Genomic DNA, 576,716 nt, shown 5'->3' with positions numbered 1-576,716 from the left:
ATCTGCTTTACAGTGTGATTCACCTTACCTTGTTTTCCATGCAGATAAGGTGGTTTTGCGTACCAAACCTGGGTTTCTTCCTAAGGTTGTTTCTAATAGGAATATCAATCAGGAGATTGTTGTTCCTTCACTGTGTCCTAATCCTTCATCAAAGAAGAAACGTCTGTTACACAATCTTGATGTGATTCATGCTTTAAAGTTCTACTTACAAGCAACTAAAGATTTCCGTCAAACATCTTCATTGTTTGTTGTTTATTCTGGTAAAAGGAGAGGTTATAAGGCTACGGCTACCTCTCTTTCCTTTTGGCTGAAAAGCATCATCCGTTTGGCCTATGAAACTGCTGGACAGCAGCCTCCTGAGAGAATTACTGCTCATTCTACTAGAGCTGGGGCTTCCACATGGGCTTTTAAAAATGAGGCTTCTGTCGAACAGATTTGTAAGGCGGCGACTTGGTCTTCGCTTCATACTCTTTCCAAATTTTCCAAATTCTATACTTTTGCTTCTTCGGAGGCTATTTTTGGGAGAAAGGTTCTACAAGCAGTGGTGCTTTCCGTTTAGGGTACCTGTCTTGTCCCTCCCTTCATTCGTGTCCTAAAGCTTTGGTATTGGTATCCCACAAGTATGGATGAATCCGTGGACTCGATACATCTTACAAGAGAAAACATAATTTATGCTTACCTGATAAATTTATTTCTCTTGTGATGTATCGAGTCCACGGCCCGCCCTGTTTATTAAGACAGGCAATATATTTTTATTTAAAAACTTTCATTCACCACTGCACCCTATGGTTTCTCCTTTTTCTTCCTAGCCTTCAGTCGAATGACTGGGGGATGGAGCTAGGGGGGGAGCTCTATGGACAGCTCTGCTGTGGGTGCTCTCTTTGCCACTTCCTGTAGGGAAGGAGAATATCCCATAAGTATGGATGAATCCGTGGACTCGATACATCACAAGAGAAATAAATTTATCAGGTAAGCATAAATTATGTTTTTTTATGCATTCCAATCTGGACTGATTTATAGACAGGAAGATCTTGTTCCTATGAAAGCTGCTCGATAGCTCAGGTCTAGTTATATGGATTAATTTTAGCTTGCTTGGCTTGCATATCTTTGCTGCAACACAAGCGGACAGCTCCACTTACTAGCTATTTTAATCAATGCAATGTTTCTCAATGCATTTCAATAGCAGTCACATGACTGAAAAAAAAGGTTGTTATTCTAAAACGGTGCAAATTGAACCGTTGTAAACCGAGGGCCACCTGTACTCTCATATTCCATTACCTCTACTGATACCAGTTTCAGTACTGGTTTGGCTATCTGCTATATGTGGATGGGTGTCTTATTTTTTGGTAAGTATGTTTTCATTACTTAAGACACTCCCATCTATGGTTTGACACTTTATGTATTTATATAAAGTTCTAAATATATGTATTGTACTTATATTTGCCATGATTCAGGTTTTCAGTATGTTTCCTTTTGCAGACTGTCAGTTTCATATCTGGGAAATGCTTTTTTATGGGGGGGGGATTTCTTAACTGGGGTATAGTCTCTTTCTCCAATTGACTGTCTTTTAAATTCGCGGGCAGAATTAGGCTTGTGAGGGCGCAAAATGCCAGAGTTTATTGCGTCATTCTTGGCGCAAGATTTTTTTGGCGCAAAGTTACGTTCATTGACGCAAATTCGTCATTTCTGGCATCTTAGTTGACGCCGAGTCCTTTGCGTCATCTATGGCGCAAGTGTGTCGTTTTTGGCGGCAAAAAAATATTTTCTGTTTGTTGTGCATCATACTTGGCACCAAATATTTTCTTTATTTAAGACCCCATTTCTATTTGCCTCATGCCTTTTTTCTATGTCAGAGGGCTATGCTGTTTGTATTTTTTCCCATTCCTGAAACTGCCATATAAGGAAATTGATCATTTTGCTTTTATGTTGTTTTTTCTCTTACATTTGCAAGATGTCTCAATCTGATCCTGTCTCAGAAATCACTGATGGAACCCTGCGGCCTGATAACAGTTCTACCAAAGCTAAGTGCATTTGTTGTAAACTTGTGGGGGGTTATACCTCCAGCTGTGGTTTGTAATAGTTGTCCTGATAAAACTTTTACATGCAGAGAATGTATCTATCAGTAGTTGTTCATTACCTGTTGCTGTTCCCTCAACATCTAATGCACAAGATATACCTGTGAATTTAAAATAATTTATTGCTGAGTCTATTCAGAAGGCTTTGTCTGCCATTCCGCCTTCTAATAAACGTAAAAGGTCTTTTAAAACTTCTCATAAGGTTGATGAAATTTCAAATGACCAGCAACATACTGAATTATCCTTCTCTAGTCCTCTTGATATTGAATCTAGTCCTCTTGATATTAAAACTAGTAAACATTTAAATTCTGTTTATATAACTCCTGTGGTTATTCCAGAGGTTTTTCCAGTTCCTGATGCTATTTCTGATATGATTTCTAAAGAATGGAATAGGCCTGGTACTTCTTTTATTCCTTCTTCAAGGTTTAAAAAATTGTATCCTTTGCCAGCCAAAGTTGATGGGGCTATCTCTACTCTTGCTAAACTTACTACTATTCCTACAGAAGATAGTACTTCTTTTAAAGATCCTTTAGATAGGAAAAGTTGAATCTTATCTAAGGAAGGCTTATTTATATTCAGGTCATCTTCTTAGGCCTGCAATTTCTTTGGCTGATGTTGCAGCTGCTTCAACTTTTTGGTTGGAAACTTTAGTACAAGTATAGGATCATGATTTGTCTAGCATTGTTAAGTTGATTCAACATGCTAATAATTTCATTTGTGATGCCATTTTTGATATTATCAAAATTGATGTTAAATCTACAGTATGTCTTTAGCTATTTTAGCTAGAAGAGCTTTGTGGCTCAAATCTTGGAATGCTGATATGGCTTCTAAGTCCAGATTGATATCTCTTTCTTTCCAAGGTAATACATTTATTTGGTTCTCAGTTGGATTCAATAATTTCAACTTTCACTGGGGGGAAGGGAGTTTTTTGCCTCAGCATAAAAGACCTAAGGGTAAATCTAAAGCTTCTAACCGTTTTCCTTTCGACAAAATAAGGAACAGAAACCTAATCCTTTTCCTAAGGAATCTGCTTCCAATTGGAAGCCTTCTTCAAATTGGAATAAATCCAAGCCATTTAGGAGATCAAAACCAGCCCCCAAGTCCGCATGAAGGTGCGGCCCTCATTTCAGCTCAGCTGGTAGGGGGCAGATTAAAATTTTTCAAAGATGTTTAGATCAATTCGGTCCAAATCATTGGATTCAGAGTATTGTCTCTCAGGGGTACAGAATAAGATTCAGAGTAAGACCGCCTGTGAGAAGATTTTTTTCTCTCGCGCATTCCAGCAAACCCAGTAAAGGCTCAGGCTTTCCTGAAGTGTGTTTCAGACCTGGAGTTATCAGGGGTAATCATGCCAGTTCCGTTTCAGGAACAGGGTCTGGGGTTTTATTCAAATCTATTCATTGTCCCAAAGAAAGAAAATTCATTCAGACCAGTTTTGGATCTAAAGATTTTGAATCGATATGTAAGAGTACCAATTTTCAAAATGGAGACTATAAGGACTATTCTGCCTTTTGTTCAGCAAGGGCATTATATGTCCACAATAGACTTACAGGATGCATATCTTCATATTCCGATTCATCCAGATCACTATCGGTTCCTGAGATTCTCTTTTCTAGACGAGCATTACCAATTTGTTGCTCTTCCTTTTGGCCTAGCAACAGCTCCAATGATCTTTTCAAAGGTTCTAGGTGCCCTACTCTCTGTAATTAGAGAGCGGGGTATTGTGGTATTTCCTTATTTGGACGATATCTTGGTACTTGCTCAGTCTTTATGTTCTGCAGAATCTCAAATGAATCAACTAGTGTTGTTTCTTCGAAGACATGGTTGGAGGATCAATTTACCAAAAAGTTATTTGATTCCTCAGGTTTCCAGATAGATTCAGTGTCCATGACTTTGTCTCTAACAGACAAGAGACGTTTGAAATTCGTTGCAACCTGTCGGAACCTTCAGTCTCAGTCATTCCCTTCAGTAGCTATGTGCATGGAAGTTTTAGGTCTCATGACTGCAGCATCAGATGCGACCCCCTTTGCTTGTTTTCATATGAGACCTCTACAGCTTTGTATGCTGAACCAATGGTGCAGGGATTATACAAGGATATCACAATTAATATCCTTAAATCCCAATGTTCGACTTTCTCTGACTTGGTGGTTAGATCACCATCGTATAATTTTAGGGGCCTCTTTCGTTCGTCCAACCTGGACTGTGATCACAACAGATGCACGTCTTTCAGGTTGGGGAGCTGTTTGGGGATCTCTGACAGCACAAGGGGTTTGGAAATCTCAAGAGGCGAAATTACCAATCAATATTTTGGATTTTTGGATTTTCAGAGCCGTTCAGTCTTGGCCTCTTTTGAAGAGAGAACCGTTCATTTGTTTTCAGACAGACAATATCACAACTGTGGCATATGTCAATCATCAGGGTGGGACTCACAGTCCTCAAGCTATGAAAGAAGTATCTTGGATACTTGTTTGGGCGGAATCCAGCTCCTGTCTAATTTCTGCAGTTCATATCCCAGGTATAGAGAATTGGGAAGTGGATTACCTCAGTCATCAGACTTTACATCCGGGAGAATGGTCTCTCCACCCAGATGTGTTTTCTCAAATTGTTCAGATGTGGGAGCTTCCAGAAATAGATCTGATGGCATCTCATCTAAACAAAAAACTTCCCAGGTACTTGTCCAGGTCCAGGGATCCTCAGGCGGAAGCAGTGGATGCATTGACACTTCCTTGCTGTTATCAACCTGCTTATATTTTCCCGCCTCTAGTTCTTCTTCCAAGAGTGATCACCAAAATCATCATGGAGCAATCATTTGTGCTGCTGGTGGCCCCAGCATGGCCTCACAGGTTTTGGAATGCAGATCTTGTTCGGATGTCCAGTTGCCAACCTTGGCCACTTCCTTTATGGCCAGCTAATCGTCTCACTCGCCAATGACCTCACCACCGCCAAGAGAAACGTCCACGAAGGGCTGACAGCAGTCGCCACCTGGATGAGCTACAACTGCCTAAAGCTGAACGCAGACAAGACCGAAGTCCTCCTCCTCTGTCCCACCACATCCGCTTGGAATAACTCCTGGTGGCCCACAGCCCTCAGACACCCGCCAACCCCCACCGACCATGCACAAAATCTAGGCATCATCCTGGCCGTCTCTTCTGCATGCTTCCACACACTTCACCTGCTGCGAAAGATCTTCAAATGAATCCCAACCGAGACCAGGAAGACTGTCACTCACGCCCTCGTCAGCAGCCGACTGGACTATGGTAACGCACTCTACGCTGGCACCACCATCAAGCTCCAAAAGAGACTACAGCACATCCAGAACGCCTCAGCCAGACTAATCCTCGACATCCCTCGTCAATGCCACATCACCAAACACCTGCGGGACCTGCACTGGCTCCCAATCAACAAAAGAATAACCTTCAAGCTTCTCACCCACGCATTCAAGGCCCTCCACAACATCGGTCCATAATAATTGAACCACCGCATTACCTTCTACACCCCTTCGATCGGCCGACCAAGCCCTCGCAGTCATCCCCCGCATCAGGAAAACCACAGCGGGAGGCAGATCCTTCTCTCACCTGGCAGCCAAGACTTGGAACACCCTCCCGCTGCACCTCAGACAAGCTACCACTCTAAGTTCAGAAAGGACCTCAAGACCTGGCTCTTCGGTTGAACTGCAACCCTCAGCCGCGCTTTACAAGAACCTAGATAGATAGACCTTCTATCTCAAGGTCTGTTTTTCCATCAGGATCTCAAATAATTAAATTTGAAGGTATGGAAATTGAACGCTTAGTGCTTAGTCATAGAGGTTTCTCTGACTCAGTGATTAATACTATGTTACATGCTCGTAAATCTGTTTCTAGAAAGATTTATTATCGAGTTTGGAAGACTCACATTTCATGGTGTTCTCATAAATTCTCTTGGCATTCTTTTAGAATTCCTAGAATTTTACAGTTTCTTCAGGATGGTTTAGATAAAGGTTTGTCTGCAAGTTCCTTGAAAGGACAAATCTCTGCTCTTTCTGTTTTATTTCATAGAAAGATTGCTAAACTTCCTGATATTTATTGTTTTGTGCAGGCTTTGGTTTGTATCAAGCCTGTCATTAAATCAATCTCTCCTCTTCAGAGTCTTAATTTGGTTTTGAAGGCTTTACTGGCTCCTCCGTTTGAGCCTATGCATTTCTTTGGAATATGTTGTTTCTTTTGGCCATCTCTTCTGCTAGAAGAGTTTCTGAATTATCCGCTCTCTCTTGTGAATCACTTTTTCTGATTTTTCATCAGGATTAGGCAGTGTTGCGGACTTCATTTAAATTTCTACCTAAGGTTGTAAATTCTATCAACATTAGTAGAGAAATTGTTGTCCCTTCTTTGTGTCCTAATCCTAAGAATTCTTTGGAGAGATCCTTACATTCTTTGGATGTGGTGAGAGCTTTGAAATATTATGTTGAAGCTACTAAAGATTTCAGGAAGACTTCTAGTCTGCTTGTTATCTTTTCTGGTTCCAGGAAGGGTCAGAAGGCTTCTACTGTTTCCTTGGCTTCGTGTTTAAAACTTTTGATTCAGCCAGCCTATTTGGAGTTGGGTAAAGCCCCGCCTCAGAGAATTACAGCTCATTCTACTAGATCAGTTTCCATTTCCTGAGCTTTTAAGAATGATGTTTCAGTTGATTAGATCTGCAAAGCTGCTACTTTGTCTTCTTTGCATACATTTACTAAATTCTACCATTTTTATGTATTTGCTTCTTCGGAAGCAGTTTTTGGTAGAAAAGTTCTTCAGGCAGCGGTTTCAATTTGATTTTTCTGCTGTTGATTTAAGTTTTTTTTCCTCACATTTATGAGAATTAATTTATATTTTGGATTGTGGATTATTTTTTTCAGCGAAAAATGGCTGGTTTTATTTTTATCCCTCCCTCTCTAGTGACTTTTGTGTGGAGTTCCACATCTTGGGTATTGCTATCCCATACGTCACTAGCTCATGGACTCTTGCCAATTACATGAAAGAAAACCTAATTTATGTAAGAACTTACCTGATAAATTAATTTATTTCATATTGGCAAGAGTCCATGAGGCCCACCCCCTTTTTTATGGTGGTTGATTTTTTTTTGTATAAAGCACAATTATTTCCAAATTCCTTTGTTGATGCTTTTTACTCCTTTCTTTATCACCCCACTTCTTGGCTATTCGTTAAACTGAATTGTGGGTGTGGTGAGGGGTGTATTTATAGGCATTTGGAGGTTTGGGAAACTTTGCCCCTCCTGGTAGGATTGTATATCCCATACGTCAATAGCTCATGGACTCTTGCCAATATGAAAGAAATTAATTTATCAAGTAAGTTCTTACATAAATTATGTTTTTAAGGGCAATGCCCATCCAAATGCAATTTTCGGGGGAAGGGGTAGTTTAGGATATTGTTAGGTAGGTTTTTTTTATTTTGAGGTGGTGGGGGGGTTGTAATGTTAGGCGGTTATTGTATTTTTTTTTAAGCAAAAGAGCTGTTTGCTTTAGGGCAGTGCCCTACAAAAGGCCCTTTTAAGGGCTATTGGTGGTTTATTTTTAGAATAGGACTTTGTGGGGGGGTTTAAGGGGTATTAGAATAGGAATAACTTTTTTTTTATTTTTTGGTAATTTCGTTCGTTATTTTTTTGTAAGGGTAGATTTTTTTTTTTGCAATATTTTTTATTTTTTGTAATGTAGGTTTTTATTTTTTGTTATGTAATTTTTAATTTAAGTAATGGTATTTTTTTGTTTTTAAGGGTAAGCTTAGGTTTTAATTTAATTTTACATGTAAGTTTTTTTTTTATTATTCTTTTAAAGGTAGAGTATTTTAAAGTTAGTTTATGGGTATTTTAATTGGGGTTAAGCTAGAGGGTGTTAGATTAGGGGATTTAGATGTTAATTACTTTGCGATGTGGGGGGATGGCGGTTTAGGGGTTAATAGATTTATTTAGGGTTGGCGATGTGGGGGGATGGCAGAATACGGGTTATAAGGCTAGGACCTTATGGTAGGGTGTTATTTTTTTTTTTTTTTCAATATTTGCATGCGCACAGAAAAACCCTGCTAGGGCAAAATAATGATTTTTTTCAACTTGTAATACGAGTGGATCCCGAAAAGCACAAAAAAGCTAGGGAAAAAATTTACATTTACTGCTGCACATGTAATCTAGCTCATAGTGAATTTCCTTTCAACCTTTACACAATGCACCATTTAGTTTTTGAGCACAATAGGTTGACCACTTTTTGTATTTTTTTTTTTTTTTACACAATGCATTTTATGCTTCACTGATGATCATTTTGAGCTTTTCTATTTTCCATGTTTGCAACACATATTCAGTGATCCACTGGTATCCTGTGACATTGTAGTGCTAAAATAATATAGTGCATGTGATTTTGGTACTAGTCACTGTGGAGGTCTATGTGTTTAGCAAAGGGTTTGAAATGCACAGGAACTACAAACACTGCTAGTGATTTTCAATGTTGACAGCTATTCATTTTTGAATATACTTAGCCTTTTCCCACCTAGTTTATCTTAAAATACTATACAGGGCTCTGAAAAATAAGAAACAGTTTTGTTTTTTAAACATGTTTATTATTATTTTGGTTTTAACCAAAGCTATAAAATGAAACTAAAGTTAACAGTACTAAACAGAAGTATATGGTTAACATTGTTAACCATTTAAATGCCTTTAAGACTAATATACATTGAGTGACTTATCTGCACCCAAGTTGAGCGGACAAAAATCACACTGCCTTTGTGTATTACAAAAATATGAATACATTAAAAATCCTGACCTATTGCAGAGTTGATCTTCATAAAGGTGGTAAATGCCATAGTGATTCTTCAAGATTGCACCTTTATATACAGCAGGACAGAAATGAGCTGTGAGCACCAAAATTCATTTTTATTGCACTATGACACAATCAAAGTATTGTTTTTATTTCCTTAGAATGTGTTTCTGTATTTCACAAATTTACTTCTCTCATAACCATGAGATTATTAATCGTAGTTGGGCTGCATGAGCCATAGACTGTTAAGTGCTGCTGTTTTTTAAATTAAAGATATAAAAATTAACTCAAATGTTTATATTTTTGTTGATCGCATATATGTGTGTATGTATGTATAAGAAGTAACTAATCTCCAATTAAATCATAATTAGGCAATTATGTTTCTTTATAAAGCTCAGAAACACATTACAAGTGTATAAACGCGCTATTATTTACTCATTGTATTTGTGAGCAGTCTTATACTACTAATGTATGTGTCCCTTTACGATTTTTAAATTATGAAAAGTTTCAGTTCTCAATACTTCCCCTTCTAATTATTAGCAAGAAGCGGTTATGTGACCTCCAGCTTACCATGGAATCCAAAGATTACAGAAATATCACACAAAAAAATAACTGCCAGTGTATATTTGGTTAAATTCAAATTAACCATTCATTCATTCCATACCAAACAAATATTTGTTTGTTTTTTTTGTTTTGTTTTTTTAAAATTGTACTTTCACCATTATTATTACTCCTTATCGCTGATAGTCATTGGTCAAAAACACTCAAGAACGCAGATAAATCAAAAACAAAACAGCGACTGTTTTCTCCTCTGTATCAATCCTTAAGTGCTACTTCAGAGTTCTGGAATGCACAACAGGAGGTTTGTTGTCCAGATTCATATCCTCACTTGTTCTTCATTGTCTGACTCGTATGATATGCTGGGTGTGGGTAACTCATCTATGATATTGTGAGCACCTTCCCGCGTCTGACCAAGGGAGAAAGCAATGACGTCTACGGCTAAGCTGGCGGTTGCTTTCACTTCTTCAGTGTTTGTTGCAAGAACTGGATTGACTTCTACAAGATCCATGGCAGACAGAAGTCCTGTTGAGGCAGTTAACAAATTGTGCATTAGCTGGATATTGAATTGTGACTCCTGCTTATATCACAGCAGGGGAATAGCATGTTGTATTAGAAACGTTACTACATAATAATCTTAGCTGACAACTATATTGCAACAGAATGATGACAAATACCTAATTATGGGATTTACTAAATGAACCATAGCAATCTATTTGTCACTGTGTTTAATTGGTTTATTAATGGCCCAGTATGCCTAAGGTTTTGCCATTTTTTTAAATTATATTCATTATCTGGTCTATGCGCATAAGTAATATTTAGTCTAGGACTTGAATACAACCAGTCTTTAACTCTGTATTGATTATCATTATGTTCTTTTAAAAATTATTTACAGGGAACAATATAAATTCTGTATTAAATATATTAAAATTAACTTAGGTTTCTTTTTCTGCTAAGGCCAATTAGGGACAGGTATAAATGGTTTTACTAGAGTAAGAGTGTGCAATAACAGAAGTGTCTGCACTTCCACTTTTAACAGGAATTTTGGAACCCCACAATATTTAGAATTACATTACAGGAAAAGGGAACAGAATAAAGTATTTTGCAAGGTTGTTTTACTACATACAGTTAAACATTTTATATTGATATATCGAAGTGTTTATTGTCTCTTTAAAGAAAGGCTCTTTTCATTGGTAATCAGGTATCAGACAAATAAAAGCAGGGGAGCTGGAAACATCGCTATTGATATCCATGCTATAATACATTAGGAACAGGAACTGTAATTCATGCAATAGTAATGCGTTAAAGGGATATTATACACTCATTTTTTTCTTTGCATAAATGTTTTGTAGATGATCTATTTATATAGCCCATAACATTGTTTTTTTGTTCTTTAAATGTATAGTTTTGCTTATTTTTAACCTTTTAACGCTGTTATGCCGTTCTATTCTGTCATAATTACACTGGACTTTAGTGCCGTTAGGACGAAATAGAATGTCATAACCGTTGGCTGTCCTAAAGCCAACGGCGCTTCTATGATGTGATCGCGGTCTGGAGGGCGTGCCTAGAGTCACAGGGACGCCCCCCTGACCCAATCCCATCATTGAAATTTCGCGATCGCATGCACGATTTCAATTTGTTTACATTGGAAAGTTGTTCCGATGTAGATAAATTAACCCTGTCATCAAAGGGTTAAATAACATTGCTCTGATTTTCAGACTCCTAACCAAGCCCCAAAGTTTTATGAGAATACCATCAGATACCTACTCCAGCTTGCTCCTGTTTGTGTAAAGGGTCTTTTCATATGCAAAAGAAGGGGGAGGGGGGAGTGTCTTATTTCCCACATGTAGTGGGCTTTCCAGCTACCTTTTCAACAGAGCTAAACTGAGACTTCTAAGTAAGTTTTTAAAGAGTTTTATACTGGATTTTTATATCGGTATCTGTGCATCTTATTCTTTATAGTAGTGTCTATTACATGCAGTTATACGAAAATGGGTGTATACTGTCCCTTTAAGCCAACTACCATCATTTTAATTACCTTACTTGTTGTTTTTTTTATTTTATTTACAATGATACTTTTATGAAATATATGATTGGTTTGTAATAAAAATGTTGCCTATAAAATGTAGCTACTTTGCTAGTGACTAAGGAGAATGTTTTGTTTTATGTCCTTTTGTAAAGGTATTATAACTGCCTTTGTTATAATGAAAACAGACCACTGTACAAAGCTAAGTCATATAGATAGTTTTGTAGCAATATTTTGCAGGTAGCCATATATTTGTAGACTGCGGGACAATATGAGAAGAGGAAGTGAATGTAAATTTTTATGCTAAAGTGCACGGTTTTTAAAACTTTGATTAAAAACAAGGGCACTTTAATTCATCAAAATTTTCATTTCACTCCTGTTGTGAAAAAAAAAACTTACCTTTTAATCTTCACAGCAGCTCCATCTTCCTCCACCCGTTTCAAAGCCTCTTCCTGGGTCTAAAATGAGGCATCCGGATTCCTCCAATCACAGCAGTGAATCAGACACTGAATCCCCCGGGGGGGAAGCTGTGATAGGAGGATGACCTATCAATCATTTCTGACACCAGAAATGGCTTGTGAGACTGAAGGAAGCTGGAGCTGCTGTGAAGATTAAAAGGTAAGTTTTTTTTTTACACAACAGGAGTGAAATGTAAATTTTGATGAATTAAAGTGCCCCTGTTTTTAATCAAAGTTTTAAAAACTGGGCACTTTAGCATCAAAATTTACATTCACTTTAAGCAGTAGTATTGTCAATGGCTTTGAAGTGAATAATCTGTGCACCCCATGATCATTATTACTACTACTAATTGAGTACCAGTTTGTTCCTTTAAAGTCAATGTAAACTTTCATGAAAGTTTACATTGCAGTGTTTTTTTTTTTTTTGTTTTTTTTTAATGCTTACCTTTTTCTGCAGCGAAGCCGGACCAGCGATCCCCCATCCGCTTTTTATGCTGTACTTAGCACAGCAATGACGAAACCGGCTTCCTCCAATCACGGCGTGGCCTCAGGAAATGTCTGCTCTGGGGTGCACACCATGTTTGGAGGAAGCCGTATTTGTCATTGCTGACATAAGTACAGAGGAGCTGCGGGCGGGGGATCACTGGTCCGGCTTGGCTGCAGAAAAAGGTAACGATTTTTAAAAAACAAAAACGCTGCAATGTAAACTTTCATGAATGAAAGTGCCCCTGTTTTTAATAGTATTTTTTTTAAAAACAGGCACTGATTCATGAAAGTTTACATTCACTTTAAACACTTTGATATTGTTTAATTTTAATAAGACACATTTAAATTCCCTTCTCTTTTCAAATGTATTTTGTTCTCTTGGTATCTGTTGTTGAAATAGTATATGTACATATCCTACACTAATGGGATCTAGCTGGAGACACATTTGTCTCTTGTCACCATGTGTTCAGCTAGCTCCCAGTAGTGCATTGGTGCTCCTTCAGCAAAGTATAATAAGAGAATGAAGCAAATTTGATAATAGAATTAAACCTGAAAGTTTAAAATTGTATGTTCTATCTGAATCATAAAAGAAAATTTGGGGTTTCATGTCCTTTTAATTCTGAAAATGATGGTCTTTTCAACTCCTCTAAAGTGGAACTGCAGATTCCATACACTCTAGTGATCCATTTCTAACTGCCCCTAATTGACCTCAGCAGAGAAAGAAACTTAAGTTACAACATGGCGGCACCCACTGCTTTTCATTGAGTTTCCCCAGGCCCATCTATATATAAATAATGTAAAGCCCCAGACATGGCCATATGGAAACCTCCACTCACCTGTGTTATGAATTTCTTCTGTAATGTATACACCTTCTCTGTACGTTAACCCTCCTATGACAGGAGTACCAGTTGCTGGTGCCAATGTAGGGTCAAAAGCATCAATATCAAAGCTGAGATGAATTGGCCTCTGTCTCCTAAAAACAAAGGAGAAATGCCGCTATTGTGTAGCTCTTTATCCAGATATGCAGATTCACCTCTTTTATAGAAAGAAAGTGCACTTATAAAAATAGGAGCATATTAAACTGTCATTATTTTATCTCATATTCATAAAATGCCCTTTTCTTATATATCATTCTGCCATTGTCTTCTGCTTTCACTTAAAGGGACAGTCAACCATAGAATTGTTATTGTTTTAAAAGATAGATAATCCCTTTATTACTCATAACCCAGTTTTGCATAACCAACACAGTTATATGAATGTACTTTTTACCTTTGTGATTACCTTGTATCTAGGAACCTTCTTCCAGCCCCCTGATCACATGACTGTGATTGTTTATTATCTATTGTCTTAAATTTAGCACTGTATTGTGCTAGATCTTAAATAACTTTCTGTGCCTGAACACAGTGTTATCTATATAGCCCACGTGTACTTTCTGTCTTTGTGTTGAAAAGAGATTTAAAAAGCATGTGATAAGAGGCAGCCCTCAAAGGCTTAGAAATTAGCATATGAGCCTACCTATGTTTAGTTTAAACTAAGAATACCAAGAGAAAAAAGCAAATTTGATGATAAAAGTAAATTGGAAAGTCGATTAAAATCAAAAGTCCTATCTGAATAATGAAAGTTTAATTTATACTTGACTGTCCCTTTAAACCTGAAATCTTTGCTGTATTTTTGCATAAATTAAAGGAACATTATATTTCAAAACTGTGTTCCATCTAAAAAAAAAAATTTATTTTCTATTCAATGGTTTTTTTTTTTTTTTTGGTTTTTTTTTTTAAATGTTCCTGTGCTAAATAAACATAACTCTCTGTGGGAGTGAGCAGTAGATAACTGGATGTCAGTTGTACGGAGATATGCACTTCCTGTTAGATAAATAACTGGATGTCAGTTGTACAGAGACATGCACTTCCTGCTAGATAGATAACTGGAAGTCAGTTGTACAGAGACATGCACTTCCTGCTAGATAGACAACTGGATGTCAGTTGTATAGAGACATGCACTTCCTGTTAGATAAATAACTGGATGTCAGTTGTACAGAGACATGCACTTCCTGCTAGATAGATAACTGGAAGTCAGTTGTACAGAGACATGCACTTCCTGTTGGATAACTGAATGTGAGTTGTACAGAGACATGCACTTCCTGTTAGATAACTGGATGTCAGTTGTACAGAGACATGCATTTCCTGCTAGATAGATAACTGGAAGTCAGGTGTACAGAGACATGCACTTCCTGTTAGATAACTGGATGTCAGTTGTACAGAGACACGCACTCCCTGCTAGATAGATAACTGGATGTCAGTTGTACAGAGACATGCACTTCCTGTTAGATAGATAACTTAATGTCAGTTGTACAGAGACATGCACTTCCTGCTAGATAGATAACTGGAAGTCAGTTGTACAGAGACATGCACTTCCTGTTGGATAACTGAATGTGAGTTGTACAGAGACATGCACTTCCTGTTAGATAACTGGATGTCAGTTGTACAGAGACATGCATTTACTGCTAGATAGATAACTGGAAGTCAGTTGTACAGAGACATGCACTTCCTGTTAGATAACTGGATGTCAGTTGTACAGAGATATGCACTTCCTGCTAGATAGATAACTGGAAATCAGTTGTACAGAGACATGCACTTCCTGCTAGATAGATAACTGGAAGTCAGTTGTATAGAGACATACACTTCCTGCTAGATAGATAACTGGATGACAGTTGTACAGAGACATGCACTTCCTGCTAGATAGATAACTGGAAGTCAGTTGTACAGAGACATACACTTCCTGCTAGATAGATAACTGGATGACAGTTGTACAGAGACATGCACTTCCTGCTAGATAGATAACTGGAAGTCAGTTGTATAGAGACATACACTTCCTGCTAGATAGATAACTGGATGACAGTTGTACAGAGACATGCACTTCCTGCTAGATAGATAACTGGAAGTCAGTTGTACAGAGACATACACTTCCTGCTAGATAGATAACTGGATGACAGTTGTACAGAGACATGCACTTCCTGCTAGATAGATAACTGGATGACAGTTGTACAGAGACATGCACTTCCTGCTAGATAGATAACTGGATGACAGTTGTACAGAGACATGCACTTCCTGCTAGATAGATAACTGGATGACAGTTGAACAGAGACATGCACTTCCTGTTAGTTTAATTTTATACTTGTTTTAGCTTTTTTTTGTTAAAATATTTTTAACATGCTGATCTTTCATTTACTTAGAACATTTTGAATACTATGTTCCTTTAATATTTGTAGTTTACATATTTTTGATCTCGGTTTATTTTAATGATAATGCACCCAATTAAAGGGACTTGAATCTCCGGAGCCTGCACATGTCTGGAGTGCAATGCAACAGCAGCTTTGCAACAATGCTTCTAATCTGCTGCCATCTAGCTCTAAAAAGTGTATAACTGCATTATCGTTATCTCGCATCGCAGAGTGCAGGGCAAAGTTTGTAGGGGGTGCTTGTCAAACAGGAATGCACTCTGAAGTATATGTACAGTTAGACGTTGACATGACCAATTTATGACATAAAATAATTCTGCTTATATGACCTTTAACTGACATTGAAGTATAGACTTTTTTTCTTGCATCTAAAAGACAGCATTTCAAAATGTATTTATTTGTTTTTGTTGCCATACTAACATTGTTTTATCCTTGTGATCTCACTATCCATCAATAAAGTAGTAGGTCTGTTTTTCAGCCTATAAGGAATCAGTCCTTAAGGACCAGCTATACACCCCCTGTTTGCTTCAGAATCAATAAAAACAGTGTTAACAAACTTTTTCAATGAAAACTGGTTAGTATTTAAATATTGCTCTTTCATGTGTCACAACATTCTAGAATTTAATATCCCTTTTATAGACGGCATTTAATATTACAAGTAAGTTTCTATCTGTAAAACCAATAAGAGGCTCAGACTGTTTGCTAAACCTATAGATGGCTGCATGTAGCTTCTGTCTAACTCACCTTCCAACCAGCTGGTCAAGTGCCCTCTCCATAACTTTCTGAATCCCCATACAGTCAATATGTCTCATGGAAAAGTAGGAGATGCCGTAATTTTTCAGAATAAAACTGAAACAGTAAAATTGACTTTGTTAGATCTGTGACGGCTATAGTATTGTACAAAAAGACATTTAGATACTACATTTGTGTTAATAGATATGTTTTAACTATTCAAGAGCAAAGTGTGTTTTTAGTTGTGTAGTAGCTGTTGCATCACTTACACTATATTTATAGGATTGGAAGTGCTGTATTTTCCTACATGCAGTACAGCTTTGCACACAATAATTTTAAACATTCTTGCTTGTTTATTTTTAAATGGCACTGTTCTTAAAGGCACACCAAAAAATAGACTTAAGTGACCAGCGCCAAAAAATATAAATTACTACAAACTCCAACTAGAAAAAATAGGTTACCCTCAAAGACCTACAGGACTAATCAATACAAAATACAAAGCACTAGGGAGCACTGAAACCAGCTTAAGAGTAAGGATATATAGAATATATATAATAATAATAAAAAACACCTAACCTGATACTAATATGATACTACTATAATAGGCAATATGTATAATACAAGTAAATTGTGAATTATGAATTATGTGTGAAAAAAAATCTTTTCAAAATTGGAAAAAATTATATATGAAAAAATTCAATTCTATAGAAGATGCCAGCAACAAATACTAGAATTGCATATCTATATATAAAAAACTTTATTACAATATAGGTCAACCTATTCAAGACATACAATAATAAATCACAAAATTAAGAAAAATATATAGAAAAAAATAAAATTAGTATAAAAAACTCCTTAAACCAAAAACCAGAAGTTCATGCATAAGAAACAGTTCCCAGGAGTGGACGATTTTTCGGCTTGTTACTATGTGGACCCACGCTCATACAAGGATGCTGTTCTGTGTATAGTTGTAAGAAGAGCGTTCCCAGGACAAAAGAGGCAGTCGCAGCCAATGATGGTATTTCCCCTACGGACAAGGACAGAGGGTTATTCAGCCACAAGATATCTGCACAAATAAAATTTAGATTTTATTTGTGTAGATATCTTGTGGCTGAATAACCCTTTGTTAGGTGCTTTTTGTGCAGTATTGGCCATTACAAACAGGCCTTGGGAGCTAGAATGCATATCCTGTAAAAGAAAGCTGCAAAAAATTCACTGGGTTTCTAGCCTAGTATATCTTATTGCTTTTCCCTGTTAAAGCTTTTCTGTTTTCAGTGGCCATGGGTTACTATTGGAAGGTGTGTCCACAGATCGTTGGTCCAAGTTTGGAGGCCGGTTGCTGCTTATTATTATGTAAGTACGGATGTAACTTCCCCTGCTATTTGCTGTGTGACATTTACTAAGAGGATTCCTTGTCCGTAGGGGAAATACCATCATTGGCTGCGACTGCCTCTTTTGTCCTGGGAACGCTCCTCTTACAACTATACACAGAACAGCATCCTTGTATGAGCGTGGGTCCACATAGTAACAAGCCGAAAAATCGTCCACTCCTGGGAACTGTTTCTTATGCATGAACTTCTGGTTTTTGGTTTAAGGAGTTTTTTTATACTAATTTTATTTTTTTCTATATTTTTTTCTTAATTTTGTGATTTATTATTGTATGTCTTGAATAGGTCGACCTATATTGTAATAAAGTTTTTTATATATAGATATGCAATTCTAGTATTTGTTGCTGGCATCTTCTATAGAATTGAATTTTTTCATATATAATTTTTTCCAATTTTGAAAAGATTTTTTTCACACATAATTCATAATTCACAATTTACATGTATTATACATATTGCCTATTATAGTAGTATCATATTAGTATCAGGTTAGGTGTTTTTTATTATTATATATATTCTATATACCGGTATCCTTACTCTTAAGCTGGTTTCAGCGCTCCCTAGTGCTTTGTATTTTGTACTGTTCTTAAAGGGACATGAAACCCACATTTTTCTTTCATGATTCAGATAGAGAATACAATTTTAAACAACTTTCCAATTTACTTCTATTATTTAATTTGCTTCCTGCTCTTGTTATCCTTTGCTTAAAGGTTTATCTTGGCAAGCTCAGGAGCAGCAAATAACCTAGGTTCTAGCTGCTAATTGGTCACTGCATATATATACACCGATTGTCATTGGCTCACCCATGTTTTCAGTTGGAAACCAGTAGTGCATTGCTGCTCCTTTAACAAATGATTCTGAGAGAATGAAACAAATTACTGAAGTAGATTAGAAAGTTGTTTAAAATTGTATTCTCTATCTGAATCATGAAAGAAAAATGTGGGGTTTCATGTCCCTTTAAGGGATGAGGTGCAGTACTACCTACCATGAATTTCTAAATGTAAACTTTCATGACGGAGCATACACTTAAGAAACTTTTCAATGTACTTTTTATTATGAAATTTACTTTATTTTAGTATCTTTTATTGAAAAGCATACATAGGTTGGCTTATGACCAGCAATGCACTGCAGGGGTTAAACATAGTTAAATGCAATAATAAAATGTGTTCCTTTTAAGGTAAGTTTAATTATTTTATGCAGATTGGCTGCATTTGGGAAAAAAAATTACCTCTTTGTACCTCCACTAGGTTTTTCATTAGACAATACAGACAACTACCTATGGTCACTTGCTTTCAGAAAGCTGCTTACCTGGGGGGGTCACATGATAAAACGTTTTTTTTAATAGATGTATTCCAGCGTACAAACAATTGTAAGTGCATATTAGGCTGGATGCTACAGTGTAAATACAACCTTGTCTGTCTTTTATTAAAGGGATGTGAAACACAATTTTGAAAGAGTAGCAATGTACTACTAGGAGCTAGCTGAACACATCGGTAAGCCAATGAAATGATGTATATATGTGCAGCCACCAATCAGCAACTAGCTCCAAGCTCCTGAGCCTACCTAGGTATATTTTTCAACAAAGGATGCCAAGAGAACTAAGCAAATAAGATGATAGAAGTAATTTGGAAAGTTGCTTAAAGTTGTTTGTTGTATCTGAATCGTGCCGAGAAAATTTGTGGTTTTGTGTCCTTTTAAACATGCAAAACAGCAGCTTATATGTGTAGAATTATATGTATAGATTGATGTAGCTATAGATCTTTTCATAGCATCAACATAATGTAAAAGGCTATCTTTATACTATATAAGGAAAATGCTTTTGATATAAGTTGTGTATAATATATTACTAATATTGTTTTATATTATTCTAATTTATTAGAGTAGGATAGGGGACATTTTATGTAACTTACTGTTCAGCTGGATCAATATCTCTCAAACCGATGTAAACAATATCAGACCTGGAGAGGCAGGGTTTGGTCCAGGAAAATCCAGGAATTGGTGGTACCTAAATGAAGGTAAGGACACATACATTTTTTTTTTACATTTATAAAACATTTATAGTTACCTTTTTTTTTTTTTTTTAAATATTGTTTGGGGATATACTGGGAAATGGGAACATTACTGGAGGATTACATTTTCCTTTAAAATACAGCTAATAATTGTATGAAAAAAATAGTTGTTCACAAAGATTTCCAGTCACATCCGCTTGTATTAGATAGAAAATAATGTAATATAGTAACCTAACATTCTTTTTTTTATTATTACTTCTGATTTGTTTCACTGAGGTTAAAATGTACATTGTTACATAATCTGTGTTTAGACCCTAGCTCAATCACCAAGTAAGCAATTCAGCTTTTTATTTCTGTAAATTAATAGTCAGTATGGATGTCTTCTTGATGGTCATAATATTTCAGATTTTGCAATATTAATCTTGCTAAAAGAAAAGGTGCTGTATAGTGCTAGATATATAGAGCAAGTTATTATTGTGATACCCCAAATGTGTGGTGTAATTATGATGCTAAAGATTCCAAATTTAGAGGAGAGTGGACAACCCTAACATGTACCTCCGTCTCCAATATAAAGAAAGGGATTTTTAAAAAAAATGTTTCTTTCATGTAATTAGCAAGAGTCCATGAGCTAGTGACGTATGGGATATACATTCCTACCAGGAGGGGCAAAGTTTCCCAAACCTTAAAATGCCTATAAATACACCCCTCACCACACCCACAATTCAGTTTTACAAACTTTGCCTCCGATGGAGGTGGTGAAGTAAGTTTGTGCTAGATTCTACGTTGATATGCGCTCCGCAGCAAGTTGGAGCCCGGTTTTCCTCTCAGCGTGCAGTGAATGTCAGAGGGATGTGAGGAGAGTATTGCCTATTTGAATGCAGTGATCTCCTTCTACGGGGTCTATTTCATAGGTTCTCTGTTATCGGTCGTAGAGATTCATCTCTTACCTCCCTTTTCAGATCGACGATATACTCTTATATATACCATTACCTCTGCTGATTCTCGTTTCAGTACTGGTTTGGCTATCTGCTATATGTAGATGAGTGTCCTGGGGTAAGTAAGTCTTATTTTCTGTGACACTCCTAGCTATGGTTGGGCACTTTGTTTATAAAGTTCTAAATATATGTATTCAAACATTTATTTGCCTTGACTCAGAATGTTCAACTTTCCTTATTTTTCAGACAGTCAGTTTCATATTTGGGATAATGCATTTGATTTAATCATTTTTTCTTACCTTCAAAAATTTGACTTTTTTCCCTGTGGGCTGTTAGGCTCGCGGGGGCTGAAAATGCTTCATTTTATTGCGTCATTCTTGGCGCGGACTTTTTTGGCGCAAAAATTCTATTTCCGTTTCCGGCGTCATACGTGTCGCCGGAAGTTGCGTCATTCTTTGACGTTATTTTGCGCCAAAAATGTCGGCGTTCCGGATGTGGCGTCATTTTTGGCGCCAAAAAGCATTTAGGCGCCAAATAATGTGGGCGTCTTATTTGGCGCGAAAAAATATGGGCGTCACTTTTGTCTCCACATTATTTAAGTCTCATTTTTTATTGCTTCTGGTTGCTAGAAGCTTGTTCTTTGGCTTTTTTTCCCATTCCTGAAACTGTCATTTAAGGAATTTGATCAATTTTGCTTTATATGTTGTTTTTTTCTTTTACATATTGCAAGATGTTCCACGTTGCAACTGAGTCAGAAGATACTTCAGGAAAATCACTGCACAATGCTGGAGCTACCAAGCTAAGTGTATCTGCTATAAACTTTTGGTATCTGTTTCTCCAGCTGTTATTTGTATTGCATGTCATGTCAAACTTATTAATGCAGATAAAATTTCCTTTAGTACTGTTACATTACCTGTTGCTGTTCCGTCAACATCTAATTTTCAGAGTGTTCCTGATAACATAAGAGATTTTATTTTTTAAATCCATTAAGAAGGCTATGTCTGTTATTTTTCCTTCTAGTATACATAAAAGTCTTTTAAAACTTCTCTTTTTTTCAGATGAATTTTTAAATGAACATCATCATTCTGATAATGGTTCTTCTGGTTCTGAGGTTTCTGTCTCAGAGGTTGATGCTGATAAATCTTTGTATTTGTTCAAGATGGAATTTATTCGTTCTTTACTTAAAGAAGTGTTATTTGCATTAGAAATAGAGGATTCTGGTCCTCTTGAAACTAAATGTAAACGTTTAAATAAGGTTTTTAAATCTCCTGTAGTTATTCCAGAAGTGTTTTATCTCCCTGATGCTATTTCTGAAGTAATTTCCAGGGAATGGAATAATTTGGGTAATTTATTTACTCCTTCTAGACGTTTAAGCAAATTATATCCTGTGCCATCTGACAGATTAGAGTTTTTTGGGACAAAAATCCCTAAGGTTATGGGGCTGTCTCTACTCCTGCTAATGTACTACTATTCCTACGGCAGATAGTACTTCATTTAAGGATCCTTTAAATAGGAAAATTGATTCCTTTCTAAGAAAAGCTTACTTATGTTCAGGTAATCTTCTTAGACCTGCTATATTTTTAGCGGATGTTGCTGCAGCTTCAACTTTTTGGTTAGAAGCTTTAGCGCAACAAGTAACAGATCATAATTTTATAGCATTATTTTTATTCTATAACATGCTAATAATTTTATTGGTGATACCATCTTTTGATATCATTAGAGTTGATGTCAGGTATATGTCTCTAGCTATTTTAGCTAGAATAGCTTTATGGATTAAACTTGGAATGCTGACATGTCTTCTAAGTCAACTTTGCTTTCCCTTTCTTTCCAGGGTAAATAATCATTTTCGTTCCTTTCCTCACAAGGAACAAAAGCCTGATCCTTCATCCTCAGGAGCGGTATCAGTTTGGAAACTATTTCCAGTTTGGAATATATCCAAGCCTTATAGAAACCTATAGCCAGCTCCTAAGTACCTATGAAGGTGCGGCCCTTATTCCAGCTCAGCTGGTATGGGGCAGATTACGTTTTCTTCAAAGAAATTTGGATCAATTCCGTTCTTAATCTCTGGTTTCAGAAACATTGTTTCAGAAAGGTACAGAATTGGCTTCAAGTTAAGGCCTCCTGCTAAGAGATTCTTTTCTTTCCCGTGTCCCAGTTAACACAGCAAAGGCTCAGCATTTCTGAAATGTGTTTCAGATCTAGAGTTGGCTGGAGTATTTATGCCAGTTCCAGTTCTGGAACAGGGGCTGGGATCTTATTTTATCTCTTCATTGTACCAAAGAAGGTCAATTCCTTCAGACCAGTTCCGGATCTATCATTATTGAATCATTATGTTAGGATACCAACATTCAAGATGGTTACTGTAGGACTATCCTGCCTTTTGTTTAGCAAGGGCATTATATGTCTACAATAGATTTACAGGATGTGTATCTGCATATTCCGATTAATCCAGATCACTTTTAGTGTCTGAGATTCTCTTTTTAGACAAGCATTACCAGTTTTGTGGCTTCACCGTTTGGCTTAGCCTCAGTTCCAAGAATTTTTTTCAAAGGTTCTCGGTGCCCTTCTTTCTGTAATCAGAGAATAGGGTTTTGGTATTTCCTTATTTGGACGATATCTTGGTATTTGCTCATTTTCGAAGAATCTTATACGAATCGACTTGTGTTGTTTCTTCAAGTTCATGGTTGGAGGATCAATTTACCAATCAGTTCATTGATTCCTCAGACAAGGGTAACCTTTTTAGGTTTCTAGATAAATTCAGTGTCTATGACTCTGTCCTTGTCAGACAAGAGAAGTTTAACATTGATATCAGCTTGTCAAAACCTTCAGTCACAATCATTCCCTTTGGTAGCCTTATGCATGGAAATGTTGGGTCTTAGGACTGCCGCATCAGATGCGATCTCCTTTGCTCGTTTTCACATGCGACCTCTTCAGCTCTGTATGCTGAACCAATGGTGCAGGGATTACTCAAAGATATCTCAATTAATATCTTTAAACCGATTTTACAACACTCTCTGACATGGTGGACAGATCACCATCGTTTAGTTCAGGGGGCTTCTTTGTTCTTCCGACCTGGACTATAATCTCAACAGATGCAAGTCTTACAGGTTGGGGAGCTGTGTGGGGGTATCTGACGGCACAAGGGGTTTGGGAATCTCAGGAGGTGAGATTTCCGATCAATATTTTGGAACTCCGTGCAATTTTCAGAGCTCTTCAGTCTTGGCCTCTTCTGAAGAGAGAGTTGTTCATTTGTTTTCAGATAGACAATGTCACAACTGTGGCATACATCTATCATCAAGGAGGGACTCACAGTCCTCTGGCTATGAAAGAAGTATCTCGAATTTTGGTTTGGGCGGAATCCAGCTCCTGTCTAATCTCTGCGGTTCATATCCCAGGTATGGACAATTGGAAAGCGGATTATCTCAGTCGTCAAACGTTGCATCCGGGCGAATGGTCTCTTCACCCAGAGGTATTTCTTCAGATTGTTCAAATGTAGGAACTTCCAGAAATAGATCTGATGGCTTCTCATCTAAACAAGAAACTTCCCAGGTATCTGTCCAGATCCCGGGATCCTCAGGCGGAGGCAGTGGATGCATTATCACTTCCTTGGAAGTATCATCCTCCCTATATCTTTCCGCCTCTAGTTCTTCTTCCAAGAGTAACCTCCAAGATTCTGAAGGAATGCTCGTTTGTTCTGCTGGTAGCTCCGGCATGGCCTTACAGGTTTTGGTATGCGGATCTTGTCCGGATGGCCTCTTGCCAACCGTGGACTCTTCCGTTAAGACCAGACCTTTTGTCTCAAGGTCCTTTTTTTCCATCAGGATCTGAAATCCTTAAATTTAAAGGTATGGCGATTGAACGCTTGATTCTTGGTCAAAGAGGTTTCTCTGACTCTGTGATTAATACTATGTTACAGGCTCGTACATCTGTATCCAGAGAGATATATTATAGAGTCTGGAAGACTTATATTTCTTGGTGTCTTTCTCATCATTTTTCTTGGCATTCTTTTAGAATACCGAGAATATTACAGTATTCTTCAGGATGGTTTAGATAAGGGTTTGTCCGCAAGTTCCTTGAAAGGTCAAATCTCTGCTCTTTCTGTTCTTTTTCACAGAAAGATTGCTATTCTTCCTGATATTCATTGTTTTGTACAAGCTTTGGTTCGTATAAAGCCTGTCATTAAGTCAATTTCTCCTCCTTGGAGTTTGAATTTGGTTCTGGGGGCTCTTCAAGCTCCTCCATTTGAACCTATGCATTCATTGGATATTAAATTACTTTCTTGGAAAAATTTTTGTTCCTTTTGGCCATCTCTTCTGCCAGAAGAGTTTCTGAATTATCTGCTCTTTCTTGTGAGTCTCCTTTTCTGATTTTTCATCAGGATAAGGCGGTGTTGCGAACTTCTTTTGAATTTTTACCTAAAGTTGTGAATTCCAACAACATTAGTAGAGAAATTGTGGTTCCTTCATTATGTCCTAATCCTAAGAATTCTAAGGAGAAATCGTTGCATTCTTTGGATGTTGTTAGAGCTTTGAAATATTATGTTGAAGCTACGAAATCTTTTCATAAGACTTCTAGTCTATTTGTTATTTTTTCCGGTTCTAGAAAAGGCCAGAAAGCTTCTGCCATTTCTTTGGCATCTTGGTTGAAATCTTTAATTCATCTTGCCTATGTTGAGTCGGGTAAAACTCCGCCTCAGAGAATTACAGCTCATTCTACTAGGTCAGTTTCTACTTCCTGGGCGTTTAGGAATGAAGCTTCGGTTGACCAGATCTGCAAAGCAGCGACTTGGTCCTCTTTGCATACTTTTACTAAATTCTACCATTTTGATGTATTTTCTTCTTCTGAAGCAGTTTTTGGTAGAAAAGTACTTCAGGCAGCGGTTTCAGTTTGAATCTTCTGCTTATGTTTTTCATTAAACTTTATTTTGGGTGTGGATTATTTTCAGCAGGAATTGGCTGTCTTTATTTTATCCCTCCCTCTCTAGTGACTCTTGTGTGGAAAGATCCACTTCTTGGGTAGTCATTATCCCATACGTCACTAGCTCATGGACTCTTGCTAATTACATGAAAGAAAACATAATTTATGTAAGAACTTACCTGATAAATTCATTTCTTTCATATTAGCAAGAGTCCATGAGGCCCGCCCTTTTTTTTGTGGTGGTTATGATTTTGTATAAAGCACAATTATTCCAATTCCTTATTTTATATGCTTTCGCACTTTTTTCTTATCACCCCACTTCTTGGCTATTCGTTAAACTGAATTGTGGGTGTGGTGAGGGGTGTATTTATAGGCATTTTAAGGTTTGGGAAACTTTGCCCCTCCTGGTAGGAATGTATATCCCATACGTCACTAGCTCATGGACTCTTGCTAATATGAAAGAAATGAATTTATCAGGTAAGTTCTTACATAAATTATGTTTTTTAGTTATTATGTAAGCTGTGCACAGAATATATATTTTAAATAAAGTTTAAAAGTGGACACTTCTAATTAAGTGATTAGTAGGGATATGAATTTGGAGTTTTCATTATAAAAAGAATGCTGAAAATAGATCTGGATTTGCACAGATCTTAGTGTGTTGAATTTTCACAAAAAGAAATCCAGCTCTTAAAACAGCCGAATGCTGCTGGTAGTGGCCATATTTGGCATCGTTTCATAACAAAATGCACATCCCTAGGGCATTTTGTTATACAAGGTGTTCTAGAGGAAATCCTGGTAAATTAACTGTTTAAAGTGAAAGTAAATCCTAGCATTTTACAAACGCTAGGATTTACTATTGAAACAAATAAAGGGCACTTTCATTCATGAAGTATAAGATACTTCATGTAGAAAGATCCTTTATTTGTTTCACTTGATTGCTGTTCTTAGCCGCTACAGCAGCCCATGGGTTAAAAAAAAGAAATTTTACTAAGAGGTGACGTTTTCACCTCTTAACCAATAGCCGTGCGGTAAATCCAGCTTGGCGCCCATGGGAGCCGGATTTACCACACAGCTATTGGCTAAGAGGTGAAAACGTCACCGCTTAGCAAAAAAAAAAATTTAGACGTGGGCTGCTGTAGCAGCTAAAAACGGCGATCGATTGAATCAAATAAAGGAGCTTTCTACATGAAGTATCTTATACTTCATGAATGAAAGTGCCCTTTGTTTCAATAGTAAATCCTAGCGTTTGTAAAACGCTAGGATTTAGTTTTACTTTAAGAACTTAAAAAAGCACACTGCAGACATATCTGGGCTAACCTTGATACATATATTTGCCTATTTAGTTTTAACAGATAAGAACTGCAAAACAATGTACTTTATACTATACTTTATACTACACATATAAGCTGCTGTTTTGCATATGGCGGTGACTAGCTGCAGACTCAAGCCTGGATTGTCTCACCAAATGAGGTGGGTGATTTTGGTTATTGAAAACAATTGCAGCAAACAAAATTGGCCAATATTCTATAGCAAGACAACTGAAATGTCTTGCAATTACAAAGTGTATGCTGTGTTTTGTAATTTAATTAGATAACATTTTACCTTACCTTTTTAATAGCAATTTTAGAACTGACCCTTACTTTTTAAAAGGGCATGAAACCCAACATTGTCTTTCCTGATTTAGACAGAGCAAACAATTTAAAAAAAAAAATATTTCATTTTACATCTATTATCAAATTGACATTGTTCTCATGGTATTCTTTGTTAAAGTGATATCTAGATAGGTAGCCTGCACCTATTGTTATCACAAACGTATAACATAGTTATAAAACTGCTGCCATATATTTCTCTAGTCACGTGCACACTCCTACACCTTCCTACCTGCTTTTTAAAAAAAGACAACAAGGAACAAAGTACATTTGATAACAGAAGTAAATTTCAAAGTTTTTTTTTTTGTTTTTTTTAATGTTACACTCCAACTGAATTTTATTGGGATTTATGTCCCTTTAAGTAAAATGGTGCTTGTTATTAAAGGAAAGAATCACTAAGAGGAAATGATCACTCTCCATCTTGGCAGATAAAATATACAGAGCCGTTTTTATTTTAGATAAGCTGTGGCTCTTGGACACAGTTCCTCTGAGGTTAAATACTTTCATAAGGAACACTGTGTAAAAAAGCTGATGAGCTTAGCTTGTATGATAGGCGTGTTTCTTCTGCAGTCAGTTAATCCATGTTAACAGAGTAAAACTCAATACTGTAACCAGATGCCACAGACATGAACAAACATGCTAATCATCTCTTCAAAATTACCAAGTGCATCCATAGGTGTTTGAATAAGACATGTCCCTTTAATGCATTGCAGGAATGGCTGGGCTGTGTGCCAAGAGGGGATAGCCAGGAGGCTTTACACTACAACAGCAGAGGACTGATCAACCAATCAGAGTGAGCTGAACTGTACCTGCCCCTGCCAAGCCTCTCAACTCTTTGAAAACAATCCATCAAATCGTGCAAGAGGAATTTCATGGCCTAGCAGCTGTACCTTATCCTGAAGCTCCCTCAGGAGGAAGGACACTGGCTGCCCATGGAGGTTTCCTGATGGAGTAGTCAGGGGAGTGTTTATATCGGCGTGTGCATCCACCCAAATTACACACAGGTCTGGGCATTGTTGTGCATGGCCACTGATGGACCCCAGGGCTAGGCTGTAATAAAAGAGCAAAGGTGTACTAGGTCAATGCTTAATTAGTCAATAAATCCAAGGCCAAAGTAAGTTGACAACAGAGAGATGTTTATTGGATCCGTCCTTCCTAGAAACACATGACATAAACAAGTCTTCATTCTTTACTAGGCCCAAAATAACTTTATGTAAATAATATTTGTATTAGAAAGTGTTTTTTTTATTATTGATGGCTGTAATATTTACTAAGAATATATTATAGATAAATATAAGCAACATGTTCAGTAGTGTTGTGTTTAAAGGGACAGAAACCCCAAAATGTTTATTTCATGATTCAGACAGAGCATGTGATTTTAAACCACTTTCCAATTTGCTTCTATTCTCTAAATTGCTTCATTTTCTTGGTATCCTTAGTTGAAAAGCATATCTAGGTAGGCTCAGGAGCAGCAATGCATTACTGGGATCTAACAGCTGATTGGTGGCTGCACAAAAATGTCTTTCTTTTCAGTGGTTCATCAGATATCTTCAGATAGCTCCAAGTAGTGCATAGCTGCTCCTTCAAAAAAGGATACCAAGCAAATTAAGTAAATAAAAAAAAAAAAGTAAATTGGAAAGTTTTTTAAAATCACATGTTCTATTTGAGTCATGAAAAATAAGAAAAGGAAAAATGTTGGGTTTCATGTCTCTTTATAGAGGAATTTATTTGTATCAATGTTTATTTTTTTTATTTAGCTTCACGGCTCTGTTTTGCCCTTGGAACTATGGGCTTGTGTCCTTAGCGGATCATTTTTTTATCTACTTTTAATCATGCTCACCTGTGATCTCCTCCCAGTGTTATACAGGTGTGTCCAGTTCCAACTGCTCTGCTAACTGCATCAGCCAACACTTGACAAGCAAGTCCAACCGTACGGGGATGTTTAACGTTGTTGTATACTTCATCATTAGGTACTTTGGCAAAGCTTAGATCCCCAAAGTCATATACATCACAACCTAAAAAACAAAATTAGGCAGTTGAGATGTTTTCTGTCTCTGGCCTTTTGTAACTCTAAGAACTGTGCTGGTTAAAGTAGACTGCTGTAAAGCAGACCCTAAGTAGACCACAATCACTGGACACATTTTTTATTTCATGATTCAGATAGAGCATGCAATTTTAAGCAACTTTCTAATTTACTCCTATTATCAATGTTTCTTCATTTTCTTGCAATCTTTTTTTGAACAGCAGGGATGTAAAGCTTAGGAGCCGGCCCAATTTAGATTCGGCACCCTGGATAGCGTTTGTTTATTGGATGCTAGATTTAGCCACCAAAGCGCTACACAGATGCTGAACCAAAAAGGGGGCAGCCTCTAAGCTTTGCATTCCTGCTTTTCAAATAAAGATAGCAAGAGAATGAAATAATTGATAATAGGAGTAAATTAGAAAGTTGCTTAAAATTACATGCTCTATCTGAATCATGAAAAGAAAAAATATTGGATGTAGTATCCCTTTAAAGGGACAGTCTACACCAGAATTTGTATTGTTTCAAAAGATAGATAATCCCTTTACTACCCATTCCCCAGTTTTGCATAACTAACACTGTTAAATATACTTTTTACCTCTGTGATTATCTTTTATCTAAGCCTCTGCAAACTGCCCCTTTATTTCAGTTCTTTTGACAGACTTGCAGTTTAGCCAACCAGTGCTGGCTCCCAGGTAACCACGTACGTGCCTGAGCACCGTGTTATCTATGTGAAACACATGAACTAACACCCTCTAGTGGTAAAAAACTGTTAAAATGCATTCTGAAAAGAGGGCCTTCAAGGTCTAAGAAATTAGCATATGAACCTCCTAGGTTAAGCTTTCAACTAAGAATACTAAGAGAACAAACCACAATTGTTGATAAAAGTAAATTGGAAAATTGTTTAAAATCACATGCCCTATCTGAATAATGAAATTTTATTTTGGACTAGTCTGTCCCTTTAAGCAAAGGCACAGTAGACTGGATTTGTCATATATAGCTTCCACGGCATGAACAAGTCCTATGCACTTCTAGGATTGCAGCGCAGTGTAAAAATATTCATTTACTGCTCCTTGAATTATGGTGACATTTTCCTGCCCCTGAAGCATTCTAGATAGTGATTAGATCAGAGCACACACTCGCTTACATCCGGACTTAAAGGGACACTGAACCCAAATTATTTCTTTCGTGATTCAGATATAGCATGACATTTTAAGCAACTTTCTAATTTACTCCTATTATCAAATTTTCTTCATTCTCTTGGTATCTTTATTTGAAATGCAAGAATGCAAGTTTAGATGCCGGCCCATTTTTGGTGAACAACCTGGGTTGTCCTTGCTGATTGGTGGATAAATTAATCCACCAATAAAAAAGTGCTGTCCAGAGTTCTGAATAAAAAAAAAGCTCAGATGCCTTCTTTTTCAAATAAAGATAGCAAGAGAACAAAGAAAATTTGATAATAGGAGTAAATTAGAAAGTTGCTTAAAATTACATGCTCTATCAGAATCACAAAAGAAAAACATTGGGTTCAGTGTCCCTTTAATTGGGCAGCTAAGAAAAGAGGAACTGAATTTCAACTATCAAAATCCCAGTGTTAAATGCTTTCAAAACATGTATTTTGTTTGCAATTATTTCGCAGTTCTGTACTAAATTGATGATATATAATATGCATAAAAAGTAGTATTGTAATGTCCCTTTAACACTTTGTCTTCATGAGCAAGTTCCTTTCAAATAAGAAACAAAGGCTGATAAGTTTATTTTGTCCGTGTCAAAGACAAAATACCCCAAAAATGTAATTTAATCATTCTATAATTAGCTATAATATACATGTTATAAACTGAAAAAGATTTTGGGTTTGTAAATTTTAAAGGAACAGTCTACTCCGAAATGTTTGTTTAGAAAGATAGATAATCCCTTTATTACCTATTCCACAGTTTTGCATAACCAACACAGTTATATTAATACACATTTTACCTCTGTGATTACCTTGTATCTAAGCCTCTTCTTACAGATCCCTGTTCACATGACTATTTATTATCTATTGACTTGCATTTTAGTCAATTAGTGCAGTGTCCTACACAACTCCACAACAGAGAGCACAATGATATCTATATGGCCCACATGAACTAGCAGTCTCTTGTTGTGAAAAGCTAAAAAAAAAGCATGTGATGAGAGGCTGTCTGTAGTGGCTTAGAAAAAGGCTGACATTTAGAGGTTTAAATGTTATAAAGTATATTAATATAACAATGTTGGTTGAGCAAAGCTGGGGAATGGGTAGTAAAGGTGTTGTCTATCTTTTTAAACAATAACTATTTTGGTGTCAAATGTCCCTTTAATTTTTGTGTGCTGGAAATATTCTTGTAGTGTTTCATCACACAGTTGTGCGCTCAGTATACAAGGGGAGATCTCAGCTTAGAGACAAAATCCTGCTGCGAACAGCTTTACTATTTTAGGAACACAGCAGGAAAAGCAAAGCACAAATGTGTTGCTCAGAATTCATAGCAAGTGGAAGAAGACGCTAGAAATACACTATAGCCACAAATCAACAAGTATTGAGTTTCATGCTGAAGTGATGCTCAGATTCTTATTGGCTTCTTGAAAACATGTTTATTTCAATAGACATTAGATAAAACAAGTGGTGACCTACTCACAGGCTGCAGGATAGTAGTTAGTGTCTCAATCCTGCTATATTCTTTATGAAACACAAAAAAGAACACAATGGTAAAAGCAGAGAGGATAGGTGTCAAGCAGGTAAATTAGATTCACTAAAGATGTAACGAGACAAGAGTGTTGTGTTTATGACTCTGATTCTTCAGATCATTATGGGCCATCTAGTGTACTAAAAATGTTCAAGGGACAGTCTAGGCCAAAATAAACTTTAATCATTCAGATAGGGCATGTCATTTTAAACAACTTTCCAATTTACTTTTATCACCAATTTTGCTTTGTTCTCTTGGCATTCTTAGTGGAAAGCTTAACCTAGGAGGTTCATATGATAATTTCTTAGACCTTGAAGGCCACCTCTTTTCAGAATGCATTTTAACAGTTTAACAGTTTTTCACCACTAGAGGGTGTTAGTTCATGTTTTTCATATAGATAACACTGTGCTCGTGCACGTGAAGTTATCTGGGAGCAGGCACTGATTGGCTAAACTGCAAGTCTGTCAAAAGAACTGAAATAAAGGGGCAGTTTGCAGAGACTTAGATACAAGATAATCACAGAGGTTAAATGTATATTAATATAACTGTGTTGGTTATGCAAAACTGGGAAATGGGTAATAAAGGGATTATCCATCTTTTAAAACAATAAAAATTCTGGTGTAGACTGTCCCTTTAATTGTATTAGTGTTGCCATAAACAGATTAGAAAATGACTCCCTTGTCCCTCTACATGAGCTTCTACATTCTCTTTATGTACAGGAACATAGTGAAAGGGTTGGACTTAAGCAAATCTTTTATTTTGATATATAAAAACATAAATACAAAAATACACAGGAATACACATGGATAAAGTTTAGTTCAAGAGACACAAGCATTGCTGCTCCTTAGCAGGAAACTGCTGGTGATCTAATCATCTGGCCAATGACTGTACATTATTTATTTTTTAAATACTCTTAGTATTTAAATATTGTAAGGAAAAAGATTATATTCTCAACCGAATAATACAATATCTTGTATATATATATACTGTATATATAACATTTTGAACAGACACATAACATATTTTTTTCAGTAACTAACTATAAAGCTTTTTAAAAATAACGTTACAAAAAGCATGGCTGATACAATGAAAGAGGCATTCTATTGTGCCTGGCTTATCCTATAAATAAGGGCTAACTGTGCAGAAAAAAAAATCAGGGGGCAGTTCAGTGGTCAGATTCATCCTCCTATCTATCGAGTAAACGTCATTTTTGTATCATTTTGTCCATTAAATGCATCAATTAAATGTTCCTTTAAAGAACTCCAGAGAGACACTGTCACACATATCTAGAATTCATTACATATTATGACGATTCCAGCACCACCCAACTAAAAAATACCAGTAGCCCTTAATTTGCCCGAAACGCCTCTTGTTCTTGCCCAGAGCAATGGGCAGCCAGCAGAGAAATGATTGTCAGCTATTTAAGTTGTTTACGCAAACTGAGGAGTGTCAGTGAAACATTCCTATTAGTGTACAAGGGAAAGGTCATTGTCTACAATTTGTACATCCTTAAAGTGTTTTATATAACAAACTGTTATGAGTTATTGAGGTTGCCCCACAATATCCCTGCCAAGTTAATGGTACCTCAGCATACAGGGCTGAATACATCATTAGGCAAAGTAAGTAAATGACTTTGAAAAAGACATTTCAGTCTGCTTGGTTGCTCGGAGACAGGGATTGTACTATGGGATTTGCAGACACTTTGTAATGAGCTAGAGGTGACATGCCCGGACACCAAGAAACAAACACAGGTGTGGGATTGTCTAGGGATGGCAGAGATGTAAATTCTACCCTCTATGCAGTAATAACTGGAAGATACCATCCACCTAATTCCAGAATGCTCATATAGAATGTTATGGTATTGCACACAGTCCAACTCCATTCCTACATGTAGTTTTAATTTTATTGTTTTTTTAACAATTTTTTTTTAAAATCTTTTATCATTAGTGCATAACTTTAGCAGCAAGGCTTCTGAGAGAAGGTGCCCATCGGAAGCTCTTTCTTTGCCTTTTGACAAATCTGAATTTCTATCTTAAAAGGACAGGAAACCCTAAAAAAATGTATTTTGTGTTTTAGATATACAATGTTAAAGGGACATGAAACCTAAATATTTTTTTTCATGATTTAGAAAGAGCATGCAGTTTTAATCAACTTTCTAATATACTTCTATTATCTAATTTGCTTCATTCTCTTGATATTCTTAGCTGAAAAACATATCTAGATAGGCTTAATAGCTGCGGATTGGTTGCTGCACATAGATGCCTCCTGTGATTGGCTCTCCCATGTGCATTGCTCTTTCTTCAACAAAGGATATCTAAAAAATGAAGCAAATCAGATAATAGAAGTAAATTGGAAAGTTGTTTAAAATTGTATTCTTTATCTGAATCATGAAAGAAAAAATGTGGGTTTAGTGTCCCTTTAACCAACTTTCCAATTTAGTTCTATTATAAAATTTGCTTCATTCTCTTGCTATACTTTGCTGGAAGAACAGCAAGATTATGTAAACATCTAGTTAGCCAATCACAAGAGACAAATATATACATGCACCAATCAGCAGCTAGCTCCCACTAGTGTAGGGTATGCGGCATTCTTTTTTTAACCAGGGATACCAAGAGTACAAAGCACATTTGAAAAAAGAAGTGAATTTAAAAGTGTTTTAAAATAACATGCTCTATCTGAATCATGCAAGTTTAATGTATTTCCTATCCTTTTGTTCCTCTTTTTAATGGGTGCAGAGTTTTGATCTCCAAATGCTGTTATATATCACAGTTTCTGGATATCCCACTGGAATGATCAGGGTTAAAACCAATCTAATAACGGGTTATCCTGAGCACTGATCCGCAGACAAGTTGTTTCTGAAGTAGCTTTGGATGACTTGCACATTTCCAGAGATGGGAAACTCGATCACTCTGCAGGCAGCAGAATGTGTGACATGTACCAGGCAAGTGTTCTGGGACAACATGTTAAATTCACCTTTACTCTATAATGATGGAAAACTACTCAGCTGCTAGAGTGTTGCAATAATGTGCAAGTGGGAGTAGATTCTACTAGACACTGTTATTACCAGCTGTTGTCATGAAATAAAAAATCCAATGATCTGGTAAAAACATATTTGTTCAATGCATATGACAGTAGTGGACAGCTGGGACCTTGGGGTCATATGTAACCTCTTAATTCATTTTGTTTGTTTTGCCTTACACTCAACACCTGCATTCCATCTACACTTTCCTTCCCTTATTTGTTTCTTTCTCTCCCCACAGACAGCTTTATCAATTCCCTTGTTATTTTCTACAGCTAATTCAGTAAAGCTTCTACAGCTAATTCAGTAAAGCTTCCTCAGCCTCTGCAGTGAATCAGCTGCTTAGAATAACTTAGAAGCTACAGTGTAACCAGCGAGACCCCTGGGTGAAATTTGTCCACTGTATTTAAACACTTTTGCTGTAATCCAAATGTAACAGGTAAATAATGTGGCATTTTTAAGTTTTGGGGGCACAGTGGTTTAGCAGAAACATATATTTGTAAAATAATATTAAATTATATTAGTTATAAGGCCTTTAAAATATGATTTACAGCATAGATAGGTTAATAGAAAAGGTTAATAATTACATTTGATTGACAGATGTAATGGATGGCTATAGAGACATACAGGAATTTGTTTATATATATATATATATATATATATATATATATATATATATACAGGGAGTGCAGAATTATTAGGCAAATGAGTATTTTGACCACATCATCCTCTTTATGCATGTTGTCTTACTCCAAGCTGTATAGGCTCGAAAGCCTACTACCAATTAAGCATATTAGGTGATGTGCATCTCTGTAATGAGAAGGGGTGTGGTCTAATGACATCAACACCCTATATCAGGTGTGCATAATTATTAGGCAACTTCCTTTCCTTTGGCAAAATGGGTCAAAAGAAGGACTTGACAGGCTCAGAAAAGTAAAAAATAGTGAGATATCTTGCAGAGGGATCCAGCACTCTTAAAATTGCAAAGCTTCTGAAGCGTGATCATCGAACAATCAAGCGTTTCATTCAAAATAGTCAACAGGGTCGCAAGAAGCGTGTGGAAAAACCAAGGCGCAAAATAACTGCCCATGAACTGAGAAAAGTCAAGCGTGCAGCTGCCAAGATGCCACTTGCCACCAGTTTGGCCATATTTCAGAGCTGCAACATCACTGGAGTGCCCAAAAGCACAAGGTGTGCAATACTCAGAGACATGGCCAAGGTAAGAAAGGCTGAAAGACGACCAACACTGAACAAGACACACAAGCTGAAACGTCAAGACTGGGCCAAGAAATATCTCAAGACTGATTTTTCTAAGGTTTTATGGACTGATGAAATGAGAGTGAGTCTTGATGGGCCAGATGGATGGATTGGTAAAGGGCAGAGAGCTCCAGTCCGACTCAGACGCCAGCAAGGTGGAGGTGGAGTACTGGTTTGGGCTGGTATCATCAAAGATGAGCTTGTGGGCCTTTTCGGGTTGAGGATGGAGTCAAGCTCAACTCCCAGTCCTACTGCCAGTTTCTGGAAGACACCTTCTTCAAGCAGTGGTACAGGAAGAAGTCTGCATCCTTCAAGAAAAACATGATTTTCATGCAGGACAATGCTCCATCACACGCGTCCAAGTACTCCACAGCGTGGCTGGCAAGAAAGGGTATAAAAGAAGAAAATCTAATCACATGGCCTCCTTGTTCACCTGATCTGAACCCCATTGAGAACCTGTGGTCCATCATCAAATGTGAGATTTACAAGGAGGGAAAACAGTACACCTCTCTGAACAGTGTCTGGGAGGCTGTGGTTGCTGCTGCACGCAATGTTGATGGTGAACAGATCAAAACACTGACAGAATCCATGGATGGCAGGCTTTTGAGTGTCCTTGCAAAGAAAGGTGGCTATATTGGTCACTGATTTGTTTTTGTTTTTGAATGTCAGAAATGTATATTTGTGAATGTTGAGATGTTATATTGGTTTCACTGGTAAAAATAAATAATTGAAATGGGTATATATTTGTTTTTTGTTAAGTTGCCTAATAATTATGCACAGTAATAGTCACCTGCACACACAGATATCCCCCTAAAATAGCTAAAACTAAAAACAAACTAAAAACTACTTCCAAAACTATTCAGCTTTGATATTAATGAGTTTTTTGGGTTCATTGAGAACATGGTTGTTGTTCAATAATAAAATTAATCCTCAAAAATACAACTTGCCTAATAATTCTGCACTCCCTGTATATATATATATATATATATATATATATATATATATATATATATATATATATATATATATATATATATATATATATATATATATATATATATATATATATTCATTCATCTCACTAGTATGTCCCATTGAATAATTGTTTAAGTATTTTAACTTGCTCACACACTGTATTATATACAAACCCTGACTAGTAATAATGATAATTCCCTTTAATCATTTTTTGTAACTGTTCAACATTGATATTTTATGAATGTTCCTTTACAAGAAGCACTAAACACAGTTTGCTCACTGCCATGTCACACTATATGATCTAATTTAGGGGCAACCTTACTTATAGCAGTGGAAGTATCTCATACCAGTTCATACCAGAGTCAGCCAGTACAAACCAAATCAATATATAAAAATAAGCAAGGCTGTCAAATAGTCAGTGAACCACCCACGGCTGTACTGAGCATGCCCAGTAACTCTGCCTTTACATATGGTATTGAGTCACTTCATAACAAGCCATTGGTAGAGACAAAGTATGCTCTATATCCTAAGCAATCTCATACAAGTATAAAGATTCTGCAATCACTATACAAAATAACAAACTTGCAATGAAGAAACAACAGTTCTCTTATTAGTCCTGTTCCTTAAAGGGATACTGAACCTAATTTTTTTTCTTTTGTGATTCACATAGAGCATGCAATTTTAAGCAACTTTCTAATTTACTCCTATTATCATTTTTTCTTCGTTCTCTTGCTATCTTTATTTGAAAAAGAAGGAATCTAAGCTTTTTTCTTGGTCAGAACTCTGAACAGCACTTTTTGATTGGTGGATGAATTTATCCACAATCAGCAAGGACAACCCAGGTTGTTCACCAAAAATGGGCCGGCATCTAAACTTACAGTCTTGCATTTCAAATAAAGATACCAAGAGAATAAAGAAAATTTGACAATAGGAGTAAGTCTGAAAGTTGCTTAAAATTTCATGTTCTATCTGAATCACAAAAGAAAAAATTGGGTTCAGTGTCCCTTTAAATACTATCAGGTTACTCTACTTGGCATTTAAATTATACATTGTCTGTGATGCACAGAGCTCTCTAGTTTCACCTTAGGTCCATGTACCACTCTTCATTCCACCTAGAGTGGTGCCTATTTTAAATTATAATTATTAATATTATTATTATATTACTGGTTTACTAGTGACAAATTAACCTTTTTGTTTTTAAATTTGTATAAGATTCTCCATATTCACCAATGAAATATGAGAATTGTCTAAGTCAATGAACATGAATGACACAGAAACATCACTGATAAACAAATATGTTTTTCCCGATAGTTTAAACATAAAATAAAATATATTTGCTCCTTGTGTCTCTTTCATAGGCATGCATGCTCGTGCGCGAGCACATGTATTGAGCACTAGAGAAGCAATGTTTTTTACAATGTGCTTGAGACGTGCACGCTCCTGAGTCTAGTAAGCTTCATGGAAATAGCAAAGTTTCATCAAAGGAAACCAAGAGAAAGAGGTCACTTTGGTCATTGTACAGATGGAATCATAAGGGGATCATTTTGAATTTCAGATCGCTTTATACACTGTATATCTACCTCTGGCTGTGAGTGGGGTTTAGTCTATAGAGCTGTAAGTCTGTGTTCTGCTCAGTGTAAGACTCTAGGTAGATAAGCATGTAACTGTGTGTTACTAAACAATTCCCTTTGTATTTGCCCTTCTGTATCACTTGTGGTTCTGTGTATGTGACACAATATGTGTTTATGGATCTGTATGTTGCTCTGTGCTTGGTATGACTGAATGTGTGGATTTTGTATGTGTACTATGTAACTTTCAGTATGTAACAGTATTACTGCTTTATGGGCTCTTTTTTTAAGCCTGTTGATTAGTTGTAATTGGCTACTTAGTGTCACTGAATCTTACAACAGTGTGTGTTACTGTGAGTGTCTGTGTTTTTGCATATATGTTACTGGGTGTGTGACTGTGTAGTTTGTCTGGAATCTCTCTAAAGTGTGTAATTATGTGCCTGTGCATTAGTGTGTTTTTGATCCTGTGAATGACTGTGTGATTAACTACATCTTAAATAAAATGTGTGTAAGTGATTGTATCTCTCCATACATGGGGACAGTTGTTATAAATAAGTGATGGTTGGTTATATATACATAGACCTATGTATAGGTTATACATGCATGAGAAGGTTCATTAGACCTAATACAAGCTGTTCAACTGGACAAATCTGGAACTATCAGGAGACATTGTTACACAACTCCTGGGTATGTTACATAAGGGGAACTCATACAAGTTACAACATATTAAGTTTTGTAGAAAGACTTGCTGCTATTTTTATGTTATGTTAAATCTGAGGTGAAAGATTATTTAGGAACATACAAATAAAATGTAAAATTTCTCAAATATGCATTCTCTAATCTTTGCGCTATACATTAGAAAAAAACAACACTATATATACCGACATTGGGTTATATTCAATAAAATCTTACAATAATTCTCCAGTGATATATATATATATATATATATATATATATATATATATATATATATATATATATATATATATATATATATATATATATATATATAGTTTAAATTTCTATATTATCCCAATGAAGTTAGTTCTTATGAGTCTCCCTCTTATCTTTGGTAGATATAAATTTACAGATAATAAATTAACAATGTAACAAATGTACCTACTGTGCAGACGTGTGTAATATATATATATATATATAAAATCAGTAGCAAAACATACTTGGAAACTAAGCTGTAAAACATTGCAAGTAAGGTTAATAATTGTACTGCAACCTGAAGTGTATGCAGGTTTCCTAGATGTTCAGTATTTAAGCAAACCTTATTTTAAAAGGAAAATATGCATACACATACAGGACCCATTACTATTTTGTTCTGTTCTGAGCCCCGGTGTAATATTAATTACAGGGGCTTTAGGGACATAGAAATGATCTGAGGTTTTATTTGGGCATATAGCTTACAGTAGTTCAAGGGCCTGATCTGATATGGATATACGACTTACAGGGAATAAGGGACATGGGTTTGAGATGATATATGTAAATGACTTCACAGGGACATTGGTCTGATTGAAGATATGATATGGGTTACAGGTATGTGTATTGGATCTATGGTCACATTACTGACCAGGGCTATGGGTCTGATCTGAGGCCTGCTATGGGCATATACTATAACAGACCAGGGTAATGGTGTCATGATGGGCATGATCACATCTCCACCTAACACTCCCATATATCGCCTTCTTGTTATCAATTAAAGTGATCATTTCTTTAAGACACAAGCACCTACTAGTAAGGTTACAACCTATGGTTCATATCCTGTGGCATTTCAAGAACACAATTACAGTATCTCTGCCATCTCTCCTTTTTAAAGTTTCCACTGCTTTTTTTCTTTTCTACCTTCTCTTTCAGAGATGTTGGTGGCTTTTTATCATGTGAAGCATTTGCTTTGTTCATTTATAAGTTAGATTTGAAACTCTGTTCATTGTATTCAGAATAAAACAGTGTTTGCTAAGAGAAAATGACAGAATCCAGATTTATTATTAAAGTGTTCATTAAACATATATTAAGCAATAAGCAGTTTCTAAACATATTTAACAGCTGTCAATGTTACTGTGCATTGAATTTGTGAAACACCTAATAAACAAAACACTAAATGAAACACTGTTTATCTACACACATTTATATTCAATTTCTATCCCCCCCCAAAAAAAAAAATAATAATAATAATAATAGCCCCCTCAATGTACTACTCTTCAATTTCCCTTCTTTTGGCAGTTTTCTCTCTCAGTTCTAACCGTCCATGACTCTATCCTGCACTTAGTTGTATCTATTTAATCACTGGTCCATCTCATTCTCTCACCATCTCCTGAGCATATGAGTATACGGTACACGTTTCTTGTAAATAAAATGTGTGTTACAAACATGTGCCATAAAAACAGGTTTTATATTCACATCAAATGACCTCAATGTCTCATCCTCTGCATTATCATCACACACTGTATTACAAATGCAGCATGAGTCATTCACACGGTGCCTGTAGCACTGAGACCTGAGCTAATACTGAGTGAGAGTCACTGATGAGTAGACAGCGGAAACTGAGGCAAATAAGGCATACCTCTGTATGCAGATCATTGTGCTGAGGATGAATCATGACTCCCATTGTCTAACATCTAAATGATGCCATAGGTTTTATAACAGCTTCCAAATACTTTAGCATATCCAGTACCTCTTTGTTTTATTTATATTGTTCTTGTGATCACCCACATGTATTATATAAATACAATATATGTATATATACTACACCAGATTAAAGAAATGCCCAGTAGGAAATACAGGAGCAACTCAGGCAATGTGATTAGAGCAGCAGAGAGTGATCTGGTACAGGGACACAACTAAATCCTGCTTCTTACCTAGGCTAGAAAGTCTGTCAATAAGCCCAGCGTTTCTTATGGCTGCTGGTCCGTGCTCCACACCTCTTCTTTTCTGTAATAGAAAACAGTCATTTTAGATGAATTAGCCTCATGTTCCTTAAAGGGACTGGAAACCCCAAACAAAATATTTCGTGATTCAGATAGAGCAGACAATTTAAAAAAACTTTCATATTTACTTATATTATCAAATTAGCTTCATACCCGTGATATTTTTTGTTTAAGAGATACCTAGGTTGGCATCTGTAGCACTACATGGCAGGCAATAGTGCTGCCATCTAGTGTTCTTGCAAATGGATAACATACTTGCAAAACTTCTGCAATATATTGCTCCAGAAATGTGCAGGCTCCTAAGCGTACCTCCCTGCTTTTTAACTAAAGATACCAACAGAACGAAAAAAAATATAATAGAAGTAAATTAGAAAGTTGTTTCAAATTGCATGATCTATCTGAATCACAAATCATTTGTTTGGCTTTATATCCATTTGATGAATATATCTAAAGAAATACTATGTTTCACTAAAAGTTTTAATTTTACCGCATTGTAGAATCACTTTTTAAGACATTAGGAAAATAGCTGTATATTATTTCTAAATGCACTGTTTTACCGTTTTACTTAATTTACAAAAGAAATATATATATTGTATAACGAAATGTATAAAACTAAACAAAAAACAGAGTATTTACCAATCTATCCTGCGTGTTCACTATAATACCTGTAGTTTGTATTTGAATCTATCTGGGCACATTTGGGGCATGTTCTAGTTTAGATATCATGTGTCACTGTAATATGGTGTTTTAACAGATATGGTGACTTTAAATCATCTAATTGCATGTGCAAATAAGTCTAGAATTAATCTTATCTTATAAGTGATCTGATCTCCACGTGATGGTCAAGGGCAAGGTGATGGACAGTACTAATGTATAATATTGCCATTTATTGCCAGTCATTGAAATTATTCTGAGCAGGTCTAATGATTATAAAATTATATTAAGGATCTAAAAATGCTATTAAGTATCCATCCTTAAATTATATTATATTAATGAGCTAAAAAGTATATCAATCCCCTGTCTGTCTGCCATCTGTCTACTATTTTGTTTCTTACCTGGCCTTTAGAGAATGGAGCTCCAATTACTGCCACTGAGTCAGTACATTTCTTCTGCAGGTTGATGCCACTGATCTGCTTTTTCAGTAGCCTGACAAAATTGCTCCTGATGGACATGTTAATGGTAAGGCTTATTAATGTGATGGTGCCTGGCTGTGCTGATGTCAGTACTGGCGGGCTGAGGATGCTGTAGGCGCAGGGATCGTTATCACCAGTCTAGATTAGCTGCTGCAACATCTCGCTTTTGTCTGGATGCAACTCAGGGAACTCCCTCATCCCTACGTCACGGCGGCTGTCCTCGACAGCCAATCAAGAGGCAGGTTTACGGAGGTGTGTGGGCCGCGCCTGGCTCTACCCCCCTCACACCTCCGTTGTGTGGTCACGTGGGGAAGGACAGGCAGTGCACGGGGTACAGAAGGGAACTCATTCCAGCTAGAGGAGGTGAGAGAAAAATCTGGTACATGCTTAAAGTGACTGAGGTCAGCAGCGTCACTTCCTTCAATGGAAATGTTAAAGGCATTATGCGTATTTCATTTTAGTAGCACTTAGTATCTAATTTGACATTGTTAGCTCGTAATGTAATATATAGAGACTCGAACTTATACAGACAGCCTTACCAGAAATATAGGGCTTATGTGCATGTTTAGCTGTATAGTGTGTACACTGGGAGTTAACTTTTCATAGCAAAATGTTATGGACTACAAAACCTTTTTCAGACTTTTGGATTTTAGAATTGACCAGAGAGCATCTATCTGTCTGACTGTCTGTCTGTCTATCTATCATGTAGATTTTCTGATGACACAATATAAAAGTGGTGCTTTTAAAGAAGAAATGAGAGAATGTGCCACAGACCTTACTTTGAGCAACTAGCAAGTGCAGCCTTGTTTACACCCTATATATGTATCGTAAAAAAAGAAAGTTAATGCTAAAGTTTATGTTTTCTATTCAAATTTGACCATTAAAGACATTCCATACGTAAACATTCACACTTCTTCCTTGGTATATTTGCATGTCATCGATGATGACATCGTTAATGACATTATTAGTGACATTATCCTACAGTCTGAGGAAAATATAAGCATTTTATATATCATGCATTCTTTTTTTTTTAATCTACATATTTCCAATACATTCAATGTATTAGTTCAGGAAGTTTACAAATGCCTCTCTAACATATGTGGTAGACACCAATCTCTCCTCCCTACCCAGGATAATGTAGAGTAAGCTTGTTTTTCACATTTAAACAATAACTAAATATTTGTATCCAGTGACTGGCTCGTTTGCGTTTTTTGTGTCAGTCCCCAACCTCTTTGTCACCTGCATTTCTTATTTCTGGCCATTCTTCCTTTTACTCCCCTGTACACCTGTTACTAGATTTGATCTCTTTCTCATCCCAAAGACTTTTAGGTAAGTTTAAATGGTCTCCAATAAGAGATTGACCAATAATACATTTTCATTGATAAGCATTTTCATGTATTAAACTTCCATAGTAATGTCACATTATAGGCCATGGCAGTGTGTGGGATGGTATAGGTAGGCTAGTTGGAAAAGTCCAAGCATATGTCAGTACATCTATAAATATTGCTATGGACTCTTTAGATTTTCTACAACTGGAATATGGATCGCTGAGAGTACTAGGGCATGGGACTCCTCCTTGTCCCAAGTGCTTTTATTTGTATATTCTACTATGTTTGGTCCAAGCAAAAAGGTTTCTGGCAATTATAAGGGTAATGCAATTATGCTTAGAAGCACAGAATCAGTGAGACCTACAACTCAAGCCAGTATTTATAGCATGAATGCTTTTGCATATAAATGTACTGTATCTTCTGAAGACATTACCTGACTGTAAAAGATTAATCTTGTTGTCATTGTTTAATGACTGCTGCAGGAGTAACTCTATGAGAGATTTCATCTTCTATGATTTATACAGATTATTCAGTTTTAAACAACCTTCCAATTAACGTCTATTACCAAATTTGCTTAATTCTTTTGGTATCCTTTGTTGAAGGAGCAACAATCCTATCCATCTCACCTTGTCTGTCTCTTCTTTAAAAGTATCAGAAAAAGAAAAATACTAGTATATATATTAGTATGTGCACTCTACAGAAATATCCTACCAGCATGCCCCCAAAAGGTATTTAAAGCCCCAGAACGCACAGAAGGAATGTGGGTCCTTTACTGAAATTCTAGAGCAGGAATCATCTAGTTTAGAGGGCTTGTCCTTAGGTTGATGGCGTTAAAAAGGATTTGGATTTAATATAAATGGCTTAGACCTAGGAAAACTGGGATAGAGGGAATGGGTGGCCAGTGGATTTGTCAAGGTTTTACATCCTGTATAATTAGGGGCAGTACCAAGAGAACCATTTAAAGGTCAGATATGTAGGTAGAGTTGTCAGAAACAAGTTGGTTGTAACTGGAGAGATCCCAAGGGCAGGAAAAAACACAATCTAATAATGTAGTGAGAGGAGGAATAAGGTACGTATCAAGGTCCTACAGGCACAAGGTCAGGGCAGGTGGGAGGTGAAATTCAAAGTACAGGTGTTACGGTTACCCTTAGTCTCGCTGAGAGATGGACCGCTTAGTAGCCTGGATCCCTATTGCTAAAGAGGGGAGAAGCTGCTTTCCATAGTATTCTATATGAGTCTCGCAAATATAGAATAATCTCCCTTAGCTGCAGTACAGCTAGGATACCCTTCTGCCCACAAAAACGAGTCAACGCTGCGATTGAGGGTCAAACAAGAACTCAGGACTGGGATGCCCAGCCTGCTTTTTATTAAGGTTAAATGCACACAGGGCACTCCCAGGAGGAGAGGGGGGGAAGCACAAAATCCCCCATCACACATTTAGATAGAGAGCACTGTCCTTTGACAGGCCACAATAGGATTACAGTACTTAAGATAACAAGTTTACAAGTTCATCTTATCAATTAGCAGTCTGGCTCCGGAGGTGATTAGACAATGGGATTTGTTATCACTAAACTTAGAGCTGAAGCCAGCAAATGTGTATTTAGGCAATAGTTTCTAAAGGCTGAAAAAAGTTAACTCTTTATGAAATGATACTTGTTACGGTTTTCTTGGAGCCCTTCTTAGGCGCTGGCTTGGCTGGTTCAGGCATTGCTGCTGGGAAATAAGCTCTTCACAACAAAATAACTAATGCTTCTGTAACAGTGCTCCCTTTCTGTGGAACACTCTGGCAGACACGGTCTGACCCCTTTTCGGGGCAGACTAAGGCTGTCCAGACCGCTGGTTATGCGGGGCTGAGGTCGGTTTGTCTGGACAACCCGTCGGCGTTGCCATTCTGTTTCCCAGGTCTGTAAGTAATGGTGAAATTGAAGGGTTGCAACGATAAGCTCCAACGTAATAGCCTGCCGTTATCTCCAGAGACCCGGTTCAGCCACACCAACGGGTTATGGTCGGTGACCAGAGTGAACTCCTGCCCATATAAATAGGGAGTCAATTTCTTTAATGCCCACACCAAAGCCAAACACTCCTTTTCGACTGCTGCATAGCTGACTTCGCGGGGCAGGAGCTTCCGGCTGATGTAGGCAACTGGATGCTCCCCTCCATCTTCGCCTACTTGGCTGAGGACGGCTCCCAGCCCAAACATGGAAGCATCTGTATGGACGATAAAACGTTTGTTAAGGGCTGGGGCCGCCAAGACAGGAGCGTTAATTAGAGCATTTTTGAGAGCCTGGAAAGCCGTTTCACAGTGGGGAGACCACAGGACCTGTCGAGGTAAGTTCTTCTTGGTCAAGTCAGTCAGGGGTTTGGCAAGTGTGCTGTAGTCTGGTACGAACCGTCTATAGTACCCTGCCGTGCCCAGGAAGGCTAGGACCTGAGTCTTAGTGATGGGGGTGGGCCAATTGGCGACCGCTTCTATCTTGGCCGGCTCTGGTCGCTGCTTTCCACACCCCACCCGGTGACCCAGGTACTGTACCTCGGCCATCCCAAAGTGACATTTTTCTGGCTTCAGAGTCAGGCCAGCAGCCCGGATCTGATCCAGAACCATTCCTACATGAGCTAAGTGGTCCTCCCAGGACTCACTGTGGATCGCTATGTCGTCCAGGTAGGCGCAAGCAAAACTCTGGAAGCCATCCAGGAGCCTATCCACCAAGCGCTGGAATGTAGCTGGGGCATTCTTCATCCCAAACGGCATTACCCTAAACTGATATAAGCCGAATGGGGTGACGAATGCCGACTTGGGGATAGCCTCCGGGGCCAGGGGAATCTACCAGTAACCTTTGCAGAGGTCAATAGTGGTCAGGTAATTTCCCCTGGCTATACGATCGAGTAGCTCGTCTACCCTGGGCATAGGGTAAGCGTCCGTCACGGTTTTTTCATTGAGCCTCCGATAGTCTACGCAGAACCGGGTGGTCCCATCTTTCTTGGGCACCAAGACAACTGGGGAGGCCCAGGGACTATCGGAGGGCTCAATTACCCTGAGCTGGAGCATCTCATCGATCTCCTTCTTCATTCCTGTCCTAACTGCTTCGGGGATTCGGTACGGAGCCTGGCGCAAGGGAGCTTGTCCCGGAGTATCTACCTGGTGGGTGGTTAAAGTAGTGTACCCTGGCTTCGGGGAGAAGGTGAGGTGTTTGGACTGGAGGAGTTGGCTGAGCTGCTCCCTTTCAGTGGGGCTAAGTCGGTCTCCTATCTGAACCTGAGCCACTATACCTGTGGGGAGACTCTTTTCTAATAGGTCTGGAATGGGTAGACTGTCTGGGTCTTCCTGAGGGGAACAACATACGGCCGTCACGTTCTCTGGTCGCTCAAAATATTCCTTGAGCATGTTTACATGGAATGTCTTTCTAAAATTGTTGTCATGGCAGCTAGCTATCACATAAGTGGTGTCTCCCCTTTTCTCTACGATCTGGTAGGGACCCTGCCAGGATGCCTGCAATTTGTCTGTCTTCACTGGCTTAAGTACTAACACCTTTTGTCCTATGGTGAAGATTCTCTTTCGGGCCCCCCGATCGTACCATACTTTCTGTCTTCTCTGGGCCAACTGGAGATTAGCCCGCACGGATTTGGCTAATTGCTCCATTCGGTCCCCGAGTTCCAGCACGTATGGCACAATGGGGACACCGTCAGCCTCCATCTCTCCCTCCCAGTGCTCCCGGATCAGGTTGAGGGGTCCCCGTACCTTTCTTCCGTAGAGCAACTCGAAGGGAGAGAACCCTGTCGTTTCCTGGGGCACCTCCCGATAAGCAAATAGGAGGTGCGGCAGGAAGCGTTCCCAGTCTCGGTATTCCTGAGTGAACGTCTTGAGCATTTGCTTGAGTGTCCCATTGAACCTCTCACATAGCCCGTTCGTCTGGGGGTGGTATGGGGAGCTCAGGAGGGACTTAATTTTGCAAACCTGCCAGAGTTGTTGGGTCAATTCAGCTGTAAATTGGGTGCCTCGGTCGGATAGGATTTCTTTTGGAAATCCTACCCGGGAGAACACCTGTACTAGTGCATTCGCTACCGTATCCGCTTGTATGTTGGATAGGGCGACAGCCTCTGGGTACCTGGTAGCGTAGTCCACTACGGTAAGAATGTAGCGCTTACCGGAGGGACTAGGGGTAGCCAGTGGTCCCACTAGGTCAATAGCAACCCGGCTGAAGGGTTCCTCTACAATGGGCATATTTACTAGATGGGCTTTAGGGTGATCGCCTCGCCTTCCTACTCGTTGACACACATCGCAGGTGTTACAGTAAGTTCTAACGTCAGCGTGCACCCCTGGCCAAAAGAACGTGTGAGTAATGCGGTGTAGGGTACGGGTTACGGCTAGGTGGCCTGCTAAGGGGATGTCGTGGCCTATTTTGAGGATTTCTTGACGGTATTTGTGGGGCACTACCAGCTGTCGCCTACGCTGTCCCCTTTTCTCTGTCCAGCGGTATAGTTTCCCTTTTTCCCATAAGAATGTTTCGTTATCTGCCCCGCCCCCTCCGGTCTCTGCTCGTTCCCGGTACTTTTGTAAGGTCGGGTCAGTCTTAGACTCTGCCTCGAAAGCATCTGGGGTGCCCCAGGGTATGGGGCCTAACCGGTCAGGCAAGGTCGGGGTAGGTCTTACCTGTGTCTCCCGCACTGGTGAGAGCTCTCGCTCCGTCCGGGCTTGGGCCCGTGTAGTCACTGGGTCCGCCTCGTTGTTGCATACTGGAGCATAGGCAGAAGTCATGGGGCCCAAATCGTTGCCCAGTAGTACTTCGGCAGGTAAATTATCCATTAGGCCCACGTTCACAGCCCCCTTTCCCGTTCCCCAATCAAGATGCACTTTAGCTGTTGGAATTTTGTACACATCCCCCCCCGCCACTCTAACGGCCACAGTCTGTCCGGATCGCTTGTGCTCTGGCACCAAATGACTCTGTACCAGCGTGATAGTAGCCCCTGTGTCTCGCAATCCCTCGGTAGATCGCCCCTCGAGCCATACCCTCTGCCGATGGTGCTGGCGGTTATCTGAGGCAGCATATACAGGGTCTGCCTCGTGAAGCGGCCCCACATATCCCTCCATAGGGGCCTCTTGGTTAACACAGAGGGCCCGGGCCGGACGATAGGACCCAGAGGGGTAATTGTAATTCCTGGGTGTCTGGTGCGTATTAAGGGGGCAGCTAGCCATGAAATGCCCTGGTTGCTTGCATCGGTGGCAAGTCGGTCTGGGACGCTCAGAGCTGTTATTGGGTGGTCCTGAGTGTCGGACGGGCCCTGTGGGCACTGGGGCTCGAAATTCAGCACGAGGGGGTGCACGGTAAACCTCTCTGGGTTCGACCCGTGCTGGAGCTCGGTAGTTCATGGGTTCGTGAAGACGGGAGTCATAATGTTCATCGGCCAATTTGGCTGCTTCTTCTAAGGTAGAAGGCCGCCTGTCTAGCAGCCATTCCTTCCCTTGCTGTTCCATGCCATTATAAAAATGTTCTAAGAGAAACAATTGTAAAATTTCCTCACCAGTCACCGCTTTACTTCCGCTCAGCCAGTGATTTGCCGCTCTCCGCATTCGGTGCGCCCATTCCATATGGGTATCGTTAGGCTTCTTTTTCATGCCCCGAAACTGTCGGCGATACGTGTCCGGAGTTACAGCGTACCGTCGCAACAGTGTCTCCTTAACTAGCTCATACTGTGTCACTTCCTCAGCACCCAGAGTACGAAAGGCTTCCAGGGCTCGCCCGGATAGTTTCCCAGACAATATCGTGGGCCACTCTCTGTTGGGAATCTGGTGCAGGGCACATTGCCTTTCGAAGTCCGACAAATATTCATCAATCCCTGTCTCGCTCTCTAGGAAGGGTCGAAATGCCGCATAGGGTATCTTGGGCCTCCCAGCATTTTCGACAGGGATGATTACCTGCGGGGCTTCAGCATTGCGGTGTGCGTTCGCTAGGTTGAGTTCGTGGGCTCGAGTCTCTCGTATATCCTCATCCGCCTCCGCCATCAACTGCTGTACCAATTCCATGGAGGGGTTCGGCCCGTATAATGAGAGCCTTTCCCGAACAATCCTGGTTTTTTCGTCACTAATCGTGGTCGGTGTTTCCGCCATTGTGAAGCTCTGATCCAGTTCGGTCAATTCTGCGATCAGCTCTCTCCTCGGCCGGTTGCTGGCGTACCCCCCTCTGCTTTCAAGTAAATCCTTTAGGGTTGTACGCTTCAATTTTTCATAAGCGCTCTCCATCCGTTCTGTACCTCTCCTAGGAAATCCAGGAAAATCCCACCGCTGCCGCCAAATGTTACGGTTACCCTTAGTCTCGCTGAGAGATGGACCGCTTAGTAGCCTGGATCCCTATTGCTAAAGAGGGGAGAAGCTGCTTTCCATAGTATTCTATATGAGTCTCGCAAATATAGAATAATCTCCCTTAGCTGCAGTACAGCTAGGATACCCTTCTGCCCACAAAAACGAGTCAACGCTGCGATTGAGGGTCAAACAAGAACTCAGGACTGGGATGCCCAGCCTGCTTTTTATTAAGGTTAAATGCACACAGGGCACTCCCAGGAGGAGAGGGGGGGAAGCACAAAATCCCCCATCACACATTTAGATAGAGAGCACTGTCCTTTGACAGGCCACAATAGGATTACAGTACTTAAGATAACAAGTTTACAAGTTCATCTTATCAATTAGCAGTCTGGCTCCGGAGGTGATTAGACAATGGGATTTGTTATCACTAAACTTAGAGCTGAAGCCAGCAAATGTGTATTTAGGCAATAGTTTCTAAAGGCTGAAAAAAGTTAACTCTTTATGAAATGATACTTGTTACGGTTTTCTTGGAGCCCTTCTTAGGCGCTGGCTTGGCTGGTTCAGGCATTGCTGCTGGGAAATAAGCTCTTCACAACAAAATAACTAATGCTTCTGTAACAACAGGGTCAAAGCCACAAGGTCAACATACCCTAATGAGTAATGCTTTGCACCTGGCTCATCAGGTGTTTAATGCAGGACCAAATGTAGTTTTTCATATGCGGTATCTTTAAGATCCTGTTATGCTGGGCCAGATCAAAAATAAAGTTTTTACCTTCCATGGCTTCCTATTTAAAGCTACAAAGATGGATAGGCTCTAAAAGAAGGAACAAAATATAAGTAGGCGATCTCAGTCAGGATATAGTGCTTGCCAAAATAATTTGCTTCTTCTGTGCTGTCTCTGTAATAGAGGAACACAGTGTATATCTGAAATATTCAGTGTATTACTGCAAAGGAAAATCAGAAGATTGTGAATTTTGCTGAAGATTGATGCTGCACATACAACCAAAATGTGTTGGAGGCTTAAACTACTGCAGTTGTTTTTTTTAATAAAGTTATTTTATAACTAATATTACTTTAAATATTCCTCCTGAAGACTCAGGAATGTAACCCAACGTCCAATCACCTTAATGTCTGGCTAGATCATTTATTTTTCAGACTTTCTTTTCCAGTCATGTAACAACAGGTCCTCTTTGTTTTGGCTTTATGCTGTGTTCAGTTAAAAGAAGTGGAATAAGACAATGCAGTGGACTATTGCAGGCAAAAAAGCCATGGTTCTAGATGTGAATCTCTGCTATCCATAACATCAGATACTAGCTCTGAGGCATTATAGAGCAAGGTTATTGAGTTAGGTTTCATGTGGTTTATTTAATAATGGGGTCCATGGTGAAGACAGAATTAGTTCCCCAATATCTCAGAAAGAGTGACAGAAAACCATTTCTAAGCTCTGATGACCTAAGGTCAAAACTACCACACCTCAAATTAAGTTTGTGATATGAAACCCCAAAAAATTCTTTTGTGATTCAGACTGAGCATACCATTTAAAAAAAAGTATCAAATTTACTTGTATTATCAAATTAGCTTCATTCCCATTATATTAGGCATTGAAGAGATACCTAGGTAGGCATTTGGAGCAGTACATGGCAGTAAATATGCTCTTGCAAATGGATAACATTCTTGGAAAACTGCTGCCATAGAGTGCTCCAGAAATGGGCCAGTTCCTAAGCATAAATCCCTGCTTTTCACTAAAAGATACCAAGAGAATGAAGAAAAATGATAATAGGAGTAAATTAGAAAGATGTATAAAATTGTGTGCTCTATCTGAATCATGAAATAAAAAAATGGGCTTCATATCACTTTAAGTGCCCCATTCGTCTCAGCATACATAACAAAGATCTGCTATCCCTTTATTCAAATCCAGCAATCTAGTCAAATATAAATAGCAATGTAAGGCTGTCTTAAGAAACTTTTCTTTGAGGCTCATGATAACTGAATCCCTCCCCCTTGTTTAAGAGCTGGTACCATTCCTTTCAGCAGTATAGGGTATTTGTTATTAGCCTCCATCCTATGCCAACCTCTTTTTAGGTTGGTGGGAGGCCGTGCACATCTTTGGAGATAGGAACCCTTTTAGGTCATACTTGATTTTTATATGTACAGGTAGTATAGAGGAGGCTTTATTATTCGTAGATTATCTGAATAATAATTCTGTGACTTTGAGATTCACTATGGAATTTGACCAAAGTAAGATTAACTACTTGGATGTATCCCTTATTGGAATAAATAACAACAAAATTGAGTCAACTATATAGAAAGCCAATTTCTAAGAATACTCTGCTGCATGCAACTAGCAATCAACCGTCACATGTTCCCTTTGTGATTGCGAAGGGGCAGTTCATAAGGGTAAAAAAAAAAATTGCAGTAACATTGATAAATATAGGAGTGCATGTGAACTGCTCACTCAGCAACTTAGAGAGAGAGGCTATTCAAATACAGTGATAAAAAGCGCGAGAATGCAAGCTGACTCGTATACAAGGCAAAACTTGTTAATGGATAAACAGAAAATAATTGATGTAGAGGAGAACAAAACTATGTTTGTGTGGAATAGTTAGGAAACATCTACCAATTCTATTGGCAGACAACAAACTCAAACAACATGTCAAACAGGGCTGTAGGTTTTCATATAGGAGAGGAGTAACGTTAGAGGACTTTCTTTCCCCTACACAACTTCCACAAAAGGTTGTAGGTTCAGGAAGCTCTTGGTTAATACACTATGGGACCTTCAGATGCGGGAATAATAGGTGTAAGGCCTGTGATTTTATTCAGGTAACAAATAAATTTGCTTTAGGACAAAAAAAGAAAGGGATCGGGGCTAGCGGAGTTATATAATACCAGGCAATATCTTGGTATGACTATGCTTGTATAATAAATTTGTCACTTTAGAGTACCTCTAGAATTATTACCTGTCGTGGAGACTAAACAAAACAGAACATGACATCTAGCTAAACTAATTGTAAAAAATTAGAGGGGGAGAGTGAGAGCAAAAGAGAGGGGGAGAGGGAGAGCAAAAGAGAGGGGGAGAGGGAGAGCAAAAGAGAGGGGGGAGAGAGCAAAAGAGAGGGGGAGAGAGAGCGCAAAAGAGAGGGGGAGAGCAAGAGCAAAATATAGGGTGAGAGAGAGAGCAAAAGAGAGGGGGAAAGAGAGAGCAAACAAGAGGGGGGAGAGAGAACAAAAGAGAGGGAAGAGAGAGAGCAAAAAAGAGGGAAGAGAGAGAGCAAAAGAGATGGGAGAGAGCAAAATAGAGGGGGGGGGAGAGCAAAAGAGAGGGTGGAGAGAGAAAAAGAGAGGGGGAAAGAGAGAGCAAACAAGAGGGGGAGAGAGAGCAAAAGAGAGGGGGGAGAGAGAGCAAAATAGAGGGTAGGAGAGAGAGCAAAATAGAGGGTAGGAGAGCAAAAGAGAGGGGGAGAGAGAGCAAAAGAGGGAGGGGAGAGCAAAAGGGGTGGTGAAAGAATCCACCTGGATGGATTCCAAAAATGGCAGGGTGGTGAAAGAATCTACCTGGATGCAGCGTTTAGAATGGAAGCATCTTCCTTTAAGCAGCGCGCCGGACCGGAGGAGTTAAGCTGCATCCAGGTGGATTCCGAAAATGTCAGGGTGGTTCCGTCACCACAATAGACTGCCTTCCAAAAATGGCAGGGTGGTTCCGTCACCACAATAGACTGCCCTTTCAAAAATGGCAGGGTGGTTCGGTGGTTCCGTCACCACATTAGACTGCCCTCTGGGCAGGCTTTCCCACTAATCTTTAATAATAAAAAAAAGAAGATGGAGGGGAAGAAGTCAAACAGTGATGTAAGTCCATCTGGAGGAATTAGGAAACCTAATGGAATTTTTGTTTTTAAGATTTTCTTTTTTTTTTATATACTTTAATTTTACTATATCAAGCCAAGACTATACCAACCTCTGCTGGCTTTAGAATGGAAGCATCTTCCTCTGAGCAGCGCGCCGGACGGAAGGAGTTAAAAATACAATCTAGCTACGCAAGTTGCGCAGTACTACGCAACGTGTGTAGGGAGATTGTAATTTAACTCCTCCTCCGTCGGTTTTTTACTAATGTCCAGCCAGACACTGTAGGGAGTTGTGGCACGACCAGGGGGACACCATCAGAGGAAATTAATTCCTGCTTGATGTTGTCAAGGACCACCAACATCTTCTCTTGTTTTTCAACCGCGGTCCTCAAGAACCCACAACAGGCCAGTTTTTCATTATAGCTGAACCAGTTCACAGGTAACATAATCAGCTGATGGGTGAAAGCAGATTAATAACCATGGTTACTTATCAGCTGATTACTTCACCTGTGCACTGGTTCAGCTATAAAGAAAGCCTGGCCTGTTGGGGGGTACTTGAGGACCGCGGTTGACAAACTCTGGTTTAGATTATATAATCACACATGCTCAAAAAATGATTTAATAATTTAATGATGCACTAATTGCTAATTAAATTAAAACACAAAACACACATATTTATTAGAGTTAACCACTGCTAAATTCAAATAATATATTAGTGCAGCTGTTTAAATTTTATTATTATTATTCTTTATTTATAAAGTGCCAACAGATTCCGCAGCGCTGCCCATGGGTACAAGGATAAAAGTACAACGGAGAAACAATACAATAAAAGACAATATTTTACAGACAGATACAGGGGGAATTGAGGACCCTATTCCCGGTGGTATTAAGCAATAATATAGCATTTGACAGGAAACACTGCACATACATTTATGAATGTAAAAATAACTTTTATTTATCAAATTATTTAAAGACATATGAGTGCATAGTATTTTTTGTTTACTGTCCTGATGCTTATGCAGTACTCTCCTCATTATTTCTTAAATCTGCGTACAATACAATGATGTAACATTTACATATCAAAAGGGTTAATAAGATACTATAAAAACACTAATTGCTTTGACAACTAATTAATTGATCATTTGACATTATTTTGGTGAATGTGAGGGCCCCAGGCTGTGAGAGGGGCAGGGCCAGAAGTGAGATTCCAGTGGGAGGGACACTTACTGCAAAAGGATAAATGAGTTGGGTCAAATAAGAGGAGAGAGTGGTGAAGGTTTTGGGGGTTTGACTGTGAAAGGGAACGAGTAAGGAAAAAACAGAGGCAAAGTCTGAGGTTGAAATAAGGTTTCCACCTCAGCAATGTTTTCCTGGATACTTATGAGTTACACATGCTGATAGGTGTGCAGAAGTAACGTATTGTGTTTCTGAACAGCCTTATTCCTATTACTCCCTGTACACCCTGCAGCATGTGTAACTCATAAGTGTCTAGGAAAACATGGCTGAGGTGGCGACCCTAGGTTGAAAAGGAAGGGACCAGTTAGTTTGAGAGACTGTGGATGCAGCTGTGAGAGATAACAGTGAATTTGCAAACCATATCAGTAGAATGTTAGGACAATATGTCATCCTTAGAGCAGCAATGTACTAATGGGAGCTAGCTGAGCACAGCTGGTGAGCCAATCACAAGAGACATATGTACATAGCCACCAATCACCAGTTAGCGCTCAGTAGTGGACTACAACTACTGAGACTTTTTAGGTTGCTTTGAACAAAGGATACCAAGAGAACAGATGTAAATTAAAAAGCATATTAAAATTACATGCTCTATCTAAAACATGAAAGTTTCATTGTAAATGTCATTATTCGTTAACTTTTTTTTATATAGGGTAAAGCAATGTATATATTTTTTGTGATCAAACAGTGTTTTCCCTTTGGCTAGTTAGAACTTTGTATAAAGATCTGACAATAGCCCACAAAACCACAATGAACGTCAATGTAAAGCAAGTGAAAATGCTCCTTAAACATATTTCTACTGTTACTGAAAGGGAAATAAATACTGATTGCATATGACTATGTGTTTAACCACTGCAGAGGGATTAAACACATAAAGTCAGCTCCAGAGCAGGAATGCACTATTAGTAGCTAACTGAACACATCTGGTGAGCCAATTACAAGAGATAAACGTGTGCAGCCACCGGTCACCCAACTATCTCCCAGTGGTATAGGATATGTACATATTATTTTCAACAAAGGATACCAAGAGAACAGAGTAAATGGGATGATATAATTAAATTGAAAAATATCTTAAAATGACATGGTGGGTCTAAATAACACAAGTATAATTTTGTCTTTCCTGTCCCTTAAAAATATGTTGGAGGTAACTTATGTGGCTTTCAATTTGATACAGTGCGACTGTGGCTGAAATGAGGACTATTGTTTGGCTACACAGAGGTTAAAATGGAACAAAAAGGCAGTGCCTAAATAGCTCCAATACGCTAGTTATTCACAGTTCTGGCTCTGGAAAACTCTGGGTTTCACAAAGTGCCTGCCTTGTCCAAGGAATGACTGAGAGATGGAACCATTGATCTACACCTTGATATCATTGCACTATTGTTTGCATCTAAAAGGGTGCAACGGGATTAAACACATAGTTAAAGTCAGCTCGAATAGCAATGCATTTATCTGAGCTAGGTGAGCATATCTGATGAGCCTATGACAAGAGACAAATGTGTGTAGCTACTAATTACCAGCTACCTCTCAGTAGTACATTACTGCAGATTATATCAAAAGAACCAAGTAAATTTTTAATAGAAATAGATTGAAAAGTATCTTAAAATTGCTACAAGGGGAAGGGGAGGAGGTACCGAGCTATTAAAGTTTAATTTGACTTCCATATCCATTTAATACACACAGTTCTGTCTTCTTAATATTACTTTGAACTCTCTGACCACAGTGCTTTACTCTTCTCTACTTCAGCTTTTGAAATAGGAGTCTAGAAGACAGATAATGTAACAGACTCACTGTGTTATAAATATAATCCTCCTGTGACTCAGCTGATCTATAAATATCTCAATACAACTAGCAGAGTAACTTATACATTGTGAGTATGCCTAGGAGGAAGATCATCATCAGTATAAGCAGTTTTACATGCATTACAGTGCTCCTGATCATCCCTCACTAACAAGCTTTACTCACAGGTTCTCTGGCTGCTCCCCATGTATGTAATGTTGGCTAACGGCTAGTAAGTATTTTCAAGGAAAATTCCAGTATATAAATAGAATGCACAATTTCTTTTCAAAGCAATTGATTTTTACACAAATGCCATTGTTTCAGTATTTGTTTAAAGAGATATGGAACCCAATTTTTTTCTTTCTTTCATGATTCAGATAGAGCATGCAAGTTTAAAGGACCAGTCAACAGTGTAGATTTGCATAATCAACAAATGCAAGATAACAAAACAATGCAATAGCACTTAGTCTGAACTTCAAATAAGTAGTAGATTTTTTTTTCAGACAATTTTAAAAGTTATGTCTTTTTCCACTCCCCATGTACCATGTGACAGCCATCAGCCAATAACAAATGCATACACGTACAATGTGACAGCAATAAGCCATTCACAAATGCATACACACTTATTCTTGCACATGCCCAGTAGGAGCTGGTGACTCTAAAAGTTTAAATATAAAAAAACTGTGCACATTTTGTTAATGGAAGTAAAGTAGAAAGTTGTTTAAAATTGCATGCTCTATCTGAATAAAGAACGTTTAATTTTGATTGAGTCTTCCTTTAAGCAACTTTCTAATTTACTCCTATTATCGTTTTTTCTTCGTTCTCTTGGTATCTTTATTTGAAAAGCAGGAATGTAAGCTTAGCAGCCAGCCCATTTTTGGTTCAGCAAATCAGCACCTGAGTAGCGCTAACTGATTGGTGGCTAAATGTAGACACCAATCAGCAAGCACTACCCAGGGTGCTCTTCTTAATTGGTTATATAGACATTGCCCTTTCATGCCATTCCTAAGCAGGACTTGGGAGGTGATTGTTGGATATGTACATATGCCACTCCTAATTGGTCCATACCCCTTTTAAGAAGTGTCATTGTATTGAAACTAGGTGTGCAACTTTTACTGTGTTTTAATCCTTAAATATGGATTTCAATAAAAGTTTACAAATTGTAATATCTGCCTGGGATGGGGGTGTCTGCTCTCTGTTTATGGCTATTTAGCAGAATCGTTACTGTATTAGTGCCTTGTACGTTTCAGGATGTTTGCTTCTTATAATATTAAATAACAAGCAATAGATAACTTGGAGATCCCTGAGCATCATCTCAATAGGTAAGCTCTTGGACCCATTGTCCCACACGGTTAGAACTTTCCAAGACCTAAAAAATAAATTTGAAATACCTAATGCACATTTATTTGCTCACCTTCAAGCTAGACACTATGTAAATACCCTAATATCTCAAAATACACATTTTTGGGAACTCTCTCTTTGCTAATGTAAATGTTGCATATAAAATGGGTAACTTCTACCTGTCTCCTATTTAATTACCACCAACTAATTAAACATACCTCTACTACTATAGAGGGGGTACTGACCCAGCTACACATGGAAGAACTGGAAGAACTTTCAGCTCGGGATATTCAAAATAGTTTAGAAAGATCTAAAGCAGCTAATTTAGCAATCTCCTGTATGTATGCATGTCCATATATAACATATTTTTTGGAGCCAACTACAACATTGGGTTAAAGTTACTTTTAAAATGAATCTCTCTTTTGACCCGAAAACAATTTCTTTCTTTTCTTGGGATAAATGCATTGAATGCTCACACTTTGCACTCTACTACTGGCCTGTAAATGTATTTTAGCTTTATGGATCTCTAAAAAAAAATTGCTCAAACAATTATTTATTGAACAATTTGATACTAAACTGGACGTAAAACACAGGTTGAGACATTATTATCCTCCCTCTTCCCATAAAGCGCCACATCCTAAAACCGTTTCCACAGCATGATTTTTTTCTTGAAACATCTCTTAGAGGTGAATGTATAATTGCTCTAGACATAGATCAATAATACGCTGCAAAAATTGGGAGAAATACTGATTGAAGCATAATCTTAACACCCTATATTACCTTTTTTCCTTGTTGAATGGCAAGGGGGGGGGTCTCCCCCCCCCCCTCCCCTTCCCCTTGTAGAGTTTTTTTCTTATTTTATATCCTTTGTCACTCAAATAGAGAACTAACCATTTTGGGAAGGAAAATTAAGATAAAACTAGTCCAAATACCATCTCATATACTACTGTTTGAGCTATATTTATATCTCTCGTTGTAAATTTTGGTTAAATATTGTTTTATTATTAGGTGGTAAAATAAAAAGGTTTATCTTGGGAAAAAAGAAAAGGAATCACACGGATTGAAACACTCATTGTTGATTCTCCACTGTTGGATTAGCATGATTGAATACTTAGACATTATATCTATCTACGGAATAAATTCCACACTGTTGGGACTAGAGTTTAACCTTGGTCCTATTTTCCTTTCGAGATCAATATAAGAATTGTATAATAATTAATGTACAACCTTTCGGCGAGATTATGAGTTTGGTGTTAACAGGGGTGCGTTGCTTACAAGGCTTTTTTTTCTAACGCTACCTTAAGCCAACGCTGGTATTACAGGTTTTTTTAAACCTGGCGTTAGCCGCAAAAAGGTGAGCATAGAGCAAAATTTAGCTCCACATCTCACCTCAATACCAGCGTTGCTTACGGTAGCGGTAAGCTGGCTAAACGTGCTCGTGCACGATTTCCCCATAGGAAACAATGTGGCTGAGCTGGCTGGAAAAAACCTAACACCTGCAAAAAAGCAGCGTCCAGCTCCTAACGCAGCCCCATTGTTTCCTATGGGGAAATAAAAAATATGTCTACACCTAACACCCTAACATGAACCCCGAGTCTAAACACCCCTAATCTTACACTTATTAACCCCTAATCTGCCGCCCCCGCTATCGCTGACACCTACATTATATTATTAACCCCTAATCTGCCGCTCCAGACACCGCCGCCACCTATATTATCCCTATGAACCCCTAATATATTGCGCCGAACATCGCCGCCACCTACATTATATTTATTAACCCCTAATCTGCCCCCCCGCCCCAACGTTGCTGACATCTACCTACATTTATTAACCCCTAATCTTCCGACCCCAACGTCGCCGCTACTATAATAAATTTAATAGCCCCTAAACCTAACCCTAAGTCTAACCCCCCTAACTTAAATATAATTTAAATTAAACTAAATTAATGTAACATAATTAAAAAAATTAATCCTATTTAAAACTAAATACTTACCTAGAAAATAAACCCTAAGCTAGCTACAATATAACTAATAGTTACATTGTAGCTAGCTTAGGATTTATATTTGTTTTACAGGCAACTTTGTATTTATTTTAACTAGGTACAATACAGTAGTTGTTATTAAATAGTTATTAACTACCTAGCTAAAATAAGTACAAAATTACCTGTAAAATAAACCCTAACCTAAGTTACAATTACACCTAACACTACACTATCATTAAATAAATTACCTAAACTACCTACAATTAATTACAATTAAATTCAATAAACTAAATTACGAAAACAAACAAACACTAAATTACAGAAAATAAAAAAGGAATTACAAGAATTTTAAACTACTTACACCTAATCTAATCCCCCTAATAAAATAAAAAAGCCCCCCAAAATAATAAAAATTTCCCTACCCTATACTAAATTACAAATAGCCCTTAAAAGGGCCTTTTGCGGGGCATTGCCCCAAAGTAATCAGCTCTTTTACCTGTAAAAGAAAAAAACCCCACCCAATCCCCCCTTAAAAAAACCTAACTCTAACCCCCTGAAGATCTCCCTACCTTGAGCCGTCTTCACCCAGCCGGGCAGAAGTGGTCCTCCAGAGGGTCCGAAGTCTTCATCCGATTGGGGGCAGAAGAGGTCCTCCAGACGGTAGAAATCTTCATCCAAGCGGCATCTACTATCTTCATCCATCCGGAGTGGAGCCATCTTCTATCCAGTCGACGCGGAGCCATCCTCTTCAAACGACGTCCTAACGAAGAATGAAGGTTCCTTTAAATGACGTCATACCAAGATGGTGTCCCTTGAATTCTGATTGGCTGATAGGATTCTATCTTCATTCTTCTTTAGGACGTCGTTTGAAGAGGATGGCTCCACATCGGCTGGATAGAAGATGGCTCCGCTCTGGAAGGATGAAGATAGAAGATGCAGCTTGGATGAAGATTTCTACCGTCTGGAGTACCTCTTCTGCCCCGATCGGATGAAGACTTCGGACCCTCTGGAGGACCACTTCTGCCCGGCTGGGTGAAGACGGCTTAAGGTAGGGAGATCTTCAGGGGATTAGAGTTAGGTTTTTTTAAAGGGGGATTGGGTGGGTTTTAGAGTAGGGTTGGGTGTGTGGATGGTGGGTTTTAATGTTGGAGGGGTATTTTATTTTTATTTTACAGGTAAAAGAGTTGATTACTTTGGGGCAATGCCCCGCAAAAGGCCCTTTTAACGGCTATTTGTAATTTAGTATAGGGTAGGGAAATTTTATTATTTTGGGGGGCTTTTTTATTTTATTAGGGGGATTAGATTAGGTGTAATTAGTTTAAAATTCTTGTAATTCTTTTTTTATTTTCTGTAATTTAGTGTTTGTTTGTTTTCGTAATTTAGTTTATTGAATTTAATTGTAATTAATTGTAGGTAGTTTAGGTAATTTATTTAATGATAGTGTAGTGTTAGGTGTAATTGTAACTTAGGTTAGGATTTATTTTACAGATAATTTTGTACTTATTTTAGCTAGGTAGTAATTAAATAGTTAATAACTATTTAATAACTATTGTACCTAGTTAAAATAAATACAAAGTTGCCTGTAAAATAAATATAAATCCTAAGATAGCTACAATGTAACTATTAGTTATATTGTAGCTAGCTTAGGGTTTATTTTGTAGGTAAGTATTTAGTTTTAAATAGGATTCATTTTTTTAATTATGCTACATTAATTTCGTTTAATTTAAATTATATTTAAGTTAGGCGGGGGGTTCGACTTAGGGTTCGACTTAGGTTTAGGGGTTAATAAATTTATTATAGTAGCGGCGACGTTGGGGTCGGAAGATTAGGGGTTAATAAATGTAGGTAGGTGGCGGCGACATTGGGGGGGCAGATTAGGGGTTAATAAAATGTAACTAGTGTTTGCGAGGCGGGAGTGCGGTGGTTTAGGGGTTAATACATTTATTAAAGTGGCGGCGATGTCCGGTCGGCAGATTAGGGGGTTAATAATTGTAGGTAGGTGGCGGCGACGTTGGGGGGCGGCAGATTAGGGGTTAATCAATATAATGTAGGTGTCGGCAATGTTAGGGGCAGCAGATTAGGGGTTCATAGGGATAATGTAGGTGGCGGCGATGTCCGGTCGGCAGATTAGGGGTTCAAATTTTTTATTATAGTGTTTGCGATGTGGGGGGGCCTTGGTTTAGGGGTTAATAGGTAGTTTATGGGTGTTAGTGTACTTTTTAGCACTTTAGTTAAGAGTTTTATGTTCCGGCGTTAGCCCATAAAACTCCTAACTACTGACTTTTAAATGCGGTAGGAGTCTTGACAGGAGAGTGTCTACCGCTCACTTCTTCCAAGACTTGTAATACCAGCATTAGGCAAATCCCATTAAAAAGATAGGATACGCAAGTGATGTAAAGGGATTTGAGGTAGCTTCGAGTCGCGGAAGAAAAGTGAGCGGTGAGCCTCTACCTGTCAGACTCGTAATACCAGCGTTAGGTAAAAAGCAGCGTTGGAACCTCTCAACGCTGCTTTTTAAGGCTAACGCCAAACTCGTAATCTCTGTGTTTGTTTTTCTCTGTGTGACTCAAAATAAAGAAAATTTAAAAAACAAACAAACAATAGATAACTTGTAAATCACAATCCCAGGGGTCAAGTCGAGCAGGAACGAATGGGAACGGAGTTCCAGCAAAATTTTTGCAGGAGGAACTAAGTTCCATCAAGACAGAGAACAGAAAAACTTCAATAAACAGTGCTGCTGGTGGTGGAAGGAACTGAAGCATAGTCTAGTTAGAGGGATACTGAGATCCTCTAGTAATGGGCAGTAACACTTTCTACAATACACTAAATGCAAGCCTGTCAGCGAGCCTGATCACCCTACACTGTGTGTAACACATGGTGCTTACATTTCTGTGTGACTTGCTCTGGGATATTTAACCCCCCTCAGCAGAAATAGGATTATTGTACCTTAAGTGGGTGAGACTCTGTGACAGAGGAGGATTCTCAGGCCCAAAGGCAACAATTAAACCCTTTATTGGGTTTAATTTGCTTTTATTAACCAAAGTGTATAGATTATATACATATAAATACAGTGTGTGAATATAAATTGTAAATCCCAATGAACAAAATAAATTAACAAAGAATGTGATATAGTGCACTACCAAAGGACACATACTATTAGTATAAAAAGTTCCAAAGTGTGCAAATATCTTAAAAATAATATAACACCTAGGGGTTTAAGTTTAATTCTAAAAAATCCATCTTTTGAAGCTGATAAAATAGAATTTATAAGTAGATGGAACTATATTTTAGAGGACTGTATAATTAAATTTATGTTATTAATTATTCAAGAAAGAAACATCTAAGCAGTCTAGATGAAGAAATAACCATAAAAGCAAAACAAGTTTTTCCCTTTGCGGAAATGACAGAATGTAAAGACAGAAGTTAAAGTAGAAAGCATAACGTAGAATAAGTGAAAGATTACATTAAGTCCCAATTAAACTTTCATGACTCAGATAGGGCATGCAATTTTAAACAACTTTCCAATTTACTTTTATTATCAATTTGCTTTGTTCTCTTGGTATTCTTTGTTGAAAGCTAAACCTAAGTAGGCTCATATGCTGATTTATAAGCCCTTGAAGGCCTCCTCCTATCTCAGTGCATTTTGTCTTTTTTCACTGATAGACAGCACTAGTTCATGTGTGCCATATACAGTCCTGTAAAGCAACAAAATTAGGCAGGAGCACCATCTTGAAAATATAAAAAATAGTCCTTTATTCCATACAATACGTTAAAAAGTCCAAAACCATGGCACACAGTGGATAATATAACCATGGTACACAGTGATGATGATTATATACTGTAGATATTATTGTGCTCTCGTCCCGTGGAGTTACCTAGGAGTCAGCATTGATTGGCTAAAATGCAAGTCTGTCAAAAGAACTGAAATAAAGGGGCAGTCTGCAGAGGCTTAGATACAAGGTAATCACAGAGGTAAAAAGTATATTAATATAACCATTTTTGTTATACAAAACTAGGGAATGGGCAATAAAGGGATTATCTATCTTTTTAAACAATAGATTTTTTGGAGTAGACTGTCCCTTTTAAAACAAAAAAATATTAACGAGACCTTAATGATTATAAAGAAAGAAAAGAAAGACATTTTCTAAAAATATAATAGGAAACAGGATAATAAACATTTAAATAAAAAGAAAAACAATTACAACAAAAGGGATAGCATTAATGGATCCGTGAAGATGATGTCACACAGAGGGCGGGGACTTGTCTAACTGAACAAACAGACCGCTGAGACATTAGACATTGTGCAATATCACCGTCTATACAAGTGGGTGTTTTTTATGTTTTGAACAGTAAAATAACCCCAGTGGCTGTAAACATACCTTAATAAAAGCTGTTGTTTTGGTAAAATCAAGCCATATACACTTTTTTATTCCCAAGGAGGGAGATTGGTTTGAGCTGTTATACTCTGAGCTTAAGCTCAGTAATATGTGAGTATGGTGCTAATGTTTCAGTAATACTTCATTGAACAGACAGGACTTCACTATTATAATCTTTACTTTCTTTCATGTAATTAGCAAGAGTCCATGAGCTAGTGACGTATGGGATATACATTCCTACCAGGAGGGGCAAAGTTTCCCAAACCTCAAAATGCCTATAAATACACCCCTCACCACACCCACAAATCAGTTTTTACAAACTTTGCCTCCCATGGAGGTGGTGAAGTAAGTTTGTGCTAGATTCTACGTTGATATGCGCTTCGCAGCAGGCTGGAGCCTGGTTTTCCTCTCAGTGTGCAGTGAATGTCAGAGGGATGTGAAGAGAGTATTGCCTATTTGAATTCAATGATCTCCTTCTACGGGGTCTATTTCATAGGTTCTCTGTTATCGGTCGTGAAGATTCATCTCTTACCTCCCTTTTCAGATCGACGATATACTCTTATATATACCATTACCTCTACTGATTCTCGTTTCAGTACTGGTTTGGCTTTCTACTACATGTAGATGAGTGTCCTGGGGTAAGTAAGTCTTATTTTGTGACACTCTAAGCTATGGTTGGGCACTTTTTTATAAAGTTCTAAATATATGTGTTTAAACATTTATTTGCCTTGATTCAGGATGTTCAACGTTCCTTATTTCAGACAGTCAGTTTCATATTTGGGATAATGCATATGAATAAATCAATTTTTTCTTACCTTAAAATTTGACTTTTTTCCTGTGGGCTGTTAGGCTCGCGGGGGCTGAAAATGCTTAATTTTATTGCGTCATTCTTGGCGCAGAAAAAATTTTCTGTGTCATTTCCGGCGTCATACTTGTCGCCGGAAGTTGCGTAATTTTTTTGACGTTTTTGCGCCAAAAGTGTCGGCGTTACCGGATGTGGCGTCATTTTTGGCACCAAAAGCATTTAGGCGCCAAATAATGTGGGCGTCTTTTTTGGCGCTAAAAAATATGGGCGTCATTATTGTCTCCACATTATTTAAGTCCCATTGTTTATTTGCTTCTGGTTGCTAGAAGCTTGTTCATTGGCATTTTTTCCCATTCCTGAAACTGTTATTTAAGGAATTTGATAATTTTGCTTTATATGTTGTTTTTTCTATTACATATTGCAAGATGTCTCAGATTGAACCTGAGTCAGAAGCTACTTCTGGAAAATCGCTGCCTGATGCTGGATCTACCAAAGTTAAGTGTATTTGGTGTAAACTTGTGGTAACTGTTCCTCCGGCTGTTGTTTGTGATGAATGTCATGACAAACTTTCTAATGCATATAATATTTCCTTTAGTAATGTTCCATTACCTGTTGCTGTTCCATCAACATCTAATATTCAGGGTGTTCCTGTTAACATAAGAGATTTTGTTTCTAAATCTATTAAGAAGGCTATGTCTGTTATTCCTCCTTCCAGTAAACGTAAAAGGTCTTTTAAAACTTCTCATGTTTCAGATGACTTTTTAAACGAACATCATCATTCTGATTCTGTTTCTGATACTGATTTTTCTGGTTCAGAAGGTTCTGTTTCAGAGATTGATACTGATAAATCTTCTTATTTATTTAAAATGGAATTTATTTGTTCTTTACTTAAAGAAGTCTTAATTGCATTAGAAATAGAGGAGTCTGGTCCTCTTGATACTAAATCTAAACATTTGAATGTAGTTTTTAAACCCCCTGTAGTTATTCCGGAGGTTTTTCCTGTCCCTGATGCTATTTCTGAAGTAATTTCCAGGGAATGGAATAATCTGGGTAATTCATTTACTCCTTCTAAACGGTTTAAGCAATTATATCCTGTGCCATCTGACAGATTAGAGTTTTGGGACAAAATCCCTAAAGTTGATGGGGCTATCTCTACTCTTGCTAAACGTACTACTATTCCTACGGCAGATAGTACTTCCTTTAAGGATCCTTTAGATAGGAAAATTTAATCCTTTCTAAGAAAAGCTTACTTATGTTCAGGTAATCTTCTTAGACCTGCTATATCTTTGGCGGGTGTTGCTGCAGCTTCAACTTTCTGGTTAGAAGCTTTAGCTCAACACGTTACAGATCATAATACTCATAGCATTGTTAATCTTCTTCAACATGCTAATAACTTTATTTGGGATGCCATCTTTGATATCATTAGGGTTGATGTCAGGTATATGTCTTTAGCTATTTTAGCTAGAAGAGCTTTATGGCTTAAAACTTGGAATGCTGATATGTCTTCTAAGTCAACTTTGCTTTCCCTTTCTTTCCAGGGTAATAAATTGTTTGGTTCACAGTTGGATTCTATTATTTCAACCGTTACTGGGGGGAAAGGAACTTTTTTACCACAGGATAAAAAATCTAAAGGTAAATTTAGGTCTGCTAATCGTTTTTCGTTCCTTTTGTCATAATAAGGAACGAAAGATTGATCCTTCCCCTACAGGAACAGTATCAGTTTGGAAACCATCTCCAGTCTGGAATAAATCCAAGCCCTTTAGAAAGCCAAAGCCAGCTCCCAAGTCCACATGAAGGTGCGGCCCTCATTCCAGCCCAGCTGGTAGGGGGCAGATTACGTTTTTTCAAAGAAATTTGGATCAATTTGATTCACAATCTTTGGATTCAGAACATTGTTTCTCAAGGGTACAGAATAGGCTTCAAGATAAGGCCTCCTGCAAGAAGATTTTTTTTTTTCCCGTGTCCCAATAAATCCAGTGAAGGCTCAAGCATTTCTGAAATGTGTTTCAGATCTAGAGTTGGCTGGAGTAATTGTGCCAGTTCCAGTTCTGGAACAGGGGCTGGGGTTTTACTCAAATCTCTTCATTGTACCAAAGAAAGAGAATTCCTTCAGACCAGTTCTGGATTTAAAAATATTGAATCGTTATGTAAGGATACCAACATTCAAAATGGTAACTATAAGGACTATTCTGCCTTTTGTTCAGCAAGGGCATTATATGTCCACAATAGATTTACAAGATGCATATCTGCATATTCCGATTCATCCAGATCACTATCAGTTTCTGAGATTCTCTTTCCTAAACAAGCATTACCAGTTTGTGGCTCTGCCGTTTGGCCTAGCAACAGCTCCAAGGATTTTTTCAAAGGTTCTCGGTGCCCTTCTATCTGTAATCAGAGAACAGGGTATTGTGGTATTTCCTTATTTGGACGATATCTTGGTACTTGCTCAGTCTTCACTTTTAGCAGAATCTCATACGAATCAACTTGTATCGTCTCTTCGAGAACATGGTTGGAGGATCAATTTACCAAAGAGTTTGTTGATTCCTCAGACAAGGGTAACCTTTTTAGGTTTCCAGATAGATTCAGTGTCCATGACTCTGTCGCTGACGGACAAAAGACGTCTGAAATTGGTTTCAGCTTGCCGAAACCTTCAGTCTCAATCATTCCCTTCGGTAGCCTTATGCATGGAAATTCTAGGTCTTATGACTGCTGCATCGGACGCGATCCCCTTTGCTCGTTTTCACATGCAACCTCTTCAGCTCTGTATGCTGAACCAGTGGTGCAGGGATTATACAAAGATATCGCAATTAATATCTTTAAAACCGATTGTACGACACTCTCTGACGTGGTGGACAGACCACCATCGTTTAGTTCAGGGGGCTTCTTTTGTTCTTCCGATCTGGACTGTGATCTCAACAGATGCAAGTCTGACAGGTTGGGAGCTGTATGGGGATCTCTGACAGCACAAGGGGTTTGGGAATCTCAGGAGGCGAGATTACCAATCAACATTTTGGAACTCGATTTTCAGAGCTCTTCAGTCGTGGCCTCTTCTAAAGAGAGAGTCATTCATTTGTTTTCAGACGGACAATGTCACAACCGTGACATATGTCAATCATCAAGGAGGGACTCACAGTCCTCTGGCTATGAAAGAAGTATCTCAAATACTTGTTTGGGCGGAATCCAGCTCCTGTCTAATTTCCGCGGTTCATATCCCAGGTATAGACAATTGGGAAGCGGATTATCTCAGTCGCCAGACGTTACATCCGGGCGAGTGGTCTCTTCACCCAGAGGTATTTCTTCAGATTGTTCAAATGTGGGGACTTCCAGAAATAGATCTGATGGCTTCTCATATAAACAAGAAGCTTCCCAGGTATCTGTCCAGATCCAGGGATCCTCAGGCGGAAGCAGTGGATGCATTGTCACTTCCTTGGAAGTATCATCCTGCCTATATCTTTCCGCCTCTAGTTCTTCTTCCAAAAGTGATTTCCAAGATTCTAAAGGAGCGTTCGTCTGTTCTGCTGGTGGCTCCAGCATGGCCTCACAGGTTTTGGTATGCGGATCTTGTCCGGATGGCTACTTGCCAACCGTGGACTCTTCCGTTAAGACCAGACCTTCTATCGCAAGGTCCTTTTTTCCATCAGGATCTCAAATCCTTAAATTTGAAGGTATGGAGATTGAACGCTTGATTCTCAGTCATAGAGGTTTCTCTGACTCCGTAATTAATACTATGTTACAGGCTCGTAAATCTGTATCTAGGAAGATATATTATCGAGTCTGGAAGACTTACATTTCTTGGTGTTCTTCTCATCATTTTTCCTGGCATTCTTTTAGAATTCCTAGAATTTTACAGTTTCTTCAGGATGGTTTGGATAAAGGTTTGTCTGCAAGTTCCTTGAAAGGACAAATCTCTGCTCTTTCTGTTCTTTTTCACAGAAAGATTGCTAATCTTCCTGATATTCATTGTTTTGTACAGGCTTTGGTTCGTATAAAACCTGTCATTAAGTCAATTTCTCCTCCTTGGAGTTTGAATTTGGTTCTGGGGGCTCTTCAAGCTCCTCCGTTTGAACCTATGCATTCGCTGGATATTATATTACTTTCTTGGAAAGTTTTGTTTCTTTTGGCCATCTCTTCTGCTAGAAGAGTTTCTGAATTATCTGCTCTTTCTTGTGAGTCTCCTTTTCTGATTTTTCATCAGGATAAGGCGGTTTTGCGAACTTCATTTAAATTTTTAACTAAGGTTGTGAATTCTAACAACATTAGTAGAGAAATTGTAGTTCCTTCATTGTGTCCTAATCCTAAGAACTCTAAGGAAAGATCGTTGCATTCTTTGGATGTAGTTAGAGCTTTGAAATATTATGTTGAAGCTACTAAAGATTTCCAAAAGACTTCTAGTCTATTTGTTATCTTTTCTGGTTCTAGGAAAGGTCAGAAGGCTTCTGCCATTTCTTTGGCATCGTGGTTAAAGTCTTTGATTCATCATGCTTATGTTGAATCGGGTAGAACTCCGCCTCAAAGGATTACAGCTCATTCAACTAGGTCAGTCTCTACTTCCTGGGCATTTAGGAATGAAGCTTCGGTTGATCAGATTTGCAAAGCAGCAACTTGGTCTTCTTTGCATACTTTTACTAAATTCTACCATTTTGATGTGTTTTCTTCTTTAGAAGCAGTCTTTGGTAGAAAAGTACTTCAGGCAGCTGTTTCAGTTTGATTCTTCTGCTTATAATTTCAGTTTTTTTCATTATAAGATTAAGACTTTGTTTTGGGTGTGGATTATTTTTCAGCGGAATTGGCTGTCTTTATTTTTATCCCTCCCTCTCTAGTGACTCTTGCGTGGAAGATCCACATCTTGGGTATTCATTATCCCATACGTCACTAGCTCATGGACTCTTGCTAATTACATGAAAGTAAACATAATTTATGTAAGAACTTACCTGATAAATTCATTTCTTTCATATTAGCAAGAGTCAGGGCCGCCACTAGAAATTTTGGGGCCCCTGACTTAACCATTGATCAGGCCCCCCCCCCCCTCTTTGACATGTGCAATTTTTGACCAAGTGACTAAAACGTATATGCACTTTATTCTTAAGTGTCTATTTAAACTTGGAAATGTTGTAAAGGTAGTAACATACACTGAAACATACACACACACTCACACATAAGGATTCACGTATAGACACTCTAGCAAACACGCAAAGACGCTTAGCACTTGTTTACATTAACCTGACAAGTAATGAGGTAAACTACAGTTTTGTAAAAAAAAGGAAATTTAGAAAACAAAATATGGAGTTCTGATTATCTTTTTGTAAAGGAAGATGCCAACTAAATGATGACAACAGCATGCAGTGGCTGAAAGGAAGGGCCCTGAACTGCCTAATAATTTAAAGGTTAAATGGTAGATTGGTGACTTCCGGAAAGGTCTCATTAGTCTCAAAGTCTGTAGAAAGATGTGAATAATCAGTAGTAAGGTCAAAATGTCCTAAAAAGGAACAGACAATGGACACACACACACACAAATTCAAACTTGCACATACACCCAAGGAAACACCAACAGAGACAGCCTCAGAAAACACACAAAGACATACACACACACACACACACAGAGACACCCACAGAAAACACAGAAAGACATACAAACACCCTCACAGAGACACCCACAGAAAATACACACCCTCCCAGAGACCTACACAGAAAACACAGAAATACATACACACACACCCTCACAGAGACATCCACAAAAAACACAGACATACACACCCACCCTCACAGAGGCATCCAGAGAAAATACACAAAGACGAACACATGCCGACCCTCACAGAGACACCCATAGAAAAAGCTCAAAGACATATGCACACACCCTCACAGACATCCACAGAAAATGCACAAATACATACACACCCACACTCACAGAGATACCAACAGAAAAAAAATACATACACACACATAGAGACACAAACCAAAGCACAAAGACATAAACACAGACACCCACAGAAACACTCACAGGAGGAAACATTTATGCACCTTGCATCCCCTAAATCAACAGTGTGTGACATGCATGATAAAAAAAAATGCAGAAATTAAGAGATCACTTTTTAAAGAATCATATTTGTAAATGTGCAATCAAAAATAATTCTGTGAATTCAAAATTGTACAATAATGATCTGGGTAGATGGAGAAAATTACTTTTAAAAGGTTGACATATGTTTGTTTCATATTTTCCCCAACCAAGAGCACCACTTCAAATATAGCGTACAAATGTTCCCATATGTCAACTGTACTTGTGGATTTTGAAAATGCTGTACTCTATATGGTCTTGGTGGAACCATAAGCTGTGGTACTCATACCATTAGATCTGGTTAAATGCAGGTTTTAAGCTTGTTGGTATGCATTTCAAAATTAAGTCAGCTGTAGAGTAAACTGAACAGTTTTAAGTTAACCTGTCTCATTTCCAACACTGAGCAATCTGAGAGTATAACATGTTATGCAGATGTAAAAATCTTAGATAAAACGCCTCCTTGTATCTGGAAAGTCCTTGCATAAAGGGGCAGTAAACTGGAATGTAATATATATCATTTGTGTATTGAGGAGGAAACATTTCTGCATGGTTTTAAATATAGAATTTCTACAGCATTGTCAAATAATCATAAATACACTGCTGCTAAAAAAATGTGTTTTTATGGACCCCTGGCCCCACCATACAACTACTACCACACTAAAGTTACAATCTTAAATTGCACAAAGAAATAAAAAACATTTGCTAAGTAATTCCTACCTCCTCTGCAAATGAAAGTGATCAGCCGTTCTGACTCAGGCACACACTCTACAAACAAAGTGCCAAGTCTGTCTCACACTGTGATTAGCGGTTTAGTGCACACTCAGAAATCCTCTCAAATGCTAATACTTTACTCCTTGTAATAACATTTCCCATGCTCAATTAGTACTCTGCTGTAGTACCCACTGGTGGCTGCCAAAATTTGAATTATTTTTTTTTTTAAGTTCTTGCCTCATGGGGCCCCCCTAGCCCATTGGGCCCCTGACAGGAGTCACCCCTGTCACCCCCTGATGGCGGCCCTGGCAAGAGTCCATGAGGCCCACCCTTTTTTGTGGTGGTTATGATTTTTTTTTATAAAGCACAATTATTCCAATTCCTTATTTTTTATGCTTTCGCACTTTTTTCTTATCACCCCACTTCTTGGCTATTCGTTAAACTGATTTGTGGGTGTGGTGAGGGGTGTATTTATAGGCATTTTGAGGTTTGGGAAACTTTGCCCCTCCTGGTAGGAATGTATATCCCATACGTCACTAGCTCATGGACTCTTGCTAATATGAAAGAAATGAATTTATCAGGTAAGTTCTTACATAAATTATGTTTTCTTGGAGGTTGAAAGTCTACACTGAAAATTTATAAGTGATCATTTTGAAATATTTTTTTTTTATTTTTAACACAATTTGTCTTTTAATGTTTCCTTTTGTTTAAAATATTTTTTTTAAAAGCTGTAGGTATACGGTGAAATGTACGTTAGAGAAATAAATCACAACCACACCCCCTTGTTTATGTCGCCAGGAAAGGTATCGCAACGATTCTGGTTTTCAATAGGTGAAGCAACGAATAGGACTTGAACCTAATCCGCTTCCATCCGACTTTCCTCGCCCACTAAATACATATAGTGGAACTATATCATAGTGACTACAAGTTGGGAGCAATATTGTGGCTTTTTAAAAGTAAGTATCTTATATTGTTTTTAATAAATATCATTTTATATGCTCATCCTGCAGTTAGGCCGGATGTATACTGGTTGCCCAACAGTCTTAATTGGGTTTGCGTCATCTCCAGAGCCAGTTTAGGCTCTGCAACACGTGAGTAGCCCCTTGGCAGTGTTTGGGGATACATACATTGAAGATTTAACTGTACTTCACTATCTATACTATAATCGCGTTTGTAACGTGCCCATCGACGTTGTCAGTTGCGTGCGCATCCAAAAGAAGCATTAACAAAAAACACCTAACCGCCCGCACAAAATTTTAACAGAAACACCTAACCATCCGCATGAAATAATAACAAAAAATCTAACCGCACAAAGTATTAACAATAAAACACCTAACTGCCCGCACGAAATATTAACAAAAACACTGTAACTGCCCGCACAAAATAATAACAAAAAATCTAACCGCCGCACGAAGTATTAACAAAAAAACTCCTAAGCGCCCGCAAAAAGTATTAACAAAAATACACCCAACCACCCGTACGAAGTATTAAGAAAAAAAATAAACTAACCGCCCGCACAAAGTATTAAGAAAAAAAACTACCTAATACAATTATTAACCCCTAAATCTGCAAACCCCAACATCGCAAACTACCTGATACATTTATTAACCCCTAATCCGCCAACCCCCCATAATGCATTAAACCTAATTTACCTATTAACTCCTACACCGCCAACCCCCACAATGCAAAAAACTCATTTAATGAGTAAGCCCCCTAACCTAACACCCCATAAAATAATATTTTGGGGGTTTTTTTACTGTTAGGGGGGACTTTGTTTATTTTTTAAGTAAACAAGCTGTTAAACTTAGGGCAATGCCCTACAAAAAGCCCTTTAAAAGGCTATTGGTAGTTTAGTATTAGATTAGGGTTTTTTTTATTTTGGGGGGATTATATATTTATATAGGGGTATTAGTTTAGGTTTAATTTTATTATTTTTGATAGTTTGTTTATTTTTTTCTGTATTTCTATCTTTTATTTTTTTGTAGCTTGGGGGTTGTATTTTCAACACATATACTGCCCTATGGGCAGGCTTATCAACTAGTTTATTATAATAGACTTTTCAACGGTTGACTGTATAACATCTCTGTTTTTCTATGAGACTGCTATCATTTTTACAGTAACATTAGCTAATGCATTACAATATCATTGTAGTGTGGTATAAAAACAAAATTCAATAAAGAATTAAATCAGTGTGAGCAAAGTCTCTGGTTTTGTGTGTGTGTGTTTTTAATATGTAATAATAAATTAAATTAAATGTGGAAGTTTCTGGTCATAGACGGTTTTAAGCTGTGTGTGACAACACACCCAAACTAATACCTTGTTCCTAAATGTTCAACAAGTTTGTCAACAATAATTTATGGGATCACCTGTTGTTTATGATGAACTGAAACTGGTTGTGTAATGTATTGTGATTAGTTGTGGAGAGTTAAACAAAACAGGAGCCTCCCATCCTGTAATAAAATGCAATATCATGTATGTATACCAAATAATAACTTATTGTTTTATGCCACAGTATAAGTCAGGAGAATATATTAGGGATGCAGTATTTACCTTCTGTACAGCAGATATGTTTAGTGTTCAGGTGAAACTGTTATTGTCCCATATTATTTTTAGAATTATTTTGGTGTAAACACACATATATGCATACACATATATAATACACAGACATACTGTATATACATATACATACAGTATCTCACAAAAGTGAGTACACCCCTCACATTTTTGTAAATATTTTATTATGTACAGCCTGTATAATGGTGTAAATTTGCTGTCCCCTCAAAATAACTCAACACACAGTCATTAATGTTTAAACCGTTGGCAACAAAAGTAAGTACACCCCTAAGTGGAAATGTCCAAATTGGGCCCAATTAGCCATTTTCCCTCACCAGTGTCATGTGACTTGTTAGTGATACAAGGTCTCAGGTGTGAATGGGGAGCAGGTGTGTTAAATTTGGTATTATCGCTCTCACACTCTCTTACTGGTCACTGGAAGTTCAGCATGGCACCTCATGGCAAAGAACTCTCTGAGGATCTGAAAAAAAGAATTGATGCTCTACATAAAGATTGCCTAAGCTATAATAAGATTGCCTAGGCTATAAGAAGATTGCCAAGACCCTGAAACTGAGCTGTAGCATGGTGGGCAAGACCATACAGCGTTTTAACAGAACAGGTTCCACTCAGAACAGGCCTCGCCATGGTCGACCAAAGAAGTTGAGTGCCTGTGCTAAGCATCATATCCAGAGGTTGTCTTTGGGAAATAGATGTGTGAGTGCTGCCAGCATTGCCGCAGAGGTTGAAGGGGTGGGGGGTCAGCCTGTGAGTGCTCAGACCATACGCCGCAAACTGCATCAAATTGGTCTGCATGGCTGTTGTCCCAGAAGGAAGCCTCTTCTAAAGATGATGCACAAGAAAGCACGCAAACAGTTTGCTGAAGACAAGCAGACTAAGGACATGGAATACTGGGACCATATTCTATGGTCCGATGAGACCAAGATAAACTTATTTGGTACAGATGGTGTCAAGCGTGTGTGGCGGCAACCAGGTGAGGAGTACAAAGACAAGTGTGTCTTGCCTACAGTCAAGCATGGTGGTGGAAGTGTCATGGTCTGGGCTGCATGAGTGCTGCCGGCACTGTGGAGCTACAGTTCATTGAGGGAACCATGAATGCCAACATGAACTGTGACATACTGAAGCAGAGCATGATCCCCTCCCTTCGGAGACTGGGCTTCAGGGCAGTATTCCAACATGATAATGACCCCAAACACACCTCCAAGATGACCACTGCCTTGCTAAAGAAGCTGAGGTTAAAGGTGATGGACTGGCCAAGCATGTCTCCAGACCTAAACCCTATTGAGCATCTGTGGGGCATCCTCAAACAAAAGGTGGGGGAGCACAAAGTCTCTAACATCCACCAGCTCTGTGATGTTGTCATGGAGGAGTAGAAGAGGACTCCAGTGGCAACCTGTAAAGCTCTGGTGAACGCCATGCCCAAGAGGGTTAAGGCAGTACTGGAAAATAGTGGTGGCCACACAATATATTGACACTTTGGGCCCAATTTAGACATTTCCACTTAGGGGTGTACTCATTTTTGTTACCAACGGTTTATACATTAATGGCTGTGTGTTGAGTTTTTTTGAGGGGACAGCAAATTGACACTGTTATACAGGCTGTACACTCACTACTGTACATTGTAGCAAAGTGTCATTTTGTCAGTATTGTCACATGAAAAGATATAATAAAATATTTACAAAAATGTGAGGGGTGTACTCACTTTTGTGAGATACTGTGTATATATATATATATATATATATATATATATACTGTGTGTATGTATATATATATATATATATATATATATATATATACACACACAAATACATATACACACTCACACACACACACACACACACACACACACACACATACACAAACACACACACAGTAATAGAGCATAATAACAATTGAATCAGAATAGAAAATATAACCACAAAAACAACTTTTCAGTGAGATCAGTATACAGTTGTTTTGTCTACTGATTAAAACTTATACAAGGCCAAACGCTAAAAAAAAGTGTTATTATTTTGTTCCCACACCGTATCTTAATTCATGGCCTTGAATCAGTGGAGTGAACAAGTAAACTACATATATAAACACTTCTGCCATAGCCAAGGGAATACAGCAAGTTCAATTGTAAGATAATACAGAACTAAAAACAATCTTCAATTCTTATTGTTGCTTTTAAATTTGTTAAATGTATCTTCCAGGCCTCACTGAAAGGGAGAGTGCAGAGAACACTGATATACACATAAGACAATCCTAATAGTCAGTGGAGGTGCGTCAGTGATGATTTATATAGTACTATTAAAGGATATGAAAGTCAAAATTAAACTTCCATTAGCAAATTTACTGTATTCCATTGTTATCCTTTGTGGAAGAATATTGTAACATTGTTACAAACATTGCTGCTATATTGTGCTGAATACATGTGTACGCTTCTGGGCATATCTAGATATGTTCTTCGACAAAAGATACAGGAGAACTTAGAATTAAATGACCTCACAGCATTCTTGTACGTTGCATTGAAATATTATTCCATTACACCTGCAAATCAGATATTACTCACACTTGAGAATTATTAAGGTTTTATCTGGACACTCCATAATTCTGCAGAACTTGTAACTAAATCTGTAAAAATCACATCTTCACTACTTAAATATTTTCTCATAACAATGTCTAATCTTTGTAGACCAGGCACATCCAACCTAAAGTCTGGGGGCAGCAATGTGTCCCCACTTTCCTATCGCATAAAGCTTCCCTACCCCTCCCTGTTTGTAACACACAGTGATTACTCGTTTCTGTGATATATATGGTTTGTGTCCAATTCATATTTTTCTAGGTTTATCCTTGTATGTATTTTTATGGCACCTATTTTGTTAAATAACAGGGTAATAGACGTTTTATAGCTTCAACTTAAAAGGACATTCAGTTCAAAATCTAAAAAAAGTTTTTTTATTCTACTGTGCCAGAAAAGCTAGAGAGCATTCAGTGAAATGTAGAATTCTGACCCTCTTGCATGGTGTACAGTGCATACTTGTCTTGTGCAGGAGATCATGTATATATGATTCTAAATAGCTATAGCAAAGTAATAGCAGCATTAAAGAGTCTATTCACAGGGTGTGTCATTGGGCTGCAAAACTGAACAAATGTCTGAACTGGGAGAATCGAATTTGGCTCTTGCTCTGCAACAATGTGAATGGTGAAATGTAAAACTGCTCTGAAATGCTATATGTGCTAAGGAGGCCAGAAAACCTTGTGTTGTAGACTGGGACAAGAAGAGGCTCTTTACACACTTGTCACATAGCTGCTTAAAGGGACAGTCAACCATATAATTGTTATTGTTTTAAAAGATAGATAATCCCTTTATTACTCATTCCCCAGATTTGCATAACCAACACAGTTATATTAATGTACTTTTTACCTTTGTGATTACCTTGTATCTAGGAACCTTCTTCCAGCCCCCTTATCACATGACTGTGACTGTTTATTATCTATTGTCTTAAATTTAGCTTTGTATTGTGCTAGATCTTAAATAATCCCCTGTGCCTGAGCACAGTGTTATCTATATAGCCCATGTGTACTTTCTATCTCTTTGTGTTGAAAAGAGATTTAAAAAGCAAGTGATAAGAGGCAGCCAAAGGCTTAGAAATTAGCATATGAGCCTACCTATGTTTAGTTTAAACTAAGAATACCAAGAGAAAAAAGCAAATTTGATGCTAAAAGTAAATTGGAAAGTCAATTAAAATTAAAAGTCCTATCTGAATAATGAAAGTTTAATTTATACTTGACTGTCCCTTTAAGGACTCGTTTCCATTGAGCCGTTAAAAATGGAGACATAAGCTACCGAAGCGTCCGACAGCTAAAAGTAATTTACGGCTCCATTTTAGTACCAGGTTTTCATTGAAAAAGTTTCTGCTTTGCGTGTGGTCGCTCTTTTTGTGTAGGTGTAAGTTAGCGTTGTGTTAACGCTTCCACGGTTCACCCGATGCCGGATTTCTAAAACATTAATAGGCTAATATGGTAACCCGACCTTACACTACACTCAATCGCATATACGGCACTGTATACAAGTGCGGCGCATATATATATATATATTTTTAAATAATATTTTATTGAGAGTCTTGGTACATAATCATCATTGAGATGATATAACAAGTAATATACATGAACAATTAAGGTTGTCTCTTTACAGTAGTTACATAAATTACAATTAAATCTCCTATATCAACAAGCAATAGTTGTACATTACATAGTTATCAATAATTTGAGAATCTCATTTTATAATATATAGAAATAATAGCATTTGACAGTGGTTAATTCAATGGTTACATATGAACCAACTGATACAGGAAACACTATTACTCTGATAATGATAACCACATAAATTATACATCTGTAATGAAATAGGAATAGTTTAGTATGACCCAAAGTTGCGTGTAAAAGGTACCTTTCGTACAGATATAATGAGAAGGGAAATTCAGCGGGTAAACACCTGCTATAAAAATGTGAGAATGTGAAAAAGGGGGTGGGGGGGCAGGCTATCTCCCATGAACTCTGTATTTTCGAATGCAATATAAAGGGTGATCTCTAGTATTTTATGAGATATATTGCCAGTTAGGACGCAAACTACAGGTCGCAGGTTTAATAGAGAGTAACTTGAGTATGAAATGGGCTATGTGGGATACTGGGTTGTGAAGGTGTAACATTTCACCAACTGTAGCACATAACTATATTAAATATAAGGAACCAGAACAATAAACCAGTTATCAGATTGGGACACTGAACCCAATTTTTTTCTTTAGTGATTCAGATAGAGCATGCAATTTTAAGCAACTTTCTAATTTACTCCTATAATCAAATTATCTTCATTCTATTGCTATTTTTATTTGAAAATGAAGGCATTTATGCTTTTTTTTGGTTCAGACCTCTGGACACCACTTTTTATTGGTGGATGAATTTATCCACTAATCAGCAAGAACAACCCAGGTTGTTCACCAAAAATGGTCCGGCATCTAAATTTACATTCTTGCATTTCAAATAAAGATCCCAAGAGAATTAAGAAAATTTGATAATAGGAGTAAATTAGAAAGTTGCGTTAAGTAATGAATACCACTTTGGAGTATCGAATTACACACATTGAATAAGGTAGGATGTTGATGAAACTAGCAATAACTCTTTATCAGGGATATAGTATTGAATAGATTCAGAGTATGAACCTGGGTACTGTTGTTTGAAACTATTAATTAGAATCCCTCCCCCCCTCACCGGCTAAGGGAAGGGAAAGAACTTTGGACACTCTAAACGCTGATGAAGCGTCTATAAAATGAGTACATATATAAACAAAATCGCCATCAACTACAATGATTGTGGTAAGATTGTATATAAAATGAAATCAATAATATCAATGTGGTATAGATTTGAAATAGAATAATGACATTAGTAGTAAACTTTTAGTTTATAATAGAATCCAGAAGGATTTTTAGCGGGTAAGTGCCATTTTTGGTATGATAATACCCTTAGTTCAAACACTGTAAGAGTAGTCAGTTTCTAAATAAATTATTTAAATATATATTCAAAACATCAATAATAACGGTCTTTTTGCGAATACTATAATAACGTAAATTGAACACAGTAAAATGAATCCACAAATTCCTGCAGCGCATATATTTTTACCCGTCGCTCGCAGTTAAAATAAAATCAAACACCTAATGCATGCGCAATATCTACCTCTCAACCGCAACCCCCCACCGCAATAACTAATGTATTAATCCCTAATCCGCCAACCTCTATATTGCAAAGAATCTATTTGAACTATTAACCCTTAATCCGCCATGCCCCACAATGCAATCTAGCCATTTAAACTATTAACCCCTAATCTGCCATGCCCCACAACGCAATCTAGCCATTTAAACTATTAAAACCCTAATCTGCCATGCCCCAATAGCAATCTAGCCATTTAAACTATTAACCCCTTATCCGCCATGCCCCACAATGCAATCTAGCTATTTAAACTATTAACCCTTAAACCATCATGCCCCCATATCGCAAATAACTAATCGCAAAGCCACATAACCTAACACCCCCTAAATTAACCCCATTAAATAAATTAAAATAATCCTAAATTACAATTACAATAATTAATCCTAAATTTCAATTAAAATAAAAAAAACTAACATTACTTTAAAAATTGTCCCTAAAGGGGCATTTGTATGGGCATTGCCCTTAAAAGGGCAATCAGCTCTTTTACTGCCCTTAAAAGGGCAATCAGCTCTTTTACTGCCCTTAAAAGGGCATTCAGCTCTTTTACAATTGCCCAAAATTTCTAATAAAAAAAGTCTAACCCACAGATAGGTACTCTCGGTTCCTGAAGTCCGGCGGTGAAGTCTTCTTCCAAGCGACGACCTCTTCTATCTTCATCCAGGACCGTGGAACTGAAGACCGGCGACCGCAGAGCCAAGGGGTGTGGAGGATCCTCTTCGTACGATCACCGCCGTACACTGAATATTGAATGCAAGTTACGCCTTTAAAAATGGTTAACCTTACATTCCTATTGGCTGATTTGATTCTTCAAATTCAAATCAGCCAATAGGATGAGAGCTACTGAAAATCTATTGGCTATTCAAATCTATTCTATTGCACGCAAACCGAATTACGGCTCAATGGGAATGAGCCCTTAGTTATTTACCATTTGAAATACATAGATAGATCATTGAAATTAATGAAATTATTGGGAGGGGAACTATCTCCAGTTTAACAGGTTCATATTTGTTCAACTTTTCAGCTGTACTTTATTGGAAGGATAAAAATAATGATTACCTTAATAACCATATAAATAGCTTTATTTACCATATTTAAAACCATAACACAATATTTTATTTTTAATGCTTGGCCATTCTCTCCTCACATGTAGGTCCTTGTGCAGATCTATTCCACTCCATAAATCTTCTATTCATTGAGCTTCTTGAAATTTAGTAACAACTTAGTTGATTCTGTATGCATATATTTGCAGGGTAGCAATGGCATTACAGGGACAGTAAAGTTAAAAATAATATTTTTTTTATTCAGATAAAACATGCAATGTTAAAAAAACTTTCAAATGTACTCCTCATATCTAATTTGCTTTGTTCTCTTGGAATCCATTGTTGAAAAGCATACATGGGTAGGCTCAGGAGCAATGCACTACTATGAGCAAGCTTTTTGTCATTGGCTAACCTAATGTGTTAACCTAGCTTCTAGTAGAGCATTGCTTGCATTCAACAAAGGATACAAAGAGAATTAAGCAAATTTGATAAAATAAGTAAATCTGAAATCTGTATATTGTATAATCTATCTGAATCATAAAAAAAATGATTTATGTCCCCTTAAGGTTTTTTTTATCAACTCTGTATCTTTATTTTATAACATTTTTATTGTGAAGAATTGTCAAGTTATTTCTGCAGACACAAATTCACAGTTTTGAGAACTACAAAACCAAGAGCATGTGATATCTTATAGACAGAAAAAATGCCAAATAATCTTATTTATACAGATTATAATGGACATTAAACAGAAACTATATACAGAATATATTTTATTTTATTTTTAGGAAAAAAGCATTTATTTAAAAATTGTATTTTTTTTAAAATATTTTTAAAATCCAGTTTTATTGGAAATAGTATGTGATACAACAACAATATACATACAAACACAGTTACAATATATATGAACTGATTCATAATACTAAATAAATAACATTACAATAACAAGATTAGTCATCAAGAAGTAATTGGTATAAGAAAATTAAATAATGGAAAATAGAAAAAATCTCCACTCTGGTTAGTAATATTTGAACTCTGTTTGGGTTCTCTGTGTATTATACTTACATAGATATTTTGGTGATTGTATCTTACAATTTTTACTGTAATAAGGGGAATCTTAGGGGAATCTTCAAAAGCCAAATATCATGTTCTTGTTTGATCATTGAAGGAAATGGGATTATTTATATTATGTTCTTTAAATATTGTTCCCATATTTGTTGGAACTCAATATAGATTTCTATATTCCCAAGTCGTTGATAGTTGTATTCCTCTAACTCAACATATTCTGATACATTCAAAAACTGATTTTTTTTTTTAAATAATTGATTTTTATCCACCCGTTGCTAATTTAATGTTATCCTTACTTTTAAAATTATCCTAAGAAGGTCTTTCTTCATCTGAAGCATCTTAAAGGACCAGTACATACAGTAGTTTTGCATAATCAACAAATTTGTGTAGTCACTAACATTGCTTTCAGGGTGTGCACACCAAGCTAAATTGTGTTACTGGTCTAAATGCTATTCATGAGAGAAAATATCCATTCAGTAGCAGCATTGGTTTCAGGAAGGCAGAAAAAGAAATCTACTTAAGAACATTGTTCTTGTTGAAGTTGAGCTTTCAATGTTTATTAGCAGGCTATTTGAAAACTTCTTCCCCAGCTATACACTGCTTCATGTAGATATACTCATCATACATTTAATTTTCAGCCTACTGAGCAGATGGTACAGTTTTAATAACGGAGCATATCTTTCCATAAAGGTGTTTGGTTTAAGGTTACCAAGCTGTAGGATTCCATGTCCTGAAAGTTTTTTCCCGTCCATTTCTTCAAGTAACTGAGCGCAGTTTTATGCAATGAGAGTGCAGTGGCACAAAACCTTTTACCTCTTCTTGGGGTAGTTCTTCCTATCTTCCAATTTTTCAAGGATTGTCCTAACAGTTGAAGGAAGGAAATGGTCTTCAATTTTAAACATCAAGGTTGTTTTGAAACCATTGATGTTATCAATCACTTCAACTACAGTGGCTGTCTGTCTCTCTACTTTTTTTTAACTGCGTAATGGAATGATAAACCATGACTTTGAACAAAGTGCAGCCATACTTCATATAAAGGCTTGGTAAAGAAACTCAACAGAAACAATTTATAATTTATCCTGAGAATGGCAGTCAGCAGTCCTAGCCACCTCATTTGAACATAACCCAACATCACCTGAAACTCTGTTTCTACATATTTACAAAACTCATTTTGAGTTTCAAGTGTGTGTGTAAGATATGAAAAATATTTCTTTCATACAGGTGGTGAGAGTCACTGATCCATTACTCCTGGGAATTAGGCTTCCCTGCCGCTAGGAGATGGCAAAGATTCCCAAAATTCCAAGAGCTCTATAAAACCCCTCCAACCTCACTGGTAAATCAGTCTTGTATTTGCCTCCACTGTAGGAAGGTGAAGAATAAAGATGTGCATAGGATTCTTCAATGAGAGGGGTTCTCCGACTCAGATTTGAGAGCCTATTTCCCCTCAGAGTGCAGTGCCTTGTCAGAGGTATGTGTGTGGAGTATGGACTGTGTCTCATTTTTCACCTCATGGGAAATTAGTCACTAGCCTTCCATGGGTATTGCAGGGACATGTCTATTGCCTCCTCTTGCTGGGTCTTCAGTATACTTCTAATCCATATCCTCTGCTGATATGTTTCAGCACTGGTTTTGCTTTCTACTGGTTTTACCAGTAGATGAGTGTCTTGGTAAGTAACATTTTTATTTTATTGACACTCTATTAGCCTTTTTGGGAATTTAAATGATATATTCCTATATAAAGAGCTCTGGCAGAATCTTTATTTAAGTTTTACCCTTTAAATTTAAAATATATTTTGCACGTGCCAATTTTTTTCCTCCCGTGCATCGGCCTTTGGGTCTGCGCGCATTGGTATGCCGGGTTTCTTTTCCATCTGTACATTTAGCAGAATCTCAAACCTACAGACTGTTGTTGTTTCTTCAACAGCATGGTTGGAAAATTAATTTTCCAAAGAGTTCTTTGGTTCCTCAGACAAAAGGTTACTTTTCTGTGGGAACAAATAGATTCAGTTGACATAACAATATCTTTAAAAGTTCAAAGAAGGTTGAAAATGAGGTCAGCTTGTATAAACCTTCAGTCTGTGTTTTTTCCTTCAGTTGCTCTTTGCATGGACATTTTAGGTCTTATGATTGCTGCATTGGATGCTATTCCATTTGCTCATTTTCACATAAGACCTCTTCAGCTTTGTATGCTTCACCATTGGTGCTGGGATCATATTCACCTGTCTCAGGAGATCATTCTAGATCTCAGAGAAGTTCAGTTTCTGTCTTGGTGGCTGGTCATCACCTTATTAGGCAGGTGGCTTCTTTTGCTCATCCTACTTGGACTGTGATCACTACAGATGCAAGTCTTTCAGGTTGGGGATCTGTCTGGGTGTCCCTCAGTGCTCTTCAGAGTTGGCATCAGTTGAAGCTGGAGTCTCATCTCTGTTTTTAAATAAAGAATGTCACAGCAGTGGTTTATATCAAGTAATCAAGGGGGAACTCACAGTTCTCTAGCCATGGGAAGTGTCTTGAATTCTATTATGGGCAGAGGCCAATCTTTGTCTAATTTTTGCAGTTCATATTCCTGGAGTGAACATTGTACCCTGTGCCTGAAGGGAGGCAGTTTTTCTAAGTCGTCAGTCCCTGCTTCCACAGGTATGGTCTCTCCATCAAGAAGTTTTCAGTCAGATTGTGGATCTTTGGGGGCTCCCAGAGATAGATCTGATGGCCTCTTGGCTGAACAACTTCCTAGGTACTTTGCCAGGTCCAGGGATTCTCAGACAGCATTTGTGTATGCTCTAGTAGCTTCTTGGTCCTTTCATATTGCCTATGTGTTTCCTCCTATGGGTTTTCTTCCCAGAGTAATTTCTAATCAGACAGTAGGAATTATCAGTTATTCTGTTTGCTCCAGCTTGTTTCCGCGTGGTTTTGCATGCAGATCTGATTTAGAGGTCCAGTTGCTCACCTTGGCCTTTTCCACAAGGTCCATTTTTTCATCCAGATCTCAAATCTTAAAGTTTGATGGCTTGGAGATTGAACATTTAGTTCTTAGACATAGAGATTTTTCTGTTTCTGTTATTGAGACTCTGATACAGACTCATAAGCCTGTAATGAGGAAAATGTATCATACTGTTTGGAATACCTTTATTTCTTGGTGTAAGGATCATGGGTTTTCTTAGCATTCTTTTAGAATTTTGTAGTTTTTACAGTATGGTCTGGATGAGGGTCTGTCAGTCTTTTGAAGATGCCGATTTCTGCTATTTCAGTTTTGTTTCATAGGAAGATTGCTAATCTTCCTGACATTCATGGTTTTGGTTCGTATTAAGCATGTTATTAAGCCAATTTCTCCACCTTGGAATCTATATTTAGTGTTGAAGGTTTTGTAGGCTCCTCCACTTGAGCACATGCATTAAAGGGCCATAATACCCAAATGTTTAAACACTTGAAAGTGCTGCAGCATAGTTGTAAAATGCTGACTAGAAAATATCACCTGAACATCTCTATGTAAAAAAGGAAGATATTTTGCCTCAAAAATTCCTCAGTAGCCACATCCCATTGTAAAGGACTTCTAAGCAACAAATCAGTATGTCTGTCCCGGGACAGATGAAGGATTGAGCCTCGTGCACTCTCATCTTATTTCCCTATTCAGTTGAAGGAAGTTTACTATGAAATCTCATGAGAGTTAAGTGAAATCTCATGAGATCACAGTAAAAGAGTTCATGACCTCAGCACTGCTGATGCTAATTGGCTGCTGTCCATGTCTTCATTTTTTTTTTACCTGCAGCTGAGCAACAGCTGAGTATAATTTTTTACACAGAACTTACTCTGGTGAGCTGAGGAGATTGTGAGGTAAAATATCTTCCTTTTTTACATAGAGATGCTCAGGTGATATTGTCAGCTTTTTACAGTTATACTGCATCAGTTTCAAGTGATTTAGCATATGAGTATTATGTCCCTTTAAGTGGATTTTAAGCTTCTTGGAAGGTTTTATACCTTTCGGCTATTTCTTCTGCTAGAAGAGTTTCTGAATTATCTGTTCTTTCTTGTGATTCTCCTTATCTTATTTTTAATCAGGATAAGTTGGTTTTTCAGAACCAAATTTTTTTTTCCCCCCTAAGGTTGTGTCCTCAGACAATATTAAAGGAGGAATTGTTGTTCCTTCTTTGTCTCCTAATCCTAAGACTTCTTCAAGAAGGTTTCTTCACAGTTTCAATGTTGTTAGGGCCTTGAAGCAGGGACGGAACTATGGGGGGTGCAGAGGTGGCAACTGCGACCGGAAGCTTCAGAAAAAAGAAAAAAAAATTAACTTTTTTTTTTAAATAAAAAACGGCCTGCCGCTGCCTGCACTGATATCATGTGAGTGTGACGTGATGCTTCACTAGTGTCTCTGAACTTAGTTAACTTGGCGCACCACACGCACATTGGCTCCGCTCCTGATTGACTGCACGTGTAGTCTGCTCAATCGGCTCGTGACTGCACATGTAGTCAGTCAGTGTGAGAGACTGAGTGAGAGACGAGTGACGAGCAGAGGCAGCTGAGCGAGGAGGGTGGCTAGAGACGACTACTCGGCTAGTGGTGGTAAGTCAGTGTGAGGCTGAGTGGCATTGTGACAGGCTGCCAGGCTGATTAAATTGAACCAGTAACTGGAGTAGTAGACTGGACGGTGTCAGGTGGTCAGTAGCGTAATGGCCACAACCGAGAGGCTGAGCGTTTTAGGGGAGTATCAGGGCCAAAAAAGGAAAATGGTTCAAAGCAACAAAACCAAATAACTGCTTTCAAGTGATGTCCAGGCAAGCTTTAAGCTGTGAATTTCGTATTGTTTCTTTGGACAATTATGTTGCAGTAATAATAGTATAATTGTAATTATATGCCCCCCTCTCTCTCTCTTCAAATCAGACCAGCGCTGCCATTCTTAACTTCTGCTTTTATGCACTGCGCTGTTTAAACAGACCCTGTATAACATGTTCCTAAGTATCAATATATAGCCAATAGCCTTTGTATAGATAGTGCAAACATGGCAAAGTTCAGGCAGATTTTTTCGAAAGTCCCGGTCAGCAGACAAATATGTATTAATTATGTATAGCTTGTGTACCTCCGCTCCCTTTCATGTCCCGGTACCTCTGACTTTAGACCTCCTCGGTCTTGTTGTACGCTGTTCCGGACCCTTGTTACATTGGGTGTTCCCACATCTGTATGTGCCCCTATGCCTAAGCCAAGATGATTGTATAGCTGGAGCAGGTTTTTGAGTTGTGAGGGAGACAAAATGCTACCCATCGATACCCAGTGTGGGGTTTTTAAACCATAGTGTGTGTATGGTGTTTTAGGACTATGAGTACGGCGCAAGCCGAAACATGTTAGTCTATTTTTTTTTCTCCAGTAGGGCATGTACCCTCCATGTTTTAATTATATTTAAATAAAGAGACTTTTATTTTTAACCACAGCAACTATTTGTTTATTTTTTTAGCTTTATTTTTTGCCCAAGTCAGTTGCTGTTTTTTCACAGAAGCTGCACTGCAGTCCGGACTTGTCTTTAACCCTCTCTCTGGATGATCACCTTTTTACCTGTTCCCTGAGGATATAGCAAAAAGCATTCGAAAAGATTTTGGCAGTACCTGCATACGGCTTTATTGGTCTATACAGACAAGCAGGAGACAACAGGAGACAGCAGGAGTCCCATGGCAGAAAGCTTTGTGTTGGCCCGCTGATCGGCTTAAGCTTCATTAGGCTCCAAATGTCCAAGGCGTACCGCAAGCTGACAACGGAATCTAGAAAGTGACATCACGTCACACGTGGGGTAACACGGAAGAGTCGGAATCCGCTGAATCCGCATGGTGTGGACGGACGAGGGTCCGGAACAGCGTACAACAAGACCGAGGAGGTCTAAAGTCAGAGGTACCGGGGCATGAAAGGAAGCGGAGGTACACAAGCTATACATAATTAATACATATTTGTCTGCTGACCGGTACTTTCGAAAAAATCTGCCTGAACTTTGCCATGTTTGCACTATCTATACAAAGGCTATTGGCTATATATTGATACTTGGGAACATGTTATACAGGGTCTGTTTAAACAGCGCAGTGCATAAAAGCAGAAGTTAAGAATGGCAGCGCTGGTCTGATTTGAAGAGAGAGAGAGGGGGGCATATAATTACAATTATACTATTATTACTGCAACATAATTGCCCAAAGAAACAATAAGAAATTCACAGCTTAAAGCTTGTCTGGACATCACTTGAAAGCAGTTATTTGGTTTTGTTGCTTTGAACCATTTTCCTTTTTTGCTATTTGTATTTTTGGTGTTTGGGCAAAAACACCAGGTTTATATTGCAACACTATGCAGCAAGAGATGAATCAAGAGGGATCAGCTGTGATCACCTACTACTCATTAAAAGAAGTAAATGAGAGGGACATTGACAATGTTGAAGTAGAGCATATATTCTCACATGACCGTAAGAGTTTTGATCTCCCTATGCTTTTTGATGAGATGGAGCGCCTTTTGATTAAGGAAAAGAAAATTAAATGGGATATTTGGACTTTAGAAAAGTACTTAGCCCTAAATATGATACCTAGGGGCCTGCGAATTAGTAAATTTCCAACTTTTGAAACGGATGACCAGGAGTTTATTGATATGTGGAACCTCATCTTAAGTGACTGTTCTGGGCGACTAATGAAGTTACTGATAAGTTATAAAACAGAAATGTTGAATGCTATCAGGGTTGACATTTGTGATGTACAAACTCTTTTAAATAATTTTTGTGCCAGTATTGATTTTCCCAAATTTGATGCAGTATTACAAAAGACAATCAGAGAAGTTAAGGAGGAGATTGTTAGTATTAAGCATAACAAATTTTTAAGGGATAAATCAGACTATGATAATAATAAAGTTTACATTTGGAATAGAGGTCAAAGATTTCAATACAGGAGGAGCCAGAACAGGGGGTACAAGAGAGGAAGAGGTAGGAGACAGAGAAGTAGGGGCAATAAAACTGTGACTTTCTCAGACAGTGAGGCTGATTCTGGGGATGATAACACATATTCAGCTGAGGAAGAAACCCTTCAGGACACGGTTAACAGAAATACTAATTACAACAGGTTTTCTGGTAGGGGGAACATGCACACGAGAATGGATATGAGACAGGGCCCTAATAGGGTACATGCAGCTCAACACTCTGGTAGACCTAGGTTTCAACAACAAAACACACAGCAACAGAGAAGATATCAACCATCTGCAAATCCTGTTCCTTCTTTAGAACAACAACCTATGGATGAGATAACAAATAGAGATGAAGAGTTCTCACAGATGGAACAGGTTTTTCACATGGGTCAGCGCTCCAGGGGAGGTGGGACGGTCATTATGCAACCCGAACAAGGGAGGTATCCAGTAAGGCAAACCAGGATGCCATCAAAATACAAACCGTCATAAATCTATCTGATCATGTTTTGACAAAAGAAGAGTACAGAGTGTTAGGTTTGGGCTTGGGTTTTGTACCCACTGTAAACTTCAATTTGTTTAATACAATGTTAGATCTTAACAAATTTGTGCGCAATCTAACACTCTGTAAACACTTCAGAACCAATGATTCAGAAATCCCCTCAGAACAACCCCAGGGGCAAACTAATCCTAATATATATCAAGGGTTTCAATTCCAGGATGTATGTGACCTCATAGCTCTGAGGGGTTTGGAACAGGAGACAGGAACTGATATTGTGAATACTCAAACCACATTGCACAAGAAATATAAGAATCCCTCCACTTTCTACCCCATTCAGAGCAGGGGGAATACCATAGAGACCTTTTACAGAAGAGTTGAGGCTGACTTAAGAGCACTCAATCATGAGAAGAAATCAGTGAAAAATAATCTAAGTGTACATGAACAACAAGCTATGAAATCATTAAGTGACAATATGAATATTGTCATAAAGCAGGCAGACAAGGGGGGCTCTGTGGTTGTTATGAACAGGTCACACTATATAAATGAGGCCTTAAGGCAATTGGGAGATACCAATAGTTACACCAAACTTAAGGGAGACCCAACAAATGTGTTTCAGAGACAGCTTATGCACCTTTTGGATGGGGCAGTGGAAGATGGCTTCATTGACAATGACACTTGTCAATATTTATATGTCAATCACCCTATTATTCCAATTTTCCACCACCTACCAAAGGTGCATAAAACAACTGAGAACGTGCAAGGTAGACCGATAGTCAGCAGAATAGGGTCCATGTTAGAGCACCTTTCAGAGTGGCTAGATGATCTATTACAACCCTTGGTCCTAGCCCTTCCTAGCTACATTAAAGACACGAAACATGTTTTGAATCTGATTGATCAAATCACATGGACGCAAAATTCTGTATGGCTCACTGTGGATGTCACAGCATTGTATTCCTCAATCCCCCACCATCTAGGACTAAAGGCTATTGAATACTTCTTAATCAATGAGACGTCCTATGATGAACCGTTCAGAGCCTTTGTGTTGGAGGTTACAAAGTTTCTCCTCTCACACAATTATTTCCAATTCGAGGGTGATTACTATCTGCAGAAATGTGGGACCGCTATGGGCGCCAAATTCGCCCCCACTTATGCCAACCTATTCATGGGTTGGTGGGAGCGGTCCCACATTTATGCAGATAGTAACACCTTCCAACCTGCAATTAGGATGTATCATCGTTTCATAGACGATTTGCTGTTTGTTTGGGACAGTGAGAGATACTCGGTAGATGAATTTATGCAATATTTGGGTCAGAACGAATTCAATCTGCATTTTACATATGAAACAGACAAACAAAGAATCCATTATTTCGATGTGGAGCTCAGGGGGTGGCAATCAGGTGAAATTACATCTGAAGTGTACAGAAAACCTATTTCAGGAAATAGTATACTGCATGCCCAGAGTTGCCATCTCAAACAAGTACCATATTCTGTGGCTAAGGGACAGTTCATTCGTCTCAAAAGGAACTGTACCCGAGCAAAAGACTATAAATGTCATGCTGATGCATTGCAGGATAGATTGAAAGAAAGGGTATATAGTGTTAGAGTTCTCAAAAAAGCCAGGAATTAAGTAGAAAAAAATAAAAAGAGAATCCCTTTTGAGAGATTGCATAAAACCCAACGGTCAATCCGAGCGCAAATTGACATTTGTTACGGACTATTCAGAACAATATCACACCATCTGTAATATAATTCGGGGACACTTTAAATTGTTGGCAGCTGATGATGGTTTAGCTGATGCAGTCAGTAAGGGCTGCAGATTTTCGTATCGAAGAAATAAATCGATGGGTAGCATTTTGTCTCCCTCACAACTCAAAAAACCTGCTCCAGCTATACAATCATCTTGGCTTAGGCATAGGGGCACATACAGATGTGGGAACACCCAATGTAAGGCGTGTGAACATGTCCATATAGGCTCATCTTTCCAGTCCTGTACAACAGGGGAAAGATTTGAAGTGGCAGCCTGTGTGAACTGTAGATCTACGTATTGCATCTATCTTGTATGGTGCACAGTTTGTAACCTTCAATATATAGGTTTAACGACAAGGGAGGTACGTTCACGGATACGTGAACATTTATCAACCATCAGAGTTGGTAAAAGCAGTACCCCCATAGTAAATCATTTTGTTAATACACACAATAAAGCCTTAGCTGGATGATAATTAAGAAAGTCCAGGCCCGGGGGAGGGGTGGAGACAAGTTCCAGATTTTATCCAGGCAGGAGATGTACTGGATATTCAGACTTCAGACCAAGGTACCCTTTGGTCTGAACTCTGAATATGACTTTATCAACCATTGGAATTGATCTTGTCATCCGCCTATCCCCCGGGTCCCTTCATAAACTAAATAAACTAATTATTGTCACTTTCATAAACTAATTATTGTCACTCTTATGTATCCCAGCCCCATGTATCTTTGCTCTATATTAACTGATAGCACTGATGTGTGTATAGAATTGAAGAGTACCCTGAATTATACTTCATAATAAAAGCCCCATGTCTAAGATATATCAAGTTACACCTAAAAGCATATATTTCTTATATTCCCTTTGCTCCTTAGTTTCTCTTCTTATCTTATCTTTCCTTATCTAAGGCCCTGTAGGGTACAAATGTTACATCCCCAGTAATTAATAATATACAAAAAACTAATTAGGCAGTTTAGTTCCTTTAAATGGGATTCCAGTGAAACATTTTTGGAAGTACTTTTTCTCCAATTTTTATATCTATTTTTGTATCTATGTTTATATCCATTTACCCATCAGTATGGGCCATCTCAAATCGTTTATGAGGGTAGAAACTATGCAATGTATTAACAAGGTTGGAAAACAATGTTTGAACACATAGAATTTAAGATATTGTTGAAGTGCATATTTCACATTGTAAGAATTAAATTATACATTCTATTACATTGTTTAATGAAGGAAAAAAGTATATTATGTAATGTACCTTTAAAGCCCTAATTGATGTTTAAAATTTCCACCAATCAAATCCCAGTGTGGGGTTTTTAAACCATAGTGTGTGTATGGTGTTTTAGGACTATGAGTACGGCGCAAGCCGAAACATGTTAGTCTATTTTTTTTCTCCAGTAGGGCATGTACCCTCCATGTTTTAATTATATTTAAATAAAGAGACTTTTATTTTTAACCACAGCAACTGACTATTTGTTTATTTTTTGAGTATCAGGGCCAAACCATCTCACAGACTGTATCACTTCACAGTCTCACACACTACATATAGTACTGGCTGTGGGGGAGGTAGTAGGGACCTAGGGTCACCATCCTATATTATAAAAGACAAGAGTTTGTCTGAAGCCGTCATGCGCAGTTCAGACAAACTCTTGCCGCTGATCGCACGCGCACCCTTGGCCAGCTGTTGATCGCACGCGCAACCCACTTAGCATGTTTGTTAGCACTTTGACCCCCCTTGCTGCGCACGCACACTCACAAAACTGATTTGAGCCAACGCGCACGCGCACGCGAACCCTAGCAGCCTATCACACCCTCGCACTAGCCATTGACAACCCACTTAGCCTACTAGCCTATCACACAATGCGCACGCGCACGTGCACGCGAACCCACGCGCACGCAACTAGCCTAGCCGCCTATCACACCCTCGCACTAGCCGTTGACAACCCACTTAGCAAATAGCCGTTGAAAGCAGCTGATCAGAGACAGGGGAGAGGGAGAGAGGGAGACAGGGGAGAGGGAGACAGGGGAGAGGGAGACAGGGGAGAGGGAGAGAGAGACAGGGGAGAGGGAGACAGGGGAGAGGGTGAGAGAGACAGGGGAGAGGGAGACAGGGGAGAGGGAGACAGGGGAGAGGGAGAGAGGGGAGAGGGAGAGAGGGGAGAGGGGGAGAGGGAGACAGGGGAGAGGGAGACAGGGGAGAGGGAGACAAGGGAGAGGGAGACAGGGGAGAGGGAGAGAGGGAGACAGGGGAGAGGGAGACAGGGGAGAGGGAGACAGGGGAGAGGGAGACAGGGGAGAGGGTGAGAGGGGAGAGGGAGACAGGGGAGAGGGAGACAGGGGAGAGGGAGACAGGGGAGAGGGAGACAGGGGAGAGGGAGACAGGGGAGAGGGAGAGAGAGACAGGGGAGAGGGAGACAGGGGAGAGGGAGACAGGGGAGAGGGAGACAGGGGAGAGGGAGACAGGGGAGAGGGAAAGAGGGGAGAGGGAGACAGGGGAGAGGGAGACAGGGAGACAGGGGAGAGGGAGAGAGGGGAGAGGGAGAGAGGGGAGAGGGAGAGAGGGGAGAGGGAGAGAGGGGAGAGGGAGAGAGGGTAGAGGGAGAGAGGAGAGAGGGGAGAGAGGAGAGAGGGGAGAGGGAGAGAGGGGAGAGGGAGACAGGGGAGAGGGAGAGAGGGGAGAGGGAGAGAGGGGAGAGGGAGACAGGGGAGAGGGAGACAGGGGAGAGGGAGACAGGGGGACAAGGGAGAGGGAGAGAGAGACAGGGGAGAGGGAGAGAGAGACAGGGGAGAGGGAGACAGGGGAGAGGGAGACAGGGGAGAGGGAGACAGGGGAGAGGGAGACAGGGGAGAGGGTGAGAGAGACAGGGGAGAGGGAGACAGGGGAGAGGGAGAGAGAGACAGGGGAGAGGGAGACAGGGGAGAGGGTGAGAGAGACAGGGGAGAGGGAGACAGGGGAGAGGGTGAGAGAGACAGGGGAGAGGGAGACAGGGGAGAGGGTGAGAGAGACAGGGGGGGAGAGAGAGAGACAGGGGGGGAGAGAGAGAGACAGGGGGGGAGAGAGGAGAGAGGGGAGAGAGGAGAGAGGGGAGAGGGAGAGAGGGGAGAGGGAGACAGGGGAGAGGGAGAGAGGGGAGAGGGAGAGAGGGGAGAGGGAGACAGGGGAGAGGGAGACAGGGGAGAGGGAGACAGGGGGACAAGGGAGAGGGAGAGAGAGACAGGGGAGAGGGAGAGAGAGACAGGGGAGGGAGACAGGGGAGAGGGAGAGAGAGACAGGGGAGAGGGAGACAGGGGAGAGGGAGACAGGGGAGAGGGAGACAGGGGAGAGGGAGACAGGGGAGAGGGTGAGAGAGACAGGGGAGAGGGAGACAGGGGAGAGGGAGAGAGAGACAGGGGAGAGGGAGACAGGGGAGAGGGTGAGAGAGACAGGGGAGAGGGAGACAGGGGAGAGGGTGAGAGAGACAGGGGAGAGGGAGACAGGGGAGAGGGTGAGAGAGACAGGGGGGGAGAGAGAGAGACAGGGGGGGGAGAGAGAGAGACAGGGGGGGAGAGAGAGAGAGGGGAGAGAGAGAGACAGACAGGGGAGAGAGAGAGAGAGACAGGGGGGAGGAGAGAGAGGCAGGGGAGTGAGAGAGAGACAGGGGAGTGAGAGTGAGAGTGAGACAGGGGAGTGAGAGTGAGAGAGACAGGGGGGATAGAGTGAGAGAGACAGGGGGGAGAGAGTGAGAGAGACAGGGGGGAGAAAGAGGGGAGAGAGAGAGATAGGGCACAGAGAGAGAGAGAATATAAAAATAAAAATAAACCACACGGCCCGTGTGAACGGGCTTTAGGACTAGTATCACTATAAAAAGCATGGCTCAGTGCAAATGGGCAGCCAAGGAACCAAATCCCTGCTGCATAGGTGTAATGGACAAGTAATAACTGCATAATAACAACTCAATATACTACAAGATGCTTTTTTCCCCTGCTAACATTAGATTTTCATATTTAGTAGCAGTTCAACTCCATACTACATTTGTGACATTGCCTGTGAGTATCAGTACTATAAGTTTTAACCACAAGAAAATAGAAACAGACTTTCATTCTAGTATCTCTCCATTACAGATGTTTTGTATTTATTTATGTATTTACACTAAGGTGCCGGTGAGGGGGGAGGGGTTTTATAGAGCTCTTGGGGTTTGAGAATACTTGCCTCCTCCTAGTGGCAGGGAAAACAAATCACCAGGAGTAATGGATCATGGACTCTCACCACCATGAAAGAAATTAATTTATCAGGTAAGAATAAATTATGTTATTGGAGATGACCATCTCTACATCAACAGGCGAAATACAAGTTGCATAAACTGTGGCCGGCGCACCCAACTCCTATCAGATCATACCCAATGTTTTTTGGCAGTTTGGTGAAAACATTGCTTTGGTTTTTCCATTCTGCATCTCCAAAATTAGAATTTGTGTAAACCGCACAAAGTACAACAATTTTCCTACTAGACAATTTTTTTTTAGGTTCTCTCTAAAATAATCACTCACAATAACAGATATTTCAACAGACAACAATCTTCGTTCTATTTTAACTTTCTGTCCAGTTTTGTAATCAAAATACCTGACAAGCACAGGAAAAATCTTGATCTCTTTATGATTGGATGCGTCAGTCAAAACAGAAATAAATGTAGCCTTTTCTAAATCACAGTGCAACAGATCTGAAGCATGAGGTGCAGACACATTCAACATAATAGCTGTTTTTATTGGTTTGTGCGCATGCGAATGTGGGGTCTAATGTTACCTGGAGTAGCGTTGATGGACCTAAAATTATGAGTGTATGAAATTGTGAGATATGTGAAAGCATCCTAAGCTGCAGCTAACTGTTCTTCCTTAGCACTAATTTTCTCCTCCTTAAATTTCTTTTGTTAAAAATGAACTAAATGCAGAAGCAGAAATATCTCTTTTTTGTGTTTATCACTGCTTAAGTGAGTTTTAATATCACCATGTCCACCATGAACTAGATGTTTTGCACCTCATTTCAGAGTCTTAGACACATGTCTCTTCACAGAAAAATATAAAATGACTCTTTCTATATTTTTATTAAATGCTATGGTAAAAAGGCACACAAATCCATTTAAAACAGACAAATATGAATTAAACCTGTATATTCAAATTATTAACCCCTATGGTAGGTAGGAGCCAAAAAATATAAAATTCCCAAAGACACTTAGAAATATTTACAAATAAAGGACTAAATAAAATCTTAAATTAACCCCTATGGCAGAAGCCAGCAATATATTCCCAAAAGCACTTAGACAAATGATTCACTAGTTAACCCCTATCAGCACTTAAAATAGTTAAAAAATAAATAAGGTCTTAAATTAATCCCTATGGTAGGAACAGACATATATTACCAAAGGCACTTAGAAATGTTTTTAAAAAAATGATGAAGGCTTAAGTTAGAAGACAGAAATATATCCCCAAAGACACTTAGAAATAGGATTCACTAGGTAAAACTTTATGGTAGGAGCCACAGTGTATGGGACAATATATCATTATTTTGATGTTCACAAATTTAGCGAGAATAGAAATGAGTACAATTGGAAACCCTAGGCTGTAGAGAGTCTTCAGCCTGCTACCTTGATATCCTGGCCAATAGCATGTCTCCAGGCAGGGTGCAGGTTATGAGGACTCACTTGTGACTTGCAAAATGCAAGGCAAGCAGAGAGACAAGTTTGGCCCACAAAAGTGCCTTTTTATTTAAGTGTTACTAACTAGCTAGGCAGAGGCTGTCACTGATACTAACACAATGGAACTACTACTCTGCAGCCTCCTTCAATGATGTCACTGGCAGCTGAAACTGGAGAGATTTGCTGCTGGTGTTCTGACTATTTGTGCTGCCTTGTCTAAAAATGTTACTGTAGCTCGAACCGATACCCAAGTCTTTAGATCAGTGCTACCCTATCAAACATGCTTAAAGGGACACTAAACCCAAAATTTTTATTTCATGATTCAAGTAGAGAATAAAATTTTAAACAACATTCCAATGTACTTCTATTATCTAATTTGCTTCATTATTTAGCTATCTTTTGTTGAAGAAATAGCAACGCACATGGATGAGCCAATTATACAAGGCATCTATGTGCAGCAGCCAATCAGCAGCTACTGAGCCTATCTAGATATGCTTTTCAGCAAAGTATATCAAGAGAATGAAGCAAATTAGATAATAGAAGTAAATTAAAAAGTTGTTTAAAATGGTATGCTCTTTCTAAATCATGAAAGAAAAAATTTGGGTTTCATGTCCCTTTAAGGCTACTTTCACCTTGGCAATCACTTTATTAACTATAGATCATGTAAGAGTAACTTACACCAATTCGGTGTGGTAATCTTTATCTTTTCTTCTTCAATTTTTAAATTTCATTAAAAGTTAAAGCACAAATACATACTATAGGATGTTGGTAACTTCATTTTTGTTTAATCTATTTTTGTATAGTGTTTAAACCTTTTCAGTTCTTATTTAAAGAAAAGCTCAAATAGAAGTATTATTTGCCCAAACTAAAAAAACTTAGGCCTCGAAGGTTGCATGAATCAGTGGGCACAATGTAACTCAAATAGAAGTATTATTAGCCCAAACTAAATAACAAACTAAGGCCTCATAGGTTGCAAGAATTTTTGGAGGAGTTAAGATACTATTATGTAGAAAACAACAGAAATTAGCTACTTGGATATCACAATAAGGGTTTGTGAGGATGGTAAAGTTGAAACCATTAGTTACAGAAAGCCAATATCGGGCAACACCCTACTGCATGGTAAGAGTTGCAATCCACCTCATGTACCATATGTGATAGCCAAGGGTCAGCTCATCCGACTAAAAAGAAATTGCTCCAATGAATCATCCTATAGAGATCAATCAGAGGCACTGGTAGATCGCTTAAGAAAACGAGGTTATAAAAATTCAGATATCAGAAAGGCCCAAACTGAAGTGGATAAGATAGAGAGGAAATCACTCCTTACTAAAAAGAGTCATAGCTCGGTTCCACACAAAGGGGTTACGTTTGTGACTAACTACAGTGCCCAGTACAAACAGATCTGTGCCATTGTTCGCAAACATTTTGGTCTCCTACAGGCAGGTGACAATCTTGTCAACACCGTAGAAGGTGGCCTCAGATGCTCCTACAGAAGAGCATGTACTATAGGTAATACAGTATCTCCATCCCAGCTAAGAAGCAATCAAGGAGAAATGAGTTCATGGCTGACCCATAGAGGCATGTATAGATGTGGTCACAAGAAGTGCAAACCTTGTGACTATGTGGAAATTACTTCTACTTCTACATCTTCTGAAAATCATAATACATATGACATTAAACGGTGCCTAAATTGCTCCTCATCTAATGTGATCTATATGATCCAGTGTACCCAGTGTAGGGTACAGTACATTGGACTCACTACTAGAGACATCAGATCCCGCATTCTGGAACATTTCAGTTCTATTAATGTAGCCAAAGCCACCACTCCAATAGTGACACATTTTTCACTAATACATCATAAAGATCTGACCACCTTCAGATGGAAGGCTATAGAACAGGTTCTTACCCCAAAAAGAGGGGGTGATAAGGAGAAACTCCTCTATAAAAGAGAGATGTACTGGATTTTCCATTTGGAGACCAGGTACCCAGGGGGTTTGAATTCTCAATATGACCTCATTAACTATTGGGAGTAAAGGCTGCCCCACTATGTAGCTGCCCATTACATTAGGTTTTTCAGGTTTCAACAGTACCATATGTTTTGGATAGCCGCAGTTTAAACACTTATCAGTTATTTCACTTATTTTCTAGTTATAGTACATACTTGTATAGTACTAAAACACACCGTTATGATCAATTTTACTACATTTTTATTTTCATCCATACATATAGACCGCGAGGCACGTCTAAGCCCCCAAGATATAGTATTTTTCTAGGTTTTATCTTGCCCACCATGCCTAAGTATTAGCATGTTTGAGTTTGAGGGTTATGGATATGCTCCTTTAGGGAGTTCTATTCATGTGCTTATGTTGCAAAAGCAAATTATTAAGTTTACTCTTAGATAACCCCTTTTGTGTCTATTATCATTTATTTTTTCATGCAGTAATCAATTATTGTGCATTTATTATTCATTCATTATTATTATTTATAATTATCTACATCAAAATTGTATGTAATTCTTCTGTGACTTTAAGAATGATTTATTGTATTTATCTTAACTACTATGTGTATATATTCCAAATGAGTACTCAATTAAGTCACATAGTCTTTGTCTGAGATGGTCATCTAACTAGTATGCAGATTTGATTTGGTATAAGCACACAGGTGCTTTGTATTGCTGAATTAGTTTTCCAGCACCGCCTTTTGTTGTTTTTAGTCCAATCACAGCATTTTCAACTCTCTATTTATACACAGCTGTGAGTGCATTTTAACAAGCTATGAGTAAGGCTACGGCCGAAACGCGTAAGCTTGCTTTCTAGGCGTTTCAACCTTGATACCTTCATGTTGTTTTTTTGCTTTTAATCAACGGATAATAATGCATTGGATTTTATTCATTATATTTCAGCTCCAGATTCTTTAATCTCTTTATCCTCATAGGTTGCAGCCTTGAAGGTTGCATGAATTGATGGAAATGGTGATATATGAAAATGTATTCAGCGCATGAGCAGAACAGCTTGGTAGCACATTTCAATGGGTAGTATATTTATCAACAGAACGTCAGCTCCGAAAAAGAACATCACCGGCATGCTCATGCTGTGGGGGGCAAAATCAGAACAATTCGGGTCCAGAACTCAAACTTGGGTATGTCCCAGAAAAATGTCGTCACCTTATTAGGCATTGTTTCTCATATTAAAATTGCATGTTCTTTAGCAAATTATTAGAATTTTGGTGATATATGTTACTCTAATATGAACTTAGTTCTACATGAACAAATGCACTGCAACACATACTTCTTTCTGATACTTCTCATGAACCAGCTACTATATGGGACCAGAGGGTTGTGGGCAAAGTGAAGGAGGCTTGTTGCAGTATCTAAGATGGTGTGGCATGCGTGGGGTCAGGGAGGCCCACAGGTATGACTGGGCAAAGGTGAAACCGGCACATTTATAGGGAAGGTACAGGTACTAGTCTGGCAATCAGAAGGGTCAATGCTCCCAAATGGGACTTTCCCTGCAAACATTCATCAAGTTTGGGAGCTTTGTTGGTGAAAGTGTCAAAGAAAATAAATGTAAAATATCACTTCCAGTAAACATATGTTTTAAAATATTGCTCGGCATTTTTGGCAATAATATGAAGCAAGAGCATTTGGAACAGAAGGTGTTAGATATATTTTGCAGATTTCAGAGCCTGCGTGATCAAACAGAAATTTGCAAAGATTTGTTGATTTTACAGTGTGGTTTTATTGAACTATAAAGAACAGGTTCCAGATGGTGTGTCACTTGGCTGTTCTGCCCTATAAAGCTTGGAGGTACAATTGCTGTTCCCTTTAAAGTAGTATAGCTGGGCGTATACATGCACTAGAATGGTTAGATTATTAATGTGAAGGCAGGGATAGCTCCTGGTTGTCCTCTAACTATTGTGTTATCGTTGTGCTCTCAGGGCTAGGTTCTGATTGTCCTCAGCGCCAGCTTTGACAGTATGACCCTGTCGGTGTATTTGGTGGAATAGGTGTAACGCAGACCGGTCTCATTCTGGTGACGGTGAAGCTCTCACGTCTCTCAGCTCGGTTACGGGGGCAGTATGGAAGAGCGCGAGTTCTCTGATATTCACGGGCGTAGGGTGATGCTGCAGCAGGAGGCCTTCACCCCATCATGTCGGGAGTTCAGCCTCAGTTGCCCTAAGCTGTCGTTCCGCACTCTCACTACGTGCACCAGCGCCGTGTGGCTCAGCGCGTACGCTGTATTTACTGTGACTGAGGTGAGAGTGGTCAAACCACGGATGCTGCGGCGATTCTAACCATAACGGCCATGATCTGCAGCCTGAGAGCACCTGAGGGCAGAATTCAAGCTTACTCTATATATGACGAAATGATACTTTGTATGGGTTATACTGTTAAACGTTTATTATAACACAAAAACTATGTTTTCTATATAAAACTTTGGCTGCATTGTGCAGTAATATCCTATTTGCAGCAAAGTGGATAATGGCTATTCTCTGGTTCATTGGACAGTATTCAATGGATAGAAAGGTCAACATTGAAATGTACATGGATGCATTTCTTTTCAATTTAAAATAAAAGTATTTTTGCGATATACTTCCATTAGCAAAAATGTTTCTAGTAAAAATTATTAGTTTTTCTGCAGCATACGCGCATATCCTAGGGTTGCCACCCGTTCCTTAAAGGGACACTGAACCCAATCTTTTTCTTTTGTGATTCAGATAGAGCATGAAATTTTAAGCAACTTTCTAATTTACTCATATTATCAAATGTTCTTTATTCTCTTGGTATCTTTATTTGAAATGCAAGAATCTAAGTTTAGATGCCGGCCCATTTTTGGCGAACAACCTGGGTTGTCCTTGCTGATTGGTGGAAAAAATTCATCCACCAATCAAAAAGTGCTGTCCAGAGTTCTTTACCCCAAAAAGCTTAGATGGCTTTTATTTCAAATAAAGATAGCAAGAGAACGAAGAAAAATTAATAGGAGTAAATTATAAAGTTGCTTAAAATTGCATGCTCTATCTGAATCACAAAAGAAAAAAATTGTGTTCAGTGTCCCTTTAAATACAGAACACTTGAATAGGAATAGTGCTGTCCAGAAACACAATACATGTTCCTCCCTGCTGCATGTGTAACTCATAAGTGTCCAGGAAAACATGGCTGAGGTGGCAACCCTAGCATATCCTGTAAAGGCCTGTGAACCAAGATTCAAAAACAATTTCTCAGAGAGCTGGCAGTGGTGTGTAATGCTTCTGAAGATGTAATTTGTGTAATGCAAGCACTACTGTCTCTCTGAGCCCTCACAGGATATTTGCGTATAGTAACTAATAACTTTTACTAGAAGCATTATTGCAAATGGAAGTATATTACAAAAATGCTTATACTTGATCGTTCTATCCCTTTAAAGGGACACTGAACCCAATTTTTTTTCCTTTCGAGATTCAGATAGAGCATGCAATTTTAAGCAACTTTCTAATTTACTCCTATTAACAAATTTTCTTCATTCTCTTGGTATCTTTATTTGAAAAGCAAGAATGTAAGTTTAGATGCCGACCCATTTTTGGTGAACTACCTGGGTTGTTCTTGCTGATTGGTGGATAAATTCACATTCTGTCCAGAGTACTGAACCAAAATTGGCTAGCTCCTTAGCTTAGATGCCTTTTTTTCCAAATAAAGATAGCAAAAGAACAAAGAAATTGATACTAGGAGTAAATTAGAAAGTTGCTTAAAATTGCATGCTCTACCTGAATCACGAAAGAAAAAAAAATTGGGTTCATTGTCCCTTTAAGGTGTTTGTGGTAGACTGTACACTATAATGATTAAAATTACCATATATAGCTTTGAAAATTATTTACTAGTCATGGGAAAAAAGTTTTTATTTTTTTACCCATCTTTTGCAATTTCTTACTATTGAGAATCAAGTGCCCCCCAGGACCCAAGGAACTGACTTCAAAAACCAGCGCCGTAAAGGGACAGTATACACCAATTTTCATTTAACTGCATGTAATAGACACTACTATAAATAATATGAACAGATATGTATATAAAAATCCAGTATAAAACCTTTTAAAAACTTACTTAGAAGCTCCCAATTTAGCACTGTTGATGAGGTTAGTCTGGGACACCCACTGAAAGGGGCTGAGAGCGGACCCAATATACAAACAGAAGTAATCTGAAATCTAAATCATGAACATTTTGATTTGTCTTTCATGTCATTTTAAGTAATTTAACCAATCAAGATAGAGGTTGACATTAAACCAAGAACATAGGAGCATCAAAATTTCAGTAGAACACCCTGGCAACTAGCTATATAAAAATAAAACTGCCCTCAGGTAATTCTTATTTGTGTTCTCCACCACGTCCTGCTCTCTTCTTCATGTCTCCTCTCATCCTCCAGCTTTATTAAAAGCCCTTCCCCGCAGTCAATTTTTTAAGAGCTCGCAGAATTGTCTCAGACAAGAAGCCAGCCCCCCCCCCCTTTGACTTGTGCAATTTTTGACCAAGTGACTAAAACGTATATGCACTTTATTCTTAGGTGTAGTCAAACTTGGAAATGTTGCAAAGGTATTAACACAGAAACACTCTAGCAGACATGCAAAGAAACACACAAACACACTCAGACACCGACACCCAAACAGACACTCAGCACTTGTTTACATTGACCTGACAAGTAATGAGGTAGACTACAGTTTTGTCAAAAAAGGAGATTTACAAAACAAAATATGGAATTCAGATTTTTTTTTTGTCAAGAAAGATGCTAACTAAATGATGACAACAGCATGCAGTGGCTGAAAGGAAGGGCCCTGAACTGCCTAAACAATAATTTAAAGGTTAAATGGTGGATTGGTGACTTCCGGAAAGGTCTCATTAGTCTCAAAGTCTGTAGAAAGATGTTAATAATCAGTAGTAAGGTCAAAATGCCCTAAAAAGGAACAGACAATGGACACACACACACACACAAACACAAACTTGCACATACACCCAAGGAAACACCGACAGAGACAGTCTCAGAAAACACACAAAGACATACACTCACAGAAAACACACAAAGACACACACACACACACAGAGAGACAACCACATAAAACACACAAAGACATACATACACACACACCCCCTCACTGAGACATCCACAGAAAACACACAAAGACATACACACTCTCGCAGAGACACCCATAGAAAATGCACAGACATGCATACACCCTCACAGGACACCCACAGAAAACACAGCCATACGCACACACCTTCACAGAGACATCCACCGAAAACACATACATACATACATACACACACCCACCCTCACAGAGACATCCATAGAAAATACACAAAGACATACACACCCACCCTCACAGAGGCATCCAGAGAAAATACACAAAGACATACATACACACACCCTCACAGAGACTCCCATAGAAAAAGCACAAAGGCATACGCACAAACCCTCACAGACATCCACAGAAAATGCACAAAGACCTACACACCTACCTTCACAGAGAGACCCACAGAAAAAAAAATACACACATTCAAAATACATAAACACAGACACCCACAGAAACACTCACAGGAGGTAAAATTTCTGCACATTGCATCCCCTAAATCAACAGTGTGTGACATGCATGAAAAAAAAATTGCAGAAATTAAGAGATCACTTTTTAAAGAATCATATTTGTAAATGTGCAAACAAAAATAATTCTGTAAATTCAAAATTGTACATTAATTTGTATGTATTTCAAAATTAAGTCAGCTGTAGTGTAAACTGAACAGTGTTAAGTCTCATTTCAAACACTGAGCAATCTTAGTCTGGGAGTATAACATTGTATGCAGATCTAAAATGCCTCCTTGCATATGGAAAGTCCTTGCATAAAGGGACAGTAAACTAGAATTAGAATAAATATATATATTAATAAAAAAAACTCATATCTGCCAAAAGGGCACCTACCATTTGTGTATTGAGGAGGAAACATTTTTGCATGGCTTTAAATATAGAATTTCTACAGCATTGTCAAATAATTAAAAATACACTGCTGCATATTGCTAAAAAAAAGTGTTTTTTATGGACCCCTGGCCCCACCATACAACTACTACCACGCTGAAGTTACAATCCGAAATTGCACAAAGAAATAAAAAAACATTTACTAAGTAAGTCCCACCTCCTTTGCAAATGAAAGTGATCTGCCGTCTGACTCAGGCACACACTGTCCAAACTTAAAGGGCCATAATACCCAAATGTTGAAACACTTGTGAAAGTGATGCAGTATAGCTGTAAAAAGCTGACTAGAAAATATCACCTGAACATCTCTATGTAAAAAAGAAAGATATTTTACCTCAAAATTTCCTCAGTAGCCACATCCCATTGTAAAGGACTTCTAAGCAGCATATCAGTATGTCTGTCCCGGGATAGCCGAAGGGATGAGCCTCGTGTACTCTTATCTTATTTCCCTATTCCGTTTAAAGGAAGTTTACTATGAAATCTCATGAGAGTTAAGTCAAATCTCATGAGATCACAGTAAAAGAGTTCATGACCTCAGCACTGCTGATGCTGATTGGCTGCTGTTCATTTCTTAATTTTTCTATTTTTTTTTTTTACCTGCAGCTGGGAGCAGCTGAGTATAACTTTATACACAGAACTTACGCTGCTGAGCTGAGGAGATTGTGAGGTAAACTATCAGGTGATATTTTCCTGTCAGCTTTTTACAGTTATACTGCATCAGTTTCAAGTGATTTAGCATATGAGTATTATGTCCCTTTAAGTGCAAAGTCTGTCTCACACTGTACATAGTGGTTTAATGCACACTTAGAAGTCCCCTTAAATGCTAAAGCTTTACTCCTTGTAATAACATTTCCCATGCTCAATAGCATTCTGATGTAGTACCCTCTGGTGGCTGCCAAAATAAAAAAATAAATATATATATATTTTTTTAATAATTGTTGTTCTTGCCTCATGGGGCCCATTGTGCCCCTGACAGGAGTCACCCTCTGAGGGCGGCCCTGCAAGGAGCTTATAGAAATGAGTTCTAGATTCGTAGAGCGTGGGTACCCCCTTTCCATTGTAAATAAAGAAATAGAGTATGCATCATCTATCCCGAGAGAAACTTTATTAAGTTCTGATAATAAGAGTAAGAAGGATCAGCATCGCTTGATATTTGTTTCTGAATTTAATGCCCAAAGTAACCAGAATACAGCAAATCAAGAAAAACATTGGAAAGTCCTTACTGATTGTAATCCAAATATAGAAGAATTTAAAAAATATCCAATGCCTACTTATAAGCAGGGTCTCAACCTTTATCAACAATTGATAAGAGCCGATGTGGGCTCCAGAAAGAAACATCCACAAAGTTTTATTTCTTGTAAGAATGAGGGTTGTTACCCGTGTTTAAAGTGTTCATGCTGTAATAACATGATAAAGGGATCTCTTTTTTTTATCACCCTACCACTGGGAAGAAGTTTGATATTAAAGGGACACTGTACCCAAAAATTTTCTTTCGTGATTCAGATTGAGCATGAAATTTTAAGCAACTTTCTAATTTACTCCTATTATCAACTTTTCTTCTTTCTCTTGGTATCTTTATTTGAAATGCAAGAATGTAAGTTTAGATGCCGGCCCATTTTTGGTGAACAACCTGGGTTGTCCTTGCTGATTGGTGGATAAATTCATCCACCAATAAAAAAGTGCTGTCCAGAGTACTGAAACCAAAAAAAAGCTTAGATGCCTTCTTTTTCAAATAATGATAGCAAGAGAACGAAGAAAAATTGATAATAGGAGTAAATTAGAAAGTTGCTTAAAATTGCATGCTCTTTCTTAATTACAAAAGACATTTTTTTGGGTACAGTGTCCCTTTAAGGTATACCAGACCTGTTATACCCAGTATGTAATATATATAATCAAATGTCTATGTAGGCGAGACTACCAGGGCTATTGGAGAGAGAATTATTGAACATAAAAGTAACATCAGAACAGGCAATATTAAAGCCCCTGTGTCTCATCATTTTTTGAAAATGGGCCATTCTATTAACCAATTGAGATTTAAAATTATAGAACACATAGCTATGCCACGTAGGGGAGGTGATAGGGAGTGTATTCTTAAACAAAAGGAAGCATTTTGGATTTTTAAATTAGGCACTATGGACTCAGTGGGCCTCAAAAGAGAATGGGATTTATCAGTTTTTTTTTGTAAAGGCCTTTAGTAAAAAGTAATACAAACCTATTACTGCTTATGATGTCTTTAACTTGTACATTGTAAATTGTTATAATATTTACCTCCATATCTAAGTAGGTGTGTGTTGTTGTTGTTGTTTTTAACTGATATGTATAACTACTTTAATAGAAGTTACCTTTTAGTAGGATTGTTAAAGGGACATCATACTTATATGCTAAATCACTTGAAACGGATGCAGTATAACTGTAAAAAGCGGACAGGAAAATATCACCTGAGCATCTCTATGTAAAAAAAGGAAGATATTTTACCTTACATTTTCCTCAGCTCAGCAGAGTACGTTCTGTGTAAAACGTTATACTCAGCTGCTGCCCAGCTGCAGGTAAAATAAAATAATAGAAAAAATATATAGTGGCAAGAGTCCCAAGAGATGGATAAAAAAACAGGCTTTATTAAATCAATTTAAAAAACAAAACAAAAAACAGCGAAAAAGTATCTAAAAGACTTAAGAGAAGAATGAGTAGATCAGTCTTACGCGTTTCGGCTAGCTGTTGCCGTAATCATAGACTGTAGCAAACAAACATTCTGAAGTCTATATATTCAAGTGCAATCAATTGCTTAATTAATTAAACTAATTCAGCTGTATTCTAGCAAGCAGAGAACCACAATGTTATAGGTGAAACAGAAAGCATTGATACTAACAGCTACATGTAGCCATTATCAGTAATCTATTACAAAGGCATGTTGTGCAGACAGACAAAATTTAGAGGAACATAAAAAATTAAATTAAATACAATGGTTGTTTTGATATACATATATATAAAGCTCTTATTTTAGAGAGTGATATACAAAATTTACAATAAACCATTTTATATAAAATTTAAAATTTAAATCAACCTCTATATACATATAGGGATATATTTTAATCTTGTGGACCAGATTCGAACCTGCAACCAGTGTATTCAGGGGCAGTTGACTTAACCACTAGGCCATAGCAGCCCAACTATATAACTTGAATTGAGAGCAAGGGCTTAAAGGAGACAATTAGAGTGGTTCTGATGTTTCTTGGACATACTTGACATTTTGTTAAATTTAGTTTAGGAAATACTATAATATTAAGCAATATTATATCATTTAGTATAGGTTACAGAGAAACAACAGTAGAGTTATAATCAGAGAAAACAAAAATAAACAATTCCTGAGTAATGATACAGACTATAAATAAACTGTATAAAATAACTTACATAGGAAATATATATAACCACAATGAACAAGAGAAATATTTTTCTCATAGACTAGACTTCATGTGTATAGATAAACACATTTATATATATATACATATGTCTTATATTTAACTCCAGAAATTAATAAGGTCAAACTCTGAATTAAATCCGTATGGGACCTGGGTCTTAAGTTTAAACATCCAATAGACTTCTTGTCTTCCCAAAATTTTGGACCTATCACCTCCTCTCACTGGGGTCTTAATAGCCTCAATTATATTCCAGCTGAAAGATCTTACTGATTGATCGTGTACTTCTATAAAGTGTCTACTTAATTCAGAACAGGGGACTTTATTTCTAATGTCCCCTAAATGTTCTCTGATACGTGTTCTCACATCACGAGTTGTGAGTCCCACGTATTGACCCCTACATGATTTACATTCTGCAAGATATACAACATAAGAGGAGCTGCAGTTCAAGCAGCCCTGTATTTTAAAAGATTCTCCCGTCACATAAGATGTAAATGTGTCTGTTACATTATGGTAATCACATGCTTTACAGCGGTTACTACCGCATTTAAAGCTTCCATTATGCTGTAGCCATGAACTAGAGTTAGTATGTGTTTGTGTATTCTTTAGCATACTAGGAGAGAGAGTATTGGCTAAGGTATTATTTTTGGTATAGACAAATCTACAACCATCACCAATAACTCCTTTTAGTGTTTCGTCTCCATAAAGGATTGGAAGATACTTGTTAACAATGCCACAAATGTCATTGTACTGGTTAGAATATTTGGTGATGAATGTAGGTCTATTATCATTTTTTCTTTCTTTCTTACTTTGTAATAGATCTTCTCTTTTATATCCATCAACTTCTTTCTTAATCTTAAGAACTTCCATTTTATGATAGCCTCTATTAATGAGGCGATCAGCCAATTCATTACTTTCCTTGATGTAATCAGTATTTTTAGAACAATTACGTTTTACCCGCATCATTTGTCCTTTAATGATGCCTTTAAAGACATGTTTAGGGTGACTACTGGTTGCATAAAGTAATGCATTACCAGCAATCGGTTTACGGTATAAAGTGGTATTTACACATTTGTGATGAATTTCACCAAGGAGTGTAATATCCAAAAAATTAATTTTGGTTTTATTCCACTCCTTTGTGAAAGATAGCCCCATCTGGTTGCTATTAAGGTAATTCAAAAATTCATTTGCTTTGTTTTCATCAGCTTCCCATATTAAGACCAGATCGTCTATAAATCTCTTGTAATAAATTAAATACTCACGAAAAGGATTATTATCACAGTATATATATGTTTCTTCCAGCCAACCCATAACTAGGTTTGCGTATGAGGGCGCAAATTTCGCCCCCATCGCAGTCCCTTGTTTTTGGATATAATGATCATTTTCAAATGTGAAACTATTATGTTCCAATAAGAATTCTATAACCTTGAGTATATATTTCTTAAAGGTATTGTCAAATTTAGTGTCTTTGTCTAAATAATATTCAATGGCTTGTAAACCAGTAGAATGAGGAATCGATGAATAAAGCGATATAGCATCTATTGTAAGCCAGCTGTAGCTTTCTTTCCAATCGCAATCATTAAAGATATTAATAATGTGCATAGTGTCTCTGACATAACTAGTCAGTGAAAGGACAAACGGCTGTAGTATATCATCAACCCATTCTGACACATGCTCCAATAGGGAGCCATTGCCAGAAACGATAGGTCTACCTTTGATATTGTCAAGGCCTTTATGTGTCTTGGGTAGATGATAAAACACAGCCGTTCTGGGAAACTCAACATACAGATAATCAAATGTAGGTGCATCAATAAATCCATTTCTTTTGCCTTCATTAAGAAGTTTAAATAATTGCTTTTGAAAATCAATGCGAGGATTATAGCTGACCTTTTTATATACATTGGGGTCTTCTAATTGCCTTTTGGCCTCCGCCACATACCAAGATCTATCACAAACTACTACACTGCTGCCTTTATCCGCTCGCTTGATGATAATACTTTCATTTCTTTCAAGAGACATAAGAGCATTTCTCTCTTTTTTAGTTAAATTGTTTTGTTTTCTGCCCCTAGTTTTGTTGGTGTTTAGGTGAGTTAAGTCCTCTACTACTCTTTTTTGAAAGAGCTCTAGTTGTTTACCTCTAGATTGTAATGGATAAAAATTTGATTTACACTTAAAGCCTATATGTTTATCTTTAAGCTGTTCACTTTCAGGGGGAATGAAATCCTCATTTAGAAGTTGTTCAAGGTCCCTGCGAGTGCAGAGATCTTGAAAATTGAGATCATTAATTTTCCAACTACCTGTGGTGAGTTCCTGTTCTCTCTCTGCTGGTATGTCAGTTTGTTGTTTAAAAAAATGCTTCTTAAGGGTTAGGGACCTAACAAATTTGTTGATATCCAAAATAGTTTGAAATAGAACAAAATCTTTAGAAGGGCAAAAATTTAACCCATAACTTAAAACTTTACGTTCGGTCTCGTTCAAACTATAAGAGGATATATTAATCACTGTATTTAAACATATTTCCGATTGTTTTTGCCTTCTCTCCGTGGATACCTTACTTGTTTCTTTTCTGTACCTTTCTGTTCCTTTAAAATTGTCTGCTGTCCCCCTCCTTTTGAGGCATCCTGTCCTTCCTGAAAAACCTCCATATTATCTTTTGTTTTAGGTTTAGCTCCTAATCCTGAAACACTAGGTTGTATATTTATTGTCTGGATATTTAAGTTTTCATGAGTACCTTCGTTTGGGTTAGTTATGGATTCAGTAGATCTAGTATCCCAGTCAGAAGCTGAGCTTCCTTCTGAGGCAGAAAAATCTGTCCCTGAAGCAGAGCTTTCCTCATCTGTAAACTCCTGTCTATCTGCAGCAAAGCTTACCTTTTTTCTATTGCGTCTATTTTTCTTATGTAAAGATTTACCTGAAAAATTGGTATCATTTATTACTTGACTAGTACTTTTTTCTTGTATTTGATTGGAACTTTTGGGGTTAAAGTGTACTGCTCTTCTAAACTTCCTACGCCAAACATATACTGTCTTATTTGCGTAGTCTTTACTATCTCTCTGATACTTAGAAAATTTAGTATTCATAATGCTTTGCTTAGTGGCTTCAATAGTCTCATGGAGCATGGTATCAAACTTTTCATATCTTGTATCTTCTTTATATTTACACATTTCTGCTTGTAATGCACAAATGTCATCTTTATATTTTTGGATTAACTGTGTTTTATGTTTAATTAATAGTCCCATGAGTCTAATAGAACACTCCGTCAAGATGTCATTCCATTCAGTGATAAAGTCCTTATCATCAGTATCAAAGGTAGGAAATTTCTGTAATCTTAGTCCCCGTGGTATTATGCCTTTATTAATGTATCTGGTGAAAGTCCAATTATCCATGCGAAGTCTAAGTTCTTTTAGTTTATAGTCCTCCAGCATTGCAAACAAATCACCAAGTTTTGCATTTTTGATACATACTTTAGATAAGTCTTCTAGTTCACAATCATCCAAGTCCCAATCATCATCTGTACATAGCGAATAAAACTGCTTATCCGTTATTAACTCCATTCCAGAGTAGTTCAAAAAAATGCCTGCTATAGATTTTTTAGTTGTATATTGATTGAAAAAAAGCCTTTAACACTGTGTGTTTATTAGTGGTAGAGTTTAAATGAATAAATGATTATATTCCAAAAAGCCAATGATATGTTCCATTCACAAACAGAGTGAGTGAGGAATAATAAATGTGAGAAATGAGCAGTATCACACTGTGTATATGGAACATAAATATAAGAGCCAAAATACAGTCAATGACCAATGTGGACAATAAGGAAAGTAAGCGGTCACTCAGTATACTTGACACGGCGGTCACAGAAAATCATAAATATGATAAATTAGACTGTCACGTCTCGGGCTTCACCCGTACTTACGCGGAGTAGTGTCGGCCCTTATCCTGATGCTCCTGTCAGTGCAGGCTTGAGACTCCTATGTCTTCTCCAGGTGGGCGAAGAAACCTGAATCCGGGTAGAGGGACAGCCACTCTGGAATGGAGTTAATAACGGATAAGCAGTTTTATTCGCTATGTACAGATGATGATTGGGACTTGGATGATTGTGAACTAGAAGACTTATCTAAAGTATGTATCAAAAATGCAAAACTTGGTGATTTGTTTGCAATGCTGGAGGACTATAAACTAAAAGAACTTAGACTTCGCATGGATAATTGGACTTTCACCAGATACATTAATAAAGGCATAATACCACGGGGACTAAGATTACAGAAATTTCCTACCTTTGATACTGATGATAAGGACTTTATCACTGAATGGAATGACATCTTGACGGAGTGTTCTATTAGACTCATGGGACTATTAATTAAACATAAAACACAGTTAATCCAAAAATATAAAGATGACATTTGTGCATTACAAGCAGAAATGTGTAAATATAAAGAAGATACAAGATATGAAAAGTTTGATACCATGCTCCATGAGACTATTGAAGCCACTAAGCAAAGCATTATGAATACTAAATTTTCTAAGTATCAGAGAGATAGTAAAGACTACGCAAATAAGACAGTATATGTTTGGCGTAGGAAGTTTAGAAGAGCAGTACACTTTAACCCCAAAAGTTCCAATCAAATACAAGAAAAAAGTACTAGTCAAGTAATAAATGATACCAATTTTTCAGGTAAATCTTTACATAAGAAAAATAGACGCAATAGAAAAAAGGTAAGCTTTGCTGCAGATAGACAGGAGTTTACAGATGAGGAAAGCTCTGCTTCAGGGACAGATTTTTCTGCCTCAGAAGGAAGCTCAGCTTCTGACTGGGATACTAGATCTACTGAATCCATAACTAACCCAAACGAAGGTACTCATGAAAACTTAAATATCCAGACAATAAATATACAACCTAGTGTTTCAGGATTAGGAGCTAAACCTAAAACAAAAGATAATATGGAGGTTTTTCAGGAAGGACAGGATGCCTCAAAAGGAGGGGGACAGCAGACAATTTTAAAGGAACAGAAAGGTACAGAAAAGAAACAAGTAAGGTATCCACGGAGAGAAGGCAAAAACAATCGGAAATATGTTTAAATACAGTGATTAATATATCCTCTTATAGTTTGAACGAGACCGAACGTAAAGTTTTAAGTTATGGGTTAAATTTTTGCCCTTCTAAAGATTTTGTTCTATTTCAAACTATTTTGGATATCAACAAATTTGTTAGGTCCCTAACCCTTAAGAAGCATTTTTTTAAACAACAAACTGACATACCAGCAGAGAGAGAACAGGAACTCACCACAGGTAGTTGGAAAATTAATGATCTCAATTTTCAAGATCTCTGCACTCGCAGGGACCTTGAACAACTTCTAAATGAGGATTTCATTCCCCCTGAAAGTGAACAGCTTAAAGATAAACATATAGGCTTTAAGTGTAAATCAAATTTTTATCCATTACAATCTAGAGGTAAACAACTAGAGCTCTTTCAAAAAAGAGTAGTAGAGGACTTAACTCACCTAAACACCAACAAAACTAGGGGCAGAAAACAAAACAATTTAACTAAAAAAGAGAGAAATGCTCTTATGTCTCTTGAAAGAAATGAAAGTATTATCATCAAGCGAGCGGATAAAGGCAGCAGTGTAGTAGTTTGTGATAGATCTTGGTATGTGGCGGAGGCCAAAAGGCAATTAGAAGACCCCAATGTATATAAAAAGGTAAGCTATAATCCTCGCATTGATTTTCAAAAGCAATTATTTAAACTTCTTAATGAAGGCAAAAGAAATGGATTTATTGATGCACCTACATTTGATTATCTGTATGTTGAGTTTCCCAGAACGGCTGTGTTTTATCATCTACCCAAGACACATAAAGGCCTTGACAATATCAAAGGTAGACCTATCGTTTCTGGCAATGGCTCCCTATTGGAGCATGTGTCAGAATGGGTTGATGATATACTACAGCCGTTTGTCCTTTCACTGACTAGTTATGTCAGAGACACTATGCACATTATTAATATCTTTAATGATTGCGATTGGAAAGAAAGCTACAGCTGGCTTACAATAGATGCTATATCGCTTTATTCATCGATTCCTCATTCTACTGGTTTACAAGCCATTGAATATTATTTAGACAAAGACACTAAATTTGACAATACCTTTAAGAAATATATACTCAAGGTTATAGAATTCTTATTGGAACATAATAGTTTCACATTTGAAAATGATCATTATATCCAAAAACAAGGGACTGCGATGGGGGCGAAATTTGCGCCCTCATACGCAAACCTAGTTATGGGTTGGCTGGAAGAAACATATATATACTGTGATAATAATCCTTTTCGTGAGTATTTAATTTATTACAAGAGATTTATAGACGATCTGGTCTTAATATGGGAAGCTGATGAAAACAAAGCAAATGAATTTTTGAATTACCTTAATAGCAACCAGATGGGGCTATCTTTCACAAAGGAGTGGAATAAAACCAAAATTAATTTTTTGGATATTACACTCCTTGGTGAAATTCATCACAAATGTGTAAATACCACTTTATACCGTAAACCGATTGCTGGTAATGCATTACTTTATGCAACCAGTAGTCACCCTAAACATGTCTTTAAAGGCATCATTAAAGGACAAATGATGCGGGTAAAACGTAATTGTTCTAAAAATACTGATTACATCAAGGAAAGTAATGAATTGGCTGATCGCCTCATTAATAGAGGCTATCATAAAATGGAAGTTCTTAAGATTAAGAAAGAAGTTGATGGATATAAAAGAGAAGATCTATTACAAAGTAAGAAAGAAAGAAAAAATGATAATAGACCTACATTCATCACCAAATATTCTAACCAGTACAATGACATTTGTGGCATTGTTAACAAGTATCTTCCAATCCTTTATGGAGACGAAACACTAAAAGGAGTTATTGGTGATGGTTGTAGATTTGTCTATACCAAAAATAATACCTTAGCCAATACTCTCTCTCCTAGTATGCTAAAGAATACACAAACACATACTAACTCTAGTTCATGGCTACAGCATAATGGAAGCTTTAAATGCGGTAGTAACCGCTGTAAAGCATGTGATTACCATAATGTAACAGACACATTTACATCTTATGTGACGGGAGAATCTTTTAAAATACAGGGCTGCTTGAACTGCAGCTCCTCTTATGTTGTATATCTTGCAGAATGTAAATCATGTAGGGGTCAATACGTGGGACTCACAACTCGTGATGTGAGAACACGTATCAGAGAACATTTAGGGGACATTAGAAATAAAGTCCCCTGTTCTGAATTAAGTAGACACTTTATAGAAGTACACGATCAATCAGTAAGATCTTTCAGCTGGAATATAATTGAGGCTATTAAGACCCCAGTGAGAGGAGGTGATAGGTCCAAAATTTTGGGAAGACAAGAAGTCTATTGGATGTTTAAACTTAAGACCCAGGTCCCATACGGATTTAATTCAGAGTTTGACCTTATTAATTTCTGGAGTTAAATATAAGACATATGTATATATATATAAATGTGTTTATCTATACACATGAAGTCTAGTCTATGAGAAAAATATTTCTCTTGTTCATTGTGGTTATATATATTTCCTATGTAAGTTATTTTATACAGTTTATTTATAGTCTGTATCATTACTCAGGAATTGTTTATTTTTGTTTTCTCTGATTATAACTCTACTGTTGTTTCTCTGTAACCTATACTAAATGATATAATATTGCTTAATATTATAGTATTTCCTAAACTAAATTTAACAAAATGTCAAGTATGTCCAAGAAACATCAGAACCACTCTAATTGTCTCCTTTAAGCCCTTGCTCTCAATTCAAGTTATATAGTTGGGCTGCTATGGCCTAGTGGTTAAGTCAACTGCCCCTGAATACACTGGTTGCAGGTTCGAATCTGGTCCACAAGATTAAAATATATCCCTATATGTATATAGAGGTTGATTTAAATTTTAAATTTTATATAAAATGGTTTATTGTAAATTTTGTATATCACTCTCTAAAATAAGAGCTTTATATATATGTATATCAAAACAACCATTGTATTTAATTTAATTTTTTATGTTCCTCTAAATTTTGTCTGTCTGCACAACATGCCTTTGTAATAGATTACTGATAATGGCTACATGTAGCTGTTAGTATCAATGCTTTCTGTTTCACCTATAACATTGTGGTTCTCTGCTTGCTAGAATACAGCTGAATTAGTTTAATTAATTAAGCAATTGATTGCACTTGAATATATAGACTTCAGAATGTTTGTTTGCTACAGTCTATGATTACGGCAACAGCTAGCCGAAACGCGTAAGACTGATCTACTCATTCTTCTCTTAAGTCTTTTAGATACTTTTTCGCTGTTTTTTGTTTTGTTTTTTAAATTGATTTAATAAAGCCTGTTTTTTTATCCATCTCTTGGGACTCTTGCCACTATATATTTTTTCTATTTCATTACTAAGGGCTGTGAGGAGCCCGACGCTATTGGTCCCAGAGTTAAGGTAGAGCTTTACACTGTGCCTTGGAGCCGCTTGCTGTGGAGGATCATTTAAAGGAAACACCGGAGAAGCTTACGTCACATCTGGTCACGTCCGGTAGAAGTCCCGTACCCGCGCTGTAGTTGAACCAAGGAAGAGGTGAGTTTGACGGTCGCTCTTAATTGCGTGGCTGTCCCTCTACCCGGATTCAGGTTTCTTCGCCCACCTGGAGAAGACATAGGAGTCTCAAGCCTGCACTGACAGGAGCATCAGGATAAGGGCCGACACTACTCCGCGTAAGTACGGGTGAAGCCCGAGACGTGACAGTCTAATTTATCATATTTATGATTTTCTGTGACCGCCGTGTCAAGTATACTGAGTGACCGCTTACTTTCCTTATTGTCCACATTGGTCATTGACTGTATTTTGGCTCTTATATTTATGTTCCATATACACAGTGTGATACTGCTCATTTCTCACATAAAATAAAATAAGAAATGAACAGCAGCCAATCAGCATCAACATTGCTGAGGTCATGAACTCTTTTACTGTGATCTCATGAGATTTGACTTAACTCTCATGAGATTTCATTGTAAACTTCCTTACACTGAATAGGGAAATAAGATGAGAGTGCACGTAAGCTCGCTCCTTCCGCTGTCCCGGGACAAACATACTGATTTGCTGCTTTGAAGTCATTTACAAAGGGATGTGGCTACTGGGAAACTTTTGAGGTAAAATATCTTTCTTTTTTACATAGAGATGTTCAGGTGATATTTTCTAGTCAGCTTTTTACAGCTATACTGCATCACTTTCAAGTGTTTCAACATTTGGGTATTATGGCCCTTTAAGTTAATAATTTTCTTGCCCTATAGCGCCCTCTGGTGACTTTAGGGTGTAAATAGGAGAGAAAATCAGTTGCATGTTAGCATGAAGGGTTACACACCCGAAACATTGCTGCTTTTATTGCATTTGGTTGTGTCTTTACTCCAATAAAGAAGTTGTGCTGCCACCACCTTTTTGCTTCCTGTGGTCCCAGCATGTTAAAGTGACAGCCTACTTGAAAATTGTTATCGTTTAAAAATTATGGATAATCCCTTTATTACCTATGTCTCAGTTTTGCATAAGCAAAAATGTTATATTAACATACTTTTTACCTCTGTGATTATCTGTATCCAAGCCCCTGCAGACTACCGCTTATCTCAGTGTTTTTTTTTTGTTTTTTTTTTAAATTTGTTACACAATCTTGATTTTAGCCAATTAGTGCTGATTCCTTTGAAACCATTATGGTATCTATATGGCACACACAAACTAGCATGGTCTGGCTGTTGTCCAAGATTGTAAAAAACACAACAAAAAAGAAAAAACACTGAGATAAGGGACGACGGCAATCTTAGATATTATAAAGTATATAAATATAACAATGTTTGTTATGCAAAGCTGGGGAATGGGTAGTAAAGGCATTACCTATCTTTACTCTGTACGTCGCTGGTCTTTCAATGGGGGTGCCACTTTCAATATCTCAGTCTCGTCGCCATTGGCAAGACTGCACTATTTTAGCAAGCCTTCCAGAGGGAGGGTCTAATATCGCGGTCTTGCTGCTCACGGCAAGACCTGCACTATTATAGCCACACAATCCCTTAACGACCAGCGATGTTCAGGATACATCCCAGTTAAATAATAACAAAAATCAAGTATACTGTCACTTCAAATTCACTATCTTGCTTTTTCTGTCTGCTCCCTCACCTAACTCCCCTGTCTTGTTCATAACTTTCCATGACACTTTGTAACTCTTCTGAGGGGTATCCAATCCTGTTCCTCAAGGGCCTCATACATATCAGAATTACTTTATTTTCTGCCTGCATGTGGCCCTCATTGATATCCGTGAGGTTAATTAAAGTGTTGGTAATAAGTTTGGTTTAAGCTAGAAAAACGAATGCTTCTTTTATCTACCTGTACACTTCATCTTTGGTTCTGCTGACTTTGTATATAACAATCTACCAAAGGAAATGTTTTATTTATAACCTTTTCCTTGTTTATCTTGTATAAAGAACACCATGGTCCTTACTGCTGCTATATTTATTACATTGGTCAGCCTGATCGTCTATCTCCACTTTGTGAAAATTGACCAAGAATCTCTGCTGGTCATTGGTTCCCTTGGCATTCAGATGACTTCGACTTTTGCTTCTGGGAAGGAATGCACATCTTTTATAGAAATGCACAGAGTGAAGGATATAGTCATCAATGAGGCAATTTTCATGGTATAAAACATTTTTTAATTATTTAAAAAATAAATAAAATCAGAGGCACTGTATTAAAAAAAATAAAAGCATTGAAAACATCATAGGTTCCATATTTCCCTTCTCGGATTTAAAAGAAGAAGAAAAAAAAAGTGGCCTATAATGTTCTAGAGCAGAGCTTTCCAAACTTTTCATGTTGGTGACACACTTTTTAGACCTACATCATTTTTCGACACAGTAATTCAGTTGTACTAGCAAACAGGAGGTTAAACTAACTTGTTTTAAGAGATACGACACATACATAAATTATATAATAACAAAATGTATTTACAAGTAACAGTATGTGTGCAAGAATTTAAAAAAAGTTTAACACCAATAGCTACTTACTATTTTAATGGGATGTATGAGGTTGATGGGATGAACACAGTTTCTGAATATTTGGTGGAATATTAGATAAAGACGCTCGCATTTCATCATCAAGCATTTTTAAGCTTTCACTTCCTATCCATATATCAAGAACAGGAGCAGCAATGCACTACTGGGAGCTAGTTGCAAAAAACCCCACAGACTTCTGCTCAGCGTTTAAGCTGCCTCCCTCGGAGCTCGACGAGTCCGATTGACTACTTCCCACACTGCAAACACACTTCTGTCCCACTCACTGACTACACATGCAGTCATGAGCCAATTAAGGAGACTACACGTGCAGTCAGGAGCCGATTGAGGAGACTACACATGCAGTCAGGAGCCAATGTGCCACCAATGGGAATAGTTTCAGTTCCCACTGAGCTGCGCCAATAGGTTAAGATGATCTGTGACCCCCCCCCCCCCTAGGTGTCAATCATGTGTCAACCACGTGATATGCGTAGCAGGCAGGCGGAAAGTCAGAAACCCCCCAAATATTTTTTTAAAATTTAAAAAAAAATTGTGCTGAAGCAGGGACACACCTACACACTGCTGCCGACACACTAGTGTGTCCCGACACACAGTTTGGAAAGCACTGTTCTAGAGAGTAGTTAAGGTACTATAGATCTTGATACTGAATATAGTCTTTACTTTTAGTTATTTTAGTTATACCTTATTCTCACTGAATATTTCCCTCTATTGCGCTAATATGTTGCTTATTGAGGAATGCCATGTTCTTTATGTTTTAATTGTAATTAAAACAAATAAAAAAAGAAGAGGTCTGTTCTTATGGGAAATAGTGGAGATTTAGACACTTCTTTAGAAATGCACGCTTTTGTGTAAATTTGTTTATAATTGTCTACATTTATATTTCCTGTGACTTGTATTTGTATACTGTGTTATCCCATGTAGATATTTTATTCTTATTAGTCATGTTATAACCTTAACTGTAAAAATAAATAAAAAAAATAAATACAAAAAAATAAAAGTCTCCCCTATGAAAGAACATATTCATTTTTTCTTTCCTAAGATATGGTGAGTCCACAACGTCATCAGTTTCTAGTGGGAATATCTCTCCTGTCCAGCAGGAGGCAGCAAAGAGCACCACAGCAAAGCTGTTAAATACCACTCCCCTTCCCACAATCCCGTCATTCTATTTGCCTCTGTTAATAGAGTCCATGTCAATCTCTGCTGCAGAGTAGTGGTGGCTTTTAAGCAGTTAGGACGTTGTAAGGTGGTGCTTACTTGGTTTCCTAACATATTGCTGCCCTAAGTATAGACAGCCAGAGTTGGTTACTCTCTTCTTTCTTTTTTCCCACAGGTCTCTGTTAGGAGTTTTGTCCTTTCACGCCTTGTGAGCTGTCTTCCTGCCGGACAGCTAGACTGCAGGTAAGTGCTTTTTTTGTCTTCTAGGTATAGGAAACTTTGCACTTTTAAAAGATTCATTATTTATATTCTGCAGTTTTTCTTTCTGTGATTTAGTAATCCTTTAAATAGGATTCGATAGGCAGTATGCAGGGACTATGTGATTTGGGATTTGCATGTTAGGATCGGGTGTTGCTAAATTGTTAATTTTTGAATTTTGGTAAATTGTTAATTTTTGAATTTTGGTAAATGTTTGTTTGTGTAGTAACGGTTGTTGCTATGTCTGTTTCAAATTTGCGACTTTTTTTCTTGTTTGCGCTTTTCCGGATGTGCTGGTCATGTGATCCTTGTGTTTCAGTTTTATGAAGTGGATCAACGTTTCTGTGTTGTTGCTGCAGTCTGTCTCAGTGTATGTGCAGTTGCCTGTCATTTTCTGTGTCCTCTTCAAGTCTCCTGGAATTGCGGTAGGCACCTCAGTATTGCTTAGGTGTAGAGGTTGTCAAACGTTGGTTTTTTGTTTTTTACGTTTTTCTTAAAGTGACAGTAGACCTCTATTCAATTTTATTTTGGGGCTGATTTTTCTTAGCTATGGACATGGATAATGATGATATTGTTTTTAATAAATGTTTATTATGTTTAGAGGCACACATTGTTTCTCCTTTGCAATTTTGTACTACTTTTTTAGCTAGAACGGTACAATGTAAAGAACAATTATTGCCTTATGAGCCTAATGTCTTTCAGGATGATGCTGTTCAGGCAGTGCCGCAGCCTTCTCCTCAAACGTCCCAAGCCTCTATGGCAGTGCTTTCCAAAATGTGTGTCGGGACACACTAGTGTGTCGGCAGCAGTGTGTAGGTGTGTCCCTGCTTCAGCACAGATTTTTTTAAAATTTTTATTTTTTTGGTTTCCGACTTTCTGCCTGCCTGCTACGCATATCACATGATTGATACCTAGTGGGTCACAGATCATCTTAACCAATTGGCGCAGCTCAGTGGGAACTGAAACTATTCCCATTGGCGGCTTTGGTGGGACATTGGCTCCTGACTGCACGTGAAGTCTCCTTTCCTTAATTGGCTTGTGACTGCATGTGTAGTCAGTGAGTGGGACAGCAGTGTGTTTGCAGCGCAGACAGTAGTCAATCAGACTCACGGAGCTCTGAGGGCGGCAGCTTAAACGCTGAGCTTAAGTCAGAAGTCACAGTGGGGTTTTTTTGCAGCTAGCTCCCAGTATTGCATTGCTGTTCCTGCTCTTGATATATGGATAAGAAGTGGAAGCTTAAAAATGCTTGATGATGAAATGCAAGTGTCTTTATCTAATATTTCACCAAATATTCAGAAATTGTGTTCATCCTATCAACCTCATACACCCCATTAAAATAGTAAGTAGCTATTGGTGTTATTAAATTTTTTTTTAATTCTTGCACATACATACTGTTACTTGTAAAAACATGTCATTATTATATAATTTATGTATGTGTCCGTATCTCTTATCTGAATTAATTACTGTGTCGCGAAATGATGTAGGTCTAAAAAGTGTGTCACCAACATAAAAAGTTTGGAATGCTCTGCTCTATGGCCTCACATGCAGTGCCCTGCAGTTCCGCTCAACCTCCTGGTGGGGTATATTTGCCTGCAAATTTCCCTGCTCAGATATCTTCTGCGGTATCTGCAGCTTTATCTGCCTTTCCATTTAGGATTCTTGGCCCTCGGTACCTAAAGTAGAAGGGGCTATTTCTTCTCTGGCTAAGAGAACTGCGATCCCTATAGTGGATAGTTGCACTTTTAAGGATCCGATGGATAAGAAGCTGGAGGTATATTTAAAAAGGATGTATGTGCATCAGGTTTTTTAATGGCAACCTGCAGTTTGAATTGCCACAGTGACAAGTGCAGCATCTTATTGGTGCAATGATTTTATCTGAATCCATTTTAGAGGAAACTTCATTGAATTAAGGCTATTAAGCTCGCCAATTCTTTTTTTTTCCCTGATGCTAATATGCAAGTTATTAAATTGTGGGCCAAGCTGTCTGGTTTCTTTGTCTTGAATCGCAGGGCTTTGTGGCTTAAGCCTTGGTCAGCTGATGTTTCCTCCAAGTCTAAGCTTTTTGGCGCTTCCTTACAAGGGTAAGACTTTGTTTAGGTCTGGGCTGGCAGAAATAATATCTGATGTTACGGATGGGGAAGGATCTTTTCTACTGCAAGACAAGAAGATTAGATTTAAGGGACATCAAAGTAATTTTCGTTTATTTCGTAATTTCAAGGGTCAAAAGTCTTCCTCCTCAGCTTCCAAACAGGAACAATCCAAGTCCTTTTGTAGACCTAGTCAGTCCTGAAAAAAGGGGAAACAATCTAAGAAAACCTTGGCTGAGTCTAAGTCAGCATGATGGGTCGGCCCTTGGTCCGTAGTCGGATCAAGTGGGGGGCAGACTTTCCCTATTTTATCAGGAGTGGTTACTAGATGTCCCAGACCCTTGGCTGTGGGCATTGTTTCTCAGGGTTTCAAGATAGAATTCAATTTTCTCTTACCCAGGGGCAGGTGTCGCCTCTCAAGGTTGTCTGTAGATCAGGTAAAAAGAGAGGCATTCTTGAACTGCGTTCAGGATCTTTTCTCTGGGAGTCATTGTTCCAATTCCAGTAACAGGGTCTAGGAGTCTATTCTAATATGTTTGTAGTTCCCAAGAAAGAAGGAACTTTTCCTCCCATTTTAGACCTAAAGTGTCTGAACAGGTTTCTCAGGGTACCATCCTTCAAAATGGAGACCATTGGGTCCATTCTTCCTTTGGTCCAGGAAGATCAGTTCATGACGACCATAGACCTGAAGGATGCTTATCTTCATGTTCCTATTCACAGGGATCATCTCAAATTTCTGAGATTCGCTTTTCTAGACAAAAGAGTTTGTGGCTCTTCCGTTTCTCCTTGCCAAAGCTCCCAGAATTTTCTCAAAAATTCCGGGGGCTCTCTTGGCAGTGATCAGTCTTGAGGAATTGCAGTGGCACCTTACTTAGATGACATTCTGATTCAGGCTCCATCTTTTTAACTAAGAAGCTCCCATACAGAGAGCTTGTTATCTTTTTCTAAGTTTCTACAGATGGAAACAGCTACAAGGGTGGTGTTCTCAGGGACTATAAGAGATTCCCCATCTATGAAGATTTTTCTGACGGAGGTCAGGAAATCCAAAATTTTCTGTTTGCCTCTCTCTTTAGTTTACTGTTTGGCCATGTGTAGCCCAATGTAGGGTAGCAATTGGTTTGATAGTCGCTTCCATGGACATCATTTCCTTTGCTCTATTCCATTTGAGAGCTCTGCAATTATGCATACTCAATGAAACTGAATCCATTTGGCTCTGTCCCAGAGGATAGATCTAGACCTATTAACAAGAGACTCTCTCTTCTGTGGTGGTTTTCTCAGGAACATTTATCTCAGGGCACATGCTTCCGGAGACCTTCTTGGGTGATTGTGACCACGGATGCCAGCCTGTTAGGTTGGGGAACAGTCTGGGAGTTGTTAAAGCGCAAGGAATAAGGACTTGGGAGGAGTCTGCTCTCCCCCTACACAACTTGGAGTTGAGAACGATTTACAATTCTCTGATAACTTGCCCTCAGTTGGCTTTAGCACAATTTATCAGATTTCAGTCGGACAATATCACCTCTGTGGCTTACATCAACCACCAGGGAGGAGCTCGGAATTCCTTAGCCATGAGGGAGGTGGCTCGGATTATTCAGTTAGCGGAAGTTCACAATTATTGTCTATCTGCAATCCACATTCCAGGAGTGGAAGCAGATTTTCTGAGCAGACAGACTTTTCATCCCGGGGAGTGGACTCTCCATCCGGAGTTGTTCTCCAGGTTAACCCTCAAGTGGGGGGTGCTGGAGTTGGATCTGAGGGTGTCTCGGCAGAACGCCAAGCTTCAAGGTACGGTTCAAGGTCCATCCGCAGGCAGATCTGATAGATGCTCTGGCGGTGCCTTGGAAGTTTGGTCTAGTTTATCTGTTTCCTCCATTTGCTCTTCTTCCACGAGTCATTGCTCATATCAAACAGGAGAGAGCGTTGGTAATTTTAATAGCTCTTTTTATGTGTTTCTCAGGAAAACGTAAGGGTCAGAAGGCTACTGCTACTTCTCTTTCCTTTTGGTTGAGAAGTATGATTCTTTTTGCTTTTGAGACTGCTGAACAGCAGCCTCCTGAGAGAGTTACAGCTCTTTTCTCTAGGGCTGTCTCGTCTTTTTGGGTTTTTAAAAATGAAGCTTCTGTAAAACAGATTTGCAATGCTGCAATTTGGTCCTCACTGCACACTTTTTCTAAAATTTTATAAATTTGATACTTTTGCCTCAGCTGAGGCTTCTTATGGGAGGAAGTTTCTTTAAGCGGTGGTGCCTTCTGTTTAGGTCTACCTGTCTTTTTCCCTCCCTAGTCATCCGTGTCCTCTAGCTTGGGTATTGGTTCCCACTAGTAATTGATGACGTTGTGGACTCACCATATCTTAGTAAAGAAAACATAATTTATGCTTATCTGATAAATTTATTTATTTCCGGATATGGTGAGTCCACGACCCCACCCTTATATTTAAGACAGTTATTTTTGACTAAACCTCTGGCACCTCTAGACCTTTGTATTATTCCTTTTCTTTTTTAAGATACGATGAGTCCACGGATTTCATCCTTACTTGTGGGATTACGCCTCCTGTCCAGCAGGAGGAGGCAAAGAGCACCACAGCAGAGCTGTATATATAGCTCCTCCCTTCCCTCCCACTCCATTCATTCTCTTTGCCTGTGTTAGTGATTGGAAGAGGTAAAGTGAGGTGTTAGTTTAGATTCCTCAATCAAGAGTTTATTTTTAAAATGGTACCTGTGAGTGCTATTTTATTATAGGGTGTAGCCGTATTCCTTGTCAGCCTCTAGAGTAGAGCTACAGGTGGCTTTAAAGCATTGGGAACTGGTGGGACACAACTCTCATTGCGCCTCCCAGACTGTGATGCTGCCCTTTCTGTGATGGCCTAAGCTGGATCTAACTCAGGCTTCATCTTTTCTACAGGACTATAGGAGGTAAGTGTAGACTTTATTTTCTCTACAGTAAAATTACATATCAGGGAGGTTTTTCTGCACTTTAATACTTTTAGGGGAATCACGGGCTCTGTCAGTAAAGAGCTTTTTTCCCTGACAGCATTTAAGAGACTCTGGGCCATGCTTGTACTGGGGACTAAAGTCTCATTCTCATTGGGGGACCCTTCACATAGTTTTTTTTTTTATAGTAACAGCTACGCTTGGGGTTCATGGGCATGACCGAGTGTGTCGTTGAGATTATTAAGCAGATAGAACTACCGGACATGCGGTAGAATACTTGGCTAGACTTTTTTCATGTTGGGTTTTGTTATGTCTCCCAATGCCAGATATATAAGAGACATTAATGGCGACCGGGAGCTTGAGTAAAGTGATGCCCACGATGGGCGGAGTTATGTTCCCGCCATTTCTTTCGGACTTCTTCCTTAGTACAGGGCACAGTCAATCTGAGTGCCGGGGGACGAAGTGTTGGCACGCCCACGATGGGCGGAGCTCTATCCTCCTGTTAGTTGCGCTCTTCCTCCATTAGATTCCGGAGGGCAGAGTTTGTATAGCAAATAGGATTCAATCTGTATTAGCATGCCAGCCTTCTATACATACAAAGATGATGTTGTATGTAGGGCGGAGTTCTATCGCGCCAGTGTTCGTTGCGCTCTCCCTCCATTATGATACTGGAGGGTAGAGTTTGTAATGATGTTAAAATGTTGTTTATGAAATTATAACATTGGTCGCTTAGACATATAAGTTAAATAACTGAGGTTTAGTAGGCCCTGAAAGGGTTTGTTACTAGCCTTACCCATGTACACATATTAATAAGTGGACAGTTTGTAAGAACTCTAATAAAGTATTATGTTGCTTTAAAATTTTAAAGGGAAAGTAGACATAGTCCATGCTATGTTCTGTTTATCATAATACTTTCAGTTGTTTTTGTTTACATCCTTTGTGTCTTAGGATGCTACAGGAACACACAAGAGATAAGGTTACTTTAACATTTAAAGAAACAGTACCGCTTTTTATGTGCAACATTTCTTACTTATACTCCTGCTAAAGCTATGGCTGTTATGGGGCTATTGACACCGGTTCAATCCAGGCAATTTTTTTCTCCTATAGTGTTTAAGAAAAATAAATACATTTGGCCGCATGCAGTGCTCTGCGGTTCCTTGCAAATTTCATGTGGAAATGTTGCACATGACATTGCTTATTTCATGAATTTAGCGATGTATTTTAACAGTAATGTTAACTCTTTAATTGGATTGTTTTCTACACAACAGAATTATATATAAAAAAAAATTAAAAAAGATATTACACTCCTTTTTTCTAATCCCTCTTCTCTTAAGATTTTTCATATTGGGAGTATGTTAACAGGGGTCTCTTTATACTACATTCCTGCAGTGCCCACATAATATTAGGACCACAGGATGTACCTCTGTGATCTAGTGGGTAACTTTGGGTACTTGCAAGCTGGAATTTTGAGAGTTCAATTCCATGTTTTTTCCCAAGTAGGAGCTAACCTTACTAGAGGATTTATTCTAGTACGTCCAGTATTTTATTAGTGATTAAGAACCACTACTTATTGATTGCAAGACTGCATTTTCTATATTAGAGAGAAACATCTCAGCTAAGGAGGCTGGGTAGACATTCCTAGGGTAAAGGAATGTTTTTCAGCTTGGCTAAAAATCACTATTTCTTTAGAGAGTAGTCGATTTTAGGTTTAGGAGGAGAGTACTCCAGGGCTTCCAACGACGTCCCGCTGCGTACTCTTTTACCGTCTCCATAGCGACAGTATTTTGGCTGAGTTGTCTGAGGTTTTTATGTCTGAAACTTCTATGGTTAAAGATCCAGGAAGAATTGGCTGTGGCTCCACATACCACCAGCATACAGAGTAGTAAGCACAGAGCCACAGGTTCAGATCCCTGCACAGTTCTTTTGAGCAGAATGCCTCTCAGACCTTTATCGGATTAAGACTTTGCTAATTACTGATGCTTCTCTGCAGATTTCTAGATTAGCTGCTAAGGCTTCAGGTTTTTATATCCTAGCCTGCAGGGCCCTAAGGTTGAAACCTTGGTCTGCGGATGCGGCATCCGAGTCTTTTAAATGGAAGAGCTATTCCTTAAAAGGGGATGACTCTGTTTGGACCTGGCTTGAAGACATTTTGACAATCAGTTCTGGTACAAGGGTAAACTATCAAAGGACCCTGCTGCTGCTTCCAAGTCAGCATGAAGGGTTTGCCCACGATCCGGGACCGGATCTGGTAGGGGGTGGACTGTCCTTTTTCATTCAAACTTGGATGCAAGATGTTCAGGATCCCTGGGCTACAGAAATAGTGTCTCAGAGATACCAAACTGGAGTTCAAATTTTTTTTTTTCCCAAGGAAGATTTCTTAGCTCAAGATTATCTGCAGACCAGATAGAAGAGAGGCGTTCTTACGTAAGATTACTGCCATGGGTGTAATCTGTCCCGTTCCAGTTCAGGGACAGGGGTTTTATTCAAATCTGTTTGTAGTTCCCAAAAAAGAGGGAACTTTCAGACCTATATTAGATTTTAAGAGTCTAAGTAAGTTTCTCAGAGTTCCAAGATGGAAATTATTCGTACCATTCTTGCATTGATACAGGAGGGTCAATTTATGTGGATCTAAAGGATGCATATCTTCATGTTCCTATCCACAGAGATCATCATAGGTTCCTGAGGTTTGCCTACTGGACAACCATTTTCAGTTTGTGGCTTTCCCTTTCGGTCTGGCCACGGAGCCCAGAATTTTCTCAAGGGTTCTGGGGTCTTTATGGCAGTTCTAAGGCCGCGGGGCTTCGAAGTGGCGCCTTATCTGGACGATGTACTGATCCAGGTGTCATCATTTCATCTGGCAAGGTCCCATACAGACTTTGTGCTTTGCTTCCTGAGGACACTCGGGTGGAAGGTAAACCTGGAAAGGAGTTCGTTAGTTCCTCAGACAAGAGTACCCTTTCTGGGAACTCTAATCGACTCTGTTTCAATGAAAATTTTTCTGTATCAGAAAGTTTAAAATTCTGAATTCATGTCAGTCCAATCCTCGTTCGTCAGTGGCTCAATGCATGTAGTCGGATTGATGGTGGCGGCAATTGACATCACTCCGTTTTGCTCTTTTTCATCTCAGGCCTCTGCAATTGAGCATGCTCGGGCAGTGGAATGGAGATTATATAGATTTGTCTCCTCGAATAACCCTAGATCAGGAGACAAGGGTCTCTCTTCTATGGTGGTTGTCGCTGGATCATCTATCCCAGAGGACATGCTTCCGCAGACCCTCATGGGTGATAGTGACATTGGATGCCAGCCTGTTAGGATGGGGAGCAGTCTGGAACTCCTTAAGACTAAGTGGGGAATGGACTCAGGCAGAGTCTCCCCTTCCCATCAATATCCTAGAGTTGAGTAATATTCATTGCGCTTTGGGCTTCCAGTCGGACAATATAATGACGGTAGCTTACATCAATTATCAAGAACGAACAAGGAGTTCCTTAGCGATGACAGAAGTAGCCAAAATAATACAGTGGGCGGAGTCTCACTCTTGCCATCTGTCAGCGATCCACATCCCAGGGGTGAAAAACTGGGAAGCAGAGTTTCTAAGCAGACTGACATTTCATCCGGGGGAGTGGGAACTCCTTCCGGAAGTATTTTCCAACCTGATTCTCAGATGGGGTAGGCCTGAGTTGGATCTCATGGCATTTCGTCAGAATGCCAAGTTTCCACGATACGGGTCCAGGGATCAGTCTGGTTTATATATTCCCTCCGTTTGCTCTTCTTCCCTGGGTGATTGCGCGAGTCAAACAGGAGAGGGCATCTGTGATTCTTTTCGTCCCTGCGTGGCACGCAGGATTTGGAATGCCGATCTGGTGGACGTGTCTTCTCAGCCACCGTGGAAGCTCCCATTGAGAAAAGATCTACTCATTCATCATCCGAATCTAGTTTCTCTGCAACTGACTGCTTGGAGATTGTATGTTTAATTTTTTCTAAGAGAGGTTTCTCTGATTCGGTTATAGATACTTTAATTCAGGCACGTAAGCCTGTTGCTAGGAAAATTTACCATAAGATATGGCATAATTATCTTTATTGGTGTGAATCCAAAGGCTACTCATGGAGTGGGGTTAGGATTTCCAGGATTTTGTCTTTTCTCCAAGAAGGATTGGAGAAGGGGTTGTCAGCAAGTTCTTTAAGGGACAGATTTCTATATTTTGTTGCACTAACGTCTGGCAGATGTTCCAGATGTGCAATCTTTTTGTCAGGTTCTGACTAGAATCAGGCCTATATGTAGACCAATTGCTCCTCCTTGGAGTTTGAATTTAGTTCTTAGGATTCTTCAAGGGGTTCCGTTTGAACCTATGCATTCCAAAGATCTTAAGTTATTATCTTAGAAGTTTTTATACTTGATATTTCTTCTGCTCGAAGGGTATCTGAGCTTGCGGCATTACCTTATGATTCTTCTTATCTTAATTTCCATTCGGATAAGGTGGTGGTACGTACAAAACCTGGTTTTATTCCTAAAGGTTGTTTCTATCTAGAATATTAATCAGGAGATTGTTGTTCCTTCTTTGTGTCCTAATCTTTCCTCTAAGAAGGAATGTCTGTTGCATAATTTAGACGTAGTCTGTGCTTTAAAGTTTTACTTACAAGCGACTAAGGATTTTCGACATTCGTCTTTTTGGTTTGTTATTTTTTCAGGGAAACGTAGGGGTCAGAAAGCTACGGCTACCTCTCTTTCTTTTTGGCTGAAGAGTATCATCCGTTTTACATATGGGACTGCTGGACAGCAGTCTCCTGAACGAATTCCGGTTCATCACACTGGGACTGTGGCTTCCTCATGGGCATTCAAAGATGATGCTTCTGTTGAACAGATTTGCAAGGCTGCAACTTGGTCTTCTCTTCACACTTTTTCTAAATTTTCTAAATTTGATATTTTTACCTCGGCTGAGGCTGCTTTTGGGAAAGGTTCTTCAAGCAGTGGTGCCTTCCGTTTAGGTTCCCTGTCTTGTCCCTCCCTTTTCATCCGTGTACTATAGATTTACTATTGTATCCCACAAGTAAGGAGGAAATCCGTGGACTCATTGTATCTTAAAAAAGAAAAGAAAATTTATGCTTACCTGATAAATTTATTTATTTTTGGATACGATGAGTCCACGGCCCGCCCTGTTTTATGAGACAGGTCTTTCTTTATGTTAAACTTCAGTCACCTCTGCACCTTGGCTTTTCCTTTCTCTTCCTAACTTCGGTCGAATGACTGGAGTGGGAGGGAAGGCAGGAGCTATATATACAGCTCTGCTGTGGTGCTCTTTGCCTCCTCCTGCTGGCCAGGAGGCGTAATCCCACAAGTAAGGATGAAATCCGTGGACTCATCGTATAAAAAAAAAAATACATTTATCAGGTAAGCATATATATCTTTTTATTTTTTTCCTTTTCCCTTTGGTCGAATGACTGGGGATTGTGGGAAGGGGAAAGTGGTATTTAACAGGTTTGCTGTGGTGCTCTTTGCCACCTCCTACTGGACAGGAGAGATATTCCCACTAGTAATTTAAGATGTCGTGGACTCACCATATCCGGAAAGAAATACATTTTTCAGGTAAGCATCAATTATGTTTTTTGGCAAAAAAAAATCAAATTCTATTTAAATTTGAATTGAAATTGATGCACAACAATATTAATTGTCTGCTTCCTGTTGTTGCTAATTGGTTGATGAGTAGCACTAGTAGGAACTACCGATAAGCCAATGAGCATTAATAGGAAGTGTGCACGACTGATGTTGCTCATTGGTTGATGAGTAGCACTAGTAGGAACTACCTATAAGCTAATGAGCATTAATAGGAAGTGTGCACAACTGATGTTGCTCATTGGTTGATGGGTACCACTAGTAGGAACTACCTATAAGCCAATGAGCATTAATAGGAAGTGTGCACGACTGATGTTGCTCATTGGTTGATGAGTAGCACTAGTAGGAACTACTTTAAGCCAATGAGCATTAATAGGAAGTGTGCACAACTGATGTTGATGTATTGAAACTAAGTATCTCATATTTGCAGAAAGTGATAGAAGCCTTGTTGTATCATGCACTTAAAGTGACAGTCAAGTCAAAATTAAACTTTTATGATTCAGACAGCACACAATTTTCCATTTCACTTCAATTATCTAAATGTGCAAAATCTTTTTTATATGTACACTTTTTGAGACAACAGCTCATCCTGAGCATGTGGAATATTCACAGGATATATGTATATGCATTTTTTTGATTGGCTGATGTCTGTCGCATGATGCACTAGGATGGAAAATGTAACAAACTTTTGTCTGAAAAAAATCTACTACTTGTTTGAAATTGAAACTAAGTGCTTTTGCATATTCTCTTTATTATGCATTTGAGTGGTCCTTTTAAAGGACCACTCAATGCAGTAGAATTACATAATAAAAAGACAACGATTTAACACCTACTCTGAATTTCAAATAAGCAGTAGATTTTTTTTCTCCCATTGTCCGGCCCCCTGTATCATGTGACAGACATCAGCCAGTCACAGACTAGTATACTTATACCCTGAAAGCTTGTGCACATGCTCAGTGGTGCATCAAAAACGCTGCATATCAAAAGATGGTGCAAAATTTGATAATTAAAGTAAATTGAAAATCATAAAGTTTATTGTGACTTGAGTGCCCCTTGTGATTTAAGTGCAAAGGAAAATAACCTAGCATTTGTGCCATAGAGAAAATGTCTGTTTTGATGTTAGTTTAACTAATTAAAAACTGTTCTGTCAGTTCATTCACTATATAAGAAAAAAAATGTAAATCCACATTTGTATTCTCCTTTTGCTTTCCTATCCATTCTACTTTTTCTAATACTTGACAAGCTTGCGGTACATTCACTAAGGAGACGCACCACACACCCTATGTATTTCCACATTTTCTATAACGACACGCACTGCTGCAGTGATACCGGATCCTAAAAGTAATCAGCACTGTGAGAGCACAGTATAGAAATACATAGGGTGTGCGATGCATCTACTAATGGCTGCAACACGTTTGTCACATAAGGACCAAAGTAGGCTCAGTAGCAGCAATGGACTGCTGGGAGTTAGCTGCTGATTGGTGGCTGCACATATGTGTCTCTTATCATTGGCTCACCCGATGAAGGATCAGCAATGCTCTACTGAGAGCTATCTGAACACATTGAGTGAGCCAATGACAAGATACATATGTGCAGCCAACACCCAGCATTCTATTGATGATCCTTCAACAAAGGATACATAGAGAATGAAGAACATTTGATAATAGAAGTAAATTTAAAAGTTGTTTAAATCACGAGAAAATGTTCTATTTACTTCTAATCTTATCTGATTAACTTCATTCTTTTTGTATCCTTTGTTAAAGAAACCGTAACAATCATGGGTGAGCCAATAACATGAGGCATATATGTGCAGCCACCAATCAGCAGCTCCTGAGCCTACCTAGGTATGCTTTTCAACAAAGGATACCAAAAGAACTAAACACATTAGATAATAGAAGTAATTGGGGGGGGGGGGGAATAAATTGTATGCTCTATACAATTAATGAAATAAAACATTTGGATTTCATGTTCCTTTACATTTTTCTAGTGACTATAGTTATGAAGCATTGGTGCAATAAATGTGTAGCCATTTGTGAGGTTTAAGTTAAGAGTAGTCAAACACAGATCACAGAATTAGCAGAATGTTTTCTCCAACATTGGTGTGTCCGGTCCACGGCGTCATCCTTACTTGTGGGATATCTCTTCCCCAACAGGAAATGGCAAAGAGTCCCAGCAAAGCTGGCCATATAGTCCCTCCTAGGCTCCGCCCACCCCAGTCATTCTCTTTGCCGTTGCACAGGCAACATCTCCACAGAGATGGTTAAGAGTTTTTTTGGTGTTTAAATGTAGTTTTTATTCTTCTATCAAGTGTTTGTTATTTTAAAATAGTGCTGGTATGTACTATTTACTCTGAAACAGAAAAGGATGAAGATTTCTGTTTGTGAGAGGAAGATGATTTTAGCAGACAGTAACTAAAATCGATTGCTGTTTCCACATAGGACTGTTGAGATGAAGTAACTTCAGTTGGGGGAAACAGTTAGCAGACTTTTCTGCTTAAGGTATGACTAGCCATATTTCTAACAAGACCATGTAATGCTGGAAGGCTGTCATTTCCCCTCATGGGGACCGGTAAGCCATTTTCTTAGTCAAACAAACAGAATAAAGGGCTTAATATGGGCTAAAAAACTGGTAGACATTTTTATGGGCTAAATCGATTGCTTTATTTGGGCATTTTATTCATATTTATGCAGACAAAACGCATTTATAAACTTGGGGAACGTTTATTAAACGGCAGGCACTATGTTAGACACCTTTTCCAGTCAGGGGGCCTTCCTAGTTGTAGACTGAGCCTCATTTTCGCGCCATTACTGCGCAGTTGTTTTTTGAGAGCAGGGCATGCAGATGCATGTGTGAGGATCTGAAATTTGCTGGAAAAGCTTCTAGAAGGCGTCAATTGGTATCGTATTCCCCTCTGGGCTTGGTTGGGTCTCAGCAAAGGCTATAGCTGGGACTGTATAGGGGTTAAATTTGTAAACGGCTCCGGTTCCGTTATTTTAAGGGTTAAAGCTCTGAAATTTGGTGTGCAATACTCTTAATGCTTTAAGACACTGTGGTGAAATTTTGGATTTGAAGATCCTAAACAAATTTCTCAGGGTACCATCGTTCAAGATGGAAACCATTCGAACGATTCTACCCACTATCCAGGAAAGTCAATTTATCACTACCGTGGATCTAAAGGATGCGTACCTACATATTCCTATCCACAAAGAACATCATCAGTTCCTAAGGCAGGAGAGGGCCTCGGTGATCTTGATAGCTCCTGCATGGCCACGCAGGACTTGGTATGCAGACCTGGTGAATATGTCATCGGTTCCACCATGGAAGCTACCTTTGAGACAGGACCTTCTTGTTCAGGGTCCATTCGAACATCCAAATCTGGTCTCCCTCCAGCTGACGGCTTGGAGATTGAACGCTTGATTCTATCGAAGCGTGGGTTTTCAGATTCTGTGATAGATACTCTGGTTCAGGCCAGAAAACCGGTAACTAGAAAGATTTACCATAAAATATGGAAAAGATATATCTGTTGGTGTGAATCCAAAGGATTCCCGTGGAATAAGATAAAAATTCCTAAGATTCTATCCTTTCTACAAGAAGGTTTGGAGAAAGGATTATCTGCTAGTTCTCTAAAGGGACAGATCTCTGCTTTATCTGTTTTACTACACAAAAGACTGGCATCTGTGCCAGATGTTCAAGCATTTGTTCAGGCTCTGGTTAGGATCAAGCCTGTTTACAGACCTTTGACTCCTCCCTGGAGTCTAAATCTAGTTCTTTCAGTTCTTCAAGGGGTTCCGTTTGAACCTTTACATTCCATAGATATTAAGTTACTATCTTGGAAAGTTTTGTTTTTGGTTGCAATTTCTTCTGCTAGAAGAGTTTCAGAGTTATCTGCTCTGCAGTGTTCTCCGCCCTATCTGGTGTTCCATGCAGATAAGGTGGTTTTGCGTACTAAGCCTGGTTTTCTTCCTAAGGTTGTTTCTAACAAAAATATTAACCAGGAGATAGTTGTACCTTCTTTATGTCCGAATCCAGTTTCAAAGAAGGAACGTTTGTTACACAATTTGGACGTAGTCCGTGCTCTAAAATTCTATTTAGAGGCTACAAAAGATTTCAGACAAACATCTTCCTTGTTTGTTGTTTATTCTGGTAAAAGGAGAGGTCAAAAAGCAACTTCTACCTCTCTTTCCTTTTGGCTTAAAAGCATCATCCGATTGGCTTATGAGACTGCCGGACGGCAGCCTCCTGAAAGAATCACAGCTCACTCCACTAGGGCTGTGGCTTCCACATGGGCCTTCAAGAACGAGGCTTCTGTTGACCAGATATGTAAGGCAGCGACTTGGTCTTCACTGCACACTTTTGCCAAATTTTACAAATTTGATACTTTTGCTTCTTCAGAGGCTATTTTTGGGAGAAAGGTTTTGCAAGCTGTGGTGCCTTCCGTTTAGGTAACCTGATTTGCTCCCTCCCTTCATCCGTGTCCTAAAGCTTTGGTATTGGTTCCCACAAGTAAGGATGACGCCGTGGACCGGACACACCAATGTTGGAGAAAACAGAATTTATGCTTACCTGATAAATTACTTTCTCCAACGGTGTGTCCGGTCCACGGCCCGCCCTGGTTTTTTAATCAGGTCTGATGAATTATTTTCTCTAACTACAGTCACCACGGTACCATATGGTTTCTCCTATATATATTTCCTCCTGTCCGTCGGTCGAATGACTGGGGTGGGCGGAGCCTAGGAGGGACTATATGGCCAGCTTTGCTGGGACTCTTTGCCATTTCCTGTTGGGGAAGAGATATCCCACAAGTAAGGATGACGCTGTGGACCGGACACACCGTTGGAGAAAGTAATTTATCAGGTAAGCATAAATTCAGTTTTTTACTTCTCTTTAGAATGTTGTAAGGCAGGATGCTAACACTTTTATCATGATTTTTTCATTCTAAATATGACATTTTTTTTCTTTTCCTTAGCAAAAGGTCATTTACTACTTGTGCATATTATTAAATGATCCTTCTGAACCAAATGGAGTAACCGAAATTGTACCTGTGTTTCAGGTGAGTTTTATTACGTGTGAAATATATTCTAGTTTTTATGTTATACAGCAGTGATCATTTCCACTAGTTTGTGATCAATAAGATATCAGACTTATTCCTATCAGGTAATATTGAGCAGGAAAGTAATTTTTCTGTCCCCACTAGAACATTTTTCTGTAGTGTGCAGTTCTCAGCTTTATATTTCTAACATTCGTCTTGTGAACAAAATAAACTAATGATACATTATTTGAGACAAATAAACTGAGAGGAGCCTTGCAATTGACTGGATTGACAACTCAGTGGTAATATTGTTGGCATTCGTTTGTTTTTTTTAATCCAAATAAGTCAAAACATTGGTAGATTATATTAGTATGGAGTGAGAGATGGAACTTAGTTCTGTTTGTAATGTTACTTGCAATATTTTGTGACTATCTGATAAAATAATTTTATCTGTAAATAATTATAGCTTATAATGATATTCCTAGGCAGAGTGCCAACATATTCACAGCAATAATATACAGGTGCATTAAGCCATGGTAACAAAAAGACAGCTAAAAACTGCTGAAGGCTTAGAGGGCACTGCTTGTGAGTAGCCATATGATGTAGGTCATCAGGGCTTGCGTACTTACCTACTAAAGGGAATAAAAAAGAGAGGCTGATGAGAAACAGAGAGATAAACTAACATAGGCCTAGATTTAGAGTTCGGCGGTAAAAGGGCTGTTAACGCTCCGCGGGCTTTTTTCTGGCCGCACCATAAATTTAACTCTGGTATCGAGAGTTAAAACAAATGCTGCGTTAGGCTCCAAAAAAGGAGCGTAGGGCATTTTTACCGCAAATGCAACTCTCGATACCAGAGTTGCTTACGGACGCGGCCGGCCTCAAAAACGTGCTCGTGCACGATTCTCCCATAGGAAACAATGGGGCTGTTTGAGCTGAAAAAAAACCTAACACCTGCAAAAAAGCAGCGTTCAGCTCCTAACGCAGCCCCATTGTTTCCTATGGGGAAACACTTCCTACGTCTGCACCTAACACCCTAACATGTACCCCGAGTCTAAACACCCCTAACCTTACACTTATTAACCCCTAATCTGCCGCCCCCGCTATCGCTGACCCCTGCATTACAGTTTTAACCCCTAATCTTCCGCTCCGTAAACCGCCGCAACCTACGTTATCCCTATGTACCCCTAATCTGCTGCCCTAACATCGCCGACCCCTATGTTATATTTATTAACCCCTAATCTGCCCCCCACAACGTCGCCGACACCTGCCTACACTTATTAACCCCTAATCTGCCGAGCGGACCTGAGCGCTACTATAATAAAGTTATTAACCCCTAATCCGTCTCACTAACCCTATCATAAATAGTATTAACCCCTAATCTGCCCTCCCTAACATCGCCGACACCTACCTTCAATTATTAACCCCTAATCTGCCGAGCGGACCTGAGCGCTACTATAATAAAGTTATTAACCCCTAATCCGTCTCACTAACCCTATCATAAATAGTATTAACCCCTAATCTGCCCTCCCTAACATCGCCGACACCTACCTTCAATTATTAACCCCTAATCTTCCGATCGGAGCTCACCGCTATTCTAATAAATGTATTAACCCCTAAAGCTAAGTCTAACCCTAACACTAACACCCCCCTAACTTAAATATAATTTACATATAACGAAATAAATTAACTCTTATTAAATAAATTAATCCTATTTAAAGCTAAATACTTACCTGTAAAATAAACCCTAATATAGCTACAATATAAATTATAATTATATTTTAGCTATTTTAGGATTAATATTTATTTTACAGGCAACTTGGTATTTATTTTAACCAGGTACAATAGCTATTAAATAGTTAATACCTATTTAATAGTTACCTAGTTAAAATAAATACAAAATTACCTGTAAAATAAATCCTAACCTAAGATATAATTAAACCTAACACTACCCTATCAATAAAATAATTAAATAAACTACCTACAATTACCTACAATTAACCTAACACTACACTATCAATAAATAAATTAAACACAATTGCTACAAATAAATACAATTAAATAAACTAGCTAAAGTACAAAAAATAAAAAAGAACTAAGTTACAGAAAATAAAAAAATATTTACAAACATAAGAAAAATATTACAACAGTTTTAAACTAATTACACCTACTCTAAGCCCCCTAATAAAATAACAAAGCCCCCCAAAATAAATAATTCCCTACCCTATTCTAAATTTAAAAAGTTACAAGCTCTTTTACCTTACCAGCCCTGAACAGGGCCCTTTGCGGGGCATGCCCCAAGAAGTTCAGCTCTTTTGCCTGTAAAAGAAAACATACAATACCCCCCCCCAACATTACAACCCACCACCCACATACCCCTAATCTAACCCAAACCACCCTTAAATAAACCTAACACTAAGCCCCTGAAGATCTTCCTACCTTGTCTTCACCATACCAGGTTCACCGATCCGTCCTGGCTCCGATATCTTCATCCAACCCAAGCGGGGGCTAGACATCCACTGAAGAAGTCCAGAAGAGGGTCCAAAGTCTTCCTCCTATCCGGCAAGAAGAGGACATCCGGACCGGCAAACATCTTCTCCAAGCGGCATCTTCTATCTTCTTCCATCCGGTGCGGAGCGGGTCCATCTTGAAGCAGGCGACGCGGATCCATCCTCTTCTTCCGATGTCTCCCGACGAATGACGGTTCCTTTAAGGGACGTCATCCAAGATGGCGTCCCTCGAATTCCGATTGGCTGATAGGATTCTATCAGCCAATCGGAATTAAGGTAGGAATTTTCTGATTGGCTGATGGAATCAGCCAATCAGAATCAAGTTCAATCCGATTGGCTGATCCAATCAGCCAATCAGATTGAGCTCGCATTCTATTGGCTGTTCCGATCAGCCAATAGAATGCGAGCTCAATCTGATTGGCTGATTGGATCGGCCAATCGGATTGAACTAGATTCTGATTGGCTGATTCCATCAGCCAATCAGAAAATTCCTACCTTAATTCCGATTGGCTGATAGAATCCTATCAGCCAATCGGAATTCGAGGGACGCCATCTTGGATGACGTCCCTTAAAGGAACCGTCATTCGTCGGGAGACATCGGAAGAAGAGGATGGATCCGCGTCGCCTGCTTCAAGATGGACCCGCTCCGCACCGGATGGAAGAAGATAGAAGATGCCGCTTGGAGAAGATGTTTGCCGGTCCGGATGTCCTCTTCTTGCCGGATAGGAGGAAGACTTTGGACCCTCTTCTGGACTTCTTCAGTGGATGTCTAGCCCCCGCTTGGGTTGGATGAAGATATCGGAGCCAGGACGGATCGGTGAACCTGGTATGGTGAAGACAAGGTAGGAAGATCTTCAGGGGCTTAGTGTTAGGTTTATTTAAGGGTGGTTTGGGTTAGATTAGGGGTATGTGGGTGGTGGGTTGTAATGTTGGGGGGGGGGGGGTATTGTATGTTTTCTTTTACAGGCAAAAGAGCTGAAATTCTTGGGGCATGCCCCGCAAAGGGCCCTGTTCAGGGCTGGTAAGGTAAAAGAGCTTGTAACTTTTTTAATTTAGAATAGGGTAGGGAATTTATTATTTTGGGGGGCTTTGTTATTTTATTAGGGGGCTTAGAGTAGGTGTAATTAGTTTAAAATTGTTGTAATATTTTTCTTATGTTTGTAAATATTTTTTTATTTTCTGTAACTTAGTTCTTTTTTATTTTTTGTACTTTAGCTAGTTTATTTAATTGTATTTATTTGTAGCAATTGTGTTTATTTAATTTATTGATAGTGTAGTGTTAGGTTAATTGTAGGTAATTGTAGGTAGTTTATTTAATTATTTTATTGATAGGGTAGTGTTAGGTTTAATTATATCTTAGGTTAGGATTTATTTTACAGGTAAATTTGTTATTATTTTAACTAGGTAACTATTAAATAGTTCTTAACTATTTAATAGCTATTGTACCTAGTTAAAATAAATACCAAGTTGCCTGTAAAATAAATATTAATCCTAAAATAGCTATAATATAATTATAATTTATATTGTAGCTATATTAGGATTTATTTTACAGGTAAGTATTTAGCTTTAAATAGGATTAATTTATTTAATAAGAGTTAATTTATTTCGTTAGATTAAAATTATATTTAAGTTAGGGGGGTGTTAGTGTTAGGGTTAGACTTAGCTTTAGGGGTTAATACATTTATTAGAATAGCGGTGAGCTCCGATCGGAAGATTAGGGGTTAATAATTGAAGGTAGGTGTCGGCAATGTTAGGGAGGGCAGATTAGGGGTTAATACTATTTATGATAGGGTTAGTGAGGCGGGTTAGGGGTTAATAACTTTATTATAGTAGCGGTGCGGTCCGCTCGGCAGATTAGGGGTTAATAAGTGTAGGCAGGTGTCGGCGACGTTGAGGGGGGCAGATTAGGGGATAATAAATATAATATAGGGGTCGGCGGGGTTAGGGGCAGCAGATTAGGGGTACATAAGTATAACGTAGGTGGCGGTCGGAAGATTAGGGGTTAAAATTTTTAATCGAGTGGCGGCGATGTGGGGGGACCTCGGTTTAGGGGTACATAGGTAGTTTATGGGTGTTAGTGTACTTTAGGGTACAGTAGTTAAGAGCTTTATAAACCGGCGTTAGCCAGAAAGCTCTTAACTCCTGCTATTTTCAGGCGGCTGGAATCTTGTCGTTAGAGCTCTAACGCTCACTGCAGAAACGACTCTAAATACCAGCGTTAGAAAGATCCCATTGAAAAGATAGGCTACGCAAATGGCGTAGGGGGATCTGCGGTATGGAAAAGTCGCGGCTGTAAAGTGAGCGTTAGACCCTTTAATCACTGACTCCAAATACCAGCGGGCGGCCAAAACCAGCGTTAGGAGCCTCTAACGCTGGTTTTGACGGCTACCGCCGAACTCTAAATCTAGGCCATAGGTTGTAAGTGTCCCTGAAACTAGACACTCTGAAAGCTCAGGGGAGTCTTGTGACAGGAGGAAGAGAATTACACAAAATAATTGCAGTTCTAGAAAAAAAAAGCCCTGTAGGCAGGAATGTGAGTGGGTGACAATAGAGAAGGAAATACACAGATCTTGTATAATTAATTGTTTACATAAAACATTCAAAAGTGTAGTTTTCCTCAAAAGAATTTCTCAGATACAATATGTTGACATGAAGATATTAGCATTTTATAGTGCAGGTATGGAATACAAAGGGTTAAGTAAGAGTGCCATAGGTTTCCTATCAAAATATTAACATGATGGTATTGGCATTTAAAATAAAGCATAATGTTTGACAAAATCTCGCTGGTATGGAACAGAGAGGTTTAAATAATAAGCCTGAAGTTTTACTAGGTAGTACAAGACACAGTTATAACTATACAAGGGAAGAGGTATGTGCTGCCATATGATGATATGTGACAGTATCTGACTCCGTGCTGCGCCCCTTTTACCTGTTGTACTCCTTAGTTCTGTCTCAGACTCTTATTTAACCACTTATGTACCACACAGACATGCGCATGAGGCTGTTTAAAAAAAGCATCCTTTAACTTATGCTATCTTACAAGATCTTCATCTAAACATGTTCATATAAGGACAACTACAATAATACATCTTTTATTTACACGTTTTATTTAGAGCTCCCAGCCCCGCCTGGATTGTTTGGTTGAGGTTTACAGGAGCTGCCAGGACATCGTATCTAAGAAGAACACTACAGTAGATGTTGCAGAATAGCTCAGAATGTCTTTTTTCTGAGTAGACTGGACCGTGACTGACTTGATTGAGGTTGTTCTGTCTTTGCCGGTTTGTACCTGGGTATTAGAGTCTTATGCAAACTGGTGATAGTCAGTTTTTTTTCCTATTGAGGCCTTAAAAAGAATTATCGAACGTACTCCTGAGAGGCATCATCATTTGATGTAGGTGTGTGAGGCAGGTACATTTACATCAATGACCATTGTTTATGTGGAATTGTGTGTGTAGTAGTAAATGACTGGAGCAAAACTCATAGTACACTCCCAAGGCACCTTTCTATTCCTAACTGCTCATTGTTGTTTATGCTAAATCCCTTAAATAAATAATAATCTATCTGAAATCGGTCACCTGTATCTAGCAATACAGAAACACACATTTTCTATATTGCAGCAATAAAATTAGCTGACAACTTTTATATTTGACTTTTTTGATTTTGTATTGTTTCTCACCATAGTTTAGACATGATACTAAAGTAAGATTTTTCTACTTTTTTCTTGAAAAACAAAAGCTGTAAATTTGTTGTTGGTCAATGTGTATGTATCTTCTATTCAGTATTTACTATAATTTGTAGTATTAAAATGCACTGATACTGCTGCTGATTGACACGGGTAATGGGACGTGTATGATTAAAGGCATAAAGCCTAGTGTTTTTGAAAGGCTAGTCTATATCCAATGAGTAAATTAAACTGACCTTCATTCATGATTTTTAATTTAATATGCGACAAAACATACCTTTTACTTTGTTGCTCTTTCTACTAAAATAACCCCCTCCGACCGCCCAAAACAAAGCAATTTTTTTTTTTTTTCACATGGAGACATTTCCACCTCTTCTCTGTTAAGTGCCATATGGCTAGCACAGCTATTGGAGAAGATGTTTTACCAAATCTCCTGTTAAATTTGTGTTTAAAGAGACACTAAACACATTTTTTTTCTTGATTAAGATAGAGCATGCAATTTTAAGCACCTTTCTAATTTACTCCTATTAATTTTTCTTTGCTCTCTTGCTATCTTTATTTAAAAAGCAGGAATGTGATGCATAGGAGCCGGCCCATTTTTGGTTGAGAACCTGGGCTATGCTTGCTTATTGGTGGGTAAATGTAAGCCTCCAATAAGCAAGCGCTATCCATGGTGCTGAACCTAAAATGGGCTGGCTACTAAGATTTACATTCCTGCTTTTGAAATAAAGATAGCAAGAGAACAAAGAAAAATTGATAAAAGGAGTAAATTAGGTTTCTTAAAATTTCATGCTCTATTTGAATTATGAAAGAAAAAAATTGGGTTCAGTGTCCCTTTAAGCATAGCAAAAACATTACACCAATACACATTTTTATTTTTCTGTACATTTTGCTTATAAGCCATATAGCATGCAACTGTAAACAAATACATGTCCCTTTAAATAGATATTATTTATATACTGTACAGTTTTGTAAATAATAATGGAATTTTGTACTTGGTAACCTGATACAATTTCTCTGGAAAAATAATAAACCTTGTTTTAATAATAAAAGTTCTGTAGTTGTGTGTATTATTTACCTTTGTACTTGTAGTTAAAACTATTCCCTTTCTAAGCCCCTCCCACACATATTAATCACCTCTTTATACATTGTATATGCTGCACATGTGTATTTGCTTCTGCACATGCTCATTGTGCTAAAATTCTGTGTTTTTTACCTCATTATTAAAGGGACAGTCTACACCAATTTTCATTTAACTGCATGTAATAGATACTACTTTAAAGAATAATATGCACAGATAATGGTATAAAAATCCAGTGTAAAACCGTTTAAGAACTTATCAAGAAGCTCCCAGTTTAGCTCTGTTAAACGTCATAGAACTCCCACTGAAAGTGGGAAATATTTAGACACCCCCCCCCTGCATATGAAAAGACTCTTTACACAAACAGGAGCAAGCTGGAGTAGGTATATATCGGTATTCTAATAATTTCGGGCTTGGTTAGGAGTTTGAAAATCAGCGCAATGTTATTTAAAAATAAGCAAAACTATAAAAAAAGTATAGGCTATATAAATGGATCATCTACAAAACATTTGTGCAAAGAAAAATCGAGTGTATAATGTCCCTTTAATTTTTTGCATACTTTGGCCAAAGTGCTGACACCCATATACAATTGTCTGTTTATTAGGCGCATGTGGTATCCAGACTGAGAACACAATATCTGCTGGTTGAAAGCTTTACACTATACAGCCATACTCTGCATAGCACTGACTATCACAGGGATGCACAAACCTTTATAGATGTAGGGCCAATCACTAATTGCAGGATTACCAGGGGCCACATTGCTTATATACACACTTATCCTATATAAGGCCAGGTATGTTTGTCAGATGCAGTAGAGACTGCACAAGGACAAACATACCTGGCTTTGAGCAGCAGAGGAGTACGCACTGTGGAAGCTGCCTGGTGGGGGCGTGGCCGGGCGTGCCATGATGGGGGCGTGGCCGACGGGAGCAGCCGTGGTGGTAGCGGCATGGTCAAGTAAAAGAGAAAAAAAGAGGGGAGAGAGACCAAAAGAGAGGAGGGAAAGCGCAAAAGAGGGGAGAAAGCGAGCATAAGAGGGGGGAAAGAGGAGAGAGAGCAAAAGAGGGGGGGAGAAAGAGCAAAAAAAAAGGGGGGGGGGAGAGAGCAAAAGAAGGGGGGGGAGAGAGAGCAAAAGAGGGGGGGGACAGAGAGCAAAAGAGGGGGGGGGACAGAGAGCAAAAGAAGTTTCCCAAACCTTAAAATGCCTATAAATACACCCCTCACCACACCCACAATTCAGTTTAACGAATAGCCAAGAAGTGGGGTGATAAAAAAGTGCGGAAGCATATAAAATAAGGAATTGGAATAATTGTTCTTTATACAAAAAAATCATAACCACCACAAAAAGGGTGGGCCTCATGGACTCTTGCTAATATGAAAGAAATGAATTTATCAGGTAAGTTCTTACATAAATTATGTTTTCTTTCATGTAATTAGCAAGAGTCCATGAGCTAGTGACGTATGGGATAATGATTACCCAAGATGTGGATCTTTCCACACAAGAGTCACTAGAGAGGGAGGGATAAAATAAAGACAGCCAATTCCTGCTGAAAATAATCCACACCCAAAATAAAGTTTAATAAAAAACATAAGCAGAAGATTCAGACTGAAACCGCTGCCTGAAGTACTTTTCTACCAAAAATTGCTTCAGAAGAAGAAAATACATCAAAATGGTAGAATTGAAAAAGTATGCAAAGAGGACCAAGTTGCTGCTTTGCAAATCTGATCAACCGAAGCTTCATTCCTAAACGCCCAGGAAGTAGAAACTGACCTGGTAGAATGAGCTGTAATCCTCTGAGGCGGAGTTTTACCCGACTCAACATAGGCAAGATGAATTAAAGATTTCAACCAAGATGCCAAAGAAATGGCAGAAGCTTTCTGGCCTTTTCTAGAACCGGAAAAGATAACAAATAGACTAGAAGTCTTTCGGAAAGACTTAGTAGCTTCAACATAATATTTCAAAGCTCTAACAACATCCAAAGAATGCAATGCTTTCTCCTTAGAATTCTTAAGATTAGAACATAATGAAGGAACCACAATTTCTCTACTAATGTTGTTGGAAATCACAACTTTAGGTAAAAATTCAAAAGAAGTTCGCAACACCGCCTTATCCTGATGAAAAATCAGAAAAGGAGACTCACAAGAAAAGAGCAGATAATTCAGAAACTCTTCTGGCAGAAGAGATGGCCAAAAGGAACAAAACTTTCCAAGAAAGTAATTTAATGACCAATGAATGCATAGGTTCAAAGGGAGGAGCTTGAAGAGCTCCCAGAACCAAAATCAAACTCCAAGGAGGAGAAATTGACTTAATGACAGGTTTTATACGAACCAAAGCTTGTACAAAACAATGAATATCAGGAAGAATAGCAATCTTTCTGTGAAAAAGAACAGAAAGAGCAGAGATTTGTCCTTTCAAGGAACTTGCAGACAAACCCTTATCTAAACCATCCTGAAGAAACTGAAAAAAATTCTCGGCATTCTAAAAGAATGCCAAGAAAAATGATGAGAAAGACACCAAAAAATATAAGTCTTCCAGACTCTATAATATATCTCTCTAGATACAGATTTACGAGCCTGTAACATAGTATTAATCACAGAGTCAGAGAAACCTCTTTGACCAAGAATCAAGCGTTCAATCTCCATACCTAAAAATTTAAGGATTTCAGATCCTGATGGAAAAAAGGACCTTGCGACATAAAGTCTGGTCTAACGGAAGAGTCCATGGTTGGCAAGAGGCCATCCGGACAAGATCCGCATACCAAACCTGTGAGGCCATGCCGGAGCTACCAGCAGAACAAACGAGCATTCCTTCAGAATCTTGGAGATTACTCTTGGAAGAAGAACTAGAGGCAGAAAGATATAGGCAGGATGATACTTCCAAGGAAGTGATAATGCATCCACTGCCTCCGCCTGAGGATCCCGGGATCTGGACAGATATCTGGGAAGTTTCTTGTTGAGATGAGACGCCATCAGATCTATTTCTGGAAGTTCCCACATTTGAACAATCTGAAGAAATACCTCTGGGTGAAGAGACCATTCGCCCGGATGGAACATTTGGCGGCTGAGATAATCCGCTTCCCAATTGTCTACACCTGGGATATAAACCGCAGAGATTAGACAGGAGCTGGATTCCGCCCAAACCAAAAAAATTCGAGATACTTCTTTCATAGCCAGAGGACTGTGAGTCCCTCCTTGATGATTGATGTATGCCACAGTTGTGACATTGTCTGTCTGAAAACAAATGAACGATTCTCTCTACAGAAGAGGCCAAACTGAAGAGCTCTGAAAATTGCACGGAGTTCCAAAATATTGATCGGTAATCTCACCTCCTGAGATTCCCAAACTCCTTGTGCCGTCAGAGATCCCCACACAGCTCCCCAACCTGTGAGACTTGTATCTGTTGAAATTACAGTCCAGGTCGGAAGCACAAAAAGAAGCCCCCTGAATTAAACGATGGTGATCTGTCCACCACGTTAGAGAGTGTCGAACAATCGGTTTGAAAGCTATAAATTGAGATATCTTTGTGTAATCCTTGCACCATTGATTCAGCATACAGAGCTGAAGAGGTCGCATGTGAAAACGAGCAAAGGGGATCGCGTCCGATGCAGCAGTCATAAGACCTAGAATTTCCATGCATAAGGTTACCGAAGGGAATGATTGTGACTGAAGGTTTCGACAAGCTGAAATCAATTTTAGACGTCTTTTGTCTGTTAAAGACAGAGTCATGGACACTGAATCTATCTGGAAACCCAGAAAGGTTACCCTTGACTGAGGAATCAATGAACTTTTTGGTAAATTGATCCTCCAACCATGATCTTGAAGAAACAACACAAATCGATTCGCATGAGATTCTTCGAATGAGAAGACTGAGCAAATACCAAGATAATCGTCCAAATAAGGAAATACCAAAACCCCGTTCTCTGAATACAGAAAGAAGGGCACCGAGAATCTTTGAAAAAAATTCTTGGAACTGAGGCTAGGCCAAACGGTAGAGCCACAAAACTGGTAATGCTTGTCTAAAAAGAGAATCTCAGACACTAAAAATGATCTGGATGAATCGGAATATGCAGATACACATCCTGTAAATCTATTGTAGACATATAATGCCCTTGCTAAACAAAAGGCAGAATAGTCCTACAGTAACCATCTTGAATGTTGGTATCCTTACATAACGATTCAATATTGATAGATCCGGAACTGGTCTGAAGGAATTGACCTTCTTTGGTACAATGAAGAGATAAAATAAAACCCTAGTCCCTGTTCCAGAACTGGAACTGGCATAATTACTCCAGCCAACTCTAGATCTGAAACACATTTCAGAAATGCTGAGCCTTGCTGTGTTAACTGGGACACAGGAAAGAAAAAAATCTCTTAGCAGGAGGCCTTAACTTGAAGCCAATTCTGTACCTTTCTGAAACAATGTTCTGAAACCAGAGATTGAGAACGGAATTGATCCAAATTCCTTTGAAGAAAACGTAATCTGCCCCATACCAGCTGAACTGGAAAAAGGGCCGCACCTTCATGGGTACTTAGGAGCTGACTATAGGTTTCTATAAGGCTTGGATATATTCCAAACTGGAAATAGTTTCCAAACTGATACCGCTCCTGAGGATGAAGGATCAGGCTTTTGTTCCTTATTATGAAAAAAAGAACGAAAAAATGAATATTACCCTGGACAGAAAGGGAAAACAAAGTTGACTTAGAAGACATATCAGCATTCCAAGTTTAATCCATAAAGCTTTTCTAGCTAAAATAGCTAGAGACATATACCTGACATCAACTCTAATGATATCAAAAGATGGTATCACCAATAAAATTATTAGCATGTTATAGAATAATAATAATGCTATACAATTATGATCTGTTACTTGTTGTGCTAAAACTTCTAACCAAAAAGTTGAAGCTGCAGCAACATCCGGTAAAAATATAGCAGGTCTAAGAAGATTACCTGAACATAAGTAAACTTTTCTTAGAAAGGATTCAATTTTCTTATCTAAAGGATCCTTAAATTTAGTACTATCTGCCGTAGGAATAGTAGTACATTTTAGCAGGAATAGAGACAGCCCCAAACCTTAGGGATTTTGTCCCAAAAAAACTCTAATCTGTCAGATGGCACAGGATATAATTGCTTAAACGTTTAGAAGGAGTAAAAGAATTACCCAAATTATTCCATTCCCTGGAAATTACTTCAGAAAAAACATCAGGGAGATTAAACACTTCTGGAATAACTACAGGAGATTTAAAAACCCTATTTAAACGTTTGGATTCAGTATCAAGAGGACCAGAATCCTCTATATCTAAAGCAATTAATACTTCTTTAAAATAAAGAACGAATAAATTCCATCTTGAACAAATACAAAGTTTTATCAGCATCAACCTCTGAGACAGAAACCTCTGAACCAGAAGAACCATTATCAGTATCAGAATGATGATGTTCATTTAAAAATTCATCTGAAAAAAAAAAAATAGAAGTTTTAAAAGACTTTTATGTAAACTAGAAGGAGAAATAACAGACATAGCCTTCTAAATGGATTTAAAAAATAAAATCTCTTATGTTTATCAGGAACACTCTGAAAATTAGATGTTGACGGAACAGCAACAGGTAATATAACAGTACTAAAGGAAATTTTATCTGCATTAATAAGTTTGTCATGACATGCAATACAAACAACAGCTGGAGAAACAGATACCAAAAATTTATAGCAGATACACTTAGCTTGGTAGCTCCAGCCCCGGCAGTGATTTTCCTGAAGTATCTTCTGACTCAGTTGCAACGTGGAACATCTTGCAATATGTAATAGAAAAAACAACATATAAAGCAAATTGAACAAAATCCTTAAATGACAGTTTCAGGAATGGGAAAAAAATGCCAGTGAACAAGCTTCTAGCAACCAGAAGCAATAAATAATGAGACTTAAATAATGTGGAGACAAAAGCGACGCCCATATTTTTTTTAGCGCCAAACAAGACGCCCACATTATTTGGCGCCTAAATGCTTTTGGCGGCAAAAATGACGCCACATCCGGAACGCCGACATTTTTGGCGCAAAATAACGTCAAAAAAATGACGCAACTTCCGGCGACACGTATGACGCCGGAAACGGAAAAGAATTTTTGCGCCAAAAAAATCCGCGCCAAGAATGACGCAATAAAATGAAGCATTTTCAGCCCCCGCGAGCCTAACAGCCCACAGGGAAAAAAGAGTCAAATTTTTGAAAGGTAAGAAAAAATGATTAATTCAAATGCATTATCCCAAATATGAAACTGATTGTCTGAAAAATAAGGAAAGTTGAACATTCTGAGTCAAGGCAAATAAATGTTTGAATACATATATTTAGAACTTTATAAACAAAGTGCCCAACCATAGCTTAGAGTGTCACAGAAAATAAGATTTACTTACCCCAGGACACTCATCTACATGTTTGTAGAAAGCCAAACCAGTACTGAAACGAGAATCAGCAGAGGTAATGGTATATATAAGAGTATATCGTCGATCTGAAAAGGGAGGTAAGAGATGAATCTCTACGACCGATAACAGAGAACCTATGAAATAGACCCCGTAGAAGGAGATCACTGCATTCAAATAGGCAATACTCTCCTCACATCCCTCTGACATTCACTGCACGCTGAGAGGAAAACCGGGCTCCAACTTGCTGCGGAGCGCATATCAACGTAGAATCTAGCACAAACTTACTTCACCACCTCCATCGGAGGCAAAGTTTGTAAAACTGAATTGTGGGTGTGGTGAGGGGTGTATTTATAGGCATTTTAAGGTTTGGGAAACTTTGCCCCTCCTGGTAGGAATGTATATCCCATACGTCACTAGCTCATGGACTCTTGCTAATTACATGAAAGAAAACAAAAAAGCATTGATTCGGGGTGTGATTCAGTTACCTGTTCTGTCCATGATTAAATGATAGCTCTGCAGTGCTAATAGCTTTGATTACATTTATTTGTATTACGTTTTACATTCTTCTTGATTGGTAGAAAATTGTGCAAACAAATATTCACAAAACCAGCAAAGAATTGTATTGGGCCAAGAGAGGAGGGAAAGAGCAAAAGAGAGGGGAGAAAGTGAGCAAGCAAAAGAGAGGAGAGAGGGAGAGAAAGAGAGCAAAAGAGGGGGGAGAAAGAGAGCAAAAGAAGGGGGAGAGAGAGAGCAAAAGAAGGGGGAGAGAGAGAGCAAAAGAAGGGGGAGAGAGAGAGCAAAATAAGGGGAGAGAGAGCAAAAGAAGGGGGAGAGAGCAAAAGAAGGGGGAGAGAGAGAGCAAAAGAGGGGGGAGAGGGAGCAAAAGAGGGAGAGGGAGCAAAAGATGGAGAGGGAGAAGCAAAAGAGAAGGGAGGGAGAGAGAGCTCAAAAGAGAGGGGGGAGAGAGAGGGAGCAAGGGTTGGAACCACGGTATTTAAAAAAAATTGGCCCGTGTACACGGGCTTTAGGACTAGTACTAAAATAATGCTTCAAAATAAAAAACGTATTCATTTAACTGTATAAACTACACAAAATTCACTCAACTTATTAGGTATATTACAATAAGTAACAAATTACTGTCTATTTCCTGCCCAGTTATGCTGAGGGCTGCACAAAAAAACAAAAAAGCATTGATTCCGAGTGTTATTCAGTTACCTGTTCTGTCCATGGTTAAATGATAGCTCTGCAGTGCTAATAGCTTTGATTAAATTTTTTTGTATTACGTTGTACATTCTTCTTGATTGGTAGAAAATTGTGCAAACAAATATTCACAAAACCAGTAAATAATTGTATTGGGCAATATGGGGATTTCACAGTATATGGTAAAAGTAGATACAATAATACAAAAATAAAAAATGGGCCAACTCCTAAGCTTACAGTCCTGCTTTTTAAATAAAGATACCAAGAGAACGAAGAAAATTTGATGATAGGAGTAAATGAGAAAGTTGCTTAAAATGGCATTCTCTGAATCATGGAAAAGAAAAAAAAATTGGGTTTCATATCCCTTTTAATAATACCAAAATTGATCAAATTCATATGTTTTGAAATTGATTTTGTAGATGACAATTCCCCCTGTCTTGTTCATGGAAAAATGTTTGTTACTATTTTGAAATTAAAGGTTAATCCTGTGCTGCCAAACCTGTAGGAAAATGTGATGTAGCTGCTGTAAACAGCTGTGACCCTCTGGGTAAGAAGGTGTGTGTAGTGTGTAAATGTTTTGGATTGGATGCTTACACATACACACCCAGGCCTGACACCTGATACTAGTGTTTTCAGCATTCACCTTGTGAAAACTTACATTAAAAGGGACATTGTACACTAGATTTTTCTTTGCATACATGTTTTGTAGATGATCCAGTTATATAGCCCACCTGGGGGTGTTTTTGTTTAAAATCTATAGTTTTGTTTATTTTTAAATAACATTGTGCTGATTTTCAGAATCCTAACCAAGCCCCAAAGTTTTAAATGTATACAGACTTCAGATTGCAGGGGAGGGGGGTCTGTTCTCAGCCCCTTTCACTGGGTTTCCCAGTTTAATCTCATCAACAGTGCTAAATTGGGATCTTCTAAGTAAGTGTTTAAAAGGTTTTATACTGGATTTTTGGATCAGTATCTGTGCATATTATTCTTTATAGTAGTGTCTATTACATGCAGTTAAATGAATATTGGTATGCAAGATTAGTGGGACTTCCGGCAGATGCAGTCACGGGAGCAGGCGGAGCAAGATACACTTGCAACGAAATCAGCTACCAAGTCGCAGGAATCATTTCCCTAGGCAAGATCAAGTTTTCGCCGAGTTACACCTGTGACCGAAACCTGGATGCATAAGCTGTAATGGAGTGAGCACACATAGAACGGCTCACATTTCTGGAAAACCTACACCGGCAGCACAGGCCCACTCCGAAACGAGAAGGGGAAGGAAACACCAGGCATTCAATTGGGATTAGCGTGCACAAGCCCCTTATATCAACAGGTACCGGGCTGGTTCTGGCCAGGGGCTGTGAAAATTCACTGTCAAGCCAAAAGGGGAAAAAAAGAAACAGCAGGGCTGGAACGCTGCTGCGAGGGCCTCACAAGGAAGCTGGCTACTTAAAGACATCGATAAGAAGCCAAGATAAGATATTCATGCTCTATGAACTATGTAACTATCCCTGATGTATAAAGATTAACTTGTCAAAGTGTGCGCAGACTACCTACTTTGGGTTAACTGGGTGAATAATCCTAAAATTAAAAGTAGAGAAGGATTCCCTGCTACTTGTAGGGCCCAAAACCTACTATATATCGTTATAGAGAACACATGCACTTGAGAATACATGTAAAGAATATGTAAAGATTAACTTGGCAAAGGGTGCGCAGACCATTTTTCTCGGGTTAACTGGGTGAATAATCCTAAATTTAAAATTAAAGAAGGAGTTACTGCTATTTGTAGGGCCCAAAACTTACTATACATCGTCATGGGAAATATAGGTACCTGATGTCAGTAATGAAAGGAAAAAGTAAAGTAAGTATAACTATATATGTGAATCCTGAGCCGATACATAGTATCTTACATTTATAAGTGAGAAGTGTGGGGTGAAGAAGGAAGGAAAATCTGAGAACAATTATATGTGTATAAGACTGACAAAGTGACATTTTTTGTTCCTTATTAAGGAGCTTGAGCAACCCCTGCAAAGGCCATAGAAATGCTAGTATTAAGTTCAATACTCTGCTTTATAATGTGGAACTGAGGCAGAAAAATAAATACCCCACTCTACCAGCATAGAACAGCTTTGGTAACTTAAACAGAGAGACACCTGGGTATTGCCTACACTCGGCTGCGTAGTGGTATTAGTGCTCCCAAATAATTTCTCCTTGGACCCACTGCTTATGCAGTGAAGATCTAGTGTTCTAAGAGATAAGAACTATAAGGACAGTGCTTTGACATGAACTGGCAGAGCTGAGGCAAAAAATAACTTCATGTGGAAAGTTCATATTATGAAACAGCTTTATTGTGTAAACTGAATCACTGTACCTATCGTAACCCTCTTTTTCTTTTTTCATACCTCCACCCAGTTGTAAACATGTGGATGTAATAACTACAAAAGATAAGGTAAAGAGTAGAGGTTGGGTGGAGAGAGTAGATACATTTATAAAAGTATAAATTATCATTCACTGGCGATAATGAGATATAAGCCATAAATTGAATACGTGTATATTATTGCCCAAGGTAATTTTTTTACACGGTAGTTTAGGGACATCCTTGTCTCTACTCTGTTAGTAACTTCTCTTTTGATAGACTGTCTTAGCAGAGGTGGTTGATGGTCCTAGCAGACCAATACTCCTGCATGATGCCCCTCCCCATCACTTGAATAATCCAGTAGAGATACTATGGGAGTTAGCCTCTCTTATTACTGTGTTTTTGTTAAATAAAATATATGGCTTTTAAAATTATATCATGGAATATAGGTGGGATTACTTCCCCTATGGAAAGGAAATCTATTCTAAATTATGCTAAGAAAATGGGCACTAAGATACTTTTCTTTCATGTAATTAGCAAGAGTCCATGAGCTAGTGACGTATGGGATATACATTCCTACCAGGAGGGGCAAAGTTTCCCAAACCTCAAAATGCCTATAAATACACCCCTCACCACACCCACAATTCAGTTTTACAAACTTTGCCTCCTATGGAGGTGGTGAAGTAAGTTTGTGCTAGATTCTACGTTGATATGCGCTCCGCAGCAAGTTGGAGCCCGGTTTTCCTCTCAGCGTGCAGTGAATGTCAGAGGGATGTGAGGAGAGTATTGCCTATTTGAATGCAGTGATCTCCTTCTACGGGGTTTATTTCATAGGTTCTCTGTTATCGGTCGTAGAGATTCATCTCTTACCTCCCTTTTCAGATCGACGATATACTCTTATTTATATACCATTACCTCTGCTGATTCTCGTTTCAGTACTGGTTTGGCTTTCTACAAACATGTAGATGAGTGTCCTGGGGTAAGTAAATCTTATTTTCTGTGACACTCTAAGCTATGGTTGGGCACTTTGTTTATAAAGTTCTAAATATATGTATTCAAACATTTATTTGCCTTGACTCAGAATGTTCAACATTCCTTATTTTCAGACAGTCAGTTTCATATTTGGGATAATGCATTTGAATCAAACATTTTTTCTTACCTTAAAAAAATTTGACTCTTTTTTTCCCTGTGGGCTGTTAGGCTCGCGGGGGCTGAAAATGCTTCATTTTATTGCGTCATTCTTGGCGCTGACTTTTTTGGCGCAAAAAATCTTTTCCGTTTCCGGCGTCATACGTGTCGCCGGAAGTTGCGTCATTTTTTTACGTTCTTTTGCGCCAAAAAATGTCGGCGTTCCGGATGTGGCGTCATTTTTGGCGCCAAAAGCATTTAGGCGCCAAATAATGTGGGCGTCTTATTTGGCGCTAAAAAATATGGGCGTCGCTTTTTGTCTCCACATTATTTAAGTCTCATTTTTCATTGCTTCTGGTTGCTAGAAGCTTGTTCTATGGCATTTTTTCCCATTCCTGAAACTGTCATTTAAGGAATTTTGATAAATTTTGCTTTATATGTTGTTTTTTCTCTTACATATTGCAAGATGTCTCACGTTGCATCTGAGTCAGAAGAAACTTCAGGAAAATCGCTGTCTAGTGCTGGAACTACCAAAGCTAAGTGTATCTGCTGTAAACTTTTGGTAGCTATTCCTCCGGCTGTTGTTTGTATTAATTGTCATGACAAACTTGTTAATGCAGATAATATTTCCTTTAGTAATGTACCATTGCCTGTTGCAGTTCCTTCAACATCTAAGGTGCAGAATGTTCCTGATAACATAAGAGATTTTGTTTCTGAATCCATCAAGAAGGCTATGTCTGTTATTTCTCCTTCTAGAAAACATAAAAAATCTTTTAAAACTTCTCTCCCTACAGATGAATTTTTAAATGAACATCATCATTCTGATTCTGATGACTCTTCTGGTTCAGAGGATTCTGTCTCAGAGATTGATGCTGATAAATCTTCATATTTATTTAAAATTGAATTTATTCGTTCTTTACTTAAAGAAGTACTAATTGCTTTAGAAATAGAGGATTCTGGTCCTCTTGATACTAATTCTAAACGTTTAGATAAGGTATTTAAATCTCCTGTGGTTATTCCAGAAGTTTTTCCTGTTCCTAATGCTATTTCTGAAGTAATTTCTAAAGAATGGGATAAATTGGGTAATTCATTTACTCCTTCTAAACGTTTTAAGCAATTATATCCTGTGCCGTCTGACAGATTAGAATTTTGGGACAAAATCCCTAGAGTTAATGGGGCTATTTCTACCCTTGCTAAACGTACTACTATTCCTACGTCAGATGGTACTTCGTTTAAGGATCCTTTAGATAGGAAAATTGAATCCTTTCTAAGAAAAGCTTATCTGTGTTCAGGTAATCTTCTTAGACCTGCTATATCATTGGCTGATGTTGCTGCAGCTTCAACTTTTTGGTTGGAAACTTTAGCGCAACAAGTAACGGATCATGATTCTCATAATATTATTCTTCTTCTTCAGCATGCTAATAATTTTATCTGTGATGCCATTTTTGATATTATCAGAGTTGATGTCAGGTTTATGTCTCTAGCTATTTTAGCTAGAAGAGCTTTATGGCTTAAGACTTGGAATGCTGATATGGCTTCTAAATCAACTCTACTTTCCATTTCTTTCCAGGGTAACAAATTATTTGGTTCTCAGTTGGATTCTATTATCTCAACTGTTACTGGTGGGAAAGGAACTTTTTTACCACAGGATAAAAAATCTAAGGGTAAAAACAGGGCTAATAATCGTTTTCGTTCCTTTCGTTTCAACAAAGAACAAAAGCCTGATCCTTCATCCTCAGGAGCAGTTTCAGTTTGGAAACCATCTCCAGTCTGGAATAAATCCAAGCCTTCTAGAAAGGCAAAGCCTGCTTCTAAGTCCACATGAAGGTGCGGCCCTCATTCCAGCTCAGCTGGTAGGGGGCAGGTTACGTTTTTTCAAAGAAATTTGGATCAATTCTGTTCACAATCTTTGGATTCAGAACATTGTTTCAGAAGGGTACAGAATTGGTTTCAAGATGAGACCTCCTGCAAAGAGATTTTTTCTTTCCCGTGTCCCAGTAAATCCAGTGAAAGCTCAAGCATTTCTGAATTGTGTTTCAGATCTAGAGTTGGCTGGAGTAATTATGCCAGTTCCAGTTTCGGAACAGGGGATGGGGTTTTATTCAAATCTCTTCATTGTACCAAAGAAGGAGAATTCCTTCAGACCAGTTCTGGATCTAAAAATATTGAATCGTTATGTAAGGATACCAACGTTCAAAATGGTAACTGTAAGGACTATCTTGCCTTTTGTTCAGCAAGGGCATTATATGTCCACAATAGATTTACAGGATGCATATCTGCATATTCCGATTCATCCAGATCATTATCAGTTCCTGAGATTCTCTTTTCTGGACAAGCATTACCAGTTTGTGGCTCTGCCGTTTGGCCTAGCTACAGCTCCAAGAATTTTTACAAAGGTTCTCGGTGCCCTTCTGTCTGTAATCAGAGAACAGGGTATTGTGGTATTTCCTTATTTGGACGATATCTTGGTACTTGCTCAGTCTTTACATTTAGCAGAATCTCATACGAATCGACTTGTGTTGTTTCTTCAAGATCATGGTTGGAGGATCAATTTACCAAAAAGTTAATTGATTCCTCAGACAAGGGTAACCTTTCTGGGTTTCCAGATAGATTCAGTGTCCATGACTCTGTCTTTAACAGACAAGAGACGTCTAAAATTGATTTCAGCTTGTCGAAATCTTCAGTCACAATCATTCCCTTCGGTAGCCTTATGCATGGAAATTCTAGGTCTTATGACTGCTGCATCGGACGCGATCCCCTTTGCTCGTTTTCACATGCGACCTCTTCTGCTCTGTATGCTGAATCAATGGTGCAAGGATTACACAAAGATATCTCAATTAATATCTTTAAAACCGATTGTACGACACTCTCTAACGTGGTGGACAGATCACCATCGTTTAATTCAGGGGGCTTCTTTTGTGCTTCAGACCTGGACTGTAATTTCAACAGATGCAAGTCTCACAGGTTGGGGAGCAGTGTGGGGATCTCTGATAGCACAAGGAGTTTGGGAATCTCAGGAGGTGAGATTACCGATCAATATTTTGGAACTCCGTGCAATTTTCAGAGCTCTTCAGTTTTGGCCTCTTCTGAAGAGAGAATCGTTCATTTGTTTTCAGACAGACAATGTCACAACTGTGGCATACATCAATCATCAAGGAGGGACTCACACTCCTCTGGCTATGAAAGAAGTATCTCGAATTCTGGTTTGGGCGGAATCCAGCTCCTGTCTAATCTCTGCGGTTTATATCCCAGGTATAGACAATTGGGAAGCGGATTATCTCAGTCGCCAAACGTTGCATCCGGGCGAATGGTCTCTTCACCCAGAGGTATTTCTTCAGATTGTTCAAATGTGGGAACTTCCAGAAATAGATCTGATGGCGTCTCATCTAAACAAGAAACTTCCCAGGTATCTGTCCAGATCCCGGGATCCTCAGGCGGAGGCAGTGGATGCATTATCACTTCCTTGGAAGTATCATCCGGCCTATATCTTTCCGCCTCTAGTTCTTCTTCCAAGAGTAATCTCCAAGATTCTGAAGGAATGCTCGTTTGTTCTGCTGGTAGCTCCGGCATGGCCTCACAGGTTTTGGTATGTGGATCTTGTCCGGATGGCCTCTTGCCAACCGTGGACTCTTCCGTTAAGACCAGACCTTCTGTGGCAAGGTCCTTTTTTCCATCAGGATCTCAAATCCTTAAATTTAAAGGTATGGAGATTGAACGCTTGATTCTTGGTCAAAGAGGTTTCTCTGACTCTGTGATTAATACTATGTTACAGGCTCGTAAATCTGTATCCAGAGAGATATATTATAGAGTCTGGAAGACTTATATTTCTTGGTGTCTTTCTCATCATTTTTCTTGGCATTCTTTTAGAATTCCGAGAATTTTTTCAGTTTCTTCAGGATGGTTTAGATAAAGGTTTATCCGCAAGTTCTTTGAAAGGACAAATCTCTGCTCTTTCTGTTCTTTTTCACAGAAAGATTGCTAATCTTCCTGATATTCATTGTTTTGTACAAGCTTTGGTTCGTATAAAACCTGTCATTAAGTCAATTTCTCCTCCTTGGAGTTTGAATTTGGTCCTGGGGGCTCTTCAAGCTCCTCCGTTTGAACCTATGCATTCATTGGACATTAAATTACTTTCTTGGAAAGTTTTGTTCCTTTTGGCGATCTCTTCTGCCAGAAGAGTCTCTGAATTATCTGCTCTTTCTTGTGAGTCTCCTTTTCTGATTTTTCATCAGGATAAGGCGGTGTTGCGAACTTCTTTTGAATTTTTACCTAAAGTTGTGAATTCCAACAACATTAGTAGAGAAATTGTGGTTCCTTCATTATGTCCTAATCCTAAGAATTCTAAGGAGAAATCGTTGCATTCTTTGGATGTTGTTAGAGCTTTGAAATATTATGTTGAAGCTACTAAGTCTTTCCGAAAGACTTCTAGTTTATTTGTTATCTTTTCCGGTTCTAGAAAAGGCCAGAAAGCTTCTGCCATTTCTTTGGCATCTTGGTTGAAATCTTTAATTCATCTTGCCTATGTTGAGTCGGGTAAAACTCCACCTCAGAGGATCACAGCTCATTCTACTAGGTCAGTTTCTACTTCCTGGGCGTTTAGGAATGAAGCTTCGATTGATCAGATTTGCAAAGCAGCAACTTGGTCCTCTTTGCATACTTTTACTAAATTCTACCATTTTGATGTATTTTCTTCTTCTGAAGCAGTTTTTGGTAGAAAAGTACTTCAGGCAGCGGTTTCAGTTTGAATCTTCTGCTTATGTTTTTCATTAAACTTTATTTTGGGTGTGGATTATTTTCAGCAGGAATTGGCTGTCTTTATTTTATCCCTCCCTCTCTAGTGACTCTTGTGTGGAAAGATCCACATCTTGGGTAGTCATTATCCCATACGTCACTAGCTCATGGACTCTTGCTAATTACATGAAAGAAAACATAATTTATGTAAGAACTTACCTGATAAATTCATTTCTTTCATATTAGCAAGAGTCCATGAGGCCCGCCCTTTTTTTGTGGTGGTTATGATTTTTGTATAAAGCACAATTATTCCAATTCCTTATTTTATATGCTTTCGCACTTTTTTATCACCCCACTTCTTGGCTATTCGTTAAACTGAATTGTGGGTGTGGTGAGGGGTGTATTTATAGGCATTTTGAGGTTTGGGAAACTTTGCCCCTCCTGGTAGGAATGTATATCCCATACGTCACTAGCTCATGGACTCTTGCTAATATGAAAGAAATGAATTTATCAGGTAAGTTCTTACATAAATTATGTTTTTCTTCAAGAAACCCATTTGAAAAGGGAAGAAGCATGCAAATTAAAAGGAGGATGGTTAAAGAAGTAATCTTTACTCCTTGTAGCAAATGAAAAAAGGGAGTTGCAATTTTATTTAGCAAGACACTAGATTATAAAATTAACAATGTAATTTTGGATCAGGATGAAAGGTTTATCATTCTCTCAGTAGTAATAGAACATAAATATATATTGTGTAATGTATATGGTCCTAACACGGAAGATCCGAGATTCTGGGGAAAAAATCGTGACCACTTACTGATTTATACAAATAAGCATTTGATAATTGGTGGAGATTTTAATCTTACCCCAAATCCAGTTTTAGACAGGAAGAAGAAAATAGTGGATCAAAATGTAAGCAATACAGAAATTAAGAAAAATACACAGGCAAAAAGAAAAAGGGAATGCATAATTCTTAAAAAATTGAAAAAGGATCTAAGAATGCAAGATATCTGGAGAATTATGAACCCAGATGCCAGGGAATACTCATGCCTCTAAATCTAACCATTCCTTCTCAAGAATAGATTTTTTCCTGCTATCAGAATATATAATCAATCAAATTCAGGAATCCAAAATTGATCAAATTACAATATCAGATCATGCTCCCATTAGTATTACATTAAATATTTATTCTCCAAAGCAAGGGGGGTCTTTCTTTTTCCCGAAATATTTGTTAAATAATCTCAAATTTATAAACTTCTTGAAAGGTAAATGGCTAGAATACAATAGCTTTAATAATAATTACCAAAGTAAAACAAATATTTATTGGAATACAGCTAAAGCAGTACTCAGGGGAGAGATCACTGCTTTTGTAATTAATATGAGGAAAAAACCTTCTGAGACAGCAAATAACCAAAACATTAATTAATGCGTACTCAAGATTTCTAGAAAACAGAACTAAGTCTAATTGGGAAAAATATACTCTAGCAAAACAGAATCGAGATAATTTCTTCATACAAAACGAAGTCAAAGAAAATATGAAATTATGCTCTAAATTCCATAGATTTGAAAATAATTCGGGGAGGTTTCTAGCTTAACTAACCATCAATAAAAAAAAAAAAAAGTTCATTTCTAAATTAAAAACTAGGGAGAAAATGATAACTAACGTTAAAGAAATACAAGAAACATTTTATGAATATTTAAAAAAAGTTATATTCACCTTATTCTATAGATAAAAAAAAAAAAGAGCAGTTCTGGAAGACAATTAATGTACCAAAAATAGATATAACGCAATTAAATACTAGAATAGTACTAGTGAAAAGCGGATGTGGCTCCCTTTGTCTGACTAAGTCAATTAATCGATTAATTTACGATTTGGGTTAGATGCATATATCTATTTTTCAGAACTATTATTAAACCCTACTTATTGGACCCGTAGGATACCAATTTTTATAGTGGACAGTTTAGGTATTTCTTATCTCGTAGGATACGAATTTCTTTAGTGGATAGTTAAGGTACATCTCTTTTTTACGCCACAAGAAGTTTTATGCACATATTAGAGCGGGACCATTAAAAACTAAATTTGTTTACGCCGTTGTCTATCAGAGATTATGTAATATATTTCACATACGTTAACCATCTCGCAATATATTCTACATAGGCTACTAGTGATTTTAGTATTGTAGATTTATATATGTTTTTATATCTGTTTTAGATATTTGTATTTCATATATTTATATTCCATATAAAATCTATGCCAGATGTTTTAGAAAAATGCTTATATAGTTTTTATTAGAGATTAAATTGTTATTTATCTGTTCATTTACTCCATATATATATTTTTCTACCATTTTTATTTTTTTGGTATGCCGTTATTATTGCTGTCATTTAAATGACTTGTGTCTATTTGGGTTCACATCTATTATGCACATGTCATTTTTTGTTACTGCGAATAATACTGTGGATTTTTGTGTAGTAATACATTTTTTAATTTTTTAATCTTTTAAGCATTTTTTAATATGAGATCAATTTCTGACCATAATTTATGTGTTGCTATTTGCACGGTGTATCAATTAATTCACATATAACTAACTGCTGAAATTTATGCCATATGCTCATAGATTGGGGCTATGTGTTATTTTTATTAGTTATTGTATTGTTATTTTTTAATATATATTCCTTGTAGATTTTTGGCATGTTGCATATTTAGGTCATTAGATGTTTTATATCATTCTGTTTTAGATAGGCTTCGTACATGTTATTTTTGGCAGCTTTGATTTATTTAATGTATTTATGTTCATTTATGTATTTGCCAAATGGTGACCTATATATATATTATAAATGGTGACGTCAAGAATTCTTCTGTACACACGATCATCATTATTTCTAATTTTTGCACTTGTTTATTTATTTGTTAAATATATTGTCAATTATGTGCATTATATGAACTATATCGCAGCCCTAGGCTTGCCACACTTCTTCCTATTGGCCAAGTTTTGTGGATATTATTCATCAATAGGCGTACCTTGTAACGCCTATTCCACCTGGGAGGTGTGTGAGCATGCCTCGGCCTGTGATTGGTCTGTGTTTGTCTTAAGTAGAGCAGGTAGACATTGTTAGTAATAGCCTGATGAAACAACCTAAGGGTTGAGAAACGCATTGCTGTACGTTTTTATCTGATGTTCTTAATATTTTCTGGTCCAAATAAAATTGTTGGCCGTTGAACTATACCTGCTCTACGTGTGTGTTAATCTGTTTGGTCCACGCAATTGCACTTACTCATTGCCGGATTATTAGCACTGGTATTGGCTACTCATCGGACGGCTCCCACTGTGATGTCAGACCCTCTGTTATCGACGACTGGCTGCTGCTACAAACGCGAGGGTTCCTGTGTAAATGTCTGTCGGGCGACTAAAGGTCCTGTCCTGCTTGGTTAGGCACACTGTTGTGCCGCTTTGCATGTGAGTACCCTCCCTCCTGCAAGAGAGTGTTTGTGACCTGCCCGTCTGTCTATCCCACGATACTGTCCCATAAGACACCTCTTTCTTCTGTGTTCACAGGGTTCTCACAAGTTAATATGCCAAACTGTAGAAATATTTGTATAATTTTCAGGTTATAAAATTAATAAAAACAAATCAGAAGTATTGTGGATCCATAAAAGCATGGACTCAGATACCCAAACCTTTAAAGAAGTAAAGCTTTAACTGATGTATCTAGGGCTTAAGTTCTCCGCAGACCCAGATGAAATATACTCACTAAATATAAAAGATAAAGCAGATAAAGCATGCAATTTTAAGCAACTTTCTAATTTACTCCTATTATCAATTTTTCTTCATTCTCTTGCTATCTTTATTTGAAAAAAGAAGGCATCTAAGCTTTTTTTATTAGTTCAGAACTCCGGACAGCACTTTTTTAATTGGTGGATGAATTTATCCACCAATCAGCAAGAACAACCTAGGTTTTTCACCAAAAATGGGCCGGCATCTAAATTTACATTCTTGCATTTCAAATAAAGATACCAAGAGAATGAAGAAAATTTGATAATAGGAGTAAATTTGAAAGTTGCTTAAAATTTCACGCTCTATCTGAATCATGAAAGAAAAAAAATTGGGTTCAGTGTCTCTTTAAGCATTGGGAAACACTCCCTCTTTCTCTATACGGTAAAATAAATTTATTATTATATATTTTTCAGAATATCCCACTACTAATTAAAAAATGAAATAAAGAAAATTAATTCATCTATTAGTATATATTAATGGGAGAACAAAAAAGTCAGAATAAGTTACAAAAAACAAACACTGAAAAAAATATATTTGGGAATGGCTGTGCCATATATTTCTCTATATAACCTAGTAGCAGTGGGGAAGATTGCTATAGATTGGCTCTTAGATATAGGACATTTTACTATATTAGATTTGGAATCGCAAGCTAGTCAAACCCCTATACCTCGAAAACATTGTCCATTTAGAAATGAATAAGCTCCCGCTATATATTAAAAGAATTGACCTACTAAAGGACCCAATAATCGCTTGGCATAGAATCTGTAAAAAACGAAATTTAAAATTTGCAGTATCACAATTTCTCTCAATTAAGGTAAATCAGGACTTCCAACTGGGATTTCTATCTAATGTGGGCTCAACATGGAAGGAACATGGCTTAGTTAAAGTGTCACAATTAATGCCTAAAGTTATAGACTTCAGGGCGATTCAAACACAATTCCAACTTAAGAAGGAGCATTACTTTGCATATTTACAAATAAGAAATTATTGTCTGAAACTTATAAGAAAGTTTGGGAAAATGTGGGATCTTGTCCAACTATCACCAGTATTTAATGCATATAAAAATGAAAAATTCTCGATTTCATTACTGTATAACATTATAAACAATATAGATTATAAAAAACAACTGGAAAGGATTATATTAAAATGGAGGGATATGGGTCTCCCTAACCTATCAATACAGACTGTTCTTAGAAGTAGCCTCTCTCGCAATGTCATTATGTTAACATGTTAAAATAATATGGATGACATATATTACCCCTGAAATAATGTCACAATGAGGGAATAATCAAAATGGATATAACTGTGAGAAATGTAAAATGAATAAAGAATTTAATACATTGCTTATGGTCATGTCCTAAACTACAAAAATATTGGAGAATGGTAGCATATTGGGCTAATAAAATGTGTAATGCACAAGTGGAATTACTGGCAGAACAGATATTCTTAAGCTTTAACAGAAAAGAAACCCCACAATGTAGGATCTTCTGGTCTATGCTAATTATATTAAGTAGGAATTTGATTCTAAAAGGTTGGAAAAATCAGCGAGCACCTTCCCTTAAAACACTGAAAAATGTATTATTCTTTATTTATAAAGCGCCAAAAGATTCCACAGCGCTGCCCATGGGTACAAGGATTAAAAGTACAATGGAGAAACAATACAATAAGAGACCAAATTTTACAGACAAATACAAGGGGAATTGAGGGCCCTAGTCCAGTGGGAACTTACAATCTAGATGGGTGGGAAGATGGGAAACAGGAGGTGGGGACTGCAAAGGTGAGAATGATATTAGTGAGGAGATAGATGAGGGCAACTGTTGGGTAAGTGAAGTTCATTTGTTAATGAAAAAGATAGAAGGAGAGAAGCGCGGACTCAAGTGTAGCATAAACAGTTTATTATTAAAAACACATTCGTTATGTGAAAACTCACAAGATGCTACAAGTCTTTGTGCACATTAAAAGCCGACTGCTATATATCACCTAGGATCCCCTCCGGTTACCCCCCCCCCGGGTTTACGTGTCCGGATAGTTGTTATTCAAAGCGCCCTTGCTTATGGGTATTCGTCTCCACTGAAAGTCAAACGGACCCGCTCTGCAGTCGCGAGATGGTGACATCCTTAGGGCGCTTAGCAATAGGTGGATCGCTGGATGCTTCTTAGGAAATACGGATCCCCCAAGGGACCAAAGTAGTAGGCAGAATACTTCAACGCGTTTTGTCCCGATCAATGGGACTTTGTCAAGAATGCCTAAGTTACTCCTCTGTGGCCCTTATATACCGGAGGTTGGTGAAATCACTCCATGAATATAATTGAATGTAATAAAATAATAGTGTATAAAAGGCACAGAGGAGAGCATAGTTTGCTTGCTAAACATATGTTAGTATAATATATCAAATCCAAAGAACACAAATATGTAATATAGTTGATATGTGAAACCCTATTAAAAAAATGTTAACCATTTCAAGGAAAAATCCATCATACATGTAAATCAATTCATACAATACCTTACCCTAATAGCATAATATATATATTATTTATAGACTATACAATCATAAGATAATCATTAAAAAGGCCCATAAATACATAGTAAAATTAATTAATACATGAATAAAAACATTTAATAATCTAATTCATACATCCAAAGGAATAGAATCATAAAAAAGCCTGAATATCTAATTCTATGTTTAACCCTTTTGGTTCTAAACAATCTAGGGTTTTTATCCAAAAGGTTTCCCTTTGTCTCAGCTTGAGCAACCTATTTGTATCCCATTTGTCTGGTGCCACCCATTCTATAATTTTAATACTAAGGTCCTGGGATTTTGGTTGTGAAAAACTTTAAAGTGATAGGATACACTGTGGTTATCAAAACCTGATTCTATGTTTTTTATGTGTTCTCTAGCAAGCAAACTATGCTCTCCTCTGTGCCTTTTATACACTATTATTTTATTACATTCAATTATATTCATGGAGTGATTTCACCAACCTCCGGTATATAAGGGCCACAGAGGAGTAACTTAGGAATTCTTGACAAAGTCCTGTCGATTGGGACGCAACGCGTTGAAGTATTCTGCCTACTACTTTGGTTCCTTGGGGGATCCGTATTTCCAAAGAAGCATCCAGCGATCCACCTATTGCTAAGCGCCCTAAGGACGTCACCATCCCGCGACTGCAGAGCGGGTCCGTTTGACTTTCAGTGGAGACGAATTCCCATAAGCAAGGGCGCTTTGAATAACAACTATCCGGACACGTAAACCCGGAGGGGTAACCGGAGGGGATCCTAGGTGATATATAGCAGTCGGCTTTTGATGTGCACAAAGACTTGTAGCATCTTGTGAGTTTTCACATAACGAATGTGTTTTTAATAATAAACTGTTTATACTACACTTGAGTCTGCGCTTCTCTCCTATCTTTTTCAGTGTACTTTTTTGGGAACAGTGGAGTTCACCCTTTTTCCGGAGGAGCAGCGTGACTTTATAGACTTGGATCTAATTTTAATATATTACTCAATACACGGATTCTACATTTGTAAGTATTTGTTATCTGGACATTTTAGTTGCTAACATATGGACTCTATTTGAATTTATTTCTAACACTGTTACCTTTGTTATTATTGCATAATATTGCTGTTATGTACTTTCATTAGTCAGTGTGCAAATTTGTTAGTATACATTTCTATACTGTGTGTGTATATATATTTGTTCTCATTTATTTCACTAACTATTTAGCGCCCTGTTGTGTGTATTAACACACACGTTCTTTTCTTGTTCATTTGTTAATGAGTCAGGTGATAAGCTTCCCTGAACAAAAAGGTCTTTAGGGAATGTTTAAAGGAAGAGAGGTTAGGGGACTGCAAAAATGTAGTACAGAAACAATTCCTGATAGAACAAAACGATATTTGGTATAATCTTGAGATTGATTTTGAAAGGTTCTTCGTGAAATGGAAATTTTGGATTAAAATACAAGATAGGGATATACAAAAGGTATTAACTAAAAGGTTTGAAAATACTACATATTTAATGGAAAGTAGACTGAGAGATGAATTGCTATGAAATAGACCAAAAGGATGGAGGGGGTGGCAGGCAGAGGAAAATATGGTAGATATTGGTTTTTTTTTTTATATTTGTTGTTGTTGATCTCCTCTCTGGCTGCACCTCGATCTCAACAATCATAGATATGATAGGCAGAGTTAAAGATACAAATTAGACAGAAAATGATGGGTCTGTAAGGTTCAGAACTCAGATTAAACACATAAAAACAAGAATGCAAATATGAGTATGCAGAAGATGTGTAAATCTTCTAACCATCTATTGGCTTTGTTATTAACCAAACAAGAATATAGAAGCCTACAATATGCCATACAATGCAATATAATTTGTATAAGGTAATAATGTAAAGGATTTTTTTTTCTTGTGATACTTACTATGTCCTATGTAAACACCTAAGGTTGGAATCAATGGTTTATTTTGACAATAAGGAAGCCTATGTATTAGGAATATATGTTCGTAAAAAATATGTATAATATAGGAAAATTCTGTATAAACTGATAATGTGGAGGATATACATAGGCTCTGCAATTCAAACTGATGATATATTCAGTTTACTTATCTGACTACTTAGTACTACTCGAATGACTTATTTATGTAACTATTTTGTTCTATGTAAACTTTCAAGAATGGAATTGAAGTTTCTTGTAATTGGCAAGAGTCTATGATCTAGTGACGTATGGGATATACAATCCTACCAGTAGGGGTAAAGTTTCCCAAACCTCAAAATGCCTATAAATACACCCCTCACCACACCCACAATTCAGTTTTACAAACTTTGCCTCCTATGGAGGTGGTGAAGTAAGTTTGTGCTAAGATTTCTACATTGATATGCGCTTCTCAGCATTTTGAATCCCGATTCCTCTCAGACTACAGTGAATGTCAGAGGGATGTGAAGAGAGTATTACCTATTGAATTCTATGGTTTTCCTTGCGGGAAATCTTTTTCATAGGTTCTCTGTTATCGGTCGTAGAGATTCATCTCCTACCTCCCTTTTTCAGATTGACGATATATTCTCATATTCCATTACCTCTACTGATAACTGTTTCAGTACCGGTTTGGCTATCTGCTATATGTGGATGGGTGTCTTTCAGTAAATATGTTTTCATTACTTAAAGGGACAGTATACACTAATTTTTATATAACTGCATGTAATACACACTACTATAAAGAATAAGATGCACAGATACTGATATAAAAATCCAGTATAAAACTGTTTAAAAACTTACTTAGAAGTTCTTAGTTTAGCTCTGTTGAAAAGGTAGCTGGAAAGCCCACTTCAAGTGGAAAATAAGACACTCCCCCGTCCCCATTCTTTTGCATATGAAAAGACCCTTTACACAAACAGGAGCAAGCTGGAGAAGGTAGCTGACGGTATTCACATAAAACTTTGGGGCTTGGTTAGGAGTCTGAAAATAAGAGCAATGTTATATAAAAATAAGCAAAACTATACATTTTTTTTAAAAAAACAACAACAACTTTATGAGCTATATAAATAGATCATCTATAAAACATTTATGCAAAGAAAAAAATGAGTGTATAATGTCCCTTTAAGACACTGTCAGCTATGGTTTGGCACTTTATGTATTAATATAAAGTTCTAAATATATTTATTGTACTTATATTTGCCATGAGTCAGGTTTATGTATATTTCCTTTTGCAGACTATCAGTTTCATATTTGGAGAAAAAACATATTTAGGAAAATATTTTTTTTACCTGGGGTATAGTCTTTTTTTCAAATTGACTGCTTTTTCATTACATTTTCGCGGGCAAAATTAGGCTTGCGAGGTCTCAAAATGCTGATGTTTATTGCGTCATTTTTGGCGTGATAATTTTTTGGCGCAAAGGTTCATCCGGTGACGCAAATTCATAATTTCCGGCGTCTTAGTGGACACCGAGTTTCTTTGCACAAGGTTGCGTCTGCAATGACATGAGTGTGTCATTTCCGGATGTTATTAGGGCCAAAAAATTTAATTTTGCGTCATACTTGGTGCCAAATAATTTCATTATTTAAAACCCCATTCCTATATGCCTCTTGCCTTTATATATGTCAGAGGGCTATGCCGTTTGCAATTTTTTCCCATTCCTGAAACTGCCATATAAGGAAATTGATAATTTTGCTTTATATTTTGTTTTTTCTCTTACATTTGCAAGATGTCTCAATCTGATCCTGTCTCAGAAACCACTGTTGGAATCCTGCTGCCTGATAACAGTTCTACCAAAGCTAAGTATATCTGTTGTAAATTTGTGGAGATTATATCTCCAGCTGTGATATGTAATAGTTGTCATGATAAGCTTTTACATGTAGAGAATGTATCCATCAGTAATAGTACAATGCCTGTTGTTCCTTCAACATCTAATGTACATGATATCCCTGTGAATATAAAAGATTTTATTGCTGATGCGATTCAGAAGGCTTTGTCTGCTATCCCGCCTTCTAATAAACGTAAAAGGTCTTTTAAAACTTCTCATAAGTTGATGAAATTTCAAATGACCGACAACATACTGAATTATCCTCCTCTGATGAGGATCTATCTGATTCAGAAAATCCTTCCTCAAATATTGACACTGACAACTCTACTTATTTATTTAAAATGGAGTATATTCGTTCCTTGTTAAAAGAGGTGTTGATTACGTTGAGGAAACTAGTCCTCTTGATACTAAAACTAGTAAACATTTAAATTCTGTTTGTAAACCTCTTGTGGTTACTCCAGAGGTTTTTCCAGTTCCTGATGCTATTTATGATATTATTTCTAAGGAATGGAATAGGCCTGGTACTTCTTTTATTCCTTTTTCAAGGTTTAAAAAATTGTATCCTTTGCCAGCAGTTAGATTGGTGTTTTGGGAAAAGATCCCAAAGTTGATGGGGCTATTTCTACTCTTGCCAAACGTACTACTATTCCTATGGAAGATAGTACTTCCTTTAAGGACCCTTTAGATAGGAAACTTGAAACTTATCTAAGGAAAGCTTATTTATATTCTGGCTATCTTCTCAGGCTTGCCATTTCTATGGTTGATGTTGCAGCTGCATCAACTTTTTGGTTGGAAAGTTTAGTGCAACAGGAAATGGATCCCGATTTGTCTAGCATTGTTCGCTTGCTTCAACATGCTAATCATTTTATCTGTGATGCCATTTTTGATATCATCAAAATTGATGTTAAATCTATGTCTTTAGCTATTTTAGCTACAAGAGCTTTGTGGCTCAAATATTGGAATGCTGACATGGTATCTAAGTTTAGATTATTATCTCTTTCTTTCCAAGGTAATAATTTATTTGGTTCTCAGTTGGATTCGATTATTTCAACTGTCACTGGGGGGAAGGGAGTTTTTTTGCCTCAGGATAAAAAGACCTAAGGGTAAATCTAAAGCTTCTAACCGTTTTCTTTCCTTTCAACAAAATAAGGAATAGAAACCCAATCCTTCCCCCAAAGAATCTGGTTCCAATTGGAAACCTTCTTCAAGTTGGAGTAAATCCAAGCCATTTAAGAAACCAAAGCCAGCCCCCAAGTCTGCATGAAGATGCGGCCCTCATTCCAGCTCAGATGGTAAGGGGCAGATTAAGATTCTTCCAAAGCATTTGGGCAGATTCTGTCCAAAATCTATGGATTCAGAGTATTGTCTCTCAAGGGTACTGAATAAGATTCAGAGTAAGACCTCCTGTGAGAAGATTTTTTCTCTCACGCATCCCAGCAAATCCAGTAAAGGCTCAGGCTTTTGTGAAGTGCGTTTCAAACCTAGAGCTTTCAGGGGCAATCATACCAGTTCCGTTTCAGGAACAGGGTCTGGGGTTTTATTCAAATCTATTCATTGTCCCAAAGAAAGAAATTTCATTCAGGCCAGTTCTGGATCTGAAAATTTTGAATCGTTTTGTAAGAGTGCCAACTTTCAAAATGGTGACTATAAGGACTATTCTGCCTTTTGTTCAGCAAGAGCATTATATCTCCACGATAGACTTACAGGATGCATATCTTCATATTCCGATTCATCCAGACCACTATCAGTTTCTGAGATTCTCTTTTCTAGACAAGCATTACCAATTTTCGCTCTTTCATTTGGCCTAGCGACAGCTCCAAGAATCTTTTCAAAGGTTCTCGGTGCCCTACTCTCTGTAATCAGAGAATGGGGTATTGCGGTGTTTCCTTAGTTGGACGGTATCTTGGTACTAGATCAGTCTATGTTACAGGCTCGTAAATCTGTTTCTAGGAAGATTTATTATCTAGTTTAGAAGACTTATATTTCATGGTGTTCTTCTCATAAATTCTCCTGGCATTCTTAATTAAATTTGAAGGTATGGAAATTGAACGCTTAGTGCTTAGTCATAGAGGTTTCTCTGACTCAGTGATTAATACTATGTTACATGCTCATAAATCTGTTTCTAGAAAGATTTATTATTGAGTTTGGACGACTCACATTTCATGGTGTTCTCATAAATTCTCTTGGCATTCTTTTAGAATTCCTAGAATTTTACAGTTTCTTCAGGATGGTTTGGATAAAGGTTTGTCTGCAAGTTCCTTGAAAGGACAAATCTCTGCTCTTTCTGTTTTATTTCACAGAAAGATTGCTAAGCTTCCTGATATTCACTGTTTTGTACAGGCTTTGGTCCATATCAAGCCTGTCATTAAATCAATCTCTCCTCCTTGGAGTCTTAATTTGGTTTTGAAGGCTTTACAGGCTTCTCCGTATGCATTCTTTGGACATTAAACTTCTTTCATGGAAAGTGTTGTTCGTTTTGGCAATCTCTTCTGCTAGAAGAGTTTCCGAATTATCTGCTCTTTCTTGTGAATCCCCTTTTCTGATTTTCCATCAGGATAAGGCAGTTTTGCGGACTTCATTTAAATTTCTACCTTAGGTTGTGAATTCTAACAACATTAATAGAGAAAACATAATTTATGTAAGAACTTACCTGATAAATTCATTTCTTTCATATTAGCAAGAGTCCATGAGCTAGTGACGTATGGGATATACATTCCTACCAGGAGGGGCAAAGTTTCCCAAACCTCAAAATGCCTACAAATACACCCCTCACCACACCCACAAATCAGTTTAACGAATAGCCAAGAAGTGGGGTGATAAGAAAAAAGTGCGAAAGCATATAAAATAAGGAATTGGAATAATTGTGCTTTATACAAAAAAAAAATCATAACCACCACAAAAAAGGGCGGGCCTCATGGACTCTTGCTAATATGAAAGAAATGAATTTATCAGGTAAGTTCTTACATAAATTATGTTTTCTTTCATGTAATTAGCAAGAGTCCATGAGCTAGTGACGTATGGGATAATGACTACCCAAGATGTGGATCTTTCCACGCAAGAGTCACTAGAGAGGGAGGGATAAAATAAAGACAGCCAATTCCTGCTGAAAATAATCCACACCCAAAATAAAGTTTAATGAAAAACATAAACAGAAGATTCAAACTGAAACCGCTGCCTGAAGTACTTTCCTACCAAAAACTGCTTCAGAAGAAGAAAATACATCAAAATGGTAGAATTTAGTAAGAGTATGCAAAGAGGACCAAGTTGCTGCTTTGCAAATCTGATCAACCGAAGCTTCATTCCTAAACGCCCAGGAAGTAGAAACTGACCTAGTAGAATGAGCTGTAATCCTTTGAGGCGGAGTTTTACCCGACTCGACATAGGCATGATGAATTAAAGATTTCAACCAAGATGCCAAAGAAATGGCAGAAGCTTTCTGGCCTTTTCTAGAACCGGAAAAGATAACAAATAGACTAGAAGTCTTTCGGAAAGACTTAGTAGCTTCAACATAATATTTCAAAGCTCTAACAACATCCAAAGAATGCAACGATTTCTCCTTAGAATTCTTAGGATTAGGACATAATGAGGGAACCACAATTTCTCTACTAATGTTGTTGGAATTCACAACCTTAGGTAAAAATTCAAAAGAAGTTCGCAACACCGCCTTATCCTGATGAAAAATCAGAAAAGGAGACTCACAAGAGAGAGCAGATAATTCAGAGACTCTTCTGGCAGAAGAGATCGCCAAAAGGAACAAAACTTTCCAAGAAAGTAATTTAATGTCCAATGAATGCATGGGTTCAAAAGGAGGAGCTTGAAGAGCCCCCAGAACCAAATTCAAACTCCAAGGAGGAGAAATTGACTTAATGACAGGTTTTATACGAACCAAAGCTTGTACAAAAAAATGAATATCAGGAAGATTAGCAATCTTTCTGTGAAAAAGAACAGAAAGAGCAGAGATTTGTCCTTTCAAAGAACTTGCGGATAAACCTTTATCCAAACCATCCTGAAGAAACTGTAAAATTCTCGGAATTCTAAAAGAATGCCAAGAAAAATGATGAGAAAGACACCAAGAAATATAAGTCTTCCAGACTCTATAATATATCTCTCTAGATACAGATTTACGAGCCTGTAACATAGTATTAATCACAGACTCAGAGAAACCTCTTTGACCAAGAATCAAGCGTTCAATCTCCATACCTTTAAATTTAAGGATTTGAGATCCTGATGGAAAAAAGGACCTTGCCACAGAAGGTCTGGTCTTAGCGGAAGAGTCCACGGATGGCAAGAGGCCATCCGGACAAGATCCGCATACCAAAACCTGTGAGGCCATGCCGGAGCTACCAGCAGAACAAACGAGCATTCCATCAGAATCTTGGAGATTACTCTTGGAAGAAGAACTAGAGGTGGAAAGATATAGGCAGGATGATACTTCCAAGGAAGTGATAATGCATCCACTGCTTCCGCCTGAGGATCCCGGGATCTGGACAGATACCTGGGAAGTTTCTTGTTTGGATGAGACGCCATCAGATCTATTTCCGGAAGCTCCCACATTTAAACAATCTAAAGAAATACCTCTGGGTGAAGAGACCATTCGCCCGGATGCAACGTTTGGCGACTGAGATAATCCGCTTCCCAATTGTCTATACCTGGGATATGAACCGCAGAGATTAGACCGGAGCTGGATTCCGCCCAAACCAGAATTCGAGATACTTCTTTCATAGCCAGAGGGCTGTGAGTCCCTCCTTGATGATTGATGTATGCCACAGTTGTGACATTGTCTGTCTGAAAACAAATGAACGATTCTCTCTTCAGAAGAGGCCAAGACTGAAGAGCTCTGAAAATTGCACGGAGTTCCAAAATATTGATCGGTAATCTCACCTCCTGAGATTCCCAAACTCCTTGTGCCGTCAGAGATCCCCACACAGCTCCCCAACCTGTAAGACTTGCATCTGTTGAAATTACAGTCCAGGTCGGAAGAACAAAAGAAGCCCCCTGAATTAAACGATGGTGATCTGTCCACCACGTTAGAGAGTGTCGTACAATCGGTTTTAAAGATATTAATTGAGATAGCTTTGTGTAATCCCTGCACCATTGATTCAGCATACAGAGCTGAAGAGGTCGCATGTGAAAACGAGCAAAGGGGATCGCGTCCGATGCAGCAGTCATAAGACCTAGAATTTCCATGCATAAGGCTACCGAAGGGAATGATTGTGACTGAAGGTTTCGACAAGCTGAAATCAATTTTAGACGTCTCTTGTCTGTCAAAGACAGAGTCATGGACACTGAATCTATCTGGAAACCCAGAAAGGTTACCCTTGTCTGAGGAATCAATGAACTTTTTAGTGAATTGATCCTCCAACCATGATCTTGAAGAAACAACACAAGTCGATTCGTATGAGATTCTGCTAAATGTAAAGACTGAGCAAGTACCAAGATATCGTCCAAATAAGGAAATACCACAATACCCTGTTCTCTGATTACAGACAGAAGGGCACCGAGAACCTTTGTAAAAATCCTTGGAGCTGTAGCTAGGCCAAACGGCAGAGCCACAAACTGGTAATGCTTGTCCAGAAAAGAGAATCTCAGGAACTGATAATGATCTGGATGAATCGGAATATGCAGATATGCATCCTGTAAATCTATTGTGGACATATAATGCCCTTGCTGAACAAAAGGCAAGATAGTCCTTACAGTTACCATTTTGAACGTTGGTATCCTTACATAACGATTCAATATTTTTAGATCCAGAACTGGTCTGAAGGAATTCTCCTTCTTTGGTACAATGAAGAGATTCGAATAAAACCCCAGCCCCTGTTCCAGAACTGGAACTGGCATAATTACTCCAGCCAACTCTAGATCTGAAACACATTTCAGAAATGCTTGAGCTTTCACTGGATTTACTGGGACACGGGAAAGAAAAAATCTCTTTGCAGGAGGTCTTATCTTGAAACCAATTCTGTACCCTTCTGAAACAATGTTCTGAATCCAAAGATTGTGAACAGAATTGATCCAAATTTCTTTGAAAAAACGTAACCTACCCCCTACCAGCTGAGCTGGAATGAGGGCCGCACCTTCATGTGGACTTAGAAGCTGGCTTTGCTTTTCTAGAAGGCTTGGATTTATTCCAGACTGGAGATGGTTTCCAAACTGAAACTGCTCCTGAGGATGAAGGATCAGGTTTTTGTTCTTTGTTGAAACGAAAGGAACGAAAATGATTATTAGCCCTGTTTTTACCCTTAGATTTTTTATCCTGTGGTAAAAAAGTTCCTTTCCCACCAGTAACAGTTGAGATAATAGAATCCAACTGAGAACCAAATAATTTGTTACCCTGGAAAGAAATGGAAAGTAGAGTCGATTTAGAAGACATATCAGCATTCCAAGTTTTAAGCCATAAAGCTCTTCTAGCTAAAATAGCTAGAGACATAAACCTGACATCAACTCTGATAATATCAAAAATGGCATCACAGATAAAATTATTAGCATGTTGAAGAAGAATAATAATATTATGAGAATCATGATCTGTTACTTGTTGCGCTAAAGTTTCCAACCAAAAAGTTGAAGCTGCAGCAACATCAGCCAATGATATAGCAGGTCTAAGAAGATTACCTGAACACAGATAAGCTTTTCTTAGAAAGGATTCAATTTTCCTATCTAAAGGATCCTTAAACAAAGTACCATCTGACGTAGGAATAGTAGTACGTTTAGCAAGGGTAGAAATAGCCCCATCAACTTTAGGGATTTTGTCCCAAAATTCTAATCTGTTAGACGGCACAGGATATAATTGCTTAAAACGTTTAGAAGGAGTAAATGAATTACCCAAATTATTCCATTCTCTGGAAATTACTTCAGAAATAGCACCAGGAACAGGAAAAACTTCTGGAATAACCACAGGAGATTTAAAGACCTTATCTAAACGTTTAGATTTAGTATCAAGAGGACCAGAATCCTCAATTTCTAAAGCAATTAGTACTTCTTTAAGTAAAGAACGAATAAATTCCATTTTAAATAAATATGAAGATTTATCAGCATCAACTTCCGAGACAGAATCCTCTGAACCAGAAGAGTCATTAGAATCAAAATGATGATATTCATTTAAAAATTCATCTGTATAAAGAGAAGTTTTAAAAGATTTTTTATGTTTACTAGAAGGAGGAATAACAGACATAGCCTTCTTGATGGATTCAGAAACAAAATCTCTTATGTTATCAGGAACATTCTGAACATTAGATGTTGATGGAACTGCAACAGGTAATGGTACATTACTAAAGGAAATATTATCTGCATTAACAAGTTTGTCATGACAATTAATACAAACAACAGCTGGAGGAACAGCTACCAAAAGTTTACAGCAGATACACTTAGCTTTGGTAGTTCCAGCACTAGACAGCGATTTTCCTGTAGTATCTTCTGACTCAGATGCAACGTGAGACATCTTGCAATATGTAAGAGAAAAAACAACATATAAAGCAAAATTTATCAAATTCCTTAAATGACAGTTTCAGGAATGGGAAAAAATGCCAAGGAACAAGCTTCTAGCAACCAGAAGCAAAGAAAAATGAGACTTAAATAATGTGGAGACAAAAGCGACGCCCATATTTTTTTAGCGCAAAATAAGATGCCCACATTATTTGGCGCCAAAAATGACGCCACGTCCGGAACGCCGACACTTTTGGCGCAAAAGAACGTCAAAAATGATGCAACTTCCGGTGACACGTATGACGCCGGAAACAGAAAAGATTTTTTGCGCCAAAAAAGTCAGCGCCAAGAATGACGCAATAAAATGAAGCATTTTCAGCCCCCGCGAGCCTAACAGCCCACAGGGAAAAAAGTCAAATTTTAAAGGTAAGAAAAATAATTGATTCAAGTGCATTATCCCAAATATGAAACTGACTGTCTGAAAATAAGGAATGTTGAACATCCTGAGTCAAGGCAAATAAATGTTTGAATACATATATTTAGAACTTTATTAAAAAAGTGCCCAACCATAGCTTAGAGTGTCACAGAAAATAAGACTTACTTACCCCAGGACACTCATCTACATGTTTGTAGAAAGCAAAACCAGTTCTGAAACGAGAATCAGTAGAGGTAATGGTATATATAAGAGTATATCGTCGATCTGAAAAGGGAGGTAAGAGATGAATCTCTACGACCGAAAACAGAGAACCTATGAAATAGACCCCGTAGAAGGAGATCATTGAATTCAAACAGGCAATACTCTCCTCACATCCCTCTGACATTCACTGCACGCTGAGAGGAAAACCGGGCTCCAACCTGCTGCGGAGCGCATATCAACGTAGAATCTAGCACAAACTTACTTCACCACCTCCATAGGAGGCAAAGTTTGTAAAACTGATTTGTGGGTGTGGTGAGGGGTGTATTTGTAGGCATTTTGAGGTTTGGGAAACTTTGCCCCTCCTGGTAGGAATGTATATCCCATACGTCACTAGCTCATGGACTCTTGCTAATTACATGAAATAAATTGTTGTTCCTTCTTTGTGCCCTAATCCTAAGAATTCTTTGGAGAGATCCTTACACTCTTTGGATGTTGTAAGAGCTTAAGCTACTAAAGATTTCAGGAAGAATTCTAGTCTATTTGTTGTCTTTTCTGGTTCTAGGAAAGGTCAGAAGGCTTCTGCCATTTCCTTGGCATCATGGTTAAAGCTTTTGATTCATCAGGCCTATTTGGAGTCGGGTCAGGCCCGCCTCAGAGAATTACAGCTCATTCTACTAGATCAGTCTCCACTTTGTGGGCTTTTAGGAATGAAGCTTCAGTTGATCAGATTTGCAAAGCAGCAACTTGGTCTTCTTTGCATACATTTACTAAATTCTACCGTTTTGATGTATTTGCTTCTTCGGAAGCAGTTTTTGGTAGAAAAGTTTTTCAGGCAGCTGTTTCAGTTTGATTCCTCTGCTTATGTTTACGTTTTTTCTTTTCATTTATGAGAATAAACTTATATTTCGGGTTGTGGATTAATTTTTTCAGCGGAAAATGGCTATTATTTTTATCCCTCCCTCTCTAGTGACTCTTCTGTGGAGTTCCATATCTTGGGTATTACTATCCCATACGTCACTAGCTTATGGACTCTTGCCAATTACAAGAAAACATAATTTATGTAAGAACTTACCTGATAAATTAATTTCTTTCATATTGGCAAGAGTCCATGAGACCCACCCTTTTATGGTGGTTATGATTTTTTGTATAAAGCACAATTATTTCCAAATTCCTTTTTTTAATGCTTTTTACTCCTTTCTTTATCACCCCACTAGTTGGCTATTCGTTAAACTGAATTGTGGGTGTGGTGAGGGGTGTATTTATAGGCATTTTGAGGTTTGGGAAACTTTATATCCCATACAGCACTAGCTCATGGACTCTTGCCAATATGAAAGAAATGAATTTATCAGGTAAGTTCTTACATAAATTATGTTTTAATCTTGAGAATGATAAAACCCGAGTCTGAATATGTAATTTAAAACGTTAATTAAAAAAAAAAGATTTAAAAAAAAAAAATGAATATTGGTGTATACTGTCCCTTTAACCCATCTGTTTATAATGAATGTAATATGGAAAAGCATGTTCTTTGACCAGTTTTTAAAGAGGCAATAATATGTGTTACTATAAATCCTAAGCAGAATACAAATGGTGAGTTAGAAGCAGCATACACATGTACCAGCCAATCATTAGTGGAGCTGCAATGTGTTGTGGCTTCCAGGGTTAAGCACATATTTATCAATGGACACTAGCACTAACCTAAAAGTCTGATGAATTAGAGCACTTAGTTTGTGGATTAGATTATTCCTTTATCAGGTCCTTGCGCTATACTGTTGTCTCCACCCCAATAACTGCTGGATCCTTTAGAGTGTGCGATAGGTGTTGGTTATTTCAGTTTTTTTCTCTTTCTTATTTCAAATCATAAAGAAATGTATTTGGTGAAATTCAAATCTTAAACAGAGGTCTACAAATGATGTACTTAAATGATCACAAAGTCTTGTAATAAAATTGATTCTTTATTAAAAAAATTAGAAACATAAAAAAAAACATTCAGTGTTTTTATTTAGCACAAGTAACAAGTATCCAGTCCATGTAAAAAGTGGTTATCAATGATCAGCAAAGCAACACTATCTACAACTGATATCTCCTTATAATGCAACGTCTAAGAGGTATGTAAAATAGAGTACAAAAAGAAGCTGAAATATTAGCCAAATAAAGGTATCATTTTACATTTCATAAAAAAACTAATACCTTAGTGCTTAAAAGAATGCAAAAACAGTCTCCCACTAACCCCTTTAAGTACTTATATTTCCAAATGATGGGATACATCTTAACATTTCATTAGATTCTAAACTATCAAAATGTCAGCTTTTTTTGAAGTGTTGGTGTAGGCTTATGGTGTTGTAACCATATTAAGCAGCCATAGCAGATTTATATAAAAGCTGACATATACCGCGCTCCATTAATGTAACAATTTGATGTCAATTACCACAAATGTAACATTTTAGCTGGCAATATTCCAAAAGCAAATCAAACTCATAGGAAGGTGTTTGTTAATGCTGATTCCCTGTTTACAGTGCATTTCTTGGTAAGACTTTTAGGTATAAAGAGGTCAATGGTGGTTTTAAGGGGTTTTACTGCCAATAGTTATTGTAGTGCGCCCAGCCCAGAGTGCCCTAAGGTTTCCAAACAGACCCTCTTTCCATTGCAGTTTACAGCCTAGCTCTTGCTGAACAATACTTAGTACCTAATTATCAAAAACTCACTGCCATAGAGAAAATTAATTCAATATTTTTTTTCAGCATTATATTTTAATGTATCTCTCCTTCTCACCCAAAACTGAACTTAGCAAGAAAAACAATCCTCTCAGTACTAGCAAGACTATTTAGTTATTCTCACCAGACCTAAGAGTCAGAAAATTCAGCCCTTAGTCCTATTGTTCATGACAGGAAACCTCAGCAAACCTTTGTCTCTATAGGAGCAGAGCAGAGGGATATTAAAAAATTAAACTTTCATGATTCAGATAGAGCATGCAATTTTAAGCAACTTTCTAATTTACTCCTATTAGCATTTTTTCTTTGTTCTCTTGGTACCTTAATTTGAAAAAGCATGAATGTAAGCTTAGAAGCCAGCCCATTTTTGGTTCAGCACCTGGGTAGCCCTTTCTGATTGGTGGCTAAATGTAGCACTTGTTGAAAAAGATTACGCACACATCCTACACAAGTGGGAGCTATCTGATTGGTGCCTGCACATATTTATCTCTTGTGATTGGTTAACTAGATGTGTTCAGCTAGCTGCCAGAAGTGCAATGCTGTTTCTTTAGCAAAAAAACAAGAGAATGAAGCAAATTTGATAATAGTGTAAATTGGAAAGATGTTTAAAATTGTATGTTCTATGCAAATCATTAAATACAATATGTCCCTTTAAGGCAGAATCTGGTATTATTGTATTGAGATTTCCAAATAATTGTTGAGTCCTCTGATGTCCTATTTCTTTAGCTCACCTCTTTCAACTGAAAATTCCTCACAAACCTTCATCAAAATTGCCTTTTAAATATTGCACCTTAAAGGGACAGTGTACTTTAAAAACTTGATTACTCTTGATGGGTTTACAATTACTTGTTATACCAGCGTAGAGTATAAAAGGAATAGGAAATTGTTCCTTTAGGTTTATTTTTTAAAATGAACTAGCTATTTTTGTTCTTTTATCACTCTTTATAGACAAACACACAAAGCCTCCTTATATTATCTCTGCTTGTATACTTAGACCCCTGATTATAAAAAGACCTCCCTGGGCTGGTGAGATTCTAAATAAATGCCCTCTAGTCCTATTTCCCTGGTGGAATTATATAAAGTCACTTTTTACCCTGAAACCAGGATGTCTCTCTAAGGGGCATATACTGAATTTTCATTTGGGAAGGATATTCATACATTACAAAAGTTCACAATAAAATTCGTAATTTAAAAATCTTACAAAATTAATAATTGAACCATTCACACAAAAATATGCAGGGAAAAATGGTATTGTTAAATGGACATAATACCCATATGATAAATCACTTGAAAGCAATGCGGCATAGTTGTAAAAAGCTGACATGAAAATATCACCTGAACATCTCTATGTAATAAGGGAAGATAATTTACCCCACAATTGTTTCAGCTCACTAGTGTAAGTGCTCTGTGAACAGTTCTGATTCGGCTGCAAGCTGAAAAAATAAATAAAAAAAATAGCCAATCAGAAGTACTGAGGTCATGCATTGCTTTGATCATGCGTTTTCATAGTAAACTTCCTAAAACCGAAAAGGAAAATAACATGACTCTGCCTGCACATGCCAGATGCACACTCCCTTGCAAGTCCTGGGACTAGCATTATGATTGGCTACTTAAAGTCTCTTTACAGTGGGGTGTGAATACATTTTGAGGTAAAATATCTTCCCTTTTTACATAGAGATGTTCAGGTGATATTTTCAAGTTAGCTGTTTACAGCTATGCTGCATCACTTTTAAAGTGACAGTCTACACCAGAATTTTTATTGTTTTAAAAGATAGATAATCCCTTTATTACCCATTCCCTAGTTTTGCATAACCAACACAGTTACATAAAAACACTTTTAACCTCTGTGATTATCTTGTATCTAAGCCTCTGCAAACTGCCCCCTGTTCTTTTGACAGACTCCTAGGAACTCCATGTGTGTGAGCTCAATGTTATCTATATGAAGCACATGAACTAACACCCTCTAGTGGTGAAAAACTATCAAAATGCCCTGAGAGAAGAGGCAGCCTTCAAGGGCTTAGAAATTAGCATATGAATCTCCTTGTTTTAGCTTTCAACTAAGAATACCAAGAGAACAAAGCAAAAAATTGGTAATAAAAGTAAATTGGAAAATTGTTTAAAATTACATCTGAATCATGAAAGTTTATTTTGGACTAGACTGTCCCTTTAATTTCTTCAACATTTGGATATCCTATCTCTTTAAGGTGTATCAAAATTCATAACGAAATTGTTCAACAAAAATTGTATTTTATCAAAAACTTAAAACTTGTAGGTAAATTACCCAGGAATAAATCCTATTAACTATGCACAGCGTAAATAGTAATTTAAGTACACTGGATGTCTAAAAAAACATTTACATAACAGAGAGCTCTCATTATTTGTATGGGAGAAATCTTGACACTTGCTGGGTGAGTCCCCTTTTTTTGTTGGAGTAGAAAGTAGAATTTTTTTTTAGAATCCGGGCCTTAACGAAATCAATTGAAAATGAACATTTGAGTACTTATCTCAACAACCCCCAACTGGGAGTATACTTTCTTCTCAATTATATTTACACAGCTTTTGTATCGCAAAATAATCTATTTCAAATGACAAAATAAAGCTAAATGAGGTATTTGTAATCAATTTAATATACTCCAACAGGTAAAATAGATCATTGGGAACACATTACAGAGGAGAACATTTTACAGTAGACTGTGTCTTTAAAAGCTCAGTAAACAGCTTGTAAACCATAGTGAGATATTCAGCACTATTATAATGCTTGTATTACACAGGGCTATTCTAGGAATGTTTAACCCTGATATGACTGGAGAGCTAAAGTAAAGGAAGTACTGCCTATGCCTGGGAAGGAGAACCAACTCATAAATCGGATGGCTCGGTCTGACCCACCACCAGCTGCAAGTGTAGTGCTTAATAATACTTTTTCTATACATGAGGTTTAATTGTAAAAAGAAAATACATTTTAGCATTTAATATTCCTTTCAATTAAATAAAAAAGGTAACATGAGGGCTTGAGACTTGATAGTTTTTTTAGATTATTACCAATAGCTATCAAAGCTGTTTTGCCCTGTACTGTGCTTAATAAAACACTTTAGCACTTAAAGGGACAGGAAAGCCCCAACATTTTCTTTCATGATTTGGATAGAACATACAATCTTAAACAACTTTCCAATTTACTTCCATTAACAAATTTGCTTCGTAGTCTTATTATCCTTTGCTGAATGAACAGCATTGCACTACTGGCAGCAAGATGAACACATCTAGTCAGCCAATCACAAGAGACAAATGTGTGCAGGCACCAATTAGCAGCAGCTCCCACTAGTGTAGGATATGTGCACATTCTTTTTCAACAAGGGATACCAAGTGAACAAAGCACATTTGAAAATAGAAGTGAATTAAAAAGTGTCTTTAAATGACAAGCTGTAGCGTATCCCTTTAAATAAAAGGGGTTGTAAATATTAAAGTTAAAATAACTGCTTTATGCACCACAAATAAATGACCATAGGATACCTCTATTCCAGCTGTGGGACTAGAATAGTTATAGGCTGTAGATGAGCTGGATTAAAGGGACATTAAACCCACATTTTTTCTTTCATGATTCAGATAGAGAATACCATTTTAAACAACTTTCTAATTTACTTATATAATCTAATTTGCTTCATTCTCTTGATATTCTTTCCTGAAAAGCATATGTAGATATGCTCAGTAGCTTCTGATTGGTGGCTGCACGTATTTGCCTCATGTGATTGACTCACCAATGTGCATTGCTATTTCTTTAACAAAAGATATCTAAAGAATGAAGCAAATTAGATAATAGAAGTAAATTGGGATGTTGTTTAAAATTGTATTCTTTGTCTGACTCATGAAAGAAAAATGTTGGGTTTAATGTCCCTTTAAAGCTCAGTATGGAGGCCCATATTACTGGCCCTTCAGTTGAACCCTCCCCTCTATTGTGTAAAGAGACTCAACGGCTCAGGCTGTCACAGTACAAACACAATAACAACATAAAATAACTTTAACCCTTTCGTGACAGGGTTAAAGTGCCTACATCGGAACAACTGTTCCGATGTAGACAAATTGAAACTACGCGATCGTGCATACGATCGCGAGATTTCAATTATTGGATCGCATCTGGGGGGCGTCCCTACAATCCTAGGAACGCCCTCCAGACCGCGATTAAATCCCTGAAGCACAGAAGGCTTCAGGACAGCCGTTAGTTATGACGTTCCATTCCGTCATAACGGCTTTAAAGCCCAGTCTAATTATGACGGAATGGAACGGCATAACGGCTTTAAAAGGTTAATATATTTTAGCACCAAACAGCAGAACTAGTTGTGCACAAACATAATGTTGGTCTTTATAGTTTCCACAGCATGTCTAATTATTGCATGAACCTTTTAAAGGATTCTGTTACATCACAGCCAGTAATCAGCAGATAGCAAGTCTGGGATTTACTACCCTCTCTGATGTTCCATTTTAGTAAAAAATCTGTATCTTCATTGGTTTCATTGCAGACTTACAGTACAAATTAAAGTCATTTTTTAATATGCACAACTGCATTCCAGTTTTAAGTTGAAGCATTTTTGCAATATACTTCCATTAGTAAAAATGCTTCTAGTAAAAGTTATTGTTTCGGCAGCATACGCACATATGCTTTGTGTGATTAGATAAGGATTCATGCCTGGTGTGTATTGCATCAGTGAAGACTTAAAGGGACATGAAACCCATTTTTTTCTTTCTTTCATGATTCAGATAGAGCATACATTTTAAAACAACTTTCCAATTTACTCCAATTATCAATTTTGCTTCATTCTCTTGTTATCCTTTATCAAAGGTGTAACAGTTGATTACTGGGAGCTAGCTGCACATATCAGTAAGCCAATGACAAGACATATGTGCAGTCACCAATCAACAGCTAGCTCACAGCTTCTGAGTCCACCTAGGTATCCTTTTCAGCGAAGGATAACAAGAGAACTAAGCAACTTAAATAGTAGTAAATTGGAAATTCTATGCTCTATCTGCATAATGAAAAAAAAGTGTTCATGCCCCTTTAATTTATGTCATACAAGCCATTGCTGACTGTCCAAGAGGGTGTGGTGCTCAAATGCTGGTGTACAGGGCCCTTACAGCATATCTGCATATGCCACTGAAAATATAATAAATAAAAAGGAGGCTGCAGTACCCCAGTGTTTCTCAACCACAATCCTCATATACCCCCCACAGGCCAGGTTTTCATTATAGCCGAACTAGTGCACAGGTGAAGTAATCAGCTGATCAGTAGCCATAGTTACTAACCTGCTCTCACCCATCAGCTGATTATTTCACCTGTGCTCTAGTTCAGCTATAATGAAAACCTGGCCTGTTGGGGGCTACTTGAGGACCGCGGTTGAGAAAAAATGCTGTATACCATATAAGGTAGGACGTTCTATGCCATCCTAATGGAATAAAAGCCCAGCGCTGTAAGGACGAGATGGAACGCCCTAATGCCGTAAATTGGTTGAAGAAAAAAAATACGTTGCACAAGCATGACAGAAATGATAATGTAGATGCAATTCAAACGTTTGCTCGGTTAATATTGTATAGTTCCAAAAGAATAAAACGTAGATAAAACAAGTAGCTTGTAAGACTCTCATACATCTTTATTTTAACATAATGTTTACAGAATCCCTATCGAGTTTAATATGAAAAAAAGTCAATAAAGAGAAAAGTTTTAGAAGCTAAGGAAATTATAACAATTTTAAACTAGTTTTTTTTCCTTCTAATTTTAAAGATAAATTCATGTTCTCTAAAACAAAAATGTCATAGTAAACGTTATGTACGTCAAGTGTTCCAGTTCTAGGTAAATCAGCAGCTAGCGAAACAAAAACAATAGCTAAACATTCAGAATCGTTGCAGGTCACATACAGTAACCCAGTCGCACAGTAGTAAACACCATAAATACTAAATAATTTTTACAAGTGTAGTGGGATAAACGTAGGTGGTAAACGTAGGGATATGCAAGTCAAAAATATATATAAATCTCCCAATTTACTGTTCTATTATAAAATGTACTTAGTTTTCTTGGGTATCCTTTGTTGAAAAGCATAGCTAGATAAGCTCAGGAGCAGCAATACACTACTGAGAGTTAGCTGGTGATGAGTAGCTACACACATATGCCTCTACTCATTGGCTCACTAGACATATACAGGTAGTGCATTGCAGCTCTCAAGCTGACTGTGTGTCATATGCAGGCAATAGTGCAATAATAAAATAGAGGGGTTGACAAATCTGTTTAAAATGTAGGAGCCAGACGTACATTTAGAGGCCAGACAGTTGTATTTGTATATAGATATATGGAAATTTAGGAGCCAGGGGTAAAATTTTAGGAGCCAGTGACTTCCTGGCTCCTGGGTTTGTCGAGCCCTGGTCTAACACATTACATCATTTTCATTTGTGCACTTTTATACACCTTTCATTTCATATGACCAGTAAATATATTTGCAGTACACAGATGTGGCAATATTTCTCACTGCTGCCTGTAACTCATTTTACAGATGTACTGTGTATAGTGTGATTGTACAAAAAAAAAGTATTGGGAATTAAACTCAAAAGATAAGGATATTGCTTTCTACAAGTGGTTTCTAAGCTACATTTTTTGCCCACAACATCAGCAATGCAACCACGTTTCACAGTTAAAGATTTGATCATTTATAGAAATTTGTAGTGCGCTTTTTTGAGCAGGCTTAACAACTTTTAGGTAAGAACTTCAAATAATATTTGTAGAAACCCTTGTCAAATAAACACGTGCTTGACGTTTTTAGATGTAAATGAATATTAATTAACCCTGTTGCACCCTCTTGTGGTGAAAGAATTAAACTACATTACTTTATGCTATAGCCTGGAATTCAAACCTCCAAACATTATTAGCATTTTATATTCTGACCATTTTCAACAAATAATGGCTGAGCACTATAAGAATTGTAAAATTAAAAAGCAGTGGTACTGTGACACTACTTATTATAGTAGTCAAACTGCATTGTTTTGGTTGGACACTTCTATAATAAGTAGTATTGTTTGCAATAATATAGTCATTTTTACATAGATTTTCAGTAAAAAGGCTACCAAAATAATCTTTACTTCTCCCTTATCACTGTACCATCAGTGCAGACATTATTAAGTACCTATTTCAGAATACAAGTTTATTCTTATCTATACTTTGCTGTAATTAAACTCATTACAAAACTAGGCAATAAGCTCTCATGCTCTATCAATAGATTTGCTGTAGGTTGTAAAACCACGTCTTTAAATAAATTGCTAATCGCTAATAGGGCAAAGAAAAACATTATTTGACTATTATGTTTCTGTATGGGCCAAACAGAAGTAACAATGCTTTATTTTATGAAACGTTCTGTGTAACAGATGCATTTCCACATATGTTTTTCTCTTGGCCTAATGGATGAATGTGGTTTATTCGCTGACCTTCCTCCCAGGTTACTGCACAACAATGGTTTGGTTACTGTCCTATTGAGTTTTCCCAGCCATTCTGCTGTCTTGTTTATCAGTTATTAGAAGATGTTTCAAAACTCTGGTAAGCAATCTAGTGGGGCAGAATTACAAATATTAATTATTTTTTTTATTAATAAAATATAACATATTTTGACATTATTGGAATGGCTCTTTGCTGTATCTGTATATCAAAAGAACAAATGATTATTCTGCCATATAATAGCTGAAGCTGTTTTCTGATCTCGCTAATATTGACAGCTAATCAAATAGCAGTGCAGAGAAAAGAAAAAAAACAGTGTCTTGCACTCTGTCACTGGCGATGAGCGACTGTTGGCTTTACATAACAAGTCTGCATGGTATGAGGTGGGGATTATTCCCAGGAGGGACCCTCACAATAGCGTCGGACCCTTGGTACAGCGGGCAGCAGGAAGGAGGCTGCAGCTCTCAGAGTCCCAGAGCTTTTTCACGGATGTGCTTCTTGGAGGTGACATTAAGTTGAGTGTGTGATGTGGCGCAGCCCCATGCTGAGATGCATAGTAGTTTATGTAGTTTGCAATTAATAGTGTGACCTCTGCTATCTGTAAAGGAAAGAGAATGTTAGGGCTTTAAATATATTACTATTATTATTATCGGTTATTTGTAGAGCGCCAACAGATTCGCAGCGCTATAACATTGCAAAATTAATTTTTTACATACTGACAATGACGCACGCACATACACATCTAGCAGTGACACAGGTACATTTACAGAAGGATAACTTGTGCTAAATAATAATCCCCCCAGAGACACAGAGAGCGCAATCATGCAGTGGCGGAGATTTGCAATAACATGACCACCGCAAAATCTGGGGAGTCTGGGCACTAAATCGTAAGCAGGAAGGAAAATAAAGATTTTTGGAAAATGTAACAGGGAAATGTTACAAAACAAGTTTGTCTAATCCCCATTCACAGCCTTTAATCTTTCCCGGCTGTAACCTATACCAAGAGGGCCTTAAAACCAGATCATACAGAAATGTCTCTTTTATGAGAATGGGGTGATATCCATTTTTTTATATTCCTGTTTTCAGTTATTTCTATGAAGGGTTAATTATGTAATTCTGACTCTTAGAACAGACGTCCTATAGCAATTTTCATTGAGAACAGTTAAAGCCAGCTCAAGAGACCAGTAATGCACTACTGAGAGCTAGCTGAATACATCTAATGAGACTATGACAAGAGGCATGTTTGTGGCCACCGATCACCAGCTACCTCCTAGTAGAGCATTACTGCCAAGCATATGTACATATGACTTTAAACAAAGTTTTTTTTAATGGCATTCATTCATTCCTTCCTGGTAAAATATTTTAGAAATAAATTCTCTATCGCAATCATGAAAGTTACATTTTTGATTTTCATGTCCCTTTGAATAAAGGTGTTTAACCTGCTGAGTGCATAACTTGGGGTTTTTAAAGCACACTTGCTGCCCATTAGAAGCAGTTTCTGTATGTTACTTTGTGCTTCACCCAGGGCTACAATGCATTATTTTATTTTACTTGCAGACCCAATAAACAAAATATAAATTTCTTAAATAAATCAAAAGTACATCTTTCCATATAAACAGATTTAGTAACAGATCCAGAAACAGAAGCACATACACTGAATCACCCTAGAGAGAAATAAAATGAGCCCAATAACCCCCCAAACACCCAGACTGCAGAATCAAATACACGCAGATCGCTACAGAGGTGACTAGCTCAGATACACACAGATACCTACAGAGGTGACTAGCTCAGATACACACAGATACCTACAGAGGTGACTAGCTCAGATACACACAGATACCTACAGAGGTGACTAGCTCCGATACACACAGATACCTACAGAGGTGACTAGCTCAGATACACACAGATACCTACAGAGGTGACTAGCTCAGATACACACAGATACCTACAGAGGTGACTAGCTCAGATACACACAGATACCTACAGAGGTGACTAGCTCCGATACACACTGATACCTACAGAGGTGACTAGCTCCAATACACACTGATACCTACAGAGGTGACTAGCTCCGATACACACTGATACCTACAGAGGTGACTAGCTCCGATACACACTGATACCTACAGAGGTGACTAGCTCCGATACACACTGATACCTACAGAGGTGACTAGCTCAGATACACACTGATACCTACAGAGGTGACTAGCTCCGATACACACTGATACCTACAGAGGTGACTAGCTCCGATACACACTGATACCTACAGAGGTGACTAGCTCCGATACACACTGATACCTACAGAGGTGACTAGCTCCAATACACACTGATACCTACAGAGGTGACTAGCTCAGATACACACTGATACCTACAGAGGTGACTAGCTCAGATACACACAGATACCTACAGAGGTGACTAGCTCAGATACACAACGATACACTCTGCATTTACAGAACTGATTGACTCAAATAGACTGACACCCAAAAGGTGACTAACTCAAATTCACTGACACAACAGCTGAATAAAAATGGTGCACATGAATTCAGAAGCTGGCAAGTCAACCCTTGACTCCCAGGAAGGAATACAGATCATGTGTGAGCAATGTGTTTAACGGGTGAACGGTTACTTTCACTCTGGTTGCAAGCAGGTTAATTCATAAGTTGCCATAGAGGATAGTACATTTAGCAATATACGGTAGCCCTCTAAGACATTAAAGGGGTTAAATAGACATAGTCTTGAGCACCTTTGTGCTTCACCCAAGGCTACAATGCATTATTTTTTTTTTACTTGCAGACCCAATAAACAAAATATAAATCTCTTAAATAAATCAAAAGTACATCTTTCCATATAAACAGATTTAGTAACAGATCCAGAAACAGAAGCACATACACTGAATCACCCTAGAGAGAAATAAAATGAGCCCAATAACCCCCCAAACACCCAGACTGCAGAATCAAATACACGCAGATCGCTACAGAGGTGACTAGCTCAGATACACACAGATACCTACAGAGGTGACTAGCTCAGATACACACAGATACCTACAGAGGTGACTAGCTCAGATACACACAGATACCTACAGAGGTGACTAGCTCAGATACACACAGATACCTACAGAGGTGACTAGCTCAGATACACACAGATACCTACAGAGGTGACTAGCTCAGATACACACTGATACCTACAGAGGTGACTAGCTCAGATACACACTGATACCTACAGAGGTGACTAGCTCAGATACACACTGATACCTACAGAGGTGACTAGCTCCGATACACACAGATACCTACAGATGTGACTAGCTCTGATACACACAGATACCTACAGAGGTGACTAGCTCAGATACACACAGATACCTACAGAGGTGTGTAGCTCAGATACACACAGATACCTACAGAGGTGACTAGCTCCGATACACACAGATACCTACAGAGGTGACTAGCTCAGATGCACACTGATACCTACAGAGGTGACTAGCTTAGATACACACTGATACCTACAGAGGTGACTAGCTCCGATACACACTGATACCTACAGAGGTGACTAGCTCCGATACACACTGATACCTACAGAGGTGACTAGCTCCGATACACACTGATACCTACAGAGGTGACTAGCTTAGATACACACTGATACCTACAGAGGTGACTAGCTCCGATACACACTGATACCTACAGAGGTGACTAGCTCCAATACACACTGATACCTACAGAGGTGACTAGCTCCAATACACACAGATACCTACAGAGGTGACTAGCTCCGATACACACAGATACCTACAGAGGTGACTAACTCAGATACACACAGATACCTACAGAGGTGACTAGCTCAGATACACACTGATACCTACAGAGGTGACTAGCTCAGATACACACAGATACCTACAGAGGTGACTAGCTCAGATACACACAGATACCTACAGAGGTGACTAGCTCAGATACACACAGATACCTACAGAGGTGACTAGCTCAGATACACACTGATACCTACAGAGGTGACTAGCTCAGATACATACTGATATCTACAGAGGTGACTAGCTCAGATACACACTGATACCTACAGAGGTGACTAGCTCCGATACACACTGATACCTACAGAGGTGACTAGCTTAGATACACACTGATACCTACAGAGGTGAGTAGCTCAGATACACACTGATATCTACAGAGGTGACTAGCTCAGATACACACTGATACCTACAGAGGTGACTAGCTCAGATACACACTGATACCTACAGAGGTGAGTAGCTCAGATACATACTGATATCTACAGAGGTGACTAGCTCAGATACACACTGATACCTACAGAGGTGACTAGCTCAGATACACACTGATACCTACAGAGGTGACTAGCTCAGATACACATAGATACCTACAGAGGTGACTAGCTTATATACACACTGATACCTACAGAGGTGACTAGTTCAGATACACACAGATACCTACAGAGGTGACTAGCTCCGATACACACTGATACCTACAGAGGTGACTAGCTCCGATACACACTGATACCTACAGAGGTGACTAGCTTAGATACACACTGATACCTACAGAGGTGAGTAGCTCAGATACACACTGATATCTACAGAGGTGACTAGCTCAGATACACACTGATACCTACAGAGGTGACTAGCTCAGATACACACTGATACCTACAGAGGTGAGTAGCTCAGATACACACTGATATCTACAGAGGTGACTAGCTCAGATACACACTGATACCTACAGAGGTGACTAGCTCAGATACACAATGATACACTCTGCATTTACAGAACTGATTGACTCAAATAGACTGACACCCAAAAGGTGACTAACTCAAATTCACTGACACAAAAGCTGAATAAAAATGGTGCACATGAATTCAGAAGCTGGCAAGTCAACCCTTGACTCCCAGGAAGGAATACAGATCATGTGTGAGCAATGTGTTTAACGGGTGAACGGTTACTCTCACTCTGGTTGCAAGCAGGTTGATCCATAGGTTGCCATAGAGGATAGTACATTTAGCAATATACGGTAACCCTCTAAGACATTAAAGGGGTTAAATAGACATAGTCTTGAGCACCATTGTCAATGGCTCCCAAATGCTGCATTTTCTCATGATACCAAACATTTTCTGTTTTCACCTTGGCTTTTGTCATTGTGAACAGCAGTTTTAAAATGGTGCTCTTCACAGTACAGCTGTCACTATGTTGTTCCACTACAATCATGAAGTCCTCTCGGCAACCTCCGAACGTCATCACACAAGAGTAGGGGTAGGATGCCGTCACCTTCTGTAAAACACAAATCATACTGCTAGAGCTCGGTGTATTACAGTGCTCAGTCATATAGCAGACTTCTTCCTACAGACGTATATTATAAAACTTGCATGAAGCTGCATTAGAGAAATGAGGGAATATTATATAGTAAGTTGTCAGTTCTTTAAACTGGGTACAGAAACGGTTTGCATGCATTTGCATATTTACAAACTAACATACACCAAACCCATAAATACGCAGTGTAGGTACTTTTATAGCAAGTGTCATACAAGGCCATTACTGAGCTATACGCAGAATATGACCCAGTGCCCACACAAACTTCATACCATTGTGCTGTAATCTAGAATACTGATGCCATCTTCATTCACAGCAATCCATATGGGTTCATCACATGCAGGAGAGGGCAGAGAAGCCTGTGAAAGAAAAGTACAGTTTCTTTATAAGTTGTATATCTGCTAAAGGGGCAGGTTTCCTTTTGCGCATCTAAGAGCATATAGCCTTTGCTATCATGGAGGGCTTAAAGGGACATTAAACTGCTGTGCACAACTACAAAAGAATAACTACTCACTAAGTTATTGCATTTCATCCTCTTCCTACAGCTCTGTTTTAAGAGCTTAAAGGTGCCAGATAATGAAGATCCGCCTCTTCATACCGGGCGCCGCCATCTTGTTGCTCAAGCATTTTCCCAGCCTGACAGAAGCAGTTTGCATTTACATATCAATGAGGCTGTCAGCTTTCTGACAACTGTATAAAGGTTAGAGTGAATGATACAGAACAGGAGCTTTACAGTTTTGCAGTGGCTGCATCTATATTATTGTCGAGGGCTTTTTTTAAATATAATTTGTGTAACCGTATTACTGATCTGTTTGTGCACAGCTTCTTTCACAGGCTGGGAGAATACCTGAGCTCCAAGATGGCAGCCACCAATACAAAGAGGCGGAGCTCCAGCATCTGGCACCTTTAAAGGGACATTGTACACTAGATTTTTCTTTGCATAGATGTTTTGTAGATGTTAAATTTATATAGCCGATCTTTTTTTAAAATTCTTTATTAATTTAAAGGACATATAACAATCATGTGCATTACATAGAGAATAATACAAACGTTTTCCAATGACAAGATTCACGTAGTACCTTAAAGGTACAGATATATTCACATCTCCTGCATTTGATCTAAATTAAAGGGACAGTCTAGTCCAAAATAAACTTTCATGATTCAGATAGAGAATGTAATTTTAAACAATTTTCCAATTTACTTTTATCACCAATTTTGCTTTGTATTCTTGGTATTCTTAGTTGAAAGCTAAACCTAGCAGGTTCATATGCAAATTTCAAAGCCCTTGAAAGCCACCTCTTCTCTCAGGGCATTTTGACAGTTTTTCACCACTAGAGAGTGTTAGTTCATGTGTTTCACATAGATAACACTGTGCTCACGCACGTTGAGTTCCAGTGAGCCAGCTCTGATTGGCTAAAATGGATGTCTGTCAAAAGAACTGAAATAAGGGGGCAGTTTGCAGAGGTTTAGATACAAGGTAATCACAGAGGTAAAAAGTATATTAATATAACTGTGATGGTTATGCAAAACTAGGAAATGGGTAATAAAGGGATTATCTATCTTTTTAAACAATACAAATTCTGGTGTAGACTGTCCCTTTAATGTATGTCCTTACATTTTCTATTATAATAAAATTCAACTGGTCATCCTCCCAAGGTCTAATTCCAGTCCCCAGGGTGTCATTTTCCGGTCTTATGGTTTGTTCTGAAGTAATTTAAACTACTAGCCATAAATGGGGAGTACCCTCGTCAAAGTTGAGCTGCCATTCCCCCAATCAATTGGGCATTCAAGATGAAGTCAGTATTTCGGATGGGGTATAACATTTACGTCTGTTGGGTTTTATCTAGGGTGAGCAGATAGATCTCCCACTTACTCATAAAACGGTTTGTTCGTCTCTGAATATCCCCTAGTGTCTGCTTGCTCATAGAGCAGCTGTTGATGTATTTCTCTTTTTAACTGAGTCAGAGTTGGGGCATCTTTACTCAGCCAATTTTTAAAAATGGTTTTCCTCGCTTGTAGAAGAAAATTGTGAGTTTCCAGGGCAAAGGGTTGGGATGGAACACCATTAACTAGAATCACGGCTTGTGGCGCAGAGTATAGAATTTTGAGTACTTGTAAAAAGTCTCCTGTAATCCCGAATTGTTTGAGAGTAAAAAATAAGTGATTCCAAAGAACCAAGTCGAAAGCTTTTTTTGCGTCTACAAGTAGAGCGCAGGCTTCTTTGACCTTTGTTACTTTCCCTAGGTTTCTGCGACTCCAGTAATGTGTTAGAAGGAATTGTAGTGTACGGATATTGGTTACTGCTGATCTACCCTTCACAAAACCAGTTTGGTTTTTCTTCATAAATGGAAAGAGTCCACAGCTACATTCATTACTTTTGGGAAAAAGAACCTGGCCACCAGGAGGAGGGAAAGACACCCCAGCCAAAGGCTTAAATACTCCTCCCACTTCCCTCATCCCCCAGTCATTCTTTGCCTTTTGCCCCAGGAGGTTGGCAGAGAAGTGTCAGAATAATTTGTTTTGTCTCTTATGGAGAGTAGTACTCTTCGACATGGGATGGGAGTTTTAAGTAATCCTGTCAGTCTCTCAGTGAGAGCCTGGATGAAAGTTAGAGTCCGGAGATGCCTGCGTCTTCTCTCAAGTCCATGGCGGAGGCATTGCTACTATTCGTCACACTTGAAGTGCTGTGTTCCTGTTTCCACAACGTAGATTCTGGTAAGATTGTTTCATTTTACTTCTTCATGAATGTATTGTAACACAAATTTTTTCCGGTAAGGTACAGGATTTACTAAACTATAGGGTTTCAGTGGGGCTCCTTTTGTATCTTGGAATCAAGGGTTAATATCTCCTAAGGGGGACTGTTGAACAGGGTTTTTTTTTAATCATGTTTGTTATGTGATTTAACCTGCTTATGTGTAGTGTTACTGAGGCTCATGGCTTTGGAACATAAAGGCCTTGTAAGTGACGCAACCTTGTGGTTGGGCGCGCTTTTTTTTTTGACTGTACGATTCACCTTGTGACCGGGCGTGCTAACTTCTGTTTTTCCCATTTCCACATTCCTGACTGTGTGGCGACGGAGAATTTCTGGTCCACGGGTGTCTGGTTCCTAGGAGGTGGTGAGTGCCCCAGCCATTGTGGGTGTCAGGTGCCGTTTAAATTCTTTATGATATAGTCCAGTTTTTTTGTATTCCTTATCCAGTTATGGAGGATTCTGCTGTTGAGATTGTTCAAATTTCCGATTCAGATTCTTTGTCTTGCGAGGAATGTGAATTGGCCCGTTGACACTTGTCAGTCAGTTATGTTCCGTATGCCGTATTAGAGTGCATTGTTCCTCAGGCTTGAGGAATCAAGGGACTGCATCTGAGTCATCCGCCTCTGGGGGTCCTATCCTCCGAGAGGTGAGTTCCCTACCGCTCCCTACTACTACACATGTGGGTAACCCAGATTATGTATATCCCTCCTTGGCGGGTGGATTGTTCCCCCCGGAGGTTACAGCACGTTTCTGCTTTCACATACTCTTGGCGATTGCACGTCTGCAAAGTCCAGATGTTTATTTCCGATTGTGCTCATGCCCTATTATCCCGGGTCTCCCGGCCATGGGAGGGCCTGGGCAGTTTTCTGTGGGCGTAACTGTCCCTGAGTGTTGTGCCTTTCGTTACAGACAGGTGCGCCTTAAGAGTTCTTCTCAGGCATGTTTTTGAGCTGCTAGGGGACCCTATCCATAATGGTTATGGGAATCCACAGTCTTCTTCGATTGGCTCACCTCATTAGACAAAAAGGAATGAAGTAATCTCCTTATAGTCTTGTTTCTTGAGATCCCCCCCAGTTTTGTTTGGAAGAACAGGGTTCTGTTGAGCTGGTCCTGCGGTTTGTCTGTTTCTCTTGGGCGTTAATGTCTGTTAATTTTTCTCCCTCTCTAAGGGTGAAGTTAGGCGACCTGACAGTTATGGCCCTGGTTGCAGGTTGGTCCTGCTTGGGCTCAGATCTTCTGTCTCGTGGGTTGTTCAGACATGTGGCGCCTATTCTGCCTGCCTGGTCCGGTTGAGGCGCTGAGTGCTTACTTTTATTTCCGTTGCTTGTTTTTATTTTACAAGTTTCAGCTAAGCATTCTGAAGAGGACTTGTGGGTCCGTGAGGCATGGAGGATTGACAGTCCTCATAAGCCTTTTGAGTGGTTGACACTCCTCTGCCATCCTCCTGTGACAAAAGGCAAAGAATGACTGGGGGATGAGGGAAGTGGGGGAGGTATGTAAGCCTTTGGCTGGGGTGCCTTTGCCTCCTCCTGGTGGCCAGGTTCTTAATTCCCACAAGTAATGAATGAAGCCGTGGACTCTCCTCCCCTTTAGATGGAAATCCCCATAACTGTTCCCAATAATCTCCCTAAAGGAGATATTAACCCCCTGATCCTATTGAGGTATAGAGGAATCACTGTGACCCTTTACAGGAGTCCCTGCCATAACAATAAAGCGGACTTACCCTCTAGGATCCATGCTGTGGAACAGATACAGCCTCTCAAGTGTGACAGCCTTGTAGTGACGCTCTGACAGGGACCTGAGTGATTAAAAGCAAGCAGTGAAACTCAGCTAACAACTTCTTAGCAATCAGTGTTGACAACAGCCTGGATGGTTTCACAGAAAAACTTTCCCTGCATCTCCAGAATCTAACTTTCATCAATACTCTCACTGAGAGGCTTATATGATTATTTAAAACTTCAGTCCTCTCTTGAAGGGAACATACCCATTACAGGACTATCCAAATCTTCTGACACTTCTCTACCCCCCTCCTCTAGTGATGAAAGGCAAAGAATGACTGGGAGGATAGGGGAAGTGGGAGGGATATTTAAGCCTTTGGCTGGGGTGTCTTTGCCTCCTCCTGGTGGCCAGGTGTTGTATTTCCCAACAGTAAGGAATGAAGTTGTGGACTCCCCCTGCCTTATGGAAAGAAATAGGGAATTAAGAGTAAAAAAGACAGAGAGCTATAAAGTGTCATGTCCCAAGGTAATGGATAAGGCTAGTCTGACTATGACACAAGAATGGTGGACTTTCATGTGCTGCCACTCCCAAAAAATAGACTTTGCTATTCAGCAACACATGCGTCCATATCAAAGCCAAAGCCAAGCCAATACTTTTCTTAATGAAAAGGAACAGTAGACTGAACATTTTACCCAAAGCCAGTCTCAAATGTATAAGAACAATAAAACTTGGTAAAGGTGTGCAAGAAAGAAGCAGAAAACCATATTTACAGTTGTTTCAACAAAGCAGTGTGGGTAGCCAACAAGGGGGAAGACATGGAAAGTGTGTCGTACACCAGGATATTGCACAGGGAGGACGTCTTAGGTTAGCATAGGCTATATAAATGAAAAAGTGTAGCTGGCGAGGGCTTGAATGTTTCTAGAACCTTATGGGGGCCAGAATGAAATATAATCTAATATCGTGATGGAAACTAGACCAGTGTGCACACTTTCTGTAAAGTAGAGGAGTATGAGGAATGGAGAGCAATGCCCAATGAAGGTATACATATACCCAATATGAACTTCTGAGAAAATCTTCAAAGCGCTAATATTTGGTATTAAATGCCATCAGTCCTAGCGGGATTAAGTTGTGGTGAAGAAATGAACCATGATAGAATCTGGGTAAGAATATTTGGTTAGCATACAAGTTGTGCTTTCTAATTAAGAACAATTTCTGGTAGGTCATACTGGAGTAATGAGGAATATAATTTTTTTTTAACAATCAAAAAAAATGTATGCTTGACAGAAGGTCTAATAAATGTCCATGATGTTGAGCAGAACACCTGGTGGTCCATGAGTGGATCCTTGAATTTGTGATGAGAGCCCATAAGATCTAGATTTAATTGGTGACACCTTTCTCCTACTTAGGGGAATGGTTCCTCAATATGATCTACCCACAAGTGTATTTCCTACCATTTGCGATGACTAACAATTATCATACTGAATTGAGCAATAGCTTCCACTTTTAAGTAGCAGATTTGATGGCTGATATACAAGTCTGATGTTATATTGTCTGACTAAATGTGCAGGAAGGCATATTTTAGGAGACTTTTTATACCTTAAATGCATTGTAAACCACTCAAATCTACAGAAAATTGATGTACAGCATGTACTGCATAGCACTCTCTTCAAGTCCCAAACAACTCCCCAGCTGAAGAGACCGGCATCATCAGAGATCACCGTCTACTTCAGTCAAGCCAGGAATTACACCCCTTGCTAAGTGAGGAGTGATACAGAACTATCCAATGTAAGAGAAAATGGGCCTTTAACAGATGTGAAAAAGGGTAAACAAAGCCTCCTTAATTGATACTACTAGAAGACCTATGACTATCATTTAGGAAGTTGGGATGGAAGTTGCTCTAGGGACTAATGGAAAATTACCTTACAAGGGAATATGATCAATCATTTGTGGGGAAAGCCTTCATGGTTGTCAAATGTAGTTGTACTGGCCTTAGTGAAACATTTTGTGAATATGGAAAACCTGAATGCTACAAATTGAAAATGTTGGTCCCAAATGTGGAACAAAGGAAGAAAAATTGTGAGAGAGAATTTTATTGTCTGGGTGCTATGATTTGAGACTTTTCAATTTTACTGAATGGTACTAGATTACATTTTTAAACAAGAAGTCCATGGAATCCCTTTTCTAGTATTGATGAAAAAAACAGCCTTTCCTAGAGATAATGGACATGAAAAAAAAAGGTTTGTGTTGTTACTCAATAGAATATAAAAGGCCTGTTTGCCCACTGAATGGTTTGAAAAAATTAGAATGGAGAAAGTGGCGACAAAGGGGAATAAACTATTTGGGGGGTTTTTCCTTTGGAATTTTTCTTTGTCGGAAGATCACATCAGATGGAAAACGTCCGACATTTACATTGTTGTTATTTCTGTCTTAACATTTAAAAAAAAAAACCCTGCAATTTTCATAAAGTGTATAGAGTTTTTATATCTCCTCTACTCTTTTTGTTTCAGAGCCAGTGTAACTACCGTTAACAGATATTTCCTGTGCATTGAGCAGAAAGAAAATCTCATCAATCAAGGAAGATAATGAAACAAAACTGGTGGTAAAGGAGATTATGGAACCCTAATTCATCTGGGATTAAAATATCTGAGTAATTAAAAGGAGTTAGATGATTCAGACAGCTGTGTTTTAAAAACAAAGGTTCAGCTTACAATGATAAAGAGAGAGTGTGGTCTATCCTTGGCAGTAGATGAAAAGTTGGAAATGTGTACCATGCTAGTATTGGTGCTATTCATTATCTAGCTGTAATGCTGACAGTCTTGATAAATAATTAAAAAAATGAGTAAGAGAACACTCTCCAGATACAAACAAGCCAAAAATAAATATGTCATTGGAAAGCAGCAGCTTTTTTCAGAAAAATGGGAACTGTCTGATATGGCTGAAGAGTGTTGCCAAAGGGGTGGAGTTAGAGTTGCACCAGTGCTTGGAGTCTTCCTGTACACATTGTGGGCAATTTAAAGGGACATTAAAGTATTTTCTTTAAATAAAAATACATAATACATAATATATTAATAATTAAGTGTAGCATTGTAAAATACCTACATACAAACTAAGGGCTAGATTACGAGTGACGTGCTGTTGTACGCAAGCAAAAAGTAGTTTATCGCAGCTCTTTGAGACCCGTTGTGTTATAGATTGAAAAGAAGCAAGACACCGCAGTGACCAGTATTGATCAGAGTCTAACCTACAGGTCTGGAGGAAGTAAGTGGTATTGCCTAGTTGTGAGACCAGGAGACGACACAATTGGGAAGTCAGGGGAGCCCTGGACTCAAGCCGCTTAGTAGAGCGGGAGCAATCAGCCCTGCTGAGTAGCTGGGGTTGGCTACTGTGTAGCAGACATTCTCCTAAGAGTTGAGATAGTACACAGAACTTGGAGCCTCCTAACAGGCTCTGTGACTCTCTACCTTCATGAGGTAGAAACGCTATACCCTGGCCTTTACCACAAAGAGAAATGTTTACAAGCAAGGGTGCTTTTTGGAGGGTGTGCATTCCAGAATCGTAAGTACTTAGGACTATATGTGCTTTAGAGATCTGAAGGGGGTAAGACAAACTTGATCCCCTGCAATAGTCTCATTCTTTATACTCTTGGAACTGTCCTCTTGGACTATCCTGTCTATGCCCTATTCTTTTAATATGGGATTCTGACATAAAACAAGACTATTCAGTCAAGGGTTATTATTATTATATACTCTCCCACTGTACTTGACTATCTGTGGATGCTTTTTGTCTACACTTGCCTTATTTTATATTGTATTGAGAATGTTCTTATGATGCATACTTGTAGATATGCCTGGACAATACATTTCAGACACAGGCATTGGTTCTGGAGAATGACATGGTTTTTGTTCTACTTTCTATAGCCCCTTATGATGGTTATTATGCCTGATGCTTACGAGCAATATTGTGAGTCATCACCTTGGGGATGGATAAATATGTCATATAACTTTTTTTTTGAAGAATAATAGCTGAAGTCTTCATATGCACATGCTTATTTAAGCATATAGGGGGGCATATTGGAAGATGAGGGGCTACCTCCTTGATTGTTGACAGATATTACTTTTTGACAACCCCACCTTAAAGTTAGTATGTTTTTATTGCTGTCTCTGCCCTGCAGTCTGCGGCCAGGAGGCAAGGGGGATTTAATGTCTCCCTAAGAGGTTATGGGAAATGTTGTTTGATTACTTTGCAATCTTCTTTTTTGTGAGGTTTCACCTTTTAAAGCCCCACTTAGCCATGAGTTTAGAGAACCACTCCCTAGCCTAGTCAAATGAGAATACTCCTCTATAGAAAGACCCATTATTCAGATTGTTGCATTTCGCTCTGTAAACTACACCTGATTTTTTCCCCCCTTGCATAACTAAGTAAGTAGAGTACCTCTATGGCCTTAGTTCATTCCTCTCCCTATAGTTAAATGTATACGTTTTGCAGGTGCTCTATAAGACTTGGTATAACCTATATTCGCTTTTTATGCTGATTCAAGTACCCCTCCTTTCCCTCTACGATTCTTAATATGTTCAGCTGACAATTCTTCTACTAATATGCTAAGATGCAATGTTTCCAATAAGTGTTTTGACGTTATTAGGATAATTGTCTTCTAACTGGTTTAGCAATTAGCTTATTGTATTTTAACTCAAAGTTGTTGTTTTTTAAGTTTAATAGTGGCTTTATCACATAAATAAAATGACATCAATGGAAATAGGTCTATATGTTTTAAGTCCAAAAGTGCTTAATTTCTTTTCCTAACCCTATTATTTCCCCTTACTCTAATGCTCTGCGGCGGGTGGTCCATGAGAGACCACTATCTAACATTAGGGGAATTATTGGTAACTTCAGTCTTTGTAATATCACCAGGGAGTGATTAATGTAATCTCATTGGGGTGTTTAAGTTTTATTTCATCATATTGAACCCAGGCTAACTCTTAAGTATATTCTAATCTTCATCTATATTTGCATCCTTCATTGTTAAATGATGCTTGTTTTTCCTGATTTTTTAATACTATACAACTACCTTTTATATGCTATTGCTTTTTAAAATACTCGCCCATATACTATGAAAATGACAAGGTCTAATATTGACCCAAATAAGTTTCATAACAGTTATAAGGATTAGGAGGGGGCCACATAGTGAACAAAATTGCCATTTACCATCTGTAATAAGTTCCTTATAATTCTCTTCATCCTATAGGATCCTGGAGAGATAACATAATTTATGTAAGAACTTACCTGATAAATTCATTTATTTCATATTAGCAAGAGTCCATGAGCTAGTGACGTATGGGATATACATTCCTACCAGGAGGGGCAAAGTTTCCCAAACCTCAAAATGCCTATAAATACACCCCTCACCACACCCACAATTCAGTTTAACGAATAGCCAAGAAGTGGGGTGATAAAAAAGTGCAAAAGCATATAAAATAAGGAATTGGAATAATTGTGCTTTATACAAAAATCATAACCACCACAAAAAAAGGGCGGGCCTCATGGACTCTTGCTAATATGAAAGAAATGAATTTATCAGGTAAGTTCTTACATAAATTATGTTTTCTTTCATGTAATTAGCAAGAGTCCATGAGCTAGTGACGTATGGGATAATGACTACCCAAGATGTGGATCTTTCCACACAAGAGTCACTAGAGAGGGAGGGATAAAATAAAGACAGCCAATTCCTGCTGAAAATAATCCACACCCAAAATAAAGTTTAATGAAAAACATAAGCAGAAGATTCAAACTGAAACCGCTGCCTGAAGTACTTTTCTACCAAAAACTGCTTCAGAAGAAGAAAATACATCAAAATGGTAGAATTTAGTAAAAGTATGCAAAGAGGACCAAGTTGCTGCTTTGCAAATCTGATCAATCGAAGCTTCATTCCTAAACGCCCAGGAAGTAGAAACTGACCTAGTAGAATGAGCTGTGATCCTCTGAGGCGGAGTTTTACCCGACTCAACATAGGCAAGATGAATTAAAGATTTCAACCAAGATGCCAAAGAAATGGCAGAAGCTTTCTGGCCTTTTCTAGAACCGGAAAAGATAACAAATAAACTAGAAGTATTTCGGAAAGACTTAGTAGCTTCAACATAATATTTCAAAGCTCTAACAACATCCAAAGAATGCAACGATTTCTCCTTAGAATTCTTAGGATTAGGACATAATGAAGGAACCACAATTTCTCTACTAATGTTGTTGGAATTCACAACTTTAGGTAAAAATTCAAAAGAAGTTCGCAACACTGCCTTATCCTGATTAAAAATCAGAAAAGGAGACTCACAAGAAAGAGCAGATAATTCAGAAACTCTTCTGGCAGAAGAGATTGCCAAAAGGAACAAAACTTTCCAAGAAAGTAATTTAATGTCCAATGAATGCATAGGTTCAAACGGAGGAGCTTGAAGAGCCCCCAGAACCAAATTCAAACTCCAAGGAGGAGAAATTGACTTAATGACAGGTTTTATACGAACCAAAGCTTGTACAAAACAATGAATATCAGGAAGAATAGCAATCTTTCTGTGAAAAAGAACAGAAAGAGCAGAGATTTGACCTTTCAAGGAACTTGCGGACAAACCCTTATCTAAACCATCCTGAAGAAACTGTAAAATTCTCGGTATTCTAAAAGAATGCCAAGAAAAATGATGAGAAAGACACCAAGAAATATAGGTCTTCCAGACTCTATAATATATCTCTCTAGATACAGATTTACGCGCCTGTAACATAGTATTAATCACAGAGTCAGAGAAACCTCTTTGACCAAGAATCAAGCATTCAATCTCCATACCTTTAAATTTAAGGATTTCAGATCCTGATGGAAAAAAGGACCTTGCGACAGAAGGTCTGGTCTTAACGGAAGAGTCCAAGGTCGGCAAGAAGCCATCCGGACAAGATCCGCATACCAAAACCTGTGAGGCCATGCCGGAGCTACCAGCAGAACAAACGAGCATTCCTTCAGAATCTTGGAGATTACTCTTGGAAGAAGAACTAGAGGCGGAAAGATATAGGCAGGATGATACTTCCAAGGAAGTGATAATGCATCCACTGCCTCCGCCTGAGGATCCCGGGATCTGGATAGATACCTGGGAAGTTTCTTGTTTAGATGAGACGCCATCAGATCTATTTCTGGAAGTTCCCACATTTGAACAATCTGAAGAAATACCTCTGGGTGAAGAGACCATTCGCCCGGATGCAACGTTTGGCGACTGAGATAATCCGCTTCCCAATTGTCTATACCTGGGATATGAACCGCAGAGATTAGACAGGAGCTGGATTCCGCCCAAACCAGAATTCGAGATACTTCTTTCATAGCCAGAGGACTGTGAGTCCCTCCTTGATGATTGATGTATGCCACAGTTGTGACATTGTCTGTCTGAAAACAAATGAACGATTCTCTCTTCAGAAGAGGCCAAAACTGAAGAGCTCTGAAAATTGCACGGAGTTCCAAAATATTGATCGGTAATCTCACCTCCTGAGATTCCCAAACTCCTTGTGCTATCAGAGATCCCCACACTGCTCCCCAACCTGTGAGACTTGCATCTGTTGAAATTACAGTCCAGGTCGGAAGCACAAAAGAAGCCCCTGAATTAAACGATGGTGATCTGTCCACCACGTTAGAGAGTGTCGTACAATCGGTTTTAAAGATATTAATTGAGATATCTTTGTGTAATCCTTGCACCATTGATTCAGCATACAGAGCTGAAGAGGTCGCATGTGAAAACGAGCAAAGGGGATCGCGTCCGATGCAGCAGTCATAAGACCTAGAATTTCCATGCATAAGGCTACCGAAGGGAATGATTGTGACTGAAGATTTCGACAAGCTGAAATCAATTTTAGACGTCTCTTGTCTGTTAAAGACAGAGTCATGGACACTGAATCTATCTGGAAACCCAGAAAGGTTACCCTTGTCTGAGGAATCAATGAACTTTTTGGTAAATTGATCCTCCAACCATGATCTTGAAGAAACAACACAAGTCGATTCGTATGAGATTCTGCTAAATGTAAAGACTGAGCAAGTACCAAGATATCGTCCAAATAAGGAAATACCCCAATACCCTGTTCTCTGATTACAGACAGAAGGGCACCGAGAACCTTTGTAAAAATTCTTGGAGCTGTAGCTAGGCCAAACGGCAGAGCCACAAACTGGTAATGCTTGTCCAGAAAAGAGAATCTCAGGAACTGATAATGATCTGGATGAATCGGAATATGCAGATATGCATCCTGTAAATCTATTGTGGACATATAATGCCCTTGCTGAACAAAAGGCAAGATAGTCCTTACAGTTACCATTTTGAACGTTGGTATCCTTACATAACGATTCAATATTTTTAGATCCAGAACTGGTCTGAAGGAATTCTCCTTCTTTGGTACAATGAAGAGATTTGAATAAAACCCCATCCCCTGTTCCGAAACTGGAACTGGCATAATTACTCCAGCCAACTCTAGATCTGAAACACAATTCAGAAATGCTTGAGCTTTCACTGGATTTACTGGGACACGGGAAAGAAAAAATCTCTTTGCAGGAGGTCTCATCTTGAAACCAATTCTGTACCCTTCTGAAACAATGTTCTGAATCCAAAGATTGTGAACAGAATTGATCCAAATTTCTTTGAAAAAACGTAACCTGCCCCCTACCAGCTGAGCTGGAATGAGGGCCGCACCTTCATGTGGACTTAGAAGCAGGCTTTGCCTTTCTAGAAGGCTTGGATTTATTCCAGACTGGAGATGGTTTCCAAACTGAAACTGCTCCTGAGGATGAAGGATCAGGCTTTTGTTCTTTGTTGAAACGAAAGGAACGAAAACGATTATTAGCCCTGTTTTTACCCTTAGATTTTTTATCCTGTGGTAAAAAAGTTCCTTTCCCACCAGTAACAGTTGAGATAATAGAATCCAACTGAGAACCAAATAATTTGTTACCCTGGAAAGAAATGGAAAGTAGAGTTGATTTAGAAGCCATATCAGCATTCCAAGTCTTAAGCCATAAAGCTCTTCTAGCTAAAATAGCTAGAGACATAAACCTGACATCAACTCTGATAATATCAAAAATGGCATCACAGATAAAATTATTAGCATGCTGAAGAAGAATAATAATATTATGAGAATCATGATCCGTTACTTGTTTTCAACCAAAAAGTTGAAGCTGCAGCAACATCAGCCAATGATATAGCAGGTCTAAGAAGATTACCTGAACACAGATAAGCTTTTCTTAGAAAGGATTCAATTTTCCTATCTAAAGGATCCTTAAACGAAGTACCATCTGACGTAGGAATAGTAGTACGTTTAGCAAGGGTAGAAATAGCCCCATCAACTCTAGGGATTTTGTCCCAAAATTCTAATCTGTCAGACGGCACAGGATATAATTGCTTAAAACGTTTAGAAGGAGTAAATGAATTACCCAATTTATCCCATTCTTTAGAAATTACTTCAGAAATAGCATTAGGAACAGGAAAAACTTCTGGAATAACCACAGGAGATTTAAATACCTTATCTAAACGTTTAGAATTAGTATCAAGAGGACCAGAATCCTCTATTTCTAAAGCAATTAGTACTTCTTTAAGTAAAGAACGAATAAATTCCATTTTAAATAAATATGAAGATTTATCAGCATCAATCTCTGAGACAGAATCCTCTGAACCAGAAGAGTCATCAGAATCAGAATGATGATGTTCATTTAAAAATTCATCTGTAGGGAGAGAAGTTTTAAAAGATTTTTTATGTTTTCTAGAAGGAGAAATAACAGACAGCCTTCTTGATGGATTCAGAAACAAAATCTCTTATGTTATCAGGAACATTCAGCACCTTAGATGTTGAAGGAACTGCAACAGGCAATGGTACATTACTAAAGGAAATATTATCTGCATTAACAAGTTTGTCATGACAATTAATACAAACAACAGCCGGAGGAATAGCTACCAAAAGTTTACAGCAGATACACTTAGCTTTGGTAGTTCCAGCACTAGACAGCGATTTTCCTGAAGTATCTTCTGACTCAGATGCAACGTGAGACATCTTGCAATATGTAAGAGAAAAAACAACATATAAAGCAAAATTGATCAAATTCCTTAAATGACAGTTTCAGGAATGGGAAAAAATGCCAAAGAACAAGCTTCTAGCAACCAGAAGCAATGAAAAATGAGACTTAAATAATGTGGAGACAAAAGCGACGCCCATATTTTTTAGCGCCAAATAAGACGCCCACATTATTTGGCGCCTAAATGCTTTTGGCGCCAAAAATGACGCCACATCCGGAACGCCGACATTTTTGGCGCAAAAGAACGTCAAAAAATGACGCAACTTCCGGCGACACGTATGACGCCGGAAACGGAAAAGATTTTTTGCACCAAAAAAGTCCGCGCCAAGAATGACGCAATAAAATGAAGCATTTTCAGCCCCCGCGAGCCTAACAGCCCACAGGGAAAAAAAGAGTCAAATTTTTAAGGTAAGAAAAAATGTTTGATTCAAATGCATTATCCCAAATATGAAACTGACTGTCTGAAAATAAGGAATGTTGAACATTCTGAGTCAAGGCAAATAAATGTTTGAATACATATATTTAGAACTTTATAAACAAAGTGCCAAACCATAGCTTAGAGTGTCACAGAAAATAAGATTTACTTACCCCAGGACACTCATCTACATGTTTGTAGAAAGCCAAACCAGTACTGAAACGAGAATCAGCAGAGGTAATGGTATATAAATAAGAGTATATCGTCGATCTGAAAAGGGAGGTAAGAGATGAATCTCTACGACCGATAACAGAGAACCTATGAAATAGACCCCGTAGAAGGAGATCACTGCATTCAAATAGGCAATACTCTCCTCACATCCCTCTGACATTCACTGCACGCTGAGAGGAAAACCGGGCTCCAACTTGCTGCGGAGCGCATATCAACGTAGAATCTAGCACAAACTTACTTCACCACCTCCATAGGAGGCAAAGTTTGTAAAACTGAATTGTGGGTGTGGTGAGGGGTGTATTTATAGGCATTTTGAGGTTTGGGAAACTTTGCCCCTCCTGGTAGGAATGTATATCCCATACGTCACTAGCTCATGGACTCTTGCTAATTACATGAAAGAAATAGATATTACCAATGCTACACCTTTTGACTCTGACTTTAATTTTTGACCTGGTAGGTCCAAAAAAAGTGGCCTGTTAAATAGCACAGAAGGTTTTCAGCTCTGAGAGTGAACTATTTTTTTATACAGAGTTCTTCTAGTTTATCTCTTCAAATTTTAAAATTGAGGTTTTAACTATTTTGATCATATATTCAGAAAGGTTCATATATCACCATTAGTTAATTTCCATTGAATTGACCTCCTAGATCTTGCTGTACATAATTTGTAAAAGGATATCCTTATTTTAGATCTATCATTTTATCAGTTTTGTTGAATGTACCATGCAATATTTATTATTTTTCTTGTATGACATAAAAAAAAATCAAACAAACAAACAAAATGCGCATTTTCATAATAGAAGTGAATTGGAAAGTTGTTTAAAACTGCATGCTCTGTCTGAATCATGAAGGTTTAATCTGGACTTTAGTGTCCCTTTAAACCCTTTATCTCCCTTAGTTGTGGTTGTTAATGCTAGCTGCTTTTCAATCACAATACTCTCCACAAAACCAAAAAGTGTTTAACATTCCTTTACACCCTAATACAGTGTAATGATAGGAAGTAGTAACAAGCTATAAACCAAATGAATGGCTATGACGGTCTTGCAAGAACCAGTAGAGGCACTATACAGAATAGATCTCCTCTCTCAATATGACTGCTGAGATGCAACACTTCACGAACACTCAAACTGCTGCCACTTAAATCAATTCTATTATCAAGTTTCCGGGTAAAACATCAAACGAAAGCATTCAGAGACTGAAATTTCAAAGGGTGTTAAACCATCTGTCAATAATTAGCCTAATCTCACAAGCTGCCACATTAGAAAGAAAATACTTTAAGGGACAGTCTAGTCAAAATTAAACTTTCATTATTCATATTGGGGATGCAATATTAAACAGCTTGCCAGTTTATTTTTATCATCAAATTTGCTTTTTTCTCTTTGTCTTCTATATATATATATATATATATATATATAACATTGTGCTCACTAATGTGGAGTAATTGATAAATCAGCGCGGATTTGCTAGAATGCAAGTATTTCAAAAGAACTGAAATAAGGGGGGCAGTCTGCAGAAGCTTAGATACAAGGTAATCACAGAGGTAAAAGGTGTATTAATAGAACAGTGTTGGTTTTGCAAAACTGTGGAATGGTGTAATAAATATCTATCTTTTTAAACAAACATTTTGGAGTAGACTGTCCCTTTAAGATCACTGGTTGTTTTTGTCATCTAGAGACTGTTCAATGTAGACTCATAAATCTGCTATAAATATTTCATTATACATTCTTATGATAGATACATACACAAACAAATACTCTTACTACCAAACTGTAGTGAATAATTATGTATGATAAACTTGAAATGTGCTTACTTTTGCAGTGAAAAGCTTTGCTCCGAAGAGAGGCCACTTTCTTGCCACTGTTAGATATGTACGGATACATTCTGTCCCTGAGCAGCTTCGGAGTGCTGTCCACTTAGCTGCCACACTATCAGCTAACCTTCTGGAAAAAAAACACAGAGCAGAGGGTAGCTAGTCAGTTATGTCACAATATATTATGTTTTAGGAACAAAAGAAAAATGCCTAGTTATGTTTGCCAAAGATAGTGCCTGTGATCCAAAAAGGTTTCTTCACACTTTCACATTTTTTGAAGATTATTTTGAGAAATAATTGCACGAAGAACAGTAAATAATGACGTTCTTATTAACTAATAAATTAATTTTATCACAAAGAAATTGTCAGAAATTGAAGTATAATTTTGTTCCCCACCCTTTCTAGTTTCTATATATAGGAAAGTTGTAGGAGGAGCAGAGAAGCAGAAGGACAGCAAAGAACATAACTGTACAAAAGTTAAAGGAGGAACTTCGGAATTTAAAAAGAAAAAAGACTTTTCACATTCTGTAATGAGAGTTCTGTACATATGGACCTGTGCCAAATGTTAAACCAAATGAATTGTCACATGCCTAAGATGGGGAAGACTGGAGAAGAAAAAAGTAAAGAAAAACACCAACTGCACACACCAATTTGCCAGATTGTTCCCATCAAAGTGACCAAGGCCACAGTGGAAATAAAAACCTATGAAAGTAGGCACTTGAGATCTTCTATAAATTGAGGTAAAACTGTACTGAGAATAAATCTAGAATAGTAGTAAACAACCCTTCAGAGACTACAAACCTCCAGAAATGAAGGTGGTTTACTGGCAGAAAGGTTCAGTGGAAGAGCGATTGTGGAAGAAATGCAGATTAAGATAGAAAAAAGAGAGGAAGAGAAGCACCACCAGATGATGAACCTGTCCAGTGCACCTGCAAACACAAACCCTTCTCAGATAGCTGCTGGTGGTTTATATGTTGTAGTCATTATTACATAATACGAGCCACTGCAGGTTCTCTGAACCCATATTCAAATACCCATTAATATAGTGTAACAAAACGTAAGCAAGACAAAACTGTGTCTGTTAGTGAAATATTCTTTCTTCATTTTGTACGTTTGTGTCATGTGATTAACTTTCTTCGGAAAATTTCAATTTTTCGTTACAGTAGTCAATGTTGCAAAAGGGTAAAGGCTAAGCAGAGGAGCTATTTCACATATTTATTCACTTCTGTTTAAGTATACAGGAAAACCTCAAACAAAAAAAACACGACTGTTGCATCCAAGTGGAGCAGTGTTGCTGTAGGGTAGGTGTAACAGTTATTAGTGACAGAACCAATTTTTGCATAAGAAAAGGGCTAGCGATGATAAGTGAATAACCTAAGGGTTTTACAAATCTACAAGTGTTCAATCTCCATGAGAATAACTGCAGCCTGTCTCTCAGCATGAAAAAAGGACACAAATGATGAAGGGCAGTCACTAACATAAAGCTGAAGGCTAGTGACCACATTCTGGTGGTTGTAAAGGTGTGAGTAACAGGAAGCTCCTCTAAAAGAAAAACTTGGTAAGCCTGCCTTTTGGAAAAATCGTATACAGTTTACAGTCACCAGTGTATACAAAATGGCATAAGATAATAATGTGCCTTTCACATGTATTATTATAGCATTGTGCCCTGCTACACAACTGGCTAACAATCATGCACCCTGGGAGAGATTTTGAACTTTTCTTCTGAAGTTTTTGATTCCAAAGATCATCCATAAGAGAAGCAATTGTAGTACTTTATCATTTGTGCAGGAACCTTCATCGGTAGAGGTGCAGTCACATAGATAGCAAAGCTAAGAATGCCTGGTATGATCCATCAAAGAACCTTAGGGCCTAAACTCCTGAAGAAGCTCATAAATGGGGCTCATATGGTTTTCCAGTGTCATAAGGATATAAAAACTGTTTTGGGAAAACAGCATTTTTCCTGAACAAATGTAGAAACTGTAAAGCCAAGACCAGGAAGAGTAGGATATTTAACATTTGGACAGTTTTTTCTTTCACTAAGTTGAAACTAGGAGAAAAAAAATGTATGCTTACCTTACTCCTGGTATTAAACTCCTGGCCAATAGGAGGGGCAAAGATGCCCAATATTCTACAACCTTTAAAAAGCAGGGTAAAAAAAGGAGGTGTATACTAAAACTACCACCAATTTGAAAAACTAAGAAGACAGGTCTCATGGTCTCTCAAAACCATGAAATAAACTAATCTATTAGGTAAGCATACATTTGCTTTCCTTCATAAGAGTCCTGGGATCTAATACCCAAGCTGTGAAGTCCACAAGAAAATGGGTGGGACACAAATTAAGACAGTCACCTATTTAACAGTCACTAAGACTGAAGGACGTCCCTGTCAAAAACTATCCCAAAAGAAAAGTGAGTAAAGAAGACCAAGGTGTTGCTGTGCAATCTACATAACAGAAGCCTCATTTTAAAAAGGTCCCCAAAGTGGAACTAATATAGTAGAAAAAACTAAAATTTCTGGAAGAAAATGTCCTTCTAATAAAGCCATACTTAATGAGAACTTTAACCAGGAAGCTAAAGTAACAAATGTAGTCGGACTTATACAAGTTAAAAAATATTTTAAAAATTATATGTAAAAACATAATTTATGTAAGAACTTACCTGATAAATTCATTTCTTTCATATTAGCAAGAGTCCATGAGCTAGTGACGTATGGGATATACATTCCTACCAGGAGGGGCAAAGTTTCCCAAACCTCAAAATGCCTATAAATACACCCCTCACCACACCCACAAATCAGTTTAACGAATAGCCAAGAAGTGGGGTGACAAGAAAAAAGTGCGAAAGCATAAAAAATAAGGAATTGGAATAATTGTGCTTTATACAAAAAAATCATAACCACCACAAAAAGGGTGGGCCTCATGGACTCTTGCTAATATGAAAGAAATTAATTTATCAGGTAAGTTCTTACATAAATTATGTTTTCTTTCATGTAATTAGCAAGAGTCCATGAGCTAGTGACGTATGGGATAATGAATACCCAAGATGTGGATCTTCCACGCAAGAGTCACTAGAGAGGGAGGGATAAAATAAAGACAGCCAATTCCGCTGAAAATAATCCACACCCAAAATAAAGTTTAAATTTTATAATGAAAAAAACTGAAATTATAAGCAGAAGAATGAAACTGACACAGCTGCCTGAAGTACTTTTCTACCAAAAACTGCTTCAGAAGAAGAAAACACATCAAAATGGTAGAATTTAGTAAAAGTATGCAAAGAAGACCAAGTTGCTGCTTTGCAAATCTGATCAACCAAAGCTTCATTCCTAAACGCCCAGGAAGTAGAAACTGACCTAGTAGAATGAGCTGTAATCCTTTGAGGCGGAGTTTTACCCGACTCGACAAGCATGATGAATTAAAGATTTCAACCAAGATGCCAAAGAAATGGCAGAGGCCTTCTGACCTTTCCTAGAACCGGAAAAAATAACGAATAGACTAGAAGTCTTTCGGAAATTCTTAGTAGCTTCAACATAATATTTCAAAGCTCTAACTACATCCAAAGAATGCAATGATCTCTCCTTAGAATTCTTAGGATTAGGACACAATGAAGGAACCACAATTTCTCTACTAATGTTGTTAGAATTCACAACCTTAGGCAAAAATTTAAAAGAAGTTCGCAACACCGCCTTATCCTGATGAAAAATCAGAAAAGGAGACTCACAAGAAAGAGCAGATAATTCAGAAACTCTTCTAGCAGAAGAGATGGCCAAAAGAAACAAAACTTTCCAAGAAAGTAATTTAATGTCCAGTGAATGCATCGGTTCAAACGGTGGAGCTTGAAGAGCCCCCAGAACCAAATTCAAACTCCAAGGAGGAGAAATTGACTTAACAGGTTTTATACGAACCAAAGCTTGTATAAAACAATGAATATCAGGAAGATTAGCAATCTTTCTGTGAAAAAGAACAGAAAGAGCAGAGATTTGACCTTTCAAGGAACTTGCAGACAAACCTTTATCCAAACCATCCTGAAGAAACTGTAAAATTCTCGGAATTCTAAAAGAATGCCAGGAAAAATGATGAGAAAGACACCAAGAAATGTAAGTCTTCCAGACTCGATAATATATCTTCCTAGATACAGATTTACGAGCCTGTAACATAGTATTAATCACAGAGTCAGAGAAACCTCTTTGACTAAGAATCAAGCGTTCAATCTCCATACCTTCAAATTTAAGGATTTGAGATCCTGATGGAAAAAAGGACCTTGCGACAGAAGGTCTGGTCTTAACGCAAGAGTCCACGGTTGGCAAGAGGCCATCCGGACAAGATCCGCATACCAAAACCTGTGAAGCCATGCTGGAGCCACCAGCAGAACAAACGAGCATTCCTTCAGAATCTTGGAGATTACTCTTGGAAGAAGAACTAGAGGCGGAAAGATATAGGCAGGATGATACTTCCAAGGAAGTGACAATGCATCCACTGCTTCCGCCTGAGGATCCCTGGATCTGGACAGATACCTGGGTAGTTTCTTGTTTAGATGAGAAGCCATCAGATCTATTTCTGGAAGTCCCCACATTTGAACAATCTGAAGAAATACCTCTGGGTGAAGAGACCATTCGCCCGGATGTAAAGTTTGGCAACTGAGATAATCCGCTTCCCAATTGTCTATACCTGGGATATGAACCGCAGAAATTAGACAGGAGCTGGATTCCGCCCAAACCAGTATTCGAGATACTTCTTTCATAGCCAGAGGACTGTGAGTCCCTCCTTGATGATTGATATATGCCACAGTTGTGACATTGTCTGTCTGAAAACAAATGAACGATTCTCTCTTTAGAAGAGGCCATGACTGAAGAGCTCTGAAAATTGCACGGAGTTCCAAAATATTGATTGGTAATCTCACCTCCTGAGATTCCCAAACCCCTTGTGCTGTCAGAGACCCCCAAACAGCTCCCCAACCTGTCAGACTTGCATCTGTTGAAATCACAGTCCAGGTTGGAAGAACAAAAGAAGCCCCCTGAACTAAACGATGGTGATCTGTCTACCACGTCAGAGTGTCGTACAATCGGTTTTAAAGATATCAATTGATATATCTTTGTGTAATCCCTGCACCACTGGTTCAGCATACAGAGCTGAAGAGGTCGCATGTGAAAACGAGCAAAGGGGATCGCGTCCGATGCAGCAGTCATAAGACCTAGAATTTCCATGCATAAGGCTACCGAAGGGAATGATTGAGACTGAAACGAAAACGATTATTAGACCTAAATTTACCTTTAGATTTTTTATCCTGTGGTAAAAAAGTTCCTTTCCCTCCAGTAACAGTTGAAATAATAGAATCCAACTGAGAACCAAATAATTTATTACCCTGGAAAGAAAGGGAAAGCAAAGTTGACTTAGAAGACATATCAGCATTCCAAGTCTTAAGCCATAAAGCTCTTCTAGCTAAAATAGCTAGAGACATATACCTGACATCAACCCTAATGATATCAAAGATGGCATCACAAATAAAGTTATTAGCATGTTGAAGTAGATTAACAATGCTATGAGAATTATGATCTGTTACTTGTTGCGCTAAAGCTTCTAACCAAAAAGTTGAAGCTGCAGCAACATCCGCTAAAGATAAAGCAGGTCTAAGAAGATTACCTGAACATAAGTAAGCTTTTCTTAGAAAGGATTCAATCTTCCTATCTAAAGGATCCTTAAAGGAAGTACTATCTGCCGTAGGAATAGCAGTACGTTTAGCAAGAGTAGAGACAGCCCCATCAACCTTAGGGATTTTGTCCCAAAACTCTAATCTGTCAGATGGCACAGGATATAATTGCTTAAAACGTTTAGAAGGAGAAAATGAATTACCCAAATTATTCCATTCCCTGGAGATTACTTCAGAAATAGCATCAGGGACAGGAAAAACTTCTGGAATAACTACAGGAGATTTAAAAACCTTATTTAAACGTTTAGATTTAGTATCAAGAGGACCAGAATCCTCTATTTCTAATGCAATTAAGACTTCTTTAAGTAAAGAACGAATAAATTCCATTTTGAATAAATATGAAGATTTATCAGCATCAACCTCTGAATCAGAATCCTCTGAACCAGAAGAATCATTATCAGAATCAGACAGGTAATGTAACATTACTAAAGGAAATATTATCTGCATTAACAAGTTTGTCATGACATTCATTACAAACAACAGCTGGAGGAACAGATACCACAAGTTTACAGCAGATACACTTAACTTTGGTAGATCCAGCACCAGGCAGCGATTTTCCAGAAGTATCTTCTGACTCAAGGTCAATCTGGGACATCTTGCAATATGTAATAGAAAAAACAACATATAAAGCAAAAATTGATCAAATTCCTTAAATGACAGTTTCAGGAATGGGAAAAAATGCCAGTGAACAAGCTTCTAGCAACCAGAAGCAATAAACAATATGACTTAAATAATGTGGAAACAATAGTGACGCCCATATTTTTTAGCGCCAAAAAAGACGCCCACATTATGTGGCGCCTAAATGCTTTTGGCGCCAAAAATGACGCCACATCCGGAACGCCGACACTTTTGGCGCAAAAAAACGTAAAAAATGACGCAACTTCCGGCGACACGTATGACGCCGGAAACGAGAAAAAAAATTTGCGCCAAAAAAGTCAGCGCCAAGAATGACGCAATAAAATGAAGCATTTTCAGCCCCCGTGAGCCTAACAGCCCACAGGGAAAAAAGTCAAATTTTAAGGTAAGAAAAAAATTGATTTATTCATATGCATTATCCCAAATATGAAACTGACTGTCTGAAATAAGGAACGTTGAACATCCTGAGTCAAGGCAAATAAATGTTTGAACACATATATTTAGAACTTTATATAAAAGTGCCCAACCATAGCTTAGAGTGTCACAGAAAATAAGACTTACTTACCCCAGGACACTCATCTACATGTAGTAGAAAGCCAAACCAGTACTGAAACGAGAATCAGTAGAGGTAATGGTATATATAAGAGTATATCGTCGATCTGAAAAGGGAGGTAAGAGATGAATCTCTACGACCGATAACAGAGAACCTATGAAATAGACCCCGTAGAAGGAGATCATTGAATTCAAATAGGCAATACTCTCCTCACATCCCTCTGACATTCACTGCATGCTGAGAGGAAAACCGGGCTCCAACATGCTGCGGAGCGCATATCAACGTAGAATCTAGCACAAACTTACTTCACCACCTCCATAGGAGGCAAAGTTTGTAAAACTGATTTGTGGGTGTGGTGAGGGGTGTATTTATAGGCATTTTGAGGTTTGGGAAACTTTGCCCCTCCTGGTAGGAATGTATATCCCATACGTCACTAGCTCATGGACTCTTGCTAATTACATGAAAGAAATGATAATTTTAAATGCAAACAGGACAAATAATGAAACAGGACAAAGGAAAAAAAAAAAGAAAAAAAAAGAAAATACATCCCAATAGAAAATAAGATAAGGCTTTTCACAAGAAAATGTAAATAAACTAGACATCTACACCAGGAAAGAGAAACAATAATCAAAGCTGGTGATAAAAGTAACTTGTTACAGGCTGCCTTGCCTGAAGAAAGGTCTCAACTATCTTGTTCAAAAACTTTGATTAAGAATCAAGAGTTCAATCTCTGACTGGGGCCTGAGATAAAAGAAAAAGAAGTCTGAACCAAAATAGATTCCATAAATTGAATACACTGAGGGCTTAAAACATACAAAGGAGTTCCCATAACCTATGTAAGAAAGTCTAGGAGCTAGTAAGGTAAGGTCCAAAGGAAGAACCACAATCAGAAAGAATTTGTCTAGAAGGACAAAAAAAGGATCTAGTGGTGGTCTTTGAGATCAGGAACATAAATGAATCCCAATAAACTAGGGTAAAACAGAATGCATCTTGATAAAGTTTTGAGATCCAAAATAGGCCATAAACTTCCATCTTTCATAGGGACAAGAAAAAATAGGATTACAATCCTAGATCTTATACCAATTGGAACCAGTACTATTACCTCCTAGATTCAAGTTAAAGGCTGACAGAAAAATAACTCCTGTCTCCACAAAATCTTTTAATAAAGCAGTCATAACAACCTTCATAAAAGGAAAAATTGGCATGAAGCAATACTGAAGCCATAGGAAATTTTGTATAGAATTCTGGACATACTGCGACTAGGCCTTTGATAAAGGAATAACCTAACATGTAACAGAATAGAATCTGGATTGAAGGTTCAAATTATTTGTAAGAGGAAGAAGGCCTCAAAATAAAGGCCTTATTTCAAATAATACTAGACTAGAGTTTGTGAAAAGGAGGAAAATACATCCTAACTTTTTGGGTGGACTGCAAAGGATATAACTTAACAAAAAATGAATGATTGATATTGCCAAATAAGGAATTTACGGCGTTTCGAAGATTAAAAAGATTTTACTAAAATACTGTTACTTTCTCAAACACACACATCCATTGCCACACAGGGGATATGAATCAAAAATGGTTTACTGGGCAGTATCAATTTTGCACATTGTATATGGGATGATCACATCATCATCAGAAGAATCTTAGGACGGTGTGAATACCCCTAAAACATTGTGTTTAATTAGCTTAACAAAATATTTTGGTTTCATGTAATACCGGTATAGTGGTGCATGTAAGTAAGGTAGGCTGAATGTTATTTGTGATTATTGTAGTGGAACAATATTTTCTTACCTTAGCATATCTGCTGTCAGTCCTAGCTTGTAGCGTTTTGGGTAGAATCTATCCAAGACTTGCTGCAAGGGATGCTGCATCTTACATGGAGATGGTCCTCCAGGGCTTGATGGTGCTGGTCTATCTAGATCACCATGTTCCACCTAGAAAACATTGGAAGATATAACACAAAAATCTATTTTAAGAACGAACCAATATTGTATATATGACATTTTAACTTAACATTGGCAAGAACATTTTCGTTACACCTATAAAGTTTCAAAACTCACGCACAACTGAATTGCTTACACAGTGCTGGACAGTCATTGAACAAGTGTCTCAGCTGCCCTTTAAAACTTTATGATTTTTATAACATTGTGTCTTCATGATTGAAATAAACACAAGAGTCACCAACCTGAGCCATTAGAGCTGCCATTTCTTGAGCCAACTCCTTATCGACAGGAAACCTCCCGCTGACTATTTCATCATTGACCTGATATGCAAGCAGCAGCCTCTCCCGATCAGTTTCCCCCTTACACTGGGCTCTAAAATGCACTCTGCAACAAATAAATCCAAACTGCAATTCTACAGCATATAATGTTCCTTTAAGTATATCTCTGCTTGATCACATGATGCTCAATATCCAACTACAAATCAGAATGTGAGTTTAGTTATTAAAACAATTAAAGCCCTAAACTGGAAGTGCACAATACACACCTGTTCTTGTAAGTTAGTTTCACTATCCTCGTGCCTTCATATTTTCCTGGATGAAGTTCTCGCAATGCCTGCTCCCACTTTGAAATGACATCACATATCTGGGGGGAAAAAAGATGAAGAAGAAAAAAAATAATCTATATTATATTGTTTATAAGTCTGAAAAACCTAAAAAAATATCTTAAACTGATATAAAAACAAAAAATAAAATGCACTATTTTTAAATATTTATTTCAAATATTTTTTATTAATAAATAAACAACATACAAAAGAAGCATCAATACAAGGTACATCGGCAGCTCAATCGAAACATCATAAATAGAGAAACGCCTGATTCGACAGGCCAATGTCCTCTATGTAAAGGCAGCTTATATTATCATTTTTTTATTTTGCTCCCTTTTCCTGTAATGTAATTTTGAAAACTGTGCCTCCTAATTCCTCTTAGAAATGGAAGTGCAGACTCAGAGTCTTAACATATATATATGTATATGTATAAATATATATACACACACAAACAGTATATATATATATATAAATATATTTTTTTATTTTTTTTCCCCACACAGCCATAGGCTGTACAATCTAGTAACTCATTTTTAGCTGTCCCTGATTGGCCCCAGCAGAGAAGAAAAGCTAGGTTACAACTACTGGGCACCCATTGATTTATGGACACAACACATTTATTTATTGGTATTGTGTTTGAATATTTAAACAACTTATATTATATTACTTGTAAAAATACATCTGTATATTATTTTGATGCTAATCTTTGCTTTGAATACACCATTCTATTAAATATCTATTAAGTGTTTAATGTCCATATAAACACACAATGAAAAGGTGATTTTGTTTAAAACAAACAAACAACATTTTAATTTTTACATTTTTTAATTAATAACATATTTGTTAACAGAATTAGCACCACTAGAGGGGGTTAGTTCATGTGTTTCATATTGATGACATTGAGCTCATGCTCATAATTTACAGAGGAGTGAGCACTGATTGGCTAAAATGCAAGTCTGTCAAAAGAACTGAAATAAGGGGTCAGCCTGCAGAGGTTTAGATACAAGGTAATTACAGAGGTAAAACATGTATTATTATAATATTATTATATGTTGGTTATGCAAAACTGGGCAATTAAGAGATTATCTATCTTTTAAAGCAACAATAATTCTGGTATTGCCTGTCCCTTTAAATGACCTAAATATGTCTATCTGATTCTCAGACTCCTAATTAAGCCCCAAAGTTTTAGATGTATACTGATGTATACAGACTTCACATTGCTTCTGTTTGTATAATGGGTCTTTTCATATGCAGGGGAGGGTGTGCTCTCAGCCGCTTTCAGTGGGTGTTCCAGACTAATCTCATCAACAGTGCTAAATTGAGAGCTGCTAAGTAAGTTTTAAAAATGTTTTATACTGGATTTTTAGATCAGTATCTGTGCATATTATTCTGTATAGTAGTGTCTATTACATGCAGTTTTTCACAGATAAGACCAACACCAGAACAATGGGTCATGATCTCAAGTTGAAGGGTAAAGGAGTAATTTGCAGAAGAACTGGCAGGTTCATAGAATAAAGTTCCATTAGAGGTGCTAATATTGATGACAAACAAGAACTATCAGCTATTCGGGACAATGTTACAAGCACAAAAACCGCTCAGCCTCTCACACAGTGTACCATGCTGTGTCTTACTTTCGGGTCTTCAGTTTGCCATATTCCTTGGCCTTGAGACAAAAAGGAAGTGTTGGGATCTTACTTACTTTCTCTCTCATTTAGCACCGCACACCTATGTCACCCCCAAGACTCTGTTCACAGTTTCTTGGACACTAATGTGTGGCCGCCTGCTTTTTTTTAACCCTATCAACATACACGTTGACAACTGTCTCATTCCTGCTTGACCCACTATTTTTTAATGATTTTGCCCCCTTTTCATGTAATTTAGCTTTAAAAATTCAGCAATTTCTATTTACCAGAACTTAAACTTCACACTGTTTACTTCCCAAGGCTAACTCTGCTACATAGCTGTCCCTAATTGGTTTTATATTATAACAACTGCAAAACAATGCACTCTATACTTGTATTATAGCCAGGATTAGCCTTGTTGTCTGCAGACTAAAGCCCAGATTGGCTTCTCCAAATAAGACCCAAATGGTGGGTGGAGTTTGGCTACTGATAAATAATTTGCAATAAAACAGATGTTAATTTGTGTTTAAAAAATGTATGGACTTGGATGATATGTTATTCTATAGCAACACAACAGAAATGTCTTGTAATTACAAGGTTTATTGTCCCATTAGCCCAGAAAACTCCCATAATAATGCACTTTGATAGCCATTGCATTGAGTTTTTTTATCTCATATCTGCCCTCTCATGTGGCTTTTCAAGAGATGTTTCAAAACCTTGTAGACTACTAAAAAAGGACATCAATTAGAGGCATTTACAATATTTATTTTGTCATTGTAACTCTCTATTAGTCCTCTACTCTTTCTGACCTCACATTCAAACATCAAATTTAAGACAACCATCAATTTTCAAATCTTTTCCAGCCTCCACCCTCAACACAGCTGCACCAAAACTCTCAACACGCTCAAGTTTCAACCTGGTCATTCTTATCTCACTCACTGCCTGCCAAGATAATCATGTCCTGCTGAATGTTAAAGGTGGGGATCAAACACTTTATCTGACTTCCTTCAACTCCATGTACTTCAAACAATAACTGGATTAAAGGTGATCTTTATAAAGAAGTCATTAATAATTTGTTAGCCTAACCTTATGCACATCCCGTGCGTTCTATAATTCCCATAAAGGGACATTAAACTGCTGTGCACAACTGTAAAAGAATACTAACTACTCACTATGTTATTGCATTGCATCCTGCAGCTCTTTTCAAATCAGTTTTCCTGTTTTAATAGCTTAAAGGGACAGTATACACTCATTTTCATATAACTGCATGTAATAGACACTATTATAAAGAATAAGATGCACAGATACGGATTTAAAAATCCAGTATAAAACAGTTTAAAAACTTACTTAGAAGCTGTCAGTTTGGCTCTGTTGAAAAGGTAGCTGGAAAGCCCACTGCAAGTGGCAAATAAGACACTCCCCCCTCTTTAACATATGAAAAGACCCATTACACAAACAGAAGCAAGCTGGAGAAGGTAGCTGACAGTATTCACATAAAACTTTGGGGCTTGGTTAGGAGTCTGAAAATCAGAGCAATGTTATTTAAAAATAAGCAAAACTATACATTTATTTAAAAAAAAAAACTTTATGGGCTATATAAATAGATAATCTACAAAACATTTATGCAAAGAAAAAATGAGTGTATAATGTCCCTTTAAAGTTGCCAGATACTAAAGCTCCGCCTCTTCATACTGGGTGCCGCCATCTTGGAGCTCAGGTATTCTCACAGCCTGACAGAAGCAATGCACACTCACATACTGGGCGCCAGCATCTTGGATCTCAGCTTCTATAAGGCTGTGAGAATACCTGAGATCCAAGATGGTGGTGCCCAGTATGTGAGTGAGCACAGCTTCTATAAGGCTGTGAGAATACCTGAGATCCAAGATGGTGGTGCCCAGTATGCGAGTGAGCACAGCTTCTATAAGGCTGTGAGAATACCTGAGATCCAAGATGGTGCCGCCATCTTGGAGCTCAGGTATTCTCACAGCCTGACAGAAGCAATGCACACTCACATACTGGGCACCACCATCTTGGATCTCAGGTATTCTCACAGCCTTATAGAAGCTGTGCTCCCTCACATACTGGGCACCACCATCTTGGATCTCAGGTATTCTCACAGCCTTATAGAAGCTGTGCTCACTCACATACTGGGCACAACCATCTTGGAGCTCAGGTATTCTCACAGCCTGACAAAAGCAGTGCACACTCACATACTGGGCACCGCCACCTTGGAGCTCAGGTATACTCACAGCCTGACAGAACCTGTTATCACTCATAAACTGGGCGCTGCCATCTTGGAGCTCAGGTATTCTCACAGCCTGACAGAAGCTGTGCTCACTCACATACTGGGCGTTGCCATCTTGGAGCTCAGGTATTCTCACATCCTGACAGAAGCAGTGCAAACTCACATACTGTGTCGCCGCCATCTTGGAGCTCAGGTATTCTCACAGCCTGACAGAAGCTGTGCTCACTCACATACTGGGCGCCGCCATCTTGGAGCTCAGGTATTCTCACAGCCTGTGACAAAATCAGTGCACACTAACAGTGATATTGCCCACTTTTTTTATAACTGTATCATTTTATTGGAGTTAGTGTGCATGATCATGTGAGCTTTACATATTTGCATTTTTTACACAGTTTTATAGTTACACAAAATTAGGGTTGCCATTTTTTCTGGGGGAAAATATCAGCCATGCTTATTAGCATACATTTGCATAAATAATTATACAATTTATATAAGGAACTAAAGATGCTAAGACTTACATTAAATGATAATTAGTTTAAAATTAGATTCTAACACACTTAGAAGTTTCCCATGATATCTTTCGTTTCCAGCTTTGATCAGATCCTTAAAAATACCGCCCGTGTTTGTAACATACAGGCTGGGTAGTAACCATATACAAACTATATTTTAAAAAAACTCATCAATATTATATAGCAATACAGCAGCTGCAAAAATGTAAAGCTCCTGCTTTGTATCACGCACCCTAACCTGTAGCACAATATATAGTAGTCAAAAACCTCATTGATATGTAAATGCAAACTGCTTCTGTCAGGCTGTGAGAATACTTGAGCTCCAAGATGGCGGCACCCAGTATGTGAGTGTGCACTGCTTCTGTCAGGCTGTGAGAATACTTGAGCTCCAAGATGGCGGCACCCAGTATGTGAGTGTGCACTGCTTCTGTCAGGCTGTGAGAATACTTGAGCTCCAAGATGGCGGCACCCAGTATGTGAGTGTGCACTGCTTCTGTCAGGCTGTGAGAATACTTGAGCTCCAAGATGGCGGTGCCCAGTATGAAGAGGCAGAGCTTCAGTATCTGGCACCTTTAAGCTATTAAAAAAGGAAAACTGATTTGAAAAGAGCTGCAGGAACAGGAAGTAATGCAGTAACATAGTGAGTAGTTACTATTCTTTTGTAGTTGTGCACAGCAGTTTAATGTCCCTTTAAACTACATATCAACCACCCAGATTAAACACCATCTTGAGATTATAACCCCTTGTCCTTGTTTTGAGAAATGAATTGATCCTCAATTTAGTTAAATCCCTGAATATATTTGAACATTTCTATCATATTAGCACTCTCTAAACTATATATACTAAACAAAGCCTTTCATTGTCAGATTATACACCATGTACCATTTCCTCCACACCAGAGTGGTGAAGAATTACCTTAATATTCCCCTGCAGGCAGTGCTCTAGGTCTCTGCCAGAGGGGTCATCTGTGAAAAGAGCAAATCCAGAGTGGCAGGATTTCCTCATTCCGGTATCCTGGTTTAACATCTGAAGGAATTCTTCTACTGTTGTTGAGCCATCAAAGCCCACCACCTGGTGTAGAAACATACTGATAAATGTGACTGCTGATGTTCAACATAGTCTACTGGAACGTACTAAGTAGTCTACACAATCTACTATACTAAATCAGTAATTTTGTCTTACATAATAAAGGGCAGAGAGAAGGGGGTATTTCAGTAATAGCATTTGAATTAACAGCAGAGGAAGACAAATTATATATATATATATATAGATAGTCATATACCCTAAGGTCTAGAACAAGCCTGCATTTTTCCTATAGCACTAAAGCAATATCTGCTGTCTGCATATAATCTGGAACAAAGATATAAAACCTTTGTATGTCAATTCTGAATAATATTTCTTTCTACAACTGTTTTCATATATGTGACATATACGTATGTAGGGCTGGCATGTTGATGACATCTAAAAGCACATGCTTTACCTGGTAAGTCCCATTCATGAAATGCACTGGAATACTAAATGGCAGAGAATGGTGATATGGGTTCCTCAGCAAAATAGACACAATTTCCATGCGTGAAGGTCTTGCCTCCCTATCCCCCGCCCTCAAGGTATGGTCCACTGATCGCTGACAGTATATGGCATATTTGCCAATTTCATTTCTAAACCAGTAAAAACACAATTATGTCAAGAAGTTTGTGAGAGGACAGACACACATCAGACCCCCATTAAAATCCAAGGCAAAAATAAATAAATAACCAGTTTGTTATAATTAGCACATTTTAACTAGTCTGTTCCAATTCAAAATTTGGACACGCTTCATCCATTATTTAACATTAACTTTTTTGAGCTTCTAAAACTTTTAAACACATTGAGAGTCTACTTTAATTGTGGAACAAGAATTTAATTGATGTTTTTTAACCCCTTAATGACCGCAGCACTTTTCCATTTTCTGTCCGTTTGGGACCAAGGCTATTTTTACATTTTTGCGGTGTTTGTGTTTAGCTGTAATTTTCCTCTTACTCATTTACTGTACCCACACATATTATATACCATTTTTCTCGCCATTAAATGGAATTTCAAAAGATACCATTATTTTCATCATATCTTATAATTTACTATAAAAAACATTATAAAATATGAGGAAAAAATGGAAAAAAACACACTTTTTCTAACTTTGACCCCCAAAATCTGTTACACATCAACAACCACCAAAAAACACCCATGCTAAATAGTTTCTAAATTTTGTCCTGAGTTTATAAATACCCAATGTTTACATGTTCTTTGCTTTTTTTGCAAGTTATAGGGCACTAAATAAAAGTAGCACTTTGCTATTTCCAAACCACTTTTTTTCAAAATTAGCGCTAGTTACATTGGGACACTAATATCTTTCAGGAATCCCTGAATATCCATTGACATGTTTATATTTTTTTTTCAAAGACATCCCAAAGTATTGATCTAGGACCATTTTGGTATATTTCATGCCACTATTTCACCGCCAAATGCGATCAAATAAAAAAAATTGTTCACTTTTTCACAAATTATTTCACAAACTTTAGGTTTCTCACTGAAATTATTTACAAACAACTTATGCAATTATAGCATAAATGGTTGTAAATGCTTCTCTGGGATCCCCTTTGTTCAGAAATAGTAGACATATATGGCTTTGACTTTGCTTTTTGGTAATTAGAAGGCTGCTAAATGCCACTGCGCACAATACGTGTATTATGCCCAGCAGTGAAGGGGTTAATTAGGGAGCATGTAGGGAGCTTCTAGGGTTAATTTTAGCTTTAGTGTAGTGTAGTAGACAACCCCAAGTATTGATCTAGGCCCATTTTGGTATATTTCATGCCACCATTTCACCGCCAAATGCGATCAAAGTAAAAAAAACGTTAATTTTTTCACAATTTTAGGTTTCTCACTGAAATTATTTACAAACAGCTTGTGCAATTATGGCACAAATGGTTGTAAATGCTTCTCTGGGGTGCCCTTTGTTCAGAAATAGCAGACATATATGACTTTGGCGTTGCTTTTTGGTAATTAGAAGGTCGCTAAATGCTGCTGCGCATCACACGTGTATTATGGCTAGCAGTGAAGGGGTTAATTAGGTAGTTTGTAGGGATCTTTTAGGGTTAATTTTAGCTTTAGTGTAGAGATCAGCCTCCCACCTGACACATCCCACCCCCTGATCCCTCCCAAACAGCTCCCTTCTCTCCCCCACCCCACAATTGTCCCCGCCATCTTAAGTACTGGCAGAAAGTCTGCCAGTACTAAAAAAAAAAAAAAAAAGCATATTTACATATGCTGTGTTTCAGCTGTCTGCCAGTACCCAGTTTGAACAATCAAATGTTTATTTATTTTTTATTTTTTTTCTGTAGTGTAGCTCAATTCCCCCCCCCCCCACCACCACAGACCAACCCCCACCACCTAAATCACACCTAAGGTTTTTTTTTTTAACATTAAATGTCCCACTTTTATTTTGTTTTGGGACACATTTTTTCTGTAGTGTAGCAGTCCCCACCCGCTCCCTCCCCGTGCACGCGCCCGCCCCCTCGTGCACGTGCGCACGCCCGCGCGCTCCCCCGGACTTCCCCGCCCACGATCCCACCCCCCTCCACATGACCAGGGCCATCGATGGCCGCCACCCACCTCCCACACCGGCTCCCACCCACCAACGATACCGGCCATCGATGTCCGGTGCAGAGAGGGCCACAGAGTGGCTCTCTCTGCATCGGATGGCCGTAAAAGGTTATTGCAGGATGCCTCGATATCGAGGCATCACTGCAATAACCGGAAAGCAGCTGGAAGCGAGCAGGATCGCTTCCAGCTGCTTTCCACACCGAGGACGTGCAGGGTACGTCCTCAGGCATTAACTGCCTTTTTTCTGAGGACGTACCCTGCACGTCCTCGGTCGTTAAGGGGTTAATCAATCGTTTTTTTAAGTTCTTCATTACCTAATTACTATATTAGCTATTTATTTTTATTAAACCAGACGTCTGTATATTGGGGGACTTTAAGATGTGTTTTAATTTTCTCCATTTCTACATTAATTGTGATAAATTTAATATTTAGTCCTTTAAAGGGGACAAGTGCTTACATGAATATTGTTCTTAAAGGGACAGCCTAAAACAAAAAGCATGTGATAAGAAGCTGTCTGTAGTGGCTTAGAAACAGGCAGAAATTTAGAGGTTTAAATGTTATAAAGTATATTAATATAACAATGTTGTTTATACAAAGCTCAGGAATGGCTAGTAAAGGCAGTATCAATATTTTTAAACAATAACAATTTTGGTGTAGACTGTCCCTTTAACTAGCTTGTATCAGTTTTTCTAGCTAGAGAATATCCATCATCCTATTTGCTATAGTAAATGCCCAATTAAATGCAAGATTAAATGACCTGCATGAATTAATAGTTACACAGCTCTTACCTGGTTTCTGCATGTCTCTGCAGATGTTGTTTTAAGTACCAAAGGAAATGATGCTGAGGTAAAAATACAGCTGCACACAGGGCTAATAGCTGCCAACACTGCAAATTAAACACTTGTTACATATATTCAAGCACTGAAATAACAATAATAAATTATATAAATGCCCAGATCAGAGACTGGAAGTTAATATGAAGTACAGACTATGTTAAACCAACATCCTGGACAATATATTTATAGATATATAGGTCCAATATAGATTACCATATATGTATATATTAACATAGCTATTTAAGTTGTACAGTATAAAAGATGCAGTGTCTTATCCTGGCTTGTTAAGGGGACAGTAAACACATTGAGATTATAATACACAGAGGGCAGCCTATGTTTAAAAAATACAAACCCCCAAGCTAAAGTTACAAAAAAATAAAGAAAAAGTAAAATTACAGAAAACTAAACAAAGCTATCCAAAATAAAAAATGTAAACCTAAACTAATACCCCTATAAAAATAAAAAATCCCCCCAAAATAAAAACACCCCCTAATCTAATACTAAACTACCAATAGCCCTTAAAAGGGTATTTTGTAGGGCATTGCCCTAAGTTAAACAGCTCTTTCACCTCTAAAAAATACTAAGTCCCCCCTAACAGTAAAAAAACCCCCAACCACCAAACCCCCCAAAATAAAAAAAACTAACACTAAAAATAAATAAACTACCCATTGCCCCTAAAGGGGCATTTGTATGGGCATTGTGCTTAAAAGGGCATTTAGCTCTTTTACTGCCCTTAAAAGGGTAATCAGCTCTTTTTCAAGCCCAAAAAAACCCTAATCTAAAAAAAAAACATTGCAAAAATTAAAATAAAGCCTAAACCTAAGCCCCAAATAGGTACTCACTGTTCCTGAAGTCCGGCGGAGGTCTTCTTCCAGAAGGATCCATCATCTTCTATCTTCATCCCGAGTGAAGGCGGCAAGGAGCGGAGGTGCAGAGCTGTGTTCCCGATGCCTGGATCCTCAGCAGCGGTCCTCGGTGGCAGCGGTCCTCGGCGGCATGGAGGCTTCCTCTTCTTCCGATGTCCGTTGTAGACTGAAGATTAAATGCAAGGTACCGCAATCAATTTGGGGTACCTTACATTCCTATTGGCTTAAATTTTTAAATCAGCCAATAGGATTAGAGCTACTGAAATAGCCAATAGGAATGCAAGGTACCCCAATAAATATGGGGTACCTTGCATTCAATCTTCAGTGTGCGAAGGACGATCGCATGAAGAGGAGCCGCCACACCGCGGACCACCACTGAGGATCCAGGCATCAGAAACACAGCTCTGCACCTCCGCTTCGCGCCGCCTTCACTCCTGATGAAGATAAAAGATGATGGATCCGTCTGGAAGAAGACCTTCTCTGCCGGACTTCAGGAACAGTGAGTACCTATTTGGGCTTGAAAAAGAGCTGAATGCCCTTTTAAGGGCAATACCCATACAAATGCCCCTTTAGGGGCAATGGGTAGTTTAGTTTTTTTTAGTGTTAGTTTTTTTTATTTTGGGGGGTTTGGTGGTTGGGGTTTTTTTACTGTTAGGGGGGACTTAGTATTTTTTAGAGGTGAAAGAGCTGTTTAACTTAGGGCAATGCCCTACAAAATGCCCTTTTAAGTACGATTGGTAGTTTAGTATTAGATTAGGGGGTGTTTTTATTCTGGGGGGATTTTTATTTTTATAGGGGTATTAGGTTAGGTTTTTTATTTTTGGGGGTTAGGTGAGTGGGTGGTTTTAACAGTTAGGGGGGACTTAGCAATGCCCTACAAAAGGCCCTTTTAAGGGCTATTGGTAGTCTAGATTAGGAGTACTTTTATTTTGGGGGGCTTTTTTATTTTCATAGGGATTAGGTATAATTTTTATTTTTGATAATTTTGTTTATTTTTTCCGTAATGTTAGACTTTTTTATTTTTTTGTAATTTAATGTTAATGGGTTAATATTTTAATTATGTTATTTGTAGTTTAGGGGTTAATAACTATTATTTTGCGACGTGGGGTTTGACGGTTTAGGTGTTTGTTAATACTTTGTGCGGGAAGTTATTTTTTTTTTTTATACTTTGTGAGGGCGGTTACTTGTTTTTATTTTTATTTCTTGCGGGTGGTTGCGTGTTTTTTTTTTTTAAGGCTTAGGGTTTGCCTACGCTGCATCCAGGTGGATTCCAAAAATGGCAGGGTGGTGAAAGAATCCACCCTGCCATTTTCGGAATCCACCAGGATGCAGCTTCGCTGCATTCAGATGGATTCTTTTGGCTGCGTGCACAGCCAACATTCTTTTGGCTGCCTCACGCAGCCAACATTCCTTTGAGGCAACTGGCGACACTGATAGACGCGTTACAAACACGATTATAGTATAGATATATATTTAGCTATGCATAATTAAATTTCATTATTTATTTTGCCTCCTTATTAATATAATTTAGTTCTGAAAATTGAGCATATGAAAAGTATATATATATATATATATATATATTTATATATATATACCTTTCACTAATTGACTTTAACTGGTAACAACTGCAAAACAGAGTACTGTATACTAACGCAGTGACAGTGGCTGACCTTGTTGCCTGTAGGCTTAAGCCAAATGGTGGGTGAGTGGAGTTTGGTTATTGAAAAATTATTGTAGTAAAAAGGATGTTTATTTTATTTAAAAGCATTAAAGGGACATTAAACACTAAGGGCCAGATTACAAGTGGAGCGCTAAATATCCCCCAAAAACTGCCTGGTGCAGTTATTTTATTACAAAATAAAAATGCTACAATTTTTATTTTTTAATAAGATACACAACAAATGTATTTTAATTATAAGCATTTTGCTCATATGATTTGAGAACATTGTGGTTACCTGTATGAGAGAGTAGTTCTGTGGCTGTCTGCTACTTGTTTGCTTTATGAGTTGACAATACATCTCGTTCTGTAGCTCTGTATGTGTAAGACACACCTGCAGTGCTGTCTGTGCCAGTGATACATGATAGTCTATAGATGATGCTTCAATTGGCACATTTATAAATAGCTGGCACAACTGAAAAAATACAACATCAATAATTGTTACAGCCTAAAAAAGGTAACAAACATTAAATCACAATTGTTTCCTTGTTCTCAACCCGCTTAGGGCCAGATTACAAGTGGAGTGCTATTGAGCGCTCCCGCTTCAACAGTAACATGCGCTAGAAGAAAGCTTTTTACGCGCATTGGGTTTCTCTCGTATTATGAGTTGAAAGTAAACTGTTTTCGCTAACATGACTAGTACAAAAAAACAAACTTCAAATGTTTAAGTCAATGGAGCAAAAAAAGTTGCAAAAAAACCCCCTAATACCCTACTTGTGTGCTAACCCGACATGAAAATATGAATATTTCACATTCCAATGTTCTTCACATAGAAAAGAATATGTTCTATTTATTCATAAATAAATATTTCTACATATATCTGATGTCTTTTTGCAGAAATATATATATATATATATATATATATATATATATATATATATATATATATATATATACACACACACACACACACATACATATACACATACAGCTGTATAGATATAGATATATATATATATATATATATATATATATACACACAGCTATATATAGGAATATCTATAAATACATAGAACATGTTCTGCTATGTGCAGAACATTCGAATGTGAAATATTTACAGTAAATAAACCGTATAACACTTTATTAAAAATTAATATTGCATAAATGTTTTTTTACATGTTTTCATCTACTTAACTGCAAAGGGCTCCAATGCACACAACACACACACATATATGTGTGGGTGTTTATATGTATTTATGTCTTTGTATGTTTATATATTTGTCTGTAAATAAATAAATAAATACACAAATACCTAAACATACATATGTACATACACACACATATATATATATATATATATATATATATATATATATATATATATATATATATATATATATATATATATATATATATATATATATATATATATATACACACACACACATATTTAGACATGCATATGTATGTATCTCTATGTTAAAGCCCTTTGCCTGCCTTTATTTTTCTAACACCTGAAACCTCATATCTGTGAGCCTTTATAACTTTTTTGTGCAATATTTTTTTTAAAATAATTTTGATGTGTTTTGTGACACTTTTATGTCTTGCAAAACAGTTGACCAGAGCTCTGAGGACTCGGTAATCATTCTAGCGTTAATCGTGATTGTGCTCAAGCAATCACATTTACTTTCAACTTGCAATACGAGTGGAAAACACGACTCGCACAAAAACCTGTGATTAACCCCTTATCGCTCGCGCCCCTGAAGCCATCAGAATTATATTGACCCTGATGTGTGCCGCTCAGTTTCTACCTGTTGTGTGCGGCTTGGTTTCTACCCGTTGTGTGCGGCTCGGTTTCTACCCGTTGTGTGCGGCTCGGTTGCTACCCAATGTGTGCGGCTCGGTTGCTACCCAATGTGTGCGGCTCGGTTGCTACCCAATGTGTGCGGCTCGGTTGCTACCCAATGTGTGCGGCTCAGTTCCTACCAAATGTGTGTGGCTCAGTTGCTACCAAATGTGTGCGGCTCAGTTGCTACCCAATGTGTATGGCTCAGTTGCTACCCAATGTGTGCCACTTAGTTGCTACCCAATGTGTGCCGCTCAGTTGCTACCTAAAGTGTGCTGCTCAGTTGCTACCTAATGTGTGCCGCTCAGTTGCTACCTAATGTGTGCCGCTCAGTTGCTACCCAATGTGTGCTGCTCAGTTGCTACCTAATGTGTGCTGCTCAGCTGCTACCCAATGTGTGCTGCTCAGTTGCTACCTAATGTGTGCTGCTCAGTTGCTACCTAATGTGTGCCGCCCAGTTGCTACCCAATGTGTGCTGCTTAGTTGCTACCCAATGTGTGCTGCTCAGTTGCTACCCAATGTGTGCTGCTCAGTTGCTACCCAATGTGTGCTGCTCAGTTGCTACCCAATGTGTGCTGCTCAGTTGCTACCCAATGTGTGCTGCTCAGTTGCTACCCAATGTGTGCTGCTCAGTTGCTACCTAATGTGTGCTGCTCAGTTGCTACCTAATGTGTGCCGCTCAGTTGCTACCTAATGTGTGCCGCTCAGTTTCTAATTATATTGCCTTAGTTGTCTGCAGTTATCTGGCATACTATTTCGAAATAAAGAATATAAACAAGATTATTGTAAAAATATGTTATATGTAAAGTTGTATACCCCCTCATATCATGCCTAAACCATCCACTCTCTTGCTCAGTGACTCTCATCCAAGTTGACAGGACAAACACGATAAGACACAGACTCAATACTGAATGTATCAACTCTTTTCAGTTTTAAAGAATGCATTTCAAATAAAAAGTAAGTATATTTGATATAGTAATTTATCCAGTAGGCAGCCTGGTGTGTCAAATGCCACTTAAAGGGACAGTATACTATATAATTGTTTTTCCCTTAATGTGTATCTAATTACTTTTTTTATACAAGTTGCAGAGTATAAAATGTATGAGATTGCTTTTTTAAGGCTTATTTGTGTATATGAATTAGCTGATTTTGTGTTTTGAAGCCACAACCTAATAAAATGGGTTGAGCTTGTAGGTATAATCAGATCTCATTTCACAGCTTGACCTTAAGGCCAAAAACGTTCAGGATAGGTGGGGATACCGCAAGCTAAATCAACTATTTCAAATGACAATATAAGGGTAATGGAAATACTTCTAAACAATTTAATACACTCCAGCCATTAAAGGGGATCATTGGGAACAAATTAAAGGGGAGAAATGTTTTGAGTAAACCATCTTATTGTGATTTATATTGTTCTCCTAGAATATGGAGACTCAACATTAAAGGGACATTGTAGGCTTAAACATGATACACTTTTGTATGTTGTTGCAAGTTATAGCTCCTGCTTCCTTGTCCCCTGTTATACCAGACTCTGATGTAAACTTGAGATCACACATGACACTCATCATAAGAGCTCATACTGTGAACCTCAATTTCTCCTTTTCCTTTCCGCTTTAGCAAAGGTGATCTACTGCATCATGCTGCTTTTTTTATTTATTTAAAATCACAGAAACTTATACTACCTTGTTCTCTCACGGCTAATAATTCCTGTTTACCTTGAAAAGCTTAAGAGCCTCAGTCTGTAGAGCTTCTGATGGTAGGGTTGTGAGTGAGCTGTGCAAGCCATCCTTACTGTAACAGAGCATCGGATGCTTCCACAAGGCAGAGGCTGATAGAAAAAGAGGGAACATAAGAAGTATCCATAAGTAAAACAAGTTTAAACACATAGATACAAATCAAAGCTAAGGCTACTTGTATTTTGGGATAATGCCATGAATATTTTTGCAACAGAAAATAGGACTTTTAATTCTATGGGTAGACTAATACTATTTTAAAGTCCCTTTATTTCAGTTCTTTGTGCAGAATAATTATTTAATTTATAAGACGTAATCTTAGTTCTTGCATGTATAGGAACTTCCTATTGTCTTAAAGGGACAGTCAACACCAAAATTGTTATTGTTTAAAAAGATAGATAATGCCTTTACTATCCAATTCCCCTGCTTTGCACAACCAACATTGTTATATTAATATACTTTATAACATTTAAACCTCTACATTTCTGCCTGTTTCTAAGTCACTACAGACAGCCTCTTATCACATGCTTTTTTTATTAGCTTTTCATAATAGGAGACTGCTAGTTCATGTGGGCCATATAGATAACATTGTGCTCACACCCATGAAGTTGTGCACAACACAGCACCAATTGGCTAAAATGCAAGTCAATAGATAATAAATAAATAAATAGCCATGTGATCAGGGGGCTGTCAGAAGAGATACAAGGTAATCACAGAGGTAAAAAGTATATTAATATAACAATGTTGCCTATGCAAAATTGGGGAATGGGCAATAAAGGGATTATCTATCTTTTTAAACAATAGCAATTTTTGAGTGATATTTTCACCTTCAGAATACAGACACAAGTGACAGTTCCCAGATACTAGGTAGACCAAAGTCTCCCATCCAATGTGCACCAGCAACTACTTTCAAGCCTCAGGCTACTGGTCTCTGACACAAGATGAACCATTCTAAACACAGAAAAGCTGGGTTTGATTCTATGTATAGGACAATTTTATACACATATTTTGATATTATGCAAAAAACACTTGTTTTTCTGTTCCAAGCTCTGCACATTACGGTTTATTGTTTGACACACAAATAAACTTTAGTATTTATACACTTACCTGAATCACCTTCCACATCTAGGAGTTTTCCTACAAGCTGTTCATACATTGTACCCACTTTGGCATTATTGCTTCCAGCTGCCACAGTTAGGTGGTACAGCCAGGTGTCCTATAAAGAAGAACTAAGTTGGGTAAATGTTCTTTCATCTAATCTCTCACACAAGAAATATATTAGGATGCTCAACAGTCCAATAAAAGGTTTTATCATGTATAACATGCACCGTTATCTAATTTGTAGTTATCTATATAGCAGGTATCCTGCTTCCTTACTTCCATTACTTGAATTCCTTTATCCTATCGCCTTGAATTTTGTTTATCTTATCGCCAAGCTACTAAATCACAGACTATATTATTATTTTGCACTCATTAACAAGTTCCAGGGAATTTGCTCTTTTAATTTGCCAAAGTTACTCAATTGTTTTGCAAACAATAGAATCTACGATTTTTTATGTAGAATATCCAATCAGTATGTACAGCTTCCCTACAATAGCTCATACTACTATTTTTAGGTCCGACTAGAACTGTCAATAAAGTTTCAGTGGTCCAGCACCTACCTTTTCATGCTTGGTGCCAATCAACAGGTATGTTGGGCTTTGATCTTCAGGGTGAATGACCAGAGTGTAATGCGAAGAAAGGAACCCTCTACCATTAGCCTCGTAATCTTCATCGGAGTCACATGATCTATCAACTTCTTCCACCTTTGCCTTTCGTACATTCAGCTGCCCCAATGGACACTTTAATGTAGATAAAATATACTTTAGATAGACACACCCTGTGCTCCCTATTAGCCAAGGAGCATTAAAAGGACATTAAACTTTTTTTAATTTTTTTTATTCGTAGCATCTAAAAGATGATATTTTAAGATATATACAGCTGTTGTATAAAGGATCTCTAATAATGTGCTTACATCAATGCAAAATGTGTCCGTAGAAAAACCTAACCTAGTAATCTCACTGTCATGTATGTTTTTATACAGAGGAAATAAAGAATACTGATGTTTTAATGTATCTAATCTTTGAACACATTTTCCCTCAACATGGGCCTTACTGAACTATTAAACTGACATAGAAAGGTTCACACCCCAGAGAACAACAGGCGATGAATACTCTAAATACAGACTCTAGAGTGAAGGGGAGGTGCGCTGTGACGACAGCACGTAGCGCAACACAGCGGGAGCCCAAGCAGAAGCACGGACACGCTAGCGGTGGAGAGGAAACCGCGTCCAGTGCCGAGTTTGGGGTTTGAAGCGCCCTTGGGAAGTTTCTCTGCCAGGAGTGCTAGGAGGGGAGGCGGCTCGAATTGCGGGCTACACCTGGCCTGACACCTCCACAGCAGGATACGGCAAGGGCAAGGCTGGGATAAGCTACTACCCACAGCGACACAAGAAGGGTCTAGGGGCCCAGGATCTATTGGGCTACCGACTAACCCTGAGGTTTTCTCCGGGTGCAGAAGGTGTGAGGGGGTGCACTTGGGAAGCCACAGAGTTGCCTTCCTAGAGGAGGCCTTCATCCCCCTGAAAGAAAGGAGTAAGGAGAGAGGCCCTGAAAAATTGTGGGCGAACAGAGCGGAGTAAATGGAGGAGAAAGGAAGGAACAAGGGAAGGTAGGAACGTATTTTACTGACTGTTGCTGTTTTTGTTCCCTGTTTGTCCCTCATATGTAAGAGGGGTGTTGAACCAGAGAGTATAGGAGCTCAGCTTACTTTTTCCTTGGCTCTTGGTTTACTTTTTTTTTTCCCTCCTCCTCTCCCTACCTTCCCTAAAAATTTCTTGCTCAAAAAGTTGAATTTGATAAAGATTGGAGTTGCTTAGGGACTGGTACAAGTTTCTCCTTTATCTCTTTATTATTTTTTCAAAACCCTCCTCTTTTAAAGTGATTTGGTTGTAAACTGCACTCATTGTGAAAAAGACCTGTGAGATGACACCCTGCTGAGTGTTGATTACAACTGGGAGCTAGCAGGTCAGAGCCTGAATTAAGTCAGCAGATATATGGAGAAGTATCTCAACCAGGGGAAAATGTCACCAAAAATGAAACAAACGGAAAAAAAGGCAATAAAACTGCCAATTCAATTAACTCCCCAAATAAATCACTTAGGGAAGAAAAGATCCCTGACACTTCTTATGCAGGGGAAATTGCAACACTGGTCTCGGCCCTGATAGGGCCCAAATTGGAAGAGATTCATACCAGATTAAATACAATACTGGAGGAGTTAAAAAATCAGGCAGAGAGAATAAAAGAGATGGAACAACGGATTTCAAATTGCGAAGATACTCAGATTAAAGCACAACTTCAGATGGAGGCCTTAATGAAACAAAATCTATCACTATCTAACAAAATTGATGAGATGGAGAACAGAGCCAGGCGGAACAATCTACGCCTGATCGGCATCCCCGAATCAATAAAAACCCAGGACTTAAAAAAGTTTGTGGAATGGACTATTCCTGAGCTATTGGGCTTAAATCCAGAGCAGAACATATTCATTATTGAAAGAGTGCATAGATTGGGAAGAGAAAGAGACCAATCAACGACAACTGATAGGAGACCAAGACCAGTCATGGCGAAATTCTTGAACTTCCAAGGAAAAAGCGAGATCTTGAGAGCCTATAGGAAACAACAGAACCTACACCATCAAGGAGCAAAGATCCTGCTCTTCCAGGACTTTTCCTCTGAAGTCTCGCTGAAAAGGAAACAATTTTCGCCTATCTGCTCTCGCCTAGTGGCAGAAAAAAGGTTTTTCTCCCTGCTGTATCCAGCCAGACTCAGGATAAAATCAGGCCTGGATTTTTTCTTTTTTGACTCCCCAGAAGCAGCCCTTTCATTCTTGGATAATGAATCGAAGAAGGGGATGGCTTAATGAGAGTCTTCTTTACATTATATGGTTTTTGTAATTATATTATTATATTTTTTTTTTTTTCTTTTTCTTCTTCTTCCCCGGACAGAAAATATATATATATTTTTTTTTCCTCTGGATCTCTTTATGTTTGCTCAAGAGATCAAAATTTTTCTTCTTTTTTTTTTTTTTTTTTCTCTTCCCCGGACAGAAAATATATATTTTTTTTTTCTCTTCCCCAGACAGAAAATATATATATATATTTTTTTCCCTCTGGATCTCTATGGTTTTTTTTTTTTTTTTCACAATGATGTGTATCACTGTAATATTAGGACAAATAAGGAACAAGGCTACTCTTTTAAGTAGAGAAAAGATTGTGTATAGGCCTAAAGCTATGTATCAAGTAATATATGATGTTGAACACAGGTGGTTTATATATTTTTGGTTTGATATGTGTGAATTGTTGCTTATCACTGTAATATTAGGACGAATGAGAAATAAGCCTATTCCTCTAAGTAGAGAAAGATTGTGTATATGTTCAAGAGTTTTATTAGTACTCGTATAGATAGAAAGACATCATAGCTATGGGTAAAATAAGGTATGATTCTGATCACAAGAGGTTAAAACACAATTTACTTATTTTTTTTCTCACAAAGGGCAATATACCTTTTTTTTTTTTTGCCCTCTTTTTCTATATATACTCACAAAGAATGTATAACTATGTATCAAGTAATATATGATGCTGAACACAGATGGTTTATAAATTTCTGGTTTGATGTTTGTGAAATGTTGTTTATTACTCTAACATTAGGACGCATGAGAAACATGTCTACTTCTCTAAGTAGAAAAGGATTGTGTATATGCCTAAAAAGTTTTATCAGTATCTGTATAGATAGAAAGACATTATAGTTATGGGTAAAATAAGGTATGATTCTGTTCACAAGGTGTTAAAAACACAATTTATTTATTTACTTATATCTTTTTTTTTTTTTTTTTTTTTCTCTTCTTCCCTCTTCTCCCCTCTTTTTCTTCTTCTTCCTCTCCTTTCCCTCCCCCCTCCCATATCCTTCTCCCCGAGGATTCCCTCTTATAAGTTAGATGGTTAAAATACTGACTTGGAGCATAGGGGGGGATACACTCCCCTATAAAGAGGAAAGCAATCTTGAACCTACTAGGGAAAAAAGATTTCGATATAGCATGTCTACAGGAAACTCACCTATCAGATAAAGAGCATAGAAAGATCAAAGCTCGCTGGTTGGGAGAATCTTTCTTTTCATCATATACGAAAGCGTCTAGAGGAGTGATGGTTCTTTTCCACACAAGGTTGGAATATAAAATTCTTAATATCTCTCAAGATAGTGAGGGAAGATATTTGATCATTAGGTTTTCTACTGAGGGGGAAGAATACCTGTTGGTTAATATTTATGGTCCTAATGTCTCTAATGAGAAATTTTGGAATTTATTAGTGAAGAAGATGATCAGATTCCCTAAAGCTAAGATTATACTGGTAGGGGACTTTAATGTCACACCAAACTCATACTTGGATAGAAGGAAAGTGGGGGCTCGAAGTGGGGAGATTAAATTCAAATCTGCTCAATTGAACTACGAGAAGAAAATATTTAATCTACTCCATAACTCACTAAAATTAGTTGATATATGGAGACTATTGAATCCAAATAGTCTTGAATACACGTGTTGTTCTAAAACTCACAATACGTTATCAAGGTTAGATCTTTTTTTGATCTCAGATGCATTAATCTCTAAAGTTGAGAAATGTAGCATTGGAGATTTTAGTCTATCAGACCATGCTCCGGTTACTTTATCTAACGCGGGAAAAAAGAAGTTCTCATTCAATTCTTTCTTCTTTCCAGCTTATCTGTGAGATTCCACCAGCTTTAAAGACTTTTTAATTAAAGCCTGGGAAGACTATAGCTCGTTTAACAGCCACTGCAGAGGGGATGTCCAGCTTTTCTTGGAAGCTGCTAAAGCCTATCTAAAAGCGGAAATCTCTAACTATGTGGCAAAGGTAAAGAAAGAGAACATGAGGAAAGATTTAGACCTCTCAGATAAAGTGAGGGAGGCATATATCTTGTTTAGGGAAAGACCCTGTAAATTGAATACAGATAAATACTTCCAGGCAAAGAAAGAAAGAGAGACGTTCCTTCTGGGAGAGGCACAGATACTCTCATATAAGAGTAGTGCTAGATTTGCTAAATATGGAAATAAAGTTGGCAAATATATGGCCTCTCTGTTTAAAAGACAGTCTAGGAGGAAATCAATAGCAGCAATTAGAGAGAAGGATCAAGTATATACAGATCAAGGCCGAATACTGCAATTATTTCAGAGGTTTTACACTAACTTATATACTTCACAATGTCCTGACCCAGAGGACATTAAAAAATTTTTTGGAAGATATCAATTTCCCAAAAATAACAGAAGAGGATAGTGAGGGTCTGAATCGACCAATAACAGAGAGGGAAATACAAAAAAACATCAATTCAATGGCTAGAGGAAAAGCTCCTGGCCTAGACTGTTTACCGGTCGAATTTTACCAAATCCTGCGAACACAGATAGGCCCGGTACTGACCGATCTATATAATACATATTATGGAACAGATAAACAAATTTCGGAGAACTTTAAGAGGGCCAATATAATCTTAATTCCAAAGATCAATAAAGATCCTTCGGATATGACTTCATATAGGCCCATTTCACTTCTCTGCCTTGATTACAAGATACTGATGAAACTTCTGGCGGAAAGACTGAAATCTTTGTTACCAGCGATAGTGCATCAGGACCAGGCAGGCTTCGTTATGGGGAGAGCGTCTGAATTTAATGTAAGGAAAATTCTTCAGGTTATCAACCGGTTTGGGGGAGACTGTACTGCCCTGCCGGAGGCCTTCCTGCTATCCTTGGATGCAGAGAAGGCCTTCGACAGGGTGGAATGGCTCTTCTTGATCCAGGTCCTAGAAAGATTTGGATTTAGGGGCCTCTTTAGGGATTTTATTGTTAACGTATATTCAGATATTAAGGCCTCTTTGTTGATTAACAACTCTATGTCTAACTCATTTATGCTAACTAGAGACACCCGTCAGGGATGCCCGATGTCTCCGTTATTGTTTGATCTTATAATAGAACCTCTGGCTATCAAATTAAGGAATATATTGATCGGAATAAATATAGACCAGGTAAAATTTAAAACTGCTCTATTCGCAGATGACCTTCTGCTATTTGTTGCTGAGCCAAGAAAACAGATTAGTGCTATTATTAATCTGCTTGAACAATATGGTAGAGCCTCAGGGTATAAAACAAACCTTTTGAAGTCCAAAATCTTGTAGCTGAAGCACGATTCAGGGGAAGCACAACCCTTTCAGTTTATAGAAACGAACTCGCTGGAATATCTGGGGTTGAAGATCTCTGCTAATACAGCAGATTGGTATAAAGATAATTTTGTATCAATACTGAGGGATAGCAGAGAAAAATTCAAATCATGGGCCTCACTCCCGGTTTCACTTACAGGTAAGATAGCTCTCTATAAGATGTTTATTGTCCCTAAGATTCTGTATACTTTGAGGATGTTTCCTCTCTTAATTAATAAGACTGATCTACGTCTCTTTAATCAAGCTCTGAGAGCATTTCTTTGGAGCGGGAGAAAGCCAAGATTGAAACTAGCCAAGTTATATCAACCCTATTTTAAAGGCGGGCTCGCTTTACCCGATCTAGAGAGATATCATCAGGCTGCCATCTTAAGATTCCCTATAGATTGGCTAACAAGATCCTTTGTATACTCAGATGAGATTCTCGAGAATCAAGTTTGTACCCCGCTCTCCTTAAATTATATCCTATTTGCTTCAAATAAAGAACTAGGAAAGAGATTAATGGAACACCCTTTGTATAGAGATATAATAATAGTCTGGAGAAGGTTAACTAAATCGATTGGAATGAGGCAGAACATCTCAAAATGGTTGCCGATAACTGGCAATATACACTTTCCTTTAGGCAATATGGTGGACATTTTTGAAAAATGGTCACCAGGGAGACCACTTATAGTGAAAGACTTCTATGACTCTGAGTCAAATAAAGTTTTCACATTTGATAGATTTCAAGAGATTTTTCCGGAAGTTCAGAAAAAACATATATTCTATTTTATTCAAGTAAAAGGCTATATCCTTAAACTAGTGAATTTGGATCCCCAGTTGTGGGAACAACATCCGCTGGTTGATCTGGTAATGGTTAGGAAGGGATTATTATCCTTTATCTATAAATTTTTGGTATCCCTGGAAGAAACATCGGTTCTAGCAGATTTGACTTCCCAGTGGTTAACACTGGTTGACTCTCCGGATCTTGAAACAATACTCTTAAAGAGTGTAAAAACTGCACAGAGGCTGTTTTCTTCGTCTTATTATAGGGAAATTCAATTTAGGGTGATACACAGAGATTATTTAATTCCTCGGAGAGTGGCCAAGTGGAACAAAACTGTGTTTAATATCTGCTCTAAATGCCACTTTCATGACCCTGACTTGATTCATCTAGTCTGGGGATGCCCTAAGGTGAATCAATTTTGGATGAAGGTAGAATATTTTCTCTCTAATATAGTAAAAAAAAAGATCCAGCTAACACGAGACTCTATCCTTTTTTTAAGATCCCACACCGCTTGGGATAAAGATGTTGATTTTATACTAATAGCATTAACAATTATTAGAACACTTCTCTTTAAATATTGGATTTCTTGTAAGACACCCACTATCCCAGAAGTGAGGAAAGCACTATTAGACTCATCAATCAAAGCAGCATATGAATCAAAATTGGAGAGGCCCTCAGGAGAGAAATTCTGTAGAAGGTGGAGAGTTTTCGTGGGCTTTCAGGGAAACGACTTTGTACAATATATAGAACAAATTATTAACATTAAATTAGATTAGGGGGGGGGGTGGGGGATACGGGGGGGCGAGAGGAGAGAGGGAATATTCTTCATTACTACTACCCCTTTTTTTTTTTTTCCTTTCTTTGAGTTGTCCGGGAAAGGGTCATGGCTACCTGGCTTTTGTCCCTTTCTATATATTGTTTCTTTTATGCTGTAATCTCCATGCATGGAGAATTGTGTGTTATGTGTGTGTTGTTTGTATTTGTCTTTTTTCTTTTTTGTATAATAAAAATTTATAAATAAAAAAAAAAAAAAAACTGACATAGAAAACAAACATTTTCTTCATGATTCAGATAGATGTCATTTTAAACAAATTTTATTTTTTTTCCCATTACAAATTGTGATTTGTTCTCTTATGCAGCCACCAATCAGCAGCTGCTCCCAGATATGTATTTAACAAACAAAAGTAAGAGAATGAAGCAAATAAACTAAAAGTAAACTGGAAAGTTGTTTAAAATGCCACGCTCTATCCAAATCATGAAGTAAATGGGTTTTATGTCTATTTAACATGCCAATTGAAGCATCCCTCATAAAGACACCACCTTTCAATAGTCTGAAGTTGACATTGTAGGTTTGGCCTTAAACTAGACATTCAAGAGCAGTAACACTATGGGGTGGATTACAAGTGAAGTGCCAATTTATCGTGTGCCCGCAAAACGGCCAAATCCATTTACGGACGCATATAAATACCCAGCCATTGCGAGCTTGCGGTAGCAATTAAAACTCAAAAAATTAACTAGAGGTCAGACTTCTGGTTAATTTTTTAAATGCCCTCTAACTGCCCCCCCCCCCCGAAAAATGTGTGTAGTGGCTTTAATAAAATAAAAAATAGAAGCATTTTTAATTATTTAAATAAAAACTGCACCAACAGTTTTTAGGGGTTAAAAGTAGCGGGTGTGGGGTGTTAGAAAAAAAATGGCACTGAAAAGTGGCTTTACATTGCGTTCTATAGGGACTGTGTGTTCCCAGTAAATATATATGTATATGCTTATATACATATATATTTATGTGTTATTATGTGTATATATACAAAAATATCTATATATTTATATCTATATATATTTTTATATGCTGCCCATCACTGTGCGACTTACCCCCTTTGCTGCGCTAGTTCTCATGCCGTGTATGATGGCATGAGAACGAGGCTCCCATTGGAGCCTATGGAAGCGTGATCTCGTAAGCACAATGCTTCCGTGCAATGTGAATGCAAGGTCGTGTTCGCATTGCACCTCGATGCGAACTCTCAATGCGCTGGTATTAATAAGTTGAGCGCAAATATCGCTTTCATGGAAGCAATATTTTGCGCTCAACTTGTAATCTAGCCCCATGTGATTGTTCTTGTAACTTGCTGAAGTTGCATATATACTTACAGGAAATAAGCCTCATTGTTTCAAGAATGTTTTGGTTTGTTAAATACCTTTATTCTGAGTAAAAATTGTACGTGAACAAGCTCCTTACAGAGGCTGAAATCAAAGTCTGTAACCAAATATTATGCATAATGGTGAAGGTTGACTAACCTGACTACATAATGCACAGTAATTGCTTAGAGCATAGCACATCCTTGTTTTCAGCTATACCTAACTGGCCACAACTAAACTAGGAATAGGATAAACATAGCAGTCAGCATTAAGTGCTTAGTTTTGTAAATCATTAGTAACGTTTTAAATACTTGTAAAAATGTTTATGCAGTCACTATTTTATTGTTGATTTATACCAGGAGTTTTCAAACCCCACTAACGGGCCAAATTTTCAGGATTACTTTGGGTGAGAGCAGATTACAAACCATGTTTACTAATCATCTGATTATTTCAGCTGTACTTCAGCTGAGATATCTTGAACATCTGGTCTGTTAGGGAGGCCTGAGCACGTTTGAAAACCCCTGATCTTTACTATGCTGCATACTTAAAATGACTTTAATGTCCCTTTAAATGGACAGTGCGCTGCACACTTGATTTGTTTTCAAATAACTTATTGTACCAGCAGAAAAGTATAAAATGTATGATCAATTGCTTTTTTAGTTTTATTTTGTAAATTAAATTGCTGTTGTTCTTCTTTGGAAACACAACCCATTAAAAAAAATATATATATATATATATATACATATATACACACACATACACATGCTTCTTTAACTTATCTCTGTCTATATACCAAAGTCCAATACTTAGGCCCAGATATTCAAAGCATTGTCAGACCAACGAGAAACTGCCTTTGGGACCTTGTGGTCTGTTGGTCTGTCAATATATTCTAAAAAAAAGAGGTCGGACCCGTGAAGTGCCGGCAAGTGGTGATGTGTCTCCCCATAGAATATAATGGGGTGCGCTACGTCATCTAAACATTGCCCCTTGTCGGCATTTTCAGCAGGCGGCGGGGCACGTATTAAAAGTGTTCCTAAGACAGAGCAGACAGTGCACTCACTGAAACCAAACACTGTTTCTGTGTAGGAATACTTCAAATAATGCCTGTGTGACCTTACTTTCCCTAAACCTACATTACCTTTCTCAAACTGTAAAGTCTCGCCACTGAAAAGGTAGCGAGACAAACATGGCTGATACCCTACTCGTAACCTGTACTGTAGAGATTGGAATATACTTCACTGGCGATGTATCCCAATCAAAGTGCAGGTTTCACCTAACCTATTTAACCCTAATCCACCAGTAAAATTCAACCAAGGATAAACATTAGTTTTAATGACTAACATGACACTGTGTAAGAGTACTCAAAGATTCATACAGTTACCCTCTAGTGCAAATCTCACACAGAACTAAAAGCAGTACCTTGTCTTCATGATTTCTATAATAGTAAAATGTTTTGCCGATCAGTGCACACCAGACCAATTTGGAATGACCATGTTTCACCTAAATAGAAAAAAACAAATCGATGAATAAAGTAGAAATGTGACACAAATCTTTGTAGTAGGTGAATTCTATTGCATGCCTTTAAAACTTTCACTTTCAGGGGAGCTAGCCCTTGATTGGTTAACCATTACTTTCTAATAGTTACGTAATGCTCTCAAGTAAACATTTTAAGAACTGTATATGCATTTATGGGACAGCTATTCTGAAGTGATTACTTTATTTATCCTTCAGTTTTAGCCCAGCTAAAATGTGCAATTTACTAATAAAAATAAATAAATCTGAAAGCAAAGTACAACAGGTACAAATTCCCAAATCCAAACTTATTCTAAAATCAAAACTTTTTAATTAATATTTAAAGAAAAATATTAAATGATCAAATATTACTATTTTCCCTGCCTGCTTGGCGCTAGATTTCACGCACAGCTATTGGCTAAGAGGTAGATACGTCACCTCTCAGCCAAATAGCATTCTGCTGTGGGCTGCCTTAGCAGCTCAGTGCAATGAACGCTGAAAACAAAAAAAGGAGCTTTCAGCATGAAGTATTTTATACTTTATGACAAAGTCCCCTTCATTTGTTCCAATGGTAAATCCTAGCGTTTTACAAATGCTAGGATTTATCATCACTTTAAAACAACAAATATTGCCTTTCTGATTAAAGTACTGTACTATCTTTCTGAGGGTACTATGTATACAAAAGTATTGATATAAAACTACCTTCAGGTTACATATATAAGCTGTATTATGACATGTAAATAAATAATTGGTTCCATCCGCTATCTCCAAACTGTCCCAGTTTAAAGATGCAAAAATTCAAAAATCCAAACCTTTTTCTGGTTTGGATAAATGGTTTTCTACCTGTATTATCTTTGTGTTATAATACAGTAGAAGTGACAAGACTGGAAAAACAGAATTATTTCCGTGTTTGGGAGCAGCAACATTAGGTTTTAGTTGTTATTTGGTTTTGGTTTTCTTTATTGAAGATTGAAATAATAGCGAAAGCAATCAAAGTCAATCTGGGTTTGAGTCTGCAGCTCACAAGGCTAGCCACGGTCATTACGGTAGTGTAAAAAAACATTGTTTTGCATTTCTTATCAGTTAAAGCCAATTAGGGAAATATATGTAGCAGGGTAAACCGTGAGAAATCTGCAGGGTGTGTTTTCAGTTTGGAGAATAAAAATATCAAAGAGCTAAAATGAAAAGGGGGCACAATAAATTATGAAATTATATTGAATTTTTAAATAACTTTCTCAATGAAAAATCTCAAGGTGTTACTATCCCTTTAAGGTCAGCACTTCCTTGCAAGTTTCTTGTTGGTTTAGCACACACGGAAATAAGTGAATTCTCCAAAAATGATCATGATTAACAGGAACCAGAGCTGTATGCAACCTAAATACACCACCACTGATTCAGGTTCAAGTTGAAGCTACAAAAGAACACAACAAATTCCAATGAAAGAGATGCCCTCCACTTACTTTGGTTAGCCAGCCTTTCACAGTAGACTTGTTGTCACTCTGAGGTAACATAGGTCCAGCAGCCTGAATTTTTAGAATATTTTGGAGCACACGGATCCATTCCTCCAATATGTTGGGTGAGTCAGCAGTGAGGTAATAGGTCTTTTTTTCTGTGATGAGCTGTGCACAAAAGGAATTAGTTCTTTAAACCCGCTAAATCCATTTATAAAAAGAAGATGCCAAAATGAAAAGGGTAAATCATTATCTTCAAGTCTAAGTTCACTTGGGCATTCTTTGTTATTTCACACTTGTTTTTAATTTTCATGACACTTCAGTGGCTGCTAAAATTTAATTGAGGTAAAACCTCAAAAATTGGTACAGTATTTTTTATTTTTTGCCCTTATTAAATGTAAAAAAGAGCGGATTCCTATACGGCAATATGAAAATGTTTAGACAATGCTAGAACCCAAGCTACTACACAATTCTTCAAATATTAAGAGTGTTAGATCTTGTCTGGCGTTTTCACTTTATTTGGTGAAGAAGCCACTCAAGTATTTTGGTATATAAAAAACATGTTCCTGTGGTGTTCTTAGATAATAACTTTGTAATATTTAAAGATATTCCCTTTCCCCCTTGTAAAATTAAACTTGGTTGGAATACAAGTTCTATATTACATATCACAGAATTGTTTATACATTTCCATGTACTATCCTGTTTATTATTCTTAGAATATGCATTCAACCTAATAAAAATCATTTAAATAAAAAAATAATAATAAAAATAACAATTTTTCTTCATTCTCTTGCTATCTTTATTTGAAAAAAAAGGCATTTAAGCTATTTTTTGGTTCAGACGCTGGACAGCACTTGTTTATTGGTGGGTGGATTTATCCACCAATCAGCAAGATCAACCCAGGTTGTTCACCAAAAATGTGACGGCATCTAAACTTACATTCTTGCATTTCAAATAAAGATACCAATAAAAGGAGTAAATTAGAAAGCTGCCTAAAATTGCATGCTCTATCTGAATCACAAAAGAAAACAATTGGGTTCAGTGTCCCTTTAACTGATTTAAAGCAAATGGCTATTTTGTATATTTTGCAATTAATATGCTCTGACATAGCTATTTCAGCCATGTGAGGACATTTAGGGCAATTTCAGGAGATTGATATTAAAATGTTTGTTTATCAGAAATAGCTTAAAGTTATCTTTTTTTTGTGTGTGCATGGTTTAAGCAGACATGTCTAGGGAGAACAGTTGCATAAAGAGCACATTTGTTAACACATTTCACCTTTGTATAAGTTGGAACAACTGTTGAATGTGCTGTATGATTTCATTATCAAATAGAAAATTGTTATAGAAAGTCTCAATGGTTGTAAGGGAGGCAGGTAAACGTTAGCGCTAACTAACGTCCTATCTTAGCCGCTCTTAATACTTATTTCCTTCCCAAATAAGAATAATGAGTAATGTTTTGTTTGACAAAGAGGGCACTTAAAAAGCTAGCTAATAGGACTATAAAAGATGTGGTAATATTACTATATTATTGTGACTAAATAGTACCTCCTAAATGTGCATAACTGTTGACACAAATTTAAAACCTTGATCTATATGTATAGTAATAAGCTATGCTTCCAAAATAACCTAAGTGGATTTCAGGTGAAATATTCCAGTGAAGACTTTTCAAGTGACAGTATTATAATGATAAACGTGACAATATTTAAGTGATAAACGTGACTTAAAATTCAGTGATTAATTACTGTTTTGCAATAAAATGTGATCAATGATATATGGAATAGTCTATTTCTATAAAACTTTCTGAATCAAATCAACACTTAATTTTACTTTTATTAAAATTAATGAAAACATAAAAATGAAAACATAATGAGAACATTATAAAAACAATGTGGTAAGATGTTGCAAAATGTGCTTTAGGATCGGATTACTTTGTTATTAAAGGGACACTGAACCCAATTTTTTTTCTTGTGTGATTCAGATAGAGCATGCAATTTTAAGCAACTTTCTAATTGACTCCTATTATCAAATTGTCTTCATTCTCTTGGTATCTTTATTTGAAATGCAAGAATGTAAGTTTAGATGCCGGCCCATTTTTGGTGAACAAACTGGGTTGTTCTTGCTGATTGGTGGATAAATTCACCCACCAATAAACAAGTGCTTTCCATGGTTCTAAAATAAAAAAATAGCTTAGATGCCTTTTTTTCAAATAAAGAAAGCAAGAGAACGAAGAAAAATTATAAACGGTGTAAATTAGAAAGTTGCTTAAAATGGCATGCTCTATCTGAATCACAAAAGAAAAAAATTGGGTTCAGTGTCCCTTTAACCAGCATGAATGTATACATTAACTTTCCGTTAAAACATCTATACATTTACTAGGTCAGTTTGTTGGCTAAGGCAAACCAGTGAGGCTGTAGGCAGATGTACAAATTACAATCTCAGCTTAATCTCTAAAGAACGGCAATTTTCCTGATGACAAAGTTAATGGCCTCTACTAAGGTTCCAGAGTTAAAACATGAACTCTAAAACATCAATTCTAAAAGCTTGAAGTCCAGACACAAAAGATAGATCCAAAAAGAATAGATCCAAAAAAGAAAAAGGGGAGACATCTTCGTTAGCTAACAGGTTGTTTTGATTCAATTAATGAGCGTCACAGGTTTAAACCCCACTCAAGACCATTAATAGGTCTTTCATTTAAAGGCCAAGTATCAAAGCTCATATTAAAATATTTTTACAATTCATGTAACATAAGTGTTTTGCAAATGCCCTTTAAAGACAAAATATTTGTTTTAATTACATTTAATTCTTTGGCTTAAAAGCACTTCATACCAAAATGTTGTAGCCAAGAATTTGAGATTTTTTTTTAGATATATTAAAAATTCAAAACATGGGCAAGAAAAGTTTGAAGCTTATGTTGTTTAAATGAAGAGTCCATCAACAATATTGTGCAGTTTTTTTAAATGGAAATTGTAATTTTGCTAATTTTCCACAGTGTTTCAAGTATATTTTTTTTTTACCTTTTTTCAAAACATATAAGAAATATGTAGGACCACTACATTATGTATATGAATATAAAATACAATTTTTTTTTATTATATTAAAAGTATATTTGAGACATAAAAGAACAAATGTGATCAAATCGGACTGTGGGAAGTTGGAAATTACAATGAGGAGCAACATAAAAAAGCTAATATATAGAGCCACTATCACCACATGGATCCAGCTATAGAAATTTATATAGCAGATATTACACTACCCATTGGTATCAAGGACAAGCATTTGTATCTGATGTCATTAACATCATATAAAGAAAAAACATTTTGTATCAATTGTCCTACAGGGAACCAATTTAGCTACCATATAGTAATTAGGTAGTTATTATTGGATTCACATATTTCAGGCTATTATTTCTGGGATGACTAAGGAGACCTATTCAGGGACACTCCAAAATCTAGATATGCACAAATCTCCCATGTTACCTGTACTTGAGAGCAATTGAACCACTAACCTAACATACGTCAACAGGTCCCTGGCTGCCCATAGTCTCTGTAGCAAAAGCTATTAGACAGACGGTTAATAATTGGACCTTTTTGGATCTTACTACGATATTTTGTAAACAATTTACTATAGATTGGCGTTAAATCAAATCCTCCTATACTGCTAATAGTTGGATATTCAATGTCACTTCTAAATCACTCAATTAACACACTTTAATAAATCATAGCTATGGTGTGAAAGCTAAACAGTGTTTCTGTTATCGTATGTTCAGTTGTTCATCTCTACACACCAAATTTCATTCGTTTTTGGTATCTCCATTTCCATATCATTCATGTTACTTGTTCTTTGGTGTAACCCTCTCCCCCATCTCTATTCACAATTTGTCATTACTTCCTAAAATACCTGTCCACTTCCTTTAACACAAGGTATTCCCCCTATGTCCTTGCTATCTACACTTTTATGATCTCATTTTGTACCCTTCTTTCTACACAAGCTCTCATACTCTGTTATACAGATGGTCAAGCAAGCTGGAACAAGAAAGGAAATGAGGAGAGAGAAACACAGGATGAATAAAAAGGAAAGATAATAGATTGAGATAAAGAGAAAGCACACATTACAGTTTGCTCAAGCAGCCAGTCTAATAAAAGCAAATAAAAGCTCTCTACCTTCAGAGGCCAGTGACAGGTTTAAGTAGAATTGCCTCACCTGAAAGGTTTGCAATCCTTCACCACGAACAATCCGGCAGGAGGAATTTAGCTCGATTTGACCTTGGGGCTTCCGAATGACATCACTCTGTAGAACAAAAGACTTGATTTATGTATGGAAACACTAAAGTGACAGAATTAAATGATCTCTACCTTCAAGAAAGTTTAAAAGGAACAGTAAATGCATCTACCACCTTTTTTTGCAGTCTTCAAATAGATGAACATATAATTAGAGTATGAACAGTATCAGATTTAACACCTTGTTTGCTACAATTGTTTTTCAATGGACAGACTCCACCCACCAGGTTCCTTACTTGGAGGAGCCACTGTCATTGTGTTAACAAAGTCTCCATTGTTTGGCTTTAGCAGAAATCATAACATAAGAAACAGGGGAGAGATATGTGGCAAGATTAAGCTTGTAAAGCCGGACATTTGTTCTTACACAGTTTTCAGGATAGATAAATCCACAATTTTGAAAACTTATATTACAGGAAATAGAGGCAAAATAAATATTAAAAAACAATATAAAAAAAATGAATACAAATAATAATAAAATTACATTATAAAGTTGTCACTATGCATAATTAAGCATTTTATATTACAATATCAATGTGTTTATAAAATATATTGCACCTTGCGCATGGATTTCTCATCTATCTTATTTTTATCTTGCTGTTGCAAGGACACTCTTGGCTCTGAAACTATAGGATTATTGTATAGCTGATTGCTATGGAACTTGGTTTGCCTTAAAGGGATAGTAAAGTCAAACGTAAATTAGAAAGTTGTTAAAAATGACATGCCCCTACTGAATCAGGAAAGTTTAATTTGATCATTAAATTTGCTTTGTTTTCTTGGTATTCTTAGTTGAAAGCTAAACCTTGGTATGTTCATATGCTAATTTCTAAGGGCTTGAGGCCGCCTTTTCTCTGAATGCATTTTACAATTTTTCACAGCTAGAGGACATTAGTTCATGTGTTTTATATAAATAAGACACTGTGCTCATGCATGTGAAGTTATTTAAGAGTCATCACTAATTGCCTGAAATGCAAGTGTGCCAAAAGATCTGAGATAAGGATGCAGTATCTAGAGGCGTAGATACAAGGTAATCACAGAGTAAAGTGTATATTTCTATAACAGTGTTGGTTATGCAAAACTGGGAAATGGGATAATCTATAAAGGGATTAACTATTTTATAAAGGGATTATCTACCTTTTTAGACAATTTTTTTTTGGTGTTTACTATCCCTTTAAATATAAAAAACACTTTACCCCCCCCCCCCGAATAAATTAGAGCAAAAAACTACATTCAGCATGGGTGATTTTTGCCATCAATTTCATTTCAATCCTTTAGCTCCAACACTGTATTGTTAGAGCATTTTAGAATTACACTTTTGTTTGGGTCTAACCTCAGTAAAGATCTTGACTTGTCCCATTAAGCCTTAAAGCCTCTATTTAAAAAACAAACAAAAAAAATCGTATTTTCAAGCAGGTTTCCTTTAATCCAAGTCGTATTTTGCCTTGTATTAAAGAGACATGAAAACCAAATATTTTCTTTTTACGTTTCAGATAGAGTATGTGATTTTAAACAACTTTCCAATTAACTTCTATTATCAAATTTGCTTCATTCTTTTAGTATCCTCTTGTGAGCTAGCTGAACACATCTGGTGAACCAATGAAAAGTAGCATTAATATGCAGCCACCAATCACCAGCTAGCTCCCAGTAATGCATTGCTGCTCCTGATCTTACCCAGGTAGGCTTTTTAACTAGGGATACCAAAACAATTATGCAAATTAGATAATAAAAGTAAATTTGAAAGTTCTTTAAAATGACATGCTCTGTCTGAATCAAAAAAGAAATTTTTTTGGTATTGTGTCCCTTTAAGAAAAAAGAAAAACAAACAAACAAACAAAAAATAATACGCTGCTAATATTTGTGCAAACTGCAGTCCTTGAACGAAACAAGCATAAAAATAGGAGAGTTTTCTTTCACAAGTTTTTTTTTATTCTAAGTATTTTTTCTAATTTTCAGAATTAATTTTCCCTGTAACTTAAAAGGGACACTTTCTAATTTACTCCTATTATCAAAAAATTTTTCATTCTCTTGCTATCTTTATTTAAAAAGCAGGAATGTAAAGCTTAAGAGCCAGGCCAATTTTTGGTTGAGAACCTGGATTATGCTTGCTTATTGGTTTGCTAAATGTAGCCACCAATAAGCAAGCGCTATCCAGGGTGCTGAACCTAAAATGGACTGGCTCCTAAGCTTTAAATTCCTGCTTTTTAAATAAAGATAGCAAGAGAATGAAAAAAATTGATAATAGGAGTAAATTAGAAAGTTGCTTAAAATTGCATGCTCTATCTGAATCATTAAAGATTTTTTTTTATGTTTAGTGTACCTTTAAGAGTCCTGTGTGTGTCTAGAGACAAAATATCATTCCAAGCCAATATGGCTGTCTGAAGCGTGAAATATTGCTACCATATATTTTCCTGCAACATTTCCTGCATCAGCCGAATAGCTGTATATATCTGCCCGCTTGATTTTTAATACTGCCTCCAAATTTTAATGCAAGTTTTTATGTGAAACTGGAGGTTCGCTTGATTTTGAATAAGCACATAATCTACCTAAACTGTGAACACGATTTAAAAAGAAATGATTGAGTGTGTGTGTGTTTCACAAACTTATACAGATTAAAATAATAATGAGTCCAATGGAAACATGAAAATGTGGTGGCTAATTATACCATGATAGGATTTTAGTTGTAAATACATTTTCATATAAAACTTACAGGTGATTTGTAATACAAGATCTCCCCATTCCTCAGAACAAACCACCTTCTCTTCCAGGTCTTAACATGACTTCCCATCTTCAGCAAGTATCCAGACTTTTCAAGAGGTTCCTAAATTGAAACCACAGAATCACTAAATCAGAACAGGTCCTTCCTTTGACCAGAAAATAATATTAAAATACAAATTTAAAGAAAACTCCACCACATAACACATTTAAAACAAAGTAATAACTTTACTATAATTTAATTAAAAGCAGTAATATAAATATTATTTGCATAAAAAAGGATTTTATAATCACTGCTAAAACCTTCAAGCTATGAGTGACAGCATATGAAAAAGGTGAGGACTCATAACTACTATTAAATGACACCCAAATCTTTTCTTTCATGATTCAGATAGCGCATGCAATTTTAAGCAACTTTCTAATTTACTCCTATTATCAATTTTTCTTTGTTCTCTTGCTATCTTTATTTAAAAATCAGGAATGTAAATCTTAGCAGCCAGCCCATTTTAGGTTCAGCACCATGGATAGCGCTCGTTTATTTGAGGCTGACATTTACCCACCAATAAGCAGGCATTACCCAGGTTGTCAACTAAAAATGGGCCGGCTCCTATGCATCACATTCCTGCTTTTTAAATAAAGATAGCAAAAGAACGAAGAAAAAATGATAATAGGAGAAAGTTGCTTAAAATTGCACACTCTTTCTGAATCATTAAAGAAAAAAATTGCATTTAGTGTCCCTTTAAATATCAAGTTACCAGCTGGTAAAAGGCAGAACAATAAACAAAGAAAGGTGGCGAAAGAAGGACCAAAGAAAGAAGAAAGGAAGAGCCCAACCACAAAAATAAAATAGGTCTTACCACAGGAAGACCTTCATGTGTGCTGTCAGAGAAAACATTAAAGGGACACTAAATCCAAAAAAATTCTGTCACTATTGAGATAGAGAAAACAATTTTAAACAAAATTCCAATTAACTTCTATTATCTAATTTGCTTAATTCTTTAGATATCCTTTTTATAAGAAATAGCAATGCACATAAGTGAGCCAATCACACAAGGCATCTGTGTGCAGCCACCAATCAGCAACTACTAAGCCTATCTAGATATGCTTTTCAGCAAAGGATAACAGGAAAATGAAGCAAATTAGATAATAGCAGTAAATTAGAAGGTTGTTTAAAAATGCAAGCTCTTTCTAAATCCTGAAAGAAAAAATGTGGGTTTCATGTCCCTTTAAGCAAACCAAAAACCTTAAATACTATAATGATAGGATGCCCTACATCCTTCTGATAATTCCTAAGTAGGTGACGAGAGCCATCATTTCAAGGTGTCTTGGAAGTTTCAGCCTTTCTCCAATTGGTTGCTTTGGTAATAATCTATTAAAAAGTGATATAAAACCCAATCTATTCGTTCGTTTTTCATAAAAAGAGTAAAAAAATGATAAACAACTTTGTGTTTTACTTCTTTTATCAAATTTGCTTCATTCTTTTAGTACACTTTGTTAAAGAAGCAGCAATGCAGGAGTGGGAGCTAATTAAAAACATTGGTTCAGTCAATGACAAGAGAAATAAATGTGTAGATGCCAATCAGTTATCTCCCAGTACTGCATAGCTGCTCCTGAGCCTACCTAGGTATGTTTTTAACAAAGGATAACAAGAGAAAAAAGGCAATTAGATAATAGAAGTAAATTGGAAAGTTGTTTAAAATTACATGCTCCATCTGAATAATGAATGCTTAATTTTGACTTAAATGTCCCTTTAATAATAATATACTGCTTCACGTGTTGCCAGAATGAATGTGAGATAAACCGGATTTTAAGTCTTAATTCTAAATGATTTTCTTTGTGTTGCAAGTGACAGTACATGAAGCAAAAGATGACATTACCATTGTGCCAACATCAAATCATCACTTGGTGAAAAACAATGTTTGAAAAGTGTAGAATCAGAATCACACTGCCTCCTTGCCCACTTCTCCATTTATTTTTTATCATTTAACAAAGCAAATGCAGCTAGATCAAGAGAGTTAGCCATGTTTATGTGCTTTCATTCGTATTCACATAATGTAAACTGTGAAATATATGAATGTGAATATTTTTTATTAAAAAAGGGTAAAAGTCCTGTGACAGAATGTGAAGCAAAAATGATGCTTTTTGTGTCAATATCAAATTTGTGAGAATTAGCAACATGATGAAGAGACTGATGAAAAGGTGCTACTGCTTTCTTATAGTATCTGAGGGCTTACTCCACACAAGTTTTGCAAGAATTTCACATCTTTGGGGTTTGGGTAAAAGTAGGGGAGAAAAATGTCCAAATTTAGAGAAGTCAATGATGATGACTTGGAAGAATCTTAGGAACTGTACGCAAAACCATCTCATCTTAGGAAAGTTATGAAAGCAGGAATCTTCAAATAAAACCAATCATTCTCAAAGGGGAGACCTTGCCTCTCTCTGAGGTCCAGGTTAAGGTTCCGGGACGAAAATAGAGGCCAGAGGGGCTGGTACCTGAATTAAGGATAGTGCATCCAGGTAGAGAGCTTGTCAGCATGGAAAGAGAAAGACCTGCAAATCAGAGAGCGGACTCAACACCAATAAGAACCACACTCATTAATCATTTTTGGTGGTAACTGGCTTGTGAGCCACCATGATAGACTTAAACACTATTAGAGAGGAAACCTTGTATGTGAAAATTAAAGATTCAGTATATAGCTTATTAGCGCTAAAAGAGGCAAGTCAATTAAAGGAATGTAAAGTGAGAATACAGCTAACAACAGGAAAGGAGCTTGAGTGACTATAGATATTTGAACCAAGTCTGTTCAGACCACTTCTTACATAGCAGCTGTGTTGTGTATTCCTTCTTAATGTCTGTTGTGGCATTGTCTAACTTTATCAGAACTAGAAGGCCTTTGAGTAAGGTCTGCCAGCACAGCAGACCATAACCAAGTAACTGGTGGTGCTCCATGACCACTCCTCAGCTGGACTCTAGCGGATAGTTATCCTGCTTTGGTTTCCAAGAAAAAGGCCTCTTAAGAGATATGGTATGTTGCACCAAAACACAGAAGAATATTATGTTAAACTACTTTGAACCAAACACAGAAGTGATAAAAGCTGCAGATGTGAAAGATGGGTCTGTTCTTGATGTGAGTAATGAATGACTACCAAGAAGTTGAGCCTGGTTGGTGGAAGCAGAGATCCATTGGGGATGTTAAGCAGCTACCAATGGACCTGAAGATAATGTTTGATTGCAGATGTGTGATTGAAGGCCAGAGTGCATGATGGAGCTGTGACCAGTATAATTACAAGGCAGGAAAGTAATAGAGATACATGGAAGCTGCAAAGAGGATACGAGAGCTGCAAGGATCTTCAGAAAACATGGACACTGTGCTATAAACAAATATATGGTTCTATGTACCATAGAAAGGATCAAAGATTCAATTTTACATATGATTTTTTTTTATTGTTGAGAGTCTTGATGTCTAGGGCCAGGTAGAACTGGACTTCCATCGATGTCATTCAGTTTTTTTGCTTCCTCGCTAGTATTGTATATTTTATGTGATTTATTTAGTGTTGTTTATTGTACTAATGTGAAAGACATTTATATACATTATAATGCTATTTTTTAATATTCACTATTCAACTTTTTTATTTTTCGCTCATTTGTTTTTGGAAGATATCTCTCTTTTTTTTTTTTTGTGAGTGAAATGTCAATGGCCCTAGATACACACACACAATCTCTCAGAAGTTTTAAGATTTGGTAAAGAGAGACAGTCATTACTATTGAAAGTCTTGTCTTCCCATAAGAAATAAAAAGTGGCGCCTCATGTTGCAGAACAGATGTAGCACAAGAAACCAAGCAGGTGCCCAATCCCAAATGGCTCACTCACATGTAACAAAAGCACAGCATGTGTAAACAGTGCAGGCCGGGACCTCTGAGCCACCTGGCAGGCTCCACTGTCGCAACTCTGCACCCACACTCACACCCCCGCCAGCTTCACTTCCAGGTCTGTAGAGAAACAGTGTCAGCAGATTGCACCGCTCAAAGGGTTACACCCTCTCCAAGATCATCATTAGATGGATATTGTTCAGACTGACTCATATTGGGTATGAATAGGGATGATAGCGGGGGGCTATTAACCAGGCAATATGTCCACTAAAAAGCTGCACCAAGCAGTAACAAGCGGCAATGGACCAGGAGAATATCAACACTAGATAGGGCTATATTAAATATAAAATAGTAATAATACATGTAAGGGAACATCTTGGTATTAAAAGCATTTCTCGGCTACACAAGTCATTTGAAAGGTTTCATGGTCTAGCTTTATCAATAGAATTGAAATCCTCTGTCTAAACAGTTTGCTCTAAAGTCAACTGTACAGCCTTAAGCAATTTTACCACCTAACTCTACTTAAGTTAGCAACAGACCAGGACTATAAGAATGAACACCATAAGACTCATAATGCAAAGCTAAGTCTGAGAATTTTGCAGACATTTCTGATAGTCCTTTATCAAAGTGATTGGATTCTCTGAAGAATGTAGAGAAAAACTATTTTTCTGCATTGAGTGATCTTTTTTTGTGTAGGGGGAAGTACTGAATATCATTACCAGAAGATAACTGATGTCCATAAGAGACACAAGGTACTAGTATTCTTAAAAAGGCACATCATTAAAAAAACAGAGAGGTCATGAGAAGTGTATGTCAACAGAGCAGAATCAAACTTGCTCAGAAAGGATATGCGGGTAGTTCAGTGCTATATCAAACTATCTGTAAGAACTTTAGAAAGACCTGTGCTGTTCACTGGAATGCAGCAGAGGTATCAGAAACATCATGATTATATTAGGACCCTTGCAGTTGCTATGCAAGAGGTCAGTCCAAAGACACAAGGTACTAGTATTCATTAAAGAAACAGAGATATCATGAGAGAGAGATTCAGAGAGATTGAGAGAGAGATTGAGAAGGAAAGAGAGAGACAAAGAGAGAGAGAGATTGAAAGATTGAGAGATCGAGAGAGATCGAGAGAGAGAGAGAGATCGAGAGAGAAAGAGATAGAGAGAGAGAGAGATCGAGAGAGATCGAGATTGAGAGAGATCGAGAACAAGAAGACAGGAAATGCCAAGAGGTTATGTCCTCACACAATGGAAATGCAGAGCGTCCAATATTATAGACAGCAATTGAAAAAACATATTAAGCAAAAAATGAAAAAATAAACAAACAAAAAAAGGTTAATGGGGTGGAGCCACATGATTTAAATTCTGAATCTCCACTAAGTGAGAAAATAACCACAAGGATGTCCTGCTTTTGTGTATGGAGAACTTAACAGTATTGACGTTAACTAACCTATTATTACACATCTAATTTGTAGAATTGTCTGCCAAAGAAGGACAAGAAAACTTTATGATGTTGTTATTTAAACAGTTGTCTATAAAACATTAGTGATCCTCATTCTAGATTGTAAACTTATTGTATTCAATCTGTAGAAAGAACAGGTACTGCCACTAACATAAAACTGGGGGAAAAAAACAAATTTGACAAATCTTTTATTATTACTAACAGCTGTATATGTAATACAGAATAACTCACTAGCAAATTAGATTTACTCTAAGGTTTGTACAAGAGCCAACAGAATGTAATTCAAAACTGTGTGCGAGTTGTAGAACAAACTCGCTATCTGAAACCATCAGCAACACTGAAAATGTAACTCACTGAGCAAATCCCTTCCATAGAATAAGACGACGTCCGTAAGAGCTTGTGTTCAGGCTCTGAATAATCACTGTCTACAGAGTAGGCGTCAGGAGGTATCGCATAGTCACTTTCTGAACTCATCGATGACACAGAGACGCCTACAGAAAAAGACAAAAAAGTTATTTAATCCATCTGTAAAAACGTAGCAGGATACTGCTCATATTACTGATAAATCATAGACCTTGCCAGATGTCACAAATTTAACTAATATATTTAAGTTTAAGATGTTTAAAATATTTGGAAAGCATCACTTTTGTTCCAAGTTTAGCAAACACTATTAAAAGATACAAGTATACAAAGGAACCAATCATTTATCCTGAACATAATGACTTGCTTTGCATTAAATTGTACTAAAAGCAGCATTTCAAATATTTTTTTAGTTCCTTATACTTCAGGCTAACTGCCAAAAAAGTAATCTGTAAACGTTTTTTCAAATGTCTTTAGCAGAGTTTAGGTCCTAAGTATATTCCTGGTAGAGCTTTGCGAGGTGGTTTGTATTAGCTTACAATTTTAAACCATCAGAAAAAAATATTCTCACATGATTTTTTTAATGGGTTCTTAACATACTTTTTGCACTAATGATTTTTTGTATATTTCTAATTCAAAAGCCTTGCTCTCTTGAAACCTCCGTTTTTAGAACATAGTTTTTGTTGCTTTTTTCCTTTTTTGTACATGCTGGGTAGGAGGATAGGTCGTTTTTTCCTCCAAGAACCCAGGCTGTGCCTAATTATAACAAGATTACAATGAACTTACCAAGATAAGATCCACTTTTTTTACGAATCTACTGTGAGCATAAAAATAATACGAAAGTCAGACTTAGAAACATGCTTGATTCAGACAGAGCTTGTCATTCTAAGAATCTTTTTTCAAATGTACTTACTCTCTTAGTAGCCTTTGTTTAAAAAGAATATAAGCATATTCTACACTATTGGGAGCTAGCTGGCTACATATATTTGTCTCCAGTCATTGGCTCACCAGATGTGTTCAGCTAGCTCCCATTAGTGCATTACTGCACTGGAGCAGACTTAAAATGTGTGTTTAATTCCACACAGCTATATAAAAGCAATAGTGTGATAATAAAATGACAACACATTAGAGCATTTTTTGTATATCCCTTTAATGAACATTTGAAATTAAACCACACTTCCCACACCTTAGGATATATTCTTATGCAATACTCAACAGTGAAGGGTGACTCTTTAATTAGAGGGTCATTCAGCAAATCTAAAGCTTGAAACTCCTCATTTTTAAAGTGGTCATCAGCCTCCTCCTCTTCCTGCTAATGACTTTTCATTCAACAGTAGCTCTGCAGTAGGGATGTTAGCGTAGCGCTATTTAGGGACATAAGCCAAGATCTAGAAATGTTGGTAAGCATGATTTAATTTCCAGTTATTTTAGCTCACCCTAGTAGCACTTACAAGGAAGGATTTTCAAAGCAGTAAAATCCAAAGTTGGGCAAAGAGTAAATGCTCAGTAATTCTTCTAAAAAATATAAAGAAAACAAATATTCAGTATCTAATTTGTTGACACCATTGTTCAGTCAGAATCTGCGTTTTGCTTGGGTACTCTGCTTTACAATTGCAGGTTGTTGCAGATGAAGAGCAGTAATATCCAATAGATGCATTTTTGCCCATTGCAAAATCTGTTTGACTCTTATATGCGCTAGATTACTAGTGAAGCGCTATTTAGCGCTCCTGCTCAAGCGTAAACTTTGCTAGTAAGAGGCGTTTTGCTGGCAGCAGGAAGTGAGCCTATTATGAGTTGAAAGTAAAAAGTTTGCACACAAGCGTATCCTGACATGCTAGCTAACCAAATATTGCGACCATATTAACGTATTCTCCACGTAGAAGTGAATGGAGAGAGCGCAAAAGAAAAAGCCTAACACCTATTTTTGCGCTAAACCAACAGGAGTTATGAACATATTTAACATTCCAATGTTCTTTACTAACAGGATAATGCACTTTTAATTATAAATATATATATATATATATATATATATATATATATATATATATATATATCTATTTTACATTTTATATATATATATATATATATATATATATATATATATATATATATATATATATATATATATATATATATATATATATATATATATACACACATATACACACACAAACACAGGTGGCCCTCGGTTTACGCTGGTTCAATTTGAAAAGCTTTGCACTAATTAAAATAGCCAGTAGGTGGAGCTGTCCGCTTGTTTTGCAGCAAAGTTATGTAACTTAAAAGACTGAAATTAATCGGTGTACACAGATCAGACCAGAGCTATCGAGCAACAAGATCTAGCAGCCACTTCCCTTTTATCTTCCTGTCCAGCTGCTTGAGGTGAGGGTGCCTAACTGCCTATTAATCACTGCAGATTGAAATGCATAGAATAGGTACAGACCCAATATTATCTAACATGCTAACAATGCAGAGAACTGATTGCAGAAAAATGCAAGTAAAAAAACGTTTTTGTTCATTAAACTTAGTTTGATGATGATACAATCTGTTGTTGTGATTATTTTATTAGATGCTGTTTAGCAAATGTTTTTGTTCATTAAATTTAGTTTGATGATGATACAATCTATTTTATTAGGTTAATAATGCTGTTTAGCATTTAAAGTCTTCATTTCAAAGCTTTAAAAATAATCTATTATGTGTTACTTATGACAATTTTGAGAGGGGCCTGGAACCTAACTCCCTCACTTCCCATTGACTTACATTATAAACTGGGTTTCAATTTACAACGGTTTCGATTTACAACCATTCCTCCTGGAACCTAACCCTGGCGTAAACTGAGGGCTACATATACAGTATATATATATATATATATATATATATATATATATCTATCTATATATCTATATATCTATATATATATCTATCATGTCCCATGTGGATTCAGCACTCGCATAACTCTAACACAGCCTCCGGGGTGCACTTTTAAAAACATGCATAAAGTATTTTCAAGAAAAGGCACTCTCCGTTTATAATCAGTAAAAATCTTATACTGATTATAAACGGAGTGCCTTTTCTTGAAAATTATATATATATATATATATATATATATATATATATATATATATATATATATATATATATATATATATATATATATATATATATATATATATATATATATATAAGGGGCAACCAGACGTGGACTCCTTGCTCAGTGTGCTTAGAGGAATATAGCTACACCTCACTAACGAGGCCCAATGAAGGCCGAAATGTTTGTCTGGGGTTGCTGTGTTCCGTGTTCAGAGAGGAATTGCCTGGTATTTCAGCTCTGGACTGACCGTAATAGGCGGGATCAGACTGATATACTACAGGAAAGTTCTACTCTGTGAAAAGCATTACTGGGCTAAAAAGTTGCACCCAGGTGGTAAATCGCCATAGAACAGGCTAACAATGTTATTGAGTCAGTTGTTCGTTCCTGTGAGTGCACTTCTCTCTGTATGTGTATATATATATATATATATATATATATATATAAAAATCAATTTTAAAAAAAGTACATTATTTTTTATGAGAAGAACATAGGAATGTAAAATATGCGTACTGTGCATCAGGGTTTGCAATTGCGGTCTAACGCATTTGGGCTAGCGCACATGAATAATTGCTAACTTTAAAGAGCGCTATTGAAATATTAATAAAAACTATTAAACATACTGTAAAATATTCTAAATAATCCATAGAGAATATATTTTTTCACAGTATGTATAATTTTTAATAATTTATATTTAATAATATTTTCAATAATTTATATTTAAAGGGACAGTCTAGTATAAATTAAACTTTCATTATTCAGATAGGACTTTTAATTTTAATCAACTTTCCAATTAACTTTTATCATCAAATTTGCTTTTTTCTCTTGGTATTTTTAGTTTAAACTAAACATAGGTAGGTTCATATGCTAATCACATGATTTTTAAATCTCTTTTCAACACAAAGAGACAGAAAGTACACGTGGGCGATATAGATAACACTGTGATCAAACAGAGAGGGCTATTTAAGATTTAGCACAAAACAAGACAATAGATAATAAACAGTCACAGTCATGTGATCAGGGGGCTGGAAGAAGGTTCCTAGATACAAGGTAATCATAGAGGTAAAAAGTATATTAATATAACTGTGTTGGTTATGCAAAACTGGGGAATGGGTAATAAAGGGATTATTTATATTTTAAAACAATAAGAATTCTATGGTTGACTGTTCCTTTAATATTTCAATAACGCGCATTGAAGTTAGCAATTCTTCATGTGCGCTAACCAGACTGTTAGCCCTAAATTCCGAACCCTGAAGCACGTTATGCATATTTTACATTCCTATGTTTTTCACATACAAAATAATGTACTTTTAAATTTATATACATATATATACACATATACACATACACACACATATATATAGGAATAGAGATATACAAGTATATATAGAAATATGTATTTACAATAAAAAGTACATTATCCAGTAAGTAAATATACAGTAAAACACAAATACCTATATACATATGTACACACATCTATACATATATATGCATACATATTTAAAGATGTATATATATATATATATATATATTAAAGCAATTTGCGACCCCTTTTTTGTTCAAATACCTTATAGCATACATCTTTGAGCCCTTACAACTTTTTTTTCTTAATTATTTTATCAGAATAAGTTTATAACGTTTAAGTGTATTTATGTTGTGTTTAATGCAACTCTTTATTCTTCCCCTACTTGTTGCGCTATCCCAACAATTGCAAACCGCGACTGCGCTTGAGCAAGCGCATTTACTTTCAACTCTTAATGCGTGCACTATTTCCTTTGCACGCAAAAAGCCAATAAAAAAATGATTTCACTTGTGCACAACAGTTAGTGCGCCACTCTTAATCTAGCCCTGTATCAGCAAACGGCTAAATGGCTGTTTAAAGGGACATGGAATCCAACATTTTTCTTTCATGATTCAGATAGAGGATACAATTTTAAACAACTTTCTAATTTACTTCTATTATCTAATCTGTTTCATTCTCTTGGTATGATTTGTTGAAGGAGCAGCAATGCCCTAATGGTTTCTAACTGAACACATGGGTGAGCCAATCACAATTGATAGATATATATATGTGTAACCACCAATCAACAGCTAGAACATAGGTTCTCTGCTGCTCCTGAGTTTGCTTAGATAAACCTTTCATCAAAGGATAAAAAGAGAAGGAAGCAAATTAAATAATAGAAGTAAATTGGAAAGTTGTTTAAAATTGTATTCTCTATCTGAATCACAAAATAAAAATTTTGGGTTTCATGTCCCTTTAAATTTGCACATAAGAGATTGCTGCACTACTGTCTGTAAATATTTTAATATCATTTGTCTGCAGGCGATATTGAAAATGTTAAACTGCTCTGAATTTTAATACATTTAACTACAATGAAGACTGAACAGCCACCTTGAAAATAATTTTGTAGTGTTGCACCCCACCAAGGGTGTAGGCATCTATGGCCAAATAAATTTACTGAAAATCTGTCACTCTACAAGGAAAATGCTTGATTTACTTCTGTGTACTTGTCACATAGCCGATAAATTTATTCTATGATGCCATGTCTAAAGAAATTATGGAATTGGTTGGATTAACAATTAAAATAATTAAAGACGATTTCCCTAAAAAGAGCCATGAAATGTTAGAAACCGTGTCGTGTACTTGAAATTCTGATCCCCAAAAGACAGAATAAGATTTTCTTTTTCTAGAATAATCATCCAGTTGTATTTGGAGAGAAAGTTAACCAAATGAATCTGGATGCTGGAAGCAGGGACAGTGCCACTATTAAAGCAAACCAGGCAGCTGCCTTAGGTTGCCGCAGCAGTGTGTGTGTGTGTCGGGGGTATTGCATTGAGCAATGATACTTTTTTTTATTGGACTAACTAAACATTTATAAGATGACAAGCTTTCGGAAGAATGTCTTCCTTTTTAAAGTCTGAAGCAATACTGAACAATTTGATGGAATTTACAGATTATATATTAAAACACAGGCTAAAAAGACAGAAAGTGTTACAGAGGTCTGAATGCAGGGGAGGAGGGGGTGTCGTAAAATCATGAGGGGGTGTAGGAGACAGAGGCAGACAGTGTCCAGTGAAGGATAACAGACGGGGGAAATATATGATTATACACAAAGCATATACTGACATAAAGCTATAATTTAACATAGAATCAATATGTATAAAGATGTGAAATAAGGTATACAGGGTAACAGGGTAACAGGGGAATATAAGATAGTAAAAAAAAAAGAAAAAAAAAAAAGGGAATAATAATAATGATGATGAATCATCCAACAGAATGAGAGCTGCTTAAATCCTATTGGCTGATTTAAACAGCCAACAGGATTTTAGCAGCTCTAATTCCTATTGGCTGGATCAAATTTTTCAGCCAATATGAATGCAAGGGACGCCATTTTGAAACGGCTCTCTTGCATTGAAGATTCAGTGTACAGCGGCGACCGTATGAAGAGGATGCTCTGCGCCGGATGTCTTCAGGATGGACCCGCTCCGCGCCGCTGGGATCAAGATAGAAGATGCCGTCTGGATGAAGACTTCTCACCGCCTGGATGAGGACTTCGTCGCCTGGATGAAAATTGAAGAGGCCGTCTGGATGAAGACTTCTCGCCGCCTGGATGAGGACTTCACCGCCTGGATGAAGATCGTTCAAGCAGGACTTTAAACTGTAAGTGGATCGTCGGGGGTTAGTGTTAGGTTTTTTTTAAGGGTTAGGGGTGTTTAGACGTGGGTTTTATGTTAGGGTGTTAGGTTTAGACGTTATTTTTTTCCCCATAGACATCAATGGGGCTGCTTCACGGAGCTTTTCTTTCCGTGATCGCAGGTGTTAGACTTTTTTCTGACCCGCTCTCCCCATTGATGTCTATGAAGAAAGCGTGCACGAGCACGTCAAAACAAAGCTTGTATTGCATGCGGTATGGAGCTTAAAAGCACCATATCGCACGTACAAGCCAGCTGTTTCAAAACTTGTAATGGCAGCACTATGGAGGGTTAAATAACCCAGCTTTTGTTGCGTTTGTTAATTTCCCTATATCGCGCATTTAAATTGACTATTGATATTTATCAATTGTATTTTATTCAAAATATATATATTTATTGAGCATGTGCGCAGTTTAGCTTGTGTTTCTGGAAAACACATTTGTATCATATATATATATTTCACACATACATACATACTAATGTCCTTCATGTTCTATCGTAACCAGCAAAAGGAATCTCTGAATAACTAATATGTTGATTAATGGGATTGAAATAGTTTTGGGGGTCTAAAATGTGATATTTATGGTTTTATAATTGTGGTAAAATCATACTGGGGAACACTTATGTTCATAGCCAGGAACCCACCAGGTTTTGTGCAAGGACAGAAGTCAGTAATGTAATTAACCTGCAAAAATGAAATTAAAGAGGATGATACTGGATGATAAAATGTATTGCAGATCCAAATAAAGGGAACATACTAACAAGCACTTATCGCAAACCGTCTGCTGGCAACACTATACTTCATGCTAACGCCTCCATACCCACATCATTCGATAAGTTCCATTCCAAAAAGTCAGTTCATAAGACTAAGAAGAACGTTCAGATGTTTTATATGATTTGCAGTCAGAAGAGTTAAAAAATAGGCTTATGTGTTGGGGATATTCCAATGAACTTCTGGAACAAGCTAGAGAGGAGGCACGAAAGTCTGACAAAAATCAAGGAAAGAGAGGAAAATTCACATAGGATGCCTTTATTTTCAGTACATAGTATTACCCACAATTAAATAGAATTGTTGGCATTTAAAAATTTTTTTTTTATATCTTATTGAAAATTATGACATTCTAGATCCATTAGTAAAGAAATACCAGTTTGTTTCTAAGAAACCAGCTACTCTTGGATCTAAATCAGGGGTGTCCAAACTTTGCTCTCCAGAGGTTTTGGAACTACATTTCCCATGATGCTCAGCTAGATAAAATGCTGGCTGAGCATCATCGGAAATGTAGTTCCAAAACCTCTGGAGAGCAAAGTTTGGACACCCCTGATCTAAATGATCACCTAGCATGGTCACTAAAACAAAGAGGCCAAATATAACCTGGTTGAATTAAAAAAATGTTTAATTAAAGATGCAATAACTACACATGCAAAGCTTGTGAAGTCCTAGAACCAGGACAAAAATTTTAATCCACTGGTAAAGTGTTTAATGTTAATTTTCATGCCACTTGTTGGACAAGATGGGTAGTGCACCTTTTACAATGCAATCAATGTCATATTGAATATGTAGGACAAACCTCCCGAGAGTTCAGAAGTAGAGTAAGTCAACATCCTAGGGATGTTGATGAAGTGTTTTACAGTTGTAGAATCTTTATTAAATTTAACATTAATACGGTCCCTCCTGGATACAACGTTCGTTTGTTGGCAGTATTCAGACTGAAACCACATCACAAATTCCTGTCTGAGATTCACGGCTGTCCGGCTCCTGCCGCGTCATGTCTAGATATTCGCGGCCACCCAACTCTTCCCTCTTCGTTAGGAATGTGGCTGATGCCACCAGGCCGGAGGATTTGCGCCGTGAGTTTGGTCGGTATGGCCCAATAGTAGACGTTTACATTCCACTTGACTTCTACCATCGTCGCCCCCGAGGATTTGCTTACATACAGTTTGAAGATGTTCGTGATGCCGAAGATGCCCTTTACAACCTCAATAGAAAATGGGTTTGTGGTCGACAGATTGAAATACAGTTTGCTCAGGGTGACAGAAAAATTCCCGGGCAAATGAAAACTAAGGAACGTCGTAACTCCTCTCCAAATGATCGCAGAAGGTCTAGAAGTTGTAGTAGAAGGAGAACACGTAGCCGAAGCTCCTCTTGGGATCGTGGCAGGAGAAGGTCTGGCAGCTTAAAAGGGTCAAAACACAAAAGGCATTCTTACAGCCATTCAAAGTCCCGCTCAAGGACACCTCAGAGACGTTCAAGAACATCACAAAAGCATTCATTGTCCAAAGGACGCTCCAAATCACCCGAGAAGTCTCCTTCTCGTTCCCCACCTAAGCAGTCTAGCTCTGGGCGAAAGTCTCGATCTGGTCAGAGGCGGTCAGGCTCTACATCAAAATCTCCATCAAAATCTCCCCACAAAAAGAATTCCAACTCTGTGTCACAAAAGGAAGCAGCTAGACGTTCCCGCTCTCGCTCGAGGTCGAGATCCTGGTGTTACAAGGGCAAAAACAGCAGTCGGCAGTCATCTGATGATGATTAGGATCACTCTAAAACGCATTGCTATAGAGAGGAACGCTGAGCATTCGTACACTATGCGTTGCACATCTCTAATCTGCCAAGGAGCTGGTCATATCATTCAGGCTTCCTAGTGTATCTTAATGTATAAGATAGCATATAAATGAAATTTTTGAGAAATTTAAGTGGGGCATATGTTTTTAATAAAGCTCAAATTGAATAAACAGAAAACATCAGTATTCTTTACTCCTATGGCCCCTAGTGTGTGTGTGTGTTTTTTTTTGTTTTGTTTTCCCCCCATACAAATGCAATTCTATATTTTTTATGTTTAGACAGTGTTTTGTTGCTAATCAATGTGAAAGGGGTAGGAAAGAATGGTTACTTGGATATGTGAACTTTTTATATAGCAAAAAAGGTTTTGTTAACTCTGTTAATGAATTATTTGTAACAACCTTTGTCATGTAGTATAGATATATGCCTTTTGATACAAATGACGGATGCCTATTGCCTAAATATTTTCAGAAACATTAAATGATAATTTGCCATTCAATATATGCAAGATTTTGTAAGTGGTTTGGTGTTTTAATGCACCTGCGGAATTTTGTTTTCTTTATCCATTTTTTTTTTTATTCAATATTCTTTACCTGAAAATATGGAACATGAAATTAATTGTATTTGTGTTTGCAGTGCTTAAGAATGTATTGCTTGTGTACTTTAGATGCAATAGTATTATTCCTTGTGCTTTAAAATTTGTCCCCAAGTACTGTCTGAAATGGTAGTGTTGGAGACTAGTTACATATTTTGTTTAACAATTTTAATAAATGAAAGAAAACATAATTTATGCTTACCCGATAAATGTATTTCTCTTGCAGTGTATCCAGTCCACGGATCATCCATTACTTGTGGGATATTCTCCTTCCCAACAGGAAGTTGCAAGAGGATCACCCACAGCAGAGCTGCTATATAGCTCCTCCCCTCACTGCCATATCCAGTCATTCAACCGAAACAAGCCGAGAAAGGAGAAACCATAGGGTGCAGTGGTGACTGTAGTTTAATTAAAATTTAGACCTGCCTGAAAAGGACAGGGCGGGCCATGGACTGGATACACTACAAGAGAAATAAATTTATCAGGTAAGCATAAATTATGTTTTCTCTTGTTAAGTGTATCCAGTCCACGGATCATCCATTACTTGTGGGATACCAATACCAAAGCTAAAGTACACGGATGATGGGAGGAACAAGGCAGGAACTTAAACGGAAGGAACCACTGCCTGTAGAACCTTTCTCCCAAAAACAGCCTCCGAAGAAGCAAAAGTATCAAATTTGTAAAATTTGTAAAAAGTATGAAGGGAAGACCAAGTTGCAGCCTTGCAAATCTGTTCAACAGAGGCCTCATTTTTAAAGGCCCAGGTGGAAGCCACAGCTCTAGTAGAATGAGCTGTAATCCTTTCAGGAGGCTGCTGTCCAGCAGTCTCATAGGCTAAACGGATTATACTCCAAAGCCAAAAAGAAAGAGAGGTTGCCGAGGCCTTCTGACCTCTCCTCTGTCCAGAGTAAATAACAAACAGGATAGATGTTTGGCGAAAATCTTTAGTATCCTGTAAGTAAAACTTCAAGGCACGGACTACGTCTAGATTATGCAAAAGACGTTCCTTCTTTGAAGAAGGATTAGGACATAATGATGGAACAACAATCTCTTGATTGATATTCTTGTTAGAAACCACCTTAGGTAAAAACCCAGGTTTTGTACGCAGAACAACTTTATCTGAATGAAAGATCAGATAAGGAGAATCACAATGTAAGGCAGATAACTCCGAGACTCTTCGAGCCGAGGAAATAGCCATCAGAAAAAGAACTTTCCATGAAAGAAGTTTGATATCAATAGAATGAAGGGGTTCAAACGGAACCCCTTGAAGAACTTTAAGAACCAAGTTTAAGCTCTATGGAGGAGCAACAGGTTTAAACACAGGCTTAATTCTAACTAAAGCCTGACAAAATGCCTGAACGTCTGGAACTTCTGCCAGACGCTTGTGTAAAAGAATAGACAGAGCAGAAATCTGTCCCTTTAAAGAACTAGCTGATAATCCTTTGTCCAAACCCTCTTGGAGGAAGGACAATATCCTAGGAATCCTAACCCTACTCCATGAGTAATTCTTGGATTCACACCAATGAAGATATTTACGCCATATCTTGTGGTAAATTTTCCTGGTGACAGGCTTTCGTGCCTGTATTAACGTATCAATTACTGACTCGGAGAAGCCACGCTTTGATAGGATCAAGCGTTCAATCTCCATGCAGTCAGTCTCAGAGAAAGTAGATTCGGATGATTGAAAGGACCTTGTATTAGAAGGTCTTGTCTCAAAGGCAGAGTCCATGGTGGAAAGGATGACATGTCCACTAGGTCTGCATACCAGGTCCTGCGTGGCCACGCATGCGCTATCAATATCACCAATGCTCTTTCCTGTTTGATTTTGGCAATCAGACGAGGGAGCAGAGGAAACGGTGGAAAAACATAAGCCAGGTTGAAGAACCAAGGCGCTGCTAGAGCATCTATCAGTACTGCTTCTGGGTCCCTGGACCTGGATCCGTAATAAGGAAGCTTGGCGTTCCGGCGAGACGCCATGAGATCCAATTCTGGTTTGCCCCAACGGAGAACCAATTGAGCAAACACCTCCGGATGGAGTTCCCATTCCCCCGGATGAAAAGTCTGACGACTTAGAAAATCCGCCTCCCAGTTCTCTACACCTGGGATATGGATCGCTGACAGGTGGCAAGAGTGAGTCTCTGCCCAGCGAATTATCTTGGAGACTTCTGACATCGCTAGGGAACTCCTAGTTCCCCCTTGATGGTTGATGTAAGCCACAGTCGTGATGTTGTCCGACTGAAATCTGATGAACCTCAGTGTTGCTAGCTGAGGCCAAGCCAGAAGAGCATTGAATATTGCTCTTAACTCCAGAATATTTATTGGGAGGAGTTTCTCCTCCTGAGTCCATGAACCCTGAGCCTTCAGGGAGTTCCAGACTGCACCCCAACCTAGAAGGCTAGCATCTGTTGTTACAATTGTCCAATCTGGTCTGCGAAAGGTCATACCCTTGGACAGATGGGCCCGAGATAACCACCAGAGAAGAGAATCTCTGGTTTCCTGATCCAGATTTAGTAGAGGGGACAAATCTGTGTAATCCCCATTCCACAGACTGAGCATGCATAATTGCAGCGGTCTGAGATGCAGGCGCGCGAATGGCACTATGTCCATCGCCGCTACCATTAAGCCGATTACTTCCATGCACTGAGCCACCGTGGGGCGCGGAATGGAGTGAAGAACACGGCAAGCATTTAGAAGTTTTGATAACCTGGACTCCGTCAGGTAAATTTTCATTTCTACAGAATCTATTAGAGTCCCTAGGAAGGAAACCCTCGTGAGAGGAGATAGAGAACTCTTTTCTTCGTTCACTTTCCACCCATGCGACCTCAGGAATGCCAGAACTATCTCTGTATGAGATTTGGCAATTTGAAAGCTTGACGCCTGTATCAGGATATTGTCCAGGTAAGGAGCCACCGCTATGCCTCGCGGTCTTAGGACCGCCAGAAGAGAGCCCAGAACCTTCGTAAAAATTCTTGGGGCTGTAGCCAACCCGAATGGAAGAGCTACAAATTGGTAATGCCTGTCTAGAAAGGCAAACCTCAGGAACTGATGAGGATTCTTGTGAGTCGGAATGTGAAGGTAGGCATCCTTTAAGTCCACTGTGGTCATGTACTGACCCTCTTGGATCATGGGTAAAATGGTTCGAATAGTTTCCATCTTGAATGACGGAACTCTGAGGAATTTGTTTAGGATCTTTAAATCCAAAATTGGTCTGAAGGTTCCCTCTTTTTTGGGAACCACAAACAGATTTGAATAAAACCCCTGTCCTTGTTCCGTCCGCGGAACTGGATGGATCACTCCCATTACTAGGAGATCTTGTACGCAGCTTAGGAATGCCTCTTTCTTTATCTGGTTTGCAGATAATCTTGAAAGGTGAAATCTCCCTTGTGGAGGAGAAGCTTTGAAGTCCAGAAGATATCCCTGAGATATGATCTCCAACGCCCAGGGATCCTGAACATCTCTTGCCCACGCCTGGGCGAAGAGAGAGAGTCTGCCCCCTACTAGATCCATTGTCGGATAGGGGGCCGCTCCTTCATGCTGTCTTAGAGGCAGCAGCTGGCCTGCTTGCCCTTGTTCCAGGACTGGTTAGGTTTCCAGGCATGCTTGGATTGAGCAAAAGTTCCCTCTTGTTTTGAAGCAGAGGAAGTTGATGCTGCACCTGCCTTGAAATTTCGAAAGGCACGAAAATTAGACTGTTTGGCCTTTGATTTGGCCCTGTCCTGAGGAAGGGTATGACCCTTACCTCCAGTAATGTCAGCAATAATTTCTTTCAAACCAGGCCCGAATAAGGTCTGCCCTTTGAAAGGAATGTTGAGTAATTTAGACTTTGAAGTCACATCAGCTGACCAGGATTTGAGCCATAGCGCCCTACGCGCCTGGATGGCGAATCCGGAATTCTTAGCCGTTAGTTTAGTCAAATGAACAATGGCATCAGAAACAAATGAGTTAGCTAGCTTAAGAGTTCTAAGCTTGTCAACAATTTCAGTCAATGGAGCTGTATCGATGGCCTCTTCCAGGGCCTCAAACCAGAATGCCGCCGCAGCAGTGACAGGCGCAATGCATGCAAGGGGCTGTAAAATAAAACCTTGTTGAATAAACTATAATACACCACTCTCCTCTTACTACGTCCATCTTTGTTGAGAGTTGCAAGAGAATGACTGGGTATGGCAGTGAGGGGAGGAGCTATATAGCAGCTCTGCTGTGGGTGATCCTCTTGCAACTTCCTGTTGGGAAGGAGAATATCCCACAAGTAATGGATGATCCGTGGACTGGATACACTTAACAAGAGAAAAGTTTCACAAATAAACCAAACTTTTCAGCAAAGGTTATAGAGGTTGTGAAATTGCCACCTAGAGGGGGGATAGGAATAGGTGTTTGATAAAAAAGGGAGCTTTATTGGATTTATAGGCTGGGTACCAGGTTTCCAAAAGGTTTAAACTTGGAATGGGATATTTCCTATTTCACATGTTAATATCAGCCTTAATATTCCTTTAATAAAATTAAAGAGTGGGGATCATTTCTCAAACAAACAGTATTTTTAATTGTCATGCTTTTAAGTCTATTTAGAATTATTCCTCCTTAAGAAGGTGATAATATAAAACAATGTTTACTCCACTATTAGGAGAATATATGTGATAGATTTTGGATGTATAAATAGTAATACTACTTTTTAATTGTACCTATGGCTAAGCGCTAAGAGAAAGCGCAAAACGCCTCAGGGACTCACCCCATGTCACCCTGTATGTTTGTATTTTAAAGTTTTCTCAAATTGTTTTTAATAATACCTACCCTCTATAAATCATTAAAACTGTGGAATGGGTAAATTATAATCTCAGGCAGAGGGGCGTCTTATACCAACTGAAAAGTTGGTGTATCAAGCTTTTGTTTTTTTTCTCTGACTTCTTCTAAAAGTTTCAAGTTCTACTATGGTTAACCAAGATATTTAAGTTTACAAGTATTGTGCGACAATATTCTAATAATCTTGTGCAGCCTAACAATTTTTACATATTGCACTACAACTGAGGGCATATTTTCTCTTCTGCATGCAAGTACAGTGTAAAAGCTAATCCTGTGATTTAGTTTTTATTATTCAGATCTACTGGTAGTTTGTGAATTACCATTTTGAACCACCTGATACCAACACTCATGTTCTACAGGAGAAGTGCGCTTGTAAGCTTACATACTACAATAATTAATCGTCAGGTCATGTTTTTTTTCCCCACAACACAAGACAAGGAATCCACTGAAGGGCAACAGTACAACAAACATGTAAGTTGGCATATAATAAGGTAAAGGGAAAAGGACAGGTCTAAGGCCCTGCCAATGAGGAAAAGATTAGTACTATTTGTACCAATGAGAAATTAACAAGGATACAATTGGCAACGCTAAAATAAACTGCAAATACCTTATAAGCCAGCATATCTGATACTAAAACATGTTGGTTCTAGGAGGGAATAACTATTGCAACACATGAGCTAAGAAATCATTTCTGCACGTTTTACCTCTTTTCATGGCTCTCGGGCTTCCTGGCACACTGTTCTTCTTTACTTCTGACCCCGCAATAGACGTTCTCAAACTGGCATGTGAGGTGTTGTCATCCTCAGACCCCGACGACTCATCCAAGAATGGAACACTGCTGATCTGAGTGGCTTTCTAAAATAATATTTCCACCTATGTTACTATATATTCTTTTCATCTGCATTAGGTACCGATCGCATGTCAAGCTTTAAAAGACACAGAGTATGAGGAGGAAAATAACCACCTTAACAAACAATGTTACTAAATTACAGTAGGCTATGAAATCTAGCACTGACAAGAGAGGACACCTGTTTTCTACATTCGAATGTCCATTTAGTTTTATAAAACAATGTAAAAATGATATAAGGAGAAGGACTGCAGCTTCAGATTAAATATGTATTATTGTACAAGTGCTACAAGAGTTTAGAGAAATCTGTTCAACCTATTAAACACTCTGATATCTGCTAATGACCAGACAACAAAGAGGTATTTAAAGCTTTTGAATACAACGCTTTAATGTTGTAGTAATAAAAAACAAATAAACAAGCTGAAAACCATATTTTCAATATAGGGAATCTCTGTAGTTCAGTTAAACTGACATGAAGTTCCAATTGTTTTCTTTTAGGATTCAGATAAAGCATTCAACTTTCTGTTATTTAATTTGTTTCATTCTCTTTGTACCCTTGGTTTAAAAGTATACCTTAGTAGGTTCAGACGCAGCTGATTGGTGCCTGCACATATATGCCTCTTTCTATTGGCTTTCAGCTAGCTCCCAGAAGTGCATTAGTGTTCCTTCAAAAGAGGATACCAATAAAACGAAGCAAAATCGATAATAGGAGTAAATTGGAAAGGTGTTTAACATGTTATGATCTATCTGAATCATGAAGGAAGATTTTGGGGTTTCATGTCCCTTTAACGGATAAAACTACCTCCTAGCTAGTGGAAGAGGCTGGCTCATTCCTTGTTATACATATTTTTTTCATGAAGCGATATATATTTATTGGATGAAGGACACTTACACCCTTTAGTGTTGTATAGACTGGCGCAGTAGAGTTCTTGTAGATAAGGTAAGCAAATGGACTTGGAGGTGGACAGTACATCACACTTGAATCTACAACAAATCAAAAAATGACAGGTTAGCTCATAGAAATTAAAGCATAACAGGCCACTGCAAAAAATTTCATAAATCAGAGCAAAATGACACTAACAACTCCAAAAATGTTTATCATGCTTGTGGAAGAACTACTTAATTTTTATAATACGAAATGGTTGGGTTAAAGAGGCTTATTCTGATTTTATTAACAAACAGCATTTATTTTTTATTTTTTTTATATCCGTCGTGGGATAGAAATTCACTGGTTGATAAACAAAACTCTTACAGCTATTTTAGTGGACAGAGACACAGTCCAAAAGTATAAAAGGAAGGTTTTTTTTCTCACTATGGGAACATCTTTAAAAAATGCCAATAATAAAAACTGAAATACATTGCAAAATGCACGCTTTTAGATGCAACCCATATAACAGGTAAAAATCCTCTTTTAAAACTTTGAACTAAGTCCTTAAAAATATCAGGTGCACCAAAGTTAAAAATAAGAGAAATTTTAGCTCCAGCTATCCATGTATTTAAACTGAATCACAAACTTAGACAGCCAAACGCTCATGGTAAAAAGTAAGGAAAGTAAAATGTTACGTTTAATTCTTCAAACTCATCCACCCATAGACTCTTGACTCCTCAAATAAAAACTCCCTTCTAGAACTGTTAAACATTTATTGTTGGTTGCGAATAGATGCATGATACTTTCTTTCATTCTATTTTCTCTGTGTTTATGAACAAATGTAAAAAAAAAAAAAAAATGGAAAAAGAAGATAACACAAAAGTGTAGAGTTGCCTGAGGTTTTTGAAAAAATAACTGTCTTAAATAAAGGGTGGGCGACTCACCATATCCGGAAATAAATATTTATCAGGTAAGCATAAATTATGTTTTCTTTCCTAAGATATGGTGAGTCCACGGAATCATCAATTACTAGTGGGAATCAATACCAAAGCTAGAGGACCCAGATGATAAGGGAGGGACAAGACAGGTAGACCTAAACAGAAGGCACCACTGCCTGAAGAACCCTTCTCCAAAAAGAAGCCTCAGCCAAGGCAAAAGTATCAAATTTATAAAACTTTGAAAAAGTATGCAAAGAGAACCAAGTTGCAGCCTTGCAAATCTGTTCCACAGAAGCTTAATTTTTAAATGCCCAGGAAGAAGAAACAGCCCTTGTGGAATGAGCAGTGATTCTCTCAGGAGGTTGCTGTCCAGCAGTCTCATAGGCCAAACAAATAAAACTCCTTAGCCAAAGAGAAAGAGAAATAGCCGTAGCTTCCCAGAAAAGAAACAAATAAAGCAGAAGACTGACGAAAAGAAATATGTAAGCTAGACTGAAATTCCAAGAGACTGTCAGAGCATCTATCAAGAAAGCCTGTGGATCCCTTGATCTCAAGCCGTACCTCAGAAGCTTGGCATTCTGCTGAGAAGCCATGAGATCCAGTTCTGGTTGCCCCCAATTGAGGATTAAACTGGAAAATACTTCCAGATGGAGTTCCCACTCCCCCGGATGAAAGGTCTGTCGGCTCAGAAAATCCACCTCCCAATTGTCCACTCCTGAGATGTGGATCGCAGAAAGACAACAGTTGTGAGACTCCACCCACTGGATTATCCGGGCCACCTCTGTCATGGCCAAGGAACTCCGAGTTCCCCCCTGGTGGTTGATGTACGCCACTGATGTTATGTTGTTTGACTGGAACCTGATAAACCGGGCAAAGGCTAACTGAGGCCAGGCCAGTAAATCATTAAAAATCACTCTCAGTTCTAGAATGTTTATAGGGAGAACTGACTCCTCCTGAGTCCAAAGACTTTCTGAATCTTCAATGACCCCCAAATTGCTCCCCAACCTAGAAGGCTGGCATCCGTGGTCACGATCACCCAGGAAGGTCTGCGAAAGAAAGTTCCCTGGGAGAGAGGTGTTCCTGAAACAACCACCACAGAAGAGAGTCCCTTGTTGCCTGATCCAGAACTATTTGCAGAGACAAATCCGCATAGTTCCCGTTCCATTGCCTTAACATGCATAACTGCAGAGGTCTGAGATGGAACCGAGCAAACAGAATGATGTCCATGGAAGCTACCATCTGACCAATAAATTCCATACATAGAGCCACTGACGGCCAAGGAGAGGACTGAAGGACAAGACAAGAGCCGAAAATCTTTGTTTTTCTGACCTCTGTCAGAAATATCTTCATTAGTAGGGAGTCTATTATGGTCCCTAAAAAGACTACTCTTGTGGCTGGATTCAGAGAACTCTTTCCCAGATTCACCTTCCAACCGTGGGAGCGAAGAAAAGACAACATGATCTCCGTATGAGAGTTTGCTTGTGGAAAAGACGGCACCTGAACCAGAATGTCGTCCAGGTGCTACTGCAATGCCCTGAGACAGGATCACTGCCAAAAGAACCCCCAGGACCTTTGAGAAAATTCTGGGAGCTGTGGCAAGGCCAAATGGAAGAGCCACAAACTGAAAATGATTGTCTAAGAAAGCAAACCTTAGAAACTTGTGATGATCCCGGTGAATGGGAACATGAAGGTACGCATCCTTTAAAGGGCCACTGTAAGTAAATATTTTCTATGCCTGTTGCTAACTAACTGCCCCAAATACACTTTTTATCAATAGCATTTCATTAACATATCTCTACCGTATATCAGAAATCTTGTCTGCAAATTTAATTGTTTTCCAAACCCACTCCGTGGGTATCCTTTGCTCTGTACCAATCCGTTTACAATACCTAGGTTTCAAAATGGTGCTTTAAACACAAAGTTATTGGTTTAAGTATTTAGAACATGCAGTGCTGAAAATAGTGGGCAGGATAACATCATCGGCGAATAAAAGATAACTTTTAGAACGTTATGAAACTTCGTTTTGGAGAAAATATAGGTCAGGAGGTTTTAATTAATGTTTATTAACTTTAATATGTTAGTTGTTTAGCTTAAAAATTATAACAGAAAGTAATCATTTAAGTCTATGGTTGTCATAAACCGACCCTCTTGTACCAAAGGAAGAATGGAACGTATAGTCTCCATCTTGAAAGACGGTACTCTGAGGAACTTGTTTAAACACTTTAGGTCTAAAAAAGGTCTGAAAGTCCCCTCTTTCTTGGGAACCACAAACAGATTTGAATAAAATCCCAGACCCTGTTCCTGCGGAGGAACTGGAACTATAATTCCCAGGGAAAAAAGATTCTTGATACAATTTAAGAACGCCTCTCTCTTTATCTGGTCTACAGATAATCTTGAGAGAATAAACCTCTCAAGAGATACAATTTCCATGGCCCACAGGTCTGGGTCATCTCGTATCCAATCCTGAGCAAATTGAGAAAGCCTGCTCCTACTAGATTCATTCCTGGATCGGGGGCTGACCCTTCATGCTGACTTGGAGTTGGCCGCAGGTTTCTTAGACTGTTTTCCCTTGTTCCAAGACTGACCAGACTTCCAGGAAGACTTGGATAGTTCCTGCTTGGAAGAGGAAGTGGAAGGTTTACCTCTAAAGTTATGAAAGGAACGAAAATTACTCTGATGCCCTTTCTGCTTATTCTTCTCATCCTGAGGAAGAAAAAATCCCTTTCCTCCTGTGACATCTGAAATAATTTCAGCCAAACCAGACCCAAACAAGATCTTACCCTTGTAGGGAATAGCTAATAACTTAGATTTAGAAGAAACATCCGCAGACCAGGATTTTAACCAAAGGGCTCTGCGAGCTAGGACCGCAAAACCAGACATTTTTGCTCCTAGTTTAATGACCTGTAAGGAAGCATCCGTAATAAAGGAATTAGCTAATTTAAGAGCCTTAATTCTGTCCTGGATCTCCTCAAGAGGAGTATCTTTCTGAATAGAATCAGACAAGGGATCAATCCAGTAAGCTGCAGCGCTGGTAACAGTAGCAATACACACCTCAGGCTGCCATTGAAGACCTTGGTGAACATACATTTTCTTTAATAATGCCTCCAATTTCTTATCCATTGGATCCTTAAAGGAATAACTATCCTCTATGGGAATAGTGGTCTTCTTAGCCAAAGTGGAAATAGCTCCTTCCACCTTAGGAACCGTTTGCCATGACTCTTTAATAGAGTCAGCTATAGGAAGCATTTTCTTAAAAATAGTAGATGGAGAAAAAGGTCTACCAGGTCTCTCCCACTCCCGTTGAATAATCTCAGAAGCACGGTCTGGAACAGGAAATACCTCCACCGCAGAGGGAACATCAAAATACTTGTTCATATTACTAGACTTCTTAGGGTTAACAACGATAGTAGTATCAGAGTCATCCAAGGTAGCCAAAACCTCCTTAAGTAACAAGCGGAGGTGTTCTAGCTTAAATCTGAAGGACACAACTTCAGCTTCAGCAGAAGGAATTATACTGCCTAAATCCAAGATTTCACCCTCAGATGCAGAGGAAATACTTTGATTGGCCACTTCAGGATCAGAAACCTTAGTTACTGTTTCTTTAAATTTCCTTTTGAGTTTTTCCTGCAGTATGGGAAAAGCAGAAAGCACCTCAGATACCACAGAGGATACCTGGGCAGCAATATCTTGCAAAGTAACCCCAGACGGAGCATGAGAAGAAACGCAGGGCACTGCATGTGCAGATGAATAGGATTGGGACGCTTGAGGAGACAACTGCGGCACATCTGAAACAGGAGGCTCCTGAACAGCATCCACATTAGCTAATGATGGCTCAGGGACTAACTTTTTTTTTTATCTTTTAACAAAGGATATCATACAGAACAAAAAAACGTTCATAAATAAATGTTCTTTTTAAATTTACTAAATCAACAAAAACATACCACAGGCAATACTATACACCTTAGTAGAATTAATGAGGTGCCCTACCTGTCCTGTAACCCGCAGCAAACTGAGGAAAAAAATGATCCCGTTTACAATCCGGATTCCAGTGAAGCAGAAACAGCAAGAAGGCTTCGAAACAGAAGACATCTGAAATATGCGCACCTCACTCTACAGGAAGTGAAGAAAAGCGCCAAAAAAAGCTCTGACAGCAAAGAATTAGAACCTCCCCTAAAAGGGGCGGTCTTACAACTGACAAAAAAGCTGAATAAGTGCCAAATTTTTCCCTGCTTACATAGAAAAATAAAACTGGCACTTACCTTAACATTTATCTGTCCGGCAATAGGACAGTTCACCTGGTTTGAGAGGATGCTATTCCTCACATGGACCTGTGGAAATACAGAAAGACTGAGTAAACCTACTCAGGCTATTTAAATAGGGCAGCAAAATGTTTTGGGAAAATGCAGTGAGGATTGTACCCCACAAGTTCCCAATTGCTCAAAAGCGACCACTGTCCTACTGAAGAGACTGAGATGGGCTAAGAATAGATCCTTTAGAAAGATCAGAGCAAATTTACTTTGCTTTAAAATAAAAAATCTTGATTGTAGATCAGACACCAAAACTGCACCTGCACCGCAGGCAAAGAGAATGACTGTGGATTATGGGTAAGGGAAGTGACATATATAGCAACTTTGCTGTAGTGCTCCTTGCTTCCTCCTGCTGGCCAGGAGTGATATTCCCACTAGTAATTGATTATTCTGTGGACTCACCATATCTTAGGAAAGAAATAACAACTCTGGAACTAGGAATAAGGTAATTATTGTTATGTTTTGTGCAGAGTGGATGCTAGTGGAGGTTGAGTTGTGTAGATCTTTTAGTTGAGGTCTGTATGCCATTAAGCTGTGGGATCCCTTTAATATTAGGGATGGTTGAGTGTCTTCCCTTAGGTGAGAAGGACTTATTGCGTTGGGAAGAGGTGACAAAGTTTAGGGTTCTAGGTGAAATCTGGGAAGTAATGAGTAATATGTGGGCAGTGGGACCTAGAACTTTAATCATCAACGCAAAGCAGGGAGTTGCTGTTAGGGTTTAGATACAGACAAAGGGCAGGGATCAAAAGGGTGAATACGATTGTAGAAGCTTGTGGTTTCATATCCTGCAATATTGAATACCTAGGCGATGTGAGGTTCCCCTTATTAAAAAGGTATATGAAACCAAAGTTTTTTTCTTTCATGATTTAGATAAAGCATGCAATCTTAAGCAACTTTCTAATTTACTCCTATTATTTTTCTTTGTTCTCTTGGTATCTTTATTTGAAAAGTTTAGGGGCCAGCCCATTTTTGGTTCAGTACATGGGTAGCTCTTGCTGATTGGTGGCTAAATGGCAGCTTGATGTAAGAAATGTGCATGTGGCGGATGCCAGGAGAATGTAACCTACCAGAATGCTTAGTATCTACTGTAAAGTTTGGCGGATGAGGGATAATGGTCTAGGTCTGTTTTACAGGGTTTGGGCTATGCCCCTTAGTTCCAGTGAAGGGCCATCTTAATCCTACAGAATACAAAAACATTTTAGACAACTGGGTGCTTCCAACTATGTGGTAACAATTTGGAGAAGGCCTATTCCTGTTTCAGCATGACTGTGCCCCTGTGCACAAAGCAAGGTTCATGAAGATATGTTTTGACAAGTTTGGTGTGGAAGAACTCTAGTGGCCTGCACAGAGCCCTGACCTCAACCTCATTGAACACCATTAAGATGAAATGTAACACTTAATGCAACCCTCACAGACACACTCAAAAATCTAGTGGACAGCCTTCCCAGAAGAGTTGCTGCAACTCCATCATTAAATGTCCATGGTTTTGGAATGGGATGTCCAACAAGCTTATATATATTTAAAAGGTTTGTAAACTTTCTTATAACACTTAATAGATAGTACATATGGATCAGCAGTGGCTTCATACTTACAAGGACCAGGAGGTTCATTTCCAAAACTTCCTTCAGAAAGTCTCATCCCAAACTTGGCTACAGCATAGATACGGCTTTCCTAGATGCAGCATATAAATACATATCAAGGAACAGCAATAATCAATTTAAAACTGTTTTTTTATATATGATATTTCTCTTCTTTGTTTCCCTGAAAAAAATAAAAACTACATATTGGATTTAGCATTGACTCTTGGTCCATAAGTTACAAATCTGTTAGAGACAGCAAAAACCCAATAGGACCATTCAGATGATCTACAGATAAATAATATAGATACTTGCAGTGTATATAGTATTACTTTTAAGTAAAAAAAATTCTTCTATAAAGGAGAGGGAAGAGTAAACATTTTCAAACATATTTGTGTATACAAAAAGCTGGGGAATTGTTAGAGTTTAAAGACTATCAAATGTATCAAACACTTGTTTAAGTCTGGAATGAGAGGGATAGCAGGTCTGTCAACAGTTAGGAAAGATAGTCACTACATCCTAAGTGCATACATATTTTTTTTTTAAAATAGCCCAACATACAGGTTCTCACCTCTGTCAAAGAATAATAAAGTACAATATTTTTCTTCATATTTTCCTGTGAATCTGCTATTTCTCCAAGTGATTAAAAACTTAAAACTAGTTTACTTAAGAAAAGTAAGAAAACAAGATGAGAGAACGTTTTCACCTCAAAAGTACATAAGAGAGCTCCAAAGACGAGTGCAATATGGAAGAAAATAGACGAAATTCAAGGTTTCAGTTATTTAAAAACAGGCAGAATAGAAACAAAGATTAAAAACACATGCACCCAAAGCATATTTATTAATGAGTCCATTGGAATGAAAACAAAACACTAAAAGGCATACCAGGATACATTTAACAAAAATCTGCAGTAAAGATGATTACTGTATTTTAAATTTACGTGAGCAAACACAATCCCTCTCTGAATTATTTTTCCTTTTTCTTGGCAATATATTGGTATGTGAATACGTTAAAAATGGATGCAGCATGATAACATCATTATATATGGTCTTTGAACACAGTGTGTCAAGATAGAATAGGGGTAAAGTCCCCCAGAATCTAAATCGTCCTATATCAAATAAATCCTCCCTTTGACATCCTGATATGCCTAGTTACTCTTTGTTTTATTTTTTTAGGTAGGATGATGATGTTATGTAGGAATACTTAGTACTAGTATTTCAAAAGCATCTTACCCAAGATGGGAATCTATGTAGTGGTGGTGTTGGAGGTTTACTTCCTGGCTCCATGGTACTGTTCTCACAGTTCTCAAACTCATTTAATAGCTCCTCAGCAGTTTGATTCATGTCCTTGTCTACAGAACCACATGGCGACTCCTCCATATCCATCTTTTCAGGCACATCATCAATATCAGTTTCCTCAGCTTGTATAGTCTGCTGCGGCAAGGCAATTGGCTTAAAGGAGCAGATATCAATATTAACAATATGGTGAAATCGATCTGCTCCTGGTTGTGGTTGACTATAATGTTTTTTTGCAAGCTGAATACTGTCTCTGGGGATAGAAGGGGTTCTGACTTTTGGTAAAGTCATGCTGGTCCCTAAGCTAAATTCTCTTACTGGAAAATGCAACTGTATCGAAGAAGTTGAGGTCAAAGGCATTGTACAGGATGAATACTTTGTTGCTAAAGTAGGAATCAAAATTGGGCTAGGTGCATTCGTATCCGCTGATGAAGAGGACGAGTCAAGTCTCTGTAAACGGAATTTGCAGTTAAGCTCATCTGATGAGTTTCCCAGGTCAGATGTAGGATTCGTACTACTGGAAGTGCTAGAGTTACTTTTGCTATCACAAGAAGCATGTAGAGCAAGAGCTTCCTTAACTCTCATAGTGGTTGCTACTAAAGGGTCTATTGATGACTCTGACGTCTCATCTTCTGCAGTGATTTCAGCTGTGGTTCTTAAAGGACCTTGAGAAGGAGATGTACTGTTAAGGCTGTCTGTAACAGGAAACTCATTGTCAACAATTGTAGCTTTCCCCGGGTGTTCAGGACCAGCAACTTCATGGTTTACATGTTGCTTCACACAATGATCAAGTTCTTGAGGCTTCTGGTCCTTATTATGACAGGATAATGTGTCTGATGTGAATGTGGTGGAGCTTTGGGTTTCTACTGAAGATATTTTTCCCCATCCTGTAAATAATATTCAGTATAGGTTATTAAGAATAAAATATGAACATAATGTAGCTAGAGTCATGTAGCCCACAGATAAATAACATAGTAATAACTAAAATAATTTGTAAGTGCTGCAATTACTATAAGTTTATAAAAATATTATTATTATTATCGGTTATTTGTAGAGCGCCAACAGATTCCGCAGTGCTAACAACCATATATAATTTATTAATGCATTTAATCAACATTAAATAAAAGGAAATGCTATTTTCTAGCACAATATTTGAAGAAGTTTACATTCGGGTTTTAGAATGTCCATAAAAATGCATAATATCCTGTGCATAGAAATACCTTTTCTGCACGTTAAACAGACTTTGTTCCATCCATTTCCATTTTTCACAATTTATTAGAAAATGGCCTTAAAGGGAAAATCTACACTAAAATTGTTACTGTTTAAAAAAAAAGATAGATAACGCCTTTACTACCCATTCTCCAGCTTTGCACAACCAACATTGATATATTAATATACTTTATAACATTTAAACCTCTAAATTTCTGCCCGTTTCTAAGCCACTACAGAAAGCCTCCTTATCACATGCTTTTTTAATTAGTTTTTCACAACAGGAGACTGCTAGTTCATGTGGGTCATATAGATAACATTGAGTTCACAATTACAATGTAATTGTACAAAGGCATATAAAGAGAAAAGTGTGCCTTACCCTGTTTTATACAATTGAAATATCACCACCATTTGAAGTAAAAGTTATACTATCAGTACCACATACATATAATTTGTAATAAGTTTATCAGTCATACAAACACAGACACAAAATGGATTAAAAGCACACAACCAGAGCAGAGTATATAGGTAACAAGGCGTATCGCTGAATTCAAAATAAGCTATGTTCCTTTAACCCGGGAGCTCAAATTAAAGTTAATGTAAGCTCAGCAGATAACGCTCATTGGCCATAACATCCTTTCCCAGTATTGTTCAGGCACAAACAGAAATCAAGCATGGTTGGCAAATTAAAAAAAAAAAAAAAAAAGAGAGAGAGACAGAGCTCTCATGCTGATTCCCTGACGTGCGTTTCACATAACGCTTCTTCAGACGGGGTGCGAGCTGCCGGAATCATGCCGTATTAAACAATATACAACCCCCTCCCCTAATGGTCATTGGTAGCCTGTGCGGTGATGCCATACAGTGATAGGTTGAGGGGGGTACCCTTCATTATTCCTAATCCTATCATATGCCATGGTGCACGCAGGTAGTTACAACAGCGTCATGTGAGTGAGATACCCAATCAGCATACACATTTGTATGTTAATGGAAGCAGATTAGCAGATCGTTGTTTACATTTCACTGAGTATATATGTATAAATTGCAGTGGAGGTCAGGAGTTACGGATTGGAACTCCTAGGGCTTCGTGGAAAAAAGGAGAGGTATAGATTGCATTGAGAAACTGCATCTGGACATTATATGAATATCGTAACCCCGAGGAGTTATTTAAGATTTAGCACAACACAGTACTAAATGCAAGTCAATAGATGATAAATACAAAGTCATGTGATCAGGGGGCTGTAAGAAGATGCTTAGATACAAGGTAATCACAGAGGTAAAAAGTATATTAATATAACTGTGTTGGTTATGCATAACTGGAGAATGGGTAAATAACAATTTATGCTTACCTGATAAATTTATTTCTCTTGTAGTGTAGTCAGTCCACGGGTCATCCATTACTTATGGGATTATATCTCTTCCCCAACAGGAAGTTGCAAGAGGATCACCCAAGCAGAGCTGCTATATAGCTCCTCCCCTCACATGTCATATCCAGTCATTCGACCGAAACAAAACGAGAAAGGAGAAACCATAGGGTGCAGTGGTGACTGGAGTTTAATGAAAAATTTAGATCTGCCTTAAAAGACAGGGCGGGCCGTGGACTGACTACACTACAAGAGAAATAAATTTATCAGGTAAGCATAAATTATGTTTTCTCTTGTTAAGTGTAGTCAGTCCACGGGTCATCCATTACTTATGGGATACTAATACCAAAGCTAAAGTACACGGATGAAGGGAGGGACAAGGCAGGAACTTTAAACGGAGGGAACCACTGCCTGAAGTACCTTTCTCCCAAAAATAGCCTCCGAAGAAGCAAAAGTGTCAAATTTGTAAAACTTTGAAAAAGTGTGAAGACCAAGTCGCAGCCTTGCAAATCTGTTCAACAGAAGCCTCATTTTTAAAGGCCCAGGTGGAAGCCACAGCTCTAGTAGAATGAGCTGTAATTCTTTCAGGAGGCTGCTGTCCAGCAGTCTCATAGGCTAAACGTATTATGCTACGAAGCAAAAAAGAGAGAGAGGTAGCCGAAGCCTTTTGACCTCTCCTCTGTCCAGAGTAAGCGACAAACAGGGAAGAAGTTTGACGAAAATCTTTAGTTGCCTGCAAATAGAACTTCAGGGCACGGACTACGTCCAGATTATGCAAAAGTCGTTCCTTCTTTGAAGAAGGGTTAGGACACAATGATGGAACAACAATCTCTTGATTGATATTCCTGTTAGAAACTACCTTAGGTAAGAACCCAGGTTTAGTACGCAGAACTACCTTGTCTGAATGAAAAATCAGATAAGGAGAATCACAATGTAAGGCAGATAACTCAGAGACTCTTCGAGCCGAGGAAATAGCCATCAAAAACAGAACTTTCCAAGATAACAGCTTAATATCAATGGAATGAAGGGGTTCAAATGGAACGCCTTGCAGGACGTTAAGAACTAAGTTTAAGCTCCACGGCGGAGCAACAGTCTTAAACACAGGCTTAATCCTAGCCAAAGCCTGACAAAAAGCCTGAACGTCTGGAATTTCTGCCAGACGCTTGTGTAGAAGAATAGACAGAGCAGAGATCTGTCCTTTTAACGAACTAGCGGATAAGCCCTTTTCTAAACCCTCTTGTAGAAAAGACAATATCCTAGGAATCCTAACCTTACTCCATGAGTAACTCTTGGATTCGCACCAATACAAATATTTACGCCATATCTTATGGTAAATTCTTCTGGTAACAGGTTTCCTAGCCTGTATTAAGGTATCAATAACCGACTCAGAGAAGCCACGCTTTGATAGAATCAAGCGTTCAATCTCCATGCAGTCAGCCTCAGAGAAATTAGATTTGGATGGTTGAAAGGACCCTGAATTAGAAGGTCCTGCCTCAGAGGCAGAGACCATGGTGGACAGGACGACATGTCCACTAGGTCTGCATACCAGGTCCTGCGTGGCCACGCAGGCGCTATCAGAATAACCGATGCTCTCTCCTGTTTGATCTTGGCAATCAGTCGAGGAAGCATCGGAAATGGTGGAAACACATAAGCCATGTTGAAGACCCAAGGGGCTGTCAGAGCATCTATCAGCACCGCTCCCGGGTCCCTGGACCTGGATCCGTAGCAAGGAAGCTTGGCGTTCTGGCGAGATGCCATGAGATCCAGATCTGGTTTGCCCCAACGATGAATCAGTTGAGTGAAGACCTCCGGATGAAGTTCCCACTCCCCCGGATGAAAAGTCTGGCGACTTAGAAAATCCGCCTCCCAGTTCTCCACACCTGGGATGTAGATTGCTGACAGGTGGCAAGAGTGAGACTCTGCCCAGCGAATTATCTTTGAGACTTCCAACATCGCTAGGGAACTCCTGGTTCCCCCTTGATGATTGATGTAAGCCACAGTCGTGATGTTGTCCGACTGAAATCTGATGAACCTCAGAGTTGCTAACTGAGGCCAAGCTAGAAGAACATTGAATATTGCTCTTAACTCCAGAATATTTATTGGGAGGAGTTTCTCCTCCTGAGTCCATGATCCCTGAGCCTTCAGGGAATTCCAGACTGCGCCCCAACCTAGAAGGCTGGCGTCTGTTGTTACAATCGTCCAATCTGGCCTGCGAAAGGTCATCCCCTTGGACAGGTGGGGCCGAGAAAGCCACCATAGAAGAGAATCTCTGGTCTCTTGGTCCAGATTTAGTAAAGGGGACAAATCTGAATAATCCCCATTCCACTGACTTAGCATGCACAATTGCAGCGGTCTGAGATGCAGTCGCGCAAATGGTACTATGTCCATTGCCGCTACCATTAAGCCGATTACTTCCATGCACTGAGCTACTGACGGGTGAGGAATGGAATGAAGGGCACAGCAAGCATTTAGAAGTTTTGATAACCTGGCCTCCGTCAGGTAAATTTTCATCTCTACAGAATCTATAAGAGTCCCTAGGAAGGGAACCCTTGTGAGTGGTAATAGAGAACTCTTTTCCACGTTCACCTTCCACCCATGCGACCTCAGAAATGCCAGAACTATCTCTGTATGAGACTTGGCAGTTTGAAAACTTGACGCTTGTATCAGAATGTCATCTAGGTACGGAGCCACCGCTATGCCTCGCGGTCTTAGTACCGCCAGAAGTGAGCCCAGAACTTTTGTAAAGATTCTTGGAGCCGTAGCTAACCCGAAGGGAAGAGCTACAAACTGGTAATGCCTGTCTAGGAAGGCAAATCTTAGGTACCGATAATGATCCTTGTGAATCAGTATGTGAAGGTAGGCATCCTTTAAGTCCACAGTGGTCATGTAATGACCCTCTTGGATCATGGGTAGGATGGTTCGAATAGTTTCCATTTTGAATGATGGAACTCTTAGGAATTTGTTTAGGATCTTCAAGTCCAAGATTGGTCTGAAGGTTCCCTCTTTCTTGGGAACCACAAACAGATTTGAATAGAATCCTTGCCCGTGTCCCGTCCGCGGAACTGGGTGGATCACCCCCATTAGTAAGAGGTCTTGTACACAGCATAGAAACGCCTCTTTCTTTATTTGGTTTGCTGATAACCTTGAAAGATGAAATCTCCCTTATGGAGGAGAAGCTTTGAAGTCCAGAAGATATCCCTGAGATATGATCTCCAACGCCCAGGGATCCTGGACATCTCTTGCCCAAGCCTGGGCGAAAAGAGAAAGTCTGCCCCCCACTAGATCCTTTTCGGGATAGGGGGCCCTCTCTTCATGCTGTCTTAGGGGCAGCAGCAGGTTTTCTGGCCTGCTTGCCCTTGTTCCAGGACTGGTTAGTTTTCCAGCCCTGTCTGTAACGAGCAACAGCTCCTTCCTGTTTTGGAGCGGAGGAAGTTGATGCTGCTCCTGCCTTGAGGTTACGAAAGGCACGAAAATTAGACTGTTTGGCCTTTGAATTGGCCCTGTCCTGAGGTAGAGCATGGCCCTTACCTCCCGTAATGTCAGCGATAATTTCTTTCAAGCCGGGCCCGAATAAGGTCTGCCCTTTGAAAGGAATATTAAGCAATTTAGATTTAGAAGTCACGTCAGCTGACCAGGATTTGAGCCATAGCGCTCTGTGCGCTTGGATGGCGAATCCGGAGTTCTTAGCCGTAAGTTTGGTTAAATGTACAACGGCATCAGAAACAAATGCGTTAGCTAGCTTAAGTGCTTTAAGCTTGTTCATAATTTCATCCAATGGAGCTGTGCGAATGGCCTCTTCCAGAGACTCAAACCAGAATGCCGCCGCAGCAGTGACAGGCGCAATGCATGCAAGGGGCTGTAAGATAAAACCTTGTTGAACAAACATTTTCTTAAGGTAACCTTCTAATTTTTTTATCCATTGGATCTGAAAAGGCACAACTATCCTCCACCGGGATAGTGGTACGCTTAGCTAAAGTAGAAACCGCTCCCTCCACCTTAGGGACCGTCTGCCATAAGTCTCGTGTGGTGGGGTCTATAGGAAACATTTTCCTAAATATGGGAGGAGGGGAAAAAGGCACAGCGGGTCTATCCCACTCCTTGCTAATAATCTCTGTAAGCCTTTTAGGTATAGGAAACACGTCAGTACACACCGGTACCGCATAGTATCTATCCAACCTACATAATTTTTCTGGAATTGCAACCGTGTTACAATCATTCAGAGCTGCTAATACCTCCCCTAGCAATATGCGGAGGTTCTCAAGCTTAAATTTAAAATTAGAAATCTCTGAATCCAGTCTCCCTGGATCAGATCCGTCACCCACAGAATGAAGCTCTCCGTCTTCATGTTCTGCAAATTGTGACGCAGTATCGGACATGGCTCTCACATCATCAGCGCGCTCTGTCCTTAACCCAGAGCTATCACGCTTGCCTCTTAATTCTGGCAATTTAGATAATACTTCTGTCATAACAGTAGCCATGTCTTGCAAAGTGATTTGTAAGGGCCTCCCTGATGTACTTGGCGCCACAAAATCACGCACCTCCTGAGCGGGAGGCGAAGGTACTGACACGTGAGGAGAGTTAGTCGGCATAACTTCCCCCTCGTTGTCTGGTGATAATTTCTTTGCATGTAAAGACTGACTTTTATTTAAAGTTACATCAATGCATTTAGTACACAACCTTCTATGGGGCTCCACATTGGCCTTCATACATATTGAACAAACAGATTCATCTGTGTCAGACATGTTTAAACAGACTAGCAATGAGACTAGCAAGCTTGGAAAATACTTTTCAAATAAATTTACAAGCAATATAAAAAACGCTACTGTGCCTTTAAGAAGCACAAAAAGCTGTCACAGTTGAAATAACAATGAACTAAATTAGTTATAGCAACCAAATTTTCACAGTAAATGTATTAAGTTAGCAAAGGATTGCACCCACCAGCAAATGGATGATTAACCCCTTAATACCCAAAAACGGATAACAATAAAATAATTAACGTTTTTATCACAGTCAAACACACTGTCACAGGTCTGCTGTGACTGATTACCTCCCTCAAAATGAATTTTGAAGACCCCTGAGCTCTCTAGAGACGTCCTGGATCATGGAGGATGAAGTAGGAAGATTGTGACTGAATTTTTACTGCGCAAAAAAGCGCTAAAATAGACCCCTCCCACTCATATTACAACAGTGGGGAAGCTCAGTTAACTGTTTCTATGCAGGAACAAAAGTTAGCCATGTGGTAAAAATCATGCCCCAATAAGTTTTATCACCAAGTACCTCACAAAAAACGATTAACATGCCAGTAAACGTTTTGAACATACATTTTAAAAATTATGAAGTGTTATTAATAAGCCTGCTACCAGTCGCTTTTACTGCAGTTAAGGCTCACACATTAATTCAGTATTAACAGTATTTTCTGAGTCAAATTCCATTCCCTAGAAAAATACTTCAGTGTACACACACTCCTCAGCCTAATACCAGTCGCTACCACTGCATTTAAGGCTGAACTTACATTACATTGGTATCAGCAGTAATTTCTCAGTCAATTCCATTGCTTAGAAAAATAATTTACTGCACATACCTCGTTTGCAGGGGGGCCCTGCATGCTATTTCCCTTTTCTGAAGTTACCTCACTCCTCAGAATGTGCGAGAACAGCCAGTGGATCTTAGTTACGTCTGCTAAGATCATAGAAAACGCAGGCAGATTCTTCTTCTAATGCTGCCTGAGAAACAAACAGCACACTCCGGTGCCATTTAAAATAACAAACTTTTGATTGAAGAAATAAACTAAGTTTAAAAACACCACAGACCTCTCACAACGACCTATCTTTAGTTAGGTTGCAAGAGAATGACTGGATATGACATGTGAGGGGAGGAGCTATATAGCAGCTCTGCTTGGGTGATCCTCTTGCAACTTCCTGTTGGGGAAGAGATATAATCCCATAAGTAATGGATGACCCGTGGACTGACTACACTTAACAAGAGAAAAAGGGATTATCTATCTTTTAAAACAATACAAATTCTATTGTAGACTGTCCCTTTAAAGCAACATTCTCAGTTCCTTATAGCAAGTTCTAACTTAGACAAGTTGATAGTTTGGTTTATATGTAATGCAGGATTAACCAATTAATTTGGTTCAGATTACTCCTTTTTTCATCCATATAACACTAAAATATATACACAGTAGACTATTTGCACTTTTACAAGCTGTTTTGATAATATGTATGTCCTGTAGGTCTGTTCTCTGGTATACAAACGATATGTGTCTTATTTTCAACAATGTGGTTCACAGCCTTTATGTTTTGTGACCCCTTACGCACTAAGCAGAATTTATACTTAGTGCGCAATGACTTAGCAATATGAACAAAAATTCACTGTGATCAAGGTACAATACAGTGGGTTAATGTACAGTTTTCCTCGGCTTCTCCAGTTCCTATGTATGCTACTACATGGAATAAATTAACTAAAGAACGGAGCATGTGATAAGCTGCATAGAATAACATAGCATCCACCACAAAAAGTATAAACTATTGCTCAAGGTATAAATTACTGTGCAACAAGAAATAACCCCTTAGCACTGCTTTATAGCGTAAATCAGGTAGCAAGTGGATACACACACACACACAATATAATATCCGGAGCAGCATGGAAAACAGCATGTGCACTTTTCCTCCTGTCTCTGTAATAAAATTGCTGTAAGCCACTTCTGGCAAGCCACAGCTACCTGTAATTGGTAACTCCAAAACATCTTGCTGCAGTGCTGAAGGAGACCCCACACTCTATTAGCTCAATTTGGAATGTATTTTGCAATACACTCTGAAGAAAATGATAAAAGCAAGCTAAAAATCATTAACTTTATTTGATACTGGAAATATGTAAAATTTAAATCAGACATAGGATGTCTCTGACTTACGCGTTTCAGCCATAAAGGCCTTAATCATAGACATGTATGAGAACTTCTCTTGTTAAATTAAAAGGACATGTAACCCAAAATTATTCTTTCATGATTCAGAAAGAGCATGCAGTTTTAAACAACTTTCCAAATAACTTCTATTATTTAATTAGCTTCCTTCTATTTTTATCCTTTGCTGGAAGGTTTATCTAGGAAAGGTCTGGAGCAGCAAATAACCTAGGTTCTAGCTGCTGATTGGTGGCTGCATATATATACCAATTTGTCATTGCCTCACCCATGTGTTCAGTTATTAACAAATGATACCAAGAGAATGATGCAAATTTGATAATAGAAGTAAACTGGAAAGTTGTTTAAAATTGTATGTTCTACCTAAATCATGAAAGACAATTTTTGGGTTTTATGTCCCTTTAAATAATGTAATAATAAAAAAAAACCTTGCCATTGGTTAATCATCCTGTCTGAATTTTAACTCCTTATTAAGAAGTTGATTGCTGTTGCTATAACATAGATACAATTATTACTTGGCATATAGTGACTGTAATACAAAATATTATTTAGTTTAAAGTTCATAATACACATTTTTAAAATAGCCTATTTATTAAGGTATAATCTGAACGCCAGACACCAAATTGCAAAAGAATAACATAGCAACTAAATTTTGTGCAGCATATCTTAGTTTTTAGCACAGTATTTTTTTTTGTGATTACTTTATTTTGCACAAGCTCAATTCATATATCCACAAATCAAATGTCATGGTTTAACAAATAATTAAAGGGGCATTCAAGTCAAAATTAAACTTTCATGATTCAGATAAAGTATTCAATTTTAAACAACTTTCCAATATATATAATTACACTTTTGAGTCACCAGCTCCTACTGAGCATGTGCAAGAATTCCCAGAATATACATATATGCATTTGTGATTGGCTGATGGCTGTCACATGATACAGGAGTAGTGAAAATAGACATAATTTTGAAATGTCAAAAACAAATCTACTCATTTGAAGTTCAGACTAATTGCTATTCCATTCATTTTTTTTTTATCCCACATTTGTTGATTATGTAAAATCTGTTATATTTACTGATCCTTTAAGAACATAGCCCAGATCACGGTTACTATAAAAAAACATGTGCGCAACTAAAACGGGATCATCAGAAAGTTAATTGCAATTTCTATTGGACATAAAAAAATCTTAAATTATAAAATGAATTATGATATAAAAATGTTAATTGCACACATTATTAATTTATAATTATTATACATACTGTAAAATAAATAAATATATATATATATATAATTGAAAGTAGCGGGTGTTCCAGCACTCCGACTTTGGCCAGTAGTTCCGAACCTGGGTGCAATCCTCAAAAAGAATAAGTAGAACTGTATAGGAAGATGAAGGGCACTCTCAAGGTTTGTGAAATTTGCATATCAGCAAAAAATTATTTATTCATAGTTCTTAGTCACAACTTTGATAAGTCGACGTTTCGGCTTACGCAGAAGCCTTCATCAGGACAAGTAAAAACTCAAAAACGGCTAAAAGCCGTGCTCACCAGGACCGGTATCAAATTACCTGTCCTGGTGAGCACGGCTTTTAGCCGTTTTTGAGTTTTTACTTGTCCTGAAACGTCGACTTATCAAAGTTGTGACTAAGAACTATGAATAAATAATTTTTTGCTGATATGCAAATTTCACAAACCCTGAGAGTACCCTTCATCTTCATATACAGTTCTATATATATATATATATATATATATATATATATATATATATATATATATATTTATTATGGATTATTTAGAATATTTTACAGTATGTATAATAAGTTAAAATAATTTTTATTAATATTTAAATGAAATGCATTGAAGTTAGCTATTCTTCATGTTTGCTAACCTGACCGCTTTAGCCTTAAGTTTATTATTAAATATACGAGCGCAATCAGACGTGTGCAAAAAAACAAAGTTAACGTGTGAGCGAGGGCGCAAAATAATGCTCCGCTCATAATCTAGCCCTTAATTAGTAAACATTTCAAATTTAAATATACCCTTTAAAGCACATTTATTTGTTGGATAATGTTCTTTTCATTTTAACTTTAAGACAACCGTTTCTGGAAACAAATTGAGCACGCACGGATCACATAGAGCTGCATGCAAGAAATCCATATGTAAACCATTCGTTTCACAGCCATCTGTGGGGAATAGAGAGGAGGGAAGGGTGGATAGATCTGGCTTCCAGAGTAATCTCTCAGAATGACATCAGTTGTCAGTGCATTAGATTTTGCAGGTTTTCATGCTATACATTTGACTTTGTCTCATCTGTTCCTTCTTAGTTTAACAGTTGTTCCTAAACTCTAAATCCTAAGGATTTCCTTCTGGCTGCGCTCTGTTACCTCCATCTCAGCCTGCAGGGCCAGAAAATTATGGCTTACTAACGTCTACAAATACTAAACAATGTCACAAATTAGAAAGTCTCAAATGCGTTCTGACTACCACAAAGCATACGTTTCGTTCCAAAGATTATGAAGAACAAAAAAGAAATTGCAGGGGGCGATTACTATGTAGAATGTTCAGGAAGCTTAGCTCAGTATGGAGAGAACGGTAGCGCTGTGTTGCACTTGCTATTTCCATATATGTTTTGTAAATCGGTAACATTAAAGGGATACTCATTATTACAAAAACAAAATTTGATAATTAAAGGGCTATTATAGTAATACAATTAAATGCTCTAAAAGGGGCACCACATAACGTTATCTTGTAAAGTTCATATATGTGAAATCTAGAGAAGAAAAGGACTCACGCTTTATGAGGCCACCAAAACAAAATGGTGCAATAAGTGCAGGCTGGGACTCTCAGTCTCAAAGCTGACTGGCACTACAAGAGATATACTCAAACTATGCATACTAAATGCATATCTCTTGTAGAATCACCTGCTTTATTATCAGCTGGATGTTTGCCGAAGGGAGCAGCATACAGAAAACAGCCTGTTGCAGCACTTTATACAGGGAGTAGTTAAAAGTCTCTTACAATTGCATGTTCTATTTGAAGAATGAAAGTTTAATTTCAACATTCATGCCCCTTTAAATAAAATAACTACTGTGCTTTATGAGCTAAACTAAACTGTAATGACAGGTGTCTGAGTTGGAAAACCATATGTTAAACGATAACAAAGCATTCTTCCCTCTCTGTAGCAGACAAGGGCGCACTGTGACTTATAGCACACCCATCTCCACCCTGCACTAAACAGATGTGAACACAGATCTTTGCATTTTTGGTAGAGAAAAAGCAGATGCTCACTAATTATAGATTTTCCTATAGTAACATATGAAATTGTTCGTTTGGCAAAAATCATACATCTACTCAGAAATAAAACACATCATCTGACAACCAATAAGTACAGGTGGCCCTCGTTTTACAACGGTTCAATTTACACCGTTTCAGAATAACAACCTTTTTTCCAGTCATGTGACTGCTATTGAAAAGCATTGAGAAGCAGTGCTTTCATTAAAATAGCCAGTAGGTGGAGCTGTCCGCTTTTGTTGCAGCAAAGGCAAGCAAGCTGAAATTAATCAGTTTAACCAGACCTGAGATATCAAGCAGATTTCAAAGGAACAAGAGCTTCCTGTCTATAAATCAGTCCAGATTGGAATGCATAGAAAGAACTGTTTGCAGAAAAATGCAAGTGAAGTCTGTGTTGTGTGATTATTTTATTAGGTTTATAATGCTGTTTAGCATTTAAAGTCTTCATTTCAAAGCTTTAAAAATAATGTATTAGGTGTTACTTATGCCAATTTTGAGAGGGGCCTGGAACCTAACTCCCTCACTTCCCATTGACTTACATTATAAACTGGGTTTCAGTTTACAACAGTTTCGATTTACAACCATTCCTTCTGGAACCTAACCCCCGCGTAAACTGAGGGCTACCTGTATATATATATATATATATATATATATATATATATATATATATATATATATATATACATACATATACATATACACACACACATATATATATATATACATATACATATATAGACATACATGCACATACACACAGGCAGTCCCCAGGTTACGAACAAGATAGGTTCTGTAGGTATGTTCTTAAGTTGAATTTGTATGTAACTTGAACAGGCACTTTTTTTTAGGTGAAACTCTAGCCAAACATTTTTTTAGTTTTGGATAGCATAGGGAAAAGTTTGTTTTACTATCTGTAACATATGAACATAGTAGATGACGTTGAAAAAAAGACTGAAGTCCATTGAGTTCAACCTATACAAATCTAATATACTTACAAAAAAACAAACCTCCAGTTGAGCTTAAAATTAATCCCACTAATAGGTGACCCATTTAATACAAGCAATCATATCCATTAATTTTGTTTCTAGCCAGAAATGTATCCAATTTTTTTAAATGTATCTAGATTCTAGGGTATTGGCATTCACTACCTCCTTTGGTAAGGAGTTCCACAATTGTATTGCTCTTACAGTGAAAAAACGTTTCCGTTGCAGGAGATTAAATCTCATTTCATCCAACCTTAAATTGTGACCTCTGGTCACAAACAATTTTCTTGGAATAAACAGAGCTTCTGCCATCTCTGTATATGGGCCTTGAATATATTTATATAAAGTAATCATGTCACCTCGCAAGCGCCTTTTTTTCTAGAGAAAACAGACCCAGTTTGGCTAGCCTCTCCTCATAGCTAAAATTCTCCATTCCTCTTATTAGCTTTGTGGCCCTTCTCTGAACTTTTTCTAGTTCTGCAATATAATTTTTTTGCGATCGGTCCCCAGAACTCCACTCCATACTCATGGTGAGTTCTTACCAGGGATTTATATAGTGACAGAATTATACTTTCCTCCCTTGAATCAATGCCTCTTTAAATACATGCTAGTATCTTATTAGCCTTTGAAGCTGCTGCCCTGCATTGTGCACCCATCTTTAGCTTGTTATCTATTACTGCTCCCAAATCCCTTTCCTCCTCTGTTGGGCTAAGTCTTGCCCCATTTAAATAATACATTGCCTGCTTATTTTTACTTCCAAAATGTAGAACCTTGCATTTCCCCGTATTAAATCTTATTTTCCATTTTCCTGCCCATACTTCTAATTTTTGCAGATCCCTTTGTAATGAGAGTTCATCCTGCTCTGACCTAATGACCTTACTTAACTTAGTATCATCTGCAAAAATAGAGATGTGACTATTTAATCCTTGCTCCAAGTCATTAATAAAAATATTATAAAGAACAGGGCCCAGTACTGATCCCTGGCGGGCTTCACTGATTACCTTTGTCCAATCTGAGTATGATCCATTCACTACTACTCGTTGCTCCCTATCTTTTATTCAGTTATTTATCCATGAGCTAACATTTTCAGCTATTCCCAGTCCCTTTTGTGCATTAATCTCTCATGTGGCACTGTATCAAACGCCTTTACAAAATCTAAGTATATCACATCAACTGATTCCCTTTTATGTATATTTTTACTTTTTCCTCATATAATCTAATTTGATTAGTTTGACATCTATTTCTCATAAAACCATGCTGATTTGAACTCATAATCTTGTTTACACAAATAAGATCATCAATATAATCCTTTATAATCCCTTCAAATATCTTCCCCACTATTGATGTCAGACTAACTGGTCTATAGCTTCCTGGATCATCCCTGCTTCCCTTTTTGAAGAGTGTCACTACATCAGCTTAACGCCAATCCTGCGGTGCTATGCCTGAGGATAATACATCTTGAAAAATTAAAAGTAGAGGTTTGTCTATAACAGTGCTAAATTCCCGTAACACCCTTGGGTGTATTCTATCTGGGCCTGGAGTTTTATTTACCTTAATATTATCAAGTTTTTTCCTGATATCCTATAGACATAACACAGTTAATGGTATGGGCTGGCATGTTCTAGTTTGTGCAAAAGTATCCTCCATTGGTTCCTCTCTTGTGTATACTGAAGAAAAGAACTGGTTTAGTACCTCAGCCTTCTCACTGTCACTGTTAAAGGGATAGTAAACCCCAACATTTTCTTTTAGGATTCAGATAAAACATACAATTTTAAACAACTTTCCAATTTACTTCGATTATCAAATTTGATTCATTCTCTTGTTATCCATTGCTAAAGGGACAACATTGCACTACTGGCAGCTAGCTGAAAATATCTAGTTATTCAATCACAAGAGACAAATGTGTGCAGACACCAATTAGCAGCAGTTCCTACTAGTGTATGATATGTGCGTATTCATTTTTTTTAAATGGGATACTAAGAGAATGAAGCACATTTGAAAATAGAAGTTAATTTAGAAGGGTCTTAAAATTACATGCTCTATCTGAATCATGCAAGTTTAATTTTGACTTTCCTATCCCTTTAATCATGCTACCCTCCACACATTTTAATGTACCTATATTGTCCATAGTTTTTTTGCTATGTACTTAAAGAACCTTTTAGGGTTAGACTTAGAATCCTTTGCAATTAATCTTTAATTTTTAAATTTGGGCTAATTTGATTGCCTTTTTGAATGCTTTGTTTACATTCCTTATAAATTTGGTATGTTGAGTCTGTACTATTTTCTTTGAATAATTTAAATGCCCTACAAAGTCCCATTGAAAATTTCTAGAGAGTGCATGCCTGTTTTTGGATTATTCTATATCTATCTATAAATAAATAAAAATCTTGAATTTCAAACTCAAGAATTTCATACTAATATCTTTTAAAAATAAAATTATTAAAAATTACCATTCTTGGCCACCGGTAATTCAAAATCTGCATCTTTGGTTTGTTTAACAGCTACAAATCCCCAAATCCAAACATTCTGAAATCCAAACTTTTTAATTAATATTTTTTTTAAATAAATATATATATATTTTAAATAAATTGATCAAAAATGACTTTTTCCCCACTTGTAAGTCACAATCTTCTCTGCAAGTGTCTCCACTTTTTGTGTTATAAAATACAAATGCTAGTCTAAATTAATTTAACCAATTACGGACCTTTCTCTATGGGGATTGCATATTTAAAGGGACAGAATTGAATTGTTATTGTTTTAAAAGATAGATAATCACTTCATTACCCATTCCCCAGTTTTGCACAACCAACACAGTTATGTTAATATACTTTTTACCTCTGTGATTACCTTGTATCTAAGAACCTTCTTCCAGCCCCCGGATCACATGACTGTGACTGTTTATTATCTATTGTCTTGCATTTAGCATTGTAATGTGCTAAATCTTAAATAACTCCCTGTGCCTGAACACAGTGTTATCTATATGGCCAACGTGTACTTTCACTCGCTTTGTGTTGAAAAGGAATTTAAAAAGCATGTGATTCGAGGTAGCCTTCAAGGGCTTAGAAATTAGCATATGAGTCTGCTTAAAGGGACAGTTTACTCAAAAATTTTCTCCCCTTTAATTTGTTCCCAATGATCCACTTTACCTGCTGGAGTGTATTAAATTGTTTACAAGTAGCTCCTTTACCCTTATATTGGCATTTGAAATTGTTAATTTAGCATGTGGTATCCCCACCTATTCTGAAAGTTTGTGGCCGTGCGTACCAGCTATAGATAAGCTTTGTAAACACAGCCAGCAGAAGAAATTACACTCCCAGTGTGATAAAGCAGAGATAAGGTAATAAAATGTTGATTTTCCATTGTTCTCTCAAAGTATTGGTGATTGTTTTAAGGACAGATATAAGATAAAGAAGCAGGTATATGTGCACAATGTGATACAGTAATGAGATCTGATTATACCTACAAGCTCAACCTATTTTATTAGGCTGTGGCTTCAAAACACAAAATCAGAGCTTTAATATACAGAAATAAACCTTAAAAAGCTAATTTTCATACATTTTTTACTCTGCAGTTGGTAAAAAAAGCAATTGTAAACACATTAAGGAAAAAACTATTTTACAGTATACTGTCCCTTTAATGTTTAGTTTCAACTAAGAATACCAAGAGAAAAAAAGCTAATTTTATGATAAAAGTAAATTGGAAAGTTGATTAAAATTACAAGTACACCTTGAATATTTCTCCAATTCTTTAGCAAGCTATCACATACATGAGAAATTGGCAGAATCTGCCCCTCTCGCTATCTGGTCGTATTGCTTTGTTTAAAATGGCGATCTTACCTAAGATCTGCTACATATTTCAAAACCTTCCTATTCTAGTGAAATCACATGATAAAAAAAATTTAATACTGCACTTCGTCATTTTATTTGTCAATCAAAAAAACCCAGAATATCTCTGCAGAGACTAAATTTACCTAAGCAATCGGCCGGACTGGCTATGCCTGATCTATATCTTTACAACTTAGCCTTTCTAGGACGTATTGCAGCTCATTGAATTGCGGAGTCAAATCATTTTAAAGATAGTGAACTCGAAGCCAGCATGATATATCCATTGCTGCCCACTTCTCTGCTTCATGTTCTTCTCCACTTAATACCTAAGCAAGTGAAAAGTTTCAAAACCATTTACACGATAATTCAAGCTTGGGGCAAGATTGGAGCACGAGTTGAAGTAAATATTAATATACCGAGATTTCAAACCTTTCTGGGAAATCCAGAATGTCAGGAGGGAACATCTGTACTTTTGCAAAATTGGCACAGTCAAGGGCTTTACTTGGTATCACAGTTCTTCAATCCAGAGACAGGAAATATTAAATCCTTTGAAGATCTGAAACAGGAGTTTAATCTTAATAATCAGGATTTCTTTGCATATCTCCAAGCCAGACACTATGCCACACAGTTAGCCAGCAAATTCACCTGGAGATGGTCTTGGGGAAAATTGGACAATTGGATAGTTTTGTCTAAGGCAGGTAATTTTTCCATTGCTTCTTGGTACACATACCTCATTTCATATAAGGGAAGCTTGAATGTAGGGAATTTAGCTAAAAAATGGACAAACCTCACCTCTACCAATATTGATGAGGAATGACATGTGGCCCTGTCCTTAACCCCTTAATGACCACAACACTTTTCCATTTTCAGTCCGTTTGGGACCAAGGCTATTTTTACATTTTTGCGGTGTTTGTGTTTAGCTGTAATTTTCCTCTTACTCATTTACTGTACCCACACATATTATATACCATTTTTTCTCGCCATTAAACAGACTTTCTAAAGATACCATTATTTTCATCATATCTTATAATTTACTTTAAAAAAATTATAAAATGAGGAAAAAATGGAAAAAACACACTTTTTCTAACTTTGACCCCCAAAATCTGTTACACATCTACAACCACCAAAAAACACCCATGCTAAATAGTTTCTAAATTTTGTCCTGAGTTTAGAAATACCCAATGTTTACATGTTCTTTGCTTTTTTTTTGCAAGCTATAGGGCCATAAATACAAGTAGCACTTTGCTATTTCCAAACCATTTTTTTTTCAAAATTAGCGCTAGTTGCATTAGAACACTAATATCTTTCAGGAATCACTGAATATCCATTGACAAGTATATATATTTTTTTTAGTAGACATTCCAAAGTATTGAGCTAGGCCAATTTTGGTATATTTCATGCCACCATTTCACCGCCAAATGCGATCAAATACAAAAAATAGTTCACTTTTTCACAAATTTTTCACAAACTTTCGGTTTCTCACTGAAATTATTTACAAACAGCTTGTGCAATTATGGCATAAATGGTTGTAAATTTTCTCTGGGATCCCCTTTGTTCAGAAATAGCAGACATATATGGCTTTGGCGTTGTTTTTTGGTAATTAGAAGGCCGCTAAATGCCACTGTGCACCACACGTGTATTATGCCCAGCAGTGAAGGGGTTAATTAGGGAGCATGTAGGAAGCTTTTTGGGGTAATTTTAGCTTTAGTGTAGTGTAGTAGACAACCCCAAGTATTGATCTAAGCCCATTTTGGTATATTTCATGCCACCATTTCACCGCCAAATGCGATCAAAAATTTTTTTTTTCACAATTTTAGGTTTCTCACTGAAATCATTTACAAACAACTTGTGCAATTATGGCACAAATGGTTGTAAATGCTACTCTGGGTATATTTAGGCTTTTTTTTGGGGGGGGGGGGTTTAAGCATATTTATATATGCTGCTGTGTAGAACCCCCCCTTAGCCCCCAACCTGACTGATCCCCCACCAAACAGCTCCCTAACCCTCCCCCTCTGCCTTAATGGGCGCCATCTTGGGTACTGGCAGCTGTCTGCCAGTACCCACTTTAGAATAAAATTGTTGCTTTTTTTATTTTTTCCCCCTTTTCTGTAGTGTAGCTCCCCCCCACCAAAGACCAACCCCCCACCCCCTCCTAGATACCTTCAATTGATTTTTTTCAAAATTAACATATCCCTTTCTCCTAATTTTATAACACAATCTTTTCTGTAGTGTAGCGGTTCCCACCCGCTCCTGCCCCGTGCCCGCCGCCCCCGTGCATGCCCCCATCGGTCCCGCCCCCTCTACATTACCCGGCCCATCGATGGCCGCCCACCCGCCTCCCAAGTCGGCTCCCACCCACCAACGATACCGGCCATCGATGTCCGGTGCAGAGAGGGCCACAGAGTGGCTCTCTCTGCATCGGGTTGGCCAAGGGGTGATATTGCAGGATGCCTCGATATAGAGGCATCACTGCAATAACCGGAAAGTGGCTGGAAGCGAGCAGGATCGCTTCAAGACGCTTTAAACCCCTAATGTCGTACAGGGTACGTCGCTGGTCTTTTAAGACCAGGTTGTGTGCGACGTACCCTGTACGACATGCGTCGTTGAGGGGTTAAGATTACTTTTTGAGACCACTATAGCCGAGACCTGGAGAGAGTCCGATATAAAACTTTTATATCAAACTTATTATACTCCAGATAGAGGCTTTAGATGGTATAATACAAATTTTAACAAATGCCCAAAGTGCAGCTTACCAGCAGCAGACTTAATCCATATGATCTGGAATTGTCCCAGACTTAAACAATTCTGGAACAAATTAGAATTTTGGCTACTTAAAGTGATGAAAGTAACACCTCTGAGGAAGCGTTTTTTGTGAAACGTACGTCAGGGGTCCTCTGGGATAAGCTTTGTCTTTCCCTTTTTTAACTTGCTCACCCTCGTTGGTCTGGTAAATTGCAGCTTTATAATATACTTGGTAAAACTAAACTTAATTTAGCCCTCGGATTGTAAGGGCTTAGCCTATATTTATATTCATGCTGCAAGATACTCTATATGCTGATTTCAGATTAATTTAAAAACTATAGCTCAACCTGGGTGCAGTGTTTTTAATTATTAGCTCTTGCTAAATGTATGTGTGGTTAAATATATTTACTCAATAAACTTTAGTGTATGAATGGATAAGAAAAACATTTTTTCTAAATAATACAAATTTAGCTCTGACTCTGATAGGGCTCAGTTGGTGAAATTTTTCTCACAGATTTAAGTTACCTATTCTTATTTGTAAGTCTATTTACAATTACTTGTTAGTTGTACATAAATATCGTTGTCTGGGGATGTCTAACAGAAGAATAGCAAAATCAACAAAGGGCTCCCAACCCACTAGTATGGAGAACTACCTTATCCCATCAGAGTCAACGCCTAGCTCAAATAGAGATACACCTGAGCCTTGCAGGCAGGCTGCCGCTGTATAAATACAAAATGCAGTGCCCACACAGCACGGTTATATTACCAAAGATGATATCAAGCACTTATCCTCTAAAAATGATATAAAGGAGGCAATGTTAGATGTTAAGCACATGTATGGTGAACTGAAGAAGGATAATCCAGCAGTAAACCACAGGGTCTCTCAAGTAGAGGAAATGCAGGAAACCCTGCGTTCTGATCTTCAACATCAGACAAGTTGTATACAATCTCAAGAGTCAACAGTGCAAAATCCAACCGACAGAATTGAGGACCTGGAAAACAGAAGCAGGCAGAACAACCTGCGGCTCAGAGGAGTTATTAACCTGACAGAAATAGGCCAGTATATCCAGGAGCTTTTTAAATTTATTAAGAACACCCCTAATGCTGCAGAGATCCAGGTGGAATGAGGCCCAGACCACCAGCAAGAGCCCCTCCTAGGGATATCATTGTCAAGCTCCTATCCTACAAAGATAAGGAGGACATACTTCGGCACTCCAGGAACAAGCACCCTCTTATGTACGAGGGAACTGAGATACAGGCTTTCACAGATTTATGCCCCGCAACGATTCAGAAGCAGCGAGACCTGCGCTACATAACATCAAGGCTCAAGAAGCAACAAATTCAATACAGATGGGGGTTTCCTACCTGCATTTATGGTATGGAACAACAGTTATCTTCAAGACGTCTGCTGACTTCCCTGCTTTCAATCAAGCCTTGGGATTACAGATAAGGCTGCCAAACATAGAAGCAGTTCCAGCATTACCCAGACATGGGGTGGGCCGAAGCGAGGAGGAGATTCGGCCCACCTAGGGCACAGGCTTGTCCATGAGCAAGTTGGGAAACTCATCACACTGTTTGGTGAGCTCAGGAACAGTGTGGAGTGCCATGCCCAGGACCTTTGCCTCATCCATATCTCTGGACATGTGACATATAAGTTTAAGCTTTTTGTTTCTCATATAGTATAACAGGCATTTTGCGTTAATGTCCCTTATTAGGAACTACCTAAGGGTCTCTTTAGCAAATTTTTTTTCTTCATCATTATCACATGAGTGGACACCTGCCGGACTCCTGGCTTAAAAATGTGTCATACCTGCTTTTGGTCCATGCAAGTATGAAAATTGCTGAAGAGAGATTGGCCTTATACATGATGGACTGAAGGGTTCTCTGAATATTAGTTATATTAAAGGAGTGCAATGTTTAAACAATTGTTAGCTTATATTAGGTATAGATGTACTCACATTGTTAATACCATAGATGGGCTTGTACCTCTCTTTATACCATAGCAGGCACTTTATGTTGATGTTTTTCCTCCTTCAGCACTTATTTGGGGTCTCCTTTCTACCATTAGCAGAGACTCCTGGATGTCTCCCAGCCTAAGTATATTTCACACCTGACTCTAGGCCATAAAGGGAGTCAACTGATTATTGGCAGAGGCTGTTCATGGTGGAGTGGGAGTAGCCCAGAATTTATTTTGGTATAATGTAGGGGTGCCTTTTTGAAATGGTTATAAATTGAAATGTTTGTCTTTCTTGTTTATAATTATTTTCATTTGCATAGTTGGGCGGGGCACTCAAGTGATGACACATTGGTAGGGCAGCTGTAGCTGGTACCTCTCTCCTTTAGACAAACTCCACCCACACCCAGGGAACATTTGGGTGTTTTTTAGTACCAGATACCACCATACACTATTTTAGCTTACATTACCTGGGTAGGGCAACCTATGAAAACGTCACATAAAGTTTAGATGTAGTTATAACGGGTAGGCATATGACTTGGCTTTGATGTGGGGGTAATTCCCCACTTAAAGAAAAAGTTAAACCACTGGGGTGGCACACTACCTCACTGTTCAATGCATGTTCACATTTAGGTTCTAACAATTGTTTTAAATGTTTTACAGGGTTTCATTTACCTACAAGTGTTATTATTTCTGTTAATATATCAGTAAATTAAAGTAATGGGGCTACTACCTCTTGTTGTATACTTTTAACTAATATTTCTGATTGCTATATCAACCTTTTACCCCTAGATCGGAAAGCAATACTAGAGAGTGTCCTGACACCTCCTGTTTCGAGCTATTAAGGGTCTATTTCCCTTTTCCATGTTCCATATTCGCTAATCCCCGTTATACAGGTATCTATCTCTCCCTATTAGTAGCATAATCTGTTACCCCTTTAACTAGTCCTTCAATCTTCTCTCTCCTCCCCTCTTTCCCCCCCCCCCTTCTCTCCCCCTCCCCCGAGTACGTATATTCTCCCAGTGCACATATGGCAGACTCACACTCACAGGCCAAGGGGCATTCCATAGATCTCTTTACCATCAACGTTAAGGGTCTCAATAATCCAGGGAAGCATTCAATAATCACCCGAGATTTACATAGAATGGGTGGTGACATTATATTTGTCCAGGAAATGCATTTTTCCAGACTTGGGGAACCCAAATGGTTTACCCGCTATTACCCTGTAGCTTACTTCGCATCAGGGCTTTCTAAAAAAAACAAAACGGGGTGGGCATACTGTTCCGCTCCACAATAGCTTGGCATTTGGAGCAGATATTTGGGGACCCCAATGGCAGATATCTAATACTGACGGGCACGCTATATGGTGGGCCCATGACACTGGCTAACCTCTACTTCCCGAGTAGTGCGCAGGACTTATTTTTTTTTAAAAAAATATGCACAAATTGTTAGAAGTTCAGAAGGGAACCCTTTATTTGGGAGGGGATTTTAATGCGTCAATGAACCCCATTTTGGACACCTCGGATGGTCTCTCCAACACTTTCCACAGAGTGGTTAAACACCTTATTCAGGTCCTTTAGGGACCTTGTCCAACATGACATTTGGCGCACATTTCACCCTTCAGCCAAAAATGACACCTTCTACTCTCATGCACATAGGAAGTACACGAAGATTGACTACCTCTTTACAGATTCAGTGGTACTTTCCATCACGACTGGTAGTAGCATCAATCCGATCACTTGGTCAGATCACGCTCCGGTCAAGTGCTCTATTGACTGGCCCGACACCCCAGTGACTCCTTATGTCTGGAGACTTGATGAGTCTCTATAAGACATTCAACCTCTTAAACAAGAGCTACACAACAACATTGAAGAATACTTCCGTTTGAATTCGGATGATACCCTGAGCAGTACCACTATCTGGGAGGCGCACAAGTGTGTGTTCAGAGGCATATTGATTAGACATAGAGCAGCTCTGAACAGGGCTAAAAGAGATCTATACAAGACTCTCTTGGCACGGGTGGCTCAAACTGTATTAGCGCACAATGAGCAACCCACTAACGAGACACTCCAGGAAAACCTGGCCTTAGCTAGATCGGCCCTTTTAGGTGCCTTGCAAGAAGAACAACAAGAAAAAGCACTAATACTCAGACAGCAGTTCTTCGAACAAAGTGACAAGGCGGGGAGGCTCCTGGCGTGGGGCCTGGCACGTAAGAGAGTAAATACATATGTATATGAGATAGTTGATAAGAATGGGGAGACCCACAAAGATGGACAGTCTATTGCTAACGCCTTTGGGCGTTTTTACGACTCTCTCTACAATATACATCCAACAGATGGAGAGCAGGGAGAACGTCAACGTAGGCGGACCTCCAAACAAGACATAATAGACTACTTGGCGGGTGTCGACATGACGAGATTATCGGGGGAGGAGGCAGACCAATTGGATGCGCCCTTCATTACAGAGGAGATCCTGATTGCCATCAAGGGTCTCCCGGCCGGTAAAAGCCCAGGCCTCTACGGGATTGGTACTCGTTATTACAAAGCATTTGCGGATATCCTGGCACCTCGTATGCATCACATATTTAACCAGCTTTCGGAAACTCTGACTTTGCCGCGTTTGATGTTGGAGGCTTTTTTATCGGTAATCCCTAAGCCTGAGAAACCAGAGAATCAGCCCGGTAGCTACAGGCTGATTTCCTTACTTAACTCCGATGTGAAGATTCTGGCAAAGGTCATAGCCAATCGCCTACCCCAATTGGTCTCTACAGATCAAGCAGGATTTATCCCTGCTAGAGAGGCACGAGATAACACTCTCGGGCTCCTCCAGCTGATCTCCTTTGCTCATGCCAACTCCGCTCTGCTGGTATCGACGGATGCGGAGAAGGCATTTGATCGGGTTAATTGGGCATTTATGCACCATACTCTGGGATTTGGGCCGCACTTTATTAATAGCGTGCTTTCACTATATTCCAACCCTAGTGCTAGGGTTCGAGTTAACGGTATGTTCTCCACATCCTTTTTAATCTCCAACGGCATGAGGAAGGGGTCTCTCCTCTCACCTCTACTTTTTGCACTTGTAATGGAGGTATTGGCAAGTAAGATCCGAGCTAACCCTAGTGTCAGAGGCATTGCAGGAGGTGGAGCATAAGTTGGCCATGTATGCGGACGATGTCCTTCTGACTCTTGCTGATAGTGCCTCCTCTCTCCAAGCTTCTTTGGCAGAGTTTGAGACTTATGGGCGGGTCTCGGATTTCCTTCTTAACCCTACCAAATCTGAGATCTAGAATATCACAGTGCCCTCGAACACCTTTGAAAGCCAGAGCCAAAACTACCCCCTTAAGATTGCTTCAAAGCACCTGAAGTACCTAGTTATCACACTGGCCCCCCTCTGTGAGGGAAATCATAGATGTGAATTATAAACGCATCAGAGACGAAGTCTCAAGAGACTTAGCGACATGGAAAATCAAAACCATCTCCTGGATGGGAAGAATACAAGTCATGAAGATGAATGTTTTACCTAAAGTTCTGTATGTCATGCAGAAAATCCCTCTTGAATCTGTTGCACACTTAATCTACCAGATTCAATCAGCAATTGAATCATACATCTGGAACGGTTTGAAACCGAGAATAAGTAAAAACATATCTTCCCAGAAACAGAGGCAGGGCGGGGGTCTCTCTGATGAATGAGTATCGCAAGGCGATAATCCTCCAGCGTCTTGTGGAGTGGAGCATCAACTCAGCTGGCAAGGCATGGATAAACTTAGATAATGAGATTCTACAGAGGGGCAACGTCTGATCCCTCGCGTGGATAAAGGCTATGCATCGCCCCAGTTGTATTTCACAATACCCTCTGATAGAGGATGTCTTTTTGACTTGGGATAAAATAATTAAAACCGAAAGTCACATATCTACCATCAATTTACCGGTAACCCCGGACAACGGATTGCCAACAAAACACATAATCCTGGTTCCTCCTACCCATTGTCAGTGGTAGCCATATCAAACGCCATTTATCAGGGGAAGCTTAAAACACAGGAAGGCCTAGCAGAATGGGACAGTAGTATGTTCTCTTCTTGGTTACGAGTAGCACAACTAAACCATTACTTCACTAGTCTCAAAGACAAGGCCTCCCTGACTAGGCAAAAAAAAACACCCTTTGAAATGCTCTGCACAACCACAAATACCCCACGCCATCTAATCTAGCTTCTGTACAGAATACTATTGGTAGGGAGCGATACAGTGATGCCTTCCTATGTGGATGTCTGGCAAGGGGAGTTGGGCTCTGAAATTGACATAAAAACATGGTTAACTATTTTTGACAAAGCAAAAAAGGCCTAGGTCTCGGTGAGACTTCAGGAGGTGCACTACAAATTCCTGAGTAGGTGATATTTGACCCCACAGAGACTGAAGAAAATATACCCACACACAGGTGGGGAGTGGTGGAGGGGCTGTGGGGGGGTCGGGATCTCTTTTGCACATATGGTGGTATTGCCCCTGCAGACAGCCCTTTTGGGAGAGTGTGCTTCGGGAAAGTGGCAGGCTTCTGAATATCATTTTACCTCCTAATCCTAACTACTTAATATAGCAAGAAATGTCAAAAATGGCTGAAGAGGCAAAGCGCCAGCTGTTCATTCTGATGCTGAATTGTGCTAAGGGACTTATCCCAAGATATTGGAAATCGCTAACAGTGCCAAGTCTGGGGAAGTGGAGGACTTGGGTCTGGGACCTGCTCTGTCTGGAGAGGTATCATTATCTGATGCTTGGAAGAATAGCGCCCCACGAGTATATGACACTAATATGGGAAGGTAAAAATGTGTGAGGTCTGATTGTTAATTAGTGGGTCTTTAACTCTTCCGCATATTAGATATTTTGCTCATCTGCACCTTCTCCTCGTTCCATTAATTCGCTCCCCTCCCCATTCCCCCCCCCTTTTTTTTCTTTTCTCTCTCTCTCTCTCTCCTACCCCTCCCCCTCCTTCTCATCTCTCATCCCCAACTGCTTTTCCCTCCCCTGACCCTTTTTCTTTCTTGGACAATATGGCTGTATATTTAATATCCTTCTGTTCAATGTTCTTAAGAACAGAGGTTTACATACTCACTCCACTGTGTATTAGGGCATGAATGAATGCCCATGCTTTCAAAACTCACAGTTACACGAGAATGTAAATGTAAAAAGCATATAGTATGTATAATAACAATGAACAACTAAATTGTACAACTTCCTTTTTTGTCTTTTTGAGTGTGATGCAACAGGTGTAAACTGTGCTTACAGCAATCTTGTCTGTTAATTTTCACTGATGTAAAACAGTATATGTTCATTCAATAAAGTATTTAGAAAAGAAAAAAAAAAGAATGTAATAGCAATTAGTCTGAACTTCAAATGAGTAGATTTTTTTTCTGACAAATTTCAAAGTTATGTCTATTTGCACTCCTCTTTTATCATGTGATAGCCATCAGCCAATCACAAATGCAAATACGTATATTCTGTAAATTCTTGCACATGCTTAGTAGGAGATGGTGACTCAAAAAGTGTAAATATAAAATGAAGGGGCAAGTTTTATTAATGAAAGTAAATTGGAAAGTTGTTTACATTTTCATAATTCAGATAGAGCATGCAATTTAAGTTTTGACTTGAGTGCCCCTTTAAATGGTCTCAGCAGAGGGGATTTGATAAGGAGAATAGGCTTTTAAACCTAAGGAAAATGTTGTCAGTATTTAAACAACTGATAAAATACATCAGCACATCAAATTGCTTTGTTCTGTTATTGAAAAGCATGCATAGGTAGGTAGTGTGCACTTCTGATACACTATATGGCAGTACACTATATGGCAGTTTGGCAAGAATGTTTTAAACAATGTTATAGATTGTGTGAACACTGCTGCCATCTAGTGCTCAAAAGTAGTACAGCATTGTTAAAGGCATTCTTGTAAAACCACTAAATAATGTTTCAGAAACATGCGCAATACCTTCCTAGTCCTGAACAGACCAAACCCATGCCTCCTGAAAAAGGCTTAGTCTGCTCACTACTCGAGAAGAGTCCAGATCGGGGGGGCACCTTCAAGAAGTTTTCTGAGACCAAGTCTGCATGGATTGTTTGGTCTTGGACCACACTGTATTAGGTCTCTATGCTGGGGACTCTTGCTTCTGCACTGAAGAGGATCTCTGATTCTTTTTCTGGCAAAACGAAAATGCCCCCTTGACTTGTACCTAGGTTTAGCCTTTTTATCCTGAGGCAAAAAGGCATTCTTGCCTCCTATCATAGTAAAGATAATGGAATCCAAACCAGGACCAAAGAGGGTCTTGCCCTTAAAAGCAAAGGATAAGAGTCTAGACTTAGAAACCATGTCCGCAGACCAAAATTTCAGCCAAAGAGCTCTTCTAGACAAGACAATTAGAACAGTATTTTTGGCATTGATGCAAATAATCTGGACAACTGCATCACATTTTCAGTCTTCAAGAATCTAATATGCTGCTTGATCTCCCTTAAAGGGACAGTATACACTCATTTTCATATAACTGCATGTAATAGACACTACTATAAAGAATAAGAAGCACAGATACTGATATAAAAATCCAGTATAAAATGGTTTAAAAACGTACTTAGAACCTTTCAGTTTAGCTCTGTTGAAAAGGCAGTTGGAAAGCCCACTGCAAGTGGGAAATAAGACACTCCCCCCCCCTTCTTTTACATTTGAAAAGACCCTTTACACAAACAGGAGCAAGCTGAAGAAGGTAGCTGACGGTATTCAAATAAAACTTTGGGGCTTGGTTAGGAGTCTGAAAATCAGAGTAATGTTCATTAAAAATAAGCAAAATTATACATTTAAAAAAAACAACAAAACTTTATGGGCTTTATAAATAGATCATCTACAAAACATTTATGCAAAGAAAAAATGAGTGTATAATGGCCCTTTAAGGATGATTCCACAGAAACTAGCTCTGACAGGGAGTCACACCAAAGTTCTGTAACACCAGCAACAGCCACAACAATTACAGCTGGCTAAAACAGCCCACCTTATAAAAAGACCTTCCTAGGATAATCATGTTTTCTATTCACTGGGTCCCTAAAAGAAGTACTGTTCTCCGAAGAAGTTCTCTTGGCTAGAGTGGATATAGCACCATCAAACTTGGGTATACATTGCTTTTTTTAGTTATGAAAGTGGGTGTGTCTTCATCTTTCTTGCTAAATATAATCGTACCATCATTTATTTTGGCTTACCCTTGCAGCACTCAACAACTAAGAATTCACAAGCAGTAGAAAACAAAAATGGGAATAAAAGATGCAACAGAAATTATCACGAAAATCAGGTAAGCCTTATATATGAGAACCAACAGTCACTGGTGCTGTTCGAAGGTCATAGCAAAAACAAAACAAAAAAAATGTAAATAAAGGCTATGTATACTGTAAAAAACTGCAGCGCAACAGCTTCTGAGTCCACATGATAACAGTGACACTTGAAAAAGAAAAAGTGTAAACACACTGGAGCCAAGACTTTTTTCTGAAATGGTCATGAATAGATTCAAGGAACCAATAAAATCTCATGCTACTGTACCCCATACTGAAAAGACTTCCTAAATACAATGGGCTGGGATATGTATAAACCCTTTGAGCTTGCAAAAGCATAACCAACATTTTTCAAACTGTTCCACTGTTCAGCTACTTGGTTATCACATGTAGGGCTTGCATATTTGGATGAAAAAGCTGAATATCAATCAGGAGGTCAGGACCTAGATGCAGAGTCCAGGATTTGTCTACAGACAGTCTCCCCAGCAGAAAGAAGGAAACATTGTAATAAAAGTTATTGTTTTTTGTGTCACTGATGTTTCCTAAAAACCTTAAAGGGACAGGAAATTTTCTTTTGTAATTCGGATAGAACATACAATTTCAATCAACTTTCCAATTTACTTATATTATCAAAGTTGCTTCATTCTCTTGTTATCCTTTGCTGAAGGAACACTGTCAGCTAGTTGAACACATCTAGTTAGCCAATCACAAAAGACAAATGTGTGCAGGAACCAAAATAGTAGCTAGCTCCCACTAGTGTAGGATATCTTCGTATTCTTTTTTAACAAGGGATATTAAAAGAACAAAGCACTTTTGAAAATAGAAGTGAATTTAAAAAAGTCTTAAAATTACATGCCCTACCTGAATCATGTAAGTTTAATTTTGACTTTCCAATCCCTTTACAAAAAGGGATTATATCAAACATTTTAACAAGGGCCCTGACAGAGTGAGTGGATGTTTTCTTACTTGTTCAAAGCTGTAAATCCCCACCTATGTCACAGAATCGATTTGACTATATGCAATGCTCTGATGTGTGAGCAACATAACAAAGCTCCAGTATTTAGTTTAGAGTATTCCAACAAGACAGAATTCAGCAGAAAGGTTAATTCACAAGCTCTTTGGCAACTCACCATTGTATGCTACATAGAAGTAGGAAAAACACACTCTCCAAAAATCTTAGAGATCTATTTTCAATCTCTATTCTTAAGGAAGCAGGGCTTTAAGATTATACTGGAAAATACAAAATTACACAAATATTTTAAATCTTACCCTGCAGGGCATCCTCAAGCACTTGCATCTGTTCCAGCTGCTTTTGATTGAAGAGTTTCAGCTGATAGTTCTCTATCTCCAACTAGAGCACAAAATGAAAACCATTTTTAGTGTGATTAGATTACACAGGGATTCCAGCATGTTAAGAAGTCACTCATAATGGTTTATACCAGGGTCAGTCAACCTAAGTACTAAAGGCTACGGTAAGGATCTCCTGTGCTTTCTTAACAGTCCTGTGCTATTACTCCACCTCTCCTTATTTGCAACACACTAAGAACTAGACATGTATTTGGAGGTTTGGGATACCTCTGAATGCAAAACAAGGTGGCCCTTTGTGCCGCTCTGCTATCTTCAGAGATAGGTTTATACTTGTAAAACAGCAACACACTAAACTCTGTGCAAATCCAGATTGCAGTGTGTTTCTGTTTCACAAGCATAATCAACAAATGTATAATAAAAATACAATGTAATAACATTTAGTTTGAATTTCAAATGAGCAGATTTTTTTAGACACATTTCAAAATTATTTCCATTCTCCCGAACCCCTGTATCATGTGACAGCCATCAGCCAATCAAAAAATACATATGCATTATGTATATACTGTGAACTCTTGGTCATGCATAGTAGGAGCTGGTGTATTGTGTGCATATATAAAGATTGTGCACATTTTGATAATAGAGGTAAACTGGAAACGTTTGTATGTTTGTTTGTTTTTTAATCCTGAAAGTTTAATCATTATTCTAGTGTCTCTTTAAGACTGCCGGGTAATTTTAACCTTCTCTTAAAAAGGGACTTGAAAACACAAATTTTGTCTTTCAGGATTTAGAAAGAGCATGCAATTTTCAACAACTTTCCAATTTACTTCTATGCTTACCTGATAAATGTATTTATTTCCGGATATGGTGAGTCCACAACGTCGTCATCAACTAGTGGGAATACCTCTCCTGTCCAGCAGGAGTCGGCAAAGAGCACCACAGCAAAGCTGTTAAATATCACTCCCCGTCCCATAATCCCCAGTCATTCGACCAAAGGGAAATGGAAAAGGAATAATACAAAGGTGTAGAGGTGCCTGTGGTTTAGTAAAAAAATAACTGTCTTAAATATAAGGGTGGGGTCATGGACTCACCATATCCGGAAATAAATAAATTTATCAGGTACACATACATTTTGTTTTCTTTCCCAAGATATGGTCCACGACATCATCAATTACTAGTGGAAACCAATACCCAAGCTAGAGGACACAGATGACTAGGTCCACATGTCTTTTCCATCCCTAAACAGAAGGCACCACTGCTTGAAGAACCTTCCTCCCAAAAGAGGCCTCAGCTGAGGCAAAAGTATCAAATTTATAAAAATATTAAAAAGTGTGCAGAGAGGACCAAGTTGCAGCCTTGCAAATCTGTTCCACAGAAGCTTCATTTTTGAAAGCCCAACAAGACGAGACAGCCCTAGTGGAAGAGCTGTAATTCTCTCAGGAGGCTTCCCAGCAGTCTCATAAGCAAAATGAATCATACTTCTCAACCAAAAGGAAAGAGAAGTAGCAGTAGACTTCTGACCCTTACGCTTTCCCGAGAAACAAACAAAAAGGGCAGAAGAATGGCGAAAATCCTTAGTCGCCTGTAAATAGAATTTTAAAGCATGCACTACATCTAATATGTAGGACCACCTTTTCTTCATGAAAGATAAGGAAAGGAGAATCATACTGCAAAGCCGAGAGTTCCAAAAATCTCCTTGCAGAAGAAAAAGCAACAAGAAACAAAACCTTACAAGATAACAATTTAATATCTAAGGAATGCATTGGCTCAAACGAAGCCTGCTGCAAAACCTCAAGAACAAGGTTAAGACTCCGAGGAGGAGTAACTGACTTAAACACAGGCTTGATCCTGACCAAGGCCTGACAAAAAGATTGAACATCTGGCACAACCGCCAAACGCTTATGCAACAAACTAGATAAAGCAGAAATCTGACCCTTAAGAGTACTGACTGACAAACCCTTCTCCAGACCTTCCTGGAGAAAAGACAAAATTCTAGGAATCCTAACCCTACTTTAAGAGTAGCCCTTAAATTCACACCAATAAAGGTATTTATACCATACCTTATGGTAAATTTTCAGAGTAACAGGCAGTTAGTTTCAGAGAAACGAGATTTGGATGGAAGAAAGGACACTGAATTAGAAGATTGTTCCTCAGAGGCAGCCTCCAAGGAGGCAGAGATGACATGTTTACTAGGTCTACATACCAGATCCTGCGCAGCCATGCTGAAGCTATTAGAATTACAGACACTCTCTCCTGTTTGATATGAGCAATGACTCGTGGAAGAAGAGCAAACGGAAGAAACAGATAAACTAGACCGAACCCCCAAGGCACCGCCAAAGCATCTATCAGAGCTGCCTGCGGATCTCTTGACCTTGAACCGTACCTTGGAAGCTTGGCGTTCTGCAGAGACGCCATCAGATCCAACTCCGGCACCCCCCACTTGAGGGTTAACCTGGAGAACACCTCCGGATGGAGAGCCCACTCCCCGGGATGAAAAGTCTGTCTGCTCAGGAAATCCGCCTCCCAGTTGTCTATCTGCCATCCACATTCCAGGAGTGGACAACAATTGTTAACTTCCTCCCACTGAATTATCCGTGCCACCTCCTTCATGGCTAAGAAACTCCAAGTTCCTCCCTGGTGGTTGATGTAAGCCACTGAGGTGATATTGTCTGACTGAAATCTTATAAAGCGGGCTAAAGCCAACTGAGGCCAAGTTTATAGAGAATTGTAAATCGCTCAACAAGATGTTTATGGGGAGAGCAGACTCTTCCCGACTCCATAACCCCATGCACCTTTAACAAGTCCCAGACTGCTCCCCAGCCTAGCAGGCTGGCATCCGTGGTCACGATCACCCAAGAAGGTCTCCGGAAGCATGTGCCCTGAGACAGATGTTCCTGAGAAAACCACAACAGAAGGGAGTCCCTCGTTAACACGTCTAGATCTATCCTCTGGGACAGATCCAAATAGTTTCCATTCCATTGCTTGAGCATGTATAATTGCAGAGCTCTTAAATGGAATCGAGCAAAGGGAATAATGTCCATAGAAGCGACCATCAACCCAATTACTTCCATACATTGGTCTACAGATGGCCGAACAGTAGACTGAAGAGGGGCAAGCAGAGAGAATTTTGCATTTCCTGACCTCAGTCAGAAAAACCTTCATAGATAGGGAATCCATTATAGTCCCTAAGAACACCACCCTTGTAGCTGGAACAAGGGAACTCTTTCCCAGAATAACTTTCCATCCGTGGGAACGTAGAAAAGACCACAAGATCTCTGTATGGGAGCTTGCTTGTTGAAATGTCGTCTACGTAAGACCACTGCAATGCCCCGAGACCTGATCCCTGCCAAAAGAGCCCCCAGAACCTTGGAAACAATTCTGGGAGCTGTAGCAAGGCCAAATGGAAGAGCCACAAACTGAAAATGTTTCTATAGAAAAACAAATCTCAGAAATTTGTGATGATCCCTGTGAATAGGGACATGAAGATATGCGTCCTTATGGTCTATGGTCTTCATGAACTGACCTTCCTGAACCAAAGAAAGAATGGATCGAATGGTCTCCATTTTGAAGGACGGCACCCTGAGAAATTTGTTTAGACACTTTAGGTCTAAAATGGGACGAAAAGTTCCCTCTTTCTTAGAAACCACAAACAGAATTGAATAGTATCCTAGACCCTGTTCCTTTACTGGAACAAGAACAATCACTCACAGAGAGAAAAATATCCTGAACGCAGTTCAAGAATGCCTCTCTTTTTACCTAATTTGCAGACAACCTTGAGAGGTGAAACCTGCCCCTGGGAGGGAGAAAATTTAATTCTATCCTGTAACCCTGAGAAACAATACCCACAGCCCAAGGCTCTGGGACATCTTGTAACCACTCCCAATAAAACAGGGAAAGTCTGCCCCCCACTTGATCCTACTCTGGACCGAGGGCCGACCCATCATACTCATTTAGACTCGGCTAAGGGTTTCTTAGATTGCTTCCCCTTGTTCAAGGACTGACTGGGTCTCCAAGAGGACTTAGAGTGCTCCTGTTTGGAAGCGGAAGAGGAAGGCTTTTGACCTTTGAAATTACAAAAAGAACGAAAATTACTTTGACGTCCCTAAAAATCTAATTTTCTTGTCTTGCAGTAGAAAAGATCCTTTTCCACCCGTAATTTCAGATATTATTTCTGCCAATCCAGGCCCAAACAAAGTCTTACTCTTGTAAGGAAGTGCCAAAAGCTTAGACTTGGAAGAAACATCAGCTGACCAAGACTTAAGCCACAAAGCCCTGCGAGCCAAGACAGAGAAACCAGACAGCTTGGCCCCCAATTTAATAACTTACATATTATCATCAGAAATAAAAGAATTGGCTAGCTTAAGAGCCATAATCCTATCCTGAATTTCCAACAAAGTTTCCTCTAAAATAGATTTAGATAAAGCATTGCAACAATAAGATGCTGCACTTGTCACTGTGGCAATACAAACTGCAGGTTGCCATTGAAGACCCTGATGCACATATATCTACTTCAAATATACCTCCAGCTTCTTATCTATTGGACCCTTAAAAGAGAAACTATCCTCTATAGGGATCGTAGTTCTCTTAGACAGAGAAGAAATAGCTCCTTCTACTTTAGGCACCGTGCACCAAAAATCCTTAATGGATTCAGCAATAGGAAACATCTTCTTAAAAACTGAAGACGGGCAGAAAGGAATCCCTGTTTTTTCCCATTCCTTCGCAATAATCTTCGTCACATGATCTGGAACAGGAAATACTTCCATAGAGGAAGAGACATCATAGAATCTATTAAGCTTACTAAATTTCTTAGGGTTAGCTACAACTGGAGAGTCAGAACCATCAAAAGTAGCTAAAGCCTTTAATAAAACATGAAGGTGTTCAAGCTTAAACCTTAAGCTTACTTCTTCCACCTCAGACAAAAGATTAACACTGTCAGAATCAGAGATTTCAGCCTTAGAAGGAACTGAGGTAACATCCTCCCTAGAATTATGAGGAAGATCAACCTGTATAGTAGCTGCTGTAACAGACACCTTACAATCTATTAAGTGTTTAGTTTTCCTCTTGCGCTTTCCTAAAACAGGAAAAGCAGATAAAGCTGCAGATACCACAGAGGATATCTGTGCAGCAAAATCTGCAGGCAAATATACCCCACCATGAGGTTGAGAGGAACCGCAGGGCACTGCATGTGATGCCATAGGGGCTTGGGACGTTTGAGGAGAAGGCTGCGGCACTGCCTGAACAGCATCATCCTGAGAGACATTAGGCTCATAAGGTTATAATTTTTCTTTACATTGTAGCTAAACAAGTAGTACAAAATTGCAAAGAAGAAACAATTTGCGCCTCTAAACATAATAAACATTTATTAAAAATAATATCATCATTATCCATGTCTATAGCTAAGAAAAATCAGCCCCAGTAAAAATAGGAAAAAAAAATTTGAATAAAGGACAACTGTCAATTTAAGAGAAACATAAAAACAAGAAATGTTATAAAAAAAAAAAACTAAAGCTTGACAACCTCTACACCTCAGCAGTACTGAGGTGCCTACAGCAACTCCAGGAGACTTAAAAAGGACACAGAGACTGACATGCAACTGCACATATACGGAGACAGACTGCAGCAACAACACAGACGCTGATCCGTTCTATATAACTGAAACACAAGGACATGACCAGCACATCCAAATCACATAGTGCCTGCATACGGCCTGTCAAATCCTATTTAAAGGATTACTGAATCACAAATAAAAACTGCAGAAAACACTTAATGATTCTTTTAAAAGTGAAAAGTCTCCTATACCTAGAATACAAAAAAGTACTTACCTGCAGTCTAGCTGTCCGGCAGGAAGACAGCTCACAAGGCATGAAAGGACACAAACTCCTTACAGAGACCTGTGGAAAAAAAGAAGGAACAGAGTAACCAACTCTGTCTTTCTATAGTTAGGGCAGCAAAATGTTAGGAATCAAAGTAAGCACCACCTTACAACTTCCTAACTGCTTAAAAGCCACCACTACTCTGCAGCAGAGATTGACGTGTACTACAGCTATACCCAAATCCTTGCTTGCAAGGAAAACTATCCCCATAAAGGATCTTATTTCTTCAGACACCAAACTTCACCACCTCCATTGACAGAGGCAAAGAGAATGACTGGAGATTATAGGAGGGGGAGTGATATTTAACAGCTTTACTGTGGTGCTCTTTGCCGCCTCCAGCTGGACAGGAGAGATATTCCCACTAGTAATTGATGACGTCATGGACTTACCATATCTTAGGAAAGAAAGCATATCTAAATAGGCTCAGTAGCTGCTAATTGGTGGCTGCATATAGATTGGCTTACCTACGTACATTTATATTTCGTCAGCAAAGGATATCTAAAGAATTAAGCAAGTTAAAATTGGAATGCAGTTTAAAACTGTATTCTCTATCTAAATCATGAAAGAAAAGTTTTTGGGTTTCATATCCCTTTAAGTGATGTATTATGGAATAAATTGTTGCTACAAGGCTATAAACATATGGCTGAAGTTTGTTTTAGACCGATGTCCCTTAGGGGCTACAAATTGCAATTGAAGAATTTTCAGTTTATTAGATGTTTTTATATAGACACATTTATTTACCTTTGTTAATTAGAAGTCTTACTTATAATGTCTTAGCTTATACCAAAGGAATGTGAGCAACAGAAACACACAAGAAGATAGGATGAAACCCAGGAAAGCTGCAAAGTCTGAAAGAAAAAGAAAATGGGAGGACAAAGAACAGGAAAGGAAAGGACACACATGGGAGGATTGAGTAACATAGAATAGCAGAATAATGAGAACGTAAAAATGTATTTCTTCACCTGTCTTTCTAAAGAAAACATTACACTGATAGGGCAAAAAGTAGTCTAGAAGCTAAGGTTGGTCTCACACGCTTAGAGGGAGGGACAGAAGACATGGCCTAATTCTCTCTGGACTGGTAAAAAAAAATAATAAAAGACAAAATGTTTAGCTTGAAAGATTTTCTCTCACTATACAGGATTTGCTGTTGAGCTTTTGCTAAATCAGTCCTTAGTCTCAGAAGTGGTGGCTAATGATGGGAGGTTCTGTGATGGCTCAAGAGATTTGCAACATTTTCAAAATACTTAGGTTATATCTTTTTATGTCCATCCTCCCTAGAGAAGGGACACACAAACCCTTTTATAACAATAGCAACTAAAAAAAAAACAATTAAATATATGTTTCAATATTGTTTCATAAAGAAGCTACATGGCTCCAGTATATTATGTTAAAATATGTTGTTGTTTTTTGTTAAAAACACCCACCATGTTTATTTAACTCTAATGATTGCACCTTCTAACACCCCTGGCTGATGTTGGAGTATACAGATAGGATGACTGGTGTGTGTGCACTGGGCATGTGTGTAGGGCACAAATCAGATCCTCTGTTTGCTCTGTGATAAGCAAAAGTGGTTGGCAGAAAACACCAATTTAGTATTGTTGTTACAAACATATATACTAAAAAAATGTAATACATTATTCAGGGGAAAACAAAACAAATGCTGTTATCTTAAGCTGTTTCTAGTCCTCAGATTTACACATAGTATTCGTGCATTTCCTGTGAGGTACCCACATAAATCACACATTTACATAACTTAAGTTTGAGGAAACTCCAAAACATAAAGGAAATGTAAATTTTTGCATTTAATACGGTTTTTTGTTGTTGTTGTCATTTTCTATAGATACTTAGTACAACAGCAGGAGAGCAAATTCTTAAAGGGACGGTCTACATCAGAATTTGTATTGTTTACAAAAGATAGATAATCCCTTTGTTACGCATTCCCCGGTTTTGCATATTCAACACAGTTATATTAATACACTCTTTACCTCCATGATTACCTTGTATCTAAGCTTCTGCAGACTGCCTTATTTAATTTCTTTTGACGGACTGCATTTTAGCCAATCAGTGCTCACGAGCAAATATCTACCTGGGCATGTGACCCCACATTTGAAAAAAGGGGAAAATCATCCTGCCCTATATTAGTGATTACTTTTCCATGCCAGGGTGTTTTTTTAGAACCCAGAGCACCCTAAATATGTCCACAAAACAGGTGATTGCTTTTTTATGGTAATTACCTAGTGCCAAGAGGTCTAATAGCCCTCATTTGAAGAGGGTGATCTCCTTTTTGAAAATAAGGAATACAAAAATGCTTGACATATAAACAAGGCTAGAATGTTCAAAACCCATCTATTTGCCCTAGAAAGAAATCAAAGCTCAAGAAAATGTGAGCAGTAAAGAGACTATATCCAGTGGGATATTCCAACGACTATTGTTGGAACGACAAGTATTTTTATCCAATGGAACAAAAATAAACAATATACACTAAGAAACTAGGCGTGGGTGTGACTGTGACAATCACAGTGAGTAAATTAAGATAACAATAAAGCTGATTTGGACATATATTATGAATGATTACGGGTTAAATAACAATAATTGGGTATCTTCATTTTCGACAAATGAAAATTAGACCTACCTCCTTTAGCTTAATTGTTACCCATTCTTTAATTTTTGCAGCTTTCTCCTCAATAACCTTTGCTTCCTGAGATCTGAGGTTCATCTGCAGTTTACAAAAAGAACATTACATGAAATAGAGCAAAATATTGTAAGATAGAATATTTAAGCTGAACCTAACAGTTTTTACATTTAAATCAAATGCAATTTCAATGCTACAGGTGTTTTTTTTTCTTCTTTTCATTTTTTTGTTGAACTGCTTTGATAATCCAAGATGGCTGCTAATGCAACTCAACAAATTGGGGCGGATTTCATAAGCAGCGGATGCTGCTTTATACGCCCGTAGTTTCTGGATCACCGGAAGCGGCAGTTAAGAAGCATCGGTCGAAAGACCGCTGCTCCATAACTTGTCCGCCACCTTTAAGGACTGCAATAATCCCGATCCAACCGTGATGATTGACACCACTTGCAGGGGACGGCATTGCACAAGCATTTCACAAGAAATGCTTGTGCAATGTTAAATGACGACAGTTTTCCGGCCGGCATTCATTAAATTTACCCCTTTGTTCCAAATCTGCAGCCATTTCTAAACTCTCATTGTGTTCAGTGTAAGAAAGCTAACAGCTATGGAAAAACATCATGCAAGAAATAAAAAATATATATTATAAATATATTTCTATATACATATATAAACACACAAATACATGCACACATATGTAGACACACACAAACTTTATGGCCAAAAACAGACACCTGACCATCGCACCTATGACCTTGTTGGAGATCCAATTCAATGGACATTAATATGGAGTTGCCCTCTGCCTTCGCCACCACTCTTCGAGGAAGGCTTTACACAAGATTTTGGAGTGTGTCTGATGGAATTTGTACTCATTAAGCCAAAAGAGCATTTGTGAGGTCAGACACTGATGTTGGGCAACACAGTCTGGTTCACAAATGAACAAAGGTGTTCAATGGGGTTGAGGTCAGGGCTCTGTAGAGGCCATTAGAGTTCCTTTGCACCAAAAATGTAAAACAATGTCTTCATGGATCTCGCATTGTGCCCAGGGGAACAATCATGCTGGAACAGGAGAGGCCTTCCTCACTGTTTCCACAAAGTTGGAAGTACTCAGTTGTATAAAATGTATTTATATCCTGTAACATTAAGACCCTTCACTGGAATGAAGTGGCCTAACACAAACCCTGAAAAACAGCCCCAGACTATTATCCCTCCTCCACCAAACTTTACAGAAGGCACTATGCATTCCAATAGGTATAACTCTCCTGGCATCCACCACACCATATTCCTCCAGAATGTGAGGTAGTGAAGCATGATTAATCACATCAGAGAACATGTTTCCACTGCTCAAAAGTCCAGTGGAGGTGTGAGATACACCACTCAAGGCGACTCTTGGCATTGCACATGTTGATTTGAGTCTTGTGTACCCCTTGTGTACAGCTACTTGCCCATGGAAACCCATTTCATGAAACTCCCAAAGCACAGTTCTTGTAATTAACACATGATTTGGGCTAACATTTTATTAAATCAGGAAACCATTACATTTATAAACATTGGAAGTAAGCATGTGTTTGAAAAAGTCCAAAATACTTTTGGGTAGTTTGGGTAAGGCTGTTAAATTTGCTAAATAAAAAAAACAACAAATAAAATTGATCAATGTTACGTTTATTAGAGCATATAACTTTTTCCACTACTTACTGTGGAACTCAATGTGCTTAACCCTCACAAACCGGTTAAACAAAGTCACGCGTGGAAGTGACAGAGAACTCCTGGTGTGCTGATCGTCAACGCCAATAACAGCTATGTTCAGTACAAAAATACAAATATATGACAACACATGAAGTAGGAGATGACTCATTACCACTTGGTCTGTACTAAAGCAGCATGAATTATCATTAAGGAAGCCAAAAAGTTCAACATTAAAAAAAAGCATTCTGGCTTCTCTTGGCTCCTACAATTGCTCAAAATAGGAAGTCACCATTATGATATACAAAAATAATAACTATTAGGTGGGCTGAGAGCATAGGTAAATATAAATGTTAGATGCAAGGGGTCTTATAGTGAAATGCTGAAGCAAGAAGGGGGAAGTGAAGAATAAAAACTTGAGAGCAAGGTTTGATTCCATAAAAGAAAAATGCAAATGTGACAAGTTTATTTTCCACCAGTCTAGGAAGGATCATTGAATGGCTACAAGTATGATCATGGGGCTAAAAATAATCCTTTCTAATTATTTATCCAAGGGATATGGAACAGGCAGTGAGATATTCCTTGCAGGACAAAATCTTAAACAATTACTCTGGAGCTACATGATCCTATGACAATAAAAATGTTGTGAAAGTATTTGACTGAGCCAGAACAACAAGACAGACACTCTTGCAAGTGAAGCAGGGCCTAGTTTGTCCTGAGTTTTAGCATAGTCATAGAAAAAGAACCCACTATCATCCTTGCACTGGGTATCCCTTACTCCTCCACAACAACTGACCATATGATGGCTGGTATCAGCAGTGACAACCCAGCTGTTGGAGTTGGAGGCCTACTATGACTTGTGAAAGGGAGGACAAGGAGTTGTGAAACATATCTACAAGTACATTGTTGAAAGAAATTACGTTGCCGCTACAGGTGAACGCTTTATACAGGTCCAGAGTATAAAAGTACAAAAATTTAGATGGACCATGCCGCCCTACCCCAAAAAAGTTTTTTTTGAATGTTTAAACTGCAACCTTGTGTTCCCCTTACTTTATACAACTTACATGTTCCACTATGATCACATGGAAATGTTATCATGTGCTATGGATTGTATAATAGTGTGTCATTTTCTCTCGCTTCTGTGTGTAAATAACATTTATTGCCACAAGTATCATTACGTATTTGGTTGATTACACTAAATTATAAAAAAAATAGTTTTTGCAAACATTGCAATGAAGCCTTTATTTCCTATGCCAAAAAACTTGCCAAAGAATAAAACATACAGAAATATGAGGGGGTGAATCAAATTGTATTTTACTCTTCAAAAAGGTATACACTTGTGGATAAGTTGATTTGAAAGTATAAAGAAATGCTCTCACAAAAATAAAAAGAACACCCATTGGAAAGAAAAGGATGGAGAGTGAATCTCATGGAGATGGATCTATGAAATCTTGGAAACATACAGTATCTGAGACATATATGGCAAGGTTTCTGTGTCTTCCTGAGGATCAGAGCAAAAACACTGGGAACAAAATAAAAAACATTATTTGGAAAAAAAATGAAGGTAGCTATCTAGGCACTTCTGGTCATGGAAAGGAAAAAAATTGCATTTTGTAGCTATGAGGTGTTAGCTATTTTATTATTACACCCTATACAATGTGTGCTGTCCTTGAAATTAAAGCTCAACAGATTTGGGAAAAGCTCTCTGACATGACCCTTGCTTTTCCTTTGCAAGGAACACAAAGGGGTCAGAGAGAAAGAATTAGTAGGTAACCGCAGGGTCCATCATTTTTGCAGTATGGATCAGAAAGGGGTCAGAGACAAGTAGAGTAATTCCCATGAACTAGAAAATATAAGAGAACAATAGCCTTCTGCAAGCCCCAAAAAATGGCGGAGATTGAAGCAGATGTTGGGATTGGGTTCTACAGTTGTTTGAAGTTTATGCCTTTCTCCAAGTAGCAGTTATGAATTCATTCTCTCCTGCTTCATCTGCTGTCACCATAAACTTGTGAGAAATAATAGATTTCTATATTTAAATCATTCATTTCACTACATGACACAATTAATACCTGCTTCTCTAACAAAGATTCCAGCCTCTGAATGAGATCTTCCTTCTCTTGGACAATGATGGTCAGCTCTTGGTACCTTTTATAAAAAGCGTTTTCTGATTCACCTGTCTTTATATTAGCAAGCTTGAGTTTTTCTTCCATTACTCTGACCTACAAGGCAAATATGCATATTGTCAATAAAAGTATAAGCATTTCAACTTACCCACATCACTTAAAGGGACACTGTACCCAAAAATGTTCTTTTGTGATTCAGATTGAGCATGACATTTTAAGCAACTTTCTAATTTACTCCTATTATCAAATTTTCTTCATTCTCTTGGTATCTTTATTTGAAATGCAAGAATTTAAGTTTAGATGCCGGCCCATTTTTGGTGAACAACCTGGGTTGTCCTTGCTGATTGGTGGATACATTCATCCACCAATAAAAAAGTGCTGTCCAGAGTACTGAAACCAAAAAAAAAGCTTAGATGCCTTCTTTTTCAAATAATGATAGCAAGAGAACGAAGAAAAATTGATAATAGGAGTAAATTAGAAAGTTGCTTAAAATTGCATGCTCTTTCTGAATTACAAAAGAAAAAATTTGGGTTCAGTGTCCCTTTAAGAATGATCCATCACAAGAAGAAATATTATAATCTCAAAAAGCAAAAAGATGCCTCAAATATGTGGTGTTGAAGAGCTAATGTGTTATCTCATCAGTATTAAGTTAATAAAAAATCTTCCCAAGACTCTTACAAGGGAGCATTGCAATGAAGCTTCAGACCATAGTTTTAAATTATTAATTTAGAATACTAAATAGTTATATACTGTATAAACTTTGTTTTGGACAGGCTGATTCACAATCTACATTTTTATTAATTTATTCCAAATGCATACAAAGCACTTAATAAATTATAAATGTAATTATGTATATTGTTAGAAATATATACTAAAATCAATGTAAGGTTTCAACAGTCTTCTATCTGCCCAAAAGTAAATGAATCATGTAAATTATTTGTCATTGATGACAACTACATTGCAGCTAAATTATCACAATTACTTATTTGAAAGTGGGGGATTGTGTTGCTCTTCGTGTCTAGTGATGTAGGCGCAATCACCAATTCTCACATATCATCTGCATCCTAAATATGAACTTTTATTTGAGAGAGGAGCTTCCCTTTGTTTTAAATGTGGTTTGATTTCCATGTCTATCTTAGACTATAAAGGGGAGGGGATAGAACTGTTTACCAACTGCTCCCCGGTGCCTGGAGCAGGGATAGGCACAGACAAAGGCTGTGGCAGACATTTTCCAAAGTACAGACCTTAGTGAAGGACACCAAGGTACATTTGAAATTCAAAACATTAATTTTATAGTTCTGGGTGTTATTATACTGATGCAGATACCACTGATACTATAACCAGCCCTCCTCTGGCTATACCCATGAGCCAGTGTCACTACTGTGTCATTATAGTGCTGGGTGTTATTAAACTGATGCAGATACCACTGATCCTATAACCAGCCCTCCTCTGGCTATACCCATGTGCCAGTGTCACTACTGTGTCATTATATAGTGCTGGGTGTTATTATACTGATGCAGATACCACTGATCCTATAACCAGCCCTCCTCCGGCTATACTTATGTGCCAGTGTCACTACTGTGTCATTATATAGTGCTGGGTGTTATTATACTGATGCAGATACCACTGATCCTATAACCAGCCCTCCTCTGGCTATACCCATGTGCCAGTGTCACTACTGTGTCATTATATAGCACTGGGTGTTATTATACTGATGCAGATACCACTGATCCTATAACCAGCCCTCCTCCGGCTATACTTATGTGCCAGTGTCACTACTGTGTCATTATATAGTGCTGGGTGTTATTATACTGATGCAGATACCACTGACCCTATAACCAGCCCTCCTCTGGCTATACCCAGGAGTCAGTGTCACTACTGTGTCATTATATAGCGCTGGGTGTTATTATACTGATGCAGATACCACGGATTCTATAACCAGCCCTCCTCCGGCTATACCCATGAGCCAGTGTCACTACTGTGTCATTATATAGCGCTGGGTGTTATTATACTGATGCAGATACCACTGATCCTATAACCAGCCCTCCTCTGGCTATACCCAGGAGTCAGTGTCACTACTGTGTCATTATATAGTGCTGGGTGTTATTATACTGATGCAGATACCACTGATCCTATAACCAGCCCTCCTCTGGCTATACCCAGAAGTCAGTGTCACTACTGTGTCATTATATAGTGCTGGGTGTTATTATACTGATGCAGATACCACTGATCCTATAACCAGCCCTCCTCTGTCTATACCCATGAGCCAGTGTCACTACTGTGTCTTTATATAGAGCTGGGTGTTATTATACTGATGCAGATACCACTGACCCCATAACCAGCCCTTGTCTGGCTATACCCATGAGCCAGTGTCACTACTGTGTCTTTGTATAGTGCTGGGTGTTATTATACAGATGCAGATACACATCCAGAATTTCACTTAGGCTTTCTTTATTCTGTAACTTATCACCCAACATCGCAAGCAGTCTCTTGACAAGCCACTAACTTTATTCACACCACATATTTTTTTTTATTCCTTTTATTTAAATCAGAAAGAAAATATATAATAAGGTTGTGGTGGACACTGCAAGGGCTAGTCACAGACACCAGTGCCCGTGTACGGACACCTTGCCTATCCCTCGCATGGAGTTGCAGTTGATCATTATTTTTACAGCAAACCCTTACACCTTATAGAGGAGAACACAAAACAAATTTTCACTTAAATCCCAACAAAAGCTTATCAACCTCTATCTAATGACACCACTGCCCCACAAGACGGTTTTCATACCTAATGAGATATTCCATTTGTCTCCAACTCAGAACAAACACTGTAACTACTGTTATTATTTTACAAACCACCCATTTTTGAATTGGTCCTCTGATTTACACTCTATATTAATGTCATACCTACACACTAATGTAATACATTATTGGCTTTCATTTATTTATTTTTTTGTTATCAATTTTATCACTCAAGTCTCAAAACGTCAGTTCAATCAAGATAGAAGCTTGAGGCTGATCTACCTGCTCTATCATTCATCAACTGCAGGTTTAATAGTTAAAATTATCTAAATACCACCCATATGTTTAAAGCAAAGTCCATAGAATATTATCTTCATCACACACTTAACTGTAAAAAAAAGTACAAAACGCAGCATAAACAAATGTATAAGAAAGCACAAAAACAAGAACACTGTTTGTATTATGACGTAAGAATCTGAAACTTCATGTGCCAAACATCCCAACCTGCAAAAACTAATTTCAGGGAGGTGGCTTCACCCGCTACTGCGCCACCACAACACCCCACCTCCCAGTTATATATTGGACACCTGGAAACCCTAAATAAGATAGAGACTTATCATTAAAGTAAAAAAAAAGTAGCTTTATTGCACAACCACATACAACAAATCTATTTTCCAGTGATCGTACGCTTGTTGAATACTTAAATATTTTTGAATACGAAGTTTAATTACGTGCAGTAAATAAGATGGTATTTGTGCTTTATTTTCTTAAAATCAGTGGGGGCTTTTTGGTTACTGGTGCACGCTTGTCCCGGCAACTAAAGGCATTCTTTAAAGAAACACTTTTCCGGATTTGGGCTACATTGGATCATGGTACTTGGAGTTTCAGCAAGATTGCATTCCATTTGCTGGCTTCAGGGAGGCGCTATTACAATCAGGGAGACTCCCTGAACTTCAGGGAGAGTTGGGATGTCTGATGTGCAATTCATGTCCTGTTCATATGGGTCAGAAATACTCAAGTTACACAAGTATAGACGGACAGTACCTGTTTTTCTGCACTCTCTGCTCGCTGCTCTGCTTCATATACACTCTGTTCCAGCTCTTGCATCTACACAAAGACAAACAGACCATGTAACATTAGTCCTAGTTCACCACACATCTTCTTTGCCGTACAGTGTGATTTACAATTTTCTGATAAGCAAGAAATATTATATACACTATATTGCCAAAAGTATGTTAACACCTGATAATCACACCTATATGAGCTTGCTAGATATGCCATTCCAAAACCATGGGTATTAACTATAAGTTGCCCCCCCGCCTTGTGGTTATAACAGGCGCAACTCTTCTGAGAAAGCTTTTCACAAGATTTTTTTAAATAATGCTATAATCTTCATTCATTTTAAGCCCTATCAACTTCATGACAAGCTACTATTGATAACCTTTATTCGGATTCATACTAACAAAATATACTGAATATATGCAAATAGTGCTCCTGTTTTAGAGGCGATGTTACCATATGTATAAATGTGAAAGATTCATGTGATATTAATATATAATTATTGTCATCAATGTTGTTCACATTTAATAAAAAATGTTAGAAAATTGAAATAGATAACAAATCCCCCAAATCTTAAAAGGGACAGGAAACCCCAAAATTGTATTTCATGATTTGGATAGAACACACAATTTTAAACAACTTTTCAAATTACTTCTAATATCAAATTTGCTTCAGTCTCTTGTTATCCTTTGTTGAAGGAACATTATTGCACTACTGGCAGCTAGCTGAACACATCTAGATAGCTAATCACAACAGACAAATGTGAGTAGGCAGTGCCTACTAGGCACCAACCAGCAGCTAGCTCCCACTAGATTAGAATATGGGCGTATTACTTTTTAACAAAGGATACCAAGAGAACAAAGCATATTTAAAATAGAAGTGAATTTAAAACCGTCTTAAAATAAATGCTCTACCTGAATCATGATAATTTAATTTTGACTTTCCTATCCCTTTAAGTTCATGCTAAATTCTCACTCAAATACAAAAAATGCATAAACATGTAAATTCCCAACATCAACTCACATTTTTATTTTTATTTTTTATTTAAAAAATCTGAATTTCCTGCAGTTAAAATGAAACACCCCTGGAAAGGTACATAATTATTTAGTTTGCTTTTTATGGAAATAGAGAACACAACCCTAGTCTATTACACTTCAGTAAAGTACCCTAACTGCAAGTGAACGCATTTTTCATCCACTTAAAGGGCCACTAACCCCAAAATCTTTCTTTCATGATTCAGATAGAGAATAGAAATTTAAACAACATTACAATTTACTTCCATTATTTATTTTGCTTCATTTTTTAGATATCCTTAGTTGAAGAAAAAGCAATGCACATGGTGAGCCAATCACACAAGGCTTCTATGTGCAGCAACCAATCAGCAGCTACTGAGCATATCTAGATATGCTTTTCAGCAAAGAATATCAAGAGAATAAAACAAATTAGATAATATAAGTAAATTAGAAAGATGTTTAAAATTGCATTCTCTTTCTAAATCATAAAAGAAAAAATGTGGGTGTCATGTCCCTTTAAGCACCTCTGTTACACCTCAAGAGTTTATGTGCTGCAAAATCAGTGATGAAAGGGACAACGCTAACTTTCTTTGTACAGTGATTCTTTTATTGGACTAAGAACTTCTATTTCATCTGAGTAAGTAAAATAATAAAGCTATGACAAACTACATACACTATATAGCAGAAAGGGCAAGTTACTGGTTACCTATTAGTCTCTATTTTTGGTACATTAAATAGATAAGTGAAATTTGCTTATACCTCCCCCAACCCCTGAGCTCATTACACCTGATGACTTATTAAGGGCATTAGAAATGAACTAATAGGTTACCTTGGAACTGCAAATATAACTCTTAACTGTCCATGAAGGTCAACCTTTTTTTTATTACCAGTAGCTATATTCAAAATATAAGTGGCTACTGGAGCTGGTTTTAGATAATGTAGCAGAGTGTGCCAGATATTGATTACTCATCGGCCCATACTTTGGCAAATTAAAAGGGACAGTACACACCTTATAATTATAAGAGGTGTGTGCATTCTTGCAACAAACTAACCCACGGGGCAAGTCTGAAAATATTTTGAATGTAGAAGGCGCAGGTAGCCACTGTCACTAGGATAGCAAAATATCTTTTTATTTTTAAGTTCTTATCTTATAATCTCTGCTGAACAGATATAGTGCAGGGTTAGCATCTTAGAATTGTAAAACGTTTACTATTCAGGATTAAATTACAGTACAAGGGAACAAAATAAATAATAAAAAGCATATTACTTTTTTCCCCTTTTTCTTCACAAAATAAAACATTGTATATTAAAATCTTATATTAACTGTTCCTTTAAATGTTTCAGTGAGATCTACTTCACTTATACTTCCCCCAATCCAAGAGCTTGTTACAGCTGATGACTTATTAACTAGCCATACAGAATCCATAATGCTGCCACAACTTTTTTGCCACTTATAATATTCAAACTAAAACTGACTGACTAACTACTAGCTCTGCATAAAGGTATTTAAAAAATAATTTATAAAAACTGAAATATGTGCAGCTATGAATGGTCCACAACCGGACTTTTTTATTGCAGTTTGGAAGGCAGCACTGAGGATAGGATATTTGCTATACTATTCTGCTGTAGACAAAGCGGAGTTGGCCCGGCTTGTAGAGGTATTTCTGTGTGCACTCAGCTGTGTTTGAGAGATCATTTCCCTTCACCTTTCTCATAACCTTTTCCTACAAAGCAGATACCTTCACAGCCCTCTCCAAGGAAACCTCTGAACCATTTGATCTTGCACATCACTATTGTGCAGAAATACAGCACAAGGTTTGTTGCAATCCAGTAACACCAGAGGGAAAAATACAGGTGTAAAAAAACCTGGATCCAATTTATTTATACAGGATTTACACAGAGAACATTAAAGGGACACTGAACCCAAATTTTTTTGTGTGTGATTCAGATAGAGCATGCAATTTTAAGCAACTTTCTAATTTACTCCTATTTATCAATGTTTCTTCGTTCTCTTGCTATCTTTATATGAAAAAGAAGACATCTAAACTTTTTTTCTTGGTTCAGAACGCTGGACAGCAGTTTTTGATTGGTGGATGAATTTATCCACCAATCAGCAAGGACAACCTAGGTTGTTCACCAAAAATGGTCCGGCATCTAAACTTACATTCTTGCATTTCAAATAAAGATACCAAGAGAATAAAGAACATTTGCTAATAGGAGTAAATTAGAAAGTTGATTAAAATGTCATGCTCTATCTGAATCACGAAAGAAAAAATTTGGGTTCAGTGTCCCTTTAAACAACATGTAATGCTGTGTCGTCCCCTAAATTGTAGTGGAAAACATAATTTATGCTTACCTGATAAATTTATTTCTCTTGTAGTGTATTCAGTCCACGGATCATCCATTACTTATGGGATATATTCCCTTCCCAACAGGAAGTTGCAAGAGGATCACCCAAAGCAGAGCTGCTATATAGCTCCTCCCCTCACATGTCATATCCAGTCATTCGACCAAAACAAGACAAGAAAGGAGAAACCATAGGGAGCAGTGGTGACTGGAGTTTTAATTAAAATTTAGATCTGCCTTAAAAAAGACAGGGCGGGCCGTGGACTGAATACACTACAAGAGAAATAAATTTATCAGGTAAGCATAAATTATGTTTTCTCTTGTTAAGTGTATTCAGTCCACGGATCATCCATTACTTATGGGATACCAATACCAAAGCTAAAGTACACGGATGATGGGAGGGACAAGGCAGGAACTTAAACGGAAGGAACCACTGCCTGTAGAACCTTTCTCCCAAAAACAGCCTCCGAAGAAGCAAAAGTGTCAAATTTGTAAAATTTTGAAAAAGTGTGAAGCGAAGACCAAGTTGCAGCCTTGCAAATCTGTTCAACAGAGGCCTCATTCTTAAAGGCCCAGGTGGAAGCCACAGCTCTAGTGGAATGAGCTGTAATTCTTTCAGGGGGCTGCTGTCCAGCAGTCTCATAGGCTAAACGTATTATGCTACGAAGCCAAAAGGAGAGAGAGGTTGCTGAAGCTTTTGGACCTCTCCTCTGTCCAGAGTACACGACAAACAGGGAAGAAGTTTGACGAAAATCTTTAATTGCCTGTAAATAGAACTTCAGGGCACGGACTACGTCCAGATTATGCAAAAGTCGTTCCTTCTTTGAAGAAGGATTAGGACATAATGATGGAACAACAATCTCCTGATTGATATTCCTGTTAGAAACTACCTTAGGTAAAAACCCAGGTTTAGTACGCAGAACTACCTTGTCTGAATGGAAAATCAGATAAGGAGAATCACAATGTAAGGCAGATAACTCAGACTCTTCGAGCCGAGGAAATAGCCATCAAAAACAGAACTTTCCAAGATGAAAGCTTAATATCAATGGAATGAAGGGGTTCAAACGGAACTTTAAGAACCAAGTTTAAGCTCCACGGAGGAGCAACAGTCTTAAACACAGGCATAATCCTAGCCAAAGCCTGACAAAAAGCCTGGACGTCTGGAACTTCTGCCAGACGTTTGTGTAAGAGAATAGACAGAGCAGAAATCTGTCCCTTTAACGAACTAGCAGATAAGCCCTTTTCTAAACCCTCTTGTAGAAAGGACAATATCCTAGGAATCCTAACTTTACTCCATGAGTAACTCTTGGATTCGCACCAATATAAATATTTACGCCATATCTTATGGTAAATTTTTCTGGTAACAGGCTTCTGTGCCTGTATTAAGGTATCAATAACTGACTCAGAGAAGCCATGCTTTGATAGGATCAAGCGTTCAATCTCCATGCAGTCAGCCTCAGAGAAATTAGATTTGGATGGTTGAAAGGACCTTGTATTAGAAGGTCCTGCCTCAGAGGCAGAGACCATGGTGGACAGGACGACATGTCCACTAGGTCTGCATACCAGGTCCTGCGTGGCCATGCAGGCGCTATCAGAATCACTGATGCTCTCACCTGTTTGATCTTGGCAATCAGTCGAGGTAGCAGCGGAAATGGTGGAAACACATAAGCCATGTTGAAAACCCAAGGGGCTGCCAGAGCATCTATCAGCGCTGCTCCCGGGTCCCTGGACCTGGATCCGTAACAAGGAAGCTTGGCGTTCTGGCGAGACGCCATGAGATCCAGTTCTGGTTTGCCCCAACGATGAATCAGTTGAGCGAAGACCTCCGGATGAAGTTCCCACTCCCCCGGACGAAAAGTCTGGCGACTTAGAAAATCCGCCTCCCAGTTCTCCACGCCTGGGATGTAGATCGCTGACAGGTGGCAAGAGTGAGACTCTGCCCAGCGAATTATCTTTGAGACTTCCAACATCGCTAGGGAACTCCTGGTTCCCCCTTGATGGTTGATGTAGGCCACAGTCGTGATGTTGTCCGACTGAAATCTGATGAACCTCAGTGTTGCTAACTGAGGCCAAGCTAGAAGAGCATTGAATATTGCTCTCAACTCCAGGATATTTATTGGGAGGAGTTTCTCCTCCTGAGTCCATAATCCCTGAGCCTTCAGGGAGTTCCTGACTGCGCCCCAACCTAGAAGGCTGGCATCTGTTGTTACAATTGTCCAATCTGGCCTGCGAAAGGTCATCCTCTTGGACAGATGGACCAGAGAAAGCCACCAGAGAAGAGAATCTCTGTTCTCTTGATCCAGATTTAGTAGAGGGGACAAATCTGAGTAATCCCCATTCCACTGATTTAGCATGCATAATTGCAGAGGTCTGAGATGCAGGCGCGCAAATGGTACTATGTCCATTGCCGCTACCATTAAGCCGATTACTTCCATGCACTGAGCTACTGACGGGCGTGGAATGGAATGAAGGACACGGCAAGCATTCAGAAGCTTTGATAACCTGGACTCCGTCAGGTAAATCTTCATCTCTATAGAATCTATAAGAGTCCCCAGAAAGGGAACTCTTGTGAGTGGTAATAGAGAACTCTTTTCTACGTTCACCTTCCACCCATGCGACCTCAAAAATGCCAGAACTATCTCTGTATGAGACTTGGCAATTTGAAAACTTGACGCTTGTATCAGAATGTCGTCTAGGTACGGAGCCACCGCTATGCCTCGCGGTCTTAGCACCGCTAGAAGTGAGCCCAGAACCTTTGTAAAAATTCTCGGGGCCGTAGCTACAAACTGGTAATGCCTGTCTAGAAAGGCAAATCTTAGGTACCGATAATGATCTTTGTGAATCGGTATATGAAGGTAGGCATCCTTTAAGTCTACTGTGGTCATGTATTGACCCTCTTGGATCATGGGTAGGATGGTTCGAATAGTTTCCATTTTGAATGATGGAACTCTTAGGAATTTGTTTAAGATTTTTAGGTCCAAGATTGGTCTGAAGGTTCCCTCTTTCTTGGGAACCACAAACAGATTTGAGTAAAAACCTTGCCCTTGTTCCGTCCGCGGAACTGGGTGGATCACCCCCATTACTAAGAGGTCTTGTACACAGCGTAGAAATGTCTCTTTCTTTATTTGGTTTGCTGATAACCTTGAAAGATGAAATCTCCCTTGTGGAGGAGACGCTTTGAAGTCCAGAAGATATCCCTGAGATATGATCTCCAATGCCCAGGGATCCTGGACATCTCTTGCCCAAGCCTGGGCGAAGAGAGAAAGTCTGCCCCCCACTAGATCCGTTTCCGGATAGGGGGCCCTCTCTTCATGCTGTCTTAGGGGCAGAAGTAGGTTTTCTGGCCTGCTTGCCCTTGTTCCAGGACTGGTTAGCTTTCCAGCCCTGTCTGTAACGAGCAACAGTTCCTTCCTGTTTTGGAGCGGAGGAAGTTGATGCTGCTCCTGCCTTGAAGTTACGAAAGGCACGAAAATTAGACTGTTTGGCCTTTGATTTGGCCCTGTCCTGAGGAAGAGTATGACCCTTACCTCCAGTAATGTCAGCAATAATTTCTTTCAAGCCGGGCCCGAATAAGGTCTGCCCCTTGAAAGGAATATTAAGCAATTTAGATTTAGAAGTCACGTCAGCTGACCAGGATTTAAGCCATAGCGCTCTGCGCGCCTGGATGGCGAATCCGGAGTTCTTAGCCGTTAGTTTGGTTAAATGTACAACGGCATCAGAAACAAATGCATTAGCTAGCTTAAGTGCTTTAAGCTTGTCCATAATCTCATCCAATGGAGCTGTGCGAAAGGCCTCTTCCAGAGACTCAAACCAGAATGCCGCAGCAGCAGTGACAGGCGCAATGCATGCAAGGGGCTGTAAGATAAAACCTTGTTGAACAAACATTTTCTTAAGGTAACCTTCTAATTTTTTATCCATTGGATCCGAAAAAGCACAACTATCCTCCACTGGGATAGTGGTACGTTTAGCTAAAGTAGAAACTGCTCCCTCCACCTTAGGGACCGTCTGCCATAAGTCTTGTGTGGTGGCGTCTATTGGAAACATTTTCCTAAATATCGGAGGAGGGGAAAAGGGCACACCGGGTCTATCCCACTCCTTGCTAATAATCTCTGTAAGCCTTTTAGGTATAGGAAAAACGTCAGTACACACCGGTACCGCAAAGTATCTATCCAGCCTACATATTTTCTCTGGAATTGCAACCGTGTTACAATCATTCAGAGCCGCTAATACCTCCCCTAGCAATACACGGAGGTTCTCAAGCTTAAATTTAAAATTAGAAATCTCTGAATCCGGTCTCCCTGGATCAGATCCGTCACCCACAGAATGAAGCTCTCCGTCCTCATGTTCTGCAAATTGTGACGCAGTATCGGACATGGCTCTCACATCATCAGCGCGCTCTGTCCTTAACCCAGAGCTATCGCGCTTGCCTCTTAATTCTGGCAATTTAGATAATACCTCTGTCATAACAGCAGCCATGTCTTGCAAAGTGATTTGTATGGGCCTCTCTGATGTACTTGGCGCCACAATATCACGCGCCTCCTGAGCGGGAGGCGAAGGTACTGACACGTGAGGAGAGTTAGTCGGCATAACTTCCCCCTCGTTGTCTGGTGATAATTTCTTTACAAATAAAGATTGACTTTTATTCAAAGTGACATCAATACACTTAGTACTCATATTTCTATAGGGCTCCACATTGGCCTTCAAACATAGTGAACAAACAGATTCATCTGTGTCAGACATGTTTAAACAGACTAGCAATGAGACTAGCAAGCTTGGAAAATCCTTTCAAATAAGTTTACAAGCAATATAAAAAACGCTACTGCACCTTTAAGAAGCACAAAAAATTGTCACAGTTGAAATAACAATGAACCAAATCAGTTATAGCAACCAAATTTTCACAGTAAATGTATTAAGTTAGCAAAGCATTGCACCCACTAGCAAATGGATGATTAACCCCTTAATACCCAAAAAGGATAATCAATTTAACAATTAACGTTTTTATCACAGTCAAACACACTGTCACAGGTCTGCTGTGACTGATTACCTCCCTCAAAATGAATTTTGTAGACCCCTGAGCTCTCTAGAGACGTCCTGGATCAAGGAGGAAGAAGCAGGAAGACTGTGACTGAATTTTTACTGCGCAAAAAAGCGCTAAAATAGGCTCCTCCCACTCATATTACAACAGTGGGAAACCTCAGTTAACCGTTTCTATGCAGAAATATACGACAGCCATGTGGAAAAAATCATGCCCCAAAAGATTTATCACCAAAGTACCTCACAAAAACGAATAACATGCCAGTAAACGTTTTAAACATACATTTTAAAAGTTAGGTAGTGTTATTAATAAGCCTGCTACCAGTCGATTCTACTGCAGTTAAGGCTCATACATTACTTCAGTATTAACAGTATTTTCTTTGTCAAATTCCATTCCTTAGAAAATTACTTATTGCACATACATTCATCAGCCTGATACCAGTCGCTACTGCATTTAAGGATGTACTTACATTACATCGGTATCAGCAGTATTTTCTTAGTCAATTCCATTCCTTAGAAAAATATTCTACTGCACATACCTCATCTGCAGGGGACCCCGCATGCTATTCCCTTTCTGAAGTTACCCCACTCCTCAGAATGTGCGAGAACAGCCAGTGGATCTTAGTTACTTCTGCTAAGATCATAGAAAACGCAGGCAGATTCTTCTTCTAAATACTGCCTGAGAGAAAAAAACAGCACACTCCGGTGCCATTTAAAATAACAAACTTTTGATTGAAGAAATAATTAAGTATAAAAACTCCACACTCCTCTCACACCTTCCTACTATGTTAGTTGCAAGAGAATGACTGGATATGACATGTGAGGGGAGGAGCTATATAGCAGCTCTGCTTTGGGTGATCCTCTTGCAACTTCCTGTTGGGAAGGGAATATATCCCATAAGTAATGGATGATCCGTGGACTGAATACACTTAACAAGAGAAACAAAATTTTACCCTGGTACTTATAAACAGACATTTGTATGCAAAAACAAAACAATATCCAAATGAAAAAGCAGGTCATTTTTAAAATAATGTTAAAATTTAAGGCTAGTAAAGTTATTTCAAATTAGAACAGAAAATGTATGCTAAATATTGCTGTACTCATGATTGTTAATGTTGACTGATATAACCAACTTCCACAGCTCTACTGGTGGAGAGGTCTCCATAAATGCAACAAAAAAAGGATTTGAACTGCACAAATATTTATTAACAAGGGAGCATTCATAGGACACCAATTTTCTTTGAGGACTTTTTTTTTTAATACTTGTCCACTATGTAAACAGCCAAAACATGTATAGTTCCTATTTCTGATGCAACTGGATATGCAAAAGCAGGAAGCAGTGTTGCACAAGGAAGTCCAAGTTGAGTACGTTGTCTGTCTGCCGTTTAGTACATAGGGCCAATTAAGGGCTCAAAATACACAGCAACGGTCATCATCCCCGCCACTGTATTCATCCAGGGTGATTGACAGTCGCACAAGAACAGGGGATGGCAATGTATGAGGATGCTACCTGTATGGATACTGCTACCTGTTTGCCAAGAAGGGGAGCGGACAGGTCGTCAAGTCGGAAACCTTGTCGGTCCACACTTTTGTACATGGGGCCCAAAAATAGAATTATTTATTATTCTTCTCAAAAACTCATATGCAAAACCCACAAACACGCCTTAGTTCTTAAAGAAAAGTTTCAATATTGAAACACCACAGAGTATTGTTTTCTGAATAGAATGACCAACAGGTACCACATTCTAAAAAAAGCTGCTGAAAGCATTAGAATCTGCAAATGCATTTTTTTTTTCAGCAGAACCAAGCATTTTTAAAAAATAAAAATTTAGTAAAATAAAAATCATAATATAAAAAAACACCACCATATTAAATGCAAAAAAAAAAAAAGTGTCATTTTCTTTGATGTACATAGTAAATAACAGCATGTGAATCATTATTTCCTAAATATTTCACATATATTTTATTTCCCACATTAAGCATTACAATTTATGATTTTATACTTTTTATGGTTCCGTTCAAATTAAAAATCAGAAAAGAGAACTATTTTGTCACTATTCACCAACTTGCAATTTAAAGGGGCACTGAACCCACATTTTTTCTTTTGTGATTCAGATAGAGCATGCAATTTTAAGCAACTTTCTAATTTACTATTATTATCAATTTGTCTTCGTTCTCTTGCTATCTTTATTTGAAAAAGAAGGCATCTAAGCTTTTTTTTTTATTCAGAACTCTAGATGAATTTATCCACCAATCAGCAAGGACAACCCAGGTTGTTCACCAAAAATAGGCCGGCATCTAAACTTACATTATTGCATTTCAAATAAAGATACCAAGAGAATTAAGAAAATTTGATAATAGGAGTAAATTAGAAAGTTGCTTAAAATTGCATGCTGTATCTGAATCATGAAAGAAAACATTTGGGTTCAGTGTCCCTTTAAGCCGAAAATAAACAAGTAAAAAATATATATCCATACAAATATTACATAATGGTTTAACCCATTTTTAAACTGTTTGCACAGGTCCAGACTGGCCTTCGGGCATAGCGGGCAAATGCCCAGTGGGCTGCTGGTCCCCTTAGCCCGGCCCACCTAGGGTTGCCGGACAGTCCGGTATTACAACCAGCTCAGCTGCCGTCTTTAAAGAAGGGCAAAAGGGGCAGTTGCCCTACGCTCAGTCATTGTTGTGGGAGCCCAAAGCAGCTCCCCCTTGAGCCCCAGCAAGCCTAATCCCCCCTGCAGAAACCTGATTGCAGGCACGCGATAGAGAAGCTGGCTGCTGAGGGGCGGGGTTATTCCTGCTAGTTCTTTCCTCATGGGCTGCCGCACGCCGGATCTTCATGTAGCTTGAAGGATGTTCTGGCACACGGCAGCAAGTGAGGGAAGCGCCTTGACAGACAGGATAGTTTTGCCGGTATTAAAAGCCAGAGTCAAGACTTGGCGCCTGTTTTAGCGACTTGGTGTAGCTGTGAGACAAGGAAACAGATCAGGTGGTGGGGAGCCATTGAATAAGTGGCCCAGGCATCATATAATCTGTATAGCTAGCCTTATATACCCTAACAAAGCCCACTCTCACAACCATGTTCGAGGCACACTTAGTACAAGGCTCCATCCTCAAAAAGGTATTGGAGGCCTTGAAAGACTAAATCGATTAAGCCTGTTGGGACATCACGTCTATTGGCATCAGCCTGCAGAGCATGATTCTTCCCACGTCTCACTAGTCCAGCTGACCCTCCGTTCGGATGGGTTTGACACCCACCGCTGTGATCGTAACCAGTCAATTGGAGTCAAGATGAGCAGCATGTCAAAAATCTTGAAGTGTGCGGGCAGTGAGTAAGGACATACAATAAACTGTACTGCCCTTAGAGTTAGTAAGTACAGAGGTCTACACCATAATGTACCCATCTGGCTGTATTCTTGGCAAATCTCTAGATATTTCTGTAAATATTCAACTTTTGTAAAACCTTTGTCCTATGAAGTCAACAAATCCTTAATAAAAATAGTAATAAGTTTGAAAGCCGTGGGTGTGGTTGGGTTATGGGCATAGTATGTGCAGGTTGTGGGTGAAGCATGGGCAGTTCCTGGTTTTATTTTGGAAACTGGGATGTTTACCCTAAGGGGACAATAGGGCACAAACCATGACTGTCCTGTTGTGTTATATTAGTCAGTCTAAACTACAGCTAACCTAGTGCACCATGCACAGTGAGTGTTGTAACCATTTAATCAAGTCACATATATGTGAATGCTGTGTGTGTTGTGTGCCTGCATGTATGTATGTATGTGAATGCTGTGTGTTGTGTGCCTGCATGTATGTATGTATGTGAATGCTGTGTTGTGTGCCTGCATGTATGTATTTGAATGCGGTGTGTGTTGTGTGCCTGCATGTATGTATGTATGTATGTGAATGCGGTGTATGTTGTGTGCCTGCATGTATGTATGTATGTGAATGCTGTGTGTGTTGTGTGCCTGCATGTATGTATGTGAATGCTGTGTGTGTTGTGTGCCTGCATGTATGTATGTATGTGAATGCTGTGTGTGTTGTGTGCCTGCATGTATGTATGTGAATGCTGTGTGTGTTGTGTGCCTGCATGTATGTATGTATGTGAATGCGGTGTGTGTTGTGTGCCTGCATGTATGTATGTATTTATGTGAATGCTGTGTGTGTTGTGTGCCTGCATGTATGTATGTATGTATGGGAATGCTGTGTGTGTTGTGTGCCTGCATGTATGTATGTATGGGAATGCTGTGTGTGTTGTGTGCCTGCATGTATGTATGTATGGGAATGTTGTGTGTGTTGTGTGCCTGCATGTATGTATGTGAATGCGGTGTGTGTTGTGTGCCTGCATGTATGTATGTGAATGCGGTGTGTGTTGTGTGCCTGCATGTATGTATGTATGTATGTGAATGCGGTGTGTGTTGTGTGCCTGCATGTATGTATGTATGTGAATGCGGTGTGTGTTGTGTGCCTGCATGTATATATGTATGTGAATGCGGTGTGTGTTGTGTGCCTGCATGTATGTATGTATGGGAATGCTGTGTGTGTTGTGTGCCTGCATGTATGTATGTATGGGAATGCTGTGTGTGTTGTGTGCCTGCATGTATGTATGTATGGGAATGCTGTGTGTGTTGTGTGCCTGCATGTATGTATGTGAATGCGGTGTGTGTTGTGTGCCTGCATGTATGTATGTGAATGCGGTGTGTGTTGTGTGCCTGCATGTATGTATGTATGTATGTGAATGCGGTGTGTGTTGTGTGCCTGCATGTATGTATGTATGTGAATGCGGTGTGTGTTGTGTGCCTGCATGTATATATGTATGTGAATGCGGTGTGTGTTGTGTGCCTGCATGTATGTATGTGAATGCGGTGTGTGTTGTGTGCCTGCATGTATGTATGTATGTGAATGCGGTGTGTGTTGTGTGCCTGCATGTATGTATGTATGTATGTGAATGCTGTGTGTGTTGTGTGCCTGCATGTATGTGTGTATGTGAATGCTGTGTGTGTTGTGTGCCTGCATGTATGTGTGTATGTGAATGCTGTGTGTGTTGTGTGCCTGCATGTATGTGTGTATGTGAATGCTGTGTGTGTTGTGTGCCTGCATGTATGTGTGTATGTGAATGCTGTGTGTGTTGTGTGCCTGCATGTATGTATGTATGTGAATGCTGTGTGTGTTGTGTGCCTGCATGTATGTATGTATGTGAATGCTGTGTGTGTTGTGTGCCTGCATGTATGTATGTGAATGCTGTGTGTGTTGTGTGCCTGCATGTATGTATGTGAATGCTGTGTGTGTTGTGTGCCTGCATGTATGTATGTATGTATGTATGTGAATGCTGTGTGCCTGCATGTATGTATGTGAATGCTGTGTGTGTTATGTGCCTGCATGTATGTATGTGAATGCTGTGTAGTGTGTGTGTGTCTGTCTGCATGTATGTGAATGCTTTGCCTGCATGTATGTGAATAAGAAATGGTGAGCGAAGGGGGGGGGGGGGGAGTGGGCCTTTTAGCCCTAAAATGCCTGGGCCTTTTTTTGGTCCTAGTCCGGCCCTGTGTATGCATGTTCCTATCTATCCCAGTCCAAATCACTCAGCACAGCAATAAATATTAAATAAAAATAACCAAAAAAAACCATAAAAATAGTTGACCCAAATGTCATCCTATATAGAATGTCACAAACTATCTCTCATTTTTACATTCTCTCAGTTTCCCCATTTATTTTGATGCTTTTGATTATTTTATTAGTTCAGACAATCATTGTTCTTTGAGCCCTAACATTATCAGTACAAATAAATGAGGCTAGCTGTTACTGCCAGGTTATCAGTCTTACTATAACGATCACTTTATAGCTATAAGGGTATGAAACCTCACTCTTTCAAATGTGAGGTATTATAATATATTGTAAGGGTGAGGGGGTAATAAAGACTTCTTAAAAAGCATCAGAACCTCAAAAATATAACCAAAGTTGAGAGGGATTTCATTGTTGTGATAATCGGCTGGCAGTGGGTGGACACAGGACCACTTATTTGAAAAGATCAAGTTTGCTGCTTTCAAATAATCAGTCTCAAGTTTATGTATGTGTTGTGGGGTGCAACATAGGGGATACCCCACTCTCCAGATATTGTTTCATATGCTTATGTTTCTGACAGGTGATCATTGTTAGCATAGTGGTCAGCGAATAACCACCTGGGTATGTGATCCCTCCTTTGAAAGAGGAGCATTGTTTCTTAAAAAAAAAAGGAGGGACAACTTGCTTTGTGGTAGAGCATATTTTGGGGTGCAAGGGTCCCTTTAAGAGCTTTAAATGATTGTAAAAGGCAGCAATGATAAAGCAGATTGCTATTTTATGGCAATCACCTCGTATTTAAAGGGGCATGAGACCACTCATTTGATTATGGGCAATCTCCTCTTTCACAGCAGTTTATAACAGCTAGACAGTGCTACTTCGTGTGTGACATATAGATAACATTTTGCTCACTCCCACTGAGTTATGCAGGAGTCAGCACTCTGACTAAAATGTATTAATATAACAGTGTTGAAACGGAGGAATTAATGGGTAATAACGGGATTATTTTAGACAGTAAACTGTCTGAAACAGGACCCTCCTCCTCCTGTACTAGATTTGTTTACTCCGTTATGTTCTTGTATCTTATCACAAATCGTTGTCATTGTATACCCCTATCTCTGTACCCAGCACTGCAGAATTTTGCAGCGCTATACAAATAATAATAATTTTTAAACAATACAAATTTTCAAGTAGACTGTCCCTTTACATTTAGAGCAATGTCTTTCTTCAGTTATATAGGTATATATACTTGAGAAGTAAGAGAGACATTTCTATAATTGTATTAATATCAAATGGGTTTGTTTACAAATTATTAATAGGATTTGAAAATGTATTTATTTTTAAATACAGTGTAACCTAGTCTACTGAGTTATTACTATAATGTAGACATTCGCATTCCGCATATTGTTGTATGAACAGAAATGCACAGATCTTTGTGTGTACACCAATAAATCCAGCTCCGAAAACAGCCGAAGGCCGCATACAATGAAATGTTGAATGCAAGTCCACTATAATGTGTGTTTGTTGTCTTTAGGGGATAGGGGCCTCTTTTGAAGCCACTGACCACCACAAGTAAAATACATCAGTCACATGATTACTTTTTTCCCTTCTCACACGGGAATCTCATTGCCTTTTAAATAAATCAAAGGGAAACGCAGCAACTCTACAATAGCCACCCCAGCCACCACCTTACTAACAAGGACAGGGATTTCCTTGTTCCCTGAGAAATCATCACCTACCCACATGCTGATGTCTGCCCTCAGCCAGCAATTGGGAAAGAGACTGTAGTCTCCATTTCTTGCTGTAGTGCAAGTGGTGCTTAAAATCAAGATCGGACAGGGGTCCCTCAGGAAGACAACAAACATAAAATACTTTCCACTAATGTGTGAGCAGGAAACACTGCACTGCATGGAGAAGGAAAGTGGAGAGCTAACTAAGCACGTAACAACTTAAAGGGACACTGTACCCATTTCTTTCGGGATTCAGATTGAGCATGAAATTTTAAGCAACTTTCTAATTTACTCCTATTATCAAATTTTCTTCATTCTCTTGGTATCTTTATTTGAAATGCAAGAATGTAAGTTTAGATGCCGGCCCATTTTTGGTGAAAAACCTGGGTTGTCCTTGCTGATTGGTGGATACATTCATCCACCAATAAAAAAAGTGCTGTCCAGAGTACTCAAACCAAAAAAAAAGCTTAGATGCCTTCTTTTTCAAATAATGATAGCAAGAGAACGAAGAAAAATTGATAATAGGAGTAAATTAGGAAGTTGCTTAAAATTGCATGGTCTTTCTGAATTACAAAAGAAAAAATATGGGTACAGTGTCCCTTTAAGGGTTAACTTTTGTCTGAATTGCTAGGTGTTTTGCAGATAGAGGGGGATGTTAGAGTCTATATTAGTGGCTGCAGACAGGAAGTAGGGTCACTAACCTGTTCTGGTCTTCCCTCCCTGGTTTTCAGTTAGGGACGGAGAGTTCCAGATGACAGCAGAGACGCCGGCAATAGTCTCACTTTGGCTGGGGGCTGAATATTCATTCGGACATTGGTAAGACCAAAGTGCAGTAATTGTGCTCTTAGGGATCCTCCTTTGGAACTAACAGTCTTTTGGCTGAGGAACCATTATCTTAGTAGTTTGGGGGTCCCTCAACTCCACTCTTAATTGTAGGAGCATGGCGTCATGCAGCCTGTTGCGGCGGCAGCAGCAGGGTGTGACAAATCTGCAGTAGGCTCAGCCTGGCGGGGTGAAAGAGGAGGGGAACACATGAGCACATTCAACGTCAGCCGCAAGGGCTGATTGCTCAATGGCTCCCTGCACGATCCCTCCTGAAAAACCCTCCAGGCTGACGGAATGGGTCGCCCCCATTCCTTTAGGGTGGTCACACCCCTTTCTTAGGAGTTGTAGGATAGGGAAGATCTTGCAGGCCAATGTTAAGTTATCAAGTTATCAAGTTATTCAAGTTAATAAGTTATTATTTAAAATAAATACAACCCCTGTCCCTGGATGGGGAAGGGGTTTTTCTCCCATAACTGGTGTCTGAGTGTTTATTTGGGTTTATTGTGTTGGTAAGGGTATTGTCATCACCTAGAGGGAAAGGTATAGAAAGTTTTACTCTTAAGGGTTGAAACCACAAGCAGCTAGATTCAAAAACATAAGCTGTGCATTTTTTAGTGCATTACTCATTTTATTTGCACCACATGCTTCACACCATTGGGGTATTTTCATGCTTATTAAAAAAGAAAAGCACCAGAATGTGTGTCGCATTATTCACGCCAGTGGACCCATAATGCACTTTCAAGCTACACATGAAAATCAAGCAAAAAGTTATATATTATGCATGAAATCCTTTTTTATCTTAGAATACAAACTTTCATATCATGCACAAACGGTCATTTAATCAGATTTGGTATAAAAATATCAGGCATATGTAATTGCTGGACAGATTCAGTACTTTGAAACACTTGAAGATATTTGTTTTCTGGGGAATATTGATAGCGTGATCTGGCATGAATTATCCTAGGGTTTGAAAAATGCAGGAAAGAATGCTAGCTTGCAACAATCAATGAGCCTGCCGAGACTACAATGCATGTGACAGGATACGCCAGTTATTTATGCCGCATTGCATGATTTGAATGTGCCGTTATTTAAAGCAAATTTGACAATACACAAATCAAAATGAGCAGAAAATGAAAATGTGACAGATGTCATAGCTCAAACCCCATTCTACAGCAATGGCTTACTCTCCATTTTTGTGTTCTGATGCCATTTATAGCATAATGTGTGCAATGTTGCAATGTGCCACCACTAATCTATACTAATAAAAGTATTTTTATTCCAGGCTGAACCACAACTCTGTCAAAAGGAAAGTAAACAGTCACAGATGACCCCCAGGGTTTGTATAATTAGAAGTTGCCATGTTGTTCTCAGGAGACCCAGTAAGCTATAAACAAAGCAGTTGTCTTTTAACTTGAAAGAAAATGACATTCCACATAATAATGTACAGGTAGTGAACACTTCTATTGTAGGCTTGGAAGGAAAAAACCTTTGAAGCAGCCTGGGATAAAGAAAGGGGGCTTTGCTAAAGGTGGAAAGGTTGCACTAGTTAATTATTGTGGTCCCTGTAACCTTTGGCAGTAATTACTTTTACAGAATTTCAAACCATTGGTTACCTGAATAGAAATGAATGCTGGGAACTATATTTGCCTAAACCTTTCATACTATAGGGAAACAGTAACCAGTGATTGTTCTGCATCACTTATTTCTGTTGTCAGAAAACATTACAAATCACTAGAAGAAAAAGAACAGGTAGGTGAGGAAAAGTAATGTCAGAATAGGGAACATAAAAACACAGAAGTAATTATATGTCCGTCCTTTTCATTTGTACACAAGTTTGGTCTAATTTACTGGCTTTGGAAGTGTAGAGCAGCTATCACTTCATAAATGCATTATTTTTTTGAAAGGGTCGACAAAGCAAGGTGTCTTTTGCCATCTGAAAGCAGTGTTTGCAACATTGCTGCAAAGTCTGCTGCCATAAACTGCTAGACACGTGCACACTCATATGCTCAAATGAGCCTACCTTGATTTTACTCTTCAACAATGGATATCAAGACAACAAAGCAAATTTCATAATAGAAGTCAAAATCGGGAAGTTCTTTAAAATTGCATGCTCTATCTGAATCATGAATGGTTCATTTTAACTGTACTGTCTCTGTAAGTACTCCTTTAAAAATTCTAATGTTCAGAAGCGGAAAACCTCCAAACTTAAACCCCCAAACAACATAGGAGACTTTTTTTGTGACAATAAGGATGGATAAAATCAATGATTTAAAAAAAATAAATATATATATATATATATATATATATATATATATATATATATATATATATATATATATATAAAAACACAGGAATGGACCGCACTCACAGACTGGACTGGGTACACATCCTAAGCCACTGTTAACTCCACAGCCCTGAACACTGACAGACAGCTGCAAAGTTCCCAGCAACCCAGGCAGTTAACCCCAGAGCAACCTGGGTGTCAGGTCCGCAGGGGAGCATTACAAACATTAATACAAAACACAAAAAACCCAGCACTCACTAGGAGATTCACAGCAATGTTTAAAAGCAAAACTGGGGGAAGTCAGTTACATTTGGCGCCAAAGGATCAAGCCCAGGACCACGACAAGGTCTCCCCCTTCCTGGGACCCTAACCAGCACCCACACAATGCATACGTCCAAACAAACCAACTGGGAACCTCCCAGGGTGACACAGGCTTTTGTAACCTCCCCTATGTAAATACAAAACACAGGAATGGACCGCACTCACAAACTGGACTGGGTACACATCCTAAGCCACTGTTAACTCCACAGCCCTGAACACTGACAGACAGCTGCAAAGTTCCCAGCAACCCAGGCAGTTAACCCCCGAGCAACCTGGGTGTCAGGTCCGCAGGGGAGCATTACAAACATTAATACAAAACACAAAAAACCCAGCACCCACTAGCAGATTCACAGCAATGTTTAAAAGCAAAACTGGGGAAAGTCAGTTACATTTGGCGCCAAAGGATCAAGCCCAGGACCACGACAAGGTCTCCCCCTTCCTGGGACCCTACATAGGGGAGGTTACAAAAGCCTGTGTCACCCTGGGAGGTTCCCAGTTGGTTTGTTTGGAAGTATGCATTGTGTGGGTGCTGGTTAGGGTCCCAGGAAGGGGGAGACCTTGTCGTGGTCCTGGGCTTGATCCGTTGGCGCCAAATGTAACTGACTTCCCCCAGTTTTGCTTTTAAACATTGCTGTGAATCTGCTAGTGAGTGCTGGGTTTTTTGTGTTATATATATATATACACATACATACACACACAAAGAGTTGTGAGTATGGCGCAATATAGAACCCAAAGAAATATGCTGCCCAAATCTATCTATCAGGGACGAAGCATCCCAATATACTCCGGTTATGATAAGAAAAAAAATGCAAAAGCAAGAGAGTGATAGAAACTAGAGGGCGCACTAAACTGTCTGAACAATCAAGAGTAGGGGGTATCTGTTTATATATTTTGGGATAATTCTACAGTGTGTGTACAGATGGGGATAAAAATGTGTTCAAATAATTCCAATTATGTGTGTTTGAAAAAAAAAAAATATATATATTACACTAATACAGTCAGAATGTCAGGAGATAGCAGTGCCTAAAATATTAACAATATTTACAGTACTAAAAAATACTTATTATTCAGATGGCAGTCAAAACAATCAGTATACTCAATGCAATGCAGTTAATATAGACAATATCATCAGTACAGTTTACGTAGACAATATCATCAGTACAATACAATAGATATAAATTCACAATCTGTAGAGTTAAAAGAACAAGAACAGTATATTTAAAATTGGTTGAAAAGTGTAATGAATTGATTCGCATAAAATAGAAACCATATATATGGTATATGCTGAAATACACAAAAAAAACTCCACAGAGCCTGGAAAAGGGTAACCCCGTAGGGTATCTACTTACACTCCTTACCCCCAATCAATATGAGGTAAGTGTCGCGCAGTGTAGGGAGAGTCTTTTTCCAGCTTCCACGGATGCAGATTACAGATATAGGACCCCGCTGGTGTCTTTGTTCATGTGGCCGTTTGCATGTAAAACAGAGAGGAAATAATAGTGCAACCCTGATAGCTCCAGAGCGGAGCCTCCCGTAACCGTGGATATGATCGAATCCAATCCTGGACCGAACAGAATCTTTCCTTGAAAAGGCAGGGACAACAGCCTCGACTTAGAGGTCATGTCCGCAGACCAAGACTTTAACCACAGAGCCCTGCAAGCTAAAACAGAGAATCCTGAAACCTTTGCGTTCAGGCGAATAATTTGCATATTGGCATCACAAATGAAAGAATTGGTGACCTTCAACGCCTTATCTCGTCGATAGAAGTCTCCCTCTCAACAATATCACACAGGGATTCACACCATTATGTCGCTGCTCCTTAAACGACAAACTATCCTCGAGAGGAATAGTCGTCTGCTTCACGAGCGTAGAGATGGCACCAGTCCCCCACAGCTCGAGCTGAGAGTCCGGAACGGGGAACAGTTTCTGAAAGGAAAAAGAAGGGGAAAAGGAAGAATCTAATCGCTCCCATTCGTTCTTAATAATATTAACAGGAACCGGGAAGGTCTGAGGCACCACCCTGTCCTCGTATACCTTATCAAGCTTAGGAATCGAAGATTGCTCCGGAAGCTTCAGTTCCGGGACCTCCAGAGTAGCAAGCACTTGCTTCAGCAAAAAGTGCAAATTCTCCATCTTAAACCTAAAGTCAGGCTCCTCTGCAGCCGGAGGATGAGATGACACGGACTCCGACCCAGAAGGAGCCTCCTCCGAAGAGTTGGAGTGGGCCTTGTCATTGTATAATGCCTCTGATATTTCCATAGGTGTAGACAACCGCTGGGCCGGGCCGCCATAATACGCCCTACGCTATTGCTTAGCAGAACGTGGTAAGGCATTGCCAGAGCCACATCTCGCACATAACGCAACAATAACACAATAAACAATAAACAATATTATGTATAAACCCCCCTTATCAATAATCCCCTCACTAGGAATATTAACCCTTGATTCCATAAAATAAAAGGCAGCACACTGTGACCCTGACTTCTGTGTTGTCATTATGTATAAAAAATGAAACAATCTTACCAGAATCAATGCCGTGGAACAGGAACACGGCCCTTCAAGTGTGACAGGTAGAAGCATCTCTCCTGACATGGACTTGAGTGCAGAAAGCAGGCAGTGAAACTCGTCAACGCTGATTGCTTGTTGAGCTGTTACTATGAGTCGGGATGGTTTTGCAGAAAGACTCTCCCTGCATCTCTGGACTCTAACTTTCACCCAGGCTCTCACTGAGAGGCTGACAAGACTACTTAAAACTCCAGTCCCATTCCGAAGAGTACTATCCTCCATAAGAGACTACTGCGAATCGTCGGCACTTCTCTGCCATCCTCCTGTGACGAAAGGCAAATAATGACTGGTGTATGAGGGGAGTGGGGGAGGTATTTAAGCCTTTGGCTGGGGTGTCTTTGCCTCCTCCTGGTGGCCAAGTTCTTATTTCCCAAAAGTAATACAGTTAGCCGTGGACTCTCCTCCCCTTTAGATTGAAAACAGGCCCTTTCTTCAAAACAAAAAGTTATACAATTAACATACAGAGTTGAGATAGTGCATACAATCTTCAGATTTCAGATTTACTTCTTTTATCAAATCTGATAATTCTCTTGGCATCCTTTGTTGAAGGCAGGGCCGCCACTAGAAATTTTGGGGCCCCTTACTTAACCATTGATCAGCCCCTCCCTTTGACATGTGCAATTTTTGAGCAAGTGACTAAAACGTGTATGCACTTTATTCTTAAATGTAGTCAAACTTGGAAATGTTGTAAAAGGTAGTAACACACAAACACAGAAACACACAGACACACTCATACACTGAAACACACACATAAGGATTCCACATATAGACACTCTAGCAGACACTCAAAGAAACACACCTAGACACTCAGCACTTGTTTACTTCGACCTGACAAGTAATGAGGTAGACTACATTTTTAAAAAAAAAAAAAAAAAGGGAGGAGATTTACTATACAAAATAGTTCTGGTTATCTTTTTGTCAAGGAAGATGCTAACTATATGATGGCAACAGCATGCAGTGGCTGAAAGAAAGGTCACTGAACTGACTAAACAATAATTTAAAGGTTAAGTGGTGGATTGGTGATCTTCTGGAACGGTCTCAGTCTCAAAGTCTGTAGAAACGGGTGAATAATCAGTAGTACGGTGAAACTGTCCTAAAAAGTAGGGTTGCACCGATACCATTTTTTTATGACTGAGTACAAGTACCGATACTTGTTTTCAAATACCCACCGATACCAATTACCGATACTTTTTTTTTATGTCATGTGACAGTTTACCAAACACAATACAGACTAATTATTTAAGATTCCTTCTTTATAATTATAAAGGACTGTAATTCAAAAGACATTATGAAATAATAAAAAAGTTCACTGAACATGTTTATAAATAAAAACTATTACAATAAAATATTAAATTTAAAGGGGTGATACAATTGGGTTGTAGGGCTGAATATAACATCAATCTGACATGTGTATGGAGGTTCGACTCTAAATTGAACAGTCTTTCCCTTTACACCATACTGCATGGGGCAGAAAGATATTTTTGGGCCATTTTAGCCAGAGCTGGAAATCTGTTTATTAACTGCCCAGTACTTCAGGGGTTTATCTGAACGCAGTACAGTGATCTCTCCTACAATAATACAAATAACAGCAATTTGTATTGGCAGAACAGTAGTAAACCATTTTTAGTTTAGTCTCCTCTCCAGTTTAAAATGAAATGGGAACGTGCAGTTTGAAAAAACACCACAAGATAGCATATGGGTAGGAAGTGGAGGTATCGGTTTAAGTATCGGTGCATTTGGACGAGTACAAGTACTCATGCAAATACTTGGTATCGGTACCGATACCGATACTAGTATCGGTATCGGTGCATCCCTACTAAAAAGGAACAGAAAAATGGACACACACACAAACTCAAACACAAATTTGCACATAAACCCAAGGAAACACCCACAGAGACAGCTTTAAAAAACACACAAAGACATACACGCACACACAGACACCCACAGAAAACACATACCCACACACCCTCACAGAGACACCCACAGAAAATAGAGACATATTCGCACACCCTCAGAGAGACACCCACAGACATACACACACACACACACCCTCACAGAGACACCCACAGAAAATGCAAAGACATATGCACATACCCTCACAGAGCCATCCACAGAAAATACACAGACATACATACACACACACACCCTCACAGAGACACCCACAGAAAATGCACAAAGAAATACGCACAGACCCATCCACAAAAAATGCCAACAAAAGCACAAAGAAATAAACACAGACATCAACAGAAACACACATACAATTTAATTAGTTGTAGACTAGAAATACTATTTCAAATTTGAATGCTACATTCGAGTTTGAATGTGACATTCAAATATTACATTTATACAACACTTGTAGACTAGAAATACTATTTCGAATGTGACATTTGAATTCGAATGTGACATTCGAATATTACATTTATAAAACACTGTTGTAGACTAGAAATACTATTTCGAATTTGAATGTTACATGTCGAAATTGAATGTAATATAAAATACATAGCTAAAAATTCTATTATTCGAATAAATGTTATTGAAAAATCAGAGAAAGAAAATTTGAAAATAGAATGTATCAAAATTCGTTTTAAATTTTGAATTTTTAGAAACATCCGCCCATCCCTATTCAAGACTACTACATGTCCCTCTTTACTTATTTGTTTTAATGACTAAGGGGTCGATTTATCAACCCCTTTAGCAAGAACCTGCAGTCCGTATTTAACAAGCAGCGCTCATCAGACTGCTGCTTCCCTAACCTTTCGCCATCTCTTAGGTTTCATGTAATTTAGCTTTGAAAATTGAAAAATGTCTAATTCTCACAACTTTAAATGCACCCTGCTGATTTTCTCCAGGCTAACACTGCTACATATATTTCCGTATTGACTTTAACGGATAACAACTGCAAGAAAATGCACTTGTTTCTAATTTTATGACGGCTACTTGCCTTGTTGTCTGTGGACTAAATCCCAGATTGGCTAATCCCAATAATGGCGGGCGGAATCTGGCTATTGAAAAAACTGCAGTAAAAAAGTAGTTTATTTTTTTAAAGCGTTAAAATTTGGCCAATATGTTATTCTATAGCAACACAATAGAAATATCTTGCAATTATAAGATGTTTACTTGTCCCTTTAACTGACCTAACTGGAGCAGATACACATCCATTATTTTCATTGCTTTAGCCGAATGCAAAACTATACATTTATTTTACAAAAAAACTTTATGGGCTATATAAATAGATCATCTACAAAACATTTATGCAAAAAAAAAATGAGTTTATAATGTCCCTTTAAGAAATGAAAAATACGTCTGAGTAGAATGACTGCTATAATATATTTTAACAGAGCTTATCCAAAAGGTGTTTGCCAACACTGAAATCATGTTGGCTTCCTCGCCATTTATGGGAAATCCCTGAGCTAAATTGTGCTTCATGTAACTAAACATTGCTATCTTTCTTGGGGGAGCGAATATGCTATGAGCAACCAGAACACTATTCTGATGTCCAGTGAATGTCTGGCAGGCTTCATGCTGATAGAGATTACAAAGAACACAGAAATGTGCATTTATAAAACTATACAATCCTTCTTGCAATGTAACAAACTATATCAATAAAATGATACATGAGGAAAGCTTTGTTCTCTCTTGGTCTTAAAAAAATACAAACATTTTGAGGCAAATAAAATATGCAATTATAGAAAATGTTGAATATTTGAAAAAGTCAGAAGCTAAATCATTTATCAAATATTTATATAAAGAAATAAGGGGTTGATCGCAATATATTGTTTGATTATTATCCACATGATAGCGGCTGCAGATGATCTTTTTTTTATGTTAACTCAATCACATTTTTTTCATTATTGTTTCAGTGAAAAATCAATCTATGCTTAACATGTGCCAGTCCTGTTTTTATAACCACAATCCATTCCTGAAAGTTGCAACATATTTTCATTATTTATTTTGTCTCCTATTCCTGTAACTGAATTCTGAAAATTGTGGACTTTGAAAATTTCAGTTAGTAGTGGAAGTGCAGACTCCAGTCTTGACACTGCTACACACCTCCCAACACCTGCCAGAAAATATCTGGGATGTGTGAGCAGTGGCGTAGCGTGGGTTGTCAGCGCCCAGGGCAAGGCAAGTATTGCGCCCCCCCCCCAACCCCATTTTAGATATGCTGCTTCTTCTTATATTTGGGACAAACCAAGCAAAGACCCAAGCCTAATAGAACACATAAAGCAAGGGACACTGTCTCCTCTCCCACAAAATGCTCCCTTAACCATCTTTACTGGATAACTAACAGTTATTGCTGATGCTACCCATATCCTCAAAATATGTCCCTTGTCATAAGCAGCTGCTAATCAGTAGCGCCTTACAAACAAAGCCAAGAAAACAATATATTGGCAATACAAGAGGGAGTGGGTGAAGCCTGCAAGCATTATGTGCTATCCCCCTGTGATCAAACCCTGTCTGCAGCTCTCCAGAGCTGGGCAAATATATACAATATTAAATTTTAAGATTTATTCTAGTTTTACACATGGGGGAAAGCCCCCCTTAACCCCCATCTGGTGGTGACATGTCCTGATCTGTAAAACTTCATGGTACAAATACTGCAGACCACAGGGTGCACCACCCCCACATAGCAGCAACCCATATTGTATATGTGGTGCAATTGGTTTTTGGTAAGTCGTTAAAAAGAGGAAAAGGAGACACACAGGTTGGCAGCTGTTACATAAGGTTGTCCCTGCTGGGCAGACTGTCTTTTGGGTGCCAATGACATATAAAAGTGGGGTATATATTCTACCTTAATAAATATAACAATTGTAAGTAATCAATATAAAAGGGGAATGGGACAGACAACCCAGCATTACATACATATATGGGGGGAGGGTGTATGGTATTTAGGGGGGTGCCGTTAAATGTATTTACTAACACAAATTATAGTTATTTTTTTTACTTTAAATGCAGTAAGGGTGGGTTTAATGTATATAAAAAAGGCAATGAGAACCCACACCCTAAAAATCGGTAACAGTCCACACCTCAGGAGTCCAGCAAGAAATAGATTCAAGATGGTGAATTCATAGGACTTCTATGATAGGAGACAAACACAGTGAAATGCCTGGTGAGCAGCACAATCCTGGTGCCAGACAGCACACAAATCCCTAAATCTACTTCTGCCCTAGGAAGATCATGGAGGGGAAAAATCAAATACAGGAAACAAGGTTTTATTTTTGTCAACTGTCACAAATACAATTTTTTTGTGCAAGGACAAGATGGCGTAAGTTGTAATCAGAATCCGGTCAAACATGAAAGTATGGTCTCTGATCACCCCACCATCCCACTAACTAGGTAACTGGGGTTAACAGAAAGGCAGAGCCCAGCCATGCTGCCACCAGTGCCACGGGTTTGAAAGAGATTTATTGCACTTTTTAAGGATTCCTCCCCCCCACCTCTGCTTAGAGATCCTTAAAAAGTGCCCCGGCAATGCATGGCATTCTGGCTCTGGGTCCTTTGTTGGAAGGGAACTTACTTGTTGGGTAATAATAGAACTGTAATTAAGCTGCATTTTGCGCGTTGCTAGTATCAGGCAAAAACAGGGCTATAAGTAAGTCTGGTCCTGACACCTTACCTTAGTCGCGGCGCGCTAGACAGACAATCTGACTCTGCTGCTCTTCTTCATCTTCTTCCCTCCTGACATGCGCGCTGGGAATGGGACGGACGAAGTTACTTAGCAGGTAACGGTCCGGATAACACTTCAGTTCACACTTCACAGTCACTTTAAGTTCCTCAGTCTCTCGAGACATAAAAATCTGCAACCCGACAGAATGTGCGACCGTGACATCACCACATTCCTGACGGGTCGCAGAACAGAGTTGGGCACCTGTCAGAATTTTTAGCCTCCCTTCTTCCCTTTGCTAAGTTGAGGCTGGAAGCGCCCCTCAGAATTATGCGCCCGGGGCAACCGCCCCTGTGGCCCCCCCACGCTACGCCACTGTGTGTGAGGTTAAAAGCTAGTGGGCACTGGAAGTTTGTGTAATGTACGGAGGGCGGGGTTATGGAATTGGTTACGGAAGGTGGGTTTGATCAGTTCCTTAAAGGGATACTGAACCCAATTTTTTTCTTTAATGATTCAGGTAGAGCATGCAATTTTGAGCATATTTCTAATTTACTTATATTATCAATTTTCTTTGTTCTCTTGCTATCTTTATTTAAAAAGCAGGAATGTAAAGCTTAAAGGGACACTGAACCCAATTTTTTTTCTTTTGTGATTCAAATAGAGCATGCCATTTTAAGCAACTTTGTAATTTACGCCTATTATCAATTTGTACTTGTTCTCTTGCTATCTTTATTTGAAAAAGAATGCATCTAAGCTTTTTTTGTTTCAGTACTCTGGACAGCACTTTTTATTGGTGGATGAATTTATCCACCAATCAGCAAGAACAACTCAGGTTGTTCACCAAAAAATGGGCTGGCATCTAAACTTACATTCTTGCATTTTAAATAAAGATACCAAGAAAATGAAGAAAATGTTATAATAGGAGTAAATTTGAAAGATGCTTAAAATTGCATGCTCTATCCGAATCAGGAAAGAAAAAAAATTGGGTTCAGTGTCCCTTTAAGAGCCGGCCTATTTTTTGTTCAACACCTGGGTTACACTAGGTTATTGGTTTGCAAAATGTAGCCACCAATAAGAAGCGATATCCAGGGTGCTGAACCTAAAATGGGTTGCCTCCTAAGCTTTAAATTCCTGCTTTTTAAATAAAGATAGCAAGAGAACTTCAAAAAATGATAATAGGAGTAAATTAGAAAGTTGCTTAAAACTACATGCTCTATCTGAATCATGAAAGAAAAAAATTGGGTTTAGTGTCCCTTTAAAAGGAACACTGTACTCCAAACATTCCCATCACCCATTAAAAAATAGTGCCTAAACATTGTGCATTTCTATTTTTTCCCTTCTTTTGTTGTATGAAAAAAAAAAGAAGTAAAAATCAGCTTTGTGCTTCCCCTTAGGCTGATAGACACTTCCTAAAGAGCATTGGCTGAGAAGTACTTCCTGCTAATTCTCATTGGTTGATAGGTACTTCCAGCTAAATGCTCATTAATAAAGTGCAAAACTGATACTGGTATCTTAGGCTAAGTTTAAATAGTTAGTACTTCATTCTCACCCACAGACATCCCAACTGTCCCTGTTTGAGAGGAACAGTACCTAATTCTGAGCTCTGTCCCACTGAGACAGTCATATGCTTCTAGTTGCAGAAATTCAACTTGGCACCGCTCATAACCTAGACATGGCCATTAATCCCCCAGATATGCCTACAGACCAGCCAGGCATGGCCATGACATGCCCATGATCCTGTCCATTATATACCTTTGACCACACCTCCTCCTGACATAGCCCCACCCACAAAACAACTTCCTTTGACCCCAATACGCAGACACAAATGTTGATAGGTATTCGTATTCATACAAATAGGGCTGCAACTAACGATTATTTTCATAATCGATTAATTGGCCGATTATTTTTTCGATTAATCGACTAATCGGATAAAAAAAATAATCAATAATTGTTTCGTATATTTTAAATAGAATCCACATACTGAGTGTTACAAATATAAACTTCAGACTAAAACTTTACATTAACACAACTGTTTGTCCAATTTTAAAACAGCAGAGCACAGTTTTATAATTAAACAAAACCAAAAACTGTTTGAAAAGAGGTAGAACTTCCACCTTGGCAAGGGGCCTCTCAATAAAGTAACCCCTTGACTTCATTCTAACATAAAAAATATCTTAAATATCTATATGCAATGGCAAATAACCAGCTATAAGGTTTGGGGAAAATATCTAGTCCGCTCTAAAAATAACAAATTTCTACTTATAAAGGTTGAATCTGGTACATATTTTCACAATTGATTAAAAATATAAAAAAGCAATAAAAAACAAATCAAGAGCGCTAATGACTGTATATCAATAACAGGACAAAGCCTTACACATTTATATATACAGTACATATAATCAGCAATAGCAAGCAATACGCTAATAATTGTGCAAACAGATAAAAGTGCACATCAGTTCAAATAGCAACTCCCATCAATCTAGGGCTAGGTATAAATAACAAATGAATGTATATCTATCAGCGCCACAATAATACCATACAAGCTATATCTGATATAGGCGGAGTCTCCCAACCAGACTCCAAAAGTTAAGAGTAAAAAGAAATGCCAAGATACAGCGCTACACTACCCTCAGATGAGGGTTGGGTTGCTAAAGATGGTGTCCACGACTAGGAATGTGTATACATCAAGGTTAATATATAATATTGTGTTACACAAAGAATATATATAAAACCATGTGAAAAAGTACTTAAAAGGTAAAAGTTTAAAAACAATATATATATATATATAGGATGTGATATTAAAATGTATTAAACAAACATTTTATTAACATAAACTGACAGTTAAAAATACAGTTAAAAAAAGATTCAACAATCTAATGGATTGCCCCATACAATGTCCAAGAAGTTATGTCCTATGTAACATACAAGTGTTTAAGTCCCATACCAAAATGTCCAAAGCAAATGTTCAAGGTTAATATCCAAAAAAAATAAAAATAAAAATGATAATATGTCCAAAGTTGGTGTAAAAATCAAAAAGGTGAAAAAATGTAAAAAATATATTAAATATTTTTTGAAAAGATGAAAAAATGAATAAAAATATATAAAAAATATATGAGTTGTGATCAGCAACCCATATGGAAGGAATATAATATATGTGATAGTGAATAATTCTCGTGAGGTGTACACCTAAAAAGTGTGTATATAAAAGGGTGTGGTAAAAAATGTGTCATAAAAAAATGTGTCATAAAAAAGGATTCAAAATCCTGGTGAAATAAATAAAGTCCAAATTGCTCCAAAAAAATGTGTATATAATTCCAAGTATTCCAAATGTGAGTGTAGAAAGTGCTGGGTTGATGTTCCTCTTCTTAAAAGGTTATCAAATGTAATGGGATATCCTCCTGTACCTAAAAAAGTGTACAGAAAATAGACATAGTGCAATAAAATCACTTTAGAATGACAACAACAGTATTCTACTCACCAGATATATTCTGAGCTGCAATACCAGTGTATAGCCAACGCGTTTCGGTCCTCAGGGACCTTTCTCAAGACTGGTAGCAGCTGTCTGGCTTCTACACCAGATGGAAAGATGGGAAGAAAGTAGACTGTTTCAAACACAAGCACCACTCTCAACCAATCAAATTAAAAATTAAAGAAATTTTAAAACCAAAGCAATTTTTAAATGTTTTTTTAAAAAAAGTTTTAAAAAGGTTTCTTTGGGGTTCAAAACCTTTTTTAAAATCAAGGTTCCAAAAGCTTTTACAATATATATATTTTTTACATAATATATTTTTTACATAATATTTTTATAATAATATTTTTACACAAATTTTCTATATTTTTTAGATATTTATATATTTGTACTTATAAGCTACCCCCAAACCTATTGGCAGACTCCTGAAACTATATAGGACATTGAGATCCTCAGGATAGAAATATTATTGACAGTAATAGGTTCCAAACACACTACTATGCAATATAATACCAACTCCTGTTTTAAGTAATGTCTACCCCTGTTTACGTAATGTTAGGTAATAAATATATAACTCCAACATAACGGTTTTATAATTTTGTACCCACAACATATGGATATCCATATGCCCTTATTTGTATCTTACAATTTTTTATATATTGTATTTGCATTTTTATTTTTATACCAGATATTTGTATTTGTATTCTATACCAGACATTCTGAGCTTCCAATACCAATCCCAATTTTTATTCATATGTCATATATTTTTTATTATTTTTTATCATTTTATCTTTTTATATAATTAAACTTATTCACATAGAGATTGTTTTTTATGTAATGACACAACTACAAGGAACAATGCCATTACATATATTTACACTCATATAGGCAACTTTGCATTTTGCCAACTCAATATACTATAACCCCAATATGCCAAAATGAGTTGGCACTTCCACCGGCAAATACACATGATATATATTCTTTCCCCTTTCGGATAATAGAAATGGGGGACAATATAATTATCAATTTTTTTTATTTTTTTTTACCGCAAATTTTTGGCACAAATTTTTGGCGCGAATTTTAGGCGCAATTTCCACAAACCATCCCATTGGCTATCAAAACACCTTAAGGTGTAGAAGCCAGACAGCTGCTACCAGTCTTGAGAAAGGTCCCTGAGGACCGAAACGCGTTGGCTATACACTGGTATTGCAGCTCAGAATATATCTGGTGAGTAGAATACTGTTGTTGTCATTCTAAAGTGATTTTATTGCACTATGTCTATTTTCTGTACACTTTTTTAGGTACAGGAGGATATCCCATTACATTTGATAACCTTTTAAGAAGAGGAACATCAACCCAGCACTTTCTACACTCACATTTGGAATACTTGGAATTATATACACATTTTTTTGGAGCAATTTGGACTTTATTTATTTCACCAGGATTTTGAATCCTTTTTTATGACACATTTTTTATGACACATTTTTTACCACACCCTTTTATATACACACTTTTTAGGTGTACACCTCACGAGAATTATTCACTATCACATATATTATATTCCTTCCATATGGGTTGCTGATCACAACTCATATTTTTTATATATTTTTATTCATTTTTTCATCTTTTCAAAAAATATTTAATATATTTTTTATATTTTTTACATTTTTTCACCTTTTTGATTTTTACACCAACTTTGGACATATTATCATTTTTATTTTTATTTTTTTTGGATATTAACCTTGAACATTTGCTTTGGACATTTTGGTATGGGACTTAAACACTTGTATGTTACATAGGACATAACTTCTTGGACATTGTATGGGGCAATCCATTAGATTGTTGAATCTTTTTTTAACTGTATTTTTAACTGTCAGTTTATGTTAATAAAATGTTTGTTTAATACATTTTAATATCACATCCTATATATATATATATATATTGTTTTTAATCTTTTACCTTTTAAGTACTTTTTCACATGGTTTTATATATATTCTTTGTGTAACACAATATTATATATTAACCTTGATGTATACACATTCCTAGTCGTGGACACCATCTTTAGCAACCCAACCCTCATCTGAGGGTAGTGTAGCGCTGTATCTTGGCATTTCTTTTTACTCTAGGTATAAATAACAAGCTCAGCACTATATCATGAAAAGCATAGTCCCAAATCAGCTGATTTAATATAAACAATACAAATGATGACTATTATATCTGGGTTGCACATAAGCCAGGGGTAGTTGTAAACTTATACTATTCTGAAAAAGTGAAAAGTAGACGTCTGTAGATGTCCTTTAGGCTAAGGACATAATCATAAAACACAATACCATGTGCAGGAGCTCATTGGAGTGAAGCAGCTGGTGTTGTGCACAGACCAACCAATTGCAAACCAACTAATCGATTATGAGATTCGTTGACAACTATTTTCATAATCGATTATTATCGATTATGACGATTAGTTGTTGCAGCTCTACATACAGATGAAATATATTTTTTTGTGTTCAATGACCCTTTAACATCATTGAGTTGGCGGACGCTGCTAATTTGTTTTAGGGACATTAAAATTATTTTTCTATATGTAATTTATATAAAATAATTTAGTCACTACATTGCAAAAAAATCTGGGTACAAAACATGTTAGCGTAACTTAATTGTTCTTCATTCAAGTGACACCTTATTTAGTCTAATTTCCTGATGCCTTTTAAATAAGCACAAAAGTCAAAATTAAACTTTTATGATTCAGATAGAAATTTCCAATTGACTTCTATTATCAAAATGTGCAAAATATTTTCATTTGCACATTTTTAGGCACCAGAAAAAAATCTGCTCATTTAAAATCCAGACTAAGTTCCATTAAACTGTGGTATTATTCATTTGTTGATTGTGAGATTCTATTATATTTAAAGAGACACTAAAGTCAAAATTAAACTATCATGATTCAGATAGAGCAAGAGACTTTTCAATTCACTTCCATTATGGAAACATGCACATTCTTTTTATATGCACACTTTCTGAGGCTCCAGCTCCTACTAAGCATGTGCAGAAGTGCACAGTATCTTGTGAATGGCTGATGGCTGTCACATGGGGAGGAAAAAAAAAATTGTACTGTGTTTAGTGGTAGTACTGTGCCTAAAGTTGTAGGGACAAAGTTCTGGTGCAGTGCAGGTAAGGCAGGGATACCACAGGCAAAATCAGCTATTTCAAATCCTAAAAAAGTAAAAAGGGACTATTTGTAAACAATAACACCACCAGTTATAATGGATCATTGGAAACAAATAAAAAGTGTGTGTGTGTGTGGGGGGGGGGGGGATTTAGGGTATACTTTCCCTTTCAATTAAAATTGTTTAATTTCTATGTCCCATCAATAATAATTGACTTTAAAAGGAATTATTATATTGAAGTGTTTTATAAGATTTAATCATGATAATCCTTCTTACATAGACAGTAAAATCAAAATGAAACTTTCATGATTCAGACAGTGCATGCAATTTTTAATAACTTTCTATTATCTAATTAGCTTTGTTCTCTTGGTGTCCTTAGTTAAAAAGCATACATAGGTGGGCTAAGAAGCAGCTATGGACTGCTTGGTGCTTGTTTTACACATATGTCTCTTGTCATTGCCTCATCTAAAGTGTTCAGCTAGCTCCTTCAACAAATGATACCAAGACAATAAAGTAAATGTGATACTAAATTGAAAAGTTGTTTAAAATTGCATGCTCTCTCTGGATCAGTAAAGAAATTGGGCTTCGTGTCCCTTTAAAGTATCGGAGCATTTTGCATCCGCAACTTTTACAATAGTTATGAAATCTACCACACCATTAATTTATCAGGACAAATGCGTAAATACTGTAGATTACAGAATTCTCGTCCAGCATGACGTTATCTCTCAAGTCAAGGTCTATGTAACAAGAAGGAATGTGAGCACATCTTGGCATCCAAGTCAGCCACACTCCCTTGGGCAGAATGACACACTTGTTACAGCAGAGAAGGAATAAGAATGTGCACCCTGTGGCTATGTGCTAGTGTAATACAAGCTGACTATTGTGTTTCCAGGTTCAGTCTCACTGAGAACCAATGTGAAGTTATCACTCTGATACGTCTGTCTGTTACAGCAAGGTCATTCATGCTTTCAAAACATGATCCCACATGCTAAGTATTTTTTTTAAACCTGTATTTCTAAATATTCTGCCAGTTGCAATGTTATTATTTACCTGGCACATACAATGTGTAATATATATGTGTATGTATATGTAAATATTATTATTACTTGCTCATCTAATCTAGTAGGTGAAGCACTGTTAGGCTACAGAATATTTTCAGAGCAATCACAGTATTTTCCTCTAATATCTCCATGTATTGTTCCTTTCCGTTCTTTTCTCTTGTTCCTTTCTTCTACCATTGGCTCACCCAATGTGATTAGCTAGCTCCCAGTAGTGCACTGCTGCACCTTCAACAAAGTCTTACCAAGAGAATGAAGCTAATTAAATAAATGTTAATTCAACATTTTTTATTAAGGATAAGTCTGGCACCATTGCTATTTTTCTAAAAGAAATACACTTGAAAGTTGTTTAAAATGGTATGCTCTATCTGAATCATGAAAGAAAAATGTTGGGTTTCATGTCCCTTTAAATTTTCATGGTTCAGGTAAAGCTCGTAATTTTAAGAGACTTGATAGGCAGCATTGCACTCCTAAGAATATGCTTGGGATTGGTTTCTACACACACATATGTCTTGTCATTGATTCACCAGATGTGTTTAGCTAGGTCCCAATAGTACACTGCTGCTCTGGTGCTATTTAACTATATGTTGAATACCTTGCAGGGGTTAAAGGGACAGTTTACTTAAAATGTTTTATTTATTTAAAACATAAATAAATAATCCCTTTATTACACATTCCCCAGTTTTGCACAACCACCACAGTTATATTAATATACTTTTTACTACTGTGATTACCTTGTATCTAAGACTCTGCAGACTGCCCCTTATCTCAGTTCTTTTGACAGACATGCATTTTAGCCACTGACCCATAAATAACTCCATGAGAATGAGCACAATGTTATCTATATAGTACACATGAACTAGCGCTGTCTAGAAAAAAAAAGTAAAAATGCACTGAGGTAAGAGGCGGCATTCAAGGGCTTCGAATTTAGTATATGAGCCTACCTAGGTTTCGCTTTCAACAAAGAATACCAAGTGATCAAAGCAAATGTGATGATAAAAGTAAATTGGAAAGTTGTAATTTCTGCTCCCCTACAGAAATTACTGCACAGTGCTGAAATGTGCTTATGGGCTTGAGACTACCGACTGTAGAATAATTGGGCACAGTGCACAAAACAACCACTCTAAAAGACATTAAATACACAGAATTGCACTTCAAATCCCATAAGAAGCATGTCTGCAAAACACATCAATTTGGGGTGCTCGATCTCATGTTCCTTATTTGAGAGAGTTTTAGCACCTTCTTGGAGTGGGTGGTTAAAGAACTTTCTGGCCTATCATCCGTAGTCCATTTTCTGGACGATTTTTTATTTGTGGGTCATGCTGGCGAGGCGGTTTGCGCCATTTTAAGGGATATGTTTTACCAGATTGCTGAGGAATTTGGTGTTCCAATTGCACTCAATAAATCCGAAGGCCCGGTTACAGTTTTAAGTTTTTTGGGAATTACGTTGGATTCTGATCTCATGGAATGCAGGCTTCCGCCTAACAAAGTGGAAGATTTTATTCTGGTAATTAATAACTTCCTGTCTGTGAAAAAAGGTGAAACTGGTGGAGATGCAATCATTGCTGGGTAAACTTAATTTTGCTTGCCGTATCATTCCAGTGGGAAGGGTCTTTTGCAGGAGGCTTTCCCTTGCTACAGCAGGGATTGGGCTGTCTCATCACTTCATCAGGTTGACTGCACCCCTTAAAAAGGATTTGGGTGTGTGGAAGGCTTTCCTCGCACATTTTAACAGTACGGCAGTAATCCAGGCCCCAAGGGCCTCGGCTGAGGAATTGGGCCTGGGTACGAATGCTGCTGTGAGCAAGGGTTTCGTGACCATCTTTGGACACGAATGGTGCGCCTCAGAGTGGCCTGATTGGTGGAAGGGGTTGGATTTGATTAAGAATTTAGTGTTTTTGGAACTCTTCCCTATTCTGGTGGCTCTGTTTGTGTGGAGTGCAGGGTTGAGGGATCGGTCTATTTTGTTCTCAACTGATAATTTGGGAGTGGTGTCTGCTGTTAACTGTTTGCGTTCCTCTTCTCCTCCAGTGGTCAGATTGTTGAGAGTTTTTGCCCTGCAGTGTATGAAATTGAATGTGTTGGTCAGGGCGCAACATTTACCAGGTGCACAGAACTCTATTGCTGATGTGCTTTCTCGTTTGCAGTGGAGGCGATTATGGGGCCTGGCACCATGGGCGGACGACGTGGGGAAAGATGTTCCGGAGTCATTATGGACCCTTGGTATGGAGGACTTACCAATTTGGTAAGAGCCTCCTTGGCCCTGAGTTCGTGGAAAGCGTACTCCAAGGTTTGGGTGTCTTTGGAGGCATTCCTTCAATGGCATAATGTGGTTGAGTGAGACGCAGCCTGTCAGAGATTGCTGTTGGAATGGATATGGAGTTGGAAGCTTGATAATCTGTCACTTTCGTCAGTGGACAGAAGGTTAGCTGCCTTGTCATTCTGTTTCAAATTGTTGAACGTTGTGGATATTACTAAATCTTTTTGTATTCATCAGACCATAAAAGGCCTGAAACGGAATAGGTGATGGTCTGACGGCCGTTGCCTGGTTACTTTCTCTCTATTATCATTGTTGTGTGATACACCTTACGAAGTCTTGCTTTTTCGGACGACTTTCGCTTTGGCCTTTTTCGGGGCTTTTCTCATCTCAGAGCTGATAAGTAACTCGCAAGCAATTCAGGGTGGCTTGGGTGTTTTACATGTAGTGGTTACGGACACACAGGTGTCCACCTTTTTGAGTCGGTCAAAGACCGATCAGTTGGGTAAGGGCGCGACTGTGTTGCTGTTCCCTACAGGGTTAGACATATGCCCGTGCTTTGTGCTGCAACAGTTTATGAGTTATCGTCCTCCTGTGGGGGGGTTCGTTGTTGGTACATGTGGATGGCAGGGCTCTTTCTCAGTAGCAGTTTAAGGCGGTTTTGGGGAAGGCCCTTTGGAAGTTGGGCCTGAATCCCAGGGAATTCGGTACGCATTCCTTCAGGATTGGTGCTGCCACTGAGGCTGTAGGGTTGGGTCTGGGTGAGGATGTCATTAAGGGTGTTGGGAGATGGCAGTCTAAATGTTTTCGTTCATATGTTCGCCCGCAGTGGCGGGTTTAAGGGTTTCCGTTTTTTCGCTTATTCTTTTCAGATCCGGTTCAAGTTTGGGTGGTGGGCCACTCTTATTTACTGGGCAGTAAAGAGCAGCTTTGGCGAAGGAGAATGGCCTACAGCTGGGTTTTGGAACAGAAAAGGCTGTGTTTCGCTGGTTTGGAATAAGGGGCCTTTGTTGGGACAGCCTTTTGTTTACGGTTTTGGACTGTGCAAGGACCTTTCCTCCTCCACAGGTGTTAGTCATCCATGCTGGTGAAAATGACTTGGGTTTTCTGCCTCAGAAGGAGCTTGTGTGGCGGATTAAAAATGATAGTGCAAGGCTGCAGGCTTTATTTCCCAAATTGTTGATTGTGTTATCCAATATAGTGCTGCTTTTTATCTGGCGGGCAGCCTGGGATCACTGCTGCTTGGATAACAGCAGGCGGAAGGTAAACAAGCTAGTGGCTTCTTTTGTGAAGAAAGTTGGGCGGGGCTGTGGTTTACCACGATGATTTGGAGGATGTGGGTGTCGGTGAGTTTTACAGGCGTGATAGTGTTCATTTGAACGAATTTGGTCTCTGGCTCTTCATTCTCAATATTAAAGAAAAAATGTAATTATTGATGTGAAGGGTGGCAGAACTGGATGGATTTTATCCTTCCAGTTTGTGGTGGGTGTGCTAGGCATCAAAAATGTTATGACCATGGCAAAAGCGGGGTTTATTTGGTAGCCTCCCCAAGGGGTGGGAGAGCTGGGTAATTGGCTACTTGGACACGGGGTCCCTTGGAGCTGAGTAAAAGAGTAAAATAAGTAACAGACTGGGTACCTTGCTATGTTCAGTGGAAATTAAAGACAGCCTGGTCAATCATAATTGTGAATTTGAAAGTGGAACATTATATTATATTGGTGCTGGCACAAACAAAGAAATGGTTGTTGATTTTCATCATGTTATTGTGTTTTGATAAGAGTGGTTAATTTATAAGTGTTATTTAAAGTTATGTGTTATTTAATAAACAGGCTGTGGCCAGATCTTTATCCCAAATTTAAGTCTTTGTATTTATTTAGGTAAATATTATTGTAAGTGATGTGTTTGTTGAGAGCCGATAAATAGACGACTCAATGGGTCATGGCAGGCCCCACAAACGGAGACACGTAGGTGGAGGGGTCCTTTGACCCAGGGGGAGGAGTGAGGCTCTGTCAGGGCTAGTGGGAGGAGTAGGCAGGAGGAGGTCCCAAGAAGCTGGAGTTGGCGCCATTTCAGTTCCTGTTACTCACCGGACAGGAGAAGTGTTCGCAATCATCTTCCCTCCCTCCCTCCCTGAATTTTTTGTTTTGTCACAGCATTAAGCCGGGTGTGCTAGGCATCAAAATTTTTATGACCATGGCAAAAGCGGGGTTTATTTGGCAGCCTCCCCAAGGGGTGGGAAAGCTGGTTAATTGGCTACTTGGACACGGGGTCCCTTGGAGCTGAGTAAAAGAGTAAAATAAATAACAGACTGGGCACCTTGCTATGTTCAGTGGAAATTAAAGACGGCCTGGTCAATCATAATTGTGAATTTGAAAGTGGAACATTATATTATATTGGTGCTGGCACAAACAAAGAAATAGTTGTTGATTTTCATCATGTTATTGTGTTTTGATAACAGTGGTAAATTTATAAGTGTTATTTAAAGTTATGTGTTATTTAATAAACAGGCTGTATCCAGATCTTTATCCCAAATTTAAGTCTTTGTATTTATTTAGGTAAATATTATTGTAAGTGATGTGTTTGTTGAGAGCCGATGAATGGACAACTCAATGGGTCAATCTTCTCATTAGGCTTAGAAGAGGATGTTAAAATCATAACTAGAAAATATAGGGCAGTTTCAGATGTTCTAGTTAAAGCAAAGTCAGAGATTTTATCCATCATACAAGTCTGGTACTTTATATTGGTGCTCTGAATCTCTTTGGCAAATTTGTAATGCAGTTTTGTGCTAATTTCAAGATTATCCACTAACATTACTATTTTAGCAAAATAAGGTTGTTGTTTGAAACATCCTAAAAGGAAAGTGTTTTTGTTGCAGACTGTGTTAGATCAATAGCATCTGGAACAGGTGCTGTTTGCAAGAACAGCAGAACTTGTATGGGCATTTAAAGTCAAGTCAAAATTAAACTTTCATGACTCAGATAGAACATGCAATTTTAAACAACTTTCCAATTTACTTCCATTAAGAAAAATGTGCAGTGTCTTTTCATATTTAAACTTTTTGAGACACCAGCTCGTACTGAGCATGTGCAAGTATTCAAAGAATAAACATTTATGCATTTGTGATTGGCTGATGGCTGTCACATGGTACATGTATGCATTTGTGATTGGCTGATGGCTGTCACAAGGTACAGGGGGAGTGGAAATAGACATAACTTTTAAAATTGCTTTTTCTCAGCTACTTGACTTGTGGAACATTTTTTATTTTTTTTTGTTAATAAATAAGGCTCATAAGATATTCTTCAGGACATTCACGTTGAAGCTCTTAGTTATGACCAGGAGTGAATTATTTAAAGAGACATATTTATGCCATTACTAATTGGACTAATTAGCTGCAATATTTAAAAACAAAAACAAAAAACACCCCAATATACTGTTAATTTTTAAAAAAAGACCCATTTATTTTATCACAAAACCTGGTAATTTTACAGGATCTGAGACTAGGAGCGGGTGATCTATCAGTACAGATCACAAGTGAGCTTGAGAAGCTACAAAGAATAGCAAAAAAAAAATGGATTAACCAATTCTTAATTATGGGCAAAAAACTTCCAATGCAACTAGTTTAGTGATTGGCTGTGGGAAGAATATGCCTCTTTGTGATTGGTTATATTAATATGCCATTCCCATTCCCAGTATTTTCTCTGTTTTTCTTGATCTTGAAGGTCGACTGCTTTTTCTATTTATAGTTCTCTTATAACTTCTTTTAGTTTTCAATATTCTTTATAGTTTCCCCTTTTCCCCATTTAGTAGTTATACGTATACTTTTCCTTTGCTGCCACAAAGGAAGTTATTATTGATAAAGAGGCATACTGGATTTTACTTTATTTACTCAGAAGCCTAAAAACAATCTTAGACATGATATAGATTTGTCTATCCAGTGATTTCTTTTTTTAAATAAGTATAAACTGAATGACTGGCAATCTACAAAGTTGCAAGTCTCACAATGGGAGCTTACCACACCATTGAAAGCAATGCATGGAGTACTGGTGTTCTGATTTTTAACTAACTGGCCAAAAAAAAAAAAAAAAAAACTAATATGTGGAAATTATGGTGGGAGGAGCCTTGTTTCTTCCAAGAGAATAGATGTGTTCTACTGTTGTCTCACGTCTTTTTAAGGGGTCAATGACAAATGGATTTGCATAGCAATGCTGTGAAACTATAGTAACACGACTGTTTATTATATTCCTTTTCAAATTGCTGAATATTTATTTAAGGGACTGTAAACACCTTGAGATTTCTTTATAATATATATATATATATATATATATATATATATATATATATATATATATATATATATATATATATATATATATATAGTTATGCATAATGTAACAACTTTGCAATATATTGTCATTATTTATTTCATGTAATTTAGCTCTGAAAATTTAGCAATTTCTAATTTTCAGAACATCTTTCCTTAATTGGCTTATCAGATACCAACTGCAAAAACATAAATTTATTAGCTGATAAATTCCTTTATTTCATGGAGGTGAGATTCCAGGAGCCTTAAATGGACATTGCACATTATATTTTTCTTTGCATAAATGCTTTGTAGATGATCCATTTATAAACCTTATCTGGTAGAGTTTTGTAAAAATGTATAGTTTTGCTTATTTTTTTTAAAACTTTGTGCTGATTCTCAGACTCATAACCAAGCCCCACAGTGTCAGATGTATACATGTGTTTACAGACTCCTGCTAGCTGTTTATGTTAACTGTCTTTTCATATGCAGACAGGGGGGGGGGGGGATGTCTACTCTTCTTGTTTCCCAGCCCCTTTTAGTGGGTGTCTCAGACTAACCTCATTAACAGTGCTAAACTGGGAGCTTCTAAGTACGTATTTTAAAGGTTTCATAATGGATCTTTAGATCAGTATCTGTGCATATTCTTCTTTATAGTAGTGTCTATTACATGCAGTTATATGAAAATTAGTGTATACTGTCCCTTTAAGGCATAGGATTGAATTCCTGCCACTTGGAGGAGGTAAAGATACCCCAAACACTATGAGATTTTGAACCCTCCTACCTCCCTGTGTATCTTAGAGTATCATATAGCTAAGCAGAGGAAAGATAATAGAAAGGTAGGAAAGGCATGCAGTGTATGAAGAGGTGCATAGAAAAAAACATAATTTATCCTTACCTGATAAATTTATTTCTCTTGTAGTGTATCCAGTCCACGGATCATCCATTACTTGTGGGATATTCTCCTTCCTAACAGGAAGTTGCAAGAGGATCACCCACAGCAGAGCTGCTATATAGCTCCTCCCCTAACTGTCATATCCAGTCATTCGAACGAAAACAAACAGAGAAAGGAGAAACCATAGGGTGCAGTGGTGACTGTAGTTTAATTAAAATTTAGACCTGCCTTAAAAGGACAGGGCGGGCCGTGGACTGGATACACTACAAGAGAAATAAATTTATCAGGTAAGCATAAATTATGTTTTCTCTTCTTAAGTGTATCCAGTCCACGGATCATCCATTACTTGTGGGATACCAATACCAAAGCTAAAGTACACGGATGATGGGAGGGACAAGGCAGGATTAAGCGGAAGGAACCACTGCCTGAAGAACCTTTCTCCCAAACACAGCCTCCGAAGAAGCAAAAGTATCAAATTTGTAAAATTTTGAAAAAGTGTGAAGCAAAGACCAAGTCGCAGCCTTGCAAATCTGTTCAACAGAGGCCTCATTTTTGAAGGCCCAGGTGGAAGCCACAGCTCTAGTAGAATGAGCTGTAATCCTTTCAGGGGGCTGCTGTCCAGAAGTCTCATAGGCTAGGCTTATTACGCTCCGAAGCCAAAAGGAAAGAGAGGTTGCCGAAGCTTTTTGACCTCTCCTCTGTCCAGAGTAAACGACAAACAGGAAAGATGTTTGACGAAAATCCTTAGTAGCTTGTAAGTAAAACTTCAATGCACAACGATGGAACAACAATCTCTTGATTGATATTCTTGTTAGAAACCACCTTAGGTAAAAACCCAGGTTTGGTACGCAGAACTACCTTATCTGCATGAAAAATCAGATAGGGAGAATCACATTGTAAGGCAGATAGCTCAGAGACTCTCCGAGCCGAGGAAATAGCCATCAAAAACAGAACTTTCCAAGATAAAAGTTTAATATCAATGGAATGAAGGGGTTCAAACGGAACTCCTTGAAGAACCTTAAGAACCAAGTTTAAGCTCCACGGGGAAGCAACAGGTTTAAACACAGGCTTAAATCTAACCAAAGTCTGGCAAAATGCCTGGACGTCTGGAACCTCTGCCAGACGCTTGTGCAAAAGAATAGACAGAGCAGAAATCTGTCCCTTTAAGGAACTAGCTGATAATCCTTTGTCCAAGCCCTCTTGGAGAAAAGACAATATTCTAGGAATCCTAACTTTACTCCATGAGTAAGTCTTGGATTCACAACAATAAAGATATTTACTCCATATCTTGTGGTAGATTTTCCTGGTAACAGGCTTTCGTGTCTGTATTAAAGTATCAATGACTGACTCGGAGAAGCCATGCTTTGATAGAATCAAGCGTTCAATCTCCATGCAGTCAATCTCAGAGAAATTAGATTTGGATGATTGAAAGGACCTTGTATCAGAAGGTCCTGTCTTAGAGGCAGAGTCCATGGTGGAAAGGATGACATGTCCACTAGGTCTGCATACCAAGTCCTGCGTGGCCACGCAGGTGCTATCAGAATCACCGATGCTCTCTCCTGTTTGATTTTGGCAATCAGTCGAGGGAGCAGAGGAAACGGTGGAAACACATAAGCCAGGTTGAAGAACCAAGGCGCTGCTAGCGCATCTATCAGCGTCGCTTCTGGATCCGTAACAAGGAAGCTTGGTGTTCTGGCGAGACACCATGAGATCCAACTCTGGTTTGCCCCAACGATGAATCAACTGAGCAAACACCTCCGGATGGAGTTCCCACTCCCCCGGATGGAAAGTCTGACGACTTAGAAAATCCGCCTCCCAGTTCTCCACGCCTGGGATATGGATTGCTGACAGGTGGCAAGAGTGGTACTCTGCCCAGCGAATTATTTTTGAGACTTCTAACATCGCTAGGGAACTCCTGGTTCCCCCTTGATGGTTGATGTAAGCCACAGTCGTGATGTTGTCCGACTGAAATCTGATGAACCTCAGTGTTGCTAACTGAGGCCAAGCCAGAAGAGCATTGAATATCGCTCTTAACAGAATATTTATTGGAAGGAGTTTCTCCTCCTGAGTCCACGATCCCTGTGCCTTCAGGGAATTCCAGACTGCACCCCAACCTAGAAGGCTGGCATCTGTTGTCCAATCTGGCCTGCGAAAGGTCATACCCTTGGACAGGTGTACCCGAGACAACCACCAGAGAAGAGAATCTCTGGTCTCTTGATTCAGATTTAGCAGAGGGGACAAATCTGTGTAATCCCCATTCCACTGACTCAGCATGCATAATTGCAGCGGTCTGAGATGAAGGTGCGCAAATGGCACTATGTCCATTGCCGCTACCATTAAGCCGATTACCTCCATACACTGAGCTACCGAAGGGCGCGGAATGGAGTGAAGAACACGGCAAGCATTTAGAAGTTTTGATAACCGGGACTCCGTCAGGTAAATTTTCATTTCTACAGAATCTATAAGAGTCCCTAAGAAGGAGACTCTTGTGAGTGGGGATAGAGAACTCTTTTCCTCGTTCACTTTCCACCCGTGCGACCTCAGAAATGCCAGAACTATCTCTGTATGAGACTTGGCAACTTGAAAGCTTGACGCCTGTATTAGGATGTCGTCTAGATACGGAGCCACCGCTATGCCTCATGGTCTTAGAACCGCCAGAAGTGAGCCCAGAACCTTTTTAAAGATTCTCGGGGCTGTAGCCAACCCGAAGGGAAGAGCTACAAATTGGTAATGCCTGTCTAGAAAGTTTCCCCGAATCACAGATGTCACCCACAGACTGAAGCTCTCCGTCCTCATGATCTGCATATTGTGACGCAGTATCAGACATGGCCCTTACAGCATCTGCGCGCTCTGTATTTCTCCTAACCCCAGAGCAATTGCGCTTGCCTCTTAATTCAGGCAACCTGGATAATACCTCTAACAGGGTATTATTCATGATTGCAGCCATGTCCTGCAAGGTAATCGCTATGGGCGTCCCTGATGTAATTGGCGCCATATTAGCGTGCATCCCCTGAGCGGGAGGCGAAGGGTCTGACATGTGGGGAGAGTTAGTCGGCATAACTTCCCCCTCATCAGAATCTTCTGGTGATATTTCTTTTATAGTTAAAGACTGATCTTTACTGTTTAAGGTGAAATCAATACATTTAGTACACATTCTCCTATGGGGCTCCACCATGGCTTTCAAACATAATGAATAAGTAGTTTCCTCTGTGTCAGACATGTTTAAACAGACTAGCAATGAGACTAGCAAGCTTGGAAAACACTTTAAACAAGTTTACAAGCAATATAAAAAACACGTTACTGCACCTTTAAGAAACACAAATTTTGTCAAAATTTGAAATAACAGTGAAAAAAGGCAGTTACACTAACAAAATTTTTACAGTGTATGTAACAAGTTAGCAGAGCATTGCACCCACTTGCAAATGGATGATTAACCCCTTAATACCCGAAACTGAATAATAAAAGACAAAAACGTTTTTTTTTGTTTTTTTTGTTTGTTTTTTCAAACAGTCACAACAACTGCCACAGCTCTACTGTGGCTTTTTACCTCCCTCAAAAACGACTTTGAAGCCTTTTGAGCCCTCCAGAGATGTCCTGGAGAGGGAAGCTGAATGTCTCTGTCAGTATTTTTATCTGCACAGAAAAGCACTAAAAAAGGCCCCTCCCACTCATATTACAACAGTGGAAAGCCTAAGGAAACTGGAACTAGACAAAATTCAAGCCAGCCATGTGGAAAAAAACTAGGCCCCAATAAGTTTTATCACCAAATACATATAAAAACGATTAAACATGCCAGCAAACGTTTTATATTACATTTTTATAAGAGTATGTATCTATTAATAAGCCTGATACCAGTCGCTATAACTGCATTTAAGGCTTTACTTACATTAGTTCGGTATCAGCAGCATTTTCTAGCAAATTCCATCCCTAGAAAAATATTAACTGCACATACCTTATTGCAGGAAAACCTGCACGCCATTCCCTCTCTGAAGTTACCTCACTCCTCAGAATATGTGAGAACAGCCATGGATCTTAGTTACTTCTGTAAAGTCAAAGAGGATTCTGGGATTTTAAGCTTTGAAAATGTACATATTTATTATAACAAAAGTTTAAAACAACAGTATTGATCAATGGTCAATTGAGAACCTCTAAATTGCATCTGTATACATGGTTTATATCAGGTTACAAAAGTTAATCACAAGATGTGCTCGTGAAAAAATATATTATCAATAAAAAACTATAATCAAAAAACAAAAAATGTAAAAAATATGTATATAAACAAATGGGTATAAAAAATGAGTGCAATTGCTCCAAAACACGTGAGAAAAAACAAAAATATCAAAAAATATATATTAGGTGTACACCTTTAAAATCTTAGTGTTCAATTCCTTGTGGGTGGTATTTGTGAGAGATGTGAAAATTCCAAAAGTTGTATATATATACACGTGATGAAAAGTTAATTAAGAATAGTTCCTGTGTTGAAATCCAAAATCTTCTAAGTGATGATGTATGTCCGAGTATATCCTATATTGGGATGTTATTAATGGTGATTGGCTCCTAGTGTTCCTAATATTCCATTATTCGGAAGATATCTTCATTAACCTAAATAAAGTAAAAATATATAGTGCAATAAAGCTTTCACAAGTGGCTATAATCAGTACACTCCGGCACCATTTAAAAATAACAAACTTTTGATTGAAGAATAAACTAAGTATAAAACACCACACTCCTCTTACGACCTCCATCTTGGTTAAGGCTTGCAAGAGAATGACTGGATATGACAGTTAGGGGAGGAGCTATATAGCAGCTCTGCTGTGGGTGATCCTCTTGCAACTTCCTGTTGGGAAGGAGAATATCCCACAAGTAATGGATGATCCGTGGACTGGATACACTTAACAAGAGAAAACTGCTGCCAAAATTAAATAAAAAATTACCTGTGCGGCCCTTGTGGACTCTCAGCATAAGGTGATGAGATTCCACTAGCCTCAAAGTGTGGGATTTAATACCCAAGCTGTGGAATCCATAAGCAAATAACTGGTACACACACACACACACACACACATATATAAATATATAGATATATACATACACACACGCAAACACTCTATATATTGTATATGTTGTTATAAAGTGGAGTTTAGAGATTATTAAAAGGGACAGTATACACCAATTTTCATTTAACTGCATGTAATAGACAGTACTATAAAGAATAATATGCACACATAGTGATATAAAAACCCAGTATAAAACCTTTAAAAACTTACTTAGAAGCTCCCAATTTAGCACTGATGATGAGGTTAGGCTGGGACACCTACTGAAAAGAGCTGAGAGCAGACGCTCCCCCTTCCCCCTCCCCTGCATATGAAAAGACCCTTTACACAAACAGAAGCAATCTGAAGTCTGTAGACATCAGTATACATCTAAAACTTTGTGGCTTGGTTAGGAGTCTGAAAATCAGCACAATGTTATTAAAAATATAAAAATCAGCACAATGTTATTAAAAACAAGCAAAACGACACATTTTTACAAAAACACCCCCAGATGGGCTATAAAAATGGATCATCTACAAAACATTTATGCAAGGAAAAATCTAGTGTACAATGTCCCTTTAACTGATTAATGATTCTCAGATATGAACTTGCAAGTTCATGAAACTTCCCATTTGTGTTAATTAACTCCTGCACTACAGGGCTCTTTCACACTGTGTCTTGATAAATAAACAGCCCGCACATGAATACCCTTAGGAGTACAGCACTTAAAAACTACATATTGTCTTTGGTAGCGTATGTGCACACTGCAAACTGATCCTATAAACCGTCTATAATCTCTTCATGTTAATACAAATCTATCCTGTCTTTTACTTTGTGCTGCATTGCAAAACGTGACCTCAGTGTTGGTCATGACAACATCCCTTTAAAGTAACCACAAAACAGCTGTCTATATATTAGGGTTTGTAACAACTTACACTTTGACCTACTCAGGAAACCACATCACAGCTGCACATAATGTAACATGATCAGCCACACTTCAGCCAGCTTCTTAGCCGACTCTAGGACATATTCTCACTGTTCCAGCTGCTGCTACCCCAGAAACATTATGCCTATGAGCCCATTGCATTGCAAACACACAGTTTTAGCACATACATTATATAATTGATCACAAAAAAGGCGGTGCGCTATTCCATATGCTCCACTCTGACCTTTATTACTGAATGTTTATTTGTCTTCTGACCCCTGTCTGAGGAGCTGTTAGCTAGAAATTAAAGTTAGTTATTACAGTGATGCGGATTTCCTTGTAACAAGACCATAAAAGCATCTCTGATAGTATCCTATTGTGTAACTCACAACTGCATTCAGAGGTATAAGGATAAAGCAAATGATTCATTTCTTACAGTAGTTGTAATATTTGTAAAATTGATAACAATGACAAACCCTGGCAAGCTGGTGCCTAAGGACTACTGACGCAGATGTTATAGAGAGCTGGAATACTGAACCTGTTTCTCAGAAACTCAATATATATTAAGCAGCACGAGACTCCTTGCAAACTAAAAATACAATTTATATAATCCATTCAAGTGCACAATTTGAACAATACATAAAAACTCACTGCTGGACGTAGGGTTGCCACCCGTCCCTTAAAATACAGCACACGTATAAGTTACACATTCTGCAGAGTGTGCAGGGAGGAATATGAATAGTGCTGTCCAGAAATACAATACATGTTCCTCCCTGCACACCCTGCAGCATGTGTAACTCATAAGTGTCCAGGAAAACATGGCTGAGGTGGCAACCCTAGCTGGACGTCACACTATACTCCCTAGTAGATACAATTTGATTTTTGAAGCAAAGTGGAATTGAGAGGGTGGGTCCAAAGCTTGAGGCCAGAAGTTGAATTTGTCACTTTAAAACACTTGTCCTCATTTTGAACAGTCACGGTTTGATAATTTATTATATGTTCATTAATAGGGAAATCCTAACGTATAGATAAGGGTTTCTCAATTCCAGTCTTCAAGGGCCCTAACAGGAATTCCACTTATTGATCTATTCAGTAGCTCAATCACTTGTACTCAGGTAGAAGGTTCTGTGAGACCTGGAGATCAGTTGTTTAATAAATATAAACTAGTAGGACATGAAAACTATTTTCAACTTATATCGATAAAGTGTTCTTTGAGCATAAGCCCTTAAACGATGTTACATAAAATTAGTCACACAGGGATACAATGCACCTGTACACTGTCTTTAACATTTTAATTGAAAAAAAAAAAAAAAAAGCCCACCTTCTCAGCAAGCAGCTCACGGATCTTGGTGGCCTGGAGGCGAAATTTGTAGAGTTGGGTCTCGAGGGTGAGACATCGTTTCTGCCAGTCTATGCAAGCTCCGTTCCCCAGCATAAGGTCTCCCATATTTGGGCAATTTGTCACATATAGCAGGTCCTCTGTAAGGCCCTAAAATGAACGTAACAAATATTGTGGTCAGATAATTTACCAGTATTTATTTGGTTTGTAATACATTTTTATTTTCACATATTAACGCTAAAACTTCCAGTACTTCAGTGTGTCAATCACTCAATGTTCTACTCTTCTTAGTCAAACATAACCCGTTTTTCCTTTGTAACCAACAGAAAAGTAGTTAAAATAGAGACATAAAATACATTTGTAAATTAAACACATTTCCTTGGATAGGGAGCACATTTTAAAGCCAGTTTACATTACAGTGTAAATATGTGTTATCCTTTCCCATGAAAAATGTGAGCTGTAGAATTTTTGTGTCTAAAGTCAGTCAATTCTCTACCCACTGGCCATGTTTTTATCACACCTGCTCAGGGGAGTCAATGTCAAGGCTGACAAATCGCAGAAGACTTTTTTTAAAAAAAAATTACACCATTCCCAGACAAAGTGTGTTTGGCTCCAAAGTTTAAATTTGTCTACCTTGGGTCTTGTGCAATTTAGATTTGTAGTTCCTCTTAATGCAGGGGTTGGAAACTTTTTCTGTAAAAGGGCCAAATAATATATACTTTAGGTTGTTCTCAACAAAATGTTGCCAACCAGGTGGGTGCAGTGTAATACTTTGCAATATTATAAAATTTTCTATTATTTATAATTGCTACTTAAGATATCCAAAGCACAAATTAAGTGCATCATTTAACATAGAATTTGTTTAATCATAATTTGTGCAGCTAAGTGAAAAGTAATATTAGCAAATTTTGGTTTATATTTTAGCAAGCTGGTGTGGCCAGTAAACAACACTGGGTAAAAATCCAGTGGGTAACAACACTGGGTAAATTAAAAATAAATAAGTAATTTTCCAAGTGTCTCATTTGTTTATTAGTTTCAGGCTTATTTCATTTTTTATTTTTGTGACAAAATTCTGTTGTAATGATACTGAGCTGTCATTTTAAAATGTTCTAATTTTTCCTTAGGAGTTTTGTATATTGCGCTAAAGTATATTATGCGTTGAGCAGCAATGAAAACGCCACATGGGTTTCTAGTGCACCAACTCACCCCTGCCATTGCAGCCAACACACAAATAAATGTGGCTATGTTCCAATAAAACTTATGGTAGTTTTTTGTTTGTTTGTTTTTCTTTTATTAATAGACACTGAAATTTGAATCTCAAAACATTTTAATCCGTCATAAAATCTGATCTGACTCCCAGGCTGAAGTTTGTCTACCCTGCTTTTTAACCCCTTAAGGACCGACGACGTATAGGGTACGTCCTGTAAAAAAACGGTCCTTAACGACCAAGGACGTACCCTGCATGGGGGGCATAGGTGTTCTCAGGAGGTCTTGCAGAAAACAACCTGGAGTATTTTTTTTGCAATAACTTACAATAGGCTCTCCTAAATCATAGCCAAAAAGCAATGTGTGTGTAAAAATGAGAAAATACCACCACACATTTTCTCTATTTTTTTTGGCTAAAACAGTTGCATCAAAGGCATCAAAACACCCCATATACAATACCTTGGGGTCTCAACTTCTGAAATATATGCACGTTCTAGGCGAGCAAATAAATTGGGGTATGTAAAAATTCCCCCCAAAAGAAGATAGTCAAAGAAGATATGTTAAATTTGAACAAAATCACAAAAACATGTCAGACGTTTGGCATTGCAAACCCCAAACAACCCAACAAACCTATAACTAGATGGTTTCACTGTACTCAGGAGTTTGGGCTGAACAAATATTGCGGTGTTCTTTGGCAGCAAGACATAACATGAACTGAGAATCTATGCCTAATGTATAATGTGTGTGAAAAATAACACAAAAAAATGACTACCCAAAAGTTTGACAAAGACTGGTGGTTGAATTAGTGCATGGAAAGTGTTGAAATAGCAGCATTTCAAATACCCTAGGGTGTCTACTTTTCAAAAATATATGGTTTGATGGGGGTAAATTACATTGGCCTGCTTCAGAAATGATCCAAATAGGACATGGGTGCATGAAGACAGATGTGAAAATTCCAAGTTGGAAAACTGGAATGCGCCCCCTAAAAATAAGGCCTTTTAGCCCCCTGAGAACCCAACACACCTATATATGGGTGGTATCACTGTACTCAGGAGATGATGCTGAACACATATTGGGGTTTTTCAAACTTTGGCATCAATTGGTGGTAAAATAGTTGCATGAAAAGTTTAATACCTTAGGTTGTCTTCTTTTTATAAAGATATACATGTGAAGGGTTATTCAGGGATTCCTGACAGATATCAGTGTTCCAATGTAATGATTACAAATTTTGGAAAAAAAAAAAATGGTTTTGAAATAGCAAAGTGCTACTTGTACTTATTGCCCTATAACTTGCAAAATAAAGCAAAGAACATGTAAGCATTGGGTATTTCTAAACTCAGGACAATATTTAGAAACTATTGAGCATGGGTGTTTTATGGTAGTTGTAGAAGTGCAATTGATTATTATATATATATATATATATATATATATATATATATATATATATATATATATATACACACATATACACACATATACACACACACACATACATACATACACACACACACATATAAATATATATAACATAATTTATGTAAGAACTTACCTGATAAATTCATTTCTTTCATATTAGCAAGAGTCCATGAGCTAGTGACGTATGGGATATACATTTCTACCAGGAGGGGCAAAGTTTCCCAAACCTCAAAATGCCTATAAATACACCCCTCACCACACCCACAAATCAGTTTAACGAATAGCCAAGAAGTGGGGTGATAAGAAAAAAGTGCGAAAGCATAAAAAATAAGGAATTGGAATAATTGTGCTTTATACAAAAAAATCATAACCACCACAAAAAAGGGTGGGCCTCATGGCCTCTTGCTAATATGAAAGAAATGAATTTATTAGGTAAGTTCTTACATAAATTATGTTTTCTTTCATGTAATTAGCAAGAGTCCATGAGCTAGTGACGTATGGGATAATGAATACCCAAGATGTGGATCTTCCACGCAAGAGTCACTAGAGAGGGAGGGATAAAATAAAGACAGCCAATTCCGCTGAAAAATAATCCACACCCAAAACAAAGTTTAAATCTTCTAATGAAAAAACTGAAATTATAAGCAGAAGAATCAAACTGAAACAGCTGCCTGAAGTACTTTTCTACCAAAAACTGCTTCAGAAGAAGAAAACACATCAAAATGGTAGAATTTAGTAAAAGTATGCAAAGAAGACCAAGTTGCTGCTTTGCAAATCTGATCAACCGAAGCTTCATTCTTAAATGCCCAGGAAGTAGAGACTGACCTAGTCGAATGAGCTGTAATCCTTTGAGGCGGAGATCTACCCGACTCAACATAAGCATGATGAATCAAAGACTTTAACCAAGCCTTCTGACCTTTCCTAGAACCAGAAAAAATAACAAATAGACTAGAAGTCTTTCTGAAATCTTTAGTAGCTTCAACATAATATTTCAAAGCTCTAACTACATCCAAAGAATGCAACGATCTTTCCTTAGAATTCTTAGGATTAGGACACAACGAAGGAACCACAATTTCTCTACTAATGTTGTTAGAATTCACAACCTTAGGAAAAAATTTAAATGAAGTTCGCAACACCGCCTTATCCTGATGAAAAATCAGAAAAGGAGACTCACAAGAAAGAGCAGATAATTCAGAAACTCTTCTAGCAGAAGAGATGGCCAAAAGAAACAAAACTTTCCAAGAAAGTAATTTAATATCCAGCAAATGCATAGGTTCAAACGGAGGAGCTTGAAGAGCCCCAAGAACCAAATTCAAATTCCAAGGAGGAGAAATTGACTTAATAACAGGTTTTATACGAACCAAAGCCTGTACAAAACAATGAATATCAGGAAGACTAGCAATCTTTCTGTGAAAGAGAACAGAAAGAGCAGAGATTTGTCCCTTCAAGGAACTTGCAGACAAACCTTTATCCAAACCATCCTGAAGAAACTGTAAAATTCTAGGAATTCTAAAAGAATGCCAAGAAAAATGATGAGAAGAACACCAAGAAATGTAAGTCTTCCAGACTCGATAATATATCTTCCTAGATACAGATTTACGAGCCTGTAACATAGTATTAATTACGGAGTCAGAGAAACCTCTATGACTGAGAATCAAGCGTTCAATCTCCATACCTTCAAATTTAAGGATTTTCCTGATGGAAAAAAGGACCTTGCGATAGAAGGTCTGGTCTTAACGGAAGAGTCCACGGTTGGCAAGCAGCCACCCGGACAAGATCCGCATACCAAAACCTGTGAGGCCATGCTGGAGCCACCAGCAGAACAAACGAACGCTCTTTTAGAATCTTGGAAATCACTCTTGGAAGAAGAACTAGAGGCGGAAAGATATAGGCAGGATGATACTTCCAAGGAAGTGACAATGCATCCACTGCTTCCGCCTGAGGATCCCTGGATCTGGATACCTGGGAAGCTTCTTGTTTAGATGAGAAGCCATCAGATCTATTTCTGGAAGTCCCCACATTTGAACAATCTGAAGAAATACCTCTGGGTGAAGAGACCATTCGCCCGGATGTAACGTTTGGCGACTGAGATAATCCGCTTCCCAATTGTCTATACCTGGGATATGAACCGCAGAAATTAGACAGGAGCTGGATTCCGCCCATACCAGTATTCGAGATACTTCTTTCATAGCCAGAGGACTGTGAGTCCCTCCTTGATGATTGACATATGCCACAGTTGTGACATTGTCCGTCTGAAAACAAATGAACGACTCTCTCTTTAGAAGAGGCCACGAATGAAGAGCTCTGAAAATTGCACTGAGTTCCAAAATGTTGATTGGTAATCTTGCCTCCTGAGATTCCCAAACCCCTTGTGCTGTGAGAGACCCCCAAACAGCTCCCCAACCTGTCAGACTTGCATCTGTTGAGATCACAGTCCAGGTCGGAAGAACAAAAGAAGCCCCCTGAACTAAAAGATGGTGGTCTGTCCACCACGTCAGAGAGTGTCGTACAATCGGTTTTAAAGATATTAATTGAGATATCTTTGTATAATCTTTGTATAATCCCTGCACCACTGGTTCAGCATACAGAGCATGTGAAAACGAGCAAAGGGGATCGCGTCCGATGCAGCAGTCATAAGACCTAGAATTTCCATGCATAAGGCTACCGAAGGGAATGATTGAGACTGAAGGTTTCGACAAGCTGAAACCAATTTCAGACGTCTCTTGTCCGTCAGAGACAGAGTCATGGACACTGAATCTATCTGGAAACCTAAAAAGGTTACCCTTGTCTGAGGAATCAACAAACTCTTTGGTAAATTGATCCTCCAACCATGTTCTTGAAGAAACAATACAAGTCGATTCGTATGAGATTCTGCTAAATGTGAAGACTGAGCAAGTACCAAGATATCGTCCAAATAATGAAATACCACAATACCCTGTTCTCTGATTACAGATAGAAGGGCACCGAGAACCTTTGTAAAAATCCTTGGAGCTGTTGCTAGGCCAAACGGCAGAGCCACAAACTGGTAATGCTTGTCTAGGAAAGAGAATCTCAGAAACTGATAGTGATCTGGATGAATCGGAATATGCAGATATGCATCTTGTAAATCTATTGTGGACATATAATGCTCTTGCTGAACAAAAGGCAGAATAGTCCTTATAGTTACCATTTTTAATGTTGGTATCCTTACATAACGATTCAATATTTTTAAATCCAGAACTGGCCTGAAGGAATTCTCCTTCTTTGGTACAATGAAGAGATTTGAGTAAAACCCCAGCCCCTGTTCCAGAACTGGAACTGGCATAATTACTCCAGCCAACTCTAGATCTGAAACACATTCAGAAATGCTTGAGCCTTCACTGGATTTATTGGGACACGGGAAAGAAAAAATCTTTTTGCAGGAGGCCTTATCTTGAAGCCTATTCTGTACCCTTGTGAAACAATGTTCTGGATCCAAAGATTGTGAATCGAATTGATCCAAATTTCTTTGAAAAATCGTAATCTGCCCCCTACCAGCTGGGCTGGAATGAGGGCCGCACCTTCATGTGGACTTGGGAGCTGGCTTTGGCTTTATTCCAGACTGGAGATGGTTTACAAACTGATACCGCTCCTGTAGGGGAAGGATCAGGCTTTTGTTCCTTATTGTGACGAAAGGAACGAAAACGATTAGCAGACCTAAATTTACCTTTAGATTTTTTATCCTGTGGTAAAAAAGTTCCTTTCCCCCAGTAACAGTTGAAATAATAGAATCCAACTGTGAACCAAACAATTTATTACCCTGGAAAGAAAGGGAAAGCAAAGTTGACTTAGAAGACATATCAGCATTCCAAGTTTTAAGCCATAAAGCTCTTCTAGCTAAAATAGCTAAAGACATATACCTGACATCAACCCTAATGATATCAAAGATGGCATCACAAATAAAGTTATTAGCATGTTGAAGAAGATTAACAATGCTATGAGTATTATGATCTGTTACTTGTTGTGTTAAAGCCTCCAACCAGAAAGTTGAAGCTGCAGCAACATCCGCCAAAGATATAGCAGGCCTAAGAAGATTACCTGAACATAAGTAAGCTTTTCTTAGAAAGGATTCAATTTTCCTATCTAAAGGATCCTTAAAGGAAGTACTATCTGCCGTAGGAATAGTAGTACGTTTAGCAAGAGTAGAGATAGCCCCATCAACCTTAGGGATTTTGTCCCAAAACTCTAATCTGTCAGATGGCACAGGATATAATTGCTTAAACCGTTTAGAAGGAGTAAATGAATTACCCAAATTATTCCATTCCCTAGAAATTACTTCAGAAATAGCATCAGGGACGGGAAAAACCTCTGGAATAACTACAGGAGGTTTAAAAACCGTATTCAAACGTTTAGATTTAGTATCAAGAGGACCAGATTCCTCTATTTCTAATGCAATTAAGACTTCTTTAAGCAAAGAACGAATAAATTCCATTTTAAATAAATATGAAGATTTATCAGTATCAACCTCTGAAACAGAATCCTCTGAATCAGAATGATGAAGTTCATTTAAAAATTCATCTGAGAAATGAGAAGTTTTAAAAGACCTTTTACGTTTACTAGAAGGAGGAATAACAGACATAGCCTTCTTAATAGATTTAGAAACAAAATCTCTTAACAGGAACACCTTGAATATTAGATGTTGATGGAACAGCAACAGGTAATGGAACATTACTAAAGGAAATATTATCTGCATTAACAAGTTTGTCATGACATTCATTACAAACAACAGCCGGAGGAACAGTTACCACAAGTTTACAACAAATACACTTAACTTTGGTAGATCCAGCATCAGGCAGCAATTTTCCAGAAGTATCTTCTGATTCAGGGTCAATCTGAGACATCTTGCAATATGTAATAGAAAAAACAACATATAAAGCAAAATTGATCAAATTCCTTAAAAGACAGTTTCAGGAATGGGAAAAAATGCCAATGAACAAGCTTCTAGCAACCAGAAGCAAATAAACAATGAGACTTAAATAATGTGGAGACAATAATGACGCCCATATTTTTTAGCGCCAAAAAAGACGCCCACATTATTTGGCGCCTAAATGCTTTAAGCGCCAAAAATGACGCCACATCCGGTAACGCCGACATTTTTGGCGCAAAAACGTCAAAAAAATGACGCAACTTCCGGCGACAAGTATGACGCCGCAAATGACAAAGAAAATTTTTGCGCCAAAAAAGTCTGCGCCAAGAATGACGCAATAAAATGAAGCATTTTCAGCCCCCCGTGAGCCTAACAGCCCACAGGAGAAAAGTCAAATTTTAAGGTAAGAAAAAATTGATTATTCAAATGCATTATCCCAAATAATGAAACTGACTGTCTGAAATAAGGAATGTTGAACATCCTGAATCAAGGCAAATAAATGTTTAAACACATATATTTAGAACTTTATAAAAAAGTGCCCAACCATAGCTTAGAGTGTCACAAAAATAAGACTTACTTACCCCAGGACACTCATCTGCATGTAGTAGAAAGCCAAACCAGTACTGAAACGAGAATCAGTAGAGGTAATGGTATATATAAGGGTATATCGTCGATCTGAAAAGGGAGGTAAGAGATGAATCTCTACGACCGATAACAGAGAACCTATGAAATAGACCCCGTAGAAGGAGATCATTGAATTCAAATAGGCAATACTCTCTTCACATCCCTCTGACATTCACTACACACTGAGAGGAAAACCGGGCTCCAGCCTGCTGCGAAGCGCATATCAACGAAGAATCTAGCACAAACTTACTTCACCACCTCCATGGGAGGCAAAGTTTGTAAAACTGATTTGTGGGTGTGGTGAGGGGTGTATTTATAGGCATTTTGAGGTTTGGGAAACTTTGCCCCTCCTGGTAGGAATGTATATCCCATACGTCACTAGCTCATGGACTCTTGCTAATTACATGAAATATATATATATATATATATATATATATATATATATATATATATATATATATATATACACACACATACACACACACACACACACACACAAATATTGCACATGAATCTTGGGCTTTAAAGGAGTATACGTTTTTGGGAGAAAGGTTCTACAATGCCTTCCGTTTAAGGTCCCTGTCTTGTCCCTCCCTTCATCCGTGTCCTAAAGCTTTGGTATTGGTATCCCACAAGTAAGGATGAATCCGTGGACTCGATACATCTTACAAGAGAAAACATAATTTATGCTTACCTGATAAATTTATTTCTCTTGTGATGTATCGAGTCCACGGCCCACCCTGTTTTTTAAGACAGGCATATATATTTTTATTTTTAAACTTTCAGTCACCACTGCACCCTATGGTTTCTCCTTTTTCTTCCTAGCCTTCGGTCGAATGACTGGGGGGTGGAGCTAAGAGGGGAGCTATATAGGCAGCTCTGCTGTGGGTGCTCTTTGCCACTTCCTGTAGGGGAGGAGAATATCCTACAAGTAAGAATGAATCCGTGGACTCGATACATCACAAGAGAAATAAATTTATCAGGTAAGCATAAATTATGTTTTTAGACAGTTTAATTCATCAGTTGTAATGAAGATGCACTGTAACTTTTAAATCATGCACACAAATTCAAATACCCTGTGCTCCGTCCGCCCACTTCAAAACTCATACATTTTTTGTGAGCTTAAAGGGACATGAAACCCAAAAATGATCTTTATGATTTTAGATAGAGATTACAATTTTAAAAAAACTTTCCAATTTACTTCTATTAGTTAATTTACTTCCTTCTCTAGTTATTCTTTGCTGAACGGTTTATCTAGGTAAGCTCAGGAGCAGCAAATAACCTAGGTTCTAACTGCTGATTGGTGGCTGCATATATATACTGATTGTCATTGGCTCACCCATGTGTTCAGTTAGAAACCAGTAGTGCACAGCTGCTCTTTCAACAAATTATACCAAGAGAATGAAACAAATTAGATAATAGTAGTAAATTAAAAAGTTGCTTAAAATTGTATTCTATATCTGAATCATGAAAGAACATTTTTGGGTTTCACTGTTCTCCAGTTGGCGCTCTAGTCATATGTCACTTTTATTATAGTGCGCTGATTGGAGAACATTTCAAACTGTTGTCTCACAAAACAATATGAGTTTTTTCCAGATCTAATTATAAAAAGTGGAAAGTTTACCATAACTTTAAAATTAAAGGGACACTCAAGTCAAAATTAAACTTTCATGATTCCGATAGACTATTCAATTTTAAACAGCTTTCCAATTTACTTCCATTATGTAACTGTGCACTGTGTCTTTATATTTACCCTTTTTGAGTTACTAGATCCTATTAAAAGGGACACTGTACCCAAATATTTTCTTTTGTGCTTCAGATAGAGCATGCAATTTTAAGCAGCTTTCTAATTTACTCCTATTTTCAAATGTTCTTTATTCTCTTGGTATCTTTATTTGAAATGCAAGAATGTAAGTTTAGATGGCGGCCCATTTTTTGTGAACAACCTAGGTTGTCCGTGCTGATTGGTGGATAAATGCATCCACCAATCAAAAACTGCTGTCCAGAGTTCTGAACCTAGAAAAAAGCTTACATGTCTTATTTTTCATATAAAGATAGCAAGAGAATGAAGAGAAATTGATAATAGGAGTAAATTAGAAAGTTGCTTAAAATTGCATGCTGTATCTGAATCACAAAAGAAAGATTTTGGGTACAGTGTCCCTTTAAGCATGTGCAAAAATTCACAGAATATACGTATATGCATTTGTGATTGGCTGATGGCTGTCACATGATACAGGAGGAGTAGAAAAAGACATAACTGAGATTTGTCGGAAAAAAATCTGCTATTCATTTGAAACTCATACTAAGTGCTATTGCATTGTCTTTTTATCATGCATATGTTGGTTGTGCAAATCTACTCTATTTTATTTCATTTGCTTCCATGCAAAAAAAATAAAGATTATCAACATGTTTAGCCGCTACTCTTTATTATGGATGACAAAACCTTCTTTAGTGCACTGTCTCTTTAAGAATCATAATTGCAGCCAGAAGTGTAATTTGGGTATTTGTCAAACCCTATATTATCTGACACTCATACTAAATGTATTGGTATATAAGGACTTGTACTGTGCAAAAACACAGGAATAACCATGTTTCTGACCATCATCGAAAATAACACACTCAACACTCAAGCTGGGTAATTAATCACATTTTTTTTTTCTATGTTTTATAATGGAATGGCAAACCTTTTACCTCCTCAAATGTCTAAATACCACCACACATTTTCTCTATTTTTTTGACTAAAACAGTTGCATCAAAGGCATCAAAACACCCCATATACAATACCTTGGGGTCTCAACTTCTGAAATATATGCACGTTCTAGGCGAGCAAATAAATTGGGGTATGTAAAAAAGCCCCCCAAAAGAAGATAGTCAAAGAAGATATGTTAAATTTGAAAAAAATCACAAAAACATGTCAGAAGTTTGGCATTGCAAACCCCAAACAACCCAACAAACCTATAAATAGGTGGTTTCACTGTACTCAGGAGTTCTGGCTGAACAAATATTGGGGTGTTCTTTGGCAGCAAGATATAACATGAACTGAGAATCTATGCCTAATGTATAATGTGTGTGAAAAATAACACAAAAAAATGACTACCCAAAAGTTTGACAAAGACTGGTGGTTGAATTAGTGCATGGAAAGTGTTAAAATACCAGCATTTCAAATACCCTAGGGTGTCTACTTTTCAAAAATATATGGTTTGATGGGGGTAAATTACATTGGCCCGCTTCAGACATGACCGAAATAGGACATGGGTGCATGATGACAGATGTGAAAATTCCAAGTTGGAAAGCTGGAATGCGCCCCCTAAAAATAAGGCCTTTTAGCCCCCTGAGAACCCAACACACCTATATATGGGTGGTATCACTGTACTCAGGAGATGATGCTGAACACATATTGGGGTGTTTCAAACTTTGGCATCAATTGGTGGTAAAATGGTTGCATGAAAAGTTTAATACCTTAGGTTGTCTTCTTTTTAAAAAAGATATACATGTGAAGGGTTATTCAGGGATTCCTGACAGATACATATCAGTGTTCCAATGTAACGATTGCAAATTTTGGAAAAAAAAAAAATGGTTTTGAAATAGCAAAGTGCTACTTGTACTTATTGCCCTATAACTTGCAAAATAAAGCAAAGAACATGTAAGTATTGGGTATTTCTAAACTCAGGACAATATTTAGAAACTATTGAGCATGGGTGTTTTATGGTAGTTGTAGAAGTGCAAATGATTATTATATATATATATATATATATATATATATATTATATATACACACACAAACATACATACATACACACACACACAAATATTGCACATGAATCCTTGGGCTTTAAAGAGTATACGTAGGTTGAGGAATAAATATTGCTAGGCATGAATGTGTTAAGTGCATAATCAATGTGACACTCCCACTTCTTTGCTCTTAACCAATGGGAAGTTTAGGCTCCTTTTTTAAAGGCTGTATTTAACATTGAGTATCCTGCTATGACTAAGGCTTTTTAGCCGAAACGCATAAGCTTCTTTCTTGTGGTATGTTGTGTCTTATGTCCTGTCTAGGAGGATGCCTCCGCTTTTTGTATTTTAAAGAATGAAGAATAAAGATTGACGTTTTACGTTAACAGTCTCTGCCGCCTCTTCGTTAGCTCTAGCTGTAGATATGTAACAGATTTTGGGGGTCAGTTAGAAAAATTGTGTTTTTTTCCATTTTTTTATCATATTTTATAAAAATAAATATATAGTAAATTATAAGATATGATGAAAATAATGGTATCTTTAGAAAGTCCATTTAATGGCGAGAAAAATAGTATATAAAATTACAGCTTAACAAAAACACAGCAGAAATGTAAAAATAGCTTTGGTCCTAAACGGTCAACAAATGGAAAAGTGGTCTGGTCACTAAGGGGTAAAAAAAAAATAAAAAAAAAATAATCAAACAATCTCGCTGCCTAAACAAATGTTTTAGGAGACAAAAGTGCCTTTTTGCTACACACAAACAGTGAGTCAACATCATATCATTGGATGTTTGCTACTATGGTGATGCACTGTTTGTCACGGCTACTGTGCAATAAATAATGAACTTTTAATCTCTCCTGATGCCTGAAAGATTTCCTGTCATTTCACAGTTTGTATCATATCATTGTATACTACCAACTGGTATTAAATTAAGAAATAGATTTAAACAAATAAATGTAATGTAAAACATTACATGTAATGTAAAAAGCAACATATGGAAAGGGCAACATTAAAAGTAAATAATTCTGGAAGAATGTCAGGAAAATCCCCATTGAACTCACTAGAATAATGGTAGAAAAGGTAAATACATTGTAGAGGAATTTATGCTGGAAATAGCAAATTCCATCAGCTATGCCCATCACCAGAACTACAACAAAACTTACATGCTCTATCTGGATCACACATGTTTAATATTGATTTTACTGTCCCTTTAAGCCAAACAGATTTTACTGTCCCTTTAAGTCAAACACAGAGAGGGCTTTGTTTAAATGGACAGTTCATTTGAAAATTGGTTTTCCCTGAATGTGTTCCCCAGCGTATAAAATGTATGAGAAATTGATCATTTATGCTTCTTTTTGCAAAATAAATAGCTGGATTTGCCCTTTAAAGCCATAGCCCATCAAATAGGCTTGGCTTGCTGAGAGATCAGATCTCGTTATCTTATCATTCAAATGCTTCCCTTTCTTATTTCTGTCTCTGTACAATACTTAGAAATAACAATTGAAATGAATATTTTAGAGCTTTATCTCTTCCACCTCCCACTGTAAGTGTAATGTCTCCTGCTGGCTGTGTTTACATAGGCCTAGATTTGGAGTTTTGCGTTAGAAGGGGTGCGTTAGCTACGCGTGCTTTTTTCAGGCCGCACCTTTTAAATACCGCTGGTATTTAGAGTTCACAGAAGGGCTGCGTTAGGCTCCAAAAAGGGAGCGTATAGCATATTTACCGCCACTGCAACTCTCAATACCAGCGGTGCTTACGGACGCGGCCAGCTTCAAAAACGTGCTCGTGCACGATTCCCCCCATAGAAAACAATGGGGCATTTTGAGCTGAAAAAAAACCTAACACCTGCAAAAAAGCAGCGTTCAGCTCCTAACGCAGCCCCATTGTTTCCTATGGGGAAACACTTCCTAAGTCTGCACCTAACACCCTAACATGTACCCAGAGTCTAAACACCCCTAACCTTACACTTATTAACCCCTAATCTGCCGCCCCCGCTATCGCCGACACCTGCATATTTTTTTTAACCCCTAATCTGCCGCTCCGTACACCGCCGCCACCTACGTTATACTTATGTACCCCTAATCTGCTGCCCCTAACACCGCCGACCCCTATATTATATTTATTAACCCCAAATCTGCCCCCCACAACGTCGTCGCCAGCTACCTACAATTATTAACCCCTAATCTGCCGACCGGACCTCACTGCTACTATAATAAAGTTATTAACCCCTAATCCGCCTCACTCCCGCCTCAATAACACTATAATAAATAGTATTAACCCCTAATCTGCCGACCGGACCCCACCGCTACTCTAATAAATGTATTAACCCCTAAAGCTAAGTCTAACCCTAACACTAACACCCCCCTAAATTAAATATAATTTAAATCTAAAGAAATAAATTAACTCTTATTAAATAAATTAATCCTATTTAAAGCTAAATACTTACCTGTAAAATAAACCCTAATATAGCTACAATATAACAAATAATTATATTGTAGCTATTTTAGGATTTATATTTATTTTACAGGCAACTTTGTATTTATTTTAACTAGGTACAATAGCTATTAAATAGTTATTTAATATTTAATAGCTACCTAGTTAAAATAATTACCAAATTACCTGTAAAATAAATCCTAACCTAAGTTACAATTAAACCTAACACTACACTATCAATAAATTAATTCAATACAATACCTACAAATAAATACAATTAAATAAACTAACTAAAGTACAAAAAATAAAAAAGAAGTTACAAAAAAATAAAAAAAATATTTACAGACATTAGAAAAATATTATAACAATTTTAAGCTAATTACACCTACTCTAAGCCCCCTAATAAAATAACAAAGACCCCCAAAATAAAAAAATGCCCTACCCTATTCTAAATTTAAAAAGTTCAAAGCTCTTTTACCTTACCAGCCCTTAAAATGGCCTTTTGTGGGGCATGCCCCAAAGAAAACTGCTCTTTTGCCTGTAAAAAAAAAATACAACCCCCCCAACATTAAAACCCACCACCCACATACCCCTAATCTAACCCAAACCCCCCTTAAATAAACCTAACACTAAGCCCCTGAAGATCTCCCTACCTTGTATTCACCACACCGGGTTCACCGATCCGTCCTGGCTCTGACGTCTTCATCCAAGCCCAAGCGGGGGCTGAAGATGTCCATGATCCGGCTGAAGTCTTGATCCAAGCGGGAGCTGAAGAGGTCCATGATCCAGCTGAAGTCTTCTATCAAGCGGCATCTTCAATCTTCTTTCTTCCGGATCCGTGTTCATCCCGCCGACGCGGAACATTCATCTTCACCAACGGCTTCCCGACGAATGACGGTTCCTTTAAGGGAAGTCATCCAAGATGGCGTCCCTCGAATTCCGATTGGCTGATAGGATTCTATCAGCCAATCGGAATTAAGGTAAGAAAATTCTGATTGGCTGATTGGATCAGCCAATCAGATTGAGCTTGCATTCTATTGGCTGTTCCGATCAGCCAATAGAATGCAAGCTCAATCTGATTGGCTGATTGGATCAGCCAATCGGATTGAACTTGAATCGGATTGGCTGATTCCATCAGCCAATTAGAATTTTCCTACCTTAATTCCGATTGGCTGATAGAATCCTATCAGCCAATCGGAATTCGAGGGATGCCATCTTGGATGACGTCCCTTAAAGGAACCGTCATTCGTCGGTGAAGATGGATGTTCCGTGTCGGCGGGATGAACATGGATCCGGAAGAAAGAAGATTGAAGATGCCGCTTGATAGAAGACTTCAGCCGGATCATGGACCTCTTCAGCTCCCGCTTGGATCAAGACTTCAACCGGATCATGGACATCTTCAGCCCCCGCTTGGGCTTGGATGAAGACGTCGGAGCCAGGACGGATCGGTGAACCCTGTGTGGTGAATACAAGGTAGGGAGATCTTCAGGGGCTTAGTGTTAGGTTTATTTAAGGGGGGTTTGGGTTAGATTAGGGGTATGTGGGTGGTGGGTTGTAATGTTGGGGGGGGTATTGTATGGGGGTTTTTTTTACAGGCAAAAGAGCTGTTTTCTTTGGGGCATGCCCCGCTAAAGGCCCTTTTAAGGGCTGGTAAGGTAAAAGAGCTTTGAACTTTTTTAATTTAGAATAGGGTAGGGCATTTTTTTATTTTGGGGGTCTTTGTTATTTTATTGGGGGGCTTAGAGTAGGTGTAATTAGCTGAAAATTGTTATAATATTTTTCTAATGTCTGTAAATATTTTTTTATTTTTTGTAACTTAGTTCTTTTTTATGTTTTGTACTTTAGTTAGTTTATTTAATTGTATTTATTTGTAGGTATTGTATTGAATTAATTTATTGATAGTGTAGTGTTAGGTTTAATTGTAACTTAGGTTAGGATTTATTTTACAGGTAATTTTGTAATTATTTTAACTAGGTAGCTATTAAATAGTTAATAACTATTTAATAGCTATTGTACCTGGTTAAAATAATTACAAAGTTGCCTGTAAAATAAATATTAATCCTAAAATAGCTACAATATAATTATTAGTTATATTGTAGCTATATTAGGGTTTATTTTACAGGTAAGTATTTAGCTTTAAATAGGAATAATTTATTTAATAAGAAATAATTTATTTCGTTAGATAAAAATTATATTTAACTTAGGGGGGTGTTAGTGTTAGGGTTAGACTTAGCTTTAGGGGTTAATACATTTATTAGAGTAGCGGTGAGGTCCGGTCGGCAGATTAGGGGTTAATAATTGAAGTTAGGTGTCGGCGATGTTAGGGAGGGCAGATTAGGGGTTAATACTATTTCTTATAGGGTTAGTGAGGCGGGAGTGAGGCGGATTAGGGGTTAATAACTTTATTATAGTAGCGGTGAGGTGCGTTCGGCAGATTAGGGGTTAATTATTGTAGGTAGCTGGCGGCGACGTTGTGGGGGGCAGATTTGGGGTTAATAAATATAATATAGGGGTCGGTGGTGTTAGGGGCAGCAGATTAGGGGTACATAAGTATAACGTAGGTGGCGGCGGTGTGCGGTCGGCAGATTAGGGGTTAAAAAAAACTTTAATCGAGTGGCGGCGATGTGGGGGGACCTCGGTTTAGGGGTACATAGGTAGTTTATGGGTGTTAGTGTACTTTAGAGCACAGTAGTTAAGAGCTTTATGAACCGGCGTTAGCCCAAAAAGCTCTTAACTCCTGGGTTTTTTCTGCGGCTGGAGTTTTGTCGTTAGAGTTCTAACTCTCACTCCAGCCAAGACTCTAAATACCGGCGTTAGAAAGATCCCATTGAAAATATAGGATACGCAAATGGCGTAGGGGGATCTGCGGTATGGAAAATTCGCGGCTGCAAAGTGAGCGTTAGACCCTTACCTACACGACTCTAAATACCAGCGGTAGCCCAAAACCAGCGTTAGGAGCCTCTAACGCTGGTTTTGACGGCTACCGCAAAACTCTAAATCTAGGCGATAGTTTCCTCAATACCCTATACCTAGGTATAGAAACTTTCAGTATAGGTAGGGATACTAAATGCCAATATAAAGGCTAAGGAGCTATTTGTAAACAATGTGATACACAGCAGATAAAATGGATCATTGGGAACAAATTAATGGAGAGAAAGTGTTAGGGTAAACTGTCCCTTTAAAGTCTATAAAGACGTAAAGCAGCTGATGGACAGTGCCACCCACCTTCTTAAAGTTTAAGTGATAGCTGGCCAGGGAATTTCATAAACAAGCACCATAAAACGTCTGATAAGAAAAAAAGAGCAGGTATTAAGGAATACTATGATATCACAAAGTTAGAAAAAAATGTGCACAAAAATGTGTTGCAACTATACTTCTCCTTTGCACCTTAGACAGTTGCCTCTCTGCTTCCTATGCCAAAGGGATTAACAATTAGATTTTTCTTTTACCAAACCTCACAACTGATGGAGTAACAGATCAAATCTCATGTGGGGCAGCAAACGTTAATCCTCACATTGGAAAGTGGGAACTGCACTTTCAGGCATAATAAGCCGGGAACTGGTATGTACTAAGATATCAAAGAAAACACTTCATACGGAAGGACCATCTTATTTATAATGACATTTGTTATGCACAAAATATGGGCATTAGAGCTTAAAATTGTCATTTATGTAGCGTTAAAGTGGTTTATATAGAACCCCAGCGCATAGCTGACAAAATGAAGTATGTTACATGAGTAAAGTTATGGGGGAAGAAAAATTTCTTTGGATTTTAGTAATACATATTTAAGGTGGCAAACATGGGAGGAGATTTAGACATTTGAGGAGGTAAAAGGTTTTCCATTCCATTATAAAACATAGAAAAAAAAATGTGATTAATTACCCAGCTTGAGTGTTGAGTGTGTTATTTTCGATGATGGTCAGAAACATGGTTATTCCTGTGTTTTTGCACAGTACAAGTCCTTATATACCAATACATTTAGTATGAGTGTCAGATAATATATTGTTTGACAAATACCCAAATTACACTTCTGCCTGCAATTATGATTCTTAAAGAGACAGTGTACTAAAGAAGGTTTTGTCATCCATAATAAAGAGTAGCGGCTAAACGTGTTGATAATCTTTATTTTTTTTGCATGGAAGCAAATGAAATAAAATAGAGTAGATTTGCACAACCAACATATGCATGATAAAAAGACAATGCAATAGCACTTAGTATGAGTTTCAAATGAATACAAATCTCAGTTATGTCTTTTTCTACTCCTCCTGTATCATGCGACAGCCATCAGCCAATCACAAATGCATATACGTATATTCTTTTGCACATGCTTAATAGGAGCTAGTAACTCAAAAAGGGGAGAAATATAAAGACACAGTGCACAGTTACATAATGGAAGTAAATTGGAAAGCTGTTTAAAATTGAATAGTCTATCGGAATCATGAAAGTTTAATTTTGACTTGAGTGTCCCTTTAATTTAAAGTTATGGTAAACTTTCCACTTTTTATAATTAGATCTGGAAAAAACTCATATTGTTTTGTGAGACAACAGTTTGAAATGTTCTCCAATCAGCGCACTATAATAAAGTGACATATGACTAAAGCGCCAACTGGAGAACAGTGCAAACCTTAACCCCTTAATGACCGGACCATTTTTCAATTTTCTTACCCTTAATGACAATGGCTATTTTTACATTTCTGCAGTGTTTGTGTTTAGCTGTAATTTCCCTCTTACTCATTTACTGTACCCACACATATTATATACCGTTTTTCTCGCCATTAAATGGACTTTCTAAGGATACCATTATTTTCATCATATCTTATAATTTCCTATAAAAAAAATATAAAATATGAGGAAAAAATTGAAAAAAACACACTTTTTCTAACTTTGACCCCCAAAATCTGTTACACATCTACAATCACCAAAAAACACCTATGCTAAATAGTTTCTAAATTTTGTCCTGAGTTTAGAAATACCCAATGTTTACATGTTCTTTACTTTTTTTGCAAGTTATAGGGCCATAAATACAAGTAGCACTTTGCTATTTCCAAACAACTTTTTTTCAAAATTAGCGCTAGTTACATTGGAACCCTGATATCTGTCAGGAATACCTGAATATCCCTTGACATGTATATATTTTTTTTTAGAAGACAACCCAAAGTATTGATCTAGACCCATTTTGGTATATTTCATGCCACCATTTCACCGCCAAATGTCATCAAATAAAAAAAAAAAGTTCACTTTTTCACAAATTTTGTCACAAACTTTAGGTTTCCCACTGAAATTATTTACAAACAGCTTCTGCAATTAAGGCACAAATGGTTGTAAATGCTTCTTTGGGATCCCCTTTGTTCAGAAATAGCAGACTTATATGGCTTTGGGGTTGCTTTTTGGTAAGTAGAAGGCCGCTAAATGCTGCTGCGCACCACACGTAAATTATGCCCAGCAGTTAAGGGGTTAAATTAGGTAGCTTGTAGGGAGCTTGCAGGGTTAATTTTAGCTTTAGGGTAGAGATCAGCCTCCCACCTGACACATCCCACCCCCTGATCCCTCCCAAACAGTTCTCTTCCCTCCCCCACCCCACAATTGTCCCCGCCATCTTAAGTACTGGCAGAAAGTCTGCCAGTACTAAATAAAAGGAGTTTTTCTTTTTTTTAATAAAAAAAAATAAAATGTTTTAGCTGTGATGGACTCCTGCCTTAGCCCCAACCTCCATGATCCCCCCCCCCAGCTCTCTAACCCTCTCCCCTACCTAATTGCCGCCATCTTGGGTACTGGCAGCTGTCTGCCAGTACCCAATTTGCCCCCCAAAAAAGTGTTTTTTTTATTATCTTTTATTACCATTTTAATTTTTTCTGTAGTGTAGCAGCCCCCCACAATACCCCAACCCCCTCCCCCTCCCAGATCCTCATATATTTACTTTTTCCCCCCTCTTCCCACTCATTGGTGTCAGTGTGGGTAGGTAATCGCGCGCGCGCGCGCACGCGCATGCGCGCCCCCGCACGCTCCCGGCACCCGGCGTGCACATTGCACTAACAGGAGCCGGATGCCGGGTAGCGATGGGCCGCCCACCCGCCTCCCTGTTGCGCTCCCACCCACCAACGAACCGGCACCATCGCTACCGGTGCAGAGAGGGCCACAGAGTGGCTCTCTCTGCATCGGATGCTTTCTAAAGGGTATTGCAGGATGCCTCAATATCGAGGCATCACTGCAATACCCTGAGAGCTGCTGGAAGCGATTGCGATCGCTTCCAGCACTCTCTTAGACAAGTGACGTACCAGGTACGTCCATTGTCACTAACTGCAAGTTTTTGCAGGACGTACCTGGTACGTCACTTGTCATTAAGGGGTTAAAAGAGACATGAAACCCAAAAATGTTCTTTCATGATTCAGATATAGAATACAATTCTAAGCAACTTTCTAATTTACTACTATTATCTAATTTGTTTCATTCTCTTGGTATAATTTGTTGAAAGAACAGCAGTGCACTACTGGTTTCTAACTGAACACATGGGTGAGCGAATGACAATCAGTATATATATGCAGCCACCAATCAGCAGTTAGAACCTAGGTTATTTGCTGCTCCTGAGCTTACCTAGATAAACCGTTCAGCAAAGAATAACTAGAGAAGGAAGTAAATTAACTAATAGAAGTAAATTGGAAAGTTTTTTTAAAATTGTATTCTCTATCTAAAATCATAAAGATCATTTTTGGGTTTCATGTCCCTTTAAGCTCACAAAAAATGTATGAGTTTTGAAGTGGGCGGACGGAGCACAGGGTATTTGAATTTGTGTGCATGATTTAAAAGTTACAGTGCATCTTCATTACAACTGATGAATTAAACTCCGTCTAAATTATTGTTTCCATTCCGGATCTAATTATGCAAAGGTGAACGTTTACTATCACTTAACACTGAAACTAATACAGCCGTATCTGCTGTGTACGTCTCATTAATCTTCATTGACTAATAGGAACTTCCTGCTAATGGTGTTTGGCTGACATGCACTTCCTGGGTACTTTATTCAAATGCTCATTGAGCATTAGTAGGAAGTACCTATAAGCAAATAAGGATTAGTATTAAAGTGAAAGTAAATCCTAGCGTTTTACAAACGCTAGGATTTACTATTGAAACAAATAAAGGGCACTTTCATTCATGAAGTATAAGATACTTCATGTAGAAAGCTCCTTTATTTGATTCAATCGATCGCCGCTCTTAGCTCCTACAGCAGCGCATGGCTAAAAAAAAAAATATGGCTAAGAGGTGACGTTTTCACCTATTAGCCAATAGTCGTGCTGTAAATCCGGCTCCCATGGGCACCAAACCAGATTTACCGCACGGCTATTGGCTACAAGGTGAAAACGTCACCTCTTAGTCAAAAATGTTTTTGCCGTGGGCTGCTGTAGGAGCTAAGAGCGGCGATCGATTGAATCAAATAAAGGAGCATTCTACATGAAGTATCTTATACTTCATGAATGAAAGTGCCCTTTACTTGTTTCAATAGTAAATCCTAGCGTTTGTAAAACGCTAGGATTTACTTTCACTTTAAGTGCACAACTAATGCTGCTATGATACATTTAAAAAAAAATTCTTATATTCAGAACAGATAAAGCACATTGCAAACTTCTCAAGGCTAAACCTGCTACACACCTTTCCCTAACTGACTTTAATAGATAAAACTGCAAAACAATAAAATTCATACTAACATATCAGCCTTACAACTGGGGACTTAAGGATAAATTGGCTCTTTCAAATTAGACAAGTAGTGGGCGGACTCTGACTATGGAGAATCAAGATGTTACTTTGCTTACAATGTGTAGACTTGGCTGATATGTTATTCTATAGCACTGGTTTTCAAACCTGTCCTCAAGCCTCCCCAACAGGCCAGGTTTTCTGAATAACCTTGGATGAGAGCAAGTAAAATAACGATATTTAATAATCAGCTGATTATTTCACCTGTGCTCCAGTTCAGAAATCCTCAAAATGTGGCCTGTTAGGGAGGCCCAAAGACAGGTTTGAAAACCAGTGTTCTATAACAATACAGCAAAGCTATCTTGTAATTATAATGTGTTTACTGTTCCTTTAAAGTATGCTTATATACACACACATTATATATATATATATATATATATATATATATATATATATATATATATATATATATATATATATATATATATATACACATATACACACACACATACACACACACACACACACATACATATATATATATATATATATACATACACACACATATACACACACACATATACACACAAACACATACATACATATATACACACACATACATATATACATACATTATATATATATATATATATATATATATATATATATATATATATATATATATATATATATATATATATATATATATATATATATATATATATATATATACACATACACACACACACACACATACATATATACACACACACACACACACACACACACACATACATACATATATACACACACACACACAATGTGAACTGGCTTCTTTTTCATTTATTTATTTTAAACATGTGTGGTTTGCCCCACAGTATTTTGGATGTCAGTGTATTGCACATCTCAGTGTTTTTTTACCATGAATATTATAATTTGCTTTCTAAATAAGTCAACAAAAATAACCTGGGCTGACAATATGCTATAAATGAAAATGACAAGTTTTATGGACTTTGGTGCTAGAAAAAAAAAGTGTTGTTTAAATATGATTAACAGAATAACCGCTTAGGCATATAATAATAAAGAAAGTGAGGGTTTGTAGTTTTCCGTTTAACAGATTGTCATTTAAATGTATTTATTTAAAATCCCACTATCTCCAATCTAGTTTTGCAAGGGTTTAATGGATCTTTCTGTTTGCTTTTATCTTTGTACTTCCCGTCATTAGTACAGCACTATGCCGCCAAAACTTTGACCTAATGCGACTGTCATGCAGAAAGACACTCAGCCCTTTGTGTGGCGATCACTTCAATTAATTCATGTTCTCTAATGAAAAGGAACTTTCTGTTAGAGATTTAATAAGAGTGAACAAACACATAAATCCCCTGCAGACAGTGGCAGGCTTACCCGCATGAATAAACCCAGCAAATCTTCCCCAATCAATCATTTAGTTCTGAACGGTGATAACTTTTTAATGATCGGATATAAAAAAGTTACTTCATTTTTATAAATGTTATATGTTTATATATTGCTTTTTATTGCATGGGATACATTCTTTAATCGAGAAGTTTATTTTTGTTTTTGTCTCTTTAGCTTTTTAAAAAAAATATATATATATATATATATATTTTGAATAAGGAATTTGAGTTTTATGTCCCTTTAACCGTTTTGTACAAATAGTAAAAAACAATGGGTTTTTTTATTTATATATTTGTCCTGTTTTCCTGTAATTTAACTCTAAAATATGTTTTAGTTTCTTCCAGTTCAGTAAGAAGTGCATACTCCACAGACCCTTTAGAGTTCTGCAATTAATTGTACAGCAAATGTCCAAATCAATGCGACAGTCTAGCCAATATTAAACTTTCACGATTCAGATAGGGCATGCTACTTTAAACAACTTTCCCATTTACTTTTATCATCAAATTTGCTTTGTTCTCTTGGTAGTTTTCCTTGAAAGCTAAACCTAGGTAGGCTCAAACTGATTTCTAAACCATTGAAGGCCACCTCTTATCTCAGTGCATTTTGACAGTTTTTCAAAGTTAGACAGTGCTAGTGCATGTGTGCCATATAGATAACATTGTGCTCCCTCCCGTGGAGTTGTTTATGAATCAGCACTGATTGGCTAAAATTCATGTCTGTCAAAAGAATTGAGATAAGGGGGCAGTCTGCAAAGGCTTAGACACTAGGTTACACAGAGGTAAAAAGTGAAATATTTATTGCTTAAAGTCATATTTAATATGTCTAAAGTCATTGCTAGATTTTGGGTTTCACATAATTAAAACAAGCAAGCTAAACACTGTACTTGATAGCCACTAATAGTCTTAAAAGCAGCAAGTGGTTTTAGCAATCAAAAAGTGATCGCTCGTGCTAAAGGGATAGAAAGGTCAAATTAAAATGTGCATGAGTCCATTTAAATTTTAAATAGAAGTATTTTTTGCAATATTAGCAAAATTGCTTCTAGTAAAAATCATTACTGTTTTTCAGCGGCATACACCTGTGCACCAGTATTCAAACACCGCACCTTTCAGCAGTGGCTTATATGACACGAATGAAGTTTCCATATGCACCATACACACCACCCCTAGCACTCAGAGTTTGAATACCGATGTACAAACCCTCAGCGTATGCCACGGAAACACAGTAATAACTTTTACTAGAAACATTTTTCCTAACATGCACATTTCAATTTCGACCTTTCTATTTAAAGGGCCAGTCTAGTCAAAATTAAACTTTCATGATTCAGATAGGGCATGTAATTTTAAACAACTTTCCAATTTATTTATATTATCTAATTTGCTCAACTCTTTAGATATCCTTTGTTGAAGAAATAGCAATGCACATGTGCGAGCCAATCACACAAGGCCTCTATGTGCAGCAACCAATCAGCAGCTACTGAGCATATCTAGATATGCTTTTCAGCAAGTGATATCAAGAGAATGAAGCAAATGAGATAATGGAAGTAAATTAGAAAGTTGTTTAAAATGACATGCTCTTTCTAAATCACAAAAGAAAAAATGTGGGTTTCATGTCCCTTTAAGCTTTCCCCTATCCACAAGATCACACAGAAGGAAATGCAGCACAATGAACAAATATTTAGGGCAGCTAGTTGCCTTCTGTGAGGCAGTACCCTGAGCGGCAAGAACAAGTTGCTGGAAAGCAATTTTGCAAGTGAAATTTATATATAAAAAATACTTATTTTAGTAAAAATAAAACAGCGCTTGTACATTATAAGTAAATAATTCATTGTTTTAAAAACAGTTTACTGTCCCTTTAAAAGTAGGAGCCACCACATTTTTTATAAGGAGCCAGACAAGGGTGTCTACCTACAGATACACATAGAATAATAATAAATAAAAAAATAAAAAAAAGAGATTTGGGCTTCTTATACCAAAAAGAAGTGGGGAGTGGTTATTCTAGTTCACAGGGATGTCAAATGTGACATAGAACGAATAGAGAGAGACCCTGAAGGAAGTTCTTATAATAATATGTATTCTTAATGATTTGCTATGTACTATAACTTCTGTTTATGCCCCCAAGCCAACCAAATAGCTTTTCTCTGTTCTCTCTTCTCACAAATTGAAAACATTAATAGAGGTCACCTAATTATAGGAACAGTTTTCAATTTAGTATGGGACCCCAATGTAGATAAGAGGACCCCTGATGAATGGTCAGTCAATTGTAGCCTGTTGTCTATCTCTTGCGCTCTCCACAAGTTAAATCTTCCAATACAATTTGTTTGATGTGTGGAGATGCCACTCCCCAATGGAGAAAAACTTCACTTTGTTCCCTAGACCTAATAACTCCTATTCGAGGATAAACTACATATTGTGTTACCCCTGAAGTCTTGATACATTTTCCAGACCTTGAAACATAATCTGCCCATGGTCAGACCATGATCTAGTTTGTACTGACTTCTCCCTCATACACTTTCCCTGATCAGCTTCTATCTGAACCGTGGATCACTGAACTTTCATCAACAATTCACAAGTATAAATCCCTTAAAGGAACACTGAACCCAATTTTTTTCGTTCATGATTCAGATAGAGCATGCAATTTTAAGCGACTTTCTAGTTTACTCCTATTATAAATTTTCTTCGTTCTCTTGCTATCTTTATTTGAAAAAGAAGGCATCTAAGCTTTTTTTTGGTTCACTTTCTAATTTACTCCTATTATCAAATTTTCTTCGTTTTCTTGCTATCTTTATTTGAAAAAGAAGGCATCTAAGCTTTTTTTTGGTTCAGACCTCTGGACAGCACTTTTTTATTGGTGGATGAATTTATCCACCAATCGGCAAGGACAACCCAGGTTGTTCACAAAAAATGGGCCGGCATCTAAGCTGTCATTCTTGCATTTCAGATAAAGATACCAAGAGAATGAAGACAATTTGATAATAGGAGTAAAATAGAAAGTTGCCTAAAATTTTGTGCTCTATCTGAATCACAAAAGAAAAAATTTGGGTTCAGTGTCCCTTTAATGATACCGGTGACAAAAGTCTTGCCAAGGTCTGGGGTGCTATGAAGGCATACTTAAGGGGTCATTTAATAAAAAAAATGGCACAGATTTGCAGGGTCCAAAAGATCTCCTTAGCTAAATTGTATGGAGAGTTAAGGGATTTGGAATTAAACAAATAAAAAAAAGGTATCCTAGGGCCCCACCTAGCCAGTCAGATAGGTAAGATATGTGAAGAAATTGCTTGTAGGGAGGAACACAGAGTAAAAGACTATCTTCATAGACTATACTATTATAAAAGGTAATAGAGCTGACCACATACTGCAATCAAGACACCTAATGGCAGAGTCTAATACCCTAAGGAAATAAGTAGTGTGTACATTTGCCTTGTTCTTGAATCCAAGCACCTCTACTGTGATACCTGTGTATGATAATCTTGTTCCTGAAACTGAGTGTCTCTACAGTGATACCTGTGTATGCTAATCCCATTCCTGAAACCGAGCATCTCTACTGTGATACCTGTGTATGCTAATCCTGTTCCTGAAACCGAGCGTCTCTACTGTGATACCTGTGTATGCCAATGCTGTTCCTGAAACAGAGCATCTCTACTGTGAAACCTGTGTATACTAATCCTGTTCCTGAAACCTAGCGTCTCTACCGTGATACCTATGTATGCTAATCCTGTTCCTGAAGCCAAGCTTCTCTGCTGTGATACCAGTGTATGCTTGTCCTGTTTCTGAAACCAAGTACTCTTGCTGTGATACCCGAGTATGCGCTCCTGATCCTGAAACCAAGTACCCTTGCTGTGATACCGGTGAATGCTCACCTTGATTCTGAAACCAAGTTCCCTTGTCATGATACCTGTGTATGCTTATCTGCATCCTGAAAGCCGATTCCTCACCAACAGTGCCCGCAGGGGTAGTCTGTGTTTGTTGAAGGACTTCTGCTTAAAGTGTTCTTTCTTTTTTGTTTGACTGTTATCGGGTTGGATTATGACCTCAAATTGCTTTACCTCAGTAAATTTTGTTCAAGAAAAGAGTTTCTTTGTTCTGTGTTTCCATTCCGGCATACTGAGTTCCACACTCCTGTCCACAACCTCACAGATTAACTCATCCATCACCTTGCATATGCTCCATACCCCTGAACTTGCTCAGCCGAGCATGACAGAATTGGCCCTGTTGCTGCTTACATTTTATAACTCTGCCACGCAAGATGTTTTTTTTTGCCAGTGGCCAGCATCCTTTTCATACCCAAGGAAGGCAAAGATCCTATGCTATGTGAAATTTACAGGCCGATCTCCCTTTTTAAATTTAGATTTCAAAATGTATGCCAAGATAATGGCCACCCAATAAGGTACCATCTATCTTCAGAAAACCATTTGGACCAGGTGGGGTTCTTAATGGGTAGGCTAGGGTTGGACAATACCAGGCAGCTACTAAAAATATTCTCTGAAGTGTCAGATATGGACCTGCCCATGGATGCTGAGAAGGCGTTTGACAGGGTGAGATGGAAATTCCAGATTTCTTTAGGAAATAGGCACAATATACCTATGCTACAGCTAGGATCAATGAGGTAGGAGGATTCTGCTCTTGCAGCATTACAATCTGTAATGGAACATGGCAGGGTGGCCCTCTCTCCCCTTCTATTCGCTTTAGCTATTGAATGACTTGCGGTAGCAATTAGACAGTCCAAAGTCATTCACGGCCTCCGTATCCATAAACATAGTAGATGAGGTTGAAAAAAAACAAGACTGAAGTCCATTGAGTTCAACCTATACAAATGTAATATACTTATATAAAAAAAAAGCTCCAGTTGAGCTTAAATTAATCCCACACATTTAATATAAGCAATCATATCCATGAATTTTTTTTCTAGCCAGAATGTATCTAGGGTATTGGCATTCAATATCTCATTTGGCAATGAGTTCCACAATTGTATTGCTCTTACAGTGAAAAAAACGTTTCCATTGCAGGAGATTAAATCTCCTTTCCTCCAACCTTAAATTGTGACCTCTTGTTACAATCAATTTTCTTGGAATAAACAGAGCTTCTGCCATCTCTGTATATGGGCCTTGAATATATTTTTATAAAGTAATCATGTCACCTCTCAAGCGCCTTTTTTCTAGGGAAAACAGACCCAGTTTGGCTAGCCTCTCCTCATAGCTTAAATTCTCCATTTCCATTATCAGCTTTGTGGCCTTTCTCTGAACTTTTTCTTGCTCTGCAATATCTTTTATTTGCAATCAGTCCTCAGAACTGCACTCCATACTCAAGGTGAGGTCTTACCAGGGATTTATATAGTGACAGAATGTTGCTTTCCTCCCTTGAATCAATGCCTCTTTTAATACATGCTAAAATAAAATGGAACAAACATTGGCCCTATTTGCTGATAATCTGACCATCTTTTTATCAGATCTGGTATCCTCCCTAGAACTTCCTTGAATATTATGGGACACTCTCATATTACAAAATCAATGTTCATAAAAGGCTTATTCCTTCGGTATACCACATAGGGATCTTAAAAAAAACTAGGGACATCTGAAATTTAGGTACATTCCTTTCTCATAGTCCTAATAACATTACTGAAGATAATTATATTATCATGCTCTGAGATGTAAAGATGTTAGAACCAAGAAGATTTGATGAAATTTCCTGTTTTGGGCATGTGGCAGCTATTAAAATTCTGCTTCTGCCAAAATGAACGTACCTATTTCAATGCTTACCCTTAAAGGACGACTTAATGCAGTAGAATTGCATAATTAACAAGTGCATAATAAAAGACAAGGCAATAACACCTACTCTGAATTTCAAATAAACAGTAGATTTTTTTCTGACAAATTTATTTTTTCTCCCATTTTTCCGGCCCCCTGTATCATGTGACAAATATCAGTCAATCACAGACTAGCATACGTACACACTGTGAGCTTGTGCACATGCTCAGTAGGGTCTTGTTCCCCAGAAAGTGTGTATATAAAAAGACTGTGCAACATTTGATAATGGAAGTAAATTGGAAAGCGTATTAAAACTTCATGCTCTATCTGAATCATAAAAATTTATTTTGATTTAAGTGTCCCTTTAAAAAGGTACCACTGTACTTGCTTAATAAAATTCCTGTCTCTATTTAATAACTACATTTGGCAGAAAAAGAAGCCTTGTGTTGCTGCCATATACTTCCGAACCCAATTGGCTTGGGAAGAATAGGCCTACCTAATGTACACCTATACTACAAAGCGGCAATGATATTCAATACCGCAGACTGGGGCTCTAATCTCGCACCTAGATGGGCGGAGCTTGAGCAGGCCTTCTCCCAGCATATCTCTGGATTTCATCACATTGCACTAATCATCTTACAACCTCAAATGTTCTAGAAAAAGGTTGCCAAGCACAGTGGCTTAAACTCAGACACAAGTCTCCTATAGCTCCACACCCCCTCCTCGATTCATTCAGTTAGAGGCTTGATTCTTGGGCTCGCAAATGTGCATATTAGAGGATGGGGCGCTGCAGATCAACTATTATTTAGGGATTTCTATTTAGGAGATACCCTCCAAAAGCAAACCAACTTCATTTGTTTGCCTTTCTTTTGGTATCCTTTATTGAATAAATAGCAATGCTCATGCATGAGCCAATAACACAAGGTATCTTCTATGTGCAGCCACCAATCAGCAGCTACTGAGCATATTTAGATTTGCTTTTCAACAAAGGATGTCTAGGAATGAAGAAAATTAAATAAAAGTGAATTGGAAAGTTGATTAAAATTGCAAGCTCTTTTTGAATCATGAAAGAAAAAAAATTGGATTTCAAGTCCCTTTAATATATATATATATATAGGATATGTCAAAACCTGTGTTAGCGTATCGTACAGTGCGAGAAAAGGATGCATTTCTCAATTATTTGGCTTTAAAAATATTCAGCACAAGGTAAAGCAAGTTTAATTTTAAAACCTTTATGACTAGAGGGTTTTTAAAATTCTTTTCTTATGGAGGTATTACCCCTTGCATAATTTGTAATTAAAATTCATTACCAACATTACATTCTTAGCGTTTCTCAAAATATTTGTAAAATACGACTCTTTTCTCTGACTGACAGAATATGATTCTCCACATGTAAACACTCGCCCTTCTCTCAAGGAACCGGGATCTATCCGAGAGAGGGGATATATTAAAAAAAATCTTAGTGCAAAAAACCCCTTAGGTAAGTAAAATCCAGGTCTCAGTATTTATAAATTCGTTTCTTCATATATTTGAGGAAACCGATGTACCTGAAAAACTCGGATTCTCCTTTTGAATGCAGTCCTGGAAGAACTTGGTGTCACGACTTCCTTGTAGTTGTAATAAACTGCAGAGGGTTTAGAAATTTCACTTTTCCTGTTATAACTATCAAGAAGTCATTTAATTGGGATATGTTGGTTTCTAAGGGCCTATGTTTTGTAAAACATATTTAACTGTACCCCCAAAAGGTATTTAGGCCATAAACAATGGGTACTCCATGGCATGTCCCTCTGCACTAATGCATACATAGCCAGCATCGTACAATGTGCCAGGTAATGTGCATCACAAGGAATGTACCACATAATTCTTACTGCGCAAGGTGCCAGATAAATGCTATAGTGAAATATTACTGATAAAGTGTGCAAGATGGAGCGTACCAGGGAAACTAGCAAGATGTAAGTCAAATTGGCAAGTTAGACTGTGCAAGAAACTAAGTCAGATACAGAGACATATTTTAAAAGGGACACTAAACACAAATTGTAAACTGCATGATTATAAACCTTCATATATAAGAATTATTTTGCAATGAAAACTGCAGCTTTATTTTATCAAATGAGTATATTGTTTTATATATACAAAAGAACCCTTGCTAACCAATCGCAAACTAATATTTAGATATAGCACAAACTCTGGAAAAATAAACTAAAGCTTGCATAAAATTGCATTAAAGTATTAACCCAAGCCTCCCTGGGAGAAACTGAAACAATTTTTTTACAACAAATAGCTGCAAAATAAATAATGAATGTATATTGCAATATTGTTTCACTTACAATAACGAAACATTTTATACATTGTTGAAATGTCAAGTTTAATGGTCCTTTAAAGGGATATGAAACCCAATTGTTTTCTTTCATGAATTAGATAGAGCATGCCGTTTTAAAAGGGACACTGAACCCAAATTTTTCTTTCATGATTCAGATAGAGCATGGAATTTTAAGCAACTTTCTAATTTACTCCTATTATCAAATTTTCTTCGTTCTCTTGTTATCTTTATTTGAAATGCAAGAATCTAAGTTTAGATGCCGGAAAGTGCTGTCCAGAGTGCTGAACTAAAAAAAAGCTTAGTTGCATTCTTTTTCAAATAAAGATAGCAAGAGAACGAAGAAAAATTGATAATAGGAGTAAATTAGAAAGTTGCTTAAAATTGCATGCTCTATCTGAATCACGAAAGAAAAAAAAAAATGGTCTCAGTGTCCCTTTAAGCAACTTTCTAATTTACACCTATTAATTTTTCTTCGTTCTCTTGATATCTTTATTTGAAAAGCAGGAAATGTAAATGTGAAATCAGTCTTTAAATCAAATCCACCCTGGTAGGGACCATCCTTCCCTCTCCTTTCAAAACTAATTTTCCGGACCTGAATAAATGGCCGTGAGAGTGCACAGCACCATTTTTAAAAGAAACACTTTGGAAAATGGCCAAAGTCCTTCATAAAACATGATTTGATGTCAAGACAATTTTGCCTCTTTCAATTAGTAGTTTTGAACATTTGCAGTAGGAAACCATCATCAGGGGCGCCGATGTTGAAACAAATTGTATTTCAAACAGTCTCTTGTCTATTCTCTACTAGAAGTCTGGAACACAATAAATAGCTATGAAGGTCAATACCAAAAGGACGTAAATCACATATTGCTACATAATCAAACTAAAACTAAAGACAAAACCAGAATGAAAAATGTCTTACTTTGTCAGACTAGCATGTTTTTCTGCCAAGTAACACACAATACTAAAAGAAAGTTACCGCAAGATCACCTGTTGCTGCCTTTTGTTTATGGTTTGAAAAGATGATGTAAATTGTATAGAAAATCCCTGGAAATAAAAGCTCTCTCTGATCTTAGTATAGAAAGGGAATTGTGACCTTGGCTCCTGCCCAGAAAAAAAGACAAAAAAAAAAAAAAAAGATTACTGGCAGAACAGGAACTTGTCCATGGTACCTACTTGGTAACAAAATTAAAAAATCCTGTTCTGAATATCCCCTGTTCTGTTAAATTTATTTACTGCTCTGAAGTTTTTAATACATTAAAAAGGTTGGTTGAGGTTGTATGCATTATTATCTTACATACCTTGTTCTTGCTGAATTATGCAGAAAAGTCAGGGACTGTTTTTGGACTGGGCAAACTCCTTTTATATTGTCAAATTAAAAGGGTTTTTAAAAGCATATGTAAGGCAAACATGCCATAAAGTAATATATAGAACATCTTGTAACACGTTACAATTCTACTGATCCTTTTTATTTCTTCATCGGTAAAGCAGTGAATTTCAGTAACTTTACACTTCCTCCTCTCCTCTGGAGAGGCCAGTTATTCAATCTTCCTACATGTGTCAGTAAGCTCCATCTGCCCACAAAAAAATATGGCAACCGGGAAAACCAGGCAGAATGTAAACAAATGATTTAAATTAAAAGGGCTATAATAGTGGAAAATGATATGCTTTAATTAGTTACAAAGGGGCCTATTTATCAAAGGTCTTGCGGACCTCATCCGACAGTGCGGATCAGGTCCGCAAGACCTCGCTGAATGCGGAGAGCAATACACTCTCCGTATTCAGCATTGCACCAGCAGCTAACAAGAGTTGCTCGTGCAATGCCGCCCCCTGCAGACTCGCAGCCAATGGGCCACCAGCAGGGGGTGTCAATCAACCCGATCGTACTCGATCGGGTTGATTTCCGGCGATTCCTGTCCGCCTCATCAGAGCAGGCAGACAGGGTTATGGAGCAGCGAGTCTGAAGACTCGCCAGAAACACGGGCCCACAAGCTCCGTTCGGAGCTTGATAAATGGGCCCCATAATATAATTTTAGCATTAGCAACCAACAAAGTGGTTAAACAAGAAGGATACTCCCTAACCCATTCCACATTTTTACATACCCAACAGTGTTATATTAATACACTTTTTAACTCTGTGATTACCTTGTATCTAAGCCTCTGCAGATTGCCCCCTTATCTCACTTCTTTTGACAGACTTGCATTTTAGCCAATTGGTGCTGCCTCATATATAACTCCACGGGAGTGAGCACAATGTTATCTACATGGCACACAAACTAGTGCAGTCAAAATGCACTGAGATACGAGGTGGCCATCAAGGGCTTAAAAATTAGCATATGAGCCTACCTAGGTTTAACTTTCTACAAAGAACTACAAGAGAACAAAGCAAATTTGACAATAAAAGTAAAATTGGTTAGTTGTTTAAAATTACATGCCCTATCTGATTCACAATTCTTAAAAGAACTAATCCTTGTTGCGTGAAGCTTACATTCACTTTAAGTGAACTTGCAGCACATCGCTTAACTCTACTTCCCAGGTACCCACATCATTAATCTGCCCAGGAACCCAGTGTTTAGCTGTATCACATCAATCTATTTGCACTGGGAATTTCTGCTCTGTAGCATCAATACACTGCCACACCTGTCTATAATTATTTTTGGGTACCACACATTTAAAAAAAAATAAAAAAATCATACACCTATTATTTACACAATCCTTCTCTTTAAAGGCCTGATATTCAAAGCCTTGCCGGCGGCATGGAGAGAAATCACACAAAATCATTTGGATTTTTTTAGACCTTGTATTGTAATGTTGGAGTCTCTGATTTACATAAAGAGCACTACATGTCTCAAGATAAAAAAAAAAAAATGAGAATCACAAATTTTAAGGGCTTTGCAATACTGACAAAACTTCTTAGAATATGTTGCCTGAGCAACAAGGTTTTGAATATCAGGCGCTAAGAGAGTTGAGCAACAATGGTCATTCTTATAGCTGTTGCTTTTATGTTCCATTGCAGGGAGTACAGATGTGTTAAAGCAGGGGTTGACAAACATGTTTAAAATGAAGGTACCAGTAAGAATATTTAGGAGCCAGACAGAGGTATTTGTATATAGATGTATGGAGAATAATCCAAAAAGTTAGGAGCCAGGGGTAAAAATTCTACGAGCCGGAAGCTACCTGGCTCCCGGGTTTGTCGAGCCCTGTGTTAAAGCATAACTTACTATACATTGCACACATTATTATACCAATCATTTTAAATCTCTTTTTAAAAACATTTGTTTCAACCAGAGGCGTAACTAGAAACCACAGGGCCCAGGTGGAAAAATCTAAGAAGGGCCCCCACCCCAAAAAAATGTGAATTTAATAAAAAAAAATTTTTTTACATTAAACACAGAAAAAAAAATGCGAATCAGATTACATATCTGCAAAAGGAGGTACCCTGTGCCCACAGTCTGTGAGATGCTCTGACCCCCTATTACTGTATATAGTGACACTGTTTAACCCACCAGTACTGTATATAGTAAGTCAGTGACACAGTCTGTAATCTGCCGATGAGATGGCTGGCCCAACCCTACCCGCCCCAGTACTTTATAAAGTGACCTCAGTAGTCTGTGACATGGTCCAGCCCCCCCGTACTGTATATAGTAGTACTGTATAGACTGATACACTGATAGACACACACATAAACACCAATGGGTAAAACAGAAAGACTAACCCCTGTAGTCAGAGACACTAGTGAAGCATCATGTCACACTCACATGATATCAGTGCAGGCAGTGGCAGGTCAACGTTTTTTTTTTTGTTGTTTTTTTTTTAAAGCTGGGCCCCCTCCCTTGGGGGCCCAGTCGCAATTGCGACCTCTGCACCCCCTGTAGTTTCGCCCCTAGTTTCAACCTATACTTGACAAAATTGACATATTTTGTTTATAAGATTTCTTGGCAAATAATCTACAAAGGGTTAAAACATTGGGTCTTGAAGTTAAGAGATGTGGAAAATGTCATAATTAGGTGAAAATAATGCTCCATGTACACTAAGAAATTACATCAAATTTTAATGATGATTTTAAAGTTCCTTTAAAAAGGGACATAAAACCCCCAAATTTTTCTTTCATGATTCAGATAGAGCATGTGATTATAAACAGCTTTAAAATTTACGTTTATTATCTCATATGTTTTGCTTTCTTGGTATCCTTTGTTGAACATAATACCTATGACTCAAGAGCTGCTGATTTGTGGCTATACATCTATTCCTCAGTATATGTTTCAGCTTACACCTGATGTGTTCAACAGTAGTGCGCTGCTGCTTCTTCAACAAAGAATACTAAGCGACTGAAACAAATTAGGTAATAAAAGTGCATTGGAAAGTTGTTGAAAATGTTATGCTCTATCTGAAACATGAAAGAAAAATGTTAAGTTCTATGTTCCTTTAACTATAAATTAATAGTACAAAACACATCACAATGGTTTACTGGTTAAAAAAAAAAAAAAAAAAAAAAAAGAAACTTTAATTGGCTATTAACATTGTTTGGGACAGTTTTGTAACAAAAGAAAGGTTTATGAAACAAACAGGAAATAGGCAAAAAGACATAATAAAAAATTGTATTATTATGCCAACATCTACAAAAAATCCCATGACTCCCAAAACTGACATTTTGTTTAGGTAAACAAAAACATTTGATAAGAAATATGCTTTAAAAAGAGAACTTTGTTTCCAAATGTTCATTCTAGGAGAAAACATATCAACCACATTCTCCAAACTAACAAACTAAGATCATTGTTATTTTTTCTCTGTGCAATGTGCTCTTTTATGGAAACAAGAAACAAGCAGTCTATTCATACTGATTATTTGTAATACTGAACAAATCCTTCTAGGGAATTAGTAATGTTACAACAGATTATATTGTTTTAGTATAAACTCGGCTCAGATGCTAATTCCTGAAACAAATAAAATGCTTGTTCAAAAAATATCAAAATAAATAAATATTTTGGCCACACATTCACATCTCTTATGGATACTACTGTTCAAAACATAAGACTCTACCATTGGCAGATGTGTATAAAGGTTATAAATCTCACACAAATGTTTGTAAATAGATATTTGTAAAGTCACCAAAAATAAATTAATTAATTAGGTACCAGTAGCAAAAATACTAGAATTGGATTTATCATGCCCAAATATCAAACACAATGCATTACTTCCAAATCTTTACCACCAGACTTTATGAAGTACCTTATGGAAACAATACTCCTAATAATTCCCCTATGATTTGTTGGCATACAGAGAAAATCCCTTGACCCAATGTGTCATTCTGTGGATGTGGAAGTTCACCACCATGGCACTATCTAACACCAAAAAATTTTATATATAAATTTTTTTATATATATATATATATCCTTGAATCTATCTACTATTTTTTACAGCACCCTGGCGGTTGTGGACTGACGGTGAGAGTACATACACAGTACATTGACTATTATATACATATACACACACACATACTTAGAGAAAACGCGCACTCCAAACAATGTGGTCACTTTATTGTCAACGTTTTCGGGTTAAAATAACCTGTCCTCAGACAAACAGTGTACATAAGCACTTACCCATCACCAAACTTATAACGTCTCGAAGAAACTGCAGGACACCACGTTCTCCCTTCTAGACCCGCCCCCAACATAGGCGTGATCGTCCAGGGCAGCGTGAGTCTGCGTATAGAACATCTATTGCCAAAAATAAAAAACAAAATATAATACTAGAATAACATAAATAGCATGTTACTAAACATAGACAGTCCTCTAACAAAGTATTTTTGGATAATAGTATGGTAACCAAGAGTAATCGTATGTGTCTAATGGGACTAGTACCACAAGCTCCTGGTTTGGATTTTTCCAAAAATACTTTGTTAGTTAGAGGACTGTCTCTGTGGATGGGTTCACAATAAAGTGACCACATTGTTTGTTGAAAGACCTTTGGAGTGCGCTTTTTCTAAGTATATACTGGCACTTTGCTTTGTTCTCTTGGTATTCCTAGTTGAAAGCTAAACCTAAGTAGGCCCATATGCTAATTTCTATGACCTTGAAGGCCGCCTCTTATCTGAATGCATTTTGACAGTTTTCACTAGCTAGAGGCCGCTAGTTTGTGTGTGCCATATAGATAACATTGTGCTCATTCCAGTGGAGTTACTTATGAGAGGGCATTGATTGGCTAAAATGCATATCTGTCAAAAGAAGTGAAATAAGGGGGCAGGCCGCATATACAAGGCAATCACAGAGGTAAAAAGTGTAATATCCTATAATTACCCTGCAAAACTTCACACGATAAATGTTATGTTTAGAAAATGGAGTTAATCATTGTATATACTACAAAGTGCTAGTCAATGTACAGAATGTAATGCAAAGTTGATATTTTTTCAATGTATATAGGTTGTCTTGCATGTCCTCCTCCTCTGTTCTTGTATTTATATGATTACCAATAAAAACCGTTAAAACTAAAAAAAAAAAAAAAAAAAAAAAAAGTGTAATATAACTGTGTTGGTTATGCAAACTGGGGAATGGGTAATAAAGGGATTATCTATTGTTTAAACAATAAAAATTCTGGAGGGAGTAGACTGTCCATTTAACATAAATTGTTAAATTAATTAAATGTAAATTGAAGCTTATAAAGCTTTATCAGTTGTGTATGATCTATTAATGCTCTGACTAAACACACGGTCTACTAATTCTTATTGGTTGATACTTCCTGTTAACGCTGAGCATTAATAAGAAGTACTTGTAAGCCTATGAGCATTACTAGAAAGTGCACAATTGTATGGATGTATTATTTGTTTACTTCAATATTTTTTTTAGACAAAAAACGTGCCTGTCTAGATGTTTAAATGTTGCACTGAGAGATAATTATGCTTGCATTTTAGAAACTATTTAATTCACGCCCTTGGTTTGCACATGTTCAGCCTATTTACAAAAAACAATAATAATGTTTTGTATTTGGTACTTGAAAATACATATTTGTGTAATTTTTTGCACATCCAGTGTACTTAAAAGGGACACAAAATAAGTTGGGAGAGATCCGAGAGAGACAAAATATAATAATATGTACTTTAATTAGTTTACCTGCAAATTTATACTGCAGTGGCTCGCCATTAACCCTTTCTTTTAAGTTTCTGAATTGCACAGTTCTAACTCCCCCCACACATTTCCTTATATGGCTGTATCTATCTCCACCTTTGCTTTGGTAGAATACAAGACTTTAACAGTCATTATCTGCTGGCGCATGCCTAGCAAGTAAGCTGCTATGATCTCAGTTGAAATAAAATGCCTGTGTTTCTGATGCTAAACACTGATAAGGGGAGGTGGATCAGACTTCTCCAGACAACATGGCTATGTTACCAATTTTCCTTTTTTTGAAAATTATTTAAAAAAATACTTGCCAGCAATTTTTAAACATTTGTTTTAATGCAAACTATTTTTACTTAATAAGCCCTTTTAGGATATGCACAGATCTCAACATGTTTTATGGCACTTTAAAAGGGACAGTATATAACAATTTTCATATAACTGCATGTAATAGACACTACTATAAAGAAGAATATGAACAGATACTGATATAAAAATCCAATACAAAAACCACTTAAAAACTTACTTAGAAGCTCTCAACTTAGCACTGTTGAAAAGGTTAGGCTGGGACACCTACTGAAATGGGCTAAGCAGAGCCCCCCCCTGCCCTTGATTATGAAAAGACCCATTAGACAAACAGGGGCAGGCTGGAATCTGTAGACATCAGTCTACATCTAAAACTATGGGGCTTGGTTAAGAGTCTGAAAATGAGCACAATGTTATTTAAAAATAAGCAAAAACTAGACATTTTCACAAACAAAACACCCAGATGGGATATATAAATAGATCATCTACAAAACATTTATGCAAAGAAAAATCTAGTGTACAATGTCCCTTTAATATTAAAATTTGTGCATATTTAAATACAATTTGTTTCTGTGTAATTTACATGCAAATTTTACATTTTTGATAAAATATGATTTTTGGGGAAAAAAAATTTTATGATTTTTTTGTAGTTTTACAATACAATTTTTTTTCTGAATATTTTTGTGTAAATGATTCAATTATCCATTTTGTAGGATTTTACTATTTTCATTGAGTACTTTAGTGATGTCTGCATCTCCTTCCCATACAAAAATGCAGTATACGCCCCTTAGCGAGACACTGTTTTCAGGGTAAAAAGTGGCTTTAGATCATTACACCAGGAATATAAACGTACTGGTGAGCATTCTTAAATAATCCCGCCAGCCCAGAGACCTCTAGATCATCAGGCACTCAGTGCTTTTGCATTGTCTTTTTAGTATGCAATTCTACTGTATTTAATTGTCATTTAAATAGTAAATGCATGCTAGACTAGGGTGACCTGATTTTGAAAAAACAAAAAGGGAGACTTAATCGACAACACATGCAATCCAAAAGGACTCCATATTTGTATGCTTCTTTTATATATTTTGAAAGTATTTTCCTAATATTTTCCCTAACAGTGACATTAAACAATTAGGTTAACTTTTAAAGGGACAGTCTAGTCCAAAGAAAACTTTCATGATTCAGATAGGGCATGTAATTTTAAACAATTTTCCAATTTACTGTTATCACCAATTTTTCTTTGTTCTCTTGGTATTCTTAGTTGAAAGCTTAACTTAGGAGGTTCATATGCTAATTTCTTAGACCTTGAAGGCCGCCTCTTAAGAATGCATTTTAACAGGTTTTTCACCACTAGACGGTGTTAGTTCATGTTTTTCATATAGATAACACTGTGCTCGTGCACGTGAAGTTACCTGGGAGCCATCACTGATTGGCTAAACTGCAAGTCTGTCAAAAGAACAAATAAAGGGGCAGTCTGCAGAGGCTTAGATACAAGATAATCACAGAGGTAAAAAATATATAAATATAACTGTGTTGGTTATGCAAAACTAGGGAATGGGTAAACAAGGGATTATCTATCTTTTAAAACAATAACAATTCTGGTGTAGACTGTCCCTTTAATTAACTTCTGTGTCTCCACTGCCAGATAGTATATAAAGAGCATGCTGCCTGTCACTTTTATACTTAGCTCCTTTTGATAAGACAGGAGTATTTCGTAGTTACCAGTGACTTCACTTCAGTGTTTCTCTGCCTGCCCCTCATAATATGTTTTACATACAATCTATGCTTCTCACAAAAATCTGCTATATACAACATCTGGTGCTCATAATATCTGCTACATACAAATTTATCAGGGCTCGACAAACCCAGAAGCCCGGGAGCCACTGGCTCTTAGAATTTTACCCCGGCGCCTAACTTTCTAGGTTATTCTCCATATAGCTATATACAAATACCACTTTCTGGCTCCTAACTATTCTTACTGGCTCCAAAATATTAAACAGATTTGTCAAGCCCTGGCTTACAATATGTTCTACTTACAATATCTGCTGCTCATAAGCTTCCCGTTCCCAATATCTCCTCTGCTCGCCTCACAGTGCAGAAAAAAGGTGCCAGACTTGCCCCCCTCCTTTTGCACAAACACAGTGTGTTCCCCCACAGCAGCATGTAGGGAACTGTAGTTCCCCAGCTGTGGAGCTAGCTGCAATATAGCTTGCATAGCTAAAGCACTGGGAAGTCATTTATGTAGAACAAGCGTTGGGCATAAAATGAAAAAAATAAAGAATTGTAGCGCATACAGAAAACTTCATAAAAAATAGAGAGTATAACATTGATGTTCCTTCAAAAACCTCTGGGGAGAAAAGGGACAAGGTGCTAAAAACATCTGGTCACACTATGCTAGGCATAATGATGTATTCAAAGCAAGATTAGCCTTAGAATAATATGTAGATTTGTTTATTACAATTATATTTATTTAAATATTGAAGATATAAAAAGTGTAAAGGTTTCTATAATATATTCTTCTATGGGCTCTATTTTTCAAAGGCTTCACTGTCTACAGCTGTAGGTTCTCACAAAAGAACATACACTCTGTATTTATGAAGCCAGCGGTCATCATCACAGACTATTAGGTGAAGAATTTCAATCTCACCGGTCGGACGAGACAGACATCTCCTGCCCGCGCGCGATTGGCTGTGTGCGGGCAGGGGGCGGCATTGCTCGAGAGCACAAAACAGCGCTGGCATTCAATGTTAAAATTCTGCCAGCGGAATTCTGTCCGGCAGAGGTGAGCTGCGGCAGACAGGGGCGCATATGTACGCCCCTGTCCCCGCAGCTTGATAAATAGAGCCCTATTCAGTAATGGGTGTTGCCATGTTTAAACTAGTTTTTTATTTTTTTTTAATTTATCTTTGTCTTCTGTTGAGAACAATTAGGGACAGATAAAAATCAGGCAATAGTGTCTGTACAAACAAGGCTGTATGGAATCCTGTAAGATAATTTTATGTTCCATGCATCTTTGTTTGTGTAAACTCTATTTTATTGTCTGATTTTATATCTCCAAAATTGTTGTCAGCAGGAGAGTGAGATAACGGTAACAGGTGGTGCCCATTTGAAAAACAGCAAATATTTTTTATTTTTTAACTACACAAACAATTTATATTACAATCACACACTGTTTAATATCCCTTTAAGCATATTTGTTTATTTTAGTTTTGAATGATAAAGCACTGTGCTTTCCCATTAGTCTGACACCTATTTTACAGCCTAACGCAGTGTTTGGAGAGAGACAATTCTTACTTCAGTAGCTCCAGCAGCAGAATCACATTTAATCTTTTGAGCGCACACACTGGTGGTAAAAGGCTTAAAAGCTCATTGCTGCACAGATAGGGAATTGAAGGAGAATGGGGGGGAGGGACAGAGGGTGGGTGGTATATAGGATAGGGAACATGTATAAGGAGAGGGGGATAAATCCGGAAGGGATTTGTGGAAAGAAAATAGTTATGCCAATTGGGAGAAGAGAAAAGGAAAGTTTGCTTAGAGGGAAGATGAATCCAAGTGTAATCAGACTGATATATTCATGAAAGGTTATCTTCAACTGTCCCCAACCTACACTCTTTACAATAAACCCTTCCGTCACGTTTTCTAGGAACAGCATTCCTAGCCCCTATTATAAATACATCCCCTACCTTAGTTCAACACCAGTTGAATAAAGCAGTCACAAAATTAGTGGGCGTCCATAAGAATGCCCCATAGCAAAAATGCAGAAGTGAATAAACCCCTTCATAGCCCTGAAACATTTGCTGCAGTAAATGAAGCCTATTTACCTCCACTTTATTTGAGTCCTTTGTCCCATCACCTGTGTGCTATATACACTGTTTCGCTGTCACAAGGCTGCATTCAGGGAAAGGAAGGAGGAACTGGGATAAGGGTTCTGAATCAGACCTTGTGAATATATACATCAAATCACAATCTTAAAAATGGACACTCAAGTCAAATGTAAACTTGCATAATTCATGATTGCACAATCTTTTTATATTTACAGCTCCTACTGAGCATGTACAAAACTTTACAGAATATAGATATATGCAAATGTGATTGGCTGATGGCTGTCACATGATACAGGGGGAGGGGAAATAGACATATTTGGAATTTGACAGAATTTTTTAAAAAAAAAATCTACTACCCGTTTAAAGTTCAGACTAAGTGCTACTGCATTGTCTTTTTTCATGCATTTGTTTATTATGCAAATCTACTGTATTTACTGGTGCTAAAAAAACAAGCCACACAAAAGATTTTAGGATCCAGACATTGCTGTGTGAATGTAGACAGACACAGGGAACATTTAAAAAAAATGGGAGCCAGGGTTCATTTTTAGAAAACCGGAATTTTGACACTCAATTAATCCCTATGTTGCCACGGACACGCATTACAGTTATTTAACCCTTGGTTATTAGTAACATGCAAAACTCTGGTTTAGATGTCACTAAAATATAAAATGACTGACTCCTTAATGGACAGAACCACATATACAGCTGTGATCTTCCCCCTGGATGCTCATAACACACATTAATGGGACAGCAAACACCAATTTTCATATAACTGAATGTAATACACACTACTATAGAAGAAGAATGTGCACAGATATGGATATAAAAATCCAGTATAAAAACTTACTTAGAATCTCCCAATTTAGCACTGTTGATGAGGTTAGGCTGGGACACCCACTGAACGAGACTGGAAAGCAAAAAGAGCATACACCTCCACTCCGCTGCATAAAAAAAAAGATCCTTTACACAAACAGGAGTCTATAGACATCAGTATACATCTTAAACTTTGGGACTTGGTTAGGAGTTTGAAAATCAGCACACTGTTAAAAAAAAAAAAAGCAAGACTATACATTTAAAAAAAAAACCCCCAGAAAAAACCCACAACCTGTATGGGCTATATAAATGGATCATCTACAAAACATTTATGCAAAGAAAAAAAATCTAGTGTACAGTGTCCCTTTAACACCTTAATTACTAGTAACAAAATCAGGGTGATTTAACCCTTTATTGCTTAAACCTCACAGGGGCAATGCAAAGGTTAAATAACTTACATACCACAATTGCATCAGTATTTACCTTGTAATTTACCAGTAATACCTTGATTGCCCTTACCTTAGGGGTTTCTGTACCCAATTGCCATTAAGTAGTACATGGCCTCTGGTTGGCAACACTGAGCACAGGAGTTGAACAAAGCAGAATTGTAATTTTTGTAACCATATCGGTTAGTTGATTTCCATTGCACTTTCAATTGTATACTTGTAGCTATCCTGTACAATGTTTGGGGTAGTAATTACCCATGTTGATGGGACTGCTGCACAAGGTTACGCAGTGGCGTTTTATCTCAGCACAGCAGACTCTAGTGCTTTAATTCTGTTCTGCACAACTGAAGATCTACACATGGAATAGAGCTATATCAATTTACAGTGCCTTGCCAAAGTATTCACCCCCTTGGCATTTTCACTATTTTGTTGCATTACAACCTAGAATTAAAATGTATTTTCATTTGGATTACATGTAATGGACATACACAAAATCGTCCAAATTGGTAAAGTGAAATTAAAAAAATAACTGGTTTTAAAAACATTCTAAAAAAACTGAAAAGTGGGGCATATGTATTCATCCTATAAATCCACTAAATAAGATCTGGTGAAACCAATTACCTTCAGAAGTCATATAATTAGTTAAATAAAGTCCACTTGTGTGCAATCTAAGTGTCACATGATCTGGCACACACACACACATATATATATATATATATATATATATTCTGAAAGGCCCCAGAGTCTGCAAAACCACTAAGCAAGGGGCACCACGAAGACCAAAGAGCTCTCCAAACAGGTCAGGCACAAAGTTGTGGAAAAGTACAGATCAGGGTTGGGTTATAAAACAAATTTGAAACTTTGAACATCCCACGGAGCACCATCAAATCCATTATTAAAAAAAATAAAAAGAATATAGTACCACAACAAACCTGCCAAGAGAAGGCCACCCACCAAAACAAACGGACCATGCAAAGAAGGGCTTTAATCAGACAGGCAACTAGGAGAACAAAGATAACCCTGAAGGAGCTGTAAAGCTCCAAAGCAAAGATTGGAGTTTCTGTCCATAGGACCACTTTAAGTCGTACACTCCACAGAGCTGGGCTTTACAGAAGAGTAGGCAGAAAAAAACCATTGCTTAAAGAAAAAAAAAAATCAAAACGCATTTGCTGTTCGCCAAAAGGCATGTGGGAGACTCCCCGAACATATGGAAGAAGGTACTCTGGTCAGATGAAACTAAAATTTAGCTTTTTGGCCATCAAGAAAAATGCTATATCTGGCACAAACTCAACACCTCTCATCATTTCAAGATTTTCATTGGCAGGGACTGGAAAACTGATCAGATATGAAGGAATGATGGATGGAGCTAAATAAAGGGAAATTCTTCAGGAAACCTGATTCAGTCTTCTAGAGATTTTAGACTGGGACAGGGGTTCATTTTTCAGCAGGACAATGACCCAAAGCATAATGCTAAAGCAACACTTGAGTAGTTTAAGGGGAAACATTTAAATGTCTTGAAATGGCCTAGTCAAAGCCCGGACCTCAATCCAATTGAAAATCTGAAGGAGCTGGAGCAGTTTTGCCTTAAAGAATTGGCAAAAATCCCAGTGGCTAGATGTGCCAAGCTTATAGAAATGTACCATAAGAGACTTGCAGCTGTAATTGCTGTAAAAGGTGGCTCTACAAAGTATTGACTTTGGGGGTGAATAGTTATAAACGCTCAAGTTTTTTAGTTTTTTGTCTTATTTTTTTGTTTCACAATATAAAATATTTTGCGTCTTCAAAGTGGTAGGCACACTGTATAAATCAAATTATACAAACCCCCCAAAAATCCATTCTAATTCCAGGTTCTAATACAACAAAAGAGGGGAAACGCCAAGGGTGGTGAATATTTTGGCAAGTCAATATCTTTTTTTAGTAATACAGATAATTTGCTGCATTTGACAGTGTACTTATTTTATTTGCTGCATTGAATGGGGCAGAAGTACCAAGCAGCTGTGCTGGTGTGTGTGTGACTGTGACAGTGTAGCAGCTTCACAGGAATGGAGCACCCTAAGGGTTAACCATATGAATAAATCAGAGTGGCTGACCTCAGTGAAACATTGTATGGTGTTTGAAACATATAGATGCACAGGATTATTCACCAATAACTTCCTTATTCTTTACTTCCTCGCTCCCTGTTTTTAGAATATGGTTTGTGTCCTTGAACCAGGAGATCTATTGCTAACTGTTATGTCAACAAGCAGTTTACCAAGTTTTTAGTAATATTAAAGTTTTAAACCCAACTTTGCACTTGAATTGTCTGGTTAAGTAGACTAATAAACATGAGTTCCTTAATATCATTTCTTAAAAAAGGAATAGTGAGATGATATGAGGTTAAAACATTAAGATCAGTTTTACCTATCACAAATTTTTTTTTTTTTTTTTTATCTGGCAGCCATATTGCCTTATTCCACGTAGTGGGATTTTCCGAGGGACTTTTCCCAGCTTAAAGATTTATCTAAGGGGTATAAGTCCAATGGAATGTAAGTAGTAAAAAAAAACAACAACACATTTTTATGGAAGAAGGTAACTGAACCTTAACTAGTTAGATTCTTTTCATACATATTACTTTCCTAGGAAATGTATTTTTTTCTCTTCTTTTGAGAGTCACTCAGTCATGCAATACGGAGGAAGATGTCGATTTGGAATGTGGTTAGAACAACGTCTTAAACAAACTGCTAAACAGCCAATTGTTGTTGTATATACAGCACACATACTCCAAAGAGGGAAGACCACAAGGAAACAAAGTGTGATTAGTAGATCATTCTTTAGCTTACATTCCTGCTAAATTATTTAATTATCTATAACATTGTGCTATAAGCTGCATTTCCTCAGCGGGAAGATCTACTGCTTTAAAAAGAACAGTAAACACCTTGAGTTTGCATTATAAAATGTGTAGTTATGCGAAACCAAAGAACTTTGCAATAGACTTTCATTATTTAAACACTGAAAATTGTAGTTTCTAATTCTCAAAATTTTAAATGCACACTGCAGGCTTCTCATGGCTAACCCTGCTACATAGCTTTCCCTAATTGGCTTTAGCTGATAACAACTGCAACGCAATGCATTATATACTAACATTATGACCATGACTAGCCTTGTTGTCTAGACTCCTCCCAATAAAATGGTGGACAGGCTTTGGCTATTTAAAACAATTGCAGGAAAGAAGATGTTAAATTAAAAAAAAAAAATTAGACTTGCCAATGTTATTCTATAGCAATGCAACATAAATATTTCATTCCAAAGTGTTTGCCGCCCATTTAAAGAAGAAATTAGCCTCATAGTGTTAAATTGGGGCCAGAGGCTTAGGCGGTATGGCTTTGTGGCAGAGTATGGATGACTGGGAAGGGCTCTCACAGAGCACTGAGACAGCGCGTAACAGGAGGGCAGGTCTGTCAAAGCAATGTTTAGCATCTTACACCACTGCAGTAGCAAGACTTAATAAATTAAAAATTGTCTAAACACCTGGTTATTAGCAAAATTGATTTCATGAAAATGGGGTTATTTTATACTCATAAAAAGGTCTGGAAAATCTGAAAAACTTTGTTTTGTAAATACATAACTTTACTAAATGTCATGAATGCCTCATGATTTTAGTTTGTATGGGGTTAATGTTTCTCTCTTTTCTTTGTGTGCTCCACAGAAAATTTAGCAGTGCACCATTTTCTGCTATCCAAAGCACAAATTAATTGCAAAATTTAACATAAAATATATTTAATGATAACTAGAGCTAATTTTAGCGTAATATTGGCTTTGATTTTAGCCGGGTGGTCAGTTAAATCAGCCAGGTGCTGCACCCGCTAAAAATGTGGGGGGCGCACTGGTCCCGTATTTGTGTGTCTGCTATGCACAACTTCTGATCAGAACCATCTAAAATCTGAGCTTAATCAGGTACGGCATTAAAAGCAACAGCGATATGAGTCAATTTAAAACAAAAAAACAAAACAACTTTATTTGCTTCTATTATCAAATTAACTTAAAGGGACACTAAACTTAAATTCTTTCTTTCATGATTCAGATAGAGCATGCAATTTTAAGCAACTTTCTAATTTACTCCTATTAAATTTTCTTCATTCTCTTGGTATCTTTACTTGAAATGCAAGAATGTAAGTTTAGATGCCAACCCATTTTTGGTGAACAACATGTGTTGTTCTTGCTGATTGGTGGATACATTCACCCACTAGCAAGTGCTGTCCATGGTTCTGAACCAAGAATAGCTTAGATGCCTTCTTTTTCAAATAAAGATAGCAAGAGAATGAAGAAAAATTGATGAGGAGTAAATTAGAAAGTTGTTTAAAATTGCATGCTCTATCTGAAGCACAAAAGAAAAAAATTGGGTTCAGTGTCCCTTTAATTGTTAGTATCTTTTAATAAAGAGACACCAAATGAAAGAAGTATTTTTTTTTATATTAAACTGTACACCAATAAAGTTTATTTAGACTTCCATATCCCTTTAACACTAAGGGTTAGAGGGCTTGTTTGTTTTTTGTCTCTCTGAGCAAGAATATTTCCTTATACAGCTGTGTGTTACAAATAAGATTGGCAGCTGGCGTATTGTCTTATATTCCACAGTGTCATCTTTCTAAAGCGCCATTATTCACACTTTTCCAATATGCTATGGAAATTTCTCCCACTCTTAGGACCGAGCATCATCTGGAGGTAATTTGCAGCTTTGAATTTCTGCCCTGGATACCATATTTTTTTGGTACACACCAGCATAAAATACCTCAAATATCTACAGAACTGGCAAGTCAACTGAAGCTGGGAACCACACACAAACTCCAGAAGCCCTGCACCGACGTTCATGTAAATAAAGATCTCAAGAAAGACAGGGATTTAGATCTATATACTCAACAATGTCATTATTATGTACTTACTAACTAAACTGTCTATGTCTTTTAGAAAGTGCATGACCCTATTAATATAAATATGGGTTACACATCTAAACCCACTTAAACAAAAAACAGAAAAGCTGACTTTGTAATGCATGCATTATAAATAGCGTTTTTTTTTTTTTTAAAAGCAACTATTAACCAATGATACAAAACTAACAAACTGTGCAATAAATAAGGACATATAAAGTAATTCCCATGTAGCTATGCTGGCACAATGAAAAAGTACACTAATCATTTGTTTAAATAAAAAAATGCTGGTATTTATGATTTATCTTGTAGTGGGACTTATGCCTGGGACGGCAATTGGCCTCATCACTCAAATGTTTCCCTTTGTTAAAGGGACATTAAACAATTTAAGATGGTAAGAAAAAAATGATAAAAAAAAACCCCCTCTGCAATATACTTTCATTATTTATTTTGTCCCCCTTTCCTGTATTTCCATTTTGAAATTGTGAGCTTTTCAGTTACTGTTAGAAACGGAAGTGCAGGACATTGTTATATTCCACACAGCCATTGGCTGCACACTCTAGTGACCTATTTATAAAACTGTTCCTAATTGGTCACAGCAGAGAAACTTACAACATGGCAGCACCCATTTCTTTATAGATATTAAAAGTTCACACTACTTAAACCACTAATGAAACTCTAAAAAATACATCTACATCAGACTAATCTTATCTTTGCCTGCATCATTCTATCAAGTATGTATTTAGTGTTTAATGTCCCTTTAAAGGGTCATAATAAAGCAATATGCAATAAAATGCTCTTATGAATTAAATAACTGTATTTTGTGCACAAATACTTGAATGTAACTTTCCCTATCCCCTTGCATAGTAAGGACATCTATTACTCTGCTTTTTAGCCTAAAGGGCCTTTATTGTTTATTTTATAAAGGGAATTGGATACACATTAATTTTTCATTTAAAAGCCATTTAGAAAATTGAGAAGCCAGCCACACATTTTTACAAGCCGAGTAATGGTGTTTATATATAACCTTACTGTAGAAATAGTTAGGAGCCATACATTTTTTTTCTAGGAACAGATGGGTATTTAGGTACATTTTTAGAAAAAGAAAAAAAAAAATGGAATGAGAACAGACCTAAAAAATCTTTCATGATTCAGATACAGTACTCAATTTTAAACAACTTTCTAATTTACTTCTATTATCAAACTTTCTTCTTAATCATGTTGCTGCTTTTCAAAAAAAAAAAAGTTCAGGAGTGTGCACGTCTGGACCACTATATGGCAGCAGTTTTGCAAGAAGGTTATCCATCTGCAAGAGCCCTAGAGCGCAGCAATATTTCCTGCCATGTAATGCTGTAGACACATACCTAGGTCTCTCTTCAACAAAGAATACCATGGAACTGATCAAATTTAATAACATTAAATTGGAACTTTTTTTTATTTTATCTGAATGTTTGGGTTTCCTATCTCTTTAAAGGGACACTGTAGGAAGGCTAAAAAGCCTCATTTTTATACAGAGAGTATCAATGAAAATAAAAGTGCAATCACTGCAAAATATCCTTTTTACAGCATGAGTTGCTAGAATGCATCTAAAATTCAAGACTTACCATAAATCCTGAAATTGCCAAGCTCTGCTTTAAAATGGATAGTATAGTCAAAATTGACCATTCATAATTCAGATAGAGCATGCCATTTTAAGCAACTTTCTAATTTACTCCTATTATCAATTTTTCTTCATTCTCTTGGTATCTTTATTTGAAAAAGTAGGAATGTAAAGCTTAGGAGCCGCCCTATTTTTGGTTCAGAACCTGGGTAGTGCTTTCTGATTGGTGGCTAAATGTAGCCACCAATCAGCAAGCGCTACCCAGGTGCAGAACCAGAAATGTAATAGGTTACATTTAAATAAAGATACCAAGAGAACAAAGAAATTTGATAATAGGAATAAAATAGAAAGTTGCTTAAAATGGCATGCTCTATCTGAATCACGAATGGTTAATTTTGACTAGACTATTCCTTTAAAGTATCTTGCATTCACTTGCTCTCATAATGGGCAAGATTGCATATGCGGCATTGCCCGCAAAAGCCAGAGACACCGGTTTTTATGCGGTTTTGGTATCGCATATACAGCGCCGCATATAAATGTGGCGTGTATATATTTCACCTGTCGTCCGCAATTTTTACTCCCATAAGCTAACATAGAACCGGGTCACAAATCACTATCACATATTCAGCACAAGGACTTACATGGTGAAAATGGAGGCGGGCGCAGCAAGACTTGGAGTATGTGAGCACCGTAACTCCTTGAAAATAGTAACTAACACCTAAAGCATGCGCAATATCTATATACCTCCTGTTCAAATCAGCCAATAGGATTTCAGTAGCTCTCATCCTATTGGCTCAAATCAGCCAATAGGAATTCAAGGTACCCCATATTTAAACGCGTACCTTGAATTCAATCCTCAGTGTGTGGCGGTGATCGTACTAAAAAGATCTCCACTCTCCATGGCTCCGTGGTCCTGGTCTTCAGTTCCGTGCCGGCTTGTTCCTGGAAGAAGATAGAAGATATTGCCGCTTGGAAGAAGACTTCAGCGCCGGACTTCAGGAACTGTGAGTACCTATCTGGGGGTTAGACTTGTTTTTTTTATATTTTTGGGGGGTTTATTTTTTTTTTTGTGTTAGGTTTTTTATTTTGGGGGTTTCGTGGGTGGGGGGGTTACTGTTAGAGGGGGGGACTTAGTATGTTTTAAGGTAAAAGAGCTGTTTAACTTAGGGCAATGCCCTACAAAAGGCCCTTTTAAGGGCTATTAGTAGTTTAGCATTTGATAAGGGGGTGTTTTTATTTGGGGGGGGCTTTTTTATTTTCATAGGGATTAGGATTCATTTTTTTATTTTTGATAATGTGGTTTATTATTTTATGTAATGTAAGAATTTTTATTTTTTGCAATCTTAGATTAATCTTTTTTTTTTTTAAAGTAATGTTAGCTTTTTTATTTTAAATTGTTTGTAACTTAGTATTTTTTAATTTAGTTAATTGGGGTTAATTTAGGGGGTGTTAGATTAGGGGGTTTAGTAATTTAATTAGTTATTTGCGTTGTGTGGGTTATTATCTGGGTTATCTTAAGCGCCGACAGAAATTTGTATTTACACTCATTTCTGGACATCACTAGTTTATCCGACTTACGCACTTTATGAACTGCCGGCGCCGTATATGCGATACCCCGATGTGCGAGGTGAAATTACGGACGGTGCGGGGTTCAGCAATTACACTAAATGTCTGGCTCATAAATATCCTTACGGGCTCCTAATTTTTTAACAAATGTTAAAAAATTTAGGAGCCAGTAAGGATATTTATGAGCCAGACATACTTTTAGGAGCCAGACAGTGCAATTTGTATATAGATATAGAGAACAACCCAAAAAAATAGGAGCCAAGGGTAAAATTCTAGGAGCCAGTGGCTTCCTGGCTCCTGGGTTTGTCGTGCCCTGTTTTATATGATGCTATAAAGGAGAGGTGAGCAAGATTTTTTTCTACCAAATTCTGAAATAATTGATAATGATATAATATAGCAACTGTTAGAGGGTCATTATAGTGTTAATATTAGATGCTGTAATCCAATACAGCATCACTGGTGTTAAAATGACACGCTCTAATCCGTTATCGCATGTAATTTCAACACTAGCGACTCTGTAATGTTATAGCCGGGCAGTGCTACTAGCACTCCAGATTGGATCATTGCCAGTTTTGTGCTTGGAACCAGCAGTGCTGGGGACCTTGGGTGGGATTTTATGTATGTGTTTAACCCCTTTGCAGGTTTGTGCTTGGAACCAGCAGTGCTGAGGACCTTGGGTGGGATTTTAACCCATAGCAATACAGCAGTGACCCCAAAAGAATGGGTATGCTAAAGAAAGTTTGCTTCTATGTACTATTAGTAAATACTTGAATAAAGATGTATTAAAGATATATTAAAATGTAGCTTTTAATTAAATTTCTTTAAAAAGCAACAAAAAAATGTTATGAGAGCTGCTTGTAGCTCACACACACACTTAAAAACACACCACCAGTGTATATATAAGATAAATAGTAACTAATGTTGAAGTCAATATCGATCGAATACTGATGCAATAGAAATGAGGCTAATACATTTCCAGTAGCAACACTGAGTGCTGTGTCTTTAAATATCTTTTTTTTATCTATTGTAAGCTTGCTTGTATTGCTTTTCTTCAGACCAGACACAATATTGTTACTCACTCCTAGTGATACTAAGAGCATACCACACTTTAGCAAAATAGATCATAGTACATTTTTAAACTAAGTCAACGTTGGCTTCTAATATTGTTTGTAACAACTGGAGGGCAGATTAAAATACAAAAAAATCACCTAATTTAAATTAATCTTTGCAGTGAAATTAAAGGACATTCTAGTACTAATGTAATTTAGGATATTTGACTCTGGCATAGCTTTTTTTTTCTTTAATGAATAAGATAGAGCATGTGGCTTTCAGCTGGTTGCCAGTAGTGCATTGCTGCTTCTTCAACAGAGAATACCAAGAGAACAAAGCAAATTAGATAATATAAGTAAACTGGAAAATTGTATTCCCTACCTGAATCATGAAAGAAAAATCTGGGGTTTCGTGTCCCTTTAAGCAGGTTTTCCTTAAAAGGGACAGTATACACCTTGCAATTAGAAGACATTTCTGTTGCTACAGAATAATATATCAGCCAAGTCTTAATGTTTTTAAAGCAAATTAACATCTTTTTTACTACAGTGTTACTGCCTTTTTCAATAGCCAAACTCCACCCACCGTTTGCTTTATTTGGAGAAACCAATCTGGGCTTTAGCCCACAGACAAGGCTAGCCACCGTTATACAATTTGTATAAAGTGAATTGTTTAGTAGTTGTTATCTTATGAAGCCAATAACAAATATGTAGCAGAGTTAGCATTGAGAAGTCAGCAGGGTGCATTTCAAGTTCAGAGAATTAGAAAATTACTTGATTTTCAGAACAAAATTACATGAAAGGGGGCAAAATAAATAATGCCTGTATATTGCAAAATTGTTTCATTACGTATAACTAAACATTTTATATAACATTCTCAAGATGTTGTTTACTATCCCTTTAACCCTTTGATGACAGGGTTAATGTGTCTACATTGGAATATTCCGATCGGGTCAGGGGGCATCCCTATGACGCTAGGCACAGCCACCATGATCCGATCCCATTCAAGAAGCGCCGTTAGCTTCAGGACAGCCAAACAGCTAGGATGTTCCATGCCGTCCTAATGGAGCTAAAGCCCAGCGCAGTAAGGACGGCATTTAACATCCTAACAGCGTTAAAAGTTTAACTTGCCTTGAAATGTAAGCTCACAAGCCCATATGTCCTGTATATTACCTGTTTACAAGGTGACCTACATCATCATTTTTCTAGTTGTCTATTTGTTAAATGTAAAATGTTTTAGCTCAGCAGACTTTTAATGCTTTACAAATAATAAAAGAAAAAACTTTAAAAAGGGACAGTATAGTCAAAATTAAACTTTTATGACTCAGATAGGGCATGCTATTTCTAAAATACTTTTAACTTCTGCAAAGAGGTTAAACACAAAGTTAAATTCTGCTCCAGAACAGCAATGCACATCTGGGAGCTAGCTCTGGTGAACTAATGACAAGTTACAGGCATATGTGAGAAGTCACCAATCACCAACTAGCTCCCAGTAATGTGCAGCAAACTATACCAAGCAAACAAAGTCAACTTGATAACAGAAAGAGTCAGCCACAGAAGTAACTTATTCATAGAAGTCAAATCATAAGAGCTCTGAGCTACCTGTATAGTTGAGAACATCTTCAGTTTTGGGAACAAAAAGAGTAATTGATTAGAAGAGAATTTGGGGGTAGTTATGGAATTATTTGGCGGAGGAACAGTAACAGCACAAACCTAAGCACTTGTGGGGTTATAGGCAGTTATAAAAACTGCGCAAGGTGATTGTGTGAGAGATTTTATGGGAGCATTTGTTGGAGCATAAAAACCAAAGAGTCACAAAAGTATTTATGGGAACATTTGGTAGAACAGTTGTGTTAACAGTTATAGCCATTAGAGGGACCAAAAGTCATTTTTATATAAGATTAATATAAATCAGCAATTAAACACTACATCAGATCGAAATACAAAAAACATGATCAGAGATACAGCCATTGAAAAATGGATGTTCCCGGTCTCCCTTGTAGCCATAGATGTAAATAAACGTTTGATCTAAAAGTTATTATGTACAATGTAACAGGGTCACCTAACTTAACCTTTTAAAGCCGTTATGCCGTTCCATTCCGTCATAATTAGACTGGGCTTTAAAGCCGTTATGACGGAATGGAACGTCATAACTAACGGCTGTCCTGAAGCCTTCTGTGCTTCAGGGATTTAATCGCGGTCTGGAGGGCGTTCCTAGGATTGTAGGGACGCCCCCCAGATGCGATCCAATAATTGAAATCTCGCGATCGTATGCACGATCGCGTAGTTTCAATTTGTCTACATCGGAACAGTTGTTCCGATGTAGGCACTTTAACCCTGTCACGAAAGGGTTAAAGGGAACATGAATGTGCAAAAAGAAAATGCTCTAATATTTCAATCATTTTATTATTGCACTAGTACATAAATATAACTGTGTTTAACCCCTTCAAAATGATTAAACACATAGTTAGCTCCAGAGCAGCAATGCAATGCTGGGAGCTAGTTAAACAAGTCTGATGACAAGAGACAAATGCGTGTAGCCACCAATCATGACATGCGTTACCCGAGCAAGTTTAAATTTGACTTTACTATCCTTTTAAAGGGACAGTCTACTCCAGAATTGTTATTGTTTAAATAGATAGTCCCTTTATTACCCATTCCCCAGTTTGGTGTAACCAACACGGTTATATTAAAAAGGGAGTCAAGTCAAAATTAAACTTTAAAATGATTCAGATAGGGCATGCAATTTTAAACAACAAAAAGTATATTAATATAATGGTGTTTGTTATGCAAAACTTGTGAATAGGTAATAAATGGATTATCTATCTTTTAAAACAATAACATTTTTGGTGTAGACTGTCCCTTTAATATACTTTTTACCTCCGATTAGCTTGTATCTAAGCCTCAGCAGACTGTCTTTTTTTCAGTTCTTTTGACGGACTTGCATCTTAGCCAACCAGTACTGACTCATAAATAACTCCACAGGAGTGAGAACAATGGTATCTATATGGCGCACACATGAACTAGAGCTGTCTAGATGTGGAAACAGTCAAAATGCACTGAGATAAGAGGCTGCCTTCAAGGGCTTCGAGCCTACCTATGTTTATCTTTCAACAAAGAATACCAAGAGAATAAAACATATTTTATGATAAAAATAAATTGGAAAGATTAAAATCGCATGCCCAATCTGAATCATGAACGTTTAATTTTGACTAGAGTGTCACTTTAAGCCAATGGAGGCAGTTCAGTCTCACTAGGGGATTCCAACAAATCAGTTTCAGAGATATTTAAAAGAAAAAGCTGGCAAAATAAATACTGAACATACATTGAACATTCTATATTAAACAATTTAGGTGGAGCAATTATACGATCAGTCTGAGAATAATTAGGCAGAAATAAACTCATAAATCACATATTTATACAGATGGCAGCAAACAACTGTTTCCCTGCTTTATATGTGCTTATTTTGTCCAGAGATATCGTTCACATTTCTGTTTGAGTCTGTTTTTCATCAAACTACAACACAGGGCGCCCTAGCATTGCTAAATAGGTGGTTGAGTTAAGGTTATTTTTTAACAAAACAACATATTTATTGAGCAGACAGGAACATGGATAAATACCTATTTGGTTGCAAAGTTGTATATTTTTGAAGTATTCACATTACCTTTCTGCTACACATTTCTTAGCAACAAACACCCCTATCTAGCAAAACTGTAACAACACAAAGTGTCAAATCAATGGGAAATGCAAATTCAGCAATAATGTGCTGTTCTTCTTTCCCATAAATCTCTTGTTACCAACCACTAAATTGTTGTTTTTCTTATAAAACAATAATAATATTAAGTTAGATTTTGTCACTTGAGTGTTTATCTGCTACAGAATATTAAATTTGTGAAATTGTTCTATAACCACAAAAAAACAAACAGATAATTGTCATTCACTGTTAAACCCACTGTACATATTACAGGAATATCATATTCATAATCAGAATAGAAATACTGACTCTTATAAATTTACTTACAGACGTTTAGCTTTAAAAGTACAATTTAACACAAAATCCTTCATACAATGTTGTAATAGTGTAGAGAATAAACAAATGCAGTTTAAGTATAGTATGATATATTTTGCTTACTGTTACTGTAATTGTATAATGTTTCCCATTGTCCCCAGAGACAGAAGTTACAGTCCTCTGAATTTAGACAACTGCCCCTGCAACAGCCTATACAGTGACTGTTTGATCAGTGCAGGAGATATTTATTTGTATCCTTATTTGGCAACAGCAATGTAGATAAAATAAAACACTTTTTTTTTAAACCAGCATGTCCTTGCATTGCAAAACATTTATCCTGTATAAAGATCTCTTACAAAGTAATTACTGATATATATCCCTTTAAGTTCTACCAAATTTTAGATCCTCAGTAACTTACCCTGGAAAATGATTTATATGCAGGGGTTTTCCTTTATAGATACATAGCATAAAAGTTGAATGTCAAGATAAAAACCTAGGACTGTACAAGAAGCCTAAATAAGTTACGTAATGCAAACAGCAATCATAGAATGAACAAGTTGTAGGGAATCCTAAACAAAGCAATCACACTAATACAACTAGTCACTGATTTATTGTAGTCACACATAGCAAAGCTGTCAACACCACAAATTCATAGAATTCTCTGCATGCAAAAGAGCATAGCTCTTTATTATAATCATGTGAATGACTTACAGCTGCAACACACGAATCAAAACCCCTAAACTGATGTCACAAAGTTTATTTCAGCGATTCATAAGTTAATTCTTTTTACTTAATGTGGCTGTAATAACTGGAAGTGAAAAACTAACCTTGTAAGTTTATGTTAAAAGTCAGATTTAAAGGACGAAATCCATTATTCAGGATTGACTGTGCTTCCTTCAGTGCAACTTTAAGGAGAAACCACAATATTTCCCCCTCATTCAGCAGTTTCCAGAGTCCTTTCACACTCCCGTCCCCCTTCACTCTCTCCTGCTTTCTTTCCTCTGCCTCCTCTCTCTCTCCCCTCTTTCTGTTCCTTCAGGGGTAAGAATATGATCAAATTTCAGAGCCAGCCCTCCAAACAAGCATAGGAAATGACATCACCGACAGCACGTTAACTCTTTCACCTGCTAGGGGGATGGCATCATAGACTAGATAATGTGACAAGGGCAAAGGTTATTGTCTTCAAGGTCCTAGGTCAGATTTCAAGTATTCATTTAGGTAATTTACCGCTCCAGTACAGCTTCTGTATGTAGTGTGTGTGTATATATATATATATATATATATATATATATATATATATATATATATATATATATATATATATATATATATATATATATATATATATATATATATATATATATATATATATATATATATTGTCACACAGGTGTTTGCTATCTGCGCGCAGGACAAAAGCACTGCAGTATCAGGGTGACTAATAAAATCACGTTGCACGCATAAAATACATTGAATAAAATGTTTAAAATTATTATAAACTTGCATAGTGTGAACAGTACTACTGTAGACTATACGTTATGGGAGACGTTTATCTTCGGTATCAAATGCACAAATAATTTGTAATAATGCATTTTATTGTTTCTGGATTGGTGTGTGATGTAATTTTGCACATATCCCTCCCACCTTTCGTGTATTCAGCTCTAAGCATTATGCAAGAATTATTCAAATACATATGATTTTTGTAATAATAATAATAATAATAGCAATAATACAAACTGCCTTTCCGGTGACCATGCATGTACAAAATAAAGTGGTGACATATCTGTATTTTTCTGTCCACATGTCCATGAATAGGCAGGTTTGCTCAAAGTTCTATAAAAGGTGCATATCTTCCATTTCAAGCACGCAAAGAGACATTTATTTAAAGTTTGTAGCATAATTTGGTGCTTTAACAGTTACATATTTAATCTGTTTTATTTTTTTTTTGGCATATCACTGTTTGCTAGAATAGTGGGAGCTGTCCTTATTAGCCAGTGAACAATTTGTCCCTAGGGATGAGGTGTGCATTAACACCTCCTATTAACTTCATATCCAACTTAGTTATAAGGGCTCAAACATATGAGATTTCAGGTGTTAGTGAAAAAAATGCTGCAAAGGGCTTTAACATTAAGATACATACATATAAATCTTTAAAAATGTATATGTATGTTTATATATGTATACATATGTATTTATATGTGTATATATGTATTTACAGGCATATACACACATATATTTATATATAAATGCATTGGAGCCCTTTGTAGTTATGTGGATGAAAACATGCAAAAACCATATTTATTGTGTATTCATTTTTAAAAACGTGTTATAGTATATATTTACTGAAAATATTTAACATTCCAATGTTCTGCATATAGCAGAATATGTTCTATGTATTTTTAAAGATGTATTCCTATATATTTGTATATATCTATAACTATATATAATCATGTATATATATATATATATATATATATATATATATATATATATATATATAGGTATAGATACTGTATATATTGTACAAAAATACCATTTTATATATATATATATATATACATATACAATATATATATATATATATATATATATATATCAATATGTTTTTATGAATAAATAGAACATATTCTGCTATGTGCAGAACATTGGAATGTAAAATATTCATATTGTTATGTCTGGTTAGTGCACTTGAGAATATGCGATCGGGTTAGCACGTGAATCGGGTGTTAGGTTTTTTCCCCACTTTTGTTTACTCCATTGACTTCTATGGGGGAAGAGGTTATCTTTTGCGCAACAGTCTAATTGCGGTAAAAGTAATCTGTTTGCGCATGTTGGGTTAGCGCGAGCGCAATATCTTTTTACTTTTAACTCATAATACCAGCACAACCCGACACTCTCAAAAAGATTACTTTTAGCACAATTAGCGCTCTATCGGAAGCGGTAAATACTGTTCCACTTGTAATCTGGCCCATAGTCTGCTTCTGAATATACAGGTGAAATTCGAAAAATTAGAATATCTTGCAAAAGTTGATTTATTTCACTAATGCAACTTAAAAGGTGAAACTAATATATGAGATAGACTCATTACATGCAAAGCAACATAGTTCAAGCCGTGATTTGTCATAATTGTGATTATTATGGCTTACAGCTCATGAAAACCCCAAATCCACAATCTCAGAAAATTAGAATATTACATGCAATCAATAAAACAAGGATTGTACATAGAACAATATCGAACCTCTGAAAAGTATAAGCATGCATACTGTATGTACTCAGTACACGGTTTGGGCCCCTTTTGCAGCAATTACTGCCTCAATGCGGCGTGGCATGGAAGCTATCAGCCTGTGGCACTGCTGTGGTGTTATGGAAGGCCAGGATGCTTCAATAGCGGCCTTCAGCTCTTCTGCATTGTTCGGTCTCATGTCTCTCATCTTTCTCTTGGCAATGCCCCATAGATTCTCTATGGGGTTCAGGTCAGGCGAGTTTGCTGGCCAATCAAGCACAGTAATCCCATGGTCATTGAACCAGGTTTTGGTGCTTTTGGCAGTGTGGGCAGGTGCCAAGTCCTGCTGGAAAATGAAGTCAGCATCCCCATAGAGCTCATCTGCAGAAGGAAGCATGAAGTGCTCCAAAATCTCCTGGTAGACGACTGCGTTGACCCTGGACTTAATAAAGCACAGTGGACCAACACCAGCAGATGACATGGCTCCCCAAATCAATACAGACTGTGGAAACTTCACACTGGACTTCAAGCATCTTGCAGTGTGTGCCTCTCCATTTTTCCTCTGGGTCCTTGGTTTCCAAATGAGATGCAAAATTTGCTCTCATCAGAAAAGAGAACTTTGGACCACTGAGCAACAGACCAGGTCTGTTTTTCTTTAGCCCAGGTAAGACGCTTCTGAAGTTGTTTGTTGTTCAGAAGTGGCTTGACAAGAGGAATACGACATTTGAAGCCCATGTCCAGGATCCGTCTGTGTGTGGTGGCTCTTGATGCACTGACTCCAGCCTCAGTCCACTCCTTGTGAAAGTCCCCAACACTTTTGAATGGCCTTTTCCTGACAATCCTCTCCAGGCTGCGGTCATCCCTGCTGCTTGTGCACCTTTTTCTTCCACACTTTTCCCTTCCACATAATTGTCTATTAATGTGCTTTGATACAGCACTTTGGGAACATCCAACTTCTTTTGCAATTACCTTTTGAGGCTTTCCCTCCTTATGGAGGGTGTCAATGATGCTTTTCTGCACAACTGTCAGGTCAGCAGTCTTGCCCATGATTGTGATTCCTACTGAACCAGACTGAGAGACCATTTAAAGGCTCAGGAACCCTTTGCAGGTGTTATGGCTTAATTAGCTGATTAGAGTGGGACACTTTGAGCCAAGAATATTGCACCCTTTCACAATATTCTAATTTTCTGAGATTGTGGATTTGGGGTTTTCATGAGCTGTAAGCCATAATCATCACAATTATGACAAATTACGGCTTGAACTATCTTGCTTTGCATGTAATGAGTCTATCTCATATATTAGTTTCACCTTTTAAGTTGCACTAGTGAAATAAATTAACTTTTGCACGATATTCTAATTTTTCGAGTTTCACCTGTAATCCCCAAATTACAGAGGGCAGGAAAAAATGAAGAGGATGAGATTTCCAATACAAATATGGTGCAACCTATTCCAACCTTTTATCGGTCATTGAAAGCTGACTCCGTATGTTTGTCTGTTAACCGCATATGTCGTCACCATCATATCTGCAGAACCTTCAGAATTGCTAAGTACCACTGTCAACAGAAAAAAAATGTTTACTTACAAGGTTAAACTATTGTTCTGTTTGTTACTGAAACAACGGGGGTTAAACCACTCCTCTTTATTACTTTCACAATGGGATTTAACTCTTTTGTGACTGAAACACACTGAACAGTAATTTTACCTTCATTATGCCAGTGTTTTAACCCTTTTATGTTAGTAATCTATAGAGAAATTATTTGTTCCCTTTGTGCCAGCAACAGGTAAAGCTGTAGTTTAACACCTGCAGCGTGTGATACTAGAGTAATATGGGTTAAAACAGGGTTCTAGGACAAGAGTGTACCAGAGCTTCCAACTGTGCCTGTTTGAGACAGTCCCTAATCCTGAGCTCTGTCCTGCTATCCCTCTGAGTGCCAGTTCTGAGAAATCACCCTTAGCTTTGCCCACGGACAAACCAGACATGCACACAAACCGCCCAAACACACCCAATGGCTACACAGACACACCCATGATCCACCCACTATCTACTTGTGACCCTGCCCCCTCCTGACACCCGCAAAAAAATAGCGACACCCCTTCCTCACTTATACCTAGCCACAAATGCTGGTAGGTATGGGGTATAATTATTAATCCAAATGTGACAAGTACAGGTTGTAAGGAGGGATGAAGTAAGGTCATTTCAAAGTGAAATACTAGTGTTAAACTTAAAGGGACAATCTTGTACTTACAAAATATATGTGCAGTAGATGAGTGTGAATTTTTTTTAATACATTACCGCCTTGCTTGCTGCAGTTGTTTTTCATTAGTCATGCTCCTTCCTACCATTTGCCACAACTAGCCGCTACCATTATATTTGCAAACCCTCCATTGCAAACCCTATATTATTATCATCTTTTCTTAAACCAATTAGGGTTAGGCTTGTTTAGCTTGTCATGTACACTTCAATTCTTAGAACTGAAACCCCACAGTTTTTAGACTTAAATTACTGGAAAATGAATCCAAATAAATGACAGTATATTGTAAAGTTGTTTTCCTATACATAAGTAAACATCCTATTTTACAATATCAAGGTGCTTACTGAGCCTTTCACTTACTTGCTTTGCAGTGCCTGCCGGTGAGCCATTCATTAGGTTCATATCAATGCTTGCTATAATGTTTGTCTGTATCCCCATCTTGACCTGGAGAGAAAAATTTTAACTCCTTAAAATCAACATTAATCGGTAAAAAAAAAAAACTGTCTGAAAAGACAGATTTTACAAAATTCATAGATAAGCAACTGGTCTCACCCGACTAAAATATTCACTTGCTTATCATTGCTAAAATAAGTGATAACTATCATGATTTAAAAAAATAAATAAAAAAATAAGGTCTAGCTAAATATCATACACGTAGAACAACTTTGTTGTTGGTAAAGTATACTGATTGTGAGAGAAATACGAATACTGTACATGTCCCTGTATACGTAAGGCAGGGAAGGAGTAACCACTACAAATAGAATATAATCCAACCCTTGATTAAAAATGCATCTCAGATTAGGCCAATAAAATGCTGAAGGATAATTAAGAAGTAGTGATTATTATTATTATACTATCTGTTCCTGAAACTATCCACCTAATCAAATGTTTATATTATTCTTAGCATTCATTGGGTACAGTTAAAGGGACATGTTACTCAAAATAAATTCTCCTTCATCTATGGTACAACTGTAAGGAACAAAAAGTTGTAAGAAATATACCTGGCTTTTTCGTTATTTAAAGGGACATAAAACCCAATTTTTTTTCTTTCGTGATTTAGATAGAGAATACGATTTTAAACAACTTTCCAGTTTACTTCTATTATCTATTTTGCTTCTTTCTCTTAGTTTCTTTTGAAACAACAATGCACATGGGTGAGCCAATAACAAGGCATACATGTGCATCCACCAATCAGCAGCTCCTGAGCCTATCTAGATATGCTTTTCAACAAAGCATACCAAGAGAACGAAACAATTAGATGATAGAAATAAAATGGAAGGTTGTTTAAAATTGCATGCTTTCTCTGAATCAAGAAATAAAAAAAAATGGATTTCATGGCCCTTTAAAGGGACAGTCAACACCCAGCAGAACTTAATACCATCATTTAGATAATCATAATAAGATGCGCCTGCACTACCTCCCCTGTTTAATACCGCTAACGATATGAAGTAATCGTCCACAGCACATACGTTTTTCAGCTGTAGACATGGCCGCCAAACTCCTCCCCCTCTTCCTTCGTCACCCTTCTCTATAGATCTCAATGCTTGTTTGTGTTCTTGCTAATGCGCATGCGCATTAGAAATTCCTCTCTGCTAGCAAGCAGAAATTTGAACTGCTGCTGGGAATCGCCGTGACCGCAGGTAAAGAATCCGACCGAGGATTCTATTCTGATTGGCTGCTTATTTTAAAAAGAAACTTATTACGTTACATTGGGTGGAGTTTGGCAGCCATGTCTAGAGCTGAAAAAGGTATGTGCTGTGGACAATTACTCCAAATCGTTAGAGGTATTAAACAGGGGAGGTGGTGCAGGCGCATCTTATTCTAAGTATCTAAATGATGGTCTTAAGTTCTTCCCGGGTGTTGACTGTCCCTTTAATCTTATATCAACTAACCAGAGTATCTGCAAGAAGTTATATTTCAGCTGCTCTTTCTACTTTCCTCTGTACAGTTAAATAAAAAAAAAACAGACTGTCAGCATCTTCAGTTCACACTTTCCTTTGATATCATCTTATAGGATTTCACTGTGATCTTTTGAGATTTCAGGGGAACTTACATGCTAGATGCACACTCCTTTGAAAGTCCTAGGACAAACATCTGAACTAAAACATTAAAAGGACATAAAACCCAAAATTTTCTATCAAGATTCAGATAGAACATAGAATTTTAAACAACTTTCCACTTTACATCTATTATTACATTTTCTTATTTTTCCTGTTATCCTTTGTTGAAAAGCAGGAAGGTAAGTTCAAGAGAGTGCATGTGTCTACAGCACTATATGGCAGCAGTTGTGTAACAGTTATACATTAGCAAGAGCACTAGATGGCAGCACTATTTCCTATCATGTAGTACTTTGGGCATGTGCACGCTACCTGTCTAGATATCTCTTCAACAAAGAACAACAAAATAATGAAGCAAATTTAATAATAGAAGTAAATTGGAAACTTTTTTTAAAATTGTATTCTCTATCTGAATAATGAAAGAAAAAATGTGGGTTTCATTCCCCTTTAAAGTCTCTCTACATTGTGATATTTTGATTAGACATTTCAAGGTTACATATATTCCTTTTTTTACATAGAGAAGTTAATGGGATGTGGTATAAGATCAGTTTATCCAGCTGTTACTATCTATGATGCTAAATTTGCATAAAATATCCCTTTAAACACCACTCCATGCTAGTATATATTTAAAGGACTTGAATAAGGATGGGCAAATGTACTGAAAGTGTGATTCGTTTGTTAGAACAAATAGTCCTGTGGACATTCGTTTTGGACAATCGAATGTTGAAAAGAATGAAATCCATTAGGATTCGGTAATCAAATGTAATTTCTGGTTTTCGAATGTTCATAATTAGATCGAATATCCACATTTAACATTCAATTAAACAAATACTATTCAGAAGTTCAATAGTTAATGTGGTAGGGAATTTAGTAAACTGTTACATAATAGATAAAAATATATCAATTTGAATGTTTCAATTTCGAATATTGCATAATTTGAATATTACATTTAAAGAGAGCATTAGAAATACTATTACAAATATTGATTAGAATTTTTGTAATTTGAATATTGCATAATTCGAATCAAATTATTAGAAACATTTTAATCATATATTAAAGTTAAAGAAAGCATTAGAAATACCATTACATTAAACGAATATTAGAATGTTGTACAAACATTAGAAATTCAAAACAAACCAACGAATGTGTTAAAATTTGTTTCATTTTTTGTATGTTGCAAAACATTCGCCCATCCCTAGACTTGACCTACACCAAATTTTAGGAAGGATGATACCTCGAGTCATACCCTTTACAAAATAATGAAAAAAGTTCCAGCACAAATTTAAACATGTAACAGGTTTAGAACAAATACAAAATCTTTACCATGACTAGAAAAAAATAAGGAATTGAAGATTCCAGTAAATGGAATACACTAAAGGAAGATAGAACTTTAATTGAGGCAAAGAAATGACAAGCTCTACCTCTCCATGTTGCCACAAATTAATAACATTACCACACTGTTTTGTCTAATATCCACATGCTATCTAGTTGGGGTTCTGGGGGGGGATTGATGGGAGAAGATATGGACCATTAATATTTACTGTGGTACCCCATACCTCAAAGGTGCCAGCTGACTAGGAATTTCCACGGTATTACCATTTTTGTTACGTTCTGCGATTTATGCTGAGCAAGAAGAAATGTATAGAACGGTGAATTATGAATGAAAACAAAAATAATAAATAAATATAGGAATAGGTAGTAGAGCATGGTGTCCACAAGTACCCACTGTACCCTTGATTATTAGTTTTGTGGCCAGGTTTTTGCACCTCGAAAAGCGAAGGCCTAGAATAACTCCTGGTGCGATCATCAGTAATGTGAAGAATTAAAAACAATTATATAGCTATAATGAGCATTGTATATAATAATAATAATAATAGCAAATTATATAGAGCTTTTCTCTGGGTTGGGCTTAAAACGCTTTACACAAGTGATATATACATAAGAGGGTTAGAAGTTACAGATTTGATTCCTGAATGGCTTGTGTAACTAGGAAATAAGTAGGTCTTGAGTCTTTGTTTGAAAATGTCTAGAAGTGACTTCTTTCACTGTGTTTGGGAGAATGTTCCATAGAGATGGGGCAGCATGGCTAAAAGCTTGCAAACCACATTTTTTGGAATTCTTGGCAAATTTAGCTTCTGGGCATGTGCTGATCGAAGTGTGTGAGTTGTGACATGGGGCACCAATAATTATTTTATTTTGAAAAAGTTTTTATTAATTTCTTTTTTTTTTAATAACAAGTTCGGGTATATACAGTCAGGTCAATCAAAAACATTTCAAAAGATTGCAATGGTGTCCATCGTTTACATTTGATAATCTAGAGTCTATATGTATGGTGCACATTCGTCCTTAAAAAAAGAAGAAAATAAGTATAAACATTACTAGCAGTTAGCAGGCAAGAATAAAATCAAGTGAGGTAATTGTCAATCAATCGATCCATCGGTCCCGGCTCTCTCTTAAATATACATTAGTCTATCCGGTTAGTCTAACAGGACACCCTACCTCTCTGTCTTTTATCTTCAAGGTACATTATGTATGGTTCCCACTGAACAATAAACTCGTCTCTAGTATTCAGATTCTCAGCTGCCAAACTGGCCATTTCATAATGGTGAATTATTTTCTTTTCAATCAAATTGAAACTCGGGGGTGTGGATTTCCAATATTGTGCAATGCCAATCCTTACGACTGTGCAGATAGTTTTTACAAATTTTTGATGTTGTTTTAAAATATTGGGGATCGGGAAGTGTAGTAAAGCTTGTTCGGGAGATAGTACAATATTCTTATGGAAAAGCTCACTGAGTAACTGTGAGGCTTTCTCCCATATTTCTCTTACTCTATCACACTCCCACCACATATGGAGATATGTACCCCTAGCGTTGCAACCTCTGTAGCAAAGGTTTAGGCAGGGGTTCTCTGAACCCCCATATCTAGACGGGTAAATGTACCATTTAAATGCAACTTTAAGGTAGTTTTCTTTCAGCAAAGCATTATGTGAGAAGGAGAGGCCTTTGGCCAGGTTAGTAGTCCAAGTCTCCAAGGACCAAGTCCTATTTAAGTCTTGTTCCCACTTCAGTATGTGTGGAGGTTTGGTTTCTCTAGGTTTGCTATTGAATGTGGGATATAGTGTTGAGATTGTGCTGTGCATCGGTTCCTTAGCTAGACATAATGATTCGAAAGTAGTGTTCAATGGTAGTTTGGAGAGGTCAGTTACTGCTTTGGTTCTAGATTTTAGCTGCAAGTAATGATACCAAATGTTTTTGTCATTGGGGTCAATGTCTCTGTATTGTTCGAATGAGATGAAACCTCTGTCAGTATATACATCTGCAATTCTATACAGTCCTTTGTTAGCCCATTTTTTCTGTATGTGTGGGTCTATCGTAGTTTGTGGTAAGACTAAAGGTATTAGTTTTGATTTTTCCTGGATTAGGGGAAACTTGGCAGTCAATTTATTCCATATAAATATTGTGTGAGAGAGTGCTACATATTTACATAATGAGGGGTGGGCATCCTTTTTAGGGGTCCACAAGAGACTAGAGATCTGTTCGGTTTTGGCAATCTGTGATTTTATCTGTGTCCATAAGGGTTGTTTTATATGACTAAACCAATGTATCGTTTGGGCCATGTGGGCTGAATAATAATAAGATGTCAAATTTGGGAGACCCAACCCTCCGTCCCTCCGATGCGTACTCATGATTGTTTTGTTTATCCTGGCACGCTTGCCTTGCCATACAAAGCGCAAAATATCTCTCTGGAGTGCATTGAGTTCAGAAATGGGGACAGAAATCGGAAGGGAACGAAATAGATACAATAATTTCGGGAGCAGTGTCATCTTTGTTGAGACTATTCTGCCATAAAAGGAAATCTTAAGCTTTAGCCATTTCGTTATTAAATTCCTAATGTGAGTGAACATTGGTAAATAGTTTGCTTGGTATAAAGTATAAATGTCGGTTGTAAGATTAATTCCCAGATATTTCAGTTTTTTGTGGGCCCAGGTGAAAGAGAAATTAATTTCTAAAAGCTTTTTAGTGTGTTGGGGTAAGTTGATTCCAAGTGCTTCACATTTATCTTTATTTATTTTGTATCCAGAGAGCACGCCATACTGTTGGAGTAATGCATATAAAGGAGGGAGAGAAAGGAGGGGTTTAGTCAATGAAAGTATGATATCATCCGCGAATAGCAAAATTTTATATTCATTAGCCCCAATACGGAGTCCAGAGATATCGGGGTCATTTCTAATTTGAATAGCTAGTGGCTCAATACAGAGGGCGAATAAAAGAGGGGATAAAGGGCACCCCTGTCTTGTCCCATTTCTAATTTGTATAGGTTTAGATTGGTACCCTGAGAGTTTCACAAATGCTGAAGGTTGGGAATATAGTGTTGTGAGGGCATCAAGGAAAGCTCCTGTGATACCTGTTTTCTTTAGGACTGCAAACATATACTCCCAATTGATTCTGTCAAATGCCTTCTCTGAGTCCAAAGAGAGGAACAAAGAAGGCGTTTTTTCAGTAGTGGCCAGATTGATCAGATCGATAATTTTGCGGGTGTTGTCCGGGGCCTCCCTATTCCTAATAAAGCCAACCTGGTCCGGGTGGATCAGCCTCTCCAGGATGGGATTAAGCCTATTGGCCAGGATTTTTGTGAGGAGTTTTACATCCTGGTTTATTAATGATATGGGGCGGTAATTTTGGCAATGGAGCCTGTTTTTCCCCGGTTTTGGGATGACAGCTATTCTGGCCATTAACATTTCACTGGGGATTTTCTTTTTTTGCATTATGGAATTAAATACCTGAGAGTAGGGGAGTTAGTTCTTCCAAGAACAATTTGTAGAAAATTCCGGAATAGCCATCCGGGCCAGGTGTCTTAGAACGTTTTAGGTTTTTAATGGTATGTTTTATCTCGGATTCGGAGATAGGGGAATTTAGGCTGGATTTTTCATCCTCTGTAATTTTTGGGAGCAAGTTTGCGTCCAGAAAAGCATTTAATTTCTCAGCCCTATCAGTCGTGCCGTGCCGTGTAGGAAGGTTGTAAAGATTCTGATAAAAATCAGCAAAAGTGTTAGCAATTTGGAAGGGGTCATTAGTGTGTTTTTGGTCAGGTAGTTGGAGTTGTGGGACTGTGGTGCTTCTTGTTATATCCTTGAGTTTGTTAGCTAGCATTTTGTTGGGTTTGTTCCCGTATATGTAGTAATGTGTGTCTATCTGTTTGATTGATCTAGCTGCTTCCTTATCTAGTATTTTGTTTATTTCATCGTTTATGGTTTTTAGTTCTGTTTTCTTTTTCTTGCTAGTGTTGGTCGTGAATTGGGATCTTATTATATTGGCCTTAGCTTGTAGTTGTGAGAGTTTAGCTTTCTGCTGTCTGTTTCTGTTATTAGATTCGGAAATCAAATTGCCTCTTATGTAGGCCTTTAGTGCTCCCCATACGAAGATGGGGTTAGGGGTACTGCCTGTATTTAAACTTATAAATTCTGCGATGCGTTCTTTAATCTTTTGTGAGATTAGAGCATCTTGTACTAGACTGGCATCCAGGGTCCAGGATTTAGCCCTATCTGGGTTTAAGATTCCTGTTATTGTAGCTTCTACCATGGAATGATCTGACCATGGACAGTTTATTATTTTAGCGTTAATTAGGAGAGGTATCAGGATCTGGCTAAGGAATATGTAATCTAATCTAGATTGAGTGTGATGCATAGGGGAGTAGTAAGTGTAATCCCTATCCTTTTCGTGTAGGGATCTCCAACTGTCAATCAGGTTGTGGTCTAACGTGAAATCTTTCAAGATGTATGATGTTGAGCCGGAGGATCTAACCCTGGAAGTTGTGTTTGATGTTTTATCTAGGTCACGGTCTAGAGATAGGTTGAAGTCGCCCCCCATAATGGTCTTGTATCTTTTCCACTGGGTTAGTAGTTTACTTAGTTTAGTCATGAAAGGGCCCTGGTGTTCATTGGGGCCATATACGTTTACAATGAGTATCGGGGTGTTTTGAATCAGACCTTTAACTATTAAAAACCTTCCTTCTCTATCCCTGATAATTTCTTCCTCTTTGAAGTTCAAAGAGGAATGTAGCAATATAGTCACTCCACATTTCTTTTTCCCACTGATCGCATGATATTGCGTTGGGTATGCTTTGTCCCAGTACTTGGGCGTGAAGTCTCTAGTAAAGTGAGTCTCTTGTAGTAGAACTATGTGAGCATGTAATGATTTATATGTGGAAATAGCCTTCTTTCTTTTTAGGTCAGAGTTGAGCCCTCTGACATTATGCGAAAGGATTTTTATAGACATATTGGGATAAAAAAGATTTCTTTAGTATATGTACCAAGAAGAGTGATGTTTAGTTTTATTAACCTCCAGGGGGCAGACAGGCCACAGACTGTAGCGAGTTTTGATTTGGGCCATGCTATTGGTGTAATGTTGAGAGTGAGAGAGCCGGGACTTACCTTGGGACCACACCGTGAGGACCAACCTGTATTCATCTTACAGCAATAGACACTTAGGTTAAGTTGAAATAATTCAGATGGATTAACCATATTAGACTGACGACATATCTGAACAAAGAAAAAATAAATGATGGTGAACAAAATAATCCAGAACTTTAGAGTAATATCCCTACCCAGGGAAAATTTGTTAGTATGTAGGGTGAAGGGTCATCAAAACAACATCTTGATCAGTATCTCCTAAACAAGGATTATTAAAGGGATGGGGAGCTAGGGAAAGGGAACTTTAGTGTGAAGGATCTCTAATGAGGTTACAATGACAGACATAACATTCACAATGATTACTAACCAATTTAGTAACAGTAACAACAGTATAAACATTAGTGCAACAACAACAGCATCCCCTGAGTGAGGCTCAGGTATAGCCTAACCTGCAATGGTAGTAATGGTAAAAATTAAATAATTTGCAACTCATAACTTTTAAAGTCTCTTCTAGAGAGATAGGTAGGCATTTTAGTTCTTTTAAGACTTGAATACCACAAGTCCAATCTTAGTAAACCAAAGTTAATGAGGCTCAAAGCTCTTCAGGGCCTTTTATTTTGTCAAGTCGGTGGGAGTTCTTCATCTTCAGAGGGGGTCTCAGTCTCCGACTGGGTATTTGAAGTATTCTTAGTTTTTCTTTGTCTCTTTGCTTGCCCCACCGGGGTCCACTCTTTTTGAATGGGTTTCCTCTGGGAATTCTTGTTGGGTGGAGTTTGGGGGGATTCAAAAGGGATCTCTAATCTGTGTAGTATAGATAGCCCTTCCTTGAGGTCTGAGCAGGAGTATGCAACATTTGCCTGGGTGAAGGCCAATTTAAAAGGGAAATGCCATCGGTATTTAATTTGAGCTTTCGTGAGTGCTAGTGTGACAGGTTTAAGGTCTCTCCTCTTCCTCAGTGTGATTGGAGCCACATCAGCAAAGACTTGGATGGAATGTCCTTCAAAGTTAATCGTTGGTGATTGTCTTGCTGCCTTAAGGATTAGCTCCTTGGCGTGATAATAGTGGAGTTTAAGGACAATGTCTCTAGTAGAAGACTGTTGGGGCTTGGTGAGGGCTCTGTGTACCCTGTCCATTAGGAGCTTGTCTGGTTCTAAATCTGGGACCAGTTGATGGAAAAGTGAGGTCATGGTTTCATCTAGGTTTTTGTATGTTTCTGGTAAGTTTCTGATTCGGAGATTAGACCTACGGGATCTATTCTCGAGGTCCTCAATTTGATCCTCTAATTTATGTATATATTCTTCATGGTCTGAGAAAGCTTTTTGTATATGGGGTATTTCTTCTGCTATCACATCCGTTTTTTCCTCTAGTTCTGCTGTGCGAGTACCTATTTCTTTGATGTCCTGACGAAGGTCGGATAATGCAGATTTCAGTTCTTCTTGAAATAAAGATTTGATTTGGGTAAGCAGTTCCTTGTTTTGGGTATCAGTCTGGGGAGACGCTGATATTTCTGACATGCTGGAGTCCAAAGTATCTCCCTGGGGGGGGAGCTTTTGTTCTGTTGTTTATGCTTTAGTTGGGATTTGGACAGACACTCCTTGACAGTTTGTGTTTTATTCTTCATCATGTGTTATGAAGGAAGACCCCCGAAGGGAAAGAATGTTGATATGACAAAAAACTCTGGTTTAGCCGACGACTCAGGGTTAAGCTGTATAGAGCAGAATTTTGTTACTGTGTCATTGGTGTGGGATGAGATCCTATTCTATGCATTAGAAGATACAAGGCTGATCTACTTCACCCACATTTCACTTTACTCACTGGATAAGCATCGCAGGGGTTCAGGGCAGCTTGAATAAATGTAAAGGTGACTTGCGTGTGTGATATAAGTTCCTCAGTCTGGTGACTTCTTTTTCGCCCCTTTGAACACTCCCAATGTGAATCCCAAAGAACAGCCTCTAGTGCTGCCTCTCTAGGCTCAGGAGATGGCGTTGTTATAATTAACAGGGGCGACGTGGTAAGGAACTGTACAGCCCAGGATGAGTTTTAATGCATAGTGATTATGTTATGTGACACTCTCAGTGATCCGGTTCTGAAAGGATCCCTTACTCGATCGCTTAAGCTTTTGGAAAAGGCAGGTTTTATCCTTTTATGAAGTGTAGGGTCTCCTAGGCTTCCTTGCTGGGAAATGGTCCTAGCCTGTGAGATTAAAGTACTCTGATTTTACTGCTCGCTTGCTAGGAGGCCTGTCAGGGGGTTGTTTTAGGTACAGGGAGGCCTGCATTGTGTCTTTGTGTTCAGAAACTCTTGCAAAGGATTTAGCCTTTATTTATTCTGTATTTTTCCCCTCCTCTATCTCAAGGGTGCTTCGAGGATCAGAAGTATCTGGTTGCCTCACCTTCCGATCTTTTATTTTGGGGGTTTCAGTACTCTGTCCCTTTTTGGTGCGATGGGTCCCTCAGGTCCCTAGGGCCTAGAAAGTTATAGTCAAGATGGCGGAGTTTTCACGCCAAAACGAACTCTGCTTGTTCCCCAATTTAGGTTTGTCACCCTGCTTGTGTGGAGTGTCTGTCTGAATGTCCCGTGATTACTTCCAATCCGGTTACTGTTGCGGGGGAATCCGTCTCCGGTATCAGCAAGTAGGCCTCCAGACTTCAGCTCCTCCGGTAATGTGCCGCGGACAGAACCGCTTCTCTGCTCCACCTAAAACTCACACCTGCGATCCTCCGGAGCGGAGCCCCGACCCTCCGGAGGAATGTATCTGGGTGATTTATGGAAGATGTGCTCCTTTCTTTGGTGTCATATAAGTCCGTTGTTGCGTGACGCTGCAGCTTGTTGCGCAGCAATTGTATGTAGCCTGGTGTCTTGGTATAAAAGCCAAAAATATTAATATCACCAATAATTATTTTAAATGGCTTGGTCCCTGATCATGCAGAGATTTGTAGGATAGCAGGGCTGTCTTGAGTAGTATGCACCATTTTATTGGCAGTGAGTGCAGAGAGTGGAGGATAGATGAAACATGGCAAGATTTTGGCTGGCCAGTTAGAAGCCTTGCTGCAGCGTTTTTTACTAACTAAAGAGGATGGAGTAGTTTTTCTGGAAGGCCATAATAATGCGCATTGAAGTAGTCCAAACGTGATGTCACCAATGCATTTGTGATCGGGGGAAGATCTTCTGTAGGAATCAAGTGCTTGATCCTGGCTATATTCTTTAAATGAAATGAGGTTTGTACTGTGGCTGATATATGATATTTCAGAGAAAGTTCGCTGTCAAGTATAACACTACAGTTTTGTCTAGGTTTAGTTTCAACCAACTAGCACTCATTCATTCCAAGAGATCAGCAAGACATTTAGTCACTGCTTCTACTGGAACATTTGAGTTTGGCTTGATATGGAGATATTTATATTTTTGTGTCATCTGCATAACAGTGGTAGCTGAAGCCATGTTGCCTTATGATATCTACCATTTGAAGAATATAAACTGGAAATAACATGGGAGATACAATAGAACCCTGTGGTACTCCACATGCCAATGGGACAAAGAGGTGCAAACTCTAGATGATATTCTCTGGCTTCTGTCAGACAGAAATGATTTGAACCATTCTAGAACTGTACCGCTCAGCCCACAGACATCCTGCAGACGGTTTAGTAAAATGTCATGGTCCATGGTGTGAAATGCAGCAGAGAGGTCAAGGAGGATTAGTATTGAGCACTCACCCCTGTCTTTTGCCATCCTTTTTTGCCCATAACAACGCAGTCTCAGCAAAAAGTAACCAAAAGTATACAGGCATGTTCAACAAAGCTATCGATGGTCACAATAGTACATTCAAAGTATAATTTATTATAGCTAATAAAAAGTGCTTAGTCCAATGGTTTAGCTCAATGAGTTACTCAAAGAGCCTAACAATTCTCCTCAAAGACCTTTACTAGTTAATGGAGTAAAGGAAAATAAACCCATCCATAATAATAAAGTAATGCAGAACATTGACTAGCAACATTCATTATGTACTAATTGCATGGGAATATGAACCTCTACCACCACATCCCCTGAAGCATTCCCCACTGCATCTCTACGATGGAACTATTTGGATTAAGGTATCAGCGATAGACTACTTTGATGTAGGTCTCCTACAGGCTAGCACAATAAGTAAAAGTGGTACCCTTCCTCAGAATCTCAGCCCATTTTTTTCCCCCTGCCATGTAATATTCAGATCAGATTCCCCTCTAGTTATTAATGGTAATTTTACATCATTGTTAGGAGTGTTAAATACAGCATAACAATTAGACATAGGGCCTTTAACCCGCTGATCAGTTAAGCATAAATGTTCTAAATAAGTGTTTGATCCCCAGGTCTTGATATTGGCAACTTCCACAATTTAAGACTTTAGTTGTAGGTAATGGAACCAGCAAGATTGATCTGCTTGGTCCAATTCCTTTTACTGAGAATATGTCAGAGGGGCTATCCGATATTGGTCTCTATTTACCTCATCAAAAGTAGAGTCCAAGCTAATTAGATGTTGCCTTTGATCCTCCTTGCTGAAGAATGGACTGCTTGTTAAAGGGCCATAATACCCAAATGTTTAAACACTTGAAAGTGATGCAGCATAGCTGTAAAAAGCTGACTAGAAAATATCTCCTGAACATCTCTATGTAAAAAAGAAAGATATTTTACCTCAAAAGTTCCTCAGTAGCCACCTCCCATTGTAAAGGATTTCTAAGCAGCATTTTAGTGTGTCTGTCCTGGGACATCTGAAGGGACGAGAATCGTGCACTCTCATCTTATTTCATCAATCAGGTAAAGGAAGTTTACAATGAAATCTCATGAGAGTCAAGTCAAATCTCATGAGATCACAGTAAAAGTTCATGACCTCAGCACTGCTGATGCTGATTGGCTACTGTTCATTTCTTCATTTTTTTTAATTTTTTTACCTGCAGCTGGGAGCAGCTGAGTATAACTTTTTACACAGAACTTACTCTGCTGAGCTGAGGAGATTGTGAGGTAAAATATCTCAGGTGATATTTTCCTGTCAGCTTTTTATAGTTATACTGCATCAGTTTCAAGTGATTTAGCATATGAGTATTATGTCCCTTTAAGTTTATTCCAAAGAAAGATGGTGTGGGAGACAGAAGTAAACACTTTCCCACACAACGGCCTTGATTCTTTAGCGGACCATGGCAGATTATAAGTAGGGTGTAGATTGACCATCTCAGCCTCTAATCGTACCCAGAGGATGTTATCCCTAGTATTATGTCAAAGTGCAGTTTGTGCTATTCTAGCAACATAATAATATGAGATAAGATCAGGTAAACCAAGTCCTCCTACGCGCCTACACCTGGTCAAAGGAACCCTATTTACCTAGGTTCTTGTCCTCTCCAAACAAATTTAAGGGTGTCTCTTTGCAGTTGCCTGATAGAATCCAGTTTAATCATGATGGGTAAATATTGAAATAAGTTTAATAATTTAGGAAGAAATCAATGTCTATATTTTTTAAAAACATGTTAAATTGATCAATAGGAAGTGACTAAGGTGGGATGGCATTTTTAAACCATTGGCTTCTCCAGCTAAAAGTGTATTTAGTGGTCGATTTATCAACTTCTATGGCAGGCTTTCACCTGCCTAGAACTGCAGGTTCTCACAAGAGAACCTGCACGCCGTATTTAACAAGCAGCAGTCATCAGACCGCTGCTTTGCTACCCTTTCGCCACCTCTTAGGTGGCAGATTTTAATCTCCTCAGTCTAGTCCAACCAGGGAGATTGACAGCTCCTTCCTGCGTGTGATTGGCTGGGCGCGGGCGGGCTTGCACTCGAGCGCAAAATAACGCTTGTGTGAAATGCTGAATTTCGCCAGTGAAATTAAGCCCGCCAGAGGCGAGCTGCAGTGGACAGGGGCACGCTTGATAAATCGCCCCCTTAGGCTCCTATTTATCATGATCTGTGTAGACAAGGTTGCCTGACAGGCCTCTGATGAAGCATCCGCTGACGGAAATTAACATTGCACAAGCAAAAGCTCTTGCAGCCCTGCCCTCTGGAGGCAGGACTTGTCAATCATCCTGGACAAATGAATCATGGAGATTTGACATATATACATATACATCCTTATAAATAGTAGGCCAAAGTACCTAAGTACATTTTTGAGTGGCAATTATCATAGGTAACTGAAAATGAATGTGTGCACTATTAATAGCAAGTTTTAAGAAATTGTGGTTTGTGCCACTGATTTTAAACCTATGCAGCTTTTAAAATGTAGGTTACAAACACTAGTCTTATCCAACAGCTGTGGCCATTGCATTTTTAAATCTGTGCTCATTTTAAAACTGAGTTAATAATTTTTTTGGTTTGGTAATAAATAACCAAGGCCCTAGTTTAGAAAAGTCACTGTTTAGTGATTTCCAGATACACGCAAAACCTTTTAATTCCAAGGCTTTCTGGAGTCTACTCAAAAATAGAACAATATAAAGGTTCAACCCATTCCCTGAAGAGTAGGCAATGAGCAAGCCAGAAGATCTGTATTTGACTTATTTTCAGTACTTTAAAGAGCACATACGCATAATTTACTGACAGCACTCTGCATTATTTAAAGATAACCAGAAATATAACAGGATGCTAAAAAATAGGAGAAGGTATCAAAATAGGGGGAAAGTATAGCTAATGGAATTTAAACTGAGCTGTGTGGAAAAATGATTGCCAAAAGATACAGCTTGAGAAAGGGTTGGATTGCCTAGAAACTGCTGTATCTCATTTACAATAGGATGTGGCTAGTGAGAACTTTTTCAGGTAAAAAGGACCATTTTTTTAAAAAAATAGCTAGGCATTGCTATTTCTTGTAAATTAGCACTGATTGGCTAAAATGCAAGTTTGTCAAAAGAACAGAAATAAGGGGCAGTGTGCAGAGGCTTAGATACAGGTAATCATAGAGGTAAGAAGTATATTAATAACTGTGTTGTTGATGCAAAACTGGGAAATGGGTAATAAAGGGAATATCTATCTTTTTAAACAATAACATTTCTGGAGTAGACTTTACCTTTAATTCAAAGTCAAAATTGTTTGAAAAATACATTATTTTTCTATTGTAAATTGAGCTGAGCATGGGGAATTCACTGTAAGAACCTTTTAAAATTGCAAAATGTACATTATACTCAAATTTTTTTATCATGTATAGGAAAGTGAATCAGTTAAACATGTTTAAAGAGATCTAAAAAAGCCTGTTTCATTACTTAATAGAAATCATTGTATTAATCATTTTAAAAGGAGTTTACCTTTTTTTTTTTTTTTTTAACTTCATTTGTACAGGGTCTGTTAACTTTTTCACTACCAAGAATTTCAGAGACAAACGTGTTCAAACTACCAGAGAATTTTATTTTTAGCATTTTTGCTATCACTCCGTTTAAACAGAAATAAAGGATTTTATTTTTTTAAAAACTTTATATATATTTTGGCATAGAAATATATATATATATATATACATATATATATATATATATATATATATATATATATATATATATATATATATATATATATATCTTTACATTCCACAAAGACCTGTATATTTCTAACTGTAGAAAAATCTCAAAATGTTTTCATTGTTATCCTCTGAGTCAGCTAACGTATATATTTTTGGCTGTTTTTGATCATGTTAATATCTTTTATTCTACAGCTATATCTAAAATGATGTAGGGCTAGATTATGAGTGGAGCGCTAAGTGTAACACCCAAGCGATAAGGGGTATTTTGCAGTTATTTGCATGGGTTTGAAAAATCACGCATTTTACGAATTGAAATTAAATGCGTTTGCTTGAGCGCAATCAAATTTAACGCATGTCGGGTTAGCACAACTTCAGAGCTCTGGTCAATTGTTATGCAACATATCAAAGTACAGTTACACTCATAATAATAACACTGTCTGATAAAAATTACTTTAAAAAGAGTGCATTAAAAAGTTATAAGGGCTCAAAGGTCTCACAGGCATGCAAAGGGCTTCAACATACATACATACATATACATGTCTAAGGGGCCCATTTATCAAGCTCCAGATGGAGCTTGAGGGCCCGTGTTTCTGGCAAGCCTGCAGGCTCGCCAGAAACACCAGTTATGAAGCAGCGGTCTAAAGACCGCTGCTCCATAACCTGTCCACCTGCTCTGAGGAGGCGGACAGACATCGCCGCATCGGGTTGATTGACACCTCCCTGCTAGCGGCCGATTGGCCGCGAATCTGCAGGGGGCGGCGTTGCACCAGCAGTTCAAAAAAGCTGCTCGTGCAATGCTGAATACGGAGAGCGTATTGCTCTCCGCATTCAGCGAGGTCTGTCGGACCTGATCCGCACTGTCGGATCAGGTCCGACAGACCTTTGTTAAGTAGGCACCTAAATATGTATATGTGTATACATATATATATATATTTGTGTGTGTACATATGTATTTATGTGTTTTACTGTACATATGTCACATTCCACTGTTCATCACTTACAATATAATGTCATTTTTATTGTAAATACATATTTCTATATATATATATCTGTATATACCTATACCTGTATATCTATTCCTATAGATATATAGGTATAAATATGTATTTTACATGACCAGTATCAGATATATATAGAAACATATTTTTAATAATAAAAAGTATAAAACATACTGTAAAATATTCTAAATAATCCATAGAATCCATTTATATTTTTTACGGTATGTATAATAATTGTTCAAAACTTTTATAATTTTTTAAAATATTTTATATGTACTATTTCAATAACGCGCCTTAAGATTACTAACGGCTAGATTTAGAGTTCTGCGGCCAAAGGGGTGCGTTAGCTACGCGTGTATTTTTCCCCCGGCACCTTTTAAATACCGCTGGTATTTAGAGTTCACAGAAGGGCTGCGTTAGGCTCCAAAAAGGGAGCGTAGAGCATAATTTACCGCCACTGCAACTCTCAATACCAGCGGTGCTTACGGACGCGGCCAGCTTAAAAAACGTGCTCGTGCACGATTCCCCCATAGGAAACAATGGGGCCGTTTGAGCTGAAAAAAAACCTAACACCTGCAAAAAAGCAGTGTTCAGCTCCTAACGCAGCCCCATTGTTTCCTATGGGGAAACACTTCCTAAGTCTGCACCTAACACCCTAACATGAACCCTGAGTCTAAACACCCCTAACCTTACACTTATTAAACCCTAATCTGCCGACCCCGCTATCGCTGACCCCTGCATATTATTTTTAACCCCTAATCTGCCACTCCATACACCGCTGCAACCTACGTTATCCCTATGAACCCCTAATCTGCTGCCCCTAACCCCCACCGACCCCTATATTATATTTATTACCCCCTAATCTGCCCCCCCCAATGTCGCCGCTACCTACCTACAATTATTAACCCCTAATCTGCCGACCGGACCTCACCGCTACTATAATAAATGTATTAACCCCTAAAGCTAAGTCTAACCCTAACCCTAACACCCCCCTAAGTTAAATATAATTTTTATCTAACGAAATAAAATAAATCTTATTAAATAAATTATTCCTATTTAAAGCTAAATACTTACCTATAAAATAAACCCTAATATAGCTACAATATAAATAATAATTATATTGTAGCTATTTTAGGATTAATATTTATTTTACAGGCAACTTTGAATTTATTTTAACCAGGTACAATAGCTATTAAATAGTTAATAACTATTTAATAGCTACCTAGTTAAAATAATTACCAAATTACCTGTAAAATAAATCCTATCCTAAGTTACAATTAAACCTAACACTACACCAAATAAATAAACTACCTACAATTACCTACAATTATATCAACTAAACTAAATTACAAAAAAAAACAAACACTAAATTACAAAAAAAAACAAACACTAAATTACAAAAAATAAAAAAAGATTACAAGAATTTTAAACTAATTACACCTACTCTAAGCCCCCTAAAAAAATAACAAAGCCCCCCAAAATAAAAAAATGCCCTACCCTATTCTAAAATAAAAAGTTTACAGCTCTTTTACCTTACCATCCCTTAAAAGGGCCTTTTGCGGGGCATGCCCCAAAGAATTCTGCTCTTTTGCCATTAAAAACAAACATACAATCCCCCCCCAACATTACAACCCACCACCCACATACTCCTAATCTAACCCAAACCCCCCTTAAATAAACTTAACACTACCCCCCTGAAGATCTTCCTACCTTAAGTCGTCTTCACTCAGCTGAGCCGAATTCTTCATCCAATCCGTGCAATGTCTTCATCCAAGCGGGGGCTGAAGAGGTGCATCATCCGGCTGAAGTCTTCATCCAAGCGGGGGCTGAAGAGGTCCATCATCCGGCTGAAGTCTTCTATCAAGCGGCATCTTCAATCTTCTTTCTTCCGGCTCCATCTTCATCCCGCCGACGCGGAACATCCTTCCTCCACGACGAACTCCCGACGAAAGAAGGTTCCTTTAAGGGACGTCATCCAAGATGGCGTCCCTCGAATTCCGATTGGCTGATAGGATTCTATCAGCCAATCGGAATTAAGGTAGGAAAATTCTGATTGGCTGATTGAATCAGCCAATCAGATTCAAGTTCAATCCGATTGGCTGATTGGATCAGCCAATCAGATTGAGCTTGCATTCTATTGGCTGATCGGAACAGCCAATAGAATGCGAGCTCAATCTGATTGGCTGATTGGGGGCTTAGGGGGCTTAGAGTAGGTGTAATTATCTTAAAATTGTTGTAATATTTTTATAATGTTTGTAAATTATTTTTTTATTTTTTGTAACTTAGTTCTTTTTTTATTTTTTGTACTTTAGTTAGTGTATTTATTTGTATTTATTTGTAGGTATTTGTATTTAATTTATTTAATGATAGTGTTGTGTTAGGTTTAATTGTAACTTAGGTTAGGATTTATTTTACAGGTTATTTTGTATTTCTTTTAGCTAGGGAGTTATTAAATAGTTAATAACTATTTAATAGCTATTGTACCTGGTTAAAATAAGTACAAAGTTGCCTGTAAAATAAATATTAATCCTAAAATAGCTACAATATAATTATTATTTATATTGTAGCTATATTAGGGTTTATTTTACAGGTAAGTATTTAGCTTTAAATAGGATTAATTTATTTAATAAGATTTATTTTATTTTGTTAGATTTAAATTATATTTAAATTAGGGGGGTGTTAGGGTTAGGGTTAGACTTAGCTTTAGGGGTTAATACATTTATTATAGTAGCGGTGAGGTCCGGTCGGCAGATTAGGGGTTAATAATTTAGGTAGGTAGCGGCGATGTTGGGGGGGGCAGATTAGGGGTTAATAAATATTATATAGGTGTCGGCGGTGTTAGGGGCAGCAGATTAGGGGTACATAGGGATAATGTAGGTGGCGGCGGTGTGCTGTCGGCAGATTAGGGGTTAAAAAAATGTAATAGGGTGGCGGCGATGTGGGGGGGCCTCGGTTTAGGGGTACATAGGTAGTTTATGGGTGTTAGTGTACTTTAGAGCACAGTAGTTAAGAGCTTTATGAACCGGCGTTAGCCCAGAAAGCTCTTAACTCCTGGCTTTTTTCTGCGGCTGGAGTTTTGTCTTTAGATTTCTAACGCTCACTTCAGCCAAGACTCTAAATACCAGCGTTAGAAAGATCCCATTGAAAAGATAGGATACGCAATTGGCGTAGGGGCATCTGCGGTATGGAAAAGTTGCGGCTGGAAAGTGAGCGTTAGACCCTTTCCTGACTGACTCTAAATACCAGCGGGCGGTAAAAACCAGCGTTAGGTAACGCAGAACTCTAAATCTAGGCGTAAGTTTTCATGTGAGCTAACCTTACCACGTTAAAATCAAAATGGTGAAACACGATGCACAAACGCATATTTTACATTCCTATGTTCTTCACATAGAAAATAATGTACTTTAATTATTAAACATTAATAATTCATCTTGGGTTTAGTGCTCTTGAATATACAAGGTCGGTTAGCGCATGAGTATGGGTCTTAGTTGTTTTTTTGTGTGCATTTTTTGCCTGCAACATTGAAGTCTATGGGAGAAGAAGTTAACGTAGTTGCAATATTTTTTTGCATGCAAAATTTTTACTTTCAACTTTACGCTTGAGCGGGAGTGCTAAATTTTGCTCCACTTGGAGCAAGAATAATTTGGTATAGCAAAACTGCTCAAATTCTTAAAATTTAACCTCAAAACTATATATATATATATATATATATATATATATATATATATATATATATATATATATTTATATTTGTTTTTTTAAGGTAGACAACCATGGTATTGATCTAAGCCTATTTTGATATATTTCATGCCACCATTTGGCCGCTAAATGCGATCATATGAAAAAAAAAAATAGATATATATTTTTTTTACAAACATTGGTTATCTCACTTAAATTATTTACTCACAACTACTGCAGTCATAAGGCAAATTGTTGTAAAAGCTTCTCTAGGACCCCTTAATTCATAAATGGCAGAAATGCATGTCTTTGCCATTATTGTTTGGTAATTAAAAGGCTACTAATTGCGGCTGTTCATAACACTTCTGAAATATCAGGCAGTGAAGGGGTTAATTAATTAGCTGCTAAGGGTAATATTTATTGTAATGATTACCCTACCACCTAACACCTACCAACTCCCTCATCCTTACCTGTTCCCTCCCAAACAGAAATCTTCCCTCCCCACTGGTCACCGCCCTCTTAGATACCGGCAGACAGTGTGCCAGTACTCAGTGTAAATAAAAGAAAAAACAAGACTCTATTTCTGTTTAAATCGAGTGATAGCAAAAATGCTAAAAATTCTCTGGTATTTTGGGCAAGTTTTTGGCGTAAAGTCCCGGTAGTGAAAGGGTTAAACATTAATATTAGTGTAACGTCTAATGATGGAAATGAAATGTTTGATCAGACAGATGCCTGTATTCCTTACTGAAAAGGCTATATCATATGTCCCTAGTATTATTATTGATGTTTGACACGTGGTATCAGTTTACAATAGTTACTTTGTTCGCACATGATCACTGGATAATATATTAACTTAAACCTTCAGAGGTTAATGTTTAAATACAACATTGCTTACATTCTTTACAAAAGTAGTTTAAAAAAACATTGTGTAGCCCAGTTTAATCAGAGTCTATTTTCTTTGTAATTTAAACAGGCTGGTTGTAGACCTTAAAAATTAGTGGTAGTAACAACAATTGTTACAAAGCTACAAATCTGTGATAGAGGTTGGTACTGGCATGGGGGTACCTTAATACTTTCTTACAGCTTATTGCTGCTTTTCTCCTATTTACTTCTCATCCGGGGTATTTAAAAGTGTATGTAAAATGCAAACAAGTATTGACAGCAGAGAAGCACTTGCTAAAAATGCAACTTGCTCTAAACAGGGCTTCAAGTTTTAATCACAATGGAAGAAAATGCAGAATCAGCTCCTTCCTACTGTCAGATCCATCATGGATAAATAAAGTAGGCTTTAAAGGGATATACAACCTAAAAATGTTCTTATGTGATTCAGATAAAGCATACAATAAAAAAAAGTTACAAATGTAATTGTATTATCAAATTTGCTTAATTCCCATGGAATTCTTTGTTGAAGAAATACCTAGATAGGTGTCTGGAGTGCTACATGGCAGGAAATAGTGGTCTATTGCAAATGGATACAGTTCTTACAAAAACTGCTGACACTCCTGAGCTTATGTTCCTGATTTTAAACAAAAAGATACCAAGAGAACAAAGAAACTTTGATAATAGAAGTAAATTAGAAAGTTGTTTAAAGTTAAATGCTCTATCTGAATAATGAAAGAAAAATGTTGGGTTTCATATCCCTTTAAATGCTGCATTGTTGTTATGTTGTATTCTATTTGTGCAGGTGATAACAATGGTACCTCTGCAGAGCTGTGTAATAGCCCCCCATACCAACACTCTTTTAAGCTACAGCCCAGAATGATATTGTTATGCAAAGTTTATATTTACTAAGACTTTAACATCAAAAGCCAAGCCCCCAAACTGTTCTACATATGGAAAGATTGTCATGCACTTGTGCTGTACCTTTCACACACTTCTCTCAGTTTCTAGAAGTGAAATCAGGGATCACCCTGATACATACACAACACAAACCACACCTTCATCATGCCCTACCCTGCCCATTGATCACATATGACTCCCCCATGCCATGATTTGACCTAGAACATCCTCAGTTCTGCATATGGGATTTCCTGTCTCATTTTAAGCTTCACAGTCCTGGACTGGATCTGGGAAATGTTGGAATACATGTAATGGGAAGCATGCCACAAAATGTAATACAAAGTATTACACTGTTATACAGTCCAGAGTCTAATCTGGCTTATAAAAATATATTAAGGGAGAAATGGTTTACAGTCTGATAAGTAAGCAGGGTAATGCACAAGTAATCAGGCAGCAATCTAGTAAACAAGCAAGGCCATACACAGGTAATCAGGCAGCAAAAGGTTCATTGCAGTAGCTTTCAGTAAGCACTATCTCGTATACAGGCACAGGCATAAACAGCTTTTCAGGTAGTAAGAGGTTAAACCTTTAGTAGTATACAATAAGCATAGTCTGGTAATCATGCAGGTCAAACACAGGTTATTAGGCAGAAAGAGGTAAACATTTTAGACAGACCAAATCAATGCAGATGGAAAAACCCAGTGGGTGGGAATACAGGCCACATGTGAATATAGTAAACCACTAGGACTATTTCAGTCATTTATGTCAAATGGTTGTAATTTGAGGAATGCAATAGCCATAGAGGCAGTTGGAGAATGGAGAGAATGAAAGACCTACACAGAAAACAGAATAAAGAGGCAGGAATAGGCAGTGGAAGAATGAGTCCTACAGGGCAATAGAGAAAGGTATTCAGATGCATCTGTAGGTACGTAACTGCTAGTGTTTGCAGACCTGAGTAGATAACTGTTTGGAGTCTCATACAGAGGTTTAATTCTTATGGATGAGCCGGGACAAGGACCAGAGCAGGAGCAGAAGCAGGATGGCCAGTATTTAGCAGTCTCCTAATCTGGAATAGGACTGGTTAGTAGTTTAAAAGCAGAATAAGATTTGGCAGTGTTATAGTGTGAAGCAAGTTTGGTCAACTACTGGGACGCAGAACTGTACATGCTCTTAGGATGGACCAGGTCAGTAGGTTATTTGCATGGCAACCTAGAAACAGGAAATGACTTGACAATCTCTTTCACAGAAAAAAAAGCCATGGCAGGTACAGATTGAGACATCTTGACCTAATGTGAATGCAACTTCCATAGGAAGTGTTTTACATATCTTTATAGGCAAGGACTTGTTACAACCTGGTTCACCTGACTAGTGCAACTGCATCTATAAATCTAGTAACACCATCATAGAAACATAGAAACATAGATATTGACGGCAGATAAGAGCCATAGGCCCAGCAAGTCTGCCCGACCTTACCTAACAGTATAAACTTATCTAGTTCGTAGGATAGCCCTATGCTTGTCCCATGCATTTTTAAAGTCCCCCACAGTGTTTGTTGCTACTACCTCTTGAGGAAGTTTATTCCATAAATCAATCACTCTTTCTGTAAAGAAGTGCTTCCTCAAATTACTTCTGAATCTACTACCCTTTAGCTTGAGCTCATGACCCCTTGTTCTTGAATTTTCCATTTTATGTAAAATACCCACAGCCTCAGTTTTACTAAACCCTTTAATGTACTTGAAAGTTGCTATCATATCACCTCTTTCCCTTCTCTCCTCTAAGCTATACATATTTAGGTCATTGAGCCTATCCTGGTAAGTTTTATTTTTTAGACCATGTACCATTTTGGTAGCCCTCCTTTGCACAGATTCAAGTTTGTTAATATCCTTCTGAAGATATGGTCTCCAGAACTGCACACAATACTCAAGATGAGGCCTAACTAATGATCTATAAAGTGGCATAAGAACCTTACTATTTCTGCTGCAAATACCTCTACCAATACATCCAAGCATTCTGCTAGCCTTACTCGCTGCATTACTACATTGTTTACTAAGTTTTAAATCATCTGAAATAATAATTCCCAAGTCCTGTTCCTCGTCTGTAACAGTCAGTAAAGTGTCATTGAGTCTGTAATTAACATTTGGATTTTTCTTCCCTAAATGCATTATTTTACACTTTGCTGTGTTAAACTTTAGACCCCAGTCATTTGTCCAATCCTCCAATTGTTGTATATCACTTCTCATTTTGTCTACCCCCCCTGGAACATCCACTCTGTTGCAAATTTTTGTATCATCTGCAAAGAGACATACTTTCCCCTGTAGCCCTTTGCTGATATCGCAGATAAATATGTTAAACAAAACAGGCCCCAGAACTGACCCCTGAGGAACACCACTAGTAACAGCCCCCTCTGCTGAATGAACTCCATTTACTAAGACACTTTGTTTTCTGTCCTTAAGCCAGCATTCCACCCAGTTCACAATTTTTGAATCTAGACCAAGGAGATATAGTTTGTGAATAAGTTTATTGTGTGGGACGGTGTCAAATGCTTTGCTGAAATCTAGATATGCTACATCAACTGCTCCTCCCTTGTCTAATACTTTTGTTACATAATCAAAGAAGTCAATTAGATTAGTCTGACATGATCTCCCTGAAGTAAAACCATGCTGATTTTGGTCCTCTAAATTGTTTGTCTTTATGTAAGTCATAATTCTTTCTTTTAAGAGGCTTTCCATTAATTTCCCTACTACTGAAGTTAAACTAACTGGCCTGTAGTTGCCAGATTCTTCTCTACTGCCCTTTTTATGAAGGGGTATTACATTTGCTATTCTCCAATCATCTGGGACAGCTCCTGTTAATAGTGACTGATTAAACAGATCAGTTAATGGGACAGTTAGCACTGATCGAAGTTCTTTTAAAACCCTTGGATGAATATTATCAGGACCCACTGCCTTTGTAACATTTATTTTTGATAATGCTAACAAAACCTCATCCTCTGTAAAAAGATTACTGTTAAGCTTGTTTCTATTTTGCGTTGCATCCCTTAATGTAGACATTGTATCTTCACAATCTTTAGTGAAAACAGAACAGAAGTAATCATTGAGACAGTCTGCAATCTGCTTATCTCCTTCTATTATTCTACCATCAACTGATTTCAATTTTACTATTCCTACCTTATTTTTTCTTCTTTCACTGATATATCTAAAGAATGTTTTGTCCCCATGTTTTACTGACTGTGCTATCTTCTCTTCTGCATGAGCTTTAACCTTCCTAATTAACTGCTTAGTCTTTTTTTGTTGGAGTCTCCATATTTTCATATCATCATCTGCTTGTGTGTGTCTGTAATTTTTATAAGCTATCTTTTTTGTCTTTACAGCATGTGCTACTTCTTTGGAAAACCAAATTGGTTTCCGCTTTCTTTTACTTTTACAGACATGTCTAATACAGTGTGCGGTTGCATCTAAAATGGCACCTTTCACAAATTCCCACTGTTCTTGAACCCCTGTAATAAGAGTTTTCCCCTTTAAATAGTTCTTTAGGTATTCTCCCATTAATGAAAAATCTGCCGTCCTAAAGTCTAAAACTTTTGTTTTAGTCTGGGTGGACAGTTCCTGAACATGAATACTAAACCAAACAGATTGATGATCACTGGATCCTAAGTTCTCACCTACAGACACATCTGAAACTGTATCACTGTTTGTAAGTATTAGATCTAATATAGCTTCCTTACGAGTTGGTTCCTTGACTAATTGTTCAAGTGATTCCCCTAGCAGAGATTCAAGAATATACCTGCTTCTAGCCGATCTAGCAGAAGGAATCTTCCAGTCTATATCTGGCAAATTAAAGTCCCCCAGTACTATAACCTTACCCTTCATGGTCATTTTGGTTATTTCATCTAATAACAGATTGTCCAGTTTTTCATCCTGCAATGGAGGCCTATATACAACCCCTATTCTAAAAACATTTTTATCTCCAATTTCCAAAGTCACCCAAATACTTTCCACCTCATCATTTGTTCCTACAATTTCAGTAACCTTTATATTTTCATTTACATACAAAGCAACTCCTCCACCTTTCTTTCCTACTCTGTTCTTTTTAAATAACCTGTATCCAGGTATGACTATGTCCCAGTCATGCAAATCATTGTACCATGTTTCTGTTATAGCTACTAAATCCAAGTTGTCCCTAGTCATTATTGAAATGAGTTCAGGTAATTTATTTCCTAAGCTGCGAGCATTTGTGCTCATGGCACGAAGAATTTTTCTACTAGAATTTCTAGAATTGTTACTTGGACTAACAGTTTTGGCATGCTGTGGGGGGCAGGTGGATATATTAATGCTACCCCCCTTTATTAGTTTAAATGATTTCTAATAAAGTATTTAAACTCCTCTCCCAGATACTCTGTTCCTTTAGCATCCAAATGCAAGCCATCTCTCCTAAATAATCTAGTATCTTTCCAAACAGAGCTATAATGGCCAATAAAACCAAATCCTCGTTCCCTGCACCACTTATCTAACCAAGAATTAAATGTTGTTATCCGCTCCATCTTTCCTGCTTCCTGGCCATACACAGGTAAAATAGCAGAAAATGATAGAGTTGATGCCACAGTCTCTAAATGATTACCTAGGTCACAAAACTCTTTCTGAACAGCAGCAACATGATTACTAGCCAGATCATTTGTTCCTAAATGTACAATCACATCTAACTCACTTCCCTTTTCTGCTGCCTTAACAATTCTCAAAATACGATTCTTATCCCTGTGAGCAGTAGCTCCTGGAAGACATCTAACCTCCCTTGTTTCTCCTTTACTTTCACCTAAATACACATTCCTCAAAATAGAGTCACCCACTAACAGTCTTTTTCTCAAAAACACATCTGCAGTTCTTTCCTGTGTTATGTTACCTGGAGAATCAGGTGTGATATGACAGCAACTTTAGTAAGACTGGGAGGACGTAGATTAGAGTATTAGAAAAATTAAAAAGAAGGGGCATACAGGGCCCACTCAAAATATTGTGCTGTCTGGGTCTGAGAATTAAATGACCCCCCCCCAGTAGTGACATTACTAATTAGTATATTAACCTACTACCCTGGCTGCTGACCGAGCCTGTCTGCCTATCTAAATGCAACCAATGCTTATGCACAATTGCGCAATAAGTGGGAAGGAAGTTAGGATAGAAAGGCACTTGTCACCTTCAATGTTGGCCCAGACTGGTACTGTGTCTTTGTGCATTCTGAGGTTATGCTGCTGGGAGCCTGTGACTTCCCCATCAAAACAGAGGACAGGAGTAGTCTGGGTCTGACAGTGACTGACTCGGACACTGATGTGTTGCCCCTTGTCAAGTGCTGCCTGGGTCCATTAGACCCACTTGGTGCCATGATTGAGCCAGCCCTGGGGGCATGGGGGGTTCCAAGTTATCTCAATTGGGCTTGAAATACAGAAACAGAAAATCCATTGGGGCTAATTACATTAGATACCTAATTTAATATAGTAAATAAAAAGATAAAATCTGCACTGTACATTTAAAAAATACAAAAATGAAAAGTTGGCGATATGATTTGGATGACATCTTGGTGTGGTGTTCTTGGTTGATAATAGCTAGTTTGATGCCTTTATAAAGTGTAACACATATTTTAAAGAACTTTATGTAATATAAAATATTTGTGTAAGAAAAGCAGAACTGCAATTGTTTCATTTTTATGTAATTTAACAGTAAAATTGTGGGCTTTTCAGTTCCACTGAGTTTCGGTAAAGTAATGGGTACCATTTGGTCACTTAGTTATTGTAGATTTAAAATCCCATTCTTCTTTTCTTATATCCCCTGCTGAGACCAGTATGTGACAGTTACAAATAGTCCAATAAAATATCTCCCAGGGTATAAAGGGACACTGAACCCAATTTTTTTTCTTTTGTGATTCAGATAGAGCATGCAATTTTAAGCAACTTTCTAATTTACTCCTATTATCAATTTAACTTCATTCTCTTGCTATCTTTATTTGAAAAAGAAAACATCTAAGCTAAGGAGCCAGCCAATTTTTAGTTCAGACCCTGGACAGCACTTGTTTAATGGTGCTGTCCAATTAGCAAGGACAACCCAGGTTGTTCACCAAAAATGGGCCGGCATCTAAACTTACATTCTTGCTTTTCAAATAAATATACCAAGAGAATGAGGAAAATAATAGGAGTAAATTAGAAAGTTGCTTAAAATGGCATGCTCTATCTGAATCACGAAATAATTTTTTTTTTGGTTCAGTGTCCATTTAAAGTCCCTTTTACATTGGTATATTTCAGAAAGCTGTTGTTTGCTCTTTCATGATTCTTATACATCTGTCCCTTATAGTCCTCAGCAGAAGAGATTAGATAAGGGAAGCCTAAGTTTCCACATGGCATCATCAATTAGTTTATAGAAATTAAAGTTTTATACGTATTTAGCTTATTTAATAAAATAAAAACAAAACATACTATTATCTGGCTAAACTTTTCTTTGAATATATCATATCTAGTATTTATTTACTGTTTAATGTCTCTTTAATTATTGTTGAATATGGCCCTTTATTTGTCTCTAGTCTTGCTATCAGATGGTGCTTCCAGTATCAGAGGTCACTCTTCTCACTGCCAAATGTGTGTGAGGGAGAGAATTCCAGGGAATGAGATCACCACAAAAAGACTTGGATAGAGGGACGGCTTATGAATCATTAGTACTAACTAACTCTGTGACTGCCAGATGAGTTTGGGATGGGCTAAAGTGAGCAGGTAATCTTTATAAAACAAAAAGCCACAACAGACTTATAAAAGGTCATACTCTCCAGCTCTACCCTGAATATCTTCTGTACCAGATTAAAGGCACATCCTTTGCAACACTAATAACACGAATGGAAAGATTATTTGTATAATAGTTAATGCTGCAATGCATTTCACTCATATGGTTTCTTTAGGTGCCACTTTCATACACAGCTGCAATTGGGCAGTGCATAGATGATAATATTTCCCCCCTCCCCTGTATCATGTGACCACTATCAGCCATTCACAAAAAGCATATACTTTTATACTGAGAATTTTGCACATGCTTAGTAGGAGCCTCAAAAAGTATGCATATAAAAAGAATGCGTATATTTTAATAATGGAAGTACATTGCATGCTTTATCCGAATCATGAAACTTTAAATTTGACTTTAGTGTCCCTTTAAAGCAGGTCCATGCATTGCAGACATATTTACTGCCTTATTCTCCTATTCACTAATAAACATCTCTTTGAACCCATATAAAAAGAGTTGAGCAGATTAACAGTTAGAATATTTACAAGGCTTCTCTAGCCAGTAATGGATTTGTTAGCTCTGTAAATGGCAAATTTCTGATCTATAAAACTGGTCTCATCTTGTAAAACAGCCAGACAAAGCAAGATAAACAAAAATACATTCATAAGTGTATCAGGTGTCGCAGGCTGAAACATTGGTCAAAAAAACAGGTGTGCAATTTACTACCGCACACTAGTACATACATTATATAGGGTAAAATTACAACCTGGTATCTTCAGCCAACGTGTATATACTGGGCATGTTATCTAAATAATAAAATGCTCTAATTTGCTAGAGCAATTCATTATTGGACCAAACACCTTGGTAACTATTTGTTTGACCCCTGTAAAGCCGTTAAAAACACAGTTAAAGTCTAGCTAACAATATTTTGCTATTTTTGAACAAGAAGCAGTCGGTGAGATGAGCCAATCAGTGACAGCATAATCACGTAGCCAGCAGACACTGTCAATAAAGAAAAGTGGTTCGATCACAATCCTTTAGAAAAACGTATCAAATGATTTATTCACAAAAAAAATAATGTTGGTTTTCTGTAGAAAACCATTAAATACATTTTTAACCCCATTGCTACTGGAAATTTAGAAGAAAAAATTGCCCAAAGTACCAGAGAATTTTTAGAATTTTTGCTTTCACTCCGTTTAAACAGAAAAAGAGCCTTTTTTTTTTAGTTTATCTATGAAAACTATATATATATTTTAGTAGACAACCCAACGTATTGATCTAGGATCATTTTGGTATATGTAATGCAACTATTTGGCCGCCAAATATGATCATATATAAAAAAAAATCACTAACGCTTTCACAAATTTTGGGTTTCTCACTGAAATTATTTATACACAACTACTGCAGTCATAAGACAAATAGTTGTAAAAGGTTCTCTGGTATCCCCTTTGTTCATAAACAGCAGACATGTATGGTTTTGTCACTAGTCACTGATATTTATGGAGTAAAACAATGACTCATACTTAGAGGCATCATTATTGCTTCATACGCTGGACAGCAGAAACAATATGTCTGTTTTCCTACAAAGAGTTTTGACTTTTCAAACAAGCAATATTATCGGTAATCACAAGGTATAGGTTTCTGGTATTACCAGAGGTCTTTGACTATTTATATAATTGCCTTATTACCTGCAATTAATAGATATAGGTTTCTGGTATTTCAAAGTGCATCAATTTGCTTTCACTTAGAGGCACTTTATAGCCTATGTTGCAAAGCTAATATTACTTTTTGCTTGATAAGAGTTATGACTGTCCACACCTAGTATGGCTATCTGAGACATACATATCGTATATTGCCTATACCCATATATGAGACCTTGTCAGAGGTTCAGTCACGATACCAGGGCACATCTAGTAGCGATTATTCTATCCAGACCACCACACCTAGTGAGCTCAGACAGTATCGGCTAGATTTAGAGTTTTGTCGGTAACGACCCGCGTAGCTAACGCTGGCTGGTATTTAGAGTTCACAGAAGGGCTGCATTAGGCTCCAAAAAAGGAGCGTAGAGCATAATTTACTGCCACTGCAACTCTCAATACCAGCGGTGCTTATGGACGCGGCCAGCTTCAAAAACGTGCTCATGCACGATTCCCCCATAGGAAACAATGGGGCAGTTTGAGCTGAAAAAAAACCTAACACCTGCAAAAAAGCAGCGTTCAGCTCCTAACGCAGCCCCATTGTTTCCTATGGGGAAACAGTTTCTAAGTCTGCACCTAACACCCTAACATGAACCCCGAGTCTAAACACCCCTAGCCTTACACTTATTAACCTCTAATCTGCCGCCCCCGCTATCGCTGACACCTGCATATTATTATTAACCCCTAATCTGCCGCTCCGTACACCGCCGCAACCTACATTATCCCTATGTACCCCTAATCTGCTGCCCCTAACACCGCCGACCCCTATATTATATTTATTAATATCTAACAACGTAAAAAGGAGAGTAGAAACCTAAAATACAGGTAACTAAAAGTCTAGGCAAAAGAAAGCACAACTGTATGAAATAAATAAGAGACTAGGGCGAATTCTTGAAATACAAATAGATTTAATAAAGTTACACTAAATAAGTGCATACATCCAAACATACAATCACATACATACAGGGATATAGAAGATGCATAAAAATGTCGAATTGGCCGTGCAGGGGACTGGTGCACCAGTATACAAAAATAGGCAAATGTTCATCACTTTGCATGTATAGGTAATATATAATTGTAATCCAAAGTATAGTGCGTGTCCTTAAAGATGCACGGACCAAGTGGATACAGTCTTACCCCTTCATGTCTAAATGTACATAGTAGCGTGAGGACATCAGGAGTCAAGGGGAGCTTACCCTCGCCGCGTCTTTTTCACAGGCATGTGTAAAGTGCAAATAGATAACAGTTCATGAGAATACCTGTCTTTTTCACGCGGTTGCTCTACCCTGATTTGTAGCTCCTGAGCCACTGAGTATTTCCAGATGAGACAAGGGGTAGACCACAGTCAGGCAAAGGGTCCTCTGACGAAGTGCTGCAAACCGACGAGTCTTAAAGCTCGTTTCACTCCTTTCAATACAGCAGCATGGAGCTTCTTCCGGGTGCTGACGTCACGTCAGTGGCTGTGCTGATTTATAGGAATTTGGCCGCACTGGTAATGAATGTCATTGGTAGAGAGATCTGTCATTCAAAACGGCTTTGATACTTTGTAGCAACATTTTGCTTTTTTGTAGCTCAGTACAGCAAGGGGTTATATACAAGGATACATTTATATTTAAACACTCATGCTTGCATACTTACATTCAATACATTGGAAGATTATATTATACATCTAATCTGTTATATTACTAATGTGTGTGTATGTACAGATTACGTGATAAAGACTATGTTTTTTTGTATTTAGTATTGCAATTACGCCATTCATAATTTACAATTTTTTAATTTATTTAATTTTTGATACTACCAAAGACTATGTAGTTACACTCAGAATGATGTGCACATATCCACAGAGGATTAAACTAAAAATGAAGCAAACTATAAGTTTTAAACTAAAAATGAAGCAAACTCTAATTTTTCATTGAGACCATGAGGTGCTAAGGTATTCAGTTTATATATCCATTTTGTTTCTTTGCGTAGAAGGATATTGTCAATATCCCCGCCCCGCATGCTAAGTTTCACAGATTCAATTCCAATGAAATTTAAGTCATCAGTCTTAGATTCATGAAATTGTGCATAGTGTCTTGCCACAGGGCTGTCAATATTGCATTGTTTAATATCGTCCCTATGTTCAGAAATTCATGAGCGAAGTTCTCTGAAAGTTTTACCAACGTAAAAACTTTTACAGGAACAATAAAGTAAATATATAACTCCTTTTGTGGAGCAATTAATGAAGGAGTTGATTTTATATATATGTCCTGTATTTGTATTAAAAGTTTTACTTCTCTGCATATATTGACAGCAGACACAGTGGCCACATGGAGTGCTGCCTACAATTTTCTGTGCATTTTGTTTCAACCAATTATAGGTTGGAACTTTATTGAATTCACTTTTAACCAAAATGTCTTTTAGATTATTGCAACGCATTGCAGTCATCTGTGGATAATCTCCTACATATTGGTGAAGTGTTGTATCATTAGTTAGTAAATGCCAGTTTTTATTCAGAGTGTCTTTTACCTTACTCCAATGGGCATTATATTTAGTAATGAACCTGATCTTGTTTTCTTCATTTGTGTCATCTCTGTTCTTACATTTATATAACAGGTCTTTTCTTTGGTGTTGGGAGGCTCTATAAAGAGCTCTCTTAATGCACCTTTTGGAATAGCCTCTATCATGGAATCGGGTCGCCATCTCTTTGGCTTGTTTTTTAAATGTTTTTTCATCAGAACATATTCTGCGAAGCCGCAGAAATTGTCCGTAGGGAATTCCCTTTTTCAAATTTGTGGGGTGGTGGCTCGACCCCAGGAGGAGGCTATTAGTTGCCGTGGGTTTACAAAAGACTTCTGTCTCAATTTTCCCTTCTTTTTTACTAATTTTCAGGTCCAAAAAATCAATTGAGTTTAAGTCATGATTACAGGTGAGAAAAATGTTACGGTCATTACAGTTCAAAAGAGAAATGAATTTCATCAATTCATCCTCAGTGCCGTCCCATAATAGCAGAATATCATCAACATACCTGATCCAGAGGGCCACATGTGCATCAACCACTTCGGAGTAGTCCCCAAATACAATTTGGTTCTCCCAGCCGCCAAGGTGTAAACAGGCGTAGGTTGGTGCACATGTGGCCCCCATGGCGGTACCTTGTATCTGTTTGTAGCACTTTGTATCAAAGATGAAAATATTGTTGTCCAGCACAAATTTTAATAAGTCAATTACAAATTTGGTATGTTTCTTATAACCGTGACCTCTTGTATTGAGAAATTCTTCACATGTTTTAGGCTCCCAACACCAAAGAAAAGACCTGTTATATAAATGTAAGAACAGAGATGACACAAATGAAGAAAACAAGATCAGGTTCATTACTAAATATAATGCCCATTGGAGTAAGGTAAAAGACACTCTGAATAAAAACTGGCATTTACTAACTAATGATACAACACTTCACCAATATGTAGGAGATTATCCACAGATGACTGCAAGGCGTTGCAATAATCTAAAAGACATTTTGGTTAAAAGTGAATTCAATAAAGTTCCAACCTATAATTGGTTGGAACAAAATGCACAGAAAATTGTAGGCAGCACTCCATGTGGCCACTGTGTCTGCTGTCAATATATGCAGAGAAGTAAAACTTTTAATACAAATACAGGACATATATATAAAATCAACTCCTTCATTAATTTCTCCACAAAAGGAGTTATATATTTACTTTATTGTTCCTGTAAAAGTTTTTACGTTGGTAAAACTTTCAGAGAACTTCACTCACGAATTTCTGAACATAGGGACGATATTAAACAATGCAATATTGACAGCCCTGTGGCAAGACACTATGCACAATTTCATGAATCTAAGACTGATGACTTAAATTTCATTGGAATTGAATCTGTGAAACTTAGCATGCGGGGCGGGGATATTGACAATATCCTTCTACGCAAAGAAACAAAATGGATATATAAACTGAATACCTTAGCACCTCATGGTCTCAATGAAAAATTAGAGTTTGCTTCATTTTTAGTTTAAAACTTAGAGTTTGCTTCATTTTTAGTTTAATCCTCTGTGGATATGTGCACATCATTCTGAGTGTAACTACATAGTCTTTGGTAGTATCAAAAATTAAATAAATAAAAAAATTGTAAATTATGAATGGCGTAATTGCAATACTAAATACAAAAAAACATAGTCTTTATCACGTAATCTGTACATACACACACATTAGTAATATAACAGATTAGATGTATAATATAATCTTCCAATGTATTGAATGTAAGTATGCAAGCATGAGTGTTTAAATATAAATGTATCCTTGTATATAACCCCTTGCTGTACTGAGCTACAAAAAAGCAAAATGTTGCTACAAAGTATCAAAGCCGTTTTGAATGACAGATCTCTCTACCAATGACATTCATTACCAGTGCGGCCAAATTCCTATAAATCAGCACAGCCACTGACGTGACGTCAGCACCCGGAAGAAGCTCCATGCTGCTGTATTGAAAGGAGTGAAACGAGCTTTAAGACTCGTCGGTTTGCAACACTTCGTCAGAGGACCCTTTGCCTGACTGTGGTCTACCCCTTGTCTCATCTGGAAATACTCAGTGGCTCAGGAGCTACAAATCAGGGTAGAGCAACCGCGTGAAAAAGACAGGTATTCTCATGAACTGTTATCTATTTGCACTTTACACATGCCTGTGAAAAAGACGCGGCGAGGGTAAGCTCCCCTTGACTCCTGATGTCCTCACGCTACTATGTACATTTAGACACAAAGGGGTAAGACTGTATCCACTTGGTCCGTGCATCTTTAAGGACACGCACTATACTTTGGATTACAATTATATATTACCTATACATGCAAAGTGATGAACATTTGCCTATTTTTGTATACTGGTGCACCAGTCCCCTGCACGGCCAATTCGACATTTTTATGCATCTTCTATATCCCTGTATGTATGTGATTGTATGTTTGGATGTATGCACTTATTTAGTGTAACTTTATTAAATCTATTTGTATTTCAAGAATTCGCCCTAGTCTCTTATTTATTTCATACAGTTGTGCTTTCTTTTGCCTAGACTTTTAGTTACCTGTATTTTAGGTTTCTACTCTCCTTTTTACGTTGTTAGATATTCACTTTTCTAGGATGCACCTGTATTTTTTATTGACCAATTAAGAGTGCTACTCACCCTGTTTTTCTTGTGTCTTACATTCATCTAGCTCCATTTAAGAGTAGTTCCCTTACCCTGGAGTTTCTGAGTATGCACCTTGTTGATAATAAAAAGTTAATTAACTATTAGAATTTAAATTTTTACCTTATATATAATCGTATTACACTAATTTATCCTGCGATTCTTGTAGCTTTTTCATATTTTATTACTTTTTGATACCACACTTAGACATGGCATTTAAATTATCAGAGGAACGTTGGTCCACTGATATCAATGAAGCATTTACACTAACAGGAGATGTGCAGATAGAAGCAGAGGATGATGCTATCCATGACGTTATTTCTGCATTTAAGCTTTATAAAAAAAGACTAACCAAACAGATTAAAATTAAATGGGAACATCAAAGCCTTAGCAATTATTTAAAAATGGAAATAATTCCAAGAGGCCTTAGGATACGTTTAGATCCAGGTATTAATCTGAGAGGTTTAGATGCAGATAATGACTTCATAACTAAGTGGAATGAAATATTAACCAAATGTTCATTGGATCTCATTGCACTAATAATAGAAGAAGACGCTAAGAAACTTGAGAAATGTAAAACAGACGTAGATGACATCTATGAATGTTTACATAAATTTGAAAATGATTCATCATTTGACAAATTAAATAAAGAAACACAAAAACTTATTGAGAAACTACAAAGCGAAATAAAATCACGCAAAAGAAGGAAACTAATAAGGGACCAGGAAGACTATAGAAAAAATAAAATCTACATCTATAGAAATCATATTAATTCTCGAAACTATTATGATTCAGGTACTGATAATTCCGATATGGATTCTGATGGGGAAAATAAAAACAATAACGAAAATACCTCACAGGTGCACCCTTTAGGGGTAGGACCAGACGAGGAGGGAAGAAGAGGCACGGGGAGGCCTCAGGAAAGGAGAGGAATGAGAGGGAGAGAGAACAGACGACATCAAAGTCAATATATGATGACAAGAAACCGTCTGAGATACAACTAGTAGAAAATAAATCTCTACTAGGCCCCTATCCACACTCACAAAAAATGGGTATAGTTAATCTCTCATCCTTCCCTTTGAATTGTGAACACATTAAAGTATTAGAAAAGGGCCTCAGTTTCTGCCCTACTAATAGCTTAGACCTATTTGAGGTCACTAAAGACTTACACCTTTTTGCAAGGAAGTTAGCATTAAAAAAGATTATGACTCCTAAGACTCAGATAGATTTGTCTTGTAGACAAGAAACAGAGGCACTCCATAATCTAGAAACCTTGTTCTCTGAGCAAAGTAATGAAATTACTGACATACACCCTAGAACTAACTTTAAGAAAAAATCCACCTACATGCCCTCTTTTTCATCTATCCCCAATATTTCCGTTTTTGTACAAAACGTTACGGCTGACCTAATGAAAATTGAAAGTACAGGCATTGTTAACGATAATCTCACCAAACGGGAACGTAAAGCCCTTAATGAGCTTACTAGACACCCTGAACTTATCATAAAGCCGGCCGACAAGGGCGGCAATATTGTCATCCTTAATCAGGACCTCTACATTAGAGGCCATGAGACAGCTATCAGATCCTAAACAATATTCAAAATCCTCAATTGATGAATTCCACAAATCCCATAACGAATTACTTTTTATGCTAAATGATGCTCGAAGAAATAATTTAATCACTAGCCATGAGTTTAGCTTTCTATTCAACCAAAAACCTAAAATTCCAGTATTTTACTGGACTCCCAAACTACATAAATCCCTTACTAACCCTCCGGGACGTCCCATAATATCAGGGATAGGAGGTCCTACGGAAGGAATCAGTAAATATGTAGATCATTTTTTACAGCCATTTGTCAATGATCTTCGTACTTTTGTACAAGACTCAACAGATGTAATAAAAAAACTGGATGGGATCAATATTCAGGAAGACACTATTTTAGTGTCCCTGGATGTTGAATCCCTATATTCCTCTATCCCGCATGATGTGGGTCTTAAAACATGTGAAGAATTTCTCAATACAAGAGGTCACGGTTATAAGAAACATACCAAATTTGTAATTGACTTATTAAAATTTGTGCTGGACAACAATATTTTCATCTTTGATACAAAGTGCTACAAACAGATACAAGGTACCGCCATGGGGGCCACATGTGCACCAACCTACGCCTGTTTACACCTTGGCGGCTGGGAGAACCAAATTGTATTTGGGGACTACTCCGAAGTGGTTGATGCACATGTGGCCCTCTGGATCAGGTATGTTGATGATATTCTGCTATTATGGGACGGCACTGAGGATGAATTGATGAAATTCATTTCTCTTTTGAACTGTAATGACCGTAACATTTTTCTCACCTGTAATCATGACTTAAACTCAATTGATTTTTTGGACCTGAAAATTAGTAAAAAAGAAGGGAAAATTGAGACAGAAGTCTTTCGTAAACCCACGGCAACTAATAGCCTCCTCCTGGGGTCGAGCCACCACCCCACAAATTTGAAAAAGGGAATTCCCTACGGACAAGAATATGTTCTGATGAAAAAACATTTAAAAAACAAGCCAAAGAGATGGCGACCCGATTCCATGATAGAGGCTATTCCAAAAGGTGCATTAAGAGAGCTCTTTATAGAGCCTCCCAACACCAAAGAAAAGACCTGTTATATAAATGTAAGAACAGAGATGACACAAATGAAGAAAACAAGATCAGGTTCATTACTAAATATAATGCCCATTGGAGTAAGGTAAAAGACACTCTGAATAAAAACTGGCATTTACTAACTAATGATACAACACTTCACCAATATGTAGGAGATTATCCACAGATGACTGCAAGGCGTTGCAATAATCTAAAAGACATTTTGGTTAAAAGTGAATTCAATAAAGTTCCAACCTATAATTGGTTGGAACAAAATGCACAGAAAATTGTAGGCAGCACTCCATGTGGCCACTGTGTCTGCTGTCAATATATGCAGAGAAGTAAAACTTTTAATACAAATACAGGACATATATATAAAATCAACTCCTTCATTAATTGCTCCACAAAAGGAGTTATATATTTACTTTATTGTTCCTGTAAAAGTTTTTACGTTGGTAAAACTTTCAGAGAACTTCGCTCACGAATTTCTGAACATAGGGACGATATTAAACAATGCAATATTGACAGCCCTGTGGCAAGACACTATGCACAATTTCATGAATCTAAGACTGATGACTTAAATTTCATTGGAATTGAATCTGTGAAACTTAGCATGCGGGGCGGGGATATTGACAATATCCTTCTACGCAAAGAAACAAAATGGATATATAAACTGAATACCTTAGCACCTCATGGTCTCAATGAAAAATTAGAGTTTGCTTCATTTTTAGTTTAAAACTTAGAGTTTGCTTCATTTTTAGTTTAATCCTCTGTGGATATGTGCACATCATTCTGAGTGTAACTACATAGTCTTTGGTAGTATCAAAAATTAAATAAATTAAAAAATTGTAATTATGAATGGCGTAATTGCAATACTAAATACAAAAAAACATAGTCTTTATCACGTAATCTGTACATACACACACATTAGTAATATAACAGATTAGATGTATAATATAATCTTCCAATGTATTGAATGTAAGTATGCAAGCATGAGTGTTTAAATATAAATGTATCCTTGTATATAACCCCTTGCTGTACTGAGCTACAAAAAAGCAAAATGTTGCTACAAAGTATCAAAGCCGTTTTGAATGACAGATCTCTCTACCAATGACATTCATTACCAGTGCGGCCAAATTCCTATAAATCAGCACAGCCACTGACGTGACGTCAGCACCCGGAAGAAGCTCCATGCTGCTGTATTGAAAGGAGTGAAACGAGCTTTAAGACTCGTCGGTTTGCAGCACTTCGTCAGAGGACCCTTTGCCTGACTGTGGTCTACCCCTTGTCTCATCTGGAAATACTCAGTGGCTCAGGAGCTACAAATCAGGGTAGAGCAACCGCGTGAAAAAGACAGGTATTCTCATGAACTGTTATCTATTTGCACTTTACACATGCCTGTGAAAAAGACGCGGCGAGGGTAAGCTCCTCTTGACTCCTGATGTCCTCACGCTACTATGTACATTTAGACACAAAGGGGTAAGACTGTATCCACTTGGTCCGTGCATCTTTAAGGACACGCACTATACTTTGGATTACAATTATATATTACCTATACATGCAAAGTGATGAACATTTGCCTATTTTTGTATACTGGTGCACCAGTCCCCTGCACGGCCAATTCGACATTTTTATGCATCTTCTATATCCCTGTATGTATGTGATTGTATGTTTGGATGTATGCACTTATTTAGTGTAACTTTATTAAATCTATTTGTATTTCAAGAATTCGCCCTAGTCTCTTATTTATTTCATACAGTTGTGCTTTCTTTTGCCTAGACTTTTAGTTACCTGTATTTTAGGTTTCTACTCTCCTTTTTACGTTGTTAGATATTCACTTTTCTAGGATGCACCTGTATTTTTTATTGACCAATTAAGAGTGCTACTCACCCTGTTTTTCTTGTGTCTTACATTATATTTATTAACCCCTAATCTCCCGCCCCCAACGTCGCCTCTACCTACCTACAATTATTAACCCCGAATCTGCCGACCGGACCTCACCGCTACTCTAATAAATGTATTAACCCCTAAAGCTAAGTCTAACCCTAACACTAACACCCCCCTAAGTTAAATATAATTTAAATCTAACAAAATAAATTAACTCTTATTAAATAAATTATTCCTATTTAAAGCTAATACTTACCTGTAAAATAAATCCTAATATAGCTACAATATAAATTATAATTATATTGTAGCTATTTTAGGATTAATATTTATTTTACAGGCAACTTTGTATTTATTTTAACCAGGTACAATAGCTATTAAATAGTTATTAACTATTTAATAGTTACCTAGTTAAAATAATTACAAAATTACCTGTAAAATAAATCCTAACCTAAGTTACAATTAAACCTAACACTACACTATCATTAAATTAATTAAATAAAATACCTACAATTATCTACAATTAAACCTAACACTACACTATCAATAAATTAATTAAATACAATGCCAAGAACTGTTACAAAAAATAAAAAAATATTTACAAACATTATAAAAATATTACAACAATTTTAAGCTAATTACACCTACTCTAAGCCCCCTAATAAAATAACAAAGCCCCCCAAAATAAAAAAAAATGCCCTACCCTATTCTAAAATACAAATAGAAAAGCTCTTTTACCTTACCAGCCCTTAAAAGGGCCTTTTGCGGGGCATGCCCCAAAGAATTCAGCTCTTTTGCCTGTAAAAAAAAATATACAATACCCCCCAACATTACAACCCACCACCCACATACCCCTAATCTAACCCAAACCCCCCTTAAATAAACCTAACACTAAGCCCCTGAAGATCTTCCTACCTTATCTTCACCACGCTGGGTATCACCGATTGGTCCAGGCTCCGAAGTCTTCATCCAAGCCCAAGCGGGGGCTGAAGACGTCCATCCTCCGGCTGAAGTCTTGATCCAAGCAGTGGCTGAAGAGGTCCATCATTGGGGCTGAAGTCTTCATCCTATCCGGGCAGAAGAGGAGATCCGGACAGGTAGACATCTTCATCCAAGCGGCATCTTCTATCTTCTTCCATCCGTCGACGAGCGGCTCCATCTTCAAGACCTCCGGCGCGGATCCATCCTCTTCTTCCGACGTCCTAACACAGAATGAAGGTTCCTTTAAGGGACGTCATCCAAGATGGCGTCCCTCGAATTCTGATTGGCTGATAGGATTCTATCAGCCAATCGGAATTAAGGTAGGAAAATTCTGATTGGCTGATGGAATCAGCCAATCAGATTCAAGTTCAATCCGATTGACTGATTGGATCAGCCAATCAGATTGAGCTTGCATTCTATTGGCTGATCTGTGTTAGGACGTCGGAAGAAGAGGATGGATCCGTGCCGGAGGTCTTGAAGATGGAGCCGCTCGTCGACGGATGGAAGAAGATAGAAGATGCTGCTTGGATGAAGATGTCTACCAGTCCGGATCTCCTCTTCTGCCCGGATAGGATGAAGACTTCAGCCCCGATGATGGACCTCTTCAGCCACCGCTTGGATCAAGACTTCAGCCGGAGGATGGACATCTTCAGCCCCCGCTTGGGCTTGGATGAAGACTTCGGAGCCTGGACCGATCGGTGATACCCGGCGTGGTGAAGATAAGGTAGGAAGATCTTCAGGGGCTTAGTGTTAGGTTTATTTAAGGGGGTTTGGGTTAGATTAGGGGTATGTGGGTGGTGGGTTGTAATGTTGGGGGGGGTATTGTATGTTTTTTTTTACAGGCAAAAGAGCTGAATTCTTTGGGGCATGCCCCGCAAAAGGCACTTTTAAGGGCTGGTAAGGTAAAAGAGCTTTTCTATTTGTATTTTAGAATAGGGTAGGGCATTTTTTTTATTTTGGGAGGCTTTGTTATTTTATTAGGGGGCTTAGAGTAGGTGTAATTAGCTTAAAATTGTAATATTTTTTATAATGTTTGTAAATATTTTTTTATGTTTTGTAACTTAGTTCTTTTTTTATTTTTTGTACTTTAGTTAGTTTATTTAATTGTATTTATTTGTAGGTATTGTATTTAATTAATATATAGATAGTGTAGTGTTAGGTTTAATTGTAGATCATTGTAGGTATTTAATTTAATTAATTTATTGATAGTGTAGTGTTAGGTTTAATTGTAACTTAGGTTAGGATTTATTTTACAGGTAATTTTGTAATTATTTTAACTAGGTAACTATTAAATAGTTATTAACTATTTAATAGCTATTGTACCTGGTTAAAATAAATACAAAGTTGCCTGTAAAATAAATATTAATCCTAAAATAGCTACAATATAATTATAATTTATATTGTAGCTATATTAGGATTTATTTTACAGGTAAGTATTTAGCTTTAAATAGGAATAATTTATTTAATAAGAGTTAATTTATTTCGTTAGATTTAAATTATATTTAACTTAGGGGGGTGTTAGTGTTAGGGTTAGACTTAGCTTTAGGGGTTAATACATTTATTAGAGTAGCAGTGAGGTCCGGTCGGCAGATTAGGGGTTAATAATTGTAGGTAGGTGGAGGCGACGTAGGGGGCGGCAGATTAGGGGTTAATAAATATAATATAGGGGTCGGCGGTGTTAGGGGCAGCAGATTAGGGGTACATAGGGATAACGTAGGTGGCGGCGGTGTGCGGTCGGCAGATTAGGGGTTTAAAATTTTTAATAGAGTGGCGGCGATGTGGGGAGACCTCGGTTTAGGGGTACATAGGTAGTGTATGGGTGTTAATGTACTTTAGAGCACAGTAGTTAAGAGCTTTATGAACCGGCGTTAGCCCAGAAAGCTCTTAACTCCTGGCTTTTTGCTGCGGCTGGAGTTTTGTCATTAGATTTCTAACGCTCACTTCAGCCACAACTCTAAATACCAGCGTTAGAAAGATCCCATTGAAAAGATAGGATACGCAATTGACGTAAGGGGATCTGCGGTATGGAAAAGTCGCGGCTGCAAAGTGAGCATTAGACCCTTTCCTGACTGACTCTAAATACCAGCGGTAGCCCAAAACCAGCGTTAGGAGCCTCTAACGCTGGTTTTGACGGCTAACGCCAAACTCTAAATCTAGCCGTATATTTCTATTGAGGGTTGTAACATGTGGAATCTCTTAGGGTCACCTATTATTTAGGTATTATTTAGGCTCTGAGGTTTCCATCTTGTTCCAACTTGTTTTTTTTTTTCCATATTATCCCGTTGAAGTAGGCATATGTAAATTTTAAACAAGTTACCTTTGTACCCCTGTTTTTTGCCATATTAGTATAAGTTAAGTTTTATTTTCTTTCATCCTTGCTCCAACATCAATTATTTACCTATTAACGTTGTGAGTGCTATATTTGTACTCTTTTTTCAGTTCTTTACTGATTTCCTTTGAATTATTGATCAGTACAAGCACCATTCCCTGTGAGATAATTACTATTCAGTAATCACATTTATGGGAACGTTTATTTAATTATGAGTAGTGCCATTGGTATTTCTGCCATAACATACTTAGGAAATGTTGACAGAAAATATCTTCCCTTTTAATATAGAGATGTTTTGTTTATGATATAAGTGATTCAACATTAGGGTGTCATGTCCATTTAAACACATAGGGCTAGATTACAAGTGGAGCGCTAAATTATATATACATATAATTTGCCTCTTTGCGGGAGCAAAATAATTAACCAGTCATTACAAGTCTGGATATTGTTACTGCGACCTTGCGGTAGCAATTAACACTGCGAAAATTAACCAAAGATCCAATATCTGGTTAATTTTCTAAAAGTGCCCCAAACGCCCACAAAATAGGGCATTATAGTTTTTTTTTATTAAAAAATAAATCTAGCATTTCTTTTTTAATAAAACAAAAACTGCACTAGGCAATTTTGTGGCTTTAAAGTTGGTGGGAGTGGGGCGTTAGAAAAATAAGCCACTGAAAAGTGCCTTTACATTGCTGTCTATGGGAACTGTGTGTTCCCATAAACCGCAATGTACATTTATATGTATATTATTATATACACATACATATATATGTACATATTCATATACATATATATTTTAATATGCTGCCCATTGCTGCGCTACTTACCCCCTTCGCCATGTGAGGTTCTGATGCCGTCATCAGAATGAGGCTCCCATAGGACATTAACGTGCGCTGGTTTTACAAAGTGGAGCGCTAATATCGCTTGCATGCAAGTGATATTTAGCACTTCACTTGTAATCTGGCACATAGTTACCAAAGCACATCTGTGTAATAATAACACATGAATGTATCTTCTTTATGCATTAACATGTCCATCTAAGTAAAAGAAAATAATATATACAGCACTCAGTTGAAGCTCTGGATTAACATTCCAGGTACATGTAATAAGGAGAGCTGGATGGAGACATTATTTTTAACATAATTATGGTACAGGTATCCCCATGACAATATCACTTCATAGGGCAGTAAACACCTTGTGATTTTAATATAAAATGTTTAATTATGGATGGTAAAACAACTTTGCAGTATACGTTCATTATTTATTTTGCCCTCTTTTTATGCAATCTACCTCAGAAAAGAAAACATTTTCTAATTCTCAGAACTTGAATTGCACCTTGCAAATGTCACAATGTTAACCCTGCTAAATATCTTTAAATATATATATATATATACGTACATACATACATACACACCTCTATCTTTATTTACTTATCTTTATATCTTACTTTACTTATCTTCCTATGAGAAACATATGTGTATTATTTGTCTTTTCTTACTAATTGAACAATTTTCAAATTTTTTAAAAATTTGAAGCTAACACCTGATCAATTTAATAATTATAGCTTGTACAGTATATATTGTTATTTGGAACATATGATTATAACCTACCCTTTCTTTTGCCAATGCCACATATATAACTCACAATCATCCATACTAAAGACCGAGATGGTTATTTATCTATAGCAAAAATATTAAGTAAAATGGTCAAGAATGTTATTATATTGGTTAAAAAAATCAATCCCAGGCCAAAAGGCCTCCTCAAACCAAAAATAACTTTATTATATTTTTTGTATATATTTTTTAACATCAGCACCATCTGGTGGTATAGAATACTTATTGATTTTGTGAAATGTATATATTGTATATGCCTCAGAGCAAATGTAGCAGAGGAAGTTTTCAAAATTTCACATCCTCTCGCATGCTAACCAGACACACGCAAAAAAGCCGAAGTTACAATATAACAACAGCGTTAACATATTCTCCCATAGCCTTTAATGGAGCATGAAAAGTGGAAAAAAAAATCACTCTACTTGCACGCAAACCCGATCACATTTTTCAATTGCGCTAACCTGAGATGAAAATATTAATATTTCACATTCCAATGTTCCTCACATAGAAAAATATGTCCTATTTATTCATAAATACACACACACACACACACACACACATATATATATAGATAGATAGATATATACAGATATATATATAGGAATATCTATTTTAAAATACTTAGAACATTTTACCCTATATGAATGTGAAATATTTACATTAAAAACACAAACACCTTATTAAATATGAGTATTGCATAGAAATGATTTTACATGTTTTCAGCTATTTAACTGCAAAGGACTTTAATGCACTTATATAAATATGTCTATATATGTATACATATGTATTGTATTTATGTGTTTATATATATTTTATTGTATATGTACTGTGCATATTTCACATTCTAATGTTCTTCACTTACAGGATAATATACTTTTTAGTCTTAAATACGTATTTATATATGTGTGTATATATATATATATATATATATATATATATATATATATATATATATATATATATATATCCTTATACCTGCATATCTATTCCTATAGATATATATTTTATAATAAAAAGTACAGGAGAACTTAGTATTCTTCAGGCGCGTTATTGAAATATTACATATAAAGGGCTAGATTATGAGTAGAGCGGTAATTACCGCTTTCGCTCGCAACACTAACTATGCTCAACTTCTGCTCTTTGTGCGAGTCGGGAAGCGTGTGTATTATAAGTTGAAAGTAAATATTTATCGCTAGCATGCTAACCTGACGCACGCAAAGAGCAGAAGTTAGAATATTGAGATTGCTTTAACATACTCTCCCATTGACTTCAATTAAGAGAGAAAAGTGGAAAAAACACCCATAATCGTGCACTAACCCAAATCGCCATAAGCCCCCTACTCTAATAACCCCTAAACCACTGCATAGCTCAGTGATGGCTAACCTTGATACCCCGGATGATTTAGAACTACATTTCACATGATGCTCAACTAGACTGCAGAGTGCCTAAGCATCATGTGAAATGTAGTTTCAAAACATCTGGGGTGCCAAGGTTAGCCATCACTGGCATAGCTCATCCCAAAGTAACCCACTACACTATTAACCCCTAAACCGCCACACCCCCTTCGCAAAGTAACTCACTAACATCTAAATCCCCTAACCTAACACCCCCTAGGTTACTCCAGAACAGACTAACCTTACATTTAAATAAAAAAACTACCTTTAAAAACAAAAATTTAAAACTTACCTGAAAAGTAAAAAACCTAACCTTACCTTTAAAACCCCTCCAAACCTTACATTTCTTTAAAAAAAAACAAAAAAAAAACATTACTTAAAAAAAACTAACATTACTTAAAAAAAAACAACCTTACATCTTTTAAAATAAAACCTACATTGCTTTAAGAAAAAACATTACTTACAAAAAAACTAACATTACATTATTTAAAAATAAAAAACCTACAATTACAAAAAATAACAAACAAATTACCAAAAATAAAAAAATAGTTATGCCTATTTTATAACCCCACTGAAAAAAACCCACCCCAAATAAAAAAAAAAAATGCTAACACTAAACTACAGATATAGGGTCCGAATTATCAAGCACCGAAACAGCAGATATCAAAGTTACTGAACAAGGTAGGCTTCCAGTATACAAACCTCAAAAATAAATCTCCAACGAAGGAGGACAAACACATGCTTAGAGTCCCATGGACACAGCAGCTCACAGTTTGCTACGAGTTTTGACTTTAACTGAAAATGACCACCACAGAGCAAGAAGGGCAGGAGGAGTGGCAGCAGCAGCAACAGGGAGCAGACTTACTGAACTAGGTAGACCTCTCAGTACATAAACCTCAAAAATATACCTCCAAGGGAGGAGGAGGACAAACACGTGCCTAGAGCTCCTTGGACACAGTGGCCAGCAGTTCCGTGAGGATTTGGCATTGATGAAGGATGAGCACCACAGAGCAGGATGGGCAGAAGCAGAAGTGACAGCAGCAGCAGACTTAATGAACTAGGTAGACCTCATAGTACATAAACCTCAAAAATACACCTCTAAGGGAGGAGGAGGACAAACACGTGCTTAGAGCCCCTTGGACACAGTGGCCAGCAGTTCCCTGAGAATTTAGCATTGACAGGTGATGACCTTTACAGAGCAGGAAGGGCAGGAGCAGGAGTAGTTGCAGGCAGCAGACTTACTGAACTTGGTTGTTCTCACAATACGTAAACCTCAAAAATACACCTCCAAGTGAAGAGGAGGTAGACGTGCATAGAGCGACTTGGACACTACGGCCAGCAGTTCCTTAATGATATGTGATTCATGGATGATGTTAACCAAAGAGCAGGAAGGGCAGGATCAGGAGTTGAAAACATTTCAAAATCAATCAGTGTCAAAGGCTAACATAACCTAGCTTTGTAATGTCAAATTTGAAAAATGCCATTTGCTCCATTAGCTGCCGTGACATTTGTGAGTGCTGAGGAATCAGTATATTGCCAGTTAATGAACAAAACTTGCTCACTTTGCATGGTGGTTGGGGGACAAGAGTGGAGTTCCTGTAGCCAGGACAGATCACACTATCCTCTTGTCATCCCAAAAGCTCAGATGGTCTGCTGTAGGGAGGAAAGGAGGTTTCACAAAGATAATCCTTTACCATGTTTGAGGCACTTGTATTCCCCTTTCTTGAGGGATCTTTAGTCGGTCCCACCACAGTCTACCGCCTCTAACTAAAATGTAGCTGCTCCACTCATCTTTTTTATGCTGCTGCAGCTGCTGGCAGGTGATGAGAAAATGATAAATGCCTACTATTGCTTCACTTCTCTCTCACAAAGCATGCCTCCATTTTCATGAACCTCACATACTGTGTGAATCAGTTTGTCCCTTAAAGTTGGCAGGTTATCAATTCTGAAAGCCATTTTTCCATTACTTCTGGGTTCACACAAGGTGGCCAACATCAGTTCAGGGTCTTTCTTCTACAGTCCCACATGAAACCTTTCAGCTGCTCCTTCAGCAACCTGACAAGTTCTGCTACCTCGCTGCTTTGGCTCAAGTGCTCAGTGACATCCCTAAAAGGCTTTAGAACTGCGACTAACTGACCAATCATGATCCACTCACCTCTACTTTATGGACTCCTGAAGCCAATGTATTGATTGAAAGCCATAGCATGTATGGTATGATGGCCTTTAGGAGCACTCCATAAGTCCATGGTAAAGTGCAATGATTGTCAACACTGCAACGCAGGAATGGCAGAGTGAGGGGACTACGCTCCTGCTGAAAGTACTGCATAAATGGAGGTGGTAGTGGGGAGCAACTGCTTCTATCAACTGCTTGGAAGTCACCCCCAACAGCTACTAGCTGACCTATTTGATTTTCTAAACTGCTACCTGGACATCCCCCTAGAGTGAAATCCCCAAAATCCTTTAGGGTGGGCTGAACACATTGTTGTGATATTGAAGGTGGTACATGACTGCTGACTGCCATCAATGCTATGTCATCTATCCTGACTACTGCTGGTAGTGCTGCTCCTAGTAGGTGGTATTGCCGACTACGATAAGGAGATTGTTGTGCTAATGGTGCTGCTGCTGGCCTGCCTTATTTCCTCAATAACATAGCCTTGTGGGGTTTGTGGAGATGTTGGTTCATCCCAGAGCTGGTGAGATGACCTAACAATCTGCCATGGCTAACATCTTTGCCACACAATTTGAACTTAACTAACAAAGTGGTCCCACACCTTTGAGTGGCGTGAAACAGTTGCTGCCCCTGCCTGCTCTTCTACTGCTGTTGAGGTCTCCTTGCTGTAGGTTTGAGTTGTGAAACCGCTATTTCTGCCCTCCCTGGAACACTTTTTCCTCTCCTAGTGGTGGTGGTGGAACTGCCAGTGATTCTATTACTGACAGCGATTGCACTTCTAGTAGAACTAGCAACATGGGTAGGGGATGATGCTGTTCTAGTAACTGGCTGCTCTACAAGAGGGGATGATGGTGATGATGGAGAGTGAGAGTCTTTAGACTGCTGGCCTAAAGACAAGATTTATGCTTACCTGATAAATTATTTATTTTTGGCATTCTGATGGTCCACAGTCCTCCATTACATAAGGGACATATTTCCACCACTAGGAGGAGGTCTAGAACCAGAGCTTGAAATATCTCCCACCTCTCTCTAGTTTAACGTATAGCCGTGTAGAGAATAGGAAACATATAGGTAGAAAAGACAAACATTGAAACAAACAGGGCCTGTGGACCATCATCATTCCGAAAGAAAATAATTTATCAGGTAAGCATAAGTCTTGTTTCCCTACGTAAAATGATGATGGTCCACAGTCCTCCATAATATATGGCATTAATACCCAAGCCAATGGTCTATGTTACGGAAAGGGTGGGACAATTTTTTCTGGCAGTTATTATTTAGCCGACACTGCGGCCTTAAGGACGTTTCTGCTAAAAGCTGCTTGCAAAAAAACCCCCAAAACCTCAAAGCGATAAACTCTGAAAAAAGTACACAGAGAAGACATGTTGCAGCTTTGGAAAGCTGCCCCAAAGATGCATAATTTTTAAACACCCACAATGTTGCAACTGCTCTTGTAGAAGAGCTGAATACCCTTGACTGTCTCACCTTCAAGTAAGCGTTGTGATTAACTTATTTGAGCCAAGAGGCCAATGCTACCTTATAAGCTTTCTGCCTTTTACGAGTCCCAGAGTAGTGAAAAAAACAAACTAGAAGTTTGTATAAAATCTTTAGTAGCTTGGAGATAGAACTTTAAAGCGTTGGCTACCTCAAGATTATGTAAGAGCCGCTACTTAGAGTTAGCAGGATCTGAACACAATGAAGCAACAACCATATCTTGATTGGTGTTTTCCTTTGAAACTACCTTAGAAGGAAAATCATATTTAGTACAAAGTGTAGCCTTTTCATTGTGAATAATTAGAAATGGAGATCACAAGACAATGGCCTAGATTACGAGTTGTGCGTTAGGGTTAAAAAGCAGCATTAAGAGGTCCTAACGCTGCTTTTTAACGCCCACTGGTATTACGAGTCTTGCAGGTACAGGTGTACCGCTCACTTTTTTGGACAGACTCGGAAATACCGCAAATCCACTTACGTCAATTGCGTATCCTATATTTTCAATTGGACTTGCATAGCTCTGGTATTACGAGTCTGACCAAAAGTGAGCGGTACACCCTCTCCTGTCAAGCCTGGTACCGCATTTAAAAGTCAGTAGTTAAGAGTTTTACACTACAACGCCGTAGCATAAAACTCTTAACTAAAGTGCTAAAAAGTACACTAACACCCATAAACTACCTATTAACCCCTAAACCAAGGCCCCCCCCACATTGCAAACACTAAAATAAATATTTTAACCACTAATCTGCCGAACCTGACATCGCCACCACTATAATAAATATATTAACCCCTAAACCGCCGCACTCCCACATCGCAAACACTATTTAAATATTATTAACCCCTAATCTGCCGTCCCTAACATCGTCGCCACCTACCTACATTTATTAACCCCTAATCTGCCTCCCCCAACGTCGCCGCCACTATATTAAATGTATTAACCCCTAAACCTTAGTCTAACTCTAACCCTAACCCCCCTAACTTAAATATAATTACAATACATCTAAATAAAATTACTACAATTAACTAAATAATTCCTATTTAAAACTAAATACTTACCTATAAAATAAACCCTAAACTAGCTACAATATAACTAATAGTTACATTGTATCTATCTTAGGGTTTATTTTTATTTTACAGGCAACTTTGTATTTATTTTAACTAGGTAGAATAGTTATTAAATAGTTATTAACTACCTAGTTAAAATAAAGACAAATTTACCTGTAAAATAAGACCTAACCAAAGTTACACTAACACCTAACACTACACTATAATTAAATACATTAACTAAATTAAATACAATTAATTACAATTAAATAAAATTAAAAAAAGTACTAACACTAAATTACAGAAAATAATAAAGAAATTACAAGATTTTTAAACTAATTACACCTAATCTAATCCCCTTAACAAAATAAAAAAAAAACACTACCCTACACTAAATTACAAATAGCCCTTAAAAGGGCCTTTTGCGGGGCATTGCCCCAAAGTAATCAGCTCTTTTACCTGTAAAAAAAAAAGTCCTCAACGAAGCCGGGAGAAGTCTTCATCCAACCGGGCAGAAGTGGTCCTCCAGACAGGCAAAAGTCTTCATCCAGATGGCATCTTCTATCTTCATCCATCCGGCGCGGAGCGGGTCCATCTTCAAGACATCCGCCGTGGAGCATCCTCTTCTTTCCACGGCTGATGACTGAATGAAGGTTCCTTTAAATGACGTCATCCAAGATGGCGTCCCTTCAATTCCGATTGGCTAATAGAATTCTATCAGCCAATCGGAATTAAGGTAGAAAAAATCCTATTGGCTGATGCAATCAGCCAATAGGATTGAAGTTCAATCCTATTGGCTGATCCAATCAGCCAATAGGATTGAGCTGGCATTCTATTGGCTGTTCCAATCAGCCAATAGAATGCCAGTTCAATCCTATTGGCTGATTGGATCAGCCAATAGGATTTTTTTCTACCTTAATTCTGATTTGCTGATAGAATTCTATCAGCCAATCGGAATTGAAGGGACACCATCTTGGATGACGTCATTTAAAGGAACCTTTATTCAGTTGTCGGCCGTGGAAAGAAGAGGATGCTCCGCGTTGGATGTCTTGAAGATGGACCTGCTCTGCGCCGGATGGATGAAGATAGAAGATGCAGTCTGGATGAATACTTCTGCCCCTCTGGAGGACCACTTCTGCCCGGTTGGATTAAGACTTCTGCCCGTCTGGAGGACCACTTCTGCCTGGTTGGATGAAGATGTCTCCCGGTAAGGGTATCTTCAATCGGTTAGTGTTAGGTTTTTTAAGGGGGGATTGGGTGGGTTTTAGAGTAGGGTTGGTTGTGTGGGTGGTGGGTTTTAATGTTGGGGGGGTAATTGTATTTTCTTTTTAGGTAAAATAGCTGATTACTTTGGGGCAATGCCCCGCAAAAGGCCCTTTTAATTTGTAATTTAGTGTAGGGTAGGAATATTTTTTTATTTTGGGGGGGCTTTCTTATTTTGTTAGGGGGATTAGATTAGGTGTAATTAGTTTAAAAATCTTGTAATTTGTTTATTATTTTCTGTAATTTAGTGGGGTTTTTTTGTACTTTAGATAATTTTATTAAATTGTATTTAAATTGTATTTAATTTAGGTAATTAATGTAATTATAGTGTAGTGTTAGGTGTAATTGTTACTTAGGTTAGGTTTTATTTTACAGGTACTTTTGTATTTATTTTAGCTAGGTAGTTATTAAATAGTTAATAACTATTTAATAACTATTGTACCTAGTTAAAATAAATACAAACTTACCTGTAAAATAAAAATAAACCCTAAAATAGCTACAATGTAACTATAGTTATATTGTATCTAGCTTAGGGTTTATTTTATAGGTAAGTATTTAGTTTTAAATAGGAATTATTTAGTTAATTGTAGTAATTTTATTTAGATTTATTTAAATTATATTTAAGTTAGGGGGGGTTAGGGTTAGGGTTAGACTTAGGTTTAGGGGTTAATAACTTTATTATAGTGGTGGCGACATTGTGGGCAGCAGATTAGGGGTTAATAAATGTAGTTAGGTTGCGGCGACATTGGGGGCAGCAGATTAGGAGTTAATAAATATAATGTAGGGTTCGGCGATGTTGGGGGCAGCAGATTAGGGGTTCATAACAGGCGGTGTCCAGAGCGGCAGATTAGGGATTACTATAATGTAAGTGTCGGCGATGTCGGGGTGGCAGATTAGGGGTTAATAAGTGTTAGATTATGGGTGTTTAGACTCGGGGTTCATGTTAGGGTGCTAGGTGTAGACATAACTTTTATTTCCCCATAGGAATCAATGGGGCTGCGTTAGGAGCTTTACGCTGCTTTTTTGCAGGCATTAGTTTTTTTTTCAGCCGGCTCTCCCCCATTGATTCCTATGGGGAAATCGTGCACGAGCACGTTTAGCCAGCTCACCGCTAACGTAAGCAGCGCTGGTATTGAGGTCAGATGTGGAGCAAAATTTAGCTCTTCGCTCACTTTTTTGTGGTTATCGCCGGGTTTGTAAAAACCCGTAATACCAGCGCTGCCTGTAAGTGAGCAGTGAGCATAAACTGCTCATTAGCACCGCACAGCTTCTAACGCAAAACTTGTAATCTAGGCGAATGTTAACAACTCAAACACTCTCCTTGCTGAAGAGATTGCTACTAGTAAGAGTAATTTCAAAGTTAAAAGTAGATATCAATGGAATGCATAGGTTCAAACAAAGAACCTTGTCATGCAGAGAAATAGGTGGAGAAATAGGAATCACAATTGGCCTAATTCTAACGAATACCTGGACAAAAGTCTGATCCTCGGGAAGTTTATCCAACTTCCTATGAAAAAGAACAGATAAGAATTTGTCAAGGCCATCCTGGGAAAAACTGAAGGAGTCTAGGAATCCTGAAGGAATACCAAGAAAACCTTCTGGAAGAACACCATTTCAAAAATGCCTTTCAATTCCAGTAATAAATTCTCTGTGTTACTGGCCTGCATCGAAGATTCAATAACCGAATCCGAGAAACCTCTATGTCTCAAAACTAGGTGTTCAAGCTCTACGCCATTAAATGTAGAGATTAGAGATCCTGGAGAAAAAGAGAACCTGGAGACAACAGGTCTTGTTTCAGAGGAAGAAGCCATGGACAGCAAGAAACATCTGCACTATATCCGCATACCAAGTCCTGTGGAGTTAGGCTGGAGCAATTAATATTACTGACGTTGATTCCTATTTGGTTCAAGTATGATTCTTGGAAACAAGTATCCTAGATGAAGGTCCCATGAACACACCAAGGAGTCTATTAAGAGAGCCTTTGGATCTTTTGATTTCGCACAATAGCTTGGAAGTGTGTGATTTAAATGAAAGGTTATCAGATCTATGTCCATTTTGATCTCTGAGTGATCGAAAATGTCCTAATGGAGAGACACTATCTTGAATGGATCAATAAACAGCTGAGATGATTGCCCTCCCAGTTGATTACACCTGGTATGTGAATTGCCAATATTGAGCAAAGAGTCCTCTCTGCCTAAGATAAAGTTTTAGAAACTTCCTGCATGGCCCGTGGAGTGCAGATATCCCCCTTGATAATTTATGTAGGACACCGCCAAGATGTTGTCCAACTGGAAACAGATAAACTTTTCATCCTTCAATAGGGTCCAGGGCTGAGAGCCTGAAGATTGTTCAAAGTTCTAGAATCGAGAAACCCATACCGCCACCCAGCCAGAGAGACTGGCGTCCATTGGCACAATAGGCTAAAACTGATGAAGGAAGGATGTCCCAAGGGTCAAAGACAGACTTTGTGTCCTCAAGAAAAAGCTTGACTGATGGAAAATCCAAAGCAATCGATATGCCTAATGTAAATAATTATTTGACCACTGAGGTAGCAAGCAATTAAAGGGGTCTCAAGTGAAAATGGGGCAAAATAAACTGTGTCTGAAGCAGCTACCACTCAATCCACATTATCATCAATCAAAACCAAATAAAAATATAATCATTTGATTTTACATACATATATTTATTTAACAACACAACTATTAAACACAGATCCTTGTATAACTAAATAATATCCTAATTGAGCTCAATGTATTAGTTAAAAGTTTCAATCAACAGGGGTATTAAAAAAGGTTCACGTGGAATCCTTATTAAAATCACTTTGTATTTGTCCACTGAAACGTAAAGTACCAGTTTTACAATGTTCTTAAACAGATGACTCCAATGTTGGTATTGTAAGTCAATATAACATACTTTATTCTTAATGAGTTTAAAAAACTGTGAGTACTCACATTTCTTCTGATTAATATTTCCCATAAGCAGTACCCCGCAGCTGATTATTTCTTTCTGTCTTTTGCTGATTATGTAGTGTCTGCAGCACAGCATTCTGAACTCCACATTAGACTAGCAACCTCATCTAGCTTCTTCAACAGCAGTTTCATGCAGCGTGGGCTATGAGTACGGTGTCTGCCGTGGGACAGACATTTTCATGGCAACTGGTTTCGGCTCTTCCCTGAGCTTTTCTCAAGCCATCATCCAAATAGTGTACGAGGAATACAATTGTCACAGATTTGAATTACCTTGCATTGTAAAATAAATAAATATGGGGGCGGAGCTAACCGCTGTATGAAGAGGCTGTGGGTTCGTGGAGCTCTGCACTATAGAAGGGCTATTTAACTTTAAAAACCCACTCTGGGGGATTTGCGAGTGAGAAACTGCCACATCTAGGATAGGAGAAGTGCCTGGATTGTTTTTGCAGCTTTTGGCCGCACAAGGCTTGTTCCCGTAGACCCTCAGACTTTGAACCCGACATCGCAGCTTGGCCTGAGCACTGGAGCATACGGAGGGAGCAGGCTCAGTTTGGCTACAGCTGTCTCTCCGGAGGGTCGGGGATCCGCTCCGGAGAGCCATAGGAGGAATCTTAAAGGCAGATCAGACGAGCTGCAACCACGGGTACTTAGCCCGGTAAACATATCCTTGCCGCTAAACAAGTCAAGACCCAGGTGCGGCCTGAAGTGTCGGGGTAAGAACTATCTGCGGGGTAAAAGGGGTTATGTCACTGACGGCACATCACTAAATGTCAGTATAATTAGAGACTGAACTGTAGCAAGCTTGAGGAGGTGCCGTACCCTGTTAGGGTTAGGTGGATTCAGTGTGGTGGATTCATTCGACTCCCGCAGGGCAATACTGCTTAAGATTACAAGTAGGCAGTTTTTAAGTTTCCCCTATTTGAAGAACCGGAGACGTGTTGGCATTAAAATACAGAGGATCAGTAACAGCTATAACTGTATAAACCTTGGCACAGTGTATACAAATAAGTTGCAGGACACTAAATCACCTTGCTTGTTTTTGGCGCGAAATACCGCCATCTTAGGCACCTCTGTACGCAGCTCACTTAACACTTTCCTCTACCCTTAGGGACATTAAAGGATCGCTAGCCCTATATAAGGAAAAGCATATGATGTTATATTCATACTTATAGGGGGTTGATGTCTCACTAATAACAGCGACCTCACTTGCTCCTCCCTTACTGGGATTGTATATTCTGCAAATATTTTGTGTAACACGATTGCCCACACTCTAACTGCTCTAAAGTCACAGCACAGCTGCATCAAGATTTTAGAGGGGAGGTCATATCTCAGTATCTGTATTGTATCAGAACCCTGTCATATACATAAAAGAGAGGACATTATAAGCAAATCAAATACAGAGGGGAGGAGATTGCAAAAAAACCTATGTATATTCTAACTAAGATTTTCAATGTGCAGCTTCCCTCTCCCCTGCCCTAGCAATACAGTTTGAGGACAACCACCACTACAGGCTATACCCACCTTTCTTTACGCTTCCAGGTCAAGGGAGGACAAATTCCCCAAGGTGTAGCAACACTTGTCAATATTGTATTGAAGGAGTATAACTGGCTCAAGAGGAAAGTGACACCCATATGCCCCTAGCAAATGAAACCCCAGATTTGATAGGACACATAATCTGAGTGATGGCTTCACACTGAGACCTTAAGCAGGGGGAGATGTGGAGCCTCTAAGCGATCATAGCAACACCACTCCAAAAATCTGGTACTCCCCAAATTATACCTCTCTGCTGACCAACATTATCTCTCATAGGGGGCAACATAGTACATAACCCAACATGGCCCACTCCAACAAGAAAAAACATCAGCAAAGATTAGGAGATGGCCTCAAGCGTACTGTGGCAGACCATTTTAATAACAGAATCCTGTCAGATAGAGAGGGTTCTGATGAAGAATCCAGGGACTCACGTTCATCTTATAAAGAAATACCTGAGACAGACAGTCTTTCTAAAGGGAAGGCATCCCACTCGGACACTAAGGTCTTGGACTCCATTAATGCTTTGTCTACTAAAATAGATACCCATTATTCTTCCCTCAGAAATGAGATAAGGAATTCAGTAGCTGATTTAAGAAGAGACCTAAATATTCAGAACGAACGGTCAGAAGCAATAGAGAGGAAGCAGGAGGATATGGCGGTTGATCAGGCCAATGTACTAGCATACGCCCAATCCTTAGCAGAGATTATCAGTGACCTAGAAACTAAGATAGCTGACAATGAAGACAGGTCCAGATGGAACAATGTCAGGATAAGGGGTATCAAGGAAGATGTCAGCCCCGCAGATCTACCTGAATATCTACTGAATCTATTTAAGGACCTCCTGGGCACGTTCCAGAACACAGATGCTTTAATTGATAGAGCTCATAGAGCAATTAAACCGAGAACAATGGCTTCGGAGATCCCTAGAGATGTCATTGTACGCCTCCACTATTTCACTTTTAAAGAAAAGCTGATGAGGGCCTCATTCTCTAATAAACCGTTTGCAGAAAAACACCCTGGGATTCAGTTGTTTCCTGACCTCTCTTCCTTCACCTTAGCAAAGAGAAGATCATTTGCCCCTGTTACACTTAAATTGAGAAGGGCCGGGATCAAGTACAGGTGGGGTTTCCCTGTCAGATTATTCTTTCAACATGATAATAAGAATTACACCATCTCTTCACTGGAGCAAGGCACGAGCCTTTTAACAAATCTTGGCCTAGGAAGACAGGAGGAGGGTCTATGTCCTGCTACAACTTCCCAAAGGGACTTAAGACCGTCAGCGGCTGAATGGCAGCCTCTGCCAAAGAGACCAAACAAGCAACAGGATAAAGCTCCGGCTCCATGAACAGGAGTTTGAGTTCATCTATGATGCTCTCAACAATTCATGCTGAAGTGACTGGCATCTAAAAGCTGAAATCCCACAACAAACAAAGAGTGTTGCTAACTGGTGACGATAATGTGTAATATTTGAAGTTAAAGACTAGTTATATTCCTATATATGTCTACTAAGACAAAGAAGGACATACTCACGATTTGCTTGATCTCAGGTCAGAGGGCATTAGCCCAATATAATTCATGTACAAAGTAATTCCCCTACTTCAGTTCACCATGGACTTGGGAAAAGATTTAACTGTTCATAATAGAGTTATATGAATGTTTTTTTTGGTTGTCTTGTTCTTCTCCTTTTCAGGGTTTCTTTTTGTTTTCTAAAGTTGTATGAAGAAGTCAAATCCGAGATCAGGATGCAGACCGGGCAGGTTGGCAAAGTTATTTGACCTCAATATATGTGTCTCTAATGTTGGGTTTATTTTAAAGGTCATTTTTTAGTATAGTAAAAATGTTGATATATTTATACATATATGAAGGAGTTATATGCTTGTTGTACTGCATGTCACCAATATTACTTTTATTTTGCACAATTTGGTTGCAGAGTGTTCCTCCACACATTATCTCCCCCTCTTAAATTGATATCCTTTTTCCTATTTTAGAATCTAACTGGTTGCTATACATCTCTGTGAGATCCCATTGGACCTCACAAACTTGGGGGTTAAGAATACATAAGTAGAGTCAGCCTAACCACTATCCTCACATGTTCATTAGGTATCGACTTATATTCTAAGGGTAGTTCAAGTTAGCCACGTCAAATTGTAATAGTTGTCTCCGCCCCCCCCCCCCTTTGTTTCTTTTCTTCTCCATCTCATCTCCTTGTCTTTCTTTGCTGCTCCCTCTTTCCCTCCCTCTTTTCTTTCCTTTTACTAACTTTATATACATAGTCCCCCTAAATCCCCACATTTCCTGGCATATCTTTTTCCATTGTATGTGTCCATCTTTTTGTAAGTAGGCAGTAGTGATGTGACATAGATTACTAATAGAGATTACAACCGGGTCTGATCACTATAATAACTTTACATAGTTTTCATTATCTTTAGGCCCTGTCTCTAACCTATTCTTCCTTCTCCTCTTCCCTCTCCCATCTCTTTTTTCTTTCTTATTTTTTTTTCTGTCTCTTCTCTTTATCTATTTGCTTTTTCTTCTCATGTTCTCTCTCTACTTATATGTTAATAAGGTTTATATAGCTGTGTATTAAAGAGAACACATAAATTGAAAACTCTTAGTCATAGTTCACTCTCACCGTTAGTGAACTACTTAGCGGTGTTTACCCGCAATCACAGGTATAGTGCTTTAAGCTATTTTTGTATTTGCTTTTCAGTTATATAAATTCCAATATTAGCCTTTTAGGATAGACTCCAGAGTGAGTAATTCCCAGTGATTGGGAATACTTTCTAATCTCTAGGCCCTACCTAACCAGGGGGAGGGGGAGAGAGAGGGTGAGAGAAGGCGATTGTGTTTTTTTTTTTTTTTTTTTTTTATTCTTCTCCCCTATTCCCTCTTTCTACTGCATTCCAATCACTTCACATTCCTACTCTGGGACATTCCCTCCAACTTTGACACACTTACACCTAATAATGGCAGGCTTAAGGTTCCTCACTCACAACACTCAGGGTTTAAACTCCCCGACTAAAAGAAGCCTTCTGCTTAATCAACTTAGGCGAAATAAAATAGATGTTGCTTTCATCCAGGAGACCCATTGGCGGCACCAGGAGGGTGAGTTGTTTAAATTTCGCAACTATCCACATATTTATAGAGCCTCCCATCACAGTAAATCCAGAGGAGTAGCAATCTTGATCAGAGATTCAGTAAGCTTTGAAGAAATCTATAGTGAAATAGATTCTCAGGCGAGATATATTTTCGTAGTCTGTAAAGTCAATGATATACTCTTTACCTTTGTAAACATCTATGTTCCCAATATGAAACAAACACGATTCCTTAAACAAACACTCACCCGTGTCGCAGCTATCAGACAGGGAGAATTGTGTGTAGGGGGAGATTTTAACCTCATATGGGACCCTGATATTGATAAGTTAGTACCCCCTGTAACTAAAAAAGACAGGTCTTTAAAGTCAAAAGCAGCGGCATTCCAGAAGGTGATGATTCAGTTTCAACTTTACGATGCTTGGAGGGCGTATAACCCTTCAATGCGCGATTACACTTTTTATTCAAACCCTCATGGGTCGTTTTCCAGGATAGATACCTTTTTTACGTCGGCTAAACTCTTAGATAAAACGTTAAAATCTGGTATTCATCCGATCTCTTGGTCGGATCACCACTCTGTGACAATGGAGCTAGGGCCGATTATTCCGAATGAGGGTTATTCTTGGAGACTGGCGGACTGGTTGATCCAATCACCTGCTGATATACTAAACAGCCAAGAAGCCATCACAGACTTTCTGAAATCAAATGATGATAGCCAAACGAGTTGCCAGAACCTATGGTCCACTCTCAAAGCATTTATGAGAGGCTTCTACATTAAATTGGCAGCCAAAGCAAAAAAGAAAAGTGGTGGCACTCTGGCTGAGCTAACATGTAAATTGAGAAACTGTCAACTTAGAATCGCTGGGACCTATTCGGTAGAGATTAATGGTCAGATACAAACGCTAAGAAAACAGATTAGAGATCTAGAACTACTAAGAGTCCAGAGGACCCTGGATAAGTTTAGGCAGAGGTTCTATTATTGTAACAACAAACCAACTAAGTTCCTAGTGGATAAATTGCGCAATCGAACTGCTCAAAAACGTATAGTGGCTATTAAGAGAGGAGATACTAAAGTGTCCTCTCCGAGAGAAATTGGACTAGCCTTTAGTGAATTTTACAGCTCTCTTTATAATATACAAGTTTCGCAAGATAATACATTTTCCTCGACAGAGGAGATAGGCTTTTTCTTAGGGGGTCTAGAGCTACCTACTCTGACTGATCAGGATGCTACCCTGTTGGGAACCCCGATATCCATCGAGGAGATAAAATTGGCGATTAAACAACTCAAAATAGGGAAGGCGCCTGGCCCTGATGGGTACACAGGGAAATTTTATAAAACTTTCAACCACATACTTACGCCTATCCTGCACAGATTTTTTAATGAGATAATGACTCTGGGGACAGTGTCACCAGAGTTTCTAGAAGCTAACATAGTTACTTTACTAAAACCAGATAAAGATCCGACGGAATGTGGGAGTTATAGACCCATATCATTAATAAATGTAGACACTAAACTATATTCTAAAATCTTGGCCAACCGCTTGGCAAAAGTCGTGCCATCTCTGGTTTACTGGGACCAGGTGGGGTTCATACCTGGTAGAGAGGGTCCCGATAACACGAGGAGGCTGGTGCACATAATGTCTGAGGCTCAAAATAAACGGATCCCCCTCCTCGCCCTGTCTCTAGATGCGGAAAAGGCATTTGACAGGGTGAGGTGGGATTACCTGTGGGAGGTCTTGAAAAGTTTCGGAATCCCAGAGCAGTTTGTTGTTGAGGCATAGGATTTCAATCTGAAAAATTCCAGGTATCAAATGGAACGAGACAGGGGTGTCCCCTGTCTCCCCTATTATTTGCACTTGTAATAGAGCCCTTGGCTCAAGCCATTAGGAGAAATGATAAAATTAAGGGTATCAAGCTCAGGGACTCCATACATAAAATTGCGCTTTTCGCGGATGATGTCACTCTTCTATTGACATCCCCTAGAACATCTCTGCCAGCTCTCATGGAGGTCATACAACAGTTTGGCGCTCTGAGCTTTTATAAGTTGAATTTAACTAAAACTGAGGCTCTATCGATTGAAATCCCAGACTTAGTAGTGGCTGAAATTAAAAGAAGATACAGTTTTAAATGGATGAAGGACAGCATAAAACACTTGGGAGTGTACTTGAGCCCTGATCTGGCTACAATGATAGACAGAAATTTCACTAACCGAATGCAAGAATTTAAAAAGATCTTGGATTCATGGGAATATGCTGAAATTTCTTGGTCTGGGAGGATAGCATCGGTTAAAATGTCGTTCCTCCCAAAAATCACCTATCTTTTTCGATGCATTCCTGTCCAAATCCCCAGATCAATAATAAATAGGTTACAAAGTATGATCTCAGCATATATCTGGAGGAATAGGAGACCTAGGATCACGGGCTATGTTCTGCAGAGAAAGGTCAAACAGGGGGGCCTATCGGTCCCAAATATCCTCTCGTACCATGATGCAGCACGATTATCCCACATTATGGGATGGAGTCTTGTCGACTCTAGTCTTAGATGGCAAGAAGTGGAAAGAGATACTTTGCCATTACATATGAAACTTTCAGATCTGATATGGATCCCAGCTCATTGCCGAGATAAGCTCGGAATTACTCAACCAGTCATAGTAGACGCTCTCAGGTTCTGGGACAAAAATAGACACAGACCAAATATAGCTCCACACCCGTCTCCAGTACATTCAGTAGTAAGCGTCGCTTGGTGTCTCCAGGAAGCTCATATGAAAACATGGCTTAGTATTGGTAATCCTCTGGCTGAGGATATACAGGAGGGAGTGGATCATTTCTCCCTTAACTCCTTTATGACAAAATATCAGATCTCCAAAAAATGCTATTTTGAAGCTTTTAGATTGCTTAACTTCCTTAGAAGCTGGGGATTGCTAAACAGTAACTGGAGGAACAGGACAAAATGGGAGCTGTGCTGGTGTTCAGTTCTCAAACCTAAGGGTATGATGTCTTTCCTGTATTCCTTATTAATTGGAGAACAAGCGATGGTGAAAACTGTGTCACATTTAGCCTGGGAGTCAGACCTCCAAGAGTCTATTGCTCTGAGAGATTGTCATAGAGAGATGCAGCTAGCTAGGAAATACCTCCATTGCTCGACACTCTGGGAAATCCATTACAAAATAGTATACAGATGGCATCTGGTACCTAAAAGGTTACACCAGATGTACTCTTCCTCCTCACCATTGTGTTGGAGAAACTGTGGACAGATAGGCACTTGGATGCACGTGTGGTGGGAGTGCCCTCAGATAAGGCTCTTTTGGCGATCTTGCCTACAACTGTTAAGAGATTTACATTACAATATACCGACCTCCCCCGCGCTTGGTTTGCTGCATTTGGGTCTCCCCAGAATACCTCTCCCAAAAAAGATTTTCCTGATTTATTTCCTTACTGCAGCCAAATTAATAATAGCCAGGAAGTGGAAGCAAATTTTGCCTCCTTCTATAAAGGATGTGGTCACTCAACTTACTCACATGAAACATATGGAAAGTTATGTCTACAATACAATGGGAAAGGCAGATCTGCACGTCAAGGTATGGGAGGGTTGGTGTGAATTCTATGGGGTATAGATTTGACAATACTCAATTAGTAGAGAGGGGACCTTACTACATATCTATTCAGATTGGTTTAGACTATTTACACTCCATCCCCTTTCTGCAAACACATATATTACCTTCTCCCCCGGTTTCCTCTGTATATATCTATCTTCCTCCCCCCTTATTTCCCTCCCCCCCTTTTTTTTTTTTTTTCCTCTCTCCCCCTACTTCCCCCCATAAGACTAGAATTAATTGGTGCTGAATCTGCCAGCAGGTAGATACTTCATGTACTCACTTTTTCCGGTCTATAATGCATGTTAAGGGTGTTTGTCCTACTTGTGCTTTATTACATCTTGAAAAGTACCAATCAATAAATACATTTTCCTGTTGTATATAATTTACCATACTATAAGATGTGTAGGTCGTTATAGATATCCAAAATATGATTCTTTTCTTTTTGTGTCATGACATAAGAAACAAAATAGAAAAGAGGGAAAGCCAGAATGTGATTATTTTATATTGTACTGGAGACTTTAGGAATGTACAAGCCTGTGATATATAATGTATTTACTCTTTGTATAATGTTTATTGTGCTTTAATTCTGTATTCCTGGTACCCCTCAATAAAAAAACTTTGATTTTCAAAATAAATAAATATATGCAGATAGAGGGATATTAGAAAACTGACTACTCATTAGAGATACCAGTGGGAACAGAGGCATTTTGTTCCAGAATTTACTTAAAATAAACTATGCAAAGACACTGTATATAAGTACAGACAATACCTGGTAGAGAGCCCTCTACGCTAAGTTTACACTTCCTCAGACACTAAAATTATCACACAGTGTAGAAACTACTACATCCCCTATATATATTATATAGTCCTTGAATACACTTTACAGCTCCTGTATGGGTACTCACCCCTTCCTCGGACTGGCAGGCACTAACACACGTTTAAAATCTGGTCCCAACTGTAGCAACAGAGAATCTAGTTGCAGAGAGAAAAGCCCAGAAACAATGAGGTGGCGGAGCTACCTCCTGGAGCACAGCCAGTGGCCATGTTAACAAGTTAAAACACTTCTGGTTCTCTTTAAATAAAAGCTAGTGCACCAAGCATAACACCCCAATAAAAACAAGGGGGCGGAGCCTACTCTCAAACCGCAAGATGTGTCTTAGTAAAGCTCCGTGAATTTGACAAGATTTCTGCAAAGTTGTCGACAGCAAACTTACAATAATTCTGAATTTATGATCAGGTTTACTTCCCTGAGCCGTGGTATTCTCTGAGAGTGGATGAATTGACTACGTCTTAGCCTATGTTCTTTGGGACAGCTGCGTGATATATTTTTTCACAGGCCCGGAAGCCATCTTACAATCTAATGCGATCACGTAATATGAGAAACATAAGACGTCCTGTGTGAATTATAGAAAGTGGGTCTGGGGCTGCCGCAATTTACCCCTCCCCCCCAATGCTGGGGTTATGGTATCCTGTTAAATATTTGTTCATTTCCACAAGCCATATAGATCCTTACTAATCTGCTTAGACATCAAGCAATCCCTAAGACACACGACAACCTTGGGAGAGGCGGTTATGGACCCAATTGAAGAAAGCTCCGATCCTACAATGGACATAATAGTTAAGGGAGAAAATACCATCTCACAAATGATCAATCAGCACGTCTTGGAACTGGAAAGAAAGTTATGCTCACTTTTGATTACCTGTCCATGCCTACAAACTTCCCCCGGATCAACCAAGCTTATCTACCAGCAGTACACAACAGGACTTACCCTATACCCAGCTGAACATTAACTATGAACGTTCACGGCCCTATGAAAGAATCTTTAATGATTATAACAGGCACACGTTTCCGTTACCAGTGCATTCCACAAACAACACATACCAGGTTGTACCCTCCGGAGAGAATGGAAATCACTCTAAGCGTGGAGATTTCACTGAGAGTTCCGAACCCTGGTGTCCATTGGCTCTGAACAAAGAGGTAGTTAAACCGCTACAGGGATCATCTATAAACTTAGTGTCAAAACCTTTCAGAGACCTGGTAAGTGCGTCTGGTCAGGCCCTGGGAAGGCACCCCCGGGATGAAACCTACCCGCATTCAGTGCTTATACAATCCCCCCGTCCCGTGTACACGATTGCCCCTCTGCCGATCACATCTAATCTCACAATGATCTCCTATGATGCCCAACAGATGATGCCCATACAGACCAAATCTTTTGAGCCGGGAAATGAGAAAAAAAGGCCCTAATAAAGTAGTGATAACTCATCATGTAATACCTTCCAGGGATCCTGCTTATCTGGGACTATGGGATTCTCTAGACCCTGCCCCTGAACTGAGTCTTCTGTTCACTCCAAGTTCAGGTGACTGTACAAAAGGAATAGGTTAATTGATTAGTGTTGGGGATAGCTCTACTGGCTATAGCATATTGCTGGCGACAGTTGTAAACCAGACTGTACTGATTTAAGAGACTAGACTTACATTTATTAACCCTCTACTGAAGAGTCCCTATACTTCAGCAGGTATCTCTATGAAGCCTAGCAGCTGATTTTCAAGTCTTGATACTATGCTTCATTTATTTCTGTACATGGTTATTTGTTTAGAGCTTATTTTGTTTCCATGACTTCATAACTTAGTCAATTGCTGCCATTGTCTAATTTTACTCTCAACTTAAGCTCTTAATAAGATATACAATAGTCATACTGCATTTATTTCTTGCTGCAACATAGGGATTTTATTTAACTTAAATGGAGGGGATTCTGACCATGTTCTGTTGATCACCCTATTTCTGGCCGGTCAGCCTAGATAGGTTCTAGTAATAAGCAGTTCTCCACCACAATGTATATTGACTATATGTTGCTCTTCCTGTAAGGGATACATTTATATATGAAAGTGTTGAGAGCGCCACAAAAATATTACCTCAAATATGTGTGTTCAAAATGTATATATATGTGTGTATATGAAGCTGCTGTTATACATAATATATGAGAAATGGAAAAACAAACTAACAGCGCTTGCAATGTGTAATAAACTTATGTAGAATCAAGTGAATAATTCGATACAAAAGTTGTATATAAAAAAATAAATATTTTATTTATTTGATTTCTATTTTATACAGAAAAATTTACAATCAACTATGTCTTCTGACACCTTACACATAAAGTTTAAAAATATGAGGAAATTTAAGCAGATTAAAAAATCTCTCTGTGCTTTAAATAAATCATGCAAATCGCCAATATTATCACAATGAAGGAAATACCAAAACAATCAATGTGGTGAGACCGAAGTCTAAATGGCCCTTTCTAGACTGTATCTAAAACACCAAAACAGTTGCTATCTGCTAAAGATACTCAAACAAAGTTAAAAAAAACTTAAAAAAAAAAAAAAAAAAATACAGGGTCAAATGGAAGCAAGCCACAGCTCACTCGTCTGGCCAGACAATACCTGTGTGTTCACAACGCTTTCTGGGTCATGCCTCTTCCTCGGGTGTAATAAAAGTGTGATGTGGCTTGTCTCTAAAAACCCTGATTGTGTCACTTCCCTTTAAGCAATAGTGAATAGGATTAGCATACTCATTTGATTGATTGATTGATATATCATATATCACTTCCTGTTGGGGGATAGCGAATAGGATCAACACAACTGTCTGATTGACACTATGGCCTCTAGTTATCAAGCCGTCAACCTCATATACGCTGGAATTCCGCAGCGTATTTGTGGCGAGGCTGCTTTGCCTAAGTTATCAAGCCCTACACACCGGCAAAAGTAGAATATAGTGACGTAAGCTTCAATCCGCCGGACTCAGTCCGACAAAGATCGATTCTTCCATCACTCCAGATGTTCCGAACGCAAGTTCGGCACTATCTGACTACTTTTGCTAGTTATCAAATGACTAGCAGGTACGCTCTTCACTTTTCCGGCCCAGCGTACCTGGTTTTCAATCCGCCGCCCTGGAGGCGGCGGATCCCATAGGAATCAATGGGAGTCTGACCATAGCGAAAGTTCATGTTCGCTGCTGCCCGACATCCCATTGATTCCTATGGGAGATGTCTGCACCTAACACCCTAACATGTACCCTGAGTATAAACACCCCTAATCTGCCCCCCCCTACACCGCCGCCACCTATATTAAACATGTTAACCCCTAAACCGCCGCTCCCGGAGCCCACCGCCACTCTAATAAACTTATTAACCCCTAAACCGCCACTCCTGGAGCCCACCGCGACTCTAATAAACTTATTAACCCCTAAACCGCTCCTCCCGGACCCCACTGCCACCTACATAATACCTATTAACCCCTATCCTGCCTCCCTATACCTACCGCCACCTATAATAAATTTATTAACCCCTATCCTGCGGATCTTGTACCCCGCCGCAACTAAATAAATTGTTTAACCCCTAAACCGCCGCTCCCGGACTCCGCCGCCACCTATATTAAACTTATTAACCCCTAATGTGCCCCCCTACACCGTCGCCACCTATAATACATTTATTAACCTCTATCCTACCCCCCTATACCGCCGCCATCTATATTAAACTAATTAACCCCTATCCTGCCCCCCCTATACCGCCGCAACCTATAATCAAATTATTAACCCCTAAACCTAAGTCTAACACTAACCCTAACACCCCCCTAAATTAAATATTAATTAAATACATCTAATTAAATATTACTCTTATTATAATTAATTATTCCTATTTAAAACTAAATACTTACCTATAAAAGAAACCCTAAGATAGCTACAATATAACTAATAATTATATTGTAGCTATTTTAGGATTTATATTTATTTTACAGGCAAATTTAAATTTATTTTAACTAGGTACAATAGCTATTAAATAGTTATTAACTATTTAATAGCTACCTAGATAAAATAAAAACAAATTTACCTGTAAAATAAAAACTAACCTAAGTTACAATTACACATAACACTACACTATCATTAAATAAATTATTCCTATTTAAAACTAAATACTTACCTGTAAAATAAACCCTAAGATAGCTACAATGTAATTAATAATTACATTGTAGCTATTTTAGGATTTATATTTATTTTACAGGTAACTTTGTATTTATTTTAACTAGGTACAATAGTTATTAAATAGTTATTAACTATTTAATAACTACCTAGCTAAAAGAAATACAAAATTACCTGTAAAATAAATCCTAACCTATGTTACAATTAAACCTAACATACTACACTATCATTAAATTAATTAAATAAATTACTAGCCAATACCTACAATTAAATACAATTAAATAAACTAAACTAAATTACAAAAACAAACAAACACTAAATTACAGAAAATAAAAAAATATTAAAATAATTTTAAACTAATTACACTGTGTGCAGAATTATTAGGCAAATGAGTATTTTGACCACATCATCCTCTCTATGCATGTTGTCTTACTCCAAGCTGTATAGGCTCGAAAGCCTACTACCAATTAAGCATATTAGGTGATGTGCATCTCTGTAATGAGAAGGGGTGTGGTCTAATGACATCAACACCCTACATCAGGTGTGCATAATTATTAGGCAACTTCCTTTCCTTTGGCAAAATGGGTCAAAAGAAGGACTTGACAGGCTCAGAAAAGTCAAAAAACAGAATTTATGTTTACCTGATAAATTACTTTCTCCAACGGTGTGTCCGGTCCACGGCGTCATCCTTACTTGTGGGATATTCTCTTCCCCAACAGGAAATGGCAAAGAGCCCAGCAAAGCTGGTCACATGATCCCTCCTAGGCTCCGCCTACCCCAGTCATTCGACCGACGTTAAGGAGGAATATTTGCATAGGAGAAACCATATGGTACCGTGGTGACTGTAGTTAAAGAAAATAAATTATCAGACCTGATTAAAAAAAAAAACCAGGGCGGGCCGTGGACCGGACACACCCTTGGAGAAAATAATTTATCAGGTAAACATAAATTCTGTTTTCTCCAACATAGGTGTGTCCGGTCCACGGCGTCATCCTTACTTGTGGGAACCAATACCAAAGCTTTAGGACACGGATGAAGGGAGGGAGCAAATCAGGTCACCTAAATGGAAGGCACCACGGCTTGCAAAACCTTTCTCCCAAAAATAGCCTCAGAAGAAGCAAAAGTATCAAACTTGTAAAATTTGGTAAAAGTGTGCAGTGAAGACCAAGTCGCTGCCCTACATATCTGATCAACAGAAGCCTCGTTCTTGAAGGCCCATGTGGAAGCCACAGCCCTAGTGGAATGAGCTGTGATTCTTTCGGGAGGCTGCCGTCCGGCAGTCTCGTAAGCCAATCTGATGATGCTTTTAATCCAAAAAGAGAGAGAGGTAGAAGTTGCTTTTTGACCTCTCCTTTTACCGGAATAAACAACAAACAAGGAAGATGTTTGTCTAAAATCCTTTGTAGCATCTAAATAGAATTTTAGAGCGCGAACAACATCCAAATTGTGCAACAAACGTTCCTTCTTCGAAACTGGTTTCGGACACAGAGAAGGTACGATAATCTCCTGGTTAATGTTTTTGTTAGAAACAACTTTTGGAAGAAAACCAGGTTTAGTACGTAAAACCACCTTATCTGCATGGAACACCAGATAAGGAGGAGAACACTGCAGAGCAGATAATTCTGAAACTCTTCTAGCAGAAGAAATTGCAACTAAAAACAAAACTTTCCAAGATAATAACTGAATATCAACGGAATGCAAGGGTTCAAACGGAACCCCCTGAAGAACTGAAAGAACTAAATTGAGACTCCAAGGAGGAGTCAAAGGTTTGTAAACAGGCTTAATTCTAACCAGAGCCTGAACAAAAGCTTGAACATCTGGCACAGCGGCCAGCTTTTTGTGAAGTAACACAGACAAGGCAGAAATCTGTCCCTTCAGGGAACTTGCAGATAAACCTTTTTCCAATCCTTCTTGAAGGAAGGATAGAATCCTAGGAATCTTAACCTTGTCCCAAGGGAATCCTTTAGATTCACACCAACAGATATATTTTTTCCAAATTTTGTGGTAAATCTTTCTAGTTACAGGCTTTCTGGCCTGAACAAGAGTATCGATAACAGGATCTGAGAACCCTCGCTTCGATAAGATCAAGCGTTCAATCTCCAAGCAGTCAGCTGGAGTGAAACCAGATTCGGGTGTTCGAACGGACCCTGAACAAGAAGGTCTCGTCTCAAAGGTAGCTTCCAAGGTGGAGCCGATGACATATTCACCAGATCTGCATACCAAGTCCTGCGTGGCCACGCAGGAGCTATCAAGATCACCGACGCCCTCTCCTGATTGATCCTGGCTACCAGCCTGGGGATGAGAGGAAACGGCGGGAACACATAAGCTAGTTTGAAGGTCCAAGGTGCTACTAGTGCATCCACTAGAGCCGCCTTGGGATCCCTGGATCTGGACCCGTAGCAAGGAACTTTGAAGTTCTGACGAGAGGCCATCAGATCCATGTCTGGAATGCCCCACAGCTGAGTGACTTGGGCAAAGATTTCCGGATGGAGTTCCCACTCCCCCGGATGTAATGTCTGACGACTCAGAAAATCCGCTTCCCAATTTTCCACTCCTGGGATGTGGATAGCAGACAGGTGGCAGGAGTGAAACTCCGCCCATAGAATGATTTTGGTCACTTCTTCCATCGCCAGGGAACTCCTTGTTCCCCCCTGATGGTTGATGTATGCAACAGTTGTCATGTTGTCTGATTGAAACCGTATGAACTTGGCCCTCGCTAGCTGAGGCCAAGCCTTGAGAGCATTGAATATCGCTCTCAGTTCCAGAATATTTATCGGTAGAAGAGATTCTTCCCGAGACCAAAGACCCTGAGCTTTCAGGGATCCCCAGACCGCGCCCCAGCCCATCAGACTGGCGTCGGTCGTGACAATGACCCACTCTGGTCTGCGGAATGTCATCCCTCGTGACAGGTTGTCCAGGGACAGCCACCAACGGAGTGAGTCTCTGGTCCTCTGATTTACTTGTATCTTCGGAGACAAGTCTGTATAGTCCCCATTCCACTGACTGAGCATGCACAGTTGTAATGGTCTTAGATGAATGCGTGCAAAAGGAACTATGTCCATTGCCGCTACCATCAACCCGATCACTTCCATGCACTGAGCTATGGAAGGAAGAGGAACGGAATGAAGTATCCGACAAGAGTCTAGAAGTTTTGTTTTTCTGGCCTCTGTCAGAAAAATCCTCATTTCTAAGGAGTCTATTATGGTTCCCAAGAAGGGAACCCTTGTTGACGGAGATAGAGAACTCTTTTCCACGTTCACTTTCCATCCGTGAGATCTGAGAAAGGCCAGGACAATGTCCGTGTGAGCCTTTGCTTGAGGAAGGGACGACGCTTGAATCAGAATGTCGTCCAAGTAAGGTACTACAGCAATGCCCCTTGGTCTTAGCACAGCTAGAAGGGACCCTAGTACCTTTGTGAAAATCCTTGGAGCAGTGGCTAATCCGAAAGGAAGCGCCACGAACTGGTAATGTTTGTCCAGGAATGCGAACCTCAGGAACCGATGATGTTCCTTGTGGATAGGAATATGTAGATACGCATCCTTTAAATCCACCGTGGTCATGAATTGACCTTCCTGGATGGAAGGAAGAATTGTTCGAATGGTTTCCATCTTGAACGATGGAACCTTGAGAAACTTGTTTAAGATCTTGAGATCTAAGATTGGTCTGAACGTTCCCTCTTTCTTGGGAACTATAAACAGATTGGAGTAGAACCCCATCCCTTGTTCTCTTAATGGAACAGGATGAATCACTCCCATTTTTAACAGGTCTTCTACACAATGTAAGAATGCCTGTCTTTTTATGTGGTCTGAAGACAACTGAGACCTGTGGAACCTCCCCCTTGGGGGAAGTCCCTTGAATTCCAGGAGATAACCTTGGGAGACTATTTCTAGCGCCCAAGGATCCAGAACATCTCTTGCCCAAGCCTGAGCGAAGAGAGAGAGTCTGCCCCCCACCAGATCCGGTCCCGGATCGGGGGCCAACATTTCATGCTGTCTTGGTAGCAGTGGCAGGTTTCTTGGCCTGCTTTCCCTTGTTCCAGCCTTGCATTGGTCTCCAAGCTGGCTTGGCTTGAGAAGAATTACCCTCTTGCTTAGAGGACGTAGCACTTTGGGCTGGTCCGTTTCTACGAAAGGGACGAAAATTAGGTTTATTTTTAAGCAAACCTTCTAATTTTTTATCCATAGGATCTTTGAAAGCACAACTATCCTCTATGGGTATAGTGGTGCGTTTGTTTAAAGTGGAAACCGCTCCCTCGACCTTAGGGACTGTCTGCCATAAGTCCTTTCTGGGGTCGACCATAGGAAACAATTTTTTAAATATGGGGGGAGGGACGAAAGGAATACCGGGCCTTTCCCATTCTTTATTAACAATGTCCGCCACCCGCTTGGGTATAGGAAAAGCTTCTGGGAGCCCCGGCACCTCTAGGAACTTGTCCATTTTACATAGTTTCTCTGGGATGACCAACTTGTCACAATCATCCAGAGTGGATAATACCTCCTTAAGCAGAATGCGGAGATGTTCCAACTTAAATTTAAATGCAATCACATCAGGTTCAGCTTGTTGAGAAATGTTCCCTGAATCAGTAATTTCTCCCTCAGACAAAACCTCCCTGGCCCCATCAGACTGGGTTAGGGGCCCTTCAGAAATATTATTATCAGCGTCGTCATGCTCTTCAGTATCTAAAACAGAGCAGTCGCGCTTACGCTGATAAGTGTTCATTTTGGCTAAAATGTTTTTGACAGAATTATCCATTACAGCCGTTAATTGTTGCATAGTAAGGAGTATTGGCGCGCTAGATGTACTAGGGGCCTCCTGAGTGGGCAAGACTCGTGTAGACGAAGGAGGGAATGATGCAGTACCATGCTTACTCCCCTCACTTGAGGAATCATCTTGGGCATCATTGTCATTGTCACATAAATCACATTTATTTAAATGAATAGGAATTCTGGCTTCCCCACATTCAGAACACAGTCTATCTGGTAGTTCAGACATGTTAAACAGGCATAAACTTGATAACAAAGTACAAAAAACGTTTTAAAATAAAACCGTTACTGTCACTTTAAATTTTAAACTGAACACACTTTATTACTGCAATTGCGAAAAAACATGAAGGAATTGTTCAAAATTCACCAAATTTTCACCACAGTGTCTTAAAGCCTTAAAAGTATTGCACACCAAATTTGGAAGCTTTAACCCTTAAAATAACGGAACCGGAGCCGTTTTGAACTTTAACCCCTTTACAGTCCCTGGTATCTGCTTTGCTGAGACCCAACCAAGCCCCAAGGGGAATACGATACCAAATGACGCCTTCAGAAAGTCTTTTCTAAGTATCAGAGCTCCTCTCACATGCGACTGCATGCCATGCCTCTCAAAAACAAGTGCGCAACACCGGCGCGAAAATGAGGCTCTGCCTATGTTATTATATCAAAATACCCAGATAAAATGATTCCTCAAGGCTAAATATGTGTTAATAATCAATCGATTTAGCCCAGAAAAAGTCTACAGTCTTAATAAGCCCTTTTTGAAGCCCTTATTTATGATCGTAATAAACATGGCTTACCGGATCCCATAGGGAAAATGACAGCTTCCAGCATTACATCGTCTTGTTAGAATGTGTCATACCTCAAGCAGCAAGAGACTGCTCACTGTTCCCCCAACTGAAGTTAATTGCTCTCAACAGTCCTGTGTGGAACAGCCATGGATTTTAGTGACGGTTGCTAAAATCATTTTCCTCATACAAACAGAAATCTTCATCTCTTTTCTGTTTCTGAGTAAATAGTACATACCAGCACTATTTCAAAATAACAAACTCTTGATTGAATAATAAAAACTACAGTTAAACACTAAAAAACTCTAAGCCATCTCCGTGGAGATGTTGCCTGTACAACGGCAAAGAGAATGACTGGGGTAGGCGGAGCCTAGGAGGGATCATGTGACCAGCTTTGCTGGGCTCTTTGCCATTTCCTGTTGGGGAAGAGAATATCCCACAAGTAAGGATGACGCCGTGGACCGGACACACCTATGTTGGAGAAATAGTGAGATATCTTGCAGAGGGATGCAGCACTCTTAAAATTGCAAAGCTTCTGAAGCGTGATCATCGAACAATCAAGCGTTTCATTCAAAATAGTCAACAGGGTCGCAAGAAGCGTGTGGAAAAACCAAGGCGCAAAATAACTGCCCATGAACTGAGAAAAGTCAAGCGTGCAGCTGCCAAGATGCCACTTGCCACCAGTTTGGCCATATTTCAGAGCTGCAACATCACTGGAGTGCCCAAAAGCACAAGGTGTGCAATACTCAGAGACATGGCCAAGGTAAGAAAGGCTGAAAGACGACCACCACTGAACAAGACACACAAGCTGAAACGTCAAGACTGGGCCAAGAAATATCTCAAGACTGATTTTTCTAAGGTTTTATGGACTGATGAAATGAGAGTGAGTCTTGATGAGCCAGATGGATGGGCCCGTGGCTGGATTGGTAAAGGGCAGAGAGCTCCAGTCCGACTCAGACGCCAGCAAGGTGGAGGTGGAGTACTGGTTTGGGCTGGTATCATCAAAGATGAGCTTGTGGGGTCTTTTCGGTTTGAGGATGGAGTCAAGCTCAACTCCCAGTCCTACTGCCAGTTTCTGGAAGACACCTTCTTCAAGCAGTGGTACAGGAAGAAGTCTGCATCCTTCAAGAAAAACATGATTTTCATGCAGGACAATGCTCCATCACACGCGTCCAAGTACTCCACAGCGTGGCTGGCAAGAAAGGGTATAAAAGAAGAAAATCTAATGACATGGCCTCCTTGTTCACCTGATCTGAACCCCATTGAGAACCTGTGGTCCATCATCAAATGTGAGATTTATAAGGAGGGAAAACAGTACACCTCTCTGAACAGTGTCTGGGAGGCTGTGGTTGCTGCTGCACGCAATGTTGATGGTGTACAGATCAAAACACTGACAGAATCCATGGATGGCAGGCTTTTGAGTGTCCTTGCAAAGAAAGGTGGCTATATTGGTCACTGATTTGTTTTTGTTTTGTTTTTGAATGTCAGAAATGTATATTTGTGAATGTTGAGATGTTATATTGGTTTCACTGGTAAAAATAAATAATTGAAATGGGTATATATTTGTTTTTTGTTAAGTTGCCTAATAAGTATGCACAGTAATAGTCACCTGCACACACAGATATCCCCCTAAAATAGCTATAACTAAAAACAAACTAAAAACTACTTCCAAAACTATTCAGCTTTGATATTAATGAGTTTTTTGGGTTCATTGAGAACATGTTTGTTGTTCAATAATAAAATTAATCCTCAAAAATACAACTTGCCTAATAATTCTGCACTTCCTGTACACTTAATCTAAGCCCCCTAATAAAAATAAAAAAAACCCCAAAATAATAAAAGTCCTTACCCTATTCTACATTAAAAAGTAATCAGCTCTTTTACCAGCCCTTAAAAGGGCTTTTTTGCGGGGAATGCGCCAAAGTAATCAGCTCTTTTGCCTGTAAAACAAAATACAACCCCCCCAACATTAAAACCCACCACCCACATACCCCTACTCTAACCCACCCAAACCCCCCTTAAAAAAACCTAACACTAACCCCCTGAAGATCTCCCTACCTTGAGTAGTCGTCACCCAGCCAGGCCAAAGTCTTCATCCGATGGGGCAGAAGAAGACATCCAGTCCGGCAGAAGTCTTCATCCTATCCGGGCAGAAGAGGACATCCGGACCGGCAGACATCTTCATCCAAGCGGCATCTTCTATCTTCATCTATCTGACGAGGAGCGGCTCCATCTTCAAGACCACTTCTCCCGGCTTGGATGAAGACTTCTCCCGGCTTCATTGAGGACTTCTTGCCGCTTCGATGAGGACTTCTCCCGGCTTAGTTGAGGATGGATGTTGGATCTTCAAAACTGTATGTGGATCTTCAGGGGTTAGTGTTAGTTTTTTTTAAGGGTTTATTGTATTGGTTGGGTTTTATTTTTAGGTTAGGGCTTTGGGCTGCAATAGAGCTAAATGCCCTTTTAAGGGCAATGTCCACCCAAATGCCCTTTTCAGGGCAATGGGGAGCTTAGGTTTTTTTAGTTAGGGTTTTATTTTGGGGGTTTGGTTGTGTAGGTGGTGGGTTTTACTGTTGGGGGGGTTGTTTGTATTTTTTTTAACAGGTTAAAGAGCTGATTTCTTTGGGGCAATGCCCCGCAAAAGGCCCTTTTAAGGGCTATTGGTAGTTTAGTTTAGGCTAGGTTTTTTTTTTTTATTTTGGGGGGGGGGCTTTTTTTATTTTTGATAGGGCTACTAGATTAGGCGTAATTAGTTTAAATATCTTGTAATTTGTTTTTTATTTTGTGTAATTTAGTGTTTGTTTTTTTGTAATTGAGGTAATTGTATTTAATTTATTTAATTGTATTTAATTTAGGTAATTTATTTAATTGTAGTGTAGTGTTAAGTGTTAGTGTAACTTAGGTTAGGTTTTATTTTCCAGGTAACTTTGTATTTATTTTAGCTAGGTAGTTAGTAAATAGTTAATAACTGTTTAGTAACTATTCTACCTAGTTAAAATAAATACAAACTTGCCTGTGAAATAAAAATAAATCTTAAGATAGATACAATATAACTATTAGTTATATTGTAGCTAGCTTAGGTTTTATTTTACAGGTAAGTATTTAGTTTTAAATATGAATTATTTAGGTAATGATAGTAGTTTTTATTTAGATTTATTTTAATTATATTTAAGTTATGGGGTGTTAGGGTTAGACTTAGGTTTAGGGGTTAATAAATATAGTATAGTGGCAGCGACGTTGGGGGCGGCAGATTATGGGTTAATAAATGTAGGTAGGTGGCAGCGATGTTAGAGACAGCGGATTAGGGGTTAATAATATTTAACTAATGTTTGCAAGGCAGGAGCGTGGCAGTTTAAGGGTTAATATGTTTATTATAGTGGCGGCGATGTCTGGAGCGGCAGATTAGGGGTTAATAATTTTATTTTAGTGTTTGCGATGCGGGAGGGCCTCGGTTTAGGGGTTAATAGGTTGTTTATGGGAGTTAGTGTACTTTTTAGCACTTTAGTTATGAGTTTTATGCTACAGCTTTGTAGTGTAAAACTCGTAACTATTGACTTTAGAATGCTTTACGAATCTTGCGGGATAGGCTGTACCGCTCACTTTTTGGCCTAAAAAAAAAGCTTGTAATTCCAGCGCTATGGAAGTCCCATTGAAAATAGACTATACGCAAATTGCGTAACTTGATTTGCGGTAAGGCAAAAAAAGTATGCGGGACAGCTGTACCTACTAATAGCAGCGTTAGTAAAAAAGCAGCGTTTTGAGGCTTAACGCTGCTTTTTTACTCATAACACAAGACTTGTAATCTAGCCGTATAATTGGGAACCACTTCATTGTAATCTTTTGCTATGTTTACTTTTTATCTCAACAACTAGTGTGTTTTCAACCCAAACTGTCCCATGCTGTGTATTTTATCAATCCTGTATTCTGCAACTATTTTTAAGTGTGTAATTGTTCCTTAACGATCAAAAGATCTGAATTTGTGGTATAACTTGTATTGTGTTACCTTTAACCTCAATAAAAAAACAAAAACAAAAAAAACAACTATCAAACAATGGTCGCCAGCATAACTGGAGCCACCTGTATTAAACCACATATTGCGTTAAGCAAATGCTGGTGTTCTTAAAGGGCCATACACCTAAATTTTGCCCCCAAATTGCCCTTGGAGCTGCCAGATGGCTGTAATGGGTCAGAGGCTTCCCTGATAGTGTTCCCAATGATGATAGAACATTTAAAGGGACACTAAACCCAAACATTTTCTTTTGTGATTCAGAAAGAGAATGCAAATTTAAAAAACAATCCAATTTACTTCTATTATTTATTTTGCGTCATTTGTTTAGATATCCTTAGTTGAAGAAAAAGCAATGCACATGGGTGAATCAATCACATGAGGCTTCTAAGTGCAGCAATGAATCAGCAGCTTCTGAGCCTATCTAGATATGCTATTCAGCAAAGTATATCAAGAGAATAAAACAAATGAGATAATAGGAGTAAATTAGAAAGTTGTTTAAAATTGTATTCTCTTTCTATATCATGAACAAAAAAAATGGGTTTCATGTCCCTTTAAGTCATTGCCCTTGGAGCTGCTAACCGGCTGTAATGGGTCAGAGGCTTCTATGATAGTGTTCCCAATGATGATAGAACCTTTAGGGATCTGATAGGGAGAAAAAATTGTGTCATGACGGGAGAGCAGGTTAATTCCCCCTGGCTTTGCTGTGTGTCAGAGTACATAGCCTCTGGGCTGTATGCGTGCTGTGTAAAGTCACTTACCTTATGCAGCACCCCTCCAATGGCTTACTAGGCATGTCAATGTCAATGAAGCTGCAGCGGTATCCAGTAGAGAGCCCATCCAGTGCAGGTATCGAGTACTACAGAAGATTGCAGTAGTAAAAACATGAGTCTCTCAGGGGGAGGCTAGGGGGGAGTCTCCACGATGTCTGAGGGTATTTATGGCTGAAGTCCTGTTAGGGAAATGCTGTTCACATAACAGGGTATTCCTGTGTCCCTATATCATTCAGCTGCTGTGAATTTTCTCTTCTATTTCCTTGTAAATTATACCCCCTAGGGACTCTGGGTCTCACATTGGTCTGAGCTCCCAATTTATAATCCATAAACAAGTAGCTGGAACAACTTCTATTCTTAACCATCTCCTATGAGGCCAAGAACAAAACTAGAGAGAGAAGGGTGGTGGGAAGGATTTTAAGCTCTGATATGGGTTCTTGACCTCCTCCTAGTGGTGGGAAATATATCCCATATGTTGAATAGGACTGTGGACCATCATCATTTTATGAAAGAAATAGAGGAGGAAGTTGTGCTGCTGCCTATCGCACACAGACTATGGTGAAATATTTTCCTTCTCCACCATCTCCTCAGGTTTATAATCAAGTTCCTCCTGGGCCAGAGTAAAAGCTATGACAGACATGCAAGGAGTCGCATTAATATCCTCATTGCCCAAAACAGAGACTGAGGAAACCTGCTCAATACTTCCCTCTCCCCACTGACTGATTGGTGCAATGATATCATCTACATCTCCTGCAGCATTTGCCCTGCTGCTGTGGTTGCTTAAAGACAGCCTTTTAGATTGTGATAAACCCACCCGGCTGCTGCTATATTGGGAGAGTAGAATATTGAGAGTGGGGAAACTGCCAGTGGTAGAACTGATGGTGGCACTAGGGTGGCACTAGGGTGAACACTGGTGCAGGTGGTTTTGGGAGCAGACTGTCTAAATAAGTGACATGTACACGGAGGCCACTTGGTAACCTCAGATCGCCCCCAATCTTACTACTAGTTTTGAAGCCAAACAATGTCAATTCAGCACCTTCACCTTCAGTTTCCCTCACTGTCTGCATTTGTTTTACGGATGGGCTTAGAAGACCCTTACTGCTGCTGCTACTAGTTGTGATAGTGGGGAGACCTACTCCTAGTTGACATGGGATTGCATGCTACAGCAGAGGCTGAATATTACCCTGCGCCGCCACAATTGCCTCTGCTCCTCTAGATGCTTGAACCCGGAGGAGCAGACATGGCCTTGAAAATTATATTTGACTGTGGGGAAAAAGAGGCAACAGTGCTTGTCCCACTTCCACTCATTAGACAAGTAGAAGCAGATACAGACTTTGCACTGGTAGTGACGGTGCTGGTGGCAGTAGTACTACTGGTTGTGGTGGCGGACAGAAACATAGTACACTCTGGCCGACTAAAAATTTAACAATTTTATCACATAATAATATGATTATATATTATTAGCAACAATGTTTGTTTTTGTTGGTGTCCCCCCTGCAATAACAAATATGGCATTAAATGAGGGGTAAACCATACTACGATACATGTTATACAGATAGTATACTAGTGAAAGTATAGGAGACAGACATGCACTGTGTGCAATATAGCCAGCCACTGAGATATTATTATTATTATTATTATTATTATTATTATTATTATTATTATTATGTTTATGCATTTGTTTTGAATGTGAAACCATGACGAAAACACAGATAATATTTTTTTTACAAAACGAATATCTGAACGAATGCACTTATCCTTTAATGCAGCCTCTTGGATACACTGTGCTAAGCCTCCTATTAGCATGGGGCTCTGTGAAGCAGGGTTGGGATTAGCAAAGCTCACCAGCACGCAATAGGTTAAGTATAAGGCAACAGGTGACATTTTTCCCCTGTAGCAAAAGAATATTAACTTTTGCTTAACGAAAACTAATGTAATTGTTTCCAAATATTTAGTATTGATTTTGTTTTTCAGATATTTTGTTTGTGCTTGATCGCAACAGTTTACTTTTAACTTGTAATATGCTGTCTAGTTAGAGTGGACACAATATTGCTTATCATGTCCAGCGCTAACATTAGCAGAACACTTGTTATCTAGCAAAAAGGGTTAAAATTAAAACTTGTTTCCCCCCAACAAAGGCAGGAGACCTACCTACCAGTCCCAGTTATGCAACTCTTTAACGCTAAACCATTACACAAAATATATCAATCCCTGATCGGAGATTCCCAGAGTGAAACAAATAATGCAGTATGTGCAATTACATTGCACTACAAGATGTCAGGGTATCTGTGAAATAACCTTAAATAAACTACTGGGGCGCGATCCGATATACGGCGCAGGTAAAACTGCGCCGCCCGTAGTTTCAGCTCGCAAATCTAGAGCTATCACATATACGGCGCCGTCAGATGCTAAAGTCTGCGTAAGTACAAATTTCTGGAGTTGCCAGTGACTTACGGCACTTTAGAAACTGCCGCCACATAAAAAACCTTACTAAAGTATTAAATCTCCCGTACTGTCTAACACGCCTCCCAAAAATAGCCCGACACGTATACCCCTCTATCCTCAATACCCCCTCTCACTTCTAATAAAAAAAATATATTAACCCCTAAACCGCCACTCCCGGACCCCGCCGCCAGCTACATATGTTTTACCCCGTAATCTGACCCCCCTACACCGCCGCCAGCTACATTACATATTTTACCCCCTAATGTAACCCCCCTACACCTCCGCCAGCTACATTAAAATTATTACCCCCTAATGTGAGCCCCCTACCCCACCGCCACCTATTTAAACTATATTAACCCCTAATGTGAGCCCCTACTTAAACTATATTAACCCCTAATCTGACCCCCTTACACCGCCGCCACCTTTATTAAAATGAATAACCCCTAATCTAGTCCCACTTACACCGCCGCCACCGATATTAAATTTATTAACCCCTAAAATACTAAAATGTCCTTACCCTAAACTAAATTACAAATAGCCCTGAAAAGGGCCTTTTGCAGGGCATTGTCCCAAAGTAACCAGCTCTATTACCATCCTTTAAAAGGGCCTTTTGCGGGGCATTGCCCCAAAGTAACCAGCTCTATTACCAGCCCTTAAAACGGCCTTTCACGGGGCATTGTCCCAAAGTAATCAGCTCTTTTACCTGTAATCTAATCCCCCTACACCTCTGCCACCTATATTAAATGTATTAACCCCTAATCTAATCCCCCTACATCGCTGCAACCTATATTAAATATATTAACCCCTAATCTGACCCCCCTACACCGCCGCCACCTATATTAAATGTATTAACCCCTAATCTAATCCCCCTACACCGCCGCAACCTATATTAAATATATTAACCCCTAATCTGACCCGCCTACACCGCCGCCACCTATATTAAATGTATTAACCCCTAATCTAATCCCCCTACACTGCCGCAACCTATATTAAATATATTAACCACTAATCTGACCCCCCTACACCGCCACCACTTATATTAACTATATTAACCCTAATTATATTAGGTTTAATATAGTTAATATAGTTATTATATTATATATATTAACCCTATCTAACTCTAACACCCCTAACTTAATTATTATTAAAATAAATCTAAATAATATTAATAATATTAACTAAATTATTCCTATTTAAAACAAAATACTTACCTATAAAATAAACCCTAAGATAGCTACAATATAATTAATAATTACATTGTAGCTATTTTAGGGTTTATATTTATTTTACAGGTAACTTGGTATTTATTTTAACTAGGTACAATAGCTATTAAATAGTTAATAATTATTTAATAGCTACCTAGTTAAAATAATTACCAAATTACCTGTAAAACAAATCCTAACCTAAGTTACAAATACACCTACACTATCATTAAATTAATTAAACTACAAATATCTAAACTGAAATACAATTAAATAAACTAAACTAAATTACAAAAAAACAAACACTAAATTACAAAAAATAAAAAAAGATTACAAGAATTTTAAGCTAATTACACCTAATCTAAGCCCCCTAATAAAATAATAAAGCCCCCCCAAAATAAAAAAATTCCCTACCCTATTCTAAAGTACAAAGTAACCAGCTCTTTTACCAGCCCTTAAAATGGCTTTTTGCGGGGCATTGCCCCAAAGTAATCAGCTCTTTTACCTGTAAAAAAAAATAGAATACCCCCCCAACATTACAACCCACCACCCACATACCCCTATTCTAACCCACCCAAACCCCCCTTAAAAAGACCTATCACTAACCCCCTGAAGATCTCCCTACCTTAAATCGTCTTCACCCAGCCAAGTCGAAGTCTTCATCAATTCCGGCAAAGAAGAGGTCTTCCATCCGGGCGATGTCTTCATCCAAGCGGCAAAGAAGAGGTCTTCCATCCGGGCGATGTCTTCCTCCAAGCGGCATCTTCTATCTTCTTTCTTCCGGCTCCATCTTCAGACCTCCTACGCGGAACATCCAGCTGGCCCGACGGACTAACGACGAATGAAGGTTCCTTTAAATGACGTCATCCAAGATGGCGTCCCTCGAATTCCGATTGGCTGATAGGATTCTATCTGCCAATCGGAATTAAGGTAGGAAAAATCCAATTGGCTGATTAAATCAGCCAATCGGATTGAGCTTGCATTCTATTGGCTTTTCCGATCAGCCAATAGAATGCAAGCTCAATCCGATTGGCTGATCCAATCAGCCAATCGGATTTAACTTCAATTCGATTGGCTGATTCAATCAGCCAATCAGATTTTTCCTACCTTAATTCCGATTGGCTGATAAGAAAGAAGATAGAAGATGCCGCTTGGAGGAAGACATCGCCCGGATTTGATGAAGACTTCGGCTCGGCTGGGTGAAGACGACTCAAGGTAGGGAGATCTTCAGGGGGTTAGTGATAGTTTTTTTTTAAGGGGGGTTTGGGTGCGTTAGAATAGGGGTATGTGGGTGGTGGGTTGTAATGTTGGGGGGGTATTCTATTTTTTTTACAGGTAAAAGAGCTGATTACTTTGGGGCAATGCCCCGCAAAAAGCCCTTTTAAGGGCTGGTAAAAGAGCTGTTTACTTTGTACTTTAGAATAGGGTAGGGATTTTTTTTATTTTGGGGGGCTTTATTATTTTATTAGGAGGCTTAGATTAGGTGTAATTAGCTTAAAATTCTTGTAATTTTTTTTATTTTTTTGTAATTTAGTGTTTGTTTTTTTTTGTAATTTAGTTTAGTGTATTTAATTATATTTTAGTTTAGATAATTGTAGTTTATTTAATTTATTGATAGTGTAGGTATATTTGTAACTTAGGTTAGGATTTATTTTACAGGTAAATTGGTAATTATTTTAACTAGGTAGCTATTAAATAATTATTAACTATTTAATAGCTATTGTACCTAGTTAAAATAAATACCAAGTTACCTGTAAAATAAATATAAACCCTAAAATAGCTACAATGTAATTATTAATTATATTGTAGCTATCTTAGGGTTTATTTTAGAGGTAAGTATTTAGTTTTAAATAGGAATAATTTAGTTAATATTATTAATTTTATTTAGATTTATTTTAATAATAATTAAGTTAGGGGTGTTAGAGTTAGATATGGTTAATATAGTTAATATATATAATATAATAACTATATTAACTATATTAACCCTAATATAATTAGGGTTAATATAGTTAATATAGGTGGCGGCGGTGTAGGGGGTTCAGATTAGGGGTTAATATAGTTAATATAGGTGGCGGCGGTATAGAGGGATTAGATTAGGGGTTAATACATTTAATATAGGTGGCGGCGGTGTAGGGGGATTAGATTAGGCGGTAATAAATTTATTATAGGTGGCGGCGGTGTAGGGGGATTAGATTACAGGTAAAAGAGCTGATTACTTTGTGACAATGCCCCGCAAAAGGCCCTTTTAAGGACTGGTAATAGAGCTGGTTACTTTGGGGCAATGCCCCGCAAAAAGCCATTTTAAGGGCTGGTAATAGAGCTGGTTACTTTGGGGCAATGCCCCACAAAAGGCCCTTTTAAGGGCTGGTAATAGAGCTGGTTACTTTGGGGCAATGCCACGCAAAAAGCCCTTTTCAGGGCTATTTGTAATTTAGCTTAGGGTAGGGACATTTTAGTATTTTAGGGGTTAATACATTTAATATAGGTGGCGGTGGTGTAGTGGGATTAGATTAGGGGTTAATTATTTTAATATAGGTGGCGGCGGTGTAGGGGGATTAGATTGGGGTTAATCATTTTAATATAGGTGGCGGCGGTGTAGGGGGATTAGATTAGGGGGTAATATAGTTAAAATAGATGGCAGCGGGGTAGGGGGCTCACATTAGGGGGTAATAATTTTCATATAGATGGCGGCGGTGTAGAGGGATTACATTAGGGATTAATAATTTTAATGTAGGTGGCGGCGGTGTAGGGGGATCACATTAGGGGGTTAGACATTTAATGTAGGTGGCGGCGGGGTCCGGGAGCGGCGGTTTAGGGGTTAAACACTTTATTAGGGATTGCGGCGGGGATTGCGGTTGACAGGTAGATAGACATTGCGCATGCGTTAGGCGTTAGGTTTTATTTTGCAGGTAGTTTAGGGAGCTACGGGCGCCAATACTAATCGTTAGGCTTACTACGCATGCATTTTGTGGCGAGGTGAAAATGGAGTAAGATTTCTCCATTTTCGCCACGTAAGTCTTTACGCTGTATATTGGATACCAAACTGCGCTGGTTTGGTATACCTGTCTATGGGCCAAAAAACTACGGCCGAAGGCAGAAATATACGAGCGTAACTTCTAGGTTACTCCATATATAGGATACCAAACCAACGCAAAATTTGGCGTCGCCTGCTTTTGCGGGCGACGCTGCATATCGGATCGGGCCCCAGATGTATCATAGAATCTAATATTTCATTTTTAGCTAAAATCTAATTTGACATGAATTGTGTGGGCTGTAGCCATAACAGACCAAACCCCCTTCTTCTTGGTTACACAGGAAAGAACAAAAGATTTAGCTTTGAAGCTCACAACTCCGCAGGGGATAGCAAACATGGATCTGATAATCAACCAAGCCAGCATACATCATATGATGTTGGAGACAAGAGTCTGTGAATAAGTCAGATAAGCAAACATAAATTCTGAGAATATAGTAATTAGCACAGACCTGTTAATTGCCCCTAAACCTCAGATAAACATCTGTACTGACTAGCAGAAACACATGTTGCATTGTAACTTGGAAATTCATTTTTAAAGTACAACTATGTTTAAATTACAAATTGTATAATTTTCAATATTGTATAAAAATGTGTATTTGTGGACCTAAGTAGCAGTGCCTAACAGTAACATATTAGATAATTATTTGAGAACTTAATAAATAGCTGTATAGTAAATGTATAAATGTTTATTTCAAAATAACAACATCTGGTTCTTTGTTTTTCAGACAACAAGATGTCCTATGAATATTGGTCAAAAACATAAATCTATGCACTCAAAAATTATTAGAAACGTGAAATATACTGTATTTCATTTAAGATACAATATAATGCCAGGATGTTAAATGCTATGATTAGGTGAAGAAAAATAATTAACAGTAAACTGCTTATTAATATACGGCTAGATTTAGAGTTTTGTCGGTAACGACCCGCGTAGCTAACGCTGGCTTTTTTTTGGCCGCAACTTTTAAATACCGCTGGTATTTAGAGTTCACAGAATGGCTGGGTTTTCAGTGCGTTAGGCTCCAAAAAGGGAGCGTAGAGCATAATTTACCGCCACTGCAACTCTCGATACCAGCGGTGCTTACGGACGCAGCCAGCTTAAAAAACGTGCTAGTGCACGATATCCCCATAGGAAACAATGGGGCAGTTTGAGCTGAAAAAAAACCTAACACCTGCAAAAAAGCAGCGTTAAGCTCCTAACGCAGCCCCATTGTTTCCTATGGGGAAACACTTCCTAAGTCTGCACCTAACACTCTAACATGAACCCCGAGTCTAAACACCCTAACCTTACACTTATTAACCCCTAATCTGCCGCCCCCGCTATCGCTGACACCTACATTTGTTTTTGACCCCTAATCTGTCGCTCCGTACACCGCCGCAACCTACATTATACCTATGTACCCCTAATCTGATGCCCCTAACACCGCCGACCCCTATATTATATTTATTAACCCCTAATCTGCCGCCCCCAACGTCGCCTCCACCTACCTACAATTATTAACCCCTAATCTGCCGACCGGACCACACCGCTACTATAAAAAATGTATTAACCCCTAAAGCTAAGTCTAACCCTAACATTAACACCCCCTAACTTAAATATAATTTAAATCTAACAAAATAAATTAACTCTTATTAAATAAATTATTCCTATTTAAAGCTAAATACTTACCTGTAAAATAAACCCTAATATAGCTACAATATAAATTATAATTATATTGTAGCTATTTTAGGATTAATATTTATTTTACAGGCAACTTTGTAATTATTTTAACCAGGTACAATAGCTATTAAATAGTTAATAACTATTTAATAGTTACCTAGTTAAAATAATTACAAAATTACCTGTAAAATAAATCCTAACCTAAGTTACAATTAAACCTAACACTACACTATCAATAAATTAATTAAATAAAATACCTACAATTACCTACAATTAAACCTAACACTACACTATCAATAAATTAATTAAATACAATACCTACAAATAAATACAATGAAATAAACTAACTAACGTACAAAAAATAAAAAAGAACTAAGTTACAAAAATAAAAAAAATATTTACAAACATTAGAAAAATATTACAACAATTTTAAACTAATTACACCTACTCTAAGGCCCCTAATAAAATAACAAAGACCCCCAAAATAAAAAAATGCCCTACCCTATTTTAAAATTAAAATAGAAAAGCTCTTTTACCTTACCAGCCCTGAAAAGGGCCCTTTGCGGGGCATGCCCCAAAGAATTCAGCTCTTTTGCCTGTAAAAAGAAAACATATAATACCCCCCCAACATTACAACCCACCACCCACATACCCCTAATCTAACCCAAACCCCCCTTAAATAAACCTAACACTAATCCCCTGAAGATCTTCCTACCTTGTCTTCACCATGCCGGGTTCACCGATCGATCCAGAAGAGCCTCCGATGTCTTGATCCAAGCCCAAGCGGGGGGCTGAAGATGTCCATGATCTGACTGAAGTCTTCATCCAAGCGGGAGCTGAAGAGGTCCATGATCGGGCTGAAGTCTTCTATCAAGCGGCATCTTCAATCTTCTTTCTTCCGGATCCATGGTCATCCCGCCGACGCGGAACATCCATCTTCACCGACGACTTCCCGACGAATGATGGTTCCTTTAAGGGACGTCATCCAAGATGGCGTCCCTCGAATTCTGATTGGCTGATAGGATTCTATCAGCCAATCGGAATTAAGGTAGGAAAATTCTGATTGGCTGATGGAATCAGCCAATCAGATTCAAGTTCAATCCGATTGGCTGTTCCGATCAGCCAATAGAATGCAAGCTCAATCTGATTGGCTGATAGAATCCTATCCTAACTGTAGCAGCATTGATGGTAAAACTGCATTTCTGGATATCTGCTGCCACCTATAGTTCAAAAATGTTATTACAACCAAAAGGCATTTATCTACTCAGGGAGGCGTTTCCCAAAATAACCTATGAGATGTTCAGATCCGAGGGCGATTCAGAAACAAGCACCGATAAGGGCCTATCAAAATCTTATGGGAATGATTAAAGAAAAGGAGGAGGGATTCTTTTTTTTTTTTGGAGATAAAGACCCATACACACAGGAGACAAAAGACAGACACAGACTCAAAGAAGCATTAACTTTAGGAGAGAAAAATACATAGGCTTTGGTGCCAAGTATATTCTCTGCCATTATGGGGACACTTTCTTGAACAAATAAAGATGAACAATTTTGAGGCCTGTACCTTTGCGCATTGTGAGTAAACCCTCCATAGATGACCCACAAGAAATTCCAGAAACTGAAACATTGATTTGATTATTTGGGTAAAGTATAAGAAACTATTAAGTATATATAATATTTAAATCAAAGACATTCTAAGGCTATAGTTAGATTACAGCTGGTAAATTTAAAGACCATACTTTGTATTTTAAGCTCATATTCATAGTCCTGTGAAGTTTAAAACTAGTCATATTTGGTGCTAAGCAATTTATAGTTGCAACTATATATATATTTTAGAATTTGCCTTATTGTAGCCAAATAAGATTTATTTCAGCTCAGATAAATTGGCTGTTAAAGTATCTTGTTATATTGTTTAACTAGGCACTGTTAAAGTTAGTGGTCCATATTCTGATATTTTATTGTGATATTTTAATGTGATTCATTGTGAATAAGGTAAATTGTAAAGGTATATTTTTTTATGATCTCTGTATAGAATATTGTAACAGTAAAAGCGTGTATAGTTTGATTCATAATCTGATTTCTATTAATATAATTCAATGTGTTTATAAATATTAACTAATGTAAAGAATTTTGGAATAATTATTAATTTCAATTGTTTCATATATGCATTTTAATTGGAGGTTATTTTAAAGAATAATTATTAAAGAACCCTGCTTATATACTGACAAAGAAACAATCTGATTTGGCCCACAAAGGTTTTTTTCCACTAAAAAAACCCCAAACACATTCAGCTGACAGAGGCACACACAACTGACCTTTTCAGAAGCTGAAGTGAAAGTAATTAAAGATGGCTGGTGTTCACTTAGACAAGCCTGTTTGGCATTTAACGCCTGCCTTGCTGGTCCTCACAATAGTCATTTCAGGAATGGATAGGAGAAGTTCTACACATGAATTGTCAGATCCCATGTACGTTACTGCAAACAAATGAACTGATTTGTCAAATTATATAAGTGGAAAACCAGATGCATGCAAACAGCTGCGATTATCCCCTTATCGCCTGTGTGTAATTTTTACCGCGCAATAGGAGTCAATTTATCAAGACCGCTGCTCCATAACCTGTCCGCCTGCTCTGAATACGATTGGCAGATTGGCTGCGAATCTGCAGGGGGCAGTATTGCACCAGCAGTTCACAAGGACTGCTGGTGCAATGATAAATTGCCGACAGCGTATGCTGTTGGCATTTATCGATGTGCAGTAGACATAATACGCTACATCATATCATGTCTGCTTGCACATTAATAAATAGACCCCATAATCTAGCCCTAAAAGTTTTAAAAACATATTTCAGCAAACATGCCCAGCATATTTATTGTACCCATATACAAATGGCATTAAGATTGTTTACAAATCACAAAACACACACATGGAGGCCTAGTTATCAAGCCGTCTACTTTACATGCCTTCGCCGGCCCAATACGCTCGCCTAAGCCCGCCTACCATCGCCTCCGCGGGTCTGAAAAATTTCGCCTAAGTTATCAATAAATCTGTCAAAAAGCCGCGCACCAAGTACGGGGCGATGAGCAGCGGACTGTGAGAATTATCACTCATCCAATCTCGCTGCTTTTCGGCTTTTTGACAGCTTTATTGCTAGCCTGTCACTAAGCACCCACACTAACTACACTGTTCTACCCCCTATACCGGCGCCCCTGGAGCCCCCCGCAACTAGATAAAGTTATTAACCCCTAAACCGCCGCTCCTAGACCCCGCCACCACCTACATTATACCTAGTAACCCCTATCCTGCCCCCCCTATACCGCCGCCACCTATAATAAAGTTATTAACCCCTATCCAGCGGATCCCAGACCTCACCGCAACTAAATAAATAGTTTAACCCCTAAACCACTGCTCCCGGACCCCGCTGTAACCTATATTAAACTTATTAACCCCTAATCTGCCCCCCTACACCGTCGCCACCTATAATAAATTTATTAACCCCTATCCTGCCCCCCCTACACCGCCGCCACTGTAATAAAATGATTAACCCCTAAACCAAAGTCTAACACTAATCGTAACACCCCCCTAACTTAAATATTAATAAAAAAAAATCTAAATAATATTTCTCTTATTAACTAAATTAATCCTATTTAAAACTAAATACTTGTAGCTATCTTAGGATTTATTTTTATTTTACAGGCAACTTTCAATTTATTTTAACTAGGTACAATAGCTATTAAATAGTTATTAACTATTTAATAGCTACCTAGTTAAAATAAAGAGAATTTTACCTGTAAAATAAAAACTAACCTAAGTTACAATTACACCTAACACTACACTATCATTAAATAAATGAATCCTATTTAAAACTAAATACTTACCTGTAAAATAAACCCTAAGATAGCTACAATGTAATTAATAATTACATTGTAGCTATTTTAGGGTTTATATTTATTTTACAGGTAACTTGGTATTTATTTTAACTAGGTACAATAGCTATTAAATAGTTATTAACTATTTAATAACTACCTAGCGAAAAGAAATACAAAATTACCAATAAAATAAATCCTAACCTAAGTTACAATTAAACCTAACACTACACTATAATTAAATAAATTAAATACAAATACCTACAAAAAATACAAATAAATACACTAACTAAAGTACAAAAAATAAAAAAAGAACTAAGTTACAAAAAATAAAAAAATAATTTACAAACATTATAAAAATATTACAACAATTTTAAGCTAATTACACCTACTCTAAGCCCCCTAATAAAATAACAAATCCCCCCAAAATAAAAAAATTCCCTACCCTATTCTACATTTAAAAGATACCAGCTCTATTACCTTACCAGCCCTTAAAAGGGCCTTTTGCGGGGCATGCCCCAAAGAAAACAGCTCTTTTGCCTGTAAAATAAAAATACAACCCCCCCAACATTAAAACACACCACCCACACACCCCTAATCTAACCCAAACCCCCCTTAAATAAACCTAACACTACACCCTTAAGATCTTCCTACCTTGAGTCGTCTTCACTCAGCCGAGCCAAATTCTTCATCCAATCCGGGCAATGTCTTCATCCAAGCGGGGCTGAAGAGGTCCATCATCCGGCTGAAGTATTCATCCAAGCGGGGGCTGAAGAGGTCCATCATCCGGCTGAAGTCTTCATCCAAGCGGGGACTGAAGAGGTCTTCCATCTGGCTGAAGTCTTCTATCAAGCGGCATCTTCAATCTTCTTTCTTCCGGCTTCATCTTCATCCCGCCGACGCGGAACATCCTTCCTCCACAACAAACTCCCGACGAATAACGGTTCCTTTAAATGACGTCATCCAAGGTGGCATCCCTCGAATTCCGATTGGCTGATAGGATTCTAACAGCCAATCGGAATTAAGGTAGGAATAATCTGATTGGCTGATGGAATCAGCCAATCAATCAGATTCAAGTTCAATCCGATTGGCTGATCCAATCAGCCAATCAGATTGAGCTCGCATTCTATTGGCTGATCAGAACAGCCAATAGAATGCAAGCTCAATCTGATTGGCTGATCTGTGATGGACTGAGTCTGGTGGATCGATGCTTACGTCACCAGATTCTACTTTTGCCGGTGTGTAGGCCTTGATAACTAAGGCGAATCAGCCTCGCCTCAAATACGCTGCGGAATTCCAGCGTATTTGAGGTTGACGGCTTGATAACTAGGGGCCATGGACTCCATTAGCCCTATTAACACATTTCGGCTTTCATTGATCGGCATCCATTATCAGTAAATCAGGGTGCTATTGTTAAAAAATTAAGATTGAATTGCTTCAAGGTTATCAATCTCAGCTGTGTTTGACTCGTAAATATTGTGATCACTTTCGCCTAGATTTAGAGTTTTGCGGCCAAAGGGGTGCATTAGCTACGCGTGTTTTTTTTCCCCCGCACCTTTTAAATAACGCTGGTATTTAGAGTTCTCTGAAGGGCTGCGTTAGGCTCCAAAAAGGGAGCGTAGAGCATAATTTACCGCTCTTCAACTCTAAATACCAGCGTTGCTTACGGTAGCGGCCATCTTAAAAAACGTGCTCGTGCACGATTTCCCCATAGGAAACAATGGGGCAGTTTGAGCTGAAAAAAAAACCTAACACCTGCAAAAAAGCAGCGTTCTGCTCCTAACGCAGCCCCATTGTTTCCTATGGGGAAACAGTTTCTAAGTCTGCACCTAACACCCTAACATGTACCCCGAGTCTAAACACTCCTAACCTTACACTTATTAACCCCTAATCTGCTGCCCCCGCTATCGCTGACCCCTGCATATTATTATTAACCCCTAATCTGCCACAACCTACGTTATCACTATGAACCCCTAATCTGCTGCCCCTAACACTGCCGACCACTATATTATATTTATTAACCCCTAATCTGCCCCCCCCCCAACGTCGCAGACACCTACCTACATTTATTATCCCCTAATCTGCCGACCGGACCTCGCCGCCACTATAATAAATTTATTAACCCCTAAACCGCCGCACTCCCACCTCGCAAACCCTATAATAAATAGTATTAACCCCTAATCTGCCCTCCCTAACATCACCACCTAACTTCAAGTATTAACCCCTAATCTGCCGACCGGACCTCGCCGCTACTCTAATAAATGTATTAACCCCTAAAGCTAAGTCTAACCCTAACCCTAATACCCCCCTAAATTAAATATAATTTAAATCTAACGAAATAAATTATTTCTTATTAAATAAATTAATCCTATTTAAAGCTAAATACTTACCTGTAAAATAAACCCTAATATAGCTACAATATAACGAATAATTATATTGTAGCTATTTTAGGATTTATATTTATTTTACAGGCAACTTTGTATTTATTTTAACTAGGTACAATAGCTATTAAATAGTTATTTACTATTTAATAGCTACCTAGTTAAAATAATTACAAAATTACCTGTAAAATAAATCCTAACCTAAGTTACAATTAAACCTAACACTACACTATCAATAAATTAATTAACTAAACTACCTACAATTACCTACAATTAAATCAACTAAACTAAATTACAAAAAAATCAAAACACTAAATTACAAAAAATAAAAAAAGATTACAAGAATTTTAAACTAATTACACCTACTCTAAGCCCCCTAAAAAAGAACAAAGCCCCCCAAAATAAAAAATGCCCTACCCTATTCTAAAATAAAAAGTTAACAGCTCTATTACCTTACCAGCCCTTAAAAGGGCTTTTGCATGGCATGCCCCAAAGAAATCAGCTCTTTTGCCTGTAAAAAACCCATACAATATTGTTGGGGGTGTTAGGGTTAGACTTAGCTTTAGGGGTTAATACATTTATTAGAGTAGCGGCGAGGTCCGGTCGGCAGATTAGGGGTTAATACTTGAAGTTAGGTGGCGGCGATGTTAGCAGATTAGGGGTTAATACTATTTATTATAGGGTTTGCGATGCGGGAGTGCAGCGGTTTAGGGGTTAATACATTTATTATAGTGGCGGCAAGGTCCGGTTGGCAGATTAGGGGTTAATAAGTGTAGGTAAGGTAGCGGTGATGTTGGGGGGGGCAGATTAGGGGTTAATAAACATTATGTAGGTGTCGGCGATGTTAGGGGCAGCAGATTAGGGGTACATAGGGATAATGTAGGTGGCGGCAGTGTCCGGTCGGCAGATTAGGGGTTAAAAATATTTATTAGAGCGGCGGCAATGTGGGGGGACCTCGGTTTAGGGGTACATAGGTAGTTTATGGGTGTTAGTGTACTTTAGAGCGCAGTAGTTAAGAGCTTTATAAACCGGCGTTAGCCCATAAAGCTCTTAACTCCTGACTTTTTCTGCAGCTGGTGTCTTGTCGGTAGAGGGTCTACCTCTCATTTCAGCCAAGACTCTAAATACCGGCGTTAGGAAGATCCCATTGAAAAGATAGGATACACAATTAATTAACGTAAGGGGATCTGCGGTATGGAAAAGTCGCGGCTGGAAAGTGAGCGTTAGACCCTTTCCTGACTGACTCTAAATACCAGCGGGCGGTAAAAAGCAACATTAGGACCCCTTAACACTGGTTTTGACGGCTAACGCAGAACTCTAAATCTAGGCGTTTGTTAACTAAAAAAAAATCCAAAAAATCAGAAAGGTTGGAATTGCATCTTTTTGGACATTTATGCACCTTTAGAGATGAAAACTGCTACTGCTATTTAATAATTAAATAATTATTATTATTAATAAACTATTAAAACTAGATTTTCATAATCTGTGTTCAGTTTGTATATAAAGGAAATGCAAAAAATCAAAAGTGCAATATATCAATATTATCTGATTAATATTCAGTAACAGCTTAATTATATTTATATTTCTACAAAGATAATTTGCAAGTTTGTATTAGATTTTTAAAATTAGTATAGTATGAACTGATACAGAAAATTATATTGTTAACATGTTTATTTACTAATACAAATTTAAAGATTTCAAAAACTCTTGGATCATCTCATTTTCAAAAATAGACTGGAAAATTATAAAATAGAAATGTCATCTATTAAGAATCAAATATAATAAAACAAAATAAAATGTAAACAGAAAGTCATATAAATCAGTTTATAAATTATAGTAAATTTATTTTTATGACATCACTGGATACTCATATTAAGCTCACTATAAATAAAATTTCAAAGCTGATGTCTTTAATAGTAGCACCTTATTTTTTTTATTTTATTGCAGCAGCATACCCAAAAATTAAGTGTTACATACTGGATATATCTACATACACTTTCTGTGTAAAATTAGATTTTTCTTAATCTAAAATCAATCTCTCTCTCTCTCTCTCTCTCTCTCTCTCTCTCTCTCTCTCTCTCTCTCTCTCTCTCTCTCTCTCTCTCTCTCTCTCTCTCTCTCTCTCTCTCTCTCTATATATATATATATATATATATAAAGTATATAAAACACATCATTTTGTATAAAAACAAGACCTCCCCTGAAGACATGTCTTCGGAAATCATTCTTCCCATTGTGTACTAGATGTTTTGGTTACAGAGTATAAGTATACCATATAAAAAATGATCAGGATTTTTTTGGTCACACTTGGCTTTCTTCCCATATTAGGCAGAAAAACAGATGAACAGCTGAAAGATGTTTGTAGACTCACGTTTCTGGTATCTGTCATGCTTTTACTGACAAATCCACAGTAGGAGCAAGTGAAATGATGTCATCTTTTATAGAGGCAGGAGGATTTTTTTTCTACTTTACAAGAGCTGTGTTATATTCCCCTCACTTGGCCCATAATAATCTGACTCACCCACAGAGTTCATATACAGGTCATTGCTAATATAATGAAAAGATTTATTTCTAAAAATAAAATAAAAAATAAAATAAAAAATATTTCAGGTCTGGATTTAGAATCATCTGAAGAACATGGATCATTTAAATAATTATTGATACGCCATGTTGTTCTCAAACAAAATTCTTAAAGGGATATAAAAGTGCAAGAAGAAAATGCTCTAATCTGTGGAAGTGCATAATTATTGCATTGTTGCTTGCATATAACTATAGTGATGGTAAACTCCCTTTAAAATAACAGAACAACATTAATGTAGGTGATCTATTGTAAGATCACCTTTCAAAGTGCAATTTGTATATGTAAAACTTACCACACAATTCTCTGGTTTAATCATCCATTGGCTGCTTCTACTAAAAAAAAGTTTTTATGGTATTGACAGGTGGGCGTTACAGCCAGTAGCAACCATACTGAACTGCACTATGTATTTCTATGGCAGCGCATTATTGCGTCGCTTCTAGAATCAGATGTCTCTGTTGAGTTGCTAGCCACATATAATCCCTTTGCGATATTCTAAAACAAGACATCATCAGCCAATCAAAACAAAAGGTTTTAGGAGACCAGAGCTCTGGCATATTGGAATATTGATAAAATGTAACTTTCCTTATAAAATAATAAAACATGAGTGGCAAAAAGGCAGGTCCAATGCTGACTAAAGTTCTCAGGAAGAGAACTTGTAGTAACTACATTCACAAATTATCTACAGTAGAGGGAGGTGTGGAAAGGGAATGTCAAGACATAGCTGAAACATTTTGCGCTTTTTACACTGTGTTATTCAGTGGAGCGACATTGAACGCTTCAGCTTGAGCGTTACCTGTGTTAGAAGTAAGCTTTTCGTTTTCGCTAGCGTGCTAACTCGACTCACATAAAAAGCTGAACTTAGAATATCACCAGCGCAATAACTTATTCCCCATAGTAAATGGAGAAAAAAAGTGAAAAAAAAACCCTACTCGTGCACAAACCCACATAAAAATATGAATATTTCACATTCCAATGTCCTGCACATAACATAATATGTTCTATTTATTCATTAATACCTATTTCTATATATACGATTTCTTTTGCACAAATATATATTTAAACCTATATATAGATGATTATATATATATATATATATATATATATATATATATATATATATATATATATATATTAATATCTATCTATCTATCTATCTATCTATCTATCTATCTATCTATCTATCTATCTATCTATCTATCTAAGAATACTTAGAACATAGTCTGCTATGTGCAGAAAATTGGAATGTGAAATTTTTACAGTAAATAGTTAAAACATTTATTAAATATGAATATTGCATACATATGATTTTTCATGTTTTCATCTACTTTACTGCAAAGGGCTCCAATGCAGTTATATATATACAGGGAGTGCAGAATTATTAGGCAAGTTGTATTTTTGAGGATTCATTTTATTATTGAACAACAACCATGTTCTCAATGAACCCAAAAAACTCATTAATATCAAAGCTGAATATTTGTGGAAGTAGTTTTTAGTTTGTTTTTAGTTTTAGCTATTTTAGGGGGATATCTGTGTGTGCAGGTGACTATTACTGTGCATAATTATTAGGCAACTTAACAAAAAACAAATATATACCCATTTAAATTATTTATTTTTACCAGTGAAACCAATATAACATCTCAACATTCACAAATATACATTTCTGACATTCAAAAACAAATCAAAAACAAATCAGTGACCAATATAGCCACCTTTCTTTGCAAGGACACTCAAAAGCCTGCCATCCATGGATTCTGTCAGTGTTTTGATCTGTTCACCATCAACATTGCGTGCAGCAGCAACCACAGCCTTCCAGACACTGTTCAGAGAGGTGTACTGTTTTCCCTCCTTGTAAATCTCACATTTGATGATGGACCACAGGTTCTCAATGGGGTTCAGATCAGGTGAACAAGGAGGCCATGTCATTAGATTTTCTTCTTTTATACCCTTTCTTGCCAGCCACGCTGTGGAGTACTTGGACGCGTGTGATGGAGCATTGTCCTGCATGAAAATCATGTTTTTCTTGAAGGGTGCAGACTTCTGCCTGTACCACTACTTGAAGAAGGTGTCTTCCAGAAACTGGCAGTAGGACTGGGAGTTGAGCTTGACTCCATCCTCAACCCGAAAAGGCCCCACAAGCTCATCTTTGATGATACCAGCCCAAACCAGTACTCCACCTCCACCTTGTTGGCGTCTGAGTCGGACTGGAGCTCTCTGCCCTTTACCAATCCAGCCACGGGCCCATCGATCTGGCCCATCAAGACTCACTCTCATTTCATCAGTCCATAAAACCTTAGAAAAATCAGTCTTGAGATATTTCTTGGCCCAGTCTTGACGTTTCAGCTTGTGTGTCTTGTTCAGTGGTGGTCGTCTTTCAGCCTTTCTTACCTTGGCCATGTCTCTGAGTATTGCACACCTTGTGCTTTTGGGCACTCCAGTGATGTTGCAGCTCTGAAATATGGCCAAACTGGTGGCAAGTGGCATCTTGGCAGCTGCACGCTTGACTTTTCTCAGTTCATGGGCAGTTATTTTGCGCCTTGGTTTTTCCACACGCTTCTTGCGACCCTGTTGACTATTTTGAATGAAACACTTGATTGTTCGATGATCACGCTTCAGAAGCTTTGCAATTTTAAGAGTGCTGCATCCCTCTGCAAGATATCTCACTATTTTTGACTTTTCTGAGCCTGTCAAGTCCTTCTTTTAACCCATTTTGCCAAAGGAAAGGAAGTTGCCTAATAATTATGCACACCTGATATAGGGTGTTGATGTCATTAGACCACACCCCTTCTCATTACAGAGATGCACATCACCTAATATGCTTAATTGGTAGTAGGCTTTCGAGCCTATACAGCTTGGAGTAAGACAACATGCATAAAGAGGATGATATGGTCAAAATACTCATTTGCCTAATAATTCTGCACTCCCTGTATATGTACATACTGGGTTTTCTCTGTGTGTTGTATTATTTTGTTTTGTAATTTTCCCTATGGTTCTTGCACCCAGACCTGTCTGGGGTTAACTGCTTGTGGCTCTGGGGACAGCACAGCTTCCTGTGAGTGCCAGTGGCACCCAGGGCTGAGCATGTTGCAGGGTCATAGGATGTGTACCCGGTCCGGTATGAGAGTGCAGTTCCCTTCCGTGTTTTGTATATGTCTAGGGTGATTACATATTCCTGTGCACCCTTTTTTTTGTTTTCAGTTTGTTTGGATTTGAAAGCTTGCATTGTGTGGCTGTTTTAGGGTCTCAGGTATTGGAGAGGACCTTGACGTGGTACCTGAGCTTGTCCCATTTGGCCAGATGCGGTGACTAACCTTTCCAGTTTTGCTTTTAAATCTTAGCTGAGAGCTTGTAAGTGAGTGCTGGGTTTTCTCTGTGTGTTGTATTATTTTGTTTTGTAATTTTCCCTATGGTTCTTGCACCCAGACCTGTCTGGGGTTAACTGCTTGTGGCTCTGGGCACAGCACAGCTTCCTGTGAGTGCCAGTGGCACCCAGGGCTGAGCATGTTGCAGGGTCATAGGATGTGTACCCGGTCCGGTATGAGAGTGCAGTTCCCTTCCGTGTTTTGTATATGTCTAGGGTGATTACATATTCCTGTGCACCCTTTTTTTTGTTTTCAGTTTGTTTGGATTTGAAAGCTTGCATTGTGTGGCTGTTTTAGAGTCTCAGGTATTGGAGAGGACCTTGACGTGGTACCTGAGCTTGTCCCATTTGGCCAGATGCGGTGACTAACCTTTCCAGTTTTGCTTTTAAATCTTAGCTGAGAGCTTGTAAGTGAGTGCTGGGTTTTCTCTGTGTGTTGTATTATTTTGTTTTGTAATTTTCCCTATGGTTCTTGCACCCAGACCTGTCTGGGGTTAACTGCTTGTGGCTCTGGGGACAGCACAGCTTCCTGTGAGTGCCAGTGGCACCCAGGGCTGAGCATGTTGCAGGGTCATTGGATGTGTACCTGGTCCGGTATGAGAGTGCAGTTCCCTTCCGTGTTTTATATATGTACATATGTATTTTTTAAAAAAATTATTTTTATTGAGGTGTTGAAAAAATACTGACAATCAATACATTACATTTTCCAAACTTATCATGTATCAGAATGTACAGATCTTATGATACAGCTTAAATATCACAAGATATGACGTTCTGTAAAAGTCGTTGCAGGATATTAACTAGAATATAAGAATGTCTCAAAAGGTACTAGCCTGGAAATTAAGCAAACAGTGTGAAACCTAATTTTTTAAGTATTTAAACAAATATATAGTTGTAAATCCCCTTCAAATAAAATGAAACAGCTAGTGGAGTATTATCCCCAGGTAGTAGGCAAGGGCCTCACATTGACCCCTAGAATGTTACCGTTGACTGAGGGAGATTTCAGGGAAAATAAAGAGAAGAAAAATGCCTACCTAGTAAGCTATGTCTCGGGAAGGGAGCGGGGTTGGCGGATAGTTACTATGGGAGGTAAAGTAACCATATGGAATATCAACTGGAATATAGGGTACAAATCATTACTCAAATGTATTTCAGTTTTAAGCAACATAACATCTACTAGCTATAGTCATGGCCAAAGTCAGAGGGCTATATTTCTCGAGAGTGTCTATTAGGTATAAAGTAGGGAAAGACAAAAATTAGGACTCTTAGCCCCTGTACCATAATGTCAGTAGGTAGGCTATAAATTATTACCCCTCTGAAAGTAGTGAATGAGATCATAAATTGGTGCGTGTCTGATAGTAGGGTATGGTAAAGTGAAATATTATAGGTCACTCTTGGACTAGGTATTAACGTATGAAATATATTAGGATTAGAATTGTGCAGGTTACATAATATTCTGTTGTTATATGGTTCAGGATAATATTGCTAAAGCTACAAGGAGATTATGACTACTTCATAAGTGATATATAGAACCAGGAATATAGATCTACACTTCTGCTAAAAGAAAGCAATAACTCATCATAAGTATAAACAGTATACCAAAGACACCCTTAATCACTTAAAAGATAAAGTTATGGCTAGGTACCCTAATGGGAAACAAAATTGCTGTGAGCAGTAGCGTTTCACCCAGATTAAAACTTGTTCAAGAGATTTTACTGTACTTTAAGAATTTACTTAAAGGGAAATGAAACCCATTTTTTTTCTTTTGTGATTTAGAAAGAGCATGTCATTTTAAACAATTTTCTAATTTACTTCTATTATCTAATTTGCTTCATTCTCTTGATCACTTGCTGAAACGCATATCTAGATATGCTCAGTAGCTGCTGATTGGTTGCTGCACATAGAGGCCTTGTGTGATTGGCTCACATGTGCATTGCTATTTCTTCAACAAAGGATATCTAAAGAATTGAGCAAATTAGATAATAGAAGTAAATTGGAAAGTTGTTTAAAATTGCATGCCCTATCTGAATCATGAAAGTTTAATTTTGACTAGACTGTCCCTTTAACAATAGGTGAGATTTTTTTTCATCCCTAGTCACTCTACTAAGAAGTATAGCAATGTCACTGATGTAAAATATTAGCTTTGAGTATAATAACAGCAAACCAGCTTTAATAGCCTGGATATTTCCGGTTATACCTTCCAAGTTCATAAGTACTAGCAGGGTTAGGGAGTATGGTGACCTAGCTAGAAGTAAAAGGATATATGTATTGGGAGAGAAGAAATGTCTGTCCTACTATCCCGGCCGCAGACAGCAAGACAGAAAAAAAACAGGATATTATTTTATCTTTAGAATCTCCAGGGAGAAATCCAGTAATAAATAAAAAGCCCCCTCCTGTGTTAGGCTGATTAGCAAGGACTAATGTATGATGTGTGCTGGATGATGTACTAGTACCTTTGCATGTATATCAATGGAAGGAAAGTATTCTTAACTTAAAGTGTAGAAGGGGGGATATCCAGTGATTTATAAATATATAGTATTTTTAAAAGTGGAGAGAATGCTAATAGAACTTTAGGTTATCAACTGCATGACTATATCAGTATCCTAACTTGAAGAGTACTTGAAGAGTAAATGTTGAAGGGAGACATGGTCTGTTATTAAGAGAGAAAGTTCTTTCTTAATATCTTGAAACACTATTTCCACCGTATTGCAGAACTCTTCCATGGCTGTAAATAGAGAGAAAGAGATAGTATCAGCTTGTCGGGCTTATCCATCAATCCAAGTAGATAGTGGATAGAAGAGTTTAAACTAGTAAAGCTGTGATGCGCCACGTGGGTAGGAAGATGGCCGCTTGCCAGTGACTTCTGCTTGAGATGTTCCGCTAGTATAGGGCACAATTCAGTCATCTCAATATCTTCTGGGTGTGTAACTGGTTAGATCGAGTCCCCAAGAATTTCCCCTCACTTTTGAGACAATTTTAGTTAAATCGAGCGGTTAATTAGTCATAAAAATATAGAATATATGCAGAGCTGTAGTAATGTGCGACCACTCGGTTACGAAGCTTGCTCCACCTAGACTCTATGTTCTCAGTAACATGACTGGTGTATATTTGGGAAAGTGTAAAAATGCTGCTGTTACTTTAAAGTCTCTAAGTGCTTGTTCTAGCCAATCCTGGTGTATAGAGGATAAAAACTGGCTTACCCCAATCAGGCGTTTGCAGGTCCTGGATCATGATGCTGATCCTGGTTTTATTAGCAGGCTACTATGAGGCCGTAGCTTTCAGTAGCCGATGTCAGAGTGAAGCGGTGAGGGAGATCGTGGGGATTGCACCTTGGTAGTTTGCCCATGTAGCGGGTAGCTTTCAGGGGAACATCACAGCTTCATGCTTCCACTGGAGGTTGCCGGCAGAGTCCTCACTTCCATTGATAGGGTAGCAGCTGATATTGGCAGCGGGCCTCTACGTGGTCTGTACACACTGCAGATTTTTTCTATCTGAATCATGAAAGAAAAAAAATGTGGGTTTCATATCCCTTTAATGACGTTCTCAACGTGGGTACAAGTACGCTGTATTCTAAGCTAGTGGCTGAAAGGTATGTTGTTATTCTAGTTCTGCAAATGTGAGCTATCCGCACTTGCAAAACTGTTCTTATCTATAGGTTTTCTAAAGTCAAATACTGCAACCTTTCCTTGTGGATCATAAAATAGAAACTCAATTTTGACATTCAAATTATTACCACTGAATTGTAAATTACAATCATTAATTCATGTAATCTGTAAAGCAATTGATAGAATTATCCTCCCCTCTCCATAAAATTATCAACAATAATTGGGGCACTCACCTCTTAATTACATATGATTATTTGATACAAAAACAACAGAGTCTCTAAAACCCACCATTAAAAGTTCATATAAAATGTATTTAGCCAGTAGGTCAATAAACATGTTCATGTCTCAAAGTCACAACTTCTTCTTGTGGGCGTCCACTCCTAGAATAGCTGAACACACCAACCACAACTAGAAAATAACAACAAACAGTAGGCGCTTCATAGTGTAGCATATGAAGTCAACAGGAAAAAGGTACAATAATAAATTCCAACTCACTACTGTGGATCTGTTTCACGTCACAGGTGACCTTAAGCTGCAGACTTTATTGGTGGTACCTTGATGACCCAACTGGCATTTATACCACTGCTTATACTGCTTCTGAACACGGTGGGAATTTATTGCATTTCCCAATTTACTTTATAATACAACACTATGAATCACCTCCTATTTGTCGTTAACATCATCAATTAATCTATAATATCTGATCATGTGTTTATTAAAAGGATTATTGTTTGAAATATACCTTTTTTCAAACTCATTACTATAAAGGTTTGCATAGGATAGCGCAGAAGTTGTCCCTATCACAGTTCCTTTTATATGCTGGTAATATTTATCATCAAATGTAAAATAACTTTTACGTAAAATCATTTTAATAGAGTCAAGGAGGAATTGGAGGTGAACTTATGAATGATGGAGACTGGTGGATAATTTCCCAGAGGAATCAACTCTATGAAATGTATATTTTTAAATTTCTTCAGTAAGTACAAATTGTTGCGTACGCTTGTTTTTTTTTTTTTAAATTACTTTGAATATGGAGATGCATTGTTCCTTTTTAAATATATTTTTATCAACATCTTCAGAAAACAAATTGCACATTAATCGTTTACAAGATTTTACTTTTACATTAGATTTACATTTAGTTTCTCTATATTTTGTCTTTTTATCTCTTTTTCACTGACTATATATCTTGTTGTCAAGTAGGTTCCTTTCTTTTGTGTTGTTAGCCTCTAAACCCTTATAGATTATTGTCCCTTTGGCTTCATCCATATTTACAGTATATTAGGTGCTTTAGCCTCTTGCTACCTGCTAGAAATGATAATGATGTGACATGCAATGTATCTTTAACAACTTACATGCAGGTTGTTTAGTTTAAGGATAAATATTTTCACTGAGTTTAATAGTAACAGGAATTTGACTAAATTGCAAATACCTGTTGAATATATCAATGTGATTGATGCTGTTAGCAATTTAGTATTTATAACAAACATATTAAATCTGTTTCTAAACATATTAGCAGATTTACATCAAATCAATATAATCTGAAATAATGGTTATGTTCTGTATGAGATTGTGTTACTAAGTGTAACTGTAAGTCTGTGTAACTATTCCTCTGTATTACTCTCTGTTCACAGAAGTAATTTTTCTGTTGCTGACTCTCTTCTGCTTATATACTCATCTACTGGATTTCTCATACACACCATGGGGCAGTGACAAGGGTCAAAGGCAAAACCACTAACTTGTAATACCTTTCTATAAAGGCAAACCTGAGAAGGAACTTTATATGAGAAAGAGGAAAGTCCAGATACACATTTATGTCTATAGTTGACATAAACTGATATTCCTGTACTACAAAGAGGAATAGTGTGCACAGTTTCCATCTTGTAGGTTGTAACCTTAAGAAATATGTTGTGAGATTGCAGAACCAGGAAGAGACTAAATGGTCCTTCTCTTTTGGGAACCAAGAACAGGTTTGAGTAAATATCCTGACCCTACTCATCTAAGAGAACAGGAGCAATATCCACTTACACCTCTAGATCTGCATCACAGGAAAGACCTGTGCCTTGTTTGGCTCTTGAGATATACATCTCAGAAAAAATCTTTCTTTGGAACACACGGGGCAAAACAGCTTCTGTATACTTGTAATACAAGAATGAAGAACTGAATCAGAGCATAGCCACACTTACAAAAAAGCCACAATCTGCTCTGCACAGAAAGTGCAACCTCCCTGCTGACTTAAAAGTAAGAATGGACTTCTTTGCCTACGTGGTCTTAGACCAGGATTAGCTGTGCCCCAATGAAGTCTTGAGGGATCATTCAGCTTGGGTGGAAGTTGTCAGTATATTTATAAGAATCTCAGCAGTACTCTCCAAATAATCTGTCAGTATATGGCAGGGTTATAACACAATATATTTAATAATTATCCTTTTAACTAAAAACTCAATAAGATATGCATATACCAAAAACCATAAAATTAATATAAATTCCTGAATTCTTTATTATTAGTTAATATCTATGAACACATTGAAATATATTTGTAGGAACTAAAATATGAATCAATATTATACGCGTTTAAAAACTATTAAAATATGCTATGCAGAGTTCCTACAAGTTTACCTTATTCACAACAGAATTTCATTCATTTAACACAATGAGATTCCAAGATATGTAATTGCTAACATTCAAGCAATACAATTTTAACAGTGCTTAGTTAAACAATAGGACAGTATATATACTCTAATTGAAACACCAGAATTTATATACTGTATATTATTTGTGCCAACAATCAAACTCTGAGGTATAACTCTATATTTGCACAGATAAAGCAACTTAGCATTAAGGGTATATGCTTAACAATACACAGACTATGAATATAAACTAAAATACAAACTGCTCTTTTAAATCTCTCAACTATACTTTAAACTGCAGTGACTATGCATATATTTGTGTTAAAATATTATTGTAATTAATATTATTTATATATATATACTTTTACAAATAAACAAATCAATATCCAATATTTCCCAATAGGAACAATCTCACCTCAGAACACCAAAATTGGGGATATCTGCATATGGAGATCAAAAAGTAGCTGTTGCTTATAACTGCAGGGTTCAGCAAAAACGGTTTACCAGTCAAAGTTAGCCAGCAGCCTCCTTTCTCTCTCAATGCTTGGGGTTAAATCATCTGATCTCACCCCTCCCCTTTTTTGATTAGTACCCATCATTGGTGAGATTGGAAACGCCCCACGGAAGTTTGTCTTGGATTGGATATCTGGGATATCTTATTTTTAACAGCCAAAAGGCCTTCTGGCTGTAATTCTCATATCACAACACCGGGGGCAGCATGACAACAACAAAGCAATACATTTTAATCATTTTTAACATTTAAACATATTTCTTTAAAATGTGTAATAAATGCCATAATTTTCTAACATTAATAAGTTACATGTTCATTTGTACTGGGATAGATCACAATATTTTTTCTGATTATTTTGATATAAAATATAGAATGTTTTTAACATTATATTATATCAAAGCAATTATACTGCTACTTATTCCAAAATTAATAGCATTTAAAAATCCTGATGATATATATATATATTCATACAAATACAGCATGTTTCACATTCAGTGTATTTCTTCCTGAATATATAAATTGATGCCCATGACCAATTGTTGCCTGCAACACAAAGAAATAATTGTTAGAAATGATTAAACATTCATATATCTATTTGCAATGTTTATCAATCACATCAAATGTTTATCTAATATGAAAGCTATCTGTCACTGCTTCTTAGGTCCACAATTATCTACATTCATATGCTTAAAAACACAGAGGCTAAGACATTTTATGCTTTTTGTTTGAAGTACGTTTTACTGGAATCTAAGTGCAAGTTATTTCAAACAGTGAAATTTGAAATTATAATGCAAGCCATGTGCTTTCACTGTGTGTTACCTTCCCCCAGCCGTGTGTCTGCAGTACGTAAATTCAAGTGTCAGAGATTCAGTGAGCCATTGTGTTGCTATCACATGTGTCTGTTAGCATTTGTTTCTTTTCAAGTCACAAAGATTTGGTTGAGAGATTTCAGAGGGCTACTTACTTTGGCAGGAAACCCATATATGGGCATGCACCTCTGAGGCTCCTTCATGCTAATTTCCATTTCCTTGAGATTGTGAGCATCTCATTAGGCTTCAAAGACAGATCCTAGACACCCCGTCCCCATTCACTGTTTGGTGTATTCTATCTGACAATCTATCCTTTTAAATTACCTTTTATGACTCATCCTGTGTGACCAAAAAAACAGTGGGGCTAAAATTTCACACAGTGCCATTTGCAGTTTTTAGAAACTAAATGAATTATTTGATGTACACAGCCACAGATCCATTGAATAATAATAAGTATACCTGTGTATATCATCTAATAATATTTCAAATACCTTGACAAAGTGAAGGAAAACATCCAGCCATTTGTCCCTTGCCCTTAGATTTTTATCCTGTGGCAAAAGATACCCTTACTACCAGTAGAAGCAATATGATATCCAGGCCAGGCCCAAAAATGATCTTACCTCAAAAGTGCAGAGATACAAGTTCTTAAAGACAATATCAGCAGTCTAAGACTTTATGTATAAGGTACAAGTACCTAAAACAGCCATTGCAGAACTTTTATCATAAACTATTTCACCAAAACTATTTCCCCAAATCAAAAATAAAGCTATTAGCATCCTTAATCAGCTTAACTCAATTCTGGATCTCTTCCAATGCTCTTTCTCTAGATGTAATCTAGATGTAATCTTTAAGAGGTTATCACATCAAACACACATGGTGCCGTCACATAAGCAAAGGACAGGACAGCACCAAATTCATAAGTGTGCAAATTGCAGTAGGGTGTCTGCATACAATAAAGCATACAATAGGGGGAAAACTGCATAGCACCATTGTATAAAAAGTACCCAGACTGTTATATTGGGGTATCATTCATCGCCACATCAACAGTGACATTTTGAGCTACAAATAGCCCTTAATCATGACTGCTTGGTTAAGGGCTGTTTGTAGCCTGAAACATTGTTGTTTATGTGGAGATGATACCCCAATAAAATAGACTGATTGATTGATTTTTATACAGTGGTGCTGTACAGTTTTTCTTATACAATTGTATACAAAATAAATAGCCTGTCAGCTGAGAGGAGCATCAATTAAAAAAACCCTCAAGTTTTCTATCCAATAGGGTTCTGAAGGAAGTACTATTCTCTAAGGGAGTAGTGCTGTGTCTGGCTAACATGGAGAAAGCTGAGACTCAGCAATGGAATTCTCAGCAGAGGAACAGTATGAAAAAATCATCCCTTTCTATGTTTAGGGGAACTAGACAAGTCTACAAGGGTGGATACAAATCTATGATTTTTTTTATTTTTTTATTTAAATCTGATTTTTTTTAATTTAAATAATATTTTTTTAAACAAAATGCTTTTTGAGGAAAAATCTAAAGATAGTTTCTGTTTACGATATAATCTAAAGGTTATTTATCCTGAAATATAGATTAGTATTTAATTATATAGCAAGATGCTGTGTATTCATGGCTGTTATTCTTTGGGTAAATTAATTCCATTAATCCATTTGCAGGCTCTCCCAGAGGTATCGGACAGATTATGTTGGGCAATTTTTCTTTCTTGAAGATATTTTCACATATTGTTGGAGTTGCAGTTCTCAAATCTGTGAATTTGTGTTTCCTGCTTCTTCACAGCAAAAATGTTATAAAATAAATATTCAGAGTTAAGAAATAAACTTTTGGGTTTCAGATAGAGCATACAAATTTTAGATTTAAGATTTACTTCTATTATCGAATTTGCTTCATTCTCTTGGTATTCTTTGTTGAAGGAGAGCAATGCTGTACTGGGGCCTGACTGAACACATTGGATGTGAAAGTGAAAAGCAGCTAGGTCACAGTAGTGTATTGCTTCATGCTTTTCAACAATGGATAATAAGGGGTCAATTTATCAAGCTCCATGCCCCGTGTTGAAGGCTCGCCGGCAACAGAAATTATGAAGCAGCGGTCTAAAGACTGCTGCTCTATAACCTGTCCGCCTGCTCTGAGGCAGCGGACAGAAATCAACCCGATCGAATACCATCGGTTTTATTGACACCTCCCCGATTGGCCGGCGAATCTGAAGGGGGCGGTATTGCATCAGCAGTTCACAAAAACTGCTGGTGCAATGATAAATGCCGACAGTGTATGCTGTCAGCATTTATCGATGTGCAGCGGAACATGATACGCTACATTGTATCATGTCTGCTCGCACTATAATAAATTGACCCCCAAGAGAACAAAGCAAATTAGATTATTGTTAAAAATTGCATGTTCTTTCTGAATCATGAAAGTTAAATTTTTACTTTACTGTCCCTTTAATGCTGTTGCTCCCCTGCAAATCTATGTACACCATACTAATTTTCAAAAAGCTCTAAGAATCAGGGGTCATACCTACCAAAAATTGTGTGAACTCACCAAAACTTCCACCCGCTTACAATTAATATTGTTTTATACCCACACACACTGTATGCATATAATCTATACACTTTGGTTAATGAAAGCATATTAAAACCAATGAAGGGTTGAACGGTTGCCATTGGGCTTGAGACTCCTCCTCTGTCACAGAGTCTCATCCACTTAAGGTGCAATAGTCCTATTTCTGCTGACAGGCTTGCCTTTAGTGTATTGTAGGAAGTGTTACTGCCCATTACTAGAGAATCTCACTATCCCTCTAAAAAGACTGCTCCAGCTTCCTCCCACCAACAGCAGCAGTGTTTACTGAAGTGTTTCTGTTTTCTTTCCAGGGGGAACGTAGTTCCACCTGCAAATATGGTACAGGAACTCCGTTCCCATGCGTTCCCACTGGACTTCACCCCTGCTAAGAGTACAGCAGGTTGTTGATAGCAGCATATACAGGGATATAACAGTTACTACTGAAAGCACAGCAGCTTGTTGATAACAGCATATAAAGGAATATAACAGTTACTACTGATAGTACAGCAGCTTGTTCATAACAGCGTATAAAGGGATATACCAGTTAGTGCTGACAGTACAGTAGCTTGTTGATAGCAGCATATACAGGGATATAACAGATTGTACTGACAGTACAGCAGCTTCTTAATAACAGCATATAAAGGGACAGTTACTCCTGACAGTACAGCAGCTTGTAGATAACAGCGTATAAAGGGATATAACAGTTACTACTGACAGTACAGCAGCTTGTTGATAACAGCGTATAAAGGGATATAACAGTTACTACTAAAAGTACAACAGCTTATTGATAACAGCATATACAGGGATATAACATTTCATACTGACAGTACAGCAGCTTGTTAATAACAGTATATAAAGGGATATAACAGTTACTACAGACAGTATAGTAGCATGTTAATAGCAGCATATACAGGGATATAACAGTTAGTACTGACAGTACAGAAACTTGTTGATTGTAGGAACATATATACAAACACACAGATAAAACCATACAAATGAACAAACATACACGCATATATAAATACACACACACACACACACATATATATATATATATATATACATACATACACAGTATATATGTATACACAAACACTCATATAAAACACACATATACACACAAGCACACACACATACAAATACACACATTCCCATATAGTTATATAAATACACACATATACACTTATGTAAACACACAAACACCTTTGAGTCCTCCCTAGTCCAGCGCCTGATACAAATACACAAATAAAAATACACATACACTCGCACACAAACAAATGCACACATATATACAAATACACACATACACCCACTCACATAAAGACATAAAAATACATACACAATATACAAATTACCCCATCATGGACTGAAAAGGTATCTGACTTATTAACACTGGAGGAACATGGTTTCCTCAAGTGACAGAAATTGAACCCCCTTCATGATATAAAATTTATATGGAAAGAATCCATTCAAACCTCATAATACACACACATAAAGAGAGAAACGGTTTGGAATCACCATGAAACTCGTATAGCCCTGAGTGGCCCTCCCTAACCCTTTCCTCTGTCTTATCCGACGACAGCATACGCTGTCAGCATTTAACATTGCACAAGCATCTCTGGTGAAATGATTGTGCAATGCTGCCCTCTGTACATTCACAGCCTCTAGCAGTGGGTGTCAATAATCCCGATCATATCTGATCAGGATGATTGCAGTCCGCTACCTCAGAGATGGTGGAAGGCTCGCGGAGAAAAATCAGTATCCGCTGCTTAATAAATCGGCCCCTCGGTCTCATCCTCGCTCCAAACTGTCCCATTTTACAGATGCAAATATTCCAAATCCAAACTATTCTGAAATCCAAAACTTTTCCGGTCCCAAGCAGTTTGGATAAAGGGTTTTCTACCTGTATATGTGTGTGTGTCTGTATGTATATATATATATATATATATATATATATATATATATATATATATATATATATATATATATATATATATATATATACAGGGAGTGCAGAATTATTAGGCAAGTTGTATTTTTGAGGATTAATTTTATTATTGAACAACAACCATGTTCTCAATGAACCCAAAAAACTCATTAATATCAAAGCTGAATAGTTTTGGAAGTAGTTTTTAGTTTGTTTTTAGTTTTAGCTATTTTAGGGGGATATCTGTGTGTGCAGGTGACTATTACTGTGCACAATTATTAGGCAACTTAAGAAAAAACAAATATATACCCATTTCAATTATTTATTTTTACCAGTGAAACCAATATAACATCTCAACATTCACAAATATACATTTCTGACATTCAAAAACAAAACAAAAACAAATCAGTGACCAATATAGCCACCTTTCTTTGCAAGGACACTCAAAAGCCTGCCATCCATGGATTCTGTCAGTGTTTTGATCTGTTCACCATCAACATTGCGTGCAGCAGCAACCACAGCCTCCCAGACACTGTTCAGAGAGGTGTACTGTTTTCCCTCCTTGTAAATCTCACATTTGATGATGGACCACAGGTTCTCAATGGGGTTCAGATCAGGTGAACAAGGAGGCCATGTCATTAGATTTTCTTCTTTTATACCCTTTCTTGCCAGCCACGCGGTGGAGTACTTGGACGCGTGTGATGGAGCATTATCCTGCATGAAAATCATGTTTTTCTTGAAGGATGCAGACTTCTTCCTGTACCACTGCTTGAAGAAGGTGTCTTCCAGAAACTGGCAGTAGGACTGGGAGTTGAGCTTGACTCCATCCTCAAACCGAAAAGACCCCACAAGCTCATCTTTGATGATACCAGCCCAAACCAGTACTCCACCTCCACCTTGCTGGCGTCTGAGTCGGACTGGAGCTCTCTGCCCTTTACCAATCCAGCCACGGGCCCATCCATCTGGCCCATCAAGACTCACTCTCATTTCATCAGTCCATAAAACCTTAGAAAAATCAGTCTTGAGATATTTCTTGGCCCAGTCTTGACGTTTCAGCTTGTGTGTCTTGTTCAGTGGTGGTCGTCTTTCAGCCTTTCTTACCTTGGCCATGTCTCTGAGTATTGCACACCTTGTGCTTTTGGGCACTCCAGTGATGTTGCAGCTCTGAAATATGGCCAAAGTGGTGGCAAGTGGCATCTTGGCAGCTGCACGCTTGACTTTTCTCAGTTCATGGGCAGTTATTTTGCGCCTTGGTTTTTCCACACGCTTCTTGCGACCCTGTTGACTATTTTGAATGAAACGCTTGATTGTTCGATGATCACGCTTTGCAATTTTAAGAGTGCTGCATCCCTCTGCAAGATATCTCACTATTTTTGACTTTTCTGAGCCTGTCAAGTCCTTCTTTTGACCCATTTTGCCAAAGGAAAGGAAGTTGCCTAATAATTATGCACACCTGATATAGGGTGTTGATGTCATTAGACCACACCCCTTCTCATTACAGAGATGCACATCACCTAATATGCTTAATTGGTAGTAGGCTTTCGAGCCTATACAGCTTGGAGTAAGACAACATGCATAAAGAGGATGATGTGGTCAAAATACTAATTTGCCTAATAATTCTGCACTCCCTGTATATATACAGTTGTTCTCATAAGTTTACATACCCTGGCAGAATTTATGATTTCTTGGCTATTTTTCAGAGAATATGAATGATAACACGAAAACTTTTCTTTCACTCATGGTTAGTGTTTGGCTGAAAATGAGCTGTGAGTTTAGGCTGTGATTCTATTATAAATATGAAAATATTTCAAAATTATATTATCTCACAAATTTGTGTTGTATTTCTAGTATTCTTAATAAGGTGGTGAGGTTGGAAATGCACTGCAAGGTTTTATTTCCTTGCACAAGCTGTAAAGCGTGTAAATATGGCAAAAAAGTAAAGTAGTAATATCCTCTAATAACAACTACAAATATCCCATAAGAGACACCATTAGGTGTTCTGACACAAACATAATTTACTTAATTCAATGCCAATGCAAATTACAGTACTTGGGACAAACGAGCAGACCATTACATGATAGAATAAGAGAACACCTATCTAATATTAAAAGAGGCAACTGTAAACATTTACTATCTAAACATTTTACAGAAAAACACCACAAGAAACCAATAGGGTTCGCATACTGGGGTATAAAAAAAGTACATAATAACAGAGGAGGCGATATGGAAAAAATGTTGCTACTAAAAGAAGCTGAACTAATATTTAAATTCAACACTCACACCAAATGGCCTTAATGCAGAGCTCAACTTAAATCCATTCATATAATGTTGCAATAGTAATATGTAATATTATAATATAATATTACAACAGTGCAATAACACACCGATTACCTCATAGAATATAACTATCACTAGGTGGTGTTTATTCTCATACCTATCTGAATATGACAACATACATCAAGATCAATATAATATAGTACCTCATTACATTCATTTTATTTATCTTTTTCTCTTATTTCATCTTCAAAATTACTTTAGATTATATGCATGTATAACATTTTATAACATTTTATAACATTATATCTGTCACAGAAAGATGAATATGTTTGAATTAATATGTTTAAACAACTAAGAATTGATATCTCATATACCGGAGCATTCAAGAGCAACTAATTAGGGGGAGTATCCTAACCTCAGAAGAACTATAAAGGAGCCTAAAAGACACACCGGATTATACAGTCATAATAAAGGCGCAAGTTACGGCGCTGAAACACGTAGAAAACCTGACATCTAGTGTGGATAAGATTGGCTCCAGTACAGGAAACACTCCCCCCACGATCCGGTTGCCTGATAGGTCCTCCGTGTACAACGTCACACGCACACCCGGGTAGGAAGTAGTTGCAGAGGAAATACAAACAGCGTCAACGGCCGCTTGGAGAACTCGGCCTACTCACACAAGCACTCTTCCCAGAACCCACGGCATTAAAAGAAAAACACGGAGGTAAGGAATATCAGAGGTCCGGTTAGGGGGAGAAAAAACTATAAACTTTTAACCAGCAAAATACCAAATTTGGATTTTAACAGTTTCAGAATCAGTTGTGGCCACAACTTAAGGAAATCACATAGGATTACAATATCCGAACTCTCAGTACAATTTTTTAAGACATTTATTACAAGGATGTACCCCTATATGCTCTAAACATATATAGATGCTTACATGGTATAATAATATGTTAGTAGAATCGTCTTTTTAAATATTCAAGTAAAACTTCTTTTATATACAAAAAACGATTTTGTTTATTTATTCATTTATAAGTACAGTTGAAAGTACACGTTGGAATCACATGTGTTATCATTGCAAAATAATAATTACCTCAGAGTTTAAAGAAATAGAAGACTATTGCTAGTCAGCTATTATTATTATTATTATTATTTCACATCAATAAGAACTTAAGGAATAGGAGTATCTAAGTAACACCAGACACAGATTGACACAATTAGTAACGCACATTTTTCTTTTAAAACACTTTCTTTGATACAATTTCTTTTAAAACATTGAAACACTTCATATAGGAAACGACACAACAGTTCCACCAGACAACCACAAAGTGCCAATTAGAAGAACCAATACACCCTCACCACCTTATTAAGAATACTAGAAATACAACACAAATTTGTGAGATAATATAATTTTGAAATATTTTCATATTTATAATAGAATCACAGCCTAAACACACAGCTCATTTTGAGCGCTCCCCACACCCACTTTGCACACTTCTACACATCTGATATTGGGAGCATATTAGACTTGGGGAAGCCAGTTGACTCTGATCTACATATCACTCCACACCCCCCTTTTCTAGTGTTTGGCTGAAGCCATTTATTATCAATCAACTGTGTTTACTCTTTTTAAATCATAATGACAACAGAAACTACCCAAATGACCCTGATCAAAAGTTTACATACCCTGGTGATTTTGGCCTGATAACATTCACACAAGTTCACAGAAAGGGGTTTGAATGGCTATTAAATGTAACCATCCTAACCTGTGATCTGTTTTCTTGTAATTAGTGTGTGTGTATAAAAGGTCAATGAGTTTCTGGACTCCTGACAGACCCTTGCATCTTTCATCCAGTGCTGCACTGACGATTCTGGATTCTGAGTCATGGGAAAAGCAAAAGAATTGTCAAAGGATCTGCGAGAAAAGGTAGTTGAACTGTATAAAACAGGAAAGTGATATAAAAAGATATCCAAGGAATTGAGAATGCAAATCAGCAGTGTTCAAACTCTAATCAAGAAGTGGAAAATGAGGGGTTCTGTTGAACCCAAACCACGGTCAGGTAGACCAACTAAAATTTTAGCCACAACTGCCAGGAAAATTGTTCGGGATGCAAAGACAAACCCACAAATAACTTCTGGTGAAATACAGGACATGTGGTGTGGCTGTTTCAAGATGCACAATAAGGAGGCACTTGAAGAAAGATGGGCTGCATAGTCGAGTCGCCAGAAGAAAGCCATTACTACGCAAATGCCACAAAGTTTCCCGCTTACAATAGGCCAAACAGCACAGAGACAAGCCTCAAACCTTCTGGCACAAAGTCATTTGGAGTGATGAGACCAAAATTGAGCTTTTTGGCCACAACCATAAACGCTACATTTGGAGAGGAGTCAACAAGGCCTATGATGAAAGGTACACCATTCCTTCTGTGAAACACGGAGGTGGATCGCTGATGTTTTGGGGATGTGTGAGCTACAAAGGCACAGAAAATTTAATCAGAATTGATGGCAAGATGAATGCAGTATGTTATCAAACAGAACGCCTCATTTTCCACTTCTTGATTAGAGTTTGAACACTGCTGATTTGCATTCTCAATTTCTTGGATATTTTTTTATATCCCTCTCCTGTTTTATACAGTTCAACTACATTTTTACCACAGATCCTTTGACAATTCTTTTTCTTTCCCCATGACTCAGAATCCAGAAACGTCAGTGCAGCACTGGATGAAAGATGCAAGGGTCTGTCAGGAGTCCATAAACTCATTGACCTTTTATACACACACACTAATTACAAGGAAACAGATCACAGGTGAGGATGGTTACCTTTAATAGCCATTCAAACCCCTTTGTGTCAACTTGTGTGCATGTTATCAGGCCAAAATCACCAGGGTATGTAAACTTTTGATCAGGGTCATTTGGGTAGTTTCTGTTGTCATTATGATTTAAAAGATTAAACACAGTTGATTGATAATAAATGGCTTCAGCCAAACACAAACCATGAGTGAAAGAAAAGTTTTTGTCAAATTTTTTCAAGCCTCCATTTTACAAAGGCTCAGATAAAAACCAAAACATTATGGGTTATGGTGTTTTAACTTTTATAATAAAGGTGCTTTTTAAATATACCCTGGAGTGCCTATTTTGTGGTTTCATACTTTGGTTTGTTATACTTTATTGTAATTCTAACACTTTTTCAGAGCGATTGTGAGTTGCGTACGTGCGCAACACATATCTTACCACTTGTTATATGAGCGATGATCCATTCAAAATGTAGGTCTTGCTAAAAAAATGTCAGCCACACTAACATTCTCTGATAATTCTTCTTTAATTGACTTATAACACCAGATTGTGCTCTAGTTCTAAGACAGGGCCACCCTGCGCTATCAATAGCTCTCCACTTGTAACCTAGGCCATAGTGTACTCTAGGCCATAATATGGTATGGGCTGGATGAGTTTTGTCCCAATGACTGTACTATTATGAGAGCTGCATCAACTTCCTGAAACTGATCTGTTGCCTAGGTAACAGCTGAAACGTGAACTCTCCTGTAAGTAAATCTTTTGACACATTCTTTTTTTTGTGGACCCTAAAAGTATAATGGGCCCTAGGCACTGTGACTAATGTTCTCAATGGATGTTGAGCTTAAGCTGCAGACTTTAGCTGCAGTGGAATTGCCATGATAATGTAAGCAATGTCATATTCATAGGCAAGCTACTGGTACCATCTAGTGGTTAAATATGTATTACTGGCCACAATAACTTTTAAAATGTCATGCATGTTATTTTACATTAAGAAACATAATATAGAAAAAAAATTATAACAGTTTGATGAAATTTATGTTAGTGATTGACAAATAGATGGTCAAGTGGCTATGGAGTGTCACATTCTATACAGGGCATAACAGATAATTTGGGATGGCAGTGAAAAATCTTTATTAAATGCTAATGCATTTTGTACCTTAAATATATATCAATTACTGTTTTTTATATTATTTATTCTGAGGTATTAGTGTAGCTTTTATTACATTTAAAGGGACATGAAACCTAGGTTCTTTGCTGCTCCTGAGCTTACCTAGATAAACTTTTCAGCAAAAGATAACAGGAGAAGGAATCAAGTTAAATAATATAAGTAAATTGGAAAGTAGTTTAAAATTGTATGCTCTGTCTAAATCATGAATGTCTAATTATGACTTTACTGTCCCTTTAACAGAGTTTCCAATAATTTTGTAAGGAAGTTTTGGCAATAGGATTCCCTAATGACCACCTATTTCATCATAATGAATACACATGGTCTACCTTATAATTGTTTCAACTCTAACCCTAGGGTATACCTAAAAAGGATTTTAACCCTTTAAGCATGGATGATGATGACACGTGGTCTTCATCCACACAATGGGTTCCATGTACAAAACAGCGAAAGCTGTTCCAGAGCCTTTGTTTGGCAGGTTCACATATGCGAGCCTGCTTCCCGCAATGTAAGAAGCAGGGTCTTACACTCTTCACCACCTTTGAGGTGCTGAAAAGAAATCACCAAGAGCTCACTTCTCTCATGCGATTGGTTGTGTCGAGAGAAGGGGAGTGCTTTACACGATCACTTGAGCATCAGAGAATGTAATAATACATACGGGCAGCGGATCCTGTTCATCTGATACCGTATGCAGCGAAGGCGAGCGGACAACTTCTCAAGTTGAGAAGCTTGTCCGCTAGCCTTTTAGTACATGGAGCCCTATGTCTTTAGAATGGATGATGTCCATATGTTGTTATGCACTGGGGGAGATGCTTTCTGAGCTAAATACAGCCCTGAGCCCTCCACACGCTTACCCCCACCGACAAGGTGGCCAAGTGGCCCGGCATTGCCAGGGGAGTCTGAGATGCTGGTGACATTACCAAGCATAGGCATGGTGACATCACCAGCCCTGGAGACCTGAAATTTCATGCTGCAGTTAGGTGCTGAAAGTGAATGCAAAAGTTTCATGAATGAGTGCCCGGTTTTTAATAATACTATTAAAAACAGGGGCACTTACATTCATGAAACTTTACATTGCAGCGTTTTTTAAAAATAAAAAATACTTACCTTTTCTTTAGCAAACCCGGCCCTGGATGGAGAGGTAAATATTGAAACCTCATAATCCCTATTCCCTTAAAGGGATACTAAACTCACATTTTTTCTTTCGTGATTCAGATAGAGCATGCAATTTTAAGCAACTTTCTAATTTACTCCTACTCTCTATTTATTCCACCCATCAGCAAGCGCTACCCAGGGCTCTGAACCAAAAATGGGCCAGCTCCTAAGCTTACATTCCTGCCTTTTCAAATAAAGAACAAAGAAAAATTTAGAATAGGAGTAAATGAGAAAGTTGTTTAAAATGACATGCTGAATGGGCACATGAAGTTAAAACACACACAAAAATAAAACCATACATGTTTCAACATATTTACACTTATAATAGGCCATCAAAAAGGCCTAGAGACCTCAATGACCTCTTGCTATAAAGCCCATTAGCTTCTCATAAAAATAAAGCCCCTATACAAGTTTTAATCATAAGGTGATCACTGTGGTAATAATGATCACCTGGTTTGAATAAATGTGCATTTATTTGAGTAGAGGTTCATGGGAGCCCCTATGTGCACAACAAAGTGATATAAATATACACAGAGGCCATAAATTATATGAGAATAACCCCTTCTTGTTTTGACTATAGAGTTTATAAAAAACACACGCACACACTATTGTTTGCAAACTTGCTTATTACATTTTATATATATATATATATATATATATATATATATATATATATATATATATATATATATATTTGTAATGGGTCTCTAGGCTTTTAGAATATATTAACAATACTCAAAAGCTCTCTTATTCATATGAGGATAACCCCATCTTCTTCTTTAAACTTTAGTGTTTAGAAAAAAATTTTTTTTAATGAAAATATAAGTGTTTTCACACATTTTTTTCTTAAATGTCATGCTATATACATAAAATAATGGTATAGTTTAAATGTGCTGGGTCTGCTGAAAAACAAACAATATATATGTGTGGGTTTATCAATGGAAAATGTTCGAAAGTAGGGCTTTAAAGGGACATTAAACCCAATTTTTTTATTTCATGATTCAGATAGAGCATGCAATTTTAAGCAACTTTCTGATTTACTCCTATTATCAAATTTTATAATTTTATAAGCTTAGGAGCCAGCCCATTTTTGGTTCAGCACCTGGTTAGTGCTTGCTGATTGGTTGGCTTCATTTAGCCACCAATCAGCAAGCACTACCCCGAGGTTGAACCAAAAATTGGCTGGCTAAGCTTATATTCCTGCTTTTTCAAATAAAGATACTAAGGGAATGAAGACAAACTGATAACAGGAGTAAATTAGAAAGTTGCTTAAAATTACATGTGCTATCTGAATCATGAAAGAAAATATTTGGGTTTCATATCCCTTTAATGTGAGCAGCATCTAAAAACGCCAAACCAGCTCAGTGCAGGGGTCGAACTGGCTCAGCGGTTATGGGAAGAATTTATGCAAATATTTTGAAGGGAACGGAAATTCAACATATGAAGTAGAAGCCTTCCACTGCTTAACATCCAAAAAGTATTGTCAAACATAACATGTAAATGAAATATGACAACAATACCATACATGCTTTCATTAATTTCCTATGAGAGACTGGCCACTAACTATGACAAAATTTGTGTATAATATGAAATTACTTCTACATTTTTGTCCTAAATTACATTACATATATATATATATATATATATATATATATATATATATATATATATATATATATATATATATATATATATATATATATATATATATATATATAGTGTAAAGTAAATATAGAGTTTAGAGAAACCAATCATAAATAACATGGGGTTAAGCTCAGAGTTTTTTTAAACCTAGCAATTGCTCCAGATTTACTGTTACAATAAAGGGACAGTATAAACCAATTTCATATTACTGCATGTAATAGACACTAGTATAAAGAATAGGCACGGATACTGATTTAATAATAGAGTATAAACCCTTTTAAAAACGTACTTAGATTCTCCCAGTTTAGCACGGTTGATGAAGTTAGGCTGGGGCACTCAGTGAAAGGGGCGGTGAAAACAAAAAAGAGCAGATACTCCCCCCCATATGAAAATTTGAAAAACAGCACAATGTTATTAAAAAATAAGTAAAACTATACATTGTTCAAAAACACTGACAGACGGGCTATATAAATGGATGAATTACAAAATATTTATGCAAAGAAAAGTCTAGTGTACAATATCCCTTTAAAGAACCACATGAATAAAATACCAATATTATCTTGTTAAAATTATACTTAATAACCATGATTATTTAATGATGATACATTGAAATTAAAAGAATAATTGATTTATTGTATATCTACCATGTCCCTTATATAAAACATTGAGTTGCAGCTTTCTCTTGCAGACAAGGAGTTAATCGTTTATGTGTCATACCCAAAAGATTACAGAATGTTACCAGTAAGTTCTAGGTTAATTTGCAACAAGCAAATTATTAAGAAAGACCTTTTCATCTTGTGGGCATATTACAAGGCTGCAATGAAGTCTCATGATATGAATAGAACAATAAGGTGTCTGTAATGAAAATGCTTCAAGCTCATAATGCAAATTTTATTGACACTCTGAAAAGTATCTTTGCATTATTCATTATGTGAGAGCTTGGAGCTGCAATTCATGGCCACATTGTTTCTCGTGAGTCTGACATGAATTTGGGAAATGAACCAAAATTTATGGCAAGGACTTGATCGAAATTAATGGTTTTCAGTTCCTGGGACTATACTAGTGCCATGTATCATTATGTACTAAGGGATTCAAACAGAACAACACAACATTATATCTTTTTAACCTTTTAATGCCGTTATGCCGTTGTATTCCATCACAACGGCAGTGGGCTTTTTAAGCCGCTATGACGGAATACAACATCATCGCAAACGGCTGTCCTGAAGCCTACTAGGCTTGCGGGATTTGATTGCGGTCTGGAAGGTGTTCCTAGCATCTTAGGGAATGCCCCCCAGACCCGATCCCATAATTGAAATCTCGCAATATTTTGCACCATCGCGTAATTTCAATTTGTCTACATCGGAACGCTGTTCCGATGTAGACTTTTTAGCCCAGTCATGAAAGGATTAATGCCAGACTGTCCAGCCAATAGCTGCATTTCTGCTACTAAAGAGTTACTGCGTGCTTATTCCTTAGCTTTCTGTAATCCCTGAAAATGCAGCAATATTCCAGTAACCCCACCCCCCACACTGATATACTCTAATACACTGATTTTCAAATAAAAGCTCTGACTCAAAAAAAAACACTGTGATACAGATGGTAGCATTATCTGCATTCAAACTCAGAGATACTGCAGTGTGTTAGCAGTACAAATTCAATTTCTGAAGGGAGGAAAAAAAAGTAGCTGATTCAATTTTAGTGTCTTATAACTTTTGTTGACCCAGCTCTTCCAGAATTGGTGAGATTTTATGACGTGTGAGACACATTTACAACACTTTTAACCCTAAACAGACACACACTAACACACAGTTATATTAACATACATCTTGGTGTTAATAGATGCATATCTGGACCCCCATAACTAAAATCCTTAATGCACCACAATAAAGACACTAATGTGCACTTACAAAGTAATGTGCATAAACAGATACTTGCTAAACTGGGCCCTGTTCTTTTTAATATTTTTATAAATGACTTGGAGCAAAGATTAAATAGTGACATCTCTATTTTTGCAGATGATACTGAGTTAAGTAAGGTCATTAGGTCAGCAGGATGAACTTTCGTTACAAAGGGATCTGCAAAAATTAGAAGTATGGGCAGGTAAATGGAAAATGAGATTTAATACGGGAAAATGCAAGGTTCTACATTTTGGAAGTAAAAATAATCAGGCAACATATTATTTAAATGGGACAACCTTTAGCTAAACAGAGGAGGAAAGGGATTTGGGAGTAGTAATAGATAACAAGCTAAAGATGGGTGCACAATTCAGGGCAGCGGCTACAAAGGCTAATAAGATATTAGCATGTATTAAAAGAGGCATTGATTCAAGGGAGGAAAGCATAATTTTGTCACTATATAAATTGCTGACAAGACCTCACCTTGAGTATGGAGTGCAGTTCTGGGGACCGATCACAAAAAAAGATATTGCAGAACAAGAAAAAGTTCAGAGAAGAACCACAAAGCTAATACTGGGAATGGAGAATTTAAGATATGAGGAGAGGCTAGCAAAACTGGGTCTGTTTTCTTTAGAAAAAAGGTGCTTGAGAGGTGACATGATTACGTCATATAAATATATTCAAGGCCCATATACAGAGATGGCAGAAGCTCTGTTTATTCCAAGAAATTTCTTTGTGACAAGAGGTCACATTTTAAGGTTGGAAGAAAGGAGATTTAATCTCCTGCAACGGGAAAAGTTTTTTCACTGTAAGAGCAATAAAATTGTGGAACTCATTACCAAAGGAGGTAGTGAATGCCAATACGCTAGATACATTTAAAAATTGTTTGGATACATTTCTTTCTAGAAACAAAATTCATGGATATGATGGCTAGTATTAAATGGGTCACCTTTCAGTAGGATTATTTAAGCTTAACTGGAGCTTTTTGTAAGTATTTTAGATTTTTATAGGTTGAACTCGATGAACTACGGTCTTTTTTCAACCTCATCTACTATGTTATTTTGTATGTATGTTAAACAGCCTTGTTGCACCAAGCATGTAGAGGTCTCTAGACTACTGACAAATGTTTCCAGTGTTAATATCTGGAGCATATAGAAAATGATCTGGCTATGGTTACCTTGACCAATAGAATAACAAAAGATGAAGAAATGACTCTTTGGAAAGATCTCTCTATATTTAGTCAATCTTTCCAGTATCAAACAAGTATATGCCCAGAAATGGAGGTGTTCCTTGTATTCTAGCGGAAATGGAATAAAAACAAAACTAGATGCTTACTATATATTAAGGGGCATATGTATCAAGCTCCGTATGGAGCTTGATGCCCCGTGTTTCTGGCGATCCTACAGGCTCGCCAGAACCAGCAGTTATGAAACAGCTGTCACAAAGACCACTGCTCCATAACCTGTCCGTCTGCTCTGAGCAGGCGGACAGACATCGCTGGAAATCAACCCGGTTGAGTACGATCGGGTTGATTGACACCCCCCTGCTGGCAGCCCATTGGCCGCGAGTCTGCAGGGGGCGGCGTTGCACCAGCAGCTCTTGTGAGCTGCTGGTGCAATGCTGAATACGGCGAGCGTATTGCTCAACGTATTCAGCGAGGTCTGTCGGACCTGATCCGCACTGTCGGATCATGTCTGACAGACCTTGATAACTAGAGACCATACTGTGTGTATATATATTCATATGTATATATATATATTCATAACTATAATTTATTTATTAATGTTTCTTTCCATCTATTGCCTCCAAGAGCTAGAAGGCTCATCCATATTTGATGATGCAGGACATAAGGTACTTTAGTGCCAGATCAACCTTCATGTAGGTTCTTTGCAGTGATACAGGGGGGTTTTCTGTTGCTTTTCTGACTTGCATATGAGCAGTTCTATTGGAGATTATTTTTGGTCTTTTAGACCTTATCTTGACAGAAGTTCCTCTAACCTTCCATGATATTTCGGAGAGTTTAGAGGAGCTCATAGTTTGTGAGTGTAAACACCCTGAGAGGTTCCAGGAGTCAGAGAACAGCTGTCACCACTAGATGAAGATTAAGACCCAAAGAGCCATTTTAAGATTCTGGGGCCCGATCCGATATGCAGCATTGCCCGCAAATGCCGGCGATGCTGAATTTTGTGCTGGTTTGGTATCCTATATACGGCGTAACCTAGAAGATACGCTCGTATATTTCTGCCGTCGCCCGTAGTTATTTGGGCCATAGGCAGGTGTACCAAACCAGCGCAGTTTGGTATCCAATATACAGAGTAAGGGCTTACGTGGCGAAAATGGAGAAATCTTACTACATTTTCACCTCGCCACAAAAAGCAGCCGTAGTAAGCCTTACGCTGTCTATTGTAGCCCCGTAACTCCCTAAACTAGCTACAAAATAAAACTAACACCTAATGCATGCGCAATGTCTATCTACCTGTCAACCGCGATCCCCCGCCGCAATCCCTAATAAAGTTATTAACCCCTAAACCGCCGCTCCCGGACCCCGCCGCCACCTACAATAAAAGTATAACCCCCGATTGTGAGCTCCTACCCCGCCGCCAACTACATTAAACTACCCCCTAAAGTGAGCCCCTTACACCGCCATCTATTTTAAAATTATTAACCCCTAATTTAATCCCCCTACACCGCCGCCACCTATATTAAATTAATTAACCCCTAATTTAATCCCCCTACCCCGCCGCCAGCTATATTAAATTAATTAACCCCTAATCTAATCCCCCTACACCGCCGCCAGCTATATTAAATTAATTAACCCCTAATCTAATCCCCCTACACCGCCGCCAGCTATATTAAATTAATTAACCCCTAATCTAATCTCCCTACCCCGCTGCCAGCTATATTAAATTAATTAACCCCTAATCTAATCCCCCTACACCGCCGCCAGCTATATTAAATTAATTAACCCCTAATCTAATCCCCCTACCCCGCCGCCACCTATATTAAATTATTTAACCCCTAAATTACTAAACTATCCCTACCACTAAACCTAAGTCTAACCCTACAAATAGCCCTGAAAAGGGCTTTTTGCGTGGCATTACCCCAAAGTAAACTGCTCTATTGCCAGCCCTTAAAAGGGCTTTTTGCGGGGCATGCCCCAAAGAATTCAGCTCTTTTACCAGCCCTTAAAAGGGCTTTTGGTGGGGCTTTGTCACAAAGTAAACAGCTCTTTTGCATCTAATCTAAATCCCCCTACACCGCCGCCACCTATAATAAATGTATTAACCCCTAATCTAATCCCCCTACTCTGCCGCCAGCTATATTAAACATATTAACCCCTAATCTAATCCCCCTACACCGCCGCCAGCTATATTAACTATATAAACCCTAATTATATTAGGGTTAATATAGTTAATATAGTTATTATATTATATATATTAACTATATTAACCCTAATTATATTAGGGTTAATATAGTTAATATCGTTATTATATTATATATATATTAAGTATAATAACCCTATCTAACTCTAACATCCCTAACTAAACTCTTATTAAAATAAATCTAATATTAATATTATTAATTAAAATATTCCTATTTAAATCTAAATACTTACCTATAAAATAAACCCTAAGATAGCTACAATATAATTAATAATTACATTGTAGCTATTATAGGGTTTATATTTATTTTACAGGTAACTTGGTATTTATTTTAACTAGGTACAATAGCTATTAAATAGTTAATAACTATTTAATAGCTACCTAGTTAAAATAATTACCAATTTACTTGTAAAATAAATCCTAACCTAAGTTACAAATACACCTACACTATCAATAAATTAAATAAACTACAAATATCTAAACTAAAATACAATTAAATACACTAAACTAAATTACAAAAACAAACACTAAATTACAAAAAATAAAAAAAGATTACAAGATTTTTAAGCTAATTACACCTATTCTAAGCCCCCTAATAAAATAATAAAGCCCCCCAAAATAAAAAAAATTCCCTACCCTATTCTAAATTAAAAAAGTTAGCTCTTTTACCTTACCAGCCCTTAAAAGGGCCTTTTGCGGGGCATGCCCCAAAGAAAACTGCTCTTTTGCCTGAAAACCCCCCCCACAATACCACCCCCCAACATTACAAACCACCACCCACATACCCCTAATCTAACCCAAACCCCCTTAAATAAAGCTAACACTACCCCCCTGAAGATCTCCCTACCTTGTATTCACCCAGCCGGGCAGAACTCTTCATCCGATCCGGGCGATGTCTTCAATCAAGCGGCAAAGAAGTCTTCTTCCATCCGGCGATGTCTTCAAGCAAGCGGCAGAGAGTCTTCTTCCATCCGGCGATGTCTTCAAGCAAGCGGCAGAGAGTCTTCTTCCATCCGGTGATGTCTTCAAGCAAAGCGGCATCTTCAATCTTCTTTCTTCGCTCCTCCGCCACGGAGCATCCATCCAGCACGACGACTTCCCAAACGAATGATGTTCCTTTAAATGACGTCATTCAAGATGGCGTCCGTCGAATTCCGATTGGCTGATAGGATTCTATCAGCCAATCGGAATTAAGGTAGAAAAATCTGATTGGCTGATTGAATCAGCCAATCAGATTCAAGTTCAATCCGATTGGCTGAACCAATCAGCCAATCGGATTGAACTTGAATTTAGTTTAGAATAGAATTTAGAATAGGGTAGGGATTTTTTTTTATTTTGGGGGGCTTTATTATTTTATTAGGGGGCTTAGAATAGGTCTAATTAGCTTAAAAATCTTGTAATCTTTTTTTTATTTTTTGTAATTTAGTGGTTTTTTTTTTGTAATTTAGTTTAGTGTATTTAATTGTATTTTAGTTTAGATATTTGTAGTTTATTTAATTTATTGATAGTGTAGGTGTATTTGTAACTTAGGTTAGGATTTATTTTACAGGTAAATTGGTAATTATTTTAACTAGGTAGCTATTAAATAGTTATTAACTATTTAATAGCTATTGTACCTAGTTAAAATAAATACCAAGTTACCTGTAAAATAAATATAAACCCTAAAATAGCTACAATGTAATTATTAATTATATTGTAGCTATCTTAGAGTTTATTTTATAGGTAAGTATTTAGATTTAAATAGGAATATTTTAATTAATAATATTAATATTAGATTTATTTTAATAAGAGTTTAGTTAGGGATGTTAGAGTTAGATAGGGTTATTATACTTAATATATATATAATATAATAACGATATTAACTATATTAACCCTAATATAATTAGGGTTAATATAGTTAATATAGCTGGCGGCGGTGTAGGGGGATTAGATTAGGGGTTAATGTGTTTAATATAGCTGGCGGCGGTGTAGGGGGATTAGATTAGGGGTTAATGTATTTAATATAGGTGGTGGCGGTGTAGGGGGATTAGATTAGGGGTTAATACATTTATTATAGGTGGCGGCAGTGTAGGGGGATTTAGATTAGATGCAAATGTTTACTTTGTGACAAAGCCCCACCAAAAGCCCTTTTAAGGGCTGGTAAAAGAGCTGAATTCTTTGGGGCATGCCCCGCAAAAAGCCCTTTTAAGGGCTTGCAATAGAGCAGTTTACTTTGAGGTAATGCCACGCAAAAAGCCCTTTTCAGGGCTATTTGTAGGGTTAGACTTAGGTTTAGTGGTAGGGATAGTTTAGTAATTTAGGGGTTAAATAATTTAATATAGCTGGCGGCGGGGTAGGGGGATTAGGTTAGGGGTTAATTAATTTAATATAGGTGGCGGCGGGGTAGGGGGATTAGATTAGGGGTTAAATAATTTAATTTAGGTGGCGGCAGGGTAGGGGGATTAGATTAGGGGTTAATTAATTTAATATAGGTGGCGGCGGGGTAGGGGGATTAGATTAGGGGTTAATTAATTTAATATAGCTGGCGGCGGTGTAGGGGGATTAGATTAGGGGTTAAATAATTTAATATAGGTGGCGGCGGGGTAGGGGGATTAGATTAGGGGTTAAATAATTTAATATAGCTGGCGGCGGTGTAGGGGGATTAAATTAGGGGTTAATAATTTTAAAATAGATGGCGGCGGGGTAGGGGCTCACTTTAGGGGGTTATATATTTAATATAGCTGGCGGCGGGGTCCGGGAGTGGCGGTTTAGGGGTTAATAACTTTATTAAGTGGCGGCGGGGTCCGGGAGCGGCGGTTTAGGGGTTAATAACTTTATTAGGTGGCGGCGGGGTCCGGGAGCGACGGTTTAGGGGTTAATAACTTTATTAGGTGGCGGCGGGGTCCAGGAGCGGCGGTTTAGGGGTTAATATATTTTTTATTGTTAGGATAGTGAGGGGGGATAGTGGATAGAGGGTTAGACATGTCGGGCTATGTTAGGGAGGCGTGTTAGACAGTACGGGTGATTTTATAATTTAGTCAGGTTTTGTAGGCGCCGGCAGTTTCTAAAGTGCCGTAAGTCACTGGCGACTCCATAAATTTGTACTTACGCAGATTTCTGGACATCGCTGGTTTGTGAGACTTACGGCACTTTAGCCTCTGACGGCGCCGTATATAGGATAGCTCGAGTTGCGAGCTGAAACTGCGGGCGGCGGGGGTTCCCTCGCTTGCGCCGCAAACTACGCTGCATATCGGATCGCGCCCCTGAGACCTTACAAAGAACTTACTACTAGATCAATTGGAGTGGTAGCCAAACTTTTGCACATACTGTAGACATAAGTAGACAAGCCAAGGTATTGATCTAGGCCCATTTTGGTATTTCATGCCACCATTTCACCGTCAAATGCGATCATACAAAAATAATTGTTAATGTTTTCACAATTTTTGGGTTTCTCACTGAAATTATTTACATACTGCTTGTGCAATCATAGCACACATGATTGTAAAAGCTTCTCTGGGATCCCCTTTGTTCAGAAATAGCAGACATGCATAGCTGTGCCATTGCTATTTGGTAATTGGAATGCTGCTATCCACAGCTGTGCTGCACACTTCTATTATCCCTGACATTCAAGGAGTTAATCAAGTAGCTTGTAAGGTTAGCTTTAGTGTACAAATAACACTCCCACCTGACACCTTCCACCCAAACAGCTCTATAACCCTCCCCCTCTAACTAGTGCCATCTTCTTAGGTACTGGCAGCTGTCTGCCAGTACCTGTAAAATGTAAATATATATATATATATATTGCTATTTTCTGTAGTGAAGTGGTCCCCCCCACCTCCCGCAATAATTAGTTAGCGCTACCTCTTTTTTCTGTAGCGTAGAGCCCCTTCCTTCCTCTCCCTTTATTTTTATTTTTTATGTTTAGGGCCATTCCACTTCCGCCGTCTCCCTCACTCTTCCGCTGCTGGACTGCCCATCCACCTCCCGGATTCCCACACCTCCTACTGGCACCACCAGCACACAGTGTCACCATCTGTAACGTTCTGGCATCGTGCTCTGGTTCCATATGCGGGTAGATGCCTGGAGCTCAGGAACTCCAGCTTTCGGCTGAAACTTAAAGGGATAGTAAACCCCAACATTTTCTTTTATGATTCAGATAGAACATACACTTTTAAACAACTTTCCAATTTAATTATATTATAAAATTTTCTTCATTCTCTTGTTATCTATTGCTGAAGGGACAGCATTGCTCTACTGACAGGAAGCTGAAAATATCTATTTAGCCAATCACAAGATATAAATGTGTGCAGGCACCAATAAGCAGCAGCTCCCACTAGTGTATGATATGTGCATATTCGTTTTTTAACAAGGGATACTAAGAGAACGAACCACATTTGAAAATAGAAGTGAATTTAAAAGTGTCTTAAAATGACATGCTCTATCTGAATCATGCAAGTTTTTCTGTGAAGGGGTTAAAGGGACATGAAACACAATTTTTTTTCTTTCATGATTCAGACTTAGCATACTATGTTAAACAACTTTCCAGTTTACTTTAAGTATCATATTTGCTTCATTCTCTTGGTCTCATTTGTTGAAGGAGCAGCAGTGCACTACTCAGAGCTAGCTGAACACGAGGTGAGCAATTGACAAGATGCATATTTGTGCAGCCACCAATCAGCAGCTAGCTCCCCCTAAACCGAGACCCTCCCGCATCGCAAATACTAAATTAAAATTTTTAACCCCTAATCTGCCGCTCCGGACACCACCGACACCTACATTATATGTATGAACCCCTAATCTGCTGACCCCAATGTCGCTGCCACCTACCTACACTTATTAACCCCTAATCTGCCGCCCCAATGTCGCTGCCACAATAATAAACATATTAACCCCTAAACCGCCACACTCCCACCTCACAAACCTTAGTTAAATATTATTAACCCCTAATCTGCCGTCCCTAACATCGCTGCCATCTACCTACATTTATTAACCCCTAATCTGCCGCCACCACTATATTAAAGTTATTAACCCCTAAACCTAAGTCTAACCCTAAACCTAACACTCACTAACTTAAATATAAATGAAATAAATCTAAATAAATATTCCTATCATTAACTAAATTATTCCTATTTAAAACTAAATACGTACCTATAAAATAAACCCTAAGCTAGCTACAATATAACTGATAGTTACATTGTAGCTAGCTTAGGGTTTATTTTTATTTTACAGGCAAGTTTGTATTTATTTTAACTAGGTAGAATAGTTATTAAATAGTTATTAACTATTTAATAACTACATAGCTAAAATAAATACAAAAGTACCTGTAAAATAAAACCTAACCTAAGTTACACTAACACCTAACACTACACTATAATTAAATAAATAAATTAACGGCTAGATTACGAGTTTTTGTCGGTAAGGCTTGCGGGGCTAACA

At 38.0% G+C, this 576,716-nt stretch overlaps 4 protein-coding genes across 5 annotated transcripts; 2 read left to right on the top strand and 2 right to left on the bottom strand.

Moving 5' to 3' along the window:
- Window positions 1–8,634: 8,634 nt before the first annotated feature.
- Window positions 8,635–42,997, bottom strand: ARG2 (arginase 2). Its single transcript, XM_053697838.1, has 8 exons — window positions 42,773–42,997; window positions 41,649–41,721; window positions 29,087–29,261; window positions 28,137–28,296; window positions 19,647–19,741; window positions 16,364–16,468; window positions 13,218–13,354; window positions 8,635–9,936 (listed from the first exon to the last, which is right to left on the bottom strand). The coding sequence occupies exons 1-8, from the start codon at window positions 42,887–42,889 to the stop codon at window positions 9,731–9,733; spliced, it is 1,068 nt and encodes a 355-aa protein (XP_053553813.1). The 5' UTR covers window positions 42,890–42,997; the 3' UTR covers window positions 8,635–9,730.
- A 134-nt stretch (window positions 42,998–43,131) lies between these two features.
- Window positions 43,132–144,631, top strand: PIGH (phosphatidylinositol glycan anchor biosynthesis class H). 2 transcript variants are annotated; one of them, XM_053697840.1, is made up of 5 exons: window positions 43,132–43,213; window positions 100,767–100,970; window positions 119,743–119,952; window positions 137,328–137,411; window positions 143,011–144,631. In XM_053697840.1, exons 2-5 carry the CDS (start codon window positions 100,860–100,862, stop codon window positions 143,104–143,106), a joined length of 501 nt encoding a protein of 166 aa, XP_053553815.1. In that variant the 5' UTR covers window positions 43,132–43,213; window positions 100,767–100,859; the 3' UTR covers window positions 143,107–144,631. The 2 variants fall into 2 exon arrangements, with proteins under 2 accessions (XP_053553815.1, XP_053553814.1); XM_053697839.1 differs by lacking the exons at window positions 43,132–43,213; window positions 100,767–100,970 and adding an exon at window positions 101,733–102,086.
- Window positions 144,632–180,541: 35,910 nt separating this feature from the next.
- Window positions 180,542–440,683, bottom strand: PLEKHH1 (pleckstrin homology, MyTH4 and FERM domain containing H1). The gene is made up of 29 exons (XM_053697836.1): window positions 440,487–440,683; window positions 382,564–382,731; window positions 332,851–332,913; window positions 329,011–329,160; window positions 325,262–325,345; window positions 316,721–316,802; window positions 285,822–286,771; window positions 284,605–284,683; window positions 277,792–277,883; window positions 276,757–276,907; window positions 261,320–261,456; window positions 255,626–255,736; window positions 252,845–252,931; window positions 248,652–248,810; window positions 247,099–247,179; window positions 237,126–237,305; window positions 236,572–236,680; window positions 235,447–235,559; window positions 232,184–232,360; window positions 229,315–229,412; window positions 226,371–226,548; window positions 225,806–225,961; window positions 220,455–220,552; window positions 220,153–220,294; window positions 219,759–219,901; window positions 211,074–211,203; window positions 194,356–194,442; window positions 193,898–194,044; window positions 180,542–189,376 (listed from the first exon to the last, which is right to left on the bottom strand). Exons 2-29 carry the CDS (start codon window positions 382,687–382,689, stop codon window positions 189,188–189,190), a joined length of 4,299 nt encoding a protein of 1,432 aa, XP_053553811.1. The 5' UTR covers window positions 382,690–382,731; window positions 440,487–440,683; the 3' UTR covers window positions 180,542–189,187.
- LOC128645081 (serine/arginine-rich splicing factor 12-like) lies at window positions 269,808–270,798 on the top strand. The gene has a single exon (XM_053697837.1). The coding sequence runs from the start codon at window positions 269,873–269,875 to the stop codon at window positions 270,635–270,637; it is 765 nt and encodes a 254-aa protein (XP_053553812.1). The 5' UTR covers window positions 269,808–269,872; the 3' UTR covers window positions 270,638–270,798.
- Window positions 440,684–576,716: the final 136,033 nt, after the last annotated feature.

The sequence above is a fragment of the Bombina bombina genome, chromosome 1, assembly GCF_027579735.1.
Source record: "Bombina bombina isolate aBomBom1 chromosome 1, aBomBom1.pri, whole genome shotgun sequence".
Lineage (NCBI taxonomy): Eukaryota > Metazoa > Chordata > Amphibia > Anura > Bombinatoridae > Bombina > Bombina bombina.
This window is presented reverse-complemented; position numbering and strand designations above follow the sequence as displayed.

Excerpts from the sequence above, each read along its gene's own strand:
- ARG2 (XM_053697838.1), bottom strand. The coding sequence starts at position 42,889 with ATGTCCATCAGGAGCAATTTTGTCAGGCTACTGAAAAAGCAGATCAGT. Across the intron at positions 19,742-28,136 it reads TGAGGGAGCTTCAGGATAAG|GTACCACCAATTCCTGGATT; the intron begins GTACAGCTGCTA and ends ACCTTCATTTAG. Across the intron at positions 9,937-13,217 it reads AGAAGAAATTCATAACACAG|GACTTCTGTCTGCCATGGAT; the intron begins GTGAGTGGAGGT and ends CTGCCTCAACAG.
- PIGH (XM_053697839.1), top strand. The coding sequence starts at position 101,910 with ATGGAAGAGCGCGAGTTCTCTGATATTCACGGGCGTAGGGTGATGCTG. Across the intron at positions 102,087-119,742 it reads CTGTATTTACTGTGACTGAG|AACACCATGGTCCTTACTGC; the intron begins GTGAGAGTGGTC and ends TCTTGTATAAAG. Across the intron at positions 119,953-137,327 it reads TCAATGAGGCAATTTTCATG|CAAAAGGTCATTTACTACTT; the intron begins GTATAAAACATT and ends TCTTTTCCTTAG.
- PLEKHH1 (XM_053697836.1), bottom strand. The coding sequence starts at position 382,689 with ATGGGAGACCTTATGCTGGGGAACGGAGCTTGCATAGACTGGCAGAAA. Across the intron at positions 220,553-225,805 it reads GCCTGCAGGGGAATATTAAG|ATATGTGATGTCATTTCAAA; the intron begins GTAATTCTTCAC and ends TTTTCCCCCCAG. Across the intron at positions 189,377-193,897 it reads TCACAATGACAAAAGCCAAG|ATAGCAGAGGTCACACTATT; the intron begins GTGAAAACAGAA and ends TTTCCTTTACAG.
- LOC128645081 (XM_053697837.1), top strand. The coding sequence starts at position 269,873 with ATGTCTAGATATTCGCGGCCACCCAACTCTTCCCTCTTCGTTAGGAAT.